Source organism: Pinus tabuliformis, chromosome 3_1 (assembly GCF_031772625.1).
Source record: "Pinus tabuliformis cultivar Carrire ecotype Pingquan chromosome 3_1, CPIR1, whole genome shotgun sequence".
Taxonomy (NCBI): Eukaryota; Viridiplantae; Streptophyta; class Pinopsida; order Pinales; family Pinaceae; genus Pinus; species Pinus tabuliformis.
This window is the reverse complement of record NC_142301.1, coordinates 434,371,452-434,816,231: the sequence shown is the minus strand read 5'-3', so window position 1 is coordinate 434,816,231 and position 444,780 is coordinate 434,371,452. Positions and strand designations below refer to the sequence as shown.

At 40.1% G+C, this 444,780-nt stretch overlaps 2 protein-coding genes and 1 pseudogene across 3 annotated transcripts; all 3 read right to left on the bottom strand.

The window, feature by feature from the left end:
* Positions 1-168,231: 168,231 nt before the first annotated feature.
* On the bottom strand, positions 168,232-426,995 carry LOC149187618 (putative CoA ligase CCL12). 2 transcript variants are annotated; one of them, XM_089411405.1, is made up of 15 exons: positions 426,765-426,995; positions 426,285-426,665; positions 343,108-343,237; positions 342,622-342,881; positions 342,023-342,224; positions 317,242-317,282; positions 219,569-219,697; positions 219,213-219,286; positions 218,857-219,077; positions 218,604-218,698; positions 218,272-218,488; positions 218,022-218,147; positions 170,415-170,513; positions 168,877-169,083; positions 168,232-168,714 (listed from the first exon to the last, which is right to left on the bottom strand). In XM_089411405.1, the coding sequence occupies exons 2-15, from the start codon at positions 426,569-426,571 to the stop codon at positions 168,598-168,600; spliced, it is 2,205 nt and encodes a 734-aa protein (XP_089267531.1). In that variant the 5' UTR covers positions 426,572-426,665; positions 426,765-426,995; the 3' UTR covers positions 168,232-168,597. The 2 variants fall into 2 exon arrangements, with proteins under 2 accessions (XP_089267531.1, XP_089267532.1); XM_089411406.1 differs by having other exon boundaries at positions 426,285-426,995.
* Positions 259,400-267,241, bottom strand: LOC149187620 (uncharacterized). Its single transcript, XM_089411404.1, has 2 exons — positions 261,334-267,241; positions 259,400-261,152 (listed from the first exon to the last, which is right to left on the bottom strand). Exon 1 carries the CDS (start codon positions 266,811-266,813, stop codon positions 261,357-261,359), a length of 5,457 nt encoding a protein of 1,818 aa, XP_089267530.1. The 5' UTR covers positions 266,814-267,241; the 3' UTR covers positions 259,400-261,152; positions 261,334-261,356.
* Positions 423,698-424,843, bottom strand: LOC149187619 (RNA-binding protein 2-like; annotated as a pseudogene).
* Positions 426,996-444,780: the final 17,785 nt, after the last annotated feature.

Sequence of the window (444,780 nt, the reverse complement as noted above, 5' to 3'; positions counted from 1 at the left end):
AGCAATGTTCACATGCCTCTTCAAGGGGGCAACCTCCAATAGAGCAGAGCTCGATTACAAAATAAGACACGATGCTCCTCGCAGGGAGTCTCTATCCTTTATATATGACTCATACATGCAATACCACGGGCCAATACCGTGGGTTTTATTAATACCATCTATCTAATACTACGGCCCATTTGCAACTAACTGTGGTCCCGTCATTAATTGCGGGTTAACCACTTACAAATATTAATATGGGCTTTATTGACTCTTGACTATGACGTGATCCCATGACATAAATAAGGGGGTTAGGGTGGGACCCTAACAAACTTCTTCTTCCAATCTGGAAGCCAACATAGAGAAATCAAAAATTTTATCCCTTGTGCAAATTTCTGAAAATCTGAATGAGTCTCCTGATGTTGATGCCTCTGCATAATGATCTCGACCCATAATTGATTTTCGCTTCATGTCTCTGATTCTTTCCTCTGATACCATGTGAAATTTCTATTACTGCAACAACTGATTTATTTTTCCTAGTTATTCTTCAATAAGTTATTTAGAAAATCGCTTAAGTAAATATTAAAATAAACTCTACTGCAGATATCACACCATAGAACAGAAACAAAAAATGCAAAAAAATCAAACACATCAACACAACTATTTTTGGACAAATGTCCCCGGAAAAACCCAATGCGGGAAAACTGGTGCAACAGAGGAGGATTTTATTAATCAGCTTTTCATGAGTACAACTAGGTGCCAAAGAGGCTCACCCAACAGAGATAAATTCTCCATCTCCTCCCTCAGTCTCAGTGGTGGCATGGGTGCAGGCATAATGGACAATCATTCAAAACCCGAAACGATTTCTCCAAGTTCAGGCAGAATTTCTTCTTGGATTTCCTGCGAAGTATCAGTCATGTACCTCCAAAATTATCTATTCTGCTAAATTAGTAGAACTACTTAATTTTAGCCGCAACAACAACTGCTTTACAAGTCCTCAAAACATCACACATCGCATTTCACAATATCAGAGGGTAAATTTCATCCACTCGTGAATGATGCGATGCGATATTAATCACGATCCTTGCACATCGCAAATCGCAGGTCGCAATATAGTCCTGAGTCTCTATCGCATATCGCAAAGGGAGTCGTGATTGCGATAAGCGAATTTGCGATGACCCTTTTGTTTGCGACTTAGCGACCAGTCTCCACCATTTGATCAAGGCACACTTGATCCAACGGTCAATAGCGATATCACCCGGAAATCTTGTGCGACGCTTACCGCCCTTACGAAGCCGATAGGGAATATAAGTCCTCGATCTATAAAAGTTCGGGTCTGGTTTTGTAATTCAAGTCTGAACACTTCATGACCCGATATTCGTTGGATGACAGAGGCCACTAGATCCTACAGCTCGCGGGACTTCTATTAGTACATCAGTTAAAACCAGGGCCAACCCCTGCTGTTGATTGTGATGTAAGACGTTGAAAATGAAATCAAAGGCCAGGAATGAGTGTGACGCTTCAACCCTGATTAATAAATCCGTACACTTTCACCCCCGTAGTTGCTAATACACGGTGAAAAGAGATTAAATGCGATCACACATAACTCTAAATTCTCAGGGCTAACTGGAAATTCGATAACACACAGTGATACTACGGAGGGATGCAACACCTCCAGGATTGACCAATTTTACACAAAAATACATAGAGATATAATTTCTGCAACTAAATATTATATGGCCAAAACAAGCCGAATCAGTCAAAATCCCTTTACAATCATTCAGAACTTACATAAATATTGTTTCATCCTAACAATCAGATCCTTAAACACTGGATTGAATTTACCTAATATTAAACAATGTCTAATCTGGTTTATATTCTCCTCGATAATATCAACTGAATAAAAAATACATGAATTAATTAAAAAATCACTCAATCCCTAAATCCTAGCTCAAATCCTATCTAGAAAGCTTGTAAATTGACAACTAAAGGATCCCACTCCTTTGCTTGTAAACTTTTTTTTTTTTATTTTTGGAATAAGTTCGAAGCCTTTTGCCTTCAAGCCTCATGCTCCTACATCACTCAGCATCAACCTTGTTGGCCTCTGCGCAGCTCCCAGACCCTCTGCGTCAACTCCTGCCTCTCTGCGTCACCCACGCAGGCCCTCAAGTGACTGTGCAGTCTTGTTGCCTCTGCGTCTGCCTCTCCGATCTCTACTTTGATCTTCTGGTACTATTTCGTACTCGCTACCTCTTGTTGCAATCCAATCTTCTAGTTCAAATTTCTCAGCAAATCCCGCTCCAAAAATCGAACTAACTGGTCTCCCTTAGTATATTTCCAACTGACCCTCAAGTCCCCTTTTATACTTTTCCTATTGATGAATCAACGACCGAGATTAAGTCCCTAATCAACGACTAAGATTAAAATAGACTTGATCCTTATCTTTTGGAAGCTTCTCATTCTTATCTTTATTAATACCCATTAACATTTTTATTTCCCTAAGTTTAGACTTAGGAACTCATTAAGAATATTAATTATTTTAATAACTCTTCATCTGGATGGATTTTTCCAAAACAAATTCTAGGTTTTGGAGATCTCATGTGCTTTAGCCTCTCCACCAATTTTCATGGCTAGAGCACGTCCGATGCTACCCCAATTCAACAATGACCCCATCTAGTGAAATCCTTTTTTCAATCACTACCCAATCTATTAACCAAATGATGCTAGCTCCCCCTATGGAAAACAGTGCCCCATTTTCCTTTGAAGACCTCACTGAACTCCATCAGAAGTTTGATTTTGCCAAGAGAGCCAAGATTTTTTAGATCTTCTTACCAGAAAATGCCCAATTGCTAAAGAAGAATCATCCATACCCTTCCTCAATCTTCCCTGATCAAGCTAAGCAAATCATAACCATAATTTCATACATTCTGGGTTATTATTCTGATCAGTGGGTAGATGAACCCATTCTATACTTCCTTTCCATATTTTCCACAGATAGCAAACCATCTATTTTGTTTAATTTCAGTCAATTCCTAGTTGATAACATCCATGAGCAGTTTCTTAAATTTCCAATAGAACAAGTGTTTAATTACACTTCAATTTTAGTTTATATGTTTCTATATTATCAAGTAGACAAATCAGTTTCTCCATGCAGAAGCTAGATGAAGAGGGAAACCAGCAGCCTGTGACATTTTGGACTTCATTAGTGGTAAAAGAGCAGCAAGAATTCTCCTATAAACAGTTCATGAAGAGTTTGTTCACCCAACTATGAATATCCCAAACAACTCAGCACAACCTAGATTCAGTGAAGACATCAAAAGGATTCTGCATTTGACAGATCAGGCAAGGACTGGAGATTGGTATTTATACCAAAATTATACAGAAATTGGAGTTTATGGATGAGAGTTAGCACCATACAACTCCCAAAATACCTTCCCATGAGGATTTTTGCCTTGAATATTATAGACAAATGATAAATTCAGATGATATTCAATTTGTGGAGGCAAAGAAGAAGTCCCAGTTTCGGATAAAGAAACAGGTGGGCCCTTTTATATGCAACACCAGGTAAGTAGGAGAAGAAGCAGATAAGATCTTTAAAGAGATGAAATTCAGCCTGAGCTTCATATGGTCTTATGACCCTTGGGGTATCATTTCTAAGATGAGAGTAGAAAATAAAACTATTCCATATATCCATACCTCAAGGCCCGAGATAGAGTAATATGTGAACCAGTCAGAATGAGTAGAGAATACATTAGAAGAAGCTGAAGAATATGTTTTCTACTTCAAGTTTATAGACTCCCACTCCTCAAGAGGATTCATGTAAAAGGCAGAGAGAGGAGGGATCATCATCAACAATAGGTAGTGAGGCCAAGGATTTCAGAATCAGTTATAGGAAAAGAGAAAAGATGACTCTTAGGACAGATGCAGAAAAGGAGATAGAAGATCAAGCTACCATCATAATTGGAGAATCACCACCTACAAAAAGCAAGTTTGTTACATCTCCTACTAGACCTTTAATATCACATGGTCAAAAAGAAACAGAGCTATCTTCATAGGATGTCCAAGGAGAAAAGGAAAAAAAGTGTTTTTGACAGGTACCGAGAGATCAAACTTAAGAATGAAATTTTTAAGAACGACACCTACAATCAGTTTTAGAAGAAGACTTCCAGTTCACAGAGTCGATTACTACCCGTTTTTGATACAGAATAAGGAAAGATGCAGATGGCCTTCCTTGAGGCCCAAACTTCACATCCTAAGACACCAACAGACTATAAGAGCACAATATTTGAATTCAACACTAAAGATATCCATCCCATTGATCAAATGGAGATGCACAAACAGACTGGTGATATGATTTCCTCTACCTTAACTAATACTGCCATGTCATCATCAAAGCTGCAGGTTTCATATGCAAATATTCAATCCTAGTTAAAAATGGAAAAGGTATCATCTTTAGCAAAGGAAAACAAGATCAAATAGTTGGAAGATTTGGTAGTTAAGATAGGATATGATCCTAAAGATATAAATGTTGCAGAGGAGATAATCAAGAAGAAAAATCTTGACATTGTAGCATTGAGAAAGCAGTTGAAACTGCCAACCTTGACTAAAGATATTGAAGAAAATGAGACACAAAAGGCTGACATGATGAAGCTAATCATAGAGTAGAATGTTCAGATTAGACAGATGGAGGTAGAAATGGAGAAAATGATCAAAGAAAAAGAACAGAGTCAAAGGGTAGCCATAGTCCCCCTGGATGCTATACCCATCACTCAAGTCCCAGCTACAGGAACAACAACTGCAACAACTTCTTCAACTCAAACTACAAGTGTTGAACAGGTGACAAAGACACTAGAAAATATGTCAATCTAGTCAGAAGAAATTAATAATTTGCATGGGTAGCTCAAAGCTCTGCAAGAATAGAAAGACATAACTAAAGCTTCTCATTTGGTTGAAGATATAAATCACAAAGACTGTTAGAGAGGTTACAGAGGGTGGAGAAGGATACATCAATTGGTCAAACCTTGGACCAAGCCAAGGAAACCATTTGGATGGGTATTCTGGACTCCATGAATGAGATTTGTCCATGCATCCAAATCATTTTTGAACAAAAATAAATGATACAAAAGGCCACTAAAACCATTGTTCAAGTAAGGGAAAAGCTGGGAGACATGCCCACAGAAGCTTCCAACATCATCAAATTCCTGAATTCAAAGAATAAGTATGAACTTGAAGAGTTAGGAATTAGTGACAAGACTACCACCATCTTGGAAGTCAAGAAGGTTTTGACTAAAAGAAATCTCATTGATCAATTGGAGGAGAAATGTGAAACACTAGCATTGGGAGTGAACAGGTTTTTCAACATGATTAAAATAAAAGGTAGCATGACATCTACGGCATTCGTAGAGACAAAGGGAAATGACTTTTTTATCCAGAATGAGGTAAAACATGTCTTCACAGTAAAGCCAACGTTTGAAAAGTATACTGAGGTTTATGAGATTTACCGAAGGGTAAGTAAGTTAACCATTCTAGATGAAAAAAGGTGCGAGGAAATATGTGATTTATTGGATTAAAGGCAACTCGAACACAGTAAGAATATCAGCCAGCACATCAGCCAGCACAACACAGTTATAGGCCGATTCAACAACAAAATCCACCAAAACAGAGCCACCTCTTCATGCAGTTGCCCACCTTGCCTATGATTTTGAAAAAGATCGATTTTGTTATTTAGGATAATGCTAATAATACACTTTGAGTTGAGACAACGATTTTGTAATTATCTTCATAAATACTTCATTGTTTGAAGTATTAGGGGTTGATTGTTGAATATAATTTCCTCTGCGAATTGTAATTTTTAAAGTTGTTGGAATCATCAATAATACAAGGACATTCTTCACAGGATTCATGTGGTGTACGAATTGGTGATGTTTTTCTTTTGTTCATGTGTTTAATCATTGTCTCTTTTCTCTGTCATTTCTGAAAAGCTTAATTACATAACAAAAACTGTGATGAATAGGATATGTTATACAGAGCACCCTATTCTGGCTGTTAGTAATTTATATGTTTTCTGCTGAAGTCAAATTAAGGAATCCTTCATTGCTCCTTAGTTTCTACTGAATCTTACATTTCTTCTGTTTCATAATCCATTTAAAATTCTGAAAGATCCAACTAGTGCAACCTAGCTTTCCCTGTGAAACTCCTTCAAAATTTGATGCAGATCCAGTTAATCTTTAGACTCCATAGCCCAATGGAATTATAACAATTTAATCAACCAAACAATCTAATAAAAAACAATCAATACAATAGCCTAAAATTCACATCAAACATAGCTAAATTATACAAAGAGATCCCTCTCTGAAGCTGACAGGGATAGATCCCAACTTTCAAAGTGGTTTTGATGTTGTCCTATGTGTTTACTCCCTCAAACTCAAAAATACAGAATGACAACATAGTGGCGACCATACTGGGGAGGAATACCTTTTAAAATGAAAAATAATTATTCCCTGGTAGTCAAACAATATTTCAATAAATCAAAGCTCTTATATAACACTTGAATACATGATCTGATGTTGTAATCTTTGTATGTATTTGAGTGTGTTATTAATTTTAATTTTATTAGCTGTGTGGTAAGTTTTCAGTAGATCTAGCTCCCAAAAGAATTTTCACTAGAGCACATCCAAATCCCACCCTACTAAATTTTTAGATAATCCGGAGAAATTAGTGAGAAAGAAAAGTCTTACAAAGAGCTAGGGTAGTAGTAATAGTCCTTTTTCTAGGTTCAACTCTCTTACTAAGAACAGTCCTTTGTCTAGGTCTAACTCTCTTCTTGAGAAGTTTGAAACTATTCAAGACATAGAGTTTGATTTTCCTTTCCAGTATAATTTGTTTAGGACAAAATCTAAGAGCTTTATAGATCATACTGTCATTGATGAAGCTTTTACTGCGACCATATATACCCCAAACTCAGCCTCCTGAATTAGATCATGATCTAGAATACCTACAACAATTTGATAAATTACAGGGCCTAGTCTCAGTTTTTTACCAAGCCATTAAAGAAGCTTATATTCAACAATCTGTTGAATTTTCAGATTTAACAATTGCAGCAGCTTCTTTGTCCACATAGTCTTCCCGGTCTGTTAATATACAACCCCCTATTCTTGCTCATTCTATAGTCTCTACTTTTTCACCTAAAATAACTCAGATTGTTGTTCATACTATCCCTGTAGTTATTACAACTACACCTTCCACAGGTCCATCTTCCAGTCAATTTCTCAGCCCAGCTATGGAAGCTAGGTATGCACCTTTGGTGTTACCAGGCTAACTAAATGCTATGCCTGCAGACTATCAATCCAAAATTCTAACATTTGATAACACTAGTTCTCATACTACTCAGCAACACGTGGATAGAATGAATGATGTTTTTGACCTTCAAGAAGTAGATGAGGTTGATGTAAATATGAGATTGTTTGCTCAAAGTCTAGGAGGTGATGTCAAAAAATGGTTTAGGAGTTTACCTGCAGGAAGTATAGCCAACCTTGATTCATTCCATCAAACTTTCTTAGCTAGATGGGAAATCAAGAAAAGTCCACTTCAACTCCTGAATGAATATAAAATACTTAAAAGGAAACCAAATGAAACTATGGAGGAATACTGTGAACGGTTTAACATTGTTTACAATGCAATTCCTACAGACATCAAACCCTCCCCTGGCCTAGCTTTAATTGATTTTCCTGATGGTTTTGATGTAGACATGGAGTATCAACTTAGAGAGAGAGACCCTGCCACTTTAGAAGAAATGCAAGCCAATGCTATAAAAGTTGAAGCTAACATTTTAGCCAAGAAGGCCAAACTAAAATCTGAACACAGGGTTACCATTAAAGAAGAGCCTTCCATTTCTACTTTTGATCACAAAATTGATAACCTAGTGAGGGTAGTGGAAAAGATGATGCAAAGAGTAAACATAAATGATCAAGCTCAAATGAGATAAAATCAAACTACTCCTCAAAATAGGAATCAAAAATTTAGAAGGAATGTCCCCTAGATCAAACAATGAGAACAAAGGGTCCAGACCAGTAATTCTGACCTCGTTTTTAGGAGAACTATGCTGTTGATGAGGGTAATATAATTGAAGATTTAGATTACTGTCAAATAAATCTGATGGGAATAAATGATGATGAAATTGTTTTTCTCACTCAAGAGGAGTAAGAACTTTTCCTCCTAACTCAAACCAAACTTGACTATGAGGAATCAGATGAATATAAACAAGGTTTTGAGAATGCCATTATGGAAGTCCATAGGAAGTATAACCTTAGGAGAAAAAAGACTTTAGACACTCTCAACAGTAAGAACTCTGAGAATCCTGCTAAGAAATCCTCTGACACTGATGCTAGGAAAAGCACAGACAATTCTCCTAAGAAAACTACTGATAATTCTGGAAAAAAAGAAAGTAGAAACTACTGTACAAAAGATAGTTGATAGTGTTTCCACAACTGCTCAAACTGATATCACAACCACAAGTCAGGGAAAATAACCTATATCAAAAGAAATTATCGATCAATCTGATTTTCCCAACCTGGTTAAGATTCAAACATCATTCAACATTGAGAATGAATTAAAAAAAACTAAAAATTCCTATTCCCCTAAAAGAGTTAATGAACAAAAATATGTACCCACCTCAAGTGCTGAAATATCTAAACATATGGGAAAACACAACCTCTATTAATTTGAATGATGACCAACCTGAACTCTTATTTGGGCCAGAAGTTGAGGGAAAACCACAGGAAGGGGGTGTTCCTCCATTCTATGTTAGCCTAAATATTCATGATAAGATCCTCCATAATGTTATGTTAGATTCAGGTGCTTCCCACAATTTAATGCCTAAAGTTGTTATGGAAAAACTAGGACTTGACATTACCAGGCCTTATAAATATTTATATTCCTTTGATTCCAACAAAGTAAGATGTTTAGGTCTCATCAAAGACCTATGTGTTACTTTAGCTCAAATCCCAGCCAAAAGTCTGGTAATGGACATAGTGGTTGCAGATATACCCCCTAAGTATGGCATGTTGTTGTCACGCTCATGGGGAGAAAAGTTACAAGGGACCCTACAAATGGATATGACCTTTGCCACCATACCAGTTTTTGGTCAACAAAGAAGATTATATAGGGAAACTTTGATGAAATTCATGGTGAGTAGTCAAGAGAAGCCTCACAACTATCCTCTTTACTCTGTCCACTCAGATTTAGACTCTTTCATTCTTTATAATGATGGAGACATCAACACTTAGGTTACCAAAGCAAAAACTGATATTTCTAAAATAGATCCAAACCAAACACAAGTAGTAGAACAAAACACTCTTCATGAACCTCTTTGGAACATGAGCTTTGATGGCTCTTATAGTAAAGAGGGTTCTGGAGCAGGAGTGTGGGTTGCAAACACAGGAAACAATCATGCTGAAGGTCATTCATACAAACTCAATTTTCAGTGTACAAATAATATAGCTGAGTATGAAGCACTTATAATAGGATTGCAATTGTTGAAAAAATTGGGTGCCAAGAGAATCTCCATTCAGGGGGATTCTGAGTTAATTATAAAACAAATTAAAGGAGAGTATTTGGCCAAACACCCTAGATTGAGAGCATACAGAATGTTGTGCTTGATTTCCTAGAGAGTTTTGTGGAATATGACCTTTCTACAATTCCTAGAAATCAAAATATCCCGGCTAATAGTCTGGCTTTTTCAGCTAGCTCCTGTAAAATGCCTTACCCTAATCGACAATATACAGTGGAAGTGAAACATCGACTAGCTGTACCAAATAATATGAAATATTGGCAAGTGTTTGGCAATGATAAACAAATTGAAAGCTTTCTGTAGTCTAAGGATGAATATGAAGATGATAGTATAGACTTAGAGTGTGAATTATAAAATCAAGTGGTTGTACATTCTAATGTAGAAAGGCGGTTAGATAACTCAGATGTAAATATACATATAAACGAAGTTTTAAATAAATTAGAATTGCATGATATAGATCCAGAGAAAGAAGAGTTGGAAACACTTCAGTTAAAGGATAACGTTTTACCTAGAGGTATAGTTCCATTGGAAGAATTATTTGAATTCAATGATGTGGCTAAGAAGCCTAAGATTGAGCCCACAGGGGCAAAAATGGAAGAATGCAACATAGGTAGTGAAAAAGATCCTAAAATGATAAAACTGTCCAAATCACTGCCAACTGCTGAAAAACAAAAATACATTGCTTTATTCAAGAATTCAGTGATGTTTTTGCCTGGAGCTATGAAGATCTAAAAACTTATGATACAGAGATTATACAACACGAAATTCCAATTAAAGAGGATCAGAAACCATTTAAACAAAAACTTAGAAGAATAAATCCAGTACTGATGCCTCTAATTGAGAAAGAAATTAAAAGAATGTATGACTCTAAAATCATAGTCCCTCTTAGGTATTCTAAATGGGTTTCCAATATAATACCGACTAGGAAGAAGATAGGTAAAATTAGATTATACATAGATTTTATAAACCTCAATAAAGTTTCCCTAAAGGAAAACTACCCTTTACCAAAAATCAATCACATCTTACAAAAGGTAGTTGGATCTTCTAGGATTTATTTATTAGATGTTTTATCAGGCTACGATCAGGTTTTAGTTCACCCTGATGATCAATATAAGACAACTTTTACTACTCCATGGGGTACCTTCATGTATGTGAAGATGCCTTTTGGGTTAATGAATGTTGGAGCCACATTTGAAAGAGCAATGGATATTGCCTTTGCTGATGAAATTGGCAGGTTTATTGTGATTTATCTAGATGACATTACTGTTTATTCCAAGACTGATGAAGAACACTTGTTACATCTAAGAAGAGTACTTAAGAAATGCAGAAGGTTTGGAATTTCAATAAATCCTAAGAAAACACTTTTTGGCCTTGAAGAGGGAAAACTTCTAGGTCATATCATCTCCAAGGAAGGTATTAAAATTGATCCCAAAAGGATTGAAGCCATTTTGAAAATCAACCATCCTAGAAATATCAAGGAACTTCAATAATTTATTGGCAGAATAAACTTCCTAAGGAGATTCATCCCCAACCTTGCAGAACTCATCAGAAACATAAAAAATATGTTGAAAAGAGATTCAAAAATAAGATGGGACATTGAGGCTAGGCAATCATTTGATCAAGTTAAACAAGCATTAACAAAAGAATCAGTCCTAATCAGTCCAGATTTCACTAAGTATTTTATAATATTTTCATTTGCATTTGAACATGTTAGAGTCAGTCTAGTTATCCCTCCGTCAGAGATCAAAGCTTTTTTTTTGCATTTCATGTTTAGGTGTCCCATCAGTTTCGATTAGTTGCATTTCGTTAGGCATGCCATAACTCTGACGGAATGGTTTGTGTTACTCATTCCCCTCGTGCTTGGCACTGCTGGTTCAGGTCTATTCATAAAAACAAGTCTTCAAAAGGTCATGTACAGTCCTGTTTCAAATTTCTGGGTCATAACAATGGTTCTTGGTCATTAGGTCTTGGGTTGAGTCAGTCTTGTTTTGCAAAGTCTAAGAAGACCAGCAGGCCAGAGGGATGTCCTCGATAGGTGGTTACTTCAATAATTTTCATCATTATACAGATAAATTAGGACTTCTCTTCAAAACTCTATTTTGAAGATAAGTCGTCATCTCATTTTTGTAAAAATCTTCAAAAATTATAGTTCTTGAATCGTGCAAGCGCAACCTTGGTCTCCTTTGCCAGATCATATCACAGCTATCCCTGCAAAGAATTGCAAAGAAAATCATTATTTCAACCAAGCAAAAATCAAAAGGGAGTCTTTATAAAGATATTTCATGACATTTTCAACTCATTTTGCATGCCAAGAGTGAAGAACATCATTCCAAAGTGAAATTGTGAGTTTGTGAGGAAGTTGGAGCAGTTTTAGGGGTGCGCGACGCATTGGACTAGGCGCGCGGCGCATCAGGGGCGCGCGGCGCATCAGGCAAAAAATCGCAGTGTAAAAATACACGCGTGCGACGCATCAGAGGCGCGCGGCGCGTTGGGTGAGGCGCACGACACACTGGGGTTTAAGCCCAAAATTTGCTTGGAAACGCATGAACTTGCCTCCTCTCCGCACAAAATTGCAGGTAGGCTCACATCCACCACTTGTGCTTGGTTTTTGAAAGATAAATGTAATGGGTTCATGATATGTTTGCCTTAGAAATCCAAGTGGAAAGCCCTCTTTGTCAATGAAATTGTTGTAGGGTTTGAATGCAAAAAATTGCTGTAAGGTTTTCAAAAACAGAGTGTAACCAAGGTTGTCATTATTTCTCCATTTCCCTTTGTTTCCCATTCCCAAATTCACCCTTATTTTTCCCCATTAATTCCCTCCTTCATCCTACACTATAATCCCTCAAATCCTAGTCCCTCACCTCTATTACAAAACACATTATCCTTATCATTTCCCTTCCTTTCTCTAAGTCCCTTGTTTTTATTTCCAAATTCCCTAATTCCCTAATGTTTCCCCTTTCCTAATATTCCCTTGTGCATTTGTGTCCCCTTGGTCACAACATTTTTAGAGCAAAAGAACAATTTACAGGCAATTGTGCACGCAGTTTATACATCAGCATATATATTCCAGCTATCTTGTTTTCAAAGATATGTCAGAAACCGAGTCAGTCTATGAGTAGGAGTATGATAGTGATTCTACACCAAAGGTAAATGTGCCAAATGTGCTACAGAGGTATCACAAAGGTGGCAAAAGTGGTCAGCATGTCAGGGAGGAGCCTACTTCTTTGGCCCAATTGTAAGCTTGCCCAATTGCAATGGATTGTTTTCGGTGTCAATCATGTTTCCAATACTGTGAGATGATCTCACAAATCCAGCATCATCGGGAACTAGTCTGTTTATTTGTTCTACATTTACAGGATGGTCATGTAAACCTTGCCGGAGTGAATTTCACCTTGTCACCCGAGACTATTGCTCAAGCCACTAGGATACCAAATGTAGGGGAGGAATGGAGTAAACGCCAGCTGTTAGACAGATTCTACTATGAGCCATATATCAAACCCGGGTATATGAGACACTTGAGCACAGTTTTTCCTTTCAGATTCCTGAGGGATGAGTATGCACCATTGATGAAACTCATCATTTGATATTTTAGTTGCGAGGGCAGATTCTCGCGTCTCTATGCGTACCATGTCCGTTTGTTGATGCATTTCACGAGGGTACGTATGATGAACATTCCATTTTTCATGTGTCGCAACATAGAGAGGATGGTGCCTTTAGTACAAAGGAAGAGCCCAGCACATCAGCATAAGAGCATATATCATTATGCGTTGATCAAAATCATAGTGATGCATCAGTTGGCACAGCAGGGCATTACTTGGGAGGATTTCATCTCCCGTGATTACTTCGCAGCGCTACAGCCGCCTCCCGAGATAGTTCATGATGAGGGAGCGCCTTCACACCAGCCAGGCATTCCCGAGACTGAGCATATAAGTGCTCCTCCATATGTGACATACCAGCGAGGCCACAGGGCCTTATTTGCATCTACACGACGAGTACTATCTCCACCCGGGGTGGAAGGGGTCTCGTTGACTTCATCAGCATAGCGAGTATTATCTCCACATCATGTGGAAAGGGTCTCGCCTTCTTCTTCAGCACAGGTACAGATCCAGGATAGGGGCAAGAGGCCCATGTTTGATGAGGGTCCTTCAGGAGGTCAGGACACGGATATCATTGATCTTGATGCGAGCTCTCCTAGCTCGGAGCTAAAAGAGATCATCCAACAGCAAAGGGCTGAAAATGACTCGCTGCAAAAGAAATTGCAGATGGCTAAGTGGACGATCAACTACTTGGAGCAGCGCAACAAACAGCTGGAAGATGAACATACACTTTATGAGCTACGACAAATCCGGGAAGACCGAGAATTGGCCCGAAAGAGACCCGGTGATTTGACACCGATTGATCGAGAGTCTATGCTCATCCGGGTGAACACTCATTTGGAGAAATTGTTGGCGAAGGCAAACAGAGACAAGGACATGCTTCGTCATATGAAAACTCACTATTGGGCTCGCATGCATGTTTGCAAAGCAAAAATGAAGATCCTTAAGAGGCGATTGAGCAAGGCACTAAAACGGCGGAAAAAGCCCGATCCACTCCAAATTTTGGCTGAGGCTTCATTGGCAGGGCACAATACATGATAGAGGGTCTTTACTCTGAATTTGAGCAAATTCGGAGAAATTTTTGTCATTTTTGAAAATTTTGTCCTAAAAACAGGTTTTTTGGCTCAACGCGTAGCGCGTGACCCATAAGATTGGGAGGTCCAAATCACAAATGGATTGTAGTGTTGGATTTTTCATGATGAAATATACATGTTAAGCTATGGCCAAAGCATTTCATCAAGTTCTGGGTGACCAAAAGGCTCAAAAACACCATGCAAATCACCTTTCTGCCACCTTTTGCACCAGCAGGAAGTACTTCCGGGAGAATGCACTTTTGGAGGGGCAAATGGACACCAAATTGGAAAATTCCACTTGGGTTGGAAAGTAGAAATCTAGTGCTTTCCAACAAGCCAACCTAAGCTCAATTTGGATGCCAGGAAGTGCCCCAAAAATAGGTGGAAAGGCGTGCGGCGCACAGGGTTTTTTGGCACAATTTTCATCTTTAGCTCAGGAAACGTAGCCAGTTTGACCAGTTTTGACTTGTGATGTGATTTTTTCACTCCTCTTGATGTAATTAATGAAACATGATGTAATTTTGGCACTTTATTACTTGTTCTAGAAGATTCATTCACTAAAAAGTGAAAATTAAATGAATGAATCAGTTTCCTACCTTATAGAGGCAAGTTGTTTTGACTGCCTAGATTGTAGTGCTTTGTTTAGAATTGGTTGAAACAGCTCCTAGGATGATGAGCTCGACCCCTAGAGGCAAGGGAATGGGTTGGCTTGCATATATTATGTATTTTCTTAGTCATTTTCATGGTTGGACTCTTGGGAAAAGGTTTTGAGACTCTATTGTACATTTTACTTCAGCATTTTGGCAAAGGAAAGACCAGGGTTTTGCAGCACTGTTTGGAATTCATGTGGCTTTATGTCTTGATGGTGTGCTTATTTCAGTACTTGTAAGTTGTTATGTGTATCATTTTCCTTCTCTCATCTTCTGCAATTGAACAAATGAAGTGTTAAGGTAGAATTCATAATCTGTAATGCTCTGCCTTTAAGTTTGTTTGATCTCCTATGTTTTCATCTGTTTAAGGAGAATCCTTGAGGTTTCCTTGCTCTCCTTAGCTCCTCACCTGTCTGATTTATTCACCTCATTAGCTTTTAAGGCATAAAACAATTGCCTACCTTGCTCCAATCAGACCTCTGCAGAAACTGTGTCTCATCCCCGCACCCAAAATTGCCTTTTCCTTTGATTCAACAAAAACCCCAAAAAATCACCTTTAAACCTCTGCACTTAATACCTAGCCTAAGATTAGTTACAATTTCAGTCATCTCGAGCCTCATTGATTATATTTTTCCGAGATTGACCTGGAGAGAGCCCTCTCCTGTCCTCGTAGGGCTAGCTACGAGGCTGAGCGTGGTTTGATGTTGCCTTGAGTTTTGCCTTCCTCAGCCTGGGGCAAATTCGAGCGTTAACATAGTGGCGACCATACTGGGGAAGAAAATGGTTTGCTTGTTGATGTCATTTATTTTATAAGCTACAGACGGAGCCTGAAGTTATTCCAGGTAGCCTTCGAAACGCTTTTGCTTTGCATTAGCGGAAGTAGATAAATGCTGCTTCAGTCAATCTCCGGTCTAGCGTGTAAACGTGACATTTAACTTGTTAATTACCCGAGTACATGTGTCAAGTTTAGATCTGATTGTTGATGGTGGACAATGATCCGACACTGGCAAGGCTGAAATCATTCACCTGGCGACTCTAAATCATTTTCGAGATCAGATCCAAAGACTCCACTGGAGGATGATCCCGACCAGCAAAAACATGAAAGGACAACATGGACAGATCAGGTATTCAAGTTGGAATTTCATCCAAGACATTTTGTTCTTTGTTATAAATTATTTCTTCTCTTTTCCCAAGAATGTCAAGAAGGCTTTGCAAAGTATACTGTATTTGAGAAGAGATCATCGGCCTGCAGTTGATTGTTTCCCTTTGAAGATTGTGAATACTAAAGAATTGCATACCTTTGAGCTTGATCAAGACCTTTCTTCTAAATCTTGTGATGACCATCTTCAAACTGATGAAACTCAAGAGACCAAGATTGATTCTATACCTACTGTACATACCCCTACACCTTGTAAAATTCCAGATCGGTATAAACCTCTTATTTTACCTTCTGTTCTCCATGCTTTCCCCAAAAACTATGATCTATATTTGCCGAGGTTTGACGGTGAGTGTAAGAATGTCAACGCTGAGCAACATGTGCAGAATTTTGAGTCTTTTCTAGACCTTTTTGAAATTGATGAAGAAGATGTCAGTATTAGGCTTTTTGCTCTTTCTTTACAAGCTAAAGTGAAGAGTTGGTTCAAAACCCTGCCTGATGTGAGCATCTCAGATTTCCGGCAGTGCGTCAAAGTTTTTCTCGACAGGTGGATGATCGGGCAGAACCTTTTCTCGATTATAGAAGAGTATAACCAGCTGAAAAGATTGCTAGGGGAGACGATACAACAGTTTTCAGCCAGATTTAACCAAGTTTATTATTCAATGCCAGTTGAGATAAGGCCTACTCCTAGATCTGCTCTCTTGCACTATCCGGGTGCCTTTGATCCGGAGATGGAGTTTCAGCTGAGAGAAAGGGATATTGCAACGCTTCATGAGATGCAAAATAGTGCAGTAAATGTAGAGGCACATCTGTTGATCCGAAGGGCAAGAATGAAGGAAGAAAAGATGAAATACATAGATCCGGAAAAATCAACATCTCTATAGGTGAAGCTTGACATTTTGGTAAGTGCAGTAGAAGAGATGATGCAAAGGATCACCCCAAGGAATGAATATGATGTTCAAGCTCATGGCGCGCTGATTGAAGAAGAACAAGTTGCTGATCCAAAACATTTTGTTTCTTATCCTAGTTGTCATAGATCTGATAATGATTGTTTTGTAAATCACCTTGGCGAAGAAAGCACTGTTGATATGACCTGCATGCTTGATGATATGTTTTATACCGATGATTTGCCTCAGTTTGATCAGTATGATGATGATTATGTTCTCCAAACAGAAGCTAATCTTGCAATCAAACAAGCAGCTAGTTTGTGGGAGGAAGAAGTTCATTTTTAGCAGCTTGAATACAATGTTCAGCCATCACATATCAACTATGACAGTGACGAGGAAAGTGCAGCAAATTTTTAAATAAGTGAAGGATCTTTGCCTTTTTGTTTCGATTCATGTCAGTTCATCAAAGACAACTTCCATGCAATTAGAAATCAGCTGTCAACAAGTTTTGATTTGGACCATCTTGAGAGCAATGAAAACCTTGTTCAAGACTTGTCATGATCCAGATTTAAACAGGAACACAACAAATTACAGAGATAACCATATACACAAAGATGAAGCGGAAATAATACTTCATTTCATTAATGGAAAATACTGAAATATGCTTACAATCAGAAATGGAAATAAACCAGCTAGGGCGATGGTAGCTTATCTCTGAGAAGAGATGTGATGGCTACATGCCTCTGAACTGTGTTACAATGAGGCTCGAAGGCCTATTTATTGTTGAGAAACAATGGAAAACCCTTAACATTCCAAAACCTAACCCTAGGAGATGAAACGCCAAACTGTGGGCCCCGTTTGGGGTAAATTGGTACATCAACTTCCCGGGGTCGTAACTTTGGCATATGATCTCCATTTGACGCGTACAATAGCTCATTAGAAAGATCTATCCGAGCACTATCATTGTTGTAACGAGCAACAAATTCCATTGACGCATGTTGCCCCCGGATTCCCCAAAAAACGTCGTTTAGGGCCTCAAAACGGCTCTGGAAGTTCAGGACCCGAAAAACTGCTAAAAATAGTAAGTTGTGCTACAATTAAGGAAACTGAAAATGCTGAGAAAGACAATGGTGGGGGTCCAGGTGGACTTGGCAGGTGGCCACCAATATCCACCTGGATCATTCCTCCCCCCTTAGGAAGCAATGGTCCCCATTGCGTTGATCTCCTCCATGAGATGAGGAAACTTCTGCTGAACTTGTTCCCTGGTGAGCCACTTGCCCTGCTGAAGGAGTTGGCCTGCTTTGACAACTCGATACAGTTGGATATTCTGTTGGCGAGTGTTCTTGATCTGTGTGTCCATGATCCGATCAATTGCAGCTTGTTCCATGCAATCTGGATTTAATTCTGTGGGTTTGAGCTGTTCTGCAATGTCGGATGTGTCTAGCAATGGTGGAAAGTATGGCCGAAGGCGGTCCACATTGAACACTAGGTGCAGGCCAAGGAATGGGGGAATGTTGAGCTCAAATGCATTGTCTCCCATAGCCTTAGTAATGGTGTAAGGACCATATCGGAGTGGTCTCAATTTCCGATAGGCTCCAGTAAGGCGTTCCTTTTGCAAATGCAACCAGAGTTTGTCGCCCACCTGAAACTTGTGTGGCACCCGATGTTGATCATGTCGCTGCTTGTACTTGGCATTTGATTTCTCAAGAATGTCATGGATCTGCTGGCGAATATGTTGGATGCGCTCAATGAAGCTGGTGGCCTTATCTGTTTCGGACTGGACATGAGCTGAATTCATGTGAGTAGCTGCAAGTGGCATGGCCACATCAATGGGGCATACTGGCTGGAATCCCAAACCCACCTGAAAGGGGCTATGGCCAGTGGAGCTGTGAAGAGCTCGGTTGTAGCTGTGCTGAACATAGGGGAGGCTCTCGTCCCATGTGCGTGGATGCTTTGAGTTATACATGCGCAGAATGTGCACAATCATCCTATTGACAACCTCTGTCTGGCCATCAGTTTGAGGATGGAAGGTTGTGGACTTCGTGAGTTTGGTGTCCAGCATTGACCAGAGACTGGACCAAAATGTGCTGAGAAACCGACTGTCCCGATCTGAAATGATAGACTGTGGGATCCCAAAGTGCACCCACACTCGTTCAAAGAAGAGTTTAGTAGTGGCTTCTGCTGTGATATTCTTCTTGCAGGCGACCATAATGGCCATCTTCGAGAACCTGTCGGTGACCACAAAAACACAATCATTTCCATGCTTAGTGGAAGGAAGGCCTGACATGTAATCCATGGAGATGGATTCCCACGGTCGACTAGGGGTAGGCAACGGGGTATAAAGGTCGTGCTTCTTAATGGTTGGTTTGGCAATGGCACAGGTAGTACATGATCGGATGTACTTCCCAACATCCTGTCGAAGATTCGGCCAATAGAAATAATTTTGCAGTACTGCCACTGTTTTCTCGACCCCGAAATGCCCAGCAGCCCGACTGTAGTGTGCTTCCCAAATCATCTTGGCACGCTCGCTTGAAGGAACACAAAGGTGACCGAGGTGGCATAATAAGGCATCCTGGAGGTGAAAATCTGCAACTTGCCGACCCTCCAAGAGTGTCTGGTATGTGTGGCCGAATTCTGGGTCGCTTTTGTAGAGAAGTGGCCAATCAGAAGTCTCGTTACCACAAGAGTTGAGCACGGTGGTTAGCGCCATGATCGGTGGTCGACTGAGGCAATCTGCAACATTATTGGTGCTGCCCTTTTTATACTTGATATTCAAGTGAAACTGTTGCAGGTATGTAGACCACTTCTGATGGCGATCATTCTGTAATTTCCCTTGGGTCTGTATGAACTGCAGAGGTCGATGGTCTGTGTGGATGACTGTTTCCTTCCCCAAAATGTAATGCTTCCATTGTCGGCAGGCCTGTACAATGGAATACATCTCTTTATCATAAGTGGGGTACTTTCGGACTGTGTCTGAAAGTGTTTCACTGTGGTATGCCACTGGATGTCCATGTTGAGTAAGGACTGCCCCAATAGCATAGTCAGAGGCATCTGTCTCGACCTCAAATGGTTGTTGTAAATCTGGTAACGCGAGCACTGGTGTCGTGCAGAGGCGATCCTTCAACTCCCTGAATGCCTTCTGTTGAGATTCAGACCAAAAGAATTTTGCTTTCGCCCCACCCTTGGTGACTTGATTCAAGGGCCAAGAAATATGAGAAAATCCCAACACAAACCTGCGGTAGAAGTTGGCAAGACCTAGAAAGCTGCGGAGCTCTGTTAGAGTGGTTGGAGAGGGCCAATCCCGAATGACTTGGATCTTGGCTGGATCGACATGCACCCCCTGTTCATCAATGATGTATCCCAGATACTGAACCTGGGTCATGCCAAAAGTGCATTTCTCCAAATTGGCACATAGCTTGTGTTGCCCCAGTGTTTGGAGAACCTGTCGGATGTGGTGGAGGTGCTCTTCCCAACTCTGGCTGAAGATCAGAATGTCATCCAAGTATACTACTACAAAGGAGTTGGTGAATGGCCGCAAGATGTCATCCATTAGCCTCATAAAGGTTGCAGGAGCATTCGTCAATCCGAAAGGCATGACCAACCATTCGAAGAGGCCCTCCTTGGATTTGAAGGCAGTCTTCCACACATCGGAGGGTTCGATTGGTACCTGGTGATATCCTGACTTCAAATCGATCTTGCTGAAATATTTCGCCCCCTTTAGTTGGTCTAGGAGGTCATCAATCCGCGGGATCGGGTACCTATTACGGACAATGATCTTGTTCAGCGCCCGATAGTCAATACAGAGTCTCCACGTCCCATCCTTTTTCTGTACCAACACGATCGGGCTCCCACAGGGCGATGAACTCGGACCGATGTGACCTTTCTGCAGGAGCTCCTGAATCTGCCTCTTGATTTCATTGTTCTCCAGAACGGAGCGCCGATAAATTGGTCCATTGGGTAGCGGCGCACCTGGGGTCAGATCGATGGAGTGTTTGACTTGATAGTGCAGAGGAACCCCTGCCAGGGAGGTGAAGATGTCCTCGTACTCCTCCACAACCTTGTCCATCTGTAGTTGTCGTGCAGAGGGACCCCGTTTGGAGGCCGCGACCACTGTCTTCTTCTTTCCTTGAGGGCGTATCATCAGGAAAACAAATTTCCTGGTTTTGGAAATGATCTTACTGCATTGCTTCGCAGTAATCAAAGAGATGGCGGCAGGTGGTGCTACCTCTGGTATCCTGAACAACTTATTTCCAAATGTAATAATAACAGCACGGGGCCTTGATTCATACACAACATGTCGCTTCCACAAGTATGGTTGTCTTAGTAATACATCACAAACTTCAAGGGGAGCAATGTCACACAATACCTCATCCGTGAAGGGCTTGATGTTGTATGGAAGACGACACTGCTGGCTCACGCGAAGATCTTGTCCTTGGTGAAGCCACCCAATGGTGTATGGTTGTGGATGTGCTGTGGTCGGTAAGCCCAACCGCTTCACGACCTCTGCTGAAATGAGGTTCTTTTGACTCCCGCTATCAACAATGAACTGTATCGGGGAGCCCTTTACCCACATCTGGGAGTGGAAGAGACGCTCCTCCTCCTCTGGATCTTCGGGTTCATTTTTCTGGATCTTTGCGGTAGCAACAGTGGCGCTGGGATCCGCATCAATGATCTGCTTCCCTTTTTCATACCCCTTATCGGGTTCTGACTCAGAGTCGGAACATGCATCTGATTCGGAAACCTTTAGCTCAGCCACCAGTGACTGCTTGGCCCGACACTCACTTGTGTTGTGAGTGGAGCTCTTATGGAACTCGCACCATTTTCCAGTGTCCTTTCTCGGCTTCGCGGCGCTGTTCTTTGCTTGCGGCTTCGGCTGGTTGTCTTGGGCTGTCCCGCCTTGGCTTTGTCCTTTGTTCTGTGGTTTAGGGGCACCTTTCCCCTTCTTTGGATTCGCAGATCCAAAGTCTCGCTTCTTTTGTTTAAACTTCTGCTCGACCTTGACGGCATATCGGTATGCTGCGCCGAGCGAGGGGATGTTTAGGAATTGTATTTCTTCCTGGATGTACTTGTGCAGGCAGCCACGGTATTTGAGTATCAAATGTTGCTCTAAATCCTTGATACCCAACTTTGTGCGAAGGGTATGGAAAAGATTGGTGAACTCCGACACGTCTTGGTCCCTTCCCTGCCGCAGCGTGGTCCACTTTATGTATTCATCCTCATAGCTTCCGACAGGGTAGTATTGCTCCTTGATGGCATCCCGGAACGAATCCCAGGTGGGTGCGGCTGAAAATAGTGAGCCAGTACTTTCATCCTTCTGCTCGCAGTAGGTTTCCCACCAGTCCTTGACGTGGGGGGCTGCTTTGAGAAGAGCAAAAACAATCTTTTCCCGACTCGAAAATTCATGAACAGAAAAATAACCCTCTAGCAGATTTAATCATTTATCTACAGCATCTGCGTCTACCTGACCCTCGAATATGGGGATTTCAAAATTAACTTGTACCTTAAAGGGTGTGGCGTTTCCAGAGTAGTTGCTGGAAGCCGATGCGCCGCTTCTGGGTAGCCGCTGAAGGATCTGGGCAAAGTTGTCCATCATCGCGTTCCGTTGTCGCTCGAGGGCTTCTTCGAGCAAGATTTTGATGGGATATCCTGCCCCCTCGTCTTTCTTCTCGTCCGCCATGGGAGGCCATCGGGATTTGCGAGGCTGGTCTTGCAAAGGTTCAACCAGTTCAAGCCCTAACTCCTTATATCCTGACCTTGTTGGGGACATGCAAAGAAAAACAGAGAAAAAGCAGACCGCTCTGATACCACTAATTCAGATTTAAACAGGAACGCAACAAATTACAGAGATAACCATATACACAAAGATGCAGCGGAAATAATACTTCATTTCATTAATGGAAAATACTTAAATATGCTTACAATCAGAAATGGAAATAAACCAGCTAGGGCGATGGTAGATTATCTCTGAGAAGATATGTGATGGTTACATGCCTCTGAATTGTGTTACAATGAGTCTCGAAGGCCTATTTATTGTTGAGAAACAATGGAAAACCCTTAACATTCCAAAACCTAACCCTAGGAGATGAAACGCCAAACTGTGGGCCCCGTTTGGGGTAAATTGGTACATCAACTTCCCGGGGTCGTAACTTTGGCATATGATCTCCGTTTGACGCGTACAATAGCTCATTAGAAAGATCTATCCGAGCACTATCATTGTTGTAACGGGCAACAAATTCCATGGACCCATGTTGCCCCCGGATTCCCCAAAAAACGTCGTTTAGGGCCTCAAAACGGCTCCGGAAGTTCAGGACCCGAAAAACTGCTAAAAATAGTGAGTTGTGCTACAATTAAGGAAACTGAAAATGCTGAGAAAGACAATGGTGGGGGTCCAGGTGGACTTGGAAGGTGGCCACCAATATCCACCTGGATCATGTCATATCCAGAATTGCAGCCCTCGAATGCCATTGATTGTCAAGTTGCAGATGAAGGCATGGAAGCTGACACATATGATCAAATGATACAAGAAGGTTCCCTACCTTTCTGTTTTGAATCGATTCAGCTTTTGAAGGGAAATTTGCATAGTACATCTTCAGTGAAGAATGAGCAGCATGTAGGCAATCATGTAATCACATTGGAACCAATAGAAAATGGTTTGCAGCAGTCTTTTCAAGTTTTTCATGATCCAATAGCTGATGTTTTGGACGAGGTTGGCAGTCAAAGTCTTTCTCCATTAACTATATGTGAGCTTGAAACGTGTGTTGATACAAACTTGATCCGGCAGCCTGTTTCTTTGTCATTTTCAGCAAAGGTCTCGTCACAAGGCTCAGATCAAAGTTTGCATTCATGGTATGAGGAAAAGAGACGTAATCCATTGGATGAGCTAAGTTCCAGTGTGCTTGAATTTCACGATCCTTATGCTGTGTTTTTGGAGGCGGATAGAGAATCCATATCATTCAACGGATCTGTTTCTAAGTTGTCATGGGAGTTGCCTTTCAGTAGTTCTCTCTTGTTGTTCATAAGTGAGCACTTGCGGAGAATTCGAACAGCAGACGGGATACTTACTTGGTTGCATTGGTTGTTTCATTTCACTTGATCATGTGATGAATGAAACTGTTAGAGTAGGTTTTGATGAATAAGCTCCACTTTGAGCATCATTTTCAGTTTGTCGATTGTGTTTAAGTATTGAGTCATTTTTTTAGTTGAGTGAGAGTCAATTTGTGTCGTCGAGTCATCAGTTTTCAGTCATGCATTTTAGTTTGAGTTTTTGACTCCATTGCCCAATGGACGGAGGCACTGTCTGCTCTCCCAAAGCTCTGCGGTTCTTGGCATCTCCAAGGAGCTACCATCCCCATTGGAGCCAATGTTAGAGTCGGTCTAGTTATCCCTCTGTTAGAGATCAAAGCTTTTTTTTTTGCATTTCATGTTTAGGTGTCCCATCAGTTTCAATTAGTTGCATTTCGTTAGGCATGCCATAAATCTGACGGAATGGTTTGTGTTACTCATTCCCCTCGTGCTTAGCACTGCTGGTTCAGATCTATTCATAAAAACAAGTCTTCAAAAGGTCATGTACAGTCCTGTTTCAAATTTCTGGGTCATAACAATGGTTCTTGGTCATTAGGTATTGGTTGAGTCAGTCTTGTTTTGCAAAGTCTAAGAAGACCAGCAGGCCAGAGGGATGTCCTCGATAGGTGGTTACTTCAATAATTTTCATCATTATACAGATAAATTAGGACTTCCCTTCAAATCTCTGTTTTGAAGATAAGTAGTCATCTCATTTTTGTAAAAATCTTCAAAAATTTCAGTTCTTGAATCGTCCAAGCGCAGCCTTGGTCTCCTTTGCCAGATCATATCACAGCTATCCCTGCAAAGAATTGCAAAGAAAATCATTATTTCAACCAAATTTAAGGAGGAAACCAAAAAGGTCAGAAGTCTATTAATCCTGAAAAAGTGTCAACGACAAAACATTACAAAATGGGTCATGGACCAAGCAAAAATCAAAAGGGAGTCTTTATAAATATATTTCATGACATTTTCAACTCATTTTGCATGCCAAGAGTGAAGAACATCATTCCAAAGCGAAATTGTGAGTTTGTGAGGAAGTTGGAGCAGTTTCAGGGGTGCGCGACGCATTGGACTAGGCGCGCGGTGCATCAGGCAAAAAATCGCAGTGTAAAAATACACGTGCGCGGCGCATCAAAGGCGCGCGACACGTTGGGTGAGGCGCGCGGCACACTGGGGTTTAAGCCCAAAATTTGCTTGGAAACGCATGAACTCGCCTCCTCTCCGCACAAAATTGCAGGTAGGCTCACATCCACCACTTGTGCTTGGTTTTTGAAAGATAAATGTAATGGGTTCATGATATGTTTGCCTTAGAAATCCAAGTGGAAAGCCCTTTTTGTCAATGAAATTGCTGTAGGGTTTGAATGCAAAAAATTGTTGTAAGGGTTTCAAAAACAGAGTGTAACCAAGGTTATCATTATTTCTCCATTTCCCTTTGTTTCCCATTCCCAAATTCACCCTTATTTTTCCCCATTAATTCCCTCCTTCATCCTACACTATAATCCCTCAAATCCTAGTCCCTCACCTCTATTACAAAACACATTATCCTTATCATTTCCCTTCCTTTCTCTAAGTCCCTTGTTTTTATTTCCAAATTCCCTAATTCCCTAATGTTTCCCCTTTCCTAATATTCCCTTGTGCATTTGTGTCCCCTTGGTCACAGCATTTTTAGAGCAAAAGAATAGTTTACAGGCAATTGTGCACGCAGTTTATACATCAGCATATATATTCCAGTTATCTTGTTTTCAAAGACATGTCAGAGACCGAGTCAGTCTATGAGCAGGAGTATGATAGTGATTCTACACCGGAGGTAAATGTGCCAAATGTGCCACGGAGGTATCACAAAGGTGGCAAAAGTGGTCAGCATGTCAAGGAGGAGCCTACTTCTTTGGCCCAATTGCAATGGATTGTTTTCGGCGTCAATGATGTTTCCAATACTGTGAGATGATCTCACAAATCCAGCATCATCGGGAACTAGTCCGTTTATTTGTTCTACATTTACAGGATGGTCATGTAAACCTTGCCAGAGTGAATTTCACCTTGTCACCCGAGACTATTGCTCAGGCCACCAAGATACCAAATGTAGGGGAGGAATGGAGTAAACGCCAGCTGTTAGACAGATTCTACTATGAGCCATATATCAAACCCGGGTAATGAGACACTTGAGCGCAGTTTTTCCTTTCAGATTCCTAAGGGATGAGTATGCACCATTGATGAAACTCATCATTCGATATTTTAGTTGCGAGGGCAGATTCTCGCGTCTCTATGCGTACCATGTCTGTTTGTTGATGCATTTCATGAGGGTACGTATGATGAACATTCCGTTTTTCATGTGTCGCAACATAGAGAGGATGGTGCCTTTAGTACAAAGGAAGAGCCCAACACATCAGCATATATCATTATGCGTTTATCAAAATCATAGTGATGCATCAGTTGGCACAGCAGGGCATTACTTGGGAGGATTTCATCTCCCGTGATTACTTCGCAGCGCTACAGCTGCCTCTCGAGATAGTTCATGATGAGGGAGCGCCTTCACACCAGCCAGGCATTCCTGAGACTGAGCATATAAGTGCTCCTCCATATGTGACATACCAGCGAGGCCACAGGGCCTTATTTGCATCTACACGACGAGTACTATCTCCACCCGGGGTGGAAGGGGTCTCGTTGACTTCATCAACACAACGAGTATTATCTCCACATCATGTGGAAAGGGTCTCGCCTTTTTCTTCAGCACAGGTACAGATCCAGGATAGGGGCAAGTGGCCCATGTTTTATGAGGGTCCTTCAGGAGGTCAGGACACGGATATCATTGATCTTGATGCGAGCTCTCCTAGCTCGGAGCTAAAAGAGATCATCTGACAGCAAAGGGCTGAAAATGACTCGCTGTAAAAGAAATTGTAGATGGCTAAGTGGACGATCAACTACTTGGAGCAGCGCAACAAACAGCTGGAAGATGAACATACACTTTATGAGCTACGACAAATCCTGGAAGACCGAGAATTGGCCCGAAAGAGACCCGGTGATTTGACACCGATTGATCGAGAGTCTATGCTCATCCCGGTGAACACTCATTTGGAGAAATTGTTGGCGAAGGCAAACAGAGACAAGGACATGCTTCGTCATATGAAAACTCACTATTGGGCTCGCATGCATGTTTACAAAGCAAAAATGAAGATCTTTAAGAGGCGATTGAGCAAGGCACTAAAACGGCGGAAAAAGCCCGATCCACTCCAAATTTTGGCCGAGGCTTCATTGGCGGGGCACAATACATGATAGAGGGTCTTTACTCCGCGCGCGACCCATAAGATTGGGAGGTCCAAATCACAAATGTCTTGTAGTGTTGGATTTTTCATGATGAAATATACATGCTAAGCTATGGCCAAAGCATTTCATCAAGTTTTGGGTGACCAAAAGGCTCAAAAACACCATGAAAATCACCTTTCTGCCACCTTTTGCAGCAGCAGGAAGTACTTCCGGGAGAATGCATTTTTGGAGGGGCAAATGGACACCAAATTGGAAAATTCCACTTGGGTTAGAAAGTAGACATCCAGGGATTTTCAACAAGCCAACCTAAGCTCAATTTTGATGCCGGGAAGTGCCCCAAAAACAGGTGGAAAAGCGCGCGGCGCACAGGGTTTTTTGGCACAATTTTCATCTTCAGCTCAGGAAACGTAGCCAGTTTGATCAGTTTTGACTTGTGATGTGATTTTCTCACTCCGCTTGATGTAATTAATGAAAAATGATGTAATTTTGGCACTTTATTACTTTTTCTAGAAGATTCATTCACTAAAAAGTGAAAATTAAATGAATGAATCAGTTTCCTACCTTATAGAGGCAAGTTGTTTTGACTGGCTAGATTGTAGTGCTTTGTTTAGAATTGGTTGAAACAGCTCCTAGGATGATGAGATCGACCCCTAGAGGAAAGGGAATGGCTTGGCTTGCCTATATTATGTATTTTCTTAGTCATTTTCATGGTTGGACTCTTGGGGAAAAGGTTTTGAGACTCTATTGTACATTTTACTTCAGCATTTTGGCAAAGGAAAGACCAGGGTTTTGCAGCACTGTTTGGAATTCATGTGGCTTTATGTCTTGATGGTGTGCTTCTTTCAGTACTTGTAAGTTGTTATGTGTATCATTTTCCTTATCTCATCTTCTGCAATTGAAAAAATGAAGTGTTAAGGTAGAATTCATAATCTGTAATGCTCTGCCTTTAAGTTTGTTTGATCTCCTATGTTTTCATCTGTTTAAGGAGAATTCTTGAGGTTTCCTTGCTCTCCTTAGCTCCTCACATGTCTGATCTATTCACCTCATTAGCTTTTAAGGCATAAAACAATTGCCTACCTTGCTCCAATCAGACCTCTGCAGAAACTGTGTCTCATCCCCGCACCCAAAATTGCCTTTTCCTTTGATTCAACAAAAACCCCAAAAAATCTCCTTTAAACCTCTGCACTTAATACCTAGCCTAAGATTAGTTACAATTTCAGTCATCTCGAGCCTCAATGATTATATTTTTCCGATATTGACCCGGAGAGAGCCCTCTCCTGTCCTCGTAGGGCTAGCTACGAGGCTGAGCGTGGTTTGATGTTGCCTTGAGTTTTGCCTTCCTCAGCTTGGGGCAAATTCGAGCGTTAACAGAACACATTGTTGCAGCTGTCCTTTTACATAAAATCAATGATAGATTTGAACAACCCATTACTTTCTTCAACAAGGCTTTAAGGGATATTGAATTAAAATATAACATAATGGAAAAACAAGGCTTTGCATTAATAAAAGCAATCAAAGATTTTAGAGTGTAAATCCTCCATTCTCACATAATTTCTTATGTACCTAATGTTGCGGTCATGGATATTTAACCCAAAATGGACCAGATGGTAAAAGAGGAATATGAATTGGCAAAATTCTTGAGTATGACATAGAAATCAAGCTCACCAAGCTTATCAAAGGACAAGGATTAGCCAAATTGATGACTGAGTCTAACTTTAATGTATTGGATATTAACTTTGTAGCTGCATTAGATGATCAAGAGGAGCATGCGACTCCACAATTAGATGAGGCTTTTATGACCTCACCCTAGTATGCATACCTCATTTTTGCTTTATTATATTTAAATGCTCCTCCTGGTTTAACTAAGACAAAGGCTAGATTTCTAAAATTAAAAGCAGTAAAATTTTGCATCATAGATAATGTTTTATATTGAAAAGATGTTGGTGGTATTTTACTATGGTGTCTATTGAAAGACGATGCGGAAAAAACGATGCAGGAATTCCATGAAGGTGATTGCGGTGGGCGTCTATACTGGAAAACCAATGCTAACAAGATCCTTAGAGTTGGTTTCTACTGGCCTACCCTTTTCCCCAATGTTCACAAGAAGGTAACCTCTTTCCGCAAATGCCAAATATTTGAGGGGAAAAGAAAATCATTGTCTCTGCCTTTAAAACCCATATCTGTTGAAAGTCCTTTCCAACAACGGGATTGGATTTCATTGGATAAATCCTTCCACCATCCTCTACCCAACACAAATGGGTCCTCACAGCTACCGATTACTTCACTAAAAGGATTAAGGCCACACCTTCCAGATTGGTTACTGATGTTGTTATTATCAAATTTCTGAAAACCAATATCCTGTCTAGATTTGGTTGTCCCAACAAGCTCATTACAGATAATGATGCAGGTTTTGAGTCAAAGAAGAATTTAGACTTCTACAAGAAGTATCATATTACTTTGGGACATTCAATTGCTTATTACCCACAGGGTAATGGGTTGGTTGAATCCTTAAATAAGAGTCTGTTAAACATTATTAAAAAGTTGTTGGAAGAGAACAAAAGGTCATGGCACAACAAGTTAATAAATGCACTTTGGGCTGATAGACTTACAACAAAGAAATCAATTGGCATGCCACCATACCAATTGGTTTATGGGATGGATGTTGTTTTTCCATGTTCTTTAGGAGTTACAGTTATGAAGATAATTCAGGAATTACAAGTTGAGACTAATGACATCCAGAGGAGGATTGATTAGACTATTCAATTGCAACAATCTAGGGAAGAAGTCTACAATAAAGCTCTGGTCAGCCAGGAGAATATCAAAAATATTTTTGATAGAAGAACTAAAGTAGATGATTTCACCTTGGGTGACATAGTTTTAAAATGGGATTCTAGAAGAGAGGACAAAAGAAAGAATGGAAAATTTGACAATCTGTGGACATGACCTTATATCATTGATGCTTTCAGAGGACACAATGCATTTTTTCCCAAACACCTAGATGGAATAGAAATGCCTGGTGGACCTGTGAATGACAGAATGTTGAAGCATTATTTCTCTTAGCAATAGAGGTTTTCTTACATCAAACCATTGTAGATATCATTTTCTTTATTCTTTTGATTGGGTGACCTATTGACAAAAGTTGAAGCCCGCAGAGAAGGCCCTAAGCTTTAATTGATATGTTACCATAATTAATCCAACAACAAAAGAAATCAGGTTTAGATATTGCTGAAATGGAACACTCAAGGCTACTGATCAAATGTTCTTAGCACCTCATATGGAGAGTGCCATCCCTAGCTAGAGCCACTATTAGGGTCCTATAATATGTAGGATCTCAAGGTGATTGAGTATTTTATCTCAGAAATCTCATATTGTAAATAATTGTCAATCTACAAATGATTTCCAAAAAAAGAAAAATAGAATAAAAATGAAATGAGGGTTATAAAAAAAAAAATATTGAAAAAGAATAAAAGATGGAACCCCATCAAAATAAAGAAAAACAAAAATAAAATAATACTGAAAGTGTTGCAAATCTAAGTGCCACTACTGATAGATAGTTCTCTTCATGATTGATAAATAAAAGTTGTGTGCAGCTTGTTTAAAATGCCACAATGACTAGTTATTTGTTTAATCATACAATATAATCATGGTTAAACATGTTTGAATTTCTGTAAATTAGATCAGAGAATAAAGATTTCCCAAACAGTTTAATCTTGGTAAATTAGTAGTTTGGTAGAAAATGACATTGATTCAACTATTTAATCTGAATCAATAGGAGAAATAAGTGATAGGATTTAAGTAGTTTTTGATTTTCATAAAAGAAAATAATTATGGGTTTGTTAGACTAAATGCACCCCTTTAGAAAAATAAAAATGTTAGCTTAGTTAAAGGGTAGGAAAAAGTAGTTGGTTTTGACAAATGTATTTATGTTCCCTTTACCCTAAGTCTCAGTGACAATGTAAAGGAAAGGCATGATGGGGATAAAGTGTTTTTGACATGTTTTGTATCCCAGATATTATCCTAAGTTTCAAAAGCAATGTCATAGGTGCATATGGATAAAAAAATGTTTTTTCATTTACGGTTAAAAGGGGCCACAGTCAAAGCATCAGGATCCTCCTACCTTTCGGATCGATGACACTCATTTGTTTTCGGGCCCCCCTCTCCATCCTAGCTTTATCGGGGGGGTCCGAAAAGGCAGTATTCCCTGTCGGGCCCCATCACTACGTGGTGTCCTCTCCATATTTCACACCCCCCAACCGATACCACTTGCCACCTTATACCCCCTTCGAAAACCGTTTTCTCCCTCAGCGCTTTACTATGCCCCTACCCGACACCTCCACCACTCTTGTTGCACCACGTTTCATAGTTGTTGCCCAATTAAATGCCTTCCCGACAAAATTACCATTGAGCATTCAATTTTCCTTCCTAGGTAACCATTCGAATTCAATGGTCCCACACCAACCTCCAACGGAAATTTCCATCCTTCCTTAAAAAAAACCTTGAACCATCTTCATCGTCCCTTTCACTAGCTTATTCTCCACAATTCTGAGGTTTTCTTTGCAAAGCGACCAAATTCAAAAATTATTGAAGCAGATAAAATTGTTAGCGTTTTGTCTTCCTTCCCTTGATGGCTCACAACCTAAAATTTGCTCTCGCTAAGCTTTTCGTTCCATCACTGATCTAAATATGCCTCCAAAGAGCAAGAACCAGGAGAAACCTATTAATCCACTAATCCCTCCATCTATAGACTTAGATCATATTCCATTAGCTAATAGAGATTACAAGATTAGTGAGACACAGTGTGACTGTGAATTTTTGGAGCTTTACTGTTGGTCAGAGGATAAACATGCTGATAAAACAGATGAAATTAGACTCTGGGAGTCCAATCTTCCTCACTATATTTCCACACTGACCTTCCATGCCCCTAAATTCACTAGGAAATGCCATCCTGTTATGTTCCCAACCAAAGAGCTATTATGACCCCATCTGGTGAAATTCCTTTTTCAATTACTGCCCAATCTATTAACTAGATGATGCTAGCACCCCCTGTGGAAAATAATGCCCCATTTTCCTTCGAAGCCCTCACCAAACTTTATCAGAGGCTTTATTTTTCCAAGAGAGCCAAGATTTTTGAGATCTTCTTACTAGAAAATACCCTTCCTCAATCTTCCCCGATTAAGCTAAACAGATCATAACCATAATTTCATACATTCTAGGTTATTATTTTGATCAGTGGGTAGATGAACCCATTCTAGGATTCCTTTCCATATTTTCCACAAATAACAAACCATCTATTTTGTTTAATTTCAGTCGATTCCTGGCTGATAACATCCATGAGTAGTTTCTTAAATTTCCAACAGAACGAGTGTTTAATTACACTTCAATTTTAGTTTATATGTTTCTATATTATCAAGCAGCCAGGTTCAGTTTTTCCATGCAGAAGCTAGATGAAGAGGGAAACCAGTAGCCTGTGACATTTTGGACTTCATTAGTGATGAAAGAGCATCAAGAATTCTCCTATAAACAATTCATTGAAGAGTTTGTTCACCCAGCTATGAATATCCTAAACAACTCAGCACAACCTAGAATCAGTGAAGACATCAAAAGGATTATGCATTTGACAGATCAGGCCAGGATTGGAGATCGATATTTATACCAAAATTATACATAAATCGGAGTTTATGGATGCAAGTTAGCACCATGAAAGCTCCCAAAATACCTCCCCATGAGGATTTTTTCCCTTGAATATATCAGAAAAATGCTAAATTTAGATGATATTCACTTTGTGGTGGCAAAGAAGAAGTCCCAGTTTTGGATAAAGACACAGGTGGGCCCTTTCATATGCAACACCAGGTCAACAGGAGAAGAAGTAGATAAGATCCTTAAAGAGATGAAATTCAGCCTGAGTTTCACATGGTCTTATGACCCTTGAGGTATCATTTATAAGCTGAGAGTAGAAAACAAAACTACTCCATATATTCATACCTCAAGGCTTGAGATAGAGAAATATGTGAACCAATCATAATGGGTAGAGAATACATTGCAAGAAGTTGAAGAAAAATTCTTTTCTACTTCAAATTTACAAACTCCCACTCCTTAAGAGAAAACAAGTAAAAGACAGAGAGAGGAGGGATCATCATCAACAACAGGTAGTGAGGCCAAGGATTTTAGAATCAGTTATAGGAAAAGAGCAAAGATGACTCCTAGGACAGATGTAGAAAAGGAGATAGAAGATCAAGCTACCATCATAATTGGAGAAAGACCACTTACAAGCAACAAATTTGTTACATCTCCTATTGGACCTTCAATATCACATGGTAAAAAAGAAACAGAGCTATTTTCACAGGATGTCCAAGGAGAAAAGGAAAAAAGTGTTTTTGACAAGTACCGAGAGATCAAACTTAAGAATGAAATTCTTAAGAACAACACCTACAATCAGTTTTGGAAGAAGACTTCCATTTCATAGAGAAGATTATTATCATTTTTTGATACAGAACAAGGAAAGATGCAGATGGCCTTCCTTGAGGCCCAAACTTCACATCATAAGACACCAACAAACTACAAGAGCACAACATTTGAATTCAGCACTAAAGATGTCCATCCCATTGATCAAATGGAGATGCACAAACAGACTAGTGAGATGATTTCCTCTACCTTAACTAATACTTCCATGTCATTATCAAAGCTGCAGGTTTCATATGCAAATATTTGATAATAGTTAAAATTGGAAAATGTATCATCTTTAGGAAAGGACAACAGGATCAAATATTTGGAAGATTTGGTAGTCAATATAGGATATGATCCTAAAGTTATAAATGCTACAGAGGAGATCATCAAGGAGAATCTTGACATTGCAGCATTGAGAAAGCAGCTGAAATTGCCAGCCACAAAGGATCCCTTGACTAAAGATATTGAAGAAAATGAGTCATGGAAGGTTGACGTGATGAAGTTAATCATAGAGTATAATGTTAAGATTAGACATATGGAGGTAGAAATGGAGAAAATGATAAAAGAGAAAGAACAGAGTCAAAGGGTAGCCATAGTCCCCCTAGATGATATACCTATCACTCAAGTCCCAGCTACAGGAACAACAACTACAACGACTTCTTCAACTCAAACTACAAGTGCTGAACACGTAACAAAGCCACTGGAAAATATGTCAATCCAGCCAAGAAATAATTAATAAGTTGCATGGGTAGCTCAAAGCTCTACAAGAACAGAAAGCCAAAACTGAAGCTTCTCATTTGGTTGAAGTACAGAAATCACAAACATTGCTAGAGAGGTTACAAAGGGTGGAGAAGGAGACATCAATTATTCAAACCTTGAACCGAGCCAAGGAAACCATTTGGATGGGTATTATGGACTCCATGAATGAGATTTGGCCATGCATCCAATTCATTTTTGAACAGAAAGAACTGATACAACAAGCCAATGAAACCATTGTTCAAGTAAGGGAAAAGTTGGGAGACATGCCCACAGAAGCTTCCAACATCATCAAATTCTTGAATTCAAAGAATTAGTATGAACTCAAAGAGTTAGGAATTAGTGACAGGAATGCCACCATATTGGAAGTCAAGAATGTTTTGACTAAAAGAAATCTCATTGATCAATTGCAGGAGAAATGTGAAACACTAGAGCTGGGAGTGAGCATGATTTTCAACAAGATTAGAGCATTAATTCAAAAAGGATTGCCTAGCATATATGTGTTTAATGACAAACTGATTACTGAAGAAGATTATGTTTTAAAGATTAATGAAATGACCAAAAGTGGTATTAAATTTAGTGGTATAAAAGGCAACATGACAACTAGAGAATTTTTTTTTTTTTTTTTTCTAAGTTAAGACTAACCTAAGCACCCACGGGGGATTTGAACCAGTGACCTATCGCAAGGAGTGCCTTAACAAGGCACCTATTCACCGTCAATCCAAAGCCCCGTGGGCGACAACTAGAGCATTCTTAGAGACAATGGGAAATGACTTTTTTTTTATTATCCAAAAGAGGTAAAACATGTCTTCACAGTAAAGCCAACATTTTCAAAGTATACCAAGGTTGATGAGATTTACTGAAGGGTGATTAAGTTAACCATTCCAAATAAAAAAGGTGGGAGGAACTATGTGATTTATTGGATTAAAGGCAACTCGAACACAGTAAGAAAATCAGCCAACACAACAGCCAACACATCACAATTATAGGCTGATTCAGCAACCGAATCCACCAAAACAGAGCCACCTCTTGATGCAACTTTCCACCTTGCCTATGATTCTGCAAAAGATCGATTTTATTGTTTAGGATAATGCTCATAATACATTGGCGGTTGAGACAACAATTTTGTAATTGTTTTTATAAATACTTCACTGTTTGAAGTATTAGGGGTTGATTGTTGAATATAATTTCCTCTGCGAATTGTAATTTTTAAAGTTGCTGGAGGCATCAATAATACAAGGACCTTCTTCACAAGATTCATGTGGTGTACGAATTGGTGATTTTTTTTTGTTTGTTTGTTCATGTGTTTAATCATTGTCTCTTTTCTCTGTCATTTCTGAAAAGCTTAATTACATAACAAAAATTGTGACGAATAGGATATGTTATATTGAGCACCCTATTATGGTTGTTAATAATTTATATGTTTTCTGCTCAAGTCAAATTAAGGAATCATTGCTTAGTTTCTACTGAATCTTATATTTCTTCTGTTTCATAATCCATTTAAAATTCTGAAGATCCAACTAGTGTAACCTAGCTTTCCCTGTGAAACTCCTTCAAATTTTGATGCAGATCCAGTTAAGATTTAGACTCCATAGCCCAATGCAATTATAACGATTTAATCAGCCAAACAATCCAATAAAAAACAATTAGTACAGTAATAACTAGCCTAAAATTCACATCAAACATAGCTAAATTATACAAAGAAATCCCTCTCTAAAGTTGACAGGGCTACATCCCAGCTTCCAAAGTGGTTTTGATGTTGTCCTATGTGTTTACTCCCTCAACCTCAAAAATACAGAACAACAACAGAGAGAAAGCAACAAAGATTCCTGACAATTCTCAGATAAGTATGAGGCCCCTATGTTTGGATTTGCATTTATAACCTGTAGATTACATGTTCTCATTGTGTTTGACAAAATGACTGTCATGGTTGGGCTTGGTTAGGTCAAATCCTTGGCTAAGTTTTGTATATCTATCTTTGTCTTGATGTATTTTATCCTTCTAGAAAATTCTATCAAGTTATGGTCAAAGGTATGGATCCTAGCCCTAAAAAAGTGGCTCAGATCTCGAGGTCGCATGCACAAAACTGAGTAAATTATACTACAATCACTAGGAGGAAGGGACATCCATGCGACTAGATGGTTACAATCGAATTTAGGCAGTGTTATGCCTACGTCTAAGAGTCTAGGTCAGTGAAATCAGTCTAACTCAAGGTCTAAGCACCTGGAGTGGTTGTTTAGCTTATGGGGGTCTTGTAGTTCCAGAGGGAGGTTAGTAAATTTTTAGTTGGATGATTCCACTTCCTTAACTATACCTATGAGGTTGAGTCATATCATAGTAACTATTCATCACATATAAACCTCGGTGGACCAATGAACTTGGGTAAGTGTGGAAGAAGGGTGTTACAAAGTGGTATCAGAACAAGTTGCGTTCTCTTTGGGTGATATCTGATACCACAGAGTGGTATAAGAGCATGATTCAACTGTTGAAAAGTGTGCAACAAGAAATGCTTGTTGAGAATACAACAAGATGATGGAGCTTAGTGAAAAGAGTCGCTCGCCTTCACTAAGTGGGCCCGTAGGCTATTTTTGGCGCAAGTCTATTTTTAGACTATGTTTATTTTTAGACATATGGATCATGTCTATGTTTATGGATGATTGATCAAGTTGGGAAAAATAGATGGACTTCTATTTTTGATGAAAGTGTGAGTGATCACAGTGTGAGTGATCAAAGTCTATTTTTAGACTGGCTGTCAAAAATAGAAAAGTCAAATATTATTATCTCACAATAATATTTGGACTATAAACTTAATCTTATTCTCTTAGAGCACTTCAGGATGAGCTACGGATGTGGTACATGCAGATCCCAGAGGGAAATACGTGGTTACCTATGGGATGACTAATATTTGCATGCATGACTTCAGTTAGAACTCAAGTGAGTTGAGTTTAGTGGACTGGAGGTACAGTTGATGGAGTTGTGTTCAGTTTGACTTAGTTAAACTAGTTGTAGTTAGTCTAACTGCAGATAGACTAATGATGAGTTGTTAAACTAATTATTAACTCATAATACAACTAAAGAATACATCAGTTAACTCAGTTGCATGTCAGTGCATGTTCAGTTCAACAGGGACAAGTGGTAGAGAATCAGATTGCTATCAGTTGTGACTATAGTTGTGCATCAGATCTTGCACAATCAAGGGATTGAGTATGCCAATGAGTTTGCTCACGTATTTGGCCCACATTTTAGCCTTTGCTCACGTCCACAAAGAGTGAGTGACTATTTTGCAGGTGAAAAATGAGTTTGGGAAGCCATTCTCATCAGTTCTTGAGCAGGTATTGAGCAGTGGAGGCAGGCAAGCAGTGGAAGAGATTTGGAGATCAGATCTGAGCTGTATTGTGTGTAACAGAGGTGGAGATACTTGTGAGAAGTATTATGCTGTGTATTGTTACATGACTCAATCAATATAATATACAGATAGTGTGGGGTTTTTAGCGAGATGCTTTCCCCGGGATACATACTGTGTTTATGAGTTTGATTGATGCTTCTATGTGTGCCTGTGGATGTTTCTGCTTCTGTAAATTGATGATCAATGTAGAGGAGATTATGTATTATACATGTTCCGCTTATAATTGTATGATCATGATAATCTCTGTGAATATGTGTTAAATTATTCAAAATTTCTACATGGTATCAGAGCTAGATGATTTGTAGAAAAAGTTTCTACATGGTATCGGAGCTGCTTGAATTGTAGAAGAGATTTTTACAGGATATCAAGCGAGGATTGATCATTCGGAAGCAGTTGATTTTTGTGCTGGTGGAATTCGAATTTGATTCCAAAGCAAGAGATAAAACTCAGAAACATTCAGTTCGAGAATGGAGATAGTATGCCCCAGTATCTCACGAGGTTCACTCAGTGTTGAGATGAGCTGGGAAGTGTGGGGGTTACTGTTGATGATGCGGATGGTGAGTCTAGGACTCCTTGACCTTCCTAAGAGTTGGCATAGCTACCAGGACTCGGTGAATGGAAGGGAGAAACTGCCAAATTGGGAATGACCATGGTCGGATTTGATGCAGGAGGAGATTAGACGGAGCACCAGAGATGGTTCTTCATCCATGCAGGATGAGGAGAACTGTGCCTTAGCGAGTAAGGCGAAGAAGGGGAAGGAGAAGGTTTCTCTTTTCGAATCTTGTTCTTCCAATGATGGGAAGAAGGTTGACAAGTCGAAGGTGAGATGCTTTCGTTGTCATGAGATTGGTTCACGGGTCAAGAACCTGTATGCTCTTGAGGTTCAAGATGCATGCAAAGCCTTGAGCAGCAAGGCAACTGATGGAGACTTGGTGGTTAAGAGGGAACGTATATTACCTCTCAACATGCAGAGCCAGAAGAAGTCTCAGACAATTGTGGAGGAGCCACGATTGGTGCAGCAGCTTCAGGAGATTGTGGAGGAGCCACAACAAGGGAAGCTGAGAGGAGATCGAGTAGAGACATCTACTCATCCAGAGACCTCCAGTAGGGGGAAACTTCAAGCCAGGTGGGCTGAGGGATCGCATGCATCCATACCTCCAGGTAGGAGGTGGGGTGATGTGGATTGATCATCCCAAGGAGGAGGGGCAAGATCCTTGAGGTACCCAACCTCTTGGATGAGACCTTGCTACGGGAGCCCCAATGTGTAGTAGCAGGAACTGACTGATTGGGTAGAGACAGATGCGGATGGAGCGGCAGAGAGAGCGACAGTGCAGGGAATCCTAGGACAGCGCATAGCTAGCAGGCTGTAGCAATGCGAGAGGCACAAGTGTTTTGCACAGTGCTAGGTGGCACAAAGAGGTGTGCAATGGTGCGAGATGCATGGAGATGTTGCAGTAGCGCAGATGTCAGAGAGGGAGCACTTGTCAGCAGCAGGTAGAGCTTCAGCATCAGAGGGTGTTTCTATCCCAACAGGGAGTTCAGTTGGGAGGTGCAGTGCAGATGCAATGCTGGGAGATAGAGCCAGCAGCAGCACGGATGCAGTCAGAGATCAGAGTGACAGAGGCTAGAGCAGTCAGATACTGAAGAGCACAGAGATGCAGAGTTTTAGTCGACAGAGGCAATAGCAGTCAGAGACTTTGATGACAGAGCAAGTGGACCGGCCAGATGTGTTGCATGGAGAACATTCCAGAGTTACAGGATCGGGTTTGAGAGGAAGCCTTTCTTGTTGAGAGGGAGTGTTGAAAAGTGTGCAACAAGAAATGCTTGTTGAGAATACAACAAGATGATGGAGCTTAGTGAAAAGAGTCGCCTTCACTAAGTGGGCCCGTAGGCTATTTTTGGCGCAAGTCTATTTTTAGACTATGTCTATTTTTAGACATATGGATCATGTCTATGTTTATGGATGATTGATCAAGTTGGGAAAAATAGATGGACTTCTATTTTTGATGAAAGTGTGAGTGATCACAGTGTGAGTGATCACAGTGTGAGTGATCAAAGTCTATTTTTAGACTGGCTGTCAAAAATAGAAAAGTCAAATATTATTATCTCACAATAATATTTGGACTATAAACTTAATCTTATTCTCTTGGAGCACTTCAGGATGAGCTACGGATGTGGTACATGCAGATCCCAGAGGGAAATACGTGGTTACCTATGGGATGACTAATATTTGCATGCATGACTTCAGTTAGAACTCAAGTGAGTTGAGTTTAGTGGACTGGAGGTACAGTTGATGGAGTTGTGTTCAGTTTGACTTAGTTAAACTAGTTGTAGTTAGTCTAACTGCAGATAGACTAATGATGAGTTGTTAAACTAATTATTAACTCATAATACAACTAAAGAATACATCAGTTAACTCAGTTGCATGTCAGTGCATGTTCAGTTCAACAGGGACAAGTGGTAGAGAATCAGATTGCTATCAGTTGTGACTATAGTTGTGCATCAGATCTTGCACAATCAAGGGATTGAGTATGCCAATGAGTTTGCTCACGTATTTGGCCCACATTTTAGCCTTTTCTCACGTCCACAAAGAGTGAGTGACTATTTTGCAGGTGAAAAATGAGTTTGGGAAGCCATTCTCATCAGTTCTTGAGCAGGTATTGAGCAGTGGAGGCAGGCAAGCAGTGGAAGAGATTTGGAGATCAGATCTGAGCTGTATTGTGTGTAACAGAGGTGGAGATACTTGTGAGAAGTATTATGCTGTGTATTGTTACATGACTCAATCAATATAATATACAGATAGTGTGGGGTTTTTAGCGAGATGCTTTCCCCGGGATACATACTGTGTTTATGAGTTTGATTGATGCTTCTATGTGTGCCTGTGGATGTTTCTGCTTCTGTAAATTGATGATCAACGTAGAGGAGATTATGTATTATACATGTTCCGCTTATAATTGTATGATCAGGATAATCTCTGTGAATATGTGTTAAATTATTCAAAATTTCTACATCAACACCTGGGGTTGGATGGGCGAATTGTGTTTGTCATGAATGCATGTCAGTTGTATATATGCTTGTTATGTATGCATGGTGATGGTCTAGTTACAGTTGTGTTGTCATGTAGAAGTTGATGAAGTTGTTGTTGGGATGTGTTTGTCATGCATACATGTCAGTGATATATGTGTTTGTTATACATGTCAGTGTCTATATGTTATTATGCATGCATTGTTATGGGCATGGGCTTTATCATAGTTTTGGTTCGGATAGGTACCATGGTAATGATCGATATCATCCTTACAGGAGGAGTGTAACACCCTCCTCCCACATCTACCCAGGTTACTAGCCAACCGGGGTAAACATGCGATGAGAGGCTACTATGATTGGATTCGACCTCCTATGGACCTTAAGGAAGTGGAATCGACAGAAACATCACAAATAGTCATCCAACATCAGCTTTAGGACCCACAAGAACCAATCAAACACTTGAGACAGCTTGCCCTTGGGTCCTACTAAAGTTTTGAACATCTTAGGCCTTAGTCACTCTCATGCTATAGGCATGACAACGTCCAGAAACCCAAAGTCGCTCTCACAGGCTTATGTGCCAGTGTCTAAAGACCCAATTTTCCAGTTCTGTGCCAGGGACCCCGGGATTTAAGCCACTTTTTCAAGCCTAGAGCCCAGATCATTGCCCATAATGGAGAGATAGATTAAAATCAGTAAAAGAACAAGAAAACAATGATGCAAAAGCAATAAGTTGAACAAGACCTTAACCAGACCCCTATTAGCAATGACAGACATTTCGTCAAACATATAATCAACATGTAGCCTACAAATGTAAACAACATAATTAAGTGTGGGGATCCCGTATTTATATGAGAATCGTTATGAACCATTGTTCCCTCATGTCATTTGCTGCATAATCATCTATTAGGTCATAGACACATTGTCCATTCATTTACAAGTAAAAAAATGTTGAGAGACATACTTCGTTGCTATCATAAAATATACATATAACCAACATAATAGGGACATAAATATCATAAACATGTCAGCCATAAAATCCACATATACATCAATACATTTACACATGAAAATCAAGGGAATGAATTTCTCATTAATGAATGCAATAAACCAACCGGAGATGGGACTACCACATTCCACCCGACCATAAATTGGATGAGCCAAGTCTCTCTTCAGCCAATCACCCCCATGCCATATTCCAAGCATGAATGTGGGACTCATAGAACACACCAAAAAACACCAACAAGCATGGATGCCATTGGAGTTCTCTGCTTACACCATGAGGAATTTGAGTGCCTCCTAGTCTCTCAGGTTTTACCGTAATCCACAGTCTAATCCAAGGATCATTAGGCCCTACACCGAGACACATTCTCTAGGCCTTACCATACATCCCATCCCAGTTCTACTAGGCTCAACGGAGAGAAATCCACCTCTTTGCTTTACCTATATCCCTCCATTCACCAACAAGGATTCCTAAGCCCATCGAGGCACACAATCTGGCTTTATCGCAACCCATATTCTGGTTCATGGGTTACTGGCTAGTGGCTTTACCATGATCCACATTTCGGTCTAGGGACCACTAGGCCATGTGTTTTTCAGTTTGAAGATTTACCTGACTTAGCATTGAATCCATCCGGCCATCCCACATTAACCGAATATGAGAACCCATCTCATCAAAGCTATCAAGAAATGGCAAGGCTAGGCTGAAGAACATTGTCACACCTGGAAAAACCCATGCCATGATAGAAAAGAACCACATGCAATCCCATGCATGCCAAATCTAGCAAGGAAAATACACATGCAAGTTGATACTTGCAATGAAGCCTGTTGTAGCTCCTTGATCTTGCCTTTTCCTGCTTGATCTTTGCTTCCTCACGCCTTCTTTTCCTTTCTTGCTCCAATTCCAAAGTGCTCCAAGAGAGAGAGATAGAGAGAATAATGAGAGAGCTCCAAAGCTAAACTGAAAAAAGGTCAGCAACTGATCCTTCGAAGCCTTTTTATGAATGAGGTCTCTATTTTCTTCATTTTCCATTATTTTCCTTCATTTTCCTCCTCACATGCAACTTGTGACCTTTCACGTCCTTTTTCTCCCAATTTCGATTATTTTCATAAATAATTGTGCCAAAAATTCCATTTTGCCTTTCCAAAGCCTTAACCATTGCCTTTTCCATTTTCCTTAGCCATAAACAACCAAATGAACACCCCCAGGATATCTTGCCCAACATTAAGATTGGAATAAGTGTCCCATCAACCGTGGTTATTGTTTTTAAATTTTATTACATGGAATTTTCACCAGGGCTATTAGAAAACCCTCCCTTTGGGGGACACCGTCCTCGATGTTCATTCACACATATACCTCAACAACCTGCTAAAAGAAGACATACTGCTCATTGAGCTTTATAACATAGCTGAAAGTGCTATTTACAATGAAATACCTGCTCAAAAGAAAAACACAATGGCAACATACTGCATACTGGAGCTTTATAACATAGCTCTTTATGGTATTTACAATGATCATCCTACTAAGTGCCAACCCACATGACATCATAACATCATGATAACATAACCACATGATAGCATAGTAACATGACAACATAATCATAATGACATGACACCCATACCACTTAGTGGAGCTTTATAACATAACTCATGGTGGTATTTACATCCATATACATATGTACATATAGCAATATCACCAAAATATATACCAAAACACATACCAAAACAACATATCAAAGCATATACCAAAACACCATATCAAAGTTGCTTTGACTCAACCGAAAAACAAGGAAGGATACATAGCCCGCATCTGATCCGCCATCTCCCATGTAGCTTCATCGGGCCCAAAGTGCTTCCACTGCACTTTAACTTTCTCAATTGCTCAGTTTCAGAGCATGAGCATCTTTTTCCGCAATATACACTAAGGCTCCAACTAGAATTCTCTATCTGGTTGCACCTACAATACAAACCAATTACTCACATGATAAACATCCTCAACATACATCTTAAGCAAAGATACATGGAAAACATCATGGAATTATTGTCAGAGGTGGTACAAGTCGATATGCTACTAGCACAATCCTCCCAATGATACTGAAGGGTCCAAAAAACTGGGGTGCTAGCTTGGCACATGATCCAATCCGCAAGGAGCTCTTCTTCGGTTTGATGTGCAAGTACACCTGTTCCCCAACTTGAAACTCCTTGAACAACCTATTCCTATCTGCATAACTCTTCTGCCTATCCTATGCTGCCTTTAGATTCTTCTTGATCACCTGCATTTCTTGTTCCATGTCTGCTAACATATCTGGTCCAATCAATACCCTGCTAACCGGATCACTCCAACTGATAGGAGTGTTACAACTCCGCCCATACAATGCCTCAAAAGGACTCATCCTCAATGACTCTTGATAATTGTTTTTGTATGCAAACTCTATAAAAGGGAGATACTCTTCCCACTTCCGCTACTGATGCATCACATACATTCTCAACATATCTTCTAATATCCTATTAACCCTCTCTGCCTGCCCATCTGTCTGTGGATGATAAGTTGTACTGAAGGCCAACTTTGTGCCCAAACCTGCAAATAACTCCTTTCGGAACTTGGAATTGGACTTCGCTTCCTTGTATCACACAATCTTCTTCGGAAAACCATGCAATATGACCACATCTCTGATGAATACTTGTGTTACATTGCTAGCTGAGAATGTAGACTTCAATAGAATGAAGTGTGCAACCTTTGTTAACCTGTCCACAACTACCATGATGGAATCATGTTGTCTTACTGTCCTCGAAAACCGTGTGATGAAGTCCATAGAAATAACCTCCCATTTCCACTCTGGAATCATGATCGATTGTAGCAGTCTACCTCGGTGTTTACACTATGCTTTCACTCGCTGACAATTGAAACACCTTTCCACAAACGCTGCTGCATCCCTCTTCAAATTCAACCAATATTAAAATCTCTTCACTGTTGTCAGTGTCTTCTGATAACCCAGGAGACTCGAATATGTTTTCCCATGAAACTCGCTTAAGATCACCTTCTTGAGCTCATTGCTATTTGGTACATATATCTTGCTTTAGAACTTAACCAATCCATCTGCTGTGAGAAAATAATCCATACCCTGTGTACTCGCACCTGTACATGTACCTATGCCTGTACCTCTACTTCCACCTGCACCTATACCACTACCTATACATGTACCTTCACATGTACCTATACTATCACTTGTACCCATACCAACATCCTACTGCAACCTATGCACAATCTCCATAGACCTTGCATCTTGCTGACTTGCCTGCAAGATCCTATCCTGTAAGTCTATCCCATAGGAGCTCATAACTGATAAGTGAATTTCCTGTACGCATCTGCTGAGAGCATTTTCCACCCTGTTCTCTTTAACTTTGTTGTACCTGATCTCAAAATCGAACTTGTTGATCGTGGCCAACCATCAAGCCTGCCTGGCGTTTAGATTCGGTTGGTTAAACAAATACCTCAACCCAGTATGATCACTCATCAGTACAAACATCCTGCTAAGAAGATAGTGTCTCCACATATTCAATGCATGTATAATTGTTGCTAACTCAAGATCATGTGTCGGGTAGTTGAGTTGAAGCACTGTTATGAGCAATGGCAATGTAAGACATAGTCTCAACAAGGTTGGAAAGGGAAAAGCAAGACCAAAGGTAAATGGCCACCGAAGCAAATAAGACCTTAGGATGGAGGTGATGGTCCAGGTGGATATTGGTGGCCACCTGCCTATTCCATGTCTCTTTTAGTTTTTCGGTTTCCTTAATTGTAGCACAGTTTACTATTTTTTGCTGTTTTTCGGGTCCTGAACTTTCGGAGCTGTTTTGAAGCCCTAAATGACGTTTTTAGGGAAAATAGAGAGACTAAAACCATCCCAATTTTCTTTCCTAATTTTCTTTTGCCTTTTCTTTAAGATCTTCAAAACGAGGTATTATGATAGCCAAATGGAGACTGTATGCCAAAGTTACAACCCCGGGAAGTTGATGTACCAATTTACCCAAATGGGGCCCATGATTTTGGCGCTTCATCTCCTAGGGTTAGGTTTTTGGATGTGTAGGGTTTTCCATTGTTTCTCAATAATAAATAGGCCTTTGAGCCTCATTGTAACATACTTTAGAGGCATGTAGTCACCACATCTCTTCTCAGAGATAAGTTACCATCACTCGAGCTATCTTATTTTAGTTCTGTTTGTAAGCATAGTTCAATATTTTTCTATTAATGAAATGAAGTGTTTTTCTGCTGCATCTCTGTATTTATGATTATATTTGTAAGTTTTTGCATTCCTGTTTAAGTTCGGATCAGTGGTATCAGAGTGGTCTGTTCTTTCTCTGTTTTTCTTTGCATGTCCCCAACGAGGTCAGGGTATAAGGAGTTAGGGCTCGATCTGGTTGAACCGTTGCAAGATCAACCTCGCAAAACCCGACGACCTCCCATGGCGGAAGAAAAGAAAGACGAGTGGGTAGGAGATCCTTTCAAAATGTTTCTCAAGGAAGCCCTCGAGGGACAAAGGGATGCGTTGGTGGATAAATTTGCCCAGATCCTTACGGCTACCCAGAAGCGATGCATCTTAATCCAGTAGCCACTCTAGAGGCGCCACTCCTTTTAAGGTACAAGTTAACTTCGATATTTCCATATTTGAAAGCATGATAGATGCAAACGTCGTAGATAAATGGTTAAATATGTTGGAAGGATATTTTTTAGTACATGACTTTTCTAATCGGGAAAATATTAATTTTGCACTTCTCAAATCTGCCCCACACATCAAGGACTGGTGGGAAACCTACTGTGAACAAAAGGAAAAGAGTGAACCCTCATTGTTTTTAGGCGCACCCACTTGGGATTCTTTTTGAGACGCCATCAAGTAACAATACTACCCTGTTGGAGCTATGAAGATAAATACATAAAGTGGATGATGCTATGACACGGAAGGGACCGAGATGTGTCGGAGTTCACAAATATTTTCCATACCGTTCGCACGAAGCTGGGTATCAATGGTACTGAGAGGCATTTGGTGCTCAAGTACCATGACTGTCTACACAAGTACATCCAGGACGAGATGGAGTTCCTGGATATTTCCTTTCTCGGCACGGCATACCGGTACACTGTTAAGATCGAGCGGAAGTTTAAACAAAAGAAGCGGGACTTTGGATCTGCGAATCCAAAGTAAGGAAAAGGCGCCCCCAAACCATAGAATAAAGGACAAAACCAAGGCGGGGCTACCCAGGACAACCCGTCAAAGCCACAAGAAAAGAACAACACCACGAAGACAAAGAAGGACACGGGAAAATGGTGTGAGTTCCATAAGAGCTCCACTCACAATACAAGTGAGTGTCGGGCTAAGTAGTCAATGGTGGCTGAGCTGAAGGCTTCTGAATCAGATGCATATCCCGACTCTTAATCAGAACCTGATAAGGGAATTGGAAAAGGGAAACAGATCATTGATGCGGAGCCGAGTTCCACCGTGGCCATCGCCAAGATCTAGAAGATTGATCCTGAAGATCCAGAGGAGGGGGAACACCTCTTCCACTCATAGATGTGGGTGAAGGGTTCTCTGTTGCAGTTCATTGTCGACAATGGGAGCCAAAAGAACCTCATTTCAGAAGAGTTTGTGAAGCAGTTGGGCCTAATGAATACAATACATCCACAACCGTACACCATCAGGTGGCTTCACCAAGGATGAGATCTTCGCGTCAGCCAGCAGTGCCACCTTCCCTACAACATCAAGCCCTTCACGAATGAGGTACTGTGTGATGTTTCTCCTCTTGAAGTTTGTGATGTATTGTTAGGAAAACCATACTTGTGGAAGCGACATGATGTATATGAGTCTAGACCTTGCTCTATGATTATCACCTTGGCCTACAAGTTTTACAGGATACCGGAGGTAGCCCCGCCCACTGCCATCTCTTTGATCACTGTAAAGCAATGTAGTAAGATATTTCCTAGACCGGGAATTTTTTTTCCTAATGTTTTTCCCTCAGGGCAAGAATAAGGTTGTGGCCACGCCTTCCAGGCAGGGCTCCTTTGCATATCAACAACAGATGGACAAGGTTGTGGAGGAGTACAAGGATATTTTTGCCTCACCTACATGGGTACCTCTGCACTGTCAGGTCAAGCACTCCATCGATATGACCCTTGGCGCGTTGCTGCCCAATGGGCTAATCTATCGGTGCTTTGTTCTGGAGAAAAGATGAGATCAGGAGGCAGATTCAGGAACTATTGCAGAAATGGCACATCAGGCCAAGCTCATCACCCTGTGGGAGCCCAATTGTATTTGTACATAAGAAGGATGGGACATGGAGGCTCTGTATTGACTACCGGGCGTTGAACAAGATCACTGTCCGGAATAGGTATCCAATCCCGCGGATTGATGACCTTCTTGACCAGCTCAAGGGGGGAAATATTTCAGCAAGATTAACTTGAAGTTAGGTTATCACCAGGTGCCTATCGAACCCTTTGATGTGTGGAATATTGCCTTCAAATCCAAGGAGGGCCTTTTAGAATGGCTGGTCATGACGTTCAGATTGATGAACACCCCTGCAACCTTCATGAGACTGATGGACGACATCTTGTGACCCTTCACCAATGCATTCTTGGTGGTGTATTTAGATGACATCTTGATCTTCAACCAGAGTTGGGACGAGAACTTCGACCATATTTGACAGGTCCTTCAAATCTTGCAACAACACATGCTGTGTACTAACTTGGAGAAATGCACTTTTGGCCTAACACAGGTGTACATGAGCAAGGTGTACATGTGGACCCATCCAAGCTGCAAGTCATTCGGGATTGGCCAGCCCCAACGACTCTAACAGAGCTCCATAGCTTTTTGGGTCTTGCCAACTTCTACCGTAGGTTCGGTTGGGGTTCTCTCATATCACTTTGCCTTTAAGTCAAGCTACCAAGGGTGGAGAAAAAGCAAAGTTTTTTTGGTCTGAAACCCAAAAATAAGTGTTCTTCGAGTTGAAGAATCACCTCTGTTCTGCACCAGTGCTCAGATTACCGGACTTGCAACAACCATTTGAGATTGAGCAAATGCCTTCGACTATGCTATTGGTGTGGTTCTTACTCAACTTGGGCATCTAATGGCTTACCATAGTGAGACACTTTTAGACACAGTCCAAAAGTACCCCACTTACGACAAAGAAATGTATTACATTGTGCAGAACTGCCGTCAATGGAAGCATTACATTCTTGGGAAGTAAACGGTCATCCACATAGACCATCGACCTCAATAGTTCATAAAGACACTAGGGAAGTTGCCGAACGATCACAATCAGAAATGGTCCACCTACCTGCAACAGTTCCATTTGAACATTATGTATAAGAAGGGCATCATCAATAATGTTGCTTATTGCCTCAGTCGACCATTGGTCATGGCACTGATTACTGTGCTCGACTCCTGTGGGCACGAGACATCAGGGTGGCTGCATCTTTACAAGAGCGATCTAGAATTCAGCAGCACATACCATACAGTCCTGAAAGGAAAGCAAGTTCAAAATTTTCACCTTTAGGATGCACTGTTGTGTCACTTGGGACACATCTGTGTTCCTTCAAGGGAGCATGCCAAGATGATTTGGGAGGCACACTATAGTAAGGTCGTTGGACATTTCGAAGTAGAGAAAAGAATGGCGGTATTGCAGAAGTATTTTTGTTGGCTAAAACTTTGTTAGGATGTTGGGAAGTATATTAGATCCTACATCACCTATGCCATTGCCAAATCAACCATCAAGAAGAAAGGACTGTATACTCCTCTACCTAATCCTAGTTGGCCTTATTAATTTGTCTCCATGGATTACATGTAGGGCCTTCCTTCTACTAAGCATGACAACGATTGCATTTTCGTGGTCATCGACAAATTCTCTAAGATGGACATCATGGCAGCCTGCAAGAAGAGTATCATAGTGGAGGCCAATGCTAAGCTCTTCTTTGAGCAAGTTTGGGTACACTTTTGGATCCCACGGTCCATTGTCTCAGGTCAAGACAACAGATTCCTGTGTGCATTTTGGTCAAGTCTCTGGTCGATGTTAGATACAAAAATTACTAAGTCCACCACTTTCCATCCCCAAATTGATGGCCAAACAAAGGTTGTCAACAGGATGATCATACACATTCTACGCATGTACAACTCGAAGCATCCATGCACATGGGATGAAAGCCTCCCCTATGTCTAGCACAACTACAACAAAGCTCTCCACAACTCAACGAGCCACATCCCCTTTCAGGTAGGGTTGGGATTTCAGCCATTATGTCCCATTGATGTGGCCATACCATTTGTAGCTACTCAGGCAGATTTGGCTCATGTCCAGTCCGAAGCCGACAGGGCTAACAACTTCATTGAGCACATTCAATACATCCACCAACAGGTGCATGATATATTGGACATAGCTAATGCTAAGTACAAGCAGTGCCATGATCAGCATCAAGCGTCGCAAAAGTTCCCGGTGGGTGATAAAGTTTGGCTACATTTGCAGAAGGAGCGCCTTGTTGGACCCCACCGCAAGCTTCACTCGCTCCGATATGGGCCATACACCATCACCAAGGTTGTAGGGGACAATTCCTTTGAGCTTACTTCCATTTTTCCTTGGTCTGCACCCAATGTTCAATGTAGACCGCCTTTGACCATACTTTCCACCATTGCTGGACACATCCGACGTTACAGAAAAAATCACACCAACAGAGCTAAACCCAGACTGCATGGAACATGCCACCACTAATCAAATCATGGACACACAGATCAAGAACACTCGCTAGCAGAAGATTCAACTATACGAGGTTGTCAAATCTGACCAACTCCTTCACCAAGGCAAGTGGTTCACTAGGGACCAAGTTTAGCAAAAGTTTCCCCATCTCATGGAGGCACTCAACGCAATGGGGATCATTTCTTTCTAAGGATGGAGGAATGTTCCAGGTGGATATTGGTGGCCACTTGGGTATTCCACTTGGAACCCCAACACTGTCTGTTTCAGTTGTTCGGTTTCCTTAATTGTAGCACAATGTACTATTTTTGGCAGTTTTTTCGGGTGCTGAATTTTCGGAGCCGTTTTGAGGCTCTAAACGACGTTTTTAGGGAAAATGGAGAGATCAAAATCATCCCAAATTGGCTTGCTAATTGGTTTTTTGCCTTCTCTTTGTGATCTTTGAAACAAGTTATTATGATAGCCAAACGCAGATCGTATGCCAAAGTTACGACCCCAGAAAGTTGATGTCCCAATTTACCCAAACAGGGCCCACAGTTTTGGTGCTTCATCTCCTAGGGTTAGGTTTTTGGATGTTTATGGTTTTCCATTGTTTCTCAATAATAAATAGGCCTTTGAGCCTCATTGTAACACAGTTCAGAGGCATGTAGCCGCCACATCTCTTCTCAGAGATAAGTTAGCATCGCCCAAGCTATCTTATTTCCACTCTGTTTGTAAGCATACTTCAGTATTTTTCTATTAATGAAATGAAGTTTTTTTTTTTATGCTCCATCTATGTATTTATGATTATATTTGTAAGTTGTTGGGTTCTTGTTTAAGTTCGGATCAGGTGAGAAAGAGAATGTTGTTCCTTACAAGAAGTTTAATGTAGTTGGAAAGGGACATGGGTCACAGCCTAGAGGACAGCAAAATAAATGTGAGGGTAAGGGACAGTTGCATTGTTGGATATGTGGCAAGGATCATGTTGAAGTCCAAAATTGTTCTCTTTTTTACTATCCTTTTTCCCTCTTCTTTAACTTTTTGTGACCATATTGTTGCAGTTTCAGCCTAATCAAGGTCATCACATACTTACTCAGGCATATAAAAGGTATTAATGACCCATGTTTTAGAATCTATTGTTTCTTTGTGAATTATAATTAAAACATCTCTACAAGTACACATTTATCATTCCGTAGCTAATATCAAATTATGCAACCATCTCCATTGTTAGACAGATTTCAATGCACAAATGAGGAAATGAAAGGTACATGTAGATGAAAAATGTTCCCCACACGGATGTCCACCTATCATCATGATCTGGTAGGATACAAATATCGAAAGATCTAAAATTCAAATCAAAATTCAAACTATGGCTATGACGTTTCAGCAATCAACCGTAGTTCAGCAGGAGATCAAGTGAGATCAAGCCAGATTGGAGGAGGTTTGTTCAATCGTAAAGAGATGTTCAAGAAGAATATCTCATGATTTGCTCTTCCAGTAGCAAATCATGAGGATATAGAATCTTAATTTAAGTTTACTTCTTAGATGGAAAATTAGTTTAATTGATTATCGACATAGGACTCTTAGATCAGTTCGATGAAGAATTGTATAAAAGTCATGAGGTAAGACCAAAAACACAGTTAATCATTGTTTATTTCAGTATTTGCAAGTTTTTTTTAAGAAACTTTTGTAGATTAATATAATACTTTGTTCCTCTTTTCCAATGCGTGGTTGAGTAATCGTTTGATCAGTGAAGAACTTACACTCACGGGAGGGCCCCTTGGAGAGTTGTAAGGGTAGTTAGTTTCTATTTACATTGAAATTTCTCATAGATAGTTTGCATTCAATTTGCGATTTCATATAATTTTTTTCTCTCTGTCAATAAGAATAGTTACATTTAAGTTATTTTCTAATCACCTATTGTTTTATTTCCAGAGCGCTCATAAAAAGAAAATACCAAAAAGATTTATTTCCAAAATGCATTTTGTTTCAATAATCTAGTCTTTTAATTCAGTTAAATTTCATGGATGATGAATAGATGGTTTTCAGAGCTCATTACCACACATTAGTAATCACTTGAAGCTACATTTTCATTTGATTTACTTTCCTTCTGCAAACAATTAGCATTAGTATTTATTTATGCAATTTAGAGTTAGAATTTCTTTTTTCTGTAATTTAGAATTAAATTTCCTTTTCTACAAATAGAGTTAAGATTTCCTTTTCTGCAAATAGAGTTAAGATTTCCTTTTCGCAAAGTAGTGTTAAACTTTCAATTCTACAATTAGCATTAAGATCTCTTTTTTGCAACTTAGCATTAATATTTCCTTTTTGCAATCAGAAATCTACTTTCAAATTTGCAATTAGAATAAATTGAGATTTCAAGCTTTAGGTTAATTTTCAATTTAGTTTTCCATTTGGTTTTGATGTAGCTTTAATGGAAAGAACATGTGCGTGACAACCCTTTAATCTCATTTAACATTTATCCATACATAGATCGATTTCATCCAAAGATAGAATTTCTAGCATATATGGTGCACATACACTTCATAAGTACACAAACCTTCGTTGACAATTAATGAAGTAATTTAAGGTCAATTAAATTGCCCAAAATTTTGGCATCGTTGTCGGCAAAGTGTATATAGGATTCCATTCTTGGTTTGCATATAATTTTCGGTACATTCAACTTTGATGCATAATTAAAGCATGATAAGAATCATTTATGCATAGAGAAAGGATTCTAAGGGTATATTTGTAAGTAGAGATAGAAGTTCAATTTCAACATCACCAGTCACCTCCACTAGACCTCGTAGTACCACCCCATCCACTAGCACTCACATCCCATCATTTGTAGGTAGACATAGAATCCCTAAGGTGCATAGGTCTGAAATCCAACCAAGAGATTCACCAACTTCTTCTACTGAAGTCGTAGTTGAAGAACCTACATCCCCAATAGAAGGAGTAATCTTTCTCTCTTCGATAGGAGAACAAATTTTAGGACAAGAATTAAAGGTTCCTAGCGAAGAAGAAGAGGAAACTTATTTTAATATACAATTAGTAGAGGAACCAGAAGAAGAGCTAGATAATCCTATTATAGAGCCTTATATTAGCTTTGAGGAATCTACAATGGCAGGGGTAGGAGAAGGACAAGTACATAATGTAAATGATGAACTTAGGATTTGAGGTGGGAGAGGTGGTAGAGAAGAACCAAATCCTTATGGATTTCCAATCTTTGATGAAGATACCACAACCACGATGAAAAACATTTCACCCTCTATCCTCCATAATTTCCATGGTTTAAGAAATGAGGATCCAGAAACATTTCTTTTTGAGTTTGAAGTTTTATGTAGATCTCATGAATACCTACTTGATCCCAAGAAATTGAAACTAATTCTAGCTACTCTTAAAGATGGAGCATTTAAATGGTTCATGGGACTAGGGACACATACTATTAGAACATGAGAAGAAATGAAAAATGCGGTCTTAGAAAAATATAAGGATTATTGCATGCCCCATAACCTTAAGGATGAAGTCTTTAAGGAGATGAAAAAAGAGGATGAAAGGCTTGAAGACCTAGTTGAAAGATTTGCCTATAATGTTAAAAGGGCTAGGATGCATGACTTAGATGATGAAACATTAAAAGATCTTTTGTTAAAATCCATTAGAGATGAATGAATTGATATTCTCAATTTAATGGGCAAAGGAGATGTTTCTCAACTCTCATTTGGTGAAATATGTGATTTGTGTAAACATATTTCAAGGGCAGGGCTAGAACTGGTAAAAATACAAGAGACCCTATTATGTCCAAAATTAGTAAATATGCAACAAGAACAATAAGTAGAACTAAATATGCAATTTGCTTGATAATTTCAAGACAAATCCTTGGGAGTCTTAGTGAGCAACTAGATACTCTTAAGATACAAAACAAGAAAAAAGATCAGAATGTTGTATTATCTATTTTATGTCCTAGATGTAGGAAAAAACATGCCTTGAGAGAATTCCTCCTTGATAATATAGCAATTTGTGTCATGTGTGATGAAAATCATAATACAAAGGAATGCCCCTCAATACCTGGTCTTAAAGTTGTTTTTCAAGATGAGGTTGGAACAAGCCAAGCTAAATCACTTTGTTTTATTGCTAAAAGGCCATGGAAAAATCAACAACCAAATATGACTCAAGATTTCAATACTCAATCATATGCACAACCATAGGATAAATGGACTGCACCTATGCTTTCGCAACCTTGACCCCACAACTTCAAAATCCATCCTGGGCACAAGGTTGGAAAAATCCTTATGGCAGAAATCCTCAATATCCTCAATTCCAACAACCTTATTCTTTTCCACCACATTATTATCCTCCTCAACCAAATCAACTTCCCCAATTCCAAAATCCAAATCAACAACTTTCATTACCATTTCCTCAAAAATCCAATCAACTACTTGCTCAACTGCTCTCAAATCCAAATAATAAAAATCAACAAGTTGTTTATAATGTTGAAGGACAAAATTTTCAAGCTTGTATGATAACCCCATTTGGTCTAAATGATGTTTAACTTAGATCTGATAGGGTTTTTCAAAAGAAGTCACCAACGGTTGCCATCCAAAAATCTAAAGAGGATGAAGTTCATGAAAAATATGCAAATTTTGATCAAGAAAATTTTCCTCTAAAGGAAGATGTTTATGTACAATCAAAGGATGAGCAAATAAAATAAGCTCCTACAGTTCCTCTAGTATAAAAACCTTCTATTTCATTATGGGATCCACCTTTTCCTAAAAGGCTCAAAATGGATAAAGAAATAGAAAGGCAAATTGTTTTACCATATTATGATATGGTAGATGAACTTACAAATATTTGCATCAAAATTCCTTTACTTCAAGCTATAAAGGAAATACCAATATCTGCAAAAACTATCAAGGAGTTATGCATTAGAAAACCAAGAATAAAAAGAAAAGATGTTAAAAAGATCCAATTGGTAGGGAAAATTGTTGATACAATTGTTCACAAATATCTAGATCCAGGTAGCCCTATTGAGATTCCAAACACTTTGATTGATCTAGGATCAACCATCAATATTATGAGTAAACAAACAATGGAACAGTTAAAGCTTCCTAATCTTCAATATACTCCTACATTGTTACAATTAGCAGATAGATTTGTTATCAAACCATATGGTGTATTAGAAGATGTGTCTGTTTCTCTAGATTCTTGGGAATATCCTATAGATTTCATGATTTTAACTCCCAAGAATAATTTAGGGGGCCATTCGTTTATCCTTATTAGACCTTGGCTAGTTACAGTTGATGCATTTATAAGTTGTAGATCTGGTGACATGTATATTTTTGATGGAAACTCCACTATGAAATTCACATTATAGCCACTTGCAAAAATAATAATTGAAGTAGAACGTGAAATTTGGATAGATGATTATAATGAATACTTTGATGATATGCAATCAATATTTAATCTTTCACAATTAGATGAGGAAGATCAATTGATAAATTTAATGAATAATAATGATCCTTCCTCATACTGTGAGCAAGATCAAAGTTTTCAGGAACAATGCAATATTGAATATTTATCATCTCACCAAATGGCTTTACATTCTATGGAAAAGTTTGGCAATTCTCAAGTGGAAATTTTTCTAGGAAAAACATTGAATATTAATAATAACTTGGAAGAATTTCAAAAGAAGAAATTGATAAAGATGCTGCAAAAACACTCTTCTACTTATGCATGGGAGTATATTGATATGAAAGGGATTGATCCTAAAACTTGTATGCATCATATTTATATCCAGGAAAATGCCAAACTAGTTAGACAACCTCAGAGAAGAATGAACCCTAATATGAGAGAAATTGTTAAGGAGGAATTACAAAAGTTACTTAATGTGAATTTCATCTATCTGATATCAGATAGTCAATGGGTGTCACCTTTGGTCATTGTTCCAAAGAAAAATGGGAAATAGAGAGTGTGTATTGACTACAGGGAATTAAACAAATCTACTTTGAAAGATAATTTTCCACTGCCTTTTATAGATCAAGTATTATATACCTTGGCAGGGAAGAAATATTTTTCATTTCTAGATGGTTTTAGTGGGTATAACCAAATCCAACTAGCACCAGAAGATAAAGATAAAACTACTTTCACATGTCCTTGGGGAACATATGCCTATAAGGTACTTCCTTTTGGATTATGTAATGCACCTGCCACATTTCAGAGAGCAGTTTTAAGTATCTTTTCTTATCTAATTCATGATTGTGTGGAAGTTTACATAGATGAATTTACTGTATATGGAGATACTTTTGAGGAAACTCTTGAAAATTTGGAAAAAATTCTTATTAGATGTAAAAAAGCAAACCTTTCATTAAGCCATGAGAAATTTTTTATGATGTTCAATGAAGAGATTATTTTAGGTCAACATATCTCAAGTAATGGAATTAAAATGGATACATATAAAGTAGAAGTAATTTCTAAAATTTCTACCCCTGTTTGTCAAAGAGATGTAAGAAGTTTTCTCGGATTTACTGGTTATTATAAAAGATTCATATAATTTTTCACAAAAATAGCCTCTCCAATTTTCAATCTTCTTACAAAAGATTGTGAAGTTGTTTGGAATTCTCATTGTCAAAAATCATTTGAGACATTGAAACAAAATATTATTGAAGCACCAATTTTAATAGGACCTAATTGGTCTCTCCCTTTCCATATTTCTACTGATGCTTCATATATAGCTTTAGGAGTTGTGTTGGGACAAATATATTTAACTCCTTATGCCATTTACTATGCAAGAAAAAAATTGACTGCAACATAGTTAAATTACACTATAACAGAAAATGAGTTTTTTGCTGTTGTGCATGCCATTAATAAGTTTCGTCATTATATCATTAGTTATGAAACTTTTATTCATACAGATCATTCTGATATTAGATATTTAATGAACAAACCAATTACTAATGGTATAATTACAAGATTATTGTTATTATTACAAGAATTCAACATTATTATTCTTGATAGGCCAGGAAAAGAAAATACAATTGCTGATTTTGTTTATAAAGTGAAGAATAATAATGATGATGTTTCTGTAAAAGATAATTTTCCTGATGAATTTTTGCAATATCTACTAAAACACCTTGGTTTGAAAACATTGGCAATTATTTAGCTACAAGAAATTACCTCCACAACTATCATCGAGGGAACAACAAAAAGTTATCAAAACCATTGCACCTTATTCTTTGATAGATGGAGAATTATACAAAATTGGACCTGCTTTGATTATCCAAAGGTGTGTTCGAGAATATGAAGTGCAAGAAATCTTGAAAGCTTGTCATAATGAGCCATGTGGAGGACACTTTGCTGACAAAAGAACTACCTACAAGATCCTTCTTTTGGGATATTATTGGCCATCTATTTTTAAGGATGCCAAAGAATATGTCAAAAGATGTTATAGTTATCAAAGAATGGGGAAGCATATTCCATCAGATAACATGCCTCTACAACTACAGGCACTTGTAGAGCCTTTTGAAAAATGAGCTCTAAATTTTGTTGGGCTAATAAATCCTCCATCTAAATAGAAAAGGGATATACTTGTTTGTACATATTATGTTACAAAATGGGTAGAAGATAAACCCATTTTATTTGCAACTGAAAATGATGTAGTTGCATTTATTTTTGAGGATATATTTACTCGTTTTGGTGTTCCAAGAGAAATTGTAACAGATCAAGGTACCCAATTCACATCCAAGTTGGTGCAAAAGATCATGGAGCAATATAAAATCAAGCATCGAAAGTCTACTCCATATCATCCACATGTCAAAGGATAAGTGGAATCCACCAACAAGAATCTTGAAGAGACTCTAACCAAGACTATGTATTTGCATAGGAAATATTGGGCAGAAAAGCTTCCAGAAGCACTATGGGCATATCGAACCACATGGAGAAATACAACTGAACATACTCCTTATGAGCTTGTCTATGGGAAGCAAGTTTTTCTTCCAATTGAGTTCCAAGTGGAGACCTTTAAAACAACTACTAAATTGGGCCTTGATCTATCATAAGCTCAAAAACAAAGACTAGCATAATAGAATGAGTTAGATGAGATCTGACATGATTTTATTCAAAGAACTAACATAGTTCAGAAGCAAAGATCAAGATGACATGACAAATTTATCAAAACTAAAAAGTTCAAGCCAAGTGATTGGGCTCTATTTTTTTCTTCTAAATTCAAATATTTTCAAGGAAAGTTTCAAACTCATTGGATTGGTCCTTATGAGAAAGATATTGTTTATGAAAATGGAGCATTCAAGATCAAAATTATTGATGATGAAAAAGTTACCTTCCTTGTTAATGGTCATAGATTAATATTTTATCATAAACCATTAACAAAGAAAGAGTTTGTCAAATATTTTCAAGATTTTTTTGAATTCAAGTTGGTTAAGAAAGGAGATCATTATCCTCATTCTCCAACTCAATTGTAATTATTTTTATCACACACACACACACACACACATATATATATAAGAAGGAAAAAAAGTATAAGCATGAAAACCAACAATGTTGGCATGCTTATACAAAAAATCTTAACTGAAAACCAAGAGTTCTTGGTGGTTTAGATTTTCATAATTCCCTTGTTTTTTCTGTATTTTATTTCTTTCCCTCTTTTTCTAATAAGTTTACAAGTGGTAAGCAACACTTCTAAAGACCAACCTTCTTTAATGATCATCAAAGAAGCAACAACAATAAAGAATCCTCCTTTGATCGAGCAACAAATCTCAAGGAATAAGCAACAACAAAATTAATGTCATTCTATAGCTAACCTTCAATTCTGCAACTAAGTTTAATTTCTACAGTTAGAACAACATCAACACCTCACATTCAAAGAATCCACAACAAAGGAACATTAAAGGTATCCACAACAAAGGTATGTAAGATGTTAAATTATTTTCATATAAGAGCATTAGATTTTAATTCATTGGATGATTTCATTAAAAAAAATATTGAGTTATTAAAAGACCTTATGAACTGCCTAAAGATTATGTCCCACTACCATAGTCGTTACAACCTCATTTCATCATCATTACTTAACTTGTCACATCAAATATATATGAAATCACATAAATCATGTCTATCTTGTGAAAGCATATCTAAAAATCATGGGAAATCATGTGAAAAGGTTTAGTCCTATCATAAATCAAATACCTCGCGAGCACCTCACTCCATAATCATCCCACTCCATTTCACTCCATTCCATATCCCTCATTATTCATTTTTCTCACCTCCTTCTTGTCAACCCTCCATTGCCTTTATCAAAAGGAAACAATTTAGGACCGAGACTTCTCTCCACCATGGGTATCATCGTCTAATCAGAACCCAATGGAGTCAAGTTCCTTCAAGCATACCCAAGAGTCAGAGAACAATTGCAACAAGTAGGGTGGCTCAAATTCTTTGAAAATTTTGATGGGCATGAGACAAAGGTGACTAAAGCTTTTGCTTGAGCTTTTGATGGGGTCGAGGAAGAAATTGGTGACATTAAGCTTATATTGACAGAGTCCATCATGGAAGAAGCTACAGAATTTCTTAGAAACAGAGAGAGTTGGTTTAAGAACATAAAAATCAAGGAGAAAGACTGGGTAAACTTCCTCAGAGAACCAAGTATGGACATATCTATATTTAAAAAGGGAATTCTGGTCACAACACTGAAAGGAAAATGGAGAAATTTACTGTTGGTTATTCAGAAATTTTTAACTTGTGAAGGAAGGTTCAAAACCATGTTCTTCTATCATGCTCGACTTCTAATGCATTTTATTGATGGAAATGAAATCAATTTGCCATATTTCTTACTTTGTAGTCTTAGAAAGATGGCCTCAAGTGTGCAAAGAGAATCAAAATCCCTTGATAATTCCCTCTACCATCATGGACTTATCAAAATCCTCATAGAAGCACACTTAGAAGCTAAGGGAGATAATTGGAAAGATTTTCTAGTCCGCAACCACTTTGTAGAAGCTCAAGAGGGAGAAACTAGCAAAAGGGTTAAAAGAAGTCAACGCAGGTCACTACCAAACCCTAACCCTAAAGAAGAAATTGAAAAGGAAAATTCGGGCAAAATGAAATAGAGGCACTAGAAGACCCACTTGAAGATGACACTCCTCTCTCTTAGTACTTGGAAAAATATAAACATAAAAATGGAAAGCAAAATGTTATAAGAAAGAAAGGTAGCTTAAATACTAATCTACCTTAAGAAAATGAAGAACCAAAGAAGAATAAACAAAAATAAACTAGCAAAAGGAGGAAAAGTCAAAACATTAAAGAATTAGGAATGAAATTGAGAAGCAAGATAATTTCCAAACTCTCAAATGCACAATCTCTAGAACTAGTCGATCTTGAAGAAGAATGATACAGGACACCGCCTCAAACAATGAGCCCTGCAAGGAAGACACTAAACATTGATCCAGTGCAACAAGAAATCTATGACTATGTGGAGTCTTTGGAATAGAAAGTGAAACCGAAGGTAAAAATCTCCTCTTAGAATCAAGAGAATGTATTTAATGAAACTCCTTTGACATAAGACACTCCTGAAAAAGAACATAGAATTGAGGACGCTCTAAAGCAAGATATATATGAATTACAAGTTCTTAATAAAGGCCTTACACATGAACGAGAAGTAGCAAAGATACAAAATGAAATATTATGGACTCAAAATGATAGTATACTTTTTCATCTATGCCACTAATACAAGAAAGACAACAAGCTCAAAGCAAACAATAAATTCCTAATAAACAAAATCAGGGGATTGCGGAGTAAAATTCTGATGAAGAAACCAAGGGCAATCTTCAACATCAAAAAGAGAAAGGAAAGCACTAGTATGGATGTGCTTGCACAAGCTTTTGAGATCAAATGCTAAAGATGAAGAAGGAACCAATTTTGATTTTTTGATGCATGAGGACATGCAAGACCTTTGGTGTGGGGGAATGTTGAAGTCTGAAATTGTTCTCTTTTTTACTATCCTTTTTCCCTCTCCTTTACCTTTTTGTGACCATCTTGTTGTAGTTTCAGCCTAATCAAGGTCATCACAAACTTACTTAAGCATATAAAAGGTATTAATCATCCATGTTTTAGAATCTATTGTTTCTTTGTGAATTATAATTAAAACATCTCTACAACTACAAAATCTTTCTCATTCTATAGCTAATATCAAATTTTGCATCCATCTCCATGGTTAGACAGGTTTCAATGCACCAATGAGGAAATGAAAGGTACATGTAGATGACAAATGTTCCCCACATGGATGTACACCTATCTTCGTGATCTAGCAAGATATACAGATTGAAAGATCTAAAAGTCAAACTCTGGCTATGATGTTTAAGCAATCAAGTGAAGTTCGGCAGGAGATCAAGCGAGATCAAGCAAGCGTGGAGATGATTTGTTCAATCGTGAAGACATGTTCAAGAAGAATCCCTCATGATTTTCTCTTCCAATAGCAAATCATGAGGAGATAGACTCTTAATTTAAGTTTAATTCTTAGATGGCAAATTAGTTTAATTGCTTATCGGCATAGGACTCTTAGATCAGTTCGATGAAGAATTGTATAAAAGTCATTAGGCAAGACCAAAAACATAATTAGTCATTGTTTATTTTAGTATTTACAAGCTCTATTTTAAGAAACTTTTGCGGATTAATATAATACTTTGTTCCTTTTTTCCAATGCATGGTTGAGTAATCGTCTGATTAGTGAAAGACTTACACTCACGGGAGGGCCCCTCAGAGAGTAGTAAGGGTAATTAGTATCTATTTACATTGCAAATTATCATAGATAGTTTGCATTCAATTCACAATTTCATATAGTTTTTTCTCTCTGTCAATAATAATAGTTACATTTAAGTTATTTTCTAATTACTTGTTGTTTTATTTCCAGAGCACTCATAAAAATAAAATACCAAAGAGATTTTTTCCAGAATGCATTTCATTTCAGTAATCTAGTCTTTAAATTCAGTTAATTTCATGGATGATGAATAGATGGTTTTCAGAGCTCATTAGCGCACATTATTAATAATTAGAAGCTACATTTTCATTCGATTTACTTTCCCTCTGCAAATCATTAGCATTAGTATTTCTTTTTGCAATTTAGAGTTAGAATTTCCTTTTATGCAGTTTAGAGTTAAATTTCATTTTTGCAAAGTAGTGTTAAGCTTTCAATTCTACAATTAGTATTAGGATCTCTTTTCTACAACTGAGCACTAATATTTCCTTTTTGCAATTAGAAATAGACATTCAAATTTGTAAATAGAATAAATTGAGATTTCAAGTTTTAGGTTAATTTTAAATTTAGTTTGGCATTTAGTTTTGATGTAGCTTTAATGGAAAGAACATGTGCGTGACAACTCTTTAATCTCACTTAATATTTATCCATACTTAGATAAATTTCATCCAAAGATAGAATTCCTATCATATATGGTGCACATACACTTCATAAGTACACGAACCTTGGTTGACAATTAATGAAGTAATTTAAGGTCAATTAAATTACCCAACAAAGCATCTCAAGAAGGATTGTCTGTCGTATCACGGTGTAGGCCTTAAATATACAGTGCTCAGGAGGTGCATACAATTGGGAATGTTGGATAGAGCATTCCTTGGATCTATGCAACATTGGATAACAAATAGGCTAATCACTAGGTTGTTGGAAAATACTGACGGTGGGGGGGGGGGGGTGAATCAATATTTCTTACAATTAGCACTTTTAAATCTTTTCAGAGCATTAGTTAATCTTCAATTATTATTAACGTTTATGCAGTAATAATAGTAAATAAAAGAACACATGAGGCACAAAGAATTTAGGTGGAAAACCCCCTTCGGGTCATAAACCACCGAACGCTTTTCTAGTAAATTATTTAATCTTCAGCCCCAACTCCCACTGGATGGACACTCCAACGCTCGATATTCTTAAGTAGTCAACTGAACGGATGCCGTAACACCCAATGAGCTACAACTCACCCTAGCACCACCCTACCACCCTGAAGTTTTCAGACGCTTGAACTTGTTGTTGACTTCATGCACCAGCCTAGCACCACCCTACCACCCTATATAAGAATAAAAGAAGAATGGAATCCCATACCAAGGAAAATGGTCCACTTTACAATGATATAGAATGATGTAGAAGAAGAAGGCACACTAGACCATAACCCCAACTATGACACAACCACCTAATGATGATCCTAAAACTCTCAACACTGCCTCTTCAACTATTGGCAGATAGACACTTGTACAACTTTTACAATGACTCCGTACAATGATACTTTTACAATGTCTGTATGCAGTGCTTCCCACTTGAAGACTTCATGTGGTGAACTTCTTGCTGTTGTTCTGCACCTTGATTGCTGCTCTTGTCATGCTATCCTTTCTCACTCTTCAGGACATTATATTATGCATTGAGTCTTCTATTGATGAATATATAATACCTGCAAAAAGTCTTCAAAGAAATACCCAAGACATGATAATAGCAAAACTTACCTCATCCTGTAGAGCATATGTCAGTGCTAAATAAAAACAACAAATTAGAATAAAAATAACCTAATGCAATTAAGATATGAACATGCATATACAGAAGATACTTACCTGTAGCTTACCTTTGCTACATCATTTTGCTGCACCTTTCTCTTTGCTGCCCTAGAAAGTCTGGTCCTTTGCACCCCTTGACAACACTTGATCTAGTTTATTCTTGCCTTCTAGGAGCACGATATTTAATCTGATGTATCTCCATGATTTTAGATCCCCAATATGTGATCTTTGGTCCTATAGTAGCCCTCCGAGTCTTCTTTCCAATGCCGAGGGTCTTACCCGATTTGGATTCTTCAAGATAAAGTTATGCCCAATCTCTCACAATGACCTAATTATGGACTAGTTTAGTAGAGCGAAATTGTACGACGTGTCACGTGTGACTGTTTCCTCCTTTGGCTCTAAAATTGATACAAAGAAAACTACAGTCTATGCACTATCTGCCCCTTTTTACAAAATTCCAATCCTCTTCTCAGAGAGAGAGTTATGATGATTTTCCCACGGTCGCTTCTTTGAGATGAAATTCGGGAGCCTGCAAAAACTCTAACTTCCACAGATCATATCTTTGAAAATATAGAGAACCAAGATCTGAATTTCAATCACGACGTTCATCGGGATTTCAAATCAAATGGGTTTTAAATTCAGAATCTAAGACTTTGCAGAAATGAAGTTGTAGCGAAAATTCCATGATCGCACCTTTTAGAGGATATATGGGATTTCTTTTTATAGAGTTGAGAGGGACTTCTATAGAGAATGTTGGAGGGATTTTACGAACTTAAAAAATGATTAATTATTGACTATTCAATGAACAAAACCAATTATGAGTGCCATGCCACAACCCCATAGGGTTTTATCCCACTAACTGGGGTTACTAACTTCAAACATGAATATCTCTCAAACCGTGAAGAATTACTTGGCGTGCCATATATGAACGGAAACATCTCGACGAGTAGAATCCATATAGAATATCCTTGACTCAAAATAGCATAATTATCAAGTCAAAATTCCCTTGCAATATCAGGGTAGCCCCTGGTGCTGCTTGGGTTGACATCATGAAAACCTCAGATCATATTTAGATCAACAATCTCCCCCTTTGGCATTGATGGCAACACAAGTGTCCCCCCTGCAATCAAGGCACCTCTTCCCACTGCGTTATCTCCCCCTTTGACATCAATGGAAAAGGATAACTTCCCCTGACACACAACCACCCTGCGGACCTGTACACACTTCCACTTCCCCTTTATTTTCTGAATAAGGAAAATCTAATGAGAACTTGGGAGAATCCCATGATTTTGGCGAAGATATTCAAATGCTTCACGAGGTAAATGCTTAGTGAAGATATCAACGATTTGTACTTTTGTACCAACATATTCAAGTTTGATATTCTTTTCAGCGACTTGTTCTCTAACAAAAGATATTTTATCACAATGTGTTTTGTTTTTGAATGCATGACAGGATTCTTGGAGATGCTGATGGCACTGGTGTTATCACATAAGATGGAAGTATGCTCACTGAATTATAATTGAATATCTTGCAAAGTTTGTTTCATCCAAAGGACTTGAGTACAACAAGCTGTTGCTGCAATGTATTCTACTTCCGCTGTATATAACGAGATTGAGGTTCGCTTTTTTCTCAACCATGATACGAAACAACCACCTAGATAAAATGCTGCTCCACTAGTACTCTTACGATCATCAACGCTTCCTGCCCAATCTGCATCTGTAAAGGCTTGAATAATGAGATTGTTTCCCTTGGGATACCACAAGCCATATTCTGTTGTGCCCTTTAGATATCAAAGAATTCTTTTGACGACAATAATATGTGATTCTTTTGGTGCTGCTTGGAATCTTGCTACTTGTCCAACTGCTTGCATAACATCTGGTCAGGAGGCTGTTACATATAGAAGACTACCAATCATAGATCTGTACAACCTCTGATCCACATCCTTAGATGAGTCATCTATGCTCAATTTGAAACCTGTTACCATCGGAGTAAGGACGGGTTTGCAATCTTCCATTTTGAATTTCTTGAGCATTTCCTTGATGTACTTGGCTTGACATATAAATATTCCTTTCTCTTGTTGAGATATTTGAAGCCCTAAGAAGTATGTCAACTCACCAAGTAAAGACATATCGAACTCACTTTGCATCTTTGTAGCAAAGTTCTTACTTAGTCGATCATCATTGCTACCAAAGATTATATCATCCACATATACCTCAATGATTGTTAAATTATCTTTATCTATTTGTACGTAAATATTGCTATCAACAGTACCTTTCTTGAACCCTTGTTGACGTAGATAACTGACTTAACATCCATTTGGTAGAATTTTATTTTTATTGAACATGCATAGGCGAGAAACATCCGGATGGCTTCCATTCTGGCAACTGGTGCAAATGTTTCATCGAAATCAATTCCTTCCACTTGTGCATAGCCTTTGCAAACCAATCTTGCTTTGTTTCTGGTAACCTGTCCATCTTCATTCAATTTGTTCCTGAACACCCATTTAGTCCCAATGACATTTTTATCTTTTGGTCGTGGAACTAATTCCCAGGTGTTATTCTTCTTGATTTGATCCAATTCTTCATTCATAGCTGCTACCCAATGTTCATTTTGGCTGGCTTCCTCAAAACTACTAGGCTAAAAGGTTGCTAGAAAAGCAATGTGAGCTTGTTATGATGAATGAAGCTGTCGACATTTTCTTGTTCCAATTCCTTCATTTATGTCACCAAAGATTTTATTTGATGGATGGTTCTTTTGAATCCATTCTTTTGTTCTCTTTGGAGGAGCTTGTTGTTGTTGTTCCTGTATATCTTGTTGATCATTATTTACTTCTTCCTGGTTGACAATTGCTTCTTGTTCTAGAATTTTCTCTGTACCTTTTTCAACCTCTGTCTCAAGTTTCAAAGATTCTAGATCCTCATCATTATTCATTAGAACACTATCTTCGTCAAATGTAACATTTATGCTCTCCACTATCTGTTTTCATCTTAGATTATAGAATTTATAGGCCTTTCTTTTGCGTGAGTAACCAACAAAGATACCTTCATCAACACGCGATTCAAACTTACCCAACTTTTGATCTTCTCTTTTGATATAACATTTTCTTCTGAAGATTCTGAAATATTTTACATTATCCGGTTTTCCTTTCCATAATTCATATGGGGTCTTATTGCAATTATTTCTGAGAAGACTTTTGTTGATAATGAAGACTGTTGTATCAATTGCTTGAACCCAGAATTTTTCATCCAATTTTGAGTCCTTCAGCATTGTTCTACCCATTTCTTGTATGGTTCTGTTCTTTCTTTCAACAACTCCATTTTGCTGAGGTGTTCGTGCTGTTGAAAATTGTCATTTTATTCCATTTTCGCCACTGTATAGCTGAAATAATTTGGAAGTGAAGTTTTTGGCATGGAATCCCCCCAAAGCATGTTTTGGGTCTCAAAGCCCAAGTTTTGACCCAATATTGTTGTAAAGACTCCGCGAATTGCAGGCGCGGAGCGCGAAATGTATGATAGAGTCACAGAGTTGTCCACGCTAGTTTTGTAATGTAATGTCGGCCTGCCCATGGTCCGCGGTGTTAGCGCTTGAAATTTCACCTCAGGCTGAGAAAGGCAAACTCCAAGGCAACATCAAACCACTTAGCCTCGTAGCTAGCCCTACGAGGCAGGAGAGGGCTCTCTCCGGTCTATCTCGACAAAGATCTTCAACAGGCAGAGATAACCAATAAAGAACACTGATTTTAGGCTAGTAAACTGATAAAAGGTTTGTTTTGCGATTTTTAGGGTTTCAGTGGAAAGTTGGGGAAAGGCAATTTTGGGTGCGGGGATTGGACACAGTTTTCCCAGGGGGTTCTTTGGGGCAAGGTAGGAGACTGTATTGATGCCTTTGAAAGATTTGGATGGGTGAGAATGACTGGTGAGGAGCTAAGGAGAGCAAGTAAACACCTTGAGTTCTCCTTAAACAAATGAAAACATTGATATTAAGCAAACTTAAAAGCAGAGCATGGCAATCATGAATTCTACTTTAACACTTCATTTGCCTAATTTTCAGAAGGAAAAGTAAGAAGATGAATCACATAACAAACTTACAAGTACAAAGAGAAACACACCATCAATACATGTAACCACAGGAATCCCAAAAAGGACTGCAAAACCCTGGTCTTTCTTCCTTTGCCAAAATTGCAGAGATACAATGAGTAATACAATAGAAGCTTTCTCCCTCAAGAGTCCAACCATGAAAATGACCAAGAAAGTACATAATATAGGCAATCTAACATCTTTACTTGCCTCTAGGGGTCGAGCTCACTATCCTAGGAGCTGTTTCAACCAATTCTAAACTGAGCACTGAAAACTAGGCAGTCAAAACAACTTGCCTCTATAAGCTAGGAAACCAATTCATTCATTAAATTTTTGCCTATCTCATGAATGAATCTTCTAGAAGAGATAAATGAGTGTCAAAATATCATAAAATTACATCATTTACAACAAGGAGGATCAAAATCCACTCCAAAAAGTCAAATCCAGTCAAAACTGCGTTTTGCTGAGCTGTAGGTGCATTTCTGTGAAAATTGCCCAACGCGTAGCGCCCTGATTCTGAACACGTAGCGTGCCTTTGGAGCAACTTTTGAGGCACTTCCAGGTGTCCAAATGAGGCAAAAGTGGGCTTGTTGGAAAGGTCTGGATGTCTACTTTCCAACCCAAGTAGAATTTCTGAATTTGGTGTCCATTGGCTCCTCCAAAATTGCAATCTCCCAAGACTGCTTCTTGTGTGTCAAAAAAGTGGCAGAAAGTCATTTTTTGCATGTTTTTTGACCTTCTGGAGGCTCAAAACTTGGTGAAATTTCTTGGCAATTGCTGAGCAAGTGTATTTTTGCATGAAAAATCCAAAAATGCTGAGTTTTCCTGAAATGGAGTTGCCCATCTTAAGGGTCGCGCGCGGCGCGCTACGCGTTGGTGAAGAAAACTTGTTTTTAGCCCAAAAAATTCACAAGTGACCAAAAATGCTCAAAATTTTCTGAAATTTGTGCTGGAGTTGAGTCATTTAGCATCATGCTCCTTCAAGGAAGCCTCAGCCAAGATGTGGAGGGGATCGGGCCTTTTTCTTCGTTTTAGTGCTTTGGCCAACCGTCCTTGGAGCACCTTCATTCTCGCCTTGCATACGTGCATTCGGGCCCAATAGTGGTTCTTCATGTTCCGGAGCAGGTCCTTATCTTTGTTGGCCTTGGCCAGCAACCTCTCCAAATGAGCATTGACCCGGAGAAGCATAGCCTCTCGCTCAATGGGCACCAAATCACCGGGTCTCTTACGAGCCAAGTTGCGGTCTTCATGGATCCTCCGCAACTCATCAAGAGTGTGCTCATCTTCTAATTGCTTGTTGCGCTGCTCTAAATATGTGATTGTCCATTGTGCCCTCTCTAATTTTTCTTGCAACAAGCGATTTTCAGCCTCCCGTTGCTGAATGATCTCCTTAAGCTCCGAGCTAGGAGAACGGGTGTCAAGATCAATGATGTCGATATCTGGATCACCTGACAATCCCTCCTCAATGATGGGCTGCTTGCCCCTCTCTGATACCTGTGCTTCTGTCGGAAACGAGGCCCCTTCCACCTAACGTGGAGATAACACTCTTGGTGCTGATGAAGATGGCGAGACCCCTTCCGCCTGGTGTGGAGAAAATACTCGCCGAGCTGATGCAAATAAGGCCTTGTGGCCTCTCTGATATGTGACCAATGAAGGGGAGCTGACATGTCTGGGCTCAGGGATGTCATACTGCTGTGATGGTCCTCTCCCCTCATGAACAACCTCAGGGGGTGGTGGTGCTGTGAAGAAATCTCGAGAGATGAAATCCTCCCATGGGATACCCTGCTGGGCCAACTGATGTATGACCACAAGCTTGATCAAACCATAATGATAGATGCTCCTGTGTTGCTGTGCTGGGCTCTTTCTCTGCATCAAGGGCACCATCCTCTCAATATTCCAGCACATGAAAAATGGTATGTTCATCATCCGTACCCGTGTGAAATGCATCAACAAGCGGATATGGTACGAATACAAACGTGAAAATCTACCCTCACAGGTGAAATAGCGAATGATGAGCCTCATCAAGGGAGCATACTCATCCTTCAAAAATTTGAAAGGAAATACACCAGTCATGTGCCTCATGTACACAGGTTTAATGTAGGGCTCATACTGAAATCTGTCCAACAGTTTGCGCTTGTTCCACTCTTCTCCAACATTGGGTATCCCTGTTGCTTGAGCAACAACCTCAGGTGACAATGTAAAATCCACCTCTGCAAGATTCACATGCCTGTCATGCAAATGCAAAACAAACAAGCGGACCAATTCCCTATGGTGCTGAATTTGAAAAATCCTCTCGCAAAATTCATAACATGATTGATGGCGGAAACATGTGATTGCAAGTGGACAAGCCTGTAAATAGGTCAAAGAGGTGGGCTCCTCTCTCACATGGTGACCACCCTTACCACCCCTGTGAGGCCTCCTTTGTACCTCAACCTTTGGTGTTGATTCACGGTCATCACTTTGCTCATAGTCGGTTTCGGTTTCTGACATGGTTTCAAGAGCAAAGTGGCTGAAATGTACTGCTGCTTCTGCTCAAAAACCTGTTGTTTTAACTGTTGAAATGCTGCTTCAAGGGGACAAATAACACAAGGGAGATGTTAGGGAAGGGAGACTTTTGAGGGAACTGAGGGAAAATATAAGTAAAAGAGGATTTAGGGAAGGAATCATGACATATACAACATCATACAATTATAATTTGCAGGGGTTTTATGGGAAGTAGGGTTTAGGGTTATGTTATTGAATTTTAGGGATAGGGGTAGGGTTTTAGGGCTTTTGGTAATTTTGTTAGGGAGATTAGGTGAAAATGACAAGGGAGATGGTAATGGGATGTGGGGAAAAAAAAATGGGGGTGAAAAGGGATAACCTTGAGCAGCAAAAGCAGAACCCTAGCCTTACTTGCACTTTGACATTTGTAAGCAAAATACACATGAACTTCTCATTTCAAAATGATGACATTTAAATGCTCATTAAAGCTTTAGAAAGCAATATACTTTGATGTTTGGAGGCCTACCTGCAACCTTGAAGAGATTTGGGGTCGATTTGAGGTTTGAAGGCAATTTTTCTGTGTGTAAACCCCAACGCGTAGCGCGCGGGTCCTGACGCGTAGCGCGCGCCCAACGCGTAGCGCCTGTGTCTTTTTCCCACTGCGATGACTGCCCCGACACGTAGCTCCTGCCCAACGCGTAGTGCGTAGGTCCTGATGCGTAGCGCGCGGGCTCTCACAGCAATTTCGCCCAGTTTTTTCACTAAGTCGCCTTTCACACTTGCTCTTGGAGTCTTGGAGGCAAATAATGATAAAATTAAGGGAGGGGGGCTTTTATAAACTTGATTTGAATTAATTTCCCCTCAAACCCACTTTCTAATGTTTATAACATGGCACTTTTCAAAATTTAAATGCTGCTGACTTATGGTTTCCTTTTTGTCTTGAAATTGGTTGAAATGATGCTTTTTCTTGAAAATTTTTGCAGAGGTAGCTTCTGAGGAGTCTTGGCAAAGGAGACCAGGGCCGCATGCCAACTTCTGGAGAATTTGAATTTTTACAAAAAATGAGAAAATGACCTTGTCTTCAAAAACAGGGTTTTTGAATTCAAGGTAAAAATTTAGCTGTACAATATGAAATCCTTTGAAGTGATGCTTTGATAGACATCCCTCTGGCCTGCTGGGCATTTATTGACCTTAAAAACATGACCTCAAAGACAAATTGGACTAAACCTTAGACCTAGGACCTTGACTTTCAAGACAAGACAAATGACCCTGTAGAGCATTTATTGACTGAAACAACTTGAACCAGCAGTGCCAAGAGGGGAATAAAAGACACAAGCTCCTCCATCAGGGTTATGGCATGCCTAATGGAATGCAATAAGAGGACACTGATGAGACACCTACTAATGAAATGCAAAGAGTTTTGATCGCTGATGGAGGGCTACTAGACCGACTCTAACATTGGCTCCAATGGGGATGGTAGCTCCTTGGAGGTACCAAGAACCTTAGACTTCTGGGAGAGCAGACCAGTGCCTTACAATCATTGGGCAATGGAGTCATTATTTACACATGTGACCCAAACCGGAACAACTTTATTGACTTTGACAACTGACTGAAAATTGGACTAATTTTGACCCAAACTAACTCAACTTTTGGACAGAAAATGGACTGATAAAAACAACATGAAAAACTCACACCAGCTAATCTCCATCTTCAGAATTATAGCCTTCACCGTGGGCCCCAGACTAAATATGAAAGATCAGTTCACACTTGCAGTGAAATAAAAGTAAAATGGTAATTACAATGATAATGCCTAGAGCAGAAAATGCTCAGACATGGTACCTTTTAAGCAGCCGGCCATTGACCGACCCTCCAAGACAATCATCACTGTTCATTTCTTTGAGAAGAAAGGCATTTGGACCACGGCATGCCGCAATTTTGTAAGGACCTTTCCATAAGTTGTCAAACTTTCCATGTTTCCCTTTGTCTTCATTTCGGGCATCCCACCTCAAAACAACATCATCTATTTCGAAATCATCCGGTTTTGCTTTCCTGTCATAGATTTTCTTTATGCGCTCTTGCAATTTAAGAGTATTTTGAAGAACCTCCTCCCGTGTCTGCTGTAAATGAATCATTTGACTAATCCGCCTTTGCATTGGATCCTCCTCACCATCAGCTTCTTGAAGCAACTTTGCTACCGGAATACTAAGTGAAGTAGGAAACACCACATCTGTCCCGTAAACTAGTTCAAAGGGTGACATACCAATTGACTTTTTCTGACTTACACGATCAGCCCATAATGCATTTACTAACTTTTTGTGCCAGCTCTTCTTATTGTTTTCCAGCAACTTCTTTATGATGTTTACCAAAGATTTATTCGAAGATTCAGCCAGCCCATTTCCTTGCGGATGATAGGCGGTCGAATGCCCCAAGCTGATATTATATTCGTAGCAAAAATCAACCATCTTCTTTGATTTAAACGCTGCTGCATTATCTGTAATCAACTTATGTGGACAGCCGAAACGTGACAATATGTTATTTTCAAGGAAAGAAATAATTACCAAGTCCGTGGCCTGTCGGGTGGGAATGGCTTCAATCCATTTCGTGAAGTAATCGGTGGCTGTCAATATCCACCGATGCTGTCCGGAAGATGCTGGATGAATCTCGCCGATGAAATCCAAGCCCCACTGCTGAAATGGTGCACTGACTTCAATGGGCTTGAGTGGCAATGGCTGTAATTTCTGCTTTCCTTGAAAAATTTGACATTCATGACAACTCTTAACTGCTTGATATACGTCTGAAAATAATGAAGGCCAATAGAAACCTGCCCTTAGGATCTTGTTTGCCGTGGTCTTCCAAAACAAGTGGCCCCCACAGTCACCTTTGTGAAAATCCTCTACAGCTCTCTTAGCTTCTTCCTCGACCAAACAATTCAGCAATATGCCACCGGGGTCTTTCCAATATAGTGCAGATTTGATGATGCAAAATTTGGCAGCCTTTAATTTCAATGTCCTAGCTTTGTTTCGAGGCATCCCACGAGGTGAAGACAAATTTTGAAGCACATATACAATATCAGCATACCAAGGAGAGGAAACAAAGATGTCAGATACCTGTAGCGCTGAATTTTCTTCATCTTCGTCGGACAAGGCAGCAATAAAATTAATGTCTAGGACATGGAGATTTGTTTCAGCCATCAATTTAGCAAGACCTTGGCCCTTGATCAGCTTGGTAGGCTTAATTTCCACATCATACTCCAATAGTGCAGCAATCCACTTACCCCATCTTCTTTCCGGTTCCGCTTGTACCAAAACATCTTTAACAGCTGCGTTAGGAACATATGCCAAAATGTGAGAATTCAATATGTACACACGGAAATCTTTCAAAGCTTTTACCAGTGCCAATGCTTATTTTTCAATGATATTATACTTCAGCGCTCCGTCCCTTATGATACGACTGAAAAAAGCAATGGGCTTCTCAACTCCATCTTTCTTTTGCATCAGCACAACTGCCAATGTGTGCTCAGAAGAAAATGAAAATAAAATAAAATCTTGTGTATAATCCGGGCTGATTAGAGTTGGGGCTGAAGATAAAATTAACTTTACCAAATTGAAAGACTTTACCGCCTCTTCGGTCCATTTGAGCTGGCTGTCCTTTTTTAGCATGCTAGTAATTTCTCTGAGGTGTTCGGCAAGATTCGGAATAAAGCGACGCAGAAAATTCAACTTGCCATTAAAGGATTGAATCTCCTTCTTGTTTCGGGGCTGCTCTAATTGCTGAATTGCTTCCACACGTGCAAGATCTATACGAATGCCATCTTTGGAAATGATGTGGCCCAACAGCTTGCCTTCACTCATGGCGAAAAGGCTTTTCTTCGGATTCAATGAGATATCATATTTTCTGCACTTTTGAAACACCATTGTTAAATGATACAAATGTTCTTCATCAGATTTAGAAAACACAGTTAAATCATCAAGATAAACGACCAAAAAGACATCCTTCTCATTAGCAAAGGCCATGTCCATAGCCCGCTGAAAGGTAGCACCTGCATTTTTCAATCCAAACGGCATCTTGGCATAATGAAATGTCCCCCATGGAGTAGTGAATGCAGTCTTGTCGCGGTCATCCTCATGCACCAAAATCTGATTGTACCCGGAATACCCATCAAGTAACGACATCCTAGATGCCCCAACTACCCTCTGCAATATATGATCCATCTTGGGTAGAGGATAATTGTCCTTTAGTGACACCTTATTCAGATTTCTGAAGTCTATACACAAGCGGATCTCACCGGTCTTCTTTCTCACGGGCACCAAGTTGGAAATCCAGTCGGAAAATCTGATTGGCACTATAATTCTAGACTTGTACAACCTGTTAACTTCTTTCTCAATCAAAGGCAGCAACTTAGGATTAATTCTTCTCAACTTTTGTCGGAAAGGCTTTTGATTTGGCTTTATGGGAATGGTATGCTGAATGATACTTGTGTCATAAGTTTTCAAATCTGAATAATCCCATGCAAAAACATTAGAAAACGAAGACAACAATCTGATATATTCTTTCTTTACCTTTGGCGACAATGCCTTCGATAGCTTCACCATCTTTGGATTTTCAGCTGTTCCGACATTCACTTCTTCAACACCTTCTTCCGTTGGCCTCAAAGTTGGTTTACGGGCCACGTCATCTTGATCGAACAACTCCTCCAAAGGAATTAATCCTTTAGGAATGAAATTATCTTTAAGTTGCAATACATCCATTTGATTCACTTCCTCAGGTTCTGTATCTATGGAGATGTCTTTGAACTCACCTTCAACTTGCAGAAAATCCTTGATTTCTTCATCATCTTGGAAAACTTGCCAACATCTTTGATTGTCTGGAACTGTAGGACGGTGCTTCACATAAATCTCAAACTTATTGCTGGAATTCATGGGGATTTTTAGATTTCTTGCTGCCTTAGCCAACGTATCCGCAACACCATTTTGAATGCGGGGCACACATGTCAAAGTATGTTCAGAAAATAGTTTCAAGATATCTAGGACAACATTTCGATATACTCGCATACGAGGATGCTTGGCTTGGAACTCACCTTTCACTTGCTTTATAACCAACTCGGAGTCACCATATACTGCTATCTTCTTTGCCTTCAACTTCTGAAGGATTTTCAGGCCAGTAATGAGAGCCTCATATTCTGCCTCATTATTTGAACAATCGAATGCCAATTTGTAAGAACATACTCGTACCTTGCTTGGGACTTTGTTTCGGACAGAAAATGGACTTCGAATCCACACACCTATACCAGCACCATCGCTGCCCACAGCGCCATCGAAATCCATGGTCCAAAGACCATCCTCATCGTCTTCTAAGTGCTGAAAATGTGATGTCTCTGCATTTTCTGTTTGCTGCCCATTGATCTCAGCTGTTGACTCTATGACAGCAGACCTTTCTTCACTTTCCTTTCTCAAAATTTCTCTAAAATTTTCTGTAATGTCTGGTATATCTTCTGCTTGAACTAACTGACTATCTATCTCATTAAAATTATCCGCAAACAAAACAAATGATTCTAAATCTGTATGTACATAATTTACAGGATGATTAACTGGCTTTTCCTTACTAGTGATCATGTATTTCATCTTTTGTTCCCGATATAATTTCCTCATCTGACCGAAGACCGGGATTGTAGCGTAAGAAAAATCGAGCTGAAGTGTACCTTTCAACTTAGCTCCCCAAGATCTAGAAAGCAACATTCCGAATCGCGGAGGAATATCCGCCACCACCACATCCATCAAAACATTCTTTGCTGGGATTTGATCTAGGCTCACTACCAAGTCCTTGATCAAACCAATACATTTTACCCGGCTGGAATCAAACGAATACAAGTCATGATATTTCCTCGTGATGTCTAGTCCCAACTTTTCCATAATTGCTTTCGGCATCAAATTATGCGAAGCTCCCGAGTCAAACATGGCATTATGTAAAACATACTCATGCAATCGCAAACTGATATAGAATGGAGGAACATCACTTTCGGGAGACTCACCATTTAAAGCGGGCCCAAAAATCAATTCCGGCTGATCATCTTCTACATTCACCGTGTCTAGCATTGGATCAAAATTCAGCATCTTGGAGATTTGGCCTCGGTAAGTGCTATTCTTCATGATTTCCGTCAAAGGAATGGACACTTTCAACTTTGAAATTTCATTCTCCAAACTGAAAGCTGAAACCTTCTCACCTTCTTTGGCCGGAACTTCTCTTTTTTCAACTTTATCTCTCGGTGTACTTGATGGCTGATCTATCTTGCTTGCTGATGATGATTGACCTGCTAAGGGATCAATTATGTCTTTTCCTTTTGTCTGTGGGGCAGCTGAATCATTTTTTGCTGAAGTATCTTTCCTTTTCTGAATGGGATTTATGGGAACAGCTCGGTTTCTTAATTGTCTCTGCTGAGCGGACAAAGCATTGAGATATCCTCTTTGGTATTCCTCTGATTCTTCCTCAAGCGCTGCATCATTTGACAGGATATAATGCTCATCCTGAGGGACGATGGAGTTTCTCACCAACTCTTCTTCTTCTGTAATATAAGTGGGCAGATCATCAGGAGTGAAAAAATGATTTTCCTCTCCCACCGTATCACCTTCATCCTCGGATTCTTGGCTAACAAAATTCTGCTGAAAAGGAGGTTTAATTTGCTGCTGAACTGCTGCCTCTTGTGCCCTTGTTTCACGCTGTTTGATTCTATATTGCGGCTGCTGCGGACCTCGAAAATTTGGATTGCGAATCTGAGGCTCCGGCTTGCTGAGATGAGTATGTTCAAGTGCCCTTTCAATCTTTTCAACCTTACGGAGGAGGAGCTGATCTGATGTAGAAGCTTCCTCTTTGATTGTGACTCGCTTTTCCACCTTCATCCTTGCTCTTTTATCATTCAAATTCGCTTCAACACTAACAACAATTTTCTGCATATCCTCCAAGGTAGGCGGATCTCTATCTCTCAATGAATAAGCCATCTCCGGATCAAAACCATCCGGGAATTTGAGAAGTGCTAATTTTCTAGATGGCCTTAAATCATCTGGAATAGCATTGTAAACTGTGTTAAATCTGATAATGTAATCTTGGACTGACTCACCATGATTACGCTTGAGGTTGTTGTACTCGGCATTAATCTGAAGTGGATCCTTTCTGATTTCCCATCGATCTAGAAACTGCCTCTGAAGTGCTTCCAAGGTGGGTATGCTTCTAGCTGTCAAACCTTTGAACAAACAAACGCATAGTTACATCCTCTTCATCTATCTCATATAGATCAAAGAAAGTCGTCATTTTGTCAATATGTTGCTGAGCAGAGATACTTTGTGGAGTGCCATCAAACATAGGAATTTTACTCTGATAATCGGCTGGCATATCATGCAGATTTTGGGGAAGAGCTAGAGGAGAAAATCGGGCGGCCATTGCTTTAGGTATATTGGGTCTAGGAGTAGCAGGTGGAGTAGGTGTAGCTGTAGTATGAGGAGTATGAGGAGGAGAAGTGGTATGGGATGTAGAGGGCGAACAACCTGTAGATTCTGGATAAGTGATTATAGGAGAAACAGAAATAAGAGGAGGATTGGACTGCTCATGCGCCGTGATAGTGGATCCAATATGAACAGATATAGTTTCAACGAACTCAGCAAGATTAGTAGCGTGAATATCTGACTGAAGAGATCGTAGGATGAAATTGTCAACCAATTTATTGTGTCTCTCAATTTCAAGGGCAGCTGCAAAATCAGGGTTGGGAACTAGAGAATCAAGTGCACTTTCAGATTTGGTTTTGAACAAGGAGAACTCAAAACTCTCGTCAAAATCAATGTCTTCAAGATACTCAAAAACAGCTGGACATGAATGATATTTGAATAAAGATCTAGGATCTGTAGCCAGTTTGGATATCGAGGAACAAATAATCAATCAGCCTGTGAAAACTCTTAACTAATCATCCAAAAGTTCAGAGTTTACAAATGAACTGGGGTAAAATGCAATCGAAGTGGCCGTATTCACAAGCTCACGAAGATTGACTGAAGCAACGTTTATCTACTTGCGCTTATGCAAAGCAAAAGCGTTTCGAAGGCTACCTGGCATAACTTCAGGCTCCGTCTAAGACTTATGAAACAAACACATCAATCAACAGACAAGTTTGTTCTCCCCAGTATGGTCGCCAGTATGTTAGCGCTTGAAATTTCACCTCAGGCTGAGAAAGGCAAACTCTAAGGCAACATCAAACCACTTAGCCTCGTAGCTAGCCCTACGGGGCAGGAGAGGGCTCTCTCCGGTCTATCTCGGCAAAGATCTTCAACGGGCAGAGATAACCAATAAAGAACACTGATTTTAGGCTAGTAAACCGATAAAAGGTTTGTTTTGCGATTTTTAGGGTTTCGGTGGAAAGTTGGGGAAAGGCAATTTTGGGTGCGGGGATTGGACACAGTTTTCGCAGGGGGTTCTTTGGGGAAAGGTAGGAGACTATATTGATGCCTTTGAAAGATTTGGATGGGTGAGAATGACTGGTGAGGAGCTAAGGAGAGCAAGTAAACACCTTGAGTTCTCCTTAAACAGATGAAAACATTGATATTAAGCAAACTTAAAAGCAGAGCATGGCAATCATGAATTCTACTTTAACACTTCATTTGCCTAATTTGCAGAAGGAAAAGTAAGAAGATGAATCACATAACAAAATTACAAGTACAAAGAGAAACACACCATCAATACATGTAACCACAGGAATCCCAAAAAGGACTGCAAAACCCTGGTCTTTCTTCCTTTGCCAAAATTGCAGAGATACAATGAGTAATACAATAGAAGCTTTCTCCCTCAAGAGTCCAACCATGAAAATGACCAAGAAAGTACATAATATAGGCAATATAACATCTTTCCTTGCCTCTAGGGGTCGAGCTCACTATCCTAGGAGCTGTTTCAACCAATTCTAAACTAAGCACTGAAAACTAGGCAGTCAAAACAACTTGCCTCTATAAGCTAGGAAACCAATTCATTCATTAATTTTTTGCCTATCTCATGAATGAATCTTCTAGAAGAGATAAATGAGTGTCAAAATATCATAAAATTACATCATTTACAACAAGGAGGATCAAAATCCACTCCAAAAAGTCAAATCCAGTCAAAACTGCGTTTTGCTGAGCTGTAGGTGCATTTCTGTGAAAATTGCCCAACGCGTAGCGCGCCTTTGGAGAAACTTTTGAGGCACTTCCAGGTGTCCAAATGAGGTAAAACTGGGCTTGTTGGAAAGTTCTGGATGTCTACTTTCCAACCCAAGTGGAATTTCTGAATTTGGTGTCCATTTTCCCCTCCAATCCCAAGACTGCTTCCTGTGTGTCAAAAAAGTGGCAGAAAGTCATTTTTTGCATGTTTTTTGACCTTCTGGAGGCTCAAAACTTGGTGAAATTTCTTGGCAATTGCTGAGCAAGTGTATTTTTGCATGACAAAACCAAAAATGCTGAGTTTTCCTGAAATGGAGTTGCCAATCTTAAGGGTCGCGCGCGGCGTGCTACGCGTTGGTGAAGAAAACCTGTTTTTAGCCCAAAAAATTCACAAGTGACCAAAAATGCTCAAAATCTTCTGAAATTTGTGCTGGAGTTGAATCATTTAGCATCATGCTCCTTCAAGGAAGCCTCAACCAAGATGTGGAGGGGATCGGGTCTTTTTATATGTTTTAGTGCTTTGGCCAACCGTCCTTGGAGCACCTTCATTCTCGCCTTGCATACGTGCATTCGGGCCCAATAGTGGTTCTTCATGTTTCGGAGCAGGTCCTTATCTTTGTTGGCCTTGGCTAGCAACCTCTCCAAATGAGCATTGACCCGGAGAAGCATAGCCTCTCGCTCAATGGGCACCAAATCACTGGGTTTCTTACGAGCCAAGTTGCGGTCTTCATGGATCCTCCACAACTCATCAAGAGTGTGTTCATATTCTCATTGCTTGTTGCGCTGCTCTAAATATGTGATTTTCCATTGTGCCCTCTCTAATTTTTCTTGCAACAAGCGATTTTCAGCCTCTCGTTGCTGAATGATCTCCTTAAGCTCTGAGCTAGGAGAACGGGTGTCAAGATCAATGATGTCGATATCTGGATCACCTGACAATCCCTCCTCAATCATGGGCTACTTGCCCCTCTCTGATACCTGTGCTGCTGTCGGAAACGAGGCCCCTTCCACCTGATGTGGAGATAACACTCGCGGTGCTGATGAAGATGGCGAGACCCCTTCCACCTGGTGTGGAGAAAATACTCGCCGAGCTGATGCAAATAAGGCCTTGTGGCCTTTCTGATATGTGACCAATGAAGGGGAGCTGACATGTCTGGGCTCAGGGATGCCATACTGCTGTGATGGTCCTCTCTCCTCATGAACAACCTCAGGGGGTGGTGGTGCTGTGAAGAAATCTCGAGAGATGAAATCTTCCCATGGGATACCCTACTGGGCCAACTGATGTATGACCACAAGCTTGATCAAACCATATTGATAGATGCTCCTGTGTTGCTGTGCTGGGCTCTTTCTCTGCATCAAGGGCACCATCCTCTCAATATTCCGGCACATGAAAAATGGTATGTTCATCATCCGTACCCGTGTGAAATGCATCAACAAGCGGATATGGTACGAATACAAACGTGAAAATCTACCCTCACAGGTGAAATAGCGAATGATGAGCCTCATCAAGGGAGCATACTCATCCTTCAAAAATCTAAAAGGAAATACACCAGTCATGTGCCTCATGTACACAGGTTTAATGTAGGGCTCATACTGAAATTTGTCCAACAGTTTGCGCTTGTTCCACTCTTCTCCAACATTGGGTATCCCTGTTGCTTGAGAAAAAACGTCAGGTGACAATGTAAAATCCACCCCTGCAAGATTCACATGCCCGTCATGCAAATGCAAAACAAACAAGCGGACCAATTCCCTATGGTGCTGAATTTGAGAAATCCTCTCGCAAAATTCATAACATGATTGATGGAAGAAACATGTGACTGCAAGTGGACAAGCCTGTAAATAGGTCAAAGAGGTGGGCTCCTCTCTCACATGGTGACCACCCTTACCACCCCTGTGAGGCCTCCTTTGTACCTCAACCTCTAGTGTTGATTCACGGTCATCACTTTGCTCATAGTCGGTTTCGGTTTCTGACATGGTTTCAAGAGCAAAGTGGCTGAAATGTACTGCTGCTTCTGCTCAAAAACCTGTTGTTTTAACTGTTGAAATGCTGCTTCAAGGGGACAAATAACACAAGGGAGATGTTAGGGAAGGGAGACTTTTGAGGGAACTGAGGGAAAATATAAGTAAAAGAGGATTTAGGGAAGGAATCATGACATATACAACATCATACAATTATAATTTGCAGGGGTTTTATGGGAAGTAGGGTTTAGGGTTATGTTATTGAATTTTAGGGATAGGGGTAGGGTTTTAGGGCTTTTGGTATTTTTTTTAGGGAGATTAGGTGAAAATGACAAGGGAGATGGTAATGGGATGTGGGGAAAAAAAATGGGGGTGAAAAGGGATAACCTTGAGCAGCAAAAGCAGAACCCTAGCCTTACTTCCACTTTGACATTTGTAAGAAAAATACACATGAACTTCTCATTTCAAAATGATGACATTTAAATGCTCATTCAAGCTTTAGAAAGCAATATAATTTGATGTTTGGAGGCCTACCTGCAACCTTGAAGAGATTTGGGGTCGATTTGAGGTTTGAAGGCAATTTTTCTGTGTGTAAACCCCAACGCGTAGCGCGCGGGTCCTGACGCGTAGCGCGCGCCCAACGCGTAGCGCCTGTGTCTTTTTCCCACTGCGATGACTGCCCCGACACGTAGCGCCTGCCCAACGCGTAGCGCGCAGGTCCTGATGCGTAGCGCGCGGGCTCTCACAGCAATTTCGCCCAGTTTTTTCACTAAGTCGCCTTTCACACTTGCTCTTGGAGTCTTGGAGGCAAATAATGATAAAATGAAGGGAGGGGGGATTTTATAAACTTGATTTGAATTAATTTCCCCTCAAACCCACTTTCTAATGTTTATAACATGACACTTTTCAAAATTTAAATGCTGCTGACTTATGGTTTCCTTTTTGTCCTGAAATTGGTTGAAATGATGCTTTTTCTTGAAAATTTTTGCAGAGGTAGCTTCTGAGGAGTCTTGGCAAAGGAGACTAGGGCCGCATGCCAACTTCTGGAGAATTTGAATTTTTACAAATTTTTACAAAAAATGAGAAAATGACCTTGTCTTCAAAAACAGGGTTTTTGAATTCAAGGTAAAAATTTAGCTGTACAATATGAAATCCTTTGAAGTGATATCCCTCTGGCCTGCTGGGCATTTATTGACCTTAAAAAGATGACCTCAAAGACAAATTGGACTAAACCTTAGACCTAGTACCTTGACTTTCAAGACAAGACAAATGACCTTGTAGAGCATTTATTGACTGAAACAACTTGAACCAGCAGTGCCAAGAGGGGAATAAAAGACACAAGCTCCTCCATCAGGGTTATGGCATGCCTAATGGAATGCAATAAGAGGACACTGATGAGACACCTACTAATGAAATGCAAAGAGTTTTGATCGCTGATGGAGGGCTACTAGACCGACTCTAACACGCGGACCATGGGATTGTATAGATAGAGCGAGGCTCTAAGTGTAAAAGATAGGATGAAGAAGAGAGAAGAAAGAGTCTAAGTGACTATGCATGTCTTTGGGTCGTAGAGTAGGAGAAGGCTCTGCAGCTGAGTGCTCAGAGGCGTAGTAAACCGCAGCTGAGTGCGTGGACCCCTTCAGCTGAGTGTGTAGGGTGAAGTCGAGTCTGTAATCGAGAAGGAAATTAATAAAGAGAAGTTTTGTTACCAATTCGTGTATCTGTTCATGGGTTAATGCATGTTTGATATAAATTGAAAATGTACTATTTATTTACTTTGCGCACCTGTATGAATGGTTTATGTTGTTAAGTATAACTTAAAGCATGCAAGTAGGCTAAGTTAATCAAGTAACATTGGAATATCAATCAAGTGTTTGGTAATAATGCAGAAGCATAGCGTTCAGCCCTTGAGTAGGGCTGCGCGAAGGCAGCATCTCAGGCTGCGAGGTACGGGAAAGTTCATGTAGCGACGTGTGCACAAGGTCGAGCCGCGGACCACTTGAACTCATCAGACATATCCAGGGTGCAGAAACCTAATTCTAGCACCCTCCCATACTACTTAGGGTGAGACCTTAGTCCGCGCTCCACGGATTGTTTCTGAAAGGGCCAGTAGTACTGGGATTTTTTTGGCTAAATCAACTCTGAACTTGGGTCAGGCCCCAATAAGCCAACAAATGGTTTTGTTGCTGGGACTGTTGGGCATGGAATCCCCCCAAGGCATGTTTTGGGGCTCAAAGCCCAAGTTTTTACCCAATATTGTTGTAAATACTCTTTGAATTGCGGGCGTGGAGCACGAAATGTATGATAGAGTCACAGGGTTGTCCACCCTAGTTTTGTAATGTAATGTCGGCTTGCCCATGGTCTGTGAACTATGGATTGTATAAATAGAGCGAGGCTCTAAGTGTAAAAGATAGGATGAAGAAGAGAGAAGAAAGAGTCTAAGTGACTAAGCGTGTCTTTGGGTCGTAGAGTAGGAGAAGGCTCTGCAGCTGAGTGCGCAGAGGCCTAGTAGTTTGTAGCTGAGTGCGCGAACCCCTGCAGCTGAGTGCGCAGGGAGAAGTCCAGTCTGTAATAGAGAAGGAAATTAATAAAGAGAAGTTTTGTTACCAATTCGTGTATATGTTCTTGGGTTAATGCATGTTTGATATAAATTGCAAATGTACTGTTTATTTACTCCGCGCACCTGTATGAATGGTTTATGTTGTTAAGTATAACTTAAAGCATGCAAGTAGGCCAAGTTAATCAAGTAACATTGGAATATCAGTCAAGTATTGGGTAATAACGCAGAAGCACAACGTTTAGCCCTTGAGTAGGGTTGCGCGAAGGTAGCATCTCAGGCTGCAAGGTACGGGAAAGTGCGTGTAACGACGTGCATGCATGGTCGAGCCGCAGACCACTTGAACTCATCAGACTTCTCCAAGGTGCGGAAACCTGGTTCTAGCACCCTCCCATACTACTTCAGGTGAGACCTTAGCCCGCGCTCCATGGAATGTTGAGTCACCTGCATATATATTCTCAAGCTTTTCCCATACATTTTTGGCGGTTTTACAACCCAACACCTTATGATAAGCAGATTCAATAAGTCCACTGATAATAATATTCTTTGCTTTTGCATCATTTACCAAATTCTTCTTACCTTGTCCATCCGCAGTTGGTGTAAAGCCATTTTGAACAGTGTCCCATACTTCGTAACCTTACGCCAAGAGATAGACCTCCATTCTTCCTTTCCAGAGTGCATAATTATTTTCATTGAATAGAGGTACACCATTCTTGGTATGCTCCATGATCTCCTTCCAGTTGTTAAACTGCTATTGAAGGAACCAAGCTCCGATACCAATTGTTGGAAAATACTGAGGGGGGGGGGGGTGAATCAGCATTTCTTATAATTAGCGCTTTTAAATCATTTTAGAGCATTAGTTAATCTTCAATTATTATCAATGTTTATGCAGTAATAACATTAAATAAAAGAACACAGGAGGCACAAAGATTTTAGGTGGAAAAACCCCTCTGGGTCATAAACTACCAAACGATTTTCTAATAGATTCTTTAATCTTCAGCCCCAACTGAAATGAAAGCAACAACTTCATAGAATTCTAGAAAAGCATTCTTCTCCAGCTCCCACTGGATGGATGCTCCAACGCCCGAGATTCTTCAGTAGTAAACTGAACGGATGCCCCAACACCCAATGAGATACAACTCTCCCTAGCACCACCCTACCACCTTGAAGTTTTCACAGGCTTGAACCTGTTAGTGACTTCATGCACCAACTTAGCACCACCCTACCACCCTATAGAAGAATAAAAGAAGAATGGACTTCCGTACCAGGGAAAATGGTCCAATTTACAATGATATAGAATGATGTAAAATAAGAAGACACACTAGACCATATCCCCAACTATGACACAACCATCTAATGATGATCCTAGACCTCCCAACACTGCCTCTTCAACTCTTGGTAGATAGACACTTGTACAAATTTTACAATGATGCTTTTACAATGACTCTGTACAATGATACTTTTACAATGTCTGTATGCAGTGCTTCCCACTTGAAGACTTCATGTGGTGAACTTCTTGCTGCTGTTCTGCACCTTGATTGCTGCTCTTGTCATGCTACCCTTTCTCACTCTTCAGAACATTATATTATGCATTGATTCTTCTCTTGATGAATATATAATACCTGCAAAAAGTCTTCAAGGAAATACCCATGACATGATAATAGCAAAACTTACCTCATCCTGTAGAGCATATGTCAGTGCTAAATAAAAACAAAAAATTAGAATACAAATAACCTAATGCAATTAAGATATGAACATGCATATATAGAAGATACTTACCTGTAGCTCACCTCTACTGCATCATTTTGCGGCACCTTGCTCTTTGCTGCCCTAGAATGTCTGGTCCTTTGCACCCCTTGACAACACTTGATATAGTTTATTCTTGCCTTCTAGGAGCACGATATTTAATTTGATGTATCTTTGGGATTTCAGATCCCCAATATGTGATTTTTGGTCCCGTAGTAGCCCTCTAAGTCTTCTTTCCAATGCCACAGGTCTGACCCGATTTGGACTCTTCAAGGCAAAGTTATGCCCAATCTCTCACAATGACCTAATTATGGACTAATTCAGTAGAGCGAACTTGTATGACGTGCCACGTGTGACTGTTTCCTCCTTCGGATCTGAAATTTATAAACAGAAAACTACAGTCTGTGCACTATCTGCCCCTTTTTACAGAATTCAATCCTCTTCTCAGGAAGAGAGTTATGACAATTTTCCCACGATCACTTCTTTGAGATGAAATTCGGGAGCTTGCAAAAACCCTAACTTCCAGAGATCATATCTCTGAAAATATAGTGAACCAAGATTTTAATTTAGGTCATGACGTTCAGCAGGATTGTGAATCAAATGGGTTTTAATTTCAGAATCTAAGACTTCGCAGAAATGAAGTTATAGCGAAAATGCCATGATCACACCTTTTGGAGGATATATGAGATTTATTTTTATAGAGTTGAGAGGGGATTCTATAGAGAATGTTGGAGGGATTTTAGGAGCTTAAAAAATTATTAATTATTGACTATTCAATGACCAAACCAATTATGAGTGCAATGCCACAACCCCATAGGGTTTTAGCCCACTAACTGGGGTTACTAACTTCAAACATGAATATCTCTCAAACCGTGAAGAATTACTTGGTGTGCCATATATCAATGGAAACATCTCAACGAGTAGAATCCATATAGAAGATCCTTGACTCAAAATAGAGTAATTTGTAAAGTCAAAATTCCCTTTCAAGATTAGGGCAACCCCTAGTGTTGCTTGGGTTGACATCAATGACAACCTCATATCATCTTTAGATCAATATAGGCATCTATTATCGAGATGGATGGTAAGTTTTGTGATCAAGTTTTTTCTATTTTGATTGACCCTATATCTAATTATTGTTATCTTAAACTTGACCCGGTGGATTAGTGTGGTTTATGAAAAGAAATGCATGCAAAGTCTTGGTTAGTGTAGTTAGCTACATGTACTAAGAAGAGAGTTCATCATTGGGTAAGAGCTTGTGCATTTGAGTTGAATGGTATGCCTACCTCAGCGCATTTGAAAGTACTTCCATCAGGATGATACAATATGCTTCTGGGTATGGATTGGTTGTACCTTCACAGGACCAAATTAGATTGTTATGACAAGGTTATTGAGTGCTTGGATGACAACGGAGAACAAAGAATCTTGCAGGGTAAGTAGAAGGCTACATCGGTTAGAATGGTTACAACTATGCAGGTAAAGTGCAGTTGCAGGAAAGGGTGTGTGTTATTTGCGGTGCATATTTCTAGTGATAAAGTAAGGATGTTGAGGATGTGGAAGTTTTGAAGAGGTAACTGATCTTGCAGCGGTTTCAGGATATATTCCCAACAGAGATTTTAGAGTTACCACCTCACAAGGAAGTTTAATTTTCTATCGAGTTGGTACCAGGGGTAACATCATCATCAAAGGCATCGTACAAGATGAACACTGCAGAGTTAGTTGAATTGAAGTTGCATTTGAAGGAAATGCTTGAAAAGGGATACATAAGGCCAAGTGTATCACTGTGGGGTGCACCAGTATTGTTTGTGAAGAAGAAGGATGGTACTCTTAGATTGTGCATTTTTTTATAGGAAACTGAACAAGGTAACCATCAAGAACATGTATCCGTTGCTGAGGATTGATGACTTGTTTTACCAGTTGAAGGGAGCAGCGGTGTTCTCGAAGATTGATTTGAGATCATGATATCATCATGCACGCATTAAAGAAAATGACATTTACAAGACTTATTTTTGGACCAGGTATGGGCATTGTGAGTTTGTTGTGGTTCCTTTTGGTTTGACTAATGTTCCAGCTACTTTCATGTCCTTGATGAATAGTGTGTTCCGTCCTTATCTAGACAAGTTTGTTATTGTATTCATTGATGATATATTGATATATTCTAAGAATTAGGAAGAGCATGTCGAACACATAGTAGCAATATTGAGATTGCTAAGAGAGCGTCAGTTGTATGCCAAGCTTAGTAAATGCACTTTCTTTCAAACAAATGTACATCACTTGGGACATTTGGTTTCGAAGGAAGGCATAGAAATGGATCTGGAAAATATAAGAGCTATCATGGAATGGGCAACTCCTAGGAATGTGGACGAGGTCAGACCATTCATGGGGTTGGCAGGCTACTGTAGGAGGTTCATCAGGAACTTATCATGAATTTCCTATCCTGTTACATCATTGCAAAGGAAAGGAAATAAATTTGAATGGGCAGAAGAATGTGTGGAAAGTTTTGATCAGTTGAAGCAATTGTTGAAAAATGCTCCAGTTCTCAAGATTACATATATGGATAAAGAGTTTGTGGTGTGTACAAATACTTGCAAGAGAGGAATTGATGGATTCTTGACGCAAGAGGGACAAGTGGTATGGTACGAGTCAAGGAACCTAAATGAGCACAAGTAGAATTATGTGACACATGATATAGAGTTGGCAATGATAATCCATGCATTGAAGATGTGGAGACACTATCTTCTTGGCAGGAGGTTTGTGTTTATGAGTGATCACAGTGGGCTGAGGTACTTGTATGACCAACCTAATCTGAATGCCATGCAAGGTAGGTGGTTGGCCACGATCAACAAGTTTGACTTCGAGATCACGTACATTAAAGGAAAAAAGAACAGGGTTGCAAATGCTCTTAGCAGAAGAGTACAGGTAAATCACATAACAATTATGAGCTCATATGGGACAAATTTACAGGAACAAATCTTACAGGCAGGACATCAGGATGACAGGTATAGGGAGCCTAGGAACAAGTTACAACAACAAGGTACAAGTGATAAGGATGTGGACTATCATCTCACAGTGGATGGTTTGGTTAGATTTAGGGACACGATCTATATTTCAGACAATAGTGACCTCAAGAAGCTTATCTTGCAGGAATTTCATGTTAAGGCATATTCAGGTCACCTGGAATATTAGAAGACATTGATATGAGTGGAGAAGTTCTACTATTGGTCGAATTTGAAGAAGGAAGTGACAAAGTTTGTGGCTAGATGTTTGGATTGTCAATAGGTAAAATCAAAGTGCAGGGATCTAGGTGGTCTGTTACAATATATTTGGTTTCCAAAGTGGAAATAGGAGGTCATTTCCATGGATTTCTTTACAAGTTTATCAAGGACATCTAGACAACATGATTCTATTATGGTTGTGGTTGAAAAGTTGACAAAGGTATCACACTTCATTCTAGTGAAGTCTACTTATTCAGCCAGTGATGTAGCATAGGTCTTCATCAAGGAGATAGTGAGGTTTCATGGTGTTCCGAAGAAGATTGTGTCAGAAAAAGATGCTAAGTTAACTTCCAGGTTTTTGAAGGAGTTATTTACAGGTTTGGGTATAGAGTTGGCCTTCAGTTTAGCTTATCATCCGCGGACAGATGGATAGACACAGAGGGTCAATACGATTTTGGAGTACATGTTGAGAATGTATGTTATGCATCAACAACAAAAGTGGGAAGAGTTCCTTCCACTGGTAGAGTTTGCTTACAACAATGGGTATTAGGAGTCACTGTAGATGATTTCATTTGAGACACTTTATGGGCATAGTTGTAATATTCCCATCAATTGGAGTGATCCAGTGAATAGGGTGTTGATAGGACTGGATATGTTGGTAGAGATGGAACAAGAAATGTAGGTTATCAAGCAAAATATGAAAGCAACACAGGATAGACAAAAGAGTTATGCAAATCAATAAAGGGCATTTAAGGAATTTCAGGTTGGGGAACATGTGTACTTGCGCATCAAGTCCAAGAAGACAATATTGAGGATTGGGCCATGTGCAAAGTTGAAACCTCGGTATTGCGGGCCTTTTGAGATCCTTGAGAGGATTGGACCAGTGGGCTACAAACTTGCACTGTCTCCGACATTGAAAGTCCATGGTGTTTTCCATGTTTCATTGCTTAAGAGATATGTAAAATATGTTGATCATGTTATTGATTGGTCTATTGTAGGTGGATCCAGAAGGAGAATTCCAGTCAGAACCTCAATGCATATTATAGCGAAAGATGCTCATGCTTCAAAATCGAGCAATAGAGCAAGTTAAAGTGCAGTGTAAGCACTTTGGGCCCTATGAATCTACATGGGAGATCACTGATAAAATGAAGGCTATGTATCCTTCATTATTTGCTGGTGAAGGCAAATGAGTTTTGGTATATGTACATATTTATATATGGTTTTTATTGTAAACACCACAACGAGTTGTGTTATTAAGTTCCAATAAGCAGTATAGGTGTTATGTTGTTATGTTTGTCATGTGGGTTTTCTTTTCAGTAGGTTAATATTATAAATACTGCATCGAGCTAAGTTAGAAAGATCCACGGTAAGTATGTTTTGGTTTTCAGTTGTCTTTATGGTCATAGGTGTCATAGAACGCCGAGGACGATGTTCCCCTAAGGGGGAGGGGTCTGTAACAACCCCGAGTTAAAATTTCATGTAATAACGTTAATAAAGGAAAAATAAGACCAAGGTCATGGGACATCTATTCCAAGCTGAATGTTAGGAAAAACATCCTTGTGGATGTTAATTTGGTTTATTATGGCTAAGGAAAATGGAAAAGGTAATGATAAAGGAATTGAAATGGAAAAGAGGCATTAATTGGAATTTTATTTGTGAAATAATGGAAAATGGGAGAAAAGGAAGGTGAAAGGTCACAAGTTGCACGTGAGGAGAAAATATGTTGAAAAGTGTGCAACAAGAAATGCTTGTTGAGAGTGCAACAAGATGATGGAGCTTAGTGAAAAGAGTCGCCTTCACTAAGTGGGTCCGCAGGCTATTTTTGGCGCAAGTCTATTTTTAGACTATGTCTATTTTTAGACATATGGATCATGTCTATGGATTGCAGGTTGCTGTTTATGGATGATTGGTCAAGTTGGGAAAAATAGATGGACTTTTATTTTTGATAAAAGTGTGAGTGATCACAGTGTGAGTGATCAAAGTCTATTTTTAGACTGGCTGTCGAAAATAGAAAAGTCAAATATTATTGTCTCATAATAATATTTGGACCATAAACTTGATCTTATTCTCTTGGAGCACTTCAGAATGAGCTACGGATGTGGTACATGCAGATCCCACAAGGAAATACGTGGTTACCTATGGGATGACTAATATTTGCATGCAGGACTTCAGTTAGAACTCAAGTGAGTTGAGTTTAGTGGACTGGAGGTGCAGTTGATGGAGTTGTGTTCAGTTTAGCTTTGTTAAACTGGTTGTATTTAGTCTAACTGATCAATAGACTAGAGATGAGTTGGGTGAATTAGTTATTAATTAATTCACAAGTTATTAACTCATAATACAACTAATGAATACATCAGTTAACTCAGTTGCATGTCAGTGCATGTTCAGTTCAACAGGGACAAGTGGTAGAGAATCAGATTGCTATCAGTTGTGACTATAGTTGTGCATCAGATCTTGCACAATCAAGGATTGAGTATGCCAATGAGTTTGCTCACGTATTTGGCCCACATTTTAGCCTTTGCTCACGTCCACAAAGAGTGAGTGACTATTTTGCAGGTGAAAAACGAGTTTGGGAAGCTATTCTCATCAGTTCTTGAGCAGGTATTGAGCAGTGGAGGCAGGCAAGCAGTGGAAGAGATTTGGAGATCAGATCTGAGCTGTATTGTGTGTAACAGAGGTGGAGATACTTGTGAGAAGTATTATGCTGTGTAATTTTACATGACTCAATCATTAATATACAGATAGTTGGGGTTTTTAGCGTGATGCTTTCCCCGGGATACATACTGTGTTAACGTGTGAATGCTCTTGATGTTTTATTGTTATTGATGCTGCTATATTGTTGATCAACGTAGAGGAGCTTATGTATTGTGTATGTTTTCCGCAATAGTACATGATCAGGATAATCTCTGTTGAATATGTGTTAAATTATTCAAAATTTCTACATGGTATCGGAGCTGCTTGATTTGTAGAAGAGATTTTTACAGGATATCAAGCGAGGATTGATCATCAGATCTACTATTCAGGAAGTGTTTACATTCTATTTCTTCAGGCAGAGTCTGTAATCGGGCCAGGTAGCCTCTGGATTCATCCTTCCCTTGGAAGGTGAGATATCCGGTGAATGCCCAGACAGCCAATCTATGTACAAGAAATACTTTGTTCTCACGAATTCTAGATCGGAAGCAGTTGAGTTGGTTGCTGGTGGAATTCGAATTTGCAGCAGTGTTTTCTTGGTGACAACGCAACAATGTCTTTCAACGGATTGCGATTGGAGTATGCTCTTGAGGGCAGCTCAAACTATATTGCATGGAAGGACAGGATGGAGGCAGTATTGGATGATAACGGGCTGAAGGAGTTCATAGATACGGATATCCCAAAGCCTACTGATGCTACTCAAGCTGATGCTTGGCAAAAGAAGATCGCAAAATGTCGAAGGATTCTGTTGGAGGGCATGAAGGATCACATTGTGTCCAGCCTCCATGGAAAGGCTACTCCATATTTGATGTGGAAATCATTAACAGAATTATTCCAAAGCAAGAGCGATCAGAGGAAGCTGGCGGTCAAAGATAAACTCAGAAACATCAAATGCGAGAAGGGAGACAGTATTCCCAAGTATCTCACGAAGTTCACTCAGTGTCGAGATGAACTGGGAAGTGTGGGGGTTACTGTCGATGATGAGGACTTGGTGAGCTTGGCTCTCCTTGGTCTTCCGAAGAGTTGGAATTCCTATCAGGACTCTGTCAATGGTCGGGAGAAATTGCCAGGATGGGAGAGACTTTGGTCGGATCTTATGCAGGAGGAGATCAGGCGGAGCACCAGAGATGGTTCTTCATCCATGCAGGATGAGGAGAACTGTGCCTTAGCGAGTAAGGCGAAGAAGGGGAAGGGGAAGGTTTCTCTTTCCGAATCCAGTTCTTCCAATGATGGGAAGAAGGTTGACAAGGTGAAGGTGAGATGCTTTCGTTGTCATGAGTTGGGTCATTATGCTACTAATTGCCCAAAGAAGAAGTCCAAGAAGGGATCCGGGGAAGGATCTGAAGGTGAGGCAGCCTCACTTGCTTCACAGTTTGAGTTGGACTTCACACTCTTCGCATGCATGGTTCATCCATGATGGGAAGTGGTTGGTTTCTTGACAGTGGAGCTTCTTTCCACATGACCGGTGACAAAAGTTTGTTCAGTACTTTGGAGGAGAAAGATCTCCAGATACTCATAGGGATGGGTAATGATGAGAAGTATAGTGTCTCAGGTGTAGGCACGGTTATTTTTCAGAGGGAGCATGGAGCTCGCCTTACCTTGACCGATGTCAAGTATGTACCAGGACTGAAGAGAAACTTGGTGTCGATCGCGATGCTGGAAGACAGAGGCTATGATGTAGTCTTCAGTAAGGGAAAGGTTTTCCTTAGACACATCATCACCAGACAGGTGAAGAAGATTGGTTCACGGGTCAAGAACCTGTATGCTCTTGAGTTTCAAGATGCATGCAAAGCCTTGAGCAGCAAGGCAACTGATGGAGACTTGGTGGTTGAGAGGGAGCGTATATTACCTCTCAACATGCAGAGTCAGAAGAAGTATCAGACGATTGTGGAGGAGCCACGATTGGTGCAGCAGCTTCAGGAGGTTGTGGAGGAGCCACAACAGGGGAAGCTGAAAGGAGATCGAGTAGAGACATCTACTCATCCAGAGACCTCCAGTAGGGGGAAACTTCAAGCCAGGTGGGCTGAGGGATCACATGTAGCCATACCTCCAGGTAGGAGGTGGGGTAATGTGGATTGATTGTCCCAAGGAGGAGGGGCAGGATCCTTGAGGTACCCAACCTCTTGGATGAGACCTTGCTACGGGAGCCCCGATGTGTAGTAGCAGGAACTGACTGATTGGGTAGAGACAGATGCGGATGGAGCGACAGAGAAAGCGACAGTGCAGGGAATCCCAGGACAGCGCATAGCTAGCAGGCTGTAGCAATGCGAGAGGCACAAGTGTTTTGCACAGTGCTAGGTGGCACAGAGAGGTGTGCAATGGTGCGATATGCATGGAGATGTTGCAGTAGCGCAGATGTCAGAGAGGGAGCACTTGTCAGCAGCAGGTAGAGCTTCAGCATCAGAGGGTGTTTCTATCCCAACAGGGAGGTTAGTTGGGAGGTGCAGTGCGGATGCAATGCTGGGAGATAGAACCAACAGCAGCACGGATGCAGTCAGAGATCAAAGTGACAGAGGCTAGAGTAGTCAGATACTGAAGAGCACAGAGATGCAGAGTTTCAGTCGACAGAGGCAATAACAGTCAGAGACTTTGATGACAGAGCAAGTGGACCGGCCAGATGTGTTGCATGGAGAACATTCCAGAGTTACAGGATCGGGTTTGAGAGGAAGCCTTTCTTGTTGAGGGGGAGTGTTGAAAAGTGTGCAACAAGAAATGCTTGTTGAGAGTGCAACAAGATGATGGAGCTTAGTGAAAAGAGTCGCCTTCACTAAGTGGGCCCGCAGGCTATTTTTGGCGCAAGTCTATTTTTAGACTATGTCTATTTTTAGACATATGGATCATGTCTATGGATTGCAGGTTGCTGTTTATGGATGATTGGTCAAGTTGGGAAAAATAGATGGACTTCTATTTTTGATAAAAGTGTGAGTGATCACAGTGTGAGTGATCAAAGTCTATTTTTAGACTGGCTGTCGAAAATAGAAAAGTCAAATATTATTGTCTCATAATAATATTTGGACTATAAACTTGATCTTATTCTCTTGGAGCACTTCAGAATGAGCTACGGATGTGGTACATGCAGATCCCACAAGGAAATACGTGGTTACCTATGGGATGACTAATATTTGCATGCAGGACTTCAGTTAGAACTCAAGTGAGTTGAGTTTAGTGGACTGGAGGTGCAGTTGATGGAGTTGTGTTCAGTTTAGCTTTGTTAAACTGGTTGTATTTAGTCTAACTGATCAATAGACTAGAGATGAGTTGGGTGAATTAGTTATTAATTAATTCACAAGTTATTAACTCATAATACAACTAATGAATACATCAGTTAACTCAGTTGCATGTCAGTGCATGTTCAGTTCAACAGGGACAAGTGGTAGAGAATCAGATTGCTATCAGTTGTGACTATAGTTGTGCATCAGATCTTGCACAATCAAGAGATTGAGTATGCCAATGAGTTTGCTCACGTATTTGGCCCACATTTTAGCCTTTGCTCACGTCCACAAAGAGTGAGTGACTATTTTGCAGGTGAAAAACGAGTTTGGGAAGCTATTCTCATCAGTTCTTGAGCAGGTATTGAGCAGTGGAGGCAGGCAAGCAGTGGAAGAGATTTGGAGATCAGATCTGAGCTGTATTGTGTGTAACAGAGGTGGAGATACTTGTGAGAAGTATTATGCTGTGTAATGTTACATGACTCAATCATTAATATACAGATAGTTGGGGTTTTTAGCGTGATTCTTTCCCCGGGATACATACTGTGTTAATGTGTGAATGCTCTTGATGTTTTATTGTTATTGATGCTGCTATATTGTTGATCAACGTAGAGGAGCTTATGTATTGTGTATGTTTTCCGCAATAGTACATGATCAGGATAATCTCTGTTGAATATGTGTTAAATTATTCAAAATTTCTACAAAATATAAGGAAATTAGTCGAAATGGAAGAAAATAGAGGCCTCATTAATAAAAAGGCTTCTGAGGATCAGTTCACAACCTTTTTTTAGTTCAGTTTTGGAGCTCTCTCTCTCATACTCTTTCACACTTAGAGCATTATTGGAGTACTCTAGCATTGGAGAAATGAAGGCAAAGGAAGGACAGGGAATCTAAGGGAATCAAAGATCAAGCAAGGGAGAGATGCTTCAAGCGGCTACAACTAGATTACTTGTAGGTATCGAGTTGCATGCATGATTTCCTTGCTAGTTTTGGCATGCATGGTACATGCAAGTGTGTATTTGGTTCTCTTGTTGTCATTGACGTGGGTTTTTCCAGGTGTGACAGTGGTTTCAACTTTGCCTTGCCATTTCCGTATAGCCATGGTGTGATGGGGTTCTTTCATTTGTTTTAGCTTTGGATTGTCAGATTGTTTTGGAATTGGGTGAGGTGCTCTCAGGAAAATTCCCAAGTGCCTAGAAATCCCTTAGCTAGTGATGGTGGGATACACGGTTAAGACAAAGGGTGGATATGGGAAAATTCCTCGAGGTATCGGTGAAGAAATACAGAGGCATCCAAGCTTATTTTGGGCCTAGTGATCCCTTGACTGGTTTTGGTGAGATTGTGGTAAATCCTGGTAGTGTATGTTTCTTTGTTTGGGCCTAGGAATCCCTTGATCGATAATGGCGAGATTGTGGTAAAGCATGGTAGTATAGATGAGGGTTTTGGGCCTAGAAATCCCTTGAACAGTAATGGCAGGATATGTAATAAAGCTTGAGGAAGCCTTGGTTGTTATGTTGTGAGTCCCACATTCATTCTTGGAATATGGCACAAGGGTGATTAGATGAAAGAAAGATTTGGTTCAGCCTAATCTATGGTCGGGTGGTACGTGGAATTCCCTGACTTGGTTGGCTTTTGCATATGTTAATAAGAGCTTTTTTCCCTTGTATTTCATGAGTATATATCCTTGTTATTATGTGGGTTTGATGGTTGTTCTATCATTGTTATTATTTCGGTTATATGTTGGTTATAAGCATGGTTTTATGACAAACTTTCGTTATGGATATAAGCATGTTTTTATTAGCAAATGAATGGTTAATGGATGCATGACCTAGTAGATGATAATTCAGCTGAGAGAAGGCAAAAAACCTCCCCGACAATTCTCAAATAAGTATGAGACCCCTATGTTTAGATTTGCATTTATAACCTATAGATTACAAGTTCTCAATGTGTTTGATGAAATGACTCTCATGGTTGGGCGAGGTTAGGTCAAGTGTTTGGCTAAGTTTTGCATATCTATCTTTGTATTGATGTGTTTTATCATTCTGGAAAGTTTTATCAAGTTTAGGGTAGAGGTTTGGATCCTATCCCTGAAAAAGTGGCTCAGGTCTCGGGGTCACATGCACAAAACTGAGTAAATTAGACTATAGTCGCTGGGAGGAAGGGTCATCCATGCGATTAGAGGGTTACAGTCAAATTTAGGCAGTTTTATGCCTGCGTATGGGAATCCAGGTCAATGAAAAAATATTCTAGGTCAGGGTCTGTGCACTTGGAGTGGTTGTTTAGCTATTGGGGATCATGTAGTTCTTGAGGGAGGTCAATAAAGTTTTGGTTGGATGATTCCACTTCCTTAACTATACGTAAGAGGTTGAGTCATATCATAGTAATTATTCATCACATATTTACCCGGGTGGACCTATGAACTACAGTAAGTATGGGAGGATGGTGTTACAAAATTAGAAATTCTAAGAATATTTTCCAAGAATTGGGTGATTTGATCCACCTTTAGTGGATCTCAACAAATTCTCATTTTGTATATACATAATTAAATCAGATAAGAGAAAGAAGTTAATGTGAGGGAGTGTGAGCGAGAAATGTATGAAGAGAGGTCAAACAAATATCTTTTTAGGACAAGATAGAGAAGAAAGTCTCTCAGGTGTGTGAGAAGAGACAATGAAGAGAATGTGTTCAAATTCGTAAGAGAGGAAAATATTTGTAATGTTCTTTTAATGAATTATCAGAGATTGCAATTTTTTTAAGAGCCCCTATGTATTAAGTGTGTCATTCATATAGATGTTTGTGTTTTTACAATTGTTTGAATCTGTGTACGAGGATGGATCAAAGTGTTAATATTTGTAGCTAGTCTCAGAAAAATCTTGAAATCCCTCACCTATGAGCTTTCATAGGCTTTGTAGAGAAAGGATTACACTGTAGATCCATAAAAATTTCAAAGTTTATAGGAAAGTCCATCATTTGATGGAGTCATACACAGTTTATCTATTGTAGAATCCAACCTTCGACATCCAATGAATACGTGAGTGTGTGTTATAGATCCATTTGGGCACATCAAATCCCAACATCCAGATCAATGTTTTAGGGCTCATCAAACCCTAATTTCAGTTCTTTCATGCCCTAAACAAGTCACCCCTTTGAATGCCTCCTTCCCAGACAGTTTCATGACTTGAAGACATCCAGAAATAGCCTCTAGAGGGACTAGCGTAGGTAAGCCCTTATGAAGGTGCACTGCAGAGTAGTTAAGTCCACTGCCAGGGTGCTCTGCAGAGCACTTAGGCTTCCTTTCACCTGTGCTGGGCGAGAATGAGTGAAATTCACATAGGGTTTGGGGAATATTCTTATCTTTTGGAGTCATCTAGAAGTTTCCCTCACTTATCAACTCCTATGAGAGCGAAAACGGATGAGGAATGAGTTAAGGTGCATCCTATCCTCTCATCCCTTCCTCCGTGGAACTAATTCTAAGTATGGAAGGCCATTCAATGCCACCATTAATGAAAAACCTCCTTCATCTTCCTATAAATTGACCACTCATCTAAGTGATCATGGGTTGGATTATGTTGAATTGTAAGGAGATAATGTTGCTACGAGATTTGGCTTTGAAGCAAGTATTGTGATGCTACAAGTTCGTCATGCTTTTGATGTGATGTGGATGGGATCCAAGTTGGAGAAATGGCTTTGAATCAGAAACCACTGGTTGTAATTCCTTCTTCTATCTAGTAAAGTGTTTGAACATTTTTCCCATATGTTTGTATTGTTTCATAATGCTTATGTTTGTGAATTGTATCTGATTCATTTCACTTATATTCAATAGATCGTATGCTTTGATTGTATGCTAAAACACTTTAAACTGTTGTTCTAGATACAACTAATTATCTAGGGAATTCGTATTTATCTGTAGATGCTAAATTCTCCAAAACAAATTGGCGACTCCACTGGGGAACTATCACCTTTCCTAGTAGCTTATCCACCTCCTAGGACATTCTTGTAGACCCTAATTGTGTTCATTGACTATATTTCAGCTCTTTTGCATTGAATTTTGGTCAAAATTGAGGTTAGATGACTCTTGAGTGGCCTCTCAGAAATAAACGCAGGCTTGGTTAGGGGACAGTGCTCTGAAAGCACCCTTGAGTGAGAGACAGTGTTCTACAACGCATTTAGGCCCTCTTTGACCTACGGTGATCAACCTTAGGTCAATTTCCCTCCTTTGGAAAGTTTTTTGCCAACTTTTCTTTGCTTGTTTGCTTGCTAATTGATCAATGAATGTTATCTCTCAGAGAACAACATTTTATCTCCTTTTCCAGCCCTACTTTGATTTGATTGAGTAATGTTTTTTTAATGTTTTCTTTGTCATTATCAGTCTATAGTCAAAGTTAGAATATATTTGATTGATCTTCGTTCAAAAGAAAGTGTCGTAAAGTCTTCTTTTCCTTCGAAACAAAACTGTCGTAAAAGTCTTCGTTCTTGTTAAAGATTGATTGATTGTATGTGCATATTTCCTTTTTGTTAATCATAACATTAAGGGATTCGAAAAGAAAAACTTGCATCATTCATATTGTAGTTTGTGAATTCTTGAAGGAATAGCTACGGAAATTGCATTAGATGTGCTCTTTGCTCTTTGTCAAAATCTGATTGCTCTATCCCTACTAGCTAAGGATTTTCATTGTTAAATTGAATGAGAATAATGCTTATCATATTAGTTGCATTTTAGGAATTGCAAACATACATCACGTGGTGAACCTTGAAAGGCAAATTCTAATGAAGATCAACTTAAAATTTATCTGAATTTACCTAATGGAGCATTGTCACTTAACAAAAAACATTTAGAGGTCTAGGCTAGAGACATGTTTTGGCATCGTAAAACAAAGCAGCTGTCGCTAACTTGTCTACAATACATCCCGAGTGCGATACCTCATTCCACGTACATGAGTATATGATAGCTCGTCCACGTACCTTCGGGTATATATGGCGGTGTTACAATACGTAAAGTATATGGGAATGCTCTCACTGTGCGGTTTTGCATTAGACAATGCTTATACGGATTGGGCCTCCACGTACTTTCGGGTATATATTGGAGGACAACACTAGGTTGCTATCCATCCTTAGGTAACCGAGTCAGCCACCTTGTATACTGTGATACACGGAACACAACATTCGGGGAGATTGCCTGCCCATACTTCTTGGTTCGCCGGGAGGTATTCTGCAGTTCACAGTTGCTTGGTAAACCTTTTGCCTAGATTACCTCTTTTTTGTTTTGTTATGTTACTTTGGTTAAAATAAAATTAATTGACCGCGGATAACATCCTCCATGCTCACTCCTTAATTGATATTAGTTTGAAACACTGGCGACAAATCTGAAGTCCACTGATTAAGGAATTCCTTTTGATGGGAATCCTAGTGGTTTTCCTCTTTTCGGAAATATTGGTGCTCCTTATATGGATACATTGTCCCTTCTGGGATTTACCATTGGCTTTCCAGTATGGTTATTTTCAACCTCCTTGGTTCAAAATGTCGTGATTTATCCGCAATAGAGTACATCTCCAACTGGACAAAATCAGCGTCCATTTGATCCTAAAGTTGACCCTTTGCCTTCTTCCTCCCCTTCTTCCTCTTCGCCTGGTGAAACTATTGGTACTAGTAACCAGGTGGATAAGAAGAAGAAGAAGCAAATTCAGCAGAGGGGCAACCAAGCAACCGCTGCTTTGAATGCAACATTTGATGTGAAACCGTTCGTCAAGCCTCACAAAGTTCGATATCCATGCAAACTTTGTGCGGGAGACCATCTTCTTCGAAATTGTCCTGATATTCCTCAGATCTTAGAAGAATGGTCTTCTCGTTCACATCATCCTATGTCATCAACTTCTCGAGATCATGTTGGTGACAGACCATCAACTAGTGGTAGTAAAGTTCATGGAAAGAAAGGAAAAATTAAGTTTCCCTGTAGGTTATGTGAAGGGAATCACCCCATTCACCTTTGTCCCTATCTGGAAGAAGCCAAAATAGTGTTGGATAACTGTCCTGCTTCACCGCAGTGACTTCCATTTGGTTACAAGAAACTCTCGCTAAATCCTTCACTAGTTGATGAATTGACTGACCAAAATCAACCATCGGTTGAACCCACTCTCTCTGAAAGTGAATCCTATGAGTCTATACCTGACCTAAATCAACAGGTCAAGGAAATAGTTGACTCGATTTCACCTTCAGTTAATTGTACCTTTCCAAAAGAGAGTGAATATGATACCACTTAGGTTCTTTTTGTATCTTCAGATTCTAATGAGCTTGGGGGAAGTCCTCATGTTCCATCAAGACAGGAGGAAAATCCTCTAGTTCTTGTAACTCAAGGGGTTAATTCTCCTGTTTCTACGGTACCCCCTCCAAGTAGTCTAGTCACTTCCTTTGATTGGAATCCACAGGCAAGATTCCGCCTTCCTTCTTATGTGCCTTTCCAGATCATAGTACAAGTTTGTAATATGATTGTATCGGGCACTATTATAGATGAAGGTGCATCTATGAGTATCCTTTCCTCAACTGCTTGGCAAGCGCTCGGTTTGCCGCCACTTGTGCCTGTTACCCAGAATCTATTGGCTTTTAACAGAGGAACCTGTCAACCATTAGGGATCTTCCCTCAATTACCTATTACTTTGGGAGGACAAATTGTTTATCTGCATGTGATGGTAGTCCCAGGCCCTTTAGATTACAATTTACTTGTTGGGCGCGACTATGTTTATGACATGGGAGCTATTGTTTCAACACTCTTTCGAGTGACTTGTTTCCCGCATGAAGGCAGAATTGTCATCGTGGACCAGCTTTCATTTCCCGGTCCAAATATGGCTCCTAGTCAACCATGTTCCCTAAATGGTCCTTTTGTACCAATGGTATCATCCCCGCCATGGGTTAATTATGTGGCAACCCGTTCCTTTCTTACATCAACGGACGATCAATTCCATGATGTTGTACATTATGTATTGGAGGCATTGGAACTAGATCTCTCCTTCCAAAGAATTTTTCTCCCATCAGATGATAACCTCTTGGAAGTCATGACCTCCTATCATGGGTCGTAAACAAGGAATATGAGGATGGTTCTTTTACTGTGTCAACCTCACTGAAAAATGAAACAACGCCCATGAGGATAGTTCCTTGTCTTGTGTCAACCTCGTTAAAAAATGAAACCAAGGAATATGAGGATAGTTCTTTGTTTTGTGTCAACCTCATTAAAAAATGAAACCAAGGATATGAGGATAGTTCCTTGTCTTGTGTCAACCTCGTTAAAAAATGAAACAAGGAGTATGAGGATAGTTCCTTGTCTTGTGTCAACCTCGTTAAAAAATGAAACCAAGGATATGAGGATAGTTCTTGGTCTTGTGTCAACCTTGTTAAAAAATGAAACAAGGAGTATGAGGATAGTTCCTGGTCTTGTGTTAACCTCATTAAAAAATGAAACAAGGAATATGAGGATAGTTCCTGGTTTTGTGTTAACCTCATTAAAAAATGAAACAAGGAATATGAGGATAGTTCCTGGTCTTGTGTTAACCTCGTTAAAAAGTGAAACAAGGAGTATGAGGATAGTTCCTGGTCTTGTGTTAACCTCGTTAAAAAATGAAACAAGGAATATGAGGATAGTTCCTGGTTTTGTGTTAACCTCATTAAAAAATGAAACAAGGAATATGAGGATACTCCCTGGTCTTGTGTTAACCTCTTTAAAAAATGAAACAAGGAGTATGAGAATAGTTCCTTGTCTTGTGTCAAGATCGTTAAAAAATGAAACAAGGAATCTGAGCAGAGTTCCTTATCTTGTGTCAAGCTCATTAAAAAATGAAACAAGGTCCCAAGTTCCAAGTCAAGTCTTTGATTAGATCTCGTAAAATCCCAGTCAAGTCTTTCACTTGATCTCATAAAAGAACCTTCATTCCATCCACCTGATAGCCACGAGTAGTCTACTTAGGTGAATGTAATGAAGCTTGGGAGGCATGCACCTAATGGTAAAGTTAAGTTTCCCTGTAGGTTATGTGAAGGGAATCACCCCATTAACCTTTGTCCCTATCTGGACGAAGCCAAAAAGGTGTTGGATAACCGTCTTGCTTCACCGCAGTGATTTCCATCTAGTTACAGGAGACTCTCCCTTTCATCATGCTGGGGGCATGTAAACCAATCTCAAGCATAGTTTTTCGTTTTAAGCTTGCGTAAAAATGAAACTGAATCCAAGCATAGTTTTTCATTTCAAGCTTGTGTAAACATGAAACTGAATCCAAGAATAGTTCCCTATGGTTCAAGCTTGTGTAAAAATGAACCCATTTCCATTTTTAACCCTCGTGATTGCCATTTTATCAGCCTCTTTCATTAGATGAGCCTTGGTTGTTTTCATCCCATCGCCACCATCCCTTTGGTCGATCATACGCTTTCACTTGGTTGTTTTATCCTTTTTTGAGGAATAGTTGCAATGAGTGGTCTTATTAGCCAGCCTCTTCACATAAATCAACATGTTTTGAGAAGTTCCAACATCACCGGAACTAGTTGCTACCCTAGACACCACTCGTTCCTCAAAATGGAGTCCTCTTTAAGCTCTTTTCAGACTCTCTAAATATGAAAAGATTGCCGAGCGCTTGTCCTTTCCAGCTCGTTAACAGATTGGAAACGATATCTCTCTTGTATTATTTTACGCTTTTTCGGGCTTGAGAGATTAATTTATGAAAAAGAACTTGTGGAGTTTTCTTTTTGTCCCTTTTCAAACTCTCTAAACATGAAAAGGACCGAGTTATCTTTGTCGTTAAACTCGTTAAAACATCAAATAGTGACAAACTTGTCCATCTAGACAAGACCGAGTTTCACCTTCGCTAGACTTGTTAAAGAATCAAATAACGATGGATTCGCCCGAAGGATGAAATTATACAGAGAGCATATGTTATTCTCCTCAAGCTTGATAAAAATAAAGAGGTACTAGTCAACAATGACTGGGGAAAATGGGAAAAGGGGAGAACCACTTTATGGTAGTAAGTCACTCTTGAACATGACACTTTCACTCCATCACTGTGACTATTTGGGTTGGGTTATTAGCTTGATGGTTATCACACCGTTGGTCTATCGTACCATCCATCACTTTGTTTTGGGTCAATGGCACCAATTCACTTTAGTGTCATTGACATGTTTAAGAGAAGTCATTTAGTCAAAATTCATCTTTTGTAATACCATAAGCCTTCATTTTCATGACCGCCATTCTTGAATCTTGTGTCTTCAGTCAAATTCCATCTCTAAAATCACTACACTCGTTTCGTGTCGTTGATGTAGGATACATCAAGGCCCTCCTGTGACAAGTTGCTTCTTGTTGACATCAACACATTATCCAAGAAGTCGACTTAGAAACACCCATTCAGTACCTTGAAGCTTGCATACATTAATGGCAGGTTTCTTGCTTCCGGCGATAGGCATACATATGGCCTTCGACCGAAAGAATTTGTATGGTGTTCGACATCAAATCATCCATTCACACTATGCAGAATGTACTGCAGTACCTTGAGGATCATTATCATTATCGGTGATTTCTCTTGCATCTGTTAACAACTTACATCATTGGCTAGTAATCAGATGGTGTCTTCCCATGTTCGACTTCAGATCACATATTCACATCGATAGACTCGTACTTGAGCGAACGGTTGCATGAGATTAAAGGCCCCAGATCTATTTTCATCCATCTGGGTTGAAATTTCAGGAGTACTAAATCATATGTACAATGGCTTTACATTGATGGTCATTCCGATCATGGTTCTATATCTGTAGACGACTGTTTATGTACATGTAATGAAAGTTTATAAGCTAAGCATGGGTATGCCTTCCTTCAGCAATTCATGAAAAATCAAATATCATGATATGTGTATTGTAATTGATGCAGGTCACCTTCCACTTTGATACCTCCTCATCACATCGTAAAACATTTCATTTGACATTGGCATTTTTTCGGCTTCATGCTTTAGGGGGCAGCTGTTACAGATCCATTTGGGCACATCAAATCCCAACATCCAGATTAGTGTTTTAGGGCTCATCAAACCCTAATTTCAGTTGTTTCATGCCCTAAACAAGTCACCCCTTTGAATGCCTCCTTCCCAGATAGTTTCATGACTTGAAGACATCTAGAAATAGCCTCTAGAGGGACCAACGCAGGTAAGCCCTTATGAAGGTGCGCTGCAGAGCAATTAAGTCCATTGCCAGGGTGCTCTGCAGAGCACTTAGGCTTCCTTTCACCTGCGCTGGGCGAGAATGAGTGAAATTCACATAGGGTTTTGGGGAATATTCTTATCTTTTGGAGTCATCTAGAAGTTTCCCTCACTTATCAACTCTTATGAGCTCGAAAATGGATGAGGAATGAGTTAAGGTGCATCCTATCCTCTCATCCCTTCCTCCATGGAACTAATTCTAAGTATGGTAGGCCATTCAATGCCACCATTAATGAAAAAACCTCCTTCATCTTCCTATAAATTGACCACTCATCTAAGTGATCATGGATTGGATTATGTTGAACTGTAAGGAGATAATGCTGCTATGAGATTTGGCTTTGAAGCAAGTATTGTGATGCTACAAGTTCGTCATGCTTTTGATGTGATGTGGATGGGATCCAAGCTTGAGGAATGGCTTTGAATCAGACGCCAATGGTTGTAATTCCTTCTTCTATCTAATAAAGTGTTTGAACCTTTTTCCCATATGTTTGTATTGTTTCATAATGCTTATGTGTGTGAATTGTATCTGATTCCCTTCACTTATATTCAATAGATCGTATGCTTTGATCGGTTTTTGTCTTCTATTGTGTTTATAGGGTACTTCTCAAGCGGATTAAGTACGAGAAGGAGCGACGGAATCGATACAAAGGAGACGAGAGGAAAGCGAAACTAGAGGTAGGCCTTCTATCTTCTCATCTTATCTATTGCTTATAGGAAAAGTCTAAAACACTTTAAACCGTTGTTCTAGATACAACTACTTATCTAGGGAATTAGTATTTATCCGTAGATGCTAAATTCTCCAAAACAGTGTGCACGAGGTAATAACAAACAAAATCTCAAACGAGTAGAAAAAGTGTAGGTGAAGTTATATCTGCCATGGGACCCATATCTAGGATACACATACTAATCCAGCTTCAAACGTATATGGTGCTTGAAGTATTTTGATGTGTTCCAGATACCAGATCATCCAAATCCAATTCTATTGTGGACCATGCAATAGAGAAAGTTAACGATTTTTGTAATTTACCCCAAACCAACCAAATATTTGGATCAATATGCAAAGTGTGGACCTTATCCAATCCCACGACATCCAGGCCTTATCACATATGGCTTTAACATCCTGGATATAATACCTGTTGGAACTATCTGAAGATATCTGGGCTTTAGAAAATTTTAAAACCCTCAGATGTACCTAGATCTGGTCTTGTGACCCCAGATCACGCGGAAGGTAGATTTCCTCGAAATTTATATATAATAGGAGAACATTGAAAAACAAGGATTATAGGCTTAATATCCTTTGGCATTAAGCTCTTGTACTAGAACATAGTCATATGGTGGGTTTTAGTAAAGCTATAGGTGATAAGGGGTAAATAACTGTTGAGTTTCGCGTGGTTGATTTAAGGGAAATTGGATATTTAAGTTTTGACTGTAAACAAGTTTATTCAGTTTGTGAGGAGGATTATCAGTGTTAAATTTTAGACTGGAGTCAAGCACTAGTACCAGTCTGATCGATGGAAATTTAGAAGCAAGAGCCACAAGATCAACTGCATAAATAACAAAGAGAGTGGATAAGTTGCATCAAAGTGGTATCAAAGCAGAAGAAGTCTGCTCACTTCAAGGAAAAGATAAGAGACAGGGGATTTTGTGCAAGAAAGACTAATTCTTGCATACAATGAAGGTGAAGTTTAAAAGAAAGAATGTGCCTATGTGTTTCGACATAAGGACATGAAGCAGTATATGGGAGAACATTCCAATGAAGAAGCAAATTTAGATACAAATATATGAAGGAAAAAAAAACCTAGTGTTGATTTGTAGGTATTGAGTTTTATGTTTTGTAATAATTCAGGTAAAGATGTATGTAATGATTGCAGGTAGTAGTAGATAAGGAATAGTGGTAGAAAATTATAGCTAAAAAATTATGGCCGAGGAAACGAGGACAAGTGAAGAGGAGTGTGGCAAAAAACCCTTTGTAGTGGAGAGATAAGAACAAATTCTAGTTGAGGTTGGGTAGAAGTTGTTAAGATAGCTCCACAGTTGTGGGTATGGGTAGAGTTGTCCGAAGAAAGAGCAGACAAAGCTCTTCAGAGGAGAAATGAGAAAACTACAGAAGCCCATAAGAGCATAGGAACCTTAAGAGGTTCTAGAGGAAAGAACCAAGAAGGTACCCGAAGACAAAGTTTAGAGGAGTCTTGGTGAGGTATTGGATAGTAGGTATGAAGGCTTGCTATAAAGAGAGGCTTGGTTGCAACCCATAATGAGCATGGGGAAGTTCACAAATAAAGAGATGAAGATGACTAGAGGCAAACAGATGAAGGAATAAACCCATAACAAAATGAGGAAATATTCCAAGGAAGTTGGAAAAACCAAGATGAGTCAAGAAGAATTCAGCAGAGAGATGACTGAGTTAAAAGAACAGTATACCATAATAACAATGTTGCTACAAGAAAGTGGGAAAAGTTAGATAAAAAATTCCACAGAAAAAAGAGGTGGTGGAAATGGCTAGGGTTTACTCTGTAGCATGCTCCGTCGAGGCTTGGTCCATTGCAATGATATCTGATGGTAAGGAGATTGATGACCTCTGGCAAAGGTTGGCCTTTCAAAGCTGCGCAACCTCTGAGTTTTTCTTCTTTTTGGATATCACAATTGAGCCATGGCTTTGGTTAGTGGATTTGATCGGTAAGGTCTGTTAAGACTCCACTCCGTAGTAAGATTTCACTTAGGATTTGGATCCAAGTCTTTTGGATTGGTGGTAGATACTCTCTATGAGTTCTACAATCTTTGAGGATGAGGAGATTAATGAGCTCTGATAAGGCTTGGCTACTCACAACAACGCATACTTTTATTTTTTCCCCTTTTTTGAAAACTCTATTGGGATATGGTTTTGGTCTATGGATTTTGACGTCGAGGGATGCCGAGATATCACTCTACAGTTAAATCCTACACATCTAGTGGTTCCATGCCGGATTCATATATGAAATCGGTATCCAAGTCTCTTAGCTTGGCTGCAGGACCTCTTTTTTCATATAAAATCCTAGGTAATAGTTCGACCATGTATGAGGATAAAAGTTGGATATGCATTCCATGATCAATGTTTTTTACCATCCTTTAGTAGCCATATCTACCATTATGATCCAAATATAGAGGAGAGACAAGTAGAGAGGAGTCCACAATGCCCAGATCCAGATCTGGAGGATCTGCTTCAGGTATTTGTCAAAACCCTTAATGGGAAATTGATCTTTCTAGGGGTTCAGGGAAAATATCTAGTGAAATATGTGAAGCACGTTGTTCAATATATCTCAGCTACACTGAAATCTTTACAAAGTCTAATTTTTGTAGGAAATGTGCTACAAGATGCGTTTCAGCTAGAATATTATGAAATTCAAAGGAACTCTACCATTATCCTAAACTTAAGGTTGCAAGGTGGAGTCCCAGGTACGAACATTCCAACTACTTCATCTTCAGTTGGAAAGGGTTCAAGTTCATTTAAGCACATTGAGAGGGAAATATGCCACAACAAATAGACAATCCACAAACCTGTCAATTCCAGGTTTGTACCTAGTAGAGAAGATGGGGAAAGCTCTAAATCTGTCAATAAAATTGCCAGAAGTGAGTGGTATTTTAACTGTTTTACAAGCCAAAGTTATCATATTCCGATTAAATGGTTTCTGGCCCTGATCTTAAGATCTACATATGATTGGATCTTCCTCAGTTGGACCAAAAATTGTGATCTTTACCTATGTGTGAAGGGATTTTTTGTGGTCCAGTTCGACAATCAGAAAGACTTGGAATATGTCATAAATGAAGGACCATGGTTTTGGGGAAGGGTAGGTCTCTTTGTAACTCCATGGTTTCCTAGATTTGATTTCAATATAATGGTGGTTTCAAAAATTTTGGTATGGGTAAGGTTACATAATCTTCCTCTTCTTTTCTGGCACCACCAAGTCCTAGAAGGCATTGGAAATTCTTTGAGGAGATTTTTAAAAATAGATTGAGAAAGAATGGACAAAGGTATCTTTAGTTTTACATGGATATGTGTGAATATGGACTTAAGTAAAGGCCTTCCGGATTGTGTCCATATGACTCATCAAGACTTCAAGTGGACACAATGGTTAGATTTTGAAAATACTGCTTTCAGCTGTCGGATCTACTATCTAACAAAATATTGCAGACTACATGTTCACAAGTGAAAAAAAGGACAAAGAAAAGGACAAAAAAGTCAAAAGGATGGAAATTTATAGATCCACACTCTTCTGATGATGAAGATGAAAATATGGACGAGAGCTAGAAATATCCAGAGGCAAATGATCAACAAGGTTTCCAAAAGGAGGAGGAAGAAGTGAAGCAACAGGATCTGGATGAACATACAGAGAAAACCAACAACTTAATGGTGATAGACTCTTGGGAATCAACATGAGGAAAAGAGAAACAACCAAGGACTAGGTGGAATAAAGCGAACACACGTTTATGAGAGTCCAGACTTAGACAAGGAAGTGACAATAATAACAGAAGGTGAAGAGTTGGAAATTGTTATGGCTACTCCATTTTCTGGGGTGTCGCACAAAGTTCAAAACAAAAAAGGTGAACGAGAGAAAATCGGTTTATCTAATTAAATGTTATTTTTGGTAGCCTGGCTAAAACGAGTGCTTGAAGCACATAAATATGAGATCTTTAGGGACAATATATGAATGCACTTGTGCATCTGCTTATGTAACTTTTTATTTTTATTAATAGAAAGTCGTGATTTTTTTCCTTGGAAAAACAAAAGTGGGAAAAGTCAGAGAAATGGATGGAAGATGAAGAAAGAGATCAAATGGCCTACTAAGCAATTGTATGTAAAGAAACTGAGACATAGAATGATTGTCTTGATTAATAGGGATAGAATACTTAGAGTAACACACAACGCATAGGGAATCGAAAGAGGGTGACACTCTTGTGAAGAGGGCATTCAAGCATTCATACATTACTCCCATAGATGAGAAAAGCAAGAAAAGGATAATGAAGAAGCACACAAGAAGACTAAGTCATGGTGATTGCATTACAATGAAGAGAACTGTGTAGCAACAATATGTGAAAGCACTGGGCGAGACTCAACACATGATGCTTGGGCTTGGGAGCTAGCTGGGAAACATTGCAAAAAGGAGATGTGGTGTTGGGAAGGTAGGGTGGAAGTGAACTCTGGGTTCCTGCATAGCAGGTGAAGACATTGGTTACTCTGGAACCTCTCTTAGTTTTCATAGGTGGAAACCCTAAGGGTGGACTCTGGATCCCGGTGAAAGCTATTAGGTGGAGGCGTAGTGTGCTTTGGGTTCCTATTGGATTGTAGGTGGAGGCATTATGTGCTCTAGATTCCTATAGTGTAATCAGGTGGAGACACCAAACTTTGGATTCCTATAAGTGATCATTGGGTGGTGACAATGTGTGCTTTGGATTTCTACCAGACTGCAGGTGGAGGCACTATGGACTCTGGATTCCCAGAAGTGATTATTTGGGTGGAGAAACTGTGTGCTCTAGATTCCTGTTGGATTGTAGTTGGAAGCATGTGTCATATGGATTCCAATGTGTTGTGAATGATTGGTGTTAATTTCCCTTGAACACTTCACTCATCAATATCTGTATTTGGCTCAGGGGTGGTTAGCTGCAAGAAAGGATTATCTCTCAGTTGCCAATCATCCAACTAATAATATAGACTATTTACTTGTAATATGTGTTTGTTTATGCAATATCATGATGATTGTTGTTATTATATGGTAATGGGTATATCAACACTATTAATGAGGAACATGTATTCCTGTTTGCTACAATGTGATGGCTTGTGAATGGTTATTATGGTTATGAGTGACTTGCAGATCCCCTTAGTACTAACATGTTCTTGAATGGAAAGTGTTTATATGTTCATGTTTGATCATAATATGCTCAATAGACTATGGTTACGCGTGATTTCCATGATATGTTATGAAGGAATACCTTGTACAGATGTTGTGAGAGCACTGTCGAAGGCTTGTGGATAGTGTTGTGAATAATTGTTTAATAAATTCCATGGAATAAATGTGGTGTGATTAAATCCATGGGTTGGATGCCATGATGGAGAGGAAACCTCCATGCCTTAAAGATTATGAGCTCTGCCATTCAATATTGTCTACGACCTATGAGGGACCATGTGGGGGTCTATTGGGTAATGTTGGTTGCAGTCCAATACTATATTTTTGCGTTACAAGTGTTGGGGATGGTCATGTAGTGCCTTGAAGTACTTAAGAATTCGAGCCTTGAATCACTTCAAGCAGGCTTATATCTTGGTGGAACGAGTCTTGATATATTTCAAAGGGAGAAATGTGATCTATGAAGGTGATGAGTTCACAGAGAGCTTAACGGGAGAATTCTTGTCATTTTCCTTATAATTTTCTTATTGCCACACCTTCCAGTGGATTGTTAGTCAAAAAGGGTGTGGATGACAAAGACTGCGGGATCAAAAAATCTCCATCACTCATTGCATAATATTCATGTCATACCACACCAAAATTCCAGGAGCGTGTTTACAAAAGGGAGCATGGTTGACAAAGGGTGCGAGAGAAGAAAAAAACCTATAACTTGCTGCCAAGTTTGTCATCATGTCGCGAAGGTGCGATGAGGATTTCTTCCTAGATTGAGCACATTGGCATTACTAACAGAGGGTGTGCCAGGAAACCCTCTCCTTCATTAAATGTGGAAGCATTTCTTTGCACAAAGTTTGGAAACTAGTGGGACCTGTTGACCACTAGAGTGGCACCTGATGATTATGTAAAGACTTCATGCCCAAGGATGATCCAGATAACACTTGTACCATCAGATATCATCAATAAACATAGTTTTTCAGGTCTACTTCTATCTTCTCATCATCTTTCTTGTACCCAGATTCCACACCCTACAAGGAATTGTAATAAGTGATACTCATAATGATGAGTTTTGAGTATGTAACAGGCCTAGGATGTTGGGACTCGATCAACAAATGAGTACACCTTGGAGTGTTTTTTTTATCTAGTTAATTATCTCTTCTTTTTTAGAGGCGAATAATGGGTTTTTTCACTCACTTTTTACTCCAAAGCTGGGCTGACAGTTTTAAGGTTGAGCCCCTAATACTTCTTAGCATCTAGAGTCGATGTATATTACCATACTAGATCACACAAAAAATTTCATGGAATTTGGTTAGGTCTAGGTAGTCATTTTTTAATTTTTTAGATTTCCCGCAGGTCAAAAATTGCAAATAAAATTGTATTTAAATTGTAATAAGTGTAGTCTAGAGAAGTTGTATGGGGTATGAGTAATCAAAATTACACCTCTCACCCTCAAATTTCTACTATGACACACTTTGAGGGGTTAATAATGTGTTTTGGACCCTCAAAACCCACATTTCCTAAGTTTAGTGGAAATTGTGGCATTTAATTAGGCTAGAATTAAATAAAATAGAGATAAATAAATTATTCCATGTGACAGAATGACGTGGAAATGACTTGGAAATTATCCTAAGTCAAAGAGTTGAGTCAACAAACATGTGGGAGATCACTGAGCACACTGCATCATAAATACACCTAATGCAGGAGCATCCAGCTCAACATTATCATTGTATTCTAGTAGATATAGGGGGTCTTGTGTTTCAAGGAAGTTGGTTTCCTAAGCATTGAGTTAATGTAATTATTTAATGTTTTGAGTGATTTTAATGAGAATAGGAATTAATTGAATATTGTGAGGCTTTATTGTAAATGTTCTCGAATGTAGGAGAACATGAGAGATTTAGGATAGTTGAGTGATGAGAGGATTAAGAATTGATTGTAAACCTCAGATTAGGAATTAGTTCATGATTTTGTGGATTTGAGAGAATCCTTAGGGATGAGGAAGAGATTTTAGGAATTTGGTTGAGGAGTTTGTGGATCTAAACCAGAAATTGAGTTTAAAATTCCTTTGTATAAATGTAAGCCTAAAAAGGCATGATCGCAGGTTGGAGAGGTTAGATAGGTAGATAGATAACCGATTGGAGTGTTTGTAAGCCTATGGGCAGATAATGAATAGAGGCCATTAAATTAGAAGACCAGGCCGAGGAGAGATAGAGTGACTCATTATGTAATTGTTGCTGATATATATATGCACAAAGATTAATTTCCAATGTATTAGTGTGTGTTTCGATGTATTGATTGATAGATTGAGTTTATCAGAGAATGGCATTATATATATATATATATATATATATATTCGTGCAGGCAAATTCAGTGAATGCTAAGAGGAGAGCGAGACAGAGGAGTGAATGGATCTTTGAATCCATGGGAAGGATCAAAGTGGAGCTTTGAAGGGACAGTGATTGGAGAAAGGCACAGAAATAAGTTCGGGAGTAAATGGTGCAGTGGAAGAGTGAAAAAGGTGAAACCTTTGAAGGAACCCGAGAAGCACATTAACACTAAAAACAACATAAATTTAAGAGAAAAGGAGTAGCAGAGAATAATCGGTGAAGGCGGTTTTGTAACAGTGAAAGTGGATTTCGGGCGGCCCAAAACTATAAGCGGTATTGAGGGGCGAGCGCCGATTCCACTCATCAATCGATGGGTGGCAGAGAGAGGAGAGAGGAAACCACTTTATCGGGTGGTTAATCCTTGATCTTATTATCAACCTGATATCAATGATAGCCATCGGATCTATTGGGAGCAGATCGACGGTTGAGAAGAGGCGCGCAAGTTCAAACAGTCGGGTGTAATGTTAACCATTGGATCGGAGGATACAACGAATGGTTGAGATGTGTTCGCATATCGCTTTAGGAGGTGAAGGATGGGGCGATGGCCGATAGTGATAATCGCTGATCGGAGATCGGGGGTGTCGGAAAATCGGAGGTCGGCTATCAGAATAACGCTGCGGGAAGCGGAAGACGGACCCGACGATGTTAGTAGTGGTGGTTTATTAATTTTGAAGTCTGGCTATACGTTCAAAGCGGGTTTTTCCTTTGTATTCCATAAAGGGTGAGGTTGAGCCATTTAACGAAAAATGTAGTATTAACGACTCCGATAGTCAGAGATCGGAGTCAGAGGGGTGATGATATATATATATATATATATATATATATATATATATATATATATAGATATATATATATATATTTACAAAGTCGTCTACTCGTATATTTTAAAACCAGCAATTCAGTGTTCTAGTACAAAAGGGGAAAGCTCTGAGAGCTGAGGTTCAAAAGTGGGTGCGCAGACCCATAATCCTCGAAGCTTCTCTTGATTAAACACAAAACTAGAAACCAACGGCTATATTGCCTGACAAACGAGCCTCCTAGCAAACTAAATTTACAATGCATAAGTATTTAGGGGAGTGCTGGGTGACAGAGTCATCGGGGAGGTGTTCTCTCCTGCTTGCTCTGGTTGAGGCTTCAGCCTGCTGGCTTTCAGTGAGGGAGCGAAGGTGGTCTATGGCAGCTTCCATATGTATGCAACGGTCCTTTAAATCTTCGATCTCTTTCTTCCTTTTCTCCAGTTTTTTGCGTTTGGAATTTCTGTCAGCGTGGTAATCCTCTGTCAGCTCCTTCACCTGCTTGTTCAGGGCATTGATCATGATTACATGGGCTTTACACATGTTACACTCCTTGTTGTTGAAAATATTTCCCATAGAGTTTCTGGGTTGAGCCTGATTGGCAGGCTGATTGTGCTGCTCCGCCATCCTGTCAATATCAGGTTCAGCAGTGCCCCGAGGAGTGTCTGGAGTGGTGGAGGGCGTGAGGACGATGCTACAGGGCTGCTTGCTCGGAGGATTATGTGACGAGAGGCTCAGATGCTGAGTGAGGGCGCAGCTGAGGACATAAACAAAACTATTAGCACTATTAAATGCACAGAAATGAAGAGAATCGATTACCCTGAGCAGTGGAGTGTCAACTGAATCCCGGATCGAGCAGGGCGCCTTCAAACGGTGCTTGAGATTAGGGAGGGCAATATAAGCAGAGGGAGTCTGATATTTGCTGCCAACCGAGAGGAGCTCGGTATTTTCTTTAAACCAGATACTGATCTTACGGTCCTGAGAGAAGCCTTCTGACTGTTGTCCCCGCCTCCAAAGAACCCTTCGCCTCTGTCTCAGATTGCATTGAGTTGTGGTAGAGCTGAGATACTCACTGTGATTTATAAGGGCGAAGCGGGCTTGCTCACGTTTGTTTCGGGAAGTGGTGTACCTGTTCTTGACAGTCGTGAGATCTTTTGAGTTGATCTTTGCCGGTCCTTGGAGCCTGTAACCAGCATGGGCGTGATCACACCCTCTGTTTTTGTCTGTGATGTACAATGAGAGGTTCCTAACCTTGCCTGCATTCCTCGATTTCGGAGGGCGATACGCTGTCCTATATCCCCTGCTTCGACAGTCGAGAAGGATATGGTTTGATGAGGATCGGGTATGCGCAGGCCAGCAGCATTGAAACGGATGCCTGAGGTGACCGATTATCTTGTGCAAGGGGATATCGTGCTGACTATGGAATATCCTTGTCATAAGACTCGTTGTTTTCCTTTACCTGACCCGTGAGTCTTCCCGTGGCCTTGTTTGCCCGCTCGTCCGCTTCCTCATTGTTGCTTCTTAGGACGTGCTTAAAGGTCACTTTGTTGATGCCCCTGACCTGGTCCGCTATTCTTCCTTTGATTCTGTTTAAAGCAATTTGGTTGAAGTCTTTCCCGGAGTTCATGGCTGCTATAAGAATTACAGAGTCTCCTAAAACTAAGAGATCTTGAATGCCTAGCCTCAGGGCAATGGAGGTCCCCAATAGAAGGCTGTATGCTTCAGCCTTATTGTTAGACATGGTACCCAAACCCCACTCATAAGTGACAATTGTTTTCCCTTGAGGATCTTTAATTATTCCCCCTGCTCCAGCTCTGCCTGGATTGTTTTTTGAAGCCCCGTCGAAGTGGAGCGTGAACCGCTTTTGATTTTGGATCCAACTGTTGATTTCCTCCTTAGTCCCTCTGAGTTTCCATTCGTTCTGCCCTGTTCCTTTTATTGATTTGTTTTTTGTTCTTGGTTTATAGTTGAATCTCCGGACCCATTCCTTCACCCTATCATCTGTGTAATCCGGGTCAGCATGAGAGATCCCATTAGCTTCAATTGTCTCTGCTATGAGAGCAGTTGTTTTAGCCAGTATACTGGTTATACTAGGTTTCTTGTTTTTGAATATACTTTCGTTCCTGGCTAACCATAATTGCCAACAAAGGTTTGAAGGGATGCTGGTCCATAATCTCTTGGCGAGGATCATGTTCTTGCTGGCGTAAGGGAAGAGTTTCCCCCAACCTTTCTGAAGGAGTGAAGTCTGATTGGGTAGTTCTCCAATATCTAGAGGGCTAGTTATGAGTTTCCAGCAGGACCTTGCTACTGGACAATCAATGAAGAGATGGTTGATGTTTTCCTCCGCCTCCCTGCACATGAAACAAATTGAAGGGCCCTGAATTCCCTTTTTCCTTAGGTTTTCTGCTGTTAGGATTTTGCCATGAAGCAAGGTCCAATTAAAAAGTTTGATCTTCGGAAGACTTTCAATTCTCCATGCTGCTTTGTAGAATTGCCAATTGTTGGGTGCTGCTAGATTTTGGAGTGCCTTGTAACCTCCCTTGACTGTGTAATTACCTCCGGTTGGATCCCAAGCGTAACTATCATCTCTCATTCTGCTTGTAGGGGCTGCCCCTGTGAGAGAGAGCTTAAGTTCGTTCCATAGATCTTCTAAATCTTTAGGTAGGTGCAGAGTTTTCCATCCTTTCCAGCTGTTTTGGTCCCAAAGAGAGATGTCGAAAAGGGTTTTAAGATTAGCTTCTGACATCCACTGCTGCAGGGGCCTCAAATTGATGGACTTTTCCTTGGCTTCCGTACCCATAATTCTATCCCTCCATATGCTGATATGCTTCCCATTACCTGGGACTTTAGAGATGTGAGACTTGAGTAGGGGTAAGGTTTTTTTGATCAATTTCCAAACAGGGGTACAGTGCCTATCAGTGATTGCATCAGAGAGGATGTTGCTATTGCTCCCACTCAGATATTTCCTTTTGAGGACCTCTGCCCACCAGGTTCCCTTCTCTTTTAAGATTCTCCAGGTTAATTTGAAGCCCATTGCCATATTTGCCAGCCTGGGAATTCTAATTCCTAGTCCGCCATTTTCTATAGGGAGGATGACCTTTTCCCATTTCACCAAACTGAATTTTTTTGTGTCTTGCTTTCCTCCCTTCCATAGGAAGCTTCTTAAGATCAGCTCCATATGCTTATGAATGCTTGATGGTGCGAGGGTAATGGCAAATTGGTAGATAGGGAGGGCTGAAAGGATTGCTTTGATGAGGATTGTTCTGCCCGCCAGGTTAAGCCAATACATCCCCCAGCTCTGTAGTTTCCCTCTCAGCTTCTCAATTAGCTTGACCCAAACTTCGTTTTTGATTGTCTCTTTGGCCAGAGGCAGTCCTAAATACATAAAGTGAGACCAGTTTGATTGAGCTGGGATTTCCATGATTATAGAGATCCTTTGGGTTATGTATCTTGGAACATTCCAGGTGTAAATCATGCATTTGTTGTTGTTTAATTTGCCCCCCGAGGCTTGAAGGAAGAGGTCCAGGATGGCCTTGAATCTCCTGGCCATGAGGCTTGAGGCACCACCGATTAAAAGGGTATCATCTGCAAATAAGGAGTGATTGATCCCCTTGGCTCCTCGGATGATGTCCACTCCTGTTATTTCCTTTAACTTTCGCTTGTTTTCCAGGTGCAAACTTAATGTCTCTGCCATGATGATATAGAGGAAGGGGGAAAGAGGGCAGCCTTGCCTCAAGCCTCTTGTGCTCTTGAAGGCGTTGCAGGGCCTACCATTGATTAAAGGAGATGTCCAGTTGTGGGAAACACATTCCATAATCCTACTGATGAAATGCTCTGAAACCCCGAAATTTGCAAGAACAGTCCTCAGAAATGTGTGGTTTACCCTGTCAAAGGCGTTCGCCATGTCCAGCTTGATTATCATACCCTTCTCATTTCTAGCAACGCTGCTGTGTATCGCCTCCTGAACCAGAATTACATTATCTGTTATGTGTCTCTTGGGGAGAAATCCTCCTTGGTTATCCGAGATGAGAGAGGGAAGGATTTTTTTCAGCCTATTTGCCAGAATCTTTGTGATAATTTTGTATGAGACATTGCATAATGAAATAGGTCTGAACCTGTCAAAGGATTGAGGGTTGGGCTCTTTTGGGATTAGCGCTAGATGCGAAGATTTGATACTGCTGCCCATTTTACTTTTTGAGTGGAAATTTCTCACCATTCTTATGTAGTCTTTCTTGATGATGTCCCAGTGGGTTTTGTAGAAGCTCACCGTGAAGCCATCCGGCCCGGGTGCTTTGTCAAGAGGCATACTATTGATTGACCACTCAACCTCCTCTATTGAGATTTCTTTGTCCAGTTCACAGTTTTGAGCTTCTGAGACCTTTCTCTCAATGATGTTGGCGAAATCTGGATTTTCTTGATAGTGAGGATCAGCTGTGAGTAGAGATTGAAAGTGTTTAGAGGCAGCCTCCTTGATTTCCCCTTTGTCAGTAAGCTCTTTGCCTTCAAACATTATCCTTTCAATGTTATTTCCGGCTCTCCTTACTTTAAGACTGTTATGGAAGAACGAGGTGTTTTTATCCCCAGAATTGAGCCAGAGACATCTTGACGTCTGTCTTAGCTCTTCCTCTTCTTTACGGTGCTGATTGTAAAGCGCTTTATACAGCTCACCTTCTTTCCTTTGGTCTTCTTCCGTTTCTTGGGCTGCCTCCTTTTCCTGATTCCATTGCTCTAATTTCATTTGCAGATCGTTGTTTACCTTCCTTTCCTCCTTCACGTGATTCCTCGCCCACTTTTTTATGGCAATCCTCAGCAACTTGATCTTTGTTTCCCAAACGAAGTGCGGGGAGCCTGTTATCTTCGTTGTCCAGGTTTCTTTTATCATGGTTTTGAAGTCCTCGCTGGAATCCCAGGCTCTGTTGTATTTGAATGGCAGCGGACCCAAGTCTTCCTCTTTGTCTAAATACAGCGCCACGGGTTTGTGATCAGAAATGAAGCCCTGTATGATTGTGCTGCGAATCCTCGGAAAGTTGGCAACTGTTCTCTCCTGTACAAGGATTCTATCAAGTCTCTCTTTGATATTATTCCTGCCTGTTCTTTTATTTGACCATGTATAACGGCCATTTTGAGGAGGGATGTCTATGAAATTGTGAGTTTGTATGATATCTTCCAGTTTTTCTCTAGATGGGTCAATGAAAAACTTCCCTCCTAGCTTCTCCTCTGCATTCCTTATTAAGTTCAGGTCTCCTCCTAGAAAAATATTCCTCCCTTGGGTAGTCTCAAGATCTGCAGTTAGAGAATCCCAACAAGAAGCTTTGTCTCTGAAGTGTGGGGGAGCATACACGTTATAGATTGTGTATTCCTCCTTCTTATCTGTGCTTTGCATATCTATTCTGATCCACCATCTGTTTTGCTTGTTATCTATGAGATTCCAGTTACTTTTGTTCCATATTACTCCTATACCTCCTGAGGCTCCTATTGCACTCATGGCTATTCCTTCGTACTTTCTATTTCTTATCAGGCTGTTTTGGAATTCTTGTTCACTGATTTTGGTCTCCTGGAGTAGGAGGAAGTCTGGTTGTTCTGCTTTAATAAGGTCTCGGACTGCATTTGCTTTTAGGGAGGAGCCCATCCCCCTACAGTTCCAAGAGACCAAAATCATCATTTACCTGATTTGTTGTGGATCCCACTTTTCTCCTTCATCTTCTCCCCACTTCCTTTGTTCCTGTCAAGGTATGTGTCCATTGGTTGCTGGGTCCCTGTAGCCATTTCTTTAGCCGCATTCTCATCTCTTATTTCCTTGTTTGATTTTCTTCCTACTTTTCTTGGTGGATCCGTGGCTGCTATGTTTTCCTTTGTTTTATTTCTAGTTAGAATCCTTTCCACTGTTGGAGGTGGGGAGACTTGGAGGGGAGAAGAGGGGGAGGTTCTGGGGCCCTTGGGAGATGGAGGGGGGGATGAAGGCTCCTCTGAAGCCAAGGATTCAAAGGGATTGGAAGATGTGGGGATGGGAGGGCCCGAGCTTGATGGATGAGTGGAGAAGATTGGGGTTTCAGAGGAGGGCTCTGCTGATTCAGGGGGAGGGTTTGTCTTTTTTTTTTTTTTTTTTTTTTTTTTTCTGACTATTTCCCATGCTTCCTCGGGGGTTTCATTATTGCTATTATCTTCTGATCTAGATTTACTGCACCTATTAGCAAAATGACCGTATTCATGACATACCTTACACTTGAAAGGGAGCTGCTCGTAGTCCACCTGCTGAATGTGCGTCCACTGATCTACTTTGAGTTTGATTGCCTCTGGTAAGCCTTTGCCCAAATCCACTTCTACACAAATCCTTGCGCATGCATGCATATTCTCCTTTGGCTCCGATCTGTCCATGTATTTCCCTACTGCGTTCCCGATGGCCCGTACAGATTCATCTCCCCAACAGTGAAGCGGAAGATGTGGGAGGCGTACCCAGACAGGAACTGCATTGGGAACATCCATTTCTGGGTCAAAGTCAGGGGTCCAACGGTTGAGATAAAGGCCTCTGGTGTCCATGAAATAGGGTCCGTTTCTGAAAATGAGGTTACGGTCCTCCACTGATTCAAATAGGAAGGTAAAGAACCCCCTTCCACAAAACCTTATTGCGATTTTTCCATGGACCATAGCATTCCAGTTTCTTTCTACCCAGCGCTGAACCATGCGAGGGGAGGGCCATAACCCCGTGAACTGGCCAACCAGGCCGCGTTCAGCAAGGGCCACAACAACTCTCCTTGGAAGTGCTGGGGGAAGAGAGACTTCCGGGATTTCATCCAGCTTCTTGACAAACTTTGAGGCTGAAGGCCGAATCCTTTCCGTGATATTCTCTGGGATAAGAGATGCAAAGGCTTTCTCCAGTTCAGCCTGCTCTTGAGAGGGTGGATCCATTGAGCCACGCAGGGGCACTCTAACGACTGGCGAGAAGATCCGGATGAGGAGAGGGCAGGAGGCCCTAAGAAATGGGAAGCAGCGAGAGGCTGCCGACAGCTGCAGAGCTGCCAAACGCGATCAAGATGGTCAGGGCGGGAGGCCCGAAAGAGGGGAGGGCAGGAGGTCTCGGGCGGAGGGGGCCCGCAGCAGGATGCTGCAGCCCAGCAGCAGAGCTGCCAAGCTCGGGCAAGCTCAGAGGAGGTCAGGGCCGCGGCCTGGAGCGGGAGCTCGCCATCGCGATCAATCCAAAGGTTATATATATATATATATATATATATATATATATATATATATATATATATATATATATATATATATATATATATATATATATATATATATATATATATATATATATATATATATATATATCTATATATATATGTGTGTGTGTGTGTGTGTGTTGACCCGCGAAGGAGTTGATTGCCAATTGCGATAAAGGCAATCCTCGGGAAGTGTGCAGAGGTCGTACCCAAGCGGAGAAAGGTATGATTTGTGTGATTTTCCTTTGTAAATGGTTTATAGCGGAAATATGTGCCGATAGAGTATTTATGCGAGGATCATATATTAACCAAGGTTTGGAAAGGGAAAGGTTATATATGTGTGGATTATGAAGGTTTAAAGGTCCCGATAGGAAGGATTCAGAAAGGCTTTAATCAAAGTCCTATAAAAAGACTTGAGGGTTGTTAAAGGTTCCGATAGAGGGTTCAAAGTGGGGTGATTATGTTTCGATATAAAGGAACTGATAAAGGGCCTTAACCATCAACCTTAATGTAGTTTTGACCTGGTAGGTCATGTTTATTCCTGGGAAGGTGATTTATGCATAAGACTATATGCATATTGTGGGTAGAGTAGGGCTAACCCTGTGTCAACAACATTATTCATAAAATTGAATTTACCATAGATAAATCAGCAGTTGAACATGTGGAAAATCAAATTTATTAGAGGAACTCATGCACTGAAGGAATATTCCATGGTATATTTGGACTGAATATTAGGTGGGGCCTCATCTCACAGTTATCTCAGGTTCTTCTACTCACTCTTGAGGACTACGAGTTGCACATGGAGGAATCAAACAATTATTGAAGGATTCACGCAGTTCATGAAGGAATCACGCAGAGCTATCTGGGGATCATCTACATATGTGGCATCACTTAGTTCGAGTTTGCATTTGTTGATTGGAGTTATCATGGTACTTGGATTCACTCATGGATGAATTTACTATGCCATATGGAATTCGATTTCCCTTGATGTGCACATATGGAATTCGATTTTGCTATGGTGTCTCTATCTTCTCCACATTGAACTTGAATTATCTTTCCTTTGGATTTCCTCCAAGTTCAGTTCTCACATGCATTCTTCCTTGGGATTTGCTCCCAACTCTATATAATAAGGCTATATGCTCTCATATTGTATCATGTAATACGAGCTATTGTGCTTGAGGAGACTCTGTGGGATTGTATTCACTACTTGCAATATAATACAACAGTCTTTGGGGTAAAGCGTGATGTTGTTCTTCTCCTTGCATGTGTGGTAAATTCTTGACTTGTTGTTATATTTCAATTTATTTCCTCATCTCATTATTTCTTTCATGCTTGTTTCAAGTTATGTTAGTATGCAACTATCTCATATTAGCATAAGAATTAATTATTTGCTTTAGGAAAATAAATCTTCTAGTGGATAATAGATGTATCTTTAAGAATTATTTCCACTACACTTATTTAATTTCATGTTGATTTAATGATTTGTGGTGAAGTTTTGTAGATGAATCATTATTTGGTCAAGCTTTTCAAGCGTGAAGGGAAATTCTCGGAGGAATCAACCCATTCTTGAAAAATATTCAAGGAGAACCCACATGTTTTGAATTCCAAAGTCTCATCTATATCTTATTCGTGTTTTTCCGGGATTCTTTCAAGTTTCCTAAAGATTTTATTTCTTGCATCAAAATATCAAACTTGGAAATTTTTTATTTTATTTTATTTTATTTTTATTTTTATTATTATTTTTTTAATTTTTTAATTTATTTTTTTTTATTTTTTATTTTTATTTTTATGTATTGTACTTCATTTATCAATATCTGGCTATTTCAAAGAGCTAAGTCATGGCTAGTCAAAGAGGAGAGCTTGCTCATACTCTTTGGCCTAGCCTCTTGTAGATTATTTTTGTAACATACTTTGTAGTTATCTTGAGCTAACATTTGTTGTTGTAGATTTTTTTTTAACATGTTATCTTGCAACTACTTGCGGGGTTCATCATCGGAAAATTATTTACAAATTTGCATGTAGGACCTTGGGGCTCAGATTTAGTGATTACTTCCACCCTTAGGCTAGATTCATCTTAGATAAGGCCATGTTCTTCTTGAGGAAGGCCGAGTTCATTTTGGCCATCTCTTGCTCTCTCTTGGCCGTGGCCATAGAGGAGGCTTCTCTTCTCTTCTTCTTCTTTGGAAAATTTGCGTTTTGTTGAGCCTTTGTGGGTCTCAAATTTCATAAATCTTCAACGAGGAAAAGTCTATGGTTTGATTTCAATTTGTTAATACTTTCATTGGATTTAAGAGAAGACTTCATTGCCTTTTCCTTCTTGTAACAATTGATAAAATTTCTGATTTGGGAGCGTGGGTTTTACCCATTGGTATCCCTATCTCTCCACCTTTTGGAGAGGCTTGACGATCTAACTTTGTTGGTTTATTTCATTTTGCATGCATATTATCTAATTGAGAAATTAACACAAGATGCATCACACTCATTTTGCATGCAATTTAATTTAATTTACTACATGTTTTAAATCCATAACAAGTTCAAATTTTTTGCATGCAAGCACTTTTTACTCGATCTTATTTGGGAACATAGTTCCAAGTTTACTTATGCTTCACCATTAAGCACATTTTACATGCATAAAGTATTTGGACAAATTTTCTCCATAAAGTAACATTTTATTTCGTTTCAAGCAAGTACATTTCAAGTAGATGTTAATTCTCATTGTTTGGTTAATTTATTTACATGCCCCAAGCATCACTAAAACTCGCCTCCAACTTAAGTTGGTTGAATAGAATTTTAGGGACCCTCTACCTCTATTGACTCCTCTTTGTGAGATCCAAATATTTGGGTGAGGATGAGGTCTGGGGACTAGAGTTCAATTGTAACTTTGCCTTAGCACTAATAAAATAAAATGAACCAAGAAAAAGATTCCATCATATTTGCTTTGGTTTAAAGTCTCACATGCAAATCTTATTTCAAGATGCACTTTGGATGCAAGCATTGTAATCTCTTTTAGTTTTGCAAAAAGTTTAATTTTCTTGTATTTGGAAATTGACTCATCTTTTGGTTTAATTGCTTGTTGTCATGAATTGTTGATTTCACTTTTAAGTACTATTATTTTGGCTTGCAGACTTAATTGCATGTTGTCATCTTGGTCTAACATTTGAGTTATTCTTGTATCCTTTTTAGCAAGATAGTTTCCATTCTTTGATTTATAGACTTATTCATTTTGAAAGCATTTATAATATCTTGCGATAAGAATTTAACGTTTCACTTTTCAAGGTTATTTTGGCTTTCCATTTGAAAGCATTTCACTTCATTTTAAGCAAAATACAATTTCATTTCTTAAAGAGCATATACTTGGAAGGCACTGGTTGTTTATGTATTTCATGCTTATCTTATGGTAGTTATTTCTCATATCAATTTTTTGCTTATAAATCTTGAAGAGTAATCTATTTAACTCTAACATTTCTTCTAGAAACTCACATCCTTTTTAACTTAACTTTTCATTAGGGACCATCCCCCTTAGCTAACCTAGGAGATAGCTCAAATGAAGAGAGTTGGGATTAGTTTGACAACCCCTTCTCTGAGTTCCCTGCCACCAACCACACCTTGTGGGGTTGAAGGCTTTTCTCATTAACTTGTAGGTAGGTGTAGGCGGCAGGGTCAACAAGATCCATGACTCAAGTTGAGGTGGCGAATGTCACATGAGATGCAAATGATGTGTACTCATGACGTGGACAAGTTTTTGACATGACACATTGACACGTGACATGTGGCATGTAGATATGGCCATTTCAGATGGCTAAGAGGCTAGATTCTGGGTAATACGTGGCATCCTTGGGGAATGCCATGTGGCAGGTTAACATCATCCTGACATTAGAACAATTTCAACAAGAGGCAGTTGTGTGGTGATGTGGAGGATATGCTTATGTGTCGCCTAGTCGATACTTGGTTGTGGATGGTAGTGGCACTTGGCATGGAATTCCCATGTAGCAAGGATGTGGTGGCTCACGTGGATAGGGGCAACATCATTGCATACCGCGAAAGAAAGTCAATGGTTCCTTTTCAAAATGGGTCGTGGAGTTGACGAACCCACGGAAGGGACGGTAGGCACGTAACAAAGGATGCCTCTACAAAATGTAAATGCTCACGGTGAGCCATGGAGATTGAAAGGAGGTGCGATGAAGAGAGAAGGGTACTGACCGATGGAAGCGCTAAATGAGGATCATCTATTAGTTAATGAAAATGTGTTCGTTGCAGTGCAAAGTTTGGACAAAGTACCCTTAGAGATGTGAGGATAATGTGGGGCACGGTGGTGCTCTGGCATTGTGACATGGAAAGTTCCACAATTGACCCACATGAGGTAGTGGTGCAACGTGAGTGCCACATTGTGAATCCTTGCTGATGTGGCAGGGTTATGGGGCTCAATATTGAAGTGGGAATAACTGTTGATCCAATGGTTGGATCAAGGAGAAGTTTATATCACCAAAAATATCTCGACGAGTTGAATGCAATGGTGTAGGCCAAAGTTAATTCCACTAACTTTGGAAAATGAGATACTTGGTAAGCCCATTTCCATGACGAGACAATCAAGGTTGGGTTAACTGAAAGTAACACCTCCCATTCAACTAGGATTACTCCAAGGGGGTGGGAGAGAGTGCTACACATATATTTCCAGAGAATACAAATTAGAATATTGTCTTCAAGGATAAGGATATTGATGATGCAGTGAAAAATATGAATTCTAAAAATGAAGAGAAGCCATGGAAGGGATATCTAAGTGTCTTGAAAAATTATAGAGAAGTGCATGGAGTAAAATGGAACATGTTGTTGGATCACAAAAACTTATTGTTAATGGATGGATCTCTAGAAAATGAACTTGCATATTTTAAAAGAATAAGGAAGCCATAAATTATTATGAAGTTTCAGGATTCAGAAGGTATAAGATTTTTGTTCCATATTTGTCTATTTGGTGATATTGAAATGGAATCTGAACCATGTAGTATAAAGTTAATTAGTTGGTTATATGTCTTAAAAATTTATGGAGAAATGCAATGAGAAGGAAATTTTATAACTCACTCATATCAACAAATTGATGAAGTAAAGCCTCAAAAAAAGGAAGTTAGTATTCACAAGAAAATGGGAATGACAACTCAAATTTATAACCATGATTTCAGATTTCGGTTTAAATTGAAAAATTTCATGGAAATCAGAACAAGGGATATGGTTGAAGCTTCAAAACAATAAAAAAAGGAGGAAATGTACAATGTTAAATAAATTTCCACCTTATACTTCTTTCTAAAGATTCATAAAGCTGATACAAGGTGTTATGGTAGTTATAACTTAAGAGATTTTTTTGAAAAGTTTGACACTCATTAAGGTAAGAAGGACTATTTGGCACTTGTTGATATTGTGGCTGATTCAGTGGAGAGAATCCCGAGTGTTGGTACAAATGAATGTGAGCAACATGAAAATTTGTTTGATTATAGTAGGGAAAATTTTAGGGGAGAAATTTCGCAAATGGGCTATTTTTGGGACATTTGACCAATTTGGTTAAAATTGCCCTTTTTTTTAACATATGTATGATTAAATGGATTATATTCGCCAAAAATTTACCAATTTTAATAGTAAATTACATGTTTTTTATTCAATATTCGCCCACATTCTATACACATGAATAGTTGCCTACAATACTATATATAGGAAAAATATTAAATCACTAAAAAATACCCTGTGAATATGGCACAAGATGTGACCAAAATTATCTAAAAACTATCATTGAGGCAATTGGAGAGGGTGCAACCTATACAAAAAAATGACAAGCAAAGTATGACAAAGAAATTGTTTTCTTTAATATGTTTGTTTTATATGCATGTTTAACCAAAAAAAGTATGAAAACAATCAATATCCAAAGAAATTTAAATTGCACAGAGGATACATTAGCAAAGCAGGGAGGTATCGATAACAATCAAAATTGAAGAAGACAAAATTAGTAAGAAAGATTTCCAATTGGAAATTCAACATTAGAACATTTTTTACTAAGAATAAACGTGGCAACAAAGGAAAGAGGAAACAATAAAATAGACTTTGGGATCCAAAAAGAAAAGAAAACAATTCAAGACGACATCAACAAACACAAGTGAAGGAACTACAAAAAAAAGGTTCAGTTTGAAGGAAGAAGTTCAACAAATTCATTTGTAATGTCAGACAATCGATTGGGAGCTAGTATAAAAGTAGTTGAAGACTCATTAACTGGAATTCATAAATACTTCTACCTTGAGAGTTTGATGCATAAGCATCTTTCCAAAGTTAACAAGGCCTAGAAGGTCTCATCACATTTACTAAAAAAATGAGATGTCTTTTCTTTAATTTAATTTAATTTAATTAAGTTATGAAGATAGGATTAGAAGATTTATTTTATAATTATGATGTAATAGAGATTAATGTGAGAATTGAGGAATTGTTTCCTCACAACATGTAATTCATTACTTTAAGCTTAGTTAAAATAATTAGAAAAAATAGAAATATTTTTCAAAAAATAGGTGATTTGATCCACCTTTCATAGTATCAACAAATTCTCATTTTGTATATACATAATTAAATCAAAGAAAATAAGAAGGTAATGTGAGGGAGTGCAGGTGAGAAATGTAGGAAGATGCCAAACAAATGTTTTATCATGCCCAAACAAAGAAGAAAATTTCTTAGGTTGTGAGAAGAGACAACGAAGAGAATGTGTGCCTATTGATAAGTGAGGAAAATATTCGTAATGTTCTTTTGATGCGTTATTAAAAATTATGATTTCTTTAAGAGCCCATGTGTATTAAGCATGCCATTCATATAGATCTCTGTGTTTTTACGATTGTTTGAATTCGTGTATGAGATTGGTGTTAAGCTCCATTATTTTTTTCCCAACTGTTGCCTACAATTACGGAAATGAACTGCAGTCATTCCCTTAATTTCTGGAAACCAACTGTAGTAATTTCCCTAAATTACGGAAATCAATTGCAGTTAATTAATTTCTTGTTGGGAGCTTCTGAAGTGGTCCATTATTCCATCTGGAGTTCTCTACCATGATCTGTGGAACACCTGACACATAGCCAACAGAAGCTTGATGGAAGCTTGGCTATATATATTTCTGTTTGGTCCCCAAGCTTGTATCTCAATCCCCTTCAGTTTTACACCATCAAGTTGAGAGAGCAGAGCTTGGAAGTGCCTTCAGATTTTTTGTAGTGATTTTTCTTGTCTCCATTATGTTTCACATCTTGATGAACGGAGCGCTCTCTGCTTGGGCATTTATCTCTTCTCATAACAGTTCTGCGATTGTCTTCCCCATTTTGTTGTCTCTGTAATCATGCAATTGCGGCCTCCGGTAGTCTGTTCGGGATTTCCACTCCCATCTCTGGAGATATAGCACCCATTTTTCGTTGCAAAGCAGACTCTATCACCTGCTCTTTTGTCAGTAAAATCATTCTAGCACGGTAGTTTGGTACATTTTTCCTGTAGCGCTACCATTGTCTATTTGTATAACCGAAAGCTTTTATCACCATTTGTGCAACGTTGATACGCTAAAGTTGTTTTTTAGCACTTGTTCGAGGGCTTTCTTGTTCGAGGTTTTTCTGTAAGCTATATGCTGAACAAGTTATCAGCAGTGGTTTACGTTTTTCTCAGAGGAGGTTGAAGGTGTACCCAACAAATAAATCCTTGCAGAGGTGCATTTCTAAGTCAATAAATTATTGCAGAGGTGCATGATATTATTTGTGAGAAACATCAATGGCCGGAGGTATTCTTCTTGGGCATCTAGTTTTTACGATTCTTTACGATAAGTAATTATTCCGCATTAAAGAATCATTGTTTATTTAACATTTGGTATCGGAGCCCAGTTTTATCTCTGCCTTGGTGTGTGTAAATTTATAACTGTGCTCATATTTAATTTGCGTAAAGCAGTACTTTAATTTTAATTTTATTTATCTTGTGAGGAATTATTACCGTCGTTTACAGTAATGCTGACATTTATGGCAGTTTTTACAAGAAACAGTCATATGGAGTTTATTTAAAATGTCATTTTGACTTATTCTTTTCACAAAACATTGTTTTTTACTCTGGTTAAGATTAGTTTATAACCTTATAAGTAATTTTTAAGTGCTTCGTCAGTGTAGTGAGTGTTTCCGCTTTCACGTAGCATGAAATGTGAAATATTGTGTATAGTTTTGTTTATGCAATTTATGTAAGAAATAATGTCTAGTGATCCATATAATTTTAATTGATTAGAGAATAGCCACAACATCTCTAATTAAATAATATCATATATTATGATAGATTAGGATCACATAAAGATTATTTAGACATTAATTGTAATTTTTTTTTTTTTGCTAAATAAGATTAATCTATTATGTACAAAAAAAGCACTATTACAACTTTTCCGAGCAGAAATCCTTCAAGCCTTTGAGAAAGGCTGATTGTTCATGACAGTTTCTAAAATGGAGAGCATGAAACTTATATCCCACGCAGGGGAGAACAGTATGGTGCAGGTAGCCAGAAACAGAGTATTGCACGACACAGTCATTATCGCCACACATTAGACACACAACTAACCAGACACAGGCATTATCGCCACACATTAGACAAACAACAGACCAGACAATAGACATTATGATAGGTACAAAAAAACTTGACCAAAGATTTGCAGACCGAACCATTGGTACGCTATTCCGTCGTTGCAGTGAGCCTTCAAAAAAGTGGAGGACTGGAACTTGGATTACTCGGGCGGCTTTTCCTCTACAATTCTACACCAGCCCTCTTCTGGTTCCTGCAAATCCGGCTGAGCATACGCCTCTGGCATGAAATTGATGGCATTGGCTGGCTGGGGCTGCCCCTGATTAGTTTCGGAAGTAGGCTGAGTAAAACTGAGATTGTGGACTTCCTCAGATTGGGGGATAGGAGCACTGGACTCGCCCTCGTTCTGAGCTTCCTCTGTGAAAAGAACAGACACATGGGCCGTAATACGAGGGTGCAGGAGTGAGCAGTTGAAAGAAAAAGTTGCTGAGCCAAAAGCCGAGGAATTGTCTGATTCCTGAGTGTTCGAATCCAGGAATTGGCTTGGGATAAGCAGGCGTGTTGATCCCCTTAGATGCGCTGGAGACTGAATGGACTCCGTCTCAGCAGGAGGCCTCGCCGGATTGCCGCGACCAGAGCCTCTGCGGCTCAATAAACGTTGTCGAGGTCTCGTCATCTTGTGGCAATGAACATTAACTGCGATAACAATGTCACCAGCGGCTGATGGAGCTTTACCCTTTATGCTTCCACACGAAATGATGTTGGCCTCAGACGCAGAAAGACACCCCTCTTCGGCCACAGAGCAACCCCAGAGCCAGTCTTTCTCCCATCTCCCAAATATACCAAACATAATCTGTCTGTGGTTCAGCGAGTCGGCATTGTGGATATTTATTAACTGAAATCCGAACCCTCGAGACTCCCCCTCCATTACTCTGTCCAACCAAGTCATATCAGACCAAAATCCTTTCAAGCGAGCGGAGACGGGCTGCTCTTTAATGCTCACCGCGCAACATCCTGCCTCATTTACCTTCGCGCAGACGTTCATCTACCTGTCCTTATTACACCACCTGTGTTCCTGTCCGACGCTCATGCTGGCCATGTGCTAGTCATGCAGGTCCCTGGACAGTCCCATCATTGTTAGCGTCCTTGGCACCCGCATCCGGGGACATTAATTGTAATTAATTATGCTAAATATAATAAATTTTATCCCACAAGAATTTTTATTATATTTATATAATTAATTAGGATAAAATATTCATAACTTACCCACAAGAATTATGAATTAATAGTTCTATCATAAAGTTCAAAATTATGAATTAAGTGAATATTTTGATAAATTCTATCATAAAGAATAATTGAATTTGCTTGAATTAGAAATTTGGCGCACAGGCAATTTTTATGTCATTAGATTCAATTTTGAGCATGATTTACATTGGTAAAACATAAAATTTTATTTAGGCCTCAATTTTTAACTTAAGCATGTGATCTTTAATTTTATGCAGTTGTACAACCTGCAAATTTCTATGAAATTCGTTGTGATATCCCTGAACTTAAGGGAGATAACTATAAGGTCTGGAAGGAAAGGATTCTCCTTCATTTGGGGTGGATGGACATAGACTATGCTATTAGGAAAGATGAACCACCGGCACTCACTAATACCAGCATTGTAGCGGACATCACGCTTTGTGAACGACGGGAGATATCTAATCGCCTAAGCATGATGTTCATTAAGACTAAAATTTCAGCTGGTATTCGTGGTTCCGTTGATCAGCATGAAAAGGTCTGAGACTTGCTAAAGGCCATTGATGATCAATTCGTCACTTCAGAAAAGGCACTAGCAAACACCATAATCATGAAGTTTTCATCCCTAAGGCTCACCAGTGTGAAAGGTGTGCACAAGCACATCATGCAGATGAGGGACACTATGGCTCAATTGAAGAAACTCGAGGTTGAAATATCAGAGTCCTTCCTGGTGCACTACATCCTAAACACCCGTCCGCACCAATACGGACCTTTCAAAATCTCATACAACACACATAAGGATAAATGGTCAATTAATGAACTCACGACCATGTGTGTTCAAGAGGAAGAGAGACTGGTGATGGAACTGGGAGAAAGTGCAATGCTGGCAATGTGTGGAAAGGGAAAATCTCAAGCTAATCGGAAAGGGAAAGGTAAAGTACCTCCCCAAGCCGATATCAAGAAGGATTCCAAGTGTTTCTTCTGTAAAAAGAAGGGACACATGAAGAAGGAATGCGCCAAATTTCAGAAATGGCTTGCGGACAAAGGTAATGCAATCTCTTTTGTTTGTTATGAATCTAATATGGTTAATGTTAATATTAACACATGGTGGATTGATTCTGGATCAACAATTCACATTTTGAATTCCTTGCAGGGTTTGCAAAACCTAAAGAAGCCAGTGGGAAGTGAGAAAAGCATCTTATCAGGAAACAATATGGGCTCGCATGTGGAAGCTATAGGAATATGTTGTTTAACTTTAAGTAGTGGCTTTGTTTTAGAATTAGAAAAGACCTTTTATGTTCCAAGTTTTTCTAGAAACTTGATTTCAATCTCAAGGCTTGTACCTTTTGGATATTCCTTTAACTTTTCAGAAAAATCCTTCAGTCTATTTTATAAATCTGATTATGTTGGGAATGGTATTTTGTCTAATGGTCTTTAGTGCATTAATTTACAAAACAATGTCACTTATGATTCAATGCATGTTCACACTAGCACTAAAAGATGTGTTATTAATGAAGATTCCTCTAAATTATGGCACCGGAGACTAGGTCATATCTCCATAGAAAGAATTAAAAGATTGGTAAATGAAGGGGTACTTAATACTCTGGATTTTACTGATTTTGAGACTTGTGTGGACTACATAAAGGGAAAGTAGACCAACAAGTCAAAGAAAGGTGCCAATAGGAGTTTCAGACATATTAGAGATCGTACATACTGATATATGTTGTCCAGACATGGACTCACGTGGTCAGAGATACTTCATCTCCTTTATAGATGATTACTCACGATATATGTATTTCTACATGCTTCATAAAAAGAGCGAAGCATTAGATTCCTTTAAGATCTTCAAGGCTGAAGTAGAGAAACAATGCGGCAAACAAATTAAGATCGTGAGATCAGATAGAGGTGGAGAATATTATGGTAGATACACAGAAGATGGACAAGCACCTGGGCCATTAGCTAAATTTCTTCAAGAACATGGGGTTGTTGCCCAATACACCATGCCTGGTTCACCTGACTAGAATGGTGTAGCAGAAAGAAGAAACCGAACATTATTGGACATGGTGCGGAGTATGCTTAGCAGCTCCAATCTTCCTAAATCCTTGTGGACTGAAGCACTTAAGACGACAGTGTATATATTAAACCGAGTTCCAACCAAGGCTGTTCCTAAAACGCCATTTGAATTATGGAAAGGTTGGAAACTGAGTTTGCGACATATGCGCTTTTGGGGATGCCCATCTGAAGTGAGAATATATAATCCACAAGAGAAGAAACTGGATGCAAGGACCATTAGTGGGTATTTCATTGAATATGCTGAAAGGTCTAAAGGTTACAGATTTTATTGTACATCTCACAACACTAGGATTGTGGAATCAAGAAATGCAAAGTTTCTTGAAAATGACTTGATCAGTGGGAGCGATCAAACTAGGAACATAGTTTCTGAGAAGGATCATTCGAAATCTCAACCTTCCACCTCAAGTGATATATTGATTATTGTTCACAGCACCCCTCAAGTACACACTGGTGTTGAACAACCAATTGTTGAAGTTCCACAAGCTACTGACATTCTAGTAGATCAGGTAGTTCAAGAGTTGCCAAGAACTTTTGAACAACGAGTTGAACTACATACTTCTCAGGAATATGATGGTACAACATTAAGAAGATCTACTAGACCAAAGAGATCAGCAATTCCTAATGATTATGTTATGTATCTGCAAGAATCTGACTACAACATTGGCGCCGAAAATGATCCATAGTCCTTTTCACAAGCTATGAGTTGCAAAGAATCAGAATTATGGTACAATGCCATGAAGGAAGAGATGAATTCCATAAAGAGTAACGGAGTCTGGGATCTTGTTGAGTTGCCTAATGGTGCAAAACCCATTGGATGTAAATGGGTCTTGAAGACAAAGAAAGACTCATTGGGCAACATTGAGAGATACAAGGCAAGACTTGTTGCTAAGGGATTCACTCAGAAAGAATGAATCGACTACACGAAGACTTTTTCTCTTGTATCTAAGAAAGATTCCTTGCGTGTTATTATGGCATTAGTAGCCCATTTCGACTTGGAGTTGCAAAAAATGGATGTGAAAACGACTTTTCTCAATGGAGATCTAGAGGAGGAGGTTTACATGAAACAACCTGAAGGATTCCCCTCTAGTGATGGTGAGCAATTGGTTTGCAAGCTCAATAAGTCATTATACGGTTTAAAAGAAGTCATTATATGGTTTAAAACAAGCATCCCGCCGATGGTATTTGAAATTCCATAATGTAATTTCTTCTTTCGGTTTTGTAAAAAACATTATGGATCAATGTATATACCTGAAAGTTAGTGGGACTAAAATTTGTTTTCTTGTTTTATATGTGGATGACATTTTGCTAGCAACTAATGATAAGGGTTTGCTACATGAGGTGAAACAATTCCTCTCTAAAAATTTTGATATGAAGGATATGGGTGAGGCATCTTATGTCATTGGCATTAAGATCCATAGAGATAGATTTCGAGGCATATTGGGTCTCTCTCAAGAAACCTATATTAATAAAATTTTAGAGAGATTTCGGATGAAGGATTGTTCACCAAGTGTAGCTCCCATTGTGAAGGGTGATAGGTTCAATTTGAACCAATGCCCGAAGAACAACTTTGAAAGGGAACAAATGAAGAACATTCCATATGCTTCTGCTATCGGAAGCCTAATGTATGCTAAAGTCTGCACAAGACCTGACATTGCATTTGTTGTGGGAATGTTGGGACGATATCAAAGTGATCCAGGTTTAGACCGTTGGAGATCTGCAAAGAAAGTAATGAGGTACCTTCAAAGAACCAAAGACTACATGCTTATGTATAGGCAGACAGACAACTTGGAAGTAATTGGCTACTCAGATTCTGACTTTGCTGGATGTGTTAATTCACACAAATCAACATCAGGATACATTTTTATGATGGCCGGTGGAGCTGTATCATGGAGGAGTGCCAAGCAGACCTTGATTGCCACTTCCACTATGGACGTCGAGTTCGTCTCCTGTTTTGAGGCTACTTTACATGGTGTATGGCTTAAGAGTTTCATTTCTGGGCTTAGAATTATGGATTCTATCTCTAAGCCATTGAGAATATATTGTGATAATTCAGCTGCTGTTTTTATGGCTAAAAACAACAAAAGTGGGAGTCGAAAAAAACACATCGACATTAAGTATTTTGCTATAAGGGAACATGTTAAAGAAAAGAAAGTGGTCATTGAGCACGTTAGCACTGAGTTGATGATCGTTGATCCTTTGACTAAGGGCATGCCACCGTTTAAATTCAAGGATCATGTAATGAATATGGGACTTGGTTTCATTATGTAGTTTCTCATTGTATGGACAATGTTATTTTAATGAAATTCTTAATTATTGTGATGTTTTTCTCATATTTATGTGCACCTTAATTTGATTTGAGAAAACTCATTTGTGTAGGACCAGGAATAAACATAAGGTTTATTCATTAGGAAATTGTTGCCACATAAATTATAATAAGAATAAATACATAGTAATACATGGAAGATAATACTCGTCATTAGAGGGCTTATCGCCATGATTCATGTATCTATTACTTGATATAGATTATCAATGGGTTTTAAGATGAGACATTAAGATTGGAAGTATGGACCAAGTGGGAAAATGTTAAGCTCCATTAAGTTTTTCCCAACTGCTGCCTACAATTACGGAAGTGAACTACAGTCATTTCCTTAATTTCTGGAAACCAACTGTAGTAATTTCCTTAAATTATGGAAATCAACTGCAGTTAATTAATTTCTTATTGGGAGCTTTTGAAGTGGACCATTACTCCATCTGGAGTTCTCTACCATGATCTGTGGAACACCTGATACATAGCCAACAGAAGCTTGATGGAAGCTTGGCTATATATATTTATGTTTGGTCCCCAAGCTTGTATCTCAATCCCTTTCAGTTTTACACCATCAAGTTGAGAGAGCAGAGCTTGGAAGTGCCTTCAGATTTTCTGTAGTGATTTTTCTTGTCTCCATTACGTTTCACAGCTTGATGAACAGGAGCACTCTCTGCTTGGGAATTTATCTCTTTTCATAACAGTTCTGCGATTGTCTTCCCCATTTTGTTGTCTCTGTAATCATGCAATTGCGGCCTCCGGTAGTCTATTCAGAATTTCCACTCCCATCTCTAGAGATATAGCGCCCATTTTTCGTTGCAAAGCAGACTCTATCACCTGCTCTTTTGTCAGTAAAATTCATTTTGGCATGGTAGTTTGGTACATTTTTCCTGCAGCGCTACCATTGTCTATTTGTATAACCGAAAGCTTTGTCACCGTTTGTGCAACGTTGATACACTAAAGTTGTTTTTTTAGGACTTGTTCGAGGGCTTTCTTGTTCGAGGTTTTTCTGTAAGCTATATGCTGAACAAGTTATCAACAGTGGTTTACGTTTTTCCCAGAGAAGGTTGAAGGTGTACCCAACAAATAAATCCTTGCAGAGGTGCATTTCTACATCAATAAATTATTGCAGAGGTGCATGCTATTATTTGTGAGAAACATCAATGGCTAGAGGTATTCTTCTTGGGCATTCAGTGTTTACGATTCTTTATGATAAGTAATTATTCCGCATGAAAGAATCATTGTTTATTTAACAATTGGATCGAAGTGTTAGATTACGTAGCCAGTATAAGAACAATCTTGAAATCCCTCATGTAGAAGCCTTCATTGGTTTCCCGGAGAAAGGATTAAATTATAGATCTGAACTAAATGCGAAGCTTACCAGAAAGTCCGTTAATTGATAGAGTCACATAGGTTCCCCATGCAAAGTCTTTCGATTGCAGAATCTGGCGCTTTGACATCCAATGGATAGCTGAGTGTGCACAAGATAATAACACTTAGATTCCCGAACCCACATATAAATTGCAGGTGAAGTTGTAACCAACATGGAACCCATATTCAGGATGCGCATACTACTCTAGCTTCAAACATATCCAACGCTCGAATGATTTTGTTAAGTGTTTCGAATACCAGATCATTTGGATTCAATCATAATGTGGATTTAGCATCAAAGAAATTTGAGGATGGTGTTTGGGATAGTTTAATTGGTATTGGTCTGGCAAAAGAAGTTTCACTGAGATTTTGAGTTCAAATTTTATGTTATAGGAAATAATTTTTTTATGTTATGGGAAATGGGAAATTAAACGCGACGAAAATATAATTTTACCAAACTTAAAAAAAATCAACGAAATGTGCAAAGTGTGGAACTTGTAGCATTATAAAAGCGTGACAATGAAATTTATTGGGCTGGCATATGAGCCTTACTGCATTTGACTTCAACATCCTGGATATCATACTTGTTAGAATTATCTGGAGACATCGATGCCTTAGAAAATTTCGCAACCCCCAGATCTTCCTATAGTCAGATCTCAAAAGAAAGTAGAAAAGGCAGATCTAGTCTTGTGACCTTGGATCACGCAGAAGGTAGATTTTCGGGAAATTTGTTTATAACAGGAGAATGTTGAAAAACAAGGATTATGAATACCAGGTACGCAGGAGCCTTATTGGGTGAGGTGGAGTGCCGAGTGGAGGAGCGATGCGAAAGCTACCAACCAGCGCAGTTTTCTCTCTGCGACATGCCGATAACCGACCTATAGCCTTCATGCAGGTATGCATCGAATAACCACGATTTCTGTAGAACCTATGCATGCCTATTTTTCACTATTTCTCGCCACGTTCACCCCCGGCTCTACCTGCCGACAGACGAGTCCACTGTCTGAGTGTGGTGCCTTTCTTGCATGTCTTTCATCTAACATGCTCATGATTTTTACCACCTGTTACCGCTTGCCTTCATTCCTGTCGACCTGCCATTTGCTTGGCCACCATAATATAAGCTGTAAAACTCTATAGAACCTTATCTTCGCCAATTGCGGAAGGTTTGGCTCCGCCTTCCCTCCCTGCGCGTTCTGGCGTGGGGTTGGGTCAGCCCAACAGCTCGAATAATCTCACTTTGCTCCTCCACTGCTCATAATATCCTGTTTTCATTGTCCTGAGTTTTATCGGTTGTTTATGCACCTGTTTCAAGCTTTCTGGTTCTGGTGTGTTGGCGTTCTTGCGGCGCTCTTCCCTCGGTTCTTGCTCGGTAAAAGGTCAGTTTTCAAATATCTCATTTTTATATGGTATGAGTAGGTACTTTTGAAATTCATATTCCATAGTTTTATATCTATCTGGAGTGAAAATGCAGTGTTCTTAAAATGTTCCTACTACTCCCTTCCTGGAATTTTTGGCTTAATATGTGAGGTCTGGATTATCCTCAGCTGTCTTTATCCTGAGAATCTAGTTTAAATTTGAGGTTTGGGTTATCTGCAATTTGTTTCATAAATTTTATTCGCCTCCCATGTTCTGGTCTATCTCTTCCGAATGGTTTTGGATTTCCATGAAAAATTTCAGGAAATATTTTATTATTACCAGACCATGCGCAGATTTTCGTTTTAAGATAGGCCCTTGGTGGTGCATATACGAAATTTGTTGTTGCTGTATTGTATGCCCGGGTGCATCCTCATGAATAGCATGCATTGTCATTCTGTGTTTCCACTGGTTTTTACCTTGCCGGGTTTGTAGTTCCGGGACTTTTCCGACAATTTGTTGCAGCATCTCCGTAAATATTTTGAACCCCTTAGTCCTATAATCTGTGAGTGTTGTTTCCTATCAATTTCCTTTTTCCCTCCTCTCAGACTGGTCAGGAAGCTTCATTCAATGGGCATTCAATTATCTTGGGCTCCGTAGGCCGTCATTTCCTTTTCCTTCCAATATCCTCTGCTTTTCGTACTTTTAGTACTGCCGACCCTCATCTCTTATTTGACTATTTATGGTCCTTTTTCTCAAACCTTACCTCTTTCTATTAATACCTGGAGATATCTTGTCCTTTTTTTTATCTCCTCGGTATTTGTCCTGCTCTCATGGGGATCTGCGTCGACCTTTTTCATAACTCGATAGAAGACTAAATCCCGAGGTGGCTATATTATCTGATGTAAGGTATATTTGTCCATTTTGGCCCGTGTCTCTTTTATTATCTCTGTCTTGTCGTCTTTTGTCCATTTGCTATCAGTTGAGATGGAGATTCTCCATGGTGAATCCGACACGTCGGATTTAGTAAAAGCTGCCATGGAGGCAGAAGCTTTACATTTTGGTACTATCAAAGCCTCCAACTGGCATTCCAAGCTGGCGAGTCACTTGCAATCCTCTCATCTTGTTCCTGATCCGGGCGTCGATATTCCCTCTGCTCCCTGAAGCAAACACAATCATCGGCCTGCCAAGATCACCCCTTCCCCATCTGCTATATGTTTGGACGGTGTTATGTTAGCGGATCGTATTGCAAGTTTGCAATCTCGTGCTTTAATTGGGAAATGGCACTTCCCTGACATGGATGATGTCCAGATTAGAAAATGGCTTGGAGCTCGATGGCGTCCTCTCATTGGATACACTCCTACCATTGTTCGTCTGATGAAAGACTGGTACAACTTTCATTTCTTGAAAGTTAAGGACCTCAATACCATTTGGGGCCTCCCTTGGGTGCACGGGCGGAGTTTTCTGGCTCTCCATAAATGGTACATAGGTTTCGACCCTCTTAGGAACACCCCTCAGAACAATTTTATATGGGTCAAATTACCTGCACTTCCTATCGAACTGTGGACGAAGGAATCTCTTTCCTTCATTGGAAATGCAATTGGAAAATTTGTCTACGTAGACCCCAGATGTCTAGGTGCTAAAGATAAACGGGTTGCCTGGATCCTGATTGAGAAAGATTATAGGGGTGGTTTTCCTGACCACATTGACCTGTTCTGGGGAGAATTATCTACCTGTCAAAGGCTTGATTACTGGGGAGTCCCATTCAGGTGCTCCCTTTGTCACAAAACGGGACACCTCAAAGACAAATGTCCTCGGCATCCGCATGGAAAGGTATGGAATAAGGAATATAGGGTGAATCAGAAATCTCAGAATATGGTTTCGTCGCACTGTTTTGAGGATGAGGAAAATTTCAACTATAAAAGAGTATCTCCTATTGCAGATATTTTCTCCCTGACCTATTCTCACAGTCTTTCCATTTCCCGTGATCTATCGGGGGAATGGTCTCATCGCCCTTTCTTCTCACCCAGGCATCAAAAATCTCCTCCCATATCTTTTCCGAGATCGAATTCCATGGATAATTTATTCAATATGGGCGATCGTATCATTCCCCCCCACCCTCCTCCTCCTGAACCATCTCAGGGTATTCTTATCATATCCCCTTCACCTATTCCTAATTCGTGTCTCCTTTCCCATCAGAAAACTGACATAACTATAATCCCCTCTTCCTCTTCATCACCTGTTCTATCTGGTCACGCCCCTAAGAAAGTATCCTCTTCCTCCTCCATTCATATTACTCCGAAATGCTCCTTCATATCCTCCAAGGGTAAAGCCCCCATGACCTCGGCTTCCCCCCCAACATCTCCTTTACCATCCCCCACTAACTCCATTGGCAGTGACCTCGACATGCTCCTACAGAGGGAATCTCTTCACCTACTTCCCCTGACCATTCATAAACCTAGAAAGTCTTCTTCCCTTGTCATCAGTCCTAATTCGACGAAGAATATCACTGTTCGTCGAAAACTAAACAGGGGTAGTAGACACTTCAGGGGGAGGAAGGGCATCTCCAATCTTGATTATCAAGAATCTACCCTTGTCGACATCCCCATTTCCAATCTTCCTGAAAGCGGGCCTCTTAGAGAAGATTTGCCTGGGAAGAGTTTCAAATGATGAACATTCTCTCTATCAACATAAGGGGTCTTGGAGCTGACCTGAAGTTTCTAGCTCTAAAAGATTTATTTCTTTCTTCTCCTTACAAGATGATCTTAATACAAGAAACCATGCACGACCGACAGGACACAATCTCTTTTTTCAGGCGTATGCTCCCGTCCTGGTATATTGCGGCAACGGAGGCAGCTGGTCTTTCCGGTGGATTAGCGGTTCTCTAGGACCCGAAATGGATTTCTGCAAATACATTCTGATGCCTTGGGGGTATCTTGATAATTGCTAAATATAGAGGTTGCGCTGTCCGATTCCATATTCTAAATGTATATGCACCCTATAAAGATAGAGTTTCTTATTGGAATTGTTTCCTTTCCTCCAGAATTATGGAAATTGAATCGCTTCTCATCGCTGGTGATCTAAACTGCACTTTGGGCCCAGATGAAGTTTGGGGAAAGGGGAAAAAAGTTGACCCGGTTGGTGAGAAAATCAGAGAGGCGTTGCTGCAATTCAACTTTGTAGATATTTGCCCAAAATCTTTATCTCCTACTTGGGACAATGGAAGGTCGGGGGATGCCTATATAGCTAAAAGATTGGACAGGTTCATTGTTCATGAGAAATTGTTGGAAAACTTCGGTTTCCCGAGCTCTCATACTCTTCCAGTTTTTATTTCTGACCATCGTTCGATCTCATTACAATGGTTGGAACAGAATTCGCGGAAAATCTATCCTTTTAAGTTCAATAGGATTTGGCTTGAAGATGAGACCTTCAATAACATTATCCGCGAAACATGGCAATCTAGCGATCCTATGTTTGGAGCTTCCCCTACGGAAAATTTGATTGGAAAAATGAGGAGTTTACGGTTAAAGGTCAAAGAGTGGCAGGCCCTAAAAAAATGATCTAACTGTTTAGAACTACAAGAGATTAAAAAAGAATTAGAAATCATTGCCAATGGTATGTCATCACACTCCCTCCCATGGAATGTTCGATCTCGGCTTTGGGAACTAGAAAAAAAGAAGCAGAAGTTACTATCCATTGAAGAAGTGACATGGCGACTTAAGAGTCGTGCCACTTGGTTAAAGGAGGGCGATAAAAACACAAAATTCTTTCATCGTTTTGCAAACAAAAGACGTGATACAAATTCTATATGGAAAATCAAGAGTGAAGATGGCAGAATTCTGTACACTCAAGAAGAGATCTCCAAAGAAGTTGTTAATCATTTTCAGAAGGCATATAATTGGGACGCCCACAGAGAGATAAATGATATTTTGTGGGGCATCGAACCTTTCCCATGTATGTTCGATGAAGAGGAAAACGACAGACTATTTGCTGTTGTATCAGAGGAAGAATTACTAGCTGTTATGAAATCTTTTAAAAAAGATAAATGCCCTGGCCCTGACGGCTGGACCATCGATATTTTCATCCATTTCTTTGACATGATGAAAAACGATATATTGGGGATGGTGGAAGAATCCAGAATGAGGGGAAAAATTAGTCATATCATTACTTCTACCTATATTGCCTTGATCCCAAAAAAAGGGACTCCTTATCATTTTCTGATTTCAGACCTATCTCTTTATGCAACACTATTTATAAAATCATCTCCAAAGTTATAGCAGAAAGGATCCATGGCATCCTCTCACTTTATCTCTCAAAGGAACAACATGGTTTTCTAAATGGCAGGAATATATTAGAGGCAGTGGCTATAGCTCAGGAATGTTTGCACTCAATGCAAACAAAAAAAATAGGAGCTGCCATTCTTAAAATAGATCTCAAAAAAGCCTACGACCGCTTAGACTGGAGCTATCTGAGGTGTCTTCTCATTAAGATCGGGCTGAATGATCAGTATACTAATTGGATTATGGCATGTGTGGAAGGAGTCAACTTTTCCATTCTCATAAATGGTTGTCCCACTTCTTTCCTTTTGGCTGCAAGAGGTCTCCGACAAGGTTGCTCCCTTTCTCCCTTTCTATTCATACTTGTTATGGATACTCTCAGTCTCCATCTAAAAAGAGCTGTTGCTTTGGGGAAGATTAGTCCTCTTCCCATTTCCAGGGGGAACTCTTTCTCTCATAATCTTTTCGTGGATGATATTCTACTGTTTGCTATGCTTTGCAGACAATCATGGCAAATTATGCATGAGATATTAATATCCTTTCAAAGGGCAACAGGTTTATGTATTAATGAAGGGAAATCATCTTTTTACTATGGAAAGGTCAATATGGATGATATGGACTACATTTCTCAACTTTATAAGATTTAGGCAATATCTATCAAAGAAGGTATGAAATATTTGGGTTACCAATTAAAACCCACGGGCTACTCCATATCTGACTAGTCATGGATCCTCAATAGATTTTATAAAAGGATATCAGGATGGGAATTCAAATGTCTATCTTTAGCTGGTAGGGTGATTCTCTCTCAATCTGTGCTTGCTCAAATTTCTATTTATTGGGTTCATCTATATTGAATCCCTTCGGCTATCATTAAAAAATCAAACAGTTTAATGGCCATCTTTATATGGGGGGGTTGCAAGGATAAGAAAAAATTCCATCTTACAACGCTGACTAACATTTCCCTCCCAAGGAAAATAAGGGGCTGGGGCATTATGAATCTTCGCCTTTTTGGTTTGGCCCTCTTGTGTAAATCTCTGTGGAGAGCGGTCTTTGGTGACAGTTTATGGAGTAACGCTGTTAAGATGAAATATCTTGGGAACAAAGATGTCATATATTGGTACAGGAACATATCTTTGGGTCCTGCACAAGGGTCGACTATTTGGAGGAGCTTCCAAAAGGTTCTTCATTTCTTCTTCAGGAATCTGGTATGGAAATTTCAAACAGGAAACAACATTCTAATTGGCATTGATTCTATCATGGGTGTTGAGATGGAGTCCCCTATCCCTCAACAACTTCTTATGTTCCTTCAACAAAAAGGTCTATTCTACTGGGCACAAGTCATTCAAGGATGGCAGGGAGATATTCCTAGATGGAAATCGGCTATGGAGCTAGGCCTCGATGAATCATTGGCTGCACAATGGAACAAGACTATCTGGGATATGAAGCATGCTGGGATATTCAAAATAGAGGAAAGCGACAACATTGTCTGGCAGGTTAAGAGAGGCAGGACCAATGTTTTAGTCAGAGATATATATCTCTCCTTAATTGAAGATCAAAAGGAGCCTTCCCGGAAAATATTTCCAAACACTTTCTGGAAATCAGGTTGTCCACTAAAAATTATACTTTTTTCATGGCTAGTATTTCATAATAAAAATCTTACATGGTCAAATCTACAGAAAAGGAACTGGCACGGGCCAGCTATATGCTCAATCTGTCTATCTGAAACAGAAGACAACATGCACATTTTTCTTAACTGCCACCTCACACAGATCCTATGGAAGCAGTTGGCTGCACATTTTGGATTTTCTGTCATATCACACTCCTCCATTATGGATGCATTCGAATGGTGGGGTTCCCAGAAAATCACCTGGTGGCCTATTCCACTTATTGTCTACTGGTTCGTTTGGAAATGGCGAAACAAAAGGATATTTCAAAATTGCAAGGTGGAATTCGGGCACATATTCGACAAAATCATCCCCTATTATTTATCAATCCTCCCATATATTCCCCAGCAATTGAAGTCTCAGTCTAGTGCAACAACCCTTCAACAGCATATCCTCCCGCGGGCTCATTTTGACGGTGCTGCAAAAGATGGCCGATGTGCCTGTGGTGTTTACATCTGCATTGCAAAGGACCAGCAATATTCTATCTTTTGGAACGGTGGCCTAGGGACTAACAACAAAGCCGAGGCCATGGCTCTACATGGTCTTCTCATCTTCTGCTCTTTTTTGGATATTGGCCCAATTCAAATCTTCGGGGACTCCAAAATCATCATAGAGCATGTAACCGGAAAACAATCTATAAAAAACGACAATCTATCTGGATGGTTGGGCAGGATTTCATCATTATGGAAGCCTTCACTCTTCCCTATCTCACATATAAAGCGTTCGCAAAATGAGGTGGCGAACGAGCTATCAAAGAAAGGTTTGCAGTCTCCATGTGGTATGTGGCATCTGAGCATCTCTGTAGAATCCATCACATACTTTATTCAGCCTTTCTCCATGCAGGGTATATAGTGTCGCCCCTATTCTGGTATGTTTCATGATCCCGTTCGTATTATTTCTGTCATATGTCCAAGCATTATGTTTTTGTCTTAATATCTCTCTGCATTAGAATCAGTTGCTACTATCAGTCCTCATATTTGACCTATCAAACAAATATGTATCTTCTGGAAAGTTTCTGTCAGATGTAGGGCTCCATCCATATTCCCTTATCGCCGAAAATATTGTCTATTCCTCCATAATGTACATGTCTTTTCTATATATAATATAAATAATATACAACTTTTTCTTCTGGAAAAAAGAAGAAGCTTAATTGCCTTTAGCGTTAAGCTTTCGGACTTGACCACAATCATATGGTGGGTTTCAGTTAAGCTCCAGGTTATAAGGGGCTAAATAAAAATTGAGTTTTGCATACTTGATTTAAGGGAAATTGGAGGATTTCAACTTTGACTGTAAACAAGTTTATTCAGTTTGTGAGGAGTGCTATCAATGTTAAATTTGAGAATGGATTCAAGCACCAATACCAGTCCGATCTAAGGATATTTAGAAGTGAGAACCATGAGATGAGCTGTAGAAGTAATAGAGAGTGTGGATAGGCTGCATAAAAAACAAGAAGGATAAATATTAGATTTATAGTATGAATGTAAAAAAGGCATAAAATATATCCTCGAATTAGTAAATAAGTTCTACTTTATAGGGTGCAACAATCGCAGGGGAGAATTTGTTTTAGAAATTGATTTAAGAACCTATCTTTAGAGATTCCAATTGTTTTTTTCTAGTTGCGGGATAAAGTTTTGAGTTTTGGATATGTCATTTTTAATAAGCAAGTATTTTCAACCACCTTGCAGACTTACTTGAGGTTTTTATATTTTTAGCCATAAAAATTTAAGATTGTTGGTTAAACACTTTTTTCATGGTGGCTTAGTACAAAGCTCTATTTTATTATTGGTTTAAGTGTTTATGTGTTTTTTGGTTAAATATCTTATCTCACAGTGTGGTTGCTTGCTTACTCTATGAGGTGGATAGTAAGGTGTGCTATCAAATGTACATTTCCATCTTAATAGATGAACAAAATCATGTTTGCCAAGAATGCCCTAAGAACATATTTTTAAATTTAGGCTGTCATTGTCTTTAACATTCTCCTTATTAATTATTTTGATATGGGAGGAAAACAACTTCCAAACCAAAATATAACTTGTTCCTCAACCCTCTTACCAAAACTAAAAAAATATACCATATATAGAAAATCAAGATAAAAATTGCATGTGTATCTAATAAAATATTTTCATTTATAATTTAAACTTTGAAGATCTACATGAGATTATGAAAAGCATTATAAGAATTTATATTTATTTAAAAGATATCTCAAATTTCTTTAAAGTGGTGTCATGATTTCTAAGTAGTGTTCTATTCTCTATATATTTTATTAACGTGATATAAAAGAAAATCAAAATTAAATTTCTATTCATTCCTATGTTCTATATTTTATTAACATGATATAAAAGAAAAGAAAATTAAATTTCTATTCATTCCCATGTCTTATACTGGGGAAATTATTTAAAAAACAATATAAAATAGAGGAGAGCATTTAGCAATATAGGATAAATTGGAAGTTCAACCATTGACAAAAAAAAGCTACTAGGACTAGGATGGATAACAATGCTTAAACCTATATGGTATCTAATATGATGGACAAAATGCCATTAGTTGTCAAAAGAATGATTATGTTTGAAAAGTTTAGTAGCTCATGAGAATGGGTACCGAGATGATGGTTTTTAATGAATCAATAATCGATCCAATATGAGAATTTTCCAAGGAAACCACTCGATATCGAATATTTGGCATGAAGATAAAAAATTTTAATTTTGTGACCTAATATCGATTTTGGGAATTTAGGGTTTGTAACAAAAAATGATGCAGAAAAAAAACAAATCACATTGACAAGTTTTAACAACAAATTTTAAAAGTAATATTGATAAATCAAAATTTATTTACAAAATTTTAAGTTTGAATGATTCTAAAAATAAAATTTTGACAAGATTAAAATTTTAGGGGTCATTATAATAATGTGGAGTTGTTGTTATACCATAATAGACCATTAAGTATGAACATTATATTGACCAACTGTGAGGTCCATATGAACTATACTCCTTTTGTAGGTAAAATGAAGGAACAATATTACGGATGTACTAAGTTGAGAATTTTTTCCCAAGGAAAAGAAATACAATAATTTTATTATATTATAAACATCGGTGCTATGAGCATTCTGACTTGCTAAAAAACTTGTGACTATCTATAAACAAAGGGGGTATGAAAAGATGTAACCCTCAGAAGGAAAAACCAAGAAAAACTAAGTGATTGTATACCAAGAGAGTATATACATCATGTTATTACTCAAGTTAAAAAAAAACCCATAATCAATACAAATGTTTGTTTGTTAATCATAACTAATTAAAGTACCTTGAGAATAAAGAAACATATGATCAAGCAAAAAAACTCCAAAAGCCTGCCAATGGCATCATGAAGATATTTTCACAGGGCACCCTGGGCTTTTTCTTTCATTTTCCAAATGCCTTGGTCCAATGTCATTCCAACTTTGGAGAGGTGGTTTTCTTCCTAATTCCTCTCCCTCAACACATGATTAAATGTAAGGTGAACGAAATGCATTTTGTAAAGATTAATAGTTTGCAAAAAAAGATTGAAGCACATAGTTATGTAATGTAAAAATCAAGTTCATCAAGTTGATAACTAATTGATATTTTCCGTAGATATGAAGCTAATAAAGTGCTCTTTCCCTAACAGGAATTAAGAGAAGTTTTAAATCCACGAGTTTAGTAAAATTGTTTGTGGTTGACCCCAAGCTTGCTAAGTGAGAGATATATTGTGAATCTAAAATGTATATGATCTCCTCAGCCCCTCCCAAAGAAGATCACCTCAAGTTTCCCCATCAAAATAAGCCCAAGGGTAATCGCTCTAGATTTGAACATTTGTAAGTGGGAGGTTTTTGTGTTAATGAGGATAAAATTCCATAATGGAAAGGATTTGTATGGTGATATGCTATGTATAAGGTGGATGATTCTAAAAATCAAAATGATTTCTAACAATCCAAATTCCCTAACCAATTGTGAGAGGAAAAGCCTTGTTTTTTTTGGACATTAGGTGCTCATTAAAAAATGCAGAGCCTTTTCGTAAAAGCACCTTCCTACACAAAAGAGAACCTAATCAAACTTTTCATTTCCTTCCATACTTCTTATAGAAAGTAGACGCAAGGATTAGATGGAAGTTCGTCTTGGCCTCCATGCAATAGAGGGCTCTTTACCTAGTCTATGGAATGGTCTTTGCTAACGTATGTCCCATGTGGGGGATTTGTTATGTAATTTGATCCATATCAATACTTTGGAATTTGCAATATATTTTAACTTCCAAATCCTTTTTCCCCACTAAGGGGCAAGTTTAGGTTGATTTTCTTGAGCAAAAGTGATGCAGACAATCTTTGTAATATATCACCGAGATCTGTTAGTAGAGCATATTAGTTGATCCACCTAGTTAAGTGGAACCATAAAGGAGTTTTATAAGGATATCATTTAGGAGTCCCACAAGGGGACAAAATCTACATCAAAATCTAGATCCCTAATAGAGGGCTAATGAATGTGTCTAGAGGCATAGACAAATATCATTATGTGATTTATAAAATAAACCTTCTCTATTGAATCTTTGAATAAGCTGAACTAGAAGGAGGTGATTGTTTTTACAACCAATCCATGTCCTTCCTAATTAAGACTTGAGATCCCTCTCCAATGTGCTATATAAAATATGTTCCAATGAGTGGGAAAGCTTGTAGGATGACTTTCCAAATAATAGAACTCTCTTTTGATTCTTTTGAAGTTCTTTGATCCAGTTCATAATTGAATCATACAAGATATACTTAACCTTTGTAACCTTGGCCCATAATTCATTCCCTTGGACTTGTCTCCAGAAACTTTCGGCTACTAGGGCTTTCAAGAACATAAATATATTTTGTAGACCCTAACCCCTCAGGGCTTTTGGGGTGGCTAATCTTCTCTAGGAGGCTAGTACCAACGGATTGTTTTCCTCACACCTAACCCATAGAAATCAAAGGATAGTTGATGCATTTTCCCCAAAATGCATTTGGGGACCCAATCAAGGGATGACCAATAGGTTGATATTGCTTCAAGAATAACATTTACTAAAGTTAGCATACCTAATTGGGACAACCATGTATTACGTTGGACATGTACATTCTTTTCAATTTTTTCCAAGAGCCAAAGTTGATCATTTATCATGTAGTCATTTGGTTTAATAATAAGTCGTAAGTATTTGAAGCCTAACACAACCCAAACTTCTATAACTTTCACAACAAACTACAAAACTTGAATCACTATTACAGAGTGCACAACCCTAACCATTTGGTTTTTGGGTACTATATTAATTAATTCAAATAACTAAATCTCGGAGCACAAACAAAGAGTAATTCAAGTCTTCTCACAAGAACACAGAGAGGATTTCAAATATTTTTTATTCATTCAGAATGTGTTGTTACATACAAGAATTCAAATATGAGAGTGGAGTCCTCAGAGTGCTTGAAATTCCTACGTTGTTACACAACAATAAAAAACACTACCATCAAAACACCCTCGGTAACTCGTACAATAACTAGTTGAACTCTATCCAAATCGCGCACCAACCAAAACCAATGCCAACAGTCCAAGAACTAGAAGCAAAAATCCAAAATCCAAAAAAAGTCTCGTTTCTTCCTTGTTCCTACAATTTATTCTCACACTAATAACCTATTTGCATTCCAAATGAACAAGCCATTTTCCATGTTGCTGACCTCTTCGCATTCCAAAGCTACATCAATTCGCTTCCTCAAAAGATGTGGAAAAACCAAAATTTGCAACCTACGTCCCATATTCGTAGTGTGTCTAGTAGCAGTTGTCTTGTACCAGTGCAACTAAACAATCGACGATTTTGGGCATGTTAGTGACTCCACACAATAAGAGTATCAACACGCGATCCTAGGAGTGCCAAAAAATCGAAAGTAGTCATCGCTTCGAACAAAACATAACTATAGGAGTAACAACAACTATTGGTTGGGTGTATCAACAACCAACATAATAGGAGTATCAATAAGTTAAAATAAATGGGAGTAACAACACTTATTACGAACTCAAACAAAAACTTATTTTTGGTTGATGAGGATTGGTTGAAGCTAAGGATGCTTTTTCATCAAAGCCTATTCCAAATTTCTCAACCTGAAGGGATAGAGTAAATGAGAAATGTAAAGTTTTTTTGGGTCATACATACCCCAAGAGCACATGGAGGATTCAAATCTATTTGTTCAAATTCCTATGGTTTTGCAAAAGGTGTTGAGAAGAGCCTCTAGATGTTCAATGTACATTGGGTTCCCTTCAAAGAAGATCAAAATATCATCAACAAATAATGAGTGACTAATGAACCATGTGTTGCTGAATATATAACTTTTAGGCTTGCCCCAACTAATGCATCTTTGATCATTTGGCTTAAGCACTCTGCCACTAGGAGGAAAATAAGTGGGGAGAGGGGACACCCCTATTTCAACCATCTTTAAATATTTAAGTGTGGTAATCCCATTAATCAACAAAGATAAGGATGTAGGGCTAATACAATTCATTATCCAGGTAACATAAGTGTAATAAGGACCCAAAAGAATTCGTAGCAATAGGATGTATAACCAGCTCTATCATATGCCTTTGAAAGGTTAAACTTGTAAATAATTTCCTTTTGGTGCCTTGTATGAATGGAGTGTAGACCTTCTTGGGAAAATATAATAGCTTCATGGATTTATCTATCCATTAGGAACTCAAATTGTTCTAGTGAAATGTAATTAGATAGAAAATTCTTGACCTGATAGGCTATAATTTTAGATATAGTTTTGTAGATGGATTTATAGATAGAAATAGGCTTGAACTATTTGAAAGTGGAGGGGTTATCTGATTTGTGAGTGAGTGTAATGAAAGTGGTATTGAAAGCTACAAGGATTTGTCATGATGTTGTAGAATACTCCATCACTTTTAGTAGATTAGTCCTTTAAAATCAAAGCACCCAATGTATAATTCCATAAGAATCCCATCTAGCCCCAAACTTTTATATTTTTGGAAGCTATGCAAACCCCCTGAAGTTCCTCTAGGGTGATCCCTAACATGAGTTCAGAATTCCCATCTTGCTCAATGAAACTGGGAAAGTGAGAGTCCACTTGGAGGATGGATTCCATTGTAGCCCATGAATCCTCCTTAAATAGATTTTTGAAATGAGAAACTTCTTCCTTTGCCAATTTGACAAATAAGGTGGCTTGAGTGCCATCTAATTTATTTATGGCCCAAATTGTATTCATGGCCTTTTGGTTATTTGTGAAATGGTGGAATAATTTTGTATTTTCATCCTCCTCTTGAAACCAAATTTCTCCACCTTTTATCCTCCATTCTTGCTCTATGTCAAAAAGGATATTTTGATGATATTCATCTAAATATTAATGTAGGTCCTGCTAATCCATGAGAAAACCTAATCTATTTTTTTGAGACAAAGTTCGGTTGCTATATATTAATCTGAAAAGAAAAAGGCAGTTTGCCATACATATAATGCATCCTGAGCATTCTGGATCCAAGGAATTACAAAAAGATTCCTTTCCTTGATCCTTACTTTAGTTATCCTGCCTCTAAAGCTTCTAGTATTACTATAAATCCTTACGAACTGCAGGCCCCAAAATTTACATCTACAAACCATATCTAATCTATGTCTATATGACTCATCTTCCTTGCTGTGGACGCTTCTGGGTCCAGATCTGGTTCGTTCTGCTTTGCACTAGAAGAGGATGTTGCATCTTTAAACTTTTTATCCATCATGTACTTGAGGATAGATATCTTTTCTTCAGCATGGCTACATCTATTACTCAGACTGCTAAACTGTTCATGCAAGGAATGAACTCTGTGTAAGAAGAGGTTCATCTCAGCCCTGTATTTCTCATGGATAATTTTGCACTGTTCCTCAAGTCTCGCTTCCAGATTTCTCACTTGATCCTCCAGGGCTCGTTGCTGCGCTCGGACTTCTTCAAACTCTGCTTGTAAATCCCTGCAGTGGAAGCATTGTTCTGGACGCTCCATTGTCGCTGGAAGATACTTGTCTGTGCTGATCTCTTTCTTAACACAGTGTCTCTGTATTCTTTGCTTGCTACTGTTAGCTGTCACCGTGCGCGCAGGGGCCTTGAAGCGACTACCTCGATCTATTTGTAGAGATGCAGAAGCAGCTCCGCTCTTATAACTATGAGCACAGATATCTCCTATGGGAGGGTGGCTTGTGATACCCGGGGCATATAAAGGCATTTTCGACAGGCTGTGTTGGCGGGAATGAGCCCTGCGTCTCCCAATAATCCACCACACCGTCCGATGCATATCTTGGCCTGCATCGAAGATCTGATTGTTAGGACGATTTTCCCCTGCGCGATGCCCGATTCCCATGCGCTGAATAGATCTCCTTATCTGAATTCTGATATAAGTCCTATCTACCATACCTACTCTGTCTCCTGCACTGATTGCTTTCCTGCAGTCATAGATTCTATTAACTACGGTACACCAGGCGTTGACTAGCTGCGTGATGTTCATGGTAACGGTTGGAAGGATGATGTGTTATTACAGCGAAGACTACCTTTGGCACGATCACATGCCCTGTTGGCACACTTGTCAGCTTCCTTATTCAGTCCACGAAGAATGTGATAGTAGCGGACTTCTTCTAGCAGGTCGTGGAGAATCTGATTCCTGCAATTTATCTGTTGCAATAGAATGTTTGGCGTGCTCTGCCTCAGAGCCATGAGCCTAATGATTATTGCTGAATCGCCTAAGACTATTACTTTCTTTATTCCTATCTTGATCAATTGAGTGAGACCCTGATACAGAGCCAATCCCTCAGCCCTGTTATTGGATAACTCTCCCAATCCCCATTCAAATTGAAGAATTGTCTCGCCGTTAGCATTGCAGATAAGGCCCCCTGCACCTGCTTGGCCTGGATTTGATTTTGAGGCGCCATCAAAGAACATGTAGAACCTATTACAGTTACCCAACCAGATTGCAAAATCCGCTTCCTTTAACCTCAGCTTCCAGACACTGCTTGTCTCTTTCGGTTGAATCCTTTCTTGTCTTGATTCCTGAGTGCTAATTGTAATCCCTTGGGCATAGCTGATCAAGTTTCTTTCTTCGATGCTGTAGTTGGTAGCCTCGATCTTGCCTTGAGAGTGGGCTATAATTGCCTCCACCGCTAAAGTCTTTGCCTTATGACACATGACTCTGGTATTGCATCCTTTCTCTTGAAAGACCTTCCCGTTTCTCGCCAACCAGATGCGCCAGAGAAGGGTCAAAGGTATGGTGTTCCATATCCTTTGCGTCAAGTTGCTCTTCTTCCCTTTCCATGGACAATTTTTTTTCCAATTATAGACAGTTTCTGCAATAGTTGTCTTGGGCTCCCATGTTATTTCCCCAATTGTGGCCATCTGACTCCAGCATTCTTCAGCAACCTGGCAATCTATAAACAGGTGTTGTATTGTTTCTTCTGCTTTACAGCAATTTGGGCATCTTGATGGTCCCATTATACCCCTTTTTCTTAAATTTTCTGCTGTTAGGATCTTCCCTTTCAGGAGGAGACAAAAAAATAATTTGATTTTAGGGGGCGCTTCTGCTCTCCAAACCAATTTCCATTGGCTCCATACTTCCTGAGGAAAGATGCTGTCACAAAGGTGTTGGTGACCAGCTTTGGCCGTGAATTGGGTTCCCGTTGGGTCCCAACGGTAGCCATCTTGCTTGCCTTTTTGAGTCGGAGCTTTATTGTGTAGAAGGTTCTTGAAAGTTGTGATGCTTGCCTCTATCTCTCTGGGGTAATCCGGTAATGTCCAACCTGTCCATGCCTGAGAGTGATTGTCCCATTGCGATATTTGGGCTAAGCTCCATATACCTCTGTTGTTAAGCCAGTTTATGGCAGGAGTTGCCTCCAGATTTGATCCAATGGGAAGCTGTCCTAATATGCGGTCAGTGGAAAAATTGATGCTGCTCCCTCCTCCTGGGACCTTTGAAGTATTCTGTGACATAAAGGGTATGGCTTTCTTGCAGAGCTGCCAAATTTTTGTGCTGTCTCTATTGGGAATATTAGTGTCCAGGAGTTGGTGCCTAGAGCTGTTCAGGTATTTTGCTTCAAGTACCGTCTTCCACCAAGCTGTGGCCCCTGTGATCATTCTCCAAATTATTTTAGCTCCAAGAGCTAAGTTCAACAGTTTTGGAGATCTTATTCCAAGTCCTCCTTTCTCCTGAGATTGAATGACATTCTTCCAACTGACCAGATTGAACTTTTTTTTTTTTCCGTTTTCCCTCCTTGCCAGAGAAAATGCCTGAGAGCTCTTTCCATTTTTTGGTGCAAGACCATTGGAGTTTGGTACAAAGAGAAACGGTAAATAGGTAAAGAGGCCAAACCTGATTTTAGTAGAACTAGGCGACCTGCTGGGTTCAGCCACATAGATCCCCATTGTTGGATTTTTCTCTTTATTTTGTCAAGGATTTCGTTCCAAGTATCAGCCTTCAATGGTCCCATACTTACCGGCATCCCTAGATATGTGAAGTGGTTCCAGTTTATCTTGTATGAGACTCCTAGAATTTTTGCAATGCTGTGGATGGTGTGATCTGAAGTGTTCCAACCATAGATACAACTTTTTAACTGATTAACCTTCCCTCCTGAGTATTCCATGAATTGATCTAATATCGTCTTGAAGCGCCTTGCAATAGTGGTGGACGCCCCTCCAATCAAGAGGGTATCATCAGCAAATTGGGAATGGTTGATGTTCTTTGTACCTTGCTCAAATTTGATGCCAGTGATTAGGCCTATTCTTCGATTGAAATCCAAGATTTTGCTAAGAGACTCAGCCATGAGGATAAATAAGTATGGGGACAGGGGACAGCCTTGTCTAAGGCCTCGAGAGGATTGGAATGCAGCACAAGGTCTCCCATTGATCAGTGGGGAAATCCATGGGTTCGATATGCAGGCTTTGATCATATTGATGAAGGAGGGGTCAAATCCCATTTTATGAAGGACTGCAAACAGAAAGGAGTGCCTAACCCTATCAAAGGCATTGGCGAGATCCAGCTTTAGGACAAACCCTTTCTCCTTTCGGCTTATACTTGAGTGAATGGCCTCTTGCACAAGAAGAATGGAGTCAGAGATGTGCCTATTGGGGAGAAAGCCCCCTTGGTTTTCTGAGATCAAAGAGGAGAGATAAGGCTTAAGTCTGGTTGACAGAATTTTTGTAATTATTTTGTATGCAAAATTGCATAAGGATATTGGTCGAAACCTTGAGAAGGTGGAGGGTCTGTTCTCTTTTGGAATTAAGGCTAGATGGGTTGAGTTGGTGAGCCCCCCCATTTTGCCTTTCTGTAAAACCCAGCGTATCATCTTTAAAAGATCTTTTTTGATCATCTGCCAGTACTCTCTGTAAAAACTGATTGGAAACCCATCAGGTCCTGGAGCTTTGTCTGGGTGAAGACTCCATACTGCTTTTTGAACTTCTTCTTCTTCTACTTCTTGCGTGAGCTTGCTGTTTGTTTCTTGGGTGACTTCTTTAGGCATGTGCTGAAGTAAACTTGTGTAATCCTCCTCACTTTTTTCCTCTGTCAAAAGATTTTTGAAGTGATTGGTGGCTGCTTCTTTTATGGAATCCTGGGTGTTGTAGCTGTTCCCATCGCTATCCCTAATTGTGCTCACTGTATTTCGTACCTTTCTGATTGTAGCCTGCTTATGAAAATATGAAGTATTTTTGTCTCCCTCGCGCAGCCACAGCTGCCTTGACTTCAGTCTCCATTTAATTTCTTCATCCCTTATAGTTTGTTTCAGCTGGGTATAAAGTCTTATTTCGTTCTCTTTGGCTTGCTGGGAAAGCCCAAAGACTTCAATATTTTGTTGCACTTCCTCAAGACCTTTCTTAATTTTCTTTTTACTCAGCTCGGGCTCTTGGTAATTGCTCTTTGCCCAGAATTTTAAAGCATGTCTTGTTCTCTTTAATTTTGTCTCCCAGATATAAGTCGGGGAGTCTTCTACATGTTGGGTCCAAGCCTGCCACACCGCGTCTTTTGCTGCAGGGATACTATTCCAGAGAGAACAATATTTGAAAGGAAGAGGTCCTAGCTGGCAATGTCTGTGCAGAGTAAGTATTATTGGATAATGATCAGAGGCGGAGACATTAAGAATGTTTGACTGGCCAGTAGTGAAGGTGGACAGATATGCTATATTTATGAGGAACCTGTCAAGGCGCTCCATGATGTTGCCAGCTCCTAATCGTCTGTTGCTCCAGGTATACTTGCGGTTCTTGGGTTTGATGTCGATCAGATCTTGATCCTGCATAATGTTCTCAAGTCGATTTCTGAAAGGGTCTGGGTTGAAGTTTCCCCCTCTTTTTTCGTTGGCATGCAAAACCAAATTGAAGTCCCCTGCAAGAATGAGATTGTTGTCCTGTTCTTCTTCTATATTTGTTTCCAAAGTGTTCCAGCACACTTCCTTCTCCCTGTATTGATTCGGAGCATAAATATTGTAGATTTTTACCGTTGATCCATCTTCCTTGCTTTCTAGATTAACACTGATCCAGTTCTGATGTATTTTGGTGGATTTGCAGCTCCATTTGTTACTGTCCCACATTGTTAGGATGCCACCTGAGGCTCCTCTTGCTTCACTTGCACAACCACTGTAACGCTTTTGCTGGCTGATGACTCTATTGATTTCAGATTGATCCTGCTTTGTTTCTTGAACAAGGACGATTTCAGGCTTTTCACTTTGGATTAAATCCTTAAGGGCTGCTATCTTGGAGGGGTGCCCTAGTCCCCTACTGTTCCAGGATAGCATTTTCATCATGATTTACCAGTTACATGGAGAGGTGCTCGCCTCTCTTTGCCTTTGGTATTATTTTCTTTATCCGAGTGTCCAAGGATAAAGGATTCTATAGGAGTCTGAGAGCCCATGGCGATATCTTTCTGAGTACTTTCTTCTCTCTGCTGTTTGGCCGATTTTCTGCCAGGCCCTTTTTTGGGAACATCACTGGGCGCTCCATGATCCTTTGAAGAACTTCTGGTTATTCTGGCGGAGGGGGTATCAGGGGAGGGTTGAGAAATGTGAGGGGGAGAGGGATGGAGAGGAGGATCAGATGAGGGGTCGGAATCTTCCTCAGTGAGTGATGCGAAAGGATTAGAAGATGGAGGAATGGAAGGATCCGCAGATCGAGGGGGAGAGGAGGGGTGATGGAGAGGAGGTTGCTGGGAGGAAGAGGAAGGGAGCTGGTGGGCTGAATGAAGATTGGAGGGGTGTTGGTGGGAAGGCCCAGGGGCTTCAGAGTCCGATGGTTTCTGAGGGGGTGATGATTTTTTCCTTTTAACAGTTTCCCATTGCCCTTCTTGCTCTTCTGATTCTACATTTATGATTTTAGTACATCTATTTGAAAAATGTCCGTATTCGTGACATACCTTGCATTTGAAGGGGATCTGTTCATAATCCAGCTGCTGAATGTGGCACCAGTCGTCTACTTTCAGTTTGATGGCTTCCGGCAGTCCACGCCCCAGATCAACTTCAACACAAATCCGCGCACAGGCCTGCATGTTGTCTTTGGGTTCACTGCGGTCTATGTATTTTCCGACCGCGTTTCCTATTGCTTTGACCGAATCGTCGCCCCAGCAGTGAAGAGGAAGATGGGGCAACCTGACCCAGACTGGAACTGCGCTTGGTATGTCTAGCTCTGGATCGAAATCCGGGGTCCATTTGTTGAGATAGAGACCCCTGGAGTCCATAAAGTAAGGTCCGTTTCTGAAGATTAGGTCCTTGTCCTCCTTAGTTTCGAAATGAAAGGTGAAGTATCCTCTACCACAGAATCTGATGGATATTTTGCCTTGGATCTTGTCCGACCAGTTCCGTTCAACCCACCTTTGCGCTGTTTTGGGGGAAGGCCACAGTCCTGTAAATTGCCCGATTAATCCTTTCTCTGCTAAGGAAATGGCTGCCATGCGAGGAATGGTCGGAGGCAAATGAACTTCCTGTAAAATGTCTAGCATCTTCACAAATTTCGTTGCTGTTGGTCTAGGTCTTTGCTGAGGAAGAGATTTAACCAGATTTGAGAAGGCCCGCTGTAGCTCTGGATCCCCACTGGGCGGATCCGGAGGATCCATGATGCTGGTCGATCAAGCTGATGCAGGGAAGCAGGCAGATTCGATGGCGGGCTCAGGCGCGCGCGCGCGCACAGCAGCAACAGTTTTTGCTATAGCTACAAATAATGAGAAAACCTAATCTATTACCATCAAGGATGTGTTGCAATTTTAATTCAATTTCTTCTAAAGCCTTTTTGTCCATCTCCCTTTTCTACTTTGACCATGTAATAGCTATTGCTTTAGATCTCTTGAGATTGTCCAAAAAAATATAGAGGGGATAATTTCAAAGTATAAGGGTCTAGAGGTCTCTAACCACCCTTGATGACCTAAAGAAGGGAAGGGTCCTCTAACCAAATAGGGTTCAACTTAAAATGGCTAGGGGGAATTTTTAAAGAGTGAGTTGCCTCTAGAAGAATGGGACAATGGTTCAAATCTCCACCCATGGTGACCCATTTCCAAATCTTAATATTTTCTTTCAATAAACCCTTTGAGATGAGAAATATATCTAATATTTTCACTACCCCAACCTCCCTTATTCTCATATTTCTTGATTTGGTTGTGAGTTTTGCAAGTTGGATGTTAATCAACCCTACTTCTTCTAGATTTATCAAAAATAAATCTGATACAGGGACTAAATGGGTGGTTGGCCTTTAAATTTCACTAGGATTGGTCCAGGTGGATATCAATGGCTGCACACCTCTTCCACTAATTCAATGGTTCTCTATCTTCTTGGAATTTTTGTACGATTTTTCGGGTCCTAAACTTTTAGGGTATTTTTAAGGCCCTCAACAATTTCTTTTAGAAATTTGGGGGGCCAGGAGTTATTCTGGAATGCCCTAGCCCCAATTGAATGTTGCAGTCCTTGTGATAGTTCTTTCCAACAAGCTACTATGCACCCAAGACGAATATTGTATGCAAAATTTGCATCCCCTGGAGGTTGATGTACCAACCAACCACCTCGGGAATCACTAACCTTTTGACACTTCATCTTCTAGGGTTCGGATTTTGGACCTATAGGGTTCTTTCTTAATGGTAAAAGGCCATTCTTTTTACCTCTTATAATAGATTTTGCAAATGCATGTATTCACCATCTCTTTCTCTCTCTTCAAAGATAACTACCATTCTAGCTAGTCTATGTTCTACAATATTTTTGTTATTTCATTTATTAATAGAAGTTGGGTTTTCACCATATTACTATGCTCTCTATTATATTTCTGTGTGTGTGTGTTGGATTTCCTTTCTTGGTTTTCATTTCACTCCTTGTACAGCCTGGATCATTGGTATCAAATGAATCTACTCCTTTTTGTTTGTTGGTGCATGTCCCTTATGAGGTCACAATATAGAGAATTTGGTCTTGAGTTAGTTTCACTTGGAAATGAACACCCTTGCCAATCCAAGTGGCCTCCCATGGTAGAAGAAAAGAGAGATGTCAGAGCTGGAGACCTTATCAAGTTATTTCTTGAGGAAGCACTTGCGCATTAGAGAAATGAGATGATAGATAATTTTTACTAGATCCTTCAAGAAATTTAGTCAATAGCCGAGGCACCTTCAAGCAACAGTGATTTTGGAGGTGTGTAACCCTTCAAGGTACAAGTTAACTTTGATACCCCATTATTTGAAGGCAAAATAGATGCAGTTTCTTTGGAGAAATGGTTAACTCTGTTAGAGGGCTATTACTTTGTCCAATTTTTTTTGATAATGAAAATATCGCCTTTGCGCTCCTGAAAGCCCTTCCACATGATAAGGATTGGTGCACATGTTTTTGGGAGAGATAAAATGGAGATGAGTCTACAATATTCAAGGTAGGACCCACTTGGGAATCTTTTATTGATTCCCTTAAGGAGGAATTCTACCCTGTAGGGAACTGTGATGACCAATACATGAGATGGACAACCTTGCGACATGAGAAAGACTAGATGATTTCGAAGTACACTAAAAATTTCCATACCTTCCACTCAAGGTTTAGTATCAAGGGCTTTGAACGACACTTGGTTTTGAATTATTGTGGTTGTATACATAGATACATCCAAACATAGATGGATTTCTTGAACATATTCTCACTAGGATCCACCTATTGATATGTTGTCAAAATTGATAAGAAATTGAATTAGAGGAATAAGCAGGAGTTTTGCGTTGCAAATCCACTGCAATGAAAGCTTGGAAAAGGTAGCCCAAACTTGTAGAACAAGGGACATAGCAAGAAGATCCAACCTCAAGAAAATCAACCCAAGTCACAAACAAAGAAGGGTAATAGGAAGTCGAAAAAGGACACTAGAAAGTGGGGTGAGTTCCACAAAATCCCTTGGCACAATACTGATGAATATTGCTTGAAACAATCATTATTGGAAGAACTTAAAAAGAAGGAAGTAAACTCTAGCTCCAATTCAAAATAGAATAAAAGAAAGTAGATCATTGATGCATAACCCAACGTTACCATCACAACCACAAAGATCCAACCATAGGAGCTAGATGAGCTTGAAGAGGGGGAGTGCCTCTTCTATTCGCAGATGTGGGTGAAGGGTACCCCACTACATTTCATCGTTGATAATGGGAACCAAAAGAAATTGTTCATATTCAAAGGTTATCAAGGGATTGAAGCCTTTGATAGAGCCACACCCCCAACCACACATCATTGGTTGGTTGGGCCATGGACAAGACATCTGTGTTAGCTAACAATCTCACTTATCTTATGGCATCAAGCTCTTCAAAGGTGAGGTACTATATGATATTACCCCATTCAATTTTTTTGATGTTCTTTTAGAGAAATATTATATGTGGAAACATCATGCTATTTATGAGTTTCATCCTCGTAGTGTCTTTGTTACTTTAGGATGTCAACTCTCTAGGGTACTAGAGGTAGTTCCAACTACTAATTTGATTGATGTCAACAAAACAATGCCAAAAGGTAATCTTTCGAACAACAAATATTTTCCTCTTCAAGGTTCAGTTAGAAGGTGAAAGTAAGGTTACTGTGACCACCATAGCCTCAACATGGGGCCTATCTACACAACAAAAGAAAGTGGACAAGATTGTAGAGACATAAATAGACATCTTCTCTCCACTGTGGAGGTGCCTGTGTGCTGCGAGGGCAAACACTCAATTGACTTGATACCTGGTGCTTCTTCACCTAATGGACCAATATATAAACTCTCTCTTGGAGAATGAGGAAATACAATGTCAAATTCATGAGCTCATCCAAAAGGACCACATTTGACTGAGCTCCTCACCTTGGGGGAGTCCAATTGTTGGTGTAGAAGAAGGATGGGGCATGGAGACTATGTATTGATTATAGAGCCCTGAACAAAATCATTTTCAAGAGGAGATTCCCAATCCCTCATATTGATGGTCTTATTGACCTAATTAATGGTGCCAAGTTCTTTAGTAAGATTGCTCTAAAGTCAAGCTACCATAAGGTTCCAATTGAAAAAATAGATGCATGAAGGACAACCTTTGAATCTAAAGAATGCCTTTTTGAGTGGTTGGACACGCCCTTTGGTTTGGCTAATGCTCCAATGACGTTCACGAGGATGATGGATAATATGGATGATGATTCACAATTATACTGAGCTCCTCAATTATTGCAATTAGCTCACTCTGTAATCTTTAATATTCTCTTCTCTGGTCCACTATGCTCTTCTTAAATTCTTGCAGATACCTCATTCCATTTCATTCAACCACAATTCATCAAATAAAATGCATTGAACCTTGTACTTCCTTCTTATCCTAATATCTTTTCTTTTATTAGTATAATGCGTTATTATCTCACGCTTCCTTTAACCCATTGATCAAAGTTTCGGTGCTCCCTTTAATTCCACTTCTTGAGTCTCAACATTTTCTTAGCTCAACACTTCATATAACCTATGTACGTAACTACCAAATTTTACACATTTTTAATTTAGACACTTCCTTCATTCCAACTTATCAAATATTTACTGCATATGTAGCTAAGTGCTTTAACAAATTGGAGCTCCCCTTTAGTCCAACCTTTTTAAGGCTTGGTGCTTATCCTGCCAAGCACTTTATGCCACAACTTTAGCGTAGCTGTCACAATAGTTCCTTTATAATCCTTAACCTATGGGCGCTTATACATATAGCCAAATGCTATGCACACACTTTACTATTCCATGAAGTTCCCTTCAATCTAACTTTTTCAAAGGTTTTGTGCTCACGCACCTTACCTTCACATCATATGCCCATATAGCGTGATCGAGCCCATTTTAAAATCTATATATTTGTTAATCAATGTTATTAGGTTTATGAGAGCCAAACCTCAAATTTCATTTGTTAGCATACACTTTATCTCATATCATGACAGGGGGCGATAAAGGCCCCAAAACACAATTTTTATTTTTATTAGGAAAAATAAAAATAAATAACACAAAATTTTCATTTTTAATAGGAAAAATAAAAACAAATAAATAGCTTTAACACTAAAAAAGGTTGCAAAACATAACCTTTTGGAGTATGGGGGCCAAGAAAATCTTCTATCAAATGTTGGCCAACTTTTTGTCTATTGACATATCTTGAACACCAGGGTATCAAAATATCAAATGATTTCCATGTATATGCATCACTAAAGCCTCGAGGTTTTGATATGCCATGGGCTCTAATCCCTTGGAGCTATAATTGAGCTCCTTTATGACCAGTGGCATAACCAAGAGCACCTATATCAATATATCAGGAAAATCCGTAAACCTTCACTTTTTGCTATAATGGTGATATGTTGATATGCTAAGGGCTCTTATCCCTTGAGTGTTATACCTTAGCAACCATGTGACTGAAATTGGGATTGGGGGCTACTCCATACCAAATATTAAGAAACTTGTTGAACTTTGCCTTCTGAAAAAAAATGATATCCCCATATTGTGAGAGATTTGAGCCCTTGGGTGCTACAAATTAGCGCCATGTGACCAAAGCTATGACCAAGGGCCACTTCCATACTGAGATATTAGTGAATACCTCAAACTTTGCCTTTCTAAAACAACAATATGCCAATATCCCAAGGAGCGCTTAGCCCTTAGGTACTGAACCTTACCAGGTCCGTGAGCAAGGGCTCCAACACACCAAGATATCAATGATTGTAGTGAATTCTCCATTGAAAAATCCTCGATAAACCAAGGGTCTAGTAGATGGAGCAGTAATTGATGGAAAAATGTCCATCCGTTATCTGAAGACAAAGACTCAAAGCTTTGGATTTTGTAGGGCTTTTACATGTTAATGAAACTTGAGGTTTGTTCAATAATTTGATTTTTTATCAAGGTTTGATTGTATCTTTATTTCTTCTTTCCCTAATTACTTTCTTTCTCCCTTAATTTCCTATTTGTTTCTTTACTTTCCCCTTTACATTCTATGGTTCTTATTAGAAATACTTATTGCTTATTCACTCTTATTTATATATAAATAGATAAATACTAATAATAATATAATATATATCCTATATTTTAATACATATATAATATACCTCTATAGAGTTTGTGATATACTTAGTTTTCTCTATTTATAAATTTTTATATTGCTATAAAAATAATATTCTTATTTATTTAACCTATTTTATAATACTTATTATTATATATGATTAATATTTTAATGTTATTGTTATAAATATTTCTTATTGTTTATTCACTCCTATTTATATATAAATAGATAAATACTAATATACTAATATAATATATATTTTATATTTTAGTACATATATAATATACTTCTTTTATAGAGTTTGTGATATACTTAGTTCTCTCTGTATAAATTTTTATATTGCTATAAAAATAATATTCTTATTTATTTAACCTATTTTATACTACTATGATTAATATTTTAATGTTAATGTTATAAATATTTAATATTAATAGTATTATTATATATATATATATATATATATGTTTAAATTTAGGTTAAGTTTCACTTAATTTTTTCGTTTATTCTATTTTATTTCAATTGTCCATTCTTAATTTGGGATTAGAAATACAGAAATTCATATTAGTACATATTAGTTGATTTGGACTTTCTTTATATCTCATCTCTTCTTAAAGATGTGTGGTCTAAAACTTCTATCCAAAAGTGATGAAAAAGATCATCATGGCAAAAGTCTTAAAAATAAGATAAAATTTTATTAAAATCATTAAAATGAACAACTTTAAAGAGAGATGCATTAGATTTTTTTGTTTTTTCCATACCATATCTATAAGGAATGCATATAAATAAGTTCCTAACAAAATACATAACCTCATATTGATAAAATGAAAAGGAAAACCCTACCAGTTAAAAATTTCCTTATTTCCATCCCTACACAATTCCACTTAGGTGGGATCTTTATTATTTTTGTCTATCATGAAGCATTATATTTGGCTAAACCCTTCCAATAACAACCATATTGTACTATTCCGAGCTCGTGCTTTGGTGAATCATAGCAAAGGTAATTCTTTTAAACTAATGAGGTTGGTCATTCTAACTTGATAGAAGAATATCAAACTATAAATAATTAGTTGTTTTTATGATAGTGTGGTTATTTATGATAGCAATGCATTTCAAGTACAAATTATTGTGATGTCTTACCAATTTACTTAAGTACTTGAATACTATTTTTTAATCTCTTATATATATATATATATATATATTTAATTAATTTTAAAATAAGACGTATAAATGATTCAATAACATAAACATTATTAGCACAAAAGTTAAAAATTATTGATGTATGATGATCAAGATACCAATTTGTAGCCATCTAGAATTTTGAATTATTGATAGAAAGTTATTGCTGATGTGGAGAAGATGTAAGGAGACATACCAAAATACAAATATTTCCTATATTAAGTTAAATAACTAGTTAGGCAGTTATGTCTACACAAAGCATATGTTGGTGTTAAATTCAATCCTCTTAGAAAAGATGGTTATTGTTGCAACTTTTTGACCAAACTTGAGAATTGGTATTCTCCAAATTATAATGGCCAAATCACTCATGGAGTTAGATATTTTTAAATCTAGCTCTACTTCTATAATCAGATGCATTTTGGATCAATTTATATAGCTTTTAAAAACTTGAGTAGACAAATGATTGGATCCTACAATTCAAAAACTTGCCACACTAATGCATGCTCACAATAACCAACAAAGATCCAACTTAACCCTACTTTTATCAAGGGCAGAGAGGGAGAGAGATCAAATTTCCGGTGGTGCAGATCTCTTCTTAAGGGTAAAATTTAACGTGAGTTTTGCACCTTAAGAGATTTGATCCTTCTTAGCACTTGATAGATCTGTTGAAAAATGTGTAACTAGGTTCGGTCTTCATAATTATGAAATGTACTCTTGTATATATAAAATGAAAAATAAATTATTATTATTATTATTGAGCTTGGGTTTCTTGCCCAAGGAATTTATTTTATAGGTCAAGCACCCATTGAGTGCTTCTAGGGTTTCTCCTAGGTATAGGAGTCATTGTCATATATGAAAGACCCTATGGGCACATTGTAAATTGTAAAAGAAAATTTATTTTGTCTTGAAAATGTCAAAAATACCTCCAATACCAAGTCGGCATACATGAAGAGCCATGTCCACCCTTGAAGGAAGCCTATATATAAGAAGAACTCATCCTCCATTTGGATCATTCATTCACTCATCTCTCATACGAATTCTAGGCAGCAGAATCTTCTGGGGCAATATGAAATCTGGGCAGCAGTTTCTTCTGGGCAACAAAATCTTCTGGGGCAATACGAAATCTGGGCAGCAGAATCTTCTGGGGCAATGCAAAGTCTGAGCAACAAATTCTTCTGGAAGTACGAAGTTAGGGTTTCTGCATTGGGAAGTCTAAGGTTCAATTTTGGAAGCAAGAAGAGCAAGAAGGCAAGCGAAGGTCCCTTAGGGTTTCCTACTAGCCCTAGGACTTGAATAAAGGCAAGCAAAGTCAAGGGAAGAGCAGTTAGAGGGAGATCGAAGTCCTCTAAAGAAGAAGCAACAATTGTTGGGCAACATAATTTCGGATTTACTAGGAAGTCGAAGATATTGCAGCTGGAGGTCAAGGAAGACTTGATCTTGGAGAGTTTTTGTCTCAGTCTAGGTCATGGTATTTGTCAATTGAAAGATCTAAAAGATAAGTAGAGATTTTTGGGTTTTCCCCTCTAGAGGAGGGGTTTTGGCCCTGGCTTGCAGCCTATATATTGCATCACGGGTTTTGGTAGTTGTTTGATGTATTGCACATTGGAATAATAAAGATCAAATCTAATAAGTAAAAAGGTAACCCAAACAATTATCAAGTTAAGGAAATTAACATAGACATTGCCCTATTGAATTCTCAACAAGATCCAAGGTTAAAATGAATCTACACTGGTTTATATTAAACTACAAGTTGTCATACAATTCTTTCAATGTTGAACATTTTTTTTTTTAAATTACGACTATATAAAAATAAATAATAACATTGTAATACTTTATTTTTGAGACCTTGTTTGCTATTTTTAATTGTTGTAAATAGAATCTCATGATACTAAAATAAATTTAGATTTTTGTTTTTTATCTACTTAATTTCAAATAACATGAATGCAACAACTAAATTTTTGAATAAGAGTTGAATTAATATTTGTATCTATGAACCCACTTGTACTCTTATTATTATTTTCAACTAATATTTATTTATTTATTTAATGTAATATTTTCTAATTTAATACTAACACTTACGTAACATCATTTCCCCTATACTAAGTTGTATTATCATCATGCTGTCACAGTGTTATCACTGAGCTAACAAAGAGTTGGGCTGTGTTAGCCTTCAACCCAACATAACTATTTCAAACCAGTCTTCAAACCACTTTGACTGGAAGTTAGCTCTTCCAATCTGAAAGGGCTCTCTCAAAACACTTATCAAGTTCACTTTAATCAACTCAAACTACTACAGATGATGAACTCTGATTTATTTTTATGTGGTTTTACAGGTGAAAGAAAATGTGATGGCACGAGAGTCATTAGAATTAATTACTATAATATAATAATCATTAAATTAAGATAAACTTATTGTAATATATTACAATAGGCGAAGATGTTGTAAGTTAATGGAAAATAAAATTATTTTATAGCTAGGAACTCTTGTTGTCAGTCCAAATGATAGTCTAGGTTAACATAGAGTTATATCATCATGCAAATCATGCAATGGTAAGTCTTTTGGTTTCTGTTTCTTTTTTGTTTTCCCCTTGATCATGTGGCAGTAAGTTAGTGAGAGCATAACTCCAAGAAATTGGAGCTATATCGCTATGCAAATCATGCAACGGTGAGTTTTTAGTTTTTTTTTGAGGATCATGTGGCAGTAAGTGTGAGCATACCTCCAGGAAATTGACGAGGGATACCATCTGCCCCAATCTACAAAGATACCATCTAAATTCCACGGTAAGAGGTGACTTTCATCAATTGCATTATCATCAAGCACTTTTCTCAAAATTGTTGCTCTTATATGCTGAATATTTTCTCTCACACACCTAGTTAACAACTGCACCTGCTCTGCAACCATTCTTCCAGTGGCTTTCTTGGAATTATGCTAGGAAATTGCTAAGATAGAATTTATTAAATGGATAGTCATACATGTCCAACCCAGGATAAACAGTTAGAAAGCCAATGAACTTCTAACATTCAAAACACACTGCTCAATGTATTTCATGCATAAATTTGGTAAGCATAACACATCATCATTGCAACATTCCACCTTGACAACATTTAATGACAATAATTCTTAATTTATGAGACTTTCTTGTCAGATAGCCTTCCAACCAACTCCTTCATATGCGCCTTTGCTGAGATTCAAGTTGTAAGATAGCCATAAACAGGCCTTTCTCGTGATACTTATGCTTTGGCAAAACAATGGCAAGCTTGCAGCTGTAAACAGGCATGCTAATGCTTTCAAAAGCCAATGGTGTTCTGGGGAAACAGCGAAGCTTCTAGAAAATAAGTAATGCCAACTTTTAAACTTGAATTCGATAAAGTCCAAGTGTTCACTATAAATTTTATTTGAATACAAATCAAAGAAACAATAGGAAGCACAGGAACATTTGTTCCAATCACAACTTGCTTCTGGGAATAGATAATTCCTGCTTAAGCCGATCTCGTAAAACTCTTCTCATTATTTTGTTTGATGTTGTACGAGGGAAGTCCGAGACAACTTTGACAAAGCTCACCTACACATCAATTATAAAGAAATATGACGGGCATGAAATCTATCAAAAAAGAAATTTATCAACAAGAACTTCTAATATCAAACTTCTATGATAGGTAAGCTTTCCAGTATACTAGATGCATAAAATTTCTAAATTCAAAGAAATGAGGTGATTAAAGTTCACCTTAAACAAAGGATTCAGGTTAGTTTGAATAGCTTTTGAGAAGGATACTTTCAGTGTATCCACACTTATCTCTGGCCCGGTTGTCAGAACTGCCACTATAGCAAGTTGCTCTGGGCCGCCTCCTGGAGATGGTATGCTGATGGCAGCAGTTTCTGATATCTGTTCATGAGCTCTGTTGCAAACCCGTTCAATCTCAATCGCACTTGTCTGTAAAATATCAATCATTTACCAAATATCAAACATTTTACTGTTGCACATAACAATATCCAGCCTGCTTGAAACTAAATTGGCTTAGATCCATCTTAAGCGGGGATCTATCAAGCACCTAGGGTATCAAATCTCTCAAAGTGCAAACTTCTTTTACAATGAAAAATTTGAAGAATTTTTTTACAATGAAAAATATGAAGAAATCCCAGGTTAAGATGTGATGTATCTATGCTGATTTTTTCTACATATGTGTGTGAATACCAACTCCATGATAAGCATGGAAGGAATTACACATCTCCTTTATTCTGAGCAACACACTAATACAATTACACATCTCCTTTAGTCTGAGCAACACACTAATACAATTACACATCTCCTTCATTTTGACCAATACACTAATAAAATATTTTAACCATAATGTTTTATTTTTATTTTTAATTGCTTTATAATATATACATAATTGGCATTGAAATATTTTATTTATGGTCCACATTGAAATGCTTTTTTATTAATATATTTTTAAATACATCTGTCCCTCACACTAAAAAGTATATTTAATATTGTTCTATCTATCTAGTTGATATTGAAATATTTTCTTTATGGTTAATCTATATATATATATATATATATATATTTGTTATCATGGATATTTAAATATTTTATTTAAAGTCAATAATAAAATACTTTTAAAAATTTGGAAAGTGAAAATATAAGATTTTCCTTTACTTTCAATTATTTTATCTTTATATATAAAATTATATTATTTAACATGTACATTGAAATTGAAATATTTTATTTGCCATATATATATTAAAACCACATGAGAAGGAATGACACATCTCCTGCCTATTGGATTGTAATATCAATAATATTTTTAATTAAAACTAACCAATATATATATGTTTATTTTTGTTTTATGCTGACATTGTTTATTTTTGTTTTATACTATAGCAGCTATTATTTTTTATTTAGTGAATATTTTATTTTTATTTTAAAAGGGACACGTGTCAACTCCGGGAGCACAGAAGTAATTACACATTTTTGTGCTCACACTGAGCTGTGCTGTAGAATGAATCTGAGCTCAAAGATAAGACCAAGCTAAAATGAAAATCCTTCTGAAATTGAATTTTGAAACTCATTTTAATGTCTAATCCTGAATCAGAAGCTATAGAACCAGCTAAAAACAAAAATCATGTTTAGTGTTTACTGGTAAGAAGAACAAAGAAATTATATTGATATCCAAATTAGGGCAGTCCTCGAAAATACACTTCGCTACAGTTGCAATGCGGGAGAACAAAAAAAATGTAGAATAGTATAAAGTATAGAAAAACCTTGATACCACCCAGATTCATCGTATCATCAGATCGACCATGTGCCTTGTAGTATCCTCCTGCTATTCGCTCAAGCATATCACCATGCCTTCTTAGCCGCTACCAACAAAAGATTCCATATTAAAAAGAGATGTATCGAAAGGGAAGATAAATTAATGTGCAGGCCTATCATTCAATATAACTAGGTTGTGCAACATATAAGTTAGTGTCTGCGTCTAATAGAGAATAGAGATTGTAAAAGAACAGCACCTCTGGGGATGACTGGCATAGGAAGCAGAGAGAGGAACAATGCTTAAGTGTTACAAAAGAGGATGAAAGCTAGTGTATTTTAATGTGACCATAGAGCCTGACAGCGCTTTTTCAAGGTAAAAATACCAGTTAAAATAGCCAATTATAATCTTTCCACCCATATAAATAATCACGAGAGAATGCGAATCCTATTTCCAAATGTCTCATATATCTTCAAGTTAATGAACAACGCTGTTGGCCATCTCTTTCTCATGCAGTTTTACAGCGAAGTTCCTGATTTATAATTGCTCTTTTACCCCTTAAATGTGTAGCCCAGGAAATTTTCACCATGTTTGTTTATCTTTTGGTGTTGTTAAATCATCTGAGTTAATAAGTTAATTCCCATTAGTTGAGCCCAGGGAGAAGCTCATATTATTCACAAAAGGGAAATGTTCAGGGCAAGCAAGCATTTTTTAAGGGAGCATATGGCCAGAAGTGCATAGTTCGATAGCAGATAGCTTATGGAGTTTGCAAGTGGTGGAAGTGAGGCAGAGTAGTGGATGTTGACAGTATAAAGAGGACCAGCTTAGTGGAAAGAGTATACAGAGGGCCAGCATAGTCGAAGTTGAGAATATACATACAGATAATCTTTTATTATCCCTTGTGGATATTTGTCTTGTAAGTGGCCTGTCTGCATCTTGCATGAAAGCATTCTTTCCAGTCACTATAGTTTGCAAGGGCCAAATTAAGTGTCAAGACATATGGTGGCCTTTTGACTGTGGGAGAAATAGATTAAGCATCTCCTGTCATCTGTCATTTCTCATATTATTGACCCATGAAGGTTGTTAACTTTTCCAATGTGCTCTGAACAATGAATACCGATAAATGTGGTGTTACCTACGCAAGCACCTTTGAGAGATGAGCATCAACAAAAGTATATAAAGAGAGTTCAATATATTACAGAATATAAATAGTAAAGTCATCTGCATCTCTATGAAACATAAACAACTGCCCCCACCCTTTCATTTTGAATAATGACATTGTAAGCGAGCACAGGAACTTGAAGAAGATCCGTAATTCTGGATGGCTACCCACAAACCTATATCTCACAGAGAGGACCTAGACAAGATGGAAATTTCAAAATTGATTGTGGATTCTATCTGAGGTCTCCATAATGGACATGTCTCGGTCATTTTCCTAAGCATGGACAACTGCATCCACCCAATTGTCAATATTTGTCTTGTTCAAATGCAACTACAGTAAAATGCAATTAACCGCCAGTACAAATTCATGATATTATTAGTATGGGATCTACCTTTTACCCCTTATAAATGCATGGTTCATCTCACATTTTCATGGGCCTTTCTTCTCTCACTGGCACAGCATAAGACCCTTGGAGTTCAATGGAAATCACAGGTTATCGGAAGAAACTTAAAGCAATGTGGAAAAAGTCGAATGGGAATAAATTGGCAAGGGTCTGAAAATTGAAAAAGTAGTAAAATTTAGGAGAAAATTGAAAAAATCGGCAAAAACTCAGCGATAATAATATTCATTTTTTAATTCTTTGTTTAGCATCTAAAGTATCCACAACATCAGATAAATACATTGCCACATAAATATGAAAAGAAAGCTATTATATAATGTTGAATTTTCTAAGTCTATCCGTTAGAAAATTAATTTGTATTCTGCTGGTTTATTTCTTCTACTTGTAAATTCTGAACAAGTTATTTGAAACATTTAAATACTGAGATAAACACAATACAGTCACAAAATCTACAGATATTCAACTGAAAGAAAACAAACACACAAGTGACACCGTTATTTTTGGACAAATGTCCTCGAAAAATCCCAATGCAGGAAAACCGATGCAACTATTCTGAGGGTTTATTATTATGTAGTATTTCCTTGAGTACAATTGGGTGGTTCACTGGCTCACCCAACAGAGAAAAATACATGGCAGCAACACCACTCTATTCGGAGACAAGTATTCATAAAACCTGTCCCACGAAACCCTCTCAGGTGACTCTGAAGCTCAGAGCTGGCCCTTCTGGCCTCTTCGTCAGCCTCCTGCTACACTGCGTCAGCCCCAAGACCCTTTGCGTCAACCCTCTGAGTGATGCAGAAGCATCCGAACGAAGAGGCGACAGCGGGGAAATATTTTTGTTTCTATTTTATTTTGTTTCATTTAAAATTAAGCCTGACTCAGCCATTGTTAATTCTTAAATTAGGCAAACAGATTAAGTTAGGATTAGTTAAGAACTATTTGAAGAAACTGTTGAGCAATTGTTTCATAACTGAGGAACAATTAGGAGAGCAGGCCATAGAGAGAGACAGAGTCTTAATATGCATCCTTTGTTTATTTGTTATGTGCAAAGATAAATTCAAATCAATATAATTGTGTGTTTCGAATGATTGAATGATGAATTCACTGTGAACCAGAGCTTCTGTACCATATATATATATGTGCAGGTGAATTCGGCGAACACAAAGAGGAGAGCGAATACACAGAGAGGAAAGAGTGAGAACGAGGTGGAGGATCATGATGGATCGTTGAATCCATTCGAAGGAAGAACCAAAGAAATGCTTGAAGCATTCGTGATTAAAGAATCACAGAGTTTAAGCTCAGGAGAGAAGAATTGCACAGCGAAACAGCGAAAGGAAGAACCTTTGAAGAAATCCCAAAACCACAAAAGAACTGAAGAAAAGGCGAAAAAACCCAAGTGAAGAGAAGGGCGAAAGAATGAAGTATCGTTGGACCGTAGCCGTTGGATCTTTATCATCAACAGCTAGGATTAAATCGCATCGGCGAAATCCTTTTGAAGTTATCGAAACCGGGCTTTGGGCAGTTGCGATGAGCGATTGCCGATTGATCGAGGACCGTTGGATCAGAACCAGATCAACGGTCGCGATCTAATCGCAAATCGGAAGTCGGAGGTGTCAAGGGACAACGGCCATAGAATTGTGATGTTGCGACGGCCGATATGCCGATTGCCGAAGAAGCGCTGATCGGGATCGGAGGAAAGTAATGTGACATGCGATGAGCGGACCCGATAAGTTATATGGGCGTTGTTTATAATATTTGGAATCTGATATTGTGTTATCGCATATCGGATGCGATAGAGCCTGTGTTAATGAACCCCGTAGAGACCCGATTGCGATTGCGATAAAGTGTAGCCTCGATAGTTGTGCAGAGCCCGCGTTAAAAGCGGAAAAGGCATGTTTATAGCGTATTTCTATTATAAAAGATATATAATAGAAATAGCGCAAATATGAAGGATTTATGCGTAAGTCCAAAATTCCATAGTTATAAAGTGGGGTTTGTTTCATATGCGGCTTAAGGATTGCGTAAGGTTAACGGTTGTGTTATAAAGTTCTAATAACACTAATTGTTCAAGGCTGGGTTTTTGTATTGAATCATTCCGCAGAGACTAGTTAAAGGGGCCGTAGCCATTAAGGTTTGAATATTGGTGCACGCATGTATTTGACGGCATCATTTTGGTATCAGAGCAGGTTTTCCTTCTCTTAGTAAAGATGGAGGTAGGAAGAAGGGGTCGAGGAAGAGCCGTCAGAAGAGCAACAAATGAAGAGTTACGAGAAGAGATTAGAAATTTAACTGCACGTTTGGCAGCAGTGGAAGCAGGAAGGCGTAGAGATCCGGAAGGTGGGGATGACAGTGAGGAGGAAAACATAGCCACGATAGATGGGTCAGATGACGAAGGACCCAAAATTAAGCTATTGAGATCAGTTTTGTTGGCTAGCAGTAAGCCAAGACCAGAGCTCTCTAATTATGATGGCAGTTTGTCCACAGAGGCCTTGTTAGACTGGATAAGTGAATTAGATAAATATTTTGAATATGAAGAAATCAGCGAAGACAAGAGGGTTAGGTTTGTTGTCACCAAATTGAAGGGACATGCAACATTGTGGTGGGATAGTGTACAAGCAGAAAGGAGGAGATTAAACAAACCCTTGATTAAAAAATGGGATAGGATGGTTGCGAAAATGAAGAGCAAGTTTCTGCCTAAAGATTATCAAATTGCCCTTTACAGACAAGTACAGAACCTGAAGCAGAGAATGATGACTGTGAAGGAATATACTGAAGAATTTTATAAAATTAATCTGAGAGCTGGTTATGTAGAAGATACCCCTGAGAAAACAGCAAGGTTTGTAAATGGTCTACAAATGGAGATCCTAGACGAAATTAGCATTCTTTCCCCTAAGACCATGGAGGAAGCTTATCAGAGTGCTTTGAAGGCGGAGGAAAAGATTGCTAGGAAACAAAATGCCAGAAGAGGACGTGGTTCTGGTAGAGGTCGAGGACAAACCTTTGGCAGAGGTAGGACTGCCAATAGCAATGAAGAAGGTAGTAGTTCGAAGACTTCGAGACAGAGTGAAAGGGAAGGTAACACCAGAGGAGGAAGGCCATACCAGCGAGGAAGAGGTAATGGCAGAGGCAGAGGAAATGCCTATCAGTGTTACAAGTGTCACAAGTGGGGACACAGGTCCTTTGAATGTCCTGAAAATGAACAAACTGGGCAGAGGGGAGCATATGTTGCTCAGCCCGATGAAGCGGAGGCACCACCACAGGAGGTGGAAAATATGCTAGAAACTGGGGAAGCCTTGGTGTTGAACAAGGTATTATTAAAACCAGCTAAGGAAGTAGCTGATCAGACACAGAGGAAAGCATTGTTCCGGACTGTATGTAAGTCACACAGAAAATGCTGTAAATTGATTATTGACAGCGGGAGCACTGATAATTTGGTAGCTACGGAGATGGTGGAGAAACTAGGTTTGAAGAGAGCAAAACACCCAACTCCATACAGGGTGTCGTGGTTGCAGAAGGGACACCAATTGTTAGTTGATGAACAATGCGAGGTAGATTTTCAAATAGGCAAGTACAAGGATAAGGTAACTTGCGACATAATGTCGATGGACGTGTGCCATATTCTGCTGGGCAGACCATGGCAGTACGATAGGAAGGTAGTCCATGACGGAGTGGAAAATTGTTACAGATTTGTTAAAGATGGGATTAAGCATACCTTGGTACCCATGAAGGAAGAGGAGACAGTAGAAACAAGTGGAACGAAAGCATTGCTGCTAGGAGGAAAGGAGTTTCTGCGACGGATTGAGGAGAGTGAATTGGGTTATGCAGTTGTGAGAAGACCAAGGGCAGTGTTAGTACACACCAACCTTACTGATTTACCTATGGAAATACAGAACATGCTGCAAGAATTTAGTGATATTGTGGTAGACGATCTACCAGACAAATTACCACCAAAGCGGAGCATTAGTCACCATATTGATTTTATTCCAGGAGCGAGTTTGCCAAACAAGGCTGCCTACCAGATGAGTCCAAAGGATAATGAAGAAATCCGGAAGCAGGTGCAGGAATTGTTGGACAAAGGACTGATTTGGGAGAGTTTAAGCCCTTGTGCAGTTCTGACTGTTTTAGCTCCCAAGAAAGGAGGTGAGTGGAGAATGTGCACGGATTCCCGAGCCATTAACAAGATCACCATTAGGTACAGATTCCCTTTACCTCGGATGGATGATATGATGGATTGTTTGAGTGGAGCAACGTACTTTTCAAAGATAGACCTGAAAAGCGGCTACCACCAAATCAGAATTCGAGAAGGTGACGAGTGGAAGACAACTTTCAAGACTAATGAAGGCTTGTACGAATGGCTGGTTATGCCATTTGGGTTAAGCAATGCCCCTAGCACGTTCATGCGGTTGATGAACGAGATGCTCAAGGAATTCATTGGAAAATTTGTGATTGTGTATCTGGATGATATACTTATATTCAACAAGACGAAGGAAGAACATTTTCGACACGTGAGGTATGTATTGGAAAAATTGCAGCAGAATAAATTACTGATAAATTTGAAGAAATGTTCTTTTTTCAAGAAAGAGTTAATTTATTTGGGATTTGTGATTTCTGAGAATGAACTAAAAATGGATCCGAAAAAGGTTGCAGCCATAGTTAGCTGGCCATCTCCCAAAAGTTTGTTTGAGGTACGGAGTTTTCATGGATTGGCGAGTTTTTATCGAAAATTTATTAAAAATTTCAGTGGGATTTGTGCACCCATGCTGGACACCATTAAGAAGACAAATCAGCCTTTCCATTGGACAGAGATGGCAGAGAAGAGCTTTTAGTTACTCAAAAGGAAGATTACCGAAAAACCGATTTTGAGGTTACCAAATTTTAACAAACTTTTCCAGGTTCGTTGTGATGCCAGTGGGACAACCATTGGTGCAGTACTCAGTCAAGAGGACAAGCCAGTAGCCTATTTCAGTGAGAAACTAAATGAAAGTAGGCAGAAATACACGTCTTATGACAAGGAATTTTATGCAGTGGTTCAAGCACTAAAGCATTGGAGACATTATCTATTGGCCAATGAATTTGTCTTATTTTTAGACAATTCTGCGTTGCAGTATATTATGCAGTAGCATATGATGAACCATAAACATGCGAAGCGGGTGGAGTACTTGCAGAGTTTTACGTTTGTGTTGAAACATATGAGCAATCAAGCCAATAAACTGGTAGATGCGTCAAGCAGGAGGAATCTGATCCTACAGGAAAGTACCATACAAGTATTAGGATTTGAACATCTTAAAGACTTGTATGAGGCAGATGTAGATTTTAAGGAAGCTTATGAAGCTTGCCAAAATCCATTGTTGAGAGATAACAGTTCATGGCTGGACTATAATATGCAGGAAGGATTGTTGTTCAAAGGAGGGTAGTTGTGTATTCCAGAATGTTCTATGAGAGATAACTTAATCCAGGAAAAGCATAATGGAGGTTTAGCCGGCATTTTGGCATAGACAAGACCTTGGATTAGTTGAGCCACTTTTACTATTAGCCGAAGATGCGCAGAGATGTACAAAGGTTTGTAACTAGATGCAAAGTGTGTCAGCTTGCAAAGGGACATAGCCAAAACACAGGGTTGTATACGCCCTTACCCATTCCGAACAGACCATGGGACTCAGTCAGTTTAGACTTTGTCTTAGGTCTGCCAAAGACACAATGGGGATTTGATTCCATCATGGTGGTGGTGGATCGTTTCACCAAAATGGCACATTTCATTCCATGTAGGAAAACCAGTGACGCCACACATATAACACATTTGTTCTTTACCGAGATAGTCAGATTACATGGCTTGCCAAAGTCTATTATTTCAGATCGAGATGTTAAATTTACAGGACATTTTTGGCGAACCTTATGGAAGAAATTAGACACCAAACTAAACTTTAGTTCAACTTATCATCCACAGACCGATGGCCAAACCGAAGTGGTGAACTAAAGTCTGGGAAATTTATTGAGGAGTTTGGTTGGAGAAAATTCTCGACAGTGGGATCGTGTGCTTGCACAAGAGGAATTTGCTTATAACGATTTGCCCAACCGAAGCACGGGCAGTAGTCCTTTCCAGATCCTATACGGAATGCACCCACGTGAAGTACATGAGTTACGGGATTTGGGATAGTTGGAACGCAGGAGTGCGGATGGTGAAGATTTCGCAAAGGAAATCAACGATCTTCATGAACAGGTGAAATTAAAATTACAGAACAGCAACCAAAGATACAAGCAGAAGGCAGATTTGAAAAGGCGGGAGGTACAATTCAACGTAGGAGACATGGTATTAGCACACCTACACAAGGAGAGGTTTCCTAAAGGCGAATACAACAAGTTGAAATGGAAAAAAATTGGGCCTTGCAGGATTCTTCGGAAGTTTTCTGCGAATGCTTACGAACTGCAGTTACCCCCAGGTATTGGAATTTCACCCATTTTCAATGTGGCAGATCTGTATCCCTACATTGCGGCAGATGACGAAGACAGTTTGGAAAGACGAACACGGGACACCCAGAAAGAGAATGATTTGTGGATTAAACAAATGCCCCCAGCAAAGCCTCTAGAGATCGAATAGATCCTAGATACCCAGGTGGCTAGACGGACTCGACGGAAGGAATATTTGCAGTACCTAGTCAAGTGGAAGGGTCATCCTATTGAAGATAGTTCTTGGTTAGATGCTGGCCAGATTCAAAGCGCTGGGTACTCTATTGAAGAGCTCATGGATAGGAGCCATGAATTTAATTTACCTCGGGAGCCTGATGCAGGAGCATCCGAATGAAGAGGCGACAACTGGGAAATATTTTTGTTTCTGTTTTATTTTGTTTCATTTAAAATTAACGTTGACTCAGCCATTGTTAGTTCTTAAATTAGGCAAACAGATTAAGTTAGGATTAGTTAAGAACTGTTTGAAGAAACTGTTGAGCAACTGTTTCATAACTGAGGAACAGTTTCTTGAACTGTAAAAGAAACTGTTAATGATGTATTGAAAAGGAAACAAGAAAGAAGAGTAGAGAGTTAGTCGAATTAGAGTATGGTTGTAAGCCTATGGGTGGAATGTAAAAGAAGCCATTGGTATTAGGAGAGCAGGCCATAGAGAGAGACAGAGTCTTAATATGCATCCTTTGTTTATTTGTTATGTGCAAAGATAAATTCAAATCAATATAATTGTGTGTTTCGAATGATTGAATGATGAATTCACTGTGAACCAGAGCTTCTGTACCATATATATATGTGCAGGTGAATTCGGCGAACACAAAGAGGAGAGCAAATACACAGAGAGGAAAGAGTGAGAATGAGGCGAAGGATCATGATGGATTGTTGAATCCATTCGAAGGAAGAACCAAAGAAATGCTTGAAGCATTCGTGATTAAAGAATCACAGAGTTTAAGCTTAGGAGAGAAGAATTGCATAGCGGAACAGCGAAAGGAAGAACCTTTGAAGAAATCCCAAAACCACAAAAGAACTGAAGAAAAGGCAAAAAAACCCAAGTGAAGAGAAGGGCAAAAGAACGAAGTATTGTTGGACCGTAGCCGTTGGATCTTTATGATCAACGGCCAGGATTAAATCGCATCGACGAAATCCTTTTGAAGTTATCGGAACCGGGCTTTGGGCAGTTGCGATGAGCGATCGCCGATTGATCGAGGACCGTTGGATTGGAACCAAATCAACGGTCGCGATCTAATCGCAAATCGGAAGTCGGAGGTGTCAAGGGACAGCGGCCATAGAATTGTGATGTTGCGACGGCCGATACGCCGATCGTCGATGAAGTGTTGATCGGGATTGGAGGAAAGTAATGCGACATGCGATGAGCGGACCCGATAAGTTATATGGGCGCTGTTAATAATATTTGGAATCCGATATTGTGTTATCACATATCGGATGCGATAGAGCCTGTGTTAATGAACCTCGCAAAGACCCGATTGCGATTGCGATAAAGTGTAGCCTCGATAGTTGTGTAGAGCCTGCGTTAAAAGCAGAAAAGGCATGTTTATAGAGTATTTCTATTATAAAAGATATATAATAGAAATAGCGCAAATATGAAGGATTTATGCATAAGTCCAACATTCCATAGTTATAAAGTGGGGTTTGTTTCATATGCAGCTTAAGGATTGCGTAAGGTTAAGGGTTGTGTTATAAAGTTCCGATAACACTAATTGTTCAAGGCTGGGTTATTGTAGTGAATCATTTCGCAGAGACTAGTTAAAGGGGCTGTAGCCATTAAGGTTTGAAGATTGGTGCACTCAGGTATTTGACGACATCACTAAGGTATTGCGCAACCTCTGGGACCCTCTGTGTCACTCCCTTTGCCTTCTGCGTGGATGACGCAGTCCCTCTCGGCTCTGCGTTGTCTTTGCGTGGCCTGCTCTGGCTGCTTCTCTCGCTCTCTGCTTCTGCGCTGGTCTCTTGGCTCTATCTCTGCGTCTCTGTCCAGTACTCACTGCCTCTCGCTGCTGATCACTGATTCAACTTTGCTTAGCAACCCCGCTCTAGCCAATGAATGACTGATCACTCTGGTGTATTGTCCAACTGACCCTCAAGCCTCCTTTTATACTTTTCCTGTTGGTCCTTCAATGACCGAGATTAATCTCCAACCAACGGGTAAGATTAGATTTGGCTTGATCCATGACTTTTGGAACCTTCTAACCCAGTTTTATATTAATACCCATTAATATTTTATTTTTTCTAAGTTTAGACTTAGGAATTCCATTAAAAATATTAATTATTTTAATATCTCCCAAACTGGGTACATTCAATCCAAACATTTCTGGGTGTTGGAGATCTCAAGTGCTTTAGCCTCTCCACTAATTTTCATGACTAGAGCACATCCGATGCTACCCCAAATCAACTCCCTCTTAGCGAGGACTGTGCTCTAGTAATACTCCACACTGAGCATCACTCTGATTATCTGGCACCAGTACTTGTGTTGATGCTAGGCTTCCCCACCCAACATCCTTTGTATTGTTGCATCTGTACAGCATCTCCCTCTGCATCCGTTCTGCTGTTGGTCCATCCTCCCAACACTGCATCTGCACTGCATCCCCCTCTCATCATGCTGCATCGTGCTACTGCACTGCAACTCAGTTACTGAGAAGTAAGTAACCGATCCACCCAACTTCTGACATCTCTGTCAGGCTAGAAACACTCCTGATGTTGAAGCTCCCTCTGCCACTAACACGTGCTCCCTCTACTGACCTCTGCGTTGTTGCAACAACTCCTTGCATCTCACATCGTTGCAAACCTCTCTGTGCCATCCTGCATTGTTGCAACACTCTCTGTGCCTCTCGCACTTTGTAGCCTGCTAGCCTCGCGCTGCCTGGGGACTCCTGCACTGTAGCACTCTCCACCGTTTCATCCACATCCGTCTCTACCTGCATCCACCAGTCCTGCTACTCCTCTTCAGGGCTCCCGTAGCAAGGTATAATCCAAGAGGTTGGGTACCTCAAGGATCCTGCCCCTCATCGCCTATAGTCTTCCTGACTACAGTGCGATGTCTCCCCACATCTTCTCTAGTGGCACATGAGCACTCATGGCACAATCATCATCCTCCTCGACTTCTTTCTCTGCCTTCGTTGGCACTGCCTTCGAGTCAGAAGCCTCTCCCTTGTTCTTCTTCCTCGAACATTGGTTTGCATAGCGGCTCAGTTCCCCACAGTGGAAGCACTTGACCTTGGAGAGGTCCTTCTTCCTCTTCTCCTGCTTTCTCGCAGATGCCAGAGCTGTATCCTCTTCCTCTTCCTTCTTGATCCGGACTTCTTTGCAGCTACTTCCCGTCTTGGTCAGTCGTCTGATCTCCTCTTGGCGAAGAGTCGCCCTCAATTCTTCCCAATCTGGAAGACTCGCCCTGCCCAGTATGCTCTGGACAAATGTCTCCCACTCCTCGGAGATTGCGTTTAGTGCAGTCCTCACCATCAACTCTTGATTCGACGTGGCCCCTATGGAAGTCAGTCGGTCCCAGATCTCCTTCAACCGACCAAGGAAGAGATCTATCTTCTCTTCCTTTTGCATCTGGTATGACCTTAGCTGATTCTCTAGTAACATCTTCCTCTGCACGGAAGTATGCTAGTACAATGTCTTGAAGGTGTTCCACATCTCCTTTGCCTTTTCCTTCTCGGCAATATGTTGGACCACATGATCCTTGACCCCATCAAGGATGATGCATTTTTCCTTGGCCATTGCCTCCTTGTACTTTTCATTAGCGACCGGGTCAACTGGGATAGCCATTACCCTTGCTGCGATGTCTGTCTAGAATGGACAGGATCTTGGCCTTCTAGACCACAAAGTTCGACGCTCCGTCCAACCTATCTTGATCCCTCAACAAATTCACGACCATCTCTCTACTCTTCTCTGTCGACTCCTCCGAGTCTCTCTACTTCTCGCTTGAAAGTTCTTGGTTCGACTCCTGCTGAGTCTCTCTACTTCCCGTCTAGAAGTTCTCGGTTCGACTCCTCTGAGTCTCTCTACTTCCCGTCTAGAAGTTCTCGGTTCGACTCCTCTGAGTCTCTCTACTTCCCATCTGGAAGTTCTCTTTTGGACTCCCTCTGAGTCTCGATTTCCCTCCTGGAAATCCTTCTGCCAACCGTCAAGTTGCCCCTCTCCAATCGTCTGTGCAATTGCAACACTGATCTAGATTCCTTGGCTAGAAATCCACCTCGACAGCAACTCCCTCTACCTTGGTTTTGCCCTGTTAGGTACTGTTCTAACCACAGTACCCCACCAGCTTCGCTCCCGCAAATTGCCCACAGCTTCCTTTGCCCCAACAACTGAAGGATTGAGCCTCTTGGCTCTGCACAATCCTGACATCGGCAAAACAACTCCCTTAGCCAACTGCGTCAGCCCTCCTGGCCTCTCTCTAGCTCGGACTAATGACGCAGTCCCTCTACGTCAACCCTTCCTCTGTCGCTTTTTGCAAGGATCAACTCTGTCACTCGGGACAACTGAATCTGCTGCAAATGCTCTGCTCAGCTGATGCCTTCAGCTTTCCTGTGATCTGCAACCACGCTCTAATACCATGTTGAATTTTCTAAGTCTATCCGTTAGAAAATTAATCTGTATTCTGCTGGTTTATTTCTTCTACTTGTAAATTCTGAACAAGTTATTTAAAACATTTAAATACTGAAATAAACACAATACAATCACAACATCTACAGATAATTAGTTGAAGAAAAACAAACACATAAGTGACGCCATTATTTTTGGACAAATGTCCCTAGAAAAACTCAATGCGGGAAAACCGATGCAGCTATTCTGAGGGTTTATTATTATGCAGTATTTCCTTGAGTACAACTGGATGCCTAACCGGCTAACCTGACAGAGAAAAATACACAACAACAATAGCTCTCTATTCGGAAACAGGTATTCAGAAAACCTGTACCACGAAACACTCTCCGGCGACTCTGAAGCTTAGCGCTGGCCCTTCTGGCCTTTGTGTCAACCTCCTTCTGCACTGCATCAGCCCCAAGACCCTCTGCGTCAGCCCTTTGAGGCACTGCGCAACCTTTGGAACCCTCTCTGTCACTCCCTCTACCTTCTGCGTGGATGATGCAGTCCCTCTGGGCTCTGCTGGGCTCTGTGTGGCCTGCTCTGGCTGTTGCTGTCGCTCTCTGCTTCTGTGTTGGTCTCTTGGCACTGTCTCTGCCTCTCTGTCCAGTACTCACTGCCCCTCGCTGCTGATCACTGATTCAACTTTGCTTAGCAACTCCTCTCTAGCAAAATGAATGACTGATCACTCTGGTATATTCTCCAACTTACCCTCAAGCCTCCTCTTATACTTTTCCTGTTGGTCCTTCAACGACCGAGATTAAATCTCTAATCAACGGCTAAGAATATATTTGACTTGATCCATGACTTTTGGAACCTTCTGACCCAGTTTTATATTAATACCCATTAATATTTTATTTTTCCTAAGTTTAGACTTAGGAACTCTATTAAAAATATTGATTATTTTAATATCTCCCAAACTGGGTACAATCTGTCCAAACCATTTCTAGGTCTTGGAGATCTCATGTGCTTTAACCTCTCCACCAATTTTCATGGCTAGGGCACATCCGATGCCACCCCAAATCAACATATAAGATGTACAAGAACTTAAGAAGACTAGTGCTACATCACATATCAACAGTGAATCATGTACTCATGTTCAAGAGTCAAAATATCAACAAAAATATAAATAAATGTATATCATCGTCATGAGTCATCTACATGTCATAAACTAATCAGTTATTGAGTCCTCCACCCCTTTTATAAAAATAGGGAATGAATTTTCCATGCCACAAAACTGGTCAAATCTCCTCCAAGGCAATGACAAACTCCTCTCTCCACAGGGTTGAATCATTAAGGATTGAGTGCAAAATGAGTTAAAAAATCTGTGTTTCCCTAACTTATACATTGTCCGGAAAAGACTCACGATTTTTTGGATCGAATCACGATAAAATCACAAGTTTATTGATTGAATCGCAAATTTTTTAAGTTTGAAAAACACTTGAAAAACTTGGATGATAACATGAGCGAGTTGAAAAACTTGTCATTTCTTGATTTTGTCGAGATGTTACAGGGAGGTTTCCCACAGAGCTTAAAAGATATTGATGCAGACTTTTCCAGAGACACTTCACCATGAGGTTCCACTTGGGCACCACTTGACATTGATTTGGAGGCATGGTTACATGGCTTACACTAACTTTTGTTGCATCATCGAAGAAAAGCCTTGTTTCTTGGTTGCACCTAGGACAGTTGATATAACCAAGAAGGAAGCCTTGGAAAATGAATTCCCTAGCTCAAGAAATGAGCAAGTGTTAAATTGGGCAACTAGGGCCAAACTCCACCTTGGACAGCTCATATGATGAAATTGATATTTTTATTGGATTCCTTTCTTCGAGAGGTGTAGGATTGATCTAAAGATCATCTCATTCTGACATGTACAAATGGAATTATGAATCTATTTTGTTTATGGACAAATTGTCAAGGTCGGCCAGCGAACTAATGTAGGCTCAGAAGCCCAACAATCACGTCTATTCATCCTCAACGTTTGCATATAAATAGAAGGTGCCTTTGCCTCATTTGGATATCACTCACCTTCTCATTCATCTCTCTCTCCTCATCTGATTGGGTACAGATTTCAGGACAATCTCTCTCCACACGTGCGAAGAAGAAGAAGATAATTTTCTGCGTTGACTGAATTTTAGGGAAGTTTGACCGCGTTTTGACCAGCAACGTTGACCTGTTTGACTACGTTTTTGTGAGGGAAACTTCTGTTTGGGCAGGCCGCATTTCTGGGCACAAAAATCGAGGCAGTCCGTACTATTTGACCAACGTTGAATGCAAAAGGGTTTGACTGCAATGTTGACCTGTGTTGACCAAGTTCGATTGAGTTTTTCAGGACTATTTTGGGCTGATTTGGATCACTGTTGGAGGCTGAGTTGACTAGGTTTGACCGAGCTGTTTTGGAGGTCAAAATCTGCCCTGTTGACCAACGTTGACTTTCTGGTTAGGGCTTCCTGTGGCTGTTGTTTGACTGGACAGATTTCACTTTGATTGGGCAAATGAATATTGCATATTGTACTCTCTTTGATGAACTTTCGAAGAATAATAAGAAGAACCGATCAAAGGGTTTCCCCACATTGGGATTTGTCCCTGGCTAGCGCCATATCTTGTGTCCTCTTGTCTTGGCTTGTCTTCTACTATTTTATTTATGTTCTATCTGCATTTACTGTCATGTTAATGTGATTGCTAATCTGGAAATTGATATTGGGCTAATAAGAAAATTGAAGTAAATTGCTCTTAAGCATAGAACATACCATTGTTATCTAAAATTAACATGGTATCAGAGCTGAGGTGAAGACAAAGCCCAAGCAAGAGTGAAAAAAACAATCAATGAGATTTGTTGGACAAGGACAAGAGTCAATGGCCTCCACATCCTACTTCAAATATGATGACAAGCTTCATGATAAGTCTCATTATCATGTATGGAAGATGTATCTTGATTTGATTTTAGAAGAGAAAGATGTTATGGGCTATGTGCAGGGAAAGATTTATGAACCTCTTCCAAATACACTGGCTGCTGCTAAGACAAAGTACAAGAAAGGTGAAGTCAAAGCAAAGAAGACCATCAAGGATTCTAATAACAAGCATTTGGTTGCATACATCTCTGATTTGAACACATCTAAGGAAATGTATGACAGGTTGGTTGGCATGTTCAAAGTTAGCAATGCAAATTAAGTTCTCTTCCTCAAGAACAAGTTGAAGGACATAAAGAAGGGAAGAGGTGAAGATATCCAATCCTACTTCATGATGATTACCGAGATAAAAAATGATCTTCTTTCAATTGGAGAAGTTATTGCTGATAAAGAGCTCACTCTCATTGCCCTTGGAGGTCTCTCTCGTGAATGGCATGTGTTCAACACTAATATCCTCAACAATGACAGGATTCCAGGTTTTGATGAATTGTTGACTAGATGTACTCAAGAAGAGACAAGGATGATGGAGAGCGACATGCCTTCAGTTAGGAATGAACCTATTGCATTCTCCACTCATGCTAAAAAGAAGAACAATGCAGGTTCAAAGAAGTAATGTCAAGGAAGACCAAGTTTCAAGAATGGAAGGAATGGAAGATGCTTCATTTGCAACAAGTTTGGCCACTATGCTAGGGAGTGTCCTAATAGAAGGGAGACACCTCATGATGATGACAACCACAACAACAACAATTTCAGGGGCAACGACAATCAAAGGAATGGAAGATTCAACAACAGAGGATAAAGGAATGCTCTCACTACTCAACGTGGAAATGGTCTCCCTCCCAAGAGATCAAGAAACTCCAAGTATGATGAATCTAATGTTGTTGATAACAAGCAAAAATAATTTGATCTTATATCTGCCCTCTCTACTGCATCTCCTCCGGATGCCTTGGGAAATTGGTTGATTGATAGTGGTGCCTCAAGGCGCTTCACTGGGTATAAGGAAGCTCTTTCAAATTTGATTGAAAATGATACAAATTTGGAAATTATCGTTGGAGATAATGCCACCTATCCTGTGAAGGGAGTTGGAAATGTTACTCTTCAATTGAATCAAGGTAACACCATTCATCTACAAGAAGTTCTATATGTACCTGATCTAAAGAAAAACCTGGTATCTATTTCGACAATGGAGGACAAAGGATTCAAGATGGCATTCATCGATGGAAAGGTACGCTAGTGGAATAAAAATTTCAAACATGAATTTACACTTGGATTCAGGGTTGATAGCCTATATTAAGTTGGAGGAAGTCCATTGGGAGCTATGTCTTGCAACACATCACTTCAATCCGAAATATGGCACCAGAGATAGGTATGCCAGAATTTAAAGTAGAACATGAAGGTGTTTGTCAGGGGTGTGCCGAAGGAAAGCATACAAAGGGACCATTCCCCTCCAGTGATAGCAAGACTACCGACATATTGCAATTGGTTCATTCTGATCTATTTGGTATGATGCCTGTGACATCTTTGGGAGGATATTTATATTATGCTATCTTTGTGGATGATTTCTCTCCCAAAACTTGGATATATTTCTTAAAGAAGAAGGACGAAGTATTCTCATGGTTCCGTTCTTTCAAAGCCTTGGTTGAAAATCAAACAGGGAAGAAGATCAAAATATTGAGGATCGATAATGGAACCGAATATGAATCAAATGAGTTCAATGACTATTGTAGAGAAGCTAGCATTAAGATGGAGACTACTAACACATATACTCCTGAGCAAAATGGTGTCGCTGAAAGGAAGAACTGTTCTATTATAGAAGCCACTCGTGCCATGCTTCATGATCAAAGCCTTCCGAAGTTCTTATGGGTGGAAGTTGCCAACACTACTGTGTACGTTCAAAATAGATTCCCTCATAAAGCGTTGGAATCCAAAACTCCCAAAGAAGTTTTCACTAGTAAGAAACCTGAAGTTTCTCACTTTAGAATTTTTGGTAGCCCCGTATATTTTCATGTGCTGAAAGAAAAGATAAGCAAATTGGATGCATCTGGGGAGAAAAGAACATTTATGGGCTACAATGAAACTTCTAAGGCATATAGAATATATGTGCCTGGTCAAAGAGAAGTGGAGATAAGTCATTATGTCACCTTCGATGAGGATGCTACCCTTGGGAAGATTAGTAACCTTCCCATTTCAAGGAAGGACAAAGAAGCAAATTCAGGAAAGCAGGGAGAACCGCAGGATGAGCCGATGCCCGATGTTGAAGGACCAATGGATCCCATTGATCCACCTCCTCATGAGCCCTCCTCCTCAAAAAGGAGACCCTCATGGCTTAGGGAAACTCTCAAAGATGCTGAGAGACATGTTGCACCAAGGGGGACATTTCATGAAAGTAAGAAGCCGAATAGGTACCAAGGGTACTTAACTGCCATGAGCACCATTGTTCAAACTGAGCCTTGCACATTCGAAGAAGCTGTGAAGCACCAAGTTTGGAAGGATGCTATGAACGAAGAGTATGAGTCGATTATGAAGAATGATGTCTGGGATGTGGTCCATAGACCCAAGGACAAATCCGTTGTCACCTCAAAATAGCTCTACAAGATCAAACATGGAGCTGATGGAAGTGCTGAAAAGTTCAAGGCTAGATTTGTTGCTTGAGGCTTCTCTCAAAAGAAAGGTGTGGACTACGATGAGATATTTGCACTTGTTGCCCGATATACCACCATCTGTTCGATTATAGCCCTTGCTGCCTCGCAAGGATGGAATCTACACCAGATGGATGTCAAAACCGCCTTCTTGCATGGTTCAATCAAGAAGGAAGTCTATGTAGCACAACTCAAGGGGTTCGAAGTTCAAGATCGTTAGACACATGTATGCAGGTTGAAGAAAACCCTTTATGGGTTGAAGAAAGCTCACTGAGCTTGGTATGAGAGGATCGACAACTATCTAATGAAGCTGGGATTTACAAAAAGTGATGCTGATCTGAACCTTTACTTTAAAGTTGAGAATGACAAACCTCTCATCTTGGTACTTTATGTGGACGATCTCTTTTTGATAGGTGCAAACCCTCTAATTCATCAATGTAAGAGGGAGTTGGCTTCTGAGTTTGAAATGAAGGACCTAGGACTGATGCATTATTTCCTAGGGTTGGAGGTCTGGCAAAAGCCAGGGGAGATTTTCCTTTCTCAAGGAAAATACATTGTGAAGCTACTTGAAAGATTTGGGATGGTGGATTGCAAGTCTGTGACTACTCTGATGGAACTTAAGTTCAAGAAGTTATGCGGAAGTGATGTTGGGTCCGATTTGGGAAATCCTTCTGAGTATTGTCAACTTGTAGGGGCCCTGATGTTCTTGATGAACTTCTGTCCGGACATATGTTTTGCATACATTGAGTCAGTTTATGGTCGAGCCTCATCACATACACTGGATTGCTGCCAAGAATCTCTTGGGATATCTCTAGGGCACAATCACCTATGGAATGAGATACACTATCGGGGATGTGAGGCTCCATGGTTATTTTGATGCTGACTGGGCTGGTAGTGTGGTGGATTGTAAGAGCACATCTGGATGTTGCTTCTCTCTAGGTTCTGCTTTGATATCCTGGATGAGTAGGAAGCAAAAGTCGGTTGCTTTGAGCACCGCTGAGGCTGAATACATTGCTGCTAGTATGGCCTCCTGTGAAGTTGTTTGGTTGAGGAAGCTCTTTAGTGAGCTGTTTGGACATGTGCTGGATACCACCGTGATCTATTGCGACAACCAAAGTGGGATTCGTCTTTCTGAGAATCCCGTGTTTCATGACCGCTCCAAGCATATTGATATCAGGTACCACTTTATCCAGGATATGGTACAACGGGGAGCAATAAAGCTCCATCATATTGGGACTGATGATCAGGTTGCAGATATTCTTACGAAGCCCCTGGGGAAGGTCAAATTCTTAACCTTCCGTGAACGACTTGGAGTCGTGGAGAGACCCTCTTATGAGGGTCTTGTATGAGATGGATGTTGAGCTCTGAGAGCTCCAGAGGGCTTGGGGTACTTCTTGGAGCGATGAGCCACCATAGGGTGAGTATTTCACCTTTCCCTAGTGGTGTGCGATGTACAAGGTGAGTGGTTCACCTTCCTCTATGATACCCCATGTTGAGATATTCATAGGATGGGTGGTTCACCTTTTCCTATGGCATATGAACAGGATGAGTGGTTCACCTTCTCATGCCAATACATCCTACTCATGCAATCTGGGACTCATGGGAAGTACCTCTTATCTGGCCAATGAATAGGGAAATGAGGATAGAGACCATAGTACTACCGATGGACGCATCGTGTACTACCGTACTCCCTATGCTAGGATGTTTGATATTGATCTGGGATCAATGGAAACTGACTTAGGGTTAGTGGAGAAAGGTATGATACATTCTCGATCATTTCTTCATTATTTCTTCATGGTTCAGTAGAGCAGAGCAGGGATGACAGGGATGGTACTGATTGTCAGATGGTTTGGCAGGTGGAGTTCTCCCTAGTTGAAAGGGAGTGTTAAATTTGGCAACTAGGGCCAAACTCTGTTGGAATTTCTAAGTCTATTTGTTAGAAATTCTTCCTGTACTATCTGATTTATTTCTTCCTACTTGTTTAGTTACTTAACAAGTTATTTACTATGTAAATACTGAAAATAAATACAAATACAATATCAACACATACAGATCATAAAATGAAAGAAAACAAGCACAAGTGACACCATTGTTTTTGGACTAATGTCCTCGGAAAAAACGCAATGCGGGAAAACTAGTGCAGCTATCAGAGGGTTTTATTATTAAGTAGTTTCAAAATACAATCTGGGTGCCAGAAATGGCTCACCCAACAGAGAATTCCCTCGGCAGTAGTACCTCTCAGTTAGAGACAGATATTCCGGCTAAATCACCGGATGAACGACCCCATAGCGACACTGCAACACTTCTGCTGGTCTTTGTCACCCTGATAGGGACTGCGTCACACTATCCAGCTCTCCAACTCTAATCTGCCCCATGAAATCTCCTAGCGTCAACCTCTCGAGGCTCTGCGTCAGCCTCTAGAGCCTCTGCGTCTCCCACATTGGCCCTCCTCAGGCTCTGCGCAGCTCCTGGTTGCCCCTGCGTGGCCTCTAGCTGGCTCTGCGTCAACCCTCTCTCGTCTTCTGCGCTGATGCTCCCGATACTATCTTTGCCTTTCTGCTATTGTATTCACTGCCCCTCAGCTGCAACTCTGATCACTCCTTCGATTTCCTCAGCAAGCCCTGCCCCAGAAAATTAAATTCTTGATCAACTCAATATATTCTCCAACTGACCCTCAAGCCTCCTCTTATACTTTTCTCGTTGGTTCATCAACGGCTGAGATTAAATCTCTACTCAACGACTAAGATTAGATTTGGCTTGATCCATGACTTTTGGACCATTCTAAATCAATTTTATATTAATTCACATTAATATTTTATTTTTCCTAAGTTTAGACTTAGGAACTCCATTAAAAATATTAATTATTTTAATATCTCCCAAACTAGTTAGATTCTGTCCAAACCATTTATGGGTCTTGGAGATCTCATGTGCTATAGCCTCTCCACCAATTTTCGTGGCTAGAGGACATTTGATGCTACCCCAAATCAACACTCCCTCTTAACGAGCACTGTGCTCTAGTAATACTCACTGAGTATCACCCTGATCATCCAGCATTTGTCCCTGTGCTGATGCTAGGCCTCCCTGCCCAACATCCTCTGGACTGCTGCATCATGTGCTGCTACCCATGGCCCTGCCACTACCACTGCTACATCAGTACGACAACTCCCTCTGCATCTGTGCTGCTGTCCATGGCCCTGCCACTGCCACTACTGCATTTGCACTGCATCCCCTCTCATCATGCTGCATCGTGTTGCCTATAGCACTACCACTGCTAACTTCTACACTGCAACTCAGTTACTGAGAAGTGAGTAACCGATCCTCCCAACTCTGACATCTCTGTCAGACTAGAGACACTCCCGACGCTGAAGCTCCCTTTGTCGCTGACAAGTGCTCCCTCTCTGACCTCTGCGCTGCTGCAACAACTCCATGCATCTCACATTGTTGCCTCACGTTGTCCTGGGACTCCTGCACTGTAGCACTCTCTGTCGCTCCAACTGCATCCGTCTCTACCGACGTCTGCCAGTCCTGCTACTCCTCTTTGGGGCTCTCGTAGCAAGGTATAATCCAAGAGGTTGGATACCTCGAGGATATTTCCCCTCATCGCCTATAGTCTGTTTGACTACAGCTTGATGTCTCCCCACCTCTTCTCTCAAGGTGCATGAGCACTCATGGCATAGTCATCATCAGTTTCCACTTCCTTCTCTGCCTTAGCTGGCGCAACCTTACTCTCAAAAGCCTCTCCCTTGCTCTTCTTCCTGGGACACTGGTTCGCATAGTGACCCAGTTCCCCACAATGGAAGAACTTGATCTTGGAGAGGTCTTTCTTCTTTCTTTTCTCCCGCTTTCTCGTAGATGCGAGAGCCGCATCTTCTTCTTCCTCCTTCTTGATTCTGACCCCTTTTCCGCTACTCCTCGCCTTGGACACCAGTCTGATCTCTTCTTGACGAAGATCCGCCCATAGTTCCTCCCAATCTGGAAGGCTCATCCTGCCCAATATGCTCTAGACAAATACCTCCCAATCCTCTGAGACTGTGTTCAATGCGGTCCTCACCATCAGTTCCTGATCCGGTGTGGCCCCTATGGAAGTTGATCACGGATCTCCTTCAATCCACCGAGGAAGACATCTATCTTCTCTCACTTTTGCATCTGATATGACCGCAACTGATTTTCAAGTAACATCCTCCTCTGCACAGAAGTATATTGGTACAATTTCTTCAGGGCCTCTCACATCTCATTTGCCGTCTCCTTCTTGGCAATGTGTGGCACCACATGATCCTTGACACCATCAAGGATGATGCACTTTGCCCTGGCCATTGCCTCCTCGTACTTGTCATTTTCAGCTAGGTCAACTGGGATTGCTATCGTTTTCAAGGCGAAGTGTTTGATGCGATACCTGTCTAGAATGGACAAGATCTTGGCCTTCCAAACTACGAAGTTTGAAGCTCCGTCCAGTCTATCTTGATATCTTAGCCCATTCACTGCCATTTCGCTACTCCTCTTTCGACTCTTTCAAGTCTCTCTACTTCCCGTTTGGGAGTTCTCGGTTTGACTCCCTTTGAGCTTCGATTTCCCTTCTGGAAATCCCTCTGCCAATCCTCAACAGCAACTCCCTCCTCCTTGGTCTTGCCCTGTTAGGTACTGTTCTGACCACAGTACCCCACCAGCGTCGCTCCGCAACTTACCCACAGCCTCCTATGCCCCAACAATCTGAAGGTTAGAGCCTCTAAGCTCTGCGCAATCCCAGCACCGGCACAATCTGCACCTCTTGGCAACAATGTCGATCCTTCCTAGCTGAGAAAGATGACAGGGCACTGCGTAGGTCAGGGCTGCTTCTCTCTGCTTTGTCGCTGATCCTCCTCTTCGCTCGAACTTATGACGCAGGCATTCTGCGTCACCCCTTTCTTGTTGCTTTTTGCTAGGAACAATTGCTGTCATTCGGGATCTGCAACAACCCTCTGATACCATGTTGGAATCTCTAAGTCTATCTGTTAGAAATTCTTCCTGTACTATTTGATTTATTTCTTCCTACTTGTTCAATTACTTACCAAGTTATTTATTATGTAAATATTGAAAATAAATACAAGTATAGTATCAACACATACAGATCATCAACTGAAAGAAAACAAGCACAAGTGACATCGTTGTTTTTGGACTAATGTCCCCGGAAAAACCCAATGCGAGAAAAGCAGTGCAGCTATCTGAGGGTTTTATTATTAAGCAGCGTCAAAATACAATTTGGATGCTAGAAATGGCTCACCCAACAGAGAATGCCCTCGGCAGTAGTACCTCTCAGTCGAAGACAGATATTCCGACTAAATCACTGGATGAACGATCCGACAACAACACTGCAACACTTTTGCTGCTCTCTGTCACCCTGATAGGGACTGCGTCACCCTATCCAGCTCTCCAACTCCAATCTGCCCCACGAAATCTCCCAGCGTCAGCCTATTTTGCCCAGCGTCAGCCTCTCGGGGCTTTGCGTCAGCCTCTGGAGCCTTTGCGTCTCCCACACGGGCCCTCCTAAGGCTCTACGTAGCTCCTGGCTGCCTCTGCGTGGCCTCTAGCTGGCTCTGCGTCAACCCTCTCCCGCTTCTGTGTTGATGCTCCCGGTACTATCTCTACCTCTCTGCTACTGTATTCACTGCCTTTTAGCTGCAACTCTGATCACTCCTTCGATTTCCTCAGCGAGCCCTGCCCCATAAAATCGCATTCTTGATCAACTCGGTGTATTCTCCAACTAACCCTCAAGCCTCCTCTTATACTTTTTTCGTTGGTTCATCAACGGACGAGATTAAATCTCTAATCAATGGCTAAGATTAGATTTGGCTTGATCCATGACTTTTGGATCATTCTAACTCAGTTTTATATTAATTCACATTAATATTTTATTTTTCCTAAGTTTAGACTTAGGAACTCCATTAAAAATAATAATTATTTTAATATCTCCCAAACTGGTTAGATTCTGCCCAAACCATTTCTAGGTCTTGGAGATCTCATGTGCTATAGCCTCTCCACCAATTTTCTTGGCTAGAGCACATCCGATGCTACCCCAAATCAACAAAATCCACCTTGGACAACTCATATGATGCAGTTGATATTTTTATTGGATTCCTCTCTCCGAGAGGTGTAGGATTGATCTAAAGATCATCTCATTCTGACATGTACAAATGGAATTATGAATTTATTTTGTTTATGGACAAATTGTCAAGGTCGGCTAGCAAACTAATGTAGGCTCAAAAGCCCAACAGTCGCGTCTATTTATCCTCAACGTTTGCATATAAATAGAAGGTGCCTTTGCCTCATTTGGACATCACTCACCTGTAGAGCATTGGGAAGGTATGTTTTAATAAATAATTTAGTGATGTTTTAAGCAATAGTTGTAATCTTTTCTTTATTATAAAGTAGGGAAAACGCAACGAGAATGAGTCCAAAATGATCCAATCACTAATAGTTGTCTTCTCTACGCAGGGAAAGGTAAAAGCAGGAAGGCGCAACGCAAAACGAGAATTTGATGAGAAGATAACGGCTGTCCCTCCAATTCTAAATAAGGTTCAGACCAGGTCGAGTAAATCAAGGAAGATCAGTCCGGAACGAGATGAAGGACTGCCAGATTCGGAAATACAGGCCGAGTAAAGGAAGGCGTTAACAGTTTAGCGGATCACTCAGGATCTTTGATCCTGAGGGATCGCTATGTTCAATCGTTTTGTCGTCTGGAGAACTCCGCCGTTAATTGTATAAAAGGGGGGCAGCATTGGAAATGAGAGAGGATTTTATGTTGTATCTTTAACTTTCTGTTCACGGATTTTACTGTCAGTTGAACTCAGACTATTGAGTCTCTCTGAACTTAGTTTTGTACTCTCATTGATGCGTTAATATAATATCTTTGGTGTTAATTTCTCCCTGCGTCTGAAGTAGTTTACGGCGGTGCGCCATTGGAAGCTTCGGGCCCGGCTCCAACGGACACTGGCTGATTGTACCATTACAATTCTGCTTTGTGTGGTTTGTTTCTTATAATCTGTTATGATTGCATGTCGTCTCATACTTATTCATCTGTAGCTTTCCTGTTATAAATCTCTGTAACAAGTTCATATCATACTTTCAGGATTCTTCGCATACTGTTGATCTGAGTTGTTTGCATCAATTACAGAATTCATAAGTAGAATATTTCAGCTACAGGTGATTGGAGTAATGGACTATTGGTGATTATCGCAGATCGTGTACATATGATTGACGTTTCCTGTCTTTAATGATTTGCTGTTCCATTTGATATATATATGATTGACGTTTCCTGTCTTTAATGATTTGCTGTTCCATTTGATTAAGCTGCAAACTTGTATAAACGATTGCTTTCCTTTTTGTATGTAAGTGTGTGCCAAGGATTGGAAGGGTTGACCTCGCGAGACTTAGTTTCTTTACAGCCGTTCCATTTACTGCCGTTCCTTTTATTGCTGTTCCATTTCTGAAGTTGCTGTTCCATTCTGTTTTCTTGCTGTTCCTTTCGCTTGCAGTTATTGAAGTGGCATGAGAGGAGGGTCAAGGCTGTTGTGAGATACAGCAGACGCTATAATGCTCCCAGATCATGATCCATACTCCTTCATCAGTTTCTAGGGGGATAGGTTACTAATTCCATACCCTCGACCGACGAAGTTGCTGCGTGTGTGATTTCTTTATGCAAAAGTAATTTAGCGTAGCTTAGCATCCGTTTACTCTTGTATTCTTTAGATCTATACTACGAAGCATTATCCTGACAAATAGCCTCAAATTGAGATATCCTTTACAATAACAAAACGCTCCCGGATTGACTTGTAATGTGAGATAACTAGAGGTGAAAAAGACCCTTGTTACAGCTCCACATCACCTTCTCATTCATCTCTCTCCTCATCTGATTGGGTACGGATTTTAGGACAACGTCTCTCCACATGTGCGAAGAAGAAGAAGACAGTTTTCTGCGTTGACCGAATTTCAGGGAAGTTTGACCAGTGTTTTGACCAGCAACATTGACCTGTTTGACTGCTTTTTGTGAGGGAAACTTCTATTTGGGCAAGTCACATTTATGGGCACAAAAGTCGAGGCACTCCGTACTGTTTGACGAACGTTGACTGCATAAGGGTTTGGCTGCAGCGTTGACCTGCGTTGACCAAGTTTGACTGAGTTTTTCAAGATTGTTTTGCACTGATTCAGATAACTGTTGGAGGTCGAGTTGACTCGGTTTGACTGAGCTATTTTGGAGGTCAAAATCTTCCCCGTTGACCAGCGTTGACTTTCTGGTTAGGGCTTCCTGTGGCTACTGTTTGACTAGACAAATTTCACTTTGATTGGGCTAGTGAATATTGCATATTGTACTCTCTCTCTCTACTGAACTTTTGAAGAATAATAAGAAGAATTGATCAAAGGGTTTCCCCACATTAGGGTTTGTCCCTGGCTAGCGCCATATCTTGTGTCTTCTTGTCTTCAATTGTTTTATTTATGTTCTATTTGCATTTATTGTCATGTTAATGGGATTGCTAATCTGGAAATTGATATTGGGCTAATAAAAAAATTGAAGTAAATTGCTCTTAAGCATAGAACATACCATTGTTATCTAAAATTAACAGCGAGGTATGGTTTATGGCGAGGTAAGGGTCAAACATAACCTAAGGAGATGAACGCCCTACCTTATTTGAGCTTTAGAGCATGACACATAGAAGGAAAAAGGGAAAATAAGCATAAAAGGTTGAAAACCCTCATAAAGGAGGTGGCTAGGGCATGTTGAAGATAGGAAAGGGTGAGAAATAACCCTAATGGAGCAACTGCTACATATTTGGAGGGTTATTTTCACTTTTTGAGGCAATTGGTGGTAACAATACATTGTTGGAGGCCTTTTCTACAAGGAGGTGGCTAGGGCATGTTCAAGATACGAAAGGGAGAGAGATAACCCTAATGGAGGAGCTTCCACATATTTGAAGGCATATTTTCAGTTTTTGAGGCATTTCAGGCTTAGGATACATTGTTCGAGGCCTTTTTTACATATTTGGAGGCAAACTCTTTGCATGAGGTGCCATGCAACATTGTTGAATCATAAAAGGCATTTGCTTATGAAGATGACAAGTGGCATTATGGACCCATTTGTGAAACTTTCACTATTGCAACAACTAGAAATTATTCTTCTAACTAAATATTATTATGTGCAGTTTATTTGCTATTACGACAAGCAACGAATAAAATGACTACTACAATTTTCACCAAAAATAAAATGTTTTGTGGAAGAAAAACTGGAACTGAGAAAAAACTGCACACAAATAAAAACGACACTGTTGTTTTTGGACAAAAGTCCCCGGAAAAACCCAACTTGGGAAAACCAGTGAAGCAGATGAGGGTTTATTTATTATTATGCAGCAGCAAGATCTGAGTACAATATCTGGATTCCCAAACTGGAAATCCACATCAAATAATTTGGCCAAAATATTTGTGAGTCACTCCATCACCATTCAGCTCCAGAAACTGGCTCTACTAGGCCACTCTAAATACCCCTATGTGAGACTCTTCACAGTGCTTGCGTAGGCCCTACTTGCACTCCTTCTGGAACTGCTCAGAATTTGACGTCCTAGCTGACTCTGCCTTTGGAAGTGACTCGCTTGGCCTTCTAGAAATTTTCCAGGCCTCTAACACCTGAATCATCCTGCTCCTCAGCTGAATCGAATTGCCTTCTTGAGGCTTTTGTGCAACCCCTGTGCAGCCTCTAAGTGGAATAACTCGACCTCTCTATTGCTGCCTCTCCAGAACTAGAAATATCCTCCAAAATTTCTCTATTGCTGCTCCTCTATCTCTGCTTTCCTCCTTTGGCTCGACATCTTCTTCCTACACTGAATCACAACAATTGGATAGTTCGATTCGCCCAAGGGACTCGCTCTTCCTCTCACTCGATGTGTTTATCTTCATCCCCATCGACCTGCTCTTATAATCCTTCGTTGGTGAACCAACGACCAGGATTAGATCTCCATCAAAGACTAAGATCCATAGTTTTAAAAAACAGTCGTTTCGAAACGGAAACGGCCGAGTTGGTCCGTTCCATTGCCCTCTGGAGTGACTCGGTAAAAAAAACGGCTCGGTTGGCCGAGTCATGGCTGACTCGGCCAACTCGGCCGTTTCCTGTACTGACTCGGCCGAGTCACAAACAGCGGCCCATAACCCACTAAAACAACAATTTAACATTATTTTAATGAAATTTTAAGGGGTTTGCTGATTGGTTTGGACTTCAAGGTGTTTTATGAATTAGCTAAATGTTATTTGGGGTCCATTTCCCCCTCCCAAACCCTATTTAACACACTCAAATGCTCTCTACTATTGATATGCTATTCAAATTTCATGGTAATGTTAAATTCTTAAAGTAAAAGTGACATTCTCCTTAATCTTCATTTTCATCCTTTTATTTAAATTTTTAACATTACCATGAAATGACTCAGGATGTTTGAGAGTGGTTTCGGCCTCATTGGATTTCATATGGAGAAAGTAGAATTTTAGATTTCATTCAAAATCCAGCAGACTTATCAGTTTTTCAGGATTTCAAGATTGGAGGATTGCAATATTTCCATTGAATTTTGTCATGTATTAGGGTATGGAACTCGTATTTAATCAAGAGCACCAATCCCTCTATGTACCTTGATGTTAGTGACATTGGTTGTCAAACTCCTCTGGGATTCACTCCCGAACCAGGAGCTTCTGAAAATGTCGCTCCCGCTCCCGTTTTCGCTCCTGCTCCCAAGTAACACAAAGAAGAGAAACCGTTTGGATAAAAAACGGTTAAATGATCTAGTTTATGTCCAATACAACCTCCGGCTCAAACGAAACCATTTGCTGAACAAAAGACCTGATTCAGATCCCATTGTGCTGGAAGACATTGATCCAACATCAGATTGGGTAGTGGAGAGTCGTCCAGCAGAGTTTGATCCTGATGAGGATCTTGATTTAGATTTAGATATCAAGACATCAGTTGAACTTGAACATGCTGTTCAGTTGAATGCAGATCCCAATCCACTAGCCTCAGTCTCACAACCAGCAAGGACTCCAGTTGTAGATGCTTCCTCTACTCAGCCACGACAGAAGCGCAGCCGCATATCTACTCTATCTCAGCTTGCATCTGCTGCAGTTGCACAACCTGCTAGTGGTACCACTTCTACAGCTGCAGTTGGAGATGATAATGATGAGGAGGAGCCATGGGGCCCCCTGTCTGACTCTGATGATGATCCAGAGATTGATCGACATGATCTTGGCTCCTCTGGTAGTAGCTACTAGCCAGTAGCTGTAGTACTAGTACTGGAGTCTGGTCACAGTTTACTTTTGTTGTAGAGGCCATTTCTAGCCTCCTTGGTTATGTGTTTTTTGTTTTGAGTCTTTGATCATGTATGACAGTTGACTATGTATTGCCATTGGGTACCATTTTGATATAATGGATTGGTTCATGAGCCTACTTTGATCATATGTTGTCTTCCATCTATATTATAATGCTGTGTGTTCGGAAACATGAATGAAAATCTTTAAAATTATGTTTTTTAATAAAAAAAATAAATATTTAATGTATTTTTTACAACGACCGAGTCATTGAAATTGAGCCGGCCGAGTCATTACCGTTTCGGAGTCGGTGTCGGAGTCGATCCTCGGCCGAGTCGGAGTTTTAAAACTATGCTAAGATCATTTCAAACTAAATCCGTGTGAGTTTCTAGAGTATTCTCACATTTCCTTAATTAAATCCTATTAATTAACCAGTTTCCTAAAATTAGACTTAGGCATTTTTGAAATGATGGTTAATTAATTTAATTTTGGCATCTCGCAAGTTTGTCTCACGAAACCTTTTCTAAGTTTTGAAGATCTCGTGTTCTTAGCTTCTTTGACACAAATCGAGATTAGAGCACCTGTCCAATGCTACAAAAACTAACACTCCCTCTTAGCGAGGAAGGTGTTCTTCTGTCTTTCTCCCGTAACATCTTCCCTCACGCTGTTAATGTCTAACATCTGTGACAACTTGTCACTGCCCACCAAGCTACGACGCACACTCTGATTCAACTGCTAACACTTTAGCTGAACCACCCTACATCTGCGCTACTGCTGACACTGCACTATGCCTCCCTGTACTATTGCCAACACTGCTCTGCATTGCAACTGATCTCATGTTGTTGCTGCTACAACTACTGCAACTGAGAATCAATCTTTGAATCTACTTGTCCCTGTACTGGCTCTGTAACTATCTCTTGAGTCTCTCACTGAAATTAGCATCTACACTGTTTATTGAGTAATTGGTTGCGCTTTGACTAGTTCTGCGCCCCTCAAGTAACTGACTGCAACTAGTCTTTGAAACTGTCCCTCAAGATCTGACTGCGCCATGTTGAACATCATGATCCATCTGCTACTGAAATGTTGTGGTCTCCTATAGCTAAGGTAATGATCTATGAGGAATCATCTATTCGATGTTGTCCTCCTTGGTTCCTGCCCAAACCTTTGCAACTTTGGGAACTAAAGCTCAAGATCTCCCCACCTCTCCTGGAGGTATAGCTACATACAAAGCAAATTCGTCCTCCAACCTGTTGGACAAATTATCGATCTCTACTGAGGCTGTTGTATGCTCTTGCTTCTTCTTGGGACACTGGGTACTGTAGTGACCAAACTCACCACACATGAAGAACTTGATCTTCAACAGATCTTTCTTCTTTTCTTCTGTTTGTAAGCCTTGTCCCTGACTGGGACCTTTCTTCGCCTTCCCTTTTGATGCAAGGGCTACATTCTCCTCATCTTTCACACTCTTTAGTCCTCTGCTACTGCTACCGCTGATATTACTCTCAACAAGAGCAAGCCTCATCTCTTCCGGTGTGAAATCACTCCACAACCGATCCCATCCAAGTAGTTGATCTCGTCTAGTAATACCTTGGACAAAAGTTGCCCACTCCTTGGTGAAACCATTGAGGGTTGTACGCACTAGCTCAGTATTGGGAGGTGTCTCTCCAACTATTGAATGCTCTTCTCGGACATTCTAAATTTGGTGAGATAAGGAGTGACTCCACCCTTCTGCATCCTCGTGGTTCTCAACTTCTCTTGCAAAAACATTTTTCGGTTCTCAGAAGGATCCTGGAGAAGATTTGCAACTGCTCCCACATTTCTTTGGTAGTATTCTTGCCAGCTAGATGCGGGACGATATGGTCTTGAGCTCCATCGAGTATCATGCTCTTCGCCTTGGCCATATCATTATTGTAGTTCTCTAGATGTTGTTTATCTGTAGGTATGGCAACAACGTTTTCTACATACGTCTTCAGACTAAGAAGGAAAGTCGTTATGGATTTCTAGATACAATAGTTAGATGCTCCATCAAGCCTATCTTGATCTCGAAGTCCTGCTGAAGCCATTTTTGTAAAACTCAAATATGGGAAAATAAACAAGAATCTCCTCCCTTTCCTACTCAACTACTCGCACTCCCTCCTAGAATGCGCATATCTGCCCTGCTACTGCCTTCTGCTATCGAAATCTTGGATTTCCTCCAGAAAACTAGATCTGGAAACCCTTAGGGAAATTCTGGAGATTCCTCTGGGTGCTTTCCTATTCCACCCAAGGATTATCCGTTGCTGCAAACCAACTGTGCCCAGATTAGCTTGACGAAATTAAAAATTTGCTCACCAGAACTACTGGGCAACACAATTGCCTGTAAATCACTGCAACCGAGTCTCTTCGAATTTTCTGCCGCCTGCAAACTAAAAATCCAACCTTGCCTCTGCTAATTCGCATTTTTCGCTGGTGGTCTGCGAAGATCCAGATATTTTTCCCAAAGACTCCCTTTGAAGCTACAAAATTTCCATTTGCTTATTGAGCCACGCTCTGATCAACTATGCTTTGATACCATGTGAAATTTCCACTATTGCAACAATTGGAAATTATTCTTCTAACTGAATATTATTATGTGCAGTGTATTTGCTATTACGACAAACAATGAATAAAATCATTACTGCACTTTTCACCAAAAATGCACTTCGGAAGCAAAAGTAGAATTGGGAAAATCATGCACACACAATAAAAATGACACCAATTTTTTTGGACAAAAGTCCTTGGAGAAACCCAACTTGGGAAAAATGGTGCAACAAATGAGGGTTTATTTTATTATTATGCAGTAGCAAGATTTGAGTACAATATCTGGATGCCCAAACTGACAATCCACAGCAAATAATTTGGCCAAAACATCTGTCAGACAATATGTATCACTCCACCACCGATCTGCCTCCAGAAACTGGCTCTACTGGGCCACACGAAATACCCCTGCGTGAGCCTCTGGGTAGTGCTTGTGCAGGCCCCACTCGCACTCCTCCTGGAATTGCTCACAATCTGACGTCCTGGTTGACTCTACCTCAGGAAGTGACTCGCTTGGCTTTCTGGAAATTTTCGCGGCCTCTAACACCTGAATCACCCTACTCAATTGAATCGAACTGCCTTCTTGAGGCTTTTGCACAACCTTTGCACAACCTATGAGTGGAATAACTCGGCCTATGAGTGGACTAACTCGGCCTCTGTGTTGTTTCCTCTCTGGAACTAGAAATCTCCTCTAGAATCTCTCTGTTGTTTCTCCCCTATCTCTGCTTCCCTCCTCTTGATCGAACTCTTCTTCCTATACCGAATCACGACAACTGGATAGTTTGACCTGCCCAAGGGACTCACTCTTCCTCTCACTCGACGTGTTTATCTTCATCCCCATCGACCTACTCTTATAATTTCTCGTTGGTGAACCAACAACCATGATTAGATCTCCATCAATGGATAAGATCGTCTCAAACTCAATCCGTGTGATTTTCTAGAGAATTATCACATTTCCTTAATTAATTCCTATTTATTAACCAGTTTCCTAAGTTAGACTTACACATTTTTTAAATGATGGTTAATTAATTTAATAAAGGCGTTTCGCAAGCTTATCTCGCGAAACCTTTTATGGGTTTTGAAGATCTCGTGTTCTTAGCCTCTTTGACACAAATCGAGACTAGAACACCTATCCAATGCTACAAAAACTAACACCATTCCATGCATGCAAAGGCAAAAATGTCCCACATGGAGGAGCCCCATAGCATAGAAAAAGGTTGGAGGAATGCCCTAGCAAAATGATGCAATGGAGTGAGAGAGTGTTTGAATGTTCAAGCACTAAGGGAACTTTGAGGTCTAAAATGCACTTCTTAAGGAAAATAACAAAATAAGAGTTGTGAATTTTCCAAGAGAAGAAAAAAACTACTTTATTTTATTTTATTTTTGACTTATCTCCTTATAGGTTTGCTCAAATTTCAAGTGTAAGCACTCATCTCATTTTACATCCAACGAGTGCCTACACTCGAACTTTGAGCAAAACTACAAGAATATAAGTCGAAAAATGATTAAAAAATGTAGTTTTCTTCCTTTCCCTCAAAAAATATCTACCTTTATGGTTGACATTATCATCTTGAATCCTAATTTATCTCACAATGGGTCTATCAAAAGTATGCAAAGTGGGTACTCTGTGGATGTGTAATTTTATTCCGCATCCAACGAGTGCCTACACTTGAAATTTGAGTAAAGCTATAAGGAGATAAGTAAAAAGTATGATTAAAAAGAGTAAGTTTCTTCTTTTCCTTCCAAAATTATTTACCCTTATTATTAACATCATCATCTCAAATCCTACTAGTTCTTTTAAAGTTGATTTTGATAGTACATTTTTTATTTTGAGATCCATTTTGACCTCAAAATTACCCGAATGGAAGGTCTCTTGAAGAGGATAACTCCACTCCAAGGGTGAATAGTGATGATATTTATGACCTAAATCAACGGGGCCTTATGAAGAATTACACATTGTTCAAAGCATGAGTTACATATTTGGAGGAGCTACCACAAAGGAGGAGGTAATGCATGTCAAATTGTGATTAAATCAAACCTAAAAGCACTCTAAAGAGGAGTGCTTGACTTCTAAGGTTTTACTTCCTATTTACTATTAATTTATTCACTAGTACTTGATGTAAAAGGTATAAATTGAGGAGAGATTCATTTGCCAAAGGCATGGTTTGAGTTGTGGGAGTTCCCCACCACTTAGTTGAATAACTTTGGGAGGAAGAAGTTAAAAGGACAAGTTTAATGTTAGATTTTCCAGCTCTCCTTTCTTTTCATGGATGGTTAGGGTTTTTGAAAGGATGGTTGTGGTTTTTGCTGCTGCAATAATCTTTGGGTAAGAGCAAGCTTGTCACATAAGAAGAGATTAGGGTAGAGGTTGTAAACCCTCCCTAATCATTGATGTAACCTTGAATTCTTGGAGAGGATTCGTTGCTGTAGTTTCTAGCTCAATGAGTTATATTCGGTCCTCTTGTGTTAAAATTGGCAACTAGGGCCAAACTCCACATGGGTCATCTTATTTATGACAACTAATATTTTTCTTGGATTCCTCTCTTCGAGAGGTGTAGGATTGATCTAAAGATCATCCGATTTTGACATGTACAAATGAAGTTATGAATTTATTTTGATTATGGTCAAATTGTCAAGGTCGACCAACAAACTTATGTAGGCTCAGAAGCCCAACAGTCACGTCTATTCATCTTCAATGTTGCATATAAATAGAAGGTGACTTAGCCTCATTTGGACACACTCATCTTCACACTTCTCTCTCTCTCTCTTCTCATTGATTGGGTACGGATTTTTGGGCCTCTGTCTCTCCACACGTCCAAAATTTCAGGAGAGCGAAATTTCAGGAGGTCGAAATTTCAGGAGGCCGAAATTTCAGGAGACCAAATTTATGGACAGTTTGACCAAGTGTTGACCAACATGCGTTGACCTCCTTTGACTGCGTTTTTGTGAGGGCTATCTCACCGCATTTTTGGGCACAGAAATCGAGGCTAAACGTTGATTGTTGACCAACGTTGACTTTAGCTAGGGCTGACCGCAGGTGGGTTGTTTGACCAGACTTTGACTGGGCTAAATTTGACTGTTTTGTTTATCTTGCTGTTTGGAGGCCGAAGTTGACTGAAGTTGACCGACTTGCTGAGGGTCAAATCTGCCCTGTTGACCAGTGTTGACTTTTCTGGTTAGGGCTCTTTTGCTGCTATTATAAATTATTAGATTTGTAAATTGTACTATCTCTCTCTGCTGAACTATTGAAGACTAAAAGAAGATTTGATCAAGGGTTTCCCCACATTGGGGTTTGTCCCTGGTTGGTGCCACATCTTGTGTTCTCTTGTCTTGGCTTGTCTTCTACTATTTATGTTTCTGTTCTATCTGCAATTTACTACAATGTTGATGTGATTGCTAATATGAATATTGATACTGGGTTGATAAAGAAATTGAAGTAAAATTTCTCTAAAGCATAGAACATACCATTGTTGCCTAAAACTAACATGGTATCAAAGCTGAAGTGAAGACAAAGCCCAAGCAAGAGTGAAAGAGCAATCACCAAAGACAGTTGGACAAGGACAAAAGGTTCAATGGGTTCCTCATCCTACTTCTTGGCTGAAGAGAAGCTCGATGATAAATCTGACTATCATGGATGGAAGATGTCTCTTGATTTGACCTTGGAAGAAAAAAAAGCGATGGACTATGTGCAGGGTAAAATCCCTGAACCTCCTTCAAATGCACCCACTGCTGCGAAGACCAAGTACAATAGGGCTAAAGTCAAATGAAAGAAGATTATCAGGGATTCCATTGACAAGCATTTGGTGGCCTAAATCTCCAAATTGAAGACCTCCAAGGAGATCTACGACAGGTTGATCGACATGTTCAAGGTTAGTAATGCTAATCAAATTCTATTTCTCAAGAATAAGTTGAAGGATATTAAGAAGAGCAAGGACGAGGATATTCAATCCTATTTATTGAGGATTACTGAGATCAAGAATGATCTACTCTCGATTAGAGAAGTCATTCCTGACAAGGAACTTACTCTCACCACCCTTGGAGGACTCCCACTTGAGTGGTATGTATTTAGAACCACCGTCCTCAACAATGATCGAATTCCAGGGTTTGAAGAATTGATGTCGAGATGCATTCAAGAAGAAACAAGAATGGTGGAGCAAGAAATTCCTTCAAATAGAAGCAACCCCACTGCATTCTCCGCTCATGCCAAAAGAGAAATAATGCAGGGTCTAAAGGTCATTTCCATGGAAAGACTGGATCTAAGGGAGGAAGGAAGGGAAGGTGCTTTGAATGCAATAAGTTTGGCCACTATGCAAGGGAGTGTCCAAATAGAAGGGACACATCGCATGATGATGATCACAATCATTCCAGGGGCAACTTCAACAACAACGATCAAAGGAATGGCAAGTCCAATGGAAAAGGAAAAAGGAATGCAGGACATCAAGGAAATGGTTGACCCTCCAAGAAATCAAGGAACTCCAAGTATGAAGAATGAAGTGTTGTTAACAATAAGCAAAAAGAGTACTATCTTATATCAACCCTCTCCATTGCCTCTCCTCTAGACACTTTTGGAAATTGGCTGATTAATAGTGGTGCCTCAAGGCACTTCACCGGATACAAGGAAGCCCTCTCTAATCTGACAGAAAAGGAGAAAAAAAGGAGATCATCCTTGGATACGATGCCACCTATCCCGTGAAGGGAGTAGGGAATGTTACCCTTCAATTGAATCAAGGTAATATTATTCATTTGCAAGAATTACTATATGTACCTGATCTAAAGAAGAACCTGGCGTCCATTTTAGCCATGTAGGACAAAGGATTCAAGGTGGCATTCATCGATGGAAAGGTATGTGTTTGGAAAAGAAATTTTAAAGATGCTTTTACTCTTGGGTTTAGGGTTGTGACACTTTGTATCAAGTTGGAGGAAGTCCATTGGGAGCCATGTCTTGCGACACATCTCTACAATCTGAACTATGGCACCGGAGGTTTCCCATCTTCACTATAAGGCCCTACCTGATGTCTCTCATTTTAGAATTTTTGGAAGTCCTGTATATTTTCATGCGCCGAAAGAGAAAATAAGCAAATTGGGTGCATCTGGGAAGAAAAGAATCTTTGTGGGCTATAGTGAAAATTCTAAGGGTTATAGAATTTATGTAGTTGGTCAAAGGAAGTTGAGATAAGTCATGATGTCACCTTCAACGAAGATATGGCCCTCAGGAAGATCAACAACCTTCCTATCCTAAGGAAGGACAAAGAAGCTGACACTGGAAATCAGGGTGCAGAAGAAGACGAAACAATGCCTGATGTTGATGAACCTATGGATGTTATTGATCCTCCTCATGAACCCTTCTCCTCCAAAAGGAGACCCTCATGGCTTAGGGACACTATCGAAGATGCCGAGAGACACATTGCACCAAGGGGGACTTTCCGTGAAAGCAAGAAGCCGAATAGGTATCAAGGATATTTGACCGCCATGAGCATTATCATTCAAAATGAGCCTTCATCATTCGAAGAAGTCGTGAAGCATCAAGTATGGAAGGATACTATGAATGAAGAATACGAGTCAATTATGAAGAATGATGTCTGAGATGTGGTCCCTAGACCTCAGAACAAATCGGTTGTCACCTCTAAGTGGCTTTACAAAATCAAGCATGGCGTTGATGGAAGTGCTCACTTTGTTGCTTGAGGCTTCTCTCAAAAGGAATGTGTAGATTACGATGAGAAATTTTCACCTGTTTCCCGATACACCACCATCCGCTCGATCATAGCCCTTGCTGCCTCGCAAGGATGGAACCTACATAAGATGGATGTCAAGACCTCTTTCTTTCATGGTTCAATCAAAAAGGAAGTCTATGTGGAACAACTCAAGGGGTTTGAGGTTCATGATCGGGAATCTCATGTATGCAGGTTGAAGAAAGCTCTCTATGGATTAAAGCAAGCACCTCGGGCTTGGTATGAGAGGATCGATTGCTATCTGATGAAGCTGGGATTCACTAGAAGTGAAGCCGATCTGAACCTTTACTTTAAGCTTTAAGGTTGAAAATGATAAACCTCCCATTCTGGTACTTCATGTGGACAACCTCTTTTTGATAGGTGCAAACCCTCTCATTCACAAATGTAAGAGGGAGTTGGCTTCTGAATTTGACATGAAGGACCTAGGACCGATGCACTATTCCCTAGGGTTCGAGGTCTGGCAAAAGCCAGGTGAAATTTTCCTCTCTCAAGGAAAATATGTTGTGAAGATATTGGAAAGATTTGGGATGGTAGACTGCAAGATTGTGACTACTTCGATGGAACTTAACTTTAAGAAGTTATGTGGTAGTGCTGCTGGACCTGAATCGGGAAATGCTTCTAAGTATCGTCAACTCATAGGAGCACTAATGTTCTTGGTGAACTCCTGTCCGGACATATGTTTTCCAGTTAACACATTGAGCCAATATATGGTTGAGCCTCATCATATACGTTGGATTGGTGCCAAGAATCTTCTGAGATATCTTCGGGGCACAATTAATCATGGACTGAGATACACTGCCGGAGATGTCAGGCTGCATGGTTATTCTGATGCTGATTGGGCTGGCAGTGTGGTGGATTGCAAGAGCACTTCTGAACGTTTTCCTTTGGGTTCTACTTCGATATCTTAGATGAGCGGGATGCAGAAATTGGTTGCCTTGAGCACCGCCGAGGCTGAATACATAATTGCTAGTATGGCCTCCTAGGAAGCTGTCTGGTTGAGGAAGCTCTTCAGTGAGCTGTTTGGACATGTGCTCGATACCACCGTGATCCTCTGCGATAACCAGAGTGGGATCCGATTATCAGAGAATCCCGTGTTTCATGATCGTTCCAAGCATATATATATATCAGGTACCACTTTATCTGGGATATGGTACAATGAGGAGCAATAAGGCTCCATCACATTGGGACTGATGAGAAGGTCATCGATATTGTGACAAAGCCCCTGGGGAAGGTCAAGTTCTTGGCCTTCCGAGAACGACTTAGAGTCGTGGAGATAACCTCTTATGAGGGTCTTGTATGAGATGGACATTGAGCTCTGGGAGCTCCGGGGGGCTTGGGGTATTTCTTGGAGCGATGAGCAACCATAGGGTGAGTGGTTCAAACTTCCCCTAGTGATTTGCTGTGTACAGGGTGAGTGGTTTAGCCTTCCCCTGCGATACCCATTCGCGACATGTAGACAGGATGAGTGGTTCATCCTTCTCCTGCTGACTCCTGAGACATCCTACCATGTAATCTGGACTCATGGGAAGTACCTCTCATCTGGCCAATGAGTAGGGAAATGAGGATAGGGATCATAGTACTATCGTACTCCTTATGCTAGGATGACCGATATTGATTTGGGATCAATTGGAACTGACTTCGGGTCAATAAGAGTGGTATGAGACACTCTCTTTTGATTGGAACTGACTTCGGGTCAGTAAAAGCGGTATGACACACTCTCTTTTGATTGGAACTGAGTTCGGGTCAGTAAGAGTGGTATGACACACTCTATTTTGATTGGAACTGACTTCGGGTCAGTAAGAGTGGTATGACACACTCTCCTTTGATTGGGACTGACTTCGGGTCAGTAGAGAATGGTATGATACATTCTTGATCACTTCTTCTTCTTCATAGTTCAGCAGGGCAGAGCAGTGCATTGATGGCAAAGATAGTACAGATTGGCAGATGGATTAGCATATGGAGTTCTCCCTAGTTGAGAGGGAGTGTTAAAATTGGCAACTAGGGCCAAACTCCACACGGGTCATCTTATTTATGACTGCTAATATTTTTCTTGGATTCCTCTCTCCAAGAGGAGTAGGATTGATCTAAAGATCATCTGATTCTGACATGTACAAATGAAGTTATGAATTTATTTTTATTATGGTCAAATTGTCAAGGTCGGCCAACAAACTTATGTAGGCTTAGAAGCCCAACAGTCACATCTATTCATCCTCAAAGTTGCATATAAATAGAAGGTGACTTAGCCTCATTTGGACACTCATCTTCACACTTCTCTCTCTCTCCTCATTGATTGGGTATGGATTTCTAGGCCTCTCTCTCTCCACACGTCCGAAATTTCAGGAGAGCGAAATTTCAGGAGGCCGAAATTTCAGGAGACCGAATTTCTGGACAGTTTGACCAAGCATGACCAGCATGCGTTGACCTCCTTTGACTGCATTTTTGTGAGGGCTATCTCTGTTTGGGCAGGCCGCATTACTGGGCACAGAAATCGAAGCTAAATGTTGACTTTTGACCAACGTTGACTGCAGCTAGGGCTGACCACAGCTGGGCTGTTTGACTAGACTTTGACTGGGTTGATTTGACTATTTTGAGGGATGTTTTATCTTGCTGTTTGGAGGCCGAAGTTGATTGACTTGCTGAGGCTCTTTTGCTGCTGTTATAAATTATCAGAGTTGTGAATTGTACTATCTCTCTCTGCTAAACCAGAGTTGCGGGGGAGCGCTCCCCCCCCCCCGCTCCCGCTCCCAATCCGTGCTTTGGGCAGGAGCGCGCTCCCGATAAAAAAAATTTGTGCTCCCTGGCAATTTTGGGAGCGACATCGGGAGTGTCGCTCCCGGAGCGAAAATTACAGCTCGGGAGCGATCGACTCCCGATCGCTCCCGAGCGTTAAATTTTCGCTCCGGGAGCGATTCGACTGACGCCGGGAGCGATCTGGGCGGAAAAAAAGCCGTGGATGCGAAAAAAAAATCCAATTTAAAAAAAAAAAATTATGTTTTAAAAACTCAATGGGGCAAACAAAAATTTCATTATCACTTGAATGAGAGCAAGAGCAAAGGAGTGAGGAGAAGCGAGGAGCAAGTGCCAAGGAGCGAGGAGCAAGCCTGCAAAGAGGTAAGTAACTTAGTAATTTAGTTAGTTTAGTTAGTTTAATTTAGTTTATTAACTATATTTAGTAAAAAAATCATGAATCTAAATTAAATTAATAAATTAAAATTATTAAATTAATTAATCTAAATAAATTAAATTAATTTGCAGATTCAAAAGCCTACAAATATCAAACATCATGGACCTGGCTATATTTCTTGGGATTTTCCTCTTCTTGGTCCCTTTTATGGTTATTATGGTGTTGGAGAGTAGGAAGCGGAGGGGCCAAAATGAAGAGGGGGATGAAGAAGCTGGAGAAAGTGGATTTGATGAAAACCCCGGTGAGGAGGAGCCGGAGGAGGGTGAACATGACTCTCAAAAAACTAAACAAGACCAAACCCCATTGTGGAAATATGTTAACAGGCCTGAAGCAGGGAGAAGGGGTGGAACCACTAAATTTCATTGCCCCAATTGCAACAATGATTACACAGGTTCATACACCCGTGCTAGAAAACACCTCTGCGGGAAAAGGCCATGGGATGGAGACAAACAAATAGGAATCAAAACTTGTCCAGTGGTGTCAGCAGCGGATAGAGCCAAATACATAAGGGAAGAGGAGGAAGCCCAATACAAATAAAAAAAAACAAGGGGTTTCTTTGAACCAAGCTCACAATCACAAGCACAAAGAACTCCTTTAGCATCCTCCCAAGGCAGTGGATATGGAGGCACAGAGTCATCAGGTTTAAGGCGTAGAACCATATCAGATTTCCTTGATGAGGGGTGTAGGAATGATGTGGATTCATAGGTTTACAGGTTTCTCTATGCATGTGGGATACCATTCAATGTTCTTCGCTCACCTTATTGGCACGAAATGGTTTCTGCCATAAATGATGCCCCTAAAGGATACAAGAGCCCTGGGTATGACAAGGCAAGAACCGTTGGACTTGATCATGAAAAAGCAAAAATATCACATTCTTTGAATAGAATGACAAGTTCTTGGACTGACCATGGGGTGTCCATCGTATCTGATAGATGGACAAATGTAAAAGGAAAGCCATTGATAAGTGTTCTTGTTGTGTTTGTTAGTGGTGCCATCTTTCTAACTGCACATGATTACTCAGACAAGTTTAGGACCGCCATCAACATTGCAGAAGCATTACTTGAAACAATTGACCGTATTGGGCCATACAATGTCATCCAAGTCATCACTGATAATGCTCCAAATTGTAAGGCAGCGGGAGCAATTATTGAGGATAAATACCCCAACATATTTTGGTTTGGATGTTTGGTTCACACATTGAACCTTCTGATGCATGATGTTGTCAAGAACAAAAATGCACAATACAAATGGATTGGTGATTTGTACAAGAAAGGCAAACAAATGATAAAATTTATTACAAATCATAGCAATACCCATGGCCTTTTCCGCAGTCACTCGAGATTGGAGTTGTTGAAGATTGCGAAGACCAGATTTGGTAGCTATTACCTCACCTTCAGGCGCCTTTTGAAGGTAAGAGAGTCATTGGCTAGCATGGTATCAAGTCCACATTGGTAGGTATTAAAGGAAAGGGCTACAAATGCAACTGACAAGCGAGGTTTTGAACTGGTGGAGGAGGCCGCTCTTGATTGTCACTTTTGGACAAGTGTGAGGCAAGTATTGGATTTCACCAAGCCCATTTATCACATGATTCGGTTTGCAGATATAGACAAACCAGTGATTGGCGAGGTGTATGAGCAGATGGATACCATGTTGGGGCAAATAAAAGATATTGTGCATAACAGAGATCCGGACTTGTACAAACTGATTCATGATTGTGTGTGTGAATGGTGGAATATACTTAATCTTCCACTACATTGCTTGGCGTATATCCTTACGCCAAAATACTACTCTACATCTTGGTTGGGCCAACTTGCACCAGGGGGTGGGATTAGGACCAAACCCCATTTAGATGCAGAGGTAACTAGTGGATATTTGCAAGCATTAGAAAAGTTGATACTTGACAGGGAGGAATGTGCAGCCGTGCGCCTTGAAATAGGCAAATACTTCAGTGGCACTGGTTTGTTTGGTACCTTCCATGCAATGGAAGACAGAGACAGATTTGATTCTCTCACATGGTGGGAAACATATGGCGGCCATGGACTTTTGCCAAAATTGGCAAAAAAAGTTCTATCACAAGTTGTGAATACTTCTTCTGCAGAGAGGTGTTGGAGCACCTACAGCTTCATACACAATGTGAAAAGAAACAGACTCAATGAAAAACGAGCAGAAAGCTTGGTTTATGTGCACTACAACTTGAGGTTGTTGAGTCATTACTGTGATCGGGCTTATGAGGATCCCACATATAAAATTTGGGACAATCACCCAGAGGATGACAATTTGGAGGATGGTATAGTGCATCTTGAAAAACTGGAAGAGGAACTTATAAGGGATGAAGATGTAGCTACAGATGCAGCAACCATGCCACCTCCACCTCCACCATCCAGTAGCAGTGCTTGAGGTCCGAGTCTTGTTCCTTTGCTGTCGCCACCTCCATCTACACCCTCACGTTGAGGGCATGTGCCTTCTAGTTCTGGTCGTCGGTCTGTGCGGGAGACTCCTAGAAGACCACCACGACCTGCTTATACTCTTGGAGACTCTCGTGGCAAGGGCCGCATGTAGATTTGCAGTTTACTTGTCTTTTCTAGTTTCTATTAGTTTTCATAACTGTTGAGTCTTGAGTCCTTGACTCTTGACTCTTGACTCTTGACTCTTTCATATCATAATGATATTTTTTGTAAACAATATATGACTGTGATAATGAAAATTTGAAGTTTGAAGTTGGCAATTATAACTCATTGGTAATGATTGTGAATATTGAATATGATGCTTCGTGAAAGACTAAAGTTGTTTCATTTCATTTCATTATTCAAGTTTCATTTTATAACATTTCATTTCATGTTAACAGTTAGAAGTTAGGACTTAGAAATATCTAAGATATTACTTCTTGTAATGGTTAAATTTAGCTTACAAGTACAACTTTGGTGATCAATGATGATAAATGTTATATATTGAATTTTCAATTTTGAAAGCTTGAAGTTGAAACTTTAAGATTGAATTTGATGAATCATGATTCACGAGACTCAATATGTTGCAGTTGTAATATGTATTTTACTAACTTGTGGACATGGTTGATGAAGATTATAATTTCTAGATGATTGATGTGATATGGTTCAATGATCACTCTATGTTTTTTATATCTAATTCATCATTCTACATGTTTTTGTTGACATATATGTATAAAAAATTAAAAAATATAAATATATATATATATATATATATATATATATATATATATATATATTTTTTTTTAAATCGCTCCTGGATTCGCTCCCAAATTGGGAGCTTCTGAAAATGGTCACTCCCGCTCCCGTTTTCGCTCCCGCTCCCAAGTAACATTGTGCTAAACTATTGAAGACTAAAAGAAGATTTGAACAAGGGTTTCCCCACATTGGGGTTTGTCCCTGGCTGGTGCCACATCTTGTGTCCTCTTGTCTTGGCTTGTCTTCTACTGTTTATGTTTATGTTCTATCTGCATTTTACTATCATGTTGATGTGGTTGCTAATCTGAATATTGATACTGGGCTGATAAAGAAATTGAAGTAAAATTGCTCTAAAGCATAAAACATACCATTGTTGCCTAAAATTAACATCTTGATCTTGTTATGAAAGCAGAATTGAAGAAATGATGTATTGTTGGTTGTTCATAAATTCATTCAATATGAAGTTTGTCCTACTTTTTCTACTTCATCTAGTTTTTCATGTTATGGTTATTCTTTCTTTGCTTAATGATTGCACATTATTGTTGGTTGTTATTTCTTGATTGTGATGGCACATATTGTATTAGGGCAGTCACTTAATCTTGCATTATCTGAAAATATGTTTGGACTTGTTACTTCCTAATATGCAAGCCCAATTTGCAATTTCAGTGGCATTCTTTTTAGCAGGCATTGCAGCAGCATATATAGGAACTTTGGAGCATCGTATGAGTCATTTGAGAGGTGGTGATGAAGACCCATGTGTTTTCATTTTGTCTCAAATGTTGAAGGATATTCATGTAATTTGAGGCATGTTTTGTTGTTAAATTCATATAATTGCAGGCAAGGTTGCACATGTAGCAGACATTCAGCTTTTGGCACACTTATCTACATATTTTCATGCATATTTATCCATTGGAATGTGCTTTTGGGGTGTCTCCACAGTTTTCAAGGCAAAAGTTTGAAATTTGAAGCCATTTCTCACCACTTTGGTTCATCACACATCACAAAAGGCATTTCTACATTTGTTGGGGCATAATTCATCATCCATGTCAGCTTTGGGCATCATCTACAAGCAACAAAGAGGTTTCTATAGAATGCCACTAAATGAAGTATGTGTCACCTAGAAACCCTCTCATAGTGGTAAAAGAATCTTCAAGGAAGGATTGCCCACATTTGAGGATTACTTTAGTGTCTGAATGGTCAAATTGCAATTGAAGAGGAGCAACTCCACCTTTTAATGGGGCATTTGAGGATGTTTGTTATACTTTATTGTTATTTATGAAGGTGTTCTAGATCAAGAGCCATTAAATGCATATTCTCCAAGAGCAGACCACCTGTACAGTGTAGAGGCACTTCATTAATGTTTGCTTGGTCGAAGCGTCAAGGAAGGAGAGTGCCCCACATGTGGCATGCATGCATCATTTAAGGAGGGGTTAATGGATCCCTGGCTGCATTTTGCACATTTATCGAAGCACGCATCTCAAGAATAGAGAAGCACTCATCTTTTCAAGGGATTTTTAATGTTTTATAGATGAAGATATGGTCAAAGTGGCCCCACGACCTTCTTTACACCCTTTCCAAAGCACACATATCAAGAAGAAGACCATGTCACTTTCTAAGGAGATAGTTAAGAGTTTCATTGCATTTGATGCACAATCTTTGAAGAACACTTCACCTAGAACAGCTCATGCATCAAGAAAAACCTTTGTGTAATGAAGCACCCTTGCTACAAGGAGAGCATTTGGCATTTTTTTGACATGTGGCACACGGAGAAAGGTAGCGTTCCCTTGGAAGACTCTAGATAGAAGCACTCAGCCCAAGATGGTGACAAGTGGCATGTATATTCTTCTTCACATTTTTCAAATGGGGAGAAAACACTATTTTAGAGAGAACGCTCCTCCAATAAAGCTCTAGAACACCCCCCATAGCAAAAATAGATCATTAATGAAATGTTTACTTAGAGATTGGCACTTGGCACTTTTTAACAAGGTCGAAAGACTCACAAATGGAGCACATTCCTTCAAGGATACTTCCAGATATTCTTATGTGCACTTTATTAATGTTTCTCGGAGGAAGTGTGGATCTAGGGATCTCTAGAGCTTTCTCAATAATATTTTGTTGTAAATTAGTTGGGAGAGAAAAGTTATAAAAGGAGAAGCATCCCTCATCTGCAAATCAAAAGCTCAAGTAGAGAAATTCCCCTTGGCAGTCCAAGGACATTATAAATTTCATGTTAAAGGGAGGAAAAGCTTTGGTGAAAGTAGGCATATTTTGCTGCAGTAGACGTCATATTAATGCTTGGGCCACCACATATCTCTATTTTCAGAGCTGTTCATACACATTTTAGTAGACTGTTTGGATGTTAGAGAAGGATGTATTGGAGAGGCATTCATGACCTTTATCCCTTGATGTAACCCAGATTGTTAATGAAGATTACGGCTGCTGATTATTCATATTTTGATGACTATTGCTGCTCTTTTTACTTTATTGGTTGCGTCATATGCTGGTTGGTTTTGAGCTGGTTATGAATTGGCATTTTAATGAGCTTATCATATACATCTGTATATCAATGTGGTTCATTTGATTAGTGATGTTCATATATCACATAACTTGTTCAAGTTGACACTCAACTTGCTTGTCTTCTCATCCTTTAAATAAAATCATTATACATACCAAATCGCTAATATGATTTTCAGATCTGTGTGAATAGGGAAGATTAGTGATTTATTTTAGGAATTCTCCCTTGTCCCATAGGAGAGCCAACCTAAAGTGACGGGAGGTTCTACTAATGTGACAGTGGGTAGAACTTCCAAGAGTTCTTCTAGGATTTGCACTTGGATGATTTGACTTATGTTTTGTGCAGATCTTGGAGGTAACAGGACTATTTATGGCACATCAATGAATGGATTAATTACGTCTTCTCCATAATATTCAAACCCTCTTGTTCTTTGATCTTGACTCCGTTGTCCAATTGGATAGACAATGGTCTTGGGAGTCCACCATCCTTTTATTTGTATAGAATAGCATAACCATTTTTCCTAGGATTTCCCCTTGTGCCATATTAGAACAAACCTAAAGTGAGAGGAAGAGTTGTTGTGGTGACAGTAAGAAAGCTTCCTTAGTGTCTCTAGGTTTGCATTCTGTTTAGGGACTTGAACATCTTTGAGTGCAGGTTTGAGAGGTAACAGTACCAAAAATAAAGAAAATTAATTATTGAAAATAGAAAAGGTATCACTCTATGAGTCACGAGTCATGAGTATGATCTACACAAAGCAAGAACATAAGCCTGCAGCTAAGATGACATTAAGTTAAAATGAATAGGTCTGAACACGAAAGAGCAGCAAACTTTAGATCAAATTAATATTATGAAAAAAATAATGATTAAAAGGAAAAGAGGACATGGATTTGGAAAATAATTACAGCATCCAAAAGCATTCAGGAATATAGAAAAAGGGAGAGGAGTTGTGGCATACCATCCCTTTGTAAAATGGCATTCCTTTGAAATATACAGCATCATGATCTGCATTGAGCAATCTATCCGATGCCCCAAAATAGGTAGGGAACAGCCCTATTTCACCAATGCAAGGTTGATCATTTGGCTGAAAAGTTCAATAATAGCAATCGTTAGAACTTCCTTCAACTAACACACATTAACTTATAATTGGCTGTCAGTAAATTAAGGAACTTATAAGGACAGCACACCAAAGGAGTCAGTTGTCTCACAAGAGGATTATGAGCATCATCAAGCAACACAAATCCTGTTGTCATTGACGGGGTGCTAAACATTCCAAATGCCTGTGGCTGCAGTAAGGAGCCATTAATGTAAGTAGCTGAAAGTTCTGTACCACCACAGCATTCTATTACTGGCTTATACCAAGCTTTGGAACTTAGCCACAAATCATCATCAATGCTGGAGGCCTCCCCTGTAGAGCCAAAATTCCTGTAGACAGAATGGAAGATGCTTGTCTTTATAATAAGTCTATCAGTGTAGTCATTGACTAACTTCAGGACTCCTACACAATGGACTAGATCAACGTTGACATGCTTGGAGTTACCTAATCTGAGACCAATCAAGCCCTTCCATGCATCCTGTACTCTTCCATGTTTTTACCATACTTGGCACGGTGCCAAGCACATTTACCCCTGCATCCTGCACATGTGTGTATGCATTTCTACATCTGAACTCGGATTATTCAATATTAAATGTACTATAAATTATGAAACAATAGATAGTAAATAGAGATATCAATCTGGCTTGGATAGAGTGCATCAATCAAAATTATAATTGTTAATGGCCATGAATTCTACCTGAACAAATTTTCCAAAACCACGATCAAGAGGAGAACCGTGATAAAGGGCTGCAGTGGCACCACTGAGAAAACATGAGTAAACTAAAACTGAACCCATTATCCAGCCAAAATTTGTCGGCCAGCAAAATACGTCTCCAGCTTTAACATCCAAGTGGGCCCATGACTCAGCTCCACTCCTAATTGATGCTACATGTGTCCATGGAATGGCCTTTGGTTCCCCTTACAAGCATAGAACAAAAAAAATCAGAAAGAACCTCTTAAAGAAGCGGATGCCCATACAAGAAGTGGATGTGATTAAGAAACCCTTGTCTAATCAACATAACCGTAAAATTGCAGAATAAAACCATGCTTTACCTGATGTGCCAGATGAAAACAGAATAACTGTCAATGCATCGACAGGTTGGCGGGCAGGAGAATAGTACTCAGGGCTGGTAGTGAATCATGAAGTGACAATGTTTATTAAATTTTAAACTGTCCATGTTCTTTAAAGTCACTGCTTTCTACCAATCAACTTTTTAACATTGATAAAGGATAAGAGAAGCTGCAACTGCATCATTATTGAGAACACTAAAGCAAATGCATAAAAGCTAAGAGACAATCTCATAAAGGGGCCACAATTTGATCCATTCAGTGATTCGCTATTTGTGATTGAACACATGATGTAAATATTGGCATCAATAAAACTTATTTAGGTCCAGCATGTAGAATACCTGTGAAGATGATCTGTAAATGAAAGGAACTTGCTCCAAGATATATCATTTTCCCTTAGTTGGGTTCCCACTTCCGTCCCCTCAGCAGGGATAACAATTGCCTTCGGAGCACCAGATTCCACAACTCGGCTATCATTAAAAATGTAGAAACATTATGAACATGAATTTTACAGGGCACTGTCAAATGTCACAGGCAGCAGGAAGCAGAAGTACTATGCCCAAGTAATTCATTTGCCCTCTTGAATAATACATCCATATGAAAAAACATGATTCAACACTATTCATGAGATGGAAAAGCGTCTGCCTGCTATGCTTTTGAAATTATAGTTAGAGTAGTCTTGACTCTTTTATTAATGGGAAATTTAAAAAGAATGTGAAGTTAGAAATGAGATTATTATAATTTCAGCATAATCTATTTCCTTTGAATTCATCTTAATCTTTCCAGACAATGGGTGCAATTCTACCTAGAATCAAACTGTTCTAATTATTTATTGTTGAGCGACATAAAAGATGCTTGACCTAAAGCACTACGTTTATTGAATATTATCAATTAAGATGGTTGCTGGAATTTGACGAGAACAAGAAAATATGTTTATAGAAGTAACAAATTATGACATAAATAAAATCTTAATCTTTCCAGACAATGGGTGCAATTCTACCTAGAATCAAACTGTTCTAATTATTTATTGTTGAGTGACATAAAAAATGCTTGACCTAAAGCACTGATGTGTATTGAATATTCTCAATTAAGATGGTTGCTGGAGTTTGACGAGAACAAGAAAATATGTTTATGGAAGTAAAATATTATGACATAAATAAAATGAAGTTCAACCCTCCTTTTTAACCATCTTCTTGCAAAGTTTCTGAGAAGAATTCTCTCTTACAAACATCACTTGTGATGTTCTTGCAATAAACATTGTCTAACAGACGAGGAAAGTATGATAACAATAAAGAGAATTGAGAGAGCAACAATTGTAGGAACTATCAAATGGCAATAGTTTGAGCTTCTCCCAAGTCAAACAAAGTCATTTTCACTTTTACCGAGTAATCAGCTGGTCAATCCTGGAAAAAGATGTCACAAGAAGACAACTACTTGTTTGACATCTTAAAGGCCAACAAGCTGAAAATATTTCAAGATGGCCAATTGAGCATTATGAAGATGAAGTGTCACCAGTATAAAGAGGGCAGTTATACACCTAAAAGAAAGAGAAGCTCTTGGCAAAATTTTGTTGTTGGTTAACAAGTAGGAGAAGGCTAAAAATTCCTGCTAGAGTTTGTGTTAAACCTCGTGCAAAATCAAATTGAGGTGATTGAGGGAGCCAAAAGTGAGAACTTTGAGGTCCTTTCTCTAGAAATATAAAAATTGTAATATATATATATATATATATGAATTTAATTGTGGTTTTCTTGTTTTCTACAAAGCAATATGGGTGCAACTGCTTCTTGATTTCCATCGTGACCGAATGTATGATGTTTCACAAGGTCAAGAATGATCTCCGCATATTGAAGATGCTCATCCTGCAGTTTGCTAGATATGAGGGTTTTGCTGTATATGAGGCTATTGCCTAGGTAAGCAGCAACAAACTTGCAAAACTAAGGACGAAGTATGTTGCTGATAAGTTGCATGAATGTTGAAGAATTATTAGCCTAAAAGGCATGACAAGCCATTCAAAAGTCTATATCTGGTCTTGAAAATGGTCTTCTATGCATCCTGTGGATGTATGCACATTGCAGACTTGATGATATCTTGAAGAAAAATCTAATGTGTTTACTGTTACCCACCACCAGTGGGTGACCCCATAGAACAAATTTTCTCCTAAATTTGTCTTCAGCCAACAACCAACAGCCATTAGTGTAGCCGATATTGTCCCAGATGTCTCTACTCCCTAAGCCAATCACATGTCCCCTCACACATCTGTCGAGATCGTTTGTTTGAAGGTGGGCCATCTAATCGTAAAAGTATGGTTTTTCATTATGTGATTGGGTGCTTATGCTTGTTTTTCTTGGGCACACTTATGCATGGATTATTGGGTGTCTTGGAAGGAGGAAGGGTTTTCATTGATCTGAAATTGATAAAGGTATTACAGACTTATGTGTAGAGTTGTCTATATTACTTAGTGCAATGGATCGATAAGATTGCGAATAACACAAACACTTAAACAATTATAAAAACACAATCAGACACATCAACACAAGCAAAATTGATAAAGGAGTTCACTAGACTTCCTGGCTACGTCTCCTGGTCCTAGCTTCCAGTGCTGACCTCTTTATTATGTCTTCAAATGGTTGTTACAGGTGTGAGCTCAAAAACAGAGTCTCAACACAGAAATGGAACTCACCACTATGTTTCGCTCGAAACTTCGAGTTGAAATGAGCATACACACGACCGTACTGGTCACCCTGACCTCCAGACCCCTTGGAATGGTTCACAATACACTCCTTTCTCTCAAATTTTCTGTGTTATGTTGTTTATATAATACGTACAGTTACAAATTATGCGATAAAGGTGGAACTATATGTTTATAATAGAAACATACTATAAATGAAAGGATCGGCGGGCGCGGGTGGACCCTGACCATCCGGCCTTTCCCCAACACTGATCTCAAGAACAAACCATCTAACGGCTGTCGTGTCCCGCTCTTCAACTGATCCGGACGACCTGCACTGTTGATCTGTCCTCTGCCATCCAACGGCTGTTGCGCGGTTTTGCGCTCCAACTAGCATGTTCGCTATTTTTGTGAAGGCACGCGATAAAGTGGTTTTCAGGAGGCTACGTGTCAAGCGCTGAGTGGAATCGCGTGATCCCGGTCTAAAACCACTTCCTGCCTTGAGGGCACGCGATAAACCATTTACCACCCTCCTGTTGGAACTCAAAGAGTTTAGCTCTTTTTTCATAGTTTTATCCTGTCCGTTTTCCCAGATAACTTGTCTACATGTTTCGACGCGATATGCGTCGATCTCCTTTGATCGGACGATCTCCACTCTTGACCGTTGTTCCTCATCGCTTGAGCTCTGAACTAATCTCCGATTGCCACATCATCTTCTGCGCTGACATCATCAGGTACCTACGACTCTTTCCCTAGTTGCCACATGTCCTGCTGACGTAGGCTTTGACTTTTTGACCTAAATCTTTGATTAGCTCTAATTTCCTTGTCCGAACTCAGGTTTGCATGTGGTTTGCAGTTTGCACCATTGGCTTCATATTCACGAGCCCTTCAACATTTTTCCATTTCACCTGTATTTGAAGAATTTTGATCTGGAGGCTATGCTGAATCCATTTGGGATCACTCCTCCCCACTAGAAGCTTTTGGTCCCACAAAAAGTTGGTTTTAGCTATCGAGTAAGTGAGGATAAAGTTCCTTCGCTTGTCCAATTTCTATCCATCGTGCTTTACTTGGATTTGTACCTTTGAGTCCAACTCTTAGGTACTCAACATCCCCTCGTCGCGAAGTTCTTATCCTTCTGTCAAGCACTGTGTCCTCCTGTAACTCATTGAGATACTTAGGCAATAGATCCTCAATGGAAGGTAACTAACCTTGCTCTTCGGGATCTTCAACCATTGAAGGTTCATACAACCTCAATTTTTCAACATTAACGACTGAATAGATTTGCATATACGCTGGTAGATTAAGGCGGAAAGCATTTTCACCAATTTTATCAAGTATTTTGAAAGGACCATATCTAATTGGTTTTAACTTTTTACCTTCCCCTTGCAGTCTTTCTTTGCTGAAGTACAACCAGTTTGATCACCAACTTGAAAACTATGCTCAACTCGATGCTTGTCATGTCGCGCCTTATACTTGGCTTGACTTCTTTCCAGCTGTTCCTGTACTGCCTGGTGAATTTCCTGGATTTGTTCAATGAACTTGGTTGCTTTGTCCACATCATTGTGTCCATCAACTGCTATGCCTTTACCAAAGACAAAATCCAAGGGAGACTTTGGTATAAAATCAAAACAAGTCTCAAATGGAGATCTCTGAGTAGAAGAATGTTTGGCACGGTTGTAAGCATGCTGCACATAACACAGGTGCTCATCCCAAAGTTTGGGATGCTTGCTGCAATATCCTCGAAGCAACTGTATCACTGTCCTGTTGACCACTTCTGTTTGACCATCTGTTTGTGGATGAAATGTTGTGCTCTTCTTTAACCTTGTGTCCATTAACTCCCATAGACTTGACCAAAATTTCCCAACAAATCGAGAATCTCGATTAGATACAATAGAAGTGGGTAACCCAAAATGAACCCATACATTTTGAAAGAACAAATTTGCAGTTTGTTCAGCTGTGACCTGTTTATTACAAGGTATCAAAATACACATCTTACTGAACCTATCCACAACTACATACAAATAATCATGACCTTTTCTAGACTTTGGCAATCCCCCAACAAAATCCATGGAAACACTTTCCCAAGGATGAGAAGGAATTGGAAGTGGAGTATACAAGCCTAATTTTCTATTACTTGGCTTGCTTGTAGCACACATAGTACATCCTTTGATATATCTAGAAACTGTCTCATGCATTCGTGGCCAATAACAGAACCTTTGCAATTGTGCAACTGTTTTACTTACACCAAAATGACCTGATATGAGAGAAGTATGTGCTTCTCGAATTATGTTAACTCTTTCAGTTTGTGGAATGCATAACTTTCCCAAATGATATAAGAGTTTGTCCTTTATATAATAATCCAATTCTTCTACCTACTTGCCATGACTTAAAGTTGCATATACATCCTTAAAATCTGTATCTTGAGCATATTGTTCAATGTAACTTTCATGAATTACTGAATTATGCTTAAGTATAGTGGATGCATTTATGATTGGTCTTGATAACATGTCTGCAACCTTATTATGTATGCCCTTCTTATATCTGATAACAAGATGAAATTGTTGTAGAAAACCCATCCACCTGTAATGTCTTGATTGTTGCAATTTAGTTTGTGAGTGTAGATATTGAAGTGGTTGATGATCTGTGTGAATGATTGTTTCTTTACCCATTATATAATGTTTCCACTTTTTAACACTCTGTACTAATGCATACAATTCTTTATCATATGTAGGATAGTTAACTACTGCTGATGTAAATGTCTCAGAATGAAAGCATATAGGCTTCCTGTGCTGCATCAACACTGCTCCCATGGCATAGTCACTTGCATCTGTCTCAATCTCAAATGGATGCTGAAGATCTGGCAGTGCTAGTACTGGCGCTGCACTGATCCTTTCTTTCAAGGTGTCGAAGGCTTTCCGTTGTTTGCCTCCCCACTGAAACACCTGTTTCACACTTGTCAAAGCATGTAAAGGAGCTGCAATCAACGAAAAGTTAGCAATAAACTTTCTCCAATATTGCGCTGCCCCTAAGAAACTTCTAACTTCTGTAGCAGATTTGGGTTTAGGCCAGTTCACAATGACTTCAACCTTAGAGGGATCTATCTTCAATTCACCACCCCCTACAGTATAACCCAAATAATTCAAAGATGTCCTTCCAAATTCACGTTTTGACAGCTTCACATAGAGATTTTCTCTTTTTAAAACATTTAAAACCTGCTTTACATGCTTTACATGTTCATCCCAAGTCTTACTAAAAACAAGAATATCATCTAAATAGACTATTACAAAATCATCAATAAATGGTCTAAATACATCATTCATGACTCGCATAAACGTAGCAGGAGCATTAGTTAAGCCAAAAGGCATAACCAACCACTCATAAATTCCTTGCTTTGTCTTGAAAGCAGTTTTCCATACATCCTGTTCTGCAACTCTAATCTGATGGTAGCCGCTTCGCAAGTCTAATTTAGAAAAGTAAATTGCATCTTTTAATTGATCTAATAAATCATCAATACGAGGAAGAGGATAACGATTCTTGATCGTGATTTTATTTAGTGCTCTAAAATCAATGCACATTCTCCACGAACCGTCTTTCTTTCACACCAACACAATAGGTGATTTGCATGGTGATGTGCTTGGTCTTATAAATCCTTTATCGAGCAACTCTTGTACCTGCTTCTTTATTTTTGCATTCTCTAAAGCTGATAACCTGTACATTCCAATGTTAGGTAGTGGAGCATCTTGCTGTAAATAAATATCATGTGCTATCTCTTGCTTGGGTGGAAGCCCCTGAGGCTCTTTAAACAGAATATCATAATCAGAAACAACTTTAACTAAATCTGCTTTCTATTTAGGATTATAGCCTTGGAATGCATCGGATTTATCAGGATCCTTTGCCTTTACAATCATTAGTAAAAATTGCTTACTTGAATTTATAATTCTTTTCATCTGTCCTGAATTTATGAGAGCGAAGTTATCTTTAAGTTTATGAGCTCTTACAATATACTCAATTCCATCCTTAGTGAGTTGATACTTATTTTCAGCTCGATAGAAGATAGCTTTTCTATTATACAAGTATGGACTTCCTAATACAATTCCACATATGTCCAATGGGACTATATCTAATTCAACCTCATCTACAAATGTTGATCCAATAGCAAACCGAAGTTTACATTGTTTCGTAACTTGTAGCTTTGTTTTATCACACACCCAACCTAATGGATATGGCTTCTTATGAGGTTTTGCTTCTAGACCCAACTTCTTTACAATTGTTTCAGAAATCGCACCTCTCCGATCTCTTATGCACCTGCAACACTGATCTGGATTTCTTGGCTAGAAATCCACCTAGGTAGCAACTCCCTCTACCTTGGTTTTTCCCCGTTAGGCACTGTTTTGTCTTGGCAGCAATAGCACCCCACCAGTTTCACTCTTCGCAATCTGCCCACAGCTTCCTATGCCCCAGCAACTGAAGAACTGAGCCTCTAGGCTCTGCGCAATCCTGGGAAGGCTGATTTGCTCCCTTGGCCAACTGCATCAACCCTCTTGGTCTCTGTGTGGCTCTTTGTGAGCCTCTTCTGCCTTCTTCTGCCTCTGCGATGGCCTCTCTTTGGCTCGAACTGATGACGCAGGCCCTTTGCGTCAACCCTTATCTATTGCTTTCTTCCTAGGAACAACTTCTGTCACTCGGGACAACTATTTCTGCTGCAAATTCTCTGATTCAGCCATTTCCTTCAGCTCTCCTGTGATCTGCAATGCTTTGATACCATGTTGAAATTTCTAAGTATTACCCGTTAGAAATTTTATTTGTATTCTCTGGTTTTTTTCTCCTACTTGTTAATAACGAACAAATTATTTAAACATATAAATATTGAAATAAACACAATACAGTCTCAACCATCTACAGATCAACAGCTGAAAGAAATAGCAAACACACAAGTGACACCGTTATTTTTTGACAACTCGTTCCCGGAAAAACCCAATGCGGGAAAACCGATGCAACAATTCTGAGGGTTATTTTACTATGCAGTCTATCTGAGTACAACTGGGTGCCAAACTGGCTCACCTGACATAGATATTAATCTGGCAGTAATACCTCTCTATTAGGAAGCAGATATTCAGAAAATATGCCGCACGAAACCCTCCCCAGCACACTCTGAAGCTCAGCGTTAGCCCTCTGACGCTCTGCGCAGCCTCTATGGCCCTTTGCGTCACTCTTGTAGCCTCTGCGTGGATGACGCAAGCCCTTCTGGCCTCTGCGCAGTCTCTTCTCCCTCTACGTGGCTCCCTCTGGCTCAATGTCTGCCTCTCTGCGTCTGCGCTAGACTTCCGACACTATCTCTACCTCTCTGCCTTGTACTCATTGCCCCTTGCTGCAAATCCGATCACTGATTCGATTTCTCTTAGCAAACCTCGCTTTATAAAATCAAATGACTGATCACTCTGGTGTGTTCTCCAACTGACCCTCTAGCCTCCTCTTATACTTTTCCTGTCGGTCCTTCAACGACCGAGATTACATCTCTAATCAACGGCTAAGATTAGATTTGGCTTGATCCATGTCTTTTAGAACCTTCTAACCTAGTTTTATATTAATACCCATTAATATTTTATTTTTCGTAAGTTTAGACTTAGGAACTCCATTAAAAATATTAATTATTTTAATATCTCCCACAGGGTACAATCTACCCAAACCATTTCTGGGTCTTGGAGATCTCATGTGCTTTAGCCTCTCCACCAATTTTCATGGCTAGAGCACATTCGATGCTACCCCAAATCAACATTTCATGCAACTCTGATTATCACAGTAGACACTGGTTGCTCCCATCCTCTGCTCGAACAAGCTCACGAGCAACTTCCTAAGCCATATAGCTTCGAATGTACTTGTGTTGGCTGCCATATATTCTTCTTTTGTTCAGCTCAGTGCTATTGACTTCTGCTTCCTGCTACACCAAGAAACCATCCCTGATCTAATGTTGAAGCAGTACCTAGAGGTACTTTTTATATCCACTGAATTGCCTGCCCAATCTGGATCTGTGAATCCACATAATCTGACATCATCTCTTCGAGTATATTTCAACCCATACCCAACTGTGCCGCACACATACCTCAGAATGTGTCTTGCTGCTACCCAATGTACCCTTTTCGGCTCAACCATGAACTGAATAAGGGTATTGACAACAAAACAAATGTCTGGCCTAGTGTTGACCAGATACATGAGAGATCCAATGAGTTGTATATGCAAGGTGGGGTCGACTTCCTTGTCCCCTGATGCATCTATCTTCTTCCAATTGGTGATCATAAGCATAGTCATGGGCCGACAATCCTGCATTTTGAACCTCTTCAGAATATCTGTAGCATATCTCCCTTGCCCAAGGAAGATCTCCCCATTCTTCTACCAAACTTCCAATCCTAGAAAATAGTGCATCAAACCCATATCCTTCATGTCGAATTCTACTGCAAGGTTCCTCTTGCAGTCTTTTATGAGCCCTGATGATCCTATCAAAAGAGATCATCCACATACAAAACCAGAATGAGTGGCTCATCCTCTACCATCAAATAGTAGAGGTTAGGATCTGCATCACTCTTGATAAATCCCAACTGCTACAAGTAACTATCAATCCGACCATCCCACGCCTTGGGTGTCTCCTTGAGCCCGTATAGGGTTGTCTTCAACCTACACACATGAGTGCGCTTCTCATGAGTTTCGAAGTGTTATCTAGGCAATCCCTTCTATGGATAGAAGCGATCCCTCTAGTCCAATGAATGGATCTAGTAACAACCAAAACAAATACATGCAAAACTCTCCTAGTTTAAATCAGAATGACATGAGAGAGGAAAGATGGCCTATCTCACTCCTATGTGGTTACTTTTCGATGTCGATCTCGATCTCCTCACTTCCAAGTTCAATCCTCGCTATCCTGTTGCGAATGAATACCTACAAGAGAGATCAAACAAAGACAACAAAGGAAAAACATAGCATATGCATTCTAATGTAAACCATATGACAGATCAAGGAGCATCATACTAAGCAAGTAGTCATTTACATGCTTATGGAAAGTAAACATGCATTGTATTAATAATAAACATAAGAGGGAAGCATACAACCACTGCCTTGATGTTGGAAGCCTCCTTCGGGATGGGTTTCCAAGTCCAAGCCAAGACTTCTCAAGCTCTCCTTTCTCCTTCACAAATTGGCAGCAATTAGGCACAATTTAGCAGCAACATGACCAATCTAGTCTGACTAACCATTTGAGGGTGTAAGGGAATGCATTTATAGGGAAGGAGAGGGAGTTAGGGATCCACAAAAGGGGGAAGAAGGTCCACATCTTAAGGGGAAGATCCCTAAAGGTAGGATCAAGGACTCAAAATGGGAGAACTCGACCATATCCTTATTCAACAATAACCAACTCGCTGTTCTCGAGGCTTCTAGTAAGAGAAGCTTCTACTCCATTTTTGGAGAAACTGCCTGAAGAGGATCAACGCAGATTTTCCTATCCAAAGTCGCGCTGCCAGCGCTAGTCACTAGTTAGACCAAAGGGTACCAGCACGAGTTTTCCTGCTAAAAGTAGCGTTGGGCTTGCAAATAGGGTTTTTTGACAAGCTCTTCCAGAATTACTTCAAGGCATTTCTTCTTATTTTCTTCAGGGATGCTCTGATCAATGTTTTTCATGGTGAATTCATTGACAACTTTTGTCACTTTGCGACATTTTGGGCAAAGTTCGACAGCTCAGGGTATGAGACAGGGAGTGCGACAAATTACTGTATAACACGAAGCCTTCAGGCCGTTCTATATACACCTCTTCTTCTATCACCCCGTTCAAGAATGTTGTCTTGATGTCCATTTGGTGAATCTCCCATCCCACCTGAGATGCTAAGGATATAACAGATCTGATAGAGGTATATCTGGCAACTGGGGCGAAGGTCTCCTCGTAGTATATTCTTTCTTTCTGTGCATACGACGTCCATCTGTTGAATCTCCCATCCCATCTGAGATGCTAAGGATATAACAAATCTGATAGAGGTATATCTGGCGACTGGGGCGAAGGTCTCCTCGTAGTATATTCCTTCTTTCTGTGCATACCCCTTTTCCACGAACCTAGCCTTGTACTTCTCTACATTGCCATCTGCAGCGTACTTGATCTTGTAGATCCATCTGGAACCTACAATTGATCTATTTTCCAGCCTTGACACTACCTCCCAAACATCATTTGTCATGATAGAACTATACTCTTCTACCATGGCATCCACCCACACTAACGTTGTGTGGCTTCTTGAAAGCTGGAGGGTGCTGCAACCTGAGCTACCAAGGCTTGATATCTATCAGGCTGCCTGCGTCTGTCTTAGAAGCTCTGATAAACTCCTTTGCATCTCTCAATGCCTGACGAACTTCCCTACTGGCTCTACCACTGGTGGTGGTAGGTTCAATCAGTTCCTCCTATTTTTCTTGCTGCTCCGTGTGCTGAGAACTCCCCGAATCTCCTACACTTGAGGAAATACTAGTACAAGTCACTATACTTGATCCCTGTGACTGTTCTCCTGCTGGTCCCACTAGCTGCCCTTGCTGCTAGACTAACGGAACTTTTGCTGATTGATTCTGATCACCTGCAGGCATCTCTCAAGATCTCCTAAAAGCTTTGTCCTCCATGAAATTTACATCTTGTTTCACTACAATCTTCCTACTGCTAGGAATGTAGATCCTGTATGCCTTTGAGGTCTCGCTATACCCAACGAGGAACCCCTTCTCTGCAGTCTGATCCAATTTACTGTGTTTTTCATCTAGCACGTGGCAGTAAGCTGCACTCCCAAAAATCCTCAAGTGACTTACTTCAGGCTTCTTTCCTGTGAAGACTCCCTCTGGTGTTTTCTTCCCCAATGCTCTATGAGGAGTTTTGTTCTGAATGTACATTGTTGTGTTACATGCCTCTGCCCATAGAAATCTGGGCAGATCCTGATCATACAACATAGCCTTTGCAACCCCAATTATTGTTCTGTTTTTCCGCTCCACTACTCCATTCTGCTGAGGGTTATATGGAGTTGTCCATTCTCTTTTGATGTCTTCCTTTGCACAAAAATCTATGAAATCTTTATCAATGTATTCTCCACCATTATCTAAGTGAAACACCTTGATCTTCTTCCTTGTCGCGTTCTCTACAAGTGCCTTAAACTCTTTGAATCGATCAAAGACCTCATCTTTGGTCTTTAAGAAATAGATCTAGGTCTTTCTGGAATGGTCATCAATAAAGGTGACGAAGTATTTGCCACCACTAAGAGCTCTAGTGGACATAGGGCCACAAATATTTGAGTGTATCAGTCCTAACACGCCATTTGCTCTATTGTCACTTCTCGGGAATTTTACCTTTGCGTACTTCCCAAGTACACATCCTCTGCATACATCATTATGCTCCGTACTGAGAACTGAAACTCCTATTATAGTTTCTTTGAGAATTTTGAGTGCTCCATGGTGTAAATGTCCCATACTCCTGTGCCACAGTTCGTTCAGCTCCTTTCCGCTGCTACTGTCACTGCCTATTAGTGCCATTAGAGAATCGAGTTGCAACTTGTATAGGCTATTGCTTCGAGCTTCAATTTGTTTCACCTTCTTCCAGCTTGAGTTTTTGACACACTTTCTTCCCTACGAAGTGTACATCATACCCCTTGTCCTGCAGTTGGGAGACTGAAATTAGGTTCATACCCAATCCAGGAACATGCAATACATTAGTAGCACTGGTGCTAGCTCTTGACTCCCTCTGAAACTCTATGGTATCTCTCCCTACAGGAGTACATTTAGTTCTGTTGACCATAGTGATCTGGAATTCCATCTGCTCTTCTTGATAGCTAGAGAAATATTCTCTAACTCCTTTCATATGAGCTGAAGCTCCACTATCTATATACCAGACACCAGGTGAAGTTGATTCTGATAGGTGTGAAAATTCCTAGACTCTAGGAACCCCTACTACAACAAATCTGAACCTACTTCGCCTACTTGATTTTTAAATTACATTCATCAAGTTATTCTTTTGAATACTGAAGAAAATTACTTCTACAACCTACACTAATCTAGGATGCTCATCTAGCAATCCTTTACAGAGAAAATATTGGCGGAAAATCTGAGTGAGTTTTACCTCACTTCACCTGATAGAATTCTGGTTGATCCGGCACAACACTGGCTAACCCTGACTATTTCTACGCTGGCTCTGCGTCACCTTCTCTGCCCTCTGTGTCAACTCTCCCGGCTACTGCGCTGCCTCCCAGCAAGCTCTCTCCACCTCTCTGTTAGTATTCTCCGAAATGTCCTCCTTCCGGATTCTCACTGCCCCTCTGTTGCAGAATGATCACTTAGTTCGAATTTCTCAGCTTCCTAGCCCTAGAAATCGAACTCTAGATCAATTCTCTCCCACTATGTGTTTTTCCAAATGAACCCCATGCCTCCATTTTATACTCTTCCTGTTGAGTCTTCAACAGCTGAGATTAAGTCTCTAATCACCGACTAAGATTAAAACATGACTTGATCCGCCTTCTAGATCATTCTCACCCATATTTTGATTAATACCCATTAATATTTTAATTTCCCTAACTTTAGACTTAGGAACTCCATTAAAAATATTAATTATTTTAATAAAATACAATCTAGGTGGAATTTCACCAAACGGTTTCTGGGTTCTTTAGAACTCATGTGCCTTAGCCTCTCCACTAATTTTCAAAGCTATAGCACTTTCGATGCTACCAAAAAATAAGACTCCCTCATAGCGAGGAAAGTGCTTTAGCAACAATGTCCACCTTCATGTTGCTCCGTTTCTGAAGCATCTCCTTTTTGCACTGCTGCTGCCACCAACACTGTGCTATTACTGCTACTATACTGTTGCCCATGACACTGCCACTGCCACTGATGCATCCGTACTACAACTCCCTCTCAAACGTTGCATCTGCTATGCTGCTAGCACTGCGACTGCTAACACTGCATTCGTACTGCAACTAAGTTGCTGAGAGAAGCAACTGAAAAACATCCAAAATTAGTTGAACTTAACTGTGTTCAACACAATACAATGAATGTTGGAATCTGGCTGCTACTGATTTTGACCCTCTGAATCTTTTGTGTTGTTGTTGACTCCTTCACTGCCATCTGCACTACTGCCAACCTTGCTCTGCGTTGATCAGTTTTTGGTTCCAATCCACTGCATCTGTCCTCTAGAGTCTAAACACTCCATTGCATCATCTGACATTAATTCCATCTCACTACTGCTGAATCTTGGGCTCTTGTAGCAAGGAATTGATCCAAGAGGTGGACTCCTCAAGGATCCTGCCCACATGTAGTGTTCCCGACTATAGCTCAATATTGCCCCATCTCCCTCCTAGATATGCGTGGGCACTCATGGCATACTCTTCCTCATCTATCTTCGCGGCTACAACCTTTGGATCATGCTTCTCGTCCTTATTCTTTTGCTTCAAAGGACACTGAGATGCAAAGTGACCCATCTCTTCCCATCTGAAACATTTCACCTTCGAAATGTCCTTCTTTTGCTTCGACTTCTGCTGTCCCTTCGATGCTAGAGCTGCATTTTCCTCCTCCTTCGTCTTTGTGCCACTCCCACTGCTGCCATTGAGTTTGACCTTCACTAGGTCCCTCCTTAACTCCTCCTGTTGAAGAGCCTCCCACATCTCCTCCCATGAAGGTAGTTTTTCCCTGTCCAATATGGTTTGGACAAAAACTTTTCATTCATCCGAGACTCCATTCAGGTCTATCCTCACCATCACGGTTGGCTGATGAGTGGACCCCACTGTAGCAAGTTGGTCTCTAGTGTCTTGAAGACGCTGAAGATAGAGGTTCACCCCTTCTCCTTTCTGCATCAAAGTCCGCTGCAACTTCTGATCTATATACATCTTCTATTGTTCAGAAGAGCTTTCATACAAAGAAGACAAGGCTTCCCACATCTCTCGCGCTGTATCCTTGCCCTGCAAATGTGAGACCACATGATCTCGAACTCCATCGAGAATGAGCTTCTTTGCCTTCCCCTGCTCGGCCTTGTACTTCTTCTTTTGATCATTGTCAGTAGGAACAACTACAACACTTTTGACGTAGGCCTCGAGATCATATTCCTCCAGAAGAACCAAGATTCTGGTCTTCTATATGACATAGTTGGAGATTTCGTCCAACTTGTACTGATCTTTGAGCCCATGCGATGCTATCTCACCCAACCATCGCACTGACCCCTCTAGTCACTGCTTATCACTACTCAGCTGCCCAACAAGTGAGAAAATTCCCCTTCTACATGTCTTCGTTCTTTTCCAGCGGATTTCTGCCCCGGCAGAAACTACGCCCTTCAAGCACTGCGCTAAGGCTCTGCGTCACTCCCTTTGCCTCTACAAACTCACAAACTGGAAATCGTACCTCTTTCGTCTCACTCAAAGAGAGATTTCCTCGGATTTGTTTTCCGACAAGGACTGCGGAATCCTTTCAGGGGATTCAAATCGCTGCCAAGTGCAGCTTTCGACGTCACTGCTCAGCACTGGATCTGCTCTTCTTGTTTCAAAATCAATCGCTCTAATACCATGTGAAAATTCCTAGACTCTAGGAACCCCTACTACAGCGAATCTGAATCTACTTCACCTACTTGATTTTTAAATTACATTCATCAAGTTATTCTTCTGAATACTGAAGCAAATTACTTCTGCAGTCTACACTAATTAAATATTTGATCTCATGAAACAGAAAACAGAGAAAAAAACAAGATACATACGACACACTTATTTTTGGACACAATAGTCCCCTGAAAAACCATGCGGGAAAACCAATGCAGCAACTCTAAGGGTTTTATTATTATGCAGGAGAAATATCTGAATACAAATCTCGGATGCTCATCTAGCAATCCTTTACAAAGAAAATATTGGCAGAAAATCAGAGTGACTTTTACGTCACTTCACCCGACAGAATTCTGGCTGATCCAGCACAACACTGACTAACCCCGACTATTTCTGCGTCGGCTCTGTGTTAGCCCTACGTCATCTTCTTTGCCCTCTGCGTCAGCTCTCTCGGCAGTTCCCGGCAATTCTAGTAGTTTCGACAATTTTGGATTCTGCGAACAAGCAACTTTTCTGCGTCAGCTCTCTCGGCTACTGCGCTGCCTCTCTGCAAGCTCTCTCCGTCTCTTTGTCAATATTCTCCAAAAAGTCCTTCCGGATTCTCACTGCCCCTCTGCTGCAGAATGATCACTTAGTTCGAATTTCTCAGCTTCCTAGCCTTATAAATTGAACTCTAGATCAATTCTCTTCCTCTATGTGTATTTCCAAATGAACCCCAAGCCTCCATTTTATACTTTTCCTATTGAGTCTTCAACGACCGAGATTAAGTCTCTAATCAACGACAAAGCTTAAAACATGACTTGATCCTCCTTCTAGATCATTCTCACCCATATTTTGATTAATACCCATTAATATTTTAATTTCCCTAAGTTTAGACTTAGGAACTCCATTAAAAATATTAATTATTTTAATAAAATACAATTTGGGTGGAATTTCACCAAACGGTTTATGGGTTCTTTAGAACTCATGTGCCTTAGCCTCTCCACCAATTTTCAAGGCTAAAGCACTTTCGATGCTACCAAAAACTAACAATAGACAAACAAATTCATCCTCCAACCTGGAAGATAAATCTGAATCATCCTGATTGTTAATTCTATCCATAATTTTTTGTGTTATTTCTCTTTCCTCCCAGCGCTAAATCTGCTCAACAAACTACTGCGAAAAAATTACTACGTCCGAATAGAGATCTGCTTTGCAAAAAAATATGGGGCTGCTCCCTCTGCCTCTGGACTTTCTTGATCTGGAGAAATCAAGTTTTTATGTTGCTCTCTCACAAAAGCTGATTTTCCGCAAGAATTACTTCTTTCTGGCTAAGAGACTACGTTGCCCTCTGGGGATTCGAATTGCTTCTCACACTGAGCAGTGAACCTCTTCCTTTCTCTGCTACTGAGCTCTCCGGCTGATCAACTTGGCTCTGATACCATGTGAAAATTTCATCTATTGCAATAACTGAAAAATATTCTTCTAACTGTCAAATAGATTATGCAGTTTATTTGCTACGACAAATATCGAATAAGTTTACTACTGCAATTTTCACAATAAATTACTGCGGAAAATAAAATGTTGGAAATAGAGAAATTCTAGCACACACAGAAAATATTAACATAGTTATTTTTGGACAATTGTCCCCAAAAAAACCTAATGTGGGAAAACCGATGCAGTAAATGAGGGTTTTCTTATTAATTTTTAGCAACAAATCTGAGTACAAGAATTCCGGCAATCAAGACAGAGAAAAAATACACAGAGAAATTTTATAAGAAATTTCTTACTCTCCACAGCGACTTCCTGACCAAGAGATGGACCCTCTACTCATACGATGGTGCCTCTACGTCACTCTTTGCGTAGTGCTCTCGTGGAATACGCTCTCCCTCACGTTGCCTCTTCCTGAATTCGGAAATCTTCCTTCCGGACTCCTACTGCTACCCTCTCTCTCTCACCTGCTACTCACCCTCTGGCTCTATCTTCTCTCCTGAATCACAACCACTGAGAAAATCGATCTGTCTGGGCAACTGAGTAACTGCACTAGTGTGTTCTCCATCTACCCATTGACTTCTTATAATCTTCTGTTGGAGCACCAACGACCAAGATTAAAACATAATTGATGGCCCAGATTATTTCCCTGCCGATCCATGTGAGTTTCTAGAACATTCACACTATGAATTAATTAATTCTGATTAATTAATGATATTTCCTAAGTTTAGACTTAGGAAGTATTAAAAATTGATTAATAATTCTAATTAAGTCGTCTCTAGGTGGAATTTCCATAAATGATTTATGGGTATTGGAGAATACATGTATTCTAGCCTCTCCACCAAATCTCGTGGCTAGAACACATCTAATGCTACAAAACTAACATGCTTCACGCTAAAAGCATTGATTTTGAATTTCAATGAATAACTAGGGCTTCGTTCTTCCGATGGAGTCACCAGACAAGGATCTATATTGTCGTATGGGAACAAGATACTCTTTGTGTCCCCGACAACGATGGCAAAAATGTTACCACACAATCTAGCAAGGTCCCAAAAAGGGGAAACCTATAGGGACAACTACTAGACTAAGTGGCAACAATGAGACAATGACCCACTTTCACCTCAGTCAAGGTCCCCTGCTCTTTATGGAATTTCACCGATGCGAGGAGTCCTAGTAAGAAGGGAATCACTTAGAATGGATAGATCAATGATTTAGGTATGAAGTGATTCCACCAAGCCCATTCAAGAAGAGACACAACAATGGATCAATGCTTCAAAGAAGCTAAACGCTCTCCAAGAAAGGTCGAGGAGGAGCTCAAGACTTAGGGCTTTATGAATGATGATAATAATAGGTATTCCTAAGGTCAAGACTTTAAGAGATGAGGTAGGGCCTCTCAAAGAAGCTCCAAGTAATGATTTAACACTTCCAAAAGGCTCTTCGCTCTCTTTGAGAGACCAAAGAAAGACTTGCGCTATACCTAGGGTTTTATGAGTAATCATGGGAAGAAATACTTCCAAGGTACTCACTAGGTGGGACACTAGCAAGGGAGGAGAAATGGTTTCTTGAGATTTATTCCAATGAACAACGAATACTATATTTATATAACCTCAAGATAGTCCCCAAGGTGAGAGAGAGAGACCTAGGTTTTCCCTCTTAGAGTAGCACCTAGGGAAAGAGATTTTATGGATGAAACTCGGGCGGATGCCCACCAAACGTGGAGCATAGGTAGCCTAAACCCCGAGCTTGATGTTTGGACCCTCAGATTCCTAAAAAATCACCTCCCTAAAATTTCGCTGCAAACCCAAGATTTCCGCCCTACCTTTAGGGGAACAAAACTTAGGAGAAAATATGGAGAAAGAGGATTTTGATCGCCAAATTCCTTGGACTAGTGCCTAGTCCTTTGGGATTTGGAGTCCTAGATGCGTTAGATTGGCCAAATTTGTCCTCAAGGAGGTCAAAAGTTGATGCCCTAGCTATCAACCTTCAATAATCACCTACTATTATAGTATGGAGTTTCATGAAGAAAAATAACATTTCATCACTAGGAACATTCATTGCGTGTTATATCATGAGTAACATATGCAAGAGCCAACCGAATAGCTTCCAAAATTTAATTCTTCAACAAAATAAGGGCACAATAGCATTTACATTAGTTTTAGCAATTACATACATTAGACATTTTCAAGAGAGATTTTCATCAACAAAAGAATCTACAAGATAATCATGCAATATATCCATCCATATTCAAGAAGTAGCTCCAAGACAATATCAAAAATCAACTCCAAATATCACACTGCATCCAAGATACTCCAATAGCTTCCAAAGAAAAAGTGTGAGTTCTTTTACAAGAGAAGAATCCAAGTGATGATGATGAATTCCCACCAATAAGACTCATTTCTATTTATATGAGTCTTTCCTAATCAAATTAGCCTAATGAGCCCCCCAAAATTATAAAATAATGTGCTAAGAACAAGCCTTGGTCACAAGCTGACCAAGTAGCTATCACAAGTTATGAAAAATCCATCAATAAGTAAGCCGAATTGATGAAATCATGATGAAAAAGGGTCGTTGGAGGGCCTTGTTGAGTCCTCTAAGTCGCATGATGAGAGAGAGGACTCCATTATAGATGAAGTAGGGGATGACCCTTAATTTTCCATGTATGTCATCATGTGGGGCCCCAAAGTGGGTTCGAAGCACATCTATTGGTCTTATGGGTCTCCAAATGGAAGAAAAGCCTGAATAATGCTCCGAATGAGGGATTTAATGATGGTGCATGCCCCTTCCATGCCTCAAGGGTGAGACAAACCTCCTTTGGGCCTTGGATCAATTGCCTTGGTCATGCTAAGATTGTTGGGTCAAGCTGGTCCAAGTGCATCATCTTGTGAATAATTTGGGCAACGAACAAGCTGTTGAAGGTGTTGGGAGTGCCCATGGCACGAAATGATGGTCAAACACATGATGGAGGCCCATGGCTCTCAACACATCCCCCATAAATGTCAATATGATCATCTGGTGGGCTTGAGCCCTGTTACCGCTCAAACTAGCAGGGGTCCTAAGAGGGAATCCTATAGAGCAACTACTAGGCCAATTGGCAACAATGGAACAATAGCCCACTCTCACCTTAACTATAGCTCCCTGCTCTTTACATACTTTCACCGATGGGAGGAAACCCAATATAAGAGGAATCACAAGGATGAATATGTCAATAAATGGATGGAGAGTGATTCCTAGAACCTATTCACTAGAGAGACTCAATTAAATGGCTTACTTGCTTAAGAAGCAAGATGAAGGGCTCCCTAGGAAGGGTTAAGAGCATATTCAAGACTAGGTTTGGGGAATATCCCTCGGCAAGAAGCTTCCTTGACCTAAGAATTCTTGTGGAGAAATAGCTTCTATGCAATCCTTGTGGAATTTGAGTTATAAAGTTGCAGGACCACAAAGAACCAAAGTGGACCCAAACTAGGTCAAGGATGTGGAGTTGATCAATACTAGAGGGGCTTGACTTGTTTAGGGAGGAGAATAGGATCCAAAGGACAAATTCTCTTTTGAATTTCAAATGCAATGATCCAAGTGAGGCCACTAACCCAAATCAACCTAGAGAAACAGATGGTCTTATGGCTAGGGCTTGCTATATCTCAGGATTCGACTGTTGGATTTGCCTCAACCCTAGAGGACCTCTTGAGAAAACCCCAACACAATAGTGGACCAAAATTCAAGGGTTTTGAATGGCTGCAAAGGATTTCACTTGATTCCCTAAGTGACCTACCAGGGTTAGGCCTAGAATTGGAAGAGATGAGAAAGAAAGGGGTAAATTTGACCACCAAAGGGATTCGAGGATCAGTGCCTTACTTCTTGGGTTTAATGGAGTCAAGATACACCTAGATCGAGAATTTTCGTATGCTAAGGAGCCCTAGATGACTTTCGTTAGCCTTTCAAGGTGCAACAACAAGGTCATTAGGGTTTTATACTTCAAATTTGCAAAGGAGATGAAGTTTCGGGGTCTTTCAACTTATGAGGTGCCTCTAGGAACATTCACCCACTCCCTCAAAGAACAACACATGCATTAAATCACTTATTCAAGGTTTCCAAAAGAATCTCGCATTACTTTAACCCATACAAGAATAATGATAACCATACCATGCATTAGACAAGTAATATAACGGGAATAACATTAAAATTTCACTTAAATGAGAGAGAGAGTATATCCATTCATCAACTTCGGATTAGAAAGAAGCCCAAAGACAATAGTGAAAATCCAAACATCATAGTGCATCAAGAAACTCCAAAAATTTCGTCCTAGAAACAAGTGTGAAAATCTCTTAAGAGATACTAATCCAATCCAAGTGACGATGCGAGGAATGAATGAGCCTCTCATCTATTTATATCCTTCCTAAAGAGTTCAATTTGCCTAGTTAGGCCTAATTTAGCCTCAAATAATAAAATAATGTACAATAATAACATCCCTTGGTGGCAAGTCCACTAAGATAGCTCCAAAATAGAAAGATAACCCTCTCAAGAGGGAAAAATAGTAAACATAATGAGTCGTTGGGCCATTGAGAAGGCCTAGTGAACTCTGTTGATTTGAGGTAGCATCGGATGTGCTCTAGCCACAAAACTTGGTGGAGAGGCTAAGGCACATGAGATCTCCAATATCCAGAAAGGGTTTGGGCAGATTCTAAATAGTTTGGGAGATATTAAAATACTTAATATTTTTAATGAAGTCCCTAAGTCTAAACTTAGGGAAAATAAAATATTAACGTGAATTAATATGAAATTGTGTTAGAATGGTCCAAAAGTCATGGATCAAGCCAGATCTAATCTTAGCCGTTGATTAGGGACTTAATCTCGACTGTTGATTTGTCAACAAGAAAAGTATAAGAAAAGGCTTGAGGGTCACTTGGAGAATATACTGAGGGAGACCAGTCAGTTCAATTTTTGGAGCGGGGTTAGTTGAAAAATTGAACCAGTGGTCTGGTGAGTAGTCAGGAGGCACGAAGTACGGAACAGAAAGGCGGGATCAACTACTGGAGATCAACGCAGAGGTAGGAGAGGCAAACGCAGGGCCAAAGGGAGCCACGCAGAGGCAGCAGAGATTGCGCAGAGCCAGCAGGGCCAGCGTCATCCACGCAGAGGCTGCAGGAGTGACGCAGAAGGCCAGAGATGCTACGCAGAGTCTCAATGTGCTGACGCAAAGGGTTTTCAGGCAGATGCAGAGGGTTTCAGGCCTCGCATAGGTCAGCAGGGCTGACGCTGGAATCAGGATAAGTGCTGGAGAATTTGTCTTTTTGTGGGTAAGCCAATTTGGCACCCTGTTGTACTGAAAATTGCTGAATAATAAAATCCCCCCTTATTGCACCGGTTTTCCAACATTGTGTTTTTCCAAGGACATTAGTCCAAAATATCTGTGTCAATGTGTTGATTCTTGTGCATATGTTTGTTTCTTTATTATAGTGTGATATCTGTAGCAGTGTTTATTTTCAATGTTCCACCAAGGTTCTGGGACGAGGGGGCGAGGGAACGAGGATACACGGGAGCGGCCTATGCAAAAGCTCCCCACCAATTTTTAAGAAACATGGGGGGACGTCAGGGTCTTAAAAACTTATAAATATAAAATATAATTTATAAATTGACTCCACTATGACAATTGGGTTTGAATTGAAAAGTTGCAAAGCATGATCATTGATATGAATATCATTATCTAATATCATAAAAATTTAAAATTCTAATTTATAATCATACATCATACATTATGATTAAAGTTTAAACCATATTGATGTTCCACTTCCTACTGTGAACATTGAATACTGAACAGTGAATATTGACATAAAATTATAAAAGTCAAGTCTGATACATCATACATCAAGAATCAAAATTTTATAGAATTATAAAAAATTAATGTTAAGTCTGATACATCAAGAGTCAGAATAACATAAGAACATCAACATATCAAAAGATAAACGAGCATAATTTTGCTCAAGCCTCAAGGTAATGCCCCGCTAGTCTCTGCATCCAGCTGCTGCATGAATAAATCAGGATCAACCATATCACCATCTGAATCTGAATCACTAGCATTCTCAAACATGCTAAGTGGCACACCAACCAACCCCATCTGTCTCTCATCAAGTCTCTCCTCCATATCTACCTGTGCATCATCCTCTGGATCAACATCCCATCGTGTCGCTGGTCCCTTCAAATACTCAGGTGTCTTCCTATGCTCAAGACGTAGGGCACTGTGCACAACAACTAACTTCTCCGCTCTTTTAGAGGTAAGCTTGTTCCTCTTGATAGAGTGGATGAAGCTATATGTGAACCAATTCCTCTCTGCTGTAGAGGAACTAGCAATCTGAGACAAAAAATGCATAGCTAGATCTTTGAGCTCTGGAGCACCAGCCCCATGCATCCTCCACCAACCAATTAGGTCATCTTGGGCTAGATCTATGCGATCTGCCCGAGCACCGTGTGTGTTGAAGGAGTGCTGCTCGGCGGGTTTGACGTCTTGCGAATGGAGTGAGGGGCTAGGGCGAATAATGAATTAAATTTATAAAAAAATGAATTGAAACCCTAAAGTATTAAAAGTAATGTTAAATTTTAATTATAAACAAAAGTTTATTTAAAAAAATCGGGCCCCTCAACCCCCCACGTCCCCCCTCGACCCCCCACGACCCCCTTTTCGGAAACAACCCCTCAGCACAAGGAAACGACCCCCTGGCACGTCCCCCTGCGTACCTTGTTTTTTGGGAGCGTGGGGAAACGACCCCTTCTCGTCCCAAAGTCCTCGGAGCGCGAGGGAGCTAGGAAACTCGACCCCTGGGGGGGGCGTGTCCCTGTGGAACACTGTTTATTTTAATGTTTATTGAAGTGATTTCTTAAATAACTTATGGTGAAATAAGTAGGAAAAGTAAATCAATTGTTGTAGTGATAAAATTTTCACATGGTATCAGAGCAAGTAATTAGAGACAGGAAGGGAAAATCAGTTATGGGTCAACCCCGATGCAGAGGCATCCACCTCAGGGGACTCACACAGAGTTTCAGAAGATTGCACATATTTTTCTATGTTGGCTTCCAGGCTGGAAGAAGAAGTGGCGTGCATGACTAGTGCTGCATCATCAAAAGTATGGTATATAGATAGTGGAGCCTCGTGGCATATGACGGGAATCAAGGAGTGTTTCTCAGAATATCGAGAGGAGAAGATGAACTTTCAGATCACCATGGGGAACAAGGCAAAGTGTACTCTAGTAGGGAAGGGTACCATAGTTTTTTAGACAGAATGGGGAGAGCGGTTCCGTGCCACAAATGTGCTGCATGTACCAGGACTGGAGATGAACTTACTTTCCGTGTCGCAACTACAAGGCAAGGGCTATGACGTCTACTTCATCAAGCAAAAGGTATACATCAAACACCCAAGCTGGAAAAAGAAAGTGCAAATCGAGATCAAAAGTAATCGGTTGTATAGATTGCAACTAGAATCTCCAATGGCACTAATAGGCAGTCATGGGGACAAGGACTTGAACAAACTATGGCACAGAAGGATGGGTCACTTGCACCATGGAGCTCCGAGAATTCTCAGGAGCACTATAATAGGAGTTTCGGATCTAAGTACGGAACGAGATGATGTATGCAGGGGATGTGCTCTAGGAAAGTATGCCAAGGTAGCATTTCCTAGGACCAAACATAGGGCCAAGAGTGTATTAGGATTGATACACTCAGATATCTCCGGACCTATGTTTGTCAAAGCTCTCAGTGGTGCCGAGTATTTTCTTACCTTCATTGATGACCACTCAAGGAAAACTTGGATTTATTTTCTGAAAACCAAGGATAAGGTTTTCGGTCGATTCAAGGAGTTCAAGGCTCTAGTGGAGAATCTAACTGGGAAGAAAATAAAAGTTTTGCACTCAGATAATGGTGGAGAATATGTCGATAAGGACTTCACTGATTATTGCGCTAAGGAGGGCATCAGAAGAGAGTGGACAACTCCCTACAATATGGAGCAGAATGGGGTAACAGAAAGAAAGAAGAGGACTATTGTGGAAGCAGCTAGGGCCATGCTATATGATCAGGATATGCCAAAATTCCTGTGGGCGGAAGCATGCAACACAACAGTCTATGTTCAGAACAGGACTCCTCATCGAGCATTGGGCAAGATTACTCCAGAGAAAGTCTTCACTAGGAAGACGCCTGAAGTCAGTCATTTTAGGATATTTGGGAGTTTAGCATATTGCCGCATACCCGAAGAAAAGAGGAAGAAGCTGCATCAAACTGCGGAAAAGGGATATCTGGTGGGATATAGCGAGAACGCTAAGGCATACAAAATCTATCTTCCATGGAGCAGGAAGGTAGTAGTACGATGAGATGTAAAGTTCATGGAGGACAGAGCTTTCAGAAGATCTCGCGAAATGCCTTCCGAGGAACAGTTGAAAGAGGATCCATTGGTTATGCCTCTTCAACCAACAGAAGTGAAGAATTCTTCCTCAAGTCAACAAGATTCTCAGAATGAGGAGGAGGAGCAAACAGGAGCACCTGCTAAGAGAGGAAGAACTAGCAGGGAACTTCGTCAAATTCTGCGTAATGCAAAGAACTTCATCGGTGAGCCAAGGAACAGTAAGAGGGAGCGAAACGGCCAAATAGATATCAGGTGTTAGTAGCTCATGATGGAGAGCCTGCCAGTTTCAAGGAGGCGGCTCAACATCAGGTTTGGCTAAATGCGATGGTAGAGGAGTACAACTCCATAATGGTAAACGATGTCTGGAGGTGGTGTCAAGACCTCAAGACAGATCAGTGGTAGGTTCAAGATGGATCTACAAGATCAAATACGGTGTGGACGGCAGTGTTGAGAAATACAAGGCCAGGTTTGTGGCTAAGCGGTATGCTCAAAAGGAAGGGATTGACTATGAGGAGACCTCCGCCTCGATAGCCAAGTATACGTCTAGATGGGGTGGGAGATCCATCAGATGGATGTCAAGATGACATTTCTAAACGGGGTAATAGAAGAAGAAGTAGACATTGAACAACTAGAGGGATTTGAAACTCATGAGAAGAAGTCTCATGTATGCAGACTGAAGAAAGCCTTGTATGGGTTAAAGCAGGCACCGAGAGCATGGTATGGTCGAATAGATGGCTACTTGCAGAAGATGGGATTTGTTAAGAGTGACACAAATCCGAATCTCTACTATTTGGTCATAGAGAACGAGCCACTAATCTTGGTAATTTATGTGGATGATCTCTTTCTGACAAGATCATCCAAACTCATTGAGGATTGCAAGAAGAATCTAGCCACATAATTTGATATGAAGGATTTGGGACGAATGCACTACTTCCTAGGGTTGGAAGTTTGGCAGCAGAAAGGAGAAATCTTCCTTGGGCAAGGGAGGTATGCTACAGAAACCCTGAAAAGATTCGGGATGGGGGACTGTAGACCTATGGCTACACCAATGATCACCAACTGGAAGAAGATTGATGCATCAGAAGATAAGGATGTCGATCCCACCCTATACAGGCAGCTCATAGGGTCCCTCGTGTATTTGGTCAATACCAAGCCAAACATTTGATACGCTGTCAACACCCTTAGTCAGTTCATGGTGGAACCAAAGAGGGCACACTGGGTAGTAGCCAAACACGTTCTCAGGTATTTATAGGGAACAGTCGACTATAGGCTCCTGTACACCAAGGGTAAGGATATCAGGTTGAGTGGATTTACTGATGCAGATTCGGCAGGAAGTTCAGTGGATCGGAAAAGTACCTCTGGGTAATGTTTCAATATTGGATCAGGAATGACCTCTTGGTGCAGTAGGAAACAAAAGTTCGTGGCTCTGAGCTCATCTCAAGCAGAATATATGGCAGCAAGTACAGCTTCGTGTGAGGCCATATGGTTTAGAAAACTGTTGGTGAACCTATTCAGAAGGAATATGGAGGCGACCAGGATCATGTGCGATAATCAAAGTTGCATCAAACTCTCTGAGAATCTAGCGTTTCATGATAGGTCGAAGCATATTGATATTCGGTGTCACTTTGTCAGACACTGTGTCCAACAAGGAGCTGTACAGTTGAGCTACACCTCTACATGAGAACAGGTGGCAAATATCCTCACTAAGGCCCTTGGAAAGTCAAAGTTTGACTACTTCAGGGAAAAGACGGGGATGGTAAAGAACTCATTTCAGAAGTAGAAATGGGTGTGGTAGCAGCGCGAATGAAGAGGGAGTTGCAGTGTTGGGAGAAAGGACCAGTAGCAACACAGATGCAGAGGGAGTTGTAGTACAGATGCTGCAATGGCAGTGGAAGTGGCAGAGCCATGGGCAACAGTACAGGATACAGCAGTGCAGAGGATGCTGGGCAGGGAGGCTTAGCATGAGCACAGGAACCGATGCTAAATGATCAGGGTAATACTCAGTGAGGAGCATTACTAGAGCACAGTGCTCGCTAAGAGGTAGTGTTGATTTGAGGTAGCATCGGATGTGCTCTAGCCACGAAACTTGGTGGAGAGGCTAAGACACATGAGATCTCCAATACCCAGAAAGGGTTTGGGCAGATTCTAAATAGTTTGGGAGATATTAAAATAGTTAATATTTTTAATGAAGTCCCTAAGTCTAAACTTAGGGAAAATAAAATATTAATGTGAATTAATATGAAACCGTGTTAGAATGGTCCAAAAGTCATGGATCAAGCCAGATCTAATCTTAGTCGTTGATTAGGGACTTAATCTCGGCCATTGATTTGTCAACGAGAAAAGTATAAGAGGAGGCTTGAGGGTCACTTGGAGAATATACTGAGGGAGACCAGTCAATTCAATTTCTAGAGCAGGGTTAGCTAATAAATTGAACCAGTGGTCTGGTGAGCAGTCAGGAGGCAGCAAGTACGGAATAAAAAGGCGGGATCAGCTACTGGAGATTAGCACAGAGGTAGGAAAGGCAGACGCAGGGCCAAAGGGAGCCACGCAGAGGCAGCAAAGACTGCGCTGAGCCAGCAGGGCCTGCATCATCCACGCAGAGGCTGCAGGAGTGATGCAGAAGGCCAGAGAGGCTACGCAGAGTCTCGATAGGCTAACACAGAGGGTTTTCAGGCAAACGCAGAGGGTTTCAAGCCTCGCAGAGGTCAGCAGGGCTGACGCTGGGATCAAGAGAAGTGCTGGAGAATTTGTCTTTCTGTGGGTAAGCCAGTTTGGCTCCCTGTTGTACTGAAAATTGCTGAATAATAAAATCCTCCCTTGCTACACTGGTTTTCCCACATTGGGGTTTTTCGGGGACATTAGTCCAAAATATCTATGTCAGTGTGTTGATTCTTGTGCATCTGTTTGTTTCTGTATTACGGTGTGATATCTGTAGCAATATTTATTTTAATGTTTATTGAAGTGATTTCTTAAATAACTTATGGTGAAATAAGTAGGAAAAGTAAATCAGTTGCTGCAGTGATAGAATTTTCACAGAGTCCAAAGTGTACCAAGGTGAGAGAATAAATTCCAAACATAGTGAATAAGGGGTTGGCCCCTTGATATCCAAGCAAGTCACATGTGGTGTCCTCAAGTGGGTGTGGGGGCACAATGACATCCTCATGGGTCTCCAGGAGGATCAGTAATGCTTGTAAACCATTTGTAAGGGCTAGGATGATGACATAAGCCCTCCCTTTGTCTCCCGCAGTGTGACACATCTTTATCTAGACCCTAAAACCTCTGCCAAGTGTGTGGTATAAGTGTGAAGCCAGTTGGGCATGGTGATCCAAGTGCATCGTCCTCATCCAAAAATGTGGAACACGAGCAATCATTAAATGGTGTTGGGGATCCATGAACTGCTCTCTGCTATGGTAGAGGCCCATGGATCTGTACGCTCAACCTACAAGTGGCATTGTGGCCCTCTGGAGGGCTTAGACCCCATATAGGGAGACCAAACCCCAAATTGAGACCCACTTGCAATCCTGCATAAGATCCAATGCGCCTCCTCGCCTTCCAATACAATAAATCATCAGAGTAATCAAGTAAAAGCGCTTTACAAATCATAAAACACAAGTGGACACTTCATAATGGCATGCCCTTCCATAGTGAGCTTTGGCATGTACAAGTGTCTCCAAGCTCAAAAGGGGGTTAACCAAGGACCCTATTAGGTGGTTTCAACTTCTAAAGGGGATGACATGTCCATGGTACATCCATCCAATGGTAGGTGGTAAGTGATATAGTGATGGAATGGAATGGGGGTGAAGGGGAAGCTCTCGGCCACATGCCATGGTACAAGGGTAGCTAATATGGGGAAGCCCACACTTGAGTATATGAGTGTAGGAGGTCGCAATCATGGTACATGAGTTACCCCAGCCTTCGTTTTTCCATTCTTCTTCATATTCCTCTTGCCTTTTATTGTTTTTTCTTATAATTGCTCGGGGCTCCAAGGGATTAGAGCATGATGTGTAGGATACAGGAGTAGATACCCCCTTTAGGTGGGGCAGTTCATTGCGCCCCAGGGGTTGGGACAATCATGGGTTCCTTAATGATGCAGGTGGCTCATCTAGGGCCCATAGGAACCGGGGTGATGGCCATGGATAAGGGTAGAGCTTATGTTTAGATTTTTCCCACGTGCTAAATTTGTATGTCCTAACCATCTTTTGTATTTTATGGTACAATTCTTGTTTAGAGTGTCCATATATTTCTTTTCTTTTCTTTTTAGCTGCTTCAACCTCCGAGGCATCGTTCTAGGCCTGACCCAAGGTGTGGACAAGGAGAGGGGGAGGCTAACTCCTTGTGGACCCGGTGGACAAATGTGGACCTAGATGGGAAATATGATGAATGGGGTTGTAATAAGCGGAAGGGAGTGATGCATATGGTGTTGGGAAGTGGGAACACACAACCAAAATTAGGGTTTCCCATGTAGTGCCATCCCTAAAACCTAATGGCCAATAAAGGAGATCCCACGAGACTAGAATACAACGTTAACCACCAAAAGGGTAGAGGAGACAAGAGTATAGACCTAGTCCACTCTTTCCGCCGAATCCCCCCATTAATCCATGTTGATTTTTGGCAGCATCGGATGTGCTCTAGCCTTGAAATTTGGAGGAGAGGCTAAGGCACATGAGATCTCCAAGACCCAGAAATCGTTTTGGGAAATTCCACTCGAATGAGGAGTTATTAAAATAATTAATATTTTTAATGGGTTCCTAAGTCTAAACTTAAGAAACTAAAAATATTAATGGGTATTAATAAAGAAAAGGGTAAGAAGCTTCTAAGAGACAAGGATCAAGTCTGTTTTAATCTTAGCCGTTGATTAGGGACTTAATCTCGGCCGTTGATTAGTCAATAGGAAAAGTATAAGAGAAGACTTGAGGATCATTTGGAGACACATCGACAGATACTCAGTATCTCAAGGAAAATCGATTCTGAAGTAGAGGAGATCGATTTTAGAGGGAGAGTTGCAGGGTGGAGGAAGAGGAGGGCATCAGCAGCAGGCAATGACTGAGGAGGAGGTGACGCAGGGACAGTGGGAGACAGCGCAGAGAGAGACGCAGAGCTCACGCACGCTGACGCAGAGGGACGCAAAAGCCACTTAGAGCCACACTGGGCCACACAGAGTGGCGCAGGGGTGACGCAGAGTGGGATCAGGGTCTCCAAAGTGTCAAAAGGTCTCCAAGCGAAAGTCTCAGGTGTTTTCTTTCAATTTCTCTGTAAAATAATTCTTTGTAAAAGCAATTGTTGCTGAAGATTAATAAAGCCCTCATTTGTGTTGATTTGGGGTAGCATCCGATGTGCTCTAGCCATGAAAATTGGTGGAGAGGATACAACACATGAGATCTCCAAGACCCAGAAATGGTTTGGGCAGATTCTAATCGGTTTGGGAGATATTAAAATAATTAATATTTTTAATGGAGTTCCTAAGTCTAAACTTAGGAAAAATAAAATATTAATGGATATTAATATAAAACTGGGTTAGAAGGTTCCAAAAGTCATGTATCAAGCCAAATCTAATCTTTAGTCATTGATTAGAGATTTAATCTCGGTTGTTGAAGAACCAACGAGAAAAGTATAAGAGGACGCTTGAGGGTCAGTTGGAAGATACACCAAAGTGATCAGTCATTCAATTTGCTAGAGTGGGGTTGCTAAGCAAAGCGAGGGGCAGTGAGTACTGGACAGAGAGGCAGAGACAGTGCCATGAGACCAGCGCAGAGGCAGAGAGCGAGACGAAGAATCCAGAGCAGGCCACGCAGAGCCCAGCAGAGACAGCGAAAAGGCCAAAGGGACTGCGTCATCCACGCAGAGAGCAACTAGAGTGACGCAGAGGATCCCAGAGGCTACGCAGTGCCTTAGAGGGCTGATGCAGAGGGGTTTGGGGTTGACACATAGGCCAGAAGGGCCAGCGCAAAGCTTCAAAGTCGCTAGAGAGGGTTTTGTGGGACAAGTTTTCTGAAGACCTGTTTCCGAATAAAGAGGTATTGCTGCCAGTTATTTTTCTATGTCAGGTGAGCCAGTTTGGCAACCAGTTGTACTCAAGGAAATACTGCATAATAATAAACCCTCAAAATAGATGCACCGGTTTTTCCGCATTGGGTTTTTCCAGGGACATTTGTCCAAAAATAACGGTGTCACTTGTGTGCTTGTTTTCTTTCAGCTGATGATCTGTAGATGTTGAGACTGTATTGTGTTTATTTCGTTATTTATATGTGTTAAATAATTTGTTCGAATTTAACAAGTAGAAGAAATAAACCAGAAGAATACAGATTAAATTTCTAATAGATAGACTTAGAAATTTCAACATGGTATCAGAGGGTGGTTGCAGATCACAGGAGAGCTGAAGGCATCAGCTAAGCAGAGCATTTGCAGCAGAATCAGCTATCCCGAGTGACAGAAGTTGATCCTTGCAGAAGCGACAGAAGAAGGGTTGACGCAGAGGGACTGCGTCATCAGTTCGGGCCAAAGAGAGGCCAGCGTAGAGGCTGAGGAGGGCAGAGAGAGGCTCACGCAGAGCCACGTAGAGACCAGGAGGGTTGACGTAGTTGGCTGAGGGAGCTCTTTTGCCAGTGTCGGGATTGCACAGAGCCTAGAGGCTCAGTCCTTCAGTTGCTGGGGCATAGGAAGCTGTGGGCAGTTTGCAGGAGCGAAGCTGGTGGGGTACTGTGGTCAGAAAAGTACCTAATAGGGCGAAACCAAGGTAGAGGGAGTTGCTACCGAGGCAGATTTCTAGCCAAGGAATCTGGATTAGTGTTGCAGCTGCACAGAAGATCGGAGAGGTACACCTTGACGTTTGGCAAGTGGATTTGCAGAAGGGAAATCAGGACTCAGAGGGAGTTTAGCAGAGAACTTCCAGGTGAGAAGTAGAGAGACTCAGCAGGAGTCGAAAGAAGAACTTCCAGAGGGAAGTAGAAAGACTTGGAGGAGTCGACAGAAGAGCAAAGAGATGGTTGTGAATGGGTTAAGGGATCAAGACAGACTGGACGGGGCATCCAACTTTGTGGTCTGGAAGGCCAGGATCTTGTCCATTCTAGATAGACATCGCATCAAGGGCTTCGCCTTGAGAACAATGGCTATCCCAGTTTACCCGACAGCTAATGAGAAGTACGAGGAGGCAGTGGCCAAGGAAAAATGCATCATCCTTGATGGGTTCAAGGATCATGTGGTCCAACATATTGCCGAGAAGGAGACGGCAAAGGAAATGTGGGACACCTTGAAGACATTGTACCGTCATACTTTCGTGCAGAGGTAGATGTTACTTGAGAATCAGCTGCGGTCATACCAAATGTAGAAGAGGGAGCAGATAGATCTCTTCCTCGGTCGATTGAAGGAGATCCGAGACCAACTGACTTCCATAGGGGCCATGCCGGATGAGGAGATGATGGTAAGGACCGCACTTAACGCAGTGTCCGAGGAGTGGGAGACATTTGTCCAGAGCATACTAGGCAAGGCGGATCTTCCAGATTAGGAAGAATTGTGGCGACTCTTTGTCAAGAGGAGATCAAGCAGTTGAGCAAGGCGGGAAGTAGCAACAAAGGAGTCCGGATCAAGAAGGAAGAGGAAGGGGATGCAACTCTGACATCTGCGGGAAAGCAGGAGAAGCAGAAGAAGAAGGACCTCTCCAAGGTCAAGTGCTACCACTGTGGGAAACTGGGTCATTATGTGAACCAGTGGCCGAGGAAGAAGAACAAGGGAGAGGCATCTGATTCTTATGTAGCGCCAGCAAAGGTGGAAAAGGAAGTCGAGGAGGATGACGATTGTGCCTTCAGTGCTCATGTACCTCTAGAGAAGAGGTGGGGAGACATTGAGTTGTAGTCAGGAGGACTACAAGCGATGAGGGGAAGGATCCTTGAGGTACTCAACCTTTTGGATTATACCTTGATATGGGAGCCCCGAAGAGAGAGTAGCAGGACTGGCGGATGTCGGTAGATACGAAAGCGGATGAAGCGGCGGAGAGTGCTACAGTGCAGGAGTCCCCGGGCAGCTTGAGGCTAGCAGGTTGAATAATGCGACAGGCACAAAGAGTGTTGCAACGATGCAGGACGGCACAAAGAGGTTTGCAACAGTGCGAGATGTAGGGAGTTGTTGCAGCAACGCAGAGGTCAGTAGAGGGAGCACTTATTAGCGGCAGAGGGAGCTTCAGCATTGGCAGTGTTTCTAGCCTGACAGTGATGTTAGTAGTTCGATGGATCAGTTACTTACTTCTCAGTAACTGAGTTGCAGTGCAGTAGTGGTTAGCAGTAGCACGATGCAGCATGATGAGAGGGGGTTGTAGTGCAGATGCAGTGTTGGGAGAAAGGACCAGCAGCAACATGGATGCAGAGGGAGCTACCGTATAGATGCAACCGTGGCAGTGGTAGGGCCATGGGTAGCAGTACAGGATGCAGTAGTGCAAAGGATGTTGGGCGGGGAGGTCTAGCATCAACACAGGTACCGGTGCCATATAATCAAAGTAATGCTCAGTGAGAAGTATTACTAGAGCACAGTCCTCGCTAAGAGGGAGTGTTGATTTGGGGTAGCATTGGATGTGCTCTAGCCATAAAAATTGGCGGAGAGGCTAAAGCACATGAGATCTCCAATACCCAGAAATGGTTTGGGTAGATTCTAACCTGTTTGGGAGATATTAAAATAATTAATATTTTTAATGGAGTTCCTAAGTTAAACTTAGGAAAGATTAAAATATTAATGGATATTAATATAAAACTAGGTTAGAAGGTTCCAAAAGTCATGGATCAAGCCAAATCTAATCTTAGCCGTTGATCAGAGATTTAATCTCGACTGTTGAAGGACCAACGAGAAAAGTATAAGAGGAGGCTTGAGGGTTAGTTGGAAGATACACCAGAGTGATCAGTCATTTGATTTGCTAGAGCGAGGTTGCTAAGCAAAGTCGAATCAGTGATTAGCAACGAGCGGTAGTGAGTACTGGACAAAGAGTCAGAGACAGTGCCAACAGACCAGTGCAGAGGCAGAGAGTGAGACGCAGCAGCCAGAGCAAGCCAAGCAGAGCCCAATAGAGACAACGCAAAGGCCAGAGGGTCTGCGTCATCCACGCAGAGAGCAGTTGGAGTGACGCAAAGGGTCCCAAAGGCTGCGTAGTGCCTCAAAGGGTTGACGCAGAGGGGTTTGGGGCTGACATAGAGGCCAGAAGGGCCAGTGCAGAGCTTCGGAGTCATTGGAGAGGGTTTCGTGGGACAGGTTTTCTAAATGCCTATTTCCGAATAGAGAGGTATTGCTACTAGCTATTTTTCTCTGTCGGGTGAGCTAGTTTGGCACCTAGTTGTACTCAAGGAAATACTACATAATAATAAACCCTCAAAATAGCTGCACCGGTTTTCCCGCATTGTGTTTTTCCGGGGACATTTGTCCAAAAATAACAGTGTCACTTGTGTGTTTGTTTTCTTTCAGCGGATGATCTGTAGATGTTGAGACTATATTGTGTTTATTTTGTTATTTATATGTGTTAAATAACTTGTTCGAATTTAACAAGTAGAAGAAATAAACCAGAAGAATACAGATTAAATTTCTAACGGATAGACTTAGAAATTTCAATAATCCGCTGCACCGGTTTTCCCACATTGGGTTTTTCCGGAGACAATTGTCCAAAAATCACTGTGTTGATGTGATTGGTTCTTGTGCATGTATTTTTTCTCTAGGTAATTGTGTGATAACTGTAGTAGAATTTATTTTAATATTTGTTGAAGGGATTTCGTAAATAACTTATTGTGAATAATAAGTAGGTGAAATAAATCAATTGTTGCAATAGTAGAATTTTAGTTTAGAAATTTTCACATGGTATCAGAGCAGAGATCCGACAACAAGAAAGGAAAATCGATTATGGGTCAAGAGCATGATGCAGAGGCATCCACTCAAGGGGACTCGCGCAGATTTCTAGAAGAATGCACAAGGGACATGAATTACGATTATTTTATGTTAGCTTCCAGATTGGAAGAAGAAGTCGCTTGCTTAGCAAGCTCTGCCTCCTCGGAGGTTTGGTGGAGCTTCCTGGCATATGACAGGAATCCGAGAATGTTTTTCAGATTATCAAGAAGAGAGAATGAATTTTCAAATCACCATGGGAAATAAGGCAAAGTGTACTCCATTAAGAAGAGGTACTATAGTTTTTCAAACCAAGGCAGGAGAGCAGCTTCGAGCAACCAATGTGTTTCATGTGCCAAGATTGGGGATGAACTTACTTTCCGTATCTCAACTTCAAAACAAGGGCTATGAAGTTTTCTTCATTAAGGAGAAAGTATATGTCAAACACTAGAGTTGGAAAAATAAGGCCCAAATTGGAATCAAAAGTAACAGGTTGTATAGGTTGCAACTAGAATCACCAATGGCACTGATAGGCAGCTATGTTGCCAGGAAACGTGGGTTCGGGGACGGGGACGGGGACGGGAACGGGGACGTCATTTTTTGAAATAGGGTGCGTGGGTTCGTCGGGGGTATATTATAATTTATATATATATAATATATAAATATTATATTTTATAAATTATAATATATGTGAAATTGTATATTTTTCAACTTTAAACAAGAAAACTAAAATACTTGTGATTTAAACTTTAGATATTTAAACATGCACATCATTCACAATGAAATTTCAAAATTTCTAGTGTTATATCAAGTGTGAATTGGAGTTTACATATTAATAAGAATCATGATATATGTCCATTGTCATTCTACATTCAAAATTTGCCTTAAGGCATCTCCAAACAAAAACTAGGAAATTTTAAAATACTAAAATAAAAATAGCTAATAGTGAACAATGGCTTCCTCAAGCCATGTCATCAACATCACTCAGATCTTCAGTTAGCATGCTCTCCAGGTAGGAATCACTCTCATCTCGAGGCTCTTTCTCATCCATAGCAACTGGAGGTAGCTCGATAAGGCCATCTGGTTGTATCTCCTCACCCACACACATAACATCATCTGTGTATTGGTCCCATCTCTTGAAAGGACCCTCCTTGTAACGAAGATCTTTTCGAGATATGAGACAAAGTGTGCTATGAATGTACACTAAGTTCTCTGCCTTCTTTGAGCCCAACCTATTTCTCTTTACTGAATGGATAAAGACATAAGTACTCCAATTCCTCTCGAAAGATGCATAACTAGCTACTTGGAATATTAGGGGAAGCCCATTAATTAATTAAAAATTTAAAAATTAAAATTAAAATGAACTCCAAAGAACCCGATTTTGGGGTTCCAAGTACCCATCATCAGGGTTCTTCGTACCTGTCAAGACAAAAGAACCCAATTTTTTTTAATGGAGAACCCGGTTCTTCATAGAAGAACCCGGTTCTTATGGGTTCTTCTCAGAAGCACCCATCCAAGAATCTGGCACTTGGGTTCGAGAACCCCACCCCCGGTTCGGGAACCCGTGCAACATAGATACGCAGTAATGGAGACAAATATTTGAATGAACTATGGCACAAGAGGATGGGACACTTAAACCATGGGGCTCTGAGAATTCTCAGGAAAACAATATTAGGAGTTCCGGAACTAAGTACCGAATAAGATGATGCATGCAGAGGGCACGCTTTGGGCAAGTATGCCAAAGCAGTGTTTTCCAGAAGTAACAATAGGGATAAGAGTGTGCTAGGATTGATACACTCAGACATCTACGGACCGATGTCCACAAAAGCTCTTAGTGGTGCCGAATACTTTGTCACCTTCATCGATGACCAAGGAAGACTTGGATCTACTTTCTGAAAACCAAGGATGAGTTTTTTCGGTCAATTCAAAGAGTTCAAAACTCTAGTGGAGAATCTGACAGGAAAGAAGATAAAAGTGTTGCGATCAGACAATGGTGGAGAGTATGTTGACAAGGACTTCACCGATTTTTGCACTGAGCAAGGCATCAGAAGAGAGTGGACATCTCCCTACAATTTGGAGCAAAATGGAGTAGCAGAAAGGAAAAACAGGACTATTGTGGAATCAACTAGGGAAATGTTGTATGATCAGGATATGCCTAAATTCCTGTGGGCAAAAGCATGCAACACGACAGTTTATGTCTAGAATAGGACTCCACACCGGGCATTGTGCAAAATCACTCCAGAGACGGTCTTCACCGGGAAGACACCTGAAGTTAGTCATTTCAGGATATTTGGGAGTTTAGCGTATTGGCGTATACACGAAGAGAAGAGAAATAAATTAGATCAAACTACTGAGAAAGGATATCTTGTGGGATATAGCGAGAATGCTAAGGCAAATAAAGTATATCTTCCAGGGAGTAGGAAGATAGTAGTTCGATGAGATGTAAAGTTCATGGAGGATAGAGCTTTTAGGAAATCTCGAGAAATGCCTTCCGAGGAGTAGTCGAAAGACGGGCCGTTAGTCAAACCACTTCAACCAGTGAAAACTAGTACCAGAAATTCTCCTGAAGACAAAGCTTCAGAACAAGAGGAATCTCAGGAAGAGGAAGAGCTGAGAGATGTGCCTACTGCCAGTGGAAGAACGAGCTGAGAACTACGACAGATTCTACGGGATGCAGAAGGCTTCATTGGCGCACCCAGGAATAATAAAAGGGAGCGAAGACAACTAGATAGGTACTAGGCCTTAGTAGCTCAGGTTGGGGAACCTTCTAGTTTTCAAGAGGTCGTTCAGCATCAAGTATGGGTGGATGCTATGGTGGAGGAATACAACTCTATAATGGTCAATGATGTCTAGGAAGTGGTACCTAGGCCTTAGGACAGATCAGTCGTGTTCAAGATGGATCTAGAAGGTCAAATATGCTGCAGACGACAGTGTGCAGAAATACAAAGCCAGGTTTGTGGCTAAGGGGTATGCTCAGAAGGAAGGGATAAACTACGAAGAAACCTTCGCCCTAGTAGCCAGGTATACTTCTATTAGAACTGTGATATCTCTTGCAGCACAGATGGGGTGGGAGATTCATCAGATGGACGTCAAGACGACATTCTTGAACGAGGTAATAGAAGAGGAAAAATACATTGAACAACCAAAAGGTTTTGAGACACATGAGAAGAAATCTCATGTATGCAGATTAAAGAAAGCCTTGTATGGGCTTAAACAGGCACCTAGGGCATGGTACGGTCGAATTGATGGCCACTTGCAAAAGATGGGGTTTGTCAAGAGTGACGCAAACCCTAATCTCTACTATCTGGTCGTAAAGAATGAGCCTCTAATCCTAGTGTTATATGTGGATAATCTCTTCCTGATAGGATCATCCAGGCTCATCAAACACTGCAAGAAGAACCTAGCCATAAAATTTGACATGAAGGATTTGGGACAGATGCATTATTTCCTGGGGTTGGAAGTTTGGCAGCAGAAGGGTGAGATCTTCCTTGGACAATGGAGATATGCTACAGAAACCTTGAAGAGATTTAGGATGTAGGACTGTAGACCTATGGCTACTTCAATGATCACCAACTAGAAGAAGATTGATGCATATGAAGATAAAGATGTTGATCCCACCTTGTACAAACAACTTATAAGGTCCGTGATGTATCTGGTCAATACTAGGCTAGACATTTGTTACACTATCAACACCCTTAGTCAGTTCATGGTGGAACCTAAGAGGGTGTGTTGTCGCGCAAACTGGCACGACAACGCTCAGACCGGGGGCTGTCACTCTGATCCCCGGTCTCTCCGTTTAAGCCTGTCTCCCACGGCTAAGGGGGGTAGACCCTGAGGAAAGATAAAGGCCAACTGCCACAACAGTTGGGCCAGGAGACGAAAAGCACTAAAATGACTTGACGAATTGAGTAGACCAGTGCCTTTAAAGATCTAAATGATCACTAGCTAGATGATCGAAGAACATGAACTACAGACAGCAATCATCCATCATCAGATAAAGAGAGCGATGCTTCAAATATCTAGTAAACCACAAATCTCTTCAAATAACGGTATCCAGCAAACTAAGAGAAATGAATCGTTTTAAGCAACAGTGAAACCAGATATCAACTTTATGCTCAGATCTCAGCACGAAAGATATATAATGACAAGCAACTGAAGGTGATAAAGGCAAATTAATTTTCCAATTTTTTTTTTTTTTTTTTTTTTTTATTTTTTTTTTTTTGCGAAAATTTAAAATCTAAAATACATCAAACCCTAAAAATGAAAATCAATTTTCTATTTTTTATTTCTTTTTTTATTTTTTTATTTTTTTTTATTTTTTTTATTTTTTATAAAACAACGAACCTATATAAAAAGAAAAAGAACTTTAATCTAAACTAAAACAAAAATCTAATGCAATGCCTAATCTAAACAATTAAACATTTTTTAAATTTTTTTTTTTTTTTTAAATTTTTACCCACATAAAAATGAAACTATAAAAAAAAGGATTAAAATCTAACAAATTAAAATAAGTAACTAAAATGAAACCTAAACTATATGAAATAAACTCTAATAAATCTAAAGCAAACTAAAGTCATTAAAATCTAATTACCAACAAACTATACGCTACCCATTCTATGCTTATTTCATTTAAAACACAAATTTTAAAATCCTAATAAAAAAAAATCTGAAGTTCTATAACCTAAACCTAAACACGCTTCACCATCCACGCATAACCAAAGCACAAAACGACTTAGAAACTGATCATACGATGCTGCAGTATTCCGACGGCAGGGGGTAACGAGTAGGGGATGGCAGAATGACTGTGCGAAGAGGAGGCCACGGCTCAGCGTGCAGACTCAGACGAGAAAACCAAAACGAATAGGAAACACGCAGGGGCTATCACAGCTAAATGTCACGGTTTTCTTTTTTTTTTTTGCAGGCCAGGACGCAGTTCAACAACAAAAGGGTGGATCAGGGGCAAATCGAAAACTATGCAGTTGCTGGTCGAAAATTTGACAGGGGTGAATGCAAGAGGCGGAGCTTTGACTTTCTGGCTGGAAAAGAAAATGCTGATACGTGACCCCAGCAAAATGTAACGGCAGTCAATGCACGCAAATACTCAAAGAGACCCTTGTTTTCATCACACGCTGGCAGAAATAAATCTTTTCAATGCAGCTGCACACGGATTTCCTAATAAGTTACTGAGTTTGGTTGGACTTGTCACTTGTGATGTTTTGTCTCAGGTGTACATACAGTGCCCAGAATGAAAACCAGACCTCAAATCAGCAATTTATAGATGATATTGTGCTCAGAAATTGGCGTTGACATGGAAATATAATGCATTAACATCAAGCTGGAACTTACATAATCATTCTATATTCATTGACAGAGGCTACAGCAGTAAAGAAACAATGGAACCTGGTATACAAGACAGCGCAGTAAACTTCAATACAATGACCAGCTCCTTGTACGATATCCGTAGTGTGGTTTACTGGTGTTGTCCCCTTCAAAATTCAGTGTTTAACCCCTGCTACAGCCACACAACGATATATGCGAGAGTTAAAGTGAAACCCTTCAAAACTAACCTCAAATCAAAATTTTAAAGCTCTGGAACAGCCAGATTTAACCATAATGACAGTAATGTTCTTGAAATATCAGAAGAAAATTCACTGTGAACTTCACTGTAAATCAGAAAAATTTCTCAATGTAAAACATGAAATGAACTTGAAATAATTAACCCAGGGCACAATCAGCTGGGCTCTGCACAGAACAGCCTGTGGGAGTCGGCTGGTTCAGCCCAGAACTTCCCCAAACGCCCACATATAGCCTTCAGCTAAAAGTTTCCTGCACACCTCAAGCAAGCATCAGCAAACAAGGGCAAGAGATGCTGCTAGATTTCAAAAGAAAATGGAGATACCTGCCATTTTCCAGAAACCCTACAGCATTCAGACCCTAGCACGTGAGCAAGATACCTGTACTCACAATGCTCTGAAAAAATCAGCTGTTTTAACTGTTGAAAACTGAAATATGCAGAAATTCAAACACCTCACAGCAGTTCCAGAGAGTAACACCAGCCAGTTTGAAACCCCAAAGTCTTTTTATTAATCAGAAATCAGTTTACAAGAGAGCTTTCAGTACAGACTCACAGATCAGATAAACTAAAAATGACCCTAAGACCCTACATAAAGGAAATGATCCCAACGGCTAGTTTTGGGTGATCCATAAAAATATTATTATTTTATTGCTTAGGGTTTTTGCTTTTTGCTTTTTATTTTTTATTATTTTTTTATTTTTCAAAATTTTTTTTTTAATTAATTTTTTTTTTTATTTTTTTATTTATTTTTTTTTTTTTATATATGAATTTATTATTTTTATTCATTAAAAAAAATTTTAAATTTATTTTAAGACGGATCATCAAACCCAGCCGTTGGAATCATCACCTAGCACCTAGGACTCATGAGGGGATTTACAACATTTTCAACCCTCAAGACACAATTCATCATGATTTTTTACAATTTTTACAATTTACATCTCAAAGGGATGAATCCACTTTAACATAGACCCTCATAGACCACCCAGATCTGCGACACAACTATAATCTAGCAGAGTAACACGCTAGGATTCTCCTAAAGTCCTAATGACGAAATGCATCCCGGCTTTGGGGTTGGGTTTGAAGGAAAACTCTGCCGATCCATGGATCGGTGAGACTAAAAACCTCCCGGGACGCAGATTGTCATTAGAAAGTTAGGTCCACCTAGGCAACTTTACATACATGACTCTGATCTGCTTAGATTATTTACATTTCAAACATGCAGACTGGGTTTACAACAAAAATGATCAAGCTGTCGATGACTGTAGGCTGGCACGGACATGTCGCTCAGGAGCTATCCTTCTCTGCCAACAGGAAGGAGGTGTACTGCATGGGTAGTTGACCAATAGTGGTCAACATCTGGCTCTACTTGGGGACACGTTGCTGCACTGGTAGGAATGTGAGAATCCAGAATCTGCATCCATACAACACACAAATAAAAATAAGTAGCGTCCATTCCCAAATCATCATATGCATTAAGTACAGGGAAAAATAAAAGCTCTTCATTTATTGACTAACTAATAACATGAAAAGTAAATCTAATCCTAAAAACAGAAATGAAATGCTGAAAAGACAAGGAATAGGGATAGAAATACAATACAAAAGATGCCCCATGGCATCAGATATCATCTCTGAAGAACAGCTTGAGCATTTGGCCGTTCGCTGGTAGATGAAGTGGTTCACCATCCAATCTGCTCAAGTGGAATGAGTTTGGTCCAGCTATGTCTCTAATGATGTACGGTCCCAACCACAAGCTATCAAACTTTTTATGCTTTCCTGGTTTTTCATTTTTGCGATCCCAAAGTAAAACCATATCTCCAACCTGCAAAGATCTAGATCTAGAGCATTTATCAAAGCTTTTCTTAATATTAGATTGATTTTTGCATATAGTTTCAAAAGCTGTCCGACGAGTCTCATCTAACTCCACAATCTGATCTATCCTATTCTGAACAACATCTTTATCAGTGGAAAAATTTTGGAGAAGCTGATAGGCTGGCAATTTTAGGTGCACAGGTAAGGTAACATCCAAGCCATAAACCAATTCAAAGGGAGATTTACCAGTAGATTTCTTCTTAGTAATTCTGTCTGCCCACAAAGCATACTTGATTTTGCTGTCCCAAGACTTCTTGTTATCTCCTACTATTTTCTTGATAATGGTTATGAGATTTTTATTACTTGATTCAGCCAAACCATTACCCTGAGGATAGTAATTCGACGAATGAGATAAGACAATGCCATATTTGAAACAGAAAGATGTAAACTCTGAGGAACTAAAAGCCTTGGCATTGTCCGTAGTGATTTTAGCGGGGACACCAAATCTAGTAATGATGTTATTCTCAATGAAATCCATAATCACCTTTTCAGTGGCATTCTTAACAGGAATGGCTTCTACCCATTTAGTGAAGTAATCAGTAGCAGTCAAAATCCAAGAGTAGCCATTGCTAGAATTTTCATGGAACTTCCCTATGAAGTCCAGACCCCAATGCTGAAAAGGTGCCTCTACAATAACAGGCTGTAGAGGAAGGGCAGCAAGCTTCTGTTTCCCAGTGAACAGTTGACAGGCTTGACAAGATCTAACAATCTTGTGCACATCAGAAAAAATCGAAGGCCAATAATAGCCAGCTCTCAGGATTTTGTGGGCAGTAGTTCTAGCGGCATAATGACCACCACAAAATCCTGAATGAAAATCGGAGATTAATCTTTTGGACTCAACATCGTCAACACACCTAAGCACTATGCCCTCTGGATTTCTCCATCCAAGGCCATCCTTCATAAGGCAGTACTTAGTGGCTTTTAATCTAAGAGCCCTTCTTCTATGAGCGACTAAGTGGTTAGGACAAGCAAGATTTGTTAAGTAGTAAACTATGTCCTGATACCATTCATGCTCAGCTAACCTTCTTAATTCAGGTGAAGAAAGATCGTCAAGGCAGAACAAACCAAGAGTCTTTTCATTACTTTCAGCTAACATTTGAGCTAAACCTTGGCCTTTGATCAGCTTAGTGGGTCTAATCTCTAAATCATACTCCTGTATCTTAGTAACCCACCTAGCACGAGTCCCTAAGCAATCAGTTTGAGTTAATATGTCTTTAACAGCAGAGTGTGGGACGAAAGCGATGATCTTAGAATAACCCACATAAGTTTTAAAATGCTTAAGAGACTTGACCAGGGCATAAGCCTGCTTTTCCATGGTATTGTACTTCAATTCGGAGTTTTGAAGTGCTCTACTCATGAAAGCGATAGGCTGCTCGTGACCCTCTCTATTCTTTTGAAGTAAGACACCGGCAATGGTATCCTCAGAAGCGAAAGAAAAAATCATGAAATCTTTGGAGTAATCAGGACTAACAAGGACAGGAGCCTTCGCGATAGCAGACTTGATTTCTTGGAAAGCCCTTTTGCCTTCTTCTTGCCAGACAAATTTCACATCCTTCTTCAGAAGACTTTGAATGGGCTTAGCTATTTCTGCATAATTCGGGATAAATCTTCTAATAAAATTTATCTTTCCAAGGAAAGACTGAAGGGACTTGAGGTTGTGCGGGAGAGGAATCTTTTGAATTGCTTCAACACGTTCAGGATCGACCTTGACTCCTTCCTTAGAAATGATATGACCCAGAAGTTTCCCTTCAGTTACCCCAAAGACAGATTTAGCCGGATTCAAAGAGATTCCATATTCTTTGCATCTATCGAAAACTTTCCTAAGATGATCTATATGGCTGATACCATCTTTAGAGAAAACAGTAAGATCGTCTTGGTAAATTTCGATAATTTTCCCGATTAATCCTTTGAAGGCATAATCCATGGCCCTCTGGAAAGTAGCCCCAGCATTTGTTAACCCAAATGGCATTCTGATGTATTCAAAAGTGCCCCATGGTGTTGTGAACGTGGTCTTGTGTCGATCTTCCCTTTTAACCCAAACTTGATTATACCCAGAAAAACCGTCTAGCAATGACATCATCCCAGACCCAGTTACTCTTTGCAACAACGTTTCCATTTTTGGCAAAGGGTAATTATCCTTTTTGCACGCTAGGTTAAGGTTTCTAAAATCGACACAAAGTCTTATTGTACCATTCTTCTTCCTGACAATCACCAAATTCGAACACCATGTCGAATGCCTAGTTTGAGCGATGATTCCTGCTGCAAGCATCTTCGCAAGTTCTTTTTGGACCAGAGGGGCTAACTTAGGATTAATCTGCCTAAGTTTCTGCCGGAAAGGTTTAGCATTTTCGTCCTTTAAGGGAATAGTATGCTCCATAATATCTTCCCTGTAGCCCTTCAACTCATCATAGGAAAAAGCCAAAACATCTCGATATTCACGAAGTAAATCAATTAACTTTTTCCTTTCCTCCAGACTAGTACCTTTACCAATTTTAACCATTTTCGGATTTTCAAAAGTACCAATGTTAACTTCAAGGTACTCGCCTGGGTCCAACTTGTCTTCTTCTCTCAGCTTTGTGGCATCATGCCGATCAAAATATTGCTCTAAGGCAACTACATTTCTGGGAGTGGGATTTATGATATGTCCTTGATCTAAAGACCCATCCTCGCCAGAAACTAGCCGGAAATCCTCAAACTCGTCTAAACTATTGAGAAAACGAACGACTTGCTTTTCATCATTAAAAACTTGCCAATGCTCTGAGTTGTCTGGGACAGATGGTCTGAATATTATCTCCATTTTAATTTTATCGTTGATTAACTCATCAGACAACTGGAAAGTGCTAGCAGCTACGGCAAGTTCATCTGCCGAACTATTTAGCTCTCTAGGAATTGCTTCAAGGTTAAGGGCTTCGAAGTGCTCCATAGTATCCCACACAGCATTTCGATAGTTTCTTAATCTCTGATTTCTACATGTGAATTTGTTCTTAAGCTGCATGATAACCAGATCGGAATCCCCCTTTATGTTAAGCAATTTAATCTTCAAAGCTTTGGCCAATTCAAGGCCCAACAATATGGCTTCATACTCAGCGACATTGTTGGTTGCTTCAAATTCTAGACGATAGGCAAACTTGAATACGTGACCAAGGGGAGACTTAAGCACAATCCCAGCACCCTTACCATGACTAGAGAAAGCACCATCGAAATACATATACCAGACTTCATCCTTAAGATCTTTAATCTCATCATCGGGAGGAATTATGAAATTGGACATGATAGCATAGTTCCCGATGTCAGATTTTTCTTTAATTATTTCGTTATGAGGCTTTTTAGGATTTTCAACATGAAATTTCCTCTCAGGTTCTCTATTTAGTCTAACAAAACCGTCACCGCTAGGAGAAGGAATCATAGCATATGACCAATTCATCTGAATGCTTCCCCCTAGATCAGAGGCCCACTTTCTGGATAAAAGCATACCCCAAGCATCAGGTACATCAACGACAACAATATCCATAACAACCATGATGTCTGGGTAAACCGAAAGATGGACTTGCAAATCCTTGATTAAACCATGAACTTCGATTTTCTTAGAATCCATGGCACATATATTATAGTAGGGTCTGGAAACTCTTAAGTTAAGCTGTTCCATAACCCTTTTAGTCATAACACAAGCAGATGCACCTGAATCCAACATGCAGTTATTCAATTTATATCCATTGACTAACAAGGTGATAAAGAAGGGTTGATGATCCTTGTTATCAGCATCTACGCTTTGCAGATAGATAGGAGCATCATGATAGTCAACCTCACGAATCTTCTGTTGAGAAGCGTTGACTTGAGGACCGTGAATTGCTTTTAGTAATTTGTCTCTTTGGGAAGGGATCTTAGCGATCTCAGAGACGGGAACCCAGATTTTAGCATTATTAAACCAACTCCCCAAATCGACATCTATTCCCGAATTTATACCAGGGTTTAAAGTTCGAGGAGGAATTTGATTCCCGCTCTGATCCTTATCCCTTCTCTGGTATGTCAAACCCTTATCTCTAGCAATTTCCAGAATTTTCTCAGGAGAAGGTTTCTCACCATACAACCTAGCCAAAATGTCATCTTCGTCTTCAAGGTTATCTATGCTAAAAGCGGATTGAGGATTCACAACATCATAGCTCCTTTCCTTAACCTCTATCCAATCATTCATGGGCAAAGGGAACTTGCTCCCTACTACGTTTATTTGCTCGCCTGTCCCAAGCATTCCATTATCGAGAAGTCTTCTGATAATGGGACAAGAGGACTCTTCGTGAAAATCAGCACAAGCACGACAGTAGGGAGGAGCATCATCCACCAGATTGGTAAGCGGATTAGGGGGCCTCTGCTCACTAGTTTGACCCTTTCTTTGCCAGTTACTATTTCTGTTATTATTATTTCGAGGCTGAAAATTTTGCGGTTGCGCTCTTTCCATTTGAATTAACCTATTCTGCAAAGTGTTTATCTCCTTGTTATGATTAATTTCCATGGTTTCAATTTTCTGAAGCAATTTGAGAACAAGTTCATTTTCAGGCTCTTGGGCTGCTTTTCCCTTAGTTTCCTTCAGTTTTGTAGCAGCCCTGTCATAACCTGGGATTTCAGACTTCCCAGAAGCTGCCTTGTCCTTCTCAAGTTCTACAGCTAAGGTTTGGCAAGCTCGATAATCAGTAAGTTTAGCACGCCTTAACTCATAAGATGGCTCAGGACCAAAGGCATCAATATAAAAATCTTGGAGAGTTTTATCTGAAGGTTTATAATCTTGAGGTAGTTCTTTAATAATGCTATTAAACCTTCTATTAAATTCCTCAACAGTTTCGTCTTCTCTCTTTCTCATCAGAGTAAGAGCTCTTACAAGATGTCGTCCTTCTCTTTTATCTCCATATTTTTCTCTAAATGAATTAATGATTGATTGTAAAGAGTCAAAAGAATTAGGAGGTTTTTCTGTAAACCAGTCATGAGCATCACCTCCTAGAGTCAAGATAAAAAGGGTCATCCTGACATCCTCATGATCAAAATCAGGAGATCTAGCGTACTTAGCCATCCATATGTTGAAATCTCGCAAATGGGAATTAACAGTAATGGCATTATCTCCATGAAAGCTAGGCAATTTGTCTATCCCAACAGATGGAATATCATTGGGGGCTCCAGGAATGTTAGAGAAATCACAAGGACCCAACAGACTCATGGTGTTGCGCCTAACCTGACCCCTAAAGAGCAGATGAACGTCAGAAAGGGCTTCTTGTCCAAGATTTGTAAGGAGTGCACGAGAAGCGAGTTTGTGTGATCGCACCCTGTAAACCTTTTCAGGATCCGGAGTGGGGTTGCACAGACTGCCTGGATGTCTTCTAGTGTACACTCTCGCAGATAATAATGGAAGTGGAGTCGCCACTTGAACAAGAAGCTAAGCACGGAAAAGCCTGAAAAACAAGGACCAAGGACAGAAAAACTCTATTCCCCGGCAGCGGCGCCAAAAAATGTTGTCGCGCAAACTGGCACGACAACGCTCAGACCGGGGGCTGTCACTCTGATCCCCGGTCTCTCCGTTTAAGCCTGTCTCCCACGGCTAAGGGGGGTAGACCCTGAGGAAAGATAAAGGCCAACTGCCACAACAGTTGGGCCAGGAGACGAAAAGCACTAAAATGACTTGACGAATTGAGCAGACCAGTGCCTTTAAAGATCTAAATGATCACTAGCTAGATGATCGAAGAACATGAACTACAGACAGCAATCATCCATCATCAGATAAAGAGAGCGATGCTTCAAATATCTAGTAAACCACAAATCTCTTCAAATAACGGTATCCAGCAAACTAAGAGAAATGAATCGTTTTAAGCAACAGTGAAACCAGATATCAACTTTATGCTCAGATCTCAGCACGAAACATATATAATGACAAGCAACTGAAGGTGATAAAGGCAAATTAATTTTCCAATTTTTTTTTTTTTTTTATATATGAATTTATTATTTTTATTCATTAAAAAAAATTTTAAATTTATTTTAAGACGGATCATCAAACCCAGCCGTTGGAATCATCACCTAGCACCTAGGACTCATGAGGGGATTTACAACATTTTCAACCCTCAAGACACAATTCATCATGATTTTTTACAATTTTTACAATTTACATCTCAAAGGGATGAATCCACTTTAACATAGACCCTCATAGACCACCCAGATCTGCGACACAACTATAATCTAGCAGAGTAACACGCTAGGATTCTCCTAAAGTCCTAATGACGAAATGCATCCCGGCTTTGGGGTTGGGTTTGAAGGAAAACTCTGTCGATCCATGGATCGGTGAGACTAAAAACCTCCCGGGACGCAGATTGTCATTGGAAAGTTAGGTCCACCTAGGCAACTTTACATACATGACTCTGATCTGCTTAGATTATTTACATTTCAAACATGCAGACTGGGTTTACAACAAAAATGATCAAGCTGTCGATGACTGTAGGCTGGCACGGACATGTCGCTCAGGAGCTATCCTTCTCTGCCAACAGGAAGGAGGTGTACTGCATGGGTAGTTGACCAATAGTGGTCAACAGGGTGCACTGGGCAGCAGCCAAACATGTTCTTAGGTATATACAAGGAGCAGTCGAGCATGGACTATTGTACATCAGAGGCAATGACATCAGGCTGAGTGGGTTCATTGACACAGATTGAGTTGGAAGTTCAGTAGATCGGAAAATTACAACTGGGTACTGTTTCAACATTGGATCAGGAATGACCTCATGGTGCAATAGGAAACAGAAATCCGTGGCTCTGAGCTCAGCTGAAGTAGAATATATGGCAGCTAGCACAACTTAGTGCGAAGCCATATGGCTTAGGAAATTGCTTGTGAACCTATTCAGGTGAAGGATGAAAGCGACCAGGATCATGTGTGATAATCAGAGTTGCATCAAGCTCTTTGAGAATCCTATATTTCATGATTGGTCGAAGCACATTGATATCAGGTGTCACTTTGTTAGAGAATGTGTCCAACGAGGGGCAGTACAGTTGAGATACACTCCTAAAGGAGAAAAGGTGGCATACATACTCACCAAGGCTCTAGGAAGAACAAAGTTTGTATATTTAAGGGAGAAGATTGGGATGGTAAAGGATCTATTTCAGTAGCAGAAATGGCTAAGTGTCAGGAGTTGCAGTGCAACAGTTATGTTAAAATTGGAAACTAGGGCCAAACTCCATGTGGGTCACCTTATTTATGGCAGCTGATATTTTTCTTGGATTCCTCTCGTCGCGAGGTGTAGGATTGATCTAAAGATCATCCGATTCCGACATGTATTCATGGAGATATGAATTTATTTGTGTTATGTGACAATTTGTCAATGTCGGCCAGCAATCAATTTACCCCCACTTGTCCTCCACATTTTATTATAAATAGAGGTGGCCTTCAAGTCATTTTGACACACACTCACACTCTTGTGATCTCTCTCTTCATTCTGTTTTGGGTTTCGATGAAGGAGAGATCTAGAGGGAGTGCCCTAGGCTCTACGTTGCCCTAATGAAGAAGCCCTAATGCAATCATGGAGGAGTCTTACAAGCCGCCATGGAAGAGTCTAATATGCTGGCCTAATGATGCCCTAATCCGCAATAAAGGGAAGTCTAATACGCAGTCATGAAGGAGGGATCTTAACGCTGCCAAAGAGAGATCCTAATGTAGAGCTTTGAAATTACACCTCTCCTACACATTTTCCCAGACTTTTTCCCTCACCAGTACTCCATAAGCTGTCAGAAATCATTGCATATTGATTCTAAAAGAGCATTTAAGTGGTTTTCTAACTATGTTTTTGTGTTTGCTGTTTGAACTAGATTTTGCTCATTAGCTGCGGAATCCAGTCACTTTCCGCAACTGATTCAACTTTCTGCAGCTGTTTTTGTCAAACTCTAGGTTGCAGGTGTCACCAGGGAAAACAACCCACATGGGCAAGTTAGAAATGACTTAGACATGGATTAGGTCCTATTGGTTTAGTCGAATTCATCAAGGGAAGTTGTGGTCAACGGTGGTCAAACAGTGGTCCAACGTAAGAGTCCTACGGCAGCCGGACTCTGTTTTCAAACACATGAAGAATTCTGAAGGATGCGTGGCCGTTCCTGAATCTCTGGGATCATGTTGCCACCTGTAGACTGCCCCACGATGCGAATCCAATAGCCACAGTTAATAGATTTAATAGTCTTGGCAACCATTACGCTAAATCCATGGACGATGTCTTTTACGTGTCTCCTGTTGACGTAGTTTCACATGAAAATAGTTATGTAACCTTTGTTATAAATAACGCGTTTCTATACGCATAGTCTTAGTCTTTTTGTTAATGTAATTTTGCTGTTCAAAGTTCACTGTGTCGTGACACTAGTCTTATTGCTGTAACTGTGTTTTGAAATATATGAGAAGACTTTGTTTCTACATGATTGCATGAACATAATTTTGGATTGATAGCCTGTTGACCGAGGCTGTGCAGAGGGCCCCTGTACGCTGAGGTTTCGTTTCCCTTGTTGTTGTAAAGTTTTATGCATCGTTTTCTTATTTCCATTGCATATATTCCATAGTTATCCACCTGTATATATTTCAATTGTTATGGTATTTCACTTCTGTTCATGATTTTACAAGTTTGTATGACACTGATCAGTGCATGTATGTTTCAGGATAGAGTAGGCAGCCCGGGCATCTGCATATAATTTTCGCAATGACTAGTGACATGGAATTAATTCTCTGCTGACTTTGCTTTTCCTAGTTTTTTTTAATTCCAGTTCTGTTTTGTTGATTTCAGTCTTGATCATTTGCTTTGTTAGTTAGTTTAGAAATCAACTTGCTCATGTCATTGACGATTACCTCCGAAAGCCATAGCTAGACTAACTGGCGAGGGATCAGATTATGAATGTTGTGAATTGATTTTAATTTTACTTTTCTGCAAGTAGATATCAGATTGCTCATGTCATTGACGATTACCTCCGAAAGCCATAGCTAGACTAACTGGCGAGGGATCAGATTATGAATGTTGTGATTTGATTTTAGTTTTACTTTTCTGCAATTAGATATCAGATTGCTCATGTCATTGATGATTACCTCCGAAAGCCATAGCTAGACTAACTGGCGAGGAATCAGATTATGAATGTTGTGATTTGATTTTAGTTTTACTTTTCTGCAATTAGATATCAGATTGCTCATGTTATTGACGATTATCTCCGAAAGCCATAGCTAGACTAACTGGCGAGAAATTGGATTATGAATGATGTAATTTGATTTTAGTTTTACTTTCTTTGCAATTTTTTATTTCTTTGAGTGCAGTAGCTTAAATCACTTTTCTGTATTTAGACAGCAGCAGAGATAATAGTTTCATGATCAGTAGTTCATTATTTACTTGTTTTAAATAGCAGCACATTTTCCATTCTTGTTCAAGCATTACTGTCATCACTAGTATATTCTAAGATCTTATGAAGTGTTAAGTGCTGGAAACCATTATAGAGGACATAATTGCCTAAAATCTATATCCATACTTGCCTTCTAAAGACTTAGGAATAGGATTTCCATTCATATTAGGAGATAAACGAAGATAAAACCCCCAAAAAAAAACAAAATGAAAAACGACAAAAATATAAGAAAGAGGCTATCTTGCACATATAGTGCACCACACTTCATCAGTTTACGACTCCTGGATTGATAATTAATGTAGCAATTTAGGACACACTAAATTGACCAAACATTTTGGCGCCGTTGCCGGGGAAGTGTAACTAGGTAGCCAATCTCTTAAAAAAAAAAGAAGGGAAAAATTGATAACTTCTTGAAGTATGCTCTCCTCTTGCACCTAGTGTGATCTGGAGGATCAGAAAAGAGAGTTGTTAGTTTAATAATTTCTTGATTATGCTCTCTTCTTGCACCTAGTGTGACCTGGAAGATCAGAAAGAGAATTATTAGCCCGACTTGAAAAATAAAAAATAAAAAAATGACATGCATAGAGCAAGAGATTCTAGGGGAAGGTTTATAGCTAGGGCCAAAAGTTCAATTTTCACAACTCCAGCTACTTCAAGGCATAGACAAGATACACCTCCATCATCTCCGACTCACTCCTAGCCTTAGGATTCCTAGAATTCAAGAAGCAGCAGCTGAATTAGGAGACTCTCCCACACTATCCATCAAATCTGACATAGGAGAAGAACCTTTCTTCACTTCTACAGGGGAACATATTGTAATCAAAGAAGTAGAATCACCTGAAGAAGAAGAGGGAGAAATTCTTCCTCGTTCACCATTAATAGAAGAACCAGAGGACTCTGAGAACTATGAGGAAACTATCATGACAGAGGAAGTAGTAAACGGATTTGGAGGAGGGGGTAGAGGTAGAGGAGGAGGAAACAATAGAGGAGGTAGAGGTAACAATGGGGGAAATAGGGATGGAGATAACTCATTTGGATTCCCTATAGCCGATGAGGAAACCCATACAACAATGAAAAATATTTCACCATCTGTCCTCCCAAACTTTTATGGGTTGCGAAGTGAGGATCCTGAAACATTTCTATTTGAGTTTGAAGTCTTGTGCCGAACCTATGACTATATGGAAGAATCTTAAAAACTCAAACTAGTTCCTTCAACATTGAAAGGAGCTGCTTTGAAATGGTTCATGGGATTAGTCACCCAATCTATTAGGACTTGGAATGATATGGAACAAACATTTTTGGATAGATACCTGGATTATTGCATGCCCACCAATCATAAGGATGAGGTATTCAAGATGATGCAAAAAGAAGATGAAAACCTGGAGGATTTACTTGAAAGATTTCAATACAACTTAAAGAGAGCAAAAATGAGTAATTTAGATGAGGAAACCTTGAAATCCCTTCTATTAAAAGCCATTAGAGATGAATGGATAGATATTTTAAACATGATGGGGAAGGGAGATATTTCTCAACTTCCACTCCATGACATAGCAGAATTATGTGTCTATCTTTCAAGGGGAAAATCTAAAACTGGAAAAGGGCCTAGAGATCCTTCTCTTATTAGAGCAAACAAATCTGCAACTGGATCAGTAAGTAGGGCAGAGATTGGCAATATGCTTGATGAGTTCAAAACTGATATTCTAGGGAGCCTTAGTGAACAACTAGACACCCTTAAAATACAAAACAAACAGAAAGCAGAAGCCGAAGCCTTAGCCATCTTTTGTCCAAAATGTAGAAAGAAACATGCTTTAAGGGAATGTCCCTTGGATGCAGGAGTTGTAGAGACGTGTGATTTACTCAGAAAGCCATGAGACCAAGGATTATCCTTCAATTCTTGGGCTCAAAGCTGTCTTTCAGGAAGATCCAAATTCAGTAGAATCCCTTTGTTTTGTTTCAAGAAGACCATGGCAGGGGCCACAAAATCAAGGATTTAACAATCCTATGAACTTTCAGCTCCCACCAAATTGGAATTCTTGGCAACAACCTTGGCCCCAATCTCAAAATCCATACCAATCATGGGCACAAGGGATGCAAAATCCTTATGGGAGATTTGCTCAATTTTATCAATATCCTCCATCTTTTCAAAATCAAAAAAATCCACAAATTCCAAATCAAAACCCACAGCTCTTATTACCATTTCTGCAACAACAATCTTCTCAACAAAATCCAAATTCTCAACTCTTGCTTCCATTTCAACAAAAGACAAATCAACTACCAGCCCAGCCATTGCCACATCCCAATAACAAAAATCTTCAGAATGCTTACATGGTAGAATGACAACCATTTCCTACCTATATGATTGTTCCTCTCAATGATGTACAACTCAGATCTAGTAGAATTTTAGAAAAACCTTCTATGGATGTTCAAAAGCAAAATACCTCTGAGGAGGATTCTCTTAAAGCCAATAAAGGTTCTAAGGAAGCATCTCTTCAAAACCCAAACATTCAGAACGAAAAAGAAAAATAGTCAACCCCCACAACTCTTGTAGTTGAGCAACCTGCATCTTCATCCACACCTCCTTTCCCTGAAAGATTACAAATTGACAAAGGGGTGGAAAAACAAATCTTGTTGCCTGACTATGACTTTCTAGATGAATTAAAGAATGTTTGTATCAAGATTCCCTTGCTACAAGCCATTAGAGAGATTCCTATTCTAGCAAAAACAATAAAGGAGTTGAGTCTCAAAAGACCAGGAAGGAAACCAAGAGATACAAGAAGAATCCACCTGGTAGGAAAAATTGCAGATATCATGATGGGAAAAATTACCATGCAGAAATATGTAGATCCAGGAAGTCCAATTGTCAAGACACATATAAATGGGATAGAAATTCCAAATACTTTAATTGACTTAGGGGCTGCTATCAACATTATGAGTAGACAGACTATGGAACAACTTAAACTTCCTAATCTTCTTTTTACACCTCCCTTACTACAACTTGCAGACAGATCAATAATCAAACCAGATGGTGTATTAAAAGATATTTCCGTCTCCTTAAATTCTTGGGAATATCCCGTAGATTTCATGATTTTGACTCCCAAAAGTAATTTAGGAGGGCATCCACTCATCTTAGGAAGACCTTGGTTAGCCACAACTGATGCTTTCATTAGTTGTAGATCTGGTGATATGTACATTTCTGATGGTAGTTCGACAAAGAAATTCAATTTGTATCCTCCAGCAAAAGCAATTATAGAAGTAGGAGACAATGAATGAATCGATGATGAGGACAGTATACAACCTGTCTTTACCATTTCTGAAATCAATGAAGATAGTCAAATTCTGAACACATTAGAAAATTTTGGAACATCTTCAGAATATGACCACACACAATTTCAGTTAGATTCTGACATTGAGTATTTATCATCAAGACAAATGTCTCTTTACTCTATGGAAGAATTTGGTAGTTCTTCCATTGAGATTTTTCCAGGTAAAACATTGAATATCAATAAAAATTTGGAAAAATCACAATAGGAAAAGCTAACCAAAATCTTGCAAAAACATTCTACTGCATTTGCATGGGAGTATAATGATATGAAAGGTATTGATCCTAAGACTTGCATCCATCATATCTATATTGAGGAAAACAGTAGACCAATCAGACAACCTCAGAGAAGGATGAATCCAAATCTTAGGGAGATAGTGAAAGAAGAGCTCCAAAAGCTACTCAATGTAAACTTCATTTATCCAATTTCAGATAGCCGATGGGTTTCTCTTTTGGTTATAGTACCCAAAAAGAATGGTAAATGGAGGTATGCATTGATTACAGGGAATTGAACAAAGCAACTTTGAAGGATCACTTTCCTTTGCCCTTTATCGATCAAGTATTAGATACATTTGCGGGCAAAAAGTACTTTTCATTTCTGGATGGTTTTAGTGGTTATAATCAAATTCAGGTAGCACCAGAGGATTAGGACAAGACCACATTTACCTGTCCATGGGGAACTTTTGCTTATCGAGTGCTTCCTTTTGGATTATGTAATGCACTCGCAACATTCCAAAGAGCAGTACTAAGAATTTTTTCTGATCTAATCCATGACTGTGTAGAGGTTTATATGGATGATTTTACAGTTTATGGTAATTCGTTTGAGAGGCATTAGAAAATTTGGAAAAAGTCCTTATAAGATGTAAAGAGACGAACCTTTCATTAAGCCATGAAAAATGCTTTATGATGTTTACTGAAGGTATTATTTTAGGACATCATGTTTCAGGGGATGGGATTAAAGTTGATAGATCAAAAGTTGAAGTCATCTCCAAATTGCCTATTCCAAATTGTCAAAAAGATGTTAGAAGTTTTCTAGGATTTACTGGATATTATAGAAGATTTATAGAAAACTTCACTAAAATAGCATCTCCACTCTTCAAACTGCTTACAAAACACTGTGAATTCAAATGGGATCCTGATTTTCAATCAGCATTTGAAACTTTGAAAACAAGAATATCTGAAGCGCCTATCTTGAGAGGACCAAATTGGAAACTCCCTTTCCATATTTCTACAGATGCTTCAGATACAGCTTTAGGAGCTGTGTTGGGTCAAAAATATTTAGTTCCTTATGCCATTTACTATACCAGTAAAAATTTGACTCCCACTGAGTTGAACTATACTGTAACTGAAAAAGAGTTTTTAGTTGTCGTTCATGCAATCAATAAGTTTAGACACTATATAACAGGGTATGAAACTTTTATTCATACTGATCATTCTGCAATTAGATATCTAATGAACAAACCTGTTACTAATGGCAGAATTACAAGGTGGCTCCTACTTTTACAGGAATTCAATATTACTGTGTTGGATAGACCAGGGAAACAAAATACAGTAGCTAATTTCTTCTCTAGGATTCAGAATACTAAAGAAGATTCTCTTGTAGAGGATAAGTTTCCTTATGAATATTTATTTGCAGTAACTACTAAGACCCCTTGGTATGCAGATATAGCTAACTATTTGGTTACAGGGAAACTACCTCCACATTTATAGAAGAAAGATTATTCAGGAGAGTTTAGAATATTCATAGATTTCTAACGAACTGTTTAAAACAGGGCCAGATCTTGTGATCAGAAGATGTGTTAGGGAAGATGAAATGCCTGATATTCTCAAAGCATGTCATGATGAACCATGCAGCGGACACTTCGCTGACAAAAGAACAGCCTATAAAATCTTTTCTTTAGAATATAATTGGCCATCCCTCTTCAAAGATGCAAAACAATATGTCAAAAGGTGTGACAGCTGCCAAAGAGTAGGGAAACCTACCCTTTCAAATGAAATGCCATTGCAACCACAAGTACTCATCGAACCCTTTGAAAAGTGGGCTTTAGATTTCATTGGACCTATTAACCCACCATCTAAACAAAGAAAGTATATATTGGTATGTACTGATTATGTCACTAAATGGGTAGAAGCCAAAGCATTATTTTCTGCTACTAAAAATTCAGTTGTTAGTTTTCTTTATGAGGATATTTTTAATCGCTTTGGTGTTCCAAGAAAAATTGTGACAGATCAGTGAAGTCAATTCACATCCAACTTGGTGGAGAAGCTGATGGAAGAATATAAAATCAAGCACAGAAAATCTACCCTACCATCCGCAAGCAAATGGCCAAGTGGAGTCTACAAACAAAGTTATTGAAGACATCATCACCAAAACTGTTCATCTACATAGAAGAGATTGGGCAGAAAGGCTTTCTGAAGCCTTGTGGGCCTACAAAACTACATGGAGAAATACAACAGGACATTCTCCCTATGAACTTGTTTATGGGAAAGAAGTCCTGCTCCCCATTGAGTTCCAAGTCAAAACTTTCAAGATGGTAGTTCAGTTGGGAATGGATCTATCAGAAGCCCAAAAGCATAGAATGGAGCAGTTGAATGAGCTAGATGAGATCAGACAAGAGGCAATCCTAAGAACTGATCTAGTTCAATATCAAAGAGCTAAGTGGCATGATAAATACATCAAGGAGAAAAAGTTTCAAGAAGGAGATTGGGCATTACTATTTGATTCCAAGTTTAAAGATTTTAAGGGAAAATTTCAGACTCATTGGCTTGGGCCATATGAGATTGACAAAATCTTTAGCAATGGAGCGGTAAGAATCAAAACCATTGATGAACATCAAACTCCTCTTATTGTGAATGGCCACAGATTAAAGATCTATCATAAGCCACTCTCAAAAGAGGAATTTGTCAAAATCTTTTAAGATAGTTCTGCAATAAGGCTGGTGAAGAAGAATCCTTCTTCTCCACCAGCCTAGCCTTTGTTCTTTTCTGTTTTAAAAAAATATATATATATATATATATATGTATAAGCCTGAAAACCAATCACTGATTGGCAGTCTTATACAAAAAATACAGGGCGAAAATCAGAAACTCCTGACGCCCTATATTTTCCCAAAAAAAAAAAAAAAAATCTCTCTCATTTCACAGTTTATGACACTCCACTTCATTCATTTCATTTCATTCCACCAATAAAAGTTTTTTTCATGACCATTTTCATTCATTCAGTCATCATTTATCCATCTCCATTCAGTCATATGATTACTGTGTTAGTTTCCGCAGCTGAACCCAGTTTCCACAGCCATCACTCTGTTTTTCAAAACTGACAGTCAGATGTTAGTTAAATGATCATGAAAATCAAATGCAGGTATGACCAAGCACATATTTTAAAGACATGAGGCACTTAAAAGCATCAACAAGGAGCAGCTGATCAAAGGTTAATGGACGAAAAGCGGCAAAAATTCCAAGGTATGAGTAAGGTTTATTTCAAATAGCATTTAGAGCACATTTTATATAGTTTTGAAACCACAACTCCATTATATGCAATGATTGGCATTGATAGCGCATAACCGTTCCACGACCTATGATTCCTCCACGAACCTTGTATTTATTTTTCAAACGGCCTCATGATCAAGCCTCCAGATTTAAATCGTGTTTGGCTGTACTTTGACACTCCACTTGTAATTATGGGGACGTGGTTGATTTGATCACGGCTCTTCTCCGCCGCACAAATTCCGCAGCCATTTCTTGAGCATGTTTGCGTCTACTTCGTAGACATCCAGTTTAAAACTCTGTCGGGCTCATTCTATTGAAGTCGCGTTTGCATTCCTACCCTGTTCACATAAGCCTCTGCTCCGCTCCATAAACTCACTCCCGCTACCTGTTCTCTGTTTTCCATTTACAGTCACTGGTTTCTCTCCATAAATCCTATCCATTTTCCGCTAACCCAGCCGTCTCACCTCCGTTCATCCAATACCCACGCAGACGTGTTTAAAACAGGAGGAAAGAATGGGTCCTCTGTTGAGAGCAAAATCGGAAGGGCCCAAATTTATGGAAGGGTATCCGCAAGTGAAAAAAATGCTAAGGAAGGCCCGGTGGTTACAATTTATTCAGAAATTCAGAGGCTACAACAAATAAGTTACGAAGACTTTTGAGAGGTCCTTTGACGGCGTAGAAGCGGAGGTTGGAGACCTTAAATTCTCAATCACAGAGGCGTCCATAGCAGCTGCAACCGAACTCCCACGGGAGGGAGAACGGTGGTTCAAAAATAAGAGCTTTGACGAGAGAGCATGGAGGGTTATCCTACGAAATCCAGGTATGGATGTAACCATCTTTAATAGAGGAATCCCTGTCTCTGCTTTACAAGAAAAATGGGCTAGTTTACTATTAATAATCCAGAAATTCATTACCTGTGAGGGACGATTCGGGTCAATGTACATGTACCACACCAGGTTGCTGATGAATTTTCTAGAAAACCAAACTCTTAATTTGCCCTATTTCTTGCTAAATAGCCTGAAGAAAATGTCCACCACAGTCCAAAAGAATTTGGGGGACGTAGAACCCCACTTGTATCACCACGGCCTTGTGAAAATCTTGATTGAAAGACAATTAAAGGAAAAGAAGGACACCTGGGAGCAGTTTTTAGTTAGAAATTTCTTTAAAGATCCACAAGAAACCCCTGAAAGCAGCACATCAAGGAGAAGCAGAAGAAAGAAAACAAGTGATAGAATTCAGGACACTCCTACTAACATAGTGGAAGAAACTAGTAGGGAGGAAAAACTATCTGAAAGTAGGAAGGAAAAGACTGAGGGTAAGAAGCCAAGAAAATCAAAAGGGAAAAGAAGTATTGAGGTTGTCTATCAAACCCCAGAACCTTCCTCAGAAGAGGACCACCAAATACTGTCTGAAAGACTAGTTTACCTTCAGGAACAGTCAGCTGCAGCAAAGAAGAAAGGGAAAGAAAAACAGAGTGGGGAGAAAGAGGACACTAGCCCACAAAATTTGAGGAGAAGTTCCAGACTTAAAGGGAAGTTGAGAAAAATACAAACTAAAGGGCCCCATTTTATTGATTTAGGAGGGGAAACACCGGAACAACCTTCAGCAATTCCTCCTAGCCGTGGTCCCCACCATACTCCTATTTCTCAACCAGATTTTGACATGAGTCCTTCTCGGCCAGATTTTGAAATCAGTCCTTCTCAACAGGATTTTGGGGTCAGCCCAAGAAAGACCACACCTGAGATAGACCCGAACCAGCAAGAAATGTATGATTATATAGAGTCCTTGGAGAAAACGGCCACAGATCCAGGCACTTCATCTGCCCAGCCTAATACAACTCAAGAAGCTCAAATCCAATCACTAAAACATGAAGTTTTTGAGCTGGAGGTCTTAAATAGACATATCAAAAGAGAAAACGAAACATTGAAGGAACAGGGCAGGTTAGATAAGATTATTCATGACAACACCATGTTGCATCTTGGGCTATGGCAGAAGAAAAATAGAAAATTAAAGAAAAAGAACAGAAGGTTGAACAGGGCTCTCATCAACCTCAAGTTCAGGTGTCTAATGAGAAAGCCGAGGATGGTACTGGTCCCAAGAAAGAAGAAAAGAAGACTGGATGTATTGGCAGAGGTCGTAGAACACATGAGCTGAAAGGAGGGTGATCAAAATTTTGGTTGCATGGGGACATGCAACACCTTCACAGTGGGGGTATGTAGAGCTTTGAAATTACACCTCTCCTACACATTTTCCCAGATTTTTTCCCTCACCAGTACTCCATAAGCTGTCAGAAATCATTGCATATTGATTCTAAAAGAGCATTTAAGTGGTTTTCTAACTATGTTTTTGTGTTTGCTGTTTGAACTAGATTTTGCTCATTAGCTGCAGAATCCAGTCACTTTCCGCAGCTGTTTTTGTTAAACTCTAGGTTGCAGGTGTCACCAGGCAAAACAAGCCACATGGGCAAGTTAGAAATGACCTGGACATGGATCAGGTCCTATTGGTTCAGCCGAATTCATCAAGGGAAGCTGTGGTCAACAGTGGTCAAACGGTGGTCCAACGTAAGAGTCCTACGGTAGCCGGACTCTGTTTTCAAACACGTGAAGGATTCTGAAGGATGTGTGGCCGTTCCTAAATCTCTAGGGTCATGTTGCCACCTGTAGACTGCCCCACGATGCGAATCCAACAGCCACAGTTGATAGATTTAATAGTCTCGGCAACCATTACGCTAAATCCATGGACGTTGTCTTTTACGTGTCTCCTGTTGACGTAGTTTCACAGGAAAACAGTTATGTAACCTTTGTTATAAATAACGCGTTTCTATACGCATAGTCTTAGTCTTTTTGTTAATGTAATTTTGCTGTTCAAAGTTCACTGTGCCGTGACACTAGTCTTATTGCTGTAACTGTGTTTTGAAATATATGAGAAGACTCTATTTCTACATGATTGCGTGAACGTAATTTTGGATTGATAGCCTGTTGACCGAGGCTGTGCAGAGGGCCCCTGTACGCTGAGGTTTCGTTTCCCTTGTTGCTGTAAAGTTTTATGCATTGTTTTCTTATTTCCATTGCATATATTCCATAGTTATCCACCTGTGTATATTTCAATTGTTATGGTATTTCACTTCTGTTCATGATTTTACAAGTTTGTATGACACTGATTAGTTCATGTATGTTTGAGGATAGAGTAGGCAGCCCGGGCATTTGCATATAATTTTCGCAATGACTAGTGACATGGAATTAATTCTCTGCTGACTTTGCTTTTCCTAGTCTTTTTTTTTAATTCCAGTTCTGTTCTATTGATTTCAGTCTTGATCATTTGCTTTGTTAGTTAGTTTAGAAATCAACTTGCTAATGTCATTGACAATTACCTCCGAAAGCCATAGCTAGACTCACTGGCGAGGGATCAGATTATGAATGTTGTGAATTGATTTTAGTTTTACTTTTCTGCAAGTAGATATCAGATTGCTCATGTCATTGACGATTACCTCCGAAAGCCATAGCTAGACTAACTGGCGAGGGATCAGATTATGAATGTTGTGATTTGATTTTAGTTTTACTTTTCTGCAATTAGATATCAGATTGCTCATGTCATTGACGATTACCTCCGAAAGCCATAGCTAGACTAATTGGCGAGGAATCAGATTATGAATGTTGTGATTTGATTTTAGTTTTACTTTTCTGCAATTAGATATCAGATTGCTCATGTTATTGACGATTATCTCCGAAAGCCATAGCTAGACTAACTGGCGAGAAATCGGATTATGAATGATGTAATTTGATTTTAGTTTTACTTTCTTTGCAATTTTTTATTTCTTTGAGTGCAGTAGCTTAAATCACTTTTCTGTATTTAGACAGCAGCAGAGATAATAGTTTCATGATCAGTAGTTCATTATTTACTTGTTTTAAATAGCAGCACATTTTCCATTCTTGTTCAAAGCATTATTGTCATCACTAGTATATTCTAAGATCTTATGAAGTGTTAAATGCTAGAAACCATTATAGAGGACATAATTGCCTAAAATCTATATCCATACTTGCCTTCTAAAGACTTAGGAATAGGATTTCCATTCATATTAGGAGATAAACGAAGATAAAAACCCCCAAAAACAAAATAAAAATTGAAAAACGACAAAAATATAAGAAAGAGGCTATCTTGCACATATAGTGCGCCACACTTCATCAATTTACGACTCTCGGATTGATAATTAATGTAGCAATTTAGGACACTAAATTGACCAAACACCTAACGCTGCCATGGAGAAGACCTAGACGTGGAGGTGAACGGGTTGTCTAAAGAGACCTATGCTCCCCTAAAGGAGGCTCTCCTAAGCAGTCCTAGGAGAGGCTTTAACATCCTAATCACAGCCCTAAAGGAGCAGCAAAGTATTAGCCCTAATACATTGTCCTAAGCCGTAGTCATTAAGGTTTTGTATGCAGTAAGGGGAGGCCTTAACAAGCCTTAGTCGCTGTCCAAACAAATGTATTATGCCACTGCTCTAAAGCCCTTAACACAGGTCCAATAATGACACTATCATGCTATCCTAGAAGACTATCAGCCACAGGTCTAAAAGGGAGATTTATGTGAAAATTCTATCACTGCAACAACTGATTTATTTTATCTTCTTATTTGCCAATAAGTTATTTATGAAAACCCTTCAGTAAACATTAAAATAAATTCTGCTGCAGATATCACACCATAATACAGAAACAAACACATGCACAAGAATCAACACATCAACACAGATATTTTGGACAAATGTCCCCAGAAAAACCCAATGCGGGAAAACCGGTGCAGCAGAGGAGGATTTTATTATTCAACAATTCTTCAGTACAACTGGGTGCCAAACTAGCTTACCCAATAGAGAACAAATTCTCCAACATTTCTCCCAACCTTAACGTCAGGCTTACTGGCCTCTACATAGCTCCCAGACCTACTGCGTCAACACTAGGCCTCTCTGTGTCACCCACGTAGGCCTTCCAGTGACTGTGCAGTCTGTTGCCTCTACGTCTGCCTCTCCAACCTCTGCGCTGGTCTTCTGGTGCTGATCCCAACTCTCTGTTCCGTACCCACTGCCTCCTGCTGCTCTCTAGACCACTAGTTCGAATTTCTCAGCTAACCCCGCTCCAGAAATCGAACTGACTGGTCTCCCTCAGTATGTTCTGCAATTGACCCTCAAGCCTCTTCTTATACTTTTCTTGTTGGTCCTTCAACAGCCGAGGTTAAATCTCTAATCAACAGCTAAGATTAGATTTGTTTTGATCCATGACTTTTGGAACCTTCTAACCCAGTTTTGTATTAATACCCATTAATATTTTATTTCTCCTAAGTTTAGACTTAGGAACTCCATTTAAATTTTTTTTTATTTTAATATCTCCCAAACCGGTTAGAATCTTCCCAAACCATTTCTAGGTCTTGGAGATCTCATGTGCTTTAGCCTCTCCACCAAGTTTCATGGCTAGAGCACATCTGATGCTACCCCAAATCAACACTCCCTCTTAGCGAAGACTATGCTCTAGTAATACTCCACACTGAGCATTACTCTGATCATACGGCATCGGTACCTATGTTGATGCTAGGCCTCTCTGCCCAACATCCCCTGCACTACTGCATCCTGTATTGCTACTCATGGCTCTATCAATGCCACTACTACATCTGTACTACAACTCCCTCTGCATTTGTGTTGCTGTTGGTCCATCTTCCTAACACTGCAACTCCCTCTGCATCTGTGTTGTTGCTGGTCCTTCCCAACACTGCATCTGCACTGCAAACTCCTTCTCATCATGTTGCATTGTGCTACTGCTGACTGATCATACCCATTTCTGCTACTGAAATGGATTCTTTATCATCCCCATCTTCTCCCTGAATTAATCAAACTTGGTCCTTCCAAGGGCCTTGGTAAGGATGTCTGCCACCTGTTCTCCTGTAGGAGTGTAGCTCAACTGTACAGCTCCTCGTTGGACACATTCTCTTACAAAGTGACACCGGATATCAATATGCTTTGAACGATCATGAAACACTAGATTCTCAGAGAGCTTGATGCAACTCTGATTATCACACATGATCCTGGTCGCCTCCATCTTTCTTCTGAATAGGTTCATAAGTAGTTTTCTAAGCCATATGGCCTCACATGAAGCTATGCTTGCGGCCATATATTCTGCCTCTGCTGAGCTCAGAGCCACGAATTTCTATTTCCTACTACACCAGGAGGTCATTCCTGATTCAATGTTGAAATAGTACCCAGAGGCACTTTTCCGATCCACTGAACTTCCTGCCTAATCTGCATCAGTAAATCCACTCAATCTGATATCCTTACTCCTGGTGTACAAGAGTCCATAATCGACTATTCCCTGTATATATCTGAGAACATGTTTGGTTGCTGCCCAATGCGCCCTCTTTGATTCCACCATGAACTAACTGAGGGTGTTGACAATGTAACAAATGTCAGGCCTGGTATTGACCAGATACATCAGGGACCCTATGAGCTGTCTGTATAAGGTGGGATCAACATCCTTGTCTTCTGATGCATCAATCTTCTTCCAGTTGGTGATCATTGGAGTAGCCATGGGTCTACAGTCCTCCATCCTGAATCTCTTCAGGATTTCTATAGCATATCTCCCTTGCCCAAGGAAGATCTCCCCCTTTTGCTGCCAAACTTCCACCCACAGGAAATAATGCATTTGTCCCAAATCCTTCACATATTGAATTTCGTGGCTAGATTCTTCTTGCAGTTCCCGATGAGCCTAGATGATCCTGTCAGGAAGAGATCGTCCACATACAATACTAAGATTAGAGGCTCATTCTCTACAATCAGATAGTAGAGATTTGGATTTGCGTCACTCTTGACAAATTCCATCTTCTGCAAGTAGCCATAGATTCGAACATACCATGCTCTTGGTGCCTATTTCAGCCCATACAAGGCTTTATTTAATCTGCATACGTGAGACTTCTTCTCATGTGTCTCAAAGCCCTCTGGTTGTTCAATGTATACCTCTTCTTCTATCACCCCGTTCAGAAATGCCGTTTTGATATCCATCTGATGAATCTCCCACCCCATCTATGCTGCAAGAGATATCATGGTTCTAATAGATATATACCTGGCTACCGGGGCGAAGGTCTCTTCGTAGTCAATTCCTTCCTTCTGAGCATACCCCTTAGCCACAAACTTGGCTTTGTATTTCTCAACACTGTCGTCTGCAGTGTATTTAATCTTGTAGATCCATCTCGAACCTACCACTAATCTGCCTTGAGGCCTTGGTACTACCTCCCAGACATCGTTCACCATTATGGAATTGTACACCTCTACCATCGCATCCAGCCAAACCTGATGTTGAGCTGCCTCCTAAAAATTGGTAGGCTCCCCATCCTGAGCTACTAATGCCTGATATCTATCTGGTTGTTTTCGCTCCCTCTTATTGTTCCTTGGTGCATCGATGAAGTCCTCTGCATCTCGCAGAATCTGACGAAGTTCCTTGCTTGTACTTCCTCTGCCAGCAAGTGCTTCTATTATCTCCTCCTCATCCTGTGATTCTTCAGATCCGAGGAAGAATTCTTTACTTCCGTTGGTTGAAGAGGTTTGACCAACGACTCCTCCTTTGACTGCTCCTCGGAAGGCATTTCTCGAGATTTTCTGAAAGCCCTGTCCTCCATGAACTTCACATCTTGTCGAACTAGTACCTTCATGCTTCTTGGAAGATAGATTTTGTATGCCTTAGCGTTCTCGCTATATCCCACTAGATTTCCTTTCTGCAGTTTGATCCAGCTTCTTCCTCTTTTCCTCGGGTACGCGGCAATATGCTAAGCTCCCAAATATCCTGAAATGATTGACTTCAGGCGTCTTCCCTATGAAAACTTCCTCTGGAGTAATCTTTCCCAATACTTGATGAGGAGTTTTGTCCTGAACATAGACTGCTTGTTGATTTGGGGTAGCATCGGATGTGCTCTAGCCACGAAATTTGGTGGAGAGGTTGGGGCACATGAGATCTCCAATACCCAGAAGGGTTTGGGTAGATTCTAAACAGATCAGGAGATATTAAAATAATTAATATTTTTAATGGAGTCCCTAAGTCTAAACTTAGGGAAAATAAAATATTAATGTGTATTAATATGAATCTGTTTTAGAATGGTCCAAAAGACATGGATCAAGCCAGATCTAATCTTAGCCGTTGATTAGGGACTTAATATCGGTCGTTGAGATGTCAACAAAAAAGTATAAGAGGAGGCTTAAGGGGCACTTGGAGAACACACTGAGGGAGACCAGTCAGTTCAATTTTTGGAGCGGGGTTTGCTGAGAAATTGAACCAGTGGTCTGGAGAGCAGTCAAGAGGCAGCAAGTACGGAACAGAGAGACGGGAGATCAACGCAGAAGAGGCAGACGCAGAGCCAGAGGAAGCCACGCAGAGGCAGTAGAGACTGCGCAAAGCCAGAAGAGCCTGCGGCATTCACGCAGTGGCTGCAGGAGTGACGCAGAAACCCAGAGAGGCTGCACAGAGCCTTAGTAGGCTGACACAGAGGGTTTCAGGCTGTAGCAGAGGTCAGTAGGGCCTACACTGGGTTTATGAAAGTGCTGGAAGTTTGTCTATATGTGGGTAAGCCAATTTCACACCCTGTTGTACAAGAAAATTGATGAATAATAAAATCCTCCCTTGCTGCACAGGTTTTCCCACATTGGGTTTTTCCAGGGACATTAGTCCAAAATAACTGTGTCAATGTGTGCATATTTTTGTTTTTGTATTACGATGTGATATCTGCAGCAGTATTAATTTTAATGTTTGTTGAAGTAATTTCATGAATAACTTATGATGAAATAAGTAGGAAAAGTAAATCAGTTGCTGCAATGGTAGAATTGTCACATGGTATCAAAGCAAGTAATCAGAGACAAAAAGGGAAAATCAGTTATGGGTCGAGACCACGATGCAGATGCATCCACCTCAAGGGATTCACGTAGATTTTCAGAAGATTGCACAAGAGAGAGATTTTGATTTCTCTATGTTGGCCTCCAAGTTGGAAGAAGAAGTGGCGTGCATGACTAGTGTTGCATCATCAGGAGTATGGTATATAGACAGTGGAGCCTCGTGGCATATGATGGGAATCAGGGAGTGTTTCTCAAAATATCGAGAAGAGAAGATGAACTTTCAGATCACCATGGGGAACAAGGCAAAGTGTACTCTAGTAGGAAAGGGTACCATAGTTTTTCAGACAGAATTGGGAGGGCGGTTCCATGCCACAAATGTGCTGCATGTGTCAGGATTGGAGATGAACTTACTTTACGTGTCACAACTACAAGGCAAGGGCTATGACGTCTACTTCATCAAGGAAAAGGTATACGTCAAACACCCGAGCTGGAAAAAGAAAGTGCAGATCGGGATCAAAAGTAATCGGTTGTACAGATTACAACTAGAATCTCCAATGGCACTAATAGGCAGTCATGGGGACAAAGAATTGAACAAACTATGGCACATAAGGATGGGTCACTTGCACCATGGAGCTCTAAGAATTCTCAGGAGCACTGTAACAAGAGTTCCGAATCTGAGTACGGAATGAGATGATGTATGTAGGGGATGCGCTCTAGGAAAGTATGCCAAGGCGGCATTTCCTAGGAGCAACCACAGGGCCAAGAGTGTACTAGGATTGATACACTCAGATATCTGCGGACCTATGTCTGTCAAAGCTCTCAGCAGTGCCGAGTATTTCCTTACTTTCATTGATGACCACTCGAGGAAAACTTGGATGTATTTTTTGAAAACCAAGGATGAGGTTTTCTGTCGATTCAAGGAGTTCAAGGCTCTAGTGGAGAATTTGACAGGTAAGAACATAAAAGTCTTGCACTCAGATAATGATGGAGAATATGTCGATAAGGACTTCACTGATTTTTGCGCTAAGGAGAGCATCATAAGAGAGTGGACAACTCCCTACAATCCGGAGCAGAATGGGGTGGCAGAAAGGAAAAACAGGACTATTGTAGAAGCAGCTAGGGCCATGTTGTATGATCATGGTATGCCAAAATTCCTGTGGGCAGAAGCATGCAACACAACGGTCTACGTTCAGAACAGGACTCCTCATTGGGCATTGGGCAAGATTACTCCAGAGAAAGTCTTCACTGGAAAGGCACTTGAAGTCAATCATTTCAGGATATTTGGGAGTTTGGCATATTGTTGCATACCCGAAGAAAAGAGGAAGAAGCTGGATCAAACTGCAGAAAAGGGGTATCTGGTAGGATATAGTGAGAACGCTAAGGCATACATGATCTATCTTCTAGGGAGCAGGAAGGTAGTAGTATGACGAGATGTAAAGTTCATGGAGGACAGAGCTTTCAGAAGATCTCGCAAAATGCCTTCCAAGGAGCAGTCGAAAGAGGATCCGTTGGCCATGCCCCTTCAACCAACGGAAGTGAAGAATCCTTCCTCAAATCAGGAAGATTCTCAAGATGAGGAAGAGGAACAAATAGAAGCACCTGTTGGCAGAGGAAGAACCAGCAGGGAACTACGTCAAATTCTGCGTGATGCAGAGAACTTCATCGAAGAGCCAAGGAATAGTAAAAGGGAGCGAAAACAGCCAAACAGGTATCAGGGTTTAGTAGCTCAGGATGGACAGCCTGCCAACTCAAGGAGGTAGCTCAGCATCAGGTCTGGCTAGATGCGATGGTGGAGTATAACTCCATAATGGTAAACGATGTCTGGGAGGTGGTGTCAAGGCCTCAAGACAGATCTGTGGTAGGTTCAAGATGGATCTATAAGATCAAATATGTTGCGGACAACAGTATTGAAAAATACAAGGCCAGGTTTGTGGCTAAGGGGTATGCTCAAAAGGAAGGGATTGACTATGAGGAAACCTTCGCCCCGATAGCCAGGTATACATCTATTAGGACCGTGATATCTCTTGCAACCCAGATGGGATGGGAGATCCATCAGATGGATGTCAAGACGACATTTCTGAACAGGGTAATAGAAGAAAAAGTATACATTGAACAACCAGAGGGCTTTGAAACTCATGAGAAGAAGTCTCATGTATGCAAACTGAAGAAAGCCTTGTATGGGCTGAAGCAGGCACCAAGAGCGTGGTATGGTCGAATAGATGGCTACTTGCAGAAGATGGGGTTTGTCAAGAGTGACGCAGATCCGAATCTCTACTATTTGGTCGTAGAGAGCGAGCCACTTATCTTAGTATTATATGTGGATAATCTCTTCCTGACAGGATCATCCAGACTCATTGAAGACTGCAAGAAGAATCTAGCCACAGAGTTCAATATGAAGGATATGGGACGAATGCACTATTTTCTAGGGTTGGAAGTTTGACAGCAGAAAGGAGAAATCTTTCTTGGGCAAGGAAGGTATGCTACAAAAATTTTGAAAAGGTTCGGGATGGGAGACTGTAGACCTATGGCTACGCCAATGATCACCAACTGGAAGAAGATTGATGCATCAGAAGACAAGGATGTTGATCCCACCCTATACCGACAGCTCATAGGGTTCTTGATGTATCTAGTCAATACCAAGCCAGATATTTGCTACGCTATCAACACCCTCAGTCAGTTCATGTTGGAACTGTTGTCGCGCAGATTGACACGACAACGCTCAGACCGGGGGCTGTCACTCTGATCCCCGATCCCTCCGTTTAAGCCCGTCTCCCGCGGCTAAGGGGGGTAGACCCTGTGAGGTGATGAGACCAACTGTCGACCAGTTGGTTGGGAGACACGAGATACGATAATAAAAAGCACTCGAAAGATTTGTTTAATTTAACAGACCAGTGCCTTAAGAGACTATTGTTAGATCGATTACTTATTAGATGATATAGAAACATGAACTGTGAACAGCAATAATTAATCATCAGCTAAATCAAAACGATCTCCAACGACTGAAAGATTCAAAAAAAATAACTGCTGTAAACCACCACGAGAATCCTAATCCAGATATCAATTTCGCATCTCGGCTTAAAAAAAAAATTAGATCTCAGCATGAAAGATGATAAATCTCGAAAAAAGACTGGATCTGATGGAGAAAATTTTCCACAAAAATTTTATTACTTTTTTCAAAATATTTTTTTTTTTTTTTTTTTTTTTTTTTAATGTTATGGAAATTAAAAATAAATCTAAAAAAAATTAAAATTCTAAAACTAATCTAATGTTAAAACTAAACTAAAAAAAAAAAAAAAAATTAAATTAAAATTAAAAAAATCTAATAAAAACATTTTTATTTTTTTATATTTTTTATAACAAAACATAAATCATAATCCTAAGACTAACTATAGCATGAAATTAACACTAACATTTTAACAAAACTAAAATAAAAAAACTAACATAAAAAAATTAAAACGAAACTATGTAAAAACAAACAAAAAAAAAAATCTAATTAAAAATCTAATCTACGTGACTATGCAAAAGTTAGAACTAAAACAACATGGCACTAAGCTAAATAACAAAGGGTCGAAGACTTTAAAATAAAGAAACTGCTAAACGAAACACGCCCACTCTGAAAACGCAGACAAAGACTGAGACGTAACCCTAGACCACGCAAAACAAATGAATGGCGGAAGGTGACAGAACCATAGCCCTCAAAAAATCGATTTAAGCTGGACGACGGCAACAGAAACGACACAATACTTACCTGGCCCGGAGTGATATACGGTCATTCTCACGAAATATGGAAACACGATGTTGTAACTGTCAGTGATTTATCGCATACAGGCAATGGACTGACGTGAATGAATTTTCGTGAACGCACTACATCACTGAGCCATGGACTGACGTGATGACCAGCAACGTTTTATGGTGTTAATCCTCCCACGCCTCAGGTAACAGCAATCTCCACGCAGGAAATACCTCCAGGTATGGTAGTGCCAACCTCCACGCTTCACCTCCACGAGTTTGGCACCACGGTCGACCAGCAACACCGTCACAAACAGTGCGCAGCTCCACCTTTACGCTCCAACAGCCACTCCGCTCTGTTAAACAATGTGTACGCAGGATCTCCAATCCACAACGCTGGTATATATCATTCCACAACGACGCTGCAACGCTCCAACAACGCAGGTCACTTGCACAGACTTTGGGCCCGTCACTCCTCCGTTGCGCACTCCTCCAACATGCTCATCAATCCGGAATTTATTCACGCTGAGGAGTCCACAGGTCAGCGGATTTGAGTTGATTTTCTGAAGGCTGTCATGCAATGGTGGGGAGGAAACAGTGAAAGATGGCCACAAATTTAAGCAGATGAGTGCTATGATCCGGCAGCCCCGGTCTTTTTCTGAAAAAATTTGCTCTTGATGAAAACCCTGTGGCTGCAAGCACAGAAATACAAACCCTAATGAAGTATGCCAGAAAAGAAACTAAAAACCCTAAACCCTAAGTTAGAAAAAATGAAACCCTAAGACAGCTTAATAATTTACAGATTTTGGCCCCTACACAGCCAGATTTAACAATAAGAGCAGAGATATTTTCAATATATCAGAAAAACTTGAACTTCACTGTGAATCATAAAGAAAATCTCTTCATGTAAAACACGCAATAAAATTTTAAAGATTAACCCAGGGCACAATCAGCTGGGCTCTGCACAGAAAAGCCTGTGGGAGTCGGCTGGTTCAGCCTAGAACTTCCCCAAACGCCCACCTGTACCTTTTACCTAAAGATCTCCTGCACACTTCAAGCAAACATCAGTAAAGAGGGCAAGAAATGCTGCAGGATTTCAAGGAATAATGGAGATACCTGCCATTATTCCAGAAACCCTCAACATTCAAACCCTAGCACGTGAGCAAGATACCTGTACTCACTATACTCTGAAATACAGCTATTATTAACTGCTGCAAACTGAAATATGCAGAAAAAAAAAAAATCATCTCACAGCAATTCCGGAGAGTGACACCAGCCAGTTTTGAACCCCAAAGTCTTTTTATTAATCAGAAAATCAGATTACAAGAGAGCTTTTCAGTACAGACTCACAGATCAGATGAATTGAAATGACCCCCTAAGACCCTATATAAAGGAAATGATCCTAACGGCTAGTTCGAGTGATCCATGTAGAAATGATCTCGACCGTTGATGAGGATCAAGACATCTCTTGATCTCATCCGTCGATTTATTCACTTAAAATATTATTATTTTATTAGTTAGGGTTTTTGCTTGATTTTTTAATTTTTTATTATTTTTCATTATTTTATTATTTTTATTCATTTTTTAATTTTTTAATTCATTTTAAAATGGATCACTGAACTAAACCTTCGGAAACATCACCTAGGACCTAGGACCTAGGACTCATGAGGGGATTTAAAACATTTCTCGACCCTCAGGACACATTACATCATGACTTTTACAAAATTACACCTTAAGGGACAAACCCATTTAATACAGACCCTCACGAAACACCCAGCTCTGCGACACAACGATAATCTAGCAGATCAACACACTAGGATTCTCCTAAAGTTCTAATGACAAAATCAATCCCCGCTTTGGGGTCAGGTTTGAAGGAAAACTCTGCCGATCCGTGGATCGGTGAGACAAAAAACCTTCCGGGACGTAGATTATCATCAGAAAGTTAGGTCCACCTAGGCAAATTACATACATGACTTCATGTCTGCTAAGATTATTTACAATTAATACATGCAGGCTGGGTTTACAATCAAAAAGATCAAGCTGCTGCTGATGGCAGGATGGCACGGACATGCTGATCAGGTGCTGCGTCTTTCTGTCAAGAAAAACGGGTTGCACTGCATGGGTAGTTGACCAGTAGAGGTCAACAGGGACTAAAGAGGGCTCACTGGGCAGCAGCCAAGCACGTTCTCAAGTATTTACAGGGAACAATTGATTATGGGCTCTTGTACAACAAGGGGAAGGATATCAGGTTGACTGGATTTACTGATGCAGATTGGACAGGAAGTTCAGTGGATCGGAAAAGTACCTCTAGGTACTGTTTCAACATTGGATCAGGAATAACCTCCTGGTGCAGTAGGAAACAGAAGCCTATGGATCTGAACTCGTCTTTGGCAGAATATACGGCAGCAAGCACAGCTTCGTGTGAGGCCATATGGCTTAGAAAAATGATGGTAAACCTATTCAGAAGAAATATGGAGGTGACCAGGATCATGTGTGATAATTAGAGTTGCATCAAACTCTTTGAGAATCTAGTATTTCATGATAGGTCAAAGCATATTGATATTCGGTGTCACCTTGTCAGAGATTGTGTCCAATGTGGAGTTGTATAGTTGAGCTACACTCCTACAGGGGAACAAGTGGCAGATATCCTCACCAAGGCCCTTGGAAAGTCAAAATTTGACTACTTCAGAGAAAAGATGGGGATGGTAAAGAACCCCTTTCAAAAGTAGTGTGTTAGCAGCACGAATGAAGAGGGAGTTGCAGTGCAGATGCAGTGTTGGGAGAAAGGACCAACAGCAACACAGATGCAGAGGGAGTTGCAATGTTGGGAGAAAGGACCAACAACAACACAGATGCAGAGGAAGGTGCAGTGCGGATGCAGTGCTAGGAGAAAGGACCAGCAGCAACACAGATGCAGAGGGAGTTTTCGTATAAATGCAATAGTGGCAGTGGCAGAACCATGGGCAGCAGTACATGATGCAGCAATGTAGAGGATGTTGGGCAGGGAGTCCTAGCATCAACACAGGTACCAATGTTGGATGATCAGAGTAATACTCAGTGAGGAGTATTGCTAGAGTACAGTCCTCACTAAGAGGGAGTGTTGATTTGGGGTAGTATCGGATGTGCTCTAGCCACGAAATTTGGTAGACAGGTTGGGGCACATGAGATCTCCAATACCCAGAAAGCGTTTGGGCAGATTCTAAACATATCAGGAGATATTAAAATAATTAATATTTTTAATGGAGTCCCTAAGTTTAAACTTAGGGAAAATAAAATATTAATGTGTATTAATATGAATCTGTGTTAGAATGGTCCAAAAGACATGGATCAAGCCAAATCTAATCTTAACCGTTGATTAGGGACTTAATCTTGGCCGTTGAGATGTCAACAGGAAAAGTGTAAGAGGAGGCTTGAGGGGCACTTGGAGAACACACTGAGGGAGACCAGTCAGTTCAATTTTTGGAGCAGGGTTTGCTGAGAAATTAAACCAGTGGTTTGGAGAGCAGTCAAAGGGCAGCAAGTACGGAACAGAGAGACGAGAGATCAGTGCAGAAGAGGCAGATGCAGAGCCAGAGGAAGCCATGCAGAGGCAGTAGAGACTGCGCAGAGCCAGAAGGGCCTACGTCATCCATGCAGAGGCTACAGGAGTGACGCAGAAGCCCAGAGAGGTTGTGCAAAGCCTCAGTAGGCTGACACAGAGGGTTTCAGGCTGACACAGAGGGTTTCAAGCTGTAGCAGAGGTCAGTAGGGCCTATGTTGGGTTTATGAAAGTGTTGAAAGTTTGTCTATCTATGGGTAAGCTAGTTTGGCACCCTGTTGTACAAGAAAATTGATGAATAATAAAATCCTCCCTTGCTGCACTGGTTTTCCCACATTGGGTTTTTCCGGGGACATTAGTCCAAAATAACTGTGTCGATGTGTGCATATTTTTGTTTCTGTATTACGATGTGATATCTGCAGCAGTATTTATTTTAATGTTTGTTGAAGTAATTTCATGAATAACTTATGATGAAATAAGTAGGAAAAGTAAATCAGTTGCTGCAGTGGTAGAATTTTCACACTGTTGTGTTGCATGCTTCTGCCCACAGGAATTTTGGCATATCCTCATCATACATCATGGTCGTAGCTGCTTCTACAATAGTCCTGTTCTTCCTTTTTGCTACTCCATTCTGCTCTGGATTATAAGGAGTTGTCCACTCTCTTCTGATGCCCTCCTTAGCGCAAAAATCAGTGAAGTCCTTATCGACATACTCTCCACCATTATCTAAGCGCATAACTTTTATTTTCTTCTCAGTCAAATTCTCCACCAGATCCTTGAACTCTTTGAATCGACAGAAAACCTCATCCTTGGTTTTCAGAAAATAAATCCAAGTTTTCCTTGAGCGGTCATCAATGAAGGTAAGGAAGTACTCGGCACCACTAAGAGCTTTAGTGGACATGGGTCCGCAGATATCTGAGTGTATCAATCCTTGTACAACTTAGCCCTGTTCTTACTTCTAGGAAATGTTGCTTTAGCATACTTTGCCAGCGCACATCCTCTGCATACATCATCTCGTTCCGTATTAAGATCCGGAACTGTTGTTACAGTGTTTCTGAGAATTCGTAGAGCCCCATGGTACAAATGTCCCATTCTTCTGTGCCATAGTTCATTCAAATCCTTGTCTCCATGACTGCCTATTAGTGCCATTGGAGATTCTAGTTGTAGTCTGTACAACATGTTACTTTTGATCCCGATCTGCACTTTCTTTTTCCAGTGTGGGTGTTTGACGTATACTTTCTCCTTGATGAAGAAAACGTCATAGCCTTTGCCTTGAAGTTGCGACACGGAAAGTAAATTCATCCCCAATCCTGGCACATGCAGCACATTGGTAGCACGAAACCGCTCTCTCGTTTCTGTTTGAAAAACTATGGTACCCCTCCCTACTGGAGTACACTTTGCCTTGTTCCCCATGGTGATATGAAAGTTCATCCTCTCTTTCTGATAATCTGAGAAACATTCTTGGATTCCCGTCATATGCCAAGAGGCTACACTGTCTATATGCCATACTTCTGATGATGCAGAGCTAGTCACACAAGCCACTTCTTCCAACCTGGAAGCCAACATAAAGAAATCGAAGTTACTGTCTCTTGTGCATTTTTCTGAGAATCTGTGTGAGTCTCCTGACGTAGATGCCTCTGCATCATAGTCTCAACCCATAATTGATTTTTCCTTCCTGTCTCTAATTACTTGCTCTGATACCATGTGAAAATTCTATCATTGCAACAATTGATTTATTTTACCTACTTATTTGCCAATAAGTTATTTACGAAAACCCTTCAGTAAACATTAAAATAAATTTTGCTGCAGATATGACACCATAATATAGAAACAAACACGTGCACAAGAAACAACACATCAACACAAATATTTGGGACAAATGTCCCCAGAAAAACCCAATGCGGGAAACCCGATGCAGGAGAGGAGGATTTTATTATTCAGTAATTCTTCAGTACAACTGGGTGCTAAACTGGCTTACGCAACAGAGAAAAATTTCTCCAGCAATTCTCCCAACCTCAACGTCAGGCTTACCGGCCTCTACATAGCTCCCAGACCTACTGCGTCAGATCCTGCCTCTCAGCGTCAGCACTGGGCCTCTTTGCGTCACCCACACAGGCCTTCTAGTGGTTGCGCAGTCTGCTGCCTCTGCGTCTACCTCTCCAACCTCTGCGCTGGTCTTCTGGTGTTGATCCCGATTCTCTATTCCGCACCCGCTACCTCCTGCTGCTCTCCAGACCACTAGTTCGAATTTCTCAGCTAACCCCGCTCCAGAAATCGTACTGACTGGTCTCCCTCAGTACATTCTCCAATAGACCCTCAAGCCTCCTCTTATACTTTTTCTGTTGGTCCTTCAACGGCCAAGATTAAATCTCTAATCAACGGCTAAGATTAGATTTGGCTTGATCCATGACTTTTGGAACCTTCTAACCCAGTTTTGTATTAATACCCATTAATATTTTATTTTTCTTAAGTTTAGACTTAGGAACTCCATTAAAAATATTAATGATTTTTATATCTCCCAAACTGGTTAGAATTTGCCCAAACCATTTCTAGGTCTTGGAGATCTCATGTGCTTTAGCCTCTCCACAAATTTTCATGGCTAGAGCACATCCAATGCTACTCTAAATCAACAAATTAGATGAAGTTGTGGAGGCACTTTAGTAGCCCTATACACAACAGTAAGAAGGCCTAGAAGAGGCCCTAATCACAGACTAGAAGGTGACCTGATTCGCTGTCACAATGTGCCCTAGTCACAGTCAAACGGGAAAGCTACTATCCGCAGATCAGAAGAAGCCTTATCAATATTTCAAGGACTGGAACGTCAGCGTGGCATTTGTGGCAGCATGGTAAATGAAGCGCAACACAGTGATGAGTGCAACACAATGATGAAGTGCAACACAGTGATGAGTGCAGCATAGTGATGAAGTGCAACACAGTGATGAGTGCAGCATAGTGATGAAGTGCAACACAATGATGACTGCAACACAGTGATGAGTGCAGCATAGTGATGAAGTGCAACATAGTGATGAGTGCAGCATAGTAATGAAGTGTAGCACAGTGATGAGTGCAACATAGTGATGAAGTGCAGCACAGTGATGAGTGAAGCATAGCGATGATGAGTGCAGCATAGTGATGATGGATGCAACATGGTGATGGAATCACCTTGGAGAATCCGTTGAAGAATGAGATCTGATAAGTGTGCCTTCACCTGAGTTCAGATCTGCAGTCCTTGTCATCAGAACTATTGTGTCATCTTCATGGTGAAGATCTCAGATGTCTGATCTTCTATCTTGTCAAGTCAAAGTGTTGACTTCAAATGTATGCGTACTATCTCTCTCTCTCTGCTGAACTATTGAAGAATATCAAGGGTTTCCCCACATTGGGGTTTGTCCCTGGCTGGTGTCACATCTTGTGTCCTCTTATGTTGGTTTGTTTTCTTATGTTCATGTTTATGTTCTATTTGCACTTTACTATCATGCTGATGTGATTGCTAATCTGGAATTGATATTGAGCTAAATGGAAAAATTGAAGTAAATTGCTTTAAGCATAGAACGTACCTAAAAGTAACATGGTATCAGAGCTGAGGCAAAGACAAAGCCCAAGAAAGAGTGAAAGAGCAATCACTGAAGACAGTTGGACAAGGTCAAAGGCTCAATGGGTTCCTCATCCCTCTTCCCGGTTGAAGTCAAGCTCTGTAAAAAGGCTATCATGGATGGAAGATGCCTTTGAATTTGACATTAGAAGAGCAAGAAGTACTGGATTACGTGAAGGGTAAAATCCATGAGCCTCCATCAAATACAACAAAGAACAAGTACACTAAGGGTGTAAGGAAAGGCAGATGCCTTGCTTGCAATGAGTTTGGCCATTATGCGAAGGAGTGTCTGAATAGAAGGGATACGTCACTTGATGATGATAACAATCATTCCAAGGGCATCTTCAATGATCGAAGGAATGACAGGTACAATGGCAAAGGAAAAAAGAATGTAGGTCATCAAGGAAATGGCCGACCCTCCAAGAAAGCAAAGAACTCTAGGTATGAACCAAATGTTGTTAATAATAAGCAAAAGGAGTATTATCTTATATTGGCCCTCTACATTACCTCTCCTCCGGACTCATTGGGAATTTGGCTTATTGATAGTGATGCCTCAAGGCACTTTACCGGATACAAGGAAGCGCTCTCTAATTTGATAGAGAAGGAGACAATCGTGGAGATTATTCTTGGAGACGATGCCACCTATCCCGGAAAGGGTGTAGGGTATGCTTCCCTTCAATTGAATGAGGGTAGCACTATTCATTTACAAGAAGTTCTTTATGTACTTGATCTCAAGAAGAACCTGGTGTCCATTTCGGCAATGGAAGTCAAAGGTTTCATGGTGGCATTCATTGATGGAAAGGTACGTGATTGGAAAAGGAATTTTAAAGATGCTTTTACTCTTGGGTTCAGGGTTGGCAATTTGTATCAAGTTGCAGGAAGCCCATTGGGGACCATGTCATGTGACTCATCTCTTCTATGGCACCAGAGTTCTACCCATATTCATTATGGGGCTCTACCCGATGTGACACAGATGGTGACAGGGATGCCTGAATTCAAGAAGAGCATGGAAGCACATGTTCGAGATGTATCGGAGGAAAACTTCCAAGGGGACCATTCCCCCTCATGTAATAGAAAGACCACAGATGTGGATCAACCCGAGGGGTTTGAGAATCATGATCGGGAATCTCATGTATGTAGGTGGAAGAAAGCTCTTTATGATTTAAAGAAATCACCCCGGGCTTGGTATGAGAGGATTGACAAGCTATCTGATGAAGCTGAGATTCACTAAGAGTGAAGCCGATCCAAACCATTGCCTTAAGGTTATGGATAATAGACCTCTCATTCCGGTACCTTATGAGGACAACCTCTTTCTGACAGGTGTAGACCCTCTCATTTGCAAAAGTAAGAGGGAGTTGGATTCCGAATTTGGAATGGTGAACTGCAAGCCCGTGACTACCCTGATGGAGCTTAACTTTAAGAAGTTATGCGGTAGTGCTGCAGAACCTGACTTGGGAAATGCCTTTGAGTTCTGTCAACTCACAATAGCATTGATGTTCCTGGTGAACTCTCGTCCGGATATATATGTTTTGCAGTTAGCATGTTGAGCCATCATATGACTGAGCCTCATTGGATTGGTGCCAAGAATCTTCTGAGATATCTTCGGGGCACAATCTCTCATGGACTGAGATACACTGCTGGAGCTGTGAGGCTGCATCCGATGCTGATCGGACAAGCAGTGTGGAGGATCGTAAGAGCACTTATGGGTGTTGGTTCTGCTTCGATATCCTGGATGAGCAGGAAGCAGAAGTCAGTTGTTTTGAGCACCGATGAGGCCGGATACATAGCTGTGAGTATGGCCTCCTGTGAAGCTGTCTGGTTGTGGAAGCTCTTCTGTGAGCTGTTTGGACACGTGTTGGATACCATCGTGATCTTCTGTGACAACCAGAGGGGGATTCGATTGTTGAGGAATCCCATGTTCTATGATCGCTCCAAGCATACAGACATTTGGTACCACTTTATCTGGGATATGGTACAACGGGGAGCAAGAAGGCTCCGTCATTTTGGGACTGATGTGCAAGTCGCCGAGATTCAGATGAAGCCCCTGGGAAAGGTCTAAATCTTGAATTTTCGAGAACGACTAGGAGTCGTGGAGAGACTCTATCCTGAAAGTCCGGTATAATAAGGACATTAAGCTCTGGGAGCTCAGGGGGCTTGGGGGTACTTCTTGGAGCGATGAGCAACCATAGGGTGAGTGGTTCAACCTTCCCCTAGTGGTCTGCAATGTAGGCAGGATGAGTGGTTCATCCTTCTCCTACCGAGACACAATCATAGGGTGAGTGGTTCAGCCTTCCCCTACTGATTTATTGTGTATAGGGTGAGCGGTTCAGCCTTCCCCTAGGATACCCCTGGCGACATGTAGGCAGGATGAGTGATTCATCCTTCTCCTGCTGAGACATCCTACCCATGCAGTCTGGGACACATGGGAAGTACCTCTCATTTGGCCAATGAGTAGGGAAATGAGGATATGGACCATAGTAGTACCGATGGACATATCGTGTTACTACCGTACTCCCTATGCTAGGATGACATTGATCTGGGATCAATTGGAATTGACTTCGGGTCAATAAAAGTGATATAACTCACTCTCTTTTGGAACTGACATCGGGCCAGTAAGAGTGGTATGAGACACTCTATTTGGAACTGACTTCGGGTCAATAAGAGTGGTATGAGACACTCTCTTTATTTGGAACTGATTTCGGACCAGTAAGAGTGGTATGACACACTCTCTTCCTTGGGACTGACTTCAAGTCAGTAGAGGATAGTATGATACATTCTCGACCACTTCTTCTTCTTCGTAGTTCAGCAGAGCAGTGCAAAGCAATGCATTGACGGCAAAGATAGTACCGACATGCAAATGGATTAGCAGATGGAGTTCTCCCTAGTCGAGAGGGAGTGTTAAAATTGGCAACTAGGGCCAAACTCCATGTGGGTCACCTTATTTATGGCAGCTGATATTTTTCTTGGATTCCTCTCGTTGCGAGGTGTAGGATTGATCTAAAGATCATCCAATTTTGACATGTATTCATGGAGATATGATTTTATTTGTGTTATGTGACAATTTGTCAATGTCGGCTAGCAACCAATTTACCCCCCACTTGTCCTCCACGTTTTATTATAAATATAGGTGGCCTTCAAGTCATTTTGACACACACTCATACTCTTGTGATCTCTCTCTTCATTCTGTTTTAGGTTTTGATGAAGGAGAGATCTAGAGGGAGTGCCCTAGGCTCTACGTTGCCCTAATGAAGAAGCCCCAACATAGTCATGGAGGAGTCTTACAAGCCGCCATGGAAGAGTCTAACACGCTGGCCTAATGATGCTCTAATCCGCAATAAAGGGAAGTCTAATACGCAATCATGAAGGAGGGATCTTAATGCTGCCAAAGAGAGATCCTAACGCTGCCATGGAGAGCCCAAATTACAGTCAAGGAGAAGCCCTAGACGTGGAGGTGAAAGGGTTATCTAAAGAGACCTACGCTTCCCTGAAGGAGGCTCTCCTAAGCAGTGCTAGGAGAGGCTTTAACATCCTAATCTCAGCCCTAAAGGAGTAGCAAAGTATTAGCCCTAATATGCTGTCCTAAGTCGAAGTCATTAAGGTTTTGTATGCAGCAAGGGGAGGCCTTAACAAGCCTTAGCCGTTGTCCAAACAAATGTATTATGCCGTTGTTCTAAAGCCCTTAACACTAGTCCAGTAATGACACTATTTCGCTGTCCTAGAAGACTATTAGTCACAGGTCTAAAAGGGAGATTTAGATGAAGTTGTGGAGGCAATTTAGTAGCCCTATACGCAACAGTATGGAGGCCTAGAAGAGGCCCTAATCACAGACTAGAAGGTGACCTGATTCGTTGTCACAGTCTGCCCTAGTCACAGTCAAATGGGAAGGCTACTATCCGCAGATCAGAAGAAGCCTTATCAATATTTCAAGGACTGGAAGGTCAGCGTGGCATTTGTGGCAGCATGGTAAATGAAGTGTAACATGATGATGAGTGCATCACAATGATATGTGCAGAATAGTGATGAAGTGCAGCACAGTGATGAGTGCAGCACACTGATGAGTGCAACACAGCGATGAGTGCAACAGAGTGATGAGTGTAGCACAGTGATGAAGTGCAGCACAGTGATGAGTGCAGCACAGTGATGAAGTGCAGCACAGTGATGAGTGCAGCACAGTGATGAAGTGCAGCATAGTGATGAGTGCAGCACAGTGATGAAGTGTAGCACAGTGATGAGTGCAACATAGTGATGATGAGTGCAGCATAGTAATGAAGTGCAACATAGTGATGAGTGCAACATAGCGATGATGAGTGCAACATAGTGATGATGGATGCAACATGGTGATGGAATCACCTTGGAGAATCCGTTGAAGAATGAGATTTAATAAGTGTGCCTTCACCTGAGTTTAGATCTGCAGTCCTTGTCATTAGAACTATTGTGTCATCTTCATGGTGAAGATCTTAGATGTCTAATCTTCTATGTTGTCAAGTCAAAGTGTTGACTTCAGATGTATATGTACTATCTCTCTCTATTGAACTATTGAAGAATATAGGAAGAATTGATCAAAGGTTTCCCCACATTGGGGTTTGTCCCTGGCTGCTGCCACATCTTGTGTCCTCTTGTGTTGGTTTGTTTTATGATGTTTATGTTTATGTTCTATCTGCACTTTACTATCATGCTGATGTGATTGCTAATCTGGAATTGATATTGAGCTAAATGGAAAAATTGAAGTAAATTTCTCTAAGCATAGAACATACCTAAAATTAACAAGTTAGCAATGCCAGTGCTATGGGCAGCATGATGCAGCATGTTGAGAAGAGCTGCAGTACAGGGGCGACAATAGCAATGGCAGTGTCATGGGCAGCAGTACAAGAAGCAACAGTACAGAGGATGTGAGGCAACAGACTAAGCATTAGCACAGGTATTGATGCGAAAGATCAGTGTGATGTTTCTATAGTGAAACATTATTAGAGCACATTCCTCACTAAGAGGGAGTGTTGATTTTTGGTAGCATCGTATGTGATCTAGCCTTGAAATTTTGAGGAGAGGCTAAGGCACATGAGATCTCCAAGACCCAGAAATCGTTTTGAGAAATTCCACCTGAATGAGGAGTTATCAAAATAATTAATATTTTTAATGGGTTCCTCAGTCTAAACTTAGGAAAACAAAAATATTAATGGGTATTAATAAAGATAAGGGTGATAAGCTTCTAAGAGACAAGGATCAAGTCTTTTTTAATCTTAGCTGTTGATTAGGGACTTAATGTCGGTCGTTGATTCATCAACAGGAAAAGTATAACAGAAGACTTGAGGATCATTTGGAGACACACCGGCAGATACTCAGTATCTCAAGGAAAATAGATTCTCAAGTAGAGGAGATCGATTTCAGAGGGAGAGTTGCAGGGTAGAGGAAGAGGAGGGCATCAGCAGCAAGCAATGACTGAGGAGGAGGTGACACAAGGACAATGGGAGACAACGCAGAGAGAGACGTAGTCCAGAGGAGAAACACAAAGCTCACGTAGGCTGACGCAGAAGCCACTCAGAGCCACGCTGGGAGCAGGGTATCCAAAGTGTCAGAAGGTCTGAAAGGGAAAGTCTCAGGTGTTTTATTTTAGTTTCTCTATAAAATTATTCCTTGTAAAAGCAATTGTGTAGTACTCAATAACTTATATACGGTAATAACCAGAACAGAAATACAATAAGCATGAAGAATTTAAGTTTGTACTTACCTTAATTGCTGCTGATTCTGCTACTGAACTGGTGTCGTTGATGATGTCGCGGCTATTTTGATCCAATTTCCGGGAGACCAATTCCTCCCAGCCAGACTGAGGAGATGGCTGCTCAATCCAATAAGCTTATCGCAGAAGCTCACTGCCCCCGTGCCCAGAACCTCAGACCAATTAAAGCTCTTCCACTGGTAAATCTTATCCCTCTGGTTTGTACTCCTGATTTTCAGCTCCTGCCCTCCACTCTCAATTTCCCCCCCCCCCCCCCCGTTCTCAGCCTCATCTCTGCGTTTTATAGCCAGGGCTAAGCGGTGGCCGCCCTGTACACCAGCGACTCCGCCGCTTCCTCCCGTGGTGACAGCTTCCTCCAGCTTGAGTCATCCTCTCACACAGGTGTTTATGGGGAGTATTCAGGTTTATAAACTTTAGCCTTTTACATTATAACTTTATAATATTTAGTATGTACCTTCTCACTTTATGTATGTTTGTTTTCTTTTAATATAAACTTTAGAATTTTTAGGTTAATTAATTTTTGATATTAATACTTGATTTTTATTTTTATTTTTATTTTATAAATATCATTTTTATTTATTTATTAATATATATTTATACAGGGCATATAATATGAGTATTTAAGGATGGGTCGTTACATACACTCCCCCTTCAGAAAACTTCGTCCCGAAGTTAGAGTTTAAGTTTAAGGTTTTAATGGGCATGACTTTCCCTATCCAGGTTCCCAAGCTATTCTAAAATCACCCTATCCTTCCTAATCTCTTCCGCTCCCATCCTATCCGTCCTCTACTGGAGTATGCCATGGCGTCAATTTTACTGACCTAACCATTCATAAACACTAAGGTGACAGCGTCGGCTATACCGACCTGATTCCCAGTAGGCATCCGGCAGTCATCATCACACGTCTAGGGGAGCGTGACTCGCACAGTCCTCCCATGACTCCAGGGTTCGGAGGATAAACGGTGGGTAACACCTCCACCCCTCCCAGTAAAATTAGGGCTAATACCTCATCACAGAATCACTTTGAGCTTTAACTGTTCTGAGGTTCTGTCATCACGTGGTCATCTTGAAAATTGGATCATTTATCTGCAATCACACACTTACCCATGCATTTGTAAAATGTGCATCAGCATATTCAAAATAACTCATGTATTATTCACATATGACACTACAGCATAACATATTTTGCCATATTCCATGCATGTATTTTGACTTTCATCTAGAATGTATTCACTTCCTGACTTCCATTCCATTGTTCATCTTGACATGCATAAATAAAACAGATTTATAATGTCTTAATTTCTATCAGAAGTAAAATCATTTAACGGCCTTTAACTTTACCTTGACAACTATAATTTAGTAAAACGAACCACATATATCGTTTTGGTATCCATGTACCAGCAGAAATTAAACATATATTAAGTCACAAAATTTCACGTTTATCTATAATCATTCAAAATGTTCCTGAGTCTCTGATTGCAGTGAAGTAAATATATACTAGACATAGTTTAAAGTTCTTCAAAATGGACATAAAGTAGGGTATCTCTGACATATGTCCTCTGTATTCTCCCAAGTTGCTGATCCAGGACTATACTTGTCCCATTGGACCTTAACTTGGTCCACCAGGCGGTTCCTCAGTTGTCGAACTCTACGTTCCAGTATACGTAACGGCTCGACCATTATGACTCCCTCGTCCGATACCTGCAATTCTTTCCACTGGAGGTTATGAGATAGATCAGCTATATAATGTCTTAATACAGAAACATGAAATACATAATGAATTCTATGCAGGTGAGGTGGCAGGGCAAGACGATAGGCAACAGGTCCCACTCTTTCCACGACTTTAAATGGCCCAATAAATCGGGGTGATAACTTTGTCCCTTTTCCAAATCGAATAGTATTTTTATTTGGCTTGATGCGGATGAAAACCTGATCCCCTACTTCATACCTCCTATCAGTTCTATGAGCATCAGCATAACTCTTATGTCTATCCTGGGCTTCCTTTAATCGCTGTCTAATTTGTCTTACTTGCGCTTCCATTTCATGGATTAATTCTGGTCCTATTAACACTCGATCTTCTAACCTGTCCCAACTTAACGGTGTTCTGCAAGGTCTGCCATATAAAGCTTCAAATGGAAGCATCCCAATCGAACTGTGGTAACTGTGTGTAGTACTCAGTAACTTATATACGGTAATAACCAGAACAGAAATACAGTAAGCATGAAGAATTTAAGTTTGTACTTACCTTAACTGCTGCTGATTCTGCTAACTACTGTTGATTCTGCTACTGAACTGGTGTCGTTGATGATGTCGCGGCTATTTTGATCCAATTTCCGGGAGACCAATTCCTCCCAGCCAGACTGAGCAGATGGCTGCTCAATCCAGTAAGCTTCTCGCAGAAGCTCACTGCCCCTGTGCCCAGAACCTCAGACCAATTAAAGCTCTTCCACTGGTAAATCTTATCCCTCTGGTTTGTACTCCTGATTTTCAGCTCCTGCCCTTCACTCTCGATTCCCCCCCCCCCCCCCCGTTCTCAGCCTCATCTCTGCGTTTTATAGCCAGGGCTAAGCGGTGGCCGCCCTGTACACCAGCGACTCCTCCCGTGGTGACAGCGTCCTCCAGCATGAGTCATCCTCTCGCACAGGTGTTTATGGGGAGTATTCAGGTTTATAAACTTTAGCCTTTTACATTATAACTTTATAATATTTAGTATGTACCTTCTCACTTTATGTATGTTTGTTTTCTTTTAATATAAACTTTAGAATTTTTTAGGTTAATTAATTTTTGATATTAATACTTGATTTTTTTTTATTTTTTTATTTTATAAATATCATTTTTATTTATTTATTAATATATATTTATACAAGGCATATAATATGAGTATTTAAGGATGGGTCATTACAAATTGTTGCTGAAGATTAATAAAGCCCTCATCTGCTGCACTGATTTTCCCACATTGGGTTTTTCCGGGGACAATTGTCCAAAAAGAACTGTGTTGATGTGATTGGTTCTTGTGTATGTATTTTTTCTCTGGGTAATTGTGTGATAATTGCAGTGCAATTTATTTTAATATTTGCTGAAGGGATTTCGTAAATAACTTATTGTGAATAATAAGTAGTTGAAATAAATCAGTGGTTGCAATAGTAGAATTTCAGTTTAGAAATTTTCACAATCCATTCCCAAAGTGCTCCATGATAAGTAATCAAAAATACTCAATCACAAAATGATAAGCCATACCTTCAGGTTTAGAAGGCCCACCTTCAAACATACGATCATAACAGATGGGCGAGGGACCACATGGTTGGCTCAGGTGGTGGAGAAAACAACACATCAAATTATCTGGTGACTGCACAAGGCTGCTCGCTGTCAGCTGAGGACCACCTAGGAGACAAAATTTCTCCTATGGATATCTCCCACAAAGTGGTGGGTAACAGACCCTAGTTAAGTTACTCAGCCCAGTATGAAACCACCTATCAATTACATAAAAGATCGAAAGTGCTTCACAATCAAGTACAGTAATTCATTAGTGCACCTACGTGAACCAAGTTTGTTAGTTAAGGGCACAAATGAAACTTCATAATGGGCTTCTCTTCCAAATTTGGGGCTTTAATCATGTAATAGTGTCACCTCCCTAGGTAGGAGTGCTTAATAAACAACCCTCTTAGGTGTTCCCAACCCCTAAACAGAGAGACAAATCCAAGGTACATCCTTCAATTGATAGGGGTCATGTGAATAATGATGAGGTGGATGGGGACACAGGGGCCTCAAAGCCAAATGCCATGGGTTCAAGGATGGTAATGATGGGGGATGTCCACATATTTAGGTGTATACATGTAGGAGGGAGCAATCGTGGATACATGAGTTGCCCCAACATTTGTTTTTCCACCCTTCTTCATTTTCATTTTGCCTTTTCTTGATTTTTTTGTATCACTGGTCAGGACTCCAGGAGATGAGAGTATGTTTTGTATGATATAAGCAATTATTACCCCCTTAATGTGGGGCAATTCATCGCCCACCAGGGGTTGGGACGTGCATGGGTTCCTTAATGATGTAAGGGCACTCATTGGGGCCCCAAGAACCAGGGTGATGGCCATAATGAAGGGGTAGGGCTCATGTTTGGCTTTTTCCCACATGTTAATATAATGTCCTGGCCATCTTTTGCATTTTATAATATTCTTTTCTTTTGTTTCTTGCTTGTGGCCATGATATGCTTTTAACATTTTTTTCACCGCATCAACCTTTGGGGCAACATTTCCAGGTCCAACCCAAACATGTGGACAAGGGAGGGGGTGTACCAGTGCCTTGTGGACCCAATGTTCATGTGGACCCAGTGAGAGAAGATGATGAAATAGGGCTTGTAATGTGCAGAGAGTGAAAAGTGTCGAACGAGAAAATGGGATCGCGCTACCAAATCGAGGTTTCCCGAGTAGTGCCCTTCCTTAAGCTTATAAGCCAATAGGGGAGATCCCAAGGGACTAGGATTGAGGATTAACCCCCCATTTAAGGTGAAGGAACAAAACTACAGTCAAAACCCTTCCTCCTTCCAAATCACCCACTAATCAATACCCAATGTGACCAAGGAAAAACAAGCATAAGCACCTGATTGGACAATGAAAAACATACCTTCAGGATTGGATGGCCCACCTTCAAACATATGTGCTTGACAAATGGGCAAGGGGACATATGAATGGCTCATGGAGTGGAGATCAAATGGCACAATATATTGGCTACACTGGTCGTTGAAGACAAATCTAGAAGAAAAATCCTCCTATGGGGTCACCCACTTTTGGTGGGTAACAAGTTCAAGTACAAATGTGACATTCTGTAAGCAATCTATGTGAGTTGGCTGCCTTTGGTCTTGAACCAACCCGAGTTGTATGGCCAAGAATGAGGCTACATAGGTAGACTCAATGATGTGACTAAGTCTTGTAATGCCAAATTCTGAATGCTCTCATTATTGATTATCTTTCTTAATTCTCCCTAATAAATGCATCCAATACTTAATAAATAAAACAACTAGCACTTATTCATTGTGCTTTGATTTCTCATAAATGCAACTTCAGTCCCGTTATCACAAAATCTAGCACCCTAGTGCAAAGCCTTCACAAGGAGCTAAGATTAATGGAACATTAGAAGTGTTACCAATGTCACCTAGCTAACAACTTCCCTAATAATAGTAAAGGATGAATACAACACAAGGGAGGTTTCCCTAGAAGGGCCTACGACTGCTAAGGAAAGACACAATCAAGTCTAAGGCCCTCTAGGTGCTTACGCAAATTACCACCAATGGAATATATCAAACAATGTAAGGAGAAGCAGCTTATTCAAAATAATTTCCAAATAGGCTGTTTAGAAGGCCTATCAAGTCATTATTTAATGCAAGGTGATCCCCAAATACTATAAATCAAGAAAAGAATAATGGTTGTTGCAAAAGTTGTATGAAAAACAGTAAATTACAGCAGTGAAACTAGTTATAACAGCAAAAATAATTTCAACCCTTGAAATAAATAAGAAGAAAATAGAATTACAACTAAAATGATGGATAAAATTAGGGTTTATACAATTAACAAATTCTAAAATAATAAATGGAATGTGCACATAACAGCTTAAAAACCCTAGGCGTCTAGCCCTAATTAGGTTGTAATCAAAAGCACAAGATAATTTATGATGTTAATATGATTTTCAAGTCAATTACATGCACATATACCAAGATGTCTAAGTCTTTCGATGGTCGAAACATATATACATGCTGTTATAAAACCCTGACTTTACCCTAAAGTTTAAACACGAAATAAAAAGCAAAATTTTAGTTTATGATTGATTAAAAGTTAGAATACTAGTGCCTACTATATATTTTTTGGGGCATATGGAATTAATTAATGACACCCTCGAAGAGATGTGAGTAGATCTAGGGTGAAATCTAGTTTTCCACTACAAACCCTATAAAATCTGCCGAGTACCTTACTGATCACTTCAAGATCATTCAAGATGAGGTATTCCATGAGTAATCTTACAAGAGCTTGGGAAAGAAGGATTTGTTCAAGAAAAGATAAAGAGAATACACCTCCACAAGTAGAGAAGTACAATTACACTAGCATTCATTCATAAATAAAATCCACAAGGTAAAGTGAAACCACTTACTCAAGAAATCTCTCAATCTTCAAAACCCTAACAATGAGCATCCATAAAGTTGTAAATCCATCTACAAACAATCTCCACAAGAAGTCGCTCTAACTAGCCATCCATAGCGATTTTAGAGAAAAGAGAAGAATAGTTGACAAAGAGTAATGTTTCTCCACAAGTAGCAATGCTTTACAAATGAGAAGTGCTTCTCTTATTTATATCAGACATTACACACCCTTCTCATTAAAATAAGAATATCCACCTAGCAAAAGCCCTAACAACATAAAATAATACCTTTATCTCTTAGAAACCCTAGAGATGAGGCCATAATACATATAATATCCATGATACAAGAGTGGATAGGCCTTGATAACCCCCAAAGATGCTCCCAAAGTGAATTAAAGATTCTCTAATGCCAAGTTGTCTCTCATAAATGCACAATAAATGCCACACATGTGGCATAAATTATCTCCAAAAGTGTATAGTCACTAAAAAATGGTGTGTAAGGGCTCCAATATGCAATGTCCCCTCCAAAGGGTGCAATGTTTCATGCTTCAAGTGACATATCATCTCAAAAAAGGTGCAAGTCTTGTTGGACACCTAATCCTCAATGGGTTAGTGTGGTAGTTGAATGGACAAAAGGAGTCCAAGTGACCTTGGGATGTGAAACCCAACGGTCAAACAATGTACTATAAATGTATATCATTTGTCAATAAAAATTGTACTCTCATGATTTATCCTTCATATTCCTTTGTTGTCCATGTGTGTTTAACATGGTATCAGAGCGGGCGATTGCTGGTCCTGCTCCAATTTGAGCCACTTGTTTTGTGGTCTCTGCTAATTAGAATTGATCAGAATTGCCACCTTATAGAGCGTCAGATTTTGCCTGTCCAACAGCATTCTTGACAGCATTAATTAATGCCCTATCTGCTTGTCAGAATTGAGCATTTTTCTGCCCCATATTCTTTCCTGCGCTCTGTGGGCTCTCTGCCATAACCGTTGTCTGCCATTAGCTGCCACCTCTGTCTATTAGCGCTGAAATCTGCCTGGAAACCTTGGGGCCCCTCAGAACTGTATTCTTTAGTCTATTATTCCTTTGCATGCGCTATTATGTCCTGTCAGATAACAGTTCCTGAAATCTTTGAAGTTTGTGTTTGTCGTATTGGCTTTTCTCGATTCAAATGTTCAACGATTTGTTCCAAAATGGATTCCAAAATTGTTGTACAAGGCTTCATGCATTGAATATGTTCGTATGTGTTTGGTTGAGCGTCAAATCTGCAGGTCTGAGTTTCCTATAATCTCGATTTCTCAGAGGTGTCTAACAATCTTTTGCATAACGTATCTGTGCCTACTCCTCGCCGACAAGGTCTGACTATATTAGCGTATCCTGGATTTGAAGGTGGTATCAGAGGGAATACAAAACAATCTGTCGTTGTATTGAATACGACAACGGTGAATGAAGCATTCATAATCTCGCAGCATATACCATTCAACGAAGCCACAGTTAATGGACAACGTGGAGGTGAGAGGTATGCACCATACCACTGTTGAACGCTCAATGCAATGCCAACTGTTCGCCTTCCATAATATATAACGCTTTTACAATCATCCACTGACCCTACAGCGTTAACACCTCTCGTTATGGTTCAGTAGGCTTCTCCACCTACTCATTTGGCCGAGAATAGTTCCCTAATTATAGCATCAAGTCGAATGCAAATACATGATCAATTAGAAAATATTTGGGCGCTTTAATTGATTCTTGGCAGCAGGCCAAAAGAAAATTTCTGAGGAATACTGGAAATTTGACACTTGTAGACCATCTTGACAGACATCTAGGTCACTGACTCCGTTTCGGATTTCATTTTGTGGGCTCCACTTCTTACAGCGAGAGAGAAGCCTCCAAAATTGGCGTATGCCGCTGATAGACTCAGATCGGAGTCTGCCTTGGCTTCAGGTAATTTCATCTAGCCATATTTCGTAATAACAGCATTCAGTACTATGCTATGGAGCTTCAAATTCGGTTCTGAATAGTCGGATCCATTTATTCCCATACGCGCTTACAAGCAAATTAATATTGAAAGTGTAATTGTGCCCTCTCAAAGTTGAAATATGCGGACCATCTTGGCAGCGATAAGAGTCTTCAATAGGGATTTTGGTCTTCCGAGAAGAATTCGAAAATAAAGATCGTTACTAGCCATATTTGGATTCATCGGAGCAATTACAGCTACTAGCAGCGGTGATTGCGTTTGGCCGTAAACTAGCGCGTTGATTAGTGCCTCCATTTATGGGCAACGTAATCCTCAAACTAAACCTGGAGCTTGGTGTGGCCACAATGCATCCTCCAATGCGTTGAATGCTGGCGACTCCGTTGAACACTGGCAACTCTGTTGAATTCTGGTAACTCCACTCCACCGTGCGGCCTTTCGAACAGTTGGCCATCCTCACAGTCCCGTTGCGGTATTGATGTCAATTCATTGTGCATATTTGTACGTATTAAATCATCAATTTTCATGAGAAAACTACTTCTAAAGCAAAAACACAACTAACTGGTAAAGGCGCTCCGTCGTTGTTTGCACTGTATTTACTACTGCTGCAGATATAGTTGCTCTAGCCTTTGAAGCTTTGTTTTAAGTGCTTCACTGTGTTCATCCTTGAAAATATTTTCCTATACAAGAGAAGTTATTCTTTCATTTAATGTGTTGTTATCAATGTTCAATGTGGCTCCTCCGTGGTTAAGAAAGGCAAACTGAGGAGACATAGTTGAGACTTCCACCTCTGATGCAGTGACACGTTCAGTGAGCTATTATAGACTTACAAAAAAAAAAGGAAAGAGAGGGCTGAGTCATCATTAAATTCGTGGGCTATTTATTCCCTGTACGTGAAAGGAGTTTGTTTGCTGAGGTTGCTTGCTATCTAAAGAGCATGAGCTGGGAATTCGAAGGCACACTGTAGAAGTTATATTTGTCATAGAAGGTTGATCTCACTGTGAAGAAATCAAGCTTTGAGACGGGTTTCTCTGTGCATGGCTTGATGGACAAGTTCCCTTGTACATGGTTCGATGGTGTGAGCAATGTCCAAATTGAGGGTGTAAGGGTCTTAATCCATTGAAACCTGCTACCACATATGAATGCTTGTTGAAATTCTGAACAAATTCTGTGTACGTTGTCACTTTCAAAGACTAGACGCCTGTTGTGTGATTGTTGGAGATCAAATACTTCACTGGTATAAGAATTGATGCTATCCTTCTGTAACGAGTGATGCAACTATGCATTTAATTCCTGAAGCAATAATCTTCTTGAACGAATTTATTATCCAGAGACAACATTCGATTACAGTTGGAAGCTGACTTAGTATTGTCAGATATCGTTGGGATTGCACAAATCTAGGTGTGAATTCCTCTGCTAATTTCAGAAAGGTTGGGTTGCTGGACGTGCATCTTCAACCGTGGCTGTAGTAGGCATTGTAAAGCAGAGGTGAGGAGGCCGTGTTTATCAGTGTTTCCCAAAGTGTATGTGCTGCGTATGAAGAGATCGCTTATGGTATGACAGTGTGGTGTGAAAACCGTTTGAAATGGATCCCTTCCCGATGAAGAAATGGAAGCGTGAGAGGTTTTAAATCCAGAGTTCAAAGCATTGTCCCTTCTCTATTCTTGTCAGGTTTTATATATTAAGAAATTTGCCTCTTAAAATCCCGTGGTTGCTCTTCAATCTGGCATATGCGTTGGTCATTTTTCTTGTCGATTCATGCTCCTTATGTGGTGTTGATTACTTTATGTTATTTCAAATGTGTTGGAATATGAAGCTTATATAACCAAACACAACTGAAATCGAGAGCCATTACTATTTTTGAAGACAATTGCAATCTGTTGTAAAATCCAATTGTATTGACATATTGCGAGAAAGTGTTGATTTTTCTCTACAAGTTCATAGTTCTGATCAGTGTAATTTTGACAATGAATAAAATAGCCAGAATTGGTGAAGTATTGGAGTTCTTAAAAACTCTGATACATTCCTCTGATCATGGTACAGTAAGAATAAGCAAAGCTTCTCTTGTTGACATTAGAACCTGTTTGCTTAATGTACAAGAGAATATTGAGTTTTTGCAGCTTGAGACAAAGCTACAACAGGAAGAATTACAGCAATGGAGTCATCATTCTGAACCTCTTTCTGTTCAGAAGATTGAAATAGACTCCCATAAACAGCAAGACAATAATGTTACAATTCATTCAGATTTAGTACCCCATAAAGCAGCAGTTGTACATGCAAATGCAGAAATTCAGCCTGCGATTCCCAAGCCCATCATCAGACCTTGGGAACAGCTTGTCCACAACAAGCACAGAACTGGTCTTGGATATGACAAGGACTTGTCCTTTCATATTCCAGACTACGCCAAGCCCATTCAGTTTCAGAGTGCTGGATTCATTCATGACAGTTCACCTGCTCCTCATGACAGTTCAGCTTCAGCTGTTCCAGATCCTGCCCCTTTTCCACAACAACATATTGTGAAATGCCAACACTGTGACCGAGTTGGCCATTTGAAATATCACTGTTTTGATCTTCATCCATATAAGCACTGTCATAAAACCAACCATTCTTCACACAGATGCTTCAGAAACAAACGTCCTGCAAGAACAAAGATTCATCTTGGATGGATCGCTTCTTGGCAATGGGCATCAACAGTCAAGAAGATATTCCAAACACATGTCAGAACTGGTTCTAGAATATTGAACAGTCTTGCAGTTGAGTTTTCTCCATCATATCACCTTGTATCTGACAGGGGGGGAAATGATGGTCATCTACAAGCTTCAAAGCCACATCAAGCGAGCCTGAGCCACAACCTGCCACACCAATTTCAGAGTTGTAGCCAGAGACAAAGATGCCCGTGAACATGCCTTCAGTTGGCAATCTGGGACACTTCCTCTAGCAGAAGACTTCAGCTTCTTGCCAGTTTCGGAAGAATTCCAGGAACAAAATTGAGAACACTTCCTCTAGCAGAAGACTCCAACTTCTTGCCAGTTTTGGAAGAGTTCCAGGAATTGCATTAAGCATTCCAGAGTTGTTGGTCATCCTTAAACCATCACAGGTTGAGACTTCCCTTTTCAGGTTGAAGTTTTCCCTTTTATGAGGGGTGAGACCTCCCTTTTATGGTTGAAGGTTTCCCTCTTCAAATCAATAGGAGCACTTCCTTTAGCAGAAGACTTCAGCTTCTTGCCAGTTTTGGAAGAGTTCCGGGAACTGCACTAAGCGTTCCAGTGTTGGTGGTCATCCTTAAACCACCGCCCTTTATACGAACATTTCAGAGAGCACATTCAGCCTAGTGCTACCATGCATTTTTGCACTCTTTATATTACAGCTCTCTTCTTGGACTCATACATAACTCTTCGGATTAAGGGGGGGAATGTTGGACACCTAATCCTCAATGGGTTAGTGTGGTAGCTGAATGGACAAAAGGAGTGCAAGAGACCTTGGGATGTGAAACCCAACGGTCAAACAATGTACTATAAATGTATATCATTTGTCAATAAAAATTGTACTCTCATGATTTATCCTTCATATTCCTTTGCTGTCCATGTGTGTTTAACAAGTTTCATCAAAAGGTGCCACAGAATCTCCAAGAAGGTGCTAGGACATCTCCTCAAGGGTGTAATGTCATTAAAATGCCCAACATCCTCCAACAGAAATGGAACAACCTCTCAAAAGGTGGGACAACCTCTATCAAAAGTGTAAGTAGCCCCTCAACACCCTCCATAGGTCTCAAAGCTCATATCCACATCATGTTCATGCAAAGTACATAGTCCAGGGAGGGGCTTCAAGTGCCTGACTGTGTCCATCAATCTGGGGCATGTGCACAAGTCAATGCAACTTAGAAAGTGAGTCACGTCATATGTAAATGCCACTAGGTAGATCACATTAAGTATCGTCCTAAAACTTCACAATAACTTACAGAATTCGTGCCATTTGCCAAGTTTAGGTATGGGAGGATCATCATTAACCCCTATTAGGTGTGTTAATACCCAAAAAAAGTAGTAATTTGCAAGAAACCCATCAAGGAGTATATGTGATGATAGATGGAAGGGTATGGGGTTTAACTTCATGAATGGCGTTACATAGTCATGTAAGGTTATGTAAGATATTCATTCACATTAGTGCCTTTGTTGAGAGAGCGCTTATGCATGTAGTTACCCTTTCCTCAATAGTGTTTCTTACAACCTGTTTCTTGCCTTTTTCTTGTTTTATTTTATTTTTTTCCTTTTACATCAATTCACAGAGTCCCCTTTTCTCGCATATACATTTGATTCCATGGGAGTTTGGGAAAATTTCATCTGGTTCTTTTTAGGTATGTGTTTCATTGCATAGGACTTGGTGCAATGGCATGCTAGTGAGGGGGTAGAGCTCAAGCTTTACTTTGGCTTTTGACTTATCATTCATATCCCTTCACTGTTTTTTGCATTTTGAACTTTATTTCTTGCTCTTTCCTTTTTTTATAAAGCTGTATCAACATCAAGCATTCAAGGTCCTTCTCATGGGATTATGAAGCATGAACCTATATGTGTGACAAATAACAGCCAACACAAGAGGATGAACAATGGAAATGAGAAAGTGGGAACATGTTATGTATGGATTGGAACATGGACACATTACCTCTATCAAGGTCCCCTCATAGTACCCCTCTACCCAAGCATGACAACGAGATGTTGATGACCACTAAGATGAAATAAGGCAAGAGGCACAAATTCAAAGCATCGTGATACATTATCCAATTCAACCCATAGTCACTACTTTCTTGTCAAATACACATGCCACTAGCACTTAATATGAAGCAATGAACAAATGTACCTCATGTGTGTCATGCACCAAAATAATCAAATGTGTGAGTTGAGCATGGTGTGGGAGCCTCTTTGGGCAACTGTCTGTGGAGAAACATGGGTGCCAATTATGGAACTACTGCCTATAAGGATAGTAAGAGAAAAAATCTCCTCCAGTTACCCCTAGATGTGAGGAGGTAACAAGTCCCAAGTATTTAGTGTTGATTTTATGACATTTTGGCCCAATTGATACATTGTCTTACTGATTTTCTCTTCAGACTTCCTCTGCCCTCCATATGACTACAGGGACTTGGTTTTGGGCACTGAATATTGTATCGTTCCTCTTCTAAATATAAATACCATCAATATTGAATCATATTGTAGCCATATCACAGAAAATGAGGTAGTTGGACTGCAGCGATTTTCTCAAGGTACACATATAGAGATCATGCTCATGATTTGTGTCCTCGATTCTTTATCATAGATTAGTACTTGAAATGCCTGATCATGTGCCTTACTTCTACCCTTGGAATTGAAAATTATAAACTGACGCTGGCTCTGTCTCCATGCATATGAAATACATAAAGAATAAGACTGTCGTTGTATGAGTTTCAGTATGCTGAGCCATATGAGAGGCCACTGTATAAGATGAACCAGAGGCTTAGAAAATTAATAAGATTGTACTTCACATTAATTCATATAAACAAGAAAAATTATAGATGCCCTAATCCTACCTCATTTGAAAGTTCCAGCAAATGATGAGAAAATTTGTATCAAAGTTAAATAATACTTCTCTAGTATGTATAGCATTTAACTCTTACAGTTCTTGTAAAATGCTTTTCAGTCCATTTAAGTAGAAACTGTGGAACTCTGTAAACCAATAAAAATAGGATTTCAAGCTTTTCTCCTCATTTAATATAGGAAAATACAAGGCATACTTATATTTTTAATCTAAATCAGATGTATCTTTCTTGCAGCTATAGAATTGGCATGTTCCAAATAAGTAGAAGTCATCAGTAGGACTTGTAAAAAAGAATGGTTTTTAAAGCTCATTAATTACTAACCTGTAAAGAGGAATTTTCTTGCGTCCTCTTAGTATGAAATCCTGCATTAAAACCATAAATTATTATGTTAAAATTGAGGAATATTATAATAGATTTACTGAATAAAAAATAATGAAAAAAAAAACATAGCTATTTTCATTTTCATAATATGTGATCCTAGAAGACTATCCATCCACGAAAAGGTTTAATTTTCAAAAGTAGCCCTACTTTGTATAGGTCAATGTTACATTTATCGTTATCAGCAATTTATCGCTGGGGGTCCAAAATTTAAATTATTGGCAATATCAGGGAAAATATTGGAAATATAAAAAATATATATATAAAAATAATAATTTTTTTCTCAATCTTTTAATTTCTAAAACAACATCAACATCAAACAAACACATTTCTACATAAATATGAAAATAAAATTGATATATAAGATGTATAAGATGTCAAGTGATACATCAAACCTCGATGTTGAAATATGATATTTGTCTTGAGTCATAAGATCTAATAGAATGATACAAAATCATATCAAAGCAAAAGTAAATGTATGTCATAAGATGAATCATGGCAATTAAAACAACAGATTTCCCTTGTTTCCTCCTCATCAAAATCACCCTCTGAGCATTAAAATAAGATAGAAAAGGTTTAACATCCTAATCAATGATTTTGCTTGAGTGAAGTGTACATTTTTACTAGGGTTGGGAGGAGCTCAACAGTCAATGCTACCAACATCGTGATACATAGAGAGCTTGGTGACTGCATCGGATAAACTAGAAACTGAGAAATACTAGCACACACACATAAAAATATGACACCATTATTTTTAGACAAAAGTCCTCAGAAAAACCCAACTTGGGAAAACCGGTGCAGCAGTTGAGGGTTTTAATTATTAAGCAATAGTGAAATAATTTGAGTACAATCTAGATGCCGAAAACTGGCTATCCACAGCAAGAAAATATGGTCGAAATTATCTGAGGGAATTTCCCTTCCTCCACAAGCAACCCCGACACAACTCAGCTTCAGAAACTCGTCCTCCTAGACCCCTTACGTAGTGCTTGCGCAGACCCTTTGACGTCTAGCACATACCTGCCTCTGATCAAGTCGTGTTGCCTGTCTCTACCGCTGGAAATGATTTTCCGACCTTTTGGAAGATTTTCCCAGCCTCTAGATGATGAATCAATTTCCCAATAGCTAAATCAAATTTCCCTCTAAAGTTGCCTACGCAAACCTCTGCGCAACCTCACTGGAAATAACTTGGCCTCTTGTTGTTGTCTCTCCAGAACTGGAATACTTCCTCCAGATCACTGTCCCTGCCCCTCTCTATCTTTGCTTCCCTTCTCTGGCTCGAACTCTTCCGACAACTGTTGCTACTCTCTAGAAAATCGAACTACCCAAGGAAATCGATCTCACTAGTGTGTTTCTCCATCTACCCTTCAACCTCCTCTTATAATCTCCAGTTGGGACTCCAACGACCAAGATTAAAACATAATTGATGGTTGAGATCATTTTTGGATCGATTTGTGTGAGTTTCTAGATAATTCTCACCTTTCTCAATTAATACTGATTAATTAACTAGATTTCCTAAGTTTAGACTTAGGAAATATTAAAAAATTGGTTAATAATCTAATTGAGACACTTCTAGGTGGAATTTCCATAAATGATTTCTAGGTTATGGAGAACTCCTGTGTTTTAGCCTCTCCACAAAGTTTCGAGACTAGAACACTTCCGATGCTACAAAAACTAACATGTTGTAGAAATGTTGCCATCCCGCCAACTAAGTTGCATTGAAACAGATACGGGAACAGACACGAAAATGGGGTTTGAAATGGAGAGGCGAATTTTCAAAAAATCTAGATATGATAATGCAAGGAAACGATATATCTATATATATATGACAAAATAAAACTTTCATATTACCATCATCTTTTAGAATCTAGATTCTATATTTAAAAATACATAATCATCATCAAGAATTCTGTTGGTTTTTGTAGCATCGGATGTGCTCTAGCCTCGAGATTTTACAGAGAGGCTAAGACATGCATTCTCCAAAACCCATATATCATTTGGGAAAATTCCACCTAGAGATGGTTTAATTAAAATAATTAATCATTTTTAATGTATTCCTAAGTCTAAACTTAGGAAATGTGATTAATTAAAGGGTATTAATTAAATCTGGTGTGAATCTTCTAAATAAAGACAAGGACCAACTCCCGATTAATCTTAGCCCTTGATTATGTTTTAATCTTGGTCGTTGGTGCTCCAATGAGAGGTTATGAGAAGGAGCTTGATAGGCACTTGGAAAACACATCGAGATAGTGAGATCTAGAGATCGAATTCTCAAGAGTAGCAACGCTGAGTTGTCAGAGAGAGATAAAGTGATCTTCTTGCAGTGAGGGGCAGGGATAGTAGACCGAAGGGGATTTTTCTAGTCCCGGTGAGTGCAAGGCAGAGAAGGCATCGAGAGGTCCAGAGAGGCAGCACAATGTTTCAGAGGGAGTCCGCAATTGTGCTGAGGAGAAGTCGAGATCCAGTGCCAGAAGCTAGGGTGTGAGTTCAGAAGGCCAGGGAGTCGAGTATCCAGTGGGCAGAAGATCAGAAGAGGGTGATGCAGTCCCTTGAGCCCGGATCAACGTCGGATCTTCAATGACAGTGTGGTATATTTTCTCACTACCTCTTTGCCAGTTTATTCTCTATATCGAATAGACAGTTTGGGCATCCAATGATTTGTACATAGAAAAATATTACTTAATAATAAAACCCTCAGTTGTTGCACCGGTTTTCCCAAGTTGGGTTTTTCCGAGGACATTGGTCCAAAAATAACGGTAAAATTGTGTGTGTGTTCATTTCTCTCCTATGCAGTATTTTGTTTCCGCGGTATTTTATGTTGTGAAGGCTACAGTAGATTTTATTTCGATGTTTACTGTGTAATACTGTAAATAACTTGATTAAGAAATTAACAAGTAGGAGAAATTTAATTAGTTGTTGCAGTAGGGATTCGGGTCACTGAATTTTCACATGGTATCAGAGCACAGATCATAAGCCGGAGAGCTTAGAGCATAAAATGAGGAGTTTCGAATTTTTGCATAGGCAGCAATTCGAAGCCCTAGGGTCAGCGTATTTCCTTGGCCAGAAGGGTCAATTTTTCGTGAAAATTTTACTTCTCTGAGTGAGTCGACAGAGAATAAAATTTTGCAAATCAAAGAGTGCCAGAGGAAGAGGCAGTAGCAACATTTTCCTTGCAGAGAAGACCTTCAGCTAGGACGCAGATTTTGCAGCAGTTTGCTAGTGCAAATAGCGTCAGGAGGAAGGAAGAGCACACATTGAGGGAATTCTTTCCTCAGGGGACTTCTAGCCAAGAAGTTCGAATTTTCCTAGCAAAGCAATAGTAGTTGTGTGCAAAGTTTCTCACTCCATAAGGGAGTGCGAATAGCTGGGCAGCAGCTACGCAGAGGAGAAGAGGAGGAATTCGACATTTTTGGGAGATGGCATCAACAGGGTTGAGAGATCAAGATCGGTTGGATGGAGCCTCCAACTATGTGATCTGGAAGGCTAGAATTTCCTGCCTTCTAGATGAACATGATCTCAAGACTTATATCGATAGTGTGGTAGTTGTACCCGCAGATGCAGATCTGCTTAAGAAATACAAGAAGGAGATGGCGAAAGCTAAGAGGTTGATTCTCGATGGGGTTCGAGATCACGTGGTATCTCACATAGCTGGCAAAGATACTGCCCGACAAATGTGGGAAGCACTAGCTACGTTGTACGAAGGGTCTTCCAAGCAGCGAAAGATGTATCTTGAGGAGAAGTTGAGATGCACGAGGATGCAGAAAGGGGAGCATATAGACCCCTTCCTTACTAGGCTTCAGGATGTCCAGGATCAACTATCTTCAGTAGGGTCAGCGCCCCAGCCTACAAAGTTTGTACGATTAGCTCTGAACAATGTTTCCAAAGAATGGCAAGTTTTCGTCCAGAGTATCCTGGGCAGAGAAAAACTGCCAGATTGGGAACGTATGTGGGTTGATCTACAGCAGGAGGAGATGAGGCGAGATCTGGTGAAGAGCACCATCAGTGGTGGTAGAAGCAGCAGTGGGACGAAGCAAGTAAAGAAGGAGGAAGATGTGGCCCTCGCATCTAAGGGGCAGCAGGAGCAGCGCAGGAGGAAGAAGGACGTTTCCAAGTTCAAGTGCTTCAGGTGTGGTGAGCTTGGTCACTACAACACTCAATGTCCTCTCAGAAATAAGGAGAAGGAGGAGAAACAGGATCAGTAGGCCGCATCTGCAGAGATCGACAGGCTATCCTCTAGATTGGAAAAAGAGTTTGCCATGATCACCGATTTACCTCCAAGGGTGAGGTGGGGTGATTTGGAGTTGTAGCCCCAGAGAGCTACAGGATGGGTAGGATTCTTGAGGAGGTCCACCTCATGAATCAATACCTTGCTACGGGAGCCCATAGCATGCAGTAGCAGGATGGATCAGTGGCAGTTGTTGCAGTCAGGTGCCAAAGTGACAGATGCAGTAGCTAGTAGCAGTTAGAGACTGAGCAGCGCAAAGCAGAGTTGGCAGCAGTGCAGTTGGCACAGAGCAGAGTCAGCAACAACGTAGAGGCTTCAGTGACAGCGCAGAGTCTAGCAGCAGTTAGGACTCAGGGGACAGATGCATCATACTGACCACAATTGATTCTGTATTTTGGATGCTTTTCTGTTGCAGTTGTTACAGTTGTAGCAGTAGCAGTTGGAGAAGGTTGCAATGCAAATGCAGTTTTGGCAGCAATTTAGCAGAGCCAGAAGCAGCACGGATGCAACAATCAGAGTTGTGCAATAGTTGATGGGTAGCAAAGCTAGACATCAACAGCGTAGTAGGAGATGGTGCAGAGACAGAGTGATGCTTCAGTGGGTTGCAGCATTAGAGCACATTCCTCGCTAAGAGGGAGTGTTGATTTTTGTAGCATCAGATGTGCTCTAGCCTCGAGATTTTGTAGAGAGGCTAAGACACATGCATTCTCCAAGACCCATAAATTGTTTGGGAAAATTCCACCTAGAGATGGTTTAATTAAAATAATTAATCATTTTTAATGTATTCCTAAGTCTAAACTTAGGAAATGTGATTAATTAAAGGGTATTAATTAAATTTGGTGTGAATCTTCTAGATAAAGACGAGGATCAACTCCCAGTTAATCTTAGCCCTTGATTATGTTTTAATCTTGGCCGTTGGTGCTCCAACGAGAGATTATAAGGAGTTTGATGGGCACTTGGAGAACACACTGAGATAGTGAGATCTAGAGATCGAATTCTCAAGAGTAGCAGTGCTAAGTTGTCGGAGAGAGACTGAGTGATCTTCTTGCAGTGAGGGGTAGGGATAGTAGATCGAAGGGTAATTTTTCAGTCCCGATGAGTGCAAGGCAGAGAAGGCATCGAGAGGTCTAGAGAGGTAGCGCAGTACTTCAGAGGGAGTCCGCAATTTTGCTAAGGAGCAATCGAGATCCAATGCCAGAAGCCGGGGTGTGAGTCCGAAAGGCCAGGGAGTCGAGTCTCCAGTGGGCAGAAGATCAGAAGAGGGTGACACAGTCCCTAGAGCTGTGACGAAGTGACTGGGTGAGCCCACGCAGAGATTGCACAAAGATAGCGTAGGGCAGCTCATCTAGAACCCGGATTAGTGTCGGATCTTCAATGACAGTGTGAGATATTTTCTCACTACCTCTTTGCCAGTTTATTCTCTGTATCGGATAACCAGATTGGGCATCCAATGATTTGTACTCATAAAACTACTGCTTAATAATAAAACTCTCAGTTGTTGCACCGATTTTCCCAAGTTGGGTTTTTCCAGGGACATTGGTCCAAAAACAACGGTGTAATTGTGTGTGTGTTCATTTCTCTCCTATGCAATATTTTGTTTCCGCAATATTTTATGTTGTGAAGACTACAGTAGATTTTATTTTGATGTTTACTGTGTAACATTGCAAATAACTTGATTCAGAAATTAACAAGTAGAAGAAATTTAATCATTTGCTGCAGTAGGGATTTGGGTCACCAAATTTTCACAAATTCCACATAAACAAATCATCGTCAGCAATTCAGCATAAACATTGTCATCATCATTAGTGATCATTATAACATTCAACATATCATCAAGTTTCCATTTCCAATTTCAATCATCAACATCATCACCAAAATTAATAATGATAAATGCACACTACATAGTACAAATTACAAAATGAACTATGACTAACAATCTACTATCATATGACATATTATGGTATTCAATGTTCATTGCTCAAAAGATTAAAACATCATCATAAATTACATTTACATATCATCAAATATGTCTTCATCCATGTAATTAAGATCCACATCATCATTTGGATCCTCTCCATGAGTGGGAGCATTACTGCCATGTCCACTTGAAGATGCAATTATTGGTGCCTCCTCATCAAACAAAGTCATATGAGACATGGAATTCAACGTCACATCCAAGTCAGGAAACTCTAGAACCGGATCCAAAACCCTTAAAAATGCCAGAAACGTTTCAAAATAGGATCTTGCGTTTCCAGAAAAACAGAAACGTTTCTAAAATAGGATCTTTCGTTTCCAAAAAACTGAAACATTTTCATGTTGTTTCCGTGTCGTTTCTTACCCATTTCCGTTTCCAAAAAGCTGAACAACGTTTTTGGGGTTTGGGAGGTATGTTTCTGGTAACGTAGCCCGCCAATCCTAAAATCCTAAAAACTGTTAAGTCTGTTGGATTTTGAGTGGAACCTAAAATTCTAATTTTCTCCATATGAAATCCAATGAGGTCGGAACCACTCTCAAACATCCTAAGTCAATTAATGGTAATGTTAAAAAATTAAGTAAAAAGACTTTTACTTTAAGAATTTAATATTACCATTAACCACGAACCATGAGAAATGAAAACAATAGATTCTCCCTTGTTTGCTTGATGGAAATAGTCACAGTATCCTCACAGATCAATCCCCTAACTCACTTTTAAAAAATTAAGATATTAAGATCAAAAGAAAAAAATTGGTAATAAGATGAAATTGACAAAAACAGTGCGTAATTTCAAAATTATCACATTAATTACCTAAATTATTGTGACAAATTGAAATTATCATGATAATTTCGAAAGGCCAAATTATTGTGATAAATACAGCCGATATTATTGCCGAGGTTGGTTTTGGCGATATTATCGCGATAATTCTGATAATATCGCGATAAGTGCAAAACTTTATAAGTCAATTAGACAATAATTTCCCCTCTTTTAGAAAGTTGATAGTTTCACCAATGAAAAAACACAAAATAAACAATCACCAGAACCATATGTTTTTGCAGAAGTATATATATAAACAAGCAACTTAAAATTATTGACTAATTGGCATTTCTAAGAGGGGCAATTTTAATAATTACTCTGAATAGCAGATCTCACAATTCATATTAATATAACTTTCGTACGTCTACAATGAAAATCATCTAAAATCTCAAGGTTTCTGAATACTTTGCAGAAACCTGAAATATCTGAAGCTTGAAAGGTCATCAAAAACAATACTCTTCCTTTAGAGAGTTCATATTTGTAACCATTTCCCACATAAAATTTATTCTCTATTTCATGTCTATCTTTTTATTTATTTATTCAACAACTTGATCTATTAATAGTATACAGAAAAAAGTACAACCAATTTCAGGCTGTGCCCTGCTGACAAAGGAAGCTCAGCCATAGTTCTAAAAAAAATGAGTTGTTCCGAGTTCAGTTTGTGCTCTCTAGGTCCATAGCAGAGAACTAAAGCCTTAATAAAGAGACTATATCTGCCTAGTTCTAAACAAGCCATATTGGGGCATGCCGCATATCTAAACATAGATATCATAACATAAGTCAACAAAACCTGAAATGATAGAAGCTACTCCTCGGAGCCAGAGGTAGAGTCAACAATGAAGGTGGGAAGAGGGGGGGCTCCCCTCCCCTGTTTTCAGCTTCTTCTGTTTGCTTCACAGCTGTAACTGTATTCTTCAAGTCCTCTTCCTTTGGCATAGCAGTTCCCCCTTCTTGTTCTTGTCCTTCACTTCCTGCTTCCAAACCCCAGATTGCATTTATCAAGTTCTCATACTTCTTGTTCAGTTCATCCAATTTGCTGAGAATTTCAGATCACTGACTGCCTCCAGCCTCTAATTTGTTGACAATTTTAGAATACTACGTGCCTCTAGCTTCAACAGTCGTGGCAATAAAAATATTCATGTGCTAGTACAAGTCATCTGTCTTCAAAAACTTACGATCTCTGCTCCTAGAAAACCCTGTGTTAGGTACCCATTGAAGCATTATTTCATCCACCTTCTAACTAGAGGTCATGCCCGTACATTCTCTTACCTTAGTTTCAATTTCTTCAACCTTTTTCTTAATATTTGCTGAGAACCCGCTAATGTAAGTGTTGGCCGCTGTCATAGCCAAGAGTTGAAACCTATTCATCCGCTGTTTCGACTCAGAACTGGGGATGTCCTTGCTTCCTCTAGGCCTAACTCTATGCAGCCCATCACTAGGCTCTCCCTGTTACCCTACCTTGTTGCTTGCCATCTTTCTATTGGAGTGTTACCCACCAAAATGGGTAATCCTATCGGAGAAAATTTTCCTCCCATTCTTCATATCCAGCCAACCAGCCAACTATTAGTCTTTGTAGCATCGGATGTCTTCTAGCCACAAAATTTTGTGGAGAGGCTAGAATACATGAGATCTCCAAAACCCAGAAATCGTTTCTCGAAATTCCGCATAGAAATGTCTCACTTAGATTATTAACCGATTTTTAAATATTTCCCAAGACTAAACTTAGGGAATATGGTTAATTAATCAATATTAATAGAGATAAGGTATGAACCATCTAGAAACTCACAAGAATCGACCTAGAAATGATCCTAGCCATTGATTAAGTTTTAATTTTGGCCGTTGGTGCTCCAACAGTGGATTATAAAAGAAAGTCGATGTGGTGATGGAGATCATCCAGTGCAGATACTCAGTTGCCCAGGCAGTTCGATTTTCTCAGTAGCAGTAGCTCAACAGAGAAGATAGAGCCAGAGGGTGAGTAGCAGGTGGAAGAGGAGAGCAGTAGCATTCCAGGAGGAATTTTTTCAGTTCCTGGAAGAGTCGAAGGAAGGAAGGCCGAAATATTCAAAGGCCCAACGTAGGCACTGCACAGAGGGTGACACAGGCATCTCAACGTAGAGGCTGGGGAAGCTATTTCGGAGGCAGAAAATAGTTGTGGGGTGAGAGAAAATTCTCACAATATTTTTGCCAGTATTTTCTTCAGATTAGATTGCCAGCTGGGCATCTAAATTATTGTACTCAAAATTGTTGTTGAACATTAATATTAAAACCCTCATTTGCTGCACCAGTTTTCCCAAATTGGGTTTTTCCGGGGATAATTGCCCAAAAATTACTATCAAATTTATTGTGTGTGCTAGAATTTCTCAGTGTTCAGTATTTTATTTTCCGCGGTATTTTTAAGGTGAAAATTGCAATTGTGATTTTATTCGTCATTTGTCGTAGCAAATAAACTGCATAATTAATTTTTGAGTTAGAAGAATAGTTTCCAGTAGTTGCAATAGATAAAATTTCACATGGTATCAGAGCTTAATTGATCAACCAGGAAGCTCAGAAGCAGAGAAAGGAATTTCGTTGTTCAGAGGGAGAAATAGATCGAAATTCCCAGAGAAATTGCGCAGAGCCCAGAATAGGCAATTCAAGTTGATAGGGAAGTTGTTCGATTTTGTAGTTGAAAGGAGGAAGGAAAGTTGAATTGCCCAAATTAGTTATTCTGACAATCAGAGGGCGCAGTTGCAGCTCAGATTTTTGCCAAGAAGAATCCTGGTTGGACGCAGAGAATTTTTGCTGCAGGCTGCAGAGCAGAATCCGTGTTAGGAGATAAAGAGGAATAACACACTAAATTTGTTCAAATATAGCCATGGACAGAAAGTATTCCAGATTGGAAGAAGAATTTGCTTGCTTAGCAGGATCAACTTCACAGGGAGTCTGGTATATAGACAGTAGAGCTTCAACTCACATGACAGGGGTTAGAGAATATTTCTCTAGCTACAAGGAGGAGCAAATTGATTTCCATATTACTATGGGAAACATAATGAAATGTACTCTAGTAGGGAGAGGTACCATAGATTTTAAGGGGTAATCAAGAGCAAGCACCAGCGCTTCAGATGTATTGCATGTGCCAAGATTGGGTATGAACCTGATTTCAGTATCCCAGTTATAGGATAAGGGGTATGACATTCACTTCGTGGGGAAGAAAGTGTATGTCAAACACCCGAGCTGGAAAAAGGTAGGACAGATTAGAGCAACGTTGCAGGAAGCGCCCGCCCCCCCCCCCCCGGATCCTAGGCCGAAATCGCGCTCCGTACGGAAGCGTTCCGGAAGCGCCCCAGGAAGCGCGATTCCAAAAAATGCGAAGCGCAATTCGGATTTTTTAAAGCGCTTCCTGGATTTTAGGAAGCGTGGGCCCCGAAGCGCCACGCTTCGGGCCCGGAAGCGTGCGCTTCACGCAGCGCTTCGGAGCGCTTCCTCCAAAACCGCGCGGGCAAGGGAAAAATACATCATTTTTTTTAATTTTTTTTTAAAGTTAACTTAAGTTAGCATTGAGGGGGTGGGTTAGGGTGAGTTTAGGGTGAGTTTAGGGTGAGGAATGAAAAGAATAAAGCCCCCATTCATTCCTCATTTTCTCACTTTGAGTTTATGAGAGTTGGAGAAGAGAAGAGAGGAGAGGAGAAGAGAAGAGAGGAAAGGAGAGGAGAAGAGAGGAGAGCTTGGAGGAGTGAAGAAGGAGGAGCTAGGAGAAGGAGGAGGAGCTTGGAGCAAGAGCTTGGAGGACTTCATCTACAAGAGCTAAAGAGGTAAGTTCAAACCCCAAACTCCCTTGTTTTTTTGAAAAAAAATTTGTATTTTTCTCCTCCCTCTCCTACTCTTTCCCATTGTTTCTACTTGCTCCTTTATTTACAAGTTGTCCACCACCTATATCCATATTCCAAGATGGTGTTCTTTTGGCTTCTATGTATCATTCCACTCTTGGTTTTAATGATGGCAAGGGTGAAGAATAGAAGGGAAGAAACAGAAGAGGACATTGGTGATGGTCCTAATAGTAGTGACCCAATGTATGATGAGGAGGAAGGGGATGAACTTGAAGGGGACACTGAAACACAAGATGGGAAAGCTACATCAACACCCTTGTGGAACTATGTGACCAAACTTGATGGGGGAAATGGTGGTGGATCTTACAAATTTGTGTGACCTCTGGTTGTCATGGAGGAAAACCATATTGTGGTTCATATACCCGTCTGAGGAGGCATCTTTGTGGGGTGCTGGACAGTGATGAAAAAAAGGGTTCTGTGGGGGTACAAATTTGCCCAAACATTTCAACTGAAGAAAGAAGAAAATACATCCAAATAGAGATGGCTGCACAACAAAAAAACAAGAAACCAAAAACTCATTTTGAATCAAGTGCAACCTCTAAATTTGGTAGTTGCTCATCTCCTCATGGTACTTCTGCAACCTCTGGAGGTAGAAGAACAATAGGGGATTTCCTTAATGTTGCTGGGAGGGATGATGTGGATGGAAAGATAGTCCGTTTTCTTTGTGCTTGCGGTGTACCATTCAATGTGCTTCGCTCTCCCTATTGGCATGACATGGTAAAGGCCATCAATGAAGCCCCAAAAGGATACAAGGCCCCCAACTATGAGAAAGCTAGAACAGTGTTATTAGAAAGAGAAAAAGCTAAGGTTCAAAGAGCTTTGACACGTTTTACAAATGAGTGGGTGGATTCTGGGGTATCCATTGTATCAGATGGGTGGACAAATATTAGAAACCAACATTTGATAAATGTTCTTGGTGTTTCTTCTAGTGGTGCAGTATTTATTGCATGTCATGACTCCTCCTCCATCAGTGCAACTGCACAAAACATTGCAGATCTCCTATTGAAATCAATCAAAGATGTTGGTCCGAATAATGTGGTTCAAGTGATCACAGATAATGCAGCAAATTGTAAGGCAGCAGGAAAAATTATTGAGCGTACTCATCCAAACATCTTTTGGTCTGGGTGCCTGGTTCACACATTGAACCTTTTGATGCATGATATTGTGAAACACAAAGATTGTGGGTGGATTGTTGAGGTTTACAGGAAAGGGAAGCAGCTCATTAAATTCATCACAGGGCATACAAGGGTAAACTACTTCTATGGCACTTACTCCAAGTTGCAATTGCTTAAAATTGCAAAGACAAGATTTGCTAGTTATTACCTCACCTTTAGGCGGCTAGTGAAGGTGAGACAAGCTTTAACTAATCTGGTGTGTGCTGAAACATGGGATGAAATTAACACTGACACAGATGGTGCTAATGCAGTCAAGGACACTGTTCTTGACAGTTACTTTTGGTCACAGGTTAAATATATTTTGCAATTCACCAAACCAATTTCTTACATGATCAAGTTTGCAGATTCAGATCGACCAGTAATTGGGGAGGTGTATGAGCAAATGGATAGCATGTTGGGGCAGATTAAAGACATTGTTGAGCCTAGAGATACCACCTTGTACAATTATATTCGTGTAGAGGTGCAAAACCGATGGGAAATGCTAAATATTCCATTGCATGCATTAGCATATGTTTTGACACCTAAATACTATCATCCATCATGGCTTTCAACACCAGCACCTGGGGGGGGAAGCAGGAGAAAACCACACCAAGATCAAGAGGTTCACCAAAATATATGGCTGCATTGAGTAAATTAATCCCTGATGAGGAGGAGGCTGCATTGGTACGGAGACAGGTGAGCAACTATACGCTCAACACTGGTCCATTTGGGAGCATGCATGCAATTAAAGATCGAGAGACTTTTTCTGCTCTTGAGTGGTGGAACATGCATGGAGGGGGTACTCCACTTCTACAGAGTTTGGCATTGCGGGTGCTATCACAGGTGGTAAACACTTCTTCTGCAGAGAGGTGTTGGAGCTCTTATTCTTTCATCCACAGTGTTAAAAGGAACAGGTTGAGTTTAGACCGGGCAGAGAGCTTGGTTTATGTTCATTACAACTTGCGATTGTTGTCCCATTACTGTGAAGATGCAAAGTCTAATAAAGACTTGTTGATTTGGGACAAGAATCCAGAGGAGCCCAATTTGGAGGATGGAGTGTTGCGACTAGAGCAATTAGAGGATGCTCTTTTCCAGGTATGTCCATTGTGGTATGAATTTTCCAATTTTCCCTTATAAAGCATTTCTCTAATTCAATTATTCATGTTTTTAATTTTTTTGTTAACTAGTGTTTTTTTTTTTGCATGAATTTTTTGAGCGATTCTAGGATGATGATGACCGTGTTGATATGCCACCACCCCCACCCCCATCTGGTCCCTTGGTTCCTAGGTTCCATGGTTCAACACCAACAGCAGGGGGTTCTTCTTCATCAGTTTCAGTGCCACGACTTCCACAGGCACCATCTTCTTCATTGCCACCACGTGGAGGCCCGCCACCACGTTCTATTCGTGGTGGAAGGAGGAGAGATTAGTAGATATATTCACAATCTACTACTTTTTGTCATAGATTACTCATTAGACTTGTAGACTTGTGAATTTGAATTTTGAACCTTTTTGGCTTGGCGGTGACCAAGTGACATATTTTGTAAACATTATTATTTGAATTTTGGACATGACAAATGTTGACAGTTGCTCACTTGCTAGATAAATCATAATATGCTCTATGTTTTATGTTTTATAATATGCTTAAAAAATTGATGTATGTTTGTAATAGCTAGAATATAGATGATTGGTGTACATACTAGTAACTACAATGGAATCATGGATGCCATATCTATCTTGATTTATGCAAAAATATGCATGTTTTCATGTCTTCTACAATTAATTTGGTATTTGGGATGTTTGTTTTGAGTATAAATGCAAAAAAATATAAAAATATATATATATACCATACGCTTCCGCGGACGCTTCGCTTCCTAGATTTTTGGAAAATGATGCTTCCGCGCTCCCGCTTCCGCTTCGCTCCCGCTTCGTGCAACATTGGATTAGAGTTCGAAGTAACAGGTTATATCGGTTACAAATCGATTCTCCAATGGCACTGATAGGCAGTAATAGTAGCAGTGGGAAGGAGCTGAATGAATTATGGCACAAGAAAATGGGACATCTTCACAATGGAGCACTCAGGATGCTCAAAGAAACCGTAACAGGGGTTCCTGAACTTGGAACAAAACACAATGATGTGTGCATAGGGTGCGTACTTAGGAAGTATGGTAAGGCAACATTTCCAAGAAGTGACAATAGAGCTGATGGCGTGTTAGGACTTATACACTCAGATATTTGTGGCCCGATGTCCACTAGAGCTCTCAGCGGTGCTGAATATTTCGTCACCTTTATTGATGATCATTCCAGGAAAACCTGGATCTACTTCTTGAAGACCAAGGATGAGGTCTTCAATCATTTCAGAGAGTTTAAAGCTCCCGTGGAGAATGCGACAGGGAAGAAGATCAAGGTGCTTCGCTCAGATAATGGTGGAGAATATATTGATAAGACTTCACAGATTTCTGGGCGAAGGAAGGCATCAAGAGAGAATGGAAAACTCCATATAATCAACAACAGAATGGTGTAGCGGAGCGGAAAAACAAAACCATTATTGGAGCTGCAAAGGCTATGTTATATGACCAGTATCTACCCAGATTTATGTGGGTAGAAGCATGTAACAAGACAGTGTATATTCAAAACAAGACTCCTCATAGAGCATTGGGGAAGAAAACACCAGTAGTCTTCATAGGGAAGAAGTCAGAAGTCAGCCACCTCAAAATTTTTGGCAGCATTGCTTATTGTCACGTGCCAGATGATAAAAGGAACAAACTGGATCAGACTGCAGAGAAGGGGTTTTTCGTTGGGTACAACAAAACCTCAAAGGCATTCAGAATCTACATTCCTAGCAGTAGGAAGATAGTAGTAAGGTGAGATGTGCAGTTCATGGAGGACCAAGCTTTTAAGAGGTCTCGTGGGATACCTGCAGGTGATCAGAATTAGTCAGGAGAAGCTCCTTTAGTCCAGCGGTAGGGGCAGCCAGTGGGACAAGCAGGGGGACAGTCACAAGGGCCAAGCATTGTGACTAGTACCAGTGTTTCCTCAGGTGCAGGAAATGCAGGGAGTTCTCAGCAGATGGAGTAGTAGAGACAGGATGAGAAGGAGCTGGCAGAACCTCCCATGACTAGTGGTCAAGCCAGCAAAGAGGTTCGTCAGACATTAAGAGATGCAGAGGAGTTTATTGGAACTCTTAGGACAAGCAAGAGACAGCGCAGACAACCTGACAGGTACTAAGCATTGGTAGCTCAAGTTGCAAAACCTTCCAACTTTCAGGAGGCCGCACAACATCATGTTGGATAGATGCCATGGTAGAAGCATAGTTTTTAAAACCGGAACCGGTGATCGGACCGGTCCACCTAATGAACCGGTTTACCGACCGGAACCAGTCTAACCGGGACTGGTTTGGTCTAAACGAACCGGTTTTAGAAAAATACATTAAATAATTATTTTTTAATGAAAAAAACTATTTTTAAGATTTAAAACCATGATTCCAAGCCAATAGAGACAAAATATGCAAAGATTGCTCATTGATATACCATGTAAAGCCTTAAAGGTGAATATATCAAAATGGCACCGAGTGCAATACATATCATCAACAAAATACATAAGCAATGAGGCTCTAAATGGCCACTAGAGTGCAAAAATAAAGCCTACAAACTATGGGGCCAGTGGCCTACTACAAGACTTCAGTCTAGACTCTACATATATGATAATAGTAATACTATAATAGTGATCAACATTATCACTTGAAGTTGAAACTTCTCATGAGTCTCAGTCATCATGATCAAACTCAGTTGGTTGAGTCTCGACTCCCAAACTGTGTAGCCACAAACTTCTCTATTGGTTCAGTGACTTGAGTCTCAAACTTCTGAAGGTATTCTGCCCTAATATGCCCTATTATTTCATTTGGTGCTCCACATGGCTTTACATGGCCTCCTATCCCAGCCAAGTGTTGCTTGAACCTGTTAATACCCCCTCCTTGAATGGATTTTTGGCAATATTTGCAGATCATTTTGCCATCAATCATATCACAATGAGCCCATGCAGTATCTTCGGCTTTTGGAGGCATGATGACTCCCTGGATGGTAGATCATCGAAGTGAGAAGTTTATAACACAAAAAAAAAATTCATGGACAGCAGACTCAAATGAGGAATTATCAAGTGCAAATCCTTACCTGGAAATGCAAACTAGCTCCCTTAGCCTCCTCTTGAAGGTGGCAACTCCACTGACAGCTACACACTATCTCCAAAATAGCTCCAACTCCAACTCCAAGATGACTACTTCAGCAAAAACTCCACACTCTCCAAGCTCACAAACAAACTCACAAACACTCCAAATCAGTTGTGTGAGACAAATGAGAGTGAGAGGGGTCTCTTATGGCAAGTGTGAGGGTGCTTTTGGAGGGAAAATACCTTTCCCTCACCCCCAAAACCCCTAAACCACAAAACCACAGTGCTTTTTGTCATAATTCGATGGGCTGTCCATAAACCGGCCGGTTTTGACCGGTTAGGGCCAGATTTCGGTCACATGAGGCATCTAACCCGGTTTTTAGGCCGGTTCGGACCGGCCAGGCCTCTAACCGGCCGGTTAGACCGGTTACCGGTTTTTGTGGCCGGTTTTTAAAACTATGGGTAGAAGAGTATAGCTCTATCATGACAAATGATGTTTGGGAGGTAGTGCCCATGCCAGAAGACAGATCAGTTTTCGGTTGGAGGTGGATCTATAAGATCAAATATGCGACAGACGACAGTGTGGAAAAGTACAAGGCTAGGTGCGTGGAAAAAGGGTGTGCACAAAAGGAAGATAGAGATTATGAGGAAACCTTCGCCCCAGTTGCCAAATACACTTCTATCCAGTCAGTTATATCTCTAGTAGCTCAGATGGGAGGGCAGATTCACCAGATGGATGTCAAGACAACCTTCTTGAATGGAGTGATAGAGGAGGAAGTGTACATAGAACAGCCAAAGGGCTTTGAGACTCAGGAGAGGCGCACGCATGTGTGAAAATTGAAGAAGGCTCTATATGGGCTCAAGCAGGCTCCCAGGCATGGTATGGTAGAATTGACACCTACTTACAGCTGATGGGGTTCGTCAAGAGTGACGCAAATCCCAACCTTTACTATTTGATGGTAGAGGATGAGCCTCTCATTCTAGTTTTGTATGTGGATAATCTATTCTTGACAGGATCATCACGGCTCATAGAGGATTGCAAGAGGAACCTGGCAATAGAATTTGACATGAAGGATTTGGGGTTGATGCACTATTTCCTAGGATTGGTATGGCAAAAGGATGGGTAGATCTTCCTTGGGCAAGGAGGATACGCTATAGATATTTTGAAGAGGTTCAAAATGCAAGATTCTGCGTGGCCAGGAGGGCTGACGCAGTTGGCTAAGGGAGCTATTTTGCTGGTGTCAGGATTGTGCAGAGCCAAGAGGCTCAATCCTTCAGTTGTTGGGGCGAAGGAAGTTGTGGGAAGTTTGCGGGAGCGAAGATAGTGGGGTACTGTGGTTAGAACAGTACCTAACAGGGCAAGACCAAGGTAGAGGGAGTTGTTGCCGAGGCGAATTTCTAGCCAAGGAATCTGGATCAGTGTTGTAGTTGCACAAACGATCGGAGAGGAGCAACTTGACAGTTGGCAGAAGGATTTCCAGGAGGGAAATCGAGACTTAGAGGGAGTCCAGAAGAGAACTTCCAGACGGGAAGTAGAGAGACTCGGAGGAGTTGAACCGAGAACTTCCAGACGGGAAGTAGAGAGACTCAACAGGAGTCGAACCGAGAACTTCCAGGCGGGAAGTAGAGAGACTCAGAGGAGTCGACAAAGAAGAGCAGCGAGATGGCCATGAATAGGCTGAGAGATCAGGACAGGTTGGACGAAGCATCCAACTTTGTGGTCTGGAAGGCCAGGATCTTGTCCATTCTAAACAAACATTGTATCAAGGGCTTCGCCTTGAGAGTGATCACTATCCCAGTTGACCCAGTAACTAATGAAAGGTACGAGGAGGCAATGGCTAAGGCAAAGTGTATCATCCTTGATGGGGTCAAGGATCATGTGGTCCCACATATTGCCAAGAAGGAAACGGCAAAGGAGATGTTGGACACTTTGAAGACATTGTACCAGCATACTTCCGTGCAGAGGAAAATGCTCTTGGAGAATCAGCTAAGGTCATACCAGATGCAAAAGGGAGAGCAGATAGATGTCTTCCTCGGTCGGTTGAAGGAGATTCGTGACCAATTGACTTCCATAGGGGCCATGCCGGATCAGGAGTTGATGGTAAGGACCGCACTCAACGCAGTCTTCGAGGATTGGAAGACATTTGTCCAGAGCATACTGTGCAGGACAAGTCTTCCGGATTCGGAAGAAATGTGGGCGGCTCTTTGTCAAGAAGAGATCAGATGGTTGACCAAGGCGGGAAGTAGCGACAAATGGGTCAGGATCAAGAAGGAAGAGGAAGAGGATGCGACTCTAGCATCTGCGGGAAAGCAGGAGAAGAGGAAGAGGAAGGACCTCTCCAAGGTCAAGTGCTTCCATTATGGGGAATTGGGTCACTATGCGAACCTGTGTCCGAGGAAGAAGAGTAAGGGAGAGGCTTCTGACTCGAAGGCAGTGCCAGCGAGGGCGGAGAAAGAAGTCGAGGAGGATGATGATTGTGCCATGAGTGTTCATGCGCCACTTGAGAAGAAGTGGGGGACATCGAGCTGTAGTGAAGAGGACTACAAGCGATGAGGGGCAGGATCCTTGAGGTACCCAACCTCTTGGATTATACCTTGCTATGGGAGCCCCGAAGAGGAATAGCAGGACTGGTGGATGTAGGCAGAGACGGATGCGAATGAAGTGGCAGAGAATGCTATAATGCAGGAGTCCCTGAGAAGCGTGAGGCTAGCAGGCTGCAACAGTGCGAGAGGCATGGGAGCGTTGCAACAGTGCAGGATGGCACAAAGAGGTTTGCAACGGTGCGAGATGCAGGGAGTTGTTGCAGCAACACAGAGGTCAGTAGAGGGAGCACTTGTTAGTGGCAGAGAGAGCTTCAACATCGAGAGTGTTTCTAGCCTGACAGGGATGTCAAAGGTTGGGTGGATCAGTTACTTACTTCTTAGTAACTGAGTTGCAGTGCAGTAGCAGTTTGCAATAGCACGATGCAGCATTATGAGAGGGGAATGCAGTGTTGGGAGGATGGACCAGCAACAAAACGAATGCAGAGGGAGCTGGTGTACAGATGCAGCAGTGGCAATGGTAGGGCTATGGGTAGTAGTACAGGATGCAGCAGTGCAGAGGATGTTGGGTGGGGAGGCCTAGCATCAGCACAGGTATCGGTGCTAGATAATTAGAGTGATGTTTAGTGAGAAGTATTACTAGAGCACAATCCTTGCTAAGAGGGAGTGTTGATTTGTGGTAGCATCGGATGTGCCCTAGCAGTGAAAATTAGTAGAGAGGCTAAAGCACATGAGATCTCCAAGACCCAGAAATGGTTTGGACAGATTATACCCAGTTTGGGAGATATTAAAATAATTAATATTTTTAATGGAGTTCCTAAGTCTAAACTTAGGAAAAATAAAATATTAATGGGTATTAATATAAAACTGGGTTAGAAGGTTCCAAAAGTCATGGATCAAGCCAAATCTAATCTTAGCCGTTGATTAGAGATTAATCTCGGCCATTGAAGGACCAAGAAGAAAAGTATAAGAAGAGGCTTGAGGGTCAGTTGGAAGATACACTAGAGTGATCAGTGATTCATTTTGCTAGAGTGAGGTTGCTAAGCAAAGTTGAATCAATGATCAACAGCGAGGGGCAGTGAGTACGAAGCATAGAGGCAAAGACAATATTGAGAGACCAACGCAAAAGCAGAGAGAGCGAGAGCAGTAGCCAATCCAGGCTACGCAAAGCCCAACAGAGACAGTGCAGAGCCCAGAGGGACTGCGTCATCCACGCAGAGGCTACTGGAGTGATGCAGAGGGTCCCAAAGGTTGCGCAGCGCCTCAGAGGGCTGACACAGAGGGTCCTGGGGTTAACGCAAGTCAGCAGGAGGCTGACGCAGAGGCCAGAAGGGCTAGCTCTATGCTTCAGATGTGCCAGAGAGGGTTTCGTGGGACAGGTTTTCTGAATACCTGTTTCTGAATATAGAGGTATTGTTGTCGTGTATTTTTCTCTATTGGGTGAGCCGGTTAGGCACTCAATTGTACTCAGAAAGACTACATAATAATATAACCCTCTGAATAGCTACAACGATTTTCCCGCATTGGGTTTTTCCGGGGACATTTGTCCAAAAATAATGGTGTCACTTGTCTGCTTGTTTTCTTTCAGTTGATGATTTGTAGATGTTGTGATTGTATTGTGTTTATTTCGGTATTTAAATGTCTTAAATAACTTGTTCAGAATTTACAAATAGAAGAAATAAACCAATAGAATACAGATTAATTTTCTAATGGATAGACTTAGAAAATTCAATAAGGACAATTGTCGAAAAATAACTATGTCAAATTTATTGTGTGTGTTAGAATTTCTCAGTGTTAAGTATTTTATTTTCTGCAGTATTTTTATGGCGAAAATTGTAGTTGTGATTTTATTTGTTATTTGTCGTAGCAAATAAACTGTATAATTAATTTTTGAGTTAGAAAAATGATTTCTAGTAGTTGCAATAGATAAAATTTCACACCAGCAACCCCTAGAAGACACCACTAGCTGATGACATGCCATTATATCTCTGCCACCTGCATCATTCATATGCTTCTCACCCATCCGACAAAAGCACATGGATGAAGGTGGGCTTCCAATCAAAAGGCACCTTATTCATTTTGCAATCGAGTGCTTGTGATTGTTTATATCTGGGCATTTGATATGGATTATGAGGTGACCTTGAAGAAAGAGGGGTTTTGGCTATGATCTTTTTCTCTCACCTTAAATGGAGGGTTAATCTTTGATCCTAGTCTAGTGGGACCTCCCCTAATGGCCCAATGGGTATAGGAGGGGCACTACTTGGGAAGCCCTGATTGAGATAGTGTAGTTCCATCTATCCCTATATCATACTTAACACTTTCCATCATACATTACAAGCCCTTATCTCACATCCATTCTTTGAGTTCAACTGACCATTAGTTCTTTGGGATTTGGCACTCATACATTCACATACCTAGGTAGGGCCCAAAACTCTGCCCTAGGAGGTTGATGTAGCTAAAATAAAAGGAAAGAGCATATCATGGCCACAAGAAAAATAAAAGAAAGAATATTTAATTGCAAAAGACGGTCGGGATATACACATCAGCACGTGGACAAAAGCCTAGAATGAGCTCTACCTCACTCATTATGGCCATCACTTGGTTCTTGAGCACATGTTGCTCCATTACATCATAGAAAGGAACCCTTGCATGTCCCAACCACGATGAGATTGATACACTGACCCATCACTAATGGGTAATACAACTGCTATATATCATCCAAAGCAAGCTCTAACCCTTTGATCTAAGAGCAGTAATACAAAGAAAAATCAAACAAAATTAAAAGGTGCACAAGAGGGGTGGAAAAACAACAGTCGATTTGGTAACTCATGCATCCACAATTGCTCCCTCCTCACATATATACACTCAGGATGTGGAGCCCCATCATGCTGGTCCCTTTGACCATGGCACTTGGCCAAAAAGTCTTATCCCCTCCAGACCATCATTATTATTCACTAACACCTACTGATTGAAGGGTGAACTAAGGAAATGTTACTACCCCTTAAGGGCTGGAAACACCCAATAGGGTTTTCCTATAGCCACTCCTACCAAGGGAGGAAACACGGCTTCGAGCTCAAGGCTCTTATTTTGGAAGGGAATCCTTGTTTGAAGTATTAAATAGCCCATTATATTCAAACTTGGTTCACTTAGATGCGTTACCTGCTCAATTGTACTTAGCGGAATAAGGAGGACTCCATTGCCCAATGGAGAAGGAACCAATCAAAATTTGCAAGACAAGAAGTCCAGTAGGGCAATCTTGCCCCTTTCTTTCTTTCTCTTCTTTTATCTTCTTCTCTCATTTTTTCTATGCAAATTTCATACCCCCATGGGGGATTTGTAAAAATGACACTAGCATGATGAACCAGTGTAACAGACTTAGACCCTTGGGACCTGGTTACTAAGGAAGTTGTTCCAGAGTGTTTTTTCATTTAATTAATTATTTCTTTTTAGGGGTAAATAATTAAATGAGTTTTTTTATTCACAATGTCCAAAGTTGGAGTGCGTTTTAATAACTGGGCTTTGAGTGCGCTTTCTAAGTCTAGGTTCAATGTATATTACCATGCTAGGCATTATCTTGAGTCTCATGGAATAACAGTAGCTTTAAGTAGGATTTTTTAATAATTAAAAATTTCCCGCAAAACGAGAATTTTTAATTAATTTTTATGTAAAAAATAAAAAAGTGGTACTATGAAGACTCATATGGAATGTGGGTACTTGATTTTCATGCTCAGAGCACCAACCTTGCCCTAGTACCTACTTTGGGGTGGAAAATATTAATTTTATTGCATGAAAAATCACTTTTACTCATAAAAGTGAGAAAAAAACATGAAAAATCAGAATTAAATAATTGGGGACATGTTAGAAACATGTCTTTCGTTAACTAAGTCTCTCATTCACTTGAAGTGGAGTGACAAGTAAATCAAGAACAAGTTGGACCACGAGTTTGGAGCTCAAGTCAAGGGCCAAGTGGGAGCTCGAATTGGCTGCCATAGAGGGCCGAGTTAACTCACAAGTTGTCACAGGTCGAGTTGGTTTATTAAATGAAGGACGAGTTAGGTGTTGAGTAAGGATTAGTTGAGGGTGAGTTTAGTGGGGCATGTGGCAAAGCCACTCCCACTCAAGCCTACGCTTGTCTCCTCCCTTGCCTATGCATCACTACACATGGCCTACGTAGCCCTCTTTAGCAGCTATGCATTGGACACTTTAGAAACTCATCCTCTCTCTTAGCAGCTCATCCTTGCCACTTGTAACTCGTTCTTTTTCATTTGGATCTTCATCCATTCTCTTATAAATTAGAGCGCTTGCCTCATGTGCAAGGTAGTGTTGGAAGCTAGAGAGCTTGGGGAATTGCTGCTACTTTGTAATTGTTCTGTCTTTCGTTAATAAAAGAAGGCTTGGGGGGCTTATGGTGTTGTGACTTATGTGATTTGCTTGGAGGTAATGTTTTGATAGTTTGCATTATTGAATGGAAATTTACATGTGTTTCTCGGTTGAATAACATGTTTACTCATTTTCATTATGCAAGCTACACCTATGATAGCTATTCTCTTGGCAAGATCCTAAATTTTGCAGGTGATTCTAGTTTTGAAGATTGGGGACATCCGCAGTTGGAGCATCCATCTTCTAACAAAAACGAAGCGTTATTCCAATTTGACATCAAGTGTCTCCAAGTGCCTTGAAAGCCCCAAAACTCTCTCTTCTTTCCTCATACAAAGTTCTAAAACTTTCCTCAATATCTATTTTGGTTCGATTTCTAAGAGTTTCACTAATAAATCTAGCATTGAAGGCTTCTTATTTGTTGTTGTCCTAACATTAGTAACATCAGCTAAGAAAAAGCCAAGTTATCTTGGCTTTTCCTTAGTTGTTTAGTATAGGAACTTGTATATTTTAATCTAAATTTTACCTAGAATATTTCTGGGTTTTTGTAGTAAAAATTTTTTATTGTTCCAAAGTGATTTCGGGCACTTTTCACGTGGATTTGCTTTCTGTTTTTTAGAAGGTCAGCAATTTTACAAGGGGAGGTCCTGGCGAAATTTGAGCAAAATTGAAGATCTAAAGCACCTGAAGGAGACCTATAACCATCTACCTTGTAAAACAATCATTTCTTACACCATTCTAACTTCACGAAACCATTTTTTTCCCTTTATTGACAAGGGATACCATCACTACTAAGCATTGTAATATTATGAGCAAATAGACAGCACTGGGCACATCTTAGGGAAGAGAAGACTGCAAGACAAATGTGGAATAAGAACTTTTACAACTTCCAACATATTTTTTTTTTCCAAGATAGAAGTGGAGAGCAGCACTCTAAGCCGCTCTTTGAAGACCTGTGGTTATGCAAGTGGAAGGCCTGTACCTTCTAGTTTGTTCTTAGACTTACAGCTACCCACATTACCTGGTCAGTGGTCACTAAGGTGTAGAGTGACTAGTGAAGGTATTAAAAGAGATTTTAGTAAGACAGATTTCACTATTTCATGCATGACTTAGCGACCTAGACATGTGCTAAGTCCCATATTTTTATAAATTATATTATATCTGCTAATATATGGATCTATATCAATAAGGAAAACCATAATGAGCCATATTACAGAATTCAGCACTCTTGAGTTGTGCCTCCCATGTTTTGAAAAAGTTCCTTACCACTTCATATCATTTTCTATTCATTAGTTAGACACCTGACCTAAGATTCACACGAATATCGATGCACTTAGACCAATTACTGAGTTCCCCTTCAAGATGATGCATGGTTTGTCTAAAATGTTAATGGCAATCTTCATTAAAAAATAGTACTTTCTTTGTAATTTTTCTTTTTGAAGTCATTCTTTCCCTAAAGTCCTATCTCTTTGAATTAAATGCATGTTACGTACATAAAGTGGTCCATTGGACTTCATTCATGCAGATTCAGCTTTTATATGCTGAACATTACATGATTTCTATGCTTACTAGAATAAATTTGGCAAATTTTAATCAGTAAAACTACAAACCTGGGTGAAGATTCCCTTTGCTTTGGAGACACGAATGCGAGTTGCAATTTCTTTGGGGGCAAAACTATCTGCTATTGATACAACTACATACCCTGCAAGAACCAATGCAAAGTATACAACAACTGCATCTACAGTCATGGGCATGTCTATTGCAACTGCATCACCCTTTGTGAACACCATATCAAGTGCATTTGCAACTTTCCTGCAAGCCATGCACAGAACAAACATATAGATTATAGAACCAACTTTCCTATTAATTCAAGCTGGATATATAAAGTTGTATTTTCTTGGCTGGGTTTCTATGCATTGATTTATCTTTTAGTTGTTACTTTCTTATAAATAGCTTTTTGACTTAATTTTAGGCAATATTGTTGATAAATAGACAAGCAAAGGAATCATTTATATTAAGCCATTTGTGTGTTGCGAATAGGAAAGGGTGATTTAAAATATAGACTGAATGTCTGAATAATGAATTGACAAAAATAGAGAGGGACTTCCTACGAAAAGCGTAGAAGTAAATTAGTAATATTAACATCACACAAGATTACCCATTGCAGAATAAATGATTGGACAAGGTGTTTACAAAACAGGACACTCACATTACTCTAGCACGTAATTCTCTTACTGTCATCTTATTCACAGGATCCTCATCACGACCTTCCTCTCTCCAAATAATAGCTATGCTGTCATCCGTTTTCTTTATACTCTCCTTTGGTAAGATGCATCCTTCAGCAACATTTAAAACTGACCCTGGAAGCCATAACCCAGCAGGCTGGGACTTATCACTTTTATCAAGGATACATCTTGGACTTTCATGGAAAATGATGGATAACTCCTTCAAAACAAGGGACCAGTAAACCTGCAAGAAGCTATTGTCAAATTTGAAATATGCAATGTAGGTCTGCACTGAAAATATTGTTGAGAGACCAAAGATAAAATTTGGGCCAAATTCACTATACTAAGGTAACCAGTATGCCCATCATTTTTGCCCCCAGTGAAACTCCATATTCGGTATCTTGTCTTTATGTTTGCTGATTTCAAACACCCACATTAAAATCATTACTATTCAAGAAGTCAACACAAACCTCTGGGTTGTCTACAGAGAACTGTTGAAATAAAGAAAAACTTGTGATAGGATTATCATAAGACGATCCCAAAAGCCCTGGTCCATGAATCTCCATTAAACGTCCTATATTTGTAAGTCTGGCTGATTCTCTACAGTTGACAACAGACAATGTAACCATGTTAAAATGTGCATGCCAATATCAAAGGAATTTAACATGAGGATTCAACAACATTCAACAGATTGACTAGACAATCAATATAAGTGCTCCTAAAAGTGGAAAAATCACCAAGCACACTCCATATATTGATCACTTTTTGAAGACCATTTCAGGCATGCTTTCAAATAAAATCAGACGAAACAAATCAATAAATCTCTCTACCTCCAAAACTTTGGAGCACATAGTGTGTGCTATTGTTAAGGTAGAGTCAATTACTTAGTGCATGCACTTCATGTACCATGATCTTTCTTGATTTATGGCTGAATTTTCCGAACTACCGAAGGAACCTCAGAATTCATATTCAGTACTGTAACTTCACCCTTTTATTATGCCTCTTTGAATCTTTTTCATATTAGCAAAATTAAAATAGAGTGTCTAAGGAGATTGCTCAGAAGGTCCAAATCAGTCTGTTACAGACAGACAGAGATTTAGCACAATTTTTGCTGCTATCCTTGCCCAGTGGCCTATGGGTATGGGAAGTCGTGATAGATTCCCAGTTTCTTTGGATGCTAGTAAACATCATTTGGTAAATTAATAGAAGAATTGCAGTATAAAATTATTTTTGGAATATAACACTGACTTCTACTGTTTGGGTAGTTCTAAATGTTATTTACAATCAGGCTGGTCTATCATCCTATTTGAATGCCTCTTCAAGTGCAAGGATGTAGCAGGAACCACTGGCTGAAGAACTGCCTATGTGTGAGAACTTGAATGCATCATTTGTTTGAATGCCTCATTAAATGAAAAGCACACAACATTTTCTCAAAAAGTTGCAATATTTCTGCCTATACTCCTGCATATTTTTAACCTTTGCCACTGGATTTAATATTTTAGCATACTAAATGTTACCCCTCATATAGCATAAGGTTGTCCCAGGTTGAAGGCCCTGCTTAAGCAGGTTGCATTTTGAGGCTTTTTGGCTTTGGAACCAAGGTATCGATGCCTTGATTCATGTAATGGCTTATCACCTTTGTTGGCATCATCAATCCATATTTCAGATGCTTGCATATGGATCTTGATTAAGCACTAGTCTTGATGAAGATTTTGCATTCATGTTCACTCATTTGTTGACCCCTAGCACATGCATGTATAGGTAAACCCATCAACTAAGGGTTTTTGTTAATTATTGTGATTTAATATGTGATCTGGCTGTTCATTGAGGAAGTGCATTGGTTTTCATAGCATGCTATGCATTGACATGGGTTCTTACACATGTTGGAGGGGAATGTGAAAATTTCATCTATCACAGTAACTGGAAATTATTTTCCTAATTGTTAATTTATTTAACAATTTATATGCAATTCGCTATGAAAAATACCAAATAATTCACATTGTGATTTTGACAAATAAATACTATGGAAGAAAATAGCATTGGAAACTGAGAAAATCTAACACACACACACACACATAAAATTTAGTATTTACACAGTTATTTTTGGACAAATGTCCCCGGAAAAACCCAATGTGGGAAAATTGGTGCAAAAGTGAGGGTTTTTATTATTATGCAACAACGAAATTTTGAGTACAACCTATGGATGCCCAACTGGCAATCCAAACAGTAAGAAAATCTAGCCAAAATTATCTAAGGGAATTACCCTTCTTCCACAAGCAACCACGACACAACTTTCCTTCAGGATCTCGTCCTCCTGCAACCCTTATGCTAGCCTCTGCGTAGTGCTTGCACAGACCCTATTATGTCTAGCCCAAAACCGTCTCTGTTGAAGTCGTTCCACCTGTCTCTGTTGAGGAAATCATTTCTCCGGCACTCTGGAACCTCTGGCTGACCTCTGGAACTGAAAACGATTTTTCCTCCAGCTAAATCAAGTTGCTCTTCTGAAGCAATTGCGCAATCCTCTGCGTTGCCCCACCAGGAATAACTCGGCCTCTTGCTGCAACCTCTCCGAGTCTAGAAAACTTCCTTCGGATCACTGTATTTGTCCCTCACTATCTCTGCTTCGATCTTTGGCTCTCCGGCAACTACTGCTGCTCTCTGGAAATCGATTTGCCAAGGAAATTGAACTGCTGAAGTGTCTTCTCCAAGTGCCCATCGACTTCTTCTTATAATCCTCAGTTGGAGCACCAACGGCCAAGATTAAAACTTAATCAAGGGTTAGGATCATCTTGAAGTCAATCCGTGTGAGTTTCTAGACTATTCTCACCTTGACTTAATTAATTCTGATTAATTAACCATATTCCCTAAGTTTAGACTTGGGAAATATTTAAAAAATCACTAATAATCTAATTAATCCATCTCTAGGTGGAATTTTGGAGAAACGATTTCTGAGTTGTGGAAGTCTCATGTATTCTAACCTCTCCACCAAATTTCGTGGTTAAAACACATACGATGCTACAAAAACTAGCAAGGAACACTCATCAACTTAGGTTTCATAGGTCTTGAATATAATTATATGAACTTCTACACCCTTTGGCACTCTTTTATATGCCACTTACATTGGGATGTGTGTTGCTGTAATTGGAAAGTTGAGAAATGATTTGGCAAAGTTCCTTACACTAGAAGCTTCCAACATTCACATTGGCTAATCATCTTATGGTGGATATTTGTTTGAGAAGCATTGCACTCTAGAGCGCTTGACTTCTCCGTGATGAAGTGCCAGAGATTGTTAGAGGTTTTCTTGAGGAGCACTCTACATGTGCACATTCTTTAGAGTATCCTTTTTCTTCCACCCTTGGTTTTGGAGGTGTTGATGATATTAGCACATGATTTTTACACCCTTTCACACTAGATTAGTGGAATGCTCCACTTTAATTACACCCTCTACTAGGTTGCTCCACCTTTTGGTTCTTTGTTTGAGGGAAATTATGGTATTACACATGAAATTTGACCCTTTTTTAGGAGTGTTCCACTTGTTTTGTGCACATTCCTAGAGCGCCCATTCTCCAATGGTTGTATTGTTGGACTATTCCTTAGAGATTTGAGCATAAGGGAAATCCATTTTGCACATATTCCTAGGTCACTCAACTTACACCGACTACATTGGTTGACCTTTTCTTTGGTGGTTGGGGAATTTATGGAGAAGTGATCCACTCATGCACATTGTTCTAGAGTGCCCTAACCACTTTTACTATTTTGAGCATGTCTTCAGTACTTTGAGGTGGTTAACTCCATGTTTTGAGGGATTACTCCTCGATTATGGCAACTTGGCACTGTTATATATATAGGAATAACTACCTTGCACATTTATCAACAGAGGCCACTTTGTGAGGACTATTTTATTGTGTTACCAAATCTGCAGGGTCTTGATGTTGGATCCACAAATCCGTGCATAAGGTTCAGATATAGATATGGATCCGCCACATAAATGGACCCTTCAAACTTAGAAATGGATCCCATGCTATTGAAATGGATCCTGTGCCAGCTAGCCCTTACAAGCCCGATCCCAAGCAAATAAAATTAGAGTTTTATTTATTTTTTCTAATTCTTTTAAAGGTTTTTGCCACCTATTTGAAACCCAAAAAAGCAAGTATTCTATTTATACTTTTAGTTGCATTATTTATTATTAATTTGTAGGTTGTATAACTATATAAGCAATGTTCCACAAGAACACGTCCAGATGGTGGAGTGTGTGCACCCCACATTTCCCACACACCTGGGATGGGAGGACACCTAGTGAAACATTTCCCCATGCCCCCTTTTTGGGGAAACTCAAGGAGACACAAGGGGAAATGTTTCCCTAATGTAGGAGATGTGTTTTCCCAAAAGGGGGGCTTGTGCCCCACTCTGCCTCAAGAAGGGTTGGGTGTCTCCCTTGAATATTGCTTGAAAACAATAATTTATAAGTGGGGAAGCCTAATATTCAACCCTAGCGCCCTACTAATGCTATGTAATTAATGATAATCTTAAAATTCTTAAGATATAAGTGACATTTTCATCCTATTATTTAAATTTTTAACACTACCATTAATTGAGTAGGATGTTTGAGAGTGGTTCTAACCTCATTGGATTCCATATGGAGAAAGTAGAATTTTAGATCTCACTCAAAATCCAACAAACTTAACAATCTTCAAGATTTCAAGATTTGGGGGATTGCAATGTTTTCATTGATTCTATCACGTATGAGGGCATGGAACTAGCATTAATTAATGTGAAAATTCCAACCACTGAAGGAACCCCTACTGTGGCAAATCTGAATCTACTTCACCTACTTGATTTTTAAATTACATTCATCAAGTTATTCTTTTGAATACTGAAGCAAATTACTTCTGCAACCTACACTAATTAAATATTTGATCTCATGAAACAAAAAGCAGAGCAAAGAACAAGATACATAGGACACACTTATTTTTGGACACAATAGTCCCCGGAAAAACCTAATGCAGGAAAACCGGTGCAACAGTTCTAAGGGTTTATTAATATGCAAGAGAAATATCTGAATGCGAATCTAGGATGCTCATCTAACAATCCTTTACAGAGAAAACACTGGTGGAAAATCTGAGTGAGTTTACCTCACTTCACCCAGCATAATTCCGGCTAATCCGCCACAAGACTGGCTAAGCCCTAGCTATTTCTGCGTTGGCGTCAACTTCTCTTCCTTATGCATAAGCTCTCCCGGCAGTTCTGACTGTTCCGACAGTGCTGGATTCTGCGTGACAGGCAGCTTTTCTACTCTGTGCTAGCCCTACTAGCTCTGCGTGGGCCCAGACTGGCCTAGCATCAGCCTTTCCTGGCTACTACACTGCCTCTCTGCCAGCTCTCTCCGCCTCTCTGTCAGTATTCTCCAGAAAGTCCTTCTCCCGAATTCTCACTGCCCCTCTGTTGTTGAATGATCACTTAGTTCGAATTTCTCAGCTTCCTAGCCCTAGAAATTGAACTCCAGATCAATTCTCTGTGTGTGTGTGTGTTTCCAAATGAACCCCAAGCCTCCATTTTATACTTTTCCCGTTGAGTCTTCAACGACCGTGTAATGCCCAATAATTTGAAATACAGAAAACATGTAAATATTCATAAACTGGAAAACAGGAAGCTTAAAAACTTAATTTTTGCACTTACCTAAACTGCGAGCTGATCCTGTGAAGCTGTCGATACTGTTGTTGTTTTGCTCTGCTACTATTTGCTCCAATTACTGGAGCCACTTACCCAGGGAGACCAATTCCACCCAACCTGATTGAGCAGAGGCTGGCTGCTCAATCCAGCAAGCTTCTCACAGAAGCCCACTGTCCCCCGTGCCCAGAACCTCAGTCGGATTAAAGCTCATCCAATAGTAAATCTCTGTCACTGCTAAATTCTGCTCCTGCTCCACCTCCTCTGGTTTCACTGCTCCATTTTCCCCCCCCTTCATCGGTTCAGAATAACGGTTTATAAAGGCAAGCTTGGCGGTGGCCACCCTCCTGCTTCCGGCCACCGCTCTTCTTCCTCCTGACACGCCTCCGCATGCAATTTAACTCTCAGCTCCTGTCCTGGCAAAGCCGCTCTGCCATAACTTCTCAGCTGGTCGCGTTAATGGTTTCAGTCATGAGTGTTAGGTAGGTTATCGTATATTATTTTCATGAGTCCCTTTACTTATACTATAGCATATAATCTCATCACATAATCTGTAAAGTTCGTTTTATATACTTTATAATATTTATATTTATAAGTTCCATTAATATACTTTATAACATTTATATTACAAAATTTAATTATATATTTTGTAAATTTAATATATGTATATTATAAAGTGTATCTTTATATTTTATAAAATTTTAACTTATATATGTTTTTAAATTTATATTGTATTTATAAACTTAACATACTTATAGCTTAAATTTCATCACATTTGGTTTTATTATAAAGTTTAAAACTTTATAAAAATGGATTAATTTAGCTGGGTTGTTACATACACCCCCCCTTCTGAGAACTTCGTCCCGAAGTTAGAGTTTTAGGTTTAAGGTTTTAATGGATATGACTTTTCTATCCAGGTCCCCAAGCTATCCTCAAATCATCCTATCCTTCCTAATCTCTTCCACTCCCATCCTATCCGTCCTCTACTGGAGTATGCCATGGCGCCAGTTTTACTGACCCGACCATTCATAAACTCTAAGGTGACAGCGTCGGTTATACCGACCTGATCCCTAGTAGGCATCCGGCAGTCATCATCACACGTCTAGGGGAGCGTGACTCGCACAGTCCTCCCATGACTCCAGGGTTCGGAGGATAAATGGTGGGCAACACCTCCACCCCTCCCAATAGAACTTAGGGCTAACACCCTATCATAGAATCACTTGGAGCTTTAATTGTTCTGAGGTTCTGTCATCACGTGGTCATCCCGGTAACTGTCTATTACCTGCAATCATACACTTATCCATGCATCCGTAAAACGTGCATCAGCATATTCAAGATAACTCACATATTATTCCCTTATTAATTCATTTATGATACTACAGTACAACATATTTTTCCATATTCCATGCATGTCTTTTGACTTTCATCTAGAAGGTATTCACTTCCTGATTTCTATCCCATTGATCATATTGACATAAATAAATAAATCAGATCTATAATATCTTAATTTCTATCAGGGGAAAACTTATTCAACTGTCTTAACTTTACTTCAACAATTTATGATTTAGTAAAATAAACCACATATATTGTTTTGGTATCCATGTACCAGCAGGAATTAAACATATATTATGCCACAAAATTTCCTGTTTATCCATATTCATTCAAAATGTTTTTGAGTTTCTGATTGTAGTGAAGTAAATATATACTAAGCATAGTGTAAAGTTCTTCAAAATGGACATAAATTAGGGTATCTCTGACATATGTCCTCCGTATTTTCCCAAGTTGCTGATCCAGGACTATACTTGTCCCATTGGACCATAACTTGGTCCACCTGGCGGTTCCTCAGCTGTCGAACTCTATGTTCCAGTATACGTAACGGTTCGACCGTTACGATTCCCTTGATCCATACCTGAAGATCCCGCTATAGTAGGTTGATGCGCTGCTTGGTCGTTGCTGATTACTGCATGAATTCTATGATTATCTTGATTGTTTGGTATTGGTCCCTCTCCAGTCCAATGCGACATATTCGACAAAGCTTCAGGACAATCCCGTTGAAAATGCGGTCCCCCACATCCCCAACAATTTAGCGGCATTGATCCTCTTGACTCAGGACGTGAATTTCTAGAGAACGAACTTCGTCCTCTCATGCTGATTTCTCTCGAATTTCTACCTCTGCTGGCAGTCCCTTGAGGTAACCATGACCTAGCGTTCGATGGTTCCGAGGCTATAGTGTTTACTGCCATGGGAGCTCTTGTTATAATATTTCTAGAGGTAGACCTGTTATCGTAAGGTGGCCTTGAGCTACCTCCGATAATAAAGTTTCGAGGAGTCTTTCCAGGAAATCCTGATTGTAAAGGTTCTGCTAGCCCTATCTCATTTCTGATTCCAAGGTGCTCTTCTGCATAACGACTACATTCGACTGCCTCGGCTACAGATGATGGTTTCCACATACTTACCAAGGCTCTGATGCGAGGGTTTAACCCAAATATGAAGCGTTCAGCTTGACGTTCATCAGAGTCTAAGTAGGGAATGTATTTTACCAGCTCCATAAACCTTATTTCGTACTCTTCCACCGTTTTACTTCCCTGAATTAGTGTATGAAAGGCTCTGGCTTGCTGTTGTTGAAAGTATGGAGGTAAATACTTTGCGCGGAACTTTTCCTCAAATAGTTCCCAAGGAACATTATCCGATGTAAGGTGCAGCTGCTTTTCCAGATTTCCCCACCAAATCAAGGCACTTTCCTTTAGTTGAAACACGGCAATTTTTGTTTTTGCTGAAGGTGAATATTCTCTTAACCTGAAGCACCGGTTCATCCCTTCCAACCATGCCTCAGCGCGTTCACCAGCTCGACCTCCCGAAAATTCTGGGAGTCTAATTTTCTGAAGCTCTCTAGAGATGTCTTCTCTCGATCTTCTGGGCTCCAAATTATTTGGTTCCGCTGAACTGGTGGCTACATGCTGAAATTCCTCTTTGTTTTTAGCCTTAGTTGATTCCTTTAATGTCTCCAATAAGGCTTCCAAAGAGTTCATTATCACAGTCAACTCTGGCGTTGGAGCGTTTGATGTTGACGGTTGCCTTGGTGGTGACGAAGGTGATGGGGATGATGATGGCGACGGTGGCGGCATTAATGGTGATGATGCGGCCTGGTCACGTCGTCGTCGCTCATACGTCCTTACCATAGTAATGGTCCCTGAACACGAAATAAAATTTATATACATATATATAATAAAAAAAAAATGAGGCGGATAACCGAATTTTAACACACAATTTTCTTTGCAACTTCACATTTATAAACGGGTATAGTTTTGCTATTTTTACCCGCTAGGCGGATCTTACTGGTACCGAGGTCAAGGAGGGTGGTCTCGCGACCTCCTTGTCCTAATGCAGGGTATTCTATCCTAATATGAATAATGCAGAAGTAAGGTTATTAGCTCCAAAGATAAGACATCTAAGGTTTATTTACCTAATAACATCTACAAAATGAAAATGTTAGATGTCTCGATTACAATGCACATCGGTAACACACACATCATACCTTAATCTGACTATTACATTTAAGGGGGTCATATATATCTATATCCCGAATATATTACTTGGATATGGGTTAAATCCATAAAAGAAGGGTTGTTTTGTTTCCATTTTTAGATTAACCTTTAGAATTTTACCATAGACATGTCCTGTTTTATGATTTCGATATTTTAATGGTTGATGCAAAACGCTTTTTGACTGTAATAGGATTTATAGAGGATTCATACACATTTATAATTCTAAAGTAACGAAATCCTTTTATTCACATTCAACACTGATGTACTTAACAGTCCCAGGAGACTCACTTTATTTCTTCTTTACAAATCTGGAATCACAGAAGTTCACCCTATTCCAGATCTGCCCTCAGAACTAGAAGTCTAGATACACTATTTTCATACCTAAATCCTAGACTAGAGTTTGAAGCTATAAAACTGCAAGTTGAACCTTCTGACAGCATACTTTAAGACTCAAGGGCAGATTTATATGTGTGCAAAAAAATCTGTCTGTCAAACAGATAACAGAACCAGAACCTTGAGATCGTACCTTCATCCCTGATCATTTTTAGCCCATAACACAAGTCATACTTATCATCCCATTTGAATAGGTTGATACATATATATACTGAGCTAAATGTCATTCAACCTAAGACCCATTTCATAGTACCATCTAGATGCATGCAAGTTGTAACTACAAATATTTTATGACCATGCTATTGACATACTATAAGATGAATTATATTTGTCATCAAGAAAATGTAACCCAATTTATTCAAGTGTCACACACCAAAGGGTTATTCCATTAGTGTTTGTACCCTTAAGGGATTAGAGCATATATATAATTGTATCAGTTTATTTCTTCTTGATAAATCCAATTTTATCCAGTCTTAGTACCGTCAAATTTAATTGAATGAAACATGAATAGAACTACTGGCAGGATCAACCAGGTAATCCGCAGTTTCAGAGTATGAACTAATATTTTATAAAGTTCTCTCAACTCAGTCACATTCTTGGGGTTTGGCCAGTGGAGAAATAAGGAGAAAAAAAAATTTTAAGAAATAAGGAATGAAATGAAACAAGCTCTGGGTGATTGAGAAAATTACCAGGCTTTAGGCTCCTTGGCACAATTTGATAGGAAGCAAACTAGCCGCTTTTCATTCTAATTATATTGCCCTTTATACATAGAAAATAGTGAGAGAATCAATTGTAGAAAAACTTAAGTTACTAATAAATTCATTCAGGTTCATCTTCTGTTATAAGTATTTGACAGATGCTTGAGTGTAACCCCTCTGTAGCCTCCAACGATCCTTATTAGTAAGATCATTGAGATGTGCCATGGCTTTCAAAACCCATTGGACCATTTAGTATTATGCGGTTCACTGTACTGTTCCATTATGTTCTAACTTCTGGTCTATGCCATGGTTCCCCACGGATTTAACATCCTTAAAAGGCCTATGTAAAATAAAATCAGTATTTACATTAAAATCTAAAGCATCATTATTACATTATGTAATAATAATAATTGTTTACTTTCAATATTAAGAAAGAAGAAGAAAACACAAATTGCAATTATGAGTTTGGATTTGGCATACAAAAGCTCTATTAAAAGTACATAATGCCAATGACTTCCCTGGAACCATTTCATGTATGCAATTTAAGATAACTTTTGAATGAACCTCTACACTTTCTCTGTTTCCCATTATTCTGTTAAGCATAAGGCAATTATGAAGGATAAATTCAGCCAAATTTTATTAGTTTTCCACATTTTGTCAAGGCACATATTGACGCTCTTTAAGATAATTTGTTACTGTTGTAAGCTATCTTTCTTAACCTATCTTTAGTATGTTCAAATGTAACAGCCAGTGCAACATGGCCATTAAAAGAATACGAAAGCACTTCAGAAAATTTATCATGCTTATGGTTGTTATTAAATATATTGTTATAACCGGATAAGAGCCTATGCAAAATGACCTTCCATTGAACTAAACGTATAGCCAGTTATAAAGCAGCTAATAACCAGCTTTAGCAAATATCTGAAGTTATATTGACATGAAATACCTGAGTCTCTTTTACCAGTTTGCTTACTTAGCTGAAGGTCCTAGCAAGTACAAAAGTGGTCCTAGATCAAGAACAACAGTGATAGCATAGACTAAACACTAGAAGTTGATAATTTATAACTTTATAGAAATAATATACTTTTATTAATGTTCACAAATAACCAAATTATAGATCAATGGGACTACAGATTAAAATCACTAGACAGTGGGAGTGTCTAAAACACTCATAGAGCTAAAATGTTATTGACATACAAGAGTTATAAATGACAATAAAGAAAGAAGAAAACAACAGCTAGGAAAACCTTAAAACGACTGAGGCCCTAGCTCAATATCAGTGTCATAAGTAGGCATAAAAAACACAAGGAAAAGGTTCCCCAGAAACATCCAATGAAGATAATTAAAGATACGACAGCAGAAGATGCGGCCACAGAGAATCAAGAGGAAGCCCCTTTTCCAGCTTCATCAAACATAGCAAACGCCATAGCACATTAATCATATAATGCATTCAACACGATGAACCGTTGACAGCAGGGAGTAATCAAAGAAAATAGAGACGCGCTAATCTCGGAACGTGAGATCCCACAAGAATCCACATGAACCCACTTAAACTTAATATTCCAAAAATTCCCCGCAGCCAAAATTAACCGGAATAGTTGCCCGGAAAAAGCGAAAAAGTCTAACGCGTCTAACAATTTAAAACAACTAAACTGAGTACTGCTACGAGAGCTTCCATGAACTTCACTCGAATTCTTGCGGAAACTGTATCGCCCATGCTATACTCTGGGAATGCGACTTTCACAACTATTCTTAGCTGCTATTGTAATCTTTGAAAAAGCTTTTTTATTTTTTTTATCGGAAAAGGCCATCAAGCTCGTGATTGAGGATAACGCCGTAACACAATTGGGCTTAGAATTTACTCACCTGTGAATTCAACGAGTGTGGTTTACTCACCTGTGAATTTTCAGTTATTGCATCGTGAATATATCCAGATGCCAGCCGACTCCACAACGCAAATGCTCGATTTGGGAAATCGACGTTGAACGTATTTGCCCCCCCTTAAATAAGCCTATCAAAATTTCAAATTTATGTGCCAATTAATGTAATCCCAATGAATTTCATTTACCCCAGTCCGCCGAACACGCATGGATGAAGGATTGCATATATTACGGCAGAACAATCTCGCGGTTCCTAAGGGAAATTCGTCGATCTTACTGCCTGGACTGCCGGAATGAATAATTGCTCTCCAGAAATATCACGCGATTAAACTAGGAATATTGTATCCACAGAACTTTTATAACAAAGTACTGCCACAAATTTTCTTTCAGATTCATTAATTGGGCCGATGCGTATGCCAAAAGAGGAGGAATTGAGATAGTAGGGCCTGTGAGGTCGCAGGGTTTGAACGACGCTCTGATACCATATGTAATGCCCAATAATTCGAAATACAGAAAACATGTAAATATTCATAAACTGGAAAACAGGAAGCTTAAAAACTTAATTTTTGCACTTACCTGAACTGCTAGCTGATCCTGTGAAGCTGTCGATACTGTTGTTGTTTTGCTCTGCTACTGTTTGCTCCAATTACTGGAGCCCCTTACCCAGGGAGACCAATTCCACCCAACCTGATTGAGCAGAGGTTGGCTGCTCAATCCAGCAAGCTTCTCACAGAAGCCCACTGTCCCCCATGCCCAGAACCTCAGTCGAATTAAAGCTCATCCAATAGTAAATCTCTATCACTGCTAAATTCTGCTCCTGCTCCACCTCCTCTGGTTTCACTGCTCCATTTTCCCCCCCCTTCATCGGTTCAGAATAGCGGTTTATAAAGGCAAGCTTGGCGGTGGCCACCCTCCTGCTTCCGGCCACCGCTCTTCTTCCTCCTGACACGCCTCCGCATGCAATTTAACTCTCAGCTCCTGTCCTGGCAAAGCCGCTCTGCCATAACTTCTCAGCTGGTCGCGTTAATGGTTTCAGTCATGAGTGTTAGGTAGGTTATCGTATATTATTTTCATGAGTCCCTTTACTTATACTATAGCATATAATCTCATCACATAATCTGTAAAGTTCGTTTTATATACTTTATAATATTTATATTTATAAGTTCCATTAATATACTTTATAACATTTATATTATAAAATTTAATTATATATTTTGTAAATTTAATATATGTATATTATAAAGTGTATCTTTATATTTTATAAAATTTTAACTTATATATGTTTTTAAATTTATATTGTATTTATAAACTTAACATACTTATAGCTTAAATTTCATCACATTTGGTTTTATTATAAAGTTTAAAACTTTATAAAAATGGATTAATTTAGCTGGGTTGTTACAGACCGAAATTAAGTCTCTAATCAACGGCTAAAATTAAAACATGACTTAATCCGCCTTCTAGATCATTCTCACTCATATTTTGATTAATACCCATTAATATTTTAATTTCCCTAAGTTTAGACTTAGAAACTCCATTAAAAATATTAATTATTTTAATAAAATACAATCCAGGTGGAATTTCACCAAACGGTTTTTGGGTTCTTTAGAACTCATATGCCTTAGCCTCTCCACCAATTTTCAAGGCTAGAGCACTTCCGATGCTACCAAAAACTAACAATTAAGAGAACCAAGCCCCCTATGTACCTCGATGTTGGTGCCATTGATTATTGAACTCCTTTGTCATGACCCTAGTAAAACTTTATCTATCACTCAAATAAAATATCAATTTGACATGTTAAGTTTTTTCCATCTTATTTTAATGCTAAGAGGATTATATTGTTGATGAGGATCCCAATATATGCAATGATTTTGATGATATGTAGGTACTAGTTGTTACATGAAATTTTTTGGACTATGGAGCAATGTTGCATTAATCGTTATCGAGATAATATCGGCGCGAGGAAAAAATCGGAAAAAATCGGAAAAAATCGTAATTATCGGGAAATAATAGGGAAAAAATCGTTTGGTACAAAAATATTCATTTTTTTTTCATTTTTTTCAATTTTTTTAATATCTAAACCATCTACAACATAAAATAAATACATTGACACATAAATATGATAAAATAAATAATATATAAGATGTTTAATATCATTTCTAGTGCTAAAATCACACATAACATTGAATCATGTCCTGAATAGTAAGTCCTGACTCCTGAGTCCCAACTCAGCCTCAAAATATCAACAAAAAATATAATAATGTATCTCATCATGTCATAATGTCATATACAATAAAATGAAGAAAATAACTAAAGTCTAATCCTATTGATTTCCTTTGCCCCTCTTGCGAGAAAATGCCACAGCTTTCCCTTTCCCTCTAGATGTAGATGCTGGTGCTGGTGGAGTTGGCAGTGGAGTCTGTTGTGCTCTAGAAGCTGAAGAACTAAAAGTAGGAGCTATAGGAGGTGGACCACGTCCTCTACTGGTGGCAGGGGTAGCCCGGGTAGGTGGTGTCAGCTGGAAACATTACAATCTCCCAATCTTGAAATCCTGAAAAACTGATAAGTCTGCTAGATTTTGAATGAAATCTAAAATTCTACGTTCTCCATATGAAATCCAATGAGGCCGGAACCACTCTCAAACATCCTCAGTCATTTCATGGTAATGTTAAAAATTTAAGTAAAAGTGACATTCTCCTTAATCTTCATTTTCATCAACATTCTCCTTAATCTTCATTTTCATCCTTTTACTTTAAGAATTTAACATTACCATGAATAACATATCAATACGAGGGCCTAGACTTGATCATTAAGCTGCCCCACTCAAAAATTATTTGTTTCTTTCAAAAAAGTTGCATTTCGAACATTTAACATCCCTTATAAAACCGTGCTGCCCCAACCCTCGGCGATAAATTGGGAAAAAATCGCCTATAAAAAAAAACGCGAGTATTACTCACGATAATATCGGCTTCGGGAAAAAATCGCGATAAAGCAATAATATCGCGACATTATCGCGATTTTAACGACACTGCTATAGAGGCCATCTAGAGCCTCTTTGTTGATGTTTTTTTTGTTCAGATATGGATTCCACTTGGTGCTATTTTGGTTATATGCACTCTTTCTATATCTATGAGAAACTTTGCATATTTGTGTATGATGGTTTGGATTCATATGGATGCACAAGAATATTTACGGTTTTTTTTCCCAAAATTTAAATATTTATGTATCTTTTAGTCAATTGGTTTTTTGGTTCAATTTTTTTTCCAATTGATAACTAGAAAGGTTCTAATAACATTTGTTTATTGTCCATTATTCATTTTTAGTTTTAGTTTTTGAGCCTTAACTCTAGATACTGATGACCCTAGACCAGTGTTTGACTCTATCACTTTTTACTATTTTTGAGTTCAAGTAATTTCAATTTACTATTCCAGTTTTTAGACCTTAATATCTACTATTTTACTTAGTATTAATAAGATTCTAGAATAATGAATGATGAATTTAAATCAATGTATACAATATTTTACTATTTCTACTTCATTGAATTAATGTATTACATTATTGAATTTGAATTTGAATCATGTTTATATATATATATATATCTATAGACATTCTCCTTTATCTTTCATTTTCATTCTTTTACTTAAATTTTTAACATTACCATGAAATGACTCGAGATGTTGGATAATGGTTCCGACCTCATTGGATTTCATATGGAAAAAGTAAAATTTTAGATCTCACTCATAATCCAGCGGACTTATCAGTTTTTTTAGGATTTCAGCATTGGGGGCATTGCAATGTTTCCATTGGATTTTGTCATTTACTAGGGTATGGAACTCGTATTTAATCAAGAGCACCAATCCCTCTATGTACCTTGATGTTAGTGAGATTGGTTGTCGAACTCCTCTATCATGACCCTACTAAAAATGTACCCATCACTCGAACAAAATCTTGACTTGATATGCTACATTTTTTCTATCTTATGTTAACGCTTAGAGGGTGATATTAATGACAAAGATCCCAAGATAGGCAATGATTTTCATGATATGTAGGTATTTGTTGTAGCATGATTTTTTTTGGTCAAGAGATGGATTGCACTCAATGCTATTTTGGTTATGTGCACCCTTACATGTTATATAAATGAAAACTTGTATCTTGTGGACCTGTGGTTGATGAAGATTGTAATTACTAGATGATTGATGTTATATGGTTTAATCCATGTTTTTATGTTGTTTTATAACTAATTCATCATTTTACATACTTTTGTTGACATATATGCATCAAAATATATAAAAATATATATTATACAAAATTCGCTCATGATTCACTCCCGACCTGGGAGCTTTTGAAAATGTCGCTCCCGCTCCCGCTCCCACTCCCAAGAAACCTTGGATCTATCCCATCCAACTCTAGATGAAGACTCCACTTAGAAAAGTATGACACATAGGCTATAACATGTTATCAAACAATGTACAGTATTCATTTACCACTGTAACTAGCTAGGAATTTTTAGATTTTAGAGAAAAATTTCAAGGAAAATGATAGGTTGATCATGACCCATAGAGTGGAAATATTCAGATGATGAAGATGTAAATCCATTTATGGATCTGAAGTTAGACCTACTCTACATCGTATCAATAAAGTGATCATTGATGAGACACTCAGTTTTGTATTTACAATTATTCTTTTTGTATAAGGCATGATGCATAATGTTTTCAATCTTCATATTTATAAATTAGCTAATGATTTCAGTTCTAATGTTGTGATTTATGAATAATTTGCTTTTTAACTTTGAATATTATTTTTAATATATATATATATATATATATATATATATATATATATTTTGTATGTGGCATTTCCCCACCATATTTAGATTGTTACCCACGAAAAGTGGGTGACCCCATAGGAGTAACCAACAACCCTTGACAACCACCAATGTAGCCGATATATTGTGCCATTTGATCTCCACTCCCTGCATTAGTCAAATGTCCCCTCACCCATCTGTTGAGAGCATATGTTAGAACGTGGGTAATCCAACCCAAAATGTATGTTTTTCATTGTGCAATCAAGTGCTTATGCTTATTTTTCTTGGGCACTTTGGGCACGAATTGTTGGGTGACTTGGAAGAATGAAGGGTTTTGACCGTGGTTTTGTTCCCTCATCTTAAATAGGGGGCTAATCCTCAATCCTAGTCCTGTGGCATCTCCCCTGTTGACCAATGGTTTCAGGAAGGCCACTACTTGGGAAACCTCGATTTTGGTAGCATGGTCCCATTTTCCTATTCCACATTTTTCACTCTCCTCTGCACGTTACAAGCCCTATTTCATCATTTTCCCTCTCTGGGTCCACATGACCACTAAGTCCACAAGGCACTGTAGCTCCCCCTCCCCTTGTCCACATGTCTAGACTGAGCTTGGAAATGTTGCCCCGAAGGTTGATGTAGCTAAAAAATATTAGAAGCATATCATGGACACAAGCAAGAACAAAAGAAAAACAATATTATAAAATGCAAAAGATGGTTGGGACATTAATTATCATGTGGGAAAAAGCCAAACGTGATCTCCACCCTTATTATGGCCATCACCCTGATTCCTAGGGCACCATGAGTGCCCCCACATCATTAAGGAACCCATGCACGTCCCAATTGCTAGTGGGCAATGAACTACCCCACCTTAAGGGGGTAATAACTGCTTTATATCATACACAACATGCTCTCATCTCCACACGCTAGACATGGGAGGGCAAGCACCATCATCATAGCCCTCAGTATTGAAGCATTATAGGCTATTCTATCATCAAGAGACCCATGAGACAAGTTTTTGTGCCCCAAACACAAAATTGGGGCCCACGTGATGAATTACAAGGAGAGTTGGGGGCCATCCCCTACTTCGAGATTTATGGAGCCCTCTCACACATTTTGGCACAAAGAGGACTCAATGTTGCCTTCCGACGACCCTACATCAGCATGATGTTATCATTTTGGCTTACATTTAGGTGGCTAATTCATATTTTTGTAAAGCTACTTGGTCAACTTGTGACCAAGGGATGTATCTTGCCCATTTTTATAATGTTGAGGGGCTTGTAGGCATAATTCGACCTAGTAGAACACATATAAATAGAATATCATTTCATTTGGATTGAATCATCATCATCACCAGGGAATTTCAACCACTTTGGCAAATTCACACTTGTTCTTGGATTGGCTATTGGAGTATCTTGGATGCATCTGATATTTGGAGTTGATTTTTTATCTTCTTTTGGAGCTATCTCTTCGACTATGAATGGATATATTGCATGTCCTCTTGTAAGTGCTTTTTGATGAAATTTTGCTTTTGAAATAATGTCTAATGTATGGAATTGTTGCAGCTAGATTAATGCTACATTGTGCCCTAATTTTGTGAAGATAAATTTTGAAAGCTATTTGGTTGGCAATTGCATATATTATTCATGTCATGACATGTGATGAATGTTCCTAGTGGTGAAATATTGATTTTCTCCATAAAACTCTATAATTCTTGAGTGTGTAATTGTTGAGGGTTGGCACCTAGGGCATCAATTCTTGACCTCCTTAAAGAGAATTTTCGCTAATCGAACACATCTAGAACTCCATATGCCCAAAGGACAAGGCACTAGTCCAAGCCTTTGGTGATCAAACTCAATTTCTCTCCAAAATATCAGTCCCTTAAGGTAGGCCGTCTAGGCTAGGGCATAGAGCAAATTGCATTAGAGACTAATTTGGTGGATTCCAAGAGCCTAGACACCAAGACTAAGGTCTTATCTTCTTGGCCCCAAAGTTTGTGGGAATCTAATTTGTTTTCATCCAGAAAAGCTCTTGCCCTAGGTGTGCCTTAGCAAGGAAACCCTAGCTTGTTATTTCCTCGACTTAGGGACTTCTTTGAGGGTTGGTGAAGTAAATCATAAGAAGACCTTTCTCCTCCTTGCCTTGATCTTGGAAGTGCCTCTATCTATGATTACCTATAAAACCCTAGGTCTTGCGCAAGTTTTTTCTAGGTCTCTTAAAGGGAGTGAAGAGCCTTTAGAAGTATCATTTCATCACCTCGAGCTTCCTTTGAGAGGTCCTACCTCATCACATAGCACCATAAACCCTAGAATATCTATCAAAGGTGATTATCCATCTTACTGGGATTAATCCGAAAGAATTTATCAAAATCAGTATCGATCACAAAAGTCTAAAATCAAGCATTTGATCTTTGACAGATCCTTCTTCTTCTTTTCTCCTCCTTTTGAGCCTTGTCCCTCACTGAGACCTTTCTTCGCCTTCTCTTTAGATGTAAGGGCTATGTTCTCCTCATCTTTCTCAACCTTCGACCCTTTGCTATTGCTATTGGTGGAACCCTGGACAAGACTGAGCCTTAGCTCCTCCTGTGTGAAATCACTCCATAGGCATTCCTAATCAGGCATTTTGTCTCGTCCAGTGATTCCCTGAATGAATTTTTCCCGCTCTCTAGTAAACCCATTTAGTGTTATTCGCACAAGTTCACTGTCCTCTTATTTCTCACCTACTGCTGCTACTTATCATAGGCGTCTCGAATTCTAGTGAGATAAGGAGTCACACCTTCACCCTTCAACATCTTTGTGGTCCTCAGCTTCTCCTTGAGAACCATCTTACAATTCTCTGATGGATCTTGGCAGAGCTTCACAACGACATCCCACATATCCTTTGTTGATGCCTTCTCTGCAATATGTGGAATGATATGGCCCCGAACTCCATCTAGGATCATCCTCTTAGCGTTGGCCATTTTTTTCTTGTAGGTAGCCTGTTGTTGAAGATTTGTTGGTACGACAATAGCACTCTCCGCAAACTCCTTCAATCCATACTCATCCAATAGGAAAGTCATCCTAGCCTTCCAAATGCCAAAGTTAGAGGCTCTGCCAAGTCTATCTTGATCTCTGAGACCTATTGCGGCCATCTTTGCAAAACTAAACAAACTGGGGAAATAAATTAGAATCTCCTCTCTTCCTTGCGTCCTTGCTTCTGCAACTCCCACTCCCTAAGGAATGTGCAATTTTCCACTGTTTTCCTCCGGACGTCCTTCTCTGGAACTCACACTGCTTGCTACCTCAACTAGGCAACTCGCTCAACCTTCTGGAAGTCCTTCGAAATCTGGCACACAATCTGCTGCTACTGAAGCTCACATTGGCAGATAGGAAAAACTGTTGTGACCTACTGCAACTGGAAATCTCGGATCTCCTCCTAGAAACTAGATTTGGAAACCCTCTGAGAAATTCCTCTTCAATGTGTCTTTCTCTTCCACCCAGTGTTGATTTGCGGCTACAAAACCTATTGCAAACCAACTGTGCCCAAATCTGCTCAACGAAATCATTGATCTGCTCACTGAAACCCTTGTTAAATTGGCAACTAGGGCCAAACTCCATGAGGGTCAGCTTATTTATGGCAGCTGATATTTTTATTGGATCCCTCTCATCGAGAGGTGTAGGATTGATCCAAAGATCATCCGATTCCGATATGTATTTATGGAGATATGAATTTATTTAGATTATGGTTTTATTATCTAGCCGACCAGCTCTTACATAGGCTCAAGAAGCCCAAACGTCATGTCTATTCAACCTTACACTTTTAGTATAAATAAGAGAGGATTTGGAGTCATTAGAGAAACACACACTTCATGTGATCTCCTCCTCACCACGTCTTGGGTTTTTGGTGAAGGAGAAACACACAAGAAGTTACGTTGGACTAAAGATGATGCCCTAACCACTATGATGCCCTAACTGCTATAATACCCTAGCCACAATAAGCCACAGGCTTATGAGGATGCATGCCGAGACCTTATACGCTGGATCTTAGTTAATAGAGACCGACACTTTGACGGTGGGGGAAATAAGATCGGAAAAGACGAGATGCAGTCACCTCGCCTACACAGCAGCTGAGAGGCATCAAGTGCGAGCATGAACCTGTTAAATATTTATCTGTAGCGTTTTAACCTCTCCTATTTTCGTAAAGAAAAAGCGGCCCGATGCCCATATCCACAAATAAAAACCATTCTCTTCTCAACGCATTCGCCCTCTGATCAATCCCGCACAGCTGCAGACTAGAGATGGACGATGCCACGACCCTAGTATGAGACTGTCGCAGGTCATGAATTGCTGGTATTACGCGCTCGGCTCCATGGATTAAGAGTGTCCTGTTTGGGGCGAGGTCGAGGGTTTGAGATTTAGAAAATGACGATGAGCGAGCGGAAGGTTATAGAGCTGGAGTCAGGATGGGAATTTATGCAAAAGGGAATTACGAAGCTCAAGAACATTCTAGAAGGAATTCCCGAACAACATTTCAATTCCGAGGAGTACATAATGCTTTACATGACTATTTACAACATGTGCACGCAAAAGCCTCCGCAGGATTATTCGCAGCAACTCTATGACAGATACAGGGAGTCTTTTGAAGAGTACATTACTTCGATGATTCTTATACGCAGGGTATAGAGATAATTATACGCAGTCAAAAGGTGCCACTTGTTACACGCAGTCAATCCCAGATCACTGGCGCAGCAAGATATACATATACACGCAAGCAATGGCAATATATATACACAGCAATATTTACACGCTGTAATGGAGATACCTTCCTACGCTGTCAGGAAGTCATCTTCTACGCAGTCATGGAGACAAGCCTCTATACGCAGTCAAAGGAAACCTGCCTCAGACATTCTCCTGCTCAATCACAGATAGACAAGAATTCAAATGGACAGTAAGCTGCAATTTTGTTGACAGTAACCCCTTCTCTGAGATCTTGATCAAAGGAGCAGATCTCGGATGCCATGAATGAAGAAAAGAGCACAGTGAAGATCTCAATGGATCTCATCATTGGAAGATGCAGTAGTAACAAAGGTACAAGTAAAAGTGAAACAATGATGCAACTGTGATGACAGCATGATGTATGTGATCTTGAGCAGCATGATGATGCATTGTTGCAGCACGATGAAGCAACGAGAAGGCAGAGGCAGCAGCATGGTGGGCAGCACTATGAGATCATGGACATGGGCAGCATGATGATAATCATGATTAGAGCAGCATGGTGCAACCAGAGGACCAGATGTAGCACGTTGATAGGTATCAGTTGAAGCAGAATGTCTTCAACTGATTTCATCGTTATAGGAGTTGATCTATTCTTAGATCTAGACAAGTCAAAGTATTGACTTCTGTTGTAAATGTACTATCTCTCTCTCTCTTTCTCTATTGAACTTTGAAGAACATAAAAGAAGAATTGATCAACGGTTTCCCCACACATTGTGGGGTTTGTCCCTGGCTTGCGCCACATCTTGTGTTCTCTTGTCTTGGCTTGTCTTCTGCGATTTATATTTATGTTCTATCTGCAATTTACTTTATGCTGATGTGATTGCTAATATGGAAAAGAAATTAAATAAATTGCTCCAGCATAGAACATACCAAAAATTAACATGGTATCAGAGCTGAGGTGAAGACAATGCCCAAGCAAGAGTGAAAGAGCAATCACCAAAGACAGTTGGGACAAGACAGAAGGATCAATGGGTTCCTCACAATTCACTTAGGATGAAGTCGAAGCAGAGCATATTATCAGAATGGCGCAAGATCACTTCATTGGGAAGTTCGGATCCAAGGGTGGAAGGAAAGGTAGATGTCTTGGTGATGAGTTCGGCCCTTATGCGAAGGAGTGTCTGAATGACAGAGATGCAGGTCATCAAAGACACGGCCGACTCTTCAAGGAAGCAAGGAACCCCAGGTAAGAAGAATCAAATATTGTTTCTGATAAGATAGAGAAGTGTTATCTTGTATTGGCCCTCTCCTTCAGATTCTTTGGGAATCTGGCATATTGATTGTAGTGCTTCAAGACACTTTATCGGATAGAAGGGTACACTCTCTAATTTGGTAGAGATGGAAACAATCATGGGATTACACTTGGAGCCGATGCCACCTATCCCGAAAAGGGAATGGAAGTCAAAGGTTTTATGGTGGCATTCGCCAATGGAAAGGTACGTGTTTGAAAATTGAATTTTCGAAGATGCTTTTGAGTTCAGGGTTGTATCAAGTTGCAGGAAGTCCACTGGGGACCATGTCCATTGACACAGCACCGGAGGTCTGTGAGTCAGATGGTGATAGAGATGCCTGAATTCAAAAAGAGCATGAAGGTACATGTCTGAGATGTACCGAAGGAAAATCTTACAAGGGGACCTTTCCCCCTCATGTAGCAAGTCCACAGGTTTGGAACAACCCGAGGGGTTTGAGATTGATGATCAGGAATCTCACGTATGCTGGTGGAAGAAAGCCCTCTATGGCTTGAAGCAAAGCACCCCGGGCGTAATATGATAGGATTGATAGCTGTCAGATGAAGCTGAGATTCACTAAGAGTGAAACCGATCCAAACCTTTACCTGAAGGTTGAGGATGATAGACCTCTCATACCGGCACCTATGTCTGACAGGTGCAGACCCTCTCATTTGTAGAAGACAGAGGGAGTTGGATTCTGGATGTGGAATGATAAACTGCAAGCCTGTGACTACCTCGAGGATCATAAGTTATATGGTAGTGATGTTGGACTAGATTTGGGAATGCCTCTGAGTTTCATAAACTCATTCACATTGATGTTCTTGGTGAACCTCCATTCGGACATATGTTTTGCAGTTAGCATGGTGAGCTCATATTTGGTTGAGCCTCACTGGATTGGTGCCAAGAATCCTCTGAGATATCTTCGGGGCTCAATCTCTCATGGATTGAGATACACTGCCGGAAATATGAAAACTGCATGATTATTTGAATGTTGACTGGGCAGGCATTATGGAGGATCACTAGAGCACTTCTTAGTGTTGGTTCTCTTTGGATTCTGCTTCAATATCATGGATGTGAGCAGGAAGCAGAAATCGGTTGTTATAAGTACCATCGAGACCGGATACATAACTACGAGTATGACCTCGTATGAAGTTGCCTGGTTGTGGAAACTCTTCTGTAAGTACACATGATGAATACCACTATGATTCTTTGTGACAACCAGAGGTGGGATTCGATTATTGAGGAATCCCGTACTCAATGATTGCTTCAGTAGATAGACATCAAATATTGCCTTATCTGAGATATGGTAAGTCGATGAGCAAGGAGGCTCCATAGCACTGAGATGATGTACAGGTCAGAGCCCCAGGGAAAGATCAAATTTGTTATTTTCCCGAACGACTTGGAGTCATCGAGAGACCTTTGTAAAAGGGTCCTGCATGTTGCATACATTGAGCTCTGGGAGCTCTAGGGGGCTTGCGGTTCTTACTGGAGCAACATACGACCACAGGGTGACTCACCCTCTCCTGGTGGTGCGCACTGGAACAAGATGATTCGCTCTCTTGTGGGACAAGATGATTCGCTCTCTTGTGGAACAGGATGATTCGCTCTCCTGTGTAGCAGGATGATTAGTTCTCTTGTGAGGCCTGGATTTATGTGTTCTCCATGGTGGCCTGGATTGATGTGTTCTCCATGGCGATTGTAGCAGGATTGATGTGTTCTCCTGTGAGAACAGGATTGATTAGTTCTCATGTCGAGGCATCCTACCCATGCAGTCTGGGACTCATGGGAAGTACCTCTCATCTGATCAATGAGCAGGGAAATGAAGTTAGGGACCATAGTAGTACCAATGGACACATCGTTGTATCTACCGTACTCCCTACACTAGGATGACCTCCATTGATCTGGGATCAAAGATACTGGTCTGGGACCGGTGGTAGGAGTTGTACCTTACTATGACACTAACTTCGGGTCGGTTGAGACTGGTCTGGGACCAATGGTACATACTCCGAGACTGACTTCGTGTCAGTGCAGGACTGGTGTGGGATCAGTGAGAGTGGTACATACTATGACACTGACTTCGTGTCGGATGAGACTAGTCTGCGACCAGTGGTACACGCTCTGAGCTTGCGATACTGGTCTGAGACCAGTGGTAGGAGTTGTACCATACTATGACGCTGACTTTGGGTCGGTTGAGACTGGTCTGGGACCAGTGGTACATACTCTGAGACTAACTTTGTGCCAGTGCAGTATTCGTCTGGAACCAGTGAGAGTGGTACATACTATGACGCTGACTTCGGGTCGGTTGAGACTGGTCTAGGACAAATGGTACACTCTCTGAGACTACGATACTGGTCTGGGACCAGTGGTAGGAGTGGTACCTACTATGAAGCTGACTTCGGGTCGGTTGAGACTGGTCTGGGACCAGTGGTACGCACTTTGAGACTGACTTCGAGTCAGTGGAGAATGACATGAGACATTCTCGATCAATTCTTCTTCTTCATAGTTCAGCAGAACTAAGTTGAGCAGCGCAGAGCAAACAAAGCTGAGCAGAGCAGTGCAGGGCACCGATGGCAGGGATAGTACAGTCGGGCATATGGATCAGCGGATGGAGTTCTCCCTAGTTGAGAGGGAGTGTTAAATTGGCAACTAGGGCCAAACTCCATGAGGGTCAGCGTATTTATGGCAGCTGATATTTTTATTGGATCCCTCTCATCGAGAGGTGTAGGATTGATCCAAAGATCATCCAATTCTAATATGTATTTATGGAGATATGAATTTATTTAGATTATGGTTTTATTATCTAGCCGACCAGCTCTTACGTAGGCTCAAGAAGCCCAAACGTCATGTCTATTCAACCTTACGCTTTTAGTATAAATAAGAGAGGATTTGGAGTCATTAGAGAAACACACACTTCATGTGATCTCCTCCTCACCACGTCTTGGGTTTTTGGTGAAGGAGAAACACACAAGAAGTTACGCTGGACTAAAGATGATGCCCTAACCACTATGATGCCCTAACTGCTGTAATACCCTAGCCGCAATAAGCCGCAGGCTTATGAGGATGCATACCGAGACCTTATACGCTGGATCTTAGTTAATAGAGACCGACACTTTGACGGTGGGGGAATTAAGATCAGAAAAGACGAGATGCAGTCACCTCGCCTACACAGCAGCTGAGAGGCATCGAGTGCAAGCATGAACTTGTTAAATATTTATCTGTAGCATTTTAACCTCTCCTATTTTCGTAAAGAAAAAGCGGCTCGATGCCCATATCCACAAATAAAAACCATTCTCTTCTCAACGCATTTGCCCTCTGATCAATCCCGCACAGCTACAGACTGGAGATGGACGATGCCACGGCCCTAGTATGAGACTGTCACAGGTCATGAATTGCTGGTATTACACGCTCGGCTCCACGGATTAAGAGTGTCCTGTTTGGGGCGAGGTCGAGGGTTTGAGATTTAGAAAATGACAATGAGCGAGCGGAAGGTTATAGAGCTAGAGTCGGGATGGGAATTTATGCAGAAGGGAATTACGAAGCTCAAGAACATTCTGGAAGGAATTCCTGAACAGCATTTCAATTTCAAGGAGTACATAATGCTTTACATGACTATTTACAACATGTGCACGCAAAAGCCTCCGCAGGATTATTCGCAGCAACTCTATGACAGATACAGGGAGTCTTTTGAAGAGTACATTACTTCGATGATTCTTATACGCAGGGTATAGAGATAATTATACGCAATCAAAAGGTGCCACTTGTTACACGCAGTCAATCCTAGATCACTTGCGCAGCAAGATATACATATACACGCAAGCAATGGCAATATATATACACAGCAATATTTACACGCTGTAATGGAGATACCTTCCTACGCTGTCAGGAAGTCATCTTCTACGCAGTCATGGAGACAAGCCTCTATACGCAGTCAAAGGAAACCTGCCTCAGACATTCTCCTGCTCAATCACAGATAGACAAGAATTCAAATGGACAGTAAGCTGCAGTTTTGTTGACAGTAACCCCTTCTCTGAGATCTCGATCAAAGGAGCAGATCTCGGATGCCATGAATGAAGAAAAGAGCACAGTGAAGATCTCAATGGATCTCATCATTGGAAGATGCAGTAGTAACAAAGGTACAAGTAAAAGTGCAACAATGATGCAACTATGATGACAACATGATGTATGTGATCTTGAGCAGCTTGACGATGCATTGTTGCAGCACGATGAAGCAACGAGAAGGCAGAGGCAGCAGCATGGTGGGCAGCACTATGAGATCATGGACATGGGCAGCACTATGAGATCATGGACATGGGCAGCATGATGATAATCATGATTAGAGCAGCATGGTGCAACCAAAGGACCAGATGCAACACGATGATAGGTATAAGTTGAAGCAGAATGTCTTCAACTGATCTCATTGTTATAGGAGTTGATCTATGCTTAGATCTAGACAAGTCAAAGTATTGACTTCTGTTGTAAATGTACTATCTCTCTCTCTCTTTCTCTGTTGAACTTTGAAGAACATAAAAGAAGAATTGATCAAGGGTTTCCCCACACATTGTGGGGTTTGTCCCTAGCTTGCACCACATCTTGTGTTCTCTTGTCTTGGCTTGTCTTCTGCGATTTATATTTATGTTCTATCTGCAGTTTATTATATGCTGATGTGATTGCTAATATGGAAAAGAAATTAAATAAATTGCTCCAGCATAGAACATACCAAAAATTAACAACCCTCTATCTGGAAAATCCACTGCCTGCAAACTCTGCTTTTGAGGCTAAACGAATTTTCCTCCAATACGGATTTGGAAATCAAACCCTCTGCCTCTGCAAATTCGCACTACCTGGTGGCTTGCGCAAATCTAATAAATCCATGCTCAGAACTCCCTCTAAACCTACAATTTCTCTTTCTCACTATTGAGCCTCTGATTTGATCTTCAATGCTCTGATACCATGTGAAATTTCCTTAAATTACAGCGACTGGAATTTACTCTTCTAACTGGTTAGTAGTGTATTAATTTTCTGATTAATACTGAATAAATCACACTGCAATTCTTCACAAATAAATTTTGTGAAAGCTAAATATAATGTTGAAACTAAGAAAATAGATGCACACACAATAAAAATGACACCAATATTTTTGGACTAATGTCCTCAGAAAAACCCCGAAGAGAAAACTAGTGCAGCATATGAGGGTTTATAGTATTATTAAGCAGTAGTAAAATATTATGGATTTTAAAGGATGCACATGCAAATGATCCCCTAGGAACATTCATTCATTCATCATCTTTATGAGTAAAACATGCAAAATTTTCCAATAGCATCAAGGCCTAAAACAATTTTTCATGAATTAGGGCACAATAATAACCATAAGAAAGAAATTCCATGCATTAGACAATCATTATTTCAGAAATATAGCATTAAAAGGCACTTACAAGACAATGAAGAATATATCCATCCACAACATTGCAACAAGAAGCTCCAAGAAAAGATAGCGAAGATTTCCAAATGTCAAAATGCATTTATTCCATCCAAATCACTCCACAAATTGCAGGTCAAAATTCTCAAGAAGAGCTAGCGAAAATCCCAAGTGATGATGAGTTACAAATGAGGCCTCACTTGTATTTATATGAGCCTCTAACAATTCGAATTGGTCAAATTAGCCTAATGAGCCCCTAAGAATGACTAATGTGCAAAATAATAAATCTAATGGTGACAAGCCCACCAAATAGCTCCAAGGATAAACAATAAGCCTCTCAAGAGGACCGAAATGATAGACAAAGAGTGCAAATGTGTCGTTGGAAGGCCTAGACAAGTCCTCCATGTGCCAAATCGAAGAGGAGAGCTCTCATGATAATGACTAAGGGGTTGACCCCTTGCTTTCCAAGCAAAACATCTGTGGTACCCCCAAGTGGCTGTGGGGGCATAGTGAATGATCTCTTGGGTCTCCAACTGGATCAACATGTCGATACTCCATCCATAAGGGCTAGAATGATGATACAAGTCCCTCCCATGTCTCCCTAGGTGAGACAAAACCCATCTGGGCCTTGGATCATATGCCAAGTGTCTGGTGCAAGTATGTAGCTGGCTAGGCAATGTGGTCCAAGTGCATCATCATCTCTATATGAGTGGAGCACGAGCAAGCCAAATGTGGTGCTAAAGGATCCCATGGTGTGGCAATCTATGCTCTGTTGTGGAGGAGGCCCATGGCTCTCAATGCTCACCCTACAAGTGCCATCATGACCCTTTGGAGGGCTTGGATCCCGTATAAGGAGGCCAAGCCCAAGATGAAGACCCACCTGCAATCCTGTATAAGATCCAATGTGTCTCCTCACTTTCCAGTACAACAATTCATTAGTGCAATTGAGTAAATGAGATTACAAATAAGGGAACCAAGTGGACTTTTCATAGTGGCATGCCCTTCCATAATGGGATTTAGAATGTACAGGTGTCCCCAGAATCAAAAAAGAGGTTAATAAAGGACCCTATTAAGTGGTTTCAACCTCTACGGGAGCGACAGGTCCATGGTACATCCGTCAAATGGTAGGTGTCATGTGAAATAATGATGGGACAGAGTGGATCAACAAGGAAGGCTCCAAGCCACATGCCATGGTACAAGGGTAGCTCTAACGAGAGAAGCCCACACATGGGTGTATAGATGTAGGAAGGAGCAATCGTGGTACATGAGTTACCCCGGCCTTTGTTTTTCCACCCTTCTTCATATGCCTTTTTCCTTTTATTGATTTTTCTTTCTTTTAACTGCTCAGGGTTGTAGGGAATGAGAGCGTGATGTGAATACTATAGCAGTGGATACCCCCCTAAGGTTGGGCAGTTCATCACCCATGAGGGGTTGGGACAATCATGGGTTCCTTAATGATGCAAGGGGCTCAAATAGGGGCCCTAGGAACCAGGTTGATGGCCATAATGATAGGGGTATAGCTCATGCTTGGCTTTTGCTCGCGCGCTAAATTTTTATGTCCCGACCATCTTTTGCATTTTATGGTACATTTCCTATTGTAAGTGGCCAAATTGTGCTTTTAACTTTCTTTTTAGCCGCATCAACCTCTGGGGCATCTTTCCAGGCCCAACCCAAAACGTGGACAAGGGAAGGGGGAGGTTAACTCCTTGTGGACCCAATGGACAAATGTGGACCCAGCATTGAAGAAAATGTAACTAGGTTCGGTATTTACAAATGTAATTTTGATCTTTGTACTTGTCAAGAAAAAGAAATATTATTTTTGTAAATAATAAGAATGAGTTTCGTGCTCATTTCATAGGTCTAGGAAAGTCAAAGAGTCAAAGTCATGTATAAGAAGCTCTTCTTGAGCCTATGTGTAAATATATACTAGTCTAAAAGGCCCTCCAAGACAAGCACAATCCTCCAAGACAAGCTCAAAGAAGTCTGCAAGAAAAACGCTAAAAGAAGGCAGTCATGTTGGCCTCAAAGAATATATTTAATGACACGTCAGCTCATATGTGGAGACACAACAGTTCAAGATGACATGCCGGCTTATTTATGGAGACGCAACAACTATATATACCCAGCTAGGGTCACCACAGAAGCTCAGATTTTCGGACAAGTCTGCAATCTCGGATGGGTACAAGAAGGAACAAAATTTCGGTGATAAGCTCAGTGATCTCCTCGCATACTTCACTGCAGTTTCAGTCTAGCTAAAGGGTCACTGTGATATAGCCTCGGCATAATTGCAGTGGACCTCGGTACAAGAAGAACAGGGCTACAATCTCGGTGAAGGTTACAGTGCAGAAGAAGATGTGATCATGACCTCGACATTCATGATAGAGGAAGGATCTCGGTGCAGTATATATATCCTAGACACAGTCATCATTATGATTATGACAACAGTCATGATACTAACGAAGATGAAGATTTCGGTACAACTGTATATATATATATCTAAATGAAGATCTCATTGATGAGATAAGGTTCTCGGTGAAGGTAAAGCATTGGTGCATCAAGGTCTCAATGAAGGTGTAGCATGGATACAACAGTAAGAAAGATCTCAATGTAGGAGCAGTCATGGTGCAGCAGTGATCTAGCTGAAGAAGCAGTCATGGTACAACAATGATGATGATGATCTCAGCAGTGACAAAGAAGAGGATTGGTGTCTTGGTCTTGGAGTGGCCTAGTAGGTCAAGAATCACAGTCTTGGTATTCGTCAATTGAAATCTCTATAAGAATAATTTTGTGCGGGTTTTCCTCTCCAAGAGGGAGAGGTTTTGGCCCTGGCAGGATGCTAACATCTTGTGTTCTTGTCTCTTTGTTTTGGTAGCAATTTGATGAACTAAAGAAGACACACTCTAATAATAATAAGTGAAGATTGCTATAAGAAGAAAATTTGAAAACACCTCACAAATATGTTGATTTGGGGTAGCATCGGATGTACTCTAGCCATGAAAATTGGTGGAGAGGCTAAATCACATGAGATCTCCAAGACCCATAAATGGTTTGCACAGATTGTACCCGGTTTGGGAGATATTAAAATAATTAATATAAAACTGGTTTAGAAGGTTCCAAAAGTCATGGATCAAGCGAAATCTAATCTTAGCCATTGATTAGAGATTTAATCTTGGCGGTTGAAGGACCAACAGGAAAAGTATAAGAGGAGGTTTGAGGGTCAATTGGAGAATACACCAGAGTGATCAGTCATTCATTTTGCTAGAGCGGGATTACTAAGAAAAGTTGAATCAGTGATCAGCAGCGAGGAGCAGTGAGTACTGGACAGAGAGGCAGAGACAATGCCAAGAGACCAGAGCAGAAGCAGAGAGCAAGAACAGCAGCGAGAGCAAGCCACACAGAGCCCAACAGAGACAACACAGAGCCCAGAGGGACTACGTCATCCACGCAGAAGGTAGAGGGAATAACGCAGAGGGTCCCAAAGGCTGCGCAGTGCCTCAGAGGGCTGACGCAAAGGGTCCTAGGGCTGACGCAGAGGCCAGAAGGGCCAGCGCTGAGCTTCAAAGTCGCCGAAGAGGGTTTCGTGGGATAGGTTTTCTGAATACCAGTTTCTGAATAGAGAGGTATTGCTGCCATGTATTTTTCTCTGTCGGTGAGCCGATTAGGCACCTAGTTGTACTCAAGGAAATACTGCATAATAATAAACCCTCAGAATCGCTGCACTGGTTTCCCGCATTGGATTTTTCCGGGGGACATTTGTCCAAAAATAACGGTATCACTTGTGTGTTTGTTTTTTTCAGCTGATGATCTGTAGATGTTGTGATTGTATTGTGTTTATTTCGATATTTAAATGTTCTAAATAACTTGTTCAGAATTTAAAAGTAGAAGAAATAAACCAACAAAATACAATTAATTTTCTAACGGATAGACTTAGAAAATTCAACATCGTATTAGAGCGTGGTTGCAAATCACAAGAAAGTTGAAGGCATCAGCTGAGCAGAGCATTTGCAGTAGATTCAGTTGTCCCGAGTGACAGATTTGATCCTTGCAGAAAACAATAGAGGAAGGGTTGATGCAGAGGGATTGCGTCATCAATTCGGGCCAGAGAGAGGCCAGCGCAGAGGCTGAGTAGGGCAGAAACAGGCTCATGCAGAGGCTAGGGGGGCTGACATAGTTGGCTGAGAGAGCTGTTTTGCCGGTGCCGGGATTGGGCAGAGCCAAGAGGCTCAATCCTTCAGTTGCTGGAGCGAAGGAAGTTGTGGGCAGTTTGCGGGAGCGAAGTTGGTGGGGTATTGTGGTCAAAACAGTACCTAACAGGGCAAAACCAACGTAGAGGGAGTTGCTGCCGAGGCAGATTTCTAGCCAAGGAATCTGGATCAGTGTTGTAGTTGCACAAACGATTGAAGAGGGGCAACTTGACGGTTGGCAGAAGGATTTCCAGGAGGGAAATCGGGACTCAGAGGGATTCTAGAAGAGAACTTCTAGACGAGAAGTAGAGAGACTCGAAGGAGTCGAACCGAGAACTTCCAGACGGGAAGTAGAGAGACTCAACAGGAGTCGAACCGAGAACTTCCAAGCGGGAAGTAGAGAGACTCAAAGGAGTCGACAGAGAAGAGCAAAGATATGGTCATCAATGGGATGAGGGATCAGGATAGGCTAGACGGAGCGTCCAACTTTGTAGTCTGGAAGGCCAGGATCCTGTCCATTCTAGACAGACATCACATCAAGGGCTTCGCCTTGAGAGTAATGGCTATACTAGTTGACCCGGTAGCTAATGCAAGGTACGGGGAGGCAATGGCCAAGGCAAAATGCATCATCCTTGATGGGGTCAAGGATCATGTGGTCCAACATATTGTCGAGAATGAAATGACAAATGAGATGTGGGACACCTTGAAGACATTGTACCGGCATACTTCCGTGCAGAGAAAGATGTTACTTGAGAATTAGCTAAGGTCATACCAGATGCAGAAGGGAGAGCAGATAGATCTCTTCCTCGATCGGTTGAAGGAGATCCGGACCAACTGACTTCGATAGGGGCCACGCCGAATCAAGAGTTGATGGTGAGGACCGCACTAAACACAGTCTCCGAGGAGTGGGAGACATATGTCCAGAGCATACTGGGCAGGGCGAGTCTTCCAGATTGGGAAGAATTGTGGGTGGCTCTTCGCCAAGAGGAGATCAGACGGCTAACCAAGACAAGAAGTAGCAGCAAAGGAGTCTGGATCAAGAAGGAAGAGGAAGAGGATGCAACTCTCGCATCTGCGGGAAAGCAGGAGAAGAGGAAGAAGGACCTCTCCAAGGTCAAGTGCTTCCACTGCGGGAACTGGGTCACTATGTGAACCAATGTCCGAGGAAGAAAAACAAGGGAGAGGATTCTGACTCGAAGACAGCGCCAGCAAAGGCGGAGAAAGAAGTTGAGGAGCATGACGATTGTGCCATCAGTGCTAATGTGCCACTAGAGAAGAAGTGGGGAGACATCAAGATGTAGTCAGGGAGACTACAGATGATGAGGGGCAGGATCCTTGAGGTACCCAACCTCTTGGATTATACCTAGCTACGAGAGCCCCGAAGAGGAGTAGCAGGATTGGCAGATGCAGGTAGAGACGGATGCGGATGGAGCGATAGAGAGTGCTACAGTGCAAGAGTCCCCGGGTAGCGCGAGGCTAGCAGGCTGCAACAGTGCGAGAGCCATGGAGTGTGTTGCAAGAGTGCAAGATGGCACAAAGGTTTGCAATGATACGAGATGCAGGGAGTTGTTGCAGCAGCGCAGACGTTAGTAGAGGGAGCACGTGTTAGTGGAAGAGGGAGCTTCAACATCGGGAGTGTTTCTAGCCTGACAGGGATGTCAGAAGTTGGGTGGATTAGTTACTTACTTCTCAATAACTGAGTTGCAGTGCAGTAGCAGTATGCAATAGCACGATGCAGCACGATGAGAGGGGGATGCAGTGTTGGGAGGATGGACTAGCAGCAGCACGGATGTAGAGGGAGCTATCGTATGGATGCAACAGTGGAAGTGGCAAAGCCATGGGCAGCAGTACAGGATGCAACAGTGCAAAAGAGGTTGGGCGGGGAGGCCTAGCATCAGCACAAGTACCGGTGCCCGATACTCAGAGTGATGCTCAGTGTGGAGTATTACTAGAGCACAGTCCTCACTAAGAGGGAGTGTTGATTTGGGGTAGCATCGGATGTGCTCTAGCGATGAAAATTGGTGGAGAGGCTAAAGCACATGAGATCTCCAAGACCCGGAAATGGTTTGGATAGATTGTACCCGATTTGGGAGATATTAAAACAATTAATATTTTTAATGGAGTTCCTAAGTCTAAACTTAAGAAAAATAAAATATTAATGGGTATTAATATAAAACTGGGTTAGAAGGTTCCAAAAGTCATGGATCATGCCAAATCTAATCTTAGTCGTTGATTAGAGATTTAATCTCGGTCGTTGAAGGACCAACAGGAAAAGTATAAGAGGAGGCTTGAGGGTCAGTTGGAGAAGTGTTTAGTCAATTTAGTGTTGTCTAAATTGCTAGTATTAATTGTCAACCCGGGCTCGTAAGCTGATGAAGTGAAGGTGTACTATATGTACTTAAGTAACCTCTTAGAGTTTTTCTTATCGTTGGGGGTGTTGTTGTGGTTAATTATGTTCCTAAGATGGAGTGATAATTTATAAACAAGTGAGTGATGGTGTGTGTGTAGAGTGAATCCTAAATGAGTGAAAGTGTGTGTTTAGTGATCTCTAACTACTTGCTTGAAAGGAAATGCTTGAAAGGAATAAATGAATTGAAATGACTTGAAATAACTTTGAAAGCAAATGACCACTTCCAATGGCACTAGACACCATTCAAGCTGCTGCTAATAAAAGAAAAGAAAGTCACTTTTAAAACCAAAAATAAAGATTATCTCTCTCTAACTCGATGCTTCAAAGCACATGTACTGTGTAAAGCACGGATAGAAAGTAGCTTAAGTTGAATTAGAAAAGTGAGAAAAATCTGCTTTAAAGACTAATGATAACGTTTTGCTCTTTCTAATTCTCTACTTCAGCCATATGTACTATGCAAAGTATGATTAGAAAGTAGTGAAAGAATAGTCTAAGAAGCACTTAAAACCAAAAATCTACTTTAAAGACTAGTGATAATATTTTGCTCTTTCTAACTCTCTACTTCAGCCATATGTACTATGCAAAGTATGGTTAGAAAGTAGTGAAAGAATAGTCTAAAAAGCACTCAAAACCAACTGCAAGTTAGTGATATTCTGATCTTAAAAGATAACAATTTATGATGAAGATCATTCATGTGTTAGCAGCTCTTTGAGAAATAAGATTAAAAATCAGCTATATAAAAAAACAAAGGCAGCAACTTGAATTTGTCAACTTCAAATACCATTAGTTTGTAAAGCAAGCACACACACATAAAAATAAATCCCGGGCTAAAAGAAACCTGCAAAGAAGTAACACTGATCAGCTTGAAAGAAAGGAAAACAAATAAATGAAACTATACATGCTTAAAGAAATGAATAGGAAAATAAAGAAATGCTGCACATAAAATACTTTACAGAGGCTAAGATGAACAGGGGCCCTCTATTCATTCAGCCACAAGAAAACTCAGAGATCTGGAAGCTTCAAAACAGTACTATGTCTATTCCTCCATTTGCAAAAGTGTACAAAACAGAGTGCTAAAATAGCACTAAAAAAATAGAGTTCACAATGCTCTTAAATTTAACACAAGTTCAGAAATTACAACTGATAAAAGTCTAATGAGCGTACGCAGACGCAGCTATTTATAGACATTTCTAAGATAGCCTACTCGTACAGCTAATTAACTGAAAAACAACAAACTGTCATGCGTAATTATGGTCCCTTGACACATCATACGGCTGCGTGGATGAGTTAATGGTTCTGTCGTCATGGGCAATGAATCCCATGTTGGATCATGTCCCCTGCCACCTGCAGAACGTGGACAAGTCACCGTTTAAGCTGAGTGACCTAGCAGCTCACAATCACCGTTAAACAGCCTTGAGTTGACCGTAACTTGACCAGCTTTGACCATGGGTAAAGATGACGTGGATGGCTGGAAAAATGGGACAGGAACCTCGAGCACGTTGATACCTAAGTGCCCATGTGGCTCATCTGGCAAACCGACACGTGGAACATTGCGTTTAACAAAAAGGCTGCAGGATCATCAGATAGCTGCAGGATCATCAGATAGCTGCGGGATTCCTGCAAGTAAGTCAAAATCTAAACAAATAGTCATCCATTAGCAAAACTTGCTTGATCATGCTTAATGACACCTAATGTAATGATCTGGGTGGTTTTATAGTGAAAATGAGGCAAAAGTGAAGAAAAGATGAGGAAAAACTGAGGAAAATGGTAGACAAGTAGGTGTAGAGTAAAGGCTCTACAAGAAGACACCAAAGTGATCAGTTATTCATTTTGCTAGAGCAGAGTTACTAAGCAAAGTTGAATCAGTTATCAGCAGCGAGGGGTAGTGAGTACTGGACAAAGAGGTAGAGACAGTGCCAAGAGACCAGCGCAGAAGCAGAGAGCGAGAGCAGCAGCCAGAGCAGGCCACGCAGAGCCTAGCAGAGACAGCGCAGAGCCCAAAGGGACTATGTCATCCACGTAGAAGGTAGAGGGAGTGACACAGAGGGTCCCAGAGGCTGCGCAATGCCTCAGAGGGCTAACGCAGAGGGTCCTGGGGCTAACGCAGTGCAGCAAGAGGTTGATGCAGAGGCCAGAAGGGTTAGCGCTGAGCTTCAGAGTCGCTGGAGAGGGTTTCGTGGGACAGGTTTTCTGAATACCTGTTTCCGAATAGAGAGGTATTGTTGCCATGTATTTTTCTCTATCGGGTCAGCCAGTTAGGCACCCAGTGGTACTCAAGGAAATACTGCATAATAATAAACCCTCAGAATCGCTGCACCAGTTTTCCCGCATGAGTTTTTCCAGGGACATTTGTCCAAAAATAACGGTGTCACTTGTGTGTTTGTTTTCTTTCAGCTAATGATCTGTAGATGTGACTGCATTGTGTTTATTTCGGTATTTAAATGTTTTAAATAACTCGTACAGAATTTACAAGTAAAAGAAATAAACCAACAGAACACAGATTAATTTTCTAACGGATAGACTTGGACAATTCAACAAAATAGTTATCATGCTAAGAAGAATCTATTCAACTCTAACTGCCCTAGATTCTTCAACACCCAAATGGGAAATATGTGAAAAAGGGTTATAATGAACGGAGGAGAATGATGTATGTGTTGTCGAGAAGCGGGACCACGCAACCAAAATCAGGTTTTCCCATGTAGTGTCACTCCTAACACTAGTAGCCGATAAAGGAGATCCCACGGGACTAGGATACAAGACTAACCACCAAAATTGGACAAGGGGACAAGAGTACATATCAAGCCCATTCTTTCTACCGAATCCCCCCACTAATCCATGTCCAAATGTGTCCATGATAAGTAAGCAAAGCACCCAATTACATAATGAAAAGTCATACCTTCAAGGTTGGAAGGCCTACCTTCAAACATATGATCATAACAAATGGGCGAAGACACATAATCACTGGGTCAGGGGGAATAGAATGGTGGCACGTCGAGCTATCTAGTGGCTCCAAGGGGCTGCTAGTTGTCAACTGAAGACAAATCTAGGAGAAAATTTCTCCTATGGGTGTCAGCGACTGGTGGTGGGTAACAGGTATCTCTACCAAAAAACTCTTTTGCTGCTCCCTCAATCACTAATGTTCTCCTTCTCTGGCTTGAACTCTTCTTCCTGCTAAATCTTTGCAACTATATAGCTCGATCTTCCAAGGAACTCGCTCTCCCTGTGTCTTCGATGTCTCTATCTCCAACCCATTGATCTGCTCTTATAATCTCCGTTGAGCACCAACAACCATGATTAAAGCATCATCAACAGCTAAGATCATCTCAGACTCAATCCGTGTGAATCTCTAGAGATTTCTCAAACTTTCTCAATTAATTGTTGTTAATTAATCAATTTTCCTAAGTTAGACTTAGGCATTTTTTAATTATTGATCAATCAACATAATTGAGTTGTCTCCAGGGGTTTTCTCCTGAAACCCTTTCTAGGTTTTGGAGATCTTGTGTTCCTTAGCATCTTTGACACAAATCAAGACTAGAACACCTGTCCGATGCTACTAAAAACTAACATGGGAATCCTCCCATCAGTGAAAGTCCATAAAGAGCAGGGGGCATTGGTTGTGGTGACAGTGGGCCATTGTTCCATTGTTATCACTTAGTCTAGTTCTTAGACCTGTAGAGTTTCCCTCTTCAAGGCTTGATTGATTTTGTGGTAATAAAGATCTTGGTTTTTCAAAAATCTGGTGGATCCATATCTAGATCCAAATCCATATCCATATATGTTTCCTAGTAACTTAGCTATTTTATTATTTTGGGCCCTTTTACCCCTCTTATCAGCAGGGGTACATACATTGTTTAGTGCAACATTCACCACCATTGTAAGCCCAAGGTCACGAGTCAAAGGCCATGTAAAAACCATGTGAGGCCCTTTATTAGGCATCCTATACCTGTGTCTTGTCAGTTTGAGTTTGTATTCAGTTGTTTGGTCAGACCATGTCCTGTCCCTTGAAAGCTTCACCTATGCACTCTCATCCCTCATTAGATTGGAGGGATTTTGATGAATTCTCCTGAGGACTGATGGTTTCATGGGAACTTGCATTTGTAGCGTGATCACTGGTGTATGGGTTAGTCCAGCCCGTGTCAAGGTGCACCTATGTCATACCACATGGTTAGAGCCTATCGAGTATGTATGTGACCTTGGCCTTGGTGCAGTGTTCCTCATGACAACTCTCAAAGCATAACCGACTCTTTTGACAGCATTTATGTCTCCCGAGTCCCGATGCAATTCATGAATCCCAATGCAAAGTGGTCTCTGTAGTAAAAAAATCAACACAGTCTCAAATTGTAGAGCATGGTGAGAGGATTACATGCCACAAGGAATTTTTCAAATTCGAGCATCTAGTGGCTAGTTACGGCTGGTCAAACTTGGTCAATAAGTCAAGAAAAGTTTTTAGGAGGCAGAATAGGGGAAATATTGGGTTGTTTGTGACATGCATGGTGTAAAAAATGATAGAGGAACAAAACCCATGTTTCATATTTTGCAAATCCTCAAGGGCATTAGAGATCATCCACATGTACGTAATGATATGGCAGGACATATTTCCAAGAGGCTTAATAGGGCTAAATATTGACAAAATTTGATGTGTAATGTGTCAAAATTGGTCTGCAAATTGAGAGGAACAAAAACCATGTCTCAGTTTCTCTAAATTTCCAAGGGCGTTAGTGCTCCAATAGGGCATGATGACATGGTAAGCAGGTGATGCTGTGGCAATGTTGAGAAAGATATGAATATTTCGAGATATACCCAGTTCATATCCAGGTCTATTTCAGCATAACCAAGTGCCAAAATTGTCAGAAAGTCAAGGGCATTGGACATCCAACTTCCATGTCGCTAAGTCAAATTACTAAAAGGAAAAGTCAAGTAAAAAATAGTCATTGGTGAAGTCAACTAGCTGTTGGAGACCCAGTGGACCAATTAGTTGACCAATAGACCATTAGCAAAGGGAATTTGTGTACCAGATCATGGAATTTTGTCCAAGTTGTCCCCCTTGTAGGAAAATTAAAATTATTTTGTAATAGTCTATGAATTAAAAATTACTAAGTCTCCAACTTGTGGATGACTAGTAACATATTTTTGAGAGAGAGTCCAACTAATTGTTATAATTTTATCTATAAAAGGCTAGCATCTCCTCATTATAATGTTGTGCATTTTCATAGCAAAGCCTTGTATAACTTCTTGTGCATTGGTGGAGAAGTTTTTTTCTATTTCTTTTTATTGCTATATGTATTGAGCATTATAATTTTAATTCTAATTCTTATTGTTGATGAGTAAAATTATCCTAAGACTAACGTCCTTTGATATTGAGGAACTATATAGTTACGCAAAAGAGAAAAATTAGGGGGAGAACACCACTTGTTTTTTTTGTTTTACGGGTAGAATCAATCCAACATCTTGGACTCCTTCATGAGAAAGCTTCACTATTCTTTGTGATTTCTTATTTTACTGCACATAAAGGACAAAGGTTGGAGACATCACCAAGTGAAGAGGCTGCTCCTAAAGGAATTTGAAAATCTTCAACAATATTAAAAGAAAAAGTGGGGGCAATTTCCAGAAGAACCAAACCCATTCCCTTGAACAACGCCATCTATAACGACTTAAGAGAATAACAATGCCACACTTTGACAAGAGGTGAGACTCCAAGGGCACAGGGATTATTGCAACGAACAAAAAATTCAAAATATCTCAACTTCTTTATTTTCTGTAGTTAGTTTAGGAAAATCACTTGTTTTTTATTTCCATATCTATTTAGAAAGTTATAATCTTGAGAAAGAGTGCCAAAATTGTAAGAGCTAATCAAGATTTGATACAAGTCGCTATTACTCTATATTTTACACTTTTATCTAGCCATTTGTAATGCAAATTTACAGGTATACAAGGTTGTATTTCACTAGATCTACAATTTATAACCATCTACAAGAAGTTCTACAAGCTTCCAATCTATCATACCTAGGATTTGGAAAATAGCTCTAAATTATTTTGGAATTCATATTTTATCATTGAGAACCCTTTTTATTCTATTTTCAACCATTAACAATAGCATAAATCAAATTCGGAATTTTTTGGGTACACAAACATAATTTTATTCAACACAAAATTCCGAAATTCAATTTCCAACCAACTAGAAATTGGGGAGGTCTTAAAATGCCTCTACATAAATCCTCTTACCATTCCACCCCCTAGATTTGTTAATTTTCGTTAAACCTGGCACCAGTAAATTATTAACCTAGTAGAGCAAGATAAACTGAATAACAGACACAACTAAGTTCTTAGCATTCAGCGAAAGCAAAAATAAAATAACCAATTATTGATTTGGGGTAGCATCGGATGTGCTCTAGCCACGAAAATTGATGGAGAGGCTAAAGCACATGAGATCTCCAAGACCTAGAAATGGTTTGGGCAGAATCTAACCAGTTTGGGAGATATTAAAATTATTAATATTTTTTAATGGAGTTCCTAAGTCTGAACTTAGAAAAAATAAAATATTAATGTGAATTAATATAAAACTGAGTTAGAACGGTCCAAAAGTCATGGATCAAGCCAAATCTAATCTTAGTCGTTGATTAGAGATTTAATTTCGGCCGTTGATGGACCAACGAAAAAAGTATAAGAGGCTTGAGTGTCAGTTGGAAGACACACCAAGAGAGATCAAGAACTTGATTTTCTGGGGTAGGGTTTGCTGAGGAAATTGAGTGAGTGATCTAAGTTGCAGCTGAGGGGCAGTGAATACATAGCAGAGAGGCAGAGTTGGTACCGGGAGGATAAGCGCAGAAGTCGGGAGAGGTTGTCGCAGAGCCAACTAGAGGCAGCCAGAGGCCACACAGAGGAAGCCAGGAGTTGCGTAGAGCTAGAGAGGGCCAGCGTGTGAGACGCAGAGGCTCCAGAGGCTGATGCTGGACTAGAGAGGCTGACGCACAACCTAGAGGCAGCGCTGGGAGATTTTTCGTGGGACAGGCTAGGAGTTGGAGAGTCGAATAGGGTGACGCAATCCCTATAAGAGTGACGCAGAGCAACAGAAGCTGCATTGTTGCTGTGGGATCGTTCATCCGATGATTTAGCTGGAATATTTGCCTCCGACTGAGAGGTACTATTGCCAAGGGCATTCTTTGTTGGGTGAGCCATTTCTGGCACCCAGGTTGTATTCTGAAACTGCATAATAATAAAACCCTCTGAATAGCTGCACTAGTTTTCCCGCATTGGGTTTTTTCAGGGACATTAGTCCAAAAATAACGGTGTCACTTGTGTGCTTGTTTACTTTCAGTTGATGATCTGTATGTGTTGATATTGTACTTGTATTTATTTTCAGTGTTTACATGGTAAATAACTTGTTAAGTAACTGAACAAGTAGTAAGAAATAAATCAGATAGTACAAGAAGAATTTCTAACGGGTTAAACTTAGAAATTCCAACATGGTATCAGAGCATGGTTGCAAATCACAAGATAACTGAAGGCATCAGTCGAGCAGAGCAGTGGCAGCAGAAACAGCTATCCCGAGTGACAGAAGTTGTTTCTAGCAGAAAGCAACAAGGAAGGGGTGACGCAGAGGCACTGCGTCATCAATTCGAGCTAGGAGGAGGATCAACGCAGAGGCAGAGAGGAGCAGACCTGACCCACGTAGTGCCCAGTCATCTTTCTAAGTCAGGAAGGATTGACGCTGTGGCCAGGAGATGCAGATTTTGCCGGTGCCGGGATTGCACAGAGCCTAGAGGCCCAAACCTTCAGATTGCTGAGGCATAGGAGGCTGTGGGTAAGTTGCGGAGCAAAGCTAGTTGGGTATTGTGGTCAGAATAGTACCTAAAAGGGCAAGACCAAGGAGGAGGGAGTTGGTGCCAAGGATTTCTAGCCAAGGAATTCGGATCAGTGGTACAGTTGCACTAACGATCGGAGTGGGGCATCTCGACATTGGCAGGGGGGTTTCCAGAAGGGAAATCGAGGCTCAGAGGGAGTCAAACCGAGTACTTCCAGACGGGAAGTTGAGAGACTCAGCAGGAGTCGATCAGAGGACTTCCAGGAGGAAAGTAGAGAGACTTGGAAGAGTCGAAAGAGGAGCAGCGAAATGGCAGTGAATGGGCTAAGAGATCAGGATAGACTGGACGGAGCTTCAAACTTCGTAGTCTGGAAGGCCGAGATCTTGTCCATTCTAGATAGGTATCACATCAAGCACTTTGCCTTGAAAACAATAGTGATCCCAGTTGACCTGACTAAAAACGAGAAGTACGAGGAGGAAATGGCTAGGACCAAGTGCATCATCCTTGACGAGGTCAAGGATCATGTGATACCACATATTGCCGAGAAGAATACGGCAAATGAGATGTGGGAGGCCTTAAAGAAGTTGTATCAGCATACTTCCGTGCAGAGGAACATGTTACTAGAAAATCAGCTGCAATCATATCAAATGCAAAGGGGAGAGCAGATAAATGTCTTCGTCGAGTGATTGACGGAGATCCAGGATCAGCTGACTTCCATTGGGGCCACACCGGATGAGGAGATGTTGGTGAGGGCCGCATTGAACGCAGTCTCAAAGGATTGGGAGGTATTTGTCCAGAGCTTACTGGGCAGGTCGAGCCTTTCAGATTGGGAGGAACTGTGGGCGGCTCTTCGTCAAGAAGAGATCAGACGGCTAACCAAGGTGGGAAGTAGCGGCAAAGGGGTCAGAAGCAAGAAGGAGGAAGAGGAGGATGCGACTCTAGCATCTGCAGGAAAGCAAGAGAAACGGAAGAAGAAGGACCTCTCCAAGGTCAAATGCTTCCACTATGGGGAACTGGGTCACTATGCGAACCAGTGTCCAAGGAAGAAGAGCAAGGGAGAGGCTTCTAAGACCAAGGCAGCGCCAGCGAGGGCGGAGAAAGAAGTGGAGACAGATGACGACTATGCCATGAGTGCTCATGCGCCACTTGAGAGAAAGTGGGGAGACATCGAGCTGTAGTCAGACGGACTACAGGCAATGAGGGGCGGGATCCTCGAGCTACCCAACCTCTTGGATTATACTTTGCTACGAGAGTCCCGAAGAGGAGTAGTAGGACTGGCAGATGTCGGTAGAGACAGATGCGGATGGAGCAATAGAGAGTGCTACGGTGCAGGAGTCCCAGGACAACGTGAGGCAACAATGCGAGATGCATGGAGTTGTTGCAGCAGCGCAGAGGTCAATAGAGGGAGCACTTGTCAATGATAGCACGAGCTTTAGCATCGGGAATGTTTCTAGCCTAACAGAGATGTCAGAGTTGGGAGGACCAATTACTTATTTCTCAGTAACTGAGTTGCAGTGCAGCAGTTAGCAGTGGCAGTGCTATAGGCAGCACGATGCAGCATGATGAGAGGGGATGCAGTGCAGATGCAGCAGTGGCAGTGGCAGGGCCATGGGCAACAGCACGGATGCAGAGGGAACTGTCGTACAGATGTAGCAGTGGCAGTGGTAGGGCCATGGGTAGTAGTACATGATGCAGTAGTCCAGAGGATGTTGGATGGGGAGGCCTAGCATCAGCACAGGGACCAATGTTGGATGATCAGAGTGATACTCAGTAAGGAGTATTACTAGAGCACAATCCTCGCTAAGAGGGAGTGTTGATTTGGGGTAGCATCAGATGTGCTCTAGCCACGAAAATTGGTGGAGAGGCTAAAGCAAATGAGATCTCCAAGACCCAGAAATGGTTTGGGAAAAATCTAAGCAGTTTGGGAGATATTAAAATAATTAATATTTTTAATGGAGTTCCTAAGTCTGAACATAGGAAAAATAAAGTATTAATGTGAATTAATATAAAACTGAGTTAGAATGGTCCAAAAGTCATGGATGAAGCCAAAACTAATCTTAGTCGTTGATTAGAGATTTAATCTCAACCGTTGATGGACCAACGAGAAAAGTATAAGAGGAGGCTTGAGGGTCAGTTGGAAGACACACCAAGAGAGATCAAGAACTCGATTGCCTGGGGCAGGGTTTGCTAAGGAAATTGAGCGAGTGATCTGGGTTGCAGCTGAGGGGGCATTGAATACATAGCAAAGAGGCAGAGTTAGTACCGGAAGGATCAGCACAGAAGCCAGGAGAGGTTGACGTAGAGCCAGTTAGAGGCAGCCAAAAGCCACGTAGAGGCAGCAAGGAGCTGCGCAGAGCCAGAGAGGGCCAGCGTGTGAGACGGAGAGGCTCCAGAGGCTGACGCTAGGCCAAAGAGGCTGACGCAGAGCCTAGAGGCAGCACTAGGAGATTTTTCGTGGGACAAACTGGGAGCTGGAGAGCCGGATAGGGTGATGCAGTCCCTATAAGAGTGACGCAGAGCAACAGAAGCTGCATTGTTGCTGTGGGATCGTTCATCCGGTGATTTAGCCAGAATATTTGTCTCTGACTGAGAGGTACTACTGCCGAGGGCATTCTTTGTTGGGTGAGCCATTTCTGGCATCCAGGTTGTATTATGAAACTGCATAATAATAAAACCCTCTGAATAGTTGCACCGGTTTTCCTGCATTGGGTTTTTCTGGGGACATTAGTCCAAAAATAACAGCGTCACTTGTGTGCTTGTTTACTTTCAGTTGATGATCTATATGTGTTGATATTGTACTTGTATTTATTTTCAGTATTTACATGGCAAATAACTTGTTAAGTAACTAAACAAGTAGAAAGAAATAAATCAGATAGTACAGGAAGAATTTCTAACGGGTTAAACTTAGAAATTCCAACACCAATCTCATATAATGACACACAAATCTAACCTAGATCAATGCTCGCTCTTCTTTGTAGATTTGGATCTCCAGCCTCCCTACATTCGCTTGGATCTAGTACACTGCGCATTGAGACACCCCTCAATGTTGTGTTGTTGTAGTGTGTCTTTCTTCTCTCCTTAACCTTGCTTTTATAACTTTACATTGAGCTGAATCCCTAACCTAACCCTCATCCCCAAAGTGATTAATGGTCAAGATTAGATATCGCCTCACTTGAAATCAACAGCTAAGATTAAAACATAATCACTAAATTAAATTATTTATTTTTCCTAAGTTTATTTTAGCTTTGTTGCACACATTTTGTCAAAGATCCCAGGAAGCAGTGGTACCATATTTTTCTTCGAATAAAGAGATCATCAGCCATCAGCTATTTTGTCATTTTAAACCCATTCTGCAAATTTTTAATGAATTGATGCTAGTAAGACCGTGTATGTATGTAGCAACCTAGGTAAGCTTATTATTTTGGCGACAAATTTCATCCTCCGAGGTTTTTCGTCTCACTAATTCATTTGTGTTCCTAAACACAGATGATTGGTATAGTTTTTCCCTCTAGCCTCACCCCAAAGCTAGGGTAGAATTTATCGTCAAAGTCTTCGATGAGTCCTAGTGTTTTATTCGAGTCTTATGTAAAAGTGATATGGGAATAATTTAAGCTAATTGGATAAATTATTTTATTACAAGTCACTTGGTCTACTAGATCATATTGTGTCGCAGAATTGGATAATTAATTGAGGGTCTATAACGAATGGGTTTTCCCCCTTTGAAGGTTGAACTATGTAAATACTAAAATCTTATGTAAAAAATATTTTAATGCATGGTCCGTCATACTTTGACACCATGACTAAAATATTAGAAGGTGGAAAAAATAATTAATCCCCTCAATTGTCAAGTAATTAATTTTTCTGGCAAAAAATAAAATTAATCCTAAACTATAAAATTAATTAACTAGAGTAAAAAATTAAATTTTTAAAGAAATTAAATTCTCCAAGTGGAAAAATTCGTGGGCCATAAAGAAATTAATTTTTGGAGGTCCTTCACCAAGGGAATTTTGAAAATTTCAAGGAAAATTGGACCCTTGTGATCACGTCAAAGTCAATTTTTTGAGGAAATTAACTCAAAATAATTATTTTTAAGCGAATAACAAAGGGGTTTAATGAGAAACTCGAAAATTCCTCAAAAAATAATTATTTCAATAGCAGAGATTAAAAGATCATCAAAGATTTATCAACGGACGTGATTATTTTGACAGGGATCAAGCCAACTAACCGTTATTTTCCACTTGGAGGATTTATCTATAAATTGAAAGTCATTTGTGTCTCAAACCATCTGATTTTGGCTAATGTAACTCTGAAAAGTTGATGTAAATTATTGTCCCGCTGGGAACGTTGGAATAATCATAATAAAGACTTTGGGGTGCAGTTCATTGTGTCTCTGATCTATTGATTTGTGGTATGTGTTGGGTACAAACATTCCTATATTGTGCTTTGTAATTATTATTAATCGTTATTTCATTGTAGGTGATAGGAGCATTCTATTGGTAAGTTGTGGGCTTATCTTAGGTGATCTGATTCACTGTGTGTTCTAACAGTTATCTTTGAGAAATATATAGTGTTTGCAGGTTCCCCAGCGCTTGATTCCAAATTCACGAACTGTGGATAGAGGCTGACTTTGTTTGGATCCCAAAAAAAATTATGGTTCTCTAACTTCATTAAGGCTATGGTTAATACATTTATCTTTCGAAATACATTTTGCAATTATCAAATATTTATAAAAATTTAATCTTTCAAAATTCCTTGAAGCATTTTTCACATGTATATTTTGTAAATATATTTGTAAAATAGAGTTTTGTAAATAATTAATTTCTTAACACTTGTTTTGCAGCTGGAGTTTGGGGTTTTGAATTATTTTGAATTTTTGTATATATTGGGGTTTTGGATTATTGTAATTTCATTTGTACAGGTGAGATCAAGTGAAAAATGTTAATTTTAGGTATGTTCTATGCTTAGAGCAATTTATTTCAATTTTCACAGTTAGCTCAATATCTTTCTCAGATTAGAAATCACATCGACATTAAAGTAAATTGCAGATAGAACATAAACATAGATCGCAGAATACAAGCCAAGACAAGAGGACACAAGATGTGGCGCTAGCCAGGGACAAACCCCAATGTGGGGAAACCCATGATCAATTCTTCTTATATGTTCTTCAATAGTTCAGCAGAGAGAGAGAGAGAGAGAGAGAGAGAGAGAGAGAGAGAGAGAGATAGTACATTTACAACAGAAGTCAACACTTTGACTTATCTAAATAAGAGCATAGATCATCTCTAAGTAGATGATACATGAGGTAGCTAAACTCAGTTGAAGACATGCTGCTTCAACTGATTCTCCCAGGTTACTCCATCACCATGCTGTACCTATCATTGCGCTGCTCCTCATGATCATGCTGCACCTCACTGTGCTACACCATGTTGCACCCATCATCACTATGCTGCATCTCATCATGCTTCATCAATCATGACTATACCCATCGTTGTACTGCATCATGTACCATCATGTGCCATTGTTGCACCATGTTTTCCATACTGTCCCATGTGCTTGTTGCACCATGCTTGCCACCCTGTTGTTTCATTGTTAGCATGCCTTTGCTGCTGACCCATTGTTACATTGTTGTACCATGCCATCATTGTAACATTGTTGCTATCATGTTGTCATTGTAACATTGTTGCTATCATGCCATCATTGCTATCATGCTACCCATGCATCTTGCTGCACTATCATGCATTCAAACTTCATGGGTCACCTTGCTGTCACATTCCTAGCACTGCTGTCCCACTGTTAGTGACTGTTGCTCCTATGATTGCTTGTTGTCCCATTTGTGTTTGCAGCACCATGTGACCTTGCTGTCCCATCTTCCTTTGCAGCACCATGTGACCTTGCTGTCCCATCTTCCTTTGCAGCACCATGTGACCTTGCTGTCCCATTTTCCTTAGCAGCACCATGTGACCTTGTTGTCCCATCTTCCTTTGCTGCCAACACACCATACAAATGTTGTTTATGTCACTTTATTACTATTGTAATTTTTGGGACTGGTTAGGGCACACAACAATCCCTAACCGTCCTCAAATCTGGCACATAATTTCCCTTATGAAATGTAGCCTACCCTAGTGTGAACAGACCTCATTTAGATGACTGCGTCTAGGGTATTCTAGGACTGCAGCTAGGGCTTCCTTAGGACTGTGGCTAGGGCTTCCTTAGGACAATGTTTAGGGCTTCTTTAGGACTGCGTCTAGGGCTTTTTTAGGACTACGTCTAGGGCAGATTGTTAAGCCTCCTTTCTTCCTGCATCTTAGGGCTACTTCCTCCTGGATTTCTCTCACACTAAAACCCAAAACAAGTGGAGAGAAATCAAGAGAGAAGTGTGTGTGAAATGACTCTCCAGTCATCTCCCTTTATACTAAAACGTTGAGCACATGTGGGTGTTCTTTAGTTGCTGGCAGACCTTGACGAATTGTCTTATAACATAAATAAATTCATAACTCCATGAATACTTATCAGAATCAGATGATCTTTAGATCAATCCTACACTTCTCGATGAGAGGGATCCAAGAAAAATATCAACTGCCATTAATAAGATGACCCAAATGGAGTTTGGCCCTAGTTGCCAATTTTAACACTCCCTCTCAACTAGGGAGAACTCCATCCGCTGATCCATCTTCCAAATTGTACCATCTTTACCATTAGTGCCCTGCACTGCTCTGCTGAACCATGAAGAAGAAGAATTGATCGAGAATGTCTCATACCATTCTCTACTGGCCCGAAGTCAGTTCCATATGAAGAGAGTGTGTCATACCACTCTTATTGATCCCAGATCAGTTCCAAGAGAGTGAGTCATATCACTCTTACTGACCCGAAGTCAGTTCCAATTGATCCCAGATCAATATCAAAAGAGAGTGTCTCAAACCACTCATACTGATCCCAGATCAGTTTCATTGATCCTAGATCAATGGAGGTCATCCTAGCATAGGGAGTACGGTAGATACAACGATGCTCCATCGATAGTACTACTATGGTCCCTAACCCCATTTCCCTACTCATTGGCCAAATGAGAGGTACTTCCCATGAGTCCTAGATTACATGGGTAGGATGCCTCGACAGGAGAACCACTCATCCTGTCCATAAGTCGCCACGGGGTATCACAGGGGAAGGTTGAACCATTCACCCTGTACACAGCGCACCATTAGGGGAGGGTGAGTCACCCTATGGTCGCTTGTTGCTCCAAGAAGTACCCCAAGCCCCTCGGAGCTCCCAGAGCTCAATGCATGCATCATGTAGGACCCTCATAAGAGGGTCTCTCAACGACTCCAAGTCGTTCGGGAAAGTCACAAATTTGACCTTTCCCTGGGGCTTCGATAGAATGTTTGCGACCTGTACATCAGTGTCAATGCAATGGAGCCTTCTCGCTCATCGATGTACCATATCCCAGATAAGGTAGTATCTGATGTCTATATGCTGGAGAAATCATAGAATACGGGATTCCTCAACAATCGAATCCCCCCTGGTTGACACAAAAGATCACGGTGGTATCCATCATGTGTACAAACAACTCACTAAAGAGCTTCCACAACCAGGCAGCTTCACACGAGATCATACTCGTAGCTATGTATTCGGTCTCAGTCGTGCTTATAGCAACCGATTTCTGCTTCCTGCTCATCCAGGATATCAAAGCAGAACCCAAAGAGAACTAGCACTCAGAAGTGCTCTTGCGCTCCTCCACACTGCCTGCCCAGTCAGCATTCAAATAATCATGCAACTTCCCATTTCCAACAGTGTATCTCAACCCATGAGAGATTGTGCCCCGAAGATATCTCAGAAGATTCTTGGCACCAATCCAGTGAGGTTCAACCAGATATGAGCTCATTATGCTAACTGCAAAACATATGTCCGGACGGAAGTTCACCAAGAACATCAACGCGAATGAGTTTATGAAACTCAAAGGCATTTCCCAAATCTGGTCCGGCATTACTACCACATAACTTCTGAAAGTTAATATCCTCGAGGTAGTCATAGGCTTGCAGTTTACCATTCCAAATCTGGAATCCAACTCCCTCTTACTTTTGTAACTGAGAGGATCTGCATCTGTCAGAAAGAGGTCATCCTCAGAAGGTGTCGGTATGAGAGGTCTATCATCCACAACCTTCAAGCAATGGTTTGGATCGGCTTCACTCCTAGTGAATCTCAACTTCATCAGATAGCTATCAATCCTCTCATATTAAGCCCGGGGTGTTGGCTTCAAGCCATAGAGGGCTTTCTTCCACTTGCATACATGAGATTCTCGATCATGAATCTCAAACCCCTTGGGTTGTTCCAAACCTATGGACCTACTACATGAGGGGAATGGTCCCCTTGTAAGATTTTCCTTCGGTACATCTCAGACATGTACCTTCATGCTCTTCTTGAATTCAGGCATTCCTGTCAACATCTGACTCACATCGGGTAGGGCCCCATAAGTAGATCTTTGGTGCTATAAATGAGATGTGTCAACTGACATGGTCCCCAATGGACCATCCTGCAACTTGATACAAACTGCCAACCCTGAACTCAAAAGCATCTTTGAAAATTCCATTTTCAAACACGTACCTTTCCATCGATGAATGTCACCCTATAACCTTTGACTTCCATTGCCGAAATGGACACCAGGTTCTTCTTGCGATCAGGTACATAAAAAGAGATTCTTGTAAATGAATCGAGTTACCCTCATTCAATTGAGGGGTAACATTCCCTACACCCTTTCCAGGATAGGTGGCATCGACTCCAAGTATAATCCCACGATTGTTTCCATCTCTACCAAATTAGAGAGAGCACCCTTCTATCCAATGAAGTGCCTTGAAGCACTACAATCAATAAGCCAGATTCCCAAAGAGTCTGAAGGAGAGGGCCAATATAAGATAACGCTTCTTTATCTCATTAGAAACAACATTTGATTCTTCATACCTGGGGTTCCTTGCTTTCTTTGAAGAGTCGGCTATTTCCTTGATGACCTGCATTACCTGTCATTCCTTCGATCATTGAAGATGTCCCTGGAATGATTGTTATCATCATCAAGTGATGTGTCCCTACCATTTAGACACTCCTTCGCATAATGGTTGAACTTATTACAAACAAGGCATTTGCCTTTCCTTCCTCCCTTAGATCCGGACTTCCCATTGAAGTGATCTTTAGGTAGGCCATCAGAAGCTTCCGCTGCGCCATACTGATAATGTTCTCTACTTCGACTTCACCCTTGGTGAATTTGAAGAGGGATGAGGAATCCATTGATCCTTTTTTTCCTTTCCAATTGTCTTCGGTGATTGCTCTTTCACTCTACTTGGGCTTTGTCTTCGCCTAAACGCTGATACCATGTTAATTTTAGGTATGTTCTATGCTTAGAGCAATTTATTTCAATTTTCACAGTTAGCTCAACATCTTTCCCGGATTAGCAATCACATTAGCATTAAAGTAAATTGCAGATAGAACATAAACATAGATCGCAGAAGACAAGCCAAGACAAGAGGAGACAAGATGTGGCGCTAGCCAGGGACAAACCCCAATGTGGGGAACCCTTGATCAATTCTTCTTATATGTTCTTCAATAGTTCAGCAGGGAGAGAGAGAGAGAGAGAGAGAGATAGTACATTTACAACAGAAGTCAACACTTTGACTTATCTAAATAAGAGCATAGATCATCTCTAAGTAGATGATACATGAGGTAGTTGAACTCAGTTGAAGACATGTTGCTTCAACTGATTCTCCCAGGTTACTCCATCACCATGTTGCACCTATCATTGTGTTGCTCCTCATCATCATGTTGCACCTCACTGTGTTGCACCATGTTGCACCCATCATCACTATGTTGCATCTCATCATGCTTCATCAATCATGACTGTACCCATCGTTGTACTGCATCATGTACCATCATGTGCCATTGTTGCACCATGTTTGCCATACTATCCCATGTGCTTGTTGCACCATGCTTGCCACCCTGTTGTTTCATTGTTAGCATGCCTTTACTGTTGACACATTGTTACATTGTTGTACCATGCCATCATTTTAACATTGTTGCTATCATGCTGTCATTGTAACATTGCTGCTATCATGCCATCATTGCTATCATGCTGCCCATGCATCTTGCTGCAATATCATGCATTCAAACTTTATGGGTCACCTTACTGTCACATTCCTAGCAGTGTTGTCCCACTATTAGTGACTGCTACTCCTATGTTGCTTGTTGGCCCATTTGTGTTTGCAGCACCATGTGACCTTGTTGTCCCATCTTCCTTTGCTGCACCATGTGACCTTGCTGTCCCATCTTCCTTTGCAGCACCATGTGACCTTGTTGTCCCATTTTCCTTTGCGGTACCATGTGACCTTGTTGTCCCATCTTCCTTTGTTGCCAACACACCATACAAACGTTGTTGTTTGTCACTTTATCACTGTTGTAATTTATGGGACTGGTTAGGGCACACAACAGTCCCTAACCGTCCTCAAATCTGGCACAAAATTTCTCTTATGAAATGCGGCCTACCCTAGTGTGAACAGACCTCATTTAGATGACTGTGTCTAGGGTATTCTAGGACTGCACCTAGGGCTTCCTTAGGACTACGGCTAGGGCTTCCTTAGGGCAGCGTCTAGGGCTTCCTTAGGACTGTGTCTAGGGCTTCCTTAGGACAGCATCTAGGGCTTCTTTAGGATAGCGTTTAGGGCTTCCTTAAGACTGCATCTAGGGCTTCTTTAGGACAACGTTAGGGCTTTTTTAGGACTACGTCTAGGGAATTTTTTTAAGCCTCCTTTCTTCCTGCGTCTTAGGGCTACTTCCTCCTAGATTTCTCTCACACTAAAAGCCAAAACAAGAGAGAAATCAAGAGAGAAGTGTGTGTGAAATGACTTTCAAGTCATCTCCTTTTATACTAAAACGTTGAGCACATGTGGGTGTTATTTAGTTGTTGGTCGACCTTGACGAATTGTCTTATAACACAAATAAATTCATAACTCCATGAATACTTATCGGAATCGGATGATCTTTAAATCAATCCTACACCTCTCGATGAGAGGGATCCAAGAAAATATCAGCTGCCATTAATAAGATGACCGACATGGAGTTTGGCCCTACTTGCCAATTTTAACAAAAAGAGATGGATTAGAGCTAGATCTAGGTCCTTGAGGGTAAGATCTAGTCTCTATAAATTTTGCAGGGCCAACACCGAAGAAAATTTGCAGTAAATCTGAAGATTTGAAGCAAAATTATTTTGGGGCAAGGGTTTCGAATTTTTTAAAGGCCCAACATCCTCCTCTTAGCCCTGCATTAGCCCTTCTTCCCCCCGCGCCAACCATTTTTTGCCTCTTGGAGATTGGCCGCAAGCCCTAGAGGGCCCCAGCCTCCTTTTCAGCCCTTGTTGTGGGCATTTTAGGGCCTTATAGGCCTAGCCATGAGGCCTAGCCTTCTCAGCATGCCCTCCCTTGCTTAGTCGAGAGGCCTTAAGGCTTCAACCTCCCTCCTTATCCCTCCGCTAGGCCTCCTCTTCCCTCTACTCTCCCTTCTCCTCCTCGCTCGACCCTCCCTCATTTCCTTTCCTTTTCGTCCTCCAAGCCGCAACCCCTAAGGGCTTACGGAAGAGCTTCATGGCCTCTTATCCCCTAGCCACAGCCCTTTACAGCCTTCCTTTCCCCAACGCTAGCCTATGAGGCTTAGCGTTCCCTCTTCTTGGCCTGAGTTTGCCTCTCCTTCATCTTGGGTTGGGGTCTGAATTTTTTGAACTGAATATTGGTGAGTTTTGCAGGTGGAATTGGCTCTAAGTTGGTGTTTCCAGGTGCCAAGCACCTTGGAGAATTCTTTAGCAATTTGGGCAAGTGATCTACAAGGCCTTGGGCCTAGGGTTTGATCTTTAAAGTTTAAACCCTTGTCCTCTCACTATTTTGCTTCAGCTGTCACATTCATTTCATAACAGTGATTAAGTGTCCTAAAAATCATATTTAAATGGTCTAAACACACTAAAGGTTTCATGGTAAAATTTTCCTAATTGTTTGATGACTTGGGCATTCATTGTTGAGCATAGATCTGTTTGTTCAAGTGATTGAAATATCCCTGCATAACTACTGGATCAGATCTAAAGATCACATCTTAAAGAGGTTAAAAATATTAATTTTTCAAATTGATAATCTTGTTCTAGCACTTGCCAATTGTTGGACACAATTTGGCACACACTCTCACATTGATTGCTCACTGTTCGCACAATTTTCTTACTGTTGTATCAAGTGTTTTCAGATCTGATACACTTCTGAATACTACAACTTAAGAAGGCCTAAAAACTCATAATTTCACATTGGTAAACTTGTTTCAGCATCTAGAAAGTTTTGGGCATATTTTGGCACAAGTTATTGCACTAATAGCTCACTGTTTGCATACTTTTCTTACTGTTGTAATAAGAGTTTCCAGATCTGATATACACTGAATAATTCATCATAAGTCGGTTAGTTAGCTTATGTTTTCAATTGGAAAATTAATCTAATGTTTCATTGATCACCCTGGGTTCTTACATGCTTGCTATTTCTTAGATTTAGAGTGATTTGTTCACTATTGTCCTAAAGGTTATTAAGTGCTATTGCAATTATTAGTTATTTGGAATCTAACATTTGTTTGTCTTGTGTTAGCTATAAGAATTATCAAACGTTGCACTAAAATCACTCAAACATCTAAGCTCTAAATCTTCTAATCTTGTTGATGGTCTAAGTTCTTTTGGGCATTAAGGTTTAATTGGCATTTTGGTTGAAGTATTGTTGAGAAATTATTTGATGATTGCTCTAACTTAAGCTCATAATCTCGTTCTCCTTCACAATCTTAAGAAGCTTTGGCAATTTTGTTAAGTATTGGCATCTTAAGTTTTATTGGTTATCTTTCTAAGTGAGCATCTCTTAACATTGGTCATTGGCATATCATCATCATTAAGAATTTTTAATTCCATTGGATAATTGTTCTAATTTGATATCATTGGTTACACATCTTGTGGATTTATCTAGTGTTTGACATTGGCACTTAATAATTGGCACATTCTTGGTTGTAATATTGCATATAATTTATTGATAAATCATAACTCAAAGTACTTGAACATTAAGCTAATCTTAAACTAAGAACTCACTCACATTCTTTGCATAAGCATTCTAGGCCTAGTTGCATTAATAATTTACCTCCAAGCATAAGCTTGGTTGATAGACCTCTAGGGCCACCCTTCTCATCTAGCTTGAGGGGCTTAGCAACTCTTTGATGGTTAACACGGTGACCTTGCAGTCGTCAAAGCCACAATTTCTGTAGCGCCAAAGGCATCGGGTGATAGGCGCTGAACAAAAGGTATCATTAATCAAGCCTTTGCTTGCTTCTTGTTGGCCTCCTTCCCACAACCTACCTTGGAGCCTAGCTTCAAAACAGTTAAGGGAAGGTCATACTTAGATTAGGCATTTAATTTGAAAATAACCAAGATCTTTGCATCACACCTAGGTCTTAGGATCTACATTTCATATAAGTTAGTGAAGCATCCAAACAGCAGTTGTCCATCTTGTTACTTGGTCTCAATTTAATAATAAGCAAGAGTTTTGACTCCATAAGGCACTGGTCTCATATTTCAATCTAATCTAATCCTTAAAATCTTGTTAAATTTAACCAAGTAGCTAGGCGACTCAACTATGTCTCCCAGACTTGTTGGATACCAACTTGTCCTTTGGTTTCACACCCCCATAGCCTGTTGTTGGGAGACAACTAGAACGGAGAGGTCGGGGATCAGTGTGACAGCCCCTGACCTGAGTCATTGTCGCAATGCCTATACAATCTAAGCGATAACAAGCTCAATTGACCAACATAATAATATTTGTTTTTTCCTAAGTTAGACTTAGGCTAAGTTACATTAGCAACTTCTTCACACTAGAGCAAGGACCTAAGGGGACTACGTGCGACTTTTGCACGCCTACACACATAGACTTGTGTAGAAGTACCTGCCTGAGCTACAAACATCAACACTCCCTCTTAGCAAGAGAGGTACTTCTGCCACCTGGATCTGCATCCACTGCCATGGCTACTTGCTCTGAACTAAAAGACTTCCTTGCCATCATACTTGAAGACCCTCTCCCTATGAAGTTGTTCCTAGAAGCCTCCTACTCCTGAACATCTTATAAGGTCATCTCATACAAAGATACCTTCTTGACAGATTGGGAAGAATTTGCTAACTGCTCCTCCCCTCCTGAACCTGAAGGTTGACTCTGTCTAAGTTGTTCAACTTTCGAATCTGCGTGCTCCTTGTTCTCTATCACGAAATTGCTTCATGTCGTTGCTCGAATAGGCTGACCCTTTAGCCTATACATGTTGCTCTCTCTGACATAGTTTTAAAAACCAGAACTGGGTTTTGAACCAACCACCTATCCAACTAGGATTCGAACCGAAACTAGATCAAAATACACAAATATTCAATTTTTAATGAAAAAAATTATTTTTAAGATTTCAAACCTTGATTCCAAACCATTAGAAACAAAATATGCAGAGTTTGCTCATTAATATACCATGTAAAGGTGAATATTTAAAAATGGCACAGAGTGCAATAATCAATGAGGCTTTAAGTGGCCTTTAGAGTCCAAAAACAATGCTATAAGTTATTGGGTCACTGGCCTACTACAAATCAATAATTAGTTTGATCATTCTTCAAACTCATCATTGATTCCCCACTACAAGAAATAGGATCATCAACGAGCTACATAAACATCATCTAGCTCAAATTCTTCAGACATGGATTCCTCAACCTTATAATATGGTAGAAATTGGAAAGTTTTGGTTTGAGTGAAGGGTTCATCTTCTCAACCTTATAATATGGTAGAAATTGAAAATTTTTGGTTCGAGTGAAGGGTTCATCTTCTCAACCTTATAATATGGTAGATAAAGCTTAGCATGCCTAACCAATTATTTTGCTTTGAGTGAAGGGCACATTTTTGTTAAGGTCATGGTAGAGGATCTCTACAATTAACACCACTAACATCAAGGTACATAAAGGGATTCATGCTCTTGATCAAATTCCAATCCCATACACTCACACATGACATAATGAAATGGAAACATTGCAATCGCCCAAGTCGTGAAATCCTGAAAACAGTTAAGTCTGATAGATTTTGTGTGAGATCTAAAATTCTAGTTTCTCCATATGAAGTCCAATGAAGGTGAAACCGATTTCAAACATCTTGAAACAATTAATGATAATGTTAAAATTTAAGTAAAAGGATGAACTTTAATAATTTAACATTACCATTGATTGCCAACATTGTTAGGGTTGAGTTAGGTTTTTTGTTTAGGTTGGAGGGGGAGGGTTGGTTTTATGGCCAAAGGGGCCTATTTTGGGAGGAAAACAACCCTTAGTTTCCTCCAAAACCACCTGAAAAACCACCACCGAGAGTCCCAGACTCCCTACGCATGTGACATCTAACCAAGCTAGTTAGGGTTGGAACAAACCGGTTTGTGTCAGATAGGTACCAAACCGGTACAAACCAGCCCTCCAACAGGGTTTTTCTACTGGTTTGTTACTTGGGCCTATCTGACTGGCCAGTTTGACCAATTTCTGGTTCAGACCGACCGATTTTTAAAACTATGCTCTTTAACTCGAATAATGTGGCCACTGTCTAAGCTAGATCCCTTAGGTCTAATTAGTGTCTATCCATCCAGGAATGCTACACCAAACCCCTTCTTCTTGATCATCAAGACTGAGAGCAAACTTCACTTGAGTTCTAGCACCCATAACACGTCCTTTACTTCCATCCTGCCTCCTAACTCAAGTTGGAATAACACTATTCCAACCCCTTTAACTGCATGCTTCGAATCAACACCTAACTTCACATCCAATTTTGAGTCCCACTCGTCCTAGGTGGTGAATTGTTCTCGTGCTCTAGTCATATGTCTTATGGCTCCACTATCTAGCATCCACACTCTCACTAGTAATGTGCTCGAGGTAAGGTAGGAAACAAGTGTGAATTCCATCTCGATCTTTTGTTGACATAGCTATAGTGGTTGTGTGCCCTTTCCCCTTTCTTCCTCTCCAAACACTGTGAAGCATAATGTTTTGTCTTATGATAAGAGAAACACTTGACGTTAGTCAAGTCCTTCTTCTTCTTCGGTTGTAAGACTAACTCATCACTTCCCAATGTTAGTTTTTGTAACATCGGATGTGTTCTAGCAACGAAATTTGGTGGAGAGACTAGAATACATGAGATCTTCAAAACCCAGAAATCGTTTCTGAAAATTCCACCTAGAAATAACTTAATTAGATTATTAACCAGTTTTCAAATATTTCCCAAGTCTAAACTTAGGGAATATGGCTAATTAATCAGTATTAATTAAGTCAAGGCGAGAATCATCTAGAAACTTACACAGATCGATCCAGAAATGATCCTAGCCATTGATTAAGTTTTAATCTTGGTCATTGGTGCTCCAACAGAGGATTATAACAGGAGGTCGATGTGGTGATGGAGAACGCACTAGTGTAGATACTCAGTTGCCCAGGCATATCGATTTTCTCAGTAGCAGCAGCTCAATAGAGAAGATAGAGTTAGAGGGTGAGTAGCAGGTAGAAGAGGAGGGCAGCAGCATTCCAGGAGGAAGGTTTCCAGTCCCCGGAAGAGGCAAAGGAAGGAAGGACAAAATTCTTAGAGGGCCAACGTAAGCTCAGTGCAGAGGGTGATGCAGGGAGCTCAATGTAGAAGCTAGGGAGGCAATTTCAGAGGCAGTAAATAGTTGTGGGGTGAGAGAAAAATCTCACAATATTTTTGCCAGTATTTTCCTCAGATTAGATTGTCAGTTGGGCATCTAAATTATTGTACTCAGAATTGTTGCTGAAGAATAATAATAAAACCCTCATCTACTGCTCCGGTTTCCCCACATTGGGTTTTTCTAGGGGCAAATGTCCAAAAATAACTATGTCAAAATTCTTGTGTTGTGCTAGAATTTCTCAGTTTTCAATGTTTTATTTTCCGCAATATTTTTATGGTGAAAATTGCAGTTGTAATTTTATTCGTTGTTTGACTTAGCAAATAAATTGGATAGTTAAATTTTCAGTTAGAAGAATAATTTCCAATCTATGCAATAGATAAAAATTTCACATGGTATCAGAGCACAATTGATCAACTAGAGATCTCAAGAAAACAAAGGAAAGGAATTCCGTTGCTCAGTAAGGGCACTAGGCCGAAATTCCCAAAGGCAACACAGTATGTTGCCAGGAGGTTGAGTTGCTTAAGGAAATACCGATTTTTCTGAGAGAGGAGCTGAAAAATTCAATCCTTCCAGATCGAGTGATTCCAGAGGCAGAGGGAACAACTCAGTACATTCGTTGAGTAGATCTCTAGCTGAACACAGAGGGTTTTGCAACATTTTGCTAGAGCAGTGCCAACATCGGGGTGGAAAAAAGGAATGTCACACTTCAGCATAACCATGGATAGAAGTAACATTCATGAGACTTCAGATTTGTCTTCTAGATTGGAGGACAAATTTGTTTGCTTAGCAGGATCAACTTCACAGGGAGTTTGGTATATAGACAGTGGAGCATCAACTCACATGACTAGGGTTAGAGAATATTTCTCTAGCTACAAAGAGGAGCAGATGGACTTCCAGATTACTATGGGAAACAAAACGAAATATGGTACCTCTTCCAATAGGGAGAGGTACCATAGACTTTCAGAGGGAATCAAGAGCAAGCACCAGCGCTATAGATGTATTGCATGTGCCAGGATTGGGTATGAACTTGATTTCAGTATCCCAATTACAAGATAAGGGGTATGATATTCACTTCATAGGGAAGAAAGTGTATGTCAAACACCCAAGCTGGAAAAAGGTAAGACAGATTGGAGTTCAGAGTAATAGATTGTACCGGTTACAGATTGATTCTCCAACGGCACTAATAGGCAGTGATAGTAGCAGTGGGAAGGACCTTAATGAGTTATGGCATAGGAGAATGGGACATCTACACCATGGAGCACTTAGGATGCTCAAAGAAACGATAACAAGGGTTCTAGAACTTGGCATGGAACACGATGATGTCTGCAAAGGATGCGTACTTGGGAAGTATGCTAAAGCAACATTTCCAAGAAGTGACAGCAGAGTTGATGGCGTGTTAGGACTCATACATTCAGATATTTGCGGCCTGATGTCCACTAGAGCTCTCAGCGGTGTCGAATATTTCGTCACCTTTATTAATGACCATTCCAGGAAAACCTGGATCTACTTCTTGAAGACCAAAGATGAGGTCTTCAATCATTTTAGAGAGTTTAAATCTCTCATGGAGAATGCGATACGGAAGAGGATCAAGGTGCTTCACTCAGATAATGGTGGAGAATATACTGATAAATACTTCACAGATTTTTGTGTGAAGGCTTCAAGAGAGAATGGACAAGTCCATATAATCCACAGCAGAATGGTGTAGCGGAGCGGAAAAACAGAACCATTGTTGGAGTTGCAAAGGCTATGTTATATGACCAGGATTTACCCAGATTTATATGGCCATAATCATGTAACACGACAGTATATATTCGGAACAGGACTCCTCAAAGAGCATTGGGGAAGAAAACACCAGAAGGATTCTTCACAGGGAAGAAGCCAGAAGTTAGCCACTTCAGAATTTTTGCCAGCGTTGCTAATTTCCACGTGCCAGATGATAAATGTACCAAACTGGATCAGACTGCAGAGAAGGGGTTCTTCTTTGGGTACAACGAAACCTCAAAGGCATACAGAATCTACACTCCTAGCAACAGGAAGATTGTAGTAAGGCGAGACATGAAGTTCATGGAGAATCGAGCTTTCAGGAGATCTCGTGAGATGCTTGCAGGTGATCAGAATCAGTCAGCAAAAGCTCCTTTGGTCCAGCAGCAGGGGCAGCCAGTGGGACAGACAAGAGGACAGTCACAAGGATCGAGTACTGTGACTAGTACCAATATTTCCTCAGGTGCAGGAAATTCCGGGAGTTCTTAGTAGATGTAGCAACAGACGCAGGATGAGGAGGAGATGGCTGAACCTCCCATGACTAGTGGTCGAGCCAGCAGAGAGGTTCATCAGACATTGAAAGATGCAAAGGAGTCTGTTGTAACTCCTAGGACGAACAAAAGACAACACAGACAACCTAACGGGTACCAAGCGTTGGTGGATCAGGTTGCAGAACCTTCCAGCTTTCAAGAGGTCGCACAGTATCAAGTGTGGGTAGATGCCATGGAAGAAGAGTATAACTCTATCATGATGAGTGATGTTTGGGAGGTAGTTCCAAGGCCAAAAGACAGATCAGTTGTAGGTTCTAGATGGATATATAAGATCAAATATGCGACAGACGACAATGTGGAAAAGTACAAAGCTAGGTTTGTGGCAAAGCGGTATGCACAAAAAGAAGGGATATATTATGAGGAGACCTTTGCCCGAGTTGCCGAATACACTTCTATCCGGTCAGTTATATGCCTGACAGCTCAGATGGGATGGCAGATTCACCAGATGGACATCAAGACATCCTTCTTGAACGAAGTGATAGAGGAAGAAGTGTACATAGAACAGCCAGAGGGCTTTGAGACTCATGAGAGGCACACTCGTGTGCAGATTGAAGAAAGCTCTATATGGGCTCAAGCAAGCTCCCAAGGCATGGTATGGTAGGATTGACAGCTACTTGCAGCAGATGGGATTCGTCAAGAGTGACACAGATCCCAACCTTTACTATTTGATGGTAGAGGGTGAGCCACTCATTCTAGTTTTGTATGTGGATGATCTCTTTTTGACAGGATCATCAGGGCTCATAGAGGACTGCAAGAGGAACCTAGCAACAAAATTTGACATGAAGGATTTGGGGTTGATGCACTATTTCCTAGGATTGGAAGTGTGGCAGAAGGATGGGGAGATCTTCCTTGGGCAAGGAAGATACGCTACAAATATTCTGAAGAGGTTCAGAATGCAGGATTGCAGACCCATGTCTACACCCATGATCACCAACTGGAAGAAGATAGATGCATCAGATGACAAGGATGTCGATCCCACCTTGTATAGACAACTTATTGGGTCTCTCATGTATTTGGTCAACACTAGGTCAAATATTTGCATCGCAGTCAATAGCCTAAGTTAGTTCATGGTAGAGCCAAAGAGGATACATTAGGAAGCAACAAGGCATATTATGAGGTGTGTTCGCAACACAGTCAAGTATGGGTTGAGATATACTCGAAGGGATGATGTCAGACTTTGTGGGTACACAGATGCAGATTGGGCAGGCAGTTCAGTGGACAAGAAAAGTACCTTCGGGTACTGCTTCAGTGTTGGATCAAGGATGGTTTCTTGGTGTAACAGGGAGCAAAAGTCAGTAACACTGAGCTCTGCAGAAGCAAAGTATATGGTAGCTAGCACAGCTACGTGCGAAGCTATATGGCTTCGGAAGCTGCTAGTAAGCTTGTTCAGGCAGAGGATGGAGGCGACCAGTGTCTACTGTGATAATCAGAGTTGCATAAAGTTCTCTGAGAATCCATTGTTTCATGACAGGTCGAAGCACATCAATATTCGGTGCCATTTCATCAGAGATTGTGTACAACGTGGAGCAGTCCAGCTACAGTATGTTCCCACAGAATAGCAGGTTGCAGATATACTTGCGAAAGCTCTAGGGAGAGCTAAGTTCGTCTATTGTAGAGAACAGATGGGTATGGTGGAGAACCCATTTCAGTAGCAGGGACAAGCTACTTTGGATGATTTTTAGTTGTAGATGTTGCAGATGCAGTAGCAATAGATGAGAGGGAGTTGTAGTGCAGATGCAGTGTTGGCAGCAATTCAACAAGGTCAGCAGCAGCACAGATGCAACGAATATTAGAGTTGCACAATAGTTGGTGGGCAATATGGCCAGACATCAACAGCATGACAGCAGATGATACAGAGACACGATGTTGCTACAGGGTGTGCAGTAGCACTAAAACACATTCCTCGCTAAGAGGGAGTGTTAGTTTTTGTAGCATCAAATGTGTTCTAGCCACGAAATTTGGTGGAGAGGCTAGAATACATGAGATCTCCAAAACCCGGAAATCGTTTCTGGAAATTCCTGCTAGAAATAACTTAATTAGATTATTAACCAGTTTTTAAATATTTCCCAAGTCTAAACTTGGGGAATATGGTTAATTAATAAGTATTAATTAAGTCAAGGTGAGAATCATCTAGAAACTCACAGGATCGATCCAGAGATTATCCTAGCCATTGATTAAGTTTTAATCTTGGTCTTTGGTGCTCTAACAGAGGATTATAAGAGGAGGTCAATGTGGTGACGGAGAACACACCAGTGCAGATACTCAGTTGCCTAGGCAGATCGATTTTCTCAGTAGCAGCAACTCAACAAAGAATATGGAGCAAGAGGGTGAGTAGCGGGTGGAAGAGGAGGGCAACAACATTCCAGGAGGAAGGTTTACAGTCCCCAGAAGAGGCAAAGGATGGAAGGCCGAAATTCTCAGAGGGCCAGCGTAAGCTCAATGCAGAGAGTGACACAGGGAGCTCAACGTAGAGGCTAGGGAGGCAATTTCGGAGGCAGTAAATAGTTGTGGGGTGAGAGAAAATTCTCACGATACTTTTGCCAGTATTTTCCTCATATTAGGTTGTTAGTTGGGCATTTGAATTATTGTACTCAAAATTATTGTTGAAGAATAATAATAAAACCCTAATCTGTTGAATCGGTTTTCCCACATTAGGTTTTTATGGGGACAATTGTCCAAAAATAATCGTGTCAAAATTCTTGTGTGTGCTAGAATTTCTCAATTTCCAGTATTTTATTTTCCGCAGTATTTTTATGGTGAAAATTGTAATTGTGATTTTATTCGTTGTTTGTCGTAGCAAATAAACTGCATAATTAAATTTTCAGTTAGAAGAATAATTTCCAGTTGCTGCAATAGGTAAAAATTTCACACCAAATCAATCTCTTTCCTTTGCCTTTTGCAATCAAAGCCACATTCTCGTCATCTTCCTGCTTGTTGATATTTCCCTTTAACTGTAACCTAATTTCTTCTTGTAGGCAATCATCCCTAATACTATCAAATATGGGTAGTTTATCTCAACCACAAACTCCTTTAATCAACGGATCCCATGCCTCTGAGAACTTGTTCAACGCCACATTTACTTGTTCCAAGTCTTCTACCTTTTCTCTCACTGCTGCAAGCTAATCATGAATCTACGTGATCTTCATCAGATAACTCGTCATTGAGTCAGATCTAATCATCTGCATAGTCTGGAGAATATCTTTTAATATCATCTTCCTGTTTATTGTCTTGCTTTGGTATAATCCTAGCAGCGCTTTGAACATCTCCTTGGTTGTCTTCTTCTCGAATCTCAGTTAAGTGAGGGAACAAATGATCCTTCATGACATCCATAAGTACTCTTTGCGCCTTTATCTGCTTTGCTAGAAGGGCCTTCTCGTGAGGATTTGACGGCTCCGTGATATGAGTCTCAACAATCTCCTAGAGATTATTTTCCTTTAGTACCAAGGTTACCCTAGCCTTCCACTGTAGCAAGTTTAACTCTTTGTCTAAGCTGTCTTTGTATCGAAGACCCACTACGACCATTTTTAACCAAATCTTCCCAAATACTTTCAAAAGAATATTCTACCTGGTCCTTTAGGCACCCAAATATGTTTTTGTACATCAACCTGCGTCGCCACGTATGACCCTATGAACCCACGGCTCTAGCTACCCATAGCTCAACTGGCTCTACCTACTCCTTGGTTGGTTTTGTTACCTACACCAATGTGACACGGTTGTTCCCCGTGCCCTCGCTCTACTTGACCTCGCAACCTTTGTTATTGGTTGCAAAAATTAACATTGTTGTCATTGTCTTCCTTAGACCTAGCCCAATGATTGTCTCTCTATCAATCTCCTCACCAATGTTAGTTGTTGTTGCCAACTTGTCTATTTTATGTGGCTCCCATTTAGGTCTCCTTCACGTGACCGTAACACACCTCGTTCAAAGGATGGTTTGCCTACCACAATTATGACCCACCCTCAGCAACTTTCCTCACAACCTCACTATTGGTGGATCCCCACACAAACGACGAATGCTACCTGTGCATGGTTGTGACAATTATTGTAGTACCCTCTCAATGGTGTCCTCTGGTTATTGATTCAACCATGGTAGTAACTATGTGCGTAGCTTCTTTCTTATCCCTATGACTTCAACTATCCCTATGTGACTCGTCCCAGCCCCTTCGACGAAAATTCCTCTATTGGTTGTGTCCCTTGGATATCAACTTGATTGGCAAATTGTTAGACTATCAACCACCACTTTGTTGGGCATTTGTCTCACCGATAGAAGCTGAAACCTCTACGACTGTCACTCTGCACTACCTGACCCACCCTCGTGCCCAACTCTGTCAACACCCCCTATGTGCATCTTATCTGTCTACTTGTCGATGTTCTACAGCCGCAACCCTTCATGCTCATGCTTCTAGCTCTATCAACTCAATTGGCGACCAAATTTGATAGTTGTTCTCATGCAGGCATCTTTCGCAATTGGGTGGGTCGTTAGACTTGTTGATCACCCAGTCGGTTCAACATGAACTTTCTCCTTTTTTCTATCTAAAAAATTGCCCCACCCCACGCCCAATGCTAGGAACTTGTACAACAACAAAAACATTTCAAACTCAAGCTTGGTAGATTTTTTTGGCCCACTTTAAAAAAAATCTTACCTTCATATGATTACAACTAGACCTAGTTATTGACGACCCAATACGAACCTGGCACCTGTGATTCCGAGACCAATTCAAAGTTTACACTTTGATACTATGTTAATTTCCATTAAACCTAGCACTAGTACATTATGATCCTAGCAAAAGCAAAATCATCTATTGAATAACTTACACAGCTAGGTTCTTAACATTTAGCGAAACCAAAAATAAAATAACCAATCTCATAAAACAACACAAATTCTGCCCAATCAAAGTTTCTCATTATAATCCAAACTTACTTAGGCTCCCATCCTAGGATAATTGTTGAAGTTTCTAAGTCTAATAGTTAGAAACCCTTCATGTGCTTTCTGATTTATTTCTTCCTACTTGTTCTGATTAATTAACAAGTTATTTACCTTGTAAATACTGAAAATAAATACAAGTACATGCTCAACACATTACAGATCATAAACTGAAGGAAATAGAAACAAGCACACAAGTGACAACGTTGTTTTTGGACTAATGTCCCCGGAAAAACCCAATGCGGGAAAACTGGTGCAGCTATCTGAGGGTTTGATTTATTAAGCAGTTTCAGAATATAATCTGGGTGCCAAATCCGGCTCACCCAACAAAGAAAAATCTCGGCAATAGTACCTCTGAGTCAGAGACAGATATTTCGGCTGAAACCCCGGATAAACACTCCGGAAGCTCCACAGCTCCAATCTGCCCCATGAAACCCCAGCGTCAGCCTCTAGGGACTGTGTCAGCTCTTCCTGGCCTAGCGTCTGCCTAGGGTCACTCTGGCTTGGCTTGCGTCAGCCTCTTGAGGCCTTGCGTCAGTCCTCTGGCCCTCTACGTCACCCACGCTAGCCCTCTGAAGCACTACGCAGCTCCTGGCTGCCTCTACATGAGCCCTGGCTAGCTCTGCGTGAACCCTTGGCTGGTTCTGCGTCCCTCTCTCCGGCTATTGTGTTGATCCTCCCGGTGCTATCTCTGCCTCTCTGCTTTTGTATTCACTGCCCCTCAGCTGCAACTCTAATCACTCTCTCAACTTTCTCAGCAAACCCAACCCCAGAAAGTCGAAATCTTGATCTCTTGGTGTGTTCTCCAAGTGACCCTCAAGCCTCCTCTTATACTTTTCTCGTTGACACATCAACGGCCGAGATTAAGTCCCTAATCAATGGCTAAGATTAGATCTGGCTTGATCCATGACTTTTGGACCATTCTAACACAATTTTAATATTTTAATTTCCTTAAGTTTAGACTTAGGGACTCCATTAAAAATATAATTATTTTAATATCTCCCAAAATGTTTAGGATCTACCCAAACCCTTTCTGGGTATTGGAGATCTCATGTGCCTTAGCCTCTCCACCAAATTTCGTGGCTAGAGCACATCCGATGCTACCCCAAATCAACACTCCCTATTAGCAAGGACTATGCTCTAGCAATACTCCTCACTGAGCATCACCCTGATCATCCGGCATCGGTTCCTGATGCTAGGCCTGCTACCCATCATCTACACTGCTCCATCTCGTACTACTACCTACGACTCTGCCACTACCGCTGCTGCATCCGTACGACAGCTCTCTCTCATCCTGCTGCATCGTGCTGCCCATAGCACTGTCACTGCTAACTGTTGCACTGCAACTCAATTACTGAGAAGTAAGCAACTAATCTCCCAACTCTGACATCTCTATCAGGCTAGAGACACCCATGATGCTGAAGCTCCCTCTGTCACTGACGAGTGCTCCCTCTCTGACCTCTACGCTACTGCAACTACTCCGTGCATCTCGCACCGTTGCACACCTCTCTGTGCCATCCTGCACTGGTGCAACACTCCCGTGCTTCTTGCACAATTGCCTCACGTTGTCTTGGGAATCCTGCACTGTAGCTCCCTCTGTCGCTCCATCCTCATCCGTCTCTACTGACATCTGCCAGTACTACTACTCTTCATCGGGGCTCCCATAGCAAGGTATAATCCAAGAGGTTGGGTACCTCGAGGATCCTGCCCCTCATCACCTGTAGTCCGTCTGACTACAGCTCGATGTCTCCCCACTTTCGCTCAAGTGGCGTGTGTGCACTCATGGCACAGTCATCGTCTGTCTCCACTTCCTTCTCTGCCCTTGCTGGCGCAGCCTTGGTCTCGGAGGCCTCTCCCTTGCTCTTCTTCCTTGGACACTGGGTCGCATAATGACCCAGCTCCCCACAGTGGAAGCATTTGACCTTGGAGAGGTCCTTCTTCTTCCGCTTTTCCTGCTTACCCTCAGATGCTAGGGAAGCATCCACCTCCTCCTCCTTGATTCTAATCCCCTTGTCGTTGCTTCCCATCTTGGTCACCCTCCTGATTTCTTCTTGGCGAAGAGCCACCCATAGTTCCTCCCAATTAGGAAGGGTTGCCCTGCCTAGTATGCTCTAGACAAACACCACCCAGTCTTCTGAGACTGCGTTCAGGGTTGTTCTCACCATCAACCCTGGATCTAGTGTGGCCCCTATGGAAGTCAGTTGATCCCGGATCTCCTTCAATCGTCCGAGGAAGGTGTCGATCTGTTATCCCTTCTACATCTGGTATGATTGCAGCTGATTTTCTAGGAGCATCTTCCTCTGCAGAGAAGTATGCTGATACAACTTGGTCAGGGCTTCCCATATCTCTTGTGTCGTGTTCTTCTCAGCAATATGTGGTACTATATGATCCTTGACCCCGTCAAGGATGATACTCTTAGCCCTCGCCATTGCATCCTCGTACCTGTTGTTATCAGCTGGGTCAACTGGGACCGCTATTGTCTTCAAGGTGAAGTGCTTGACACGATTTCTGTCAAGTACGGATAAGATTCTGGCCTTCCAGACTACGAAGTTTGAGGCTCTGTCCAGTCTGTCCTGGTCTCTTACTTCGTGTAGTGCCATTCTGCTGCTCCTCTACTTCCCTACTAGAAGTTCTCGGTGTGACTCCCTCTGAACCTTGATTTCCCTCCTGGAAACCCTTCTGCCAATGTCGAGATGCCCCCACTCTGATCGTCTGTGCAGCAGCACCACTGATCCATATTTCTCGGCTAGAAACCCTCGGTAGCAACTCCCTCCTCCTTGGCCTTGCCCTGTTAGGTACTATTCTGACTACAGTACCCCACCAGCTCCACTCTGCAACTTACCCACAGCCTCCTAAACCCTAGAAAACTGAAGGTTAGAGCTCCTAGGCTCTACGCAATCCCGGCACCGGCAAATCAGCTTCCTCAGCCAACTGCGTCAGCCCTCCTGGCCTCTGCGTGGCTCTGCTTGAGCCTGTATTTGCCTCCCTCAGCCTCTGCGCAGCCTCTCCTTGGCTCAAACTTGATGACATAGGCACTGCGTCACCCCTTCCTTGCTGCTTCTCTGCGAGGAACAACTTCTGTCACTCGGGATAGTTGTTTTCTGCTACTGCTGCTTTGCTCGGCTGATGTCCTCAGTTCTCCTGTGATCTGCAACCATGCTCTGATACCATGTTGAAGTTTCCAAGTCTAACAGTTAGAAACCCTTCATGTACTTTCTGATTTATATCTTCCTACTTGTTCTGATTAATTAACAAGTTATTTACCATGTAAACACTAAAAATAAATACAGGTACATGCTCAACACATTATAGATCATCCACTGAAGGAAATAGAAACAAGCACACAAGTGACACCGTCGTTTTTGGACTAATGTTCTCGGACAAACCCAATGCGGGAAAACTGGTGCAACTATCTAAGGGTTTGATTTATTAAGCAGTTTTAAAATACAATCTAGGTGCCAAATCCAACTCACCCAACAGAGAAAAATCTCGACAATAGTACCTCTCATTCGGAGATAGATATTCCAGCGGAAACCCCGGATAAACACTCCGGTAGCTCCACAGCTCCAATCTGCCCCACAAAACCCCAGCGTCAACCTCTAGGGACTGCGTCAGCTCTTCCTGGCCCAACGTCTGCCCAGTGTCACTCTCGCTTGGCCTGCGTTAGCCTCTTGAGGCCTTACGTCTGTCCTTTGGCCCTCTGCATCACCCACGTTGGCCCTCTGAGGCATTGCGCAACTCCTGGCTGCCTTTGCATGAGCCCTAGCTGGCTCTATGTGAACCCTTGGTTGGTTTTGTGTCCCTCTCTCCGGCTACTGCGCTGATCCTCTCCGTGCTATCTCTGCCTCTGTATTCACTGCCCCTCAGCTGCAACTTTGATCACTCTCTCAACTTTCTCAGCAAACCCAGCCCCAGAAAGTCGAAATCTTGATTTCTTGGTGTGTTCTCCAAGTGACCCTCAAGCCTCCTCTTATACTTTTCTCGTCGACACATCAACGGCCGAGATTAAGTCCCTAATCAATGACTAAGATTAGATTTGGCTTGATCCATGACTTTTGAACCATTCTGACACAGTTTTATATTAATTCACATTAATATTTTAATTTCCCTAAGTTTAGACTTAGGGACTCCATTAAAAATATTAATTATTTTAATATCTCCCAAACTGTTTATAATTTGCCCAAACCCTTTCTGGGTATTGGAGATCTCATGCGCCTTAGCCTCTCCACCAAATTTCGTGGCTAGAGCACATCCGATGCTATCCCAAATCAACAATAATGGCCCTGAGAAAATACAAAATAAACCTACATCTGATCCAGCAGATCTGCCCTAGATTGATGCTCGATCTTTTCTACAGATCTGGATCTCCAACCTTCCTGCAATGCCTCTCTCAATCTTGTGTTGTCGTAGTCTGTCTTTCTCCTCTCCTTAGCCTTGATTTTATAACTTTGCATTGAGCTAAATCCCTAAATCTCCAAAGTGATTAACGGTCGACATTAGATCTCGACTCATTTGAGATCAATGTGTTAAGGCCCAAAGCCCAAGAAAATCACACTACAACAAATGCCTACTATCAAACTCCTCTTGGATCACTTACTGTCACCATTCATTATTTGCACTGCTATATAATTTGTATGGTAGATCTAAAGTTATTATTGCATGGTATTGGAGATCGATACACGTTTATTTTGTAGGAGGTCCATTTACCAAATACATAAGGATTATCTTCACTTTGGCAACACTCTTCTTGTGTGCAGCTGAAAAAATAACAGCACTCAAAGCAACAACAGTCCCTTCTACAATCTCCCAAAGATCCATCTCCTCCAACAACATCTGTAGTTGATATTTGCAAGATGCAAAGTTAGAAGGACCTTATAAATAGTCGCACCAAGAGTAGTCTGTGAAAATTCCTTAAACTGGAATCCCTACTGCAACAACTGATGATATTTCTCCTACTTGTTAAATTTACATGAACAAGCTATTTGCAGTTTCCTATGGCAAACATCAAAATACATGCACTGCAGCCTACACCAATTAAATAATATGTTGAAACAAGAAACTAAACAATAGAGAAAGATACAACACAAATGACACAGTTGTTTTTGGACAAACGTCCCCAAAAAAACCCAATGCGGGAAAAATGGTGCAGCAGATCTGAGGGTTTTTATTATTACGCTGAAGTATTTCTGAATACAACTTCTAGATGCCTTCTCGGCAATCCAATTACAGATAATATCACTCGGCAGAAGAAATTAGTGAGATTACCTCACTCTACACTGCAAGTCCCAGCTGATCCAGCAACTAAACCAACGAGTCCCTAGCTACTTCTGCACTGCCCCTGCTTGGGCACTACGTCAGCCTCTAAGGCCCTGCGTCACCTTTGCTAGAGATCGATTTGCCTTTTGGAGCTGATTCCCACCCTCCCGCTCAAAAACGTCAGCCTCCTCAGATTCAGACTTCTGTGTGGGAGGCTCTACATTGCTCTGCGTTGGGCCTGCGTGAGCCCTTCCTGGATCTGCATCACCCTCTTTGGCCTCTGCATTGCCTCCTTTGTGTGTCTCTCTGCCTCTCTGCTGAGTATTCTTGGCTCCGGAGAAGATCCTCCAGCCAAAACTCCCTCTGCCCGTCACTGCGTGATCACTACAAATCATTGTGCTGTCTCTAGCTTCAGCAATTCGATCTAACTGATCAACTCTCTGTGTGTCTTCCAAATGACCCTCAAGCTTCCTTAAATAATCTCCTTGTTGACATTCAACGACCCAAATTAGAATCTAATCAATGGCTAAGATCATTTCTGCTTGATCCTCGTCTTCTTCTAGAAGTTACACCCACAGTTAGATTAATACCCATTAATTATTTTAATTTCCTAAGTTCAGACTTAGGGTCCCATTAAAAATAATTAATTATTTTAATAAAATTGTCTTCAGGTGGAATTTCCCTGCAAAATTTGAGACGTAGAGCACATCCGACGCTACCAGAAATCAGCACTCCCTCTTAGCAAGGAATGTGCTCTAGCAACGCAACCTGCTGAAGCATCAGTCTGTTCTGTAACATCTCCTTCTGCGTTGTTGATGTCTAATATCCTGTCCACCAACTATTGCGCAAATGTTGCATTTATACTGCTGCTGACACTGCCACTATCAACACTGCATCCGTACTGCAGCTCCCTCTGAATTTCTGCATCCATGCTACTACTGCTACTGCCACTGCACTGCAAGCTATTGTTGCTACTGCATCAGCAATGGAAAAACATCCCAAATTACTGAACAAGTGTTTAGCATAGATGCATCTCGATGTTGAATATCTGACTACTGCTAATCCCACGCTATCTCTCTGAAGCTACTGCGCTGCTACTGCTACTGCACTGTGCCTCCTTGCACTGCCGCAACTCTGCTCTACGTTGCTCAAACTTGGCATTCTAGCCACTGCATCTGTCGCTCCAACACTCCTCAACACCATCTGACACTTAGTCCATTCTGCTACTACTGATCTGGGCTCTCGTAGCAAGGAATTAATCTGAGAGGTGGGTTCCTCAAGGATCCTGCCCATCTGTAGCTCTTTCAAACTATAGCTCCAAATTAGCCTACCTCACTCTTGGAGGTATCTCGGCTGTCATGGTAAACTCCTCCTCCTCGATCTTCCCGGGTGCAACCTTCAGATCGTGCTTCTCATCTTTGTCCTTCTTCCTGAGAGGACGTTGTGTTGCGTAGTGACCCATTTCACCACACCTAAAGCATTTGATCTATGAGACGTCCTTCTTCCCCCTCTGTTGCTCCTGTTGCCCCTTGGATGCAAGGGTTGCATTTTCATCCTCCTCCTTGGGATTTGACCCATTTTTGTTGCTTCCGTCAAGTTTACACTTGACCAAGTCTCTCCTCAGCTCCTCTTGCTTAAGAGTTGCCCACATCTCATCCCAATTTGGCAAAGTCGCCCTACCCAGGATACTCTGGACAAAGACTTGCCACTCATCTGAGACTAAATTGAGGGCCAGTCTAACCAACTCGAACCCTTGAGGTGTAGACCCCACAGCTGCTAACTCATCACGGGTCTCCTGAAGCTTCGTGAGGAACGAATCTATGCGCTCCCCCTTCTGCATCTGTGCAGATCTCAGTTTCTGCTCTAAGTACATCTTTCGTTGCTCGGAAGATCCCTGATACAGCATAGACAACACATCCCACATCTCCTTAGCAGTCCCTCTGCTAGCGATGTGACAGACTACATGATCCTTCACTCCGTCGAGGATCATTCTCTTTGCCTTCGCCATTTCTGCTTGGTACTTCTTCAGCGAATCTGGATCTGCAAGCTCAACCACCACGTTGTCGACATAGGTCTTGAGAGAAAGCTTATCTAGAAGGAATGACATTTTTGCCTTCTAGATGACGTGGTTGGATGACCCATCCAACCTGTCTTGATCTCCCAACCCACTCGTTGCCATCTCTGCCACGAAAATGTTGAATTGTTCCTCTCTGTTCCTTACTGTTGTTGCTCAGTGAGTAAGAAAACGAACTTCTTCGCAGGAAGTCTACTCAAGAAAAATTCCCTCACTGTGCTTCTCTCTCTCTTTTGACGTCTTTCTGCCCAACAAAACGGCCTGCAGAAAAACTGTGTCCCACCAGCTCTTCCTCACACTGAGGCTCAGCGTTGCTCCCTCTGCCACGACAAAATTTCAATCTAGAAGCCCTTCCTCTCTGTTGACTCACTCAGAGAGAGACTGCCTCGAAATTCAGCCCTCCTGGCTTGGACTGTGCAAACCCCTCTGGGGATTCAAACTACTGCCTCCTGCAGCTATTTCGATCTCCTTTTCTACTCAGCGTTGGGTTCTCTGGCACTGTTCTTCTTGCTTCACTTGCACTGCTCTGATACCATGTGAAAATTCCTTACAGTGGAATCCCTACTGCAACAACTGATGATATTTCTCCTACTTGTTAGATTTACATGAACAAGCTATTTGCAGTTTCCTACGGCAAACATCGAAATACATACACTGCAGCCTACACCAATTAAATAATATGCTGAAACAAGAAACTGAACAATAGAGAAAGATACAACACAAATGACACAGTTGTTTTTGGACAAACGTCCCCGGAAAAACCCAATGCGAGAAAACCGGTGCAGCAGATCTGAGGGTTTTTATTATTAAGCTGAAGTATTTATGAATACAACTTCTGGATGCCTTCCCGAAAATCCAGTTACAAAGAATATCACTCAGCAGAAGAAATTAGTGAGATTACCTCACTCTACACTGCAAGTCTCGGCTGATCGCGCAGTGGAACCAACGAGTCCCCGGCTACTTCTGTGTTGCCCCAGCTTGGGCCCTATGTCAGCCACTAAGTCCCTGCGTCACCTCTGCTAGAGATCGATTTGCCTTCTAGAGCTTATTCTAGCCCTCCCAGCTCAGAAACGTCAACCTCCTCAGCAAATTCAGACTTCTGCGTGGGAGGCTCTGCGTGGGGCCTGGGTGAGCCCTTCTTGGCTCTGCATCACCCTCTCTGGCCTCTGCGCTGCCTCCTCTGTGTCTCTCTTTGCCTCTCTGCTGAGTATTCTTGGCTCACGAGAAGATCCTCCATCCAAAACTCCTTTTGCCCCTCACTGGGTGATCACTACAAATCACTGCGCTGCCTCTAGCTTCAGCGATTCGATCTGACTGATCAACTCTCTGTGTGTCTTCCAATGACCCTCAAGCTTCTTTAAATAATCTCCTCGTTGACATTCAATGGCCCAGATTAAAAGCTAATCAATGGCTAAGATCGTTTCTGCTTGATCCTCGTCTTCTTCTAGAAGTTACACCCGCAGTTAGATTAATACCCATTAATTATTTTAATTTCCTAGGTTTAGATTTAGGGTCCCATTAAAATGATTAATTATTTTAACAAAACTGTCTCCGGGTGGAATTTCCCAAAACGCTTTCTGGGTTCTTTGGAATACATGTGCCCAAGCCTCCCTGCAAAATTCAAGACTTAGATCAGATCCGATGCTATCAAAAATCAACATAGTCACCCTGCAAACATAAAACACACTTGACAAAATGGACCAGACAATAAAATCAACCTATCACAAATTCATTATGCCTATCTCAAGCAACAAATCTACTCAAATCACTAAAGCTACACAGGGATCTCACCCACAACCTCTCGCGGGTCCTGGTGCTCTCATAGGCATGGGTCACTCCAACCTTTAGAGTCTTCCAGGCATCACACCCATTAAGCTCTTGTTGTATCTCCCTATCACAAGTAGCAGTCCATTCTGTACATGGATCTAGAGAATCTCAGATGCACAACTCTAATACCATGTCATAATTTTACATATGTGTGCTATACAGTTCTACACTCATACAATTAACCTACAGCTAAAGCATAATCACAAATGTTGAATGGTGAACTCAAGAGTGTACACTAGCACATATCGAAAGATGAGATCACACTGTAAATAGATAAAGAGTAGATCTCATAAATCAACAACATGAATCTAGTGTATAGAAAACAAAAACTTGGAGAAGTGACCACTATCTTCTCATTCACACAATAGAAAAGTTATAACATTGTCCTCAACGGACTACACTGGTTTCTCCCAATCCCAACCCACTCTCTTGGCAGAATCACTCTACTCAAGCTCACTGTATATAAACCTAACTAAAGTGCCCTCCTTTACTGAGTCAAGCTTGACAAGAGAGGAAAGAGTAGTTACAAAAGTAATGGGCCAATGGCTAATAATATTCCTCATGAAAGGAATCATCCACCACATGTAACAAGGAATATCTCCTCAAGGCATATGCCCGACTTAGCATGTGTATCCCCCAATGGATCATAATGTCTAAAGAGTAACCTATGATAACTGTCATAGAACCTGTCAACCTAATACTAACCAAAAATGGAAGATTCAAAACATCGCGCGTGTAAGGAATTTGTCAGGGTGTAAGGGAATCTCTTCCATGTTGCACACCCATCCTGAAAGGAATTCCGTTCAACACTCATCTGCCATATTCCTACAAGAACAAATTGGAGCAATATTACACAGAGATGATCGGCCAAAAGTATATTCAATATGGAATAAAATGATTGATACTAAAGCCCTTATCGACGAACTAGATTTTGAAACATCCAGAAAGGAAAGACTTCAGGGTTCTGGGAGGATGCTTGGGCTGGACATTGGGCACTTTCATAATTCATAGTTTGAACCAATTCATTCCTCTACTTGAATAAGTTGGTATGATCCATGTTGTTGATTACATAGCTATTGGGAGAGATGTTCAATGGAGAGATATCGAAAAATGATCTAGAAAATTTACTAAGGCTGTTAGAAAATTTGAGAGAGAGCAGATAGAGTGATTAAACACACAACACCAAACACACTATATTTTTATTGATCTCATAGACATTACATATATAGGAATACATGATACTTCTAGATCCGAGAATGGTGGATCTAGATTACTAAAAATAGCTAGTACAACTATTAACTTAGGAACTCACACAATTACAACTCACGACAACTTGGAAGTCATGGAAGCATTACTTCCAATACCCTCCCTTAATGCTTACATGACAAAAACAGAAAGTAGACATTACAACAATGAATGAATCTCTGTCAAATTTTTCTGATATGGTCATCACTAGCACTCATATCCACTCTGAAATATCACGGTTTCCACTCTTTTCTTCACCACACTTTCGAGCTTCCCACTTGATCCATTTAAGACATAACTGCTTCAGACCATCGTTGACATGCTTTTCATAATTGACGCTTCTCAACCTCCTAGTGCACAACAGATCAGTCTCAATACTGAAGCATCCTATGGAACTGCCACCATCTATTGAATATATGGCCTTCCGCTATATTCACCAGTTATCTAGGATAGCATTCTGGGTACAGAATGTCTTCAGCAGACAATTCTACAACTTGACCTTGTATAAAATAACCTGTACTGACGCTCCCGGAGCACGACGGGTCACACCAGCTTGACCTTATTAAGAACTACCTGTGACTAATGCTCCCGGAGCACAATGGGTCACATTAGTCTATTCAATGGTTGGCCTGTTCTTTGTGGTTCTGCATCATTTTATTTTTGCACAATATAATAGCATACTACAACTTTAATAAAAATACAAACCACACCACACAATACATATGAAACCCTAAAAACAGACCCAAAATTCAATGCTATAAGCCCTGCATAAAATCAGAGCATCAGATTTCTCCATCGACTCTGCCCACGCTATCACTTCATGCATCCCATAGATTCCTATCTGATGCTTAATCTTTTGTGTATACAAATGACTGAATCATCTCCCTGTCTCTGCTCACCATCCCTAGTAATGCAAGATCTCAAAGATGAGTGCCAACAATTTGTGGACGAACAAAACTGATGGCCTTCCTAGATCATCAAGAACGCTGCTATTGGTGTCCATCGATTCCATTGCCCTGCAATTTCTCCAACAGAAAGGACTATATTTCTGTTGTTCCGACGAAGAAATTCAGACAATTCTCTCAATGTGGTCAACACCTCAATTCTGCGAACCTCTCCATCTTCGAAGATCAAGCTCCATTCTTCGTTGAACATTCAGATTGTGGAGTGGGAAATTAAGCAAGGCCTTAGAACCCCACATCTTATAATGACATGGTCATAGGCATGAGCCACCTCCTCCATGGTATTGAAGGCATTGAGCCTAATTCTAGCCTCCTGCAGTCCCTTATCTCCACTGCGATTTTCAAATAAAATTGAGACTGAAATAGATTGGAGTGCCAATCTATATTTATTTATGGACCTTCAAATGCAAATAAAAACAAATGAGGCTGAAACAGAGGATTCGAGCGCCAATATATACTTATCTGATAGTTTATGGGTCAGAATATAATATCGTTACATCATCAAACTGCTCCACCAGATCTTGAAAGAAATACTGTGAGATTTTTCTTGTTGTGTGAATTAGACGGTCAAATCTTTGCACGCAGCACATAACAAAGAGACCTTCATTGCAGTGATGATATCCTAATTTTTCACCGTAGATCAATGTGACTTGAGCAGCTAACCCATGACTGCATTTCTTCACACTTTGGCTCTGTGTCTTTCTATGCCTGAATAAATCTGGACGACAGGCCTTGCTGACGCTGAGGTGAATATTCGTCAGACAGATGGATCCAGTCCATAGAAAATAGCATCCATTTGTTTTGACAAGAACGAGCATAGATCCATTATGCGGAAATATGGTGATAGATGCACAACGTTGACTTGACAGAACAGGCAGAGGGAAAGTTTTGACAGAACACCCGGAGGAAAGCTAGACAGTAGTTAAACAGACCTTCCAGATCTCACCAGTCGTAGATCTCCTAATGAAGGACAAAGCTCAAAAAAAAACTCCCCTTAACTTTGCCTCCAAACAAGAAGATCCCAACAGCTCACACAGTCTTCACAAGCTGCAGTCGCACCTCCTCAAGCAACGTATCCCACAGTAAACAAAACACCAATATGAATCTCACAAGTTTAGTGATCTTACACTCAGATCTATAGATCTCAGAAACCACCACAACAGAACTCTTCAGCAAAACATCATACTCCACAAAACAATTTAGATCTACACATTGACTCACAAAAAAAAATCTCACACATTAAAAATAAACTCTCACATACCTATACTAATATGTACATAAACATTAACATTCGGGCTCCCTCACATCTTCCTGGCCCTCGAGCAGATAAAGTGATTAAACACACAACACCAAACACACTATATTTTAATTGATCTCACAGACATTACATATATAGGAATACATGATACTTCTAGATCCGAAAATGGTGGATCCAGATTACTAAAAATAGCTAGTATAACTATTAACCTAGGAACTCACACAATTACAACTCACGACAACTTGGAAGTCATGGAAGCATTACTTCCAATAGAGGCAACAGCTAAAATGATTCAAATCATACTTGCAGACCATATAATTATTCCAGATTCAGACGAAGAGGTTTTATATTGGAATTCAGAGGGACAGGGTACCTACTTGGTAAGAGAGGGTTACCTTCAAGTGCTCAATGAAAAGGAATATCAGGTTCTGATCCCTTTGGGAAGGGATTATGGTCTCCCTCCCCATTGGGTGTAAAATATCAGCTTTAGCTGGCTGGCAGTAAAAGACAAATTCTCACACAGGTGATTATGAGACAGTAAGGAATCCATGGACCTTCAATTTGCCGTGAGTGCAAGGCAGCAGAGGAATGCAACTTCCACTTCTTTTTTGGCCATACTTATGCATTGGAAATTTGATCTAAATAAACTGATTCCTTTGGAATAATCTGACCTTTTTTCTCATCCACCCAGGAGACCCTGAGGAACTGGCCTAAGCTGTATGGAACAGTGTTGCAAACATCCCAATTTTATCACGAAAAAATCCCGAATCGCGATTTTTTGGCCTAGCCGATGTTTGCTGATTTTTACCAATATTTTAGTGGTATCTTAATTTTGCCAATGTTTGACAACTTTTACCGTTATTTTCATGGTTTTCACAATTTTTTGGTTTTTCGGACCATTTCCAATATTATCACAGTGCCAAAGTTTGCAATATTGGTATGGAAATCGAACTACACCAAAAGGGTATGACCAAATAGCCTGTTCTTCATCATATGGACCCTGTGGCATGCAAGGAACAAGTTAACAACTGAGTCTTCAAGGATAAATTCCTGCCTCCTGAAAAAACATGGCACACAATTGAGTTTTCAATTCAAGAATCTCCTAAGATTCATCCATAAGAACCTTAGCTCATTCCTCTCTTTTTTGGAATCAGAAGCTCTGGAGTATTGGTCGAAGAAGAATATCTTATTCTTTCATGCTAAGTTAAGGTACAGCCATCTAGAACCAGAATGGTCTTGTCTACAAGGTTCCCATCAGTGTGAAAGAGGTCTAAATTTAACTTTGATGGTCGTGTTTAAAAAACAAAGAGCACTAACCAGGATCACTCTTGAGTTTGAACTCCAACACATAAAACAGAACACAGAACAGCAACAAAAGAAATGGAACTGGGAGAAAGATTAACTTTACATATCTGTTGTATAATTACAAAGAGATCACCCATAATTATAATAAACTTGGAGGAGCCCAGCGTTAAAGATGGGTGGTTGGGTAGTTCATCTGTCAATCAGTGATAAGACAACTATGCATAGTGATTAGTTCACTAACCTAAGTAAACTTAACCCAATGGTGTATGTACACCAACCCCCCATACATGCAACTTATGGAAGCATGAAAAGGATGTAAAATCACAATAAAGGGTCCTGACTAAAAGGCCATGATAGGTGCCCATATACAAAATGTTCAATGGAAGAACCTTGGGAAGGGACCAAAATGAGGCTCCTGGAAGGGAGTAACGCCAATGCTGAAAGGCCTTAGATCTGGAACTAAAGAAATCCCTCAAAGATGCATTGAAAAGCAAGAGCATGAGGCCTGTGCAGGTTGAAAGCTCCAATCAGGAAGTACGACCGAAATTCTGAAGAGGATGGCCAAGTAACCTCAAAGAACATGATTGAACACTGATGCAAAAGAGGATTGGTTGCAGAGGCACAAGGATGGAAAACATTGACAACTACCACATGAATGATCCAGAAAAATCGGCATTGGTTAGGAACCAAAACAAAGGCTTCAAACAGAAGCAAATACCATTAACCAGCAATGAGGCCTGCAGAGGCTGAAAGCTCCAAACACTATGTATGACTGAAACTCTGAAGAGGACCAAGTAACCACAAGCTAGCAATGCCATCAAAGATCCACATAAGAACTCCAACCAGCCACGAAAGGCTAAGCAAAGCTGATTTTTGATGACTCACTGTTAGTTTCATCAAACTTATACCCTTGTAAAGCTTCTAAGCCAGTCGCAACACATCTTGCATCAGTAAAATCAATAAATATAAAACAAGAAGATCTCCACCAAGATGCCTAGGCTTCTTTTGTACCAGTGAAACTTCTTTGAAATCAATGAATGGATGGAAAATGTGTGCAGCTTCCCTGCAAGTGCAATCAGTAGGAAAACCCTCAACAAAGAGGCTATTTAATGCATCAGGTGGAAGCTGCTCATCAGGCCTTCATATTTGAAAGCCCAAACCTAAGCTTCGTAACTTCCCCCAAATCCAGGATCTACATTTCCAAAACCTGGCCTCTGACCCATTAAAACAGAGTCAGCAAGGGAGGAACCTGACAATCACCCATAACCTTCACTTCCTTCCAGCCTGGAGCCTCCCAAACCACCACTGTCAGCAGATGTTAAACCCCCAGCAGAATATGGAAGCCCATTTCAAATGTAAGAATCCAGAGCTCCAAGAGCGTTGGAATCCCATATACACAATTGACCCACCATGTCAGGCAAATAACCAGGAATATCGCGACCACCAGAAATCCCAGCTGGCGGCAGATCACAAGGAGCGTGCCCATACCCAATAAGCGCCATCTCTCTAGTAAGCGTCCACCATTGACTTCTGTTATCACTCAGAAAACTGCTACCATGGCTAAAACCTTAGAAGTATGACCCAAAATAGGAAGTGAACAACAGTCAGCCAAGGGCACAAAGAAAGGGCCAGCTAAGAGCACGAATGAGCAAATATGGCACCAGTCAATACCAAAAACCCCACAAATAGCAGAGAGCTCGAAAAACAGAGGATCATGGCTAAGAGCCTAAGGCCATCACCAATGAAAAAACACAAGTGATGGAGAAAGCTCTATGCCCCATGCTTTAATATCATGTTTTAAAACAAAGGGCACTAACCAAGATCATGGTTGAGCTTGAACTCCATGCACACAAAACGGCAACAGAAGAAATGGAACTGACAGAGATAAATCTATGTATTTGTGGAACAATTACAAGGAGATCACCCATATTTATAATAAACTGGGAGGAGGTCACCATTAAAGACGGGTGGTTAGGTTGTTCACCTACCAAGTAGTGATCAGTCAATTATGCACAGTGATTAGATCACTGACCTCAGTAAACTTAACCACATATGTATGTACACCAACACCTCTAAAGGCAATCCAGGCCGATCAGGAAGTGGAGGAGTACTTAATGATAGGAATGGCCTAATGAAGGTAGTGTTTCTACAAAATAATGGCATGAAAGTAAACAGCCAGGCTGAGCTGATTCCAGTCATAGAAGGTATTAAAATGTGCCTCTAAAACAGCAATCCATTGATTTTGAATGAGACTCTGAACACATTGTTGACGTCATCTCTTGGAATGCAAACACTATTAACTGGTTCATCAATAGCAAAACAGAATGGATTAGGAAAACATTTCTCAGAAACGTCAAGATTATGTTGGCAGACTGGCTAGCTGACTGGGGAATTACACTTTTGGGTAATTCAGTCCAAACAAAACCGAATGGGAGGATAGCAGAAAACGGGGGCTGGCAGGTTGACTTGACAAAGAAACTCAGTCAGCTACCCCATGAAATTGAATCACAATCATATGGAATTTGGTGGTGCCTTACTAGAAAAGGCAGACAATGAAAGGGGCGAGAATGCCCATGTTTCTCAGGAAAGCAGATGCACTTCTGAAGCTCAACCTCATTTAGTCTGATTCGTGACTTGTGTGTTGTCATTATGTTTTCACAATTGTTTATGTTACCACAAGGCTAAGGAATGGCCGGAGGGCAGCCAAGTATCTTTGTTTATGCTGCTATGTATACAGTGTTTTATTGGCTGTTATATACACAGGCTAATAGATGCTAAGTTTTAGTTTTACAGTTTTGGAAAATCATCAATATCTGATATGTGATGCTGAGTTTTTAAAAGTTTTGCCAGTTTCTCAACGTGGCCGTTTAATATAAGTATATTTTAAAGCTAAACGAAAAATACTGTCTAAACCACTAGAAGCCTGTGTAACTCTGAATTGACTGAGCTATTGAAAGAATTTATTTGTTTCTTGTAAAGAGGAACTTACTGAGTAGGAAACCATGCAAGGGGAGGCCCATTCTTGGCAGTATCCCAGTCTTTGTAAATGGAATAGTACATAAGCTGGTGCAGAGTATGTGGGTAATGGGGATTCAAAAGCTCCTTTGAAACTCTCTGCCATAATAAAGGATCCGATCCTCCAAGCTCTGCAATAGCTCGTTGAAGTTTGCCATAGAAGATTGCAGCCTTGTGGGCTGGAAGGCCTGCTTGGACTATGTCATTTACTCCCAACTCCTTGACACACTTCCCAACTTCAAAATCCCTCGCTCTTGCCATGTATCAATAACAAATTACAACACCCCCGATCAACACCACAGAATTTGCAGTAACTCCAACAGAAATACTGGGTGCAGTGAACAACGATGGAATCCTGACCCAAAAAATGCCCACAAAACCGACAGAACGAATTACATCATTCCATGTACTTCATATCAAACAAATGCAGAGATTGGATAATCGGGTTGCGTACCTCTAGACTAGGTGTAATGAACACAGATTCACAAAGATTGCAGAATGTGTCTCATCGACATTAATCCATGTCCCATTAGACAAAGGGAGCGGAGGAATGGTGTCGGAATGGTAAGTAGAGATGTAGATGCGTTGGAAAGATCCAGCTGTGAAAAGCCCACGAATATTTGGTGGCCTGCGAACCACAATTACAAGTTGAGTAGGTTGGGACTCGTAAGAAAAACAAACACCGAAATTGATCAAGGTAGAAGCCTAGTTCAGTGAATCAGGGCGTGTATGAGGTTGGTGATCACGTGGGTGTTTGGGTGACATTGGGCCATGCGATCATATATTATATATTTAATTATAATAGTCTATATAAAGTTGATGCGCAGTCATAGCTGTTTTGTGTTGAAAATATGATGCTGGTAAATAGGTTGGTTAAATCAAATGGTGATTTTAATATTGAATTTCATAATTTATAAATTATCCATTATTATGATTATCATTTAAATTATTTTAAATATTAATAAGGCTATTAATAATTAAAAAATAAAATTTATAATATTTTAATAATAGTAATAAATGAAATAATTATATATCATTAAAATAAAATATCATATATTAAAAAGTTAGAAATTATAAGTACGGTTAAAATATATGAAAAAGTTAAAAATTATCAAGTATTGTTAAAACAATTTCATTGATGATAAGGATGTTGATTATTTTTTTATTTAATTTATTGATTTATTTATAAGTGTATGAAATTTTGAAATAAAATTAATAATAAGTATATGATGAGATGAAATAATTAATGATAACATTGTTATTTCAAAAATAATAAAATAAAATATTTATAATAATAAAATTTAATGTATAAAAAGTTAATAATTATATATTATTAAAATAAAATATTTATAATAATAGAATATAATGAAATGATATTTTAATGTTTATGATATTGAAAATAGTCTACGGGAAAAAAATATGGAAAAAAACTAATAACTATTAACTTTTTATATTTTAAAAATTATTATATGAATAATTATAGATTTTGGGTTTAGTTTATTAGTTTATTCATGTGTATATGAAAATCCCTAAAATATTTTACAAATTGTTATTTACTTTTAATAAATTTGAATAACTTTTTTTAATATAAAGTATAATTTTGTATTATGTTTTAAAAAATAATATTATAAATTATATATTTTTGATGATATTGTATTTTAGAATTTTTATGGTTTATAAAATTAAAATAAAAAGATCTTTGATGGAGTGGATGTACAAAAGATTAATGAGTTTGGGGGACCGTCTGCCACCCCACCAACTTTGTGGGCAATTAAATGGGGGTTTGCATGGCTTGACACCCTCAAGCACAAGTGTGTGACTTCATTATGTTCGATCATATCGAGGACCATTCTCTAGAGAGTACTTTTGTTGAGTTTACGCAATGGAGAAGGCTCTTATGCCTAGAGTGTAGAAGTCCACTGATGCAAGTGGGATTTTTTTATCCCATCAAACATTTTCATATGGGAGGGATGAGGCAGGGCTACCAAAAAACAGGGCAGTGAATTGGAACAGACATGTTAGTATTCATGTAACGCCCTTGTTGATTGGTAATTTTGTTTCCCTGTTCCTATGGGAGGATGAAGGCAAAACTAACTACGTGAAGGTGGATAAGGTGGCCTTGTTTGTTGAACAGAAAATTGCATCTGGGAACAAATCATATACCTTGTCTAAAGGGAGAAACGGTGGTATCCAGGCTTGCTCAATGATACCTCCTTCCTATGGTTACTACCAAGTATCCTTCATTTTCTCGTTGCATGTGTATTATTCTTTGGGTCGTGTTTGCCACTGGTCAAGTCTAGGGGTTGTGGTAATATATCTATAGGGGAAGGTTACTGCTCTTATATTCTGAGGTAAGAAGATCTATTTTTTAGGGACCTAGCTACTTTCCCCTGTCAAGTTGTTCTTAAGCCAAGCGGCTATGCCCACCCTATTTTAGTTGGCATTTCTTTTCTCCTTTATTGTTATGTTTGATTTGATTGCATATATTTTTAGGAGGGGAGTAATTTTTCGATTAGTTGTAAATACCTGGAAAATTAAATTAATTAGGCCTGAGCCTATCTTTCCTGCTTCTGAGGAGTTGTGGATTGCTTGGCATCCGAGGTGCCAGGGGGTTGTTTATTTGTGGTCTTTTATTATTTCATTGTTTGTGGGGGCAGAATGTTGCACTGACGAATGTGTGGACGTCGTGGGGTTGGGGGACGTAACTAGTCGAGCTAGTCACAAGCTAAGTTGCAGGCTCAAGATGTGGTGATTGACTATCATGTTGCAACCTCTCCTAGCACGTAGGTGGTTATTCAATGGTTAGATAGACAAGTCCATCAAGAAAGACATGTTTACTCTGACTCAGAATTAAAAGATGAGGTCACTCATTGGCTCTATGACCCTCACCACACTAGGGGAAGGCGAAACCAACATGTGCATTGTTACACGTCATTTTGTCACATTAGGCAAATGACCATCAGTTTGGATATATCGCTATCCACAAATGTGTCCTAAAGCATTTCCCTGCAAAGTTAGAATACAAATTATCCCAAAGAAAGTGGAATTCCTGGATCCCATGGTACAAAACCTTGTTTTTGACTTCCTGCGCATTTCTCTAGTCAATCTATGTGCATACGCAAAAGAGTTTATTAGGAATTGCGCATAAGTACGCATTGTCTTACCGAACATGACTTAATGCATGTAAAAATAAAAAGTAAAGTCTAGAAGCATTGTTGGTAGCATCTATCCCAACCAACAAGCTTTGAATGGTTGCATATTGAATCCTGATCCCTCCCATCATGGAGCAACTCCCTCTCTTTGTGGAATCCATATCCCATAATTAATGGATCTCATCCCTTGGAAAATGGATCCCAAACTTCCCACTCTTGGCCTATAAAGCTAACCTAAGCTTAAGGATTGAGGAGGACTATTGGAAGTAGGCTTATGCTGCAGGAATAAGGTTGGAAGGCTATTCATTCAAGGAGAGGGTTGGAGATTGTGGGAAGGGACTTGCAACATCAAGGCTTCATGGTTGTAAGGCTATTCTCCATTTTATTAATATAAAGGCAATTGTTCTTTCTCAATTACATCTTAGTTGATATAATTTGTAGGATTCCTTGATCACCTACATAGATTGTGATTGCATATTGATCAGTTTATGATACATGATTGGTTAATTAGTCCATTTATCTCTTATGTTATATACTAGATGCTTTGATCTCTTGTTTGTTTCTGTCTATGCATATCTCCTTTAGGACATCATGGAGAAGTTGTGGGGAGTGACGGGAGGATCTCTAAAGCATCGAGGAGTGGATGGTCGAAAGATTTGAAGGGGACTTCATCAATCATTTCATTTAAACAGTAAGTGGCCTCTATCATAGTATATGTTTCAGTCAATCATAGTCTAGAGAAAGGTAGCAGTTCCTAGTTGTTTGTTACTAGGTTTCTTTGAAGTCTAGGGAGATCGCTCTTGTCTGCAAGAGGGATAAGTCCACATAACATGCATGTCATTGCTCTCCACTAGTAGTTAAAAATTCTATTGGGATGTGTGATAAGGGAGAAGTACTAGGACATAAATGAGATTATCTCCTTGTTGAACAACATTCAACATTATCAATGGAAAATGCAGGTAAGCTTGGACGAGTTGGAAGCTCGAGTTGCTCACATAGAGAAGCATATTAAATGTGAATTTAATCCCTTAGTTCTTCCTGGTATAGTGCACAGGACCCAACTCCAATTACTTTGCCAAATTCTTGATATGGATACCATGTTTTGGACTTCTGATAGTTGTTTACTTTCTAGTTGCACAATGTTTTATGTCTAATAAGTTTTTTGACCTTTGTAAAAGATGAGAACTATCACTTGTCGACCAAAAATACATGGTTTCTAAATATAGTAAACTGAAGCTAGTAAATTTTAAATAGTGATTTCAATAACATAATTTGATTTTCGAAAAAAAATACATTATACTTTAAAATAATAATAATAAGATTTTTTTAATTATAATATTAAAGTCATTTATTTTGAGGAGTTTATGTTTATAATAAAAGTCATAAATTTAATTTAATTTTTTTATTTAGGTTATGGATTAAATTATAATTATTGATATCATCGATATTTTTAAAAGAGTTTATATTTCCTTTTCTCAAACTTAACCATCATTTAAAAAAATAAAAAATAAAAAACAAATGAAGATTTAAAAAGTGATAAATTTAAAACGAATCTTATAATTTTGTTTCGTATTATATTTTTATTATTTTATAAAAACAAATATTTTTAAATTTTTCAAATTTATATTTGAGTTATACAAATTAATTATTATGTTATTGTTAGTGACATATAGTATTATTGAGGGATATTAATTTATTGTTTTACAAAAAATTTGGTCAAAATTTTATGCAATTGGCAAAGTGAACTTTGGGTTTTAATTTTTTGAAGGGATTATGTCAGCAGCACTGCCACATCAGGGCTCCAAATCCTGATATGGAAACACCACTATTATTATAACATTTTGCTTCTTTGATGGTGTTGATTTGTTCTTTGATAACCCGTTTGATAACCCGTTTGCAGAAAGAAACGCCCTTCGTTTGCAGAGAGAAGAAGAAACAAAAGTGGAAACGCACAAGGGGAAGTGTTGCAGGGCTCGGGCAGCGGAGAGAGCAAAATAATTTCATGCGATTCCGTTTGATTTCATCGCAGAGAGAACAACTAAAGATGGAGCCCATGGGGTTTTGGGGCAGGGCATTTATGAGCATAGCAACGTGGTGAGCAGTGTGGTCAGCGATATAAGCAGAGCAGTGTGGGCAGCAGCGAGAGCAGCGAACAGTGAGCAGTGTGAAAACAGGGAGTTTTTATGCAGCGGAAGTATTGAGCAGCGAGCAAGCAACAGCAAATGCATTCAAACATGACAAAGGAACCAGAAATTTCAGAACATGTGGAAACAAATGATTTAGGGCAAGTGAAAATTGCCTCATCCGCCAAAGCTGGGAAGTGGGTTTGGGTCAATGCCAAACAATATCGGGGCATTTTAAAACAAAGAATAGCCCGTCTAAAATGGGAGCAAGCAAGGAAGAAACAATCTAAAAAGAAAAGTAACTGAGTCCTACGCAAAAAGCACTCAAACAAGTCTCCTCCACAAGCACATGGCAACAAGAAGTCCAAAGGAAAAACCATTGATGATTTTGCCTTATATAGTCCCACATCCACACCTCTCACCTGGTCATCTGATCTTTATGTGAAAGAATTGTTAAATGCAAAACAAAGGTTGGAGGTTTTAGAAGCTAAAGGGCAGGAAAGAGATCATAAAATTCATATAATAACGGCTGAGAACAAGGCGTTAGCAGAAAGTAATAAAATATTAGAAGAACAAGTGGCATTGCTACAGAAAGCTCTCCTGATAGGGAAGACAGAATGGCAACGCATGAAGGCGGATGTGCAAAACATAAAGAAATCTGTAGTGGAAAGTACAGAGGTAGTGAATGTGAAATCATCCCAGGATAAAGGGAAAATGATTGTCCAAATAAACAACCATGAAGAGAATGCAAAAGAAGAAATGAAAGAAGATTCCACCAAAGTTTCCAAAACTTGGGCTCAAGTTATTAGCAATTTTGCTAATAAGGAAGGAGAAACAAATATTTAGGTTAACAACATGCAAGATAGTGAAGGAAAGGAAAGACAAAATAGGGCAGCAAACATAATTATTAAAGGGGTGAAAGACTATGGAAAAAACGAATGTACTCTTGACCTTGCAAGAGACTTCTTGAAAGACAAGTTGCTATGGCAAGGAAAAATATGCCAAGCATGGAGGGTGGGTAAGTTTAACAGGGAGAGAGCCAGGCCCATAAAAGTCATTATGCCTAGCTTGCGTGATAAATATATTATTCTAAGCAAGAAACATCTCTTGAAGGGTTCTCGTTTTTTCCTAGAAGAAGATTTAACTGTAAAACAACAGGTGGAAAGAAGAGAGGAAATTTTAAAGGTTAGGGCAGCGAGAGATGAAGGAAAGAGAGCATGGATTTATAAAGGCAAAGCTGTGATAGCGCAATTTGGACCTCCTTCTAGAACAAAGCAGCAATATGGTAATAAAGAAGAGGCAACAAACTCTTCAACAGGAAATCAGAAAGCAAGGTCAGTATGGGAAAACAGGGACAAAGACTCAAATGTGAGTCTTACCTGTCAAAATAAATAGCAATCAAGTCATACCCAGGTTTCCTTAAGATTAGTTTGTTGGAACTGCAGAGGTTACCCATGGAGACAAGGACCTGGGTTAGGGCCTATTGCGGAAAACAAAGACATAATTTGCCTCATAGAAACACATGAGCATGAAGGGTGCAAGACACCTTCGTTTGAAGGATACTGGAAGATGGCAGTGTGGAACAAGGCAGCAGGGAATGGCAAAGGGCACGGGGGTATCATGGTTTTAGTAAGGGAGAAAGAAGGTCGTCTCATTCAGTTAGAAAAAGAAGACTCAAATAAGCAATTCATTTGTTTTAAAATATCAGAAAATGGAAACCACATCAGAATTGCAGCATGCTATTTTGCGCCATAGGTTTCAAAAATCTACAAAGGTAGAGGGCTTGACCACAAAGATCCATTTGCAGCTTTAAGAGCGGATATTGCAACATATTCTCAGCTAGGTGAAGTCCTTATAGTGGGTGATTTCAATGCTAGGACTGCAAGTGAGCAAGCTAGCATTCTTTGTTGTAAAGATGATTGTGACCCTATTTGGCTTACAGAAGAAAATAATCATCAGTGGGAAAGAATTTCAGAGGACAAGGGCTGCAATCTCTTCGGTGAACAATTGCTTACTCTATGTGGGGCCTTTGATTTGGTCATTTGTAATGGCTTGACTAGATGGGCAAAGTCCAGTAATTTCACTTGCAATACTTACAATGGAGCAAGTGTGGTAGATTATGTAATTTGCTCGCATGGTTTGTGTGAGAAAATGGAAGAAGTTTTGGTTGGAGATCAGTTGTGGGATTTGAAATTAGATCACAAGCCAATTTATTTATGTTTCTCTTGGATTGGAAAGAAACAATTAGAGTCAAAAATTCAGCATGTCCAACAAAATCTCCCACAGGGCAGAATTCTTTTGACCCCAGAAAATTGTAATATCTTCAAAATGACGCTAGAGAGGCTCTTTGAGAAGGAGAAAATTACAATTCACAGCCTTCATAGTCACGAATTAACACATTTAATTCAATGTGCACTTGCAAAGTGCAAAAGAACAAAAATTAAAAAGTCTGAAACAAATTGCTTTCCGGTTAATGCTTGGTTTGACGAGGAATGCAAAAAGGCAAGGAGAATGTGGAAAGAGTCAAACAAGGATAACATAAAGCTCAAATCTTACAAGCATTTACTAAGCAAGAAAAAGACTAATTTCATGGTTTCAAGGAGGGAAGAACTAATTTTCCTTGGGAAAAATAATCCCAAATTATTTTGGAAGGAGCTCCAACCGAAAAAGATACAAATTGGAAATAATATTACAGCTTCTAAATGGTTTGACTATGCAAGACAACTTTACGAGCAGGTTCCCAAGGTTAACCCTCCCCCCTTGGTCAACACGGATACTAAACTCTTCACGGTACAAGAGGTAGAGATGGGTATCAAGAAGTTGGGTGTTGGAAAAGCAAAAGACTTAGCTGAACTCCAAGTAGAATATCTAAAGTGGGGCTCAAAGATTCTTGCACCTCACATTACAAAAATCTTCAACAATATCATACAACAAGGGCTCCCCACAGATTGGACAACTAGTCTAGCAATACCTCTTTTCAAGAGCGGTGACGTCAATAATCCCTCCAATTATAAGACCATCATGATAAACCCTTTGTTTGCAAAGCTATTTGGAAGCATGCTAGAAAACAAAATTAGCAAGTGGGCAGAAGAAAGAGATAAGCGTGCTAAAGGGCAAGCAGGTTTTAGACCTAAGCATTCCACAGTTGATCATTGCATAACTTTAAGGCACATCATTGAAAAAGTTTGGGAGAAAAAGGAAGAAGTCTTTTGTTGCTTTGTTGATTTCAGAAAAGCGTTTGACTCAGTTCCTAGGGATAAACTTTGGCAGAGAATGGAGGAACTTGGGGTTCCTAAACATTTGAGAGCAGCTGTGCATAGGCTGTATGAAGAGGTGAAAGTCAAAATTAGAACTTCAGCAGGCATTTCTGAAAGTTTTAGAAGCGATATCGGGGTCAAGCAAGGTTGCCCACTGTCTCCTACCATTTTTGGTTTATATATCGACAAGCTTGAGGAGTGGTTAAATTCGCAAGGGGGTGATGGTATCTATTTGTGCAAGTCTGTTATAAGGCTTCTTTTGTATGCAGATGACCTTACTCTGATTGCTAAATCGGCTCTTGGTTTGCAAGGGCACTTACTATCCCTTGAGCATTTTTGTAGAAGTGTGGGGATGCAAGTCAATATCAGCAAAACGAAAGTAATGGTCTTCTCTAAGAAAAGAAAACATAACCAACATAAGTTCTACTTTGAAGGCAACATTTTGGAAGAAGTTGCGGATTACAAATACCTCGGAATTGACTTCAACAAAAATCTAAGCTGGAATGGTTGTAGAAAGAAAAGAACTTTGGGGGGTTGGAAAGCATTTTATGCTTTTCAAAATAGGTGTAGAGAGGCAGAGTTATGGGACTGGAAGACCACTCAAACTCTTTTTGGGCTTCTAGTGATTCCGGTGATTCTCTATGGTTGTGAACTGTGGGCTAGCAGTACCTCCGACATGCAGTGGAGACAAATTGAGAAAATTCAGAAGCGTTTGATTACAAACAAATTTAAGATTAAAAGTGCAGTTCCTTATGATATCTTGTTAAGTGAAACAGGGACTGCTCCTATTGAAGCAATTGCTATGGTGCGAGTCATAAGGTATTTAAAAAAAATTGAGCAAATGGAAGAGGGTAGATGGCCTAAGGTTGTCTTTAATGATAGATTGTGCAACAGCAAAAAAACTTGGATGCAGCAAAATAACAAATGGTTTAGTAAATGGGGTATTTGCTTGAATGCGTGTCCCATAAACAGCAAAGAGATAAAAGCTTTTGTTATGGAAAAGTTCCACAAACATACTTGGGATAAGGAGCTAGGAAGAAAGAAAAATTACTATATTGAAGTGTTTAATCCCACTCATAATCATCAACCAAAAGCATACATAGAGGCCAATATCTCTTGGAGAGCCAAAATTCTTATTGCTCAGTTAAGGACTAATTCTCATCAACTCCGTTGTGAAACAGGGCGCTTGAAAAGGCCAAAGGAAGTGTGGGAGGAAAGGGTATGCATTTTTTGTTCTTCCGGAAAAGTGGAAACAGAAAAACATTTCATTTTAGAATGTGAGGCCTTCAAAGACAACAGGGAAGGTTATGCAGATATGCTGGCAGCTAGCTCTTGGGATAATCTATTTAATGAGGGGTTTGTCGGGAAGATGGGAGCATTTATTGTGAAGCTTCACAAAAAAAGGGCCGAATACATCAAGCAGATGAAGAAGCAATCTGTCCCATAGGCTATCTTTAGCCTCGTGGACGTTAAAATAATTTCTTTCTTCTTTCTTTCCAAAGAAGCAATCTGTCCCATAAGTTATCTTTAACCTCGTGGACGTTAAAATAATTTCTTTCTTCTTTCTTTCCAAAGGATTATTAGATCGTCGTTTACCATTTTGTTCATTCAGGGTGCCCGAGCAAGGCCTCGGCCCTCTGCTATATTTTTTCCTTAAGAAATTGGCTCCATTGTGCAATAGTGTAATACTGATAACGAATTATCTTTTTGTATATATGTAATGTCAACAAATCGTTACTTTTGCTGCAAATTTTCCTGCCTGTATTTTCCAGAACAACGTTGAAATTCCAAACGCTTCTAGAATCTTATCTAGAGGTAAATGCAGTTTCTTAATCTACTTATTTATTATGGAATAACCCTTATTCTTCTTCACGCAGTTTTTAATTCATCGTATTATATGTTTATAAGTGGATTCACGACATTTTTACCAATTAAACCCTAATTTACAATTAGGTTTTCCTTTGTTTAATTCTTGCAACCAATTTTTAAAATTTCTTTGGTTGCCTTCGAATTTGGAAATGGACCATTATGTTCTAGAGGAACTTTCTGTCCTAGAAGTTCACAGTCTGTAAACATAGAACATATGGTTTTTATTTCAGGTAATTTCTACAGGCAATATCCTTCTCTAGTTTTACAATTTTTGTTTAATATTATGGTTTAAGGGTTTGTATACATAAACCGTAATCAATTCGATTATATATATATATAGTAATCCTATTATTTTCTAATACTTATACTATTTATTTCTTTTTAAGGGAAACCTTCCTTTTATATCGTTTTTTTTCTCTATGATTATTATCATTTTCTAATGCTTATACTATTTATTTCCTTTTAAGGGAAACCTTCCTTATATATGGTTTTTTTTTTTTCTATGATTATTATAATATTAAGCTTAGGGTTAAGCTTTATTTACCTATATCAATGGTTCTAAGTTGTTTTTGAACAATATCATTATTGTATTTAGGATTACTGGTTTTTTAGTAATTTGTCAAAAATATTACAGTTATTAATCTCCTTTTTTTAATACTTTGTTTTTTTAGTGTTCAAGGTTAAATATTTTGGTTATACCTTAGAGTTGGTAAATTTTCTTTTTAGGTTCTTTTTTGTTTTTGTTTTTGGAGTTGTTTGTGATCCACCAAGCTTGAAGTGTGGCTTGAGGAGTCGTGACCCAGGGGCATTTAAGCCGTCAAAATCACTCAGGGATCACACCCACCTAGGATCCCCACCTAGGACCCAGGGGCATCTAAGCCATCAAAGTCACTCGGGGATCACACCCACCAGGGCCACACCAGAGTCGTGACCCAGGGGCATCTAGGCCATCAAAGTCACTCGGGGATCACACCCACCAGGGATCGCACCCACCTAGGACCCAGGGGCATCTAAGCCGTCAAAGTCACTCGAAGATCACACCCGTCAAGGCCACACCAGAGCCGTGACCCAGGGGCACTTAAGCCATCAAAGTCACTCGGGGATCACACCTGCCAGGGCAACGCCAGCCCTTAGCTGACTGGATTTTTTAGCATGTTGTCTCCCCCTAGCATAGGGCACAACCACCCCCATGAGGTTTGATCCTGGGTTGCCTTGCTAACGAGGTCCATCCTCAACCGATTGTGCTAATATGACTTGCCTCCTTTTTAGGTTCCTTAATTTAATTTGAATGTAGAATTTTCTCATGAAAACCTATGGACATGAGGTTTCCTCATTCAAATAATATTGGTCACATGGACTTCTACTTGAGGGGATTTTTTTGACATTTGAATTTTTCTCAAATTTATAATATTGGTCACATGGACTTCTACTTAAGGGGATTTTTTGACATTTGAATTTTTCTCAAATTTATATGTTGAATACTTTTGTTATACAGAACAGTCCCTTTTATTTTCTCGTTTATGTAATAATACATACATAATTGTTTATAGAGTCAATTTGGATATTAGCAGAGACAAATTATTTAGGTAAACCCCCATTTTTGTTGTTTCCAGTTTCTAAGTTCATTGGTTTACTTTCTTCTTTTCTTCCTTACATTTTACCCATTAATAAAGTATTAGCAGACCCAAATTATTTAGGTAAACCCCCCTTTTTGTTGTTTCAAGTTTCTAAATTCGTTGGTTTACTTCTTTCTTTCCCTACATTTTACACATTAATATATATTTGTCGCTATTGTTGTTCAAATGGGTTTGATTGAATCGTGCTCTAGTGCCAAGTTTAACGTCTTCTCTATTTTGAAACCATCGAAACTACACGACTGGCTATGGTCTATACTCACAAAATATGTGAAGCAAGATTTGAAAAGACTATGAATAGGGAACTATATGAGAAGGGCATTGTTATTGTTCACTGTGGTGGATATAATGACTTGCATCTAATTGCAGACCACCTCAGAGACAAACCAAGGTTTATGTCTTACAAATGTTGGAACGATTCGATGATTCGAATATTTAATGCTTCAGATTGACAGTATGTGGGACCTTAAAGCCGTCAGAGTTTAACAAAAGGTGAACCCCCATGTTGAACAATTTAGTTAAATTGCCCATGTGAAGATCTATGGTCCATATTGAGTGAGTGTGAGGGGGTACCCCCATCATTTCTGAAACCGCTAGAGGGGCTCCCACTTAGATGTTTTGGTTTCCTCAAAACCATCCACCGATTTTTGGCGTGAACATGATGACAATTGGGACGTGCACATGCTTTTACTTCGTTCCAGACTTCATATTATAATTTTTGACAGGTTAAGATAAAAGCCCCAGAAATTTTGAAAATTGGCAATTTCATTTAAACTGATATATATTAAAATTTATAAATTTGTTATTCAAAAAATCATCATTATTATTTATAATGCATTCAGTTTTGCATTAACTAGTTATTAATTGTATTTAAACAAAAAAAATTTACAACTCCTTCATAATTCAACCTTACTAATTTAATTTAATTATTTTCTCTTTCATAATTCAACCTTACTAATTTAATTTAATTATTTTTTCATAATATTTAAATTTGTTTATTTATTTAAAATCTAATTAGTTCCATTCTTGTAACTTTATTCTGTAATTATGATTTATGTATTGATGTAATTAATAAAAAAAATAAAAACTATTCTAGAGCCCACATGAAAGTACAGGGGGCATGTCGTAGCAATGTATGTAGTTGTTGGAAAAGACTGGCGCATAGTACCTTAGTCCACAGGTTGCAGTTAGGATTTATGCAGAAATTCCATTGGCTTCTCAAGTTGAATATGGCATTCATGTTGTGAACGTGTGATGGCTATACTAACATTCACATATAATATTTCCCGACACTCTTATTAAAATAATAAAGTTGGATATTTTTATAAGTGGGATATATTTAAAAGTTGAATTTTTTTGACATAATTTTTTTGGTTTTTTTTTTTTCAATGCAAAAGGCAATGTATATATATTTCTTTTTTCATTAAAAATTTTGAATGCAATATTTCTTTTTTCACTAAAAATTTTGAACGCAATATTGTTTTATAAATGTATTTTATATTTTGTTTTTCTGTGAAGAAAAAATCCACAAAGACATCTATTGCCGATTTTAAAAACCATAAATAAAGGTAATAAAAGAAGACATTGTTTTAAAGAACTTTTATTTTTATTTCTTTATTTTATTATTTATTATTTTATTAATAGTAATTTATGTATTTTTATTTAATAAATATATAAAAATTCATGTAAATTGTTTTAACTCCCATCATGTAGAAACTTCAAAATTATAAGAGAAAAAAAAAGTCATGAAAATTGTTTTAATTTGAAAATTATAAATGTTTTTCCTAATTTAATTTTTTTATTAAATTTTAAAATTATAAATATTTTTAATTTATTATTAAATGGTTTTATTTTCATATCATTTATAATATTATATTTATTTTTGTGTGTATTAGTATTTAGAATATTAAGTATATTAGTAGTTTGATTGCACTAGTTTATTTGAAGTGATTCCATCTGTTTAAATAAGGAAAACTAATCTATTATTCTTGACATTAAATCAAGGAATAACATCTCCAATTGGAGTCATCTATTGCAATTAGGTTTAACATAATAACTTTCTCAAATTTTCCATAATCTCAATTATGTTTTCAAAATTTTAAAATTTCAAATATCATAGGATCATATATTTATTTAAAAAAATGGAATAACAATAATTTATTATTTACCCAAAGTATATTTAAAATATAAATATATGGAGTTTAACCACTGAGCATAAAAATATTTATTACAATGATTTAATGATGCATAATATCATTAAATATTACATGTCCATAAAATCATAACTCTCATGACTCATTTCTTATGACACTTGTTTATATGACTTTTTTTAATTAAAATTTTAAAAAGGGCATAACTACTTGTCTCTAAAACTACTATAAAAAATACTTTAAAAATTTGATAAATCCTTACCATCCTCCTAATAATTATTAATAATTAAATTGAAATTCTAAAATCCCTATTGCAACTCACTATAAATATACATAATTTTTGACATAAAAATAGTATTTTTTGTTATCAAAAACTTCTGTTGTCAATTACTTTTTTTTTGCATAAGAGGGAGTATTACATAGATATTGCATAATTAAAAATTACATGAAAATACAGAAGTGATTAAATGTGATATTAATTATGATCATACACCTTAATGTAATCTCTTTTGCATCTTTATCAAAAGGTTATTCCCATTTGAAGAAAAGAAACTGCCGATATGTGAAATTTGCAAAATGCCATGAACATATCCAGATATATATTCAGTGAATTAATTGTTAAATACAAATTAAAATGACATGAAATATGTATTAATATATTTTGTTAAGCATCCTAGGAGTGCTGGAAAATTGAATCGAATTGATAGGAGCCCCTCGTTATAACATTGTCTTCTCCATTAATTTGGTTCAAAGAATTAGTATACGTTCCCAACAATTAAAAATTGAGAAATCTAAACAATTAAAGAAATATATTTGCATTTAGTATATATATTTTGTCTTGTCTTGATTTTTATGTTTACTGTTTTTATTTATAAAAATAATTTAATAATTTAAATTATTATTTTTAAATTTAATAATTATAATACATTTAAGTTAAATTTAAATTTAAAATAATTATAGTTTAAATGTATATTAACCATATAATATATTTTATAAAAGTTAAAAAAAAAAAATTATTTCATTTTACATTTATCCAATCAATGTTCATAAATTCATATTTTTCCTATCAAATTGCAACATTACTATATTTAAACTAAGTGGAGGTACTACCTACTATGTGGCACTTGTTTTTAACTCTTTTGAAGTATTTGAAAAGGTAATAGTCTTGTAACTCTAAAAAAAAACCCTAAAATTTAATTAGTGAATTATTTAAATTCATTTTCAAATAACAACATTTCCAACTCAATTAAAGTTGAACACAATTTTAACATAAAAATATAATTGAAATTTTAAATATATTTATTTTCAATAAAGTTTTTTTATTTCAAATAATTTCATCTTCACATGTCATTTCACGTAAATAAACTACAAACTATATACACATCGATTATATGTACAAATAAGTAGTGACATACCATGCCATGGCTCTTATTAATTATATTATTGTTAAAGAAAATGGTAATATATATATATATATATATATATATATATATATATATATATATATATATATAATTATAATTTTTTTAAGACAAAAAAAAATTGATAAATTTGAAATTAATTATATAGTTTTGTTTTTATATTTTTATTTTCCAAATTTAGGTTTGTATTATATAAATTTATACATAATTGTATAATTTTGAGTAGGATTGTAATTTTAATAAAATAAAGAAAGATAAAAATTTAAAAGAATATTATTATTAGGTTATTATTAGTCCCTCCCTGACCAAGGACTATAACATTCGGTTCATGGTGAAAGTGCATTAACTCTATATTATTTTGTTTTTTTTTTTGCAATTTTAACCAAAGTATCGGGAAAACACTGAATACTTCTATTTTCCATAAATTCGAAAATAATTCTCTAATTTTCTGGAAATCTTATTTCTAATTTTCGATTGGCTCAATGGCCTCTGATGGGACATACATAATTCTCCTGGTGGAGAGCATTTTATTTTTTGTAATTATCAATGCCTGACAATTCATTAAAAAAAAAAATGATTTTATGAGTGGTGATTGTGTTGCGAACTAACATTATTATGGTATTCTCTGCCCAATGATGCCATAACTAACATGGTTGCAAGTCCCTTAAGTACGCGAGGGGAGGGAGGGTGGGCTAAACAAATATCCAATTAATATTTTGTGGTGCTGAGATGACTATTGCTTTTACAAATTTTCATATCATATATTGTATTGGTAATGACATTATTGAAACGATATTATTGGGGTGGGCTAAACAAATTTCCAATTAATATTTCGTGGTGTTGAGATGACTATTGCTTTTACAAATTTTCATATCATATATTGTATTGGTAATGACATTATTGAAACTATATTATTATGGTACTCTATGCCCAATGATGTCATAACTGATAGGTCCCTTAAGTATGCAAGGGGAGGGGGAGTGGGCTAAACAAATCTCCAATTAATATTTCGTGGTGCTAAGATGACTATTGTTTTTATAAATTTTCATATCATATATTGTACTAATAATGACATTATTGAAACTATAGCTTTAACATTTTACTAAATTCACGAAATTAGTCATACTTTTACCAGTTAAACTTGTTGTTATTTTGAGTGCCATGAATGGACATGGTAATACAATTTAAAAAAGGTTGAACCAAAACATTTAACGCCTTCAATAATAAGAAAACCAATAATCCAAAAACCTCATTGTTTCTCTCGTTATTTGTTCTCGTAGATCTTCATGATCCCATAAATCAATTCTATTCTAATATATTACACTAGCAATTGCCCCCTAAAGGTGCAAAGGTACGCGGAAGGAATAGATGGTCGGAATGCCATCTCGCTACTAACAGAGGCCATTGTTGATGCATGCTCATAAGGTTTGTTAAACTCTTCAATCTAAACAAGGAGTGTATCAGACAAAGCCATTAGAGGTTTCTACATGTGGGAAGTAAAATCATCCAAAGTTTCCTTATAGCATATGATGCCAACAACAAAGATGTTATAATGCATTTTCTCTTAAGCCTTTTGGATGTGCCATAGGTGCCAATCCACCCTCCACTTCCCAACCCTACTCCTTCAAGGATGCAGTAAAGACTGGATCATTAACATTTCATTAAGATTTGGAAATTTGTGTTAGCACTTTGTGGGTGTTTTTTTATTAAATCTATGAAAATTGTTCCATTTATACATTTAAAAATGTTAAATATTAATATTATAAGATTTATTTTTAATATATTAAATGTTAATATTACAATGTACTTATAACCATTTTTTAATTAAATCTATGATTTTTTTTTTCATTTATACATTTAAAAATGTTAAATATTAATATTATAAGATATATTTTTAATATATTAAATGTTAATATTATAAAATCTAATTAAAGTAGGTATTTGTGGGTATTTGAAGGCACCAATAGATTGAAAATAATAATTTAATTAACATAAATTAATTAACTTACTCTACTCTAAAAAAAACAAAAATCTTTGAAAAGTTAATAAATAAGCAATGCAAACATATAAATAATCATGAAATAAATTTACGTTGATGAAATGTTATAAAAAAATTATTTAAACTTAAAAGCTAAGTACTATTTATTAACAAGAGAGTGACATTTAAGCCCTGAGCTTTCTCCACTCAAAATCGAGCTTTCTCCAATCAAAATCAAATTGGTGGTCACATGGCTACATGTTTTCCCACCTCACCAAAAACTATGATGTGAGCAATCTGGGAGAGTCGAAGGATGGAGATGTGCGTGATTTTGCAGAGGCGTGGTCAGATGGTGTGATTTTCCTCCTGCTGCAGCTGCTTTTCAATACAAATGTTCGAAGAAAATGCAAGTCCGTCTTTCTCTGTACAAAATGCAACTCTAAACGTTACAGGTACACGGAAATATAAATTTCTTGCACACACCACTTTGTCCATCGGTGTTGGTTTGTAAATTTGTTGGAGGGTGAATCTCTAGTGGTAGACATCGCTTTGCCAATTGATATTCTTCCAGGTGTGAACAGGCAAGCAGCGTGAACATAGGTAATAGATAGCGTGAATAGGCGGGCAAGCAAAGGACAGGGTTTTGTGAGCACAATCGACAGGCAGCGTGAACAGGCAGCTCACGAACAAGGTTTTGTGAGCACAGAAGCAGAGGTAGTGTGAGCACAGAGAAGTGAGGCAGTTAACTTCTAAATAAGTAAACATTTAGAACATGGAAAACGCTCATAAGAGCCAAGGCGTAAAGAGCAAGGAAATTTTAGATTTTGTGGAAACAAATCATTTGGGTCAAGTCAAAATTGCTTCAACAGACAAAACAGGAAGGTGG

Bases quoted from the DNA above. Each gene is read 5' to 3' on its own strand.
- LOC149187618 (XM_089411406.1), bottom strand. From the start codon at position 426,571: ATGGCAAGAGCGAGGGATTTTGAAGTTGGGAAGTGTGTCAAGGAGTTG. The intron at 342,225-342,621 runs GTGAGTGTCCTG...CATGGCTTGCAG, and splicing joins GAATTACGTGCTAGAGTAAT to GAAAGTTGCAAATGCACTTG. The intron at 317,283-342,022 runs GTTTGTAGTTTT...GTTTTAATGCAG, and splicing joins CAAAGGGAATCTTCACCCAG to GATTTCATACTAAGAGGACG.
- LOC149187620 (XM_089411404.1), bottom strand. From the start codon at position 266,813: ATGAGTCTGTTGGGTCCTTGTGATTTCTCTAACATTCCTGGAGCCCCC.